This window comes from Onychostoma macrolepis, chromosome 23 (genome assembly GCF_012432095.1).
Source record: "Onychostoma macrolepis isolate SWU-2019 chromosome 23, ASM1243209v1, whole genome shotgun sequence".
Taxonomy (NCBI): domain Eukaryota; kingdom Metazoa; phylum Chordata; class Actinopteri; order Cypriniformes; family Cyprinidae; genus Onychostoma; species Onychostoma macrolepis.
In genome coordinates, this window is record NC_081177.1 from 23,898,482 (window position 1) to 24,455,219 (window position 556,738).

Consider the following 556,738-nt stretch of genomic DNA (forward strand, 5'->3'; position numbering starts at 1 on the left):
TTGGCACTCATTCGCTCCATTCACCAAATATGCACTTTTGTTTTTGTTTTTTCTCTTTCCTCTCGTCCTGTCTGCATGCTCTCATGAAGTCACTCATGTGAAAAACTCCAGGCTGTCTGTTCTGCAGCGTAACAGTGTATCTGCCCGGACACAGATCAGAAACATCTCTCGCCTGGATGCCCATTCAACACACACACACACAAGACTGGCACGGCATGCTCAACAGCCTCTTCTGTAGCACTGCAGTATTTGCATAAGCACACTTTACCCTTTACATAAACCTTATGGTGAACATAATTCAACTTGTCTTTTTCTATGTCTATCAACAAAAAAAGCTTTCTTCTCTCAGTTTTATGTTCATTATACACAGGTCAGTGACGTAACATTTAGTTCTGTGTATGGTGGAGCAGTGTTATTCAAATACAGAAAATAACTGAGCATGCTTTTAATTTATGACTTTAATTTAATTTTGTAATTTTTATCAAAAAACGTATAGATGGTCCACAATTTGTAATAAATAATAAAATGCTTAATTAATAGCTGTTAATTATATTAATAACCTGGAATTAATAGCCTGAAATTATTGTGGAAAAGGCTTTGGGACCAGTATAGCTTGGCATAATTTGTAAATATAAATATAGTTTTTTTAATTATTATTATAATTTGCAAAAATATTAATCTGCAAATCATTGCATAATGAATATGTGTTAACTAAACTAAAACTATTATTTAATAACTATTAATCATTTTATTTTATTTTTATTCTGTTTTATTTAAGCTGAAATAAAATATAAATATATAATAATATATATATAAAATAATTTAACTTATAAAAATAGTCTTTATAATAAATAATATAACTGAAAATATTCATTATAACAATCATTTAACTGAACTAAGAACTGAAATAATTTGAAATACTAGAAATGACTACAACTAAACAGAAATATAAATAATATATTACTAATAATATATACATATTGTTTTACTTTTCAACATTGATTTTAACATTGTTAAGAACTTGGCACTTAGCTTGATTTTTTAAATTTATTTAATGATTTCTTTATTTTATGATCCTGGTTATCATTGAAATAGAACATATATAAAAAAATTAGCTTAAAAAAACCTTTAACAAACATTTTGCAAAAATAAGCAAAATAACATAAAATAAGTTTAAGTAGAATTACTAAAATCACAAACTTAAATAGAAATATTATTAATTTATAAATGTCATATAAATGTTATTCCAAGAACTTGGCATCGTATTTTAACTATATATATTTTTTTAAATTAAGATTTCTTCTTTTAATGATCTTTATTTGTCATTCACTCTTGAACTAAAATGTGCTTGAACAATATGTTTTCCAGAGTAACATGTAAGCCTGAAAAAAACAGTACATCGAGGCGTGAGTCATGTGACGATGGCTGCAACGGCAGAGGAAAGAGAGAGAGACACAATGATACAGGACTGCCGTTTCAAACATGTTTGGACGAGAACAAGAGCAGGGGCCAAAATAATCCACTTTTCCTGAGTGAATATGTTGTGTTAGGACAGGTGTACATGTTTTAGGTTCCCTCCACAATACCCTTCCTCTTTCTCACATATCACACACACAGAAATGCAAAGTTGGAGGGCGAACGGACAGACAGATGTGCTGACTGAATATATATTACTTTCTGCCAATGCATTCACACACATGCATAGATGCAAATGTAGGATGGCAGTAAATTCTTGACAGGCTTAACCCGTCAAACAACCCGTTAAAATAAGTGTGATATTGTGTGTGTGGCAGCCAGAGCGAGTTGTGTGTTAGAGTACAAAAAATTATTATGATACAGAGAGCATGATATGATGAAAACATACATCAGTTTTTGCCAGTATGAATCATCCACAGCGAAAGTGTCAACAAGAAAAAGCTGCAACAACTGCTTTTCCATATAAGGGCAAAAAAACTTAAAACAGCTTTAGAATTCTTAAAGGGGAAGTGTATAATTTATTAATCACAACAGAATTGAATAAACAGAATGAATCACTTTCAAAACACTGTTGTGTTTGTTTGAACATCCCCACCAGCTTGACACAGCAACATTATCTGAGTTTGGGACAGACTTATTTGTTTGACAGACCAACGGCAGATGGGGGAATGGTGAGAAAACAGTCATTATTTTTGCATTTCTGTGGTGCTTAAATTACACACTTAGCCTTTGAAAGTGACAGAACAATAGATAACTATAGGATTTAAAAGGTAAGTACCCTATTTTGAGTACGTTTAAAGCTTGTATCTGGTATTTACCTGTCAGTGGGCTGCGTGGTTTGGCCCCGAGGTACGCCAGGTTGACATTAGCTTTGCGTCCATCAATAATAGGGTTGGGATCTTTACAAGCTCTCTCAGCTGCATTTTTATCTATCATAGTGACCTGAAGAAGAAAGAGACAAATGAAGTACAGACGCATTATGAATGAGTGTGATTTTTGAGGCTATTTGTTGAGCCATTTCATACATTTTTTTCACTTTTTTGTCAAACTGTTTGCATTATTTTTATAATTCTATATGACCATATTATAAGCTTAGGGGCCATTTACATTATGTTATTTTCAAATGAAAACTGAAAACCGTTTACATTTTGGCTGTTCATTTACATGACAACAGCGTTTTGGGAGCCTGGAAATGCAAACTTTTGAAAACGGTTTCAAAGTGCATGTTTTTGAAAACAATACCATTATCTTCTCAGTGTGAATTTGTGAAAACAGTTATGTCATGCAAAGCGTATCATGTGTTCAGTCTATAGGTATGTGCACAGACGCATAGTCTTCGTATGTTGCCACCTACTGGCCTGGCATGAAAATACAGCATGTTTAGTCATTTTCTCAGATTTGTGTTAAAGGGGATCATTTTGACAACATTGTCATCTGCACAACTTTTTAAAAAGGAAAATGTTTTCCGTTTTTAGTACAATTGCTGTTGTGTAAACGTACACTCCACTGTGCCTTTTAGAAACACCTCCTTCACATGTGAAATCAGTAACAGCACAGAGTGATCGTCATGTCTATTATGCTTAGTAAAACAATATACAATTTCTTCTGCATGATTTGCTCTACCTGAATGTAGGGCTGCAGGATAAATCGCATGTGATTGTCATGTGCATCTGATCAGTAAAGCCGGTTCTGTGATTAGTAGTCAATCTCCATCACGTGCTTTCAGATGGCGCGGCATTTAATACACAGAGCCGTAGATTACTGAGAAGCTACGCAATATCGCGTTCATATTCGCAGCTGAATCGCATTGGATGAATGCGATATTGCGTAGCTAGTCAGAGAACTTCAGCTCTGTGTATTAAATGCCGTGCCATCTGAAAGCACGTGATGGAGATTGACTACTAATCACAGAACCGGCTTTACTGGCGAGATGAGCATGACAATCACATGCGATTTATCCTGCAGCCCTACCTGAATGCAATAAAAAAAATTCAAATTTGACCTTTTTGAGATTCAAGGTTATCTCAACTTCTATATATATATATATATATATATATCAGTGTTGTTCAGTGGTGTTCTGAAATAAGGAGGAAAATTCCAAAGTTGTTTTTTTTAAATCAAATGTAAATTAATTGAATTAAACATTAAATAAACATTACTTACACTATCAGAAAAAAGAAAAAAAAAACAATTCTAAATATAGTTTTCTCTTTGTTCTATCAAAGCTCTGTAAATATTGGTCACAGTCACAGAGATTTACTTCAAATTTCACCAAGCTGATTACTCCCACAGAACATGTTTTCATGCTATTTTAAGTCTCATTTTAATGTAACTAAGTGGTTATATCTAAGTGTGTGTTGATACTTTTTTAAATTAGTCTTCCCATTAACACCATCATATTGTTCATTCAGACTGATTTGCGAATGCACACAAACATAAGAGGCAGGATTTATTGCATGAACCAATCACAGCCGAACCAGTCATATCCAATCATATTGCAATGGACGCATTGCCTCCTCTCACGTGACTTTCCCTCATTCATTCTCAGTTACCCCCCACCAAACTCACCACATGCTTTAGTGGGTCTGTTAAAACTTAATGGGCTCAGGGGAGGCAAGAGAGTACTGACTCTCGCTGTATTTTTCTGTATTTGTCGCTGTTGGACAAAGTTTCTTCAGAAAAATTAGTGATTTATACTCTTTTTAATGTTGTATTTTGTAATACTTGGCGTAGTTTTATTTTTGTACAACAAATGTTTTTTTTTCTCATCCAATATTTTGAGGAGACACTGCCTCCCTTGCCTCCTCGAAGGAAACACCCCTGATATATATATAGTTGTCTAATAAACCTAAACTTGTCTCATAAAAATGCATTTATTTCTTATTTTATTTATTAATTTATTTATTTGCAACGAAAAAATAATAATAGTTTATTTTTCATTCCAATCCAATTTATAAAGTTTATGTTGCCAAAAATGAGTTTTTTTTTAAAACCCATTTAAATTGGCTTTCATCTTAAAACTAATCTAATAAATACAAGCATGGCATTAATACCATGCCAGTTTGCTTAAGTAGAAGGGGTTTATGGTTATTTCTGTGAAGCGGCTATGCAGCCTCAACTGCTGACTTGTTTTCGCAGCTCGGCTCTCTGTGACAAATGCTCTTCTAGTGCGCTGCAATATTAGGTTTGAGCTGCTCTTGGCTACAGACACACACACACACACACACACACACACACACACACAAACGCCCCACCCTGTGGAGACCCAGTGTCAGCTGTGTTCTCCAGGGCTGGTGGAACGAGAAAGACAGCCGTAGCAGTAGCGGAGTGAGCGGTTAGGAGGAGAATTCATGGGATCTGGTTTCTGTCAGGTAAACACAAGAGAGTACACTTCGTTTCTGTAGAGCCCTTGTGTGGAGAGCCTCTCAGACTGAACATGAACAAAACAAGCACACACACATATAGCTGCGACCATGTTATTATCTCAGTAGTCACAAAACCAGGCTAGTAAATGAGGCGACAAGCCTCAGTGAGCGTGTTGGGAAAACATTAGGGTTGTGTTGTAATCTTCTGGGAACTCTTCTGGTAACCCTCCCTCTTTTTCTTATTCCAGAATACAGCTATTAAGACAAGGCCTCCCACACAGGGAGTGTATCAGCCAGGATATTAAAGACTATCATTTACGACAAAGCCACCAAAATTTGTCACCCTCTTGCACAGTTTATTTTATTTCCTCCCCCCCAGACCCCCCACCGCCTCCTTCGGTTTATCTAATGTGCATGTTTACACCTTGGCAGATGACATACAAAAAAAAAAAAAGCATGAAGTGAAACTGTGTGGTCTTATCTGTGCTTTCCAACTGCTTTTGAAGGCAAACCACGATACAGTTTTGTATCTATATGAGCGAAACTCAAAAAACCTGTCAACACGTGCAGATCATATTCATCCAAAACCAAAAGAAAAAGTGTAAAAATATATTTTACTTTTAGAAAGATAATTTTAATTTAGAACCATTAACACGTAATAAAGCCTATTTCTGCCACAGAAAAAAAAAAAAAAAGGTATTTGCCAATTTTATCTCACAATTTAACTTTTTTTCGTACAATTTTGAGAATTCAAAATTGCGAGTATAAACTCGTAAATTCTTGATGTAAATTCTTTGTTTTTCTCGCAGTTATTATATTATCTCACAATTATTTTTCCCCACCATAGAATAAAAAATATCAAAAGTAATGCAACTTTTTATCCCACAATTCTTTTATTTTTTTATTCCACAGTAGAAACAAGCTATGTATAATTATATAATTCTATATTTAAAAAATAAAATAAACATCCCTGTAGACTTTAAAGCTGATTTACAGTAAATTAATAAATTATTTTATTACAGTATTTATTCCGTAATATAGGGTGTGATTTGATATGTACCATGGGGTTCTTTTAATGCATATATATCAAAGTACCATGATATTACCATTTGATAACATCACTTTACCATGTTATCACACGATCCCTTGTATAGCCTATGCAAAGAGGTCCAGTGAAAGCAAAATAATGAAAATACAGGGAAAGCCACTCATTTGATATTATAAACGCAGTCAGATGTGTTTGGCTGAACACTCATTAGGGCCGTTCCTCTGGGCCCCTCATAACCTCCTTATAAGTGAGCAGAGGTTGGCCTTGCAGCATATCACAGCAGATAAACCCTTGGACCGGACCACGCTTTCCACTCACAATGCTTAAAAGGAGTATTTAAAAGGGGCCACTTCTGAGAAATCTGAGACCCTGCTTTTCAAACTTCATCCAAGAGGCTAAGAAGATAATTGATGACATGCTTTTTTAGAAATAATCCACTTATGGTCCCACATGTGACTCTCAACATCACACTGGCACACACACTTGTGGAGCAATGCGATGTAAGAGCATATTGTGCTTCTGAAAAGCTCGCAATATCTAAGGATTACATTTAAGATCCTTCAGCACTAAATCGGACTAGGTGGAAAAAACATTTAGGCCTATTAAAAAGGCTCATAGCAAGCATACAGATCATCATTTGTGACTAGCATATGCTTCAAGGCAAATTAAAGGAGTTTCTACTGCACATCTACTGGCTTTTGTTCTTCACAACTGTAACAAAGACATGCGCCAGCGGCACGCGACGATGGCATTGTCACCTGGAGACCGCACGCGCACGAGCGATTCATTCAAGCGAAGTTCGATACACTTCTGCGAATCGATTCTTTTGAACAATTCGCTTCAAAGAATCGGTTCAATTTTTTTTATATCAACATGGTCCCTTGTTATAATATTAAAACCAGCTCTATTTTGTATGCGTGTTAATAAAAAGCTATAATACAAAAGTGGAGAACAAACATATTTGTAACATTTCCGCTACTCAAATTACTTTTCGCCATAAGTCAATAAAATATGAGCTCAGCTCACTTACAGTTCTTTACCTTATTACTGCTCGGTTCAGTGAGTCAGCTGACCGGAGAACAAATAGTTCAGTACAGTTTTGTTAACCGGATCAAACCGATCGTTCAAACGATCCGACTCTCAAGAACAATTCATTGAGGAATCGAACACCGCGCTCACGTCCACAACAGCGATAGCGTTTGTTATTCTTTATACGATCAATTGTGTTTTCAAAACTTCTGTGATAAAGACAAACACGTCCGATTTACTATTTAAACGTTGCGCAAAGAACTTAGTAGCTAGCCTATAGAGTAAAAACCAAGAAAAACAGTAACGTTATTGTTCTTCGCGATCATTTAAAAAGCTATTGAGGTTTATATGAAAACAACAATGAACGCACGGTATTTTTTTACTCACAAAGCCGTATCCTCTGGATTTCCCCGTCTGCCGGTCCGTTATCACCACGGCTTCATCGATGTCGCCGAAAGTCTCGAAGTATTTTCGCAGCGACGCGTCTGTGGTGTGATACGGCAAACCGCCGACGAAGATCTTGGTGAAAGTCGTGTCTTTCTGAATACTGGGATACATCGTTTCCAACGTCCCATTCACGAACTGATGTAAAAGCATCGGGGCGCGAAATTCAGTGCAATGTAGATACGAAACGCGCGCGTTATAAATAAATATAAATAAACATAAATAGCGACCGACTCTTAAGCTACTCTACAATGGTTGCGAAGGCAGCGAGGTAGATAGTCCTTTGGCTTGTGGTTCCCGTTGCTCTCCGTCATGTGCCAAACTACTCCGCTAACGTTAGTCCATGATCGGAGAAACAGTGGCGGCAGGTGACTGACTCTCGCTCAGCTACAGCAGCACTCCGAGCAGCTCACACCTTCCTGCCTTCACATCCAATGCGATGCTCGTCTAATACACCCCTCCTATCTGTGACGCTCACAGACCCTTCCTCTGCCTCTGCCTCCTCACCTTGTTTCCAAACTGCACCTGTCTTTGTTCTGGGACTCTGAGGAAACTCTGGCTTTGAGTCTTCCGTGTGCTTTTGATGGCAGACTACTGTATTCTTGATGTGAAGACTTGGTTTAATACTTTTTTTTTTACAGTCTAGCGCAGTAGTATTTCTTTTTGCAGCTACCAACAGATTTATCCATTGAAAAATAACCCATAGTCTATATAAGCCACACCCTTACGAAAATTAACCATGGTTTTATTATAGTAAAAGTGTATAACCACATTATACATGTTGTATAACCACATTTTTACTACAGATTCCATAGTTAATTTGTGGTTACCATGATTTAACTATAGTAATCATGGTATTTTGGTTTTATTTGTAGTGTATAACCATGGTTAATTTTGGTAAGGGCTGTAAGTCAATGTATTGTTATAGGTGTCAAATTATGTGTTAAATAGCTGATGTCAGTATCACTTTGAAAATCTGGAATTCAAAGTCTGTTTCTTGAATCGCGAAATGAACACATTAATATCGGAATGAATAATTTTTCAGATTTAGATTACAATTATATTTTCACTCAAGCACTATTTTGCTGATTTTAACATTTGTACTCTTGTAGAAGCATTTACCCTGACTGTCTGTAAATTAAATTAACATTTAACAAATATTTACTAAATATTTACCAAAAAAAAAAAAAAATCATGTATCGTGTATTTGAAAGCAAATATGCAATTATTCATGGAAAGGTTGTCTGTGCTCAAAAAATATTTAGGCTTAAATTTAAGATTTATGTAATTTGAATTAATTATAAAATTTCCATCCATTTTAAACAGTTTTAACATAAACTGACAAACAAAATGCATATTTATCAGTCATAAATAAATGAAAAGGGTAAGATTTCTGCACTTAAAAAAATCCTGGCATTGTTTATTATTAACTATTTGCAATCTATTTGATTTTATTTAAATAATCACATTTTTAAAATACATTTATTCAAATGGCTTGAACCAGCGTAAATCTGTTAATGGTGAAAATTACATTTAAACTGATAAAATATATCTAGCTATTATTTAATTAAAAAGTAAGTTGTAAATAAATTATATATTTATTGATGATAAATATATAAATCTGGTTATTGCAATATTATTGCATATATATATATATATATATATACTGTATATATATATATATATATATATATTTACATTACATTTACATTTAGACATTTAGCAGACTCTTTTATCCAAAGCGACTTACAAATGAGGACATAATATTATAATATGTACTAATTTATTACATTATATATTGCACATATATTAATATATATTGCACATGTATTAATATATAAAACACATTCTGTTTATTAGTAATATTACAGAAATATTATGTATCACATAAAGTTCATCAGTTAGTTCATGTTAAAACTGTGTAATGCAAATGGATGGAAAATTTAAATGCATTTAAACATTTTTAGGCTTAAATATTTTTTTGAGTGTGTATGTTTTGAAGCTGTCACAAGGGGGAACTACTGCCCAGGATATCAGGTATTTGGGCACAGTCATCGGTTGATGCAGATAATCTGAAAATGGCCAAAGGCTGGCCTGTTAATCAGGCTATGATAGGTGTGTCACTAATCTCAGTACTGTAGCAGATTTAACTCAGTCTTGGCCTGGCTGGTGGCAGCAGCGGCTCAGGAGGTGATTTGCCAGCGGTCACGCGGGATCCGTCTGTGCCAGCAGGTGACCTTCCAGCCACAAGTGAATGCAGGAAGTGACCCGCCAGTGACCACAGGTGACCCGCCAGCAGCAAGCTAACGCAGGAGGAGCAGGAGATGAAAACCTGCAACATCCACAGAGAAAACAAGAAACAATTATTACAGTTGAAGGTACATAAATGTATAAATACAGACCCAGATTTTGTGACCTTTTTGTGCCAGGGACAAATGCATTTTTTCTTCATCTGCTAGGTGACAGTTTCAAATGCTTGATCAAGGGATCAGCATCAAAGAACTCAACACCAGTCTGTCAGTCACTTACATACTGTCATTTAAATTTACAGTGCAGCCTTATGTGGGAACATTAACACCCCTGACACGCTGCTCACAGGAACCACAGCTCTGGCCTGAAGGCTGAGGGAAACGTTTCTCACGCCTGCAGCCTGCAAGTCTGAAGGGGTGGGCGATCAAAGAAAAAGGAACAAAAGTTTAAAGATAGCTGCGGGAAGGAAAGAAATGAGAGACCAGAAGCATCATTTTTCAGTTGTTCGTTTTAACCAGTCACATTGTTGCATTCAGCATCTGTTTATATGCAAACACTCTTGTGATATCAGGAAGATGTTTTCTCAGCTGGTGGGTTGTGAGATGGTTTCATGTCTGTTCAGACAGAAGGAAAAAACAATGCTAAATACATATAATGAAATAATCTTGTTGGGATTATGTATGCAGTTCCTTTTTGGCAAAACAACATTTATTGTCATTTTTTGTATTATTTATGCACTATTGTTGTTCTTATTAATATATTGAATTATATTTCATGTTTCAGTTTTAGCAATTTTTGTGCTTTTGACATTTTCATTTTTTTTAATATGTTTCTTTTTATTTCAGTTTTTGTTTAATAACTTAAGTGCTTAAATTTATCTTATTTCTGTTAGTTGGCCACATTTCTAATTTTGTAAGTTCCTTTTTTAATCCAATATTTATATTTGTATTGTATTTCAGCTTGATTTCATTTAACAAAACATATTTAATTGTTTTAATTTTAGTAAAGAATTGGAATTTTGAAAGTGATGTTTTTATAAACCTGGAAAGTCATGAAAACTAATCTTCTTTTCATTAATTTGTTTAATTTCTTGTTTACATGTATAAATTAAATTAAATATTAAACATGTATAAACGTATTTATTTATTTTATTTTATTTTACTGGAAATTGCTATTTGTAAGTATAAAAAATAATTAAAAATTGCTATTTGTAAGTAAAAAATGTAATCACAAACTAGAAAAGTCATGTTACATTCATTGGTTATAAAAAAAATGATAACTATGAAGTACATTCAATTATTGGAATTATGACATTTAACAACAACATCACTGCAAAATAATGTTGGTTTTGATTCACAAATTCATTTAAAATGTAACATCTGGATTAAAACCAGCTGAATTTCACTGATTTAATAAACAAATTTTTACTTTTAAATCTTAAAGTGATTGTTCAATCAAAACTAAAACTTCTGTCATAATTTATTCACCTCCATGTCGTTCCAAACCTGTATGTTTTTTTTTTTTTTTAAATGTTCTTTTGGACCCCATTTTGAAAGAAAAAAAAGAAAAAGAAAAAATCTACAGGTTTGGAGAGACTGTGAGTAAACTGATGACAGAATTTTCATTTTGGGGTGAACTATCTCTTTAACATAGCTTTTGCTGTGTGTTTACATCTCTTCCCCTCTATACATCTGAATAAACTAGACCCACAATGGCAAATGGCAGTGTCCAACACATCTATCAGTCTAATACGCCACAGCAACAATGGTGCAAGTCAGAGCGAGGCGCAGACAGGCTCCACAGCATTGTGCTGCATTCAGCTCCTCGCTTCTGCTTCAGCAATTGTGTCCTGCAGTCAAGTTTGACCTCAGTGCTCTTGAAGAGGGACAGCACAACAAGTGAAACATCTTGAGAGGTTATACGTCCAGTACACAGTAAGACTGCTGGCAAATTTGTTGAGAATAACTTAGAAGAGCGAGACGTAGAAGTAACTTTATTAGCACATCTTTGCCAAGTATTAAGGCCTTGGTGTTGAGCACTGATGGAGACCTCACACCCTCTCCAGCCTCAAAGACTGCGACCTGCAGTTGTTCACACCTCCCAATCCTGAAAGGGACTGAAAGACCCTTTGTCTGCAGACAAATGTCTCTATCCAATGACTTTAACCCCCATCTCAAAAGATCTTCTTATTTTATTTTTCCACTGGTTGTAGAGTATTGTTGACTTGTTTAGTACTGGACAATAATCATGTGAGGCCTGGCTGAATTGTTACTAGTCCTCTGGCACGTAGATTAGAATTTGTAATTAGATTTACATAATACTTATTAGAAGATTTTAGATAGATATCATTCATTACCTGTGAAACCTGTACTGTTTAGGTCCAACACCTTGGCTTTTTTTTTATTAATTTTTTTTTATCACAGGAGATTTTGCTTCAACCAATCTCAGTCATTCCACCATGTTATCAAAATTAGTTTTTTTTAGCTGAATTGATCTTTTTTTTGTAGAAAATATACATTAATCAGCTTCATTTAGGTCAAATTTGCAACTTTGTCACCCACTTTTTGAAAATGAAAATTTGCTGAAAATTTACTCACCTTCAGGCCATCCAAGAGATGAGTTTGTTTCTTCATCAGATTTGGAGAAATGTAGCATTATATCACTTGCTCACCAACGGATCCTCTGCAGTGAATGGGTGCCGTCAGAATGAGAGTCCAAACAGCTGATAAAAACATCACAATAATCCACATTCCATACCACTCAAGTCCAGCAATTAACATCTTGTGAAGTGAAAAGCTGTGTGAAAAAAAATCCATCAAGACATTTTTACCTGCAAAATGTTGCTTTTAGCTAAAACACGAATCCATAATTCATAATAACACTTCCTCCAGCGAAAAAGTCATCTCGTCTGAATCAGGAGAGAAATATGCACAAGTACCGATTACAAATATGTCAGTGTATTTTGATGCGAGAAGGACGACGTGATTTTCCACTGGAGGAAGAGTTATTATGGACTCTCATGTTAGTGCAAGGAAATAACAAAACCACTTAAATCAGAGTAGTTTATATAATAGCTTGAATTGTTTCGGTGGACAATCATGGTTTTCTGAAGGTTAGGCACCTGATCTTTTGCTGAAAAAAAAAAAGAAAAAAAAAAAGTTTTTTGAAGACTTCCTTTAAGTGTTGCAGGCTTGATTTTGTAGCTTGTTTCTGCAAAGTGTCAGTTTCTTTATTCATCAGATCATTGGCTCAGGACCACAATGAGGAAGCTCCCAGGCACTGCAGTCGACCAGGCCAGACAGATAATGTCATCTGGAGGACACGAAACCTCAGCGTCCAAAAATTAATCAAAATGCATCAATAATAAAAAAGGAAAGAGTATAAAGCATTCATGAAAAAAATTATGTAATTAGTAATTTTCAAAATTTTTGAAAAAAGTTTTGCAATCCACCTTTTAGCTGAACGCGGAAGTTTTATAATCAAAAATATGACTATGATATCCTGAGAACTGTCATTGGTATTTGCTTAAACCTCACAACCTTAGAAGGATGGAAGGTGTTGTAAATGTTTTCTGAATAGAAAAAAACTGAGTAAACACCGCCCCCTGGCGCTGAACAAGAGTCATTGCTACCTTCATGAGACTATGATCCACAGGACTGTCAAACACCTGAAGCACCGTACAGACTCATTTATTTACCTGCAAAACAAAATAAAAATGAATAAACCTATAAGTGCGAAGCCAACGGCTCCATAGTAAATACTGTCTTGCACTAATGTCAAAATGTTCAAATGATATAAGTGACCATTGTGTTATTGGTATGATTAGAAATTGCAAACTTAAAAAGACAGTGCCACGAATTGTGGAGAAAAGGTATTTCAAATCATTTGATCAGCAAGCTTTTATCCATGATATTTTTCATTTTGATTGGAAAAAGGTTTGTTTAATTCCTGATGTTGAATTGGCGTGGTCATATTTTAAGGATTCATTCATGGGTATTTTAAATAAACATGCACCCCTGAGAAAGTTCAAAGTAAAGGGGAGGAATAATCTCTGGTTTTCTGATGCATTATCCACTCTCTTGCATAAACGGGATTTGGCCTGGGCGAGGGCAAGGAAATCTGGGCAAGAAAATTATTGGGTCAAATTGAGATATTTAAGAAATAAATGTACCACACAAATACGTAAAGCTAAGTCACAGTTCTACCTTGATGAGACAACGAGAAATTAAAAAAACCCAGCTAAATTTTGGAGAATTATTAATTCAATGAAAACAGTACAAAATTCTTCATTCTCAGCTTTTCCTAAACTTTTAAATGTTAATAATGTGCAAATTACTGATAAAAAAGATCTAGTTGAATTTTTTAATAATCATTTTGCCTCTGCTGGACTCCTTTTTAAGTCTGCGCTAGAACATCTTTCATCTCCAGGGTTATTTCTCCCCAATGCTTGGGGTTCGAACCTTTTTACTTTTGAGCCAATCTCAAGGGAGAAGGTCTTATTCGCACTGCGAAATATAAATTGTAAAAAGTCAGCTGGGCCTGATGGGCTTGACCCTTTCCTTTTGAAAATTGTGGCTAACATTATTGTTGAACCAATAACTTATATTTTTAATTTATCTTTGTAACAAAATATTATACCCCGATCTTGGAAGACAGCGTATGTAACACCACTTTTTAAAAATGGGGACCCAACTATTATGGACAATTATCGTCCTATCTCAAAACTCTCAGTATTAGCTAAAATTTTTGAGTCTTTGGTTAGTGATCAGTTAAAGGATTTCTTAACAGTAAATAATATACTTATTCCTTTTCAATCAGGTTTTAGGAAAGGGCATAGCACCATCACAGCAGCCACTAAGGTAGTTGATGATATTGTTAGTGCTATTGACTGTAAAGAATCTTGTGCAGCATTATTTGTTGATCTTTCGAAAGCCTTTGATACGGTTGATCACACCATTTTGTTAAAATGTCTGTCTAAAATTGGGTTTGTATGTTAATGCTATTGAATGGTTTAAGAATTATCTGTCTAGTAGATATCAGTGTGTCACTTGTGAAGGCATTATGTCAGGGGAGGCAGAATTAATAGCTGGAGTCCCTCAAGGTTCCATATTAGGGCCTTTGTTGTTTACGATCTACATAAATGATATTTGTATAAATATAGATGCAGCTGTACATCTCTATGCGGATGATACTATCATATACAGTACTGCTAGATCTCCATATGAGGCATTAAAGAAATTGCAGGATGCTTTCATAATTCTACAAAAAAATCTATTTAAATTAAAATTGGTACTAAATTCTAAAAAGACTAAATTTATGTTATTTACTCACTCTAGTAAGGTACAGGATTTGCCTCAAATTGTTACTCTATATGACCAGGAAATTGAAAGAGTGTCATGTTATAATTACTTGGGTTTTTTATTAGATGAAAAGCTCTCATTTAAACCCCATGTAGATAACTTGGTAAAAAAGATGAGAGTTAAATTAAGTTTTTATTACAGAAATAAGGCTTGTTTTAATTTAAAAGTAAGAAAGGAACTTGTTGCTGCTACTTTTTTGTCTGTTGTAGACTATGGAGATATTCTTTATATGCATGCAGCAAAGTCTGTATTACGCTCACTGGATTCGGTTTACCATTCTGCCCTACGCTTTGTCATTAAGGCTGAGTATTCTACACATCACTGTAGTTTATATAGTTTATCAGGTTGGCCTCCACTCTCAATTCGTAGACAGCATCACTGGCTTATCTTTATTTATAAGGCAGTGATAGGATTATTGCCCTCTTATTTATCAGTTTTCTCTTTTGTAGAAAACAGTAGGTACAATCTTAGGTCTAAAAACAGCATTCTTTTTACTATACCTGTTGTAAAATCTGAATTTGGTAAAATTGCTTTCCGTTACAATGCCCCTTCAACTTGGAATGCTTTGCAGAAACAGTTGAAGTTAAGAACGTCTCGGTTACGTATGTAACCCTCGTTCCCTGAAGAAGGGAACGGAGACATCACGTCGGATGACCGACGAATTGGGATCTCGCAGAGAGACCAATCCACTTCGAGTGTAACTAAACGAGCCAATGGACATTGGCATGCGATCATTGCATCCAGCTGCCGCTGATCACAGCGTGAGTATAAGAGGCAGCGGGTGCACCGCATTAATTCATGCTTTCGCTGAGGAGCCGAGCCGGTGACCCGGCCGCTCAGCGGTGGTACAGCAAACTGTGGCGACTGGGCGTGACGTCTCCGTTCCCTTCTTCAGGGAACGAGGGTTACATACGTAACCGAGACGTTCCCTTTCAGTCGGTCACTCCGAGTCACGTCGGATGATCGACGAATTGGGATCCTACCAAACGCCACAGGAGCTGCCCCTTCCAGTGCCCTGTGTAGACCTCTTGATCCTTCCTATAAGGCATACGATAGGACCGGGCTCTACACAGAGAAGGTCAACTACTGTTGTTCCTTGGACAACCCAGACAGTAGGACTTGGAAACACTGGGAAGCATGCCCTTCCGTTTGGAAGAGGCACACTGCGGAGTCACCTCCTCCCAGAGGGGGTTAAGTGGCATTTAGACATGTGAAGTAACCCCGTAGGGCCCTATTGCACATGGAAGTCTCTGAGATGGCACAGGCTGCATCACTAGAGATGGCAGAACGTGGTCTGCCAGGGGAAACACGGCTCTAATAAGCATACCGTGGAATACACATATGGGATCCCGGCAGGGTCTCTCATATGGGCACTAGCCTCACATCAGATTTCAAGAATTCATTGGCTGAAAGGCCTGGCGCGGACGCTCCGCCACGTCCGGACGCCGGAGTGCTGGAGGACTCGACAGGGTTTGCCTGGTTAAGGAACTCTCTGGAGAATTAGGCGAAAGAATGCCGCAAGCCGACTCTGAGCCGGGCCTCTCAATGCCACTACCCGTTTGAGGTGAGAACACAGGAGGAAACCGGTTCGACACGCAGGCTATAAAACCTAGCGAACGTGTTAGGAGTCGCCCAACCCGCAGCTCTACAGATGTCTGCTAGCGAGGCACCACGAGCCAGCGCCCAGGACGATGCGACACCCCTAGTGGAGTGAGCACGCAACCTGAGCGGGTAGGGCACACCTTGTGCTTCATAGGCCAAGGTGATGGCATCCACTATCCAGTGGGCCATCCTCTGCTTGGAGACAGCCTTCCCCTTCTGCTGTCCTCCGTAACAGACAAAGAGCTGTTCTGAGGTCCTGAAGCTCTGAGTTCTATCCACGTACTGTCGCAGTGCGCGTACAGGACAGAGCAAAGCTAGGGCTGGGTCTGCCTCCTCCAGGGGCAGCGCTTGCAGGTTCACTACCTGGTCCCTGAAGGGAGTGGTAGGAACCTTGGGCACATAGCCGGGCCGGGGCCTCAGTGTTGCACTGGAGTCAGCCGGCCCAAACTCAAGGCACGATTCGTCGACCGAAAATGCCTGCAGGTCCCCCACCCTCTTGATCGAGGCCAACGCAGTCAGGAGCAGGGTTTTCAGAGAGAAACTTCAACTCAACTGACTGCAAAGGCTCGAAGGGGGCAGTTTGTAGGGCTCTTAGCACCAATGCCAAATCCCAAGAGGGTAGGGAGGGAGGCCTAGGCGGGTTTAACCTCCTGGCCCCCCTAAGAAACCTGATAACCAGATCGTGCTTCCCACCGACCTCCCTCACGGGGTCGTGGTGAGCGGAAATAGCAGCAACATAAACCTTAAGGGTGGAGGGGACAACCCACGCTCCAACCCTTGTTGCAAAAGGAAAGCACGGCTCTGATCGAACATCTCCGGGGTCCTCACGGTGAGAGGAACACCATTCGAAGAACAGGTTCCACTTCAGCGCATAGGCCCGTCTTGTGGACGGTGCTCGTGCTGAAGCAATAGTGAGAGCTACCTCCTGGGGCAGATCACCTAGAACCTCCGCGTCCCGTCCAGGGACCACACATGGAGTTTCCACAAGTCTGGACGCGGGTGCCAGAGGGTGCCCCGTCTCTGAGAAAGCAGATCCTTCCTCAGAGGAATCGGCCAGGGAGGGGCTGTCGCGAGGAGCATGAATTCCGGGAACCAGGTCCTGTTGGGCCAATATGGAGCCACTAACAAGACCTGCTCCTCGTCCTCCCTGATCTTGCACAGTGTCTGTGCTAGCAGGCTCACTGGGGGGGAACGCATATTTGCGCAGGCCTGACGAATACTTACAGGCCCGCGAGGGGAGACACGGGTCACCCCGCAGAGTGGTAGCGGCTGTTGGACATAGTTGCATGGCCACAGACCGCTCCACTGAGGGGATGCCTGCATACCCCAAAGCGGCCCACCATCGAGGGTGGTGAGAGCGGAGGAGCCACAAGATTTGTTTCGGGCAGTAAAAGGTGCCTTCCACGATCTTGTAAGCTCCTCATGCACTTCCGGAAAGAATGGCACCGGAGGGGGGCGCTGAGAACCAGCGCAACCCCCACCGAGAAACCACTCGTCCAGCCTCGAAGGATCGGGACGCGGTGGAGGATTCCACACGAGCCCGACATTCTCAGCGGCCCGGAAAGCATAGCCGTCATCTCTGGGTCTGGCTCGACAACGCTACCACACCGAAGGGGCAACGCAGCAGAGTCGTCATCCCCAGAGGGCGACTCGCTCTCGATGCAGCGACCGACATCTGGTCGTCAGGGGAGCACCGAAGGAAACAGGCGGTATACCCGCTCTGCAGAGGTCCCAGCCCGCTCCAACGGCAACCCCACCGGCTGCGGAGCGCCTGAGGGTGAGGAACTCTCTTGGGGAAGCCCTCACTGTCACCCTCAGATCACCTCTGACTCCACCGGATACAGCGCCGCCCGGGAACGAACGCTGGATCGCGGCAGAGGGACTCCGCCATGTTTGACATAGCGGAGTCTATTATGCAACACCGAGATGGTCATGTCCCCACAAGAAGAACATGAACCATCCACGAAAGCTTCCTCAGCGTGCTGAATGCCCAGACACGTGAGGCAGCAATCGTGACCGTCCTGAGGCGCCAGGAAACGACCACACCCAGAAACGCACGGTTGATAAGACATCTTTAAAAAGACGTGATCACCCGTGTTGCTCTTTTAGAGAAATTTGCTCTTTATTAAGTGCTGAAGCACGCAGGGGAGCTGGCCACCACACACTCCGAGTGTGACCGTCTTCACGGGAATCGATCTCTTCTCCCGTGAGACCGCGACCACCGCTGCTGCGCTGTAACGCCCGCACTCGCTCGCTCTTCTCACTCACAGGATAGGAGAGCAGCAGTGATTCACCGTCGCTCGGCTCCGAAGCGAAAGGATGAATTAATGCGGTGCACCCACTGCCTCTTATACTCACGCTGTGATCAGCGGCAGCTGGATGCAATGATCGCATGCCAATGTCCATTGGCTCGTTTAGTTACACTCGAAGTGGATTGGTCTCTCTGGCGAGATCCCAATTCGTCGGTCATCCGACGTGACTCGGAGTGACCGACTGAAAGGGAACTTTTATTACACTTAATGATTTTAAATCATATATCACAGAAACCTTCAGCTATAAGTGTGATTGTATATAGGTTACTGTTTTGTTTTTGTTTGTTGTTGTATTTAATTTGTTTTTGTTAGGTGTTGTGGTATGGTTTCTGTAGTGTTGCTATTTCATTATGTAATGTGGTATGTTTTGTTTGTTGTTGATGAGATTTCTTTTTTTTTCAAATTTATTTTATTTAAATTTTAAGTGTTGCCTTTCTTGGCCAGGGATCATTTGCAAAAGAGACTATAGTCTCAATATGACCTCCCCTGGTTAAATAAAGGAATAAATAAATAAATAAATAAAAATTAGTCTGTTTCATAAGGAAGTTAGCAAAGAAAGGGAAGAGTTCATTTATTTAGGTTATTCCATTGCATTATATTCACAGCCAAAGCAAATATGTGACATTCCAGAGCAGTTCCAACATAACGGCTCAAATGGTTTATGGCATATTTGAGCTCATAACTCAGTCTACGGTGACGGATATCTAACATAACAGCTCATCTAACATTTAGTAAGAACACACTGGAACATCTGCACAGTATTCAATCATGCGATTCATGCAGAACACGCATATATAATCCAGCAGAGGGAAGCAGATGCTCATATCCAGCCTCCATAGCGCAGTTTATTTGGCAGGTAGACTCGAGTGAGGAAATGTGGGGCGATGGATGCCAGGGACTGTATCTCAGCTTTCTGCTTCAGCCTCTGCATTGTTTCTATCTGAGAAATCACACAAACACACAGATTACATCATGCACATTCTTGGGACCTGCCAACACACTACTGTCACATTCTCAGAGAAAACATCTTTTGGCTGATCTTCTGTTGCTTTTGTGATATCTTAAAATGACAAGCATGGCACGAGGCACCTCTCTCTCCCAGGCAGGTTGGCAGGTGATGTAGTCTCTGTTCCTCAAGCTGTTGATTTTGCTCTCATCTGCTTGAGAAAATGGAATAAGCGTTTCCTCTGGGACTCTGTACCTGTGACAGCCATATGCATATACAGACACCATGAGAACTTATGCATTCATAATAATCTACACACAAACATGATCTAAGCAATTTACACTTAGACTACTTTATATAGTACTAGAGTTAATAAAGGTAGAAAGAGCCAAATAGAAAAGCATGTTACTGGAACTAATGTAGGGGTTAATTCTAGGTAAGTGTTAAGTAAGTTAATACTATAAAATACTTTGGTCTTCCCTTGCACCAGAAACAGTCTGGACAACTGTTTCGAACAACTTGAGGGTAAATTATGACAGAATTTTCATTTTTGGATGAACTATCCCTTTATGTCAGAACTGAATGTAACGTTTTCAGACACTTAACTGTAATTAAATGAAAATGTATTATAGTTTAAATTTAAATTAAATGCAGTTAATTGAACTTTAGAATGCTTTTGACCCACGTAAGTAGGACTCTCATATCTTTTATGCAATTTCATAATTAAATCTATTGACTTTGAAATATAAGTGTACTCCTGAATGTACTGACATGCATTTATGGTAAAGTAAAATATACTTTAATGTCACTTCTTTTGAAACTTGTATGTATTTAGATATAATTACACATTTGTAATGATGAAGGTGCAATTTAGAATATATTAACTTTAAATGTAATATTTAATGACACTACAGTTGAAACTATAATCAAGTACTTCACATGTGATTTAGTAACACATCAAAACAAAGGGGACTTCTTTAAAGCACAACCAAATATTATTAAAACATAATTATTTAAAATTTCCTTTGAAGTCAAACATTTAACTTGACATTATTACACATTATTAACAACTTAACACCTCAAATAAAGCATGTTTTAACTGTATAATATGTGTTTTTATAAAATGATATGCTGCGCTGTTCTTCTTATAAAGAAAGGGACAAATCAAAATGAGTTTTTGTGGTTATCATTCCTTTAAGCATTCAGACACGATCCTAAAGTGTCGCAGATGTTGAACAAAACATAAAAATTGGGAAGGCGTGTGAACTTGGATACACCATATGCTGGTTCCCACATCTGAGAAACTACTGATGTGCTGACATTTTCACATTTTAGAAGGCACAAATATTAAAATGTGATCGCTTTACAATAGCATTGCGCTAAGACCAGACCAGTTCTGTTTATTTATTATACTGTGCTGTAGCAGATTAAAATCCATTAAATCCAATACATTTGTGCAGAAGAACCAGTATTTGGCCAAAACAACTGTTTTTAATTTCATGTAGATTTGTTCTACAAATTATGCTTTTTTACAAACATGACATCAGTGTATTGCAATCGTATGTACACGTGCAGGATCTGAGTCCAGTTGCGTTTCTGGGATGAGGTGGAGCAGGAAGCTGGCAGCATGAATGTGCTGATGCTGTCGGAATCAGAACGAAAATACCTGAGGATGTTTCCAGTGCTTATTTGAATGCATGCTGAATTCACTAAACAGCTGGCCATTTGTACTTGCAGTTTGTGCATCAGTACAAAAACTGCAATCTGATCACAATCCAGACTCTAAGCCATTCTTTTTACTGCACTTCCCAATGAAAATGAGGTTTATTATATAGATTCATCAAGTACTGTTTGCCAAAATGAATATTGTGCTGGCAGAAAACAGAATTTTACTTGTAAATGTATATTTTCTATGGATCACGGCAGCAGTTCTTCATCAAATGATGACCTTAATCCAATTAAAATCATTAAATGAAGTGGTATATCAAATTAAGCGGACATAATTTGAAAGAGCTATTTAGTACAAATAGATTCTGTACAGACCCAGTAAACAATGCCAGATTGCGGTAGTCTGCTGAATCCGGATTGGAAGATGGAAAATTGCACACTGGAATAATTATTTTTTGGTAGTGTGGCATTAATTACCCACGCCTGTTCTTTTAAAAGCACAAAAGAGATGAAAGCGAAACTAGAGAGTGTACCATGTAAAGTGGCCACTGGCCAGTGTTGAACATGTACGTGGTGCCAACAGCTGCAACTAAGATTTCTTTCTACTGTGTATTTCTAAAAAGAGGTTCTGATTTCTGAGGTCCATGACAGTTGACACATCCACTTAAAAATAGCCTTCAAGAGGAAGGAAATAAAAAACAGCAACAGCAACAAAAACCAAAACAAAAAAACCCAGAAAACGGAAACCAGAGCAAGCCCAGCCTCAATCACGAACCACAAAGCAGAGTAATGAGTTGACTTTCCCAAACCTCTGGATGTCTGAAGGCAGGAGGCCCAACCACAGCACACTGGGGACAGTCAGACTGTGGGCCTCGAAGGCCATTGCCTGAGGACAAATGACAGTTCGTAAAACTGGACAGACTTCATTTCGGACATTAAATGAGCTTACATGACTTACTAAAGCAGTTGAGTATTGAAAAATTCAAAACCAAGTAAAGCAAATTACAGTCAAACCAAAATTTATTCAGACACCTTCAACATTTCTCACGTTATATCACATTGTATTTAATTACATTATAACGTTATATTGCTATAGTTTATAAAATGGTAATAAAGTATGACAAGAACGAATTCGTCTTGATAATGTCAGATAACTTTGATAGAAAGGCATGTAATGGATTACAATCAACCAAAAATTATTCAGCCGTTAAATTTAAGTACACAATTAGATAATACCAATTTAGGTCAAGCAATGCTTCATTTTGTTCAGTCTGTGGTGTAAAAAGGTTGCATTCGCAATGAAAGAATAAACACTTAAGCAAAACATGGTCAGGTCAAGAATATTTTTTGATCCCAAATTTTACTGGTAGTCCACTGTATGAAGAATTTTGGGGTATAATATGTCACAGTTCACTTTATTTTGCTATCTTCACTTACATAAATGAACTATAGTGTCCTGCACCCACTAGTAAAAAAATATTAACAATTATATCTGGTGCCTGAATCATTTTTGATTTGATTGTATATGATGTGTGACAGAACAGTTCGTCACCACATTTATGTTTTCATGTGCTGAACACTGGCAAAAAATCATTTTCATAAAAATAACACTTTAGTATAGGGACCAATTCTCACTATTAACTAGTTGCTTATTAGCATGCCTATTAATAACATATTGGCTGTTTATTAGTACTTATAAAGCACATATTCTGCATGACCATATTCTACATCCCCAATCCTACCCAATACCTAAACTTAACAACTTAACTATTAATAAGCAGTAAATTATGAGTTTATTAGGGATGCATCAATCCGATACTGGCATTTTCTGCGGATCGGGTATCGGTCAGACGAGACCGATCCAAATCCGATATTGTGTGTATACTATTCTGTTATTGTTAAGTCCCACGAAAGCACAAAAACATTATAAAGCACCATAAAGTCAAAGTCCAAATGTTCTGAAGCCGTTCCATAGTTTAATGCGAGGTACAGATGAATATTTAAGTCGTTAAACTCAAGTTCATGTAAACTCTTCTCTCCGCTGCGTCTCTGTCATCCTCCGTTCAGCATTCAAACTGCGTGTCACGTTCGGTTACCACAGTCAAGACGACTAAACTCTCTCCAAGAGCACACAATAACAAAAATGTAAAACTGTTAAAAGAAAAGGTTCAATAAACTACCGCAAGATTTAATAAGCTACGCATCAATATCTCTTTCCTTTGTGCTTTGAACTTCTCTATCCGGAGCTGCGCGCTGTGACTCCGTGCTGCTTCAAGCTTATCATTCTGCGCACGGGATGCGCATACGCGCTTTGTGTCGCTCTCTATTGGAGCTTTTCGTATTATAATGCTTTTGCGCAATGAAAGATTATTTATAGCGTTTCTTGTTCTGTCCTATCAAGGCTGTTAATAATCTAATGTATAGCACAGTAATGGAGGAGGCAGCAGGACTCCTCTATCATATGTTGCTGCCTGTGCTATACATTTAAAAGAAATGTTTTTTTTTTTTTAATTTGTAGTTTATATTTATAAATAAAAAACATTTACTTGTTTTCATTAATGTGTTTTACAACAATACAAAGAGCAATATGTAACTTTTTACCAGGTTTAGTCCTTCACATATTCACATTTATTTGTTCAACACTAAATAATATTATTTCACTAAATGTTTCGATAAAATTGTGCACTCTGATTTGTTAAAACATATTTACACTTGACCACATAAATGTGTCGTCGCAAAACAGATATAAATCCGATCTTCAATTCCCGCGCTATATTTAAATTTAACGAAGTTCACGTCAACGAAATCAAAAGCGCTGCATTTCACTAATTATCGGCTCATTTCGAGATCAAAGACCACAACAGGAGAGCGCGCGGCATCTGCACTGGAAGGTTTGCCTTACTACTTTTAATGAAGATGATTGTGTGTTGACCCTCTGCATCTTGCTTCTAAGTTTCTAAATTTAACTTTCAGTTTCATTCGCGGCAGTTTGCGTGTCGGATTTCTGATACTGGCTGTGATGCTTGTTGCATTAGCGCAGTCATATCTGACTATAATGTCATAGCCTGTAACACGGTCTCACACATTTATTATTTTTTACAATGTGGGAGGAGTAAAATTTACATATGTGGTTTCAACAACCAGATGCATTTATAGATGTCCAGATTCGTCTGGAATGCGGCCCAGACCACCTCCTGAAGTGGTTTGAGCGATCGGATTTATTTTACAAAATGCATGTTGCAAAATGCAAGTGAAAAGGTGTAAACAACCCCTATATTTTTTTAAATATTATTTTTCATTAAAATGAAGTTGTCTAGTAGATTGTGTTTAACACACAAAAGAGTGACACAGAAGTATAGAAATTCTACATTGATTTAAAAAAAAAAAAAAACTGCGCTGGTATCGGATCGGATCGGAATTGGCCGATACTCTAATTTTCTGGATCGGATCGATTTGAAAAAATGGTATCGTTGCATCCCTAGAGTTTATTGAGGCAAAAGTCATAGTTAATGGTTTGTTAAAAGCGAGAATTGGACCTTAAAATAAAGTGACCAAAATATCTAAGCATCCTTAAAGCAGGATATATTCAGTTGAGATGCACAATTATTAAGTTTTTAGTTTAGTTAAGTTTAGTTCTTTCTTGTTTTGAAAATAAATCTCTCTAAATTTTGTAAAACAAAAAATAAAAAAAATAAAATAAAACTGTTTTAAAATAGTAGTAAAGTCAGTAAGATTTTTAATTAATAAATACATTTATTTGGTCAAGATTAAATTAATTAAATCTTTTGAACTTTCCAGTCATAAAACAATTCTGAAAAGTCAAATGGTTTCACAAAAATATTAAGCTGCACACCGTTTTCATCATTTCTAATAATCTGACATGTTTCTTGGGCAAATCAGCACATGAGAATGATTTCTGAAGGATCATGTGACATTAACATAGAAAAGACTTATTTTAAAATGATAATAAGATTTTACAATAATACAGTTTTTTTTTTAACTGTATTCATGATAAAATAAATGCAGTCTTTGTGAACATAAGAGACTTTTTTCAAAAACATGAAGAAATCTTACTGACCCCAAACATTTGAATTGTAGATTGTTTGAAAACTTATCTTGATATTTAGCTTACATAATACATAATATTGTTATATTTAATATAAAAAAGTATACATTTAAAAGTATACAGTTTAAAAAATAAAATATACTAATTCTTAAATGTATTTTTAATAAATGTTTTAGGATGCTTAGATAATTTTTTTAGAAAAATGACAAAAATATTTATTAAGAAAATGATTTTTACAGTGCAGGATTCTTTATGTGAAAGCGAGTTAAACAGCCAAACTGTTGCCGCATACTCTGCAGATGTGTCACACACACATGTAGAAACGCTTTACTTTTTCCACAGGGTAAATTTTAAGTTCATGAATGAGTGCTTCCTCTTTTTTGTCTTGCCACAAAGAGAGAAGAATAATTACATGTCGCCGCAATGCAAAAGCCTCACTGGAAATTGCACAGAAATAGCAGGAAACAGGACTTACCCGTGAGCCGTACTTGTAGATGCACATGATCTCAATGCCTGGGAAAAAAAAAAAAAAAGAGAGACTGATTCTGCAATCACCACCATACCCTTGCAATTATCCTTTGGGACAGCTTAATTCACCCTAGAACAAAGTAAAGCATTACACATGCACAGAGAGCGCTGGAGTCATTGATAATGACAGTGTCAGAAATAGCAGGGGCCTCAACGCTCCTCATGCTAAACTGTACTGGACCTGCCACAAATGAAAATCACTGCAGGGCTGGTTGTTCTCAAAGAAACGACCAGTGCTGAGTAGGCCTGTGTTTGTTGTCTTTGCATTAAGTGCATGTGTGTTCATAGTTCATTGACTTTACGGAGTATAAATGACATTTTGCAGGGAACATGATGTTTGCGAAGTGACCTTAACACTGAATAATTCAAGACTTTTCATTGAGACCTTGAGAGGTAGTTTGCTTGACCTAGTAAGCACGATTAAAGGAATAGTTCACTCAAAAATGAAAATGTGCTCAAAATGTGCTCACCCTCAGGCCATACCAGCTGTACATGAGTTTGTTTCTTAATCAGAACAGATTTGGAGAAATGTAGCATTAAATCACTTGTTCACCAATGGATTCTCTGCAGTGAATGGATGCCGTCAGAATGAGAGTCCAAACAGCTGATAAAAACATCACAATAATCCACACCACTCCAGTCCATCAATTAAGGGCTTGTGAAAAAAGTGCATTATTGTAAAAAAAAAAAAAAAATGCATCGAGATGTTTTTAATTTCAAACTGGTTAAAATATTAGCTTCCTCCAGTGAAAAGTCTATCCCGTTGTCCTCTAATATCAAAATCTGACACATTTGATTAGAACTGTTGGAACTTTGCTTGATCTGTGCATATTTTTTCTCCTGATTCAGACAACATTTTCACTGGAGAAAGCAATATTATGGATAGAGGACTCGTATTTTAGCATGAAACATGCAGCTTTTCACTTCACAGGCCAATAACTGATGGACTGGAGTGGTGTGGATTACTTGTGGATTATTGTGATGTTTTTATCAGCTGTTTGGACTTTCATTCTGACGGCACCCATTCACTGCAGAGGATCTATTGTTGATCAAGTCATGTAATGCTAAATTTCTCCAAATCTGTTTTGATGAAGAAATAAACTCATCTATGTCTTGGATGGTCGTACATCTTCAGCAAGTTTTCATTTTTGGGTGAACTATTCTTTTAATAATCATCTCAGACCCTGTGCGTGTGTTTGTACCGTGAGGATCTGCATCCACCAGAGCAAAGACAGGGACGTGTAGCGTGTCCCACAGTTTCCTCACCATCAGTCTGCTGTTGACATCAGGCACCCCTTTACCCTGATGGACACACAAGAACAAACATTCAGACCTTGAAAACACACAGTAGCACTGATCTAACAAAGATGCTTACAGTTATGATGATGCAAGGAGAAAGTCTGGTGCAAAAGTCATCATCCAGTAGTCTCTGTAAAGTTGCATCCTTCTCCACTATCAGAATGAATTTCGCAGCTGATACAATGTCTTCATATTGCTGAGGAATGTAACAGATAATACAGCAGAGAGCATAATGATCATACAGTCTTTATAATTGTAATATTTGTATATATTAAAGTTTACAATCTGTTGTGGTTTCCAATGTTCTTCAAAAGCTCTTCTTTCATGTTCCATAGAAGAAAAAAAAAAGTCATATAGGTTTGCAACATCATGAGGGTGAATGAATGACAGAATTTTCATTTTTCAGTGAACTATCTTTAAAAGCTCCCATTCATTCTGTGCAGCAGTGACGTAACTTTAATGTGAATCATTTCAAAAATTCTGTGATACAAGCTTCCATTGTGCCAAAAATCCACACATTAACGCACAGAACTGTAAGGCACTTGGCAATGGTCAGAAAATATTTCCAAAGTTCTGTCTCGGGGGCAAACAAGAAAAAAAAAGAAAAACGCACAGGACCGTCCAAATCAGTGTTGTTATTGTTAACTAAAACTCTTAAAAATTATTTTTGATAATTGAACAAAAGCTGAAATAAAATCAAATATAAATATTAGATGTAAAAATTATACTTAAAATGGATAAAATTAGAAAAGCTGCCTTGGAAACTAACTGAAATAATAAAGTTTAAGCACTAAAAACTATATGCATATATGACAAAAGCACATAAAGTTACTAAAATTACAATGAAAAATGTAAATTAAAAAATAAAATATAATTCAAAATATTAATAAATACTATAACAGCATATAAATAATACTAAAACAACTGGCCCAAACACTAGTCCACACAGGGATTCAGAGACAAACAGAAAGATAGATCACCACAAGGGCGTAGGGTGGCATTCATTTAATGACATGGTTAAAGTAAACAGGAAGGATACTTCTGATCCCATTAACATTGGAAGACACCGGAACCGCCTAGAGAGAAACAAGAACAAAATTATAAAAACATTTCATTTTTCACAGCAAAAATAGTCTTGCATGGAAAAACAAACTCATAACTTCAGAGTAGATTCAGAATTCATGTGTCAGACCAGTGGTAAAGTGGAACAGCAAACTGATGCGAATGTTTGACAGATACAGTCTAAAAATGTTGAAAGTAGAATTATAGACGAACGCTTGTGGGCAGAAGGGGATTGTATAAATCATGCACTGGCATACAGTGAGCATTAAGTGAGTTTTACAGAAAGGTTGGCTGGCGATCTGGACTTACAGTGGAGCTGGAATTGCAGTCCACCTTTGTGCCATCTTCCTCCAAATAGCACAGATCACCTGAGATTAAGCCTTTGGATGTTGCAAACTGTGAGGATTATTAAAATGAATGATTTACTGTGAACACATTCTCTTTAGCGCTCATGAAAATGCGGTGTATAAAAGTCTCCAGAAATTCCAATCTCACACACATGCACGTACCACATGCAAACTCCTGCGAGGAACCTTGAGCATGCATGAAATGTCATCCAGGACGGAATCCAAGGTCTTCTGTGACCCAAACAGCTGTGGATCATTATAGTATATGTCCCTGACGGAGAGAAAAGAAAACATTTCAGTGCACAGGTGCACTTGACAAATCACGTCATAAAAATCAAAGGTTCCACCTGCTCCCTATATCAGATGATTTATGATGCTGTTTGCTGATTTATAATTAGATCATCACTAACATCCACAGGTGGTTTCAATGAAACATCGGCAAAAGCTGACAAAAATGTTAAATATTTAGACACGAAACAGGCAATAACTAAAAAGATTTTGGGTAGCTGACATGAAATAGTTGTAAGAAGTCCTGCAGTGCGACAAGCTGAACTCCATATAAAACTATTTTAAACAGCATTTAACATTTAAAAGAAATTATTTTTATGCAAGCAAATATGGATTTTTTGTACTTAAAAAAATGCATTTGTCTCGACACAAACCATATAAAGTGAACCATTGAAGGTTAACAGTTAATAAAAACTTACTAAATATAAACAGTGACCACATTTTAACTTATAAAGTTTTTATCGAATATCCCTTACCTTTTAGTAGCATAAGAGTCACTTTGTACAAGTTTGTAAATAACAGACAAGAGCTTCAAAACCAGGGCTGTAAAACAGAAACATATCAGATACAGTCATAGCTGACAATATTAGTTCAACTAGAATTTTACATTTTTTGCCTTTGCAAAACTCACTATCACAATGCTGTGTGCATTGTTGCCAGAGGGCTGCTGTATGGTTTCTTAAGCCTTATTCGGACGGTAATTGTTTCTCATGGGGAAGTAAGTTATTTTCACCATTTACAGGGGGTAGTCTGTGATTTCATTGCCACCCGAATCCAGAATGTCTGTGTTTTTCTCTCACCACCCGCGTAAAAATCCCCGGCTGAATTACCTACTGTTTTTTGACAAACACCAGGGTCATGTGGTAATTTAATTGCCCTACGAATCCACATTTTTAAGTTTACAAGAACAAATCAATTCAAAATTCAGTGTTTAAATCCTTTTTGACCACTGCCGTATGGTAACTGTTGTACATATTTATTTCTGAAATGCTGGAAAGTATTTACAAGAACAATATTTTATAACTGCTCCACCACAGCGAGCAGGAGCAGAAAGAGAAGAAAATCACGTAAACATTCAAAATGGGTGTTAATAATGACAGAAGCAGGTATACAATACAGTATTAAACTGTGTATTATATACAGTTATAACTATATTGCGTATAATTATATACAACTATAGTGTGTCTATTAGTCCTATTTAGTCCTACTATAGTCCTATTTTTAAACAGGAGATTTAAATAATCAAATAAATAGGATTATGTTCTAAAATATGCCTGGAATTATAAGAATACATTTAACATCATAATAAGTCATTTTTTAAATACATTTTACACAATAATAAGAAAAAATTGGTAAATAAAATTCATTTCAATAAAATTCAATAAAATTCATTTTATTTACAGCAGACAATAATGTGACTAGCCTCACTAGTTCCTGGGTTCGTAGGATGCTAGGATCACAGAACTCGCTTCTCCACTGTGAATAAATCTCTATCCGAATCCATGAGTTTTATCACTGAGGTGCCATGTAAATTTATGTTTACAGACGTCCACATGAGAAACAATTACCGTCCGAATCGGGCTTAAGATGTTATTAGTGGTTTTTGGTGTGTTGCTATGTAGTTGCTAGGATGTTGTGAGTGGTTACTTACTGGCCCAATCAAAAGAGCCTCTATGATACACTCCAAGAAAAGTCCATAAAAACAAGGCCAAATGTACTGCATTAACAAGGAATTTTTGAATACCTGTAGTTTGAATTGCAGATTGCATTGTGTTAACTTAACAGATAATGTCTTGGCAGAAAATTACCTGTACTTTTTCCATTTTTCTACAGATTTGTTACTTACAGTGTATTTTGGTTTCTATATATGATTTGGTCCATGTTTAAATGCAAGTATATGGGATTTGTTTTGCCTGTTTTATTGTCCGCCAGGCAAAAACCCATCAGATTACTTTACAGTAACAACTGAAATTTTGAATATATCCACATAAAAAACAAATTTGCAGATTTTTGTGGTATGTGATCATTTTTAAATGATCTGTAAATATGAATATGTAAAAGCAAGTGACCTTACCAAATCTGGTGGCTGATGAAGGGCAGTCACATCGGAGAGTCGTCACAGGGACATCTGCCTTCCGTACCAAACCAACAGACTTGTGAAATCTGAAAGTAATAGCAACATCAGTTTTACTCATTTCCATTTCTCTTATTTATTTTCTGAAAATGAGTTTTTGTTGGCTAAGATCACTTAAGTCATAACATGCTCTGAAATGTGCACAAAAAATGGAGATGACTTCAGGAGTTACTTCATGTTTGGGTGTACGAGTGAAATGTTTTGGGGAAAACATCTTGACGTCTCATCAAAGAAATCTTATGATGATCATAACCAAATGCTGCTCTGGGAAAGATTACTGTGAGGTTTTATTTCTGTTTTATTGTTGCGCGTGATGAAATAATTCACTTAAATGAGTGTTTCGTTCTCATATCTGCTATTAAAACTATCAGTCATTTTGCTATCCCAAAGGATCCCTTTATAACAGCAATAAGGCAAAAGCCAAGTTGTCAGGCCCCTGGCCTCAGAGGGGCCCAGATGAAACGTGCTTTAAGCCTTAGGGAGGGTTGATGTAGATCTGACCAGACAGTTTTCTTTGTTCTGCACAAGAGCTATTACACAGCGTGCACAGTGAAAACCTCTTCAGAGGATTTTAAGTCTGTCCATGTCCAAGAGAGAGAGAGAAAGGGGGAGGCGGGGTTAATCCTCTCATGAAATAACACCTATTTAGAGTCAGGAAGTTATTTTACTTGAGAGGATAAAAGTTCAGACGAAGTACTACAGTCAGACTGAGAGACAGTTATATAAACAGATAATGAACAATATAATGATAGGTAGATAGATAGATAGATACTGCATGTTTTAATTAGGCTTTATAAATAAACATGAGACACACACACACACCTACCTGACACTGGACCAATTGCATCTATTCATCAATCTCAGCACAGGTGCTTCTCCTTTAGACGCGCTGATGACTATCGTCTGAATGACTCTCTCAATGCGTGTCAAAACATCCTGTCTGTGGATGGGGGAGAATTCGTATACAATTATACTGACCAAACAGACGAGAGATGAGGTAAACTGGAAGTAAAACCTGATATTTCTGCTGCTGCTGTCACCTGCTGATGTCCTCCTGGCGTTTGTCATCCACTTCCAGACTCTCGCGCAGAGTGTCTCTTAACTTATCTACCTCAATAAGCTGGTCAGACATTTAAATGAAGAATTAGAAGAACTGTAGTCTAAATGGCTGCTAATGTTTTGTCTCGCTGTAGTTGTAGCTGTTGTTTGTTTGTAAGTTGAAAACAGTTTAGCGGTTTGCAGCAAGTTAGCGTATTAGCGTCTGAAGTGATGAAGCTACTTAAATCATCGGAGTGGGAGACACTTTATGGAAATTATCGGCCAAGTGAGAAAATAATCGAAGGTGACACCACCGAATATGCTAAACGAGGTTTTGGTATGTATTTAGTTAAAATAATCTAATTAAAGCGGAAGGCTTCAGGGGTGATAACGGCTGTGCGCGCGCTGCGCTGTGATATCTGCCGCGCGCGATTCCAATCATTAAAGAGAAGTGGACTGATGCTAATTTATTTTATTATTTTTTTTATTTATATATATATTTTTTTGCTAGATTTAGCAACTTTTCAGACTAGTCTACCATAGCAACTTTTTTTTTTTTTTTTTTTCAAAAAGCACCTTGCGACAAATTTGGCTCTTTTAAAAAATGTATTTGGCAACTTTTGAAATGTGACTCAAATGATAAAAAAGGTAGGCATTTTTCCTATTAACCACACAAAAAGAAGAAATTATTGAACAGCTATCCAGCCAAGCAGCACATCAGTTGGTAGAGAATTGGAGAGAGATGCCTATCACATGTGAATCAAGTTGCTAGTTTCACTTGTTCAGTAATAATTGTTCATTTATACACATCAGTTGGGTCAATATCACCACAGAGTGCCTTTCAACCCTCACAATACTCAAACATTTTGGTTTTAATTTCCCATTTGCTTTGTCATATCATAAATAGTAGACACTTAAGTACTATAGAAACATATTAGCTGAGCTCCCACATTAATAATTGGGCCATTATTCGAAGCATAAACCTGTCATGGACATATATATTACTGTTAAATACGTTTTCATTGCAAAATTAAGATGCAAATTATATTTTCTTAAAGGTATGATGGTCCCTTTCCTAAACAGGGTTATTTGTTTGCTTTCAAATCATAAATACATAAAATATTTTATGTAAACCATGTGTTTTTAAAGAAACCCATACAATTCACACATGTATTTTTTTTCTTATTTGGAGAAAACTGTGATATTTGGATGCAGTTTTTTGTTTGCATGTTATTGCCCCCACACCTAGCTATGAACACTGGATTAAATAGATATGATTGATTTATTATTTAAAATATTATTGTAAAATATCAAGATGAACGGTTGGACCAGCACATGACGGTGTGGACACATAACGGAGAACACGCATAATATATAATAATAATATATAATATAATTACATCCTCAATCACATTGATATACTGCCCCCTCCCCATTCATTTTCATGCAGTCCACAGGGTGGATATTTTGAGCTTCAATTAGCATATTAGCTTACAACAAACTGTGACTAGCTAAATATTTAGTCTGGTTGTTGAAGAGAATTTGGTATATTTAAACGTACATATTTTGAAAATACTGTATTCTAATCACTTCTGGCATGTTTTAATGCCGACAGGGTGGACATGTTAAGCTTGGGAAAAGCAAGTAAGCAAACTCATACGAAGAAAATTTGTCAATTGAAAAGTCACCAACTTGCTCACCTCAGCGGTTGAAATTCCCGCCATTGAAGAGACAACAAATCTGTTGTCCTGATGTCACTAAAGGGACGGCCTTTATGATAACACGACAGGGTGGACAACCATTCAAGGGACATGGAAAAACTCATCTTTTTTATTAAATAAAAATATTGTTTTCATTACCAAATGACCAATACACTCAAATTGAGGTTAACAAAAAATTAACAAAATATTAATAGAGAACTAAAATTTTTAATTTTACGATTTGACTGTATTCTACTCTCATTTAAATTTAATGAGCAGTGCATGGGAGAAAGCAAAATAACACACATCCTCTTACACAAAATTAAAAAAAAATCTAGAAAATGTATCTAAAGAGCCAAGTAATGCTTTTGTTATGAATATAAAAACTTAGCCTAATATAACAGTCATTTTTATGTTAAGTTATCATGGCAAATTAGTTATTTATGTACAAGACACCAAAACGCACCCTACAGTGATACTGACCCAGTTGTTAGTTTGTACCTATAATCTGTTAGGTTCAGTTAATCAAGTTTACGCTGTTGATCTTATTATTTCAAAAATCGAACTTATCTATATTGTAATTTAAAATACAGATAAAATACTGGAAAATTCCTTCATATTAACACAGTACACCGTGCCCTATTTTTGGACTTTTCTTGTGTAGCATTTAATACACTGCTTAAAAGTATAATTGTTAATAATGTGTAGTAACATATACAAAATACATAAAATAGGCAACAAATACAAAATATAAAATATGTAATAAAAAGGTGTTTATAGGCATCACAAATAATATTACATATTTATATTACAAACAAATCTAAATGAACATATTTCAAATTATATTCTTTGCTGAGATTTGAGTAATTTCAATGTGTATTCTATGCAATGACGCAGTTTTGTGTTGTGGTATAATGACGTCATCCAATGGTCACAACGTCTTTTAGCAACTTTTAGCAACAAAATGACCTGCCTTTAGCAACTTTATCTGAAAATGAGTTGGCAACACTGAGCGGAATGCAGTAGCGACTGAAAAAAAGTGACCCATATATTCTTTAAAATTTTACCTTTTTTTGTTCCACGGAGGAAAGAAAGCCGTAAGGAGGAAAGACTGCAGGTTGAGAACACCATTGTGAAAAAGTCGCTACACTTCAGTATAGATTTAAAAAAAAAATAGTAGGCTACTTGTTACGGAAATAACATACAAGAATCTACTTAAGTGTGAAGTAAATGTAATGTTTTCGCACATTTAATGGCATGCTATTTGCATATAGAAGAAAATGTATTATAGCAAGAGCTGGGAAGATTGCTTACAAATTGTAGTCAGTTGCAGTAGGTTACTCATTGTAGGTAATGTATTCTGACTACTTTTTAGATTACATTTTTTTTTATCTAACTTGATTTAAACTTGCCATTAAACATACCCTATTGATATGGAGTAAAAAAGCAAAGAGAAAGAAAATGTAGGAACTGCAGGGGGTTTGCGAGTTGATAAAAAGCTAATAATAAATAAAATCATAAAAATGTAAAATAAATAATTGAAACCCTTGAACACTAAAAGTAGAAATATTTAATTTATTTACCTGCATGTCAATGTGACCATTAAGCGACATCGAACTGTAAACATGCAAATGTGTTATTAAATTGTTAATATAACATTAAATAATACATGTCAAAGTGGTTTGGCTGACAAAAACATTTGGGAATCCCTGGTCTAATTGCTTGAGAGGTGCTTTCTTAATAAATAAAGAATTATTTACTGCCATTGTGTGAATAATATGTAAATGTGTAATCCATAAAAAAGTAACTGTAATCTGATTATGAGCATTATGAAATGTAATATACGCTAATACAAGTACTTGATTTTTGGAATCTGATTACGTAATCCAGATTACATGTAATCAGTTATTACCCATCAATTTATAGTTTAAATTGATTTAAAATGCAGTTAGTTGAACTTAAGTGTTTTTGACCCACATAATGTAATCTGTGGCTGGTTGCATAAACTGCTTGACTAGTCCTAAAAGTTATACTCCTAATTTTTTTCTGCATGACATAACTTTTTCAAGTCAGTTACATAAAAACGTAGATTGATCTAATTTGAATCTGAAAAGTAAGACTGATTACCCCTTGGCCACTGCTAGTTAGTCAAACTAGTTCTTAAGACACAGTCTTAACATGGTGACTATGTTTATGCAACTGGCCCCTGGACTCAATAGCTATATATGTGTAATTGCATAATTATTTCTATTGTCTTTAATTAGGGTTAAAGTGTACTGTTGAATGTACTGACAGACATCGATGGTAAGCTAAAATTTTTTGTTACTTCTGTTGGAACTTTTATGTCATGCATGTAAACATGTGTAATTATAATTTTGCAATTTAGTACATTTACATAGCACATTACAGTTAAAATTATAATCAAGTACTTTACATGTGTTTAGTCAACATCACATCACATAAGTGTATATTTAAAGCACAACACAAGATTTTTAAAACATGATTTAAAATGTAATTAAAAGTACTTTAAGTACACTTAAGTGGTCTTTTATTACATACACTGTAAATAGTGATAAGTTGACTTAACTTAAAAAAATTTAGGAAACCCGTTGCCTTAAAATTAAGTAAATAATAATTTAAAAGTCAACTTATCACTTTTTACAGTGTACAGTAGTATTATAATAGACCTAAAAAATCAATTATTTGAATACAGCTGTTATTTCATTTACATTTAGTCATCTAGCAGACACTTTTCTAAAAAGCGACTTACAAATTTTAATGTTGTGCTGTTACTGAGCAATGTATGAAGCTAGTTTGAAATGAGTAGCAGAATTTTATGTTTTTAGTATGTCAAGAGAGGGATCCGATCTTGTTGACAATGTGTGAAAAAATTGTGAGACTAAAGGAGACAGAGGTCCTTGCCCCCTGACCTGACCTGAAAACCTCCTTACGGCTCCTCGCTGAGCATCTGGGCATCTTCTCCTCTTTTCTTGAGTGACATTGACAAGCAGTTTCCGTAACACTTGAGTTTAATCTACAGATAATTGCTATCTCTCCAAAACCAACACAGCAACACCTCACAGCCGGCTCTAATAGATTGTGAATGGGTACAAAGAGAAAGACTATCTCTCTTCCTCTGGGCTGAGGTTGTAGGCAACCTCACGAAGTGTGAGGCTTGTGTCTGAGGCTGAGTGTTTGCTTTGTTGGGCCGAAGTGCAGGGTTATAAGGCCGCAGAAGGGGGAGTTTTTGAGACTTTTTGAAGGGAGGAGGGCACCGGCCTGCAGGTGATGAGGATTAGCTGAAGCCAGAGGCCCCTCCGAAACCAAATACAGATCTGTCAGTCTAATCCCCACAAATAGAAAACAGAGCTGCCTCGACTCTGCCTCGCTCTCCTTCTCATTTGGCACATACCCCACCACTTCTTCATCTCTTTCACATCTGCCCTTTGCCAAACACTGCTTGCCCTCAGCCTGTTAATAGGACCCAGAGAAGCATCCCAAAGGAGGAAATGACTTATTGGCTCTGGCAGTAATGGACAGCTCTGCATAGCCTCACGGAGTGATGAGATAAAGAATGTGGGAGGGCTTTGTCATTAGCGATGAGAGCTGTGCAGCCCCTCAGGTCCTGGGCTCAGTAATCCTACTGTTTCCACTTTATATAATAGTTGTGGTCATACACCTTGCAGAACTGGTGAAATGCTAAAATTTTAACGAAATAAAAGTGTCTTTACGCAGCCAAGTTAAGGCTGCTCTGTGCCTGCTCAAAATTCTGTGTAAAGACATAAGTCAGACTAAAAGCCAGACTAAATTATGCCTGCTCTGACTCACCTTAGCCCTTAGTATCACAGATTACTTTGTAAATTCATTAATGCCACCTCTGAGTAAAGATTAGAATTAGATAGAATTCCACTTCAGAAGTGTTTCTGTGCCACCATTACGGTGTAAATCTGGTGTATGAGGGATCATAAAAATTGCATGTTGATCACTGTAATAAAATATCCTGTTAAATTTATGGTAAATATGTCTTTACACTGCTGAGTTAAGGCTGCTCTGTGCCTGCTCAAAATTTAGTGTAAAGATGCAGTGCTGCATAAAAGCCAGACTTAAATTATGCCTGCTCTGACCCACCTCAGCCACTAGCATCAAAGTATACAGTTGTAATTGTAAATGCATTCATGCCACCTCTGAACAGCATTAAATGGTCTGTGTGAAGACACCTAAATGCCACGTCTGAGACGCTCCTGTGCCACCTTTGCATTGTTAATTTGCCATTTTAAACTGCTGTGTTTGACAATGTTTCTGCTATTACAACATGCCAGCAAATTTGGCTTATAAATTTATAACTGCATATTTCATAATATACATTATTCCGCCTATTACATACGTACTTTCCACATAAGTAGATAAATGGACATGAAATATCAATTTAAAATATTTTATTAGCTCTAAAACTAAAAGCTTCCATGAAGAAAAAACAGTTCAGTTTGAGGCAAGATGAATGAACAAGTTCAAACATTGAACATTGACATTTAAGGTAAAATGTACAGTACCACTTATTACGCAGCTTTTTATCAAATAAATAATAAGGACATGAAATTTTGATTTGCATTGGAACCGTTTTAAAATTTTAAAAACAGGTAAAATCTTACCAATATTTTTCTGTAAAAAAAAAAAATCCAAATATTTTTTCAATGTAATTATACTATACCCTGAACAAGCTAATTCACACAGCAGATGTTTACATGTAGTCCACAAGACAAAATAAGAGCTGAATTTATATATATATATATATATATATATATACACACACTGTATATATGAACAATATCACACTTGTAGCAGATATACAGCCATATCACACTTCTACGAGTATGATAAAGCATTTTTACAACAGTTTGACGGCACGAGTGTGTAGACACATAAGAAACAACAACGGTGTGTCTTAAAAAAACCCTCCCTTGGCCAGAGCTACTGCCTTCCACCACAGATTCAAATGTTCAAATAGACTTTATCTGTATTAACAAACCGCATATTTGAAGTCTAAACAAGTACATTCTCACAAGTCTTAAAACTATGTGACACAAAAACAGAATTATATAATATTGTATTTTTATATACTATTTAATTATAGTGCATTTGGGCATCAGCCATGACACTCGCTGTGAGAAATGCCACAAACAGAGTGATACAAATGGTGAAACAGTTGGAGGGCTGTAATCACTAGAATATCCTCTCAGCCAATGAGATTATATATGACTCCCGGCGAAAGCTGACATATGCTTGATTCTTAATGTGTTGTTACCTGTATGATCCATGACTGTTTTTATGTTTTGGGATATTTGGTCATGAGTCCCTTTTTTGTCCTGAGCAGTTAAACCTCCAATTGCTCTTCAGGAAAATCCTGCAGCATTATGATTTTGAGATCTGTCTTTACACACTGAGGACAATTGAGGGACTCATACAGTCAAACTATAGAAAAGGTCCAAACATTCGCAGATGCTCAAGAAGGCAACATGATGCATTAAACTTTTGAAAAAGATGAAGATGAATACATTTTTATTATTTTTTTAAATTATATATATATATATATATATATATATGTGTATATATTATAATTTTTTTATATCACATTTTTATATACTTTTTTTTTCATTTAGCACTCACCTTTAAAAGATAAATCAAATATTGACGTTTCCCAAAACACAAAATAAGTACAATTTACCAGATCATCATCTTCAAGAAGTTTTCACCTTTTATGTTACCTTTTTGAGCTGTTTGCACCTTTTGTTATGAGTCTCTCAATGGGCCCTGAAGCTAGTATTCTGAACATAGTGAATATTTACATTTGGATGAGGAATGGTACAACATAATGTAAGCGATTTGTAATGTAAGAAGCAATGTTTAAATAACTGCAAAACAAAGTAGGCCAGAAAGAGCTAAAAGTGCAGGGTTCAGACTGAAGGACGAGTACAAGTCCAAATCGTTTTGTAGAAACTGTCAAAGCATAAAAGTATGGCAAACTAAAGATCAGAGACCTAATGCAATAACATACAAACACATGAGCGGAAACATGAATCTCTCCAAGCTTTCAAACAGCTGCCTGAGTGGCCATCTTGCACAAATATGTAAAACACACGGCAGAAATGCAGTGCTCCAGTCGTTGCATGTGAGAAACCCAAAGGACAGAGATCTGAAGCCCGTGTTCTTTTTTCTTCCTTCCCCTTTTTCACAGCTGTCTCTCATATGTCCGTGCGGCCTCTTGCGGTGTCAGCTTTGCTATCTCTCAGTCCCACCTGGCCGCCAGTGTTTTAACAGCCTGCCGTGATGCTGGGTGCTCACCTTCAGGGTGTCCCTAAAATCTAGACAGGACGTAACGGGTGGAGGAACGTGCTTTGCTCCGCTCGACGCTCCTCAAATCTTCACTGCTTCATTTGAGGGTCAGTTTACCCTGAAAGAGTTTTACTGTATCCTTCACAGGGCCGCCCCACTGTTTCCCATCCCGCTGCCTTCAAAAGGCCGCCCCCCGCCTTGAACCAGACAACATGCGAAATAAATATTACTCTGACCCATGTCTCCAACTCTTGGTGCCAGAGTCAAACAGAGCGAGTGAAAAGGAAAAAAAGAAGAGAAGCTTCAGAAGGCCTTTGAGGTGGTGTGGGAGAGTGTGAACGCAAGCGTACGTTTCAGTTTTTTCAGACTGGAATTAGCACATCTTTTGATTTCAGCGTCATGCTCCAACCTGCAGGAGCTAAAATGATTATAACTTAGGCAGACAGATTCAAGAGACAGAGGGATGGGTTTTGAAAGAAATGAATGCTTCATTCAGCAAGGATAAAGTAAGTGACAGTAAAGACATTTATGATGTTACAAAATATTTTTATTCCAAATAAATGCTGTTTTTAAAAAATTTTCTATTCAACAAAAGTACTGAAAAAACAAACGTAGCACAGTTTACACATAAACTGACAGACATTTTCACAATATCACTAATTTTACTGTAATTTTGATCAAATAAATGCCGTCTTTGTGAGCTTGGTGAGACATGTTTAAAAAAAAATCTTACTGACCCCGAATTACCGAACTTTTGAACGTCATTGTATATTTGACTGCAAATGCTGCAATCTCACAACTTAACATAAAATATCTTTAATTTATGTTATATTTATTAATAACATCTTTTGCTGTGGCTCTGTGCTAGTGTTTCACGGCGACTGTGTCCTTTTTTCTTCACTTGATTACTCAAATTTCTATCACTCAACAGTTTGCAGCTTGTTTAGACTGAGAAGAACTGTGACCTTTTTTATCTTGCTTTTAAGACATGATGCAATGTCAGCCCTCCATAGTTTTGTAAACAATCAGGAAAGCTTCATTATTTTCCTTTCATGTGACCAGGGTGGCTAAGTTACCCAGCATTGTCAGGAAAATGTTTTGTAACTAGAAGTAATCACTTTTGTTTTCTCCTCTAACAAGTCTCATTCACATATAAATCTAGCATATAATCTAATATATGAAAATTTTGTCATATAATTTTGTCATTTTATTGTCATTTATTTACCTCCTCTGTATTTCCAGCTGGCTGAATTTTCAATGCAACAAATGTGGATGATAGCAACTTATATTCCTGAAACCATTTGATAGCTTTGCATTAAGAACAGACTGAAATTTAAGCTATTTTAAGCTATTATTCAATTACAATCGTGCCCTCTGTTTAGCTCTTGTATCTCATTTATGCCCGTGCTTTTCGAGCTTGCCATGTCACATTTCGTCAAGCGACATGCAACAACCAATACCATTTTAATGAAATAAAACCTGGTGTGGAACCATGTTTTTGTCCCTTTTGGATCTTGGCAGTAAAACATAAAAATAACCATCAATACAACTTTCACTGCATTGAAAAGAGCTGCTCTGAAGCTTGGCCAAACCATTTCCTTTGGTGTTTTACAGAACAAAGAAAACTGTACAGGGTCAGAACAAGTAAATTATGACCAAATTAATAGTTTAGGGTAAAGCCCAAAATGAAAATTCTCTCATCGTTTACATGACTTTCTTCACATGAACGCAAATGAATATTTTTAGAAGACGAATCCATCTCTGTCAATCTATATAATGCAAGTGGATAGTAACCCTTTGTGGTTTTTGAGGAAGCATGGTCTTCAAGGTGAATATTGAGGTTGGCTGTCTCCCTGCATCAGTATACTTTAGTTCTGTGATGTTTGGACACACTCCTTTAGTGTTCAATGATCCCTATATTATTCATTTTCTCTTTTCTCCCACTATTCTTCTTTACCAGTACCGTCTTGCTAAGCTTTGTGTATGCAGTCAAAACTGTTGTTCTTAAAACACCAAAGAATTGGACCGCTAAGATTACAGACATTAACGGTAAATGGACTTCCATGATTTTTGGAAGTCTAACAAGTCATTTCACTCAAGACACTGCTGCACACAAGTATACTGATATACAAAAATCGAAAAGTTCATTAAAAGATAATCGCAACGTTAGTTTTTCCACTGTATGCTAACCACTACAGGTGTTCACGTTATTTTGTCCAACCCCTGTATATCCCTATTATTCAGTACATGAGTGACGGTGCCCTTTTAACATACGCATAAACACCCATGCATTGTTATTCTTTTTTCCCCTCTCCTTTGCGTTAATGCCTGGCTTTTGTGTACATTCCCTGCTAATAAAAGTTTGTTTTCAAGAGGGTGAGTGCAGCTGAGAGAGAGATTGTGCTTGAAAGAGAGAGTCATTGGGAGATCTCAGGGTGCTGTTCTGCTTAACTTCCCCTGGTCAAAAGCTCCTCAGTGTGGCTATCCAGGCCGACAAATCAGCCTGTGCCCGCTGTTTACTGTGCCGGTCACAAGGGCCACCGGAGCTGGAACAAAGGGGGGTCTGTTCCTATTGTCCTTCCCCAGAATGACAGCACTCTGTTGGGCCGAGAGACGGACCGGGGGGCCCTGGCTCCCACATACAAGGACGGAGGACAGTTTTAACTGAAACCATGTCTTTTGCTTTTAAGCCCTCAATCAGACGCTGCCTCAATGTAAACACCTGCAGCCATTCACTGATTCTATCTGATGGAAGCGGAGAGCGCTGTTTACATGGTTCAGGCTGCTACTAATAGGCATTTAACACTGATCGAGGCCTAAACGGATATTCGGTGCAGATTAAGCACATTTATTTTCATTGCAAATCAAAGGACTGAAAGTATTCTTAAATGACAAATGCACACAATAAGGGGCGTAAAGCAAAGAGTGACTTCCTCTCCATCCATCTTTCCAAAGCCTAAATAAAAGCAGCTGCTGTTCACATCTGGGACTGCCCTGTTCCCCTGGTGCTGAAGCCACTTTAATGAGTGTACCTGACACCTGTGCTCAAGGCAAAGCTGTTGCGATATCTCTGTGACTGGGTCCTTTTACGCATGGTTTTTAACTGTACAGAGCGTCTGGAGGTTAATGTGTTGGGGTGACAGAATAAACAGCTCAGGTGAGCTTCAGAAGCGGTGCATTAAACTGAGTGTTTAAGAGGTGCTGAGCCATAAGGGGCAGGTGGGATTGGCCTTACACAACAGCTGTCCGCCATCTGAGTCCCTATATATCTGTCTGTTTCGGTCATTATGAGCATTTATATAAATCACAAAGGAGTTCTCTTTACCTTCATTGTTTCTCTGGCATGAGAATAAAAGGAGACTTTTGCTTAACCTCCTGCGTCTTATATTTCCCCTGAGAAAAAGGCTATTGGTGAAGTTTACATGTTATGTTAATTTAAAGCAAGTTATTTGTATGATCATACGATCAACACATCTTCACGATTCATTTTTATGAGTTCATTTGTTGAAGATTTGAACCAGTTTAAAACAAAATTATGTAATATTCCTTAATTTCCTGTTTGTTTTTATTAAGTGCAACATGAAGAGTAGTAAAATAGCTTAAAGTTGCAATGAAACAGAAGTATGAGTACATTTTACAAGAAAATACTATTTCAGTTTTTCTAATTTAAAATTTAGTATTTAATTCAAGGTGTTACTTGACAATTCCTTTGTAATTGTTTACTGAAAATTTCTGTACGAAAACTTATTTTTAAGTAAATATATATATATATTTTTTCAGTGTTGCGACGGATATTTAATTCCGTTTTGTGATGTACATCCGCGTGTAACAGATTGTCGAAAAAGAAAAAATGTAGGTTGGGACTTGGTTCTAGCATTAATTGTTGGATTTTGATATGTGGACATTGCTGTTGCCAATTTGGGATTTGCTAATTAGTGCATGATGTCATCTGATGACATTTAGCAACTTTTCAAGCAGGCTTTAGCTACTTTTCATTGAAGGCATTTGGCAACACTTGTATTGCACTCAAAGGTAGCAGCAGATAAGCGAGAACTTGCAGGGGCAGAGTGCGTATACATCACCAGAGATAATTAAGTCTGTCATTTTCACTGGAAGGTCCAGTTATGACATTATGAAAAGACAACTTTTCATTCCATGCCGGTGTTCTGGCGATTTATGCTACATTGTCAGATTTTGCTATTAAAATGGTAGCATAATTCGACAGCGAAAAAAAAACTACCTATCAGATTTTGCTTCCAGTATGATATTAATGTGGTGTGAGGCTTTATTAACGTGCACACCTACCCCAACCCTAAACCTACACTTACATTATTAAAAAAGTGATATATATATATAAACAGTGGTGGTAGCATAATCTGATACGCTGCATTATTTGTTAGAAAACCGGCTTTAAAATCACAAAGAGGCAATATTTGAAGCAAAAGTTTTACTACAACAATCTTACCAGTTAGAATAATCAATTTTACTGTAAGGTCCTCAATGAACCATTCAAACGAAAAATCTTCACCATTCCAGTTTGTTTTACAGTAGCCTATATGAATAAGGTGTTCCCATCCGGATCAAGCTGCATGTGTATACATGCAGCTGTGTAACGAGTGTGCAAATTATTCAGTAGCTTTCAGCATAGTGGACTTTTTAGAGGAATTTCTGTTTTGGCATGTTTTAATCCAGAGCGACTTCAGCTGTATTCAACACCGTTTTACCAGTTCTTGCTTTCCTTGAGAATTGAACCCATGACCTCCAGCGATACGCTCTGTTTCAACTAAAGGACAAGAGTTTTAAAAGTTTTTGCAAAATATTGAGCTGTGTAATCTACAAGAAAGTGATTAATAATAGGCTAACAGTAGGCCTATATTTCTACTGGTTCTTCTGCAATAGTGTTTGCTCAAAGCACTGAATATTACCACTTTTAAAAAAAAATTTATCTGCTTGTTAATGTATTATATTTAGACGTTTAGGTTACTACACGTTTGAAACATGGGGTCAGACAAACCTCCCATAATTTAGTCTACAGCCAGCGTGAAACTAACGTTTTCTACTTGCTTTTGGGATGTTCTGATTGTAATCTCTACCCTCAGGTACGATCTCCAGCACTACAGATAATAACAGCAGTATAATTCACTCTCCTTGACATGTTGCAATATCGTTACACAGCGAGACGCGCGTCGGGGCAACTTGTCGCCGCAGGTGCATTTCTGAAAACGCGCATCCACGAAGCGCGTAAAGCAGCCTCCACCCATCATTACAGTTCAGAGACAAGCATCTGCGGAGATAACCCTGCCGTTATCAGTCGCCTGTGTTCTCATACCTCCCACTCTCCGCTTTGTTAGCGAAGTTTATGCGGCTCCGCTTCGCTCCTCCTCCAGTTTGCCATCTGTACTCAGAGCTCTGTGCGTCTACAGGTTGAGCGTCTCCAGGACTGGTTTAAAACAAACGCAACAGGTTACAAGTGCGTTAATGAATCCGAGAGCGTTCTCGAGTGGGCGAAATGTGGGAGCAAAATAACTAATTAAACCAGCGTTAACGTTTCAGTCATCACCTATTTGGATTGGCTCATTTGCATTAGTGTGAAACTCTGCGCGAAAGTTCATCATGGTTTCGTTGCTGGATTTAAGCGCTCTTGTTCTGTTGCTCGTTTGGGGATATTGCGTCCTGGCGGACACGGTCTTTACAAACTTTACTCTGGACAACGAGGTCCACTCTAGTTTCATCCACCGGCGCTTGAAGAGCCAGGAGCGCCGGGAGATGCAGCGGGAGATCCTGTCAATCCTCGGGTTACCGCACCGGCCGCGGCCGCACCTCCACGGCAAGCACAATGCCGCGCCGATGTTCATGCTGGATCTGTACAATGCCATGTCCACTGAGGGAGACGAGGAGGGCTTCTCGTACCCGTACAAGCCCGTTTTCACCACTCAGGGACCGCCAATCGCGACCCTTCAGGACAACAACTTTCTGAACGACGCGGACATGGTCATGAGTTTTGTTAATCTAGGTAAGATGCACTGACACTTCTGGTTGTCAAATTCCATAATTTAACCTGCCAAGTGAAACTGCGCCCACCTATGATGGTTAAATCAAACAAATTTGAAACCAATTCAACTATTAAAATCCATACGGTCTAAACGCTCTTATTTGGTCATAATGTGTACTATGAAATAGTCATTAAATATCATTGGTGGTAATGGGTAAAAGAAGCACTAAAGAACATTTGGACACAATTTTGACAAAAAATGTCCATTTAATGAACTTTATTAGGCTACAAGGCGCTCTGGAATACTTGATTCTGATTGGTCAACTCATCAGTCAAAATTCAAAATATTTATAAAAGGGAAAGTTCAGCTTCTGATTGGTCGACTTGGCCATCGGGCTGTGTTATTTTCCACAATATATTGAAACAGCTGTGAGGCGAAACACCTGTTCACCAATCACAGCGTTTTATTCTACTTTGTTGAGGCCCCTTTATGAATTTGCTTAATAAAAGTGAAAAGCGAACATTCTAGTAACAATTTGTGCCCTCAATATTTTTATATGTAAGTAAGACCATGCTACGGTTATGAAGGAAAATCACATCCTTGGGGTTTTATTCCCATTGTACCCTATCATTGAGAACATTATGCGGGTTAAAACTTAGAAAAACAACATATTTTGGGTCAAATTTGATTGATAGTTTTACAAGAAACAATTTCAAGCTGCATAACAGGCATAACTCTGCTTTTTAGTGTTTGTTTAGATGTTCTTGACAATGTCACAAAGTCTGGTTCCAAAAGCGAAACGATGTGGTTTACTTTGGAAGACAAAGAGCGGCTAATGAAGCTGCAGCGCTTGAATGTGAAACATCATGATGGGGATTGCATTTCTATTCTAGCTGATAGTCAGTTCAAATAAAAGTCAAAAATCAAATTGATCCTCTGCCTCTTCCATGTTTTGGCATCGACAGGAAAGACCTGCCACAGAAATCAGATAATAACAGGGCTGAGTGAATAATAACTGGCCTAAGAATGGGGATTTTTCCCCCGAGAGTCTTAGATGTTTTATTTGTTCCTGGGCCAAATAGCATGCATAGTTCTCTCCTTCATTGTTTATTTGATTTTATTAGGCCACTTATCTGCAAAAGTCTTAACCTTGGCATGATTTCCAAGCTCCTAATGCTGATGAACGCAAACCTATATTTGCATTGTGTGTTTTGGGCAGTGATGATAAAGCGCTGTCGCATTCCCAAGCGTCTGCTGTCTCAGCGCCAGCTGTGTCCTCCGCTAATGTTCAGGTGTTCAGAGTTGGCTGTCTGGGAGCTCAACGGTCTCTTTATCTTCAGTTTTTTTTTTCTCTGCAGTAATGATATCAGCTGACAGAGGCACAAGTGTTTTGCTAAGTGCAAAGTACGTCTCATGACTCGTTTGCTCAACTGCAGTGAGAAAGCCTATGGGGCCGCTCATGTATATTCTTGCATTCAAAAGCAACAACTACAGACCCTTAATTATGGAAACCATATAGTTTCTGCCAATAACATTTATTGTTGCTACTGTAAAACCATGACACATAATATATACATGTCAGTTTGATTAATGCCTTTTCTTCAGCACCGTGGTAGCTATGGTTCACTGTTTTAATATAAAAACAATAACTGTAATAACTTTGGTATTTTGGCAACAAGTCTTGTATGAACGCTCCCAGGTCACCACTCAAGCAGCTTTTAGTCATCCACCTTTACCTCCACCTAAAGTGTAATCTTTGACACCGCCTAACTTTGCCTGCCTTAATGTTAAGTACTTGACTTGTCTTATCAGCAGGCCAGTTAGTTTCCTCATTAAAGCGTCATCATCTGCACGCAAGCACAACACTGCCATGGAAAGTGTGATTTATTGTCCGATAAGAGCAATTATGTTGTTAAGGGTGTGATTTGTATTGCGTTTTATTGGTAAGATGGGTTGGATGTGATAGTTAAGTGATGATCTGAATTCTTTTGAAGCTATAAAACCTTTGTTATGTCTAAAACCTGAAAGACTTTTTTTCTTCTGTGGACACAAAATAAGATATTTGGGCTGATTTAAAGGTTTGGAGTGTTATGAGGGTCAGGAAATGAGGATAGAATTTATTATTGTTTTGGGATAAACTGGCCCTTTAAATACTGTTAAAGAATTACAAACATATTTTGTTTATTATAGTGAAAATGAATGATTAATCTGAGAAAAGCTAATGTGTTTGCGTGTGTGTAAGTAAGTGTATGACTATAAGGAGGGAGGTGACAGTGTTTCTTATTCTGAAGTGTGTAATTATCCAGAGGACTGCTGTATTGTGCCTATTTTGGACAAGCACTGACACAGATGGATTTGACCACAGAGGCTCGCAGAATAGAGGGCCTCTCTCTCTTTCTGCTCTGCTTTCGCTCTTCCCGCCAGCTTTAAATGAAACAACCTGCTGTAGCTGCTCCATTCAACCAAACTGAAGTGCCACAGCACACCTTTTATATTAAACACAGTGTCAACAGAGACTTTCCCCTTTGGTATTTTGCAGGAAGAATGTGCAGATATGTGTATATATTTACTTAATTTTCACCTTGGTGGTTACGTAGTTGCTATATTGCGTTAGGCCCAGAGAACACTGCATGGATGCCATACGATACGAGGGTTTTGCTTTCTTCACTGAATCTGCGATCCATAAACCTGACAGTTAATCATAACAAAGATGTTTTACATAAGCAAAATGAACACAAGGAAAACAAAAAGAGTTCACACAGAAACCACATGCGATCCAATAACATCTAAAGAGTTTTTAATGTTTACTGGAATATGATTTTCCACAAATCCCTTCAAATTATGAAATGCCCAATTATGTTTCCAATGGTTTTAAGAAGAAATCCATTATTTGAGCTGTTTTTTTACTTTTAGAGATCCTTTCAGTGAAGAAAAGCTCCTGCATTCTGTTGCAGATTTCAAAGTTTAATTCAGATAAACCAATGTTTCAATCAAAAAACCTTCTTCCTAAACCATTTTCCTAAAGAAAAGAAATCACACATGTGGATTGGATGCCCTCAAATAGTATTTGATGATCCGTGTCATGGCTTTAAAACAATGAGAAGGAAAGCTGTTTTGTGAGTCCAATCTCTGAATCTTTTGAAAAATACACTGATTCATCTGGAGCATTTTGAGAACAAGTGATGATTTACAATTATGAATATATCCTGTTTTACAGAAGGAATGGAAGTGTCAGTGTCTGTGTCTTTGCTTCTTTAGTACCAAGCCAGTCAGTGACTGGCAACGTTTTTGTACGAACGCCATCTCGTCTAATGATCTAGAACAAATTCAAATATTTTAGAGTTAATCAAACAGATATTTAACCCTCCTGTTGTATTTGGGTAAATTTAACCAACACTTAATTTTCAAATTAGTCAAAATAGTGGTTAAACTATTTACTACTTGAAATTTTGTGAACGTTTCTCATTTAGGGTCATGATTGTGCTTGCAAAGTTTCGAGACAGATGTGTTTTGGAAATTATTACAACTTTTGAGCACCATTGGTTTCCATACAAACTGCTAAAAAGCAAAAAAAAAAAAAAAAAAAAGAAACGCTAAAAAATCAGGTAAAAAGCAAAAAACTTTTACCGCTGCTTGTCATACGCTTAAATATGAAATACATGCAAACTTATGAAATGTAAGACTCATTTAGTCGAAACTGAGACTCATCTTTTAAATCATCCAAGAAAAAATTCACTTTTCTTTATCTAGCTGATTTTCAAAGTCAAAAAATCTGTCAAAGGATGTTTTTAGTTGTGTCATTTGCAGCACTGAAGTGTGAGAAACCCATTTTACCCTCAAAAGGGTATGAGAATAACAAAAAGGCAGATGAAGTACAAATAGTAATAAATATGGTACACTAAGTTGAAATAATGTAAGATACTATACACGTAGTTATTTGCACCTTCAAAATAGTCACTAAAAGCAGTCATGAAAAAAAGCTAATTTTGGACACACGGTATGTGGATCAAATTGACCTCTAACACAATAGAAATAACAATAAAAATAGAAGGGAATTATTACATTTCTCACAATTCATATTTTTTGTCTCTGACAAGCTACAATAGAAGTTTTGTGTTTCAACATGAATCTTTAGTAGTTTTTATATTGCCAAGTTTTGCTAAATTGACCCTTTGCTGGCAGTCTGATTGACAGGTGAACTGACCAATCATAATGCAGAATATGCCATTTTGTCTGACAAACAAACTAGACAGGAGAGTAGATTAAAGCTGGCCACACACTAGAGGATTTTAAGCCCGATTCGCGATGTGATACCCGTAACAGCCAATGAGAGCAAGCAAGCGTCATCTACCGGATGTTGCGTGCTTCTAGTTGAAATTTGGCAGCCACAAAAATGCCACGAAAGCAAAATATATTCATATTCTTTTTTTATACGTTGTTTTTCACTGTGAAACAGAACACGCACCAGGAGAGCCAGCTGACAACGTTGATTGTTCTCCATTTGTTTTTCTCCTCTAGTCACGTTCGATCTCGCAAATCTCCGTGAGATCTCGTGTCACTGTGAATTCGTCCCTACAATCTTTGAGTGTGTGGTCTTGCGGTCTGGTCGAATCGTCTAGTGTGCGCGTTCAGAGGATTATAAGGCTAAAAATCAGTTGAAACTGTCTTCATGTCTGTGGTCTCCCATGGTTTTAAAATCGGTTAAGATTTGAAAATAGTCTAGTGTGCGGCCAGCTTAACGTAGGTGGACTTGAACTTGAAAATGTTGTGTATTGATATCTTTCCGCGGTTGAAACAATACCTTCTGATGTTCATTCCTGTTTATTTCATGCTATAACTAACTAGTAAATATAAAGAGATGATCAGTTCATATGCCGCTTGAACTGAGGCACTATAGCGATCTGTCACAACATATCAAAGAGCCACAAAATGGTCTCTATTGTTTGAATTTCTTAAAAAAAAATATTCAAATTTGGAAGCTGATTTCATACCTAAAGTAACCTGCTCTGTCTGTCTGCATTTTGTCAGTGTCCTCTTTGCTCCGCGATGCATTTTTCACTGCGTGAGAACATGATGTGTGGCATGAGAGCGCCATGGCTTGTCGCAACAGTAAATAAGGGGGGCAGGTCTTTGCGAAGAGTCAGTTGCAACCAATGTTTTTGAACTTCCAACAAAGAGGTTTTTCAATGCAACATGAGGGTTAATGTGTACAATTCTTATTTTTCTCTGAAGAAATTGATTCATACAGCGCAAACTTAGCTGAATACATTTTAAAACAGATTTACTTCTTTTAAATGCTTCTTTTCAACACCAGGTCTTACTGTCTTCTCAACCTACATTCTTACGTACAAGCTTTTTCAACTTTTCAGACACATACAACATTTTCAGATGAAGCGACTTCAGTGTTTCTCATAAATGATGAAAAGAAAGTGTAATTCTTGTGCCCTCCATCTGGATGACTTGTACTCTTTCCTCCTGAATGAAGCTGGGTGGCATTCGCTGCTTCTAAAATATTATGACAACACTTGTGGATCTGATTTCACAGATACTCCTCTGTAGCACGGTGGGGAGGTCTGCTGAACGACAGGCTCTAAAGAAGCTTTGTTTGGCACGGCCGGACCCTCTTCATTCCAACAAATGTTTCATAAGGCTGGGGCACAATTTACGACAGACATGTGGGTGTCTCGCTGCTCTAAGAGAATGAATCTTTCCGTCTGTCAGATGAAGTGTGTTTCAATTCCAGCACAGGTGTGACTCACTAAAACTGTTTGTAGTAGAACTGGAGGCAACTGCTTTGTACTTGAGTTCAGAGTTTTATAGAGCCATCTGTTTCTGAGTTATGCTATGTTTAGGATATTTTGATGATAGTCACTGCATGTAATTCATTTTAATATTTAGTTAATATCCCAGTTCTAGTTGTCATTCAGATATGTCATGTTATTCTGCCCCTTAAAGGGTCTTATTTTGTTAGGTTAAATGATAACAGAGATGCTATGCCTGTGTGTAGAGTAAGTGGGTGAATCTCTGATTTCCTTGGACCCCAGGGCACCGGGACATTTTGTCTCTGAGTCACCTTAGTAAAAAGCCCAGCTGTGTAAATGGCTTACGGCATGTATGTAAAATATAAATGCAACACGCCGCACGCAACACGAGTCAACACTGCGGAGGGCGTGTGAACGATCCAGGGATCTAGAGCATGCTTTTCAGTGTGTGAAATGCAGACACTCTGCAAGACACTCAGCAAGATACTACTCTGATAAAACCACATGGAGGAATACTAATCAGTGTTGATTCCTAGCTGAATGTTTAGGCTGCTCTTTTCCGTATAAGTAAAGTGGATGGTGACTGTCAAGAACCTTAAAGGACAAAAAGATTTCAGACACTTAATCGCATGTTAATTGCAATTTAATTGAAATGTAGATACAATTTTTATTAAATGCAAATAGTTGAACTTAAAAGTGCTTTTTTTGACCAACTTAAAGGAACAGTTCCCCTCAAATTTGAAATTCTTTCACCATTTACTCACGATCGAGTTATTCCAAACCTGTATGAGTTTCACTCTTCTGTTGAGCACAAAAGAAGATATGTTTTTAACCAAAGAAGTCCATGGAAGCCAATAATGGCTTTATATTTGCAATTATGCAATTTAATACTTTAAAACTATTTTAACTTTAAATGAAATATCTAATAACACACTACAGTTGAAATTACAATCAAGTACTTTACATGCTTTTATGGAAGCCAGTGACCGCCACTTATTAGATATAAAAAAGGTAATTGCGACATCTAACAATCCAGATTTTTTTCTTGCAATTGCAAGTTTATATCTCACAAGTATGATTTTTTTTTTTTCAGAATTGTGGGATATAAACTCATAATTGTGAGAAATAAAGTCAGAATTGCAAGATATAAACTAAAAAGAAAAAGTCAGAATTATGAGAAATAGTCATCTCACAATTCTAACTTTATTACTCGCAAATTTGACTTTATATCTCACAATTCTGACTTTATAACTCGCAAGTTCGACTTTATCATGCATTCCAGGACACATGTGTCCTGTCAGGACACATACAAACATGTCCAAAGAGAGAACTATAATTCTGGCCACTACAAGATTCGCTCTATTCACCGTATGTGGGAGCCGAGCAAGAAAAAGCCACGAGAATGAGGCATTGAAGGAAAAGATGTGCAGAAAATGGGTGGTAGAGCCAAACACACGAGGTGCTTCTGATTGAAATGCATGACTGAGTGGAAGAGGGACTTGCTGTGTAGTCATTTGATATGTTTTGTTTCTTCATATGTTGTGACAGCCCATATTCTTGTCTTCATCTATGTGGATGTAAACAAGTGCAGACAACACTTTATTTTTGTACAGGGTCACTAAAACACCAGAGCTATATAGTAGTAACAAAGAGAATGTGAAGAAGGTCTGTTCCAAAAACTAGTATGTTGACTTACATTCTAATGCCTACATCTAAGCAATCTTATCTGAAATGGATCTTCGTAAATCACTGATTGCAAAGTCTAAAAGGCCTGTTCACAGCAACATAAATGTAGCATAAAAATGCAGTCTGACTATAGAGTGCAGACATACAGAGACTAGTGTCGGTTCTGGCTTCTTCTTCAAGGTGCTATTCATGGCCATTTAGCAAACTAGCCTGTTTGTGTGTGCCACTAAATCATAATTTTATGTAACAGCAGCGGATCTTGACATGTGACCTAAAGTACAAAATCTGTTGTATTGTCTGCATATGAATATTAATGCCAGTCTAAACAGATGCTTTAAGAGCTGTTTATTCAAATGAAAATTTGGTCACACTTCAGTTTGGGGACTAATTCTCACTACTAACTAATTATTAACTACAGTGTTTGCCTCAATGAACTCCTAATTTGCTGCTTATTAATAGTTAGTAATGTAGTTGTTAAGTTTAGGTATAGGGTAGGGTTAAGGGATGTACAATGTGGCCATTCAGAATAAAGCATTAATATGTGCTATATAAGTGCTAATAAACAATCAATATGCTAGTTAATAGCGAGAATTGGTCACTAAACTAAAGTGTTACCCAAAATTTTAAGCACACTAGGGCACTTCAGCACACTTCCAAGGGGGCAGCAGAAAGATTAAATGAATATTAATGTATTAAGATAATCAAACTCTAATTATGGCAGCAGGAGACTAAACAAATATTTAAATTAATACATTCTTATTGAAATAATAAAATAACTAATTGTGGCAGCAGGATGACTAAATGCATATTTAAATTAATAAATTATTATTAAAATATTAAAATAATATAACTAATCTGGGGCAGTGTGACTAAATTAATATTTGAATTAATAAAATTGTATTAATTATTTAAAATGAGTCAATTCTAATCTAGAAAATTAATCTAGGAAAATTAAAATCTAGAAAATTAAAATGCTGAATAAAATCAAGGTGTGTCCTGAAATTATATTTCTTAAAAAAATATAAAATGGGGAGCCTTCGAGATAAAAAGATTGAGATCCACTGAAAAAAATAAAAATAAAATATATATTTTATATTTTTTTCAGTGTGTTGAACATTTCTTTGCAAAATAGTGTGCTAGAGTTCTCAACTACAATCACATTAAGAAGCAGTTCATCAAAAAAAAAAAAAAAGAAAAAGTTGAGCAAACTTAAAAGTTTAAGGCAACCAGCTTCAGCTGATTTTTGAGTTTTCTCAACTTATTTTTGTAGGAGATTTTTTTTAGTTCTCCCAACTTTTAAGTTTAATAAACTTAAAACAACAAGTTGGTTGCCTTAAACTTTTAAATCTGCTCAACTTTTGATTTTTTACAGCACTGAAAAAATAAAAATAAATAAAAAGTTGAGCAAACTTAAAGTTTAAGTCAACCAGCTTCAGCAGATTTTTGAGTTTTTTCAACTTGTTGTTTTAAGTTTATACAACAAAAAGTTGAGAAAACTGAAAAATCTGCAGAAGCTGGTTGCCTTAAACTTTTAAGTTTGCTCAACTTTTTTTTTTTTTTACAGTGTATGTCTGCTCACGTTCACTGCTTGAAACATTCATGAATTAATCAATATTGGCTAAAATAGTGAATTTTTAAATTTGATATGCATCCAGGTGCATTTGAACAGTTCAGTCAACACCAGGCTTGCAGGAATCAGTCCTGATGATCTGACAGGATCTCGTCTGTTACGGATGAAACTTCTCTCTGTGAGCGCTCAGACTTCCAGCAGTCTGAGAGTAAGATGGAGAGGGGTGAAATGCATTTGACCTGACCTGACCCCCGCAGTTAGCTCAACCTCACCCCAACACTTTCCACACACCGGCCGACCCGTGCTGAGAGTCCCGTCGGCTGAGGAAATGGCCTGTCTGCTACCTGCCACGAGAAAGAGACGTCATTACCCCATCAATTTTTTTATGAGTCTGTTTTCCGTCTCTCAGCCTCGCTAATGCGCTATTGAGAGCATTAGTCACAGCTCGCTCTCATGCGATCCTCTGGCTAGCATGCGAGTGGAATCTCTGATAGATAGATAGATGAGAGGAAGGGAGACTAAATACCAAACGTTTGCAGGGCTTCTTAGTTATTACGCTTCTAATTGATTCCTGTTCTTGTAATAGGTCACATTTACATCACAGTCTCTGGAGGATTCATAAAAATTAAACAGCGCTCCTGGCATCATCCGAACACAGTGAATAAAGGTGATTGAACTTGTGTGCGTTACCATTAATACTTAGCAGATGTTTAGAGGAAACAGACAATGGTGATTAAGAAATAGTCAAGTCACATTTATTTAAATAGTGCTTTATATGATACTTTGTTTCACAGCGGATTCAAAGTAATAAACAAGAAAATAACAGCATTAATGTTACAGCATTCCAGTAGTGTCCTTATTTAGCTCAAGTCAGTTCAGTGTTCATCGATTATGAAACAAAGCTCTACAGAAAACAACTCGTTATTATTATCCAGTTCAATGTTTGTTTGCATCTAATGTGTGCCATCAAGTTGATAATATTACTGAATATTAAGTGTCTTTTTACAAAAAACAAAAAGTACATAATACAATTAAAAGTATATTTCAACCAATAATGAAAATTATCACCTACTTATCAAGACAAAAATGTAATTAAAAAAGTATTATTTTCAAGAAAACGTCTCTTTAAATGTCATATGGTGTAATTGTCAAGTAAAAATGAATCAAATATTTCCCCACATCATAAATATGGTTTTGTTACCGTTAATAATGATAATAATAATAATAATAATAGTTAACTAAAAAGATACAATTTTCAGTTATTTTAAGAAACTTGATGACTTTCACACACATCCATGAAGGTCTACATGAATGAAGGTCATCTCTATAAAATAATTTCATGATTGAGTTGTTTTCTCATGGTTTCAAATGACTTTTAAAATATTAATAATCAGCGAATCAGGTGGTTAAAATGTTGTTATTATTATTATTATTATTATTATTATTATTATCATTATTATTATAGTTCGGTATAACAAAATAAATATTATTACTTAACTACTTAACAAGGTTTTGTTTCATTCTTTTAGTTAGGCCTTTTCTTCATTATGATATCAGGACAGTTGTATCACTTATATTATTAACTATTTAACTTAACGCCCTAAAATAGCACACACACACACACACACACACACACATAAGAGATGATCATAAAATAGATGTATTCAATTCATTGTAAGAATTAATTAAATGCACTTTTGAATAAATTAGCAGTCAGGACATTCTACTACATAACGGTCCTTTTTTTTTGGGTGAACTGTCCCTTTAACCTTTTGTTGTGAGTCTGCCAGAGCTGCTGTCTCCTGAGGTTTGCTGAAAGCAGATACGTGTCTGTGTCTGTGTGTGTGTTTGTGTGTATATATATATATATATATATCACAGAGATATATCTATCAGTGAGTCTCTCGTTAGTGCACAAACTCTCTGGAGTCTCACTACAACAATGGGTAATCCACATGGACATTGCTTTCTGCCTCCACGCACGCACACACACACACACACACACACACACACAGACAGACACACAGACACACAGACAGATCACCTTGGACACTCAGGCTCATGGCTGGCAGTCAGTAATGTTTTATAGCGGCTGGGTAATAAGGAGCTTAGTTGGGGAAGCATGATGTAATAGGTAAATTTGTTAGGATTAGTAATGTGTTGTCATTAAAAGGCGTCTGACTCAATGCACATTCACAAGTGAACACATCATACCATTGTTTTGCTGTTTTTACATGGTGTGTTTGCGTTTTGGAGGAATAAACTTGTATATATCATTTGTCCTGGACTATTACCAGTCTCTGTCATGGAAAATAAATGACGCCCCATTCAGGAGGGATTGTAGGATTTCAGTCCAATGGAGGCCTTAGTCCTAAAGTGATCATGAGCCGATGTGGAATAGAGAGATGTCACGAGTTTGAATCTCACTTAAATGACCATTGTTTTTAGATGAACTATTTGCCTCACCTGACATGTCAGTTTTTGCAACTGTCATCATTTACTCATCTTCATGTTATTTTAAACCCATTTGACCTTCTTGCATGGAGCACAAAAGGAGATGCTTTGCAGAATGTCTGAGCTGCTCTTTTCCACAGAGTGAAAATGAAAGTTGATTCATTCTGTTGAGCTTCAAAAGGTGCAAGATTTCTAAAGCGACACAGATCTCTGAGAGAAGGGTGAAATGATTTACTCCAATTCTTCCTCTCCATCGAATGATTTGTTTGTACTTCTTTTGTGATGTTTTAATGGTGCTTTTTGTCCTTTTTGGAGCTCAGCAGATCATTCTGCTAAAGGTTTTATTTTGTCCTATAGGTGAGTAAATGATGACAGAAGTTTCATTTTCAGTTTCTTCTTCACTTTAAAGATCTGGGCTTGTATCCAAACTTAAAAAGAAAGAAAGAAAAGAAGTGCACTTAAAGACTGTGCTTGCAGATAATATGTGACCCTGGACGACAAAACCAGTCTTAAGTGTCACTTTTTCGAAATTGAGATTTATACATCACCTGAAAGCTGAATAAATAAGCTTTCCGTTGATGTATGGTTTGTTAGGATCGGACAATATTTGGCTGAGAAACAACTATTTGAAAATCTGGAATCTGAGGGTGCAAAAAAAATCGAAATATTGAGAAGTTGTACAAATGAAGTTCTTAGCAATGCATATTACTAATCAAAAATTAAGTTTTGATACATTTACGGTAAGAAATGTACTAAATACCTTCATGGAACATGATCTTTACTTAATATCCAAATGATCTTTGGCATAAAAGAAAAATCGATAATTTTGACCCATACAATGTATTTTTGGCTATTGCTACAAATATACCCCAGCGACTTAAGACTGGTTTTGTGGTCACAAATACTATTCATTAAATAAAAGTTCAGGGTAACACTTTACAATACAGGTGCACAAATATGCATTAAATAATGCTTAACTAATGGACAGATAATCATGAGTTAATGTATAACTCATGATGAACTAAACCATTTATTAATGATTATTGCATCAGCAACTAATGAACATTCGATATGATTCAAAGATTAAGTAATCAATAAATTGTTATCAGTTAAATGCGTCATAATATATTAACTACCTAATAACTTATTTTATTAACTAATGAAGTAAATTCATACGTTAATTACCACATTGGGTCGAAGCCATGCCTTTAAACTTCCAGTTGTCTGCTTTAATTAATCATTAGCTAATGATTTGCATGGGTATCATTATGTTATGACTTTACTTGTTGAGGCAATTAACTAATTGTTAAGTAATATGTCATTGTGGTTATAGATTTTGAATTAGTTAGTCCAGTGCCTCAACACGTAAAGTCATAACATAATGATACCCATGCAAATCATTAGCTAATGATTAATTAAAGCAGACAACTGGAAGTTTAAAGGCATGGCTTCGACCCAATGTGGTAATTAACATATGAATTTACTTCATTAGTTAATAAAATAAGTTATTAGGTAGTTAATATATTATGACGCATTTAACTGATAACAATTTATTGATTACTTAATCTATAAATCATATAGAATGTTCATTTGTTGCTGATGCAGTAATTGTTAATAAATGGTTTAGTTCTTCATGAGTTACACATTAACTCATGATTATCTGTGCATTTGTTAAGCATGAATTAATGCATATTAGTGTCACCGTATTGTAAAGTGTTACCAAGGTCAGTTTTCTTATGTTTTTATGTTTATGCTTTCTTTGCACACAAAAATTATTCTCGTAGCTTCATAACAGTATGGTTGAACCACTGATGTCACATGGACTATTTTAATGATGTTCTTAATACCTTTTTGGGCCTTGAATGTGTCAGTTGTGTTGCTGTCTACGGAGGGTCAGAGAGCTCTCGGATTCCATCAAAAATATCTTAATTTGCGTTCAGAAGATGAACGAAGGTCTTGCGGGTTTGGAACGTAATTAATGTAATTAATGACATAATTTTCATTTTTGGGTGAACTATCTCTTTAAGTGTTTGAAAACTTTATATTCAGTATTTTAAATTTCATTATTTCCATAATAAATATTCTTTTTAAAAAGTATGTTAAAGTGTACTTATTTGTCACAAGGTTTGCATGTTTGAATCAGTTGTGTGTCAATAAGTAAAGATTCCAGACTAAAAGATCCATATTTAGTTCAATAATTTCTCATGTGTCTCCACAATGAGACAAACTGTTGACACTGAAATGTAGGACACTTTCAGCACAGAATCATGTGGGACCATTTAAATGTGATTTTCCATTTTTCCACTTAAAAGGATTACAAATGTTTTTAACCCAAGCACACCAGACAAAACTGTAAAATGCGTCACTGTTACATCAGGCCAGTCGGATATGTCCCGTCCAGTCTTCACCGGTCAGCTGGCTCACCGTGTGCTCATAAATGTTCAGAGAAATTATTAAAGTGCCATGTGAGATGGTCAGTAGCACAGCTGTTGTTGCTAAATGCTAAAATATCAAGCATAGTATCTTTCTTTCTAATTCCTTTCTTCTTTGTGCCTCTTTTCCGTGTCTTTCTGTTGTTTCTCCGTCTCTGGGTCTGTGGAAGGGCCTTCCTAGCATTCCTGCTCTCAGCGGGCTGCCCTTGGGACATTGCCAGAGGTTAATACAGATGTTTCTGTGCATCTGCTGGCCAAAGCAGCTGTGTGGGGAACTTTATCTGCTCAAAGTCCAAACACACACACACACACACACACACTCTTACCCCCCACCTCCTTCTGTCCTTGTTTCCTCACACACACACACACACACACACACACACACACACACACACACACACACACACACAAAATCTAATTTGCAGCACTGCTTTTCCAGCACTCTTTTCTAAGCGTACAAACTGTAGGTCTAGACATGTCAGTTCCTTCTGTGCAGAGCTTGTTTGCTGGTTGTTGATGTGACTGGTGAAGATGGACAAGTCTTGGAAGTTATAACAAACAATAGAGAGTGAGTGAGAGGAAGATTACCTCTTATTAGGAGAAAATTTTCCCATCGGCCTGCTTGGCACCAAATAAAAGGGAATTTTTTGACAGAATTTGTTTCCTCTTGTTGAGTTTGATTAGTACTCTTGCCTTGACATGTTGTCTTGTGTAACTGAAGTGTTACTTTTCTACCACTTGGAGATCATATACGCTGCTTTCTATTTAATGTATTTCTTTTTGTTTTTGTTTTATCGCTTTTGATGCTTTTCCTCTTTTCTTTTCTCTTTGTGAGGAAAATCAAGCACGACCTGCCTGTTTGTTGTTGGTCCGAGTGCAGTTTTTTCTTACCCCTCACACAGCTCCAGAGCATCAACATTGTGTAACATTGTTACAGGGAAGCAGGCCACAGAGCTTGCTGTGCTGGGAAATATCAGAAAAAGCACAACAAAAGATTCCTCAGCTGTTTTCTTTAGTCCAATTGACACAATATAAAAAAGGCCAGGAAGAATGTGGAGAACAACCAAGAGGAATGTCAGTGCATTGATGGGAGTTTTGAAATTCATTGTTCCCTCACCCTCATGTCATTGCAAAGTTAAAATAATAAAATATAACAGAATACTAGAACACAGACATTCGTTCAATGAAGTAGAAATTTAACAAACAAAACATTGTCTTGTAACTTTACATGTGTTTTTATTAACACTTTTTGCAATGGCTATTATTTGTATTGATGCCCATTATGCTTGGGTAAATCATACAGTAATAATTTTTAAATGAATTACTTGATATTTTGGGGCTACCAAATGTATGGAAGGCCATTAACACAAAAACAAACAAACAAACAAACAAACAAACATGCTTTTGGCTAATAACTATGAGATAAAAAGCCAAAATTATGAGATACATATTATGAGATAAAAAAAATAAAAAATACATTTTGAGTTACTAAGTCAAAATTATAAACAAATGTTGAAATTAAGATACCAAGTCACAATCACGCAATAAACGTCAAATTTCATGACATAAAAAGCCATAATTGACAAAATGTTGCAATTTTTGTCATAATCATGATTTTTTTTATCTCATAACAATTCAACTGTTAATAATTCGAATGTCTTTGACTTTTTGTCAAAAGTAGTTTTTATCTTTTAATTGTTACTTTTATTTGTTATCTCATAAGCCTGAGTTATGCTATAACTTTGACTTTTTAATCTCATAATTGAATTAGCATCACAATATTGAATTTTACTCTCATCATTATGACATAGCATCCCATAATTTAGATTTTTTTAACCATAATATTGACTTTATTTCACGATTATGAATTTTTTACTTTTTAAAATAAATTTTTTAAATAATTTTGACTTCTTATCTCATAATTATTTAGCTCATAATTTATACTTTTAATCTTAGAATTATTAGCCAAAGCATGATTTTTTTTTTAAATGTGGTGCAAAATGAGCTTGCATACATTTGGTATATCATATAATTCATATGAATATTTTTCAAACAGCCCTACTGAAAAATAAAAAGTAAATTCAGGGAAAATATTATTTTATTATATTATACTTTATAATTTGAGTAAAGAATGCGGCAAATGCACAAAATGTACCTTAGCAATAAATGGAATTGACACATTTGGCTCAGCCTGACGTGGGCTCCGTTAGTTTCCAAACAGACTTGCAGGCTTAAGACTCACTCAGCACTTCAGAGAGTCCAGAAGATGGCTAAAACCCAGCCAGTGACCTGATAACCGATCACAGGCATTTCAAAAAATAAACACACACACACTCATACATAATTCTTTGACTCTTCACAGCTGAAAGGAGCAGAGAGCCAGAGATAAAGGATGTATTAGTAGCACTGTTTGTGCTCAGATGCCTGCCTCCTTGAACTGATGCCAAACCAAAGCCTGAGATCTGCACTTCATTTAGAAGAATTAACTTTTTTTTAAATGAAAAGACTTCCACAAAGAGAACCTTTGTTATACTATCAGCGCCAAAACACAAGAAAAGATCATTTGTTTGAAAAAGAAAAAAAAAAAGTATAACAAAGTCTGTGTGACATTTTGTGGCAGAGCGTGTGTATATTTGCATGTATTTCTGCATGTGTGTGTAAACAGGATCTTTTTGTACACAGAACCCCATAATGCGTCACAGGACGTTAGCACATACTAATGAGCCAAATGAAAGCACATTACTTTGAGGCTAAGCAATAACTGCAAACCATCGTTTATGAGGACCTGAAACGTGTGTCAGATTAGTCTGAAAAATGAAAATGGCAAATATTACATCAGTTTATTTAGGAATTGCTTAAACCACAGGCAGCTTGGAGCTAAACGGGATTCTTTCATTAATTCACTTTGAGTTTCTGGATCTAATTAAACTAAAAAAACAACAGTGCAACAGTACAATGCAAACAGACTGTGATATGTGCGATGGGGCTTTTGCTAATGCGGATTGTTGTTTATTTTGCATTTCTGTTCTTACATTATTCATCTGTACATTTGTGTGCATATTAATATATAGGCTATTGGTGGTCTCCAGGCGATGTTTTAGTCTCAGAAAAGCACCTGCTGGTTTTTAGCATGTAATTATGGTGCTATTTATTAATTGAGAGCTTGATCTGTAAGGTGTTTGACTAAAGTGATTTCAGCAGCTGTGGCATGGATGTTCTTTATAATATTAATCTTCTTTGTTGAAGATATATCTATATATCAGTCGGTGTTACCTTATCTATTATAATTATTTACAAGCTAATGAGCCAAAATTTTATATCAGTGCATCCCTAGTCTGACAAACAAGAAAAGATGAATTTAACATGGATAGTGTCAAGGACTGAAGGATAGAGAAGCTGAGAAAGAAAGAGTAAGGGATGGAGAAGGAGTTTTCAGGTGTCCTGCTGAGAAGAGGAAGAACACCGGTTGGGGCGGTGGGTGTGAAGCGGGTGACAGGCGTGTGCACTAATCTGTTGTGTCACCCGGACTCTCCTCTCATCCTGCCTCAGAGGTGTTAACCTCCTGAAACATGTCACACTTTGACAAGGCCCTTTTTTGACCCTCCTACTCCATGGCCCACAATGCTTTGCTACAAATAAACCACTCACTTGTTCCACTATTCATTCTTAATGTTTTTGGAAAGCTCTAATGCTCACAAAAGCTGCATTTATTTGATCAAAAATACAGTAAAATGAAAATAACTGTTTGAATATATTTCAAAATGTAATTTATTCTTGTGATCAAAGATGCGTTTTCAACATCATTAATCCAGTCTTCAGTGTCACATGATCCTTCAGAAATAATTCTAATATGCTGATTTGCTGTTTAAAAAAGTCTCTTTATCCATTTTGAAGACAGTTGTGCTATTTTTGTGGAAACTGTGATACTTGTTTGATTAATAGAAAGTTAAAAAGAATAGTATTTATTTGAAATAGAAATCTTTTATAACATTATACACATTTTTACTGTTACTTTTGACCAGTTTAATGCATCCTTGCTAAATAAAAGTATTAATTTCTTATTTAGAGAATTAAGTATTATCAAAAATGTGAATAACTTGTATAAGCATACAATTTGTCTCTTCATTAGCACAGATTTGGAGAAATACTCACCAATAGATCCTCTGCAGTGAATGGGTGCCGTCAGATTGAGAGTCCAAACAGCTGATAAAAACATCACAATAACCCACAAGTAATCCACACCTCTCCAGTGCATCAGTTAACATCTTGTGAAGCAAAAGCTGCGTGTTTGGAAGAAACAAATTCATCATTAACCGTCACTTCTGGCCAAAATACGAGTCCATAATCTGTCGGGTCTCAGGTTTGATCACCTGGGTTTTCTGTCTCTGTGTTCAGGTGTTGTGTACGTGGCTTTGTTTTGACAGCTCGCCACGTGCGCATTTTCAGCGTGATTCCCGCCCTCCTTGTCTCTCTGCTTGTTAGCTCATCTTGTTTCACACCGGGTTCTAGTCATCTCATTAGCATTCCCTTTATAGCTCCCTGTGTTACTCTGTCTTTTGTCAGACTGTTTGGTTATTTCCATTGTTCTGACTGTCTCTAGTTTGTATCGTTTACCTGTCCTGTCCTGTCTTGCTCTGTTCAGGCTCCAGTGCTCGTTGCTGCTAGTTAATTATCCGGTACCTGTCTGTGCGCTCAGATTCCTGTGGGCTCCCTTGGCTTCCGCCGTTCCTGGGTCTTTGCAGACTCGCTAGTGGATCGCTCTACCTCTCGCTCGGAATAGCGAACAGCCTTGCCGGCTCCGTCTCCTCTGCCGCTGTTGTGGCTTGCTCCAGCCGCTACCATCCACCCATCTGTGTGTGTAGGAGATCCCACATCCACGCAAGCCGTCTGCGGGAGCGCTCCTCGCCTGTTATTGTTATTATTGTCTGCTCAATAAAGCCTCTGTTATTCCCGCATCTGAATCCAGCCTATTCCCTGACAGAACAGTCTGACCAAGATGGATTCAGCGGGATCGGATCCGCTTCGTTCTGCTCTCGTGCAGCAAGGAGTTTTGCTGGGGCAACATGCCACCCAGCTCAACACCACAGCGCAGGAGGTAGACGCTCTCAATGCCCGAGTCGCTGAGCTCCTCACGCGGGTCGATGATCTTCAGCGGGAGGCGGCAAACCGGGGTCCCGTCCTCCGCGCTGTTACTCCTCTGGAGCCCGAACCTCATGCCAATAATCCACCGGTCTACGATGGCGATTCCAATGCCTGCCAAGCCTTTCTCTCCCAGTGTTCACTGGTATTTTCACTGCAGCCTCGACGTTATGCCACTGAAGAGGCAAAGGTTGCTTTCGTCCTCACTCTTCTCTCGGGTCGCGAGTGGGGAATTGCCGTTTGGAAATCGCGGGCTCCCTGCTGTACTACTTTTGCTGCGTTTCGCCAGGAGATGGCGAAGCTGTTCGACCGGTCAGCCCAGGGAGGTGAGGCGGCGGCTCGGTTATCGTTGTTGTCTCAGAGGAAGTGCTCTGTTACCGACTATGCCATACAGTTTCAGACTCTAGCGGCGGCTTGTGGCTGGAATGAGGATCTTCCTCAGGAGCTGGATAACTTGATTAATCTCGCACTCCGTGTGGAATCCCGTCTCAACCGTCGTAGCCAACGCCGTCTATCCACCACTCCGTGGTGCCACCTGGAGTCCTCTTCACCCGATGCGGCGAGTCCTCAGTCAGCTGAGGTTGAGCCCATACAACTGGGTCGTCTCCGGCTTACGCCGCAGCAGAGGCAGGAGCGCCTGGCTCAAGGATTGTGCCTGTATTGTGGCAAGGCTGGCCACTTCGTACTTCAGTGCCCGTTAAAAGTCAAGGCCCACCAGTGAAGCGGAGAGTCCTGGTGGGCGCCTTCTCCCGTTCAAACTCTCCCGCAACACGCACTCAGCTTCCTTTTCGACTCTCCTTCCAAGGAGGTTCACACTCCGGCCACACCCTTCTGGATTCGGGGGCTGAGGGAAATTTCCTGGACTCTGCTTCAGCTCACAAGTGGAACATCCCGACCATTCCCCTGGCCAAACCCATTACGGCATGGTCATTAGCGGGCAATCCCCTCACCACTATCACCCACATCACACCATGTGTAAGGCTTTCCCTCTCTGGTAACCACTGTGAACAGATTGAACTGTTAATTATTGACTCCCCTAAGGCCCCGTTAATTTTAGGACATCCTTGGTTGCTGAAACACAACCCTCATATCGATTGGGTCAATAACTCCATTTTAGCCTGGAGTCAGTCTTGTCATGTGTCATGTTTGGGTGCTGCTTTTCCTGCTGTTTCTGTGTCTTGTGTTTCGCAGGTGGATCCCGCTGACTTGACCGGCGTCCCGGCGTCCCGGCGTCCCGGCGTAGTACTGCGATCTTCATGTGGTTTTCAGTAGGTCCCGGGCCACCTCGCTACCTCCGCATCGCCCCTACGACTGTGCCATAGACCTTCTCCCGGGCACTTCTCCGCCTAAGGGTCGTTTATATTCCCTTTCCGGTCCTGAAAGAGAGGCCATGGACAAGTATATTCGTGAATCACTTCAGGCTGGGCTCATTCGCCATTCCTCCTCTCCCGCCGGTGCGGGGTTTTTCTTCGTTCAGAAGAAGGACGGCTCCCTACGCCCTTGTATTGATTACAGAGGTTTGAATGACATTACTGTAAAGAATAGGTACCCCCTACCTCTTATGTCTTCTGCCTTTGAATTGTTGCAGGGAGCCCGGGTCTTCACCAAATTAGACCTCCGTAACGCCTACCATCTGGTGCGGATTCGGGAGGGGGATGAGTGGAAGACGGCATTCAACACCCCCTCGGGACACTACGAGTATTTGGTGCTTCCGTTTGGTCTTACCAATGCTCCAGCCGTCTTCCAGGGTCTCGTCAATAGCGTTCTGGGTGACATGATTAATCAGTTTGTCTTTGTGTATTTGGATGATATTCTGATTTTCTCCCCTTCTCTCCAATTACACACTCAGCACGTTAGACGGGTCCTCCAGCGTCTGTTAGAGAACCAGTTGTTCGTCAAGGCGGAGAAGTGCGAATTCCACGCCAAGTCCGTTACGTTCCTTGGCCATATCATTTCTACCAGGGGGATCAAACCAGACCCTGCTAAGATAGAGGCTATCGCCAAGTGGCCAGTCCCCGACTCCCGTAAGGCTCTGCAGCGTTTCCTGGGTTTTGCCAACTTCTATCGGCGCTACATCAGGAACTTTGGTCAGGTCGCTGCACCGCTCACGGCTTTAACCTCCACCAAGGTGTCCTTCAGGTGGAACCAGGATGCTCAGGTAGCCTTTGACACATTAAAGTCCCGTTTTGTCTCTGCACCTGTTCTGTTGGTTCCAGATCCTGAATCCCAGTTCATTGTCGAGGTTGACGCGTCGGACGTCGGGGTTGGCGCAGTTCTATCTCAGTGCTCCTTCTGTGACGGGAAAGTGCATCCGTGTGCATTCTTCTCTCGTCGTCTCAGCCCTGCAGAACGTAACTACAACATCGGCAACATAGAACTGCTGGCGGTGCGATTGGCCTTGGGCGAGTGGCGTCACTGGTTGGAGGGATCAGCGCAGCCCTTCTTGGTCTGGACGGATCATAAGAATCTGGAATACATCCGTTTGGCCAAGAGGCTGAGCTCGCGTCAGGCCCGTTGGGCGCTCTTCTTCGGCCGATTTAACTTCACCCTCTCGTACCGGCCGGGGTCCAAGAATGCCAAGCCCGATGCTCTCTCGCGCCTGTTCGGGGCCCCAGAGGGGGAGCTTACGGCCGAAACCATCCTTCCTGGAGGGGTGGTGGTCGGGGCTCTTTCTTGGGGTGTCGAGCGGCGAGTAGAGGAGGCCGGTCGAGGGGTGCAAGTGCCAGGAGAGTGCCCGGCGGGCAGGTTGCCGGTGCTGGCTGCGCTGCGTCCTGAAGTCCTTCAGTGGGGTCACGAGTCCAGGCTGGTCTGCCATCCAGGGATTCGGAGAACGTTGTTTGCCATCCGTCAACGCTTCTGGTGGCCCACACTGGCCACAGATGTCAGACAGTTCGTGTTGGCCTGCCCCACTTGTGCCCAATATAAGCCAATGAATCGCCCTCCTGATGGTCTGCTCCATCCCCTTCCCGTCCCTTCCCGTCCATGGTTTCACATCTCCCTTGATTTTGTTTCTGGGCTTCCCCCCTCGATGGGTAACACTGTGATTCTCACTGTGGTGGATCGCTTTTCTAAGGTGGTTCATTTCATTCCCCTGCCCAAATTGCCCTCCGCCCGGGAGACCGCCCAACTGATTGTGGACCACGTCTTCCGTCTCCACGGTTTGCCGGTTGACATGGTTTCAGATAGGGGTCCTCAGTTCGCCTCCCGGTTTCGGAAGGAGTTCTGTAGACAGATCGGGGCCTCTGCGAGTCTGTCTTCTGGGTTCCATCCTCAGACCAATGGGCAATGCGAGCGGGCCAACCAGGATCTCGAAAGAATGCTCCGCTGTCTGACATCCAACAATCCGAGTTCCTGGTGCCAACAGCTTTCCTGGATAGAATACACTTGTAACTACCTTCCAGTGGCGGCTTCAGGTATGTCCCCTTTTGAATGCTCTGTGGGTTATAAACTGCCTCTGTTCCCATCACAGGAGCCCGATGCTGCGGTTCCGTCCGCCCTGGCTTTCGTTCAGCGCTGCCACGCACCTGGGAGAAAGTCAGGATGGTTTTGGTCCGAACCTCAGGACGAACCAAGGCAGCAGCCGATCGTCGCCGGTCCTCTCCTCCAACCTATGTGTGCGGTCAACGGGTATGGCTTTCTAACAAGGATCTGCCTCTCCGGGCGCCTTCTCGTAAGCTGGCGCCCAGATTCATTGGGCCGTACCGTATCACCAAGGTGGTTAATCCGGTGGCTATCAGGCTCAAGCTCCCTCCCACTCTTGGTCGGGTTCACCCTGTGTTTCATGTCTCTAGGGTAAAACCTGTGTTTTCTTCTCCCCTTAACCCTGCCGGCGATCGCCCCGCCCCCTCGTCTTGTGGATGGTTCCCCTACCTATACTGTTAGGAGATTGCTCGACGAGCGGCATCGCGGGAGAGGCTTTCAGTATCTCATGGACTGGGAGGGTTATGGTCCAGAGGAGAGATGCTGGGTGCCGTCCCGGGACATTCTGGACCGTTCGTTGATCGAGGACTTCCGTCGGCGACGAGGTAGGCCTCCTCCTGGGGCACCTGGTGGTGCTCCTGGGAGGGCGGGTACTGTCGGGTCTCGGGTCTGATCACCTGGGTTTTCTGTCTCTGTGTTCAGGTGTTGTGTACGTGGCTTTGTTTTGACAGCTCGCCACGTGCGCATTTTCAGCGTGATTGTTTTCCCCGCCCTCCTTGTCTCTCTGCTTGTTAGCTCATCTTGTTTCACACCGGGTTCTAGTCATCTCATTAGCATTCCCTTTATAGCTCCCTGTGTTACTCTGTCTTTTGTCAGACTGTTTGGTTATTTCCATTGTTCTGACTGTCTCTAGTTTGTATCGTTTACCTGTCCTGTCCTGTCTTGCTCTGTTCAGGCTCCAGTGCTCGTTGCTGCTAGTTAATTATCCGGTACCTGTCTGTGCGCTCAGATTCCTGTGGGCTCCCTTGGCTTCCGCCGTTCCTGGGTCTTTGCAGACTCGCTAGTGGATCGCTCTACCTCTCGCTCGGAATAGCGAACAGCCTTGCCGGCTTCGTCTCCTCTGCCGCTGTTGTGGCTTGCTCCAGCCGCTACCATCCACCCATCTGTGTGTGTAGGAGATCCCACATCCTCGCAAGCCGTCTGCGGGAGCTCTCCTCGCCTGTTATTGTTATTATTGTCTGCTCAATAAAGCCTCTGTTATTCCCGCATCTGAATCCAGTTTATTCCCTGACATAATCCATAATAATGCTTCATCCAGTGAAAAAGACCATCTCTTGTTGTCCTATTGTCTATTTGTTTAGAAATGTTTTGGACTGTTTTCACTTGTATACAGAGCTTGATCGATGCATATTTCTCTCCTGAATAACTTTGCCGCTGGAGAAAGCAATATTGTGGATAGAGGTCTTGTATTTTAGCCACAAGAAGCAGCTTGAAGTAAAAAAAAAAGTCTTAATGATGAATTTGCTTCTTGCAGACAAAATACAGGCATGGAACTCTAGATGGCGCAGTTCGATAAGTCTAACTCAGTATGATCTAATGACATCATCATCACATGGCACAGCTGATTGGTTCTCTCCTGTATCGGTAGCCAATGAGCTCGCTGCTCAACATTCAAATATATGATTAGTGCTTGCTGTAGCAGTTTGCAGCTTGCTTCAGATACCCTCCACCTTCCCCAGCTCCACCTATATAGATCTGCTACGAGGTGATTCATGTATGCTATATGGGGTTTATGTCATGTATATTATATTTGCAGCAGCAGTGGTTCTTACATGCTCACAGCAGCATGTTGTGGATGTATTGGCGGTAGCAAGTCTCGGAGCAGCAGCAGCAGCGTAGCAGATCTATTCCGCCAAAACCAAATACATTAACATTGTCATGTCCATTACCATGCCAATCCCTCTGAGAGTTGTCATGACAGAACAGCTTTTCACTTCTAAAGATGTTAACTAATGGACTGGAGTGGTGTGGATTATTGTGATGTTTTTATCAGCTGTTTGGACTCTCATTCTGACGGCACCCATTCACTGCAGAGGATCCGTTGGTGAGCAAGTGATGTAATGCTACATTTCTCCAAATCTGTTCTGATGAAGAAACAAACTCATCTACATCTTGGATGGCCTGAGGGTCAGTAATCTTTCAGCAAATTTTAATTTCTTCTGGGTAAATTATTCTTGTAATTCAGCATGCATTATGGGCGAAAAGTGTAGTATACAGTGAAAGAAAATGTTTGAAAGAGAAAGAAAATGTTATAAAATAGCTGAACGATATAAGGACACAGCACAGATGTGACTGCCCCAGAATGCCTTATTACAAACTGGATTTGAAATACGGGGTGTTGTCGGGTGATCAGGAGGATGTTGGTGAGCTGTTTGGTGTAGGTTGTAAGTGATGAAGAGTGACATCATCTCTGCGGTTTTTCTCTGTGTGTGTGTGTATCAAGAGCAGCTGCGCTCAGTTTAAATGTGAGAGGTCCGCTCGTAATCCCACAACTAAACAGGGTGTGCGTGTGTGTGGAGGAAGTGCTTGGTGAGATGCTCAACAGCTCCAGTGCTTCTTTCCTGTGGCCAACACATGTGAGAGACCGAGAGTGCCTGCCAAATTGAGTGATTTGAGCATGTGCCCTTTAGAACAGCTTATTACGGCAGAAAAAACACAGACAGGAAATGTACCTCATACTTTATAAAACAAAAACAATGGAGCGACAGTAATTCAGTAATAACAACGAGGGGAATGTAAGTCTGTGTATGAGAAAGAGACAAAGAGAATTAGAAAGACACGAGGGATAAATAATGCGTTTTCATTTGTCTACGTTTGACGGTGTGTTTCCAATTAGAGGTCACATTCATCTCATAATGGCTTTACACACACACACACACACACACACACACACACACACACACACACACACAGTGTGTGATGAATCAGTGGGTTTTGGTCTGGCTGTATTGATGTGGTTCAGTGGAGGAAGGAAAGCTTGATTTCTAAAGTAATTAAATGCAGCACATTACAGGAAAATTATAAATAAAAATATAAACATAAAACAAAAAGAAAATGTTTTCTGTTACTTACAGATTTTCCCTTCAGTACTCTGAAAAAGAATGAAAGTCATTGCATTAGTAGTCATCCAGGTACTTTTGGTCTACTGTTTTGTGAAAACTTTGAATTTGGATATACTATGTTCACATCCTGTTTTTTGCCTTCTGTATAGTTAGTTCCAGTCCTCAAATTTGATTGGCTGAGCTGGTTCCAGACGTACTGTTCATTTGTGCATTAGTTGTGGGGATTTTCAGTAATTCTTTCTGCAGGTTATATACATCGATACACCAGTAGTGGTGACAATAGACTATATAATGAATGAGTCATTGAATCATTCACTCAAAAATTCATGCCAACATATTGATTCATTCAGGAACGAAGCACCAATGCTGTTTACTCCAAGGTGGATTATTTGATTCTTCTTTGACTTTGTTTCAAAGAAAAAATAGTTAACAACTGACAGTGTTGTATCTAAACTTTAAGTTTTAAGTTATTGAATATTAACTTATTGTATGTTGAACTGTTGTATAAAATCAATTTCACATTCACAGTTATGCTGTTTGTACTGACATGACTTATATTATTTTGTATTATATTATAATTGTATTATGTGATATAATATAGTAATATAATTAATAAAAAATATGTAGAAAAGAAGAAAAGGTACTGGTAATTTTATGTGGAAGTTATCTGTTAAAACACCTGTGAAAAAATCAGTATGGAAAGTTCCTTCATATTAACACACTAAATAATATAAAGATATAAATAAAAATATAAAGATGTAAATAAATTATAAATATACTGTTTATTTGTTTTTCCCAAAACAAGGTGTTGAACACTTTGTGGTTGTCAAACGATAGTTTAAAATGTTCTGTGTGAACTTGAGTAGAACTGACTTCATACGTTTACTAAAAATGAATGAGTTGATTATACGTCATGTTGAAAATGTGTTGCTAAAGATAAGTTATGGCATTTTCACACAGCTGAGTTAAGACTGCTCTGTGCCTGCTGAAAGTTTAGTGTAAATACACAATGTCCGATCAAAGACAGACTAAATTATGCCTGCTATGATCCACCTCAGCCGCTAGTATCAAAGTATACAGTTGTAATTGCCGTGTAAATGCATTCATGCCACCTCTGAGCAGCATTAAACAGTCTATGTGAAGACACCTAAATGCCACTTCAGAAGCGCTTCTGTGCCACCTTTGCATTGTAAATTTGGCTATAGTAGGGTGAAAAGCTGTAGCATTGTTTGTTTTTCTGATACAAGTTTGTTAATATTTTTATTCTAGTATCCCAGGTGAAAAACAAGTACACTTGCATAATGTACTTAAAGTGCTCTATTTTCGTGCACTAATTTTGTACTTAATATAACATACTATCTTTGTATTTCAAAAATGTATTTAGCTACCATTTGTAGTACACTTGAGTGTACTAGTGTATGAAAGATGGGTTCAAGTGTACTACAAGTGGTAACTAAATACATTTTTTAAATACAAAGATAGTATGTTAAAAGTGCATTTTAGTTCATATTCATGGTGTCTCAAAATAGCACAGTTGAGTACACTTAGATGATCTTAAGTTGACCTTGAAGTACTAAAGGATCATTTTTAGTATATTAAGTACAAAATTAGTGCGCGAAAATGGAGCACTTTAAGTACATTATGGAAGTGCACTTGTTTTTCACCTGGGACGACAAATTAAAGCCCCGTTCACACCAAGAACAATGACTATAAAGATAACTATAAAGATAACAATACTAGCGTCCACACCAGCGGAAGATATCGTCTGCCGCTTTAATTTATAGAGCTCGTGATAGCAGGATTGATTCTGATTGGTGTCAATGTTTTTATCATTCATCAACTCGAAAAATCGTTCTGAAAGTGATTCCAACTATATCATTTCTCTGTGCCTTTATCGTTATAGCTGTGGTGTAGACTCTGCTATTCTTTAATATTGAGAACGATTTTAGAACTATATCTTTATCGTTATCTTTATAGTTATTGTGCTTGGTGTGAACAGGTCTTTACCCTGCAAAGGTGGCACAGACGCGCTTCTGAAGTGGAATTTAGGTGTCTGTCTACAGTTTGTTTAATGCTGCTCAGAGGTGCATTGTACACAGCAATTACAACTGTATACTGTATACTAGGGGCTGAAGTGGGTCAGAGCAGGCATAATTCAGTCTGGCTTTAATCCAGCATTGCATATTAACACTGAATTTTGTGCAGGCACAGAGAACCTAAAGATGCATTATTAAAATAAACAGTCGTAACAGTAGTCTACTCTTTCTAGTCCAAAGAGTATAGACAAATCAATAAATCACAACTTTTTCATTTGTGACTATCGCTGGCATTTACAGTGACAGAATTATGAAACCATATCCACAACTATTACTTTTACAGAACTATGCAGTACTTTTACGGTGCTATTTAGGTATGAAACGTATAAATGTTATAGGTAAGGAGCACATGCGCTCAATCTGCAGAGCTCCAGGTGGGCGACAGGTTCAGCAGGCCTGCGGGGTCACCATCATTACCTCGCATGCAAACACTGCGTATGCTGTGCACGTGTGTGCGCCTGCAGAAGCAGGAGTGATGCAGGCCATGAGTGCTAATGGGATTGTTTGTGTGTTTGCGTGTATTGGGATGAAAAGGAAAAGCAGTGGAAACAGGCAGCTGTTCAGATGCCTGTGGATTGAGTTTCCCTAGCTGCTCATATAAATGCTTTTTCTCTCTCTTTCTCTCTCTCAGTAATGTTTATTTAACACAGGTAGGGCGAACATGCCGTTAGCCACTTGTTTCCTCCCAGAGGAAGTCATAAATGTGCCCGCTTGGGTTTAACTGCGCCCAGCCCCGCTGCTAATGACTGCCATATATGTGTAGAGGAAGAGAGATAGAGAAAGAGATGGAATGGAGGGATGATAAACATGAAGAGGTGATGATTTTAAAGCTGCTGCCATCACGGAAAGGTGAGGAGATTATTCACAGGGATTTGTTCTGGTGTTCATCCAGAAACGACATGAGGTTTTGAACCAGTTACTCATCCAGACTTTTTACCTTTTCTAAAGGAATTTGAGGAGTTTGCCCTGTTCACAAAAAAATCATTCGGTTTACCTTAGGCAGAAGAAACATGCTTGCTAGATGGAGAAGACACTATATTAACTGAAATTGAATGCGTGACATCATTTTGAACAAAATCTGGCCAAAACGAAGGTACTTTTGAGTTTGCTTCGGTGGTTTGAAACTATGGTGGCTGAGAGAGCTCAATGCGCTGCAACTTCAGAAAACACATGCAAATATAAAAAGCACCAGCAAATTAAGAAAACATCTTTATCAGTTTGACAGCACGTGCTGCAAATGCTCACAACACAAACAAATAAAGAAAGTAGCGCAGACCACAACAAAATTACCCCAACAAAACGAAAATTAACCTTGTTTTTTGGCGTATTGATTACCATTAGTATAACCACAGTTGTACAAATACTATGGTTAGTGTAGTAAATTAAATTCATTGTTTTTTTTTTTTATATAATAAATGTATTTATTAATTAATTAATTTAAATAGTAAAAGCATAGGCAATGGTTAATTTTTGTAAGGGAAGTTGTAAACGTATGTTAGCCAGCTTACATAACCTTTCAGTAATTGTGTATTTCGTTAGCTTATTTAGGTAATAATATCCAATAATTGTGGATTAACCAAATTGTGTGAGCAGGATGGTAAAATAAACAAAAATCTTACCTTTCAGAGCAAACATTGACAAACATGTCCCAGCCATGCTTGTTACTTTGCGGTTCCCTTAAACATTTTCTGAGGTGGTCTGTGCCTATTTGCAGCACGTTTCTGTTTTTACAACGTGTTTCTTTATTTGTTTGTGTTGCAGCGTGTGTGTTGTCAAATTGAAGATATTTTCTTAATTTGCAGGTGTTTTTTCATTTGCAGTGCGTTGAGCTCTCTCAGCCACCGTACGAAACAGCATGCAAGTGCAAACTTTCTGGAAAACTCAAGGTAATCTCCAGTTCATTCCTATGAGATATTCTGTAGCTCTAAATTAGCACCTGTAACCAAAGGGGGCGGAGCTTATCAAAAGGTCAATTACAATGAATGGATCAACATTTGTCTGGTTATGCCCAAATTATACTTTGTTTTTTATGTGTACAGCAAAGTATACATACAGTACATTCCATAGTACACATGTGGACTGCTTGTGTTCTCACATGTTGTTGAATGGAATATACTTTGAAAGATTATGCATTTGCATCAAAACTGAAGTACACTTTAGGATTTTAGCATAGCCCTATTAGCCACTGCTGGCAGATGTTGTAATAGCATTCTCAGTTGACGCTCACATAAAAGTTGCACTTCATTCTGATTAGATTCTGAAAATATTTAGCATTATATTATAGGGCATGTTAACTTTTGACAGGATTGGTTAGATTAAAACAAACTCTGGTGCAATTGCTCTGTTAGTGCGGTTCATTTGAATAAGTGTGAATGCAGCCATCTGAATCTTGATGCACATCAAACATGTGGACCAAGACCCACCTTTTCGGGGGTCTCGACAGTGATGGAGAAAGTTACTTTTAAAAGTAATGCATTACAGTACTGCATTACTCCATTAAATTGTGTAACTTAGTTACTCTTTATGGAAAGTAATGCATTGCGTTACTTTTGCGTTACTTTTGCCACCTGGGCTGGGCTAGCTTATTTGTTTTTCAATTACAAAACCCCAAAAGTTATATATTTTTGTCAACTGTAAAGATCCTTTCACACCAGAAGTTAAATTATTAAGCCTCAGGCAGAATGAAGTGCCAATGAATACATGGAAAAACAAAGTAACTTGCATTACTTAAAAAAAGGAACGTCATTGTAAATTTAAAAGTACTAGTTACTTGAAAAAAGTAATCTGATTACATAACTTGCATTACCGGTATTGTTTCCCCCCCAACACTGGGTCTCAGTCCACTTCCAAATGAACTCTGGTTCAGTTTGACTGATATATGAATGCAACACGGACCAAAGATATTTAAACAAACCAAAAATAAGATGTGACGTCACAAGATGCAACCTTAAAGGACAGAATGCTAAAGCATACCTGGTTCTTTTGATTATAGGAGTATGTTGCCCATTACAGTTAGTACAGGCATCTGAATCACTGTGTCTTTGCAGCAGATCTGGAAATACTGCCACTGCTCTTTTACACATTTTATGAGCTCTTTGTGAGTTATCAGCTGGTAAAAATACCACCATTTGAACACAAGCATATTTAGCCCGGCACAAAGCATTTTCTTTGGATGTTCTGTCACAAAAATATGTCTTAAAAGCTGTCTGTTAAGGTTGTGACCATATCCTTAAGGCAAGACCAAATCCATTAAGTTTTCTATCTTTAGGTTTGGTGTTAAAAATGATAGTGTGAACGCTAAGCGAACCAGGACTAAATGTATAATTTTCTCTTTCGGTTCAGACCAAAGGAACTAAGAGAATCTGCAAAGTGTGCACACACCCTTAGTCAATATTTTATGAATTGACAATTTTTAATTCTGCTGCTTTTGATGTTAATTCACAGTCTTTAAAAATGATACAAAACAGCATCACAGGACTTCTGTGAAAGAATTGAAGACTGAAGGAGGCTGGAGAGGAGGCTGCTTCACATCTGCTCCACACAGTCCATAAAGTCCTCTTTAATGTGGAAGCCTTGACAGAGAGATTAAGAGCCTGCCGCAGCCCAAGCTCAGGGAGGGTGTGTTTGTCCGCAGTGGGAGTGCACCTGCGCTGGGACACGGGTTTGGGGTACAGCCTGGATTTTGGCTTTTGAGGGCTTTATGGATGGGCGACGCACGCTTACTTGTGTCATCACTTCTGGCTGCTCTGAGCCTGGAGATCTTATTTATTGGTTACAGGGTGGAACAGAACAACTGCTGCAATCATTCACTCTGTGTGAGTGTGTGTGTGTGTGTCCACGTTTGCAGATGTTTCTTAGAGTAGATTTGCCATGATGTATCTGTAGCCACGTGCATTGTGTTTTTAGCCATGTGTTGTTTTGAGTAGATGTGTGTGTGTGATCCCATTTATTGTTAAGCCTCACATGTGTGCAGACAATGACGCCAAATGAACTAGGGGAAAAATGCGAAGAGGCTCTTATTAAATAGCTCAACTATGACACTCCTCTGGTCTCGCTCTGCTGATGCCATTGATGAACAGGTGGCCATTTGAATCATTTGTTTCTGGTTCGGTCGAAAGCATTCAGAACACTGTGTAATTTTGAAGATGTAGCCAAATTGCCGTCACCTAGATTCCAGTTCTCATGGGATCTTCTCTAGAACTGCATAAACACAGTGCATCCAAAAAGTATTTGGCCACACTAAAAATGAATAGAATTAGATGACAAAATATGGCATCTGCAAATGATTCTCAGAATTAATGTCATATTCTCCAGCTGTTTTTTGTTTTTTTGTTTAGAAGATGTATGAAGTCAGTTCTCCACAAGTTCACACAGGTGTCCTAGTAGTTATGTTGCCTTCACATTTTATCAGAATTATTGTAAATAGTTTCCTAGTCAGAAATTGGACATGAACAGCCTCTCAGTTCGTATTTATGACTGGGAAACTCATTTTGAGTTCCAAGAGAACTATTACAGTTTCGTTTTTAACATTGCTTTCTCTTGCCATTACACTCATGACCCCATGTCCCAAGAAAACGTAAACATAAGTATTTCGTGAGGTGGCGAAATGGCTTCAGAAGTGGGAAGCAGGAAATAACAGAAGGGAGCATTAGTTATAATAACTTTAAACATGTTCCACAACTTTTTGTGTTAGCTTTGAACAATATATTTAGCATTTTATCATTCAGACTTAACAAACTTATTTTTACCATTTAAATTGTTTGTTTTTTAATCATTGAAATCCACTTTAAATTATATTTTTAATTGTGGTCTAAGTGTGTTCCAGTGCTTTTTGGGGTGATTGTGTTGGTGTACACATGCATGCAGCACTCTAAGGGTGTTTGTGCTCTGGTCTACATTATCAGGAGTGTGTGTGTGTGTGTGTGTGTGTGTGTCTGTTGTTTAAGCACATTCTTGGAGGTATGTTTAAATGGTGTAAGGGTGAAGCAATGACAGATTTGTGCACGTCATCCATTAAATCTACAGAGAAATGGAAAAGCACTTAGAGCAAACTGTTTGATCTTCCTTGACAAGTACAGAAAGACTCGGGGAGAGACAGAGAGAGGAAAACAGGAAGTGAGAGATGTGTGTGTGTGAGAGAGAGAGTGAGAGAGAGAGAGTTGTTAAAAAAGTGTTGCTTTGATACACAAATACAATAAAAAGTTAAATGTTGACTTCAGAAGGGAATAAAGAAGACAAGATGAAAGGGAAGATGAAGAAGCTCTGTAAATTAACTATACTTTTACTTTTGAATGCATAAATCATATTTCCCTGCTCCTCGGTTGGTTAAAGGGATGCTTAAATCTGCATGCATCTACTAGATCTGTATAGCCTTATCTGAGCAAAGTGATTTCAGATTTAGCTTGCAACATTTTCTGATCCCATTTCTCCCTCTTAAATTGGCCAGCATCTGTTGGATCTGTGGCTTAGCAGTAAACACATGTGTTCCAAAATGCATGTTAGTCCATGGTGCGCACATGGGCAAAGTGAGTTTGAATCTAGCAAGCAATCATTTCCTCTCTTCAGGGACATTCGTGGCCTTATGGATAGAGAGTCGTACTTATAACCCAAAGGTCGTGGGTTCGAGTCTCAGGTCCGGCAGGGATTGTAGGTGGGGGGAGTGAATGTCCAGAGCTCTCTCCACCTGCATAAATGGCTGCCGACTGCTCTGGGTGTGTGTGTTCACTACTGTGTGTGCACTTGAATGGGTTAAATTCAGAGCCATACTTGGCCTCACTTCACTTCTATAGCAATCTAAATGTTTAGACTAGTCAAATGAGCTTACTCTACTGTATGTCACTAGAGCATTCTGAGGCTGGTTTCACAAAAGTCTTTTTATTTCTCTTTCTTAGAAGTTTGTTAGAATGTTCATAAGGAGTGAAATTCTTGAAAAGTTCTTAAATAATTTCTCAAGAAAATCTAAATTCTTCTTCGTTCTTAAGAATAAATTTACAGGCTTTGCTGTTATCTGATTGTATGGCAGTTCATGCGGAAAATAAGCACAGTTCATCTTTTTGCTCTGCCTACAGATTGCCGTAATTATAATGATAAGGTTACATTTTTGTTGCAACTGCCTTGACAAGAGTTTATTACTGTGTGTCATGATGGCATGTTTAATATAAGAGCTTGTCTCAGATTCAGATGTCTCAAGAACAATGTTAAAGTGCCCCTATTATGGATTTTTGAAAATGACCTTTGATGCAGTGTGTAACACAGGTCTAAGTGAATGAAAACATCCTGCAAAGTTTTAAATCTGAAAGTGCACCGTATATAAAGTTATTGTCTCCCAAAAGAAAGAGTCGACTCTGAATCATTGAAATGAGTCATTTTTAAAACAAATCTTAAGCCGTTTCACGTTAATGTGAAAATGAAACATTAGCATATTGCCCGCCCACTTGTTGCCACTAGGCGCTGCTTTTGGAGTGTTCAAAATAGCTGTTTCCCTGGTAACGGCTGTACACAAATCAGCACTGCTCACAATCACAAACACTGCTTTAAATGAAATCGACCAATCACCACAGATTAGCATCACGCAAAGAGGGGTTTGGAAAAATGAATTGTTGAGCGAATCGTTTGGGACTCGTTGAGCAAATAAGGTACAAATAATTGCATATTATAAGAAAATTAAAGTGTTTTTTTGACCTTGCATGCATGTCAACCTGTTGTTGGGGACTCCCAAAAACAACAAAAAATAACCTTTCATAAACCATAATAGGGGCACTTTAAGTAAAAAGATAAGAACATTCTTAAGAAGTGTATTTGGAAACACAAAATATTGTACTTTTTATTTATTTATTTTACACTGAACAAAATTATAAACGCAACACTTTTGTTTTTGCTCCCATTTTTCATGAGATGAACTCAAAGATCTAAGACTTTTTCTATGTACACAAAAGGCCTATTTCTCTCAAATATTGTTCACAAATCTGTCTAAATCTGTGTTAGTGAGCACTTCTCCTTTGCCGAGATACTCCATCCACCTCACAGGTGTGGCATATCAAGATGCTGATTAGACAGCATGATTATTGCACAGGTGTGCCTTAGGCTGGCCACAATAAAAGGCCACTCTAAAATGTGCACTTTTACTGTATTGGGGGGTCCGGGGGGGGTCCGAAAACCAGTCAGTATCTGATGTGACCACTGTTTAGGAGAATTAGGTAAGGACTGTATTATACATATTCTAACAGACAAACTTTGGCACTTAGGCACTAACGCGGATTGCCGCGATGACAAGCAAACAAAATCGTGACTCAAAGACTGCAAATCTGCTTTCAAACACAGTGAGATGATCACAGGAAATAAACAACTTACTTTCTAGGCATTAACTCGCTCACATAAGTCCACTAATGAAGGAAAAGGAAAGATTAGTTCTGCGTAGAAACGTTCACAGTTCATCTCTTGCTGACTGCGAGGCACTGACTGACGTTATTCAATAAACTGTGCTCTGATTGGATGAGACCTTCGTGACAACCACCATTTGCCTCACGCAGTGCAACACATCTCCTTCGCATAGAGTTGATCAGGTTGTTGATTGTGGCCTGTGTAATGTTGGTCCACTCCTCTTCAATGGCTGTGCGAAGTTGCTGGATATTGGCAGGAACTGGAACACGCTGTCGTATACGCCGATCCAGAGTATCCCAAACATGCTCAATGGGTGACATGTCCGGTGAGTATGCTGGCCATGCAAGAACTGGGATGTTTTCAGCTTCCAGGAATTGTGTACAGATCCTTGCAACATGGGGCCGTGCATTATCATGCTGCAACATGAGGTGATGGTCGTGGATGAATGGCACAACAATGGGCCTCAGGATCTCGTCACGGTATCTCTGTGCATTCAAAATGCCATCAATAAAATGCACCTGTGTTCGTTGTCCATAACATATGCCTGCCCATATCATAATCCCACCGCCACCATGAGCCACTCGATCCACTAATCAGAATCTTGATATGCCACACCTGTGAGGTGGATGGAGTATCTCGGCAAAGGAGAAGTGTTCACTAACACAGATTTAGACAGATTTGTGAACAATGTTTGAGAGAAATAGGCCTTTTGTGCACATAGAAAAAGTCTTAGATCTTTGAGTTCAGCTCATGTAAAATGGGGAAATCCCTTTAAGAAATTAGCAGTTAAAATGGATTTTATTTGCATTCACGCCAGTGGAGGATAATGTTCTGTATACCACTTTTTTCTTTAAAGTCAGCTGTCACTGTTTGTATCAGCTGAAATGTTTGATCAGCTAAAAAAAAGTGTTAACATTAAACGTTAAAATTGTTAATGTGTTATTTATTAAGATCATGTGCTAAAGTTATGTCATCTGCCACTTTAACCCTCCATTTTGTTGAGTCATTTTGACCCGGAGAGAAGTTTTTTCTCGAAAATGCTAGTAAAGGTTATCACATTGGTTACATCTGTGGTGTTCCCTGTCAGAAATAACTGACCTACAAAAAATTGCTTATAAATTTCTTGTTAGGCTATAGGCTATTATTACCAAATAAGAGATTTACAAGTATATTTTAAAAGGCCAGTCGTTTTTGACACCAAATTAGGTAGGCCTAGTAGTTAGTTTCAACAACACAAGTGTTAAATGCTTGAGCTTTGATTGGTCAGTGTTTTTAACTTTATTATTATAGTTATCGCCCTTGGTGTAAACGGGCCTTTAGAATGATTTATGAAACTTTTTGTAGGTGTGAACAGATGAACTATGGGAAATGTGTAAATCCAATTCCTTGGAATCCATTTCAGCATGTGTTGAATGATACAGGTTAGTGCAGCTCTCAGATGTCCAATAACTCTATAACTCTTTATTTTCTTCTGGCTTTGAACCTATAAAGTATTGCATAATAAGAAAGAGCCATCATTGTTTTGGAGCCTTAGAGCTGCTGTAGAGGTCTGTGCGTCTCTGTGAGAGGCGTCGCTGTGTGCCAAGCGGGCACAGGTGGCCCTGGTGCTGCGTCTGCCCTGTGAGGGGGCACCCAGGGGGTTCAATGGAAGGGCAGCTCTGAATTAGAACGGTGTGTAAACAATTCCAGTCCTCTGAGAAGAGCGGGACAATGAGACACGGAATGCCCCCTGCTAATCGTCACTGCTGGGTAACCGGATCCATGCGCGCTCTGCCTCGCTCTCTTTCACCTTACTGCACAGTAGGGCCTTTGTGCTGTTTGCTGCCGTTCTAAAGACGCTATGAAAGGAGGATGAGGACAGGTAGTGGTGGACGGACCGGGCAAAGGATGGGTGGAAAAGATGATGAAAGGATCTGGAGGAGGAGATGAGAGAAAGGGATGGAGGGATAGAAAGTCACTGAGGATAAATGAGGTGAGCAGGGAATAGTGCTACACAACTGGAGGGTGTTCTGTCAGGTACATCCGGGAAATAGCAATCCCAAATGCAAATAAACTGCAGCAATAAATGAATGCATACATAGGATAGCAAAACAGACTTGTCAGCTGAAAAGGAGGATAAAACATTTATCATGTTTGGTTTTTGGCTTTGTGTACTACGATAACCTCTGTATCTCACCTCAATTTGTTTTTTTTTTCTGTCAAAGATGTTTCATTCATTTTTATTATCAGAAATTATATGTAAATAAATGTCAGTATGTTTAGATTTGATAAATAGGTCAAATCCTTTATTTTAACATTTTAACAAACAACATTGTAACAAAACTTCTTCATTGCTTCAAGTTCTTCACAAGTAATGCAACCAACAAAGTCATGTTCAAAGACAAAGTTGGCCAACATGCAGAAAAATACAGAAAACAAACAGGATATATTTTATATAAAATATATTTTATTTTATATAAAATTTTATTTTATATTAAATATATAATATATGATATAAATAAAACGACCCCTGCAGACCCTCATGACTGTGTCAATAATTGTCTTGTAATATTACATAATTTGACCTTGTTTGGACAAGGCAATGTTAGGTAAGGATGTAAAATGTCATGTGATCAAAGTTTAAAATTGTATTAATAATTCATGATATTTATAAAAACATTTTCACACACACACACACACACACACACACACACACACACACACACACAAATATGTGTGAGTGTGTGTGCGTTTGTGTGTGTGTGTGTGTGTGTGTGTGTGTGAAATGTTTTTTAAAATAAATTTATAAAATATTTTTATAATTTTTTATAAATATCATTAATTATTAATGCATTATTAGTGTGTGTGTGTGTGTGTGTGTGTGTGTGTGTGTGTGTGTGAAATGCTGTCATGATGACATTTTACATTTTACATGTGTGTTATTACCATTTAACCTTAATATATTCAAATTCAAAATTGCTTTATTGGCATGACTGTAAAAATACAATATTGCCAAAGAATATAAGTGCAGTTGGAAAAAGTTGGAATATAGTGCAGAAATATAATAATAACAATGAAAAGATCAAAATAATATATATATATATATATATATATATATATATATATATATAATTTTTGTTTTGTTTTTGAAAATCAACATTACTGTTTACTCACACATATATATTCAATATACCACATGACATTTTATGCCATTAATTTTGAACCTTTCTTAAAAATGGTATATGTTTTTTTTTTTTTTTTATTAAAACCATATTAAAATAATATGAATACAAAGTCCTGTATGTCATTGACCTAAATCATTTTGGTACAGTGTCACAATCTTGATCCTGAAGCAAAGGCAGTTGAGAACCACCAGAATAGATCCCACTCTGGAACTGTCTAAAGAGAAACATACAGCTTCATTTTCACACAGTGGAGTCTCTTCAGACCATGATTCATGGCTCTCAGTAGAGGTATGAGGATGACAGCTGCTCTCACTGGCTCTGATGCACTGACTGAAGAGTCAACAAGGCTGCTATTGTCTGTGTGTGTATGTGTGTGTGTGTGTAGCACTCTCAGACAGTGATAAAAGACAGAACAAGAGCCAGAGAGACACAGAGAGCTATCTTCAGTTCCTGACAGAGCTTATCAATCACTGAAAAGTGAGAGTTCAACACATTGTATAGACATGTTCTTCATACATCATCTTATCATGTATCTGAAATATTACTGTGCACGTACACAGTGAACACATTGCACACCAAATACAGCATATCAAGCTGTAAAGTTCATTATGTGCAACCAGTAGAAAATAATAATAATAAAAACTTGACATTCACTGAAAGGCAGGTTCTTTGGGAAACCAAAAATGTTTTTTCTATGGCATCACTGCACTTTTATTTTTAAGTGGACAGTTGGTAAGTTAGTTGGTAAAGTATAGATAGTGTAAATCAGTAATGATTCAGTTTTAAAGGGAACGGCCACTCAAAAATGAAAATTCTGTCAGTAATTATCATGGTGCTCAAAATGTGGAACTGCACATTAACGGAGGAGAAAAAAAATCAATGACTAATTAGCCATTAGCTGAAAGTTGTATAAAGATTTTTATGAGACTTGACAGGCCTTCTGTTTACTGTAAGCTTGTATATGGAAAACAGCAGGATGAACATTCATCAAAACATCTTCTTTTGTCTTCAACAGAAGAGGGAAGATCGTACAGGTTAATAAACACATGAGGGTGTGTGAATGATGACAGAATTTTAGTTTTGGGTTGAATGATCCCTTTAATTCAAGTTCTTTGGCTACCAAAACACTCCAGGCTCAATGTCAGAATCTGCCCTCTTTGCGAAAAACATTCAGACAGTTTTCAAGACGATAAAATGTAAACACAATTTGGTCAGCCAGTTTGAATCACGTCCCAAACTCACAAAATGTGAGAGATGCCTTCTGCCTCACAGAGTCCAGATGATGGAGGCAGCAGTGAAAAAGGGCTTGAGAATAAGAGACACATAAAGCTGTCTGCAGGACTATGTCTCAATCAGTGGCTCTGGAGAGTTCAAACATCTGTCTAGAAATGTGCTCTGTGTTTATGCATGAAAAACCAGAAAGGGGCGGCTTGACTTGCCTACGGGTGGCAATAGTGCAAATGAAGGTGACATTTGAGTTAACGGTGTAAAAGTCAAGCTAACCTTTTACTGAACGTTTTGACACTGTTTTGAAGCACTGATATAAAACGGACGCATCTCTTTCACTGTTTGTTTTATACAGTTGAACATGATAAGGAGTTTTTGCCTGTGAGGCGCCATCACAGAGAATTCCGATTTGACCTGTCCAAGATTCCGGAGGGTGAAGCGGTGACTGCTGCAGAGTTCCGCATCTACAAGGACTTTGTTCCAGAACGCTTTGATAATGAGACCTTCCGCATCAGCGTCTACCAGGTGCTGGAAGAACATTCAGACAGGTACATCTACACAATATGCATGGATATTAAGTATCAGTTATATTTAAGGCTCTTAGGCAAGCAAACACACATCTGTCGAACACTAGGTGGCGCTATAATAAGGTCCTTTGCATATTCTAACTCTAGACAAAATCTAAAAATAGCGTTCTTGGCAGATTCATTCCCTGCTGTTAAAATTGTATGCTATTGTTTTCTATTTAGAGTGTTTTTTTCATCCGGGCTGTTAATCCGATCCTCACCAAATTTTGCACACAACAGCTAGGAACATTGCTGGCAAGAAGATCTCACTCGTTTTTTACAAACTGACTATTATCTCCTGAATGCAATGTCCAAACTTAACAAAACTTTATGAGCATAAACCAGAAGGCATTGAGGACATAACAAGTACATTTTTTGGCCATTGAGTTTTTTTGAAAAGGCAAGGCAAGGCAAGGCAATTTATTTCTAAAGCACAGTTTAAAGCAACCGTACGTTGACCAGTGTGCTGTACAGATCCTAAAACATAAATAAACATACAATACACACACATCTGTTATACAACACATACTTAAAAAAAAAGCAAAAAAGCCTGGGAAAAAATAGTCTTTACAAGAGACTTAAATGACACCAAATGTAGAGGCAGTTCTTGGATCACTGCAAAAGCATGGTCCCCCACTGTATGTCTCACCCTTGGAACAATCAGGAGTTTCTGGTCAGAGGACCTGAGTGATATTGATGGTGAGTAAGGTTGTAACAAATCAGAAAAATAAGATGGTGCAAGGCCATTTAAAGATTTAAAAACAAACTGCACAATTTTAAAATCAATTCTATAACAGGCCGGTAACCAATGTAAAGATGACAAAATGGGAGTAATATAGTCCTGTTTCCAACAACCTGTCAACAATCTAGCAGTGGTATTCTGCGCAATCTGTAATCGTGACAGCATAGACGGTCTAATCCCTACATACAGGGTATTACAGTAGTCCAGGCGAGAAGCATGCATCACCCTTTCAAAATCATAAAAGGATAAAAATGGCTTGACCTTTGCTTAGTTAAAAAACTGATCTGAAAACACCATTAATCTATTTGTCAAATTTCAAGGCATCATCAAAAATTACACTTACATTTTTTTTTTTTTTTTTTTACCATAAATAGATAAAGGGCTTAAATCAATATTAATGGACCCAGATGCATTGGAGGGTGCAAAAAAAAAAATAGTCTCAGTTTTACATTCATTTAGATGCAGAACATTCACAGCCAACCATGTTTTCAAGTCCTTTAAGCATCCAAGAAGAGTCCCTAAAGGAGTTGCCTTCATTCTTTACTGTTACATATATTTGCATATCATTGGCAATGAAATGATATTCCGTGTTTACTAAATATAGACCCAATCGGAAGCATGTACAATGAAAAAAAATGGGTCCCATAATAAATCCTTGATGGATCCCACATTTAAGAGAGGCCAACGAAAAAGGTTTTTCGAACCTGTCCTACAGTAGGCCAATGGTCTGATTTGATCAAAACTTGGTGCGCATCATTTAGATATGATCCTGACAAAAATATATCAAAATAATTTGGATTCACTTAACTGTTTAGCAGATATAGACCGCTATGTAATGACTAATTAGCCTATATCTTGTGATCATATCATCCAAACTTCAGAAAACTTTATACATATGGACAAAAGAACATTGTGAGGAAACATTCCTGTCAAGTATCTACTTAAAAAGACAAAATGCCAAAAGTCTAGGTCAGTTTTTCTGCTACCTTGTGTAGGTTTGTTCATATTTTATGAAGATGCAGACTCGGCCTGTCCACTTCCACCAATTGACAGTTGAATTTGCACTAGAAAAAGTGATTGGACTTTCAACCTTTGACGTCAACAACAACATTCTGCAGATTTTCCCCCAAATCAGCATCAAAAATATGGAAAATGTCTGCAGTTTTCATGTGGGCCTGGATATACTTTACTATTTTTTATGGTGGGTGTTTCTTGCCTGTGACTTTTTTCCAAGGAAAATCCTTTCCTCTTAAGGGCTGTAATGCTCTCAACCCCTCTGGTCTGTAAATGTTGGACACATTTGATTTGTGTTTCCTCTCCTTCTATTTCTTTTTGCCGCACACACAGTGCTCACTCTATCTAAGCATCCCAATGCAAACTTTACTGTTGCACCACACCATGTTTCCTATTCCGACTCAGCGGCTCTCCTCTCAAAGAATCAGTTGTGCACCACAGGGCTTCCCTTCACCGCACGTTTGGGACCTTCTAGAATATCGGCGTGACCCGCTCTGTGAATTGGGTTCAAGAACGTCTAGCTCCTCCTACGTGCTGCTCGACCCCTCCTGAAGGCCTCAGTTGCTTCGACAGGTCTGTGGGGAACAACACACCCCATTGTGCTCCCATCAGGAAGAGAAAAGAGACAAAAATGGAGGGATAAATGAGACTGGATTAGGCTGAGGTGGCAGATGTTTAGCAGAACAGGTGTTTGGATCACACACACTGAGCACCTGAACTGCTCTGAGTCTTTGAAACGTCTGAAGTGTGTTCATGTGGTTACAGTCGCTCTGCTTTCTCTCCCTGCAGCGGTTCCCTTGTCTTTTGTTGTATACTGCCTTTCAGTTTTGTTCTTACGCTGTCGTCTTGTCTTGCTCTAAATTCCTCTGTTTGATTTAGTGCTGGGCAGCCACACTGTGAGATCAACAGCCGTTTATAAAGCCATTATTGTCAATTAAGGAAATGAAGTGCTCCCCAGGGTCTTACCATCTGGAGCGAGCGCTCTGTTTATCGCTCTCCCATTTCTCCACTTAATTCACTTTTTCCCTCTGTTTCACTTTATCTGCCACCTTCTCTGTCTTTCACTGTAAGGATCATTCCAATCAGTGCCTTGAAAATAATTAAGTTTTCAATTATCAGTGGTTAAATGTACAACATCAAGAATTCATGAAAACTGGTTAATGCATTAAGGTGAAGCTTGAAACATTTAATAATTTTTGCAGTTCATCAACATGTACAGTATTTTATATGATTTTAGACCTGGATAAATTTGCCTTGACACTTTAATTCATTTCAGTTGTGGTAAGACCTTGTGTTGTTACTGCATGGAAGTCACCAGATGTTTTTCACAGCTATATTATAGTATAGTATATAGTACAGAATAATATAATATAATATAATATAATATAATATAATATAATATAATATAATATAATATAATATAATATAATAATATAATGTGAATTAAATGTTATAATAGTATTGTCCACTAAAAGCAAAAAATATATTCAGTAAAAATAAATACTAAATATTTGTTTTTTTTTCCATTTTTTTTTTCTAATTACAATGTGAAAATTTGTTAATGCAGCAAGTTGAAGTTGTATAATATAATAAACAAAATATAAGATGAACTCATAAAAAGTGTTCACATCCTGAAAGAATGAGAATGAAGTTTTAAGTTTTTAATTTATGCAACTGAAAATCATTTGATGCAGAACCTGTGAATATGAATTTTAAATAAAATATTATGTAAATTATAAATAAAGGCTTATAAGTAAAGGCTAAAAATATATTTAGTGAAAATAAACACAAAAAAAAAAGTTTTCATTTTGAGAAAAATATTTTTTCAAGGCCTAATTAAAATATGGTGAAAGGTGAAAAAAATTGTATTTTACTTGTGGTTCACTACATTTGCCCTCCATCTCTGGACCTCTTTTACGTCTTTGATTGGATATGTATCCGTCACTGTGATTCAGTTGTCTCGCACACATAGTGGAGCAGTTCGCTTGTCACAGATCATTCCTGAGGCGTTTCATTGGCAAATACAAAGTTGGGGGGTCAAGTCCTTGGAGAAAGTGCTGGATACAGTTCAGCTGACACAAGCAAGATAGCATCATCTGAATGCCTCTGATTTTTGACCCTTTTGACTTAAAAACAATATTCAAAGCTCCCCTTCCATATACAGAAAGATATTTCTGCTGTAATTATGACAAAGTTTCTTGTTTTAAAACCTTTTTATTGATATGTTGAATTAACTTAATTTATTTAATATGTTGAATTATAGAGATATATTTTAGTTTTAGTTTTACAACAGTAATAACTCCATTTCTGACACCGCTAAACAACTGAAACCCAACATCTTCATTTAAAAGGAATGAATTAAAACATCCTACTTTTCTCTTGTGCAAACAGCTGTATATGAGATGTATGATAGGCTGGTGTTTTCAGCAGGCTCATATGCTCTCTCTCTCTCTCCATCAGGGACTCAGATCTATTCCTGCTGGACTCGCGGGTGATCTGGGCAGCAGAAGAGGGCTGGCTGGTGTTCGACATCACAGCCACCAGTAACCACTGGGTGTTGAACCCAGGCAGGAATCTGGGCCTGCAGCTCGCTTTGGAGAGTTTGGATGGTAAGTGGATGTGCACACGCCGCAGGTCACAGAGGTCAAAATATGAAACACGTACATCGTGTTGCGTCACAGACAGAGACTGCAGAAATGAAACCGTTTCTGAGGCCACACTGCAGAGCACTCGTTAAGTTCAATGCAGTTCAGTTCAGTAAATGTTTACAGTGTCTTTGAAGGGCAATTTATTATAATGCATTCACAGGCCATTCAAAGAAAACCAAAAAGTCTGAGACCAGGAGAGAAATGCTACTATTATTACTACTATTATTTAAGATTCAAAGAGCATTAGCTTGTGAAAAAGCAGTGCACTTTAGTATAATAATAATAAAAAGAGTTATTACAGAAATAATGTACTTTTTAAGATTAGGTGTGAACTTAATATAATGTATTAAATGCAATTAGCTGAAATTTAGAGTGCTTGTCTGAGCCACTTAAGTAGGATTTAAGTACATCTTTATATGTAATTACTTCTATTCATAATTACTGTATTTCTGTTGTCTTTGAAATATGGTTAAAGTGGACTGCTGAATGCACTGACAAGCTTCGATGAATTAAAATATCCTTTAGTGTCATTTTTGTTAGATTACAAATATCATATACAAATATCAAATATATTACATTGCAAATATATTTCAATTGCAGTTTAGTAATTTATTTACTTTAAATGTAATACCAAATAACACACAGCAGGTCAAAATATAATCATATATTTTACATGCTTTAGTATGTTAGCCAACATATCAAAACAAGTATTCTTTACAGCATGACAAAAGATTGTTAAAACATGATGATTTAAAATGTACTTTAAAGTAAAACTCTTAATTTGTCATTATCACAAAGTGAACTTTTTGTGTCTATCAGTGTGTTAAGAAACAGTCATGATAGTTACATCTCTTAAAGCACACTTAAGTGGCCTTTTATTTCATTCATATTATATTATCTGCAAGTACAGTTTAAAAAGAAATACTATTAAGATTTGAAATGCACTACAAGTGTACAGTACAATTCAGTGCACTTCTTTTTCACAAGGGTATTTAGCTTCAATAGAAGAACATCTGACCATCTGTACAAAAAGTCACATCAAATTGATTTTCAATGTAGTCTCAAACATTTAGAGCCCGCTGTATATATATAATCTTAAAAGGGAAGATCCAGTCAAATGTGCACACACGAACCTAGACAAGCGCTAATGGACGATCTGGCTTTTCCTCAACTAACCTTGAGAATCAAGACCAATAATACAAGATAATGCGCAGAACCGATCCGTCCTAATTCAGATGTGTTGATCACTAATGCTTAGTCTGGAGTTTCAGCAGAAATCACTATTAAAGGTCTAGTTTAGTCTAAGATCAGTGCTTGGTCTGGATGTCCTAAATACATTCTAACTAATGCAGAATTGAACTTACTGTTTTTCACTCACATACTTTATTGCCAGCCGCAGTGGGAGTGTGTTTTGTACCATATCTGTGTGAGTAGGATGGTGTGTGTGTGTACAGGATGTTACAGGTTTTAAGTGTTAGTAAGAAAACAGGTGCAGTGTATTATGGGGCTTGCATAGATCAACGAGCTTGTCGAGACATGCTTGCGGGACGCCTACCCTGTCGCCGTAGGCAACCGGCAACCCGGCTTTACCTCGGCGCGGAGACAGAGAGAGCATTCCTTCCTTTTTGTAAGAAACACACGCGCACACACATTAAAGCCGGTGTGTAGGTAAAAGGAGTCCAGAATGGCACAGAGACAGAAACAGATGTAAGTGCAGGAATTTTCTGAGTAAACAGCGAACTAAAAGCGCTCTTGAGAGCGAGAGAGATTACACAAAATAAACATCAGAAGTTGCATATTCTTGGAGAACACACATACATACACTCTCTTACACAATTCTCTTGATTTATAAGACTGTGACCGACACAAACCGATTATTATATAATGCATATTACACGATTTATTTGGCCACAGGGCTCTGGCAAAATAAAAGATTGCTAAACTGTCCCGTTGAGTGATATGTGGGTCTCTCTTAGGAACCAATTCACAGAAACGCAAACGGAAAGATTTTCCTCCTGCTACATAGGTGAAAAACGTCTTTCAAGAGGCCTGTATAACTTCTCTTCTGGGATTTGTACCTGTCAGCGTTTCCACTAACAATGTATTTCTTTCCTCTCAGATCTCAGTAATGAGTAGTTAATTGTAAATGAATGATGCACTGTGTCTCTGTATGCGCTGAAGTCTCTCTGTCTCCCCCTGCAGGTCAGAGCGTGAACCCATGGGTGGCGGGGCTGGTGGGCCGCAGCGGCCCCCAGAGCAAACAACCCTTCATGGTGGCCTTCTTCAAAGCCACGGAGGTCCACATCCGCAGCATCCGCTCCGCACAGGGCGGCAACAAGCAGCGCAATCCCAACCGCTCCAAAACCGCCAAGGGCCAGGAGGCACTGCGTGTTGCCAATATTGCAGGTGTGTGTGTTTTCAATATATTGAGCACAGAAGTGTGAAGGCAGGTGAAGAAAGACAAATGCAAGGATAGAAATAATAAATCAGAAAGAAAGGTACTTAAAAGAATACTGTATGTCCATGTTAAACTTACTATGGTTCCATGTCCAAAAAACATGTAAATACCATGATAATTTTAGCTTGATTTCATTATTAGAAACTAGAAATCCCTTGTGAAAAAGAAGTGCAATTAATTATATTGAATGTGCACTTTTCAAATCTTAAAAGTATATTATTTAAGAAAAAAGCTATACTTGCAGATAATACAATATAAATTAAATAAAAAGCCACTTAAGTGTACTTAAAGAGAGCACACTGTCACTGTTTCTTTAAAAAGTGCTCTTTGTAATAATGCCAAGTTTTACTTTACATTTTGAGAAATTGTTTTAATATTTTTATTTTTTTTATTTTAAAGAAGTACACTTATTTTGATGTTTTGATCATACTCAAGATCATGTAAAGTACTTGATTAAAATTTCAACTTTAGTGTTAATTTTAATATTACATTAAGTTTGAACAATTTTAATATTACAATAAATTGCAACTTCATCATTACAAATGTCATTGCAAATATTTTTAACTACATGCAGTAAATACATGCAAGTTTCTCTAGAAATGACATGAAAGTATTTAGTTCATCATAAATGCTCATTCAGCAGTTCACTTTGACCATATTTCAAAAACAATAGAAGTAATTATAAAATTAAACATTATATATATATATATATATATATATATATATATATTAGGGCTGGGCAAGTTAACGCATTATTATTGCGTTAACGCATTAATTGATTAACGCAGACAATTATTTTATCACATGTTAACACGCGTTTTTTATTATTATTAAAGTCCATTGCTCACTGGCTCGGCTCTGAATACAAACCATGAGTCACAGGAGGGGTGGGATGTTGATCAGTACTGGCTTGGGATGAGCGTCATCACGCGTCTCAACCAATGAGAGCATTTGGGGTGGGCCTAAGACTGCTGCAGTGTATGCAAACTATAATAAATTTTCTTTTGTTCACAAATCACAAGTGTCTGAAAACATTACATTCAGTTCTCATTTAAGAATAACATTTCCAAAATAAGTACTCGTCTTAAAAGTATGCTTAAGTGTATGGAAGCATATGTGTAGCAAAATTCAATTTGAAATGTAATATGCAAAATGACAATGCAATATGTAAAATGGCAATGTATTTCTGTATTTAAGTTTACATTTTCCCATTCATATGTGCAACATTTAGTGCAACATGAAAATTCAATTATATCACTTAAATTTCCCATTTTCTACACTAGTTTTAATATGCAAATTAAAAACATATTTTAAAGCTTTATAAGTTGCAAAATGAAAATGTATTACCCAAATTGATTAGATATGTTTAACATGTCCAAGCAAAAACTGTAGCAAAATTATCATTTAAATGCTGTTTTTCCTAAATGCATTTAGACACATGAGATTGCATTTTCATCGTGATACCGCGTGATAATTGTAGCAAAATGCAGTGAGAGATTTTCAAAATGCATTCTGAGCCAAAGGTGCGGCAAGTAAGTTTGGCATTGCCCCAAAAAATTTTCACCACTAGATGGCGGGCCAGAACATAGTCAAAGGATAATTTAAGAAATTAATTGATGAAAAATGCAACTAAAATTGCCTGTGACAGACTGTTACAGTGTCTTTTGTAACTGGTAGTGAGCTGTTTACTCTGTGCTAAATCCTGTAGGTCGGAGGACAGTCATTATTAACAAAAAGCCACATTTGTGTGGTGGTGTCCGGCAGAGTATGTGAGCGGAGTGGAGCATCAACAATTTCCCATCCGCGCTCCGAGCATTTAATAATCATTCCGCTCCAGGTTCACCATTTCCCGCTCCTGCTCCACTCCTCGCTCACTGATATCAGAAACACGCTAAAGTATTTCAGTATATTTGAAATATCACAGTTCTGTTCATAGTGTATACTAAAAAATAAAATAAATAAAATAATAGGAGAGTTTGAAAGTGGCTTATTGTAATTTTGTTTGTGATGAAAATAACAGTACGTTTTCATTTTTTTACCTATACGGATCGATGCATTTCTTACAGATTTCTGCTCATTCGAAAACGGATAAAGATGAAGTAGCACTGTAGGATTACATTTGTTTGAATGCATTACTGAGAGCGCGATTGCGTGTGAATAAGTGTTGTAGTAGCTACTTGTTTAAATCATGCTTTCAGCTGAAAATATGTTTTGGCCCGCGGGCCGCCTGTTGCCGGCCACTGGTTTAAGTCATTGTGATTTGAAAATGCATTCCGAGCCGAGCACGCCCCCTAGCTGTCAATCATTACATCAAGGCGGGGCTTGGCAACAGGATGCATGATAGGTCAATATTCACCGTTAACCAAATGCTTTTCACCTGCCTAAACATCTCTCACCGTTTACACTCGGATTGATGCACATAAGCAAACAGACAGTGCTATTCTACACTTATTTACTACCTTACCTTATATTTTATTACTCTTTTATTTGTAATCCATAAAATAGCACGTGTTCCGTGGCACTCTGTGGCACCTGAATAGGATGGAATGCATTTTCAAATCCACAATGACTTAAACTATATTCATCGCGGGGTATTTAATGAAAATGCAATTGAAACGTCATATATGTAAGTGTCAATGCATTTAAGAAAAATAAAAGACATTTTGACTGCATTTTGCTACAATTATCACGCTGTATCATGATGAAAATGCAATCCCAAGTGTCCTACCCCTAAGTCTAAATGCATTTAGGAAAAACAGCATTTAAATGGTAATTTTGCTACAATTTTTGCTTGGTCATGTTAAACATATCTAATCAATTTGGGTAATACATTTTCATTTTCATTTTGCAACTTATAAAGCTTTAAAAAATTTAATTTGCATATTAAAACTAGTGTAGAAAATGGCAAATTTAAATGATATAATTGAATTTTCATTTTCATTTTGCACTAAATGTTGCACAAATTTAAACACAGAAATACATTACCACTTTACATATTGCATTGCCATTTTGCATATTACATTTCAAATTGAATTTAGCTACACATTTGCTTCCATATAAGTGTACTTTTTTTTCACAAGGGCTGTCAATAGATTATTTCATTAAACGATTATCTTATCACTAACCAAAACTGTAAGGGCTACTCTGACATAAAAGTGAGGTCAGAGTTTTAACAGGATAGTTCACCCAAAAATGTAAATTCTGTCAGTATTTACTTACCTTCATGTCATTCTAAACCTGCATGCTGACACATTTTCCATGCAAATAAAACACAAAATCTCAAATTATTAAGAATAATCACAGCTCAAGATCAATTAAAAAGTCCAAAGGAGACAATTAAACAGTCTAAGAAAAACTTAACGGCATGCAGGCTTGGACCCAACATGATTTGAGTAAACAATGACTGAATTTTCATTTTAAGGTGAACTGTCCCTTTAAGGCAAAGGCAAACCACAGCTAAAATGTGTGTGCGTCAGTGTGTGTGTTCATGTGGTTCCTATTACTGTGTAATTCTCTGCAGGTCATTTTGCACAGTAATAGCATTACAGTGTTAAATGGATATTAAATGAATCTGGGTCGATGTTCTGCTTAGGTATGAGGGTTATAATGATTCCAGGCGACTTCAATGACCTACTCCTCATTTTTCTCCATGTCACTCACAGTGCATTAGCTTCAATACCCCTTCACACATTTTAAAAGTCAGACAGTGCCCATATATGAAATACTGTTTGAGCAGAAAATGTCTGTGTAAAACATTCTTCTTACAGCAACGGCAGCATGTCACCAGCTCGTGGACTATACATACCATATTGTTAAAATATCAAATAGCCTTTAGTTTATGTCACAGCCATGAGCCATGATTTGCAACTTGCTATTGTCAGTTGGTGACAGGTGGTATTAGAAGGGGACGTTCTCATTTTAGAGAATATTTATTAAAAAACAATCAAAATGTTTAATTGTAAATTAATATTATAATATTAAAAAGTATTATATTATAATATTAATATATAAAGTAATATATTATAATATTACAAAATATTGTATCATAAATATTCATAATACTCATTTATTCTAATAATTAAATATACACTTCTCTGGACAAGATGACTTATTAATACGCAACCCTGGTTCATTTTAAATGCGCATATCTGCTAAACGTATATTTTGTCAACACTCAACAGTAGGAGGACACTAGCATAGTGTTTTTTTCTTTTCTCTTTTCGTTTTTTATTCAAATTATTATTGTTGGAAGATCACTGCACTTGCATATGACCTTAAAACTAACAGACATAGATCTAATCATGTAAACTTTTGATTTGATTGCATTTTCATACATCATCATAAGGGATTATCATTTCTGTAAAAGGTTTCTATACAGCAATTCTCTCTCTCTTTGTTTTTAGAGAACAGCAGTGCGGATCAGAAGCAGGCCTGTAAGAAACATGAGTTGTACGTTAGTTTTCGAGACCTTGGATGGCAGGTGTGTTATCCTTCACCCCTTCATCTCTCTCTTCTCTTTTCTCATCTCTCTTTTTTGTTAGTCATCTCTCTCATTCTTATTTTCTGCTTTTTAAAAAATAATTTCCCTTCATATATACGAAGTTCTGTCATGAAACTCTAGATGGCGTTGGCCAATATTTTCTAACATCATCATTCACACAGCGCAGTTGCTTGATTTTTTTCGCATCAGTAGCCAGTGATCTTGCTGTTCAACATTCAAATACTCAGCTAGTGCTTGCTGTAGCAGTTGCAAACCCTCCACCTCCCCAGCTCCACCTGTATAGATCTGCTATGGGGTAATTTCATGTATGCTAAATATGTGGGTTTATTTTATATATGATATATGTGCAGCAGCAGTATTTCTACATGCTTACAGCAGCATGTTGTGGATGTATTGGCAGTAGCAAGTTCAGTCAATCTGCTTAGGATGAATCAACCACTAGCCCAGAACAAATAACAAACCAGCTGAAATATTTCAAAAACCAGCTTGATGGTCTTAATCAGGTTTAACCTGATTTTTCTTTTTCTTTTTTCATTAGGTTTCCTCTCTCAGCTCTGTTCTTTCTCACTCGACATTCCACTTTATCTCTCACTGTGTTTATGGCTCAAACCGTTTTATGAGTCTGTGTAGCTCAAGTCAGTCTCTCCATTAGGCTGCATTACCTCAAGAGTACAAGCACCAGCAGTCAAGCAGGGATAGGAGAGCCTCGTTTCTGTTTACACACCCATAGTTTTGCCACCTGTAGCATATCTGTCTCTCCTACTGGATCATAGCACATAAACACTCACTCAGAGCAGCTGGCGAGGACTCTGAGACCCTGGCTCTAGCATGTGGGTTTATATTACCCTCAAATTCCCTTTTGAATCATAACATTTTACACATACTTTAACACGAGTGCAGAATACGATTACGCTTTATCATGATCTTTTTGTTCACTATTGGAGTGATCTGACACTCCTTTATGACTGAAGGTGAATGTTGTGTTAACAGATTTGTGCTCTGTCCATCTTTCAGGATTGGATTATAGCTCCTGAAGGATACGCTGCATATTACTGTATGGGAGAATGTGCCTTTCCTCTCAATTCTTACATGAATGCCACAAACCATGCCATTGTACAGACTTTGGTAAGTCTGGTACTTTTACCACAGCTGCCAATCACAAATATTTCTAAAGCTGTATCTCGCATTATTTTATTTTATTATTTTATTTTATACTTTTATTCAGCAACGTGCATTAAATTAATCAAAAGTGACAGTAAAGGCATTCATAATGTTATAAAAGTTACATTTTTTAATGTCCACGAGTGTGATATTGCGTTTATACAACAGTTTGATGGCACGAGTGTGTAAATAAATAAAAAAAATGACAAAGGAGTGTTTTTAAAAGCCCTCTTCTTTGTGAACTACTTCCTTCCACCACGGATACAAAATACAAATAATGGATTAATGAGACCAAAGACTGCCCGTTAGATTTACCCAAAACAAAACATATCTCATGTTTAACCACTATAGAGACATCAGAGCCAGCGGTAAATTCCAGAAGATCTGGCCGCGGTGAGGCGCTCTCGGCGGGTTTATGAGCGCTGAATGAACGCTGACGTCCTGGAGCTTACGTTCCTGAAAACGTCGATGCAAATTTTCACATAGACATTGTCTTTATTATCAAACCGCATATTTGAAGTCTAAACAAGTACATTCTCGCCTAAAATGCTCCATGACACAAACTATTATTTTTAAAATGATAGTGGATTTCAGCGTCCGCCATGATACTCGCTCTGAGAATAATAGCAACTTCAGCAAGCAGAGTGATACAAACGGTGAAACGACTTTTGGAGTTCTGTCAGACTCTAATATCGATGCTCTTATCAGCCAATCAGATTTGAGGACCAGAAAGAACTGATGTATAAATATATAGAATACAGATATTTATAAGATTTTTTTTTTTTTTTTTTTAAATAAGAAAGGCACACAAGCTACGAAAGTTTTTTTTTATTTGAATCAAGCACTTCACAAACAGTCAGATTGTCATTCTTACAATTTGACTAAAACCATGTAATGTTGGCATTCATAATATAAACATCTACTGTAAAAAAACTTTTGTTTAGACCTTCAACTTTGACCTTTGTATTTTTTTCTCAGGTTCACTTTATCAACCCTGAAACGGTTCCAAAACCATGTTGCGCCCCTACACAACTCCATGCTATCTCCGTTCTGTATTTCGACGACAGCTCCAATGTCATCCTGAAGAAATACCGCAACATGGTGGTCAGAGCGTGTGGCTGCCACTAGAGTCCTGTCAGACACACACACACACACACACACACACATAGACACACACAGTCACACATCTGACTGCTCCTCATTTGCTTATAAAAAGGAGCACCAACAAGTTCCCAGCAAAACCATATGAAGATCTCAAGCCAATTCCAGAATTTCGTTTACCAAGGACAATATGCAAAACTGTCTTATATGTACAAAAATTTATGTTTAATGTTTAAATATGGCAAAAAAGTGAAAGGAAATTTCCACAAGTGACATCTGTCTTACACAAACACCAACATATGTATGCACACATATACATGCTCACATGTACACACTTCTTTATGATACTTGTGCTTTCTACTGTGTAAATAGTTTTTCAATGAAAGAAACAAAAGTGTATTTATTTTCCTGGTCTTCCAACATGGAGTCTAAAACATCCTTGTCGTCTGGTGTGTTTTTTAATGAGTCCGCACTGTTTTAAAAAAGACATTGTCCAAAACATTTTTGAAAATTAAATCGTTCCATGATATAAAATTCCAAAATATTACCGGCTGCCAAATGAAAATTCTGTCATCATTTACTCAAGGTGTTCCAAACCTGCATGAATTCCTTTCTTCTGTTGAACACAAAGATACTTTGAAGAATGTTGTCAACCAAACAGTTGCCGGTAGCCATTGATTTCCATATCATTTGTCTCCATACTATGGAAGTCAATGGCTATGTCAACTGTTTGGCTACCAACATTCTTCAAAGTATCTTTGTGCTCAACAGAAGAAAGGAATTCATGCAGGTTTGGAACAACTTGAGAAAATGATGACAGAATTTTCATTTATGGGTGAACTATCCCTTTAAGAAAATGTACTGACCTTAAATACTTCTTTATAATAAGAAGATGAGATTAATTTCCTGCCATTTCATTTGCTTGCCTTAAGTTAAAGGCAGAGTACATTCCCTTCTTATTTCCACAGAGGGGCATTTATTAGGAGCATGTGAGGTAAGGATATCATTCCAGACTCTGATAGTGTTTTACTGCAGGCTTAGCCCAATAAATAAGTTTGAATAAACACAGGCTGTTCTCTCAGTACAGCAAGCCCCTCATAGCCCAGCGTTGACCTGAGACCTGCGGCCGCCACATGTGTGTGTATTAGCGAGGACACACACACAGAACATCTCTCAGTTTATACTGCCCACCTTTTCCCTTGACATAAAATCCTAAAGGGATGCTAATGGCATTTCTATCCATATATAATTTGCAACTATATAACTCTTATAGGATCAAACCAGAATCCTCTAATAGTATCTTAGAAGCATATAAGGTCCTGTTGGATAAACTGAAATGAGGAAATTCGGTTTATTCAGGATGATCTTTTTTCCCCACTGTATTGGTAAAAATTCCCTTTGCGTTTTCTTCTTGCTCTCTTCTTGGGCAAAAGGTGGTGTACAAACACTAAAGAAATTTGAAACACTAACAAACATGTACTACTAATAATGGTAACATAATTTAAGGGGAAAGTGAGAACTCAAGTGTGCCATTTGCATGCAAGATGTTTTCTGTGCTAATCACAAATGCATGTTTGTGGAGCATCAGGAGAACTGGCTAATCCGGCCTTGTCACAGTAAACTCGCTCCAGAGGTGCTTTAGTGTGGCTTTAGCAGTCGTGCCGACAGCAGATTGTGCACATGTGCTGTCTGTGCATTCGTAAGAAAGCTAACTACTGCTAAATATGTGACGGGGGGAAAAGTTTGTCATTTCAACTGAAAAACATAATTAGCTGTACAAATTGCATTAACTGTATTAATTGTTAACTGTATTAACTGTACGAGTTGATTAGTTAATTGGTTACAGTTAACGACAACATGATAATTGGTTTATATGTAGGGGAATTCTATATTATATTGTAGTTAACATGACAATATATGAACATTTAAGGTAAAATATTTTGAATACTATTTTTAAAAAGTAAAAAGTACTCACTTTTGCTTGTGTGTGTGAGAGAGAGTTACGTATGGAAACCTGTTTTCACCTCAAGTATAACATAAGAAAGTCACCTATAAAGTCAAATTGTTAAACAAAGTCACATTATGAGAAATAGTCACAATAATGAAAAATAAATTAGTAAGAGAATTAGTCACATCATGTGCAATATAACATTCATAATTGTGAGGAAAAAATCCTAATCACATGAAGTGACAGTCACAATTATGAGAAATAATGCAGCAGTTACGATAATTGCAATTTGGAGAAATTAAGTTGCAATTGTGAGGAAAACGTTGCAAAAAATACAGTTTGTGAGACAGTTGCAACAACGAAAAATAAAATTGTAATTGCGGAATATAATATCAATTATGAGAATTATTCACAATTGTGAGAAACAGTCAAATGGGATATAAAATTTATGATTGTGAGAAAAAGTGAATATTGTAAGATATATTCACACTGTAAGATATAAAGTCACATTTATGATAAACAAGGCACATTTTTTTAAATTGCAATTAACTGAAGTTAAGTTGCAATTGTGAGATATATTTGCAATTATGAGAAATAAATTCGCACTTACAAAAAACACAAAGTTGCAATCAAATCACAATTGTATAAAGTCACATTGTGAGAAAAAGTTGCAATAATAAAAAAATTAAGTAGCAATAATGGTAAAATGTCGCAACTGGAAAAAAACTAAATTTTGCAATTGTGAGATAATGTCACATTATGAAAAACAGATGCAATAATTACAAAGTTGTAACTGATATAAAATCACAATTACAAAAAAAGTTTTTGCAATTAGCTACATAAAAATTGTGCCATAACATTTGTAATTTTGAGAAAAAATTCAGAATTGTGAAATACAGCATATTCACACTTTGAATGATAAAGTCACAATTATGAGAAAAATGCCAAAATTAATTGCAATTACGAAAAAAAAAAAAGAGAAAAAAAATGCAATTGTGAGATATAAATAAAGTTCAAGTAAATACATAAGTAAATAAGTAAGTTTAAAGGAACACTCCACTATTTTTAAAAATAGGCTAATTTTAAAATGAGCTAAAAGTGCTACCGCCAGACCCGGAGATCAGCTGAATGGACTGTTTAACTCTTCGGGAGTTGGAAAATTTTCAAAAATAGTGGAGTGTTCCTTTAAGTAAATAAAGTTGAAATTATGGGCAAAAAAGTTGTGAGACTTCAGACCAAGCCAACACCCTTATCAAGACAAGACCCTTCCTCCTGCTCACCTTCTTTCCTCTTTCTCTCTCGCTCTCATCCACTCTCCGACATCCTGTTTATAGCGGAGGCTGTTTCAGATCAGCGCTCGCTCTGTGCCACCCGCAGACATCCAAATGCAGACCATGTGTATGTGTACGAGGTCACAGGCCGCACTCCCACTTTCTCTTTCTGAGGCCAGGGGCACATTCTGCCCGAGAGGCCTCCTCTTCCTCCACTCATCTCCCTCGCTCTGCCCTCCGCTGAACCCCTGCTCCCTCCTCTGCTCTCGGCAGCACGGGGTCAGAGGTTAATGGGGTGGTAATGTGGGACTAAGAGGGAAAATCTCTACGTTGCTCCCCCCATCCCTCGCCAACCCCCAGAAACCATTAACATCGCAGTCTCACAAATACTGTCATCTTTCAGCACGCCTAACGTGGACTTCCTCTCAGTGTCATGTTGTTTTATGACCTCCTCTTCTGCAAACCCATGGGTCTCCTGCTCGCTCCCAAAACTGATGAGGAGAATGAGAAATGGTGGGTATTTATTTCCACCTCAAGCGCTGATCCTTGACCTCTACCAGTCCAGGGAAAGACACACACACACACACACAAAAACATGTGGTCATGCCTGGCTCAGAATACAATTTTTTTTTTATGTATCGATTATTAATCTCTAGTTAATTTACAAACATTTTTGAGAACTTTGTCAGATGAGCTGTCACCTGCCAATAAAATCATAAAAGTGTTTGATCTTTGTGTTTCTTGAGGTGCTGCTATGCTGTGGCTAACGTTTTTTTTTTTTTTTTTTTTGTGGTTGTTAGCGCATTGGTTACTTAGTGGTGTAAGTCAAAAGATTCTTATTATCCAGGTTAAAATTGTGTTTATTAGCAAGTATACGCTAATTGCTTACAAAAAGTAATTTTATCTGAGAAAGAATATAAATACACACAGTAAAAACTGGCACTTGTTTTATCCAAGGTAAGCAGAATATAAAATTTGTATATTTAAACTACTGTTCAAAACTGTTCAAGGGTGGTAAAATGTAATAATATTTTTGAAAGAAGTCTCTTAAACTCAACAAGGCTGCATTTATTTGACTATATCTTAAAATGTAATTTATTCCTGTGATGCAAAGCTGAATTTTCAGAATCATTACTCCTGTCTTCAGTGTCACATGATCCTTCAAAAATGCTTAATGTACTGTATAATATTAATCTTAATATTTTTGTATATATATATATATATATATATATATATTATGAATCAATGGATACAGAACAGCATTTATTTGAAATATAAATGTTTTGTAGCATCATAAATGTCTTTGCTGTCACTTTTGACCAATTTCATTCATTCTTGTTGAATAAAAAAGGGAAAAGGGAGGGAGAGATATATTTAAAACCTGTTTTCCCCTCAGTAAAACAAAAAAGTTTCATTCTTTCATTCTGTGTGGAGTGTCATGATGGTCGCTGTGTTGAAATGACACATGACAGTTTGAATGAGTTCGGCTGAGTTTGAATTCCTGTAGGCTACTTTTGTACATCAGCGCATGCAGGTCATCTGTCCACCTACTGTATCATAAATACTGAGCATTCTGACATCCTATTCATTTCACATACTGCTTTGTGCATTTTAAGATGCTGGGTTTTATTCATGTAACTCATCCCTGCAATTTTGGTAATTGCAACATGACATACTGTACGCAGAATTAGCTCACGTTTAAATCACAGAGATTTCTAAACTCAAGACATATTTGCAATCATACTATGCTATAAACATTTGTACACTTCCAGGTAGTAGAAACCCTGTGTTTTATGCGTGATGTAATCTAACATCTAACTAAAGTAGCCAGCCAAATCTTTTCACAAGGCCATGTTACCAACAATTTGTGTGTGGAGAGAATAATGCTGACCTCTACTGGCAATTAAGTGTCACTACATGAACTCTAGCATCATGTTCTTGTGCTTCACTTAACATGATGCACTAGTATCTGTATTTTTTTTTACAAGTTCAGTGTCAAAGAAAAATCAGTAACAAATAAGGCTTTATCAGAATGCGAAAATATGGAAAGTCATTTCTGTCACAACAAGGAAAAAAAGTAAATTATAATTGACATAAATAATTACAATTATGAGATAAAAGTCAAAATTATGAGATAAAAATCTTTAACTGATGACATTTAACTATGACATTATGAATTTATGACCTTCATAATTTAGACTTTCTAATTTCATAATTATGATGTTTTTTTTATCTCTATTTATTATAAATTAGATTTTTAATTTCATTTTTTAGCTTTAATAATTTTGACTTTAATTTTCTTCGAATGACACAAAAAAATTTGATGTAAGCATAAAGTAAAAAGTAATGCCAGATTTTCCTGAATTACTAATTGAAATGCAATCATTATTTTCAAAAATGTTTTCCAGTATTTAAGTCAGTTTTTATTTTTTTAAATAGCAATAAAATATTTAATATACTTATGCCAAAAATGTAATGAAACTGAAAACATGAGACAGAAACTGAAGTGACAAACATTCAAATCATTGTCTTGTTAATGTATTTCTGAATTGCGTAAATCCGGATAAACGGAGCATCATGTGACTAGTCTCTATGCTTGTATCTCTCTGTCAGTTACAGTCTGTTCTGTCCTACTGCTGTTTAATCTCCTCCCTTGAAAGTCACTGTATCCTGTGTCCTGTCTCTCTCTCCCTCCCCCTCCATCCATCCATCTCTTTCCCTCTTCTCATCACCGCTGCAGTCTCTCTCCTCCGCTGGCATCGGCACGAGTCGTGTAGTATCAGGCTGGGCGATGCAGGACTGTCTGCTCAGGTGCAGTATTCATCTGCTTTATCTCCCTCAAACAGCTGCATGCTCCTCCTTATCATCGCTGATACACTGTAAGAGTTCACTCTGCTGTGTCTGTGGCCTTGAGGAATCAACGATGTCTTCAACACTGTGCTTTTACCACTTTTTTTGTGAAGCTCTGAGGGAATCGGTATTCATAATAATAAAAATATGCCATAATTAATACATAACGTTACATTCTCTTTGCACTGTTTGAATGGTCAGTTTAGCATGCATGTTAATCAGACTACTTATTTATTTATTATTATAAGGGTGTGAATGTCATTATAAGAAGCATAACATATTGGTGACCATATAATCATCAATAATGGACTATAATTTTTTAGGATCAGAAATAGTTTAAATAATAAATTATTATTAATATCATCACTGTTATTAGTCTGATTAGGGTGATATTAGAAGCATATGATTTTTTTTGCAATGTTTGCTACTGTATATTATAATGCCATTGTATTTTATAATTGTAGATTAGAAATACAAAACATATATTATGTGTATGCTGGACAATATTGTTTATTATTACTACCTTTACTGTTGTTGTTATTATTATTATTATTAATATTGTAATTATTATTAGTCTGATTAGGGTGATATTAGAAGCAGATGATATCGTTTTTGCAATGTTTGCTACTGTATATTATAATGCCATTGTATATTAAAATTGTAGATTAGAAGTGCAATACACATATTATGTACTGGACAATATTGCTTATATACACACACACACACACACACACACACACACACACACACAATATATGTATTATATATTGTATATATATATACAATATTGGTATTATTATTATTTATAATATACTAGGTAATAAAATCTGACAAATTGGAGATTGTTTTTAGTGTATTCAGAGAGATGTACTGAAATTAAAGTGTGTTTTCAGAAACACATTTTTATTTTATTTCTATTGAATTTATAATTAGATGTAGGTTCTAACTGTCAACACATGCAGATGGCAGGTAGGGCGACATAGTTTTAATGCAATTGAATGTAAATGAATCATCACATCAGTAATGCTCTGATATGGTTCTGGAGGCTCATGGCCACATGTCGATCGATAACTCTGCTGGATAGGAAGGGTGGGGGAGATGCGGCGTGCTAAGTGCTCTGATTTGGCCATTAGTCAGAATGCTTACTCATCTCTTTGTGCTCATCTGAGTGGGACAGTATGTCGTCTGGTGGGAAATTCAACACTTATAGATATTGATCTTCTTGTGCAGCATGAAACAATCTGTTGAGAGCACAGACATCAGTGGATGAATCTCACAAATCCTGTCAAGAACATGTCCAGATCATATTTCTGCCCCAAAATAAATAGGGTTAGAATAGGATCATTCAGAATAAGGCATGTGCTTTATAAGTACTAATAATCAGCCAATATGCTAGTAAAATGCATGCTAATAAACAACTATAGTGAATATATTCCTTAATCTGAAGTGTTACCATATGTCTGTGCATGTGTGTGTATGAGTGTATTGTATGTATAAGTATGGTCTCAGTAAAACTGAATGTTTTTGAAGAAGTCTCTTCTGCTCACCAAGGCTGCATTAATCTAAAAAATACAGCATATATAAAACACAGTAGTGATATTGTGAAATATTATTACAAATGTAATTCTTTTCCATTTGAATATCTAAAATGTAATTTATGTCTTTGATGTAAAGCTGAATTTTCAGCATCATTACTCCAATCTTCAGTGTCACATGATCCTTCAGAAATCATTCTAATATGAAGAAACATTTCTTTTTATTATCAATCATGAAAACAGCTGAGCTGCTTCATATTATTGTGGAAATATTTGATGAATAGAATGTTTTTAAAAAACAGCATTTATATGAAATAGAAATCTTTTTAAACATTATAAAAGTCTTTACTGTTGCTTTTGATCAATTTATGCATCCCTGCTGAAAAAAAAAGCATTTATTTAGCATTTATTAAAAAAACAAAACAAAAAAAACCATCTAATTGACTTATTGACTTATTGTATGTTCGATATGACAGCCTGCACATCTTATTTTTGATGAAATTGAGTTTTATAACTACTATTTTGAAATTACAAATGGTAAAGAATGGAAATTTCAACTGCGGTTAATTCTAAAACAAATGATCCATTAATACTTAATCAGGGGCAGAAATACGTAAACATTCTATAGGCTACTATTCTATAATTGGCTATATTCTTATCCTTTTTTTTTTTTTTTTTAACTGTGAAGATGTATTCTCAGTGTGTTTAGATTGATCAGTTCTTCCTGTATCCTGTCTCAGGACACGCATGATCCCAGTGAGGGATGAGGACGCAGAGTCTCAGAGGAAGGCCAAATCACGGCAGGCCAGACAGACTCGACGAGCCACACAGGTATGATGTACACAGACACAGTCAAAATCACAAAACACACAGGAGAGGAAGAATATGACTCTTCTGTATGCTCTGATTAGACTGGATTACCTATACTCTGAAATAAGGGTTAATGTGTAGTCAGCTAGTAATTATCCAGGACATGGCCTCAACGCAAGAAAATCATTGGTCTAGGCAGCAGCAAGACAAATACTGCAACAATTACTATTACATTGTTAATATAAGTCTTCTTTTATTCATGTCTTATGCTCAATAGAAAATGAAAAGTCAATTCTTTGATGCCATTTTAGCAAGTCAGTAACTATTATGGATCGGAAGATGGCGCCAATTTGCTAGTTTAACTTCATAAAAAGCACGCACGGGAAAGTCGCGCAGGATGCTGTCAACAGTACATATTTGACCGCTTAGTGCTGCGTTTGATCATTCAGAATCATAGTGTACACCTGTTTTAGGTATATCTTCTCATTTTTAATCGTCTTATTTTTAGGGAGTTACCCTCTCAGAGTTGTTGGAGGCAAAGAGAACCTTCAGCCCGTCAAAGCTGGAGATGCCCGCAGGCGAGGCGTCTAGATGTCTCCAGAGAAGAGTCCCCGAGGACCCGGCAGAAACCAGCCCGTCTCTGAGGGAGGAACAGCTGTCTGACAAACACCTGGATGAGGTGGCAGCACAACCATATGCAATTTACTCGTGTAAAACAGTGACAGGTGTAAATAATCAGCTCTATCAAATCTATTCCGAAGTCTAAAATCATACGCAGTGACCCCAAAAGTATTGCACACGTAAATCACACTTTAAAATGTATGAATGTTATTGAATTTGAATCAAAATACTTTTTACTGTAAGAAGCGTCATTGCATAATTTACTCAACATATTAGACCTTTTGAAAAAGAAATGTGGTAAATTGTATTGAATGTGCACTTGTCACCTGTAGTGTACCACTTCAAACCTATGTTTGCAGATAATATAATAATAATACTGAAATATAGGCCACTTTTATTTCTGTACTTAAAGAGAGTGTAATTTACATTTAATTAAATGTAAGCTAAAGTATATTTTAATTTAATTACAGTATAAATAACATTCAACTGAAATTCATTTGAAAAAAACATTACATTACATTCACACTTAACTGAATTTACATTGTAATTTCCCTAAGTATGCTTATACACTGTAAAAAGTGATAAGTTGACATAACTTAAAAAAATTGAGGAAACCCGTTGCCTTAAAATCATTAAGTACATAAAAAAAAAAAAGTTAAGTGAACTTGAAAATTCAGTTAACTTATTTTTTTTAATTATCTTTTACTTAAAAAATTGAAGGCAACGGGTTTCCTCAATTATTTTAAGTTAAGTCAACTTATCACTTTTTACAGTGTAAAAGGATGCTTTTTCTCGTGTGTTACTTGGAGATTTTCATTGGCAGAATGAAAATGGAAATTACTAGAAATATTACAGTATGTTCAGTGTAAGTTATTCACTATTAACTAAATGCCTGTATAATAGCAGTATCACACCTATAATCTGCCGTTGACTGAAAGCTGACACTAAAGTGTGATTTTTTTAAAATTGTGGTAGTATGTTTTTAATTCATTTATTGATTCGTTAATTCTCCAAGCAAGGAAACTGGAAAAGAAGAGCAAGAAGCAAACCTGAAAGGTCATCTTTTTGCCTCTCATCAGTTAAAGGAGCGTGTGGTTTCACCCCGAGTCTAAAGAGTCACAGCACCTCCATTGGTATTACTGCACCTTAAGATCTGACAAAGTGTGCAATGATTTATAAGCATCATTATCATACTGATGTATGTCTTGTCTATTGATTACAGAGTCTGAGTGGACAGATGAAAATGACAACATCCTTTACGGTTCCTCGGACGTGTCTCTGAAACAGCAGCTGACCGAAGACCGCGATCTCAGCACTGAGCTGACCAGCCCGCTCACTCAGGTACCACTAGAGTATTTCATTCATTGCTGTTTCAAATGTATATTCTTATATTTTATACATTGCTATTCTTGTGCTTCCCACATGAGCAATGTCAATAACTCGATAACGAATTTATCATTTACTGCAGCGAATTTGATTGAAAAAATTCAGCACTCTTTTTGTAGGTCTTTACGAATCTTTCTTCTTTTTACCTATTTTACTGTATGTGCGAATTGCAGGCTGAATTTTTACAGCCACTTGTAATTTTAAAGGGATAGTTCACCCAAAAATGAAAATTCAGTCATTAATTACTCACCCTCATGTCATTCCAAACCCGCAAGACCTAAAAGTATATACAAAAAGTATTCTCGTAGCTTCTTAAAATTACAGTTGAACCACTGATGTCACATGGAATATTTTACCGATGTCCTTACTGTCTTTCTGTGCCTTGATCGTGGTAGTTCCCTTGCTGTCTATGGAGGGTCAGAGAGCTCTCAGATTCCATCAAAAATATCTTAATTTGTGTTCTGAAGATGAACGTCTTACAGTTCTTACAGGTTTGGAACGACATGAGGGTGAGTAATTAATGACAGAATTTTCATTTTTGGGTGAACCATCCCTTCAGTTTTCCTGTTATGTAAGCTGTATTTGGAATTTATCACTACAACACAGTCTGTGACCTAAAGTGATAGGTTTTAGTTACACAGTTGCTGAAGATTGATGAACCTGAATTGAATGTGAACAGTCAAAAAACAGTCAAAAAAAAAAAAAAAAAAAAAATATATATATATATATATATATATATAAATATATATAATTTTTAAAAGTGTAAGTGTCAGGTTTTGGATCAGGATATTGGTTTCAATTTAAAACCAGGTGTATCAGGTGTGTCCTGTAGAGACAACATTAATAAATAAATCAAACATACACTACCCTACACTGTGGTTAGTAAGATATTTTGTTGTTTTTGAAAGAACAGCATATATTTTAAATAGAATATCTATAATATAATATTATAAATGTCTTCACTTTCACTTTTGATCAATTTAATACATTCTTGCTGAATAAATGTATTAATTTCTTTAAAAAATCTTAACGAACGCAAACTTTTAAAAGGTAACATATTCTCCAAGACAATGTTTTGCTACTTTTAAAAACTTTTGACATGCACCTTTCACTCACTTAGGCTAAACTAAATGTGGATACTTTTGTACTTTCGCTCAAGTATATTTTTAAAGTATAGATTAATCATGACTCATTGAGAATAGAGAATTTCTACAGTGGGATCAGTGAATGAAACTTTTGCATGATGCAGTGACAACCGCAAAACTGACCACCGGTACACAGACTTCAGTATTCAGTGTGTTTGTCTCTCTTAAATTTGACAAAAAAAAAAAAAAAAAAAAAAATAAATAAATATGACACACACACTTAATGAGACTTATTAAGAAGGTCATTAATAACCTTGACCATTTGGTATTTCCTTTCTCAATCAATCAATCAATCAATCAATCAATCGACCAATCAATCAATCAATCAAAAAAAAAAAAAAAGTATTGCACTTTCACACCACTAGATGGCAATGCTGCATAGTTCTTTGTAGTCTATATAGTCTTTGGCCCAGCAGAAGATCTGTTTTAAAGTAATCTATTATCCTTAAATTCTCACACTATATCCCCATTATACATTCTTATCAGGTTGAATGTTTTCCTCTGTTTATGTATAGAGAAGGTAAGGCTCAGAGCTGAGTTTGGTGAAGCGATCTTGCTATCCGCCCTTAATGAACCCCTGAAGAGTGTGAGAGGTATCCTGACATTCCATACCATGTAGGGCAAAACGAGCCGTCTACAGCCTCTCTTCCCACTCCTTTTCTATTTCCCCAAGCCTTCAGCACTCTAAGCTTAATACAGCACATAAAGTGAGGGAAACTAATGAAAATAAAACAATAAGAAACAGCCTGCACTGCAAGGCTGACGTGTAAGGCAACAAAATAGGTGGAGGAGAGAGAGAACAAGGACACAACCTATATGTGGCAGTGGAAAGGTACAGTGAATCCCTGTCTCAATCCGTCAGCTGGCTCTCCTCTGATTTGAAGTGCTGAATGACTCTGGGGAAGCCGGTGTGTAATAGGAGAAAGCTTCTGTGCAGCTGCGGCCTATATCGGTCACTGATAATTAACACTGATGCTCATCAGGACAGAGCCTGCTTCAGCATGCCGTGTGAATGTAAACTGAGTCATATTACTGTTACTGATGAGGGAAATGTTTGTGTGTGTGTTTAGTGCATCTGTTTCTATGTGTTTTATGGGCAGCAGTGCTCATTGCCAGATGTATCATTGTAACACTATCAAAGTGTGTGCCAACATCAAGCACACAATTCATTCATCAATTCATTTTAATTATTAAATCTTAAATCATGCATTAAACATGCATATCAACAAAAGAGAAACTTTATGGCTACTTTTGGTTTTCATATATATATATATATATATATATATATATATATATATATATATATTTAAAAACAATTTTTTGTATGGTTTTATGTTTGAAAATAAAGTAATTAAGATATATGTGATCAAATATTAGTTTTGTAATTTTACAGTAATGCTAATCAAAATATTATTATTTTTATTATTTATTTATTTATTCTTTAACACTTGATTTTTCACATTTTACTGATTTTTGAAATACTACAATAGTATTTTTTTGTTTTTATTTATTAATTTTTAGATTTAGTAGTAGTAGTAGTAGTAATAATACATATTATTATTTTTTATCATTAACATTAATAATAATACTGATGATGATGATGACAATTAGATGATTATTATTACTATTATTTTTATAGCCATATTGATATATAATCACAAAATTTGACCAAAATGTGCAGTCCTGGATTTTGTAAAACACATTTTAAATTTTACTTACTTTTTAGTCACATTTTCTTTGTATTCAAAATTTTATTAACATTTTTAATCTAAAAATTGGGTTTTTATATTAAGCTATTTTATTTGTGATATTTTAATCTGAAAACAGGCCTTCAACAAACTTATTATATTATATTATATTATATTATATTATATTATATTATATTATATTATATTATATTATATTATATTATATTATATTATATTATATATTATATTATATTATATTATATTATATTATATTATATTATATTATATTATATTATATTATATTATAGACAGGTATTTATTGTCCATCTACTGTACTGTGTGGCTTAATAGTCCATATACTGTAAATAAACTCTTGTGCAGTCATATGGAAAATCCAAAGATTAACTTCAAGTTGAACTTAAATCTTAAATGTCACATAAAATCATAATTTGACTGTAAAAATGATTTATTCCAGTTTAACTATTTCTCATTTTACACAATAGAGTTTTTGCTCCAAAGTGAGACATGGTCACATTTATGACTATGTTGTTTATTATTATATAAACACACAAGCTGAAAAGGAAGGCTATACTGGGTGCTGTAGGTTTGGAGATGGAGTATTATGATATGTAAGCTGAGATCTTGGGAATGAGCCAGAAAGCTGCAAATCAGGGATGCTGTGGTTAGCCAAAACTCTGCCTCTTCTCATAAAAGAGCTAAATGATCTGACAGACCAGCTACAGTGTGAAGACGCTGTGTGTGTGTGTGTGTGTGTGAGTTTTATGCAGAAGCAACCGAGTTAGTTTGTATTTATAATAATCTGTTGTGATTGTGTATGTTTATATTTGGTTATTGTGTATTTATTGTGTTATAATGGATCTGTGTGTGATTAGTGTGAATAGATGGCACAAAGTGTGTGTGAATGCTGATGTGTGTGTGTGTTTATGGTGGAAATGGCCTCTTTTTGACCCCAGCAGAGAGCAATGGAAGTTTACTTTCTGCTAGAAACATTTCCATCCTTGTGTCTCCTTTCATATATTCCACACAGGCCTGAAATCTCCTGCCGTACCGTAACATACATTTCTCCTCTGTTTTGCATTGTAATTGCTTGTGTTTCTTTTTTGACCCTTCATGGAGCCATGACATGTTGTTTAAGCTGGCGATAACATGCCACACCACCCCGTTCTATATAGTGTTGAAATACAGAAGACATCAGCCTTCATAAAACCATGTGTTTTCATTAAAACGATATGTTTACACACAATATAGTGTTCTTGTTGTGAGAATGTGAGGGCTAGCTGTCACACAGAGAATTCTTGAGTGGTAATCCAAATGAATCATCGAGTCGGAGTCAGGAATTGATTTCTTTAAATGGACCGTTGAACTGATTCACAGAAATGAATCATACACTACGCTACTGCTTGGGGTGTGTAAGATTTTTAAATGTTTTTTAAAGCTAGAAGTCCTTTATGTTCACCAAGGCGGCATTTATTTGATCAAAAAATGCAGTAAAAACAGTAATATTGTGAAATATTATTACAATTGAATATAACTTGATTTCTATATGGATATAATTTAAAATATAATTTATTCCTGTAATGTAAAGCTGAATTTTCAGCATCATTACTACAGTCTTCAGTGTCACATGATCCTTCAAAAATCATTCTAATATGCTGATTTGCTGCTCAAGAAAAATTGATTTACCAATTTATTTATATGTATTAATATGACTCATTTATTCATTTATTTAGAAAGCAGTTGTGTTGCTTAATATATATATATATCATTTTTTGGACACTGTGAGATTTATTGCATTGCATTGTAAATGTCTTCACTGTAAGTTGACGTATTACATGTGTTCTTACTAAAAAAATATATAAATTCGAGACCATATTAAAACACTCATTCATATATGTGAGCTGTGAAACAAGGAATGATTGCAATAGTGAATATTCATCTATCTTACATGTTATGATACACTGCTGATGGGAATCCAACCTAAAAAAGTCCAATGAGTCACACGATTCATGCCAGCGGCCTTTTTGTTTTCATCTCATTTTATCTCACTGTTGGGATGTGGATCTCAAAGATTAGTTTGTGTCCTGAATCGAGAGGACAAGTAGAGGACACGCACTGAACCCGAGCGCTCGCGGATATGAATGTTCCATTTGGAAAGTCATAAAAAGAAGAATAGGTCAAGTCTGCTTAACCCGAAACGCAGATGCAGCTATTGAAACTTTGGCTTCCAGACTGAAATCCACTGTCTTAAACAAGTCTCCCAAGGCCAGTTTCCACCGGCTTACTCCGTTCAGGCCAGTGGAAAAGGAAAGCCATTGTGGCCGATGTGATGAGGTGCACTGTATGGCTTAGGTTCACCTCTGCAGATGGCTTTGAGTTCTCTTGCATTATTAGCCAGAAACAGACAGGAAGAAAGCATGGGAACTGCTTTTAGAGAGCGGACCAGCTCCAAAACTTATGCGCTTGAAAAGGATTTGGAGAAACTCTTAATGTTAAATACATTAATATTAAACTTCAATACATAATTCATTCTGCATCGTTTGTGCTGCAGACATTAATGACAGTGAACGATCTTGAAAGATTGTACAACTACAGATTTAAAGCAAAATATTTCCAAAACGTAATTTGTCAGGTTTTAAAAGATAAAACATTAGATATACTGCTCAAAATTAAAGGAATAGCTCACCTAAAAATGAAAATTTACTGACAGTTTACTCACCCTCAGGCCATCCAAGATGACTTTGTTGAGAAATTTATTTTGGAAAGAGATCTGGAGAAATGTAGCATTGCTTCACTTGCTCACCAATGGGTGCCGTCAGATTGAGAGTCCAAACAGCTGATAAAAACATCACAATATTCCACAAGTAATCCACGCCACTCCAGTCCATCAATTAATGTCTTGTGAAGTCAAAAGATGTGCATTTGTAAGCAACAAATCCATCATTAAGATGTTTTTAACTTTAAACCTTCGCTTATAACCAAAATACGAGACCATAATCCATAATAATGTTTCCTTCAGTGAAAAATTCCCAGTTGTCCTCTCATATCAAAATCCACCAATGTATTTGTTTAGAACTGTTTTGAACTGTTTTTATTTTGTTTGGAAACAGTGCTTAATCAGTGCATATTTCTCTCCTGATTCAGACAAGATGACTTTTTCACTGAAGAAAGCAATATTATGGATAGAGGAAGCAACAGTTTGAATTCAGTTTTTGTTTTAATGATGGATTTGTTTCTTACAGACACACAGTTTTCGCTTTACAAGACATTAATTGATGGATTGGAGTGGTGTGGATTACTTATGGATTATTGTGATATGTTTATCAGCTGTTTGACTCTCATTCTGACGGCACCCATTCACTGCAGAGCATCCGTTAGTGAGCAAGTGATGTAATGCTACATTTCTCCAAATCTGTTCTGATGAAGAAACAAACTCATCTACATCTTGGATGACTTGAAGGTGAGTACATTTTCAGCACATTTTCATTTTTAGATGAACTATTCCTTTAAAACAAAATGTACTTGCTTTTTTTTTTTTTTTGCTTGACTTGCTTCTGTGTCAGTAATCTGTCATATTTAATTTGGCACAAAGGCTAAAGTTGAAGGAAGGGAGTGCAATACACGTGATATGAACTGAGCTTCACTGACAGAGCGTTAAGTCACATGAGCTCTGACATTCAATTCATCCTCTTCATTCAAATGTCATTTCAGACCAACTCCATGACACATACAGCACGACTGGAAAATGCTAGCAGGCATTTAGGGACAGGACCGCTGTAGGCAATTTTTAGGTCCGGGTACAACATTTTCATCATGGATTCATCATGGTTTCCAGTATGTGTCAGTCCACATCTACTGTTCAGTTTTCACATACTGAAACACTGTCAAAAATGTTTGTTTGGTACCTGTTTATTTTACATTTCATAACTGCATATACTGTATAATGTTAAAATTACAGCCTACTGAAATGCATTGATCTGTGCTTCACTTTTAGATATACTGATAAACACCAATAACATTAACCAAATAAAATAAAATGTAAGATAAAAAACCCCTGATAACTATTTAAATAAAATATAATCAAAAGTGATGCAACACACAGGCACTTCTGAGAGCTTTCATTTAAAAAAATACATAGATTAAAAAAGTTTGAAATTTAACTAACAAAAACATATATATATATACAGTATATATGTATATATATATATATACATTTTAGCTGTTGTTTGCTAAAATATAGATTTTCACTGTACAATATAAGGTAATTCATACTTTATTCTTTCACACTTATTTTACAGCCTATAAAAATATTTTAATATTAGGCTACTGTACAATGAATGGGGGCTGAGAATTCAAGCTGAAAAAAATCCCTAAAAAAGTACTTCATATTACACATGCACTATATTTCAAATTCTCTCAAGTCAATATATAGTATAACAAAAAAGTTTTAGCATCCTTTTAAAGCTTGAACTCTGCAGTTTCCATATTAATTGTAACTGCGTGGAAAAGAGTGACCAGCGCTTTCTTCAAAATCTCTCCTTTTGTAATTTACAGAAAACAGATTTTAGAGCAATATGAAGGTGAGCATATGATTACAGAATTACAATTTTGGTGAACGAGTTTTTACTGTAATATTTTTACAGTCCTTTTCTGTTTAAAGTACTCAAATATAATAGATATAATAGTGACCTAAACCACCTGGTACTGAGCCAGAGAAAGTGCAGAAGGAATATGAGAGAACAAATAAGTGAAAGGACTGAGATTTATGAAGTGTGTGTGTGAGAGAGAGAGAGAGAGAGAGACGGAGCTGAGTGGGTCAGAGTGAAAACAGTTTTGTTCTTTCAGTGTTTGTGTGGAGTGATTGTAAGTAGACAGAACAGTGAGGGAGGCTTTCAGCCGTCTGTAAAGTTAACAAAGCAAAGTCCTCTCCTTATTTAGCTCTCATTGTGCGTCTGTATGAATGAGTGAGTGTCAAAGAGAGAACGTCAGCTGGACGAGACACGACTGTTGTTTATGTGTTTGTGACTGAGGGAGTGGGACGGAAATAGAGATAGATAGATAGAGGGAGTGGAGATAGCAAAGCGGAGAGGTGCTTCTAATTGTTTTCATTTTTCTGTAATGATCGAGGAGGAACGGGAACACAGATCGGCTGTCAGTCTCAGCGCACACACTGCAGAGGGAGCGACTCCTCTGGACGCACGCGCGCGCGTTTGCACCTGTTGAGCATATCTATTCACGTCCAGCAGTCATGGCCGTCTCCACAGCTGTGTGAGAGGGTACTCGTGTCTTTCAGGGGTCTTCCTATCTTACAGGAGAGAGATGTCATCGCTCTATTCACGCAGCAAGGACCTTTCCTCTCGCTCCAGAAAGTCCCTATCGGACTCGCCGCCCTCTTCCCCGTCCCCCAGCACCAAAACCTTCAGAGTAAGAGCCAGCTGTGTTTGCTTTGTGTTTGTCACAATAACACTGACGTTTCAATAGGCAGTATTGTGTTCGATGTGATGCAACTTTGTCATTTGTCACTAAGGGAGGATACAAATGTTCACATATTACAATGTTTTAGGCTATATTTTAGGGGTTTTGGTCTTCAACAGCAGTCAGAAGCAACCTAACTTTTTAGTTTTCAAGTGCTTATTTCTTCATTTTGGTGATTATACAGTGGAGTCCAAAAGTCCACGTTGAAAATCTGGGATTTTGTTTTTCATTCAAACAGTGTTTTAAGATTCTGAGCACTTTTAAGCAATTAAAATGTAATGCTTTAAATTTCAGATTTTGCAGTATTTCTAGGTCACTGATCACATTAAAGTCGTGATAATGATCGTATGACTGTTTTTGAAGACTATTGAGAACGGGATCATCAGGTTTTATAAAAACTTATGCCGTTCATGCAACTTGAGTGCTGCTGTCATTAACCCTGTACAGCCTGACATGAAATAATAATCAGAAAAAAATATCTATATACATTTTAAATAGGACAGTTTATTGAAGCTTTACGGAAAATGTAAAATATAAAAGTAAAAAAAAGTTTTTTTTTGTTGTTTTGATGTGTCATATTTGATACATCAAGCTTACTGTATATGACTCATATGATATAGTAATAATATGAAGCTCATACTCGAAGAGGAAAAACATCTCATTATGCAATATGGTGCAGTTCCTGATATTTATATGCCCAAAAATTAAAATGAATTTCTGATCTTAAATGAGCTTAAATGTAAACCAATGAGATCTTTATAACAGTATAGAAGATTACTTGCATAAAATGCATATAATTATCAGTTGTCACTCAATATAATATGTTTTAATAAGATGATATTTAAATGCTTAGTTTTATGATCAAAACTTTAATTTTTATTGTGCTGGTCAAAACGCAATGCAATGCAATACAATTAACGATGAACAGTAAACATTCCTTAAAAGCCTTATGGATAATATTTGATTTTATAACATGATTTTTCTAATAAATGATGTATGGATAATCAAATAAATTTAAGCTGCTTCGGTCCAGTAAGTGTTCATCTTGAAATATTACTAACCATATAAAAGTTATTCTTCAGTTTACTTTTCACAGCAAAATGACACCTGACGTTTTTACAACTATACTTGCTAAACAAATATGAAGCAACAATCATTCGACAGAAGGCATGTGATATATTGTGTACAACAGGTTTTTCAGCAATGCTTTGTTCATGTTGGTTATTTAGAAACCGCATGTATCAGACATGCTACAGCAGGTTTTATAGGGTAAAGGCAAACAAAAGCTAATTTTATTGATAAATCAGTACACAGTATGAACAAAGTTGCATGAAATAGTCCTTAACTTACAGCAAACAAATCAATAATCATGTTGTAAAGGAAGTTGTGGTGCTTGTATGACAGCAGAGCATCTCTGAGCTCATGAGATGGTGTTGTTTTGCTGTGGTTGAAGGTTGACGTCAGCGAGTGAACAGAGCTTTAGTGTCTCTCATGTAAACACTGATTCAGGATGTAGTGGGAGTCAGTCCCAGCCATCACGGTTCACTCAGTTTTTAAATGACTCTGGCCACGTCCCCCAGTGATTTGCTAATAATTACTGCAGAGCATAAACAGTTTGCAGCACTGCCAGAAGAGACAAAAGACTTATTAAGAAAATGCTCTTCAAATGCTTAGTATACAGTATTCAGTTGACGGTATATAGTTGACAAATGATATTTAGGAAGTTCTTGTCAGGTTTTCTTAAGAAAATATGAGCGATGTTTGTTAATTCATGATGCTAGAGTGTTGTGGATGCTGCCAGTGATTGCTTTGCGGTTGCGTGAACATTTCTAGGTGTTTTGAATGTTTCTTTTCATCATCCACCAGACAGAAATCATAAGACTGGTTTAGGTATGCGGTAGAAGTAACAGCACATCTCTTCTAAACAAACCAATGATTTGAGGAATCATTCAGCATAAACAATGAAGTTTAATATCTGTTCAGATCCTTAATCAGTGTGTAGACACTGAGGCTTGTCTTAGCAAACACTACGAAATGTGAATAAATATGTGTAAGGAAAAGTGTATATTTTTGCTCAGATAATTGTGTATAGGAAAAGTGGAAAGTGTAAAATATTTGTTCAAATAATTTATAGATAAGTATTTTTCTAGTACAAATATTCTATGTGGTCTAAAACAAAGTGGTAACCTGTAGTTGTTACCTTAAAGATATTTCTACCTGATTTAACTCTAAATTTGTCTAAATAATGTATATAGGCTGATTCATTGATGATAAATATTTTAGACTTGAATAAAACCAGTTAATTTAGTAACATATTTTGTGTTCTTGGGCCTACTTGGCTCATATTCTGAGAAATATAGTGTGATAATTGATATCACATCACTCACAATTCATTCAGAAACTTTTCTCAGTTGGTGCACAGTATTTTCTGTGTTTCGCAGAATAATTCTAAAATGATTAGAAAAGCAGTTTTAGATGAAGCACACAGTAGGCCTATACTATTCACACTGTAAAAAATGACCGTGAATTTAATGGTAAAAGACTGTAAAAATGCCACAGTAAAAGCCTGTTGAATGGTTAACAGTAAATTCCCCTACTATATATGGTGATAAACTGTATTGGACATTACGTCTTATGGTAGTATTTTTGGAAGTGAAAAAGAACGTATAATTTACAGTGAATAACCGTAAATTGACATTCCCAGAATTCCCTGCGTTACATTTCAAATTTTATGATTTTTTGTTGAAATAACTGTTTCTTCTTAGTTTTTTCTTATCAGTTTTCAACATTAGGGTTGCATGTTACACCTAATGTTGTTAAATTAATGTTTCTTACATTGTTTCAGTTTTTTGTGTGTTACCATGATGGTGTTTAGTGCTTGTGTGAATGACACTGTGCACCTTCTATATATGTTATTATTTAAAAGCTGCTTTTGATAGGCTTTGGTTCATCATGAGACTTTCTCATCACCACCTGCATTTGGTGGTTATCAGTGTATTACAAAGGTACAAAACAGATTTCAGTACATCAATAGGTTGGTATATTAACATTATATCAGTTAATGAAATTACGGTATTTAACTGTAAATTTAAGTTAAAACCGTAAAACCTAAAATGTTCCGTATTTTTTACGGTAAAATTCCAGCAACCTCAGCTGCCGTTTTTTGCCGTAAATTTTACGGAATTATTTTTACAGTGCACTGAAAGACGTTGCTGTCACTGGTTGATATTTCATGTCAGTATGCATTGGCCATTTCTGAATGTCTTTTAAATGCATGAAGTTATGGCAGTGTGGGGCAGGTTTTGATCCAGTTTGAGTCATTATGTGTGTGTTTGCGAACAGGGTTTGTCCTGTATTATTGGGCTTTGAGCTGATCTCACATATAAGCCAACAATGCACCCAGATAATCCAGTATTTCCCCTTAATAGATTTAAACGCCTTTCCCGGATAATACATAACCATTAATGTGAATAAAATTAAACTGAAAATTCCTCACCATTTTTTCAGCAGGAAAAACCTGTCAGTTTCTCTGTCAAATTATGACATGAGAAACCAATATCTGTGTGTGACGGGAACACTGCAAGTTCCCTTTTACACAGTCATTGAGTTGTAACTACAAGTGCATAAACAGTTCCACGTGGCTTGCAAAGGCTTGGTTTGAGAAGTGCTACCATAATGCATTTCATAAGACTCTTTTGTTTTTAAATCTCACCGGACCAATCCAGGATATACTGTTTCATAATCAGACAGCATTTGTTGAAACACTCGCTGTTTCAGTTTTTCTTTTGGCTGCTGTATTGCCACTTTAAAACCCCATAAACAAACTCAAAGTCTGTGAGTGAACGAGACCAATAAAGGCCATGTTGACGTGTGGAGACTGTGTTTACTTCAGTTAAAAAATGCCTATAAAATCAGCAGGTGCTGCAGCTGTTCTGTCTTTAGGAAGGTAATGCAAGCACTGAATGAAGAAGAAACAGATTGCCATTAGTCCAATGCTTTTGCAAACCTTCAGTTGAGTGTGACAGTCCAATTTTGACATAAAACTGCTGCTTCATGTATGACATCACTAGTCCCACATCTCTGTAGTTTGTCAAGCTACTCATAACTTCTAGTAGTCTGGGGCTGTTTATACAGAACACATTTTTGCATAGCGCTGCTTTTCCATTGTCTTTCTATAAACATATGCTAGAAGGACATTTTTGCCCATTGCTTTCGCTTCTTGCATCTTTTGCAGTGTCTTGTGCTTGACAAGGCATTTCAAATACACAGAGCTCAAGTTGAATGTTGAAAAAATGAAAAATTCCTCCGGCCTGAAAAATGTATTCTGTGTGAATAAAACTAGTCAAGCAACTCTTTTGAAACAATAGTTTCCTTCACTGCAAGCTGTATCTTTACTACCTTTACTGTAGTAAAGGTATTGCCACATTGAAGCTATTGAAAGGGCAGTATTTTCTACTACTATCCAGTGATGTAATTCATAATTTAATCAAGCTGTGTTTTTTTGTTTGACACAGAAACAATGACTTTTTTTTTTTTTAATTAATGAACAATTTGGTTTGAGTTCATTAAATTAATGAACAATCAAACTTTGAGTGGATACATTTACATTAACTACAGCTAAAAATAAATAGAATAAGTCCTGATTTACAGTACTGAGTCAAAATAGCAAAACGTGTATGTAGTGAACAGCAAAATTGAACTAAATATACCTCTATAAAAAAAAAAAAGAACAAAAATGCTTTTCAGGAGCTGTACTTACGGTAGTTAATAATTATTCAAATCAAGTAATTTACACAAACAACTGAAACAATTCACTAAAATGAATCAGACTTTCCAATACTACATAGAAGACTGTTTAGGACCAAACAACCAGAATGAACTGAAATGGGATGGGTTACACTATTTATTGTATTTTTACACTAAGTGTTATACCAAGTAAAGGTAAATGTTGCCATTTAACAATATATATAAAAGTGAACATTTGTAAAATGTAATATAGCTTGCAAATGATCAGATTTGACCTTGTTTATCATTTATCAATAATAATTACAAACTATATTCAAACGTAACTCCCTTTAATAGTGATGCATGGGAAAAAATAAAATTTGCGATTGCGGTGTTATAAAAAAAAATACAGGTTTGCTGTGCTTGTTTATTAGGTTGCACAATTTAACCAAAATGTTGTGATTATATATTCATATGACAATAAAATAATAATAATAATAAATAAATAAAAATAGAAAGAAATACTGAATAAAACAAAATATTAAAAAATATTACTACTGCTTAGAGATGCTGAAAACACCAGTCAACGAGCTGCTCATGTGTAATTGAACACAGTCCTACGCTTTACTCTGAAACATGCAGTGCATATATTTATTTAATTAAATCGCAGTCTTCATGGTTTGATCATTACACTAAGGCATATTGTGATTTTTTTTTTGTTGCTGAATTATGCAGCGCTACCTTTTAGTTTTTTAATTAATTGAAATACATTTCTAACACACAAACCCATTATCACAAATTAGAATAAGCAAAGCAATAGTCCCTACTACCTGTAAAAGTATTTATTCAGTCCAAAGTGAGCAAACAGTGCGAAATGAAAACAGTGATGTAGCATTTGGTCATGCTATTGTTGGGGGAAAAAAAGCTTGTTACTGGAAAAGCAACACTATATTTAAAGCAGCTGAACGACTGTCACATTACTGCAAAGTTTACCATCTACTTTTACGTAGTTACTCCCCAGCACTGGTCTGCAGACTGTTACAGAGGTTTAATGTTTAGTGATGGTAACGGCAGGCTCGCCACATAATAGGACAAGATTAGCTGAAGAAAATGCTCATGACGTTTTATGTTTCCTCTAATCATAACATGCTTTTTTTTCCCATCAACAAAGCTGCACATGTGGGCTTGAAGTTTCCATGACGAGTTGAGGCAGAGCGCGTGAGGTCTCCTTGGGAGCGAAAGTTAAAGAGAGCGAAAGAATAAACACATGTGTTTTGTTTTTAGTGGTCTTCTAATCCATGTTTATGAAGGACTTTTTATCCCAAACAACAGAACACAGGGTAATAAACAGACAAACACATCTGACTGGGCGTATGAAAACAACTATTTTTAAAGGGGTCATAAAAATAAAAATAATGTAAAGTCTGTCATCACTTGCTAACACTCATGTCAATCCAAAACTGTATGACTTCTTCTTACATGCAACAAAAAATGTGATTTCTTTCTTTCTTTTTTTTTTTTTTTTAAAGTCCTGTCCACTTTGTCATTATAATTAAAGTGAATGAGGACTGGAGCTGCTCCAGAAACTCCCAATATGACCAAAAAACAACAAAATGATCATAAAAGTGGTTTATGCAACTATACTGTACGCTGTAATATATATATATATATATATATATATTAGTGCTGTCAATCAATAAAAAAAACAACAACTAATTAATTGCACATTTTTTCTGAAATTAATTGCGATTAATCGTGTTTATCCCACCTAACATTAAAGTTTTTAAATATACTTTTATATTGCAATAATTTCACATTCAATCTTTAAATTAATGTACAAACAACATAACAACAGTATATTTTTAATATTTGTTTAATGGCAACTTTTTTTTATGTCTGAAGGCTAGTATCACTGATACCAATTAATACTGATTTCCTATATAACCCCCCCCCCCCCCCCCAATATTTAACCATTGACTATAGCCATTCAACATTACATTATTAATAGCTTTCAATTTTAAAATTTATTGGACTTTAAAAATAACTTCTAATTTAAGTGAACTTAAAACAATCTTCACATAAACCCATTATAATAAATGTCATATTTACCTGTGCCCCTCAGCAGAAATATACAGAAATTGAATAAAGTTATCAAACACTAAATTCTAAACTAAATACAGATGAATCCTTAAAGCTATAAAAGTTATTGATTTCCTCTTTTTTCTTTTGTTCTTGATGAACAGACATCACAGCAGCTGGTTATTAGGTTGTTTTGGCTGCTATTTCTTTAAGAGTTGTAGCTGCTGAACGTGAGGGTCTGACACGCATTGCATTTTTCTCTCAAATCTCTTACCTTTTCTGACCTATTTCAGGTGTTAATGAACTGATGAGTTGAATTGAGTGTGTTAGATGAGGGAGACAGTGCAGGGCTGCTCCAGGACAGTTTGGAAAACCATTTCAGAGACATGTTCTTAAATGCGACTCATATATAACATATTACATGCACGCACAGTTTTACAGCAGCTTTTGATAATTTCACCTTTTTGATAACCTTTTTAACTGCCTTAACTGACCACGACATTGCATGCTCGTAGTTTCTTTCACGATTTGATATGAAATGATACAGGCTACAGCACGCGCCGGCGCCTTTGTGCGTGTATTGAAGAGCTGGCGCTATGAGCACAGTACCGTTTCCGTGCTCATTTGACTCGCGCCTGCCGCTGAAGTGAAGTGGAGCTCATCTGAAACGTCTTCTGTTTGATGTGATCTTAAAGACGTTCTGCGACTGAATAAATGCACTTCTTGTCAAGAAAAAAGAGACAGGAGTAGCAGTTATGAGTGGGGTGGCCAACCCGAGGCTCTGTCCCTGCGTTAACGGCGCTAAATAATTTTAACACATTAAACTGAAAAAAATAATCTCCTGCATTAATGCGCTAATTTTGACAGCACTAATATATATATATATATATATATATATATATTCAAATCTGTAAAAAACCAAACAATTAAATTTCTTTGTCTACTTCAAAATTTCACATTGAATTCAGTGTGTTACTTGCTGCTCCTTTGTAATTGTGAAATTTACTAGTAATTTCTGAGTGAAAATTGTTATTACAGTGTATAATTGTACACTGTAAAACTGTTTTCTGATTATGTATCAATATGGCTAAATAATAATAATAATAATAATTTGTAATATTTAACTGTAAAATGCAATAAAATTGTTTTTTATTTTATTTTTAAAAGCGCTTCTCATTACAAAGTAGAAAGCCTTTTTCAGTCTTTGTACTTCAGTATTTCAAATTTAATTCAATGTGATGCTTTCTATTTCTGAGTGTAAATTGTTTCAAAGTAAATCCTACACAGTATTAAGTTTCATTTTGGTCATTTGATTATGAAATCATAAGACGAATTGACTGAAACTGTCATTGTTCACTGAAAATAGAAATCTTCCCTTGTTCTTTTCTGTCCATTTATGAGAGTCCATAAACAAAATGAGAGTTCATGAAAATTCATAAGTCCGATCTGAATGGGTTGATTCAGTTCATGAAACCATTCTGAATAAATCATGAATCATTTGTATCCTAATTTTTTTTTCATTGTATTTACACGGAAAAGAGCAACCGGCACACATTTCAGTATGAAAGAAAGAAACTTGTGTGGGTTTGAAACTACATGAGTAAATGATTCAGAATTTTCTTTTCTTTTTTTGATGCACCGTTCCTCGAACAGAGCAGATCAGAAGAAACCAGCCCTTATAAAGTAATCAAGCAAATGAAAACAAATGACTTGATTTGTTTTCTCTTAATATATCTGGCTTATCACACAAAGAGCGGTGGGAGCGACTAAGAGAAAGATTTGCAAGGCAGAAAAGTCTTTTTTTGGACTTGAATGTTGTAATACTCCTTTTGAGTACGGTGATGCTCACATTTTCCATTTTGCATGCTGGCAGCCGGACTAGCTGGCTCTCGAAGGGGGGGATGAAGGGATGAGGGGAAAGAGAGGATTAAAGAGGTTGCATATAAATACTTCAGCATGAGCCAGAACCTGTAAATGTTACAGTTTGTGGAGTTATGGGATCAGGGTGAAACCCACAGCTGTGTGAAGCAGTCTCAGTCTGTTACTTCATAGTGTATATGAGTTATAGAGCTCATATGTGCTAAACGCATGGAGAATTTAGCAGCCTTGCGGTGTTCATGCTGTGACCCGACACAGTTCGCATGCCTTTGATGTGCAGTGAAGGTACAGTTGTCCTGCTGCACTGATCCAGCTTTACCCAAATCCTCATTCATCCACTGTAAGAGAATTGACATAATTGCTCACAGATCTTTAACAGTGAAAAGGACAAGCTCTGCCAGCTCCGCTAGTCAGGGTGTGAATTCCAGGGGGATTTGACCCCTCAATTAAGGCTTAAACCCCTAAAGGAAGCCAATATAAAAGGGCCTTACAATATGCTAAGAATAAACCAAAGCATGCACATATGTGTTTTGAACCCCACAACTCGTCAGACCAAAAAAGAGACAATCCTTAATAACCTGGAACAATCAACTCGGTTCAATATCACATGATTAAAAAGAGGTCTAAAAACATCTAAAGAATATTCCACAGAAAATTTGCAGCCAAATTAAACATCACATAATAATGTTAAAATTTCCCACCCTGATACACACTGCCAATAATATTAAAAGTCTCATAGTAAAAATAATAGTCAGATACAAAAGTTATCACATGAATATATATATATATATATATATATATATATATATATAGTAGCAGCATTTCAGTAATCATAAAAGTTTATAATTTACAATTTAGCCCATGTTTACCTGAACAGGTAACTGAAAGTGCGACAGTAAGTGCTTTCCATTAGCGTCAGTATCAAATGATAAACAGACACAACATGTTATTACGCTGTCATTATTTGTCACTTTATTATGCAATTGTGGGGGTTTGATGATGATCATAATGAAACAGTGGGTTAGCGTCTCTTCTCTTCTGCTTACTTCTATCCCCATTAATCTGATTCAGTGTTATTTTTATAGCAGGATGGAATGTGCGCAGCAGCATCAGCACTGCCTTACATGGTTTACTGTGGTGAAAGTGTGCGCTCCAATTCTGCTCCTCTCTTTCTCTCTGTAGACAGTGAGCTCAGGCCCAGCAGGTGCCTGTGGGTAACGATGCCCCCTGAGGGCCTTAAAACTTCAGAACGGCAACAGCACAAGTTTGTGCCATGATTTACCCAAAGTAGAACTTGTTCTTGGAACAACAGTCCTATTAACTGATAAGATTTGGAGGATAAGTATAGCGTTAAGGGAATAGTTCACCCCCCCCCCCCCCTTTATGATATAATGTAACATTATATCATTTGCTCACCAGTGGATCCTCTGCAGTGAATGGGTGCCGTCAGAATGAGAGTCCAAACAGCTGACAAAAACATCACAATAATCCACAAGCAATCCACACCACTCCAGTTCATCAATTACCGGCTTGTGAAGCGAAAAGTTGTGTTTGTATGAAACAAATCCATCATTAAGACATTCCAAAATATGAATCCATAATCCATAATCTGCTTTCTCCAGTGAAAAGTCCATCCCCTGTTGTCCTCTCGCATAAAAACCCATGAACTGTTTTGGACTGTTTTCACTTAACAGTGCTTGAACTGTGTATATTTCTCTCCTTATTCAGATGAGATGACTTTTTCTCCGTCGAAAGCAATATTATGTATAGAACACTCATATTTTAGCTGGAAGCAAAAGTTTGAAGTTTAAAATGCCTTAAACTTTTCACTTCACAAGATGTTAATTGATGGACTGGAGTGGTGTGGATTACTTATGGATTATTGTGATGTGTTTATCAGCTGTTTAGACTCTCATTCTGACGGCACCCATTCACTGCAGAGCATCCGTTGGTGAGCAAGTGATGTAATGCTACATTTCTCCAAATCTGTTCTGATGAAGAAACAAACTCATCTACATCTTGGATGACCTGAGGGTAAATTTTTAGCAAATTTGCATTTTTGGGTGAACTATTACTTTCACTGATTGTAAGCTAAGGTGGTTTATGGTTTGATAGGAATGTTCTTCCTGGGCCAACAAAAGATGCCAAACCAAGAAAATCACGATAACCTCAGATCCCAGAATGACCCAACATGAGAACAAGACCACCAGAACACATATCCACTAAATACAGACTTCATCTACCCCACATGATGTGACCACACAGAACTAAACAAGACCACCAGCACACATTGTGAACGTTTCAGGAACTTTTTTTTTGTTGTTGTTGTTGTGGCTACATGTAAACACTTGAATAAGACATCTTGCCTCACATTGAGAAATCATAACGATTGCCAGTAAAACACAGAGCAGCCACGGATATTACAGCAGTTATTGTGTGCTGCAGGTCAAGCTCTGTTTCTCCTCCAGTGCTGCTGTGATGTGGTCAGAGAGCAGGTTCCTGGGGACGCTCTGTATAACCACATAAGGAGAGACGTCTCTGAAATACTGTGTAAACATTCAGATGGGCCCATCTCTCTAGTGGCCAGGGACCATGCTCTCATCCCTCTGTTTATTTCCATGTAAAAACACCACAGAATCACGCCAGAAAATAGCAGATGCAGTCACGATCAGTAAGATGCTCTCACTGTCACATATATGCTCGTATATGTCATTCTATGTGTTCTACGGGATCTTTTAGGTTGATTTAAAACATATTCTAAAATCAACCAAAAAGATCACATATTTTAACTTTTTTTTCTTCTATATATTAATACTATATGTTCTATGCCTTAATCATTTATTTGATCTACTTTTCATATGTCCTGTCTGTTTAGATTTGGTTGTTTTACACTTGTGCCAGAATTAGTCTTAAAATATTGGTAAAATAAAGTATATAATATTGTATATCATAAAGTATATAATATTGCATTTTTAAAGTTTGATCATCCAAACAAAGAGTAAAATAAACAATTTCAAAATGCATTGTGTGAAATAGATTTATATAAAAAATTAGGACTGGCACTCATTTGTGCCATCATTTCCTTTATGAGCAACAGTTTCAAAAGTAGTGTACATTTTTGCCAAAGAGACAAAAGTTTCAGAGCTTGAAGGACATATGAGACAGATGATATGAACATTTTTATTGTCAAATCGTGCAAAAAGAATGAAATATTATTTAGTTGTGTATATGTGTGATACATAATGATACATGGTAGTTATAAAATTAGCTTGATATAGGAGTCAGACATTGTACTCCAAATTTAAAATTTATTTCCATTTAAAATGTCATTTCCATCACCATCATTTCCCTCATGGAATGTTGGTAGGCATAATTTGAAATGTTATGTAAACCCTTGTGAAAAAGAAGTACACTTTAGCCTACTGTTAAAACAGTACTTAAATAATATACTTTGAAAGAATATACTTAAGTGCGACTTGAATGTAATGTTTTCAGACACTAAATAGCATGTTAATTGCAATTCAGTGAACATATACTATAGTTTATATATACATGTATATTAAATTTAGTTAGCTAAACATTAGAGTGCATTTCCACCCACTTACTGTATTGTGTGTTTGTGCAATTTCATAAATACTTATAATGTCTTTGAAATATAGTTAAAGTGTGCTGACAATGCACTGATTGTAATATATATATATATATATTTTTACTAAATATACTTTTTTTATTAAAACATGCTGTGTATTCAAACGTTTTTAATGTAATAATAATAATATATAATTATTAATATATTATTAAAATATTTTACTTTTAAATGTATTATTGAATAACACACTACAGTTAAAATTATAATTAAGTACTTTAGATGTGCTTTAGTCAACACTTCAAAATAAGTGCACTTTAAAGCATGACAATAAATGATTAAAACGTAATGATTGAAAATGTACTTTAAAGTAAAACTTTTAATTTGACAAAATAAATTACAATTTACTTACAAAGTGCACTTTTTGTAAAAATGTACTTAAAAACATAATCATAAATGTGAACTCTCTTTACATACATTTGAGTGGCCTTTTATTTCAGTAATATTATCTTAAAGTAGATTTTAAAAATATACTTTTAAGATTTGAAGTACACCACAGGTCACATTTAACACAATTAAGCACACTCACAAGGGAATGAGCGTGACTGTCAGGTAAAAAAATGAATAAATATCTCCACTGATGCACGCATATAGTTGGACATCGTTTAGTGGACCAATTAAACTAATGAGAGTGTAAAAAGTGATTAAAGCTACTGTAGTTACAGAAAGATCTCATTTAACAGATCTCATTTGCAGTAATTAGTTTTATGAGCACACGAAAAGCTCTTCTTTTTCTCTGCCAAACTTTGTCCGGCTGTAGTGACTGATTCTGCATGACCTTTTTTGGCGTTGTTCAGACGTCCCCCTCAGACAGTGGACTGTTATTCCTCTCTGATGCATAATCAAGTGTGCTGCCGAGTGTCCAAACAGGATGTGCTGTCTTTAGCAGAGGAACAGAAGGGATTCTTTCTCTGCCTTTCCTTCTCTCTCTTTCTCTCTGGACTGAACGGCCTTAAATCTGAAGCAATGAGAACATATTACCAGACCTGTGTGGAATCTGCTCCCGCCGAGTAGCTTGACTGTAGTTTAACTACTTGAAATTACGAGTGGCTTGTAGCTTGCCATCTTTGTTATGGATGTTTCTGCTTGGACTGTCAGACCTTTACACGAGTCATTTACCATCTATGCACATCCTCAGGATAAAAGGTCATCCAGACAGTGATGGTGGACAGTGATGTTTACAATATGTGACTATGTACAACATGTACCTAAAATGGAAATTAAATGCTATTTTAGAAGATTTACTGTGTGCAAGATGTGCTCCCATAAAAACAACTTGATTTATGTGCTTGTACAATGAAACTGTAGGAAAATAATCGCTAATGGACAAAAATGAGCAGCAATTTATTACAAAAGAACAAAAAGCACAAATCCTCTTGAAATGAGCTGTTTTGCTGTCATTGCTAAATGGAGTTGGTGTGATTTCAAATATGAGAGGAAGTGGGTGTACTAAAAACACTTCACAACATTTTTATGTAGACACACACATGCACAAGTTTGCAACAACTTATCATACTCTTGCTCCAGGCGTTTGTATGGCAGACTTCCATTGACAGATTGAGAGGTCTAGAAGACTCAGTCTGACCTGCTGTTCCAGCTCACTTATATCAAATTCAGTCACACTTAAAAACTCTACTGTTTGCACAATAAGGTCATTTAAACATGTTTACATTAAGATGCGATCACTATGATCTGATCAAGAAGATCGAAAAATCAATCCCAATCAGAAAACAGCTTGTTTAGATGTGTCCACATCCAATAGCTATTGTATCCAGATTAGTGATCAGGTGGATGCAAACCTTCCCATGAAAAACAAGTGTGCTTAATTGTATTCAATGTGCACTTGTAGTGTACTTAGAATCTTAAAAGTGTATATATTATATATATAGTGCTGTCAAACAATTAATCGCGATTAATCGCATCCAAAATAAAAGTTTTTATTTACATAATATATCTGTGTGTACTGTGTATATTTATTATGTATATAAATGCACACACATACAGTAAATATTTTGAAAATATTTACATGTATTCACATGTATATGAAGAGTTTGCTTCCAAAACGCTATAAATCCATTTTGATTAATTTGAGTAAAAATGTGTTTTCTTTACCAAGAAAAGGCTAGATGAAAAGTAAGTTGATCCACATATGACAGCCTCTGAACTTGGTCAATACTAATCTTATATACAGGCACTGGACTAAAAATACATTCAATCAGTCATCGCTCCCAAAATGAATTCAACGGGTCATCTTGTTAATGCTATAAATTAATTACAACAATAAAAGAAAATTTCATCATGAACAAGTACATGAACAACAATATCACATTAGACCACAGAAATTCCAAAATGACATTTCCCTTACATTCAACTTCCAAAAGTGCATTCATCTTTGCCATGTTACATTCATTTAGTTGACTAGTGCGATTCATCTGCGATTATGAATACGCTATTGTGTAGCTTGTCAGTAATCTATGGCTCTGTGAATTAAATGCCACTCCATCTGAAAGCACGTGATGGAGATTTACTACTAATCACTGAACCGGCTTTACTGACGAGATGCACATGACAATCACATGTGATTTATCGTGCAACCCTAATGTACAAAGTACTGTAGATGAGGAAAACTCGGATGCCGGGTGTATTCAAAGTGCCGCCATTACGGTTTACAATGCGTGGAATGGTGCACTGTGATTGGTTGAGCGGATGTATCACATTCTGCAGAGAAGGGAGACTGGCGTTTTGTCGTGGTTTGGAAAGATAGGGAGAAAAACATGACAGAATAACACGGCGGATATCACATTTTGCATAAAATTAAAAATGGACTTTTCAATACTGACCAGATACAATACTGATTTTTGCGGAAACTCTTTTTTTTTTTTTTTAATGGCATTAATCGCGTTTTGGAACCAAACTGTTAATATGTTTTGCTGTCAAACTATTAATTGTGATTAATCGCATCCAAAATAAAAGTTTTGTTTACATAGTATATGTGTGTGTACTGTGTACATTTATTATGTATGTTTAAATACACACTCATGCATGTATATATTTAAGAAAAATATGTTACGTTTATATATTAAATATAGTTATGTATAATATAAATTATATGAATATAAACATACATGTGAATACATGTAAATATTTTCAAAATATATACTGTATGTGTGTGTATTTATATATACATAATAAATATACACAGTAAACACTGATATATTATAAATAAAAACGTCTATTTTGGATGCGATTAATCATGATTAATCATTTGACAGTACTAATTATATATCATATTAATGAAATAAGGCCACTTATGTGTACTTAAAGTGAGTTCACATTTACTTTGAATATGTTACACTTAAATGCATTTATAAAGTGCACATTGTAACAATGTCAAATTAAAAGTTTTACTTCAAAGTGCATTTTAAATCATTATACTTTAATTGTTTGTCAAGCTTTAAAGAAGTACACTTATTTTGATGTGTTGGCTAACATACTAAAGCACATGTGAAGTACTTGATTAAAATTTTAACAGTAGTGCATTACATTTTATTACATTTAAAGTCTATATTTTGTATATAAAAAAATATTTTTGATGTACTAAATTGCATCTTCATCATTACAAACCTGTAATCACAAATATATTTAAATACATACAGTGATGTGAAAAAGTGTTGGCCCCCTTCCTGATTTTTAAATTTTTTGCATGTTTGTCACACTTTAATGTTTCAGATCATCAAACAAATTTAAATATTAATCAAAGATAACACAAGTAAACACAGCATGCAGTTTTTAAATGAAGCTTTTTATTATGAAGGGAAAACAAAATCCAAACCCACATGGCCCTGTGTGAAAAAGTGCTTGCCCCCTAAACCTAATAACTGTTTGTGCCACCCTTAGCAGCAACAACTGCAATCAAGCATTTGCGATAACTGGCAATGAGTCTGTTAGAGCGCTATGGAGCGATTTTGGCCCACTCTTCTTTGCAGAATTGTTGTAATTCAGCCACATTGGAGGGTTTTCGAGCATGAACCGCCTTTTTAAGGTCATGCCACAGTATCTCAATAGGATTCAGGTCAGGACTTTGACTAGGCCACTCCAAAGTCTTCATTTTGTTTTTCTTCAGCCATTCAGAGGTGGACTTGCTGGTGTGTTTTGGATCATTGTCCTGCTGGAGAACCCAAGTTTGCTTCAGCTTGAGGTCACGATGGCCGGACATTCTCCTTCAGGATTTTCTGATAGAGTGCAGAATTCATGGTTCCATCAATTATGGCAAGTCATCCAGGTTCTGAAGCTGCAAAGCAGCCCCAGACTATCACACCACCACCACCATGTTTGACTGCTGGTATGATGTTCTTTTTATGAAATGCTGTGTTGGTTTTACGCCAGATGTAACGGGAGACACACCTTCCAAAAAGTTCAACTTTTGTCGCATCAGTCCACAGAATATTTGCCCAAAAGTCTTGGGAATAATCAAGATATTTTTTGGCAAATGTGAGACAAGCCTTTGTGTTCTTTTTGGTCAGCAATGGCTTTTGCCTTGGAACTCTCCCATGGATGCTGTTTTTGCCCAGTCTCTTTCTTATTGTTGAATCATGAACACTGACCTTAATTGAGGCAAGTGAGGCCTGCAGTTCTTTAGATGTTGTTCTGGGTTCTTTTATGACCTCCTGGATGAGTCATCATTGCGCTCTTGGAGTAATTTTGGTAGGCCAGCCACTCCTGGGAAGGTTCACCACTGTTACAAGTTTTCTCCATTTGTGGATAATGGCTCTGACCATGGTTTGCTGGAGTCCCAAAGCCTTAGAAATGACTTTATAACCCTTTCCAGACTGATACATGTAAACTATTTTGTTTCTCATCTGTTTATGAATTTCTTAAGATTGCGGAATGATGTGTTGCTCTTTAAACATGTTTCACTTCGTCAGACAGGTTCTATTTAAGTGATTTCTTGATTCAACAGGTCTGGCAGTAAACAGGCCTGGGTTTGGCTAGTGAAATTTAGCTCAGCTTTCTAAAATAATGTGGTTAATCACAGTTCTTTCATGATTTAATAGGAGGAAGCAAGCAATTTTTCACGCAGGGCCATGTGGGTTTGGATTTTGTTTTCCCTTCATAATAAAAAACTTCATTTAAAAACTGTATGTTGTGTTTACTTGTGTTATCTTTGATTAATATTTAAATTAGTTTGATGATCTGAAACATTAAAGTGTGACAAACATGCAAAAAAATAAAAAATCAGGAAGGGGGCCAACACTTTTTCAGACCACTGTACACTGTACAAGTTTCAATAGAAACTGCATTTAAACAATGTTTAATTTACCATTAATGTTTGTCAGTGCATCCAGCAGTACATTTGAACCATATTTCAAAGATTAATTATTAAATTACATATGAAGACATACATATGAAGACATGCTTAAGTTCAAAAAAGCAATCTAAAGTGCAACTAATTGCGTTAGTATCTGAAAACATTAGATTCATTTTGTACTTAAATATATCATTTTAAAGTATGTTATTTCTGGAAGTACTCTTTTTTGGAGATGTGCTTGAGATGTGGGGCTATGAGCAGCATATTCATGTGCTTGTATGGTTTATCAATGAATACCATGGAATACCATGGTACATGTATTAAAAAAGTGGTACTTTACTTTGTGAATGTAATGTGGTTATCACCTTTATATGTTAAATGACAACTTAAGTATATTTTATCTAACTTATTTTTTTCTTCTTTTTTTTCTAGCAAGACCGGGTGTCAAGGTAAGCTGCTCTATTCCTTGTCTAAAAACATAATTTATTCACCTGCTTCTGTTTACTGAAAGATAAATTCATAAAAACTGGTATGATCAACACTTACTTGATGATTGATGTTAAAAGCAGGTCAGACTCTAGCGGTGTGGAGTCTCCGTCAGACAGACTGTCAGCCCGGACCAGCACATACACACGCAGAGAGAACAGACTCACCTCTCTGAGCAAAACAGAGGACGACTCGGCCAGCAAGGACTATAAGAAGGTCAGGATAACTTTGATTAATAAAATACTTACTGTGTGTTCATTACATTATGTATTCTCCCTCAAATACTATCCCCAGAGACAAGGGTACAATGCATATATATACAGTTAAAATCTAGTAAAATCAAAATACAGTAGTACATATATCTAAATGCCAATGTGTTTATACAGTGCAGAGTCTGCAGACCATTAGCGGTCTTCTGTTGACCAGCGACAGGAAAGCAGCTCCCAGTGGAGATGCTAAATTAGTCAGATGAACTCAACCCCTGTTTATTTCACTTTATCAGCTGTATGAGGACGCACTGACTGAGAATGAGAAGCTGAAGTCTCGACTGCAGGACAGCAAACAGGAGCTCACCAAAATCCGCTCACAGCTTGACAGAGTCGCACAGGTGAGAAAAAATCCCAGCAGATGAGGAGAGAGATTTTCTGTGGCCTGAATCAACCGTATGACCATCATCCACCAAGAGGAGACCTGTGTTAAAAATAATAGCACAAACCAGCTCTCTGAAAACAATCAGGCTCCCAAAGGTCTGGCTTTAGGTGTAGCTCAGAGCATCTGTAAGGAATTACAGCCTGTGAAAAGCCAGTAATATATCTAGATACTGGTCCAGCAGTAATTGCTTATTAAAACGTTCAGCTTTTGTACATATTTTGCTTTGAATATGAAATTACAGTGTTATTTTATCCCTTTACGATTTTGTTTCTATGTGCATTTATTCTCTTTTGCTCATTACTCTTTCCGTGAATGTTTTTCAGAAGCAGGACAGAATATCAGAGAGGTCCTCTGTATTTGAATCAGAGAAAAGGGTATATATGTTATCATTATTGACACTTTCTGAGAAATTTCGATGTGTTTCTCTTCAGTGTTGAGTAAGATCTTGAACTGATATTACTCCTCCATGCTGTTCTCATAGTAATTTGTTTCCAAACTGTTTTAATTTTTTTATTATCTTGATTTCAGTCATTTTAAATTTAAATTAAATTAAATTTAATTGTTACATTTGGATAAATATTAATAAATAAATACATTTAAAAAACAAAAATATAAAAATGTATAATATAAAAAAATTATTTATAAAAAAAAAAAAAATTGTAATAGTATTTTTCCCCCCTGTGCTTTTGTAGGAAAAAGAAGCTTTGGAGAAGAGGGTTTCAAACATGGAAGAAGAATTAAAGGTAAAAGGAAGACGTCAATTAAATGTGTTTTTTCTGTGTTATTATGAGTTGGGGTGACTTATGAAAGCATGTTCAAAGATGCTAACTTCAAAATTTACTTGGACAGTTTGTTTGAACTGACTGTTAAAAAGGTTAGATCACAAGATTTTAACAGCTAGTGTAACTACCATGCTTGTTTTGACCCATGTTAGTCAATCTCAGACACCACAATGCTTGCTACTAGCCCGCACCAAAGTCATGGCCACTACTATCGGCTCTGTAGCGTCTCACAGCTGCAGCAGTACATGGTGACCTAGTTCCAGCTACGCCAGGGCCGGACTGAATCCAGCACAGAGACACGGCACGGCTTTTGTTCAGCATTCCAGCAGTAATTGCACATAGCTGGCATTTTGAGGGGCCAAGAAGAGCATGGTGCCAAATATATGAAAGGCCAAATCAATGTGAGGGAGATGAGATATCTGCGGCTGCTGTAGTCCGCCAGGCTCAGTTGGATAATTGATCCATGTTGCAATTGAGGTAACATGGACTCTGGGGTGTTTTGGTTCAAATTAGTTCAAAGTTGATTAGATTAGAGCCAAGATATGCAGATGACATTGTCATTTATATTGCAAATATGCAAACAGCTTTAGCTTCAGAATACCATGGAGGGAATAAAATACACTTAAAAAATAAAGGTTCCAATAAGGGGTTTTTGGTTTCTCAAATAATTTTTCAGTGGACAGTTCTTTAAGGGATAGTTCACCCACATATGAAAATTTGCTGTTAATTTACCTCCTCTCAGGCCATCCAAGATGTAGGTGACTTTTTTTTTTTTTTGTCAGTAGAAAAACAATGCAGAATTTTAGCTGAAACCTTGGTCCTTGATGATTCATAAAATGCAAGTTATCGGCTACCGTCACTTTGAGAGTAAATAAAAAGCATATCAGACAACTCAAAATTAATACATGTGGCTGCTGATGATATATTGAGATCTTATGAAGCGAAGCAATCAGTCTGTGCAAGAAACTGAACATTGTTTACAACATGATTACCTGTAATCCAGAGTCTCAGACAAACAGTCCCAAGAAGTGTTTGGTTCACAAACTAATCATTCTTTTGAACTGGTTCTTTTTAGTGAACTAGCTGAACCAGTACACCAACTTGCTCGAGAAGAATGTTTCCAAAGAAGTTTGTCTAAGGAAATATAACCTTGTTCAGCTTGCTAAAGAACCCATTGTTACGTAACAGTGGATGCAGTTTGTTTTTCAGGGGCAGCAAGTGTTTGTTCCCATCATTTCGGTGATGAATGATTTATAAACAAGGCCCAGTTTGATGCTGGATTTGCACATTGTTTGATACTGAAAGATGGAGCGGTTCCAGTAATAAAAGATCCCGGTCATAATTTGGAACCCCGGGGCGTTTTGTTTGCAGTCGGCGCATAAGTGTTCGCGACTTTTTAGCTCCGCCCACGGCGCACCTCCAGAAGCTTGGCTGTTTTCAGAGAGAATCGTAAATCTGTATCTTTCCTTTATGAATATGATAAAACTAAAGACTCTTTGGAGATATGAAGGATGCAGTACTACTCTATAGGTACTCAAGGTTAACATGAGATTGGGCGAAACTGTATGTCCCCTTTAATATATCGTCAAAAACCAAGAGCATTAATTTTGTGTTGCCTGATATGCTTATACGTCACTCTCAAAGTGACGGTAGCCATTGACTTGCATTTTATGAATCACTAAGGACCATGGTTTCAGCTAAAAATCTTCTTTACTGCTCTACTCAAGAAAAAAAAGCCACTTCCAGTATACGTCTTGGTCAGCATGAGGGTGAGTAAATGAACTGCAAATTTTCATTTTTGGGTGAACTATCCCTATCACTAAGAACCGTTTGTGTGAAGAGCCTATAAATAAACTCTGTCCACTGTAAAGAACCTTTTTTTTCAATGGAATGGTTCCATAAATGTTAAAATAATGATTCTTGATGGAACCATTAATACCTTTATTTTAAATAGCATATATTTATGCAGCTTTTCAAACACTAATTGGTAGGTCCAACAGACTCTCACTTCATCGAGCTCATAAACATAAGAAAATGATAAGCACTTGTGTTTGTTTGATCAGTGATGTCACTGTTGCCCCAGCAGACGCCCTCAGTGAGGTTTCGCTACCAGCCCTGAGTTCATCCTCAGCTGGACTGGGTGAAAGGGGGCAGATGGTGAGTGGTTTTGCCCCACGCGTGGTTGCCTGCTCACACACACACCAAAACACACCCATTACTACACGGTGTGGGTCATGTAGATCACTCTTAGTCACAGATTTGTATCCATACTTTTTTTTTCTTGAATGCTCTCGAAATAACTCTACTGTAATTCCTCAACAGCAGGCTTACTGTCCTATGAAGACAACAGCGAGCACTGTGTGAAAAACTGCTACTCATTGTGACCAAATAATAAAATGACAATCCCAGAATGCATTGGCTGAGTCAAGCGTAACGTTGATTATAAATGCTGTGTTAATGCCATGACGCAATTACTAGATGACAACCCGGGACGTCCTGCTCTGAGCTGTTCTCCTTAGGCTCTGAATAATGTGTCTCTATGGAACACTATTAACGCCAAAAATGAATCTGTGTCATTTGAGTAGTCAATAGACAAAACCACAATGGAGTGCTGGAAGGATGGCATGTTTTTGTAGGCTGAAACCTGGAAATAAGTTTGAGTTTTAACACTTTTGGTTCCATCTTCCCAAAAGTCAATGGGTTTTTGATTACATGCCTGAAATAAGGTCTGTGATTCACACAAGCTCTAGATATTTTCACAATTTATTCTGCGACATAAAATATAATACCTCAAAAATGTGGTTGCTAACAAGTGGCTAATTACATAGCCTATGTTTAGCTTTTGAATTCTGGTGATTGTATTTCAAAATTCATTATTATTATTAATAAAAGTTGTGTTCATTTGTAAATATTATCATGGTGAATAAAACATGTAAGTGTCACAAACTTTTGTTGGTCACAGAGCTAATTTTCTGCAGTAATCCAAAAGCCAATTGGGAAACCTTAGTGGGTTTTATTGAGTAAATCACGGTAATGCAAACTTTTCGGTTCGCCGAAAAATATGCCATCATTACAGCACTCTATGCACTCTAATGCCTTATTAATAAAAGTATAGTTTGTTTAGAGGGACATTAGAAGCAACATGCTAATGGAAAACTCTGTCCACATAAGTCGTGACGAATTAAATACTGTTTTCGGGTCCGAGCCTCGATTCCATTGCAATTGATCTCAATAGCTGTTTTGTGCACAAATTATTTATAGCACGTTATTAAGAACTCACAGTATCAGTTTCTGTGCAAGGTTTTAACAATTCATAAAAAAATTAATCACTCTCTGGCCAACTATGATTTCAGTGTGAAGACAAAGGTTAGGATTATAATTTTTCCAGTACACCATGAATGTATATTAGCACCATTTGCTGTTTGCTTTTGAGATCTGAAGGAGCGCTTGGATCTGGAAATAGTGACGTGTGACATAAAACTTAAGCGGGTTGGAATCAGTTGTTAGCGAGTCTTGCTGCCTATGTAGAGTGTTTTCACGTGGCTGTTTTTGAAGGATGTTTCTTTAGGTTAGATAGCACTTTAGGTAGATAGCAGGTTATGCAGAATAGTCTACTGAGTAAGGAATGGCTCAGCAGAAAGAGACGAGTGTTTCAGCACCATCTAAAAGCCATGTTGTGACAAAGTGAGTCATGACTTGAAGCACAACAGTACTTGCACTGGTCATCTGTTCTGGCCGTTATGACATGCCAACCTCTGTTTATCAAAGCAGTGTGTCATTTCATAGAGTTAACCATTTAAATATGACTACAGATGCTCTTTGTAGAGACAAATCAATGAATCATGAAAGAGCTCTGAACAGATGCCGGATGCCTCCCAGTTCTCTGTTGGTTTTTCATGCATTGGAGAAACTCAATGGCCTGGTCCCAAATCCGTAAGCCGTGAAACCATGTTTGGAAACGGTGTCAAACCTCAGGGTTTCTCCACATGCTGGTTCAGGAAGTTTCTGAGGTTGACCACAGATGCCTCACACCGCTCATTAATCTCCTTACTGCACAGTGTGGCTTTTATGAAAGAAAATAGTGGTGATTACTACTTTTTAAAAGTCCTCCAATAAAAAGCTTGATTTTATTTAAAGTAAGTGGTCATGAAGACATTTGCAAGCCTGTGTTCCTCATCCTTTTTGTGAATGACTACAGTTGCACATGCTGTGTGTCAGTGAGTTCATCCAACACAAATTTCTGTTCTCACCTGATCGTCTTTGCATGCTTATATTTCTGTTTAAACAGAACTGTTCCTTTCTAAAGTCAACATGAAATTCATTTTATTTGTAATGTGACATTTAAGAGTGAAACATGATTTATATTCTAATGCATTTAAAATAATATTTGTTTCACATTTGAATGTCCTTAAGAAAGATATAGGACCAGAAAGTAGTCTCTATATGACAGGTGGTTGGAAGGTGGAGAAATAAGAACAATTTCAAGCAAATATATTACAGTTAAATGTGGCTATATGGAGTTTCACCAGGGTTGTAAACCATTCAGAATGAACCTGATAAAGTTTGGACTAACAGTTAAAGTAGTAGTAAAAAAGGGTCCACAGAAAATTAGTATCAATATTTGGATTTCGTTTGTCAACTACCCCTATAATGAAGTGTTTATAAAAAAGATTGGTACAGTAAACATGGTTTAATATTTAGATGCCACTAAGGCATTTTCACTAGTATGAAGCACTTATGTTAATTTTAACATGCTCTCTGTTGTGATTGAGAAACGGCAACACGAAATGGGCTGATGGTGCAATAGGATGCCTGTATTGTCCCATATGGGAAGTTTAAGTGATTATAAAAACACGATTGGCACAGTAAAAGTGTTCAAAACCTGGAATTTTCTAGACTGTTAGAAAATGCAAGATGCCAGTGTGTTAGATTTACTGCACAATTATTAAAGAGCGTAGAGAACTGACTGACTCATTCAAAAGTAGTATTATTACACAGCTACATTATTATATGCAAAATTCAAGTGTCGATTAAAAAAAGGTTGGTACAATATATCGTTGGATGTCCTTAGACCACTGGACCCTTTTATTAAACCACTTTGTCAGATTTAATGCACCCCTTACAGATGGTAGAGAAATTCTGGCTTGGCGTATTCAACTTTAACAGAGTTTAATTCAAGCAGAATTAAAGATATGGATAATTAAAGGAATCATTGCATTATATAAATGGGAGATTCTTGCATTGACAAGTAACTAACAAATAAGTAGCTGGATTGTTATTAGTTTAAGGGATAGTTCACCCAAACAATGAACACTGTCCTCATAATGGTCCAAACGTATATGCATTTCTTTCTTCTTCAGAATACAATAAAGATATTGTGAAGATTGTTAAAGGGATAGTTCACCCAAAAATAAAAATCATCCCATGATTTACTCACCCTCAAGCCATCCTAGGTGTATATGACTTTCTTCTTTCAGACAAATCCAGTCAGAGTTATATTAAAAAATGACCTGGCTTCTGAATGAAGCAATGTGTTTGTATAAGAAAAATATCCATATTTAAAACTTTATAAACCGCAATCTCTAGCTTCTGCTAACTGTCGTACACGCGTTCACGAGAGAGCGAGAATATGCAATATACCAAGTTTTGTTTACAGCAAAGGAAAACCAGTCTCCTCTTGGCTTATATCAAAATCCTCCAGCATTTTCCTCGTTTTGTACTTCTAATTCGTGACCAATGTTGTTTTGCTCTCTTCTCTGCTCTTCCGCGTTCGTTACTTCTCACCGGAGTTTACGCTATGCCAACGTCTTACATCATCTGCTGGACACCACTCTCTCGTGAACGTGAGTATGACAGTAAGCGGAAGCTAGAGATTACGGTTTATAAAGTTTGAAATGTGCATGCATTGTTTTGCCTTTATTAACCCCCGGAGCCGTGTGGAGCACTTTTTATGATGGATGGATGCACTGTTTTGGGCTTCAAATTCTCAACCCCCATTCACTGACTTTATAAAGCTCGGAAGAGCCAGGACAATTTTTAATGTAACTCCAACTGTATTCGTCATATACACCTAGGAGGGCTTCAGGGTGAGTAAATCATGAGTTAGTTTTCATTTTTGGTGAACTAGCCCTTTAATGGTAATCAAACAGTTTCAGTTCCCATTTACTTCTATTGTATTTATTTATTTATTTTTTTGTCCAAAGTCAATGGGAACCTGAACTGTTTGGTTACCAACATTCTTCGAAATATGCACTTCTGGGCCACCGTAACATTTGGATGAACAATTATAAAACACTTTTCTCATGAATAATGTGCAATGATGAATTAGAAACACAATAAGTTTGATTTCATGTTGACTTTGTTTTAAGTAACTCAGACACATTAATGCTGTTCATTTTTGTTCCCAAATCCTCTCTGATGTTCTCTTACACTTGCTCTCATGATTCGGGCCTCTCTGTATCTCCAGACCTTTCCTGCTTTGGCTCGGCTACAGGCTCTCCGCAGGGGGAACGCGCACCTCCTACTGGAGAACAAAGCCATGCTGTGCTCCCTCACTCGCCTCTCTCAGAAGGCCTCTCTCCCCGAGACGGACGATCTCTAGTCCTCCTCTCTGTCTCTCTCTGTCCCTTCCTCCTTCCTGTTCTCCGCTGTACCCTGTAGTCCTCCTCCTCTGTCCCGCTGCTGCTCACCTCTCAGGCAGGTCTCTCTGTTTCATTCCTTTGTTTTGCATTGGTAAGGCTTTTTCGCTCCTTCTTTCTTTCTCCCTGTTTCTCTCCCGGGTCTGGGGAAGGGCAACCCCTCACATTCCTGCTGCAGGCGGTGGCTTTGAAGATATTTATAGATCATCTAAACGCATGACCAAATGTCTCTATACTCCAGCAGTGTCCAAATCAAATCACAGCCACTGTAGCGTCACATTCTAGTCTCTGTCAACACATCTGTTCACTGGTTATTAATAACATTACGGACTATTGGATGCCTATATTGCACACAGATAGCTATAAAAATAATTTTTTTAAATGAAATTAAAATGAATAAAAGTTGTACATTTACAAAAATAGAATATTGATAGAATATGTAACTCAATTGTTATTAATAACAATACAGATTATTGGATGCCTAAATTACAAATAGAATATGGAAGAATATGAATGTGTATAGAGAACATTGAATATGTAACTCTGGTTAGAAATGACATTATAGAATATTGCATGATTATATTATTCACAGATAGCAATAAAAGTAAACAATTTTTTTAAAGTCGAAACTAAAAATGAATAAAACAATTATGTAACTCGCTGGTTATAAATGATATTATAGACTATTGGATGTCTATATTAAAAACAGATAATAAAAAATTACAGATAAAAAAAAAGATGAAACTATAATATGGGTTAATTATTATTGAATATATTATGTTATATTTTTGATCAAATATGGATAGTATTTTTACAAGTAATTTAATGCAGATCAGCAGCTGATTTTACAAATAATGATTTTAATTGTTGGATTTAGTTGAGTGGATCGAGACCACTGACAGGCCAGAATCTTGGATGCAATTTAAATGCTATGTAAATCTTATGTTAAATAATTATTTATCACACATATTTAATAAATCTCTTTCTAAAAAACATGGAATTTGTGCCTTTATGGCTTAAAAGCAGCAGGACACCAATTTGTATCCTATTCATATTCAGAATTATCCACAGAACTATCCACTGTGCTGCGAGTCTTTCTGTGTGTGCTGGTTATTTCTAAAAGGGAGGACAAAAGCTTTGTTGTTGTATCCGATGGTTGGAAGGATGTGATATGAAGTCATGAGTGGCTGGGTTTGCTCTCCTGTTAAAGCTTTTGTAGTTCTGGCAATGCTTTTTTACTCACTGGAGTAGGAGGAGGTGAACCTCTCTATGCATGAGCTCACATTCACATGGCACTGCCAACTGCCTTTACAAAGGAATCATATTTGAAAATAATATTCTGTGGTGTTATGATACAGCAATGTTTGCATGCTTTATTATGAAGTACTGTCACATGAGATTAAGATAAAATTTGTCTAGAAGAACCATTTTAAAATTATGGAGTATTGCCATCTGATGGGCACTGTTATTTTGATGTCACATGACTAAACACCTGACCTCTAAATAATTAAGTAAATGAATGCATTCTTCTCACTCATTCTCATCTTTAATCAATCTCAGGTTTTGACAGAACTCAAGTCTGATAACCAGCGGCTGAAAGATGAGAATGGAGCCTTAATCAGAGTCATCAGCAAACTTTCCAAGTGAGGACGACCGGTTAAAGGGGAGGAGAAATACTGAACAGAAAGAGACCAAATCTGAGAACTTCACATTGACCTGCTCTTGGTGCAGCAGCTCCAGGGTTAAAGGGGTTGGCTCACCAAAAAATTCTAATTTACTCATGTAGTTACAAACCGGTATGGCTTGCTTTCTTCTCTGGAACACAAAAGAAGATATTTTGAGAAATGTCTCAGTCTTTTTTGTTCATACAATGAAAGTCAGTCATCACCAAAACTGTTGGTTATCAACTTGCTTCAGAATATCTTCTTTTGTGTTCCAGTGAAGAAAGCAAGTATCCACTTTCTTACAAAATAAGGTGGTAGCCGTATTTAGATCATTTCTAGCTGGTTTAGGTGGTTGACTGACAGGACAACCAGCTAGTGGAGCTGAGGTCAACCATCATAACCGACTTGGTTAAAGCTGTGCATCCATTTTTGCTGGCGAAGGCCTGGCTGAGTTGGTTAACAGTGTTCAAAAACATAACTTGAACTAGTTAACTGGTTTTACCACCTTAAGTTGGGTTGACTTGTTGTTTGCAGTAGGGTACTCCAATCACACTGCAATCACACTATAAGAACAGTGTTGGTTTCTCCCACAGAAATGTCCAATCAATTGAATGGCTTCTCAATGTCAGAAATGAATGTCCATACTAGTCCAGGCTGCTTTAAAGGTTCTAAAAAAAAGTTCTTTATTGACATCAGTGGTTCCACGAAGAACCTCTAACATCCTTGGAACCTTTACATTTTACAAATGGTTCTTTACAGTGGAAAAAGGTTCTTCAGAATATTATTACACTCTTAAAATTAATAGTTTTTTTATTGGCATTGATGGTTCCATGAAGAACCTTCAAAATGCATGGAAATGTTCCATTACACAAAAGGTTATTTATAGAGGAAAATGGTTCTTAAAATGTTCTTCACACTAAGAAAAACTAATTGTTGTAAGAACTGTTCAATTAAAGGTTCTTTGGGGAACCCAAAATGGTTCTTCTTTGGAGGGAAAACCTCGTTTTGGAACCAGATTGCCACATTGTCTCCCTGTGGAACCAGCACAAACATTCACTTGACTGTGAGGCTGGTCAAGGTTTCTGATGAAGAACACCAGCACATTACGGATAAGCAGCCAAACCACAGCATTGGTCACCAACTGTTCTGGTCTTTTCAGCAGGGAAAAGCTGAACAAACTGCCATTCGTTTAAAGAGTATTTGATCATCAATCAAATCGAATTATCCTGAAGCGGTCAGTTGGTCCAGTATGATCTTCAGAAGCTCTGCCAGAACATTCTAAAAGGAACGTTCCCACTGAGATATGACGTCACGCTCCTCATATTAACCCATTTGTCCTGTTTACTTTTACATTTGTAGTGTTTATATATGACCTGATGGGCTGAAGAATGGATACCCCGAACCAATCGAATGTGTTTTATATTTATTTGTGCCTTTTTTTTGTAATTAAGAGTATCTATATAAAACAGAAACACATCACACAAATGCCATTTCGAATGCTTTGTTTTTCATTGTCCACAGTTTTTAACCTGTAATCTTGAACCAATTCTCACAGCACTTTGTTTATGATTGTTTGTTGTTTGAGTATTAAAAACACACTGTAAAATACAAAACATGTAGTTAAGTGGCTTTTTAGGTGCAGTACTGCCCTCTGCCTGCCTGTATGATCATCACAACCATTATATGGTTTCCACCATTATCATTTTACATGTCACTGAAATATATTTCTTGTTTTTAGTGTTTTTATGTGCTTCTGAACTAGGCTACATACTAGAAATATATGTGTAATGCCAGATATGCATTTCCATTTCAGTTTCAAGTAGCCATTTCTCATCAGACCTAAGTCTTAATTTTAAATAAAGTTCAAGTATATTTTCTAAGCATACTTTATCTAGTAGTATACTTGTACTATTTCAATAGTTTATGGGACTAAATTTTGTGTAACAGTAGTACAGTAAATGAGTACACAATTAGTTTAACTAGTTTAGTCTAGATGAAAAACTACATTAAATTAGATTGAAACTACACTTAAAAGTGTACTTGTTGGTATACTGTTAGTTTACTAGTTATATATTTCTAACTCTTTTTTTTTGTTTTTGAAAATACGCTTTAAAGAATACTCTTAGTATACTACTAGTTTACTAGTTAGTAATATAAACTTGCAGCATAAAAACTGTTAAACTAATAGTTTACTCTGAGTGTATTTCAATGTGTACTTTAATAAAATGTGGACTAGAAGTATATAACTAAACTGTATACAAAGTTTGTTGCGATACTAAAGAAACACTTAGTCATAAACTAGTTGGGTAATCAAGTTTACTACTGTTACACTTAAAATACACTTAAAAGTACATAGGCCAATTTAGTCCCAAGAGGTTTGAAATAATTTCAAGTTGTACACAAGTACACTATATAAAGTTACTATATAGCACTGAAAGTGGTTCTTTGGCTCGTAATTATAGGGGAACCACTTGTGGTGCTGTATAGCACCAAATCTTGGTGCTTCAGTGGTTCTTCAGCGGTTCTTTGGCGTGACTGAGGGGCTATATAGCACCGCTACCATATTCAGAACCTGTTAAGCTCCTGTATGGTTCTTCAGCAGTTCTTCAGTGGTTCTTTGGAGTGATTGTTGATGGTTTAGCACCATTTTTGTTGAAGAAATACAATGCAATATGGCACCTCTTATGGTTCTACATAGCACCATTTGACAAAGGTGCTGTGTAAGATATGGTGCTATATAGCACCAAAAGTGGTTCCCCTATGATTACGAGCCAATAACCACTTTTAGTGCTATATAGCACCATTTAGAGTGAAGGCTTACACCATCAGAGCTGTAATTGTAGGTCAAAATTAAATAAAGCAAACATATCAACACCACACCCAGAGTTAAGTGTAATTAAAAGGCCTTTATTTTCTCATTTGTTTCAGTACAGAGCTGGTAACACACATGGTAAATCTGTAGAGCTATTTGGTTCCCTTGACGTCTTTACAAGGATTGCTGATGCTCATGTACTGTCCACTAGGGGGTTGTGGGAAGAGTCTGTGAGCAACGTTTTCTCAAAGTGTCCCATCAAGGGCTAAAGCATGCGATTGATCCACACTAGGCACGACAATACGGACATGAACACACGCACACGCACGAGAACACCGAAACAGGTACAAACATAGCCTGAGGGACAAACCCTCACAATCTCCCACCGACTAAAGAAAAGAAACTGATCACAAATAGATACAAATAGAAAAAAAGAGCATTTTACAACTCTAGATAAGCAGAATGAAAAGTGCAAGAGAAGAATCAAATTAAAGAGACACAATGGCAAGCTTTTGATTCTTTTATCCCCAGAACTTTGCTATGTGATTACGCCAAAGCAGACATAAAGGCATCAGCTAGCATTCGAAAAAAAAAGAAAACATCTCTGTTATGGGCGTTAGAGCAGTCTCTCATTGATTTGTATGACATAAAACAGTCACAGAGAGTTACAAAGACAACTGAGCTGGTTTCGTAAGCGGATTTATACATGGAGAGCAACTTATAGACGGAATCCATGAGCAGTTTTTAAACTGCCACAAAAACCTTTGCTTGCAAGTAATAACTCCGTGGTTTACGATCAGGAATGTTTCAAATAAATGTTCATTGTGCACGCTGCCATATAGGCAGAATGGCAGTGCTTAAGTAACTCACAACAAATGATTATTCCTTATTAAAGGGCCTATGCATTATTATTAAAATCACACGCATTCACACTCAGACCTCAAGCAATGCTGATTGAAATTACTTGGATAAGCCGAATTTCTGCACAGTTCTGTTTAATTTTCCAAATTATATACTTTTTAAGTATCCCATATTGAATTTTGGATTGTGAATTATTATTAAAATGGTAAACACAAACAACTTCTCATAGTTAAACGGTTTTTGCCCAAAAATGCATGTGTGTACATACATAGTGGAATGGCAACAACTAAGACCACATGTATAAGTTCATACAGACGTCCCTAGCACACTTTGTGTTAAATCGAGGCGTTTACAAAACCCAATATACACTGAAATCATCATAAACTCAATAAAAAAACATCGAAAAGACATATTATTAACAGAAAGACTGATTATTTCAAGTTGAACTGCCAATAATGCTTAACTTAGCACATTTTAGGAAACAGTGTGGCCCCGTAGCTTCACAGACTATGTGGAATGTTGAGGAGGTTCATCGGCCTATGAAAGGAATAGACGTTTTAGGATCATCTTAAGTACATCTATATAGCTGAGCTCCAAAGATTTAGCTCAAGTCTTATGGCTTTATCTTATTCACACTCGCACACACAAACTTACTTTTATTGGCTAGTTAAACGCTGTTCTTATGTAAAAGATTCATAAATAAAAGCTTTTTAGAAAACAATGGGGACTCCAAGTTTTCTATAACACGATTGATAGTATTGTGCTCCGGCAACTTCGTTGCCAAGGTAGAAATCAGTTGGTCCGAAAAAATCACGTAAGAATGACGTAAAGTCAGCTAAAATGGCAGTAAACGTGACTTCTCTCATTGGCACTGACAGCGAAAAGACGAAAAATGATAATAAAGTGTAATTTTTTTTCATAATGATTCTGTATGATCCAAAACTTTACATCGTAGTTCCAACAGAGATACTCTGCTGATTACAGGATCCTATAAGATGGGGGAAAATATCCACTTGGAGCCCCCGCTGGAAGTTTTGACTTCCCACGAACGTATTCTGACAAAGACACATACAAATTTTACTCTGAAAAATAAATATAAATAACTAATTTCAAATAAATAAATAAATAAACCAATACATAATCATTTTGTTCCTTAACAATATTAGTAGACGGCAAGCATGCGGCTACGTTTTCATTCTATATTAGTTCACACAAAGCACTTAACATACAGTATTTGCTCATGATGTCCAGGCATGGATTGAATCTGAAAATGAAGATTAGTCTAGTATACTTCATATTCTCTCCAGTACCCACTCACAGAAAATAAATACATATTTGATTTGATTAGAAAATATACACAGTATTTATCCCCCTCCGTTTTGTTATTAAAATGACAAAGAACACCTACTTGGGTACACAATATATTTTTTGCTTCATCTCTGAAACATGCGCATCTTTTTGTACTGTAACATGCAGTATCATAAAGTAGGAACTAAGCATATATAGGTCAAACTACACGCCTATGGGTTTGGGGAGGGGGTGTTAGTTGCGAGTTGCGATTTTTTTGTGAGAGTTCTTCGAAATAAGGGACATTTCTGTGAAAGAGATTACACCAGAACAAATGGTGTAAAGAACGGTAAAAAATGAGGTTTCAATACGATACTAGAGGGGAAAAAAAGCATGATGTCACATAAACAAATGATAAATAACCACACATTCATTAGATCTGCAAAAAGACATGAAAATGTCAAACTGCACTGTGAATGTGGATGGAAATACCTGCTATTTCACAATCGAACAACAGAGTTATTGCAACTGAACACAGCCTGTCAGAAGAGCAGCTTCTGTTTTATCCAGGGGAATCTCATACGGGAAACGTCACTTAAGCGACTTTTAAATGAAGATTCTGTCGGCGATCTTCAGAGATTTTTATGTTTGAATGACACAAAATGGCTTCGACTGCTAATATTTAAAACTTTAAAACTTAAATGGAATGTTTATCCAAAATGGAAAATTCCATTATTGTTTACTTGTATGACTTTCCTTCTGTGGAACACAAAAGAAGACATTTTGAAAAATATTTTGAATTTTTTTTTTTTTTCTCATACAATGAAAGTCAATGGGGTCCAATCTTGTTTTGGAACTTACTGACTTGAACTGAATGGACGAATACAAAACAGTCTTTAAAATATCATCTTCTGTGTTACACAGAAGGAAAAAAAAAATCATACAGGTTTGGAATGAGATGAGGGTGAGTAAATGATGACAGATTTTTCACTTTTGGGTGATTATGTAAATTTCTGTTCCTCACAAAAAGCTATTATGGGATTTATGAAGACTTTGAATATAAAGCATGAGTAGAGTTACTTTTATTGTGCTTTAGACAGAAAATCATACAGGTTTTACATTTTACAATGACAGACTTTTCATTTTAACCCTAAAAGTAACTGGATAAATGACGTAATGCAATGTTGCAGTGATGTGATAGCAGGATAAAAGCTGCTAAAGTGACGTTTTCCTTATGAGAATGAGTTGTTTTTATTGGGTTACAGCATGTACATAACAAAGTCTCTCTCAAATCCATTCTTGGCTCTCTACTTGTAGTTTTTGGCCTGGTTTAAAAGTCTCTACACAATAAATAATGCTCCAAAAAAGTCTTGATCCAATTCAGGCTTGCAATTTTGCTTAATTTCCCAACTACTTAATAATTGAACAAATATCACAAGGTATCATCATTGCCAAAAGAGTTTCCCCAGGAAATATGAGGATAAAATGCACAAAGATTTAGTTCTGTGTCGGTCTTAAGCAAAATGATATTCTGCGATTCACATCCTCACACAATGATTCGTACTGTAAGCCCTAAAGCAGCTTTCAAATGATAACAGCTCCCTTTTTAAACAAATGCAAACTCTGACAACTTGTCTCAAGAATGCGCCATCTCAAAAGCATGTATTGAGATTGATAGAGCAATATGTACAGAATGCAGTTCCAGTAGTGCAAATAAGTTCAGCGGTTTGGTAAGATGTGCAGTTAAATACACATGTAACAGTGCCTTCTATCAGCTCTTCTCGTGAAACCATAACTTCTGGTTTAAACCATGAAGAAAATATGAAAACAAAAAGTGATGGAAGTTCTCAAAGGAATAGTTCACTCATGCTTTTCGAAACCCGTATGGCATTCCTTCTTTCTTCCGTAGAAGACAAAAGGAGAAATTTCGAAGAATGTCCACACTGCTCTTTTCCACACAATGAAAGTCGATGGTGACCGAGTCAATTTTAGTCTATCAGATCATATGAAGTCAGAAGCCTTTTTTTTTTTTTTTTAAGCTTGGTCACCATTCACATCCATTGTATGGAAGAGAGCAGCGTGAACATTCTTTGAAACACCTCCTTTTGTGTTCCACTGCAGTAAGAAAGAAAAGTGAGTAAATGATGACTTAATTTTCATTTTTTGGTGAACTATTCCTTTAATGAGAGGATTCAGAACATCAAAAACTGCAGGTAACAATAAAAGCAGGTTGAAAACGAAGCATTGACTGTAACAAAAACACACCTTCATTTAAAGTGCTCAGGCAGAATACATTTACTACAAGAAATCAAAGCAAAGAAACAAATACACCGATGCTAACAGGAAGACGTCCCTGGCAGCTAAGAATTGCTTATTTCATGATGTTTCAAGGCTTGTCTCCTTTTTGTCAGGGTTTGTTAGGATGTTGGGCAGTGGAAGAAGCCAGCTGATGGCTGGAACTGAAGAATGGAAGAAGAGGTTGTTTTGCAGGCAGTGTAATCGACACCTGAAAGATTCCTTCTGGCTGGGCAGGAGCATCTAGTCCAACTATCTCTCCAGTTCCCACATTTTTTTTTTTTATTATTATTCACAATGATAAACAATTCTTCACTGTCCTTTCAGACTCAACAAAAGTAACAGAACTGATTTCATCTAGATGACCAGAGAATCTAGAAGGAATGTGTTAAATTAGGCAGTGAAAGAGGCAGTGTTTTCTATCCCTGGTCTCCGATGGAAAACTTTGGAATGCTGTTGGATATTTGGGTGTGAATGTGAGCTTACATCTCTTCTGTGAATAAACCTCAAGGATATACACACCTATGAGCTCGGCCTGTCTTCAGGACCATCTGTGGAAAGAGTCTCTCTCATTAGACTCTGATCCACTATCGCATTTGAGCTGGTCTTCTTTAATACCTCTAGTCTGGTGGCCCATGGCTGTAATTCAGTGCTGATTGGGTAAGATGACGTGTTGTGCATGTTGAAAAGTGAAACAAAGGAAAGAGGGAGGGAAAGGAGAGAGGGAGGGAAGGAAGAAGAACAGGATTACTTCTTGGCAGTGAGGGCTGCTAACGTGGCATCCACCTCCTCCTCGGGTTTGAGTGGATGCCACTGAGCGATGGGCCTGCGTGGGTTCGCCAGCATGTCGGACCAGTGCCGGAGCTCAGTGCCCTGCGCTTTGCTGCCCACCCAGATCTTCCCGATGGCGTCGTTCTTGCCGATCTTATCGTAGTCGAGCACCGTGACCACAGCTTGTATTTTCTAGGAGAAAAAAACGGATATTGGTATTAAAGTTTGAAGGAGCGTGAAAATGTAAAACTCTTGTGTTGAGCTGTGTAAAGCGTACCTGCATCTGGTCCTGTGGGATCTCAAAGCTGAAGGACTCGTTGTAGTACGGGTTCAGTGTGTTCTTCTTCACAGTCGTCTTCTTCTTCTTCAGCCGCTTGCCGTTTTGCAGAAGATGAATCTTCACGTAGGGATCTGCAGAGGTTTACCAGTACAGGAAGTCATGCTTTATATACTGTAGATGATTTTTTGGGAATTTATGATTTGTGACTAGAGTCCTTAGGTTTTTCCTTAAAGGAATGAGCTCTACCTAGAAGACTTAAATAGAATTTTCCTCAGTATTCTAGCACAAATAATACAGTTGATATTGTAAACTAAAACTATTAAAAATCATATTCAGTAAATTAAATAAAGCTGAAATAAAACAAAATATAAATATTAAATTAAATAATTTTGAAGTGCTAAAATTACTAAAACAAAAACTGAAAAAATAAAGCTTTATACACACACACACACCCATCTATCTATCTATCTATCTATCTATCTATCTATCTATCTATCTATCTATCTATCTATCTATCTATATAAATAACTAAAACTTCCTCTGTATTCTAGCACAGATAATCCAGTTAACATTAACAAAAACTAAAACTATTAAAAAAAATCATATTCAGTAAATTAAATAAAGCTCAAATAAATTAAATAAAGCTGAAGTTGAAGTACTAAAATGACTAAAAAATTGAAAAAAAAGTTTAAAGCTTCATTAAAATGAAAATATAAAATATAAAAATAAAAGCAAATTAAAAATTAATTAATATAATAATAATATATGAATACTACTAAAATAAGACTGTGACCCACTGCACTCTAGTAAGCAGGCTAACCAGTTCTGTAGCTAGTGAATATTTCTCACATTGCTAAGTCACAGATTAATATGCATGTACAATACATAAAATAACGGGATTGAATACAGTAATTATTCAGGTCTTGTTTTACACAGTAATAGGAATATATATATATATAAATTTATTACAGGGAACCCCTCCCCTGAAGGAATACTGCAAGCTCATGGATCACCTTTGCAGGGTTCAAACCTACAACCAACCCAATGCTTACACTATTAGGCCACCAACACCAGGTCTGTCCTATAATCACCTCCAATTTTACTGAAGATTGGAAGGTTAAGACGTGTTTGTGCTCTTTTATGCTGGTGCAGCGTGTTGTTCTCAGAGCCGCCAGCAGGTGGAAGCAGTGAGGACTGACTGTAGGGGACGCGTGCGCTGCGCAGGCAGGACTGCAGAGTCAGCACGTGAGCACTATCTGTTCTGCATGGCTACCACTGACACTAAAGCACAGGCATGACACAAATGCACTGCTGCGGCACAGAGGCCTGCAGTGCGTGTCTGACAGAAACATGACGAATTAATGAAGAATTTAAAACTGAAACAAAGAATGTGCAATGTATGCACATATATAACATATAAGTGCAAACAGAAAAGAGAAAACAGAAATCAAAACATATTTTTGGTTATAGCATGTGCAGGAACATCCAGTCTTCTGCATGAGTTGATCTCCACCCACTCTCTGGAGGAGAGAGAGAAAAGAAAAGGCAGTGCAGTGTGTGTGTGTGTACCTGAGAGTCCTCCAACATCCATCTTTTTCAGGTTCTTAGCCTCAAGGATACAGATGGTGAGTTTTCCAGCTGTAGGTACATAGCGCAGAGAGATGCAGATATCTCCAAGCTTTTCAGGCTGTGTTGGGAAAAAATGAAACAGGCAGCCTTAAAGCAACAGCTCACCCACAAATGAAAAATCATTTAAAAATGAAAGTTCAATTATGAAATTATGAGAACAAAACATGGCATCCGTGTACGTCTGAGCACATGCACACTTTGGTCAGAGTGTTAATGATGCTATTACGATGATTAGATGCCTGTTTACTTTGATTAAAATAGGTGTATGCCACATTATGGAGCTTAATTGCACAAGTATTGTGTTTACATGAGGTAAAGTTTAATCACAATATTGCCTAAATCCCATTATGATATGAGGGTCCAATAATGGCCAATGTTAGGTGTCCAATCATGAGTCGTGACATGCCCAATTAGATACTTAAATCTTACATATTACTTTTAATCAGCATGGATGAATTAAATTGTCAAAAGTGACAGTAAAGACATTCCTAATGTTATAAAACATTTCTAATGTTACAGAAGATAATTGAAGTTTCTATTCATCAAAAAATCCTGAAAAAATTGTATCAGTGTATCTAATACTAAAATATTATGCAAACGCTGTTTTTAGCATAGGCCTGTATAATAATAACCATTATAAATAATTGAGCACGAATAATAATTGATAGTAACTGAGCAGAATGATTTCTGAAGGATTGTGTGACACTGAAGACTGGAGTAATGATGCTGAAAATTCAGCATCGCATCACAGCAATATATTACATTTTAAAATATATTCACATAAAACGGTTATTTTCCTGTATTTTTGTTCAAATAAAAACATCTTTGGTGAGCATAAGAGACTTAAAAACATTAAAAATGTTCTTAATTATTTCAAACTTTTGACTGGTTGTATTTTTATGCACTTTCATGTTTTTCACTTTAATTGTATGAAAAAGATCAGCTTAAACATTCTGCTAAACATCTTTGGTTTCCTATGGTTTGGAACAACATGGGGTAAATGAAGATTGAATAATACATCAATAGTGTCTCATCAAACAGTCGTTTTAATGGAAACGTGGTAAGGTAGAAAAGAATAGCATTATGTAACATTATGGGCATGAAAGCATGTTTAGATGTGCTGGTTCATTAACTCTCATTATTATTAGCGCACGACAGCTGCTAGTTAATGTGAAGCAGTAGAGAGATGAAGGACAGGAGTACCTCCTCTTTCTCTGCGCTATCCAGGTCTCTCCATTGCTCGATAGGTTGTGCCAGGTCCAGGGTGTTCATGGGAATCTTCACCTCACCGATCACATCATGCTTCGAGAAACGGTCGAAGTCGTACACAGACATGACCAGAGTCTTTCCTCCCATTTCAGTGAACGGAATCTAGAAATCAACATCAGCTCATGAGCGCTTTGACAGGCACACTTGATAATGACATAAACTGGTACTGTACTGTAATAGATGCTGTACCTTAAAGTTGAAAGTCTCGTTGAAGACGGGGTTGAGGGTTTTCTTGTGCACCTTGGTGTCATACTTCTTCTTCTTGTCTGGGAGAATGAAAACTTTGACATACGGGTCTGAGGTGCCGCCACTGTCCATGGAGAGAAGATCTGCGGCTTGCAGGATGCCCACTGTCAGCTACAGGATAAGAGTGACAGTCTTTACAGTGCATTCAAGGTGCAAGCAAAATCTGTTATAACTTCATAATGCCACAAGAGTACTATGAAACCAGTATGATGGTGGTCTGACACAATCTAAAAGTGCATCGCATTAGCAAAATTTTGTGGTCAAAAAAGGTCCAGTCTCTTTAAACCAAATAGACCATTTCTCTTGGTCAACATGGCAAATTTGCATGAGAAATTTAAACCAGTTGCGAAATCTTCATTTAATCTTATGCCCTCATGCAAAATTCTAGAATGCATGTATGCATGTTTGAAATGAGTGGATTTTGCCCGTGAAAAAAATTATTTCTTAATAAAATAAATAAAATACTTGTAACTGAAATACAATACAATATAAAACACTTAAGTTAAATAAAATACACATATGAAATTAAATACAACAAAACAAATAACTAATTATAATAACTAAAACTTAAATAAAATAAATAAAAACTATTTAGACATTAAAAAACTAATAAAAATGACAAAAACAACAAAATAACTAAAATTCTAACTAAAATGAAAATGGAAAATATAAAAAAATAAATCATTCAAAATATTAATAAAAACTATAATACTATGATATTAAAATAATACTGGACTTAATTTGTCATGGGCCATTTACTTTCTGAATAATAAGGTTCTATCTGTCATTTTTGTCAAAATTTAGTTATTTACATTATTCTGTGACAACTTGTTTGCATTATGTGTTCTTTTGTAAGCGGTGTACATTTTGGGCCTTTTTTTTAGGAAACAAAACTTGTTCTATCTACAGAAGTCTATGGAGCACAACAATTTTGAAGCTCAATATCTCAAAACTGCTCAGAATGCAGATAGAGCCTTATAATTCCAAGGCGGCGACTTCCTGACTTCTTGTCCATTTGCAAATATTTCTGAGTGATAATATATGGTTTTAAAGGGTGTTTTTTAACAACCTTAGGAATAGCTTTAAACAATTATTGGATAAAAAGTAATGTGGTATCCAATTCATGCCAGCACTTCTAGGTGTTTAGTTTCTGTATAGAGATATGTTATGTTGCTTGCTGTACATTAAAATATTTTAACATTAATATATGCACTTGATGTATACTTCAAAAACAAAAAACTGCATAGTAAGTTCATACAATAGATAACAATGTTATGTGCATGCAGGACAAATCTGGGAAAGCCTGTGCATTAATGTCAACTGATAGACAGAAATATTAAGACATAATTCACTTAGATATTCAAACTGATGTGTTTAAACATACTGTAAAGCGTAAAATGGTCTTACCTTGTTGTCAGAGAAGTCGTAGTCTAGAGAGAACTGCAGTTTGCCAAGCTTCTCCTTCTCTTTCGGTTCCTCCTCTTTCTCTTCAGTTATTCCCATGTCTATATCTTCTTCATCATCATCCTCTTCCTGTTTCTAGAGAGACAAAAGCACAGAAGGACATTAGAGGAGAAACTAGAGCAAAGGCAAAGGAAGGTAAATGATGTTCCCCAAACATGGTTCGTTGGGCCATTTCTCAGCTTACCTGAAGTTTGCCGGGTGTCAAACCACCCGGGTGTTACTGTATGTAACTGTGTCAGCGATGACCTTCATAGCAACATGACTTGATTTCACTTTTCCTTTCATGACACCATTTGCAATCATCTACATTACTTTTGTGGTGGGAAAGACAGACAGAAGGCTTCTAGTTTTTCTGAAGCAGTCTGTCCATAAATTGATTCTGAGTCTGCAGGGTATAATAAAACCCTGAGAGATGATGACTGAGGCTAAAGGACTCGCTTTTGCACAGGAAGAAAGATTTCGAAGATACAAAAGCGAAGTGTTGGTGCTTTAAAGCCAATATTCATATCATGCAATGTAAAATGAAGGACAATTTGGAAGAAACGTTTTGCAGACAGATACTAAAGATCACAGTACAAGAGCAGAATAAGTGTTATTTTACACATCATCATTTCTCACGGTCCTGCTGCTCTTTAAAATGACAATGGAAAAAAGCTCAAATGAATCTTAATGAACTCATATTGTCATTTAATTTAATTTAATGATTCTGTTGTAATTAATACTTTTGTGCCCTGTGCTGTAATTGAATATTACTTGACAAGGTTGTCTATGGTGTGCTACACACTCCTCAAAATATACTATAACATGACTTTTTTTGATTAAATTAAACATAATAGAAGAACGAGAGAAAGAAACATACTGGAAATTCTTCCAGTAATTTGGATTATATGGGCAGTGTATAGCATATTTGTCACTGGATTTGCCAAATTATGTGGGGTCTGTGGGATCAAATCTTATTCAAAATTTAGTTTGAGGCACTTAGAAGCAAATAAATGTGATCTGTGGGCACATCTACAGTATATATTGTACTTTGTTGGAAACAGTCTGTACTTATTACTTTTCAATAGAGTACATTAACTTCTCTTGTCTTTTATGTATAACTGTTTGTCAAATGTACCATTATCTGAATGAGATTTTTCCATCCTGGTTTATCACCAATTTAAAGGAATAGTTCGCCCACAAATGAAAATTCTGTCAGCAATTACTTTAAACCGATAAAACATCCAATCATCTTCAAAACACATTCACATATTTGTAATGAAATCTGAGAGATTTCTGTCTCTCCACTGAAAATCTGTTCCACCAACAAATCTGTTGCTTTGAAAAGTTTATAAAGAGATAAAAACAAATAAATAAATAAATAAAAAACATACATATTAAGCACTTTAATCCAAGTCTTCTGAATAACGAACATGTAATTTAGGCTTTTATTCACAAATGAATATTAATCCACACATATATCAACACACATATATCAAGCTCTGTTTTATTGAGTAAAATATGCCAAATATACTGTATGAACTTTTTGAAGCGTCAGAGTTTTGGGGGAATGGACTTTCAGGATGTCTCAGATTTCATTTAAAACATTTTTATTTGTGTTTCGATGAGCGAAAGTCTTATGGATTTGGAACAACATGAGCTCATGTGAGTAAATTATGACAGAATTTTTGGGTGAACTATACCTTTAAGATTTTCCAATCCCTACAAGATAAAAAAAAAAACAAACTTGGATTTGGTCACTTGTCTATCAGATGTTTTTCCCTTTTTAGATAGGCAGTCTTGGTCCAGAATAACACCGTGCCCCAACCAGATGTGATGTGATGCCGCGACGTGATGAAAACATCTTTTCAGTTTTTTTGTCCTAACCATGTGATGATCGACTCTATATAAACAACAATTCTATTAACAGTTTCTATTTCTGTGACTTCATGGCTGGAACAACAGCATACTGACTATAAAGCTAGAAATGTGTAACGTGAGTTTGAATATCAATTTGCGTGACCTTTTTAGCCATACTAAAAGTGATGATAATTTACCTCGGATCTTAAAGGTAGGGTAGGCAATTTCAGAGAGGCTAGCGATAGCAAGCTAGCTTTGAAAGCATAAGATTCCACCCTTCTTGCATAATCACTCTCCAAAGCCACGCCTCCTCCAAAACACATGAAGGTGCACAGGCAGACCAGAGGCTAACCAGCGGCATGATCAGAGATGGCGTTGGTGGAGGGTTGAATGCATTTCTGTCAGATTACCTCATGTCTCATTCATCGGTGAGAAAACATTTCAGTACAAAGCACATAATAGTACAAAAATAATGCCTTCCATTCTCGCTCGGTCTGCAGTAGCGTAATAAAATGTATTGATGACGTATCATATCTGTGCAAACAGGGTGCACGGAGATATGAAAATACATACATTGACAAGAAAGTAAAACAGCCTGTTGTAGCCCTCGGACTGAGGAATACGATTGGACAAACATTTTATGCTCATATGCCTTCCACAGACAATATAAATACATATAAATACATTTAGACCACTTAACTAATGGTATGTGCACACCAAGGGCCCTATTTTAATGATCTAAGTGCATGGTCTAAAGCGCACGGCGCAAGTGCACTCAGGGCGTGTCCGAATCCACTTTTGCTAGTTTGCGCATGGTCTAAACGGGTTGTCCCTATTCTCTTAATGAATAATGGGTGTTTTTTGGGCGTAACGTGCAATAAACCAATCAGAGTCTCATCTCCCATTCCCTTTAAGAGCAAGTTGCACTCGCGCCATGGCGGATTCGCTATTTAAACGGCAGAATTTTAAGGCGCAGACAGAACGCTTCTCCAGAGAGCAAACGGATCTGCTCATCCGCGAGCAAATAGGTAGCCTTATTCTGATACATGCAGTGACATTTTTATATTTATGTAGCCTACACAATAATATTCTTTTACACTGTAATCCTTTAATTTTTAATATTTGGCATGTTTGTGTGCTGCTGCGTGTCCCTGTGTGTAATAAGCAAAGTGAACGCGCGTTGTGGACCTGCCCAGTGGCACATTTTCTACTAACGCGCTCTTTAAATAACAAAAAAAAATATTGCGTCATTGACTTTAGACTTTAGACCAGGTTTGAGTTGGTACAGTCTATTTTCAGCTCCTCAAAATAGCAACGCGCCAACAATGCGCCTGAACACACCTCTTTTTTAGACCAGCTCCGTGGGCACACAAATGGGCGCAAATGCATTTGCTATTCAAACAACGCGGCACAGGACGGAGAAATGAGAACTGCGTGGGGCTGAAACGAACAAAAACACTTGCGCCGCACCTTGCGCCACATTGCGCCGGGTGTATGATAGGGCCCCAAACGTGAAGCGAATATTTGCATCGCGTTACTCGCTCTAGTTTACTCGCGGGATGTTTTTTGCATCACTTGAATCAATAAAAACAATTAAAAAAAAAACCAAAAAACATTTTTTGATACAACAGGATTTGTCAAACCGGATGTGTCAATAAGCTTTTCGCTGATTGGCTTGTGCGACAACGCATCATGCAAATTTTCCGCTCAAGATTAACATTTTTTAACTTGTGTGGAAGATGCGATTAAGGTGTATATGCAAGGTGCTTTTGCAGCAATCACATCATCCAATTTGTGTGATTCGTGTCAGCCGGCACAAACATGCGGTCTATTCGCATCTTTAAATTGACTTTGTATGTAATCTACTCGCACAAATAATTCAGTTAGTGCTGTCAAACGATTAATCGCGATTAATCGCATCCAAAATAAAAGTGTTTGTTTGCATGATATATGTGTGTGTACTGTGTCTATGTATTATGTATATATAAATACATGCATGTATATATTTAAGAAAAATATGTTGTTTATATATTAAATATATTTATAATACAATATAAATTATATGAATATAAATATATACATGCAAATACATATACATATTTTAAAAATATATGCTGTATGTGTGTGTATTTATTTATACATAATAAATATACACAGTACACACACATATATCAGGTAAAAAAAAATGAAGTTAATTTTGGATGCAATTAATTGCGATTAATCGTTTGACAGCACTAAATTAAATTAACTTTTGGTGTGAACACACCATTAGTGATGGCTATAGGGATGTGAAAAGACTTTCAACCAGCATAACAAAAAATGTTTTCAACCAAATCACCTACAGGACCCTGTTTTGAAATAATTTAAAAGAAACATAAACTGAACTCAGTGTGAACAAACAAGTGTATCCATAACAAAGATTGCATCAGTCTCTCAGTATGTATTTTTAATAATGTTAAAATGGTTTAATATTTACGAATTATATTATGTACTCATCCATGTCGTTATAAGCATAGTGCACTTACGGAGAGACTCCGCCCACACACTGTTCTGATTGGCTGTGATTTTTGATAGATTTTTTCACGTCACATAACTGTGCAGCTTCTTTTGTGAACAGACAAATTGCTTGTCGCTGAAATCTTATCGCATCACGGTGGTTAGGACACGGTGTAAGCAGTAAAGTAGACCAGACATTATGCTGATAACCAAAGGTTTCTCTCTGCTAGCCTAGCATTTGTGTCCTCTGAAAGAGATGGAGTTAACACAGTACATAACCCTGTTACATGACTAACACTGCTTTGGGGGTAGTAGTGACCCCAGCAAGCTCATCCACGTGGGAACATCTAACAGCATTACCGGATCCCCGCTGTGACTGTTCATCAAATCAAGCATTTCTGAGATTTGCTATGCACTTTGAAGAATTTATGCAGCCTCAAACGCAATGCTAGTGAAACAGCAAATATTAGCTTACATAGAGGGAGATGTCTGCTTCAGCTTTGGGAAAAACAAGAAAAGAAAAGAAATACAAGAATACAAGATGAACGAAAAGAGTTGAATCAGAATGTCTCTAAATAGAACAAAAAATGCTTGGGGTGAGGATTCGTCCTTCCTGACCACTCACCCCAAAATATACAAACACACACAAACTCAGAAACACACACTCACTCACACACACACACACGCACATAAAAAACAAAAACAAAAAAAAAACACAATTTTTTATATCTTAACTGACAGGATAGAATGCATTCATGCATGCCAAGCCACAAAATGCAAAGTCTGAAAATATTCCTCATTGATTGCATAATTGTTCAAGACATAGTGAATAAAATGATGCTGGCATTAAATCTGGAGGATGATTAATGATGTAACAGACTAATGCGGTATTGCTAATATGAAGTGTGCAGTGGTTCTCTTATGTAACTTCAGGAGACTTGCATTGAGCATTCAGAGGCAGTCATGCTAAGTTACAGCACATTCATCTTAGTAAAGGTGGCAGATGGAATAAGAAACTGTGAAGGAGAAATCAATCACTCACAATAAACAATTATTTGCACCAACAGCCCTGTGATCAAATCAGCATGATTAACCATGTTTATTGCATTATGATTTGAGTTCATAATTTACACCTGTTCAGCCTGGTCTTTTTTTAGGTGCTATTCACTGCCCCAAGACAAAACAGCCTGTTATGTGTCCAAAATTTATGATGTGCTTTATTTGTGAGAAACCAGTAAAATGTATGCCCATTAAGAGGAATTATTAAAAATGAAGACAATTTAAACATGATAAATTAAACCTCTGTTCAGTTCTCAGGGCAGTGAGATATCAAAGGTGAAGTATGCAATTTCTGCACCACTAGCTTTGTGGAATTGCAAAGATGATGATTGTTTTCAAACAGGTTTCCCATGTCATCTGTCATTGGTTGCCCCAAACACACACCACTGGTTGAGCCCAAGAGCCCAATGTTTGGATAGATACACTGCCCTGTTAGCCTAATATTAACTACATCATCATAGGGACAAAAGCATCTTTATTGATGGCTATTTAAAAGTAGACGTGTTCTTACAATTTTGCTTTTGAAAGCAAAACAAACTGCAAATATTTAATTAATTTATAGATGCTTTACCAGTTTTATTTTAAAAATTTACATATTCAGCACCGATGCATTTAATTGATCAAAAGTCACAGAAAAGATTTTTATATGTATATATATATATATATAATGCTGTTCTTTTGAACAGTCACACTATATCAACACTGATAATAACACAAACTATTTCTTGAACATCAAATCAGCATATCAGAATGATTTCTGAAGGATCATGTGACACTGAAGACTTGAGTAATGATGCTGAAAATTCAGCTTTGATCACAGGAATAAATTACATTTTACAATATATTTACAAACAAAACGGTTGTTTTTAATTGTAATAATATTTACAATTGGTTGAATTAAAAATAAATTACATTTTATTTTCAAATAAATGCATCCTTGGTGAGTATTAAATTTCTTCCAAAGAAAAAAAATGGGGATATCTTTTGGGGGGGGGGGCTTATATTTTACCCAATCTGCTGTCTTATAGGGATAGTTCATCCAAAAATGAAAATTCTGTTATCATTTATCATTTTTGGGTTTGAGATAATTCAGCCAATCAGTTGTCAGCACATCAGGATCCCATTTTTTTGCAGATCTGGAGTGATACCACACATTTATAGCTCAGGTTACTGCCTTAAAATCTCTCTCAAATTTCAGGAAATGTCACGTATTTTCACATCGTTTACATTAAGTGTTCTAACACTGAAAATATTACACACATCACCCTTAGCGATTTTCACACACACACACACACACACACACACACACACACACACACACACAAAAGCAATAGCACAAACTAAAGCATTATATCAGGTCTCCTGGTGAACGGCTGTTTCCCACGCCACCTACTTCATCCCTACATAGTCATCTCTATATTTCAGGAAGAAAGTAAAAGCTTCTTTAAAAGTTTCTTTGCACACAATGGGTCGTCCAGGAAAGTTACTCTCAAGTCAAGTCATGGTCATTCACTGGTGCCTGTATGAAGGGAATGCATTGGGCTTTGTCTCAAATGCTGCTTCACCTCATCTGGATATTTCTTTGGTTCCTTTTGCTGCCAGCTAACTGCTTTAAGAAAGCAGTATATGAAGATACATGTATGTTGCATAACTTAAGTTAGAGATCATTTAAGGGACAGATTTGAGATAGGTGGAGCAGCTTTTAGAGGACAAATCACCAACCGTACCCTTTCAACATGCATGTTAGTGAGGATTGGTGTGTTGGTGTCTCTCGGTAAGCTAGGATGAAGTTTAAGTTCATAACCAAATGCACATCCATTTCTAAAGGGCCATTCCTTCTACTCGTTTGGCTGTACTCCCCATCCCGCCGGTGTTCATGTGGCATGTCAAACTGGTGGAATGCGAGCCCTCCCCAAACCAACCCCAAACTAGCTCCTCAAGCAACCTCAGCACCCCTGCAGCTTGCAAGACTCAAGAAGAAGCCAAAGAGTTCATTCCCAGCCAGTTTTCATAGCCCAGTTCCCCTGCCCTGGTCTGAGCTTACACCAGGCGGTCAGAGAGGGGCACTGCAAGCCATGTCACACCTACCGTAAGAAGACAGGTCCAGAACAGTCAAGATACACGGAGCACATATCAGACACAAAGCGGGAAGGATAGAGAGATGAAGAAATGGAGAGAGAGGAAGAGATTGAACTCACAGAAGACAGAATCAAGTAGAGGAAATCAAGTAACACTTAATGGACATGTATCAAAAATGACACATTTTGGTTTAAATAAACACATTATGTTATTGGCTAATACAAACATGAAATTTAACCAAAGAAATATGAAAAGCAAATAACACAGATGAACATTTGAGGCACTTTTATTGTACAGTAAGGGAGACTGAGGGCTACTGTAACCCATTAAATGTCTTAAATTGTACATTAACAATGGTCACTTATTTTAAAAATAAAATGTTATCCTGACATCATCAGTTAACAACAGTTATTATAATTATTATAAAATTATATTTTTATATATTATCATATAATATTATATAATTATATAATTATACATGTATTATATAATATATATATATATATATATATATATATATATTAGTAATAACAAAAATAATAACACTAATAACAAAATTGTATAATTTAAATTTTTGTAAATATTTAAAATATATGTTTTTAGCTTAGCATCTAAATATTTAATTTTAAAAATGTTGTTGTTTATGTAATTTTTATTAGGTATTGTTAAAATATGCCAACATAATTTTTATTTATTTTCACTTCAGTTTTAGTTTTGTTTCTTTTAGTTAAACTTTGAACATAAGAACTGTTGCTTCTGCAACTAGCTTAATAATTGTTTTTATAGTTAGTGTTTATTCTATTTCAAGTAACAAAAATGTTTTTTTGTTTTGTTTTTTGTTTTAGCTTTAGTTAACTATAATAAGCCTGATTTAAGATGGTATAGCTATATTTAGATTTATAATTAATAGTGAGCAGTTAACAATTTTTTAACTTTGTCAGTATTAATAATCAGGTAAAATACTGTACTTTTTAAATTATTATTATTATTTATTTTTTTTTTGTACCAAATGAAATGCATTAGGCATTTTATTTTTTTAGATTATTTTATATATTTGCATTTATATTAACAGTGATATAAATATTTAATTCAATATAAAATAGTCATTCTCATTATAAGTCTATTAAGGAGTTACTTTCGCCACATATACAGTAAATGGCACTTATACTGTACAAAAATCTAGCAGATAAATATGCAGTACACAGTAGGTTACGAGCAGGGAAAAAAATGTGTTGCAATAACCCCTGGTCTCCCATAAATAATAAGCCTGTCTTGATGGTTCTTATGCACAACTAATTTTTTCTGATATATTTTTATAGAGAAAATGATATATTAGGATATGACAGGCAGAACTTTAATGATTCCCAAAGGGAAATTAGCTTGTCACAATAGCAAACATACAGCACACAGCGGGATCTGACACAACACGGCAAATACAGCAAAACTCTTCAGCTATTCAGCTATTATATTTCCAGCACAGATAAAAAAGATTTAGTGCTGCTGTGCGGTCGCTGGCAAATGTGTCATTTTTAACACAAAAGCACAAGAGATTAACAGCACATACATTCTTTTAGAAACCAAATTATACGAACACGGCAAATGAAATGACGTGGCGGGAAATATTTCATGTAGCTTTCCTGCTTTACAGGCAGCAAATGACGTACGACACTGAATATTTTATATTCCATGAATATTAAATGGATAAAAAATCTTTCCAGATTACCAACCATCCATTTGCTTGACCTAGAAGCTATATTAAGGATATGTGAGGTAGTAACACAGCTGTTTTTAAAACAGACAAGCTTTGCTGAGTCTTTCAAATATATTGCATCGTTAAAGGCATTAAACAAGTGAAAGATTCAGATTAGATATATATCGAACCCTATTAAACTCATTAGCAACAGATGGAAATTAGCAAGTGGAAAAACATTAATCTTTCTGTCTCTTCATATGGTTTTAAAGGAATAGTTCACCCAAAATTTAAATTTAGATATCATTTATTAACTCTCAATTCATTCTGTTGTGAGACCTAAAAGGAGATGTTTAGCAGAATGTTCAAGCTGCACATACAATCAAATCGAATGATGATGTTTACTGCCTAGCTCCAAAAAGACAAATAAGCATCAGGTTGGTGTGATTAACAGACAGAAATGTATGACATTATTATCTGAATTTGTCTATCATTTTGGAGCTTGCCATCTACTTTCATTGTATCTAAAAGAACAGCTTGTACGTTTTCCCGTAACGTCTCGTTTTGTGTCATGAAGGAAAGCGATACAGGGCCAAAACATCAGAATGAGTAAGTATTATATAAATATTTCATTTTGACGTGAACTATCCCTTTAAGGGTGAAGAGCACTGGTGTCGGGTGGTCGTACCTCTCCTCCCTTCATGTTCTTCATTCCCATTTCTCCCTTGCCTTTCTTTCCCTTCTTGCCTTTTTTCTTCTTAAGGCATGTCTTTTTAACGATGCAGAAGCAGCACGTGAGAATGAGGACCACGGCTACGATCGCGATGGCGATGATGGCCCAGGGAGGCACTAAATAGTGAGAAAGACAGAGAAAGATAGAGGAACAGAGGCTGGAAATACAAGTCCAGATTCATCAGGGTCATTAAGAGAGCCAAGATTGTCTTCATCATTACCTTCATCAATACAGAACAGGACTAAAGCTTAAATTTCACTGCTTGTATGAGCGTATGCAACTGCAAAGTCATAGCTTCAGGCATATTCTAGACAATTAAAGTTTGTCAAGACTAGGACTGCACCCCTAATAGTCGATTAAATGCTGGTTGACAAGAAGAGGCTTAGTTGCAAATTTTATTAGTCTGTTAGTCACAGAAAAAACAACAACCTGATTGTTAATGGCTGGTCCTTGAGGTAATTACAAGTAAAATTATCTGAGCATTTTACTTACCCCACTGGCAGATAATTTTACTTGTTTTAAGCAAAATGCACTTAATTTAGGTTTTTCCCCCCTGGAAACAATACTAAATATCTTAAGTCATTTTGCTTATCTAGTAAAAGTAACTTGAATTAAGAATCTTTAGATATTTTGACTAGAAACAAGACAAAAATACTAAGTATTTTTTTGCAGTATTTAAATGAATGCATTGACTGAATGCTGTCTGTCACCACACTTTAAAAAAAATATTTACATGATTTATTATCAGAACCTTTCACAAATCTTTTGTAAAATCAGCTTAGATTCACAAATGTAGTTCAGATAACATAATATTTAGAGTTACTGTTGAATAATCTAATCTCTTTGTATCAACTCAATTCTTTAGTTTAAATGAACTCAACATTTTAAGGCAACCAGGTTATTTAATTTAAGTTAAACCGACAAATCTGTTTTGTATTGCTCCTGCATCACGTTATGTAAACTTAATTTGTCAAAGAACTGCACAGATGCAGATATCATAACAATTTATCGATACATGCACACACCTTGTCCTCTGCTTCTGACACTATCACTGTGCCAAGAACACGCTGAATAACGCTGAATAACGCTGACTAAAAGACGGGAAGAAGCCACAGCTGAAGCCTAAATAGGGCCTAAGAACACCCCTGGTAATTAGCCCACGGCATATCATTCACTGACCTCATATATGGATTATCATTTGAAATTGAAACATTTAAGTAGTAGCAACTTTACATGGCTGCTCGCTCTTATGTTAACCTAGATAAATGTGCATTATTAGGCACATATCCGAGTGTTTGTGTGAAGTGTGGAAGCTGTTAGCGCGCTACTGCATGACATGGAAGCACCGACACGATCACTTGCATTTTGGAAACAAGTGTAAACAACCTAAAATATGCCATCATTTTTGCTCATATAGATACGAGTAATGCATCATTTTAAACTGTAACGGGTAAACTTTTATTTGTGTACACTGACAATAACATCAAAACATGTAAAATAAAGAAAACAAACAGGATGCACTTTTTGCTGTCTCGGTTTCCGTGAACTGAAGCACATCACAAAAATTAAACTAAACTCACCGTATAGGCTACTTATGGAATCCCGTTTCCACCAATGAATACAATTTTTTGACTTTTTATCTCACAATTCTGACATTTAGTCGCAATGGTGAGTTTACGCCTCCCAATTCTAACTTTTTTTTCTCAGAATTGCATGATTGCAAGTTACAGGGCCAGATTTACTAAACAGGGCAAATTAGCATTAGAGCGCAATTCCACAAAAGTGCTGATGGGAGGCAAAAAATTCTATGTGTGATTTACTGACAAGGTGCACATTAATGAACAAAGACGCAACATCTCATTTCCATAATGACCAGCACAATCTACCAAGAGCAGCGCAAATTACCGCCTGCTTTAAGACATGCTTTTTTTTACCAGTGAATTGACAAGCGCAAATCTTAGTAAATCATGTTGCGTGATTAATTTAAATACTCTCCTCCTGTCTGTCTGTCTGTTTGCATTTTTATTATGTCGAGAACTGTTCATCCAATCGACTTCACGCGTTGCGGTGTGTTGCTGCGGACCCAAGGGAGTGCAGTGTCGCATTTTGGTGCAATATTCAGAAATTCAGAATTAATAAACTTTGAATAAACTACAGAACAGCGCGAGCTGGAAGCGACGCGCGTCACACGGGCAGGGCTTATATGCTCCGAGAACGGACACTGCACTAGTGATACAAAACACACAGGTCTGTTAAGAGCAATACTTTTAATAAGGTAGCGTAACATTTTTCTAACAAACAAATCACTACCAAATCAGAAATTAGCAGCACAGTAATTACTGACACTGTAAGGGTAGGCTATTTAACTAAAAGAAGAATGAAAAATAAATAAACAAAGTTCAATGAACTATAATAAATAAAGAACATGGTAGCATACTTTCAATAACAGCATCACACATTTTGATTAACGAACAGTTTAAATAAAATTACCATTACCAAAACTGCCATTTTCGCAAGTATTTTCCAAGCAAATTAAGTGCACGTTAACATGGCGGATAAAAGCAGCTCGTTTTTTTTTTTTACACCAACAATATACTATTGGTGTACTACTTACAGAGCTCGGGTATTTTTTCAAACTTGATGTGCTGTTGTGGTAAGCCAGTTTCAAATCGCATATTTGGCACACACTGCCTTTGTCGTGTCCTCACTCAATTTAAAGTGCTCCCACACAGCTGAGGTCTTTGGCATTTTTGTCTTCTCTTCCAGATGTACTGAATCATGACATTCATGACATTCACTCATGGGCGAATCATATTCAAACGCGAATGAGAACCGTTTCGCAGGGGATGTCAGGTTCGAAAAAAAAAAGAAGAATACTCGAATCTCAAAATTGAAAATCGAATGCCAACCAACCAAACGAATATTCGAATAGTCGAATATTCTGGTCCAGCCCTAAACACCACCCAAATGTATATGCAAACAAAGAGGGTGTGATTTTTATTCTTGCTGTAGTGTTGTTGCTGCTGCCGGCGCCATGTCCTGGAGATGCTGTGTTTCGCTGTGAAAGCGACATTACATTGTTTGGACTTCCAAAAGAAGACACAACTAGAAAGTGGTTAAGTTGTATTTACAACACTGTTCCAGAACAGTTCGAACTTCAACCCAAATATTATAGAGTGTGTGCAGCGCATTTTACAGAGGGCTATTTCCTGAACCTGGGAGAGTAGCCTATAATGCCAGCTGTGCACAAAGGCTGTTTCTATAAAGTGGGGCAATTCCAACTTTGCAAGGACAGTCTAGCGCTTCTGACTCACAGCCTGTAAGTATGTTTTCATATTTAAAGAATTTGCCACTGACTATTCAAACGCGAGTTTTGAGCAGTGTAGTAGCACTTGTTGTTTGTCGTTTCTCCGATCACAAATGCAGACATGGTAATGTTTACGCGGCACGATGCAACGCAACACGTAAAAAGACAGTATAAGTCGTTATAATCAGTAATTATGTCCCCACTGGATGCAACAAATGCCTCGTTTATAATGGGTTTTATTGTTTTTGTGTCGTCGTGCTGGGACACGGCATCACAATACGGTAAGGGGCATAACATTTCCGTCTCATGCTTGAGGTATTCGGCCAATCACAACGCACTGAATAGCTGAACAATCAGAGCACACCTCACTTCTCAGAACGATGAGCTTTGTATATATTGACGCGTTTCAGAAAGTCAGAGCATAGAGGAGCAACAATAATGTACAGTATGTGGAAAATAATGTATTTTTTTAACCTTAAACCACATAAACACATTGCATTGCACCAAATACACAAAATAATGTTATTTTTAGCAATGTCATAAGACCCCTTTAATATTGACATGCAATAAGTAATGGCTTAAATGAATGACTACTAGTCGACTAGAAAAATCTTAGAATATAGATAGATAGATAGAATATACAATATAGATATAGAAAATCAGGGGCAGCCCTAGTCAAGACAGACTTTTATGTTGGCTAGGACGTTGTTAGGGTATTTCTAGACAGTACAGTACAGCCTGACATGCTCCAATCGGTTAGAAACGATGCAACACACTAAACAGCAGAGTCTGAAGATCTGAGCTGAGTTTGGAGCTTGAGTTATGTTGGTCTCTGGTTAGGGATTATGAAATATCGCACAACAAATAGACAAATACTCACGTGGAAGCTTGTCCATCTCATTGAGGAACTTGTTTTTGATGTCACCAAAGACGTCATTCTTGCTGACCGGGCCCTGTTGCTCGGTGGAGTTGTCTGCAGGTGTGGAAACAGCAGGGGCCATGGTCAGGGCACTGGCACCTGTGGGCTCGGGGCCCACCATGGCTGCAGGCTTCTTCTTTAACAAATTCCACTTCATGCTTGACGGCTACACCAACAGAAACCCTGACGGGCAAAAATAGAGGCAAGATGACATGAGTGTGATGAGAATATCATTCTCTTTGATGGGAACTGAATGAAACGACTTACTTGCTTCATCAAACATGCAAATGCATGACAGTTACAGTGGGTACGTGATCGTCAACATAAAGTGACATACTGTCTGATCTCTTGATTATTAAATTGTGGCCTATAATGTGAAAGGTGATGTGCTACTTGTCAGTAAGCGGGATTTCATCAGTAATAGGGTACGGCAGGATTGAATAAATGAAGATAAAAATAACTGAAAATAAATTATAATTGATAAAAATGAATAAATAAATACCAAAAATATTAAATTATTTAAATTAAATAAATCATACATTAAAGAAAATTAAATTAAACTTAAATTAAATAATTAAAAATGAAATGAAATGAAATTATTGTTGGAAGTAAAAACGGTAACACTTTACAATAAGGTGTCATTTGTTAACATTAGTTAATGTATTAACTAACATGAACAATGCATTTATTACACTATTTATTAATCTTTGTTAATGTTAGTTAATGAAAATACAGTTGTTCATTGTTTATTCATGTTAGTTCACAGTGCATTAACTAACGTTAACAAATGCAACTTGTGATTTTAATAATGCATTAGTAAATGCTGAAATTAACATTAACTAAGATTAATAAATGCTGTAGAAGTATTGTTCATTCTTAGTTCATGTTTAATAATGTTGTTAACTAATGAACCTTATTGTAGTGTTACCGTAAAAACTCCCTTATTTTTAAACACGAAAATGTTTTATTCCCCCAAAATGCCCATTCAGAGATCTTACATTTTAAGGAAATATGTAAAGTAATGATTTATTTTTAAACAAACCCTAAAACAAATATTTTTAACAGTTCATAGAGAGGATAATTACATGGCAGGGCAGCTTTAACATCTTACTAAACATTTCTAAGAATTGAATAGTTGACAAAAATCTGCTTTAAAATGTTAGCATTTAAAAAAAAAAAAAAAAAATAGTTGCGGAATAAAAAAAAATCTAAATATGCTAAATTATTTACATGACATATACAGTATATATATATATATATATATATATATATACGATTTATAAGAATTTTTTTTGCCATTTATTGCCAAATAATGAAACAGTAACTGTTGACTTACTAACATGTAAACTAATTTCTAAATCAACGTGAAGCTAGTTTTTCTCAGAGGTAAAAGCAAGTGTATTTTTTAACTGTGTTTACTGTGGTTTTAGGCATAAATTATTAAAAATATAAAACTCTCACTTTAAAGTTCCAGATAGCTCAACTGAAGCAGGTCCACCTCTGCTGCAAAAAATGGTAAACATAATGAAAAGAGACTTAGCCCTCTGATTTCATTAAAAACACAGCGATATAGGCAAACAAAAAGGATTTCTCATTTCTCAAGCGTCAATTCTCTGCTCCAGTGGTGGAGAGCCTGTCTGTACCTATTGCATTGCGTGAATAATTTAATGAAGCTGACAATTCACGGGGTAAGCCGTTTTATTATTCAAGTCCCATTCCTGCATTCCTGCACTGGGAATGTATGGCAAAATGCGCTATGCTGCAGTTATGCAATCTGACATTGCATAAGTCAAGTGGCCCACAGACAGACTGCAGGAGGAGCTAACAAAAGAAAAGATGCAAAGAAGGATAGAAAACGCCAGTGTGAGTCAGAGCCGCAGCCCGGCAGTCTCTCGAGAACACCAGTTTGATTAATGACACTTCAGCACCTGCAAATCACAATGAAAAATCTGACATTCTCAGACTTTTTCACACACAAACAGAAGTTAATTTGTTCCCCTAAAGATTCTCAATGAGGAAAATCCTCTTTAAAATGTTATCACAAAAAAACAAAAACAGACTGCATAATACAGCTTGTGTATAAACAGATATAGAATACAAATATAATTTTAAGATGAATTATGCAAATACACTCCACATTTTGTGATTTTTTTTAGATTTATGCTTAAAACAAGAAAACTCCATTTTGGAACTGGGTAAGAAAAAAACAATATTTATTATCAGAAAACAACTCAAACACTGGATTTCTATTTTTCATGTTCATTCATATTGCTTTATCTATCCATCCTTCCATCCGCCACTATCCTTTTTTTTTTGTCATAGTTTACCGCTTTTTATTTGCTTGAGTGCATAATATCAGCACAATAAAACTGTCCCTGAACTGATTCAAAAACACTATGCAATGTGATTCAGTTTCATTAGGTGCATCTGACATATTTACAGAGTGACTCAGTGTCTGGATCATTTTCAAGATTTAACAAATACTGACAAATAATGCACTTGTTTGAACAGCTTGCAACCAGCCCACAGCTGTCCAATTATATGATATTACTAATTCATGGTGGAAAAAAAAAACGAGACCTGTGATCTAAGGAAATTGGCTGACTAAACGATCCCAAGGTAATTTTAACTGGCTTACAGTTGAATGAGTATAGTAAAATGATGAAGACGCTCCAAATTGACAACGATTGTAGCTAGTTCTCCAAAAAACGGGAAGTTAATAAAGTAGTTAGAGCTTGAGAGAAACATGGATGATTTAGTATCTTAGTTGTTATTACTCTGGTAAGATGCACAGAGGAATATACATTTCGCTCATTCACTTCACACACTCATCATTGCATATTTTAAAAGTTTATGTATAATTTTAGAAGTTAATGCATAAGACTGTGCTTTCCTTTGGCTCACCAAACACGAGGAGTGACTGTGTCTGACAAATATTTTATCTATTGCTCAGTAATTTTTCATAATTAAAAATTATGACATTTTTGGTGCCTCTCCATATAAGGTATTTAGCTTCGGGTATGTCTCTACTGCGGACATGCTCATGCAAGTTATTTTGATATTACAGATAGTATCAGGCCATATTAACACACTCATTGTCTAAACCTGACCCTAATGAAAATGTGATGCAATGTTTGCCGTATCCTCCCCTCGTCTTTTCTTCTTGTGTGCCTTTAACACGCTGATATGATCACTGGACTCACTGAGCTTGAGATTGATCCTTCTGTTTGCATTGAGAGAGATAGAGATGTGTGGCAGTGAATGAGAAGTTGGGTCCGCGTCTTTGCTCTGGGGTGACCGCATACCGCTTAGAGGACAAGAGACACTTTGCTTTTTATGGGACACATTATCTCCACTGCACTCACACTGATTTTACGGCTCTCCGAGATACTCCTGCTGTTTTATCAGTGCGACTGCCAGAGCACATATTGTAAATACAACAGAACAAATAAACAGATACAAATACAATAGAAGTCTGGCTCAGATAAAGCGGTCCGTGAATGTGATGTCTAGGAATAATCAGATGTAATCAGCAGAATTGATGTCTGTTTTGTCTTGCCAACAAACTCACTGGCTATAATGACACATTTGACTTAGACAAAGTTTTAGCGAGCGCAAATAAACAGGATCGGACGAGTGATCTAGGAACAGAAGGAGCTGAAATGGACCTGCTCCAAAGGACGCTTTTGGCAGACCAAATCAAACCTTTGGAGATGCATCTAGATATGAATGCTGAATTCCATAATGATAATTGCTTCAGGGGATTTGCCAAACTTCTCTTGTTCAGTGTGGGAGGAAATTCTCTATGCACTCCACACATCAACACATTAACAAAGTGTTATTGCCTCTCAAGAACGCTAATTGTCCACAATGATCCATTGAATCACATACTGTACAAGTTTACATATCGACTACATAATGTCTCTGGGAGAAACTCACAAAACCATCAAGGACATGTCCAGGTTATATTTCATCCCAGAATGAAAATAATGAAATGATACTCTGCAAATGAAGTCCATTTAGATTTCTTTATTGCACTGCGATTATAATTTTCGATAATTAAAGCCATTCTCCCAGCATTCTCATTATAGTATTGCACAAAACTCATTCTCATTATAAAACAAAAGCAATATGCAGAAATGTTAAATTGCAAAGTTGTACAGCTTTTGCAGATTAAGTGTGAAAAGTCATGAAATGACTGTATATATATATATATATATATATATATATATATATATTGTATGTATATATTTGTATGTATGTACTGTATATATATCTATATCAATCACAAAACAACATCTGGAAATATTTTATGTGTTTAATTGTAAAAAAAATATTTTGTGAATGCCACAGTCCTCAAAAATGTTTATAGTGCTAAACATGAATGATTTTTTTCATGCAAAATATTTTATTTTTTATTTTCTTTTGTTCTTGAGGTAAAAGACAACTTTAAATTTTTTGTAACATTGTTGTAAACAACAAATGCAGCTAATTAAAAGCAGTCATGATATAACTAGTACAAATTAATCAAATGGTCATTATATTTCCTCTATTATGTAAATGGTATTATTCAAACTGAGGTAAATTTATTTGTGATAGCAAGCAACACAAAACACAAAAACTGTAGGTCCTGCCAAATGTTTGGCGGAACAGAAACTAGCTATCCGGAGAGAGTGGGTGGTCTCTACAGATTCACAGCTCACTGTTAGTGCATGGTGCACAATATTGCTCAAAACAACAAAATAATATTAACAAGAAGCATTGTTTTGTGTTTTTAAAAAAAATGAAATCATTCTGACAATGTGTCTTGTATAAGACATTGATTTGATTCTAGTACTTCCAAAACAAGTCAGTGTTACAGCCATTTTAATTGCATCTTCAATCTTGCAATTATGTTTGAATAATAATGCTTGTATCAGTGCCAGTGTGGCATCATTAAATATTAGCCAAGCTCAATCTTCGCATACTGACAGGATCAGTTACCAGGAAAAAGATGGCTTCTCATCAAAAATGAAAAAAGTTTCATCGTTATCAACAATCCAGTATTACACTTCATCTGTATTCAGAATAGCACCCATCAAAGATTGATTACATTCATTACACTCAAAAAAAAAAGAAAAAAAGAATGGTGCTATATAGCACTAAAAGTGGTTCTTGGCTCGTAATCATAGGGGAACCACTTTTGGTGCTATATAGCACCATATCTTTAAAGGTGCTATACAGCACCTTTGTCAAATGGTGCTATGTAGAACCATAAGAGGTGCCATATTGCATTGTATTTCTTCAACAAAAATGGTGCTAAACAGCACCAACAGTGGTTCTTTGGCTTGTAAAGAACCTTTAAAGGGGCTTAACAGGTTCTTTGTACGGCAGTGGTGCTATATAGCACCTTAATCACCCAAAAGAACCGCTGAAGAACCATACAGGAGCTTAACAGGTTCTGTATATGGTAGCGGTGCTATATAGCCCCTCAGTCATGCCAAAGAACCGGTGAAGAACCACTGAAGAACCAAGATTTGGTTATACCAAATATACAGCATCAAAAGTGGTTCCCCTATGATTACGAGCCAAAGAACCATTTTTAGTGCTATATAGCACCATTTATTTTAGAGTGTACAACACTTAGCAAATTAAGTTTCTTTCTCCTTCAAATATATATATCTGTTTTACGTGATTTTTCACTATTTTTTTTACAACAGGATCAGCATTTTCAAGGGTTTAATTTAAAGATTTTTGTCATAAGAGACAATAAAAACTACTTTCTGCCTAAAAAAAATTGAAAGTTAACGAATTTGTAGCAGCTGAATGTAACATGAATGTCAGTTTTTGAGGGGCATGTAATTTATTTAAGCCATGACATAAACTTCATTCCATAAAAGAAGTATAATTAGCTATGCAAAAAGCTTAAATTCTAATTTTGTTATACCCAACAATCAAAGTTCACCCCTTATGCATGTTATCACGTCCATCAAAAACTTAAGCTGGCTGTCAGTTGGAATATTAGAAATAAAAATATTGACATTACACACTCACGGGCATCAATCACTTTGCTACTTGCCGGCTAAGAAATAAATATTCATTACCTTATGATACATCTGTTTTCAAACCCACATCACTTGAATATCACAATATCGATGTCTGTCAAAAAATAACATGCATAATACACGATAGTATTTACGAGAAGCCTGCACTACTAGATGTTTTGACTACGCCACCTCTTTCAGAGAAGGAGGAGAAAATGACGGCCTGAGCGGCTTCAACATCCTGTCTGTCAAAGACGATAACACACATAGGCTAATACATAACATGTTTTTCACTTGCTGAAACTGACAGGTGATTTTTTACTTCCCTAAACTTCCCAGTTGTTTAAAAGGTTAAGGTAATTATCCAAGTTTGTTAAAATTTTCTTTCATTTTCCAGTAAAATAAGATAAATTTGTTATTTTAATAACCCCCTTGCAGATTTTGTATGTGTGTGGGTGTGCTATTGCAGGATTTTTTTAAATATTATTACTTATGCTGATTTAATAATATGTAAACTGAACCTAATAAGTGATGATAATGAGTTCTTTAATTGTTTGTACCTTATAACTCTCAACTCCTGATAACTCTACCTCAGCCTATTCTGGCTCATAACCTTGGGTGTGTATCGTTGACAAACTGCAGCTGTTCAACAAGTCCTCAGATGACAGATAATTTAAAACGTCACAGCCAGACGACCAAGGCCTGCTGCCCTCTCTAGCCTTCACAACTATAGCCTCCAATTCCCTTTACACAGCTGTTTGCCAGGACTTTATCCCAGACGTGAGAAAACTACACAAATACGCTCACCCCACCTCAGGCCCTCCGCTACAACACAACTGAGCACAATAATAAAGTTATGGTGTGGTCGTACATTATCTCACAGCACTTTTCTGCTTTATGGCGGGATTAATTCAAGGTGCTGCTTCTGTAACGAGCGTACGGACTCGCTGAGGTGAGAAATGAAAGACACTGACCGGTGACGCTGAGGCTCAGCGGGATAAATCCGCTGAAATGGTTGGGTCAGCTCGTAATGCTTGACTGAGAACCAGCCACGAATTTAGCCTTTTTATTGCTGTCTAAGAGAGGGATGACTTTGGCTGATATGACGACAGCATTTTCTAAAGTGGAATTGCAGATGAAACTCTCTGTAATTCATTTTGTTGGGGTTTGTACGGTAGGCTACAGTACGGAGCCCGGGAAGTCACCTGTAGAATAAAAAAAACAAAAAAAAACAAAAACAATCCGTGCTGACGGTTTTGCAATCCGTCCCCTCAGTTTATAAACCGTACTCACAAATTCTTAAACTGTTCCCTCGGTTTAACAAATTGTGCCCACGGATTAATAAACCGTACCCACAAATTTCCTATCCGTGTGCTCAGATTTTGTAAACCGTACCTTCGGTTTTTGAATCCGTACTCACAGATTCATAATCCGTGCGCACGCTTTGGCAATCCGTTCCCACGGGTTTGTAAACTGTACTCACGGATTCATGCAGCAAGCTCCTAGGTAGCCTACGTGTTATCGAATCATATTGTATATTGTTTTATTGCATATTATTATGTGGAATAGGCACATTGTAATGGATACGAGTTGGAATACAATGATTTAATGAGAAAGATGTGCGTCAAAATCTTGTTTAATTTGTGATCATCTTAGCACTTGATTATTATTGTATAATAAACCTAGCATTACTGACTTTGGAGTCATTTGTTCCTCTTTATTAAGTCATTTTGGATAAAAACTTCTTCTAAATGCATATGTAACCTAAATATATAATAATAATAATAATAATAATACAATAATAGTTATTATTATTATTTTAATTTATAGGCTAAATTAATGAGTGCACTTAAGACAGTAAAATGTTTCATGTAAAATAATTCATGAATGCTTCATTTTTAATAACATTTTACAGTTTTGGAAATGTGTTTGTGTACTATTCATTCTTAAAATGAAGACTTATTTTGGTGATTTTATTATACTAAGCTTTTCCCCCCAGAGTTAGATACTTCACTGTTAATGTTATCATTAAATAACTAGGCCTATTATAACATTACATTCGGTTAGAGAGCAAAGGAATGACAACATAACCGGTACATTATTTGTTTTGTATTGCCTTTTACCTTCTTCTCTCAAAACTCTTGTTTTTTTTTTTTTTTAGAAAATTCAGGAAATTTTCTATTCTTATTTTTAGTGTTCATTTTAAGCTATAAAACACAGGCGGCGGTGTTTTATCCTAAAAAGAAGGCTATTTTGTGAGTGCGGATCGTGGTCTCATAGGCTACTATGAAAAATAATATTTAATAAACACAATACAGTGCATCCCGCACCTAAACAGGTGGCGTGGTTGAATCTGCCGGTGGGGTGGAGCCACAAAGCCGTGGGAACAGATTGCGAAAGAGTGATTATGAATTTATGAATTTGTGGGTAAGGATTCAAAAACCGAGAGTACGGTTTACAAAATCAGAGCGCACGGATTGGAAATTCGTGGGTACCGTTTATTAATCCGTGGGCACGATTTGTTAAACCGAGGGAACAGTGCAGTTGCTGTTTTTTTCTCCTGCAGGTGACTTCCCGGGCTTTGTACTTACATGACTTTGGAGGGCAGGGTTTTGGACAGAGTGAGGGTTTGGTTGAAGTTAGCAAAATGGCAGAAGTTAGCAAAATGGCAGAAGTTAGCAAAATGCTAACACCATAACAGCACCATTATGCTGTTTTGACCAATTCAGTCCCCTCTAATATAATTAATATAATATAATATAATATAATATAATATAATATATAAACTATTTATTATTTAAAATTATATAAATGTATTATATTGCAATATAGTAAATTATTATATTATATTATATTATATTATATTATATTATATTATATTATATTATATTATATTATATTATATTATATTATATTAGATTAGATTAGATTAGATTAGATTAGATGTGAAGGGGGCTCTCTATAAGGTTGGCAACTTGGCACCCTGCCCTTTATTATATTATAATATAATATTAAATAAGTAATATATAATGTATACTGTATATTTTATTATAAAATATAATGTAATTGTCAGGATTTTGGACTGTTTTGTTGTGGTTTTGCTCCCATGTGTTCTGTGACCCAGTTTCTCCCTTATGTTGATTGTTGATTTGATTACAGGTGTGTCTCGTCTTCCTCCCTGATTGTTCTGTCTTTATAAGCCCCAGTCCTTTCAGTTTGTGTTTGTCGGTCCTTGAACATCATTTCTTGTGCTCTATGTTTCCCCGTTGGATATTAAAGACTCTCGTTTTGTGAAATCCTCGTCTTCTCGTTCCTGGTTTCCGTGTCTCCTGGTATTGTGACAGAAGGACCGACCTAAAACAGTTACCTCCATGTCTACCCTCCGTTTTGTTTCCCGTTTTTACTCAGTTTTTTGTTTCTGTTTCCTTATGGATCCCCCTCTTCAGCCCGAATTCCTCCTCCTCCTGCTGGAGCAGGGGGACTGATCTCTCGAGGACCATACAAGACTGTTCCTGTGTTTAGCTAACGCCACCAGCTACCCGGACGACGCTGTTGTCCGAAGATGGTCCTCGAGAGGATTTCGCCGCCTTCGTGGAGTGGACTGTGGCGAGAAACTGATCGCCTCTCACCGTCTCTCCTGAAGATGATCTCGCCAGGTCCATTCCAGACCCAGAGCCCAGCCCACCATCTCCCTGCAGTTTGGAGCATCAGCCCGAGCCCACCGATGACGGAGAGCCATTTCCTGCTGTGATCTTCGAGCCAGCGCAAAGCCGAGCGACTGAGCAGAAGATCGCCCTGGAAGTTGAGCCCAACACATCAGACCAGGTGCGAGAGCCGGCGACAGTGCCCACCACGAGGGAACAAAGCCGTGGATGGTGTGAGCACAGAGTGGAGCTCCGCCCCCTGCATCATGGCTAAGGGTGAGCTGATAGTGCATCTGGGGCTGCTAAACTTGGAGAGGGATCTGATTGATTGGGAGACGGGTCTGGAGGCCGATTTCCCCCCTCTCCTCTGGTCCCCATGTCCAGCCCAGAGGGGGCTCCCGATCCTCCAGTGCCTGCTCCTCGAAAGTGCCCTCCAGAACCCGCGCCCAGTGCGCACTCCAGTGTCTGCTCCCGTTCCTGAGTTCAGCCCTGGAAGCCCGGAGGCTCACAAATGCCGCCCTCCCACCCGCTCCTGCCTCCTCCACCGCTGTTGTCTGGCAGCCCCTCTGCTCGCCCTCAGCCCACCATCAATGCGGTGCGAGCCCCACGGGACTGCCATCTTCCAGCGTTGCAGGGGCTGGAGTATCCCTCACCTCTGCCTCCAGCCGCCGAGGCCCGGACTCTGCCTCGGCCCGTTGCCCCAGTGGCTCCACCTTGGCTCCTAGCTCCTTCGCCTTCACCGTCACCTGTCGATCCACCAGCTTCACCGAGCTCCCTCGTCCCTCCGGCTCTGCCTTGTTCGGGCGTCGACCTGCCATCGGCTGCACCTCGTCGCTCCGTCCCACCGGCTCTGTTGGGCTCCTTCCTCCCGCCAGCTCCACCTTGGTCCTCAGTCACTCTGGCTCTGCCGCGGATCTCAGGATCTCCACCTCGGTCGCTAGAGCCCTCGGCTCCACCCTGGCCCCCCGGATCCTCTGCATCCCCCTGGCTCGTTGGCTCTCCGTCTCGGGCTCCTCCACCACCTGCTCCGCCACCGTTGGTCGGCCCCTTGGAGTCAGCGGCCATCCCTCCTCCATGGCTCCTCCCTCCATCGGCTCCACCGTGGGACATCATCATGGCTGTGGCTTGGGTCCTGCTGTGCTCCTCCTGCTCCGGGTCCCTCCTGTCTCTTCCCTGGCTCCTCCATCCTTCGTTGCCCCCTTGGACTCTGTTTGCCGGCCCTCTTCCAGGGGTCCATCCTCCTCCTAGGCCGCCTCCATAGTTCCCACCCACTCCTCCCCATGTTTTTACTACGGTGCGAGGATGCACCTTCCAGGAGGGGGTGTTATGTCAGGATTTTGGATTGTTTTGTTGTGGTTTTGCTCGCCATGTGTTCTGTGACCCAGTTTCTCCCTTATGTTGATTGTTGATTTGATTACAGGTGTGTCTCGTCTTCCTCCCTGATTGTTCTGTCTTTATAAGCCCCAGTCCTTTCAGTTTGTATTTGTCGGTCATTGAACGTCATTCCTTGTGCTTTGTTTCCCCGCTGGATATTAAAGACTCTCGTTTTGTGAAATCCTCGTCTCCTCGTTCCTGGTTTCCGTGTCTCCTGGTATTGTGACAGTAATATAATAATGGTATAATTTTATAATAATTATTTTATATTATAACAATATAATGTATATGTATAATATAACAGGGTTGGGACTCTGCTGTTTATTATATTATAATATTAAATAATTTATATATAGTTTGTATTATATAATCTTAAAGGGCCCCTTTACGGCTTAATATAATATAATTTATTTTAATTATATAATATACACAGTATATAAAAACACATTTGCCATTTTGATGCAGTTTCAATGCTTTAGGTGAGTTAACCATAAAACTGCTTAATAATATAATGCATAAACACTTTTATAAACCCTGTGTTATGATGTCAGACTGAGATATATGAAATTAATATGTATGAATATGAATATATTTGCAATCGTCGTAATCCTAAATTTAAAATGGTACTCTGAAGACAAGGGACACTCTTATTTCCTTATTTCTCATTTTCATATGAGGTTCATAAAAACCTCTTTCAGAACATTTATCACAGTTGCGCAGTTCTTGCATCACACGCAGGATTACGAGGTGCAGAGATTTTGAATGAGGATGAAGATCGTGCTGGTGTGTGTGTGTGATTCAGAGCAGTGGAATCAGCGCACGTCTGACCTGCGGCTCTTCCCAGACTCTGCCGCACCATCCGCCTCCTCTCGCCCAAAGAGCAGTCTCTCGTCCTAATTAAATTGTTTTAATTAAATTAACGAGCATCACAAGCCAGACTCCGGCTGACCAACTTCAACCTTTGTTCAACTCATAATAAATCACTCAAACGATTGCATTCTGGGTTGCCGATAGGACAGACATAATCAAGGTTCATAATGTCATGTTTGATTGTGTGAAATCATTAAATATCATGATTCTGTGCAGAAGAGTGTTTGGGATGTGAAGTCTGACAATGATTCAGTTAATCTCATATCTACTGTAAGACTTTTCCTATGCAGCAGCTTGTTATAATGCTCTGGTTTCTGGTTACATAATTACAAAAGAGTCCATCTTAAAGACACTCTGGTCTCCACACATGATTCATGTTACTCCTTCAATGTGAGAAAATAAGTGCTTAATTGTACTGAATGTGCATTTGTATGGTGTAAAAATTTAAATTGTAAGTATTTTTAAAAACTGTACTCACAGATAACATAATATTAATAAAAATAAAAAGCCACTGTTTCACTGTTTCTTAACACACTTTAGTAAATTTTTAAAACATGCTTTGTACTTTTTTTTTCAACATTATAAGTCATTGTTTTAATAATATTTTGTTGTGCTTTAAAGCAGCACACTTATTTTCATGTGTTGACTGAACATACTAAAGTACATATATTAGTACTTGATTATAGTGTTATTCAGTATTATAGAGTATATTATAAAGTTAATATATTACTGTACCAAACCTACAAATGTATATATTTAAATACATTACATACAAGTTTCAATAGTAACGACATTAAATAATATTTTAGTTTGCAAAAAAAAAAATCTAGACTGTATATTCAGCAGTGCACTTTAACCATATTTCAAAGACAATAATAAAATAATAATTACATATAAAATATATAAACCATAATACGTCAACTGAACTGAATATAATTTTGAATTTCACGTCATGATTAACAATGCTTTTCAATCGCGACTTATTCACAATATAGACCTTATTGCTCTCATACCTTATTGCTTACTTGAAGTATATGATTTTTGTAACAAGTAGTTTTTTTAAAAGTATGCTAAAGTGTACATATGTTTTCACAATGGAAGTCTATGGAAATAAAATTGCTTCAAGAAAACACCTCTCTTCAACAGGCTGAATGATTTGACATATGTACTTGAGTTTAATACAGTACATAGACTATGTATGCGTAATAGTAATAGTAATGCATGCCTTGGCAGACACCAGAAATTATGTATTGAGAATGACAGGCAGCGCTGAATGTGCATTATTCACTGAATAAAGTCAGTACCCTGTTTGAATGAGCAGTATGCTTAGTATAAAGAGAAGCTTAGTTTTTGGACTGAACTCTGATGCAAACCAATTATTTGCTCATTAACTACTCAACATACCATTGTACACAGTAACACCATCACACCTTGAGTGTTTTTCTCACTAATCTAAAAAGGCTTTTGGTTTTCCGAGCACAGTGTTTATTGATACTACTCACTGAGAACAACGTTTTTAAAGGATTTTTTTCTAGTTATCTGTATTTTTGTCATGATTTCCAGTAAAAATATTTAAACTGAGAAAGGCTTTTTGTTCATCAGTTCTTACAGACAGAATAAGTCAAGTACTCCCAGCACACAGTTGTCATGCTATCAGTGACTGATTATTTCCGTCTACGTTCTGACACAAATTGCTGTCTGAGAAATTAGCAGACATGACACCATAACCAATCACAAACTGAAAAAAAATGAGTTGGCATATTTGTGTTTAGTTGTTATTTTAGTCATAGATGTCGCTTTACACTTACTGTGTTAGAAGAAAGGGAAATGCAATCATTGCGTCCCGTCTAAACATCCTTAAAACATGATACATTTACAGAGGAGTCTAGAAGAATAAAACTAGTTTTAAGAAATACTTCTTAAATATGTTCTAACAAAAAATCATCTTTCACTGTGTTTTAAAAATAAAAGTATTAAACAAAAAGGTATTAGACTCTGTAAACAGATCTTAAAGGGTTAGTTCACCCAAAAATTTAAATTAGCCTGTGTTTTACTCACCCTCAAAGCATCCTAGGTGTATATGACTTTCTTCTTTCAGACGAATCCAATCGGAGTTATATTCAAAATTGTCCTGGCACCTCCCAGCCTTACAATGGGGTAAGCAGGGGCTTTTTGTCAACAGTTCAGAAGATGTGAAATAAAGTGCGAGCATTCGTAATAAAACATGCCTCACACGGCTCCGGGGGGTGAATAAAGGCCTTCTGTAGCAAATCCATGTGTTTTTGTAAGATAAATATCCATATTTCAAATGTAATAAACACTTTTTTCTCACTTCCGTTGACTGTCAAAAGCGGAAGTCTTTCCGGCGGATGATGAAGGATGTTGGCGTCGCGCATGCCTCTGTGTCTCGCGAGTTTGTTTACAGGAGCAAAGGAAACAAAGTTTCCTTACTTTAGCAAACGAAAACCAGTCTCCTCTTGGCTTATATTGAAATCCTCTGATATTTTTCTTTACAAATCCTCGTTTTGTGCTTCTAATTCGTGACCGACGTTTTGTTTTGTTCTCTCTCCGCGTTCGTCACTAATCACGCAACCACGACGCCCTACGTCATCCATCGGAACGACTTCCACTTACGACAGTTAGATGAAGTGAGAAAAAAGTGTTTATTACGTTTGAAATATGGATATTTTTCTTACAAAAACGCACAGATTCGCTACAGGAGGCCTTTATTCACTGCCCGGAGCCGTGTGAGGGACGTTTTATTACGAATGCATGCACTTTATTTAACGTCTCTTGGACTGTTGACAAAAAACACCCGCTTACCCCCATTATAAAGCTTGGAGGGGCCAGGAAAGTTTTTAATATAACTCCGATAATGGATTCGTCTGAAAGAAGAAAGTCATATACACCTAGGATGCCTCAAGGGTGAGTAAAACACAGGCTAATTTTCATTTTTGGGTGAACTAACCCTTTAACTTCTCATGCAATTTTATTTCAAATAAATTTATTTTGTGTTAGCGATATTTACATATTCTTCCTAGAGAAAAAGACAAATATACTGACTACAAAACACATTTTTTTTTCTGTGCAGTGTAGACTATATTTCTGCAGTCACAGTAACAAACAACAATAAGAGCAAGCAAATATGACAGAAACGGAAAGCTGAACACACCGACTACCAGCAGAAACACAAAGTAAAATGCTGCAGCTCAATCAGCTCACTTCAATTTCAGGAACAAATATTTATAAACCGACAAACATATAAAGAAATGAATGGAAACTATAACCATTCTGTACCATTACTGTCAAACGCAGGAAGAATGAGAAGAATCTAAACTATAAGTCCCAAAGACACAGAAGAGCTTACTATCCAGATCCTGCAGCACACCATATATTACAGGAACAGAAAGTTCTGCTGTAAAAAACAGGCCGTCTCAGACAGTGAACACGTACTAGACAGACAGGACACCACACACACAAACTGACTGAACACTCCCTGCTCTCCACCAAGGGCGACTACATAGACACCGTGTTGTCATCTGTAGCTGTTTGCCTGTTACTGCTGTGACCAGTGTTTCTGAGTATTCATTATGACTGTCAAAAGATTACAAACTTTAATTGAATTAATTACATGATATGCAGATTATTTAACTGAATAATTTGCAATTAGTCACATATATCAAATTTGTTGGGAAAAGCCCCCAAGTTACAGCAATTTAATAACATTAAATTAGTATGTCTGATTAAATATTTGTTATTTAAAAGTGCCATTTACGTCTGGAGTGACGTCTTGGAGAAATCTAGTGTGTTTATAGCATATATTTATACATATACTTTAAAATAAAATAAAATAAAATATTAAAAAAATGTTTCAGCTACTTGCCAAAGCAACATTTCTCATTTTCATTTGGTTTAAAGGGATAGTTCACCCAAAAATGAAAATTCTGTCGTTAATTACTCACTCTCATGTCGTTCCAAACCCATAAGACCTTCGTTTATCTTCGGAACACAAATTAGGATATGTTTGATGAAATCCGAGAGCTTTCTGACCCTGCATAGACAGCAACACAACTGAAATGTTCCCAGGCCAGGAAACGTAGTAATGAAATTGGTAAAATAATCCATGTGACATCAGTGGCTCAATCATAATTTTACGAACCTACGAGAATAATTTTTGTGCGCAAAGAAAACAAAAATAACGACTTTATTAACAATTCTTCTCCTCCTCATCCCGTCTGCCGTGGCATGCCACCATTGTGGAGAGTATTCCGATGCATGCACATGCTTTCTTCTGCATATAAACAATGCATGCGCATGGAGCTGCTTACGTAGAACATGTGTTGTTTACATGCAGAGGAAAGCACATGCATGTGTTGTGATACACCATTCATTGGGTGAACTTTCCCTTTAACTTGATGTACTGAAAAATCTAAACATAAAACTGAAATGAAAATGACTAAAAATTATATGAACATAATAAATAAATGCATACATGCATAAACAAACAAACAAACCAGACAAAAACACACAACAAAATGAAATACAATTAAAAAGAAAACATAAAAGATAAAAATAAAAAATGAATTCAAAATTATAAAAACTATAAGAGTACATTATAAAAATGATCAAAAAAACTTCCAGTTTTATATATTGTTACTTTTGATAAGAAACAAAGTCTCATCTGTCAAATGATGTCCTTTTTTCAGGAAATTCAAGCAATAAAGGCCGTTTTGACGCTCTTTGATGTGGCATGAAAGATCCCTGTATAAACACATCAGTTCAAACGGTGGTGCAGAGAGTGAGTGAGCGCAATCATCCCTTTCTCTTTACTTCTAGTTCTAACATGAAATAAACATGAATGAACATCTCATGCCTCATGTAATCACTCAACCAGTGTTTCAACCACAGAAAAGCATCAAAAAAACAAAAACAAATGTCACATAGCATTTCATTTACCTCAGGCAAGTCATCAGTGTGCACAGCTCGTTCTCTAGAGAAATGAAGTCTAGAGAAGAGCATTTTGTGAAATATTAGACTATATACTGATTATATTTTACTTTAACCATTAGTGATGTCTTAATACATTTAATGTGTTTAAATATGTCCGTTATGAAACAAGTTATGACAGCCAGAAATGTAGAAGTTCATTTAAAAACTGCATTTAAATGTGTGCAATTTAAATGTTTGCAGTTGAGTGTTGATTATTATATTTAAGTTTGGGCTCTGTTGTTAATTGTAACCTTATAGTAATGCAAAAGTGCTCCCTATAGTTTAGAGCATACACTGAAGTAGATTTTCATACCTAAGAAAATTTTTTATTATAATTGAATAAATTTATTTAAAGAAAGAGCAATTTGTTCAGTAAACCACTGTTATGTTTAGTTTTTTTTTCCTTCTGCTGTACCGAAACCCTACTGAACCGTGATGTCAAAACCGAGGTACATACCGAACCGTCATGTTTGTGTACCGTTACACCCCTACTACATACTAGTTAATATTATAGTAGATAATAGATAATAATATAGTAAAAAAAAATCATACATAATCGTCAATTTAATGTGAAAAACAGACATAAAACACTTTCAGTTTAAAAAAGAAAACATGTATCACATGACACATTCGACATTTAATTTCGACATGGAATTGCTAAAAATATTAGTCTATGGTAAGGGATGTCCCTTGCATTCATGCTCAAATGTACACCCATATCAGAAACAGATCTTGTCTTTGGACATTTCATTACTGATGATAGAACATTTCCACCGGAAAGCCATCTGATTGAGCTCAGTGAGATGAAAATGAGTGTTCCCCGTACATCCCGGCGGCTCCAGACCGCTCGGTTTGCCACTTAATGAGGGTTTTTGTGGCCCTTGGGCCAATCTGGTCGCACAAACAAATGCGAGGGTGGAAACTATTCAAAGACTCTTGAGCAACTGCTTACATCACATATACTAAATCATCTCTCAGATTTGTAGATTACAACTGAAATTTCACAAATAATGAATTTATACTGAAACAAATCCGTAGCACTGTTGTACAACAAACATCTTCACAAATCACCCTGGGTGGACTCTTTAAACATGTTTCACAGGCTTGTTTTAGCCTCAGAGCTTTATCCTTGGGGTAAAGCTGCTCTTCCTCATTAATTACGAATCATATCTTTTGGTTTATTGTCACCCCTATGGCTCTTCAATTAAGCAGCTGTTTTTACAGAGGGTAATAAGTCTTCACTGCACCATGACGAACAGGCACACAACCACACCCTCTTTTCAGAGCTGCATGTCAGTTTCACACTGGCTTCCTCTTGTCGTGGATGGATGTCCTTCATGCAGGTGTGGCCACTTCTGAGTATGACCTGATGCTGGTTTATTCTGGTTTGGTGCTGGTCTAATTACTGGTGGAGTATGGTTTTACCAACAGCAAGGTCATGGGTTTGATTCCCAGGTAACATGTGTACACAAAAATGCTTTGGATAAAAAAATGCATTTCCCAAATGTAAATTTTGTATTGAAGCTGATTAAATCAATAAATATTCTGTTATCATTTACTCACCCTTATGTCATGGCAAATTGATCGTTTTTTTCTTCCTCTGTGAAACACAAATAACATATTTTGAAGAATCTTTCAGCTGCTTTTGTTAGTAGAATAAAAGCCAATGGGGGTCCAAAAAATTTAAGCTCATTGGTTCTTGCGTGTCACATCATGATGTCATATTTGTCTGTTCATCAAGTGACTCTATTGCATCAGAATACTTAGATTTTACAACCAATTAAACCAATAGACTATTTCTAAGTCTCCTTTATGTACTTTTTGGAGCTTTGGACCCCATCGACTATTAATGTATGGACAAAAACAGCTGGAAGATTTTTTTAAAAGTTCTTCTTAAAATGTTCTGCAGCAAAGAGAAAGTCATACAGGTTTGTAACAATATGAGGATGAGCAGACAATGTCAGAAATTAGATTTTTGGGTGAATTAAACCTAGTCGGGATGCCAGCATGCAAAGCACAACATTTGATGGTCTTTTCAGCATGTCTAATAAATGTCAAGATGTTCAATGAATAATGGTTTGTTCTTCATGTAAACTTATTATATGGCTTCTGAAGACTTGCAATAGTGCATGACTGCCTTATTTTACTTTTATAGTACTTTTTGTCCTTTATGCCGCTTCACAACATCTGGTCACCATCTAAAGGAAAGAGCAGCCTGGACATTTTGCTAAAAATCAGTTTTCGTGATCCACAGATTTAGGGTCTTACAGGGCTTGAGTCAATGAGGGCAAGTATGATGACATGGTTTTCATTTTTTAGTGAACTATTAACTGTGAGAAACATTGTAATTTTGTGAGAACACTCCTTTCTTGATGGAGTTTGAAACAGAACACTGTCATTACAGCGATGGCTTCCAAACTAATGAGCTATATCCTGAAAGAAAGAGGCATTCTCCTCATAAAGAAGGGAATTCCACAATGATATTGTACTTTTTTTCTGTCTACACTGACCTCTCTAACATAATCCCTATGGGACAGGTTTTAAATAATGCCCTTCTGCCAATAAAAGCTATGATCCATTGTAGTACTGACCATCACTTGTGTCTTATCGAGTGTAATTCATAACGCAAAACTGTGATGCGAGACCAGATGGGAGCGAGTGTCCATGATGATAAATGACACTAGCTGTTTTATGGTTTCTTTCAGATTTATTATTGGTTGGCTGCTTACTGGGCAGATGCTATTTTCACCATAATTATTTATTCTAAATTATGAAACAAGTTACTTTAAATACATTAGTTAAGAATAACTGGGCTGCTGACAGAAACCATGAAATATAGATGAAGGGGAAGATATTAATTTTCCAGTGAGCCTGTGTTAATCTTTTTACATCTAAAAAAATTAATAATAATACTTTGTGATGTGACTTTTTCTCTAATTAAAAAAACAAAAAAAAAAACACTTTAAATACACTTTAGGAAAAATAAATCACAAATGAGAAATAATGAGATTAATATATCCTTTTATCACACAATAAAGTTAAATAGAGAATAAATGGAGATAAAAATGAGAAAAGGACCACATTATTGCATGTGTCTTCTCCGGCAGTTTCAGATCTCAGCTATATCTGCTATTAAAATTGTGAAATCTCAATGTGAACTCAAATATTTCTCTTCAAACCAATTTTTCTGAAGAAAGCATCTACAGTATAAGTGAAACAAAGTCTAATGTTCTTCTAGTTTGTATTGCTCCATCAGAAACATGGTAATTGGTCATGTAGATATCTTAGGTGGTGGGTAAGGTGTTAAAACACCAATCCTTCATATTACATGTCTCAAACAAATATGAACATTAACACTTATCAAAAACATTCTGAAAAGAGCAAAAACAACCCAACAGCTTTAACATCTGAAACCAGAGAGATCAGACAAGCTATAAAGCACAAATATCGTTACCGCATTTTCAAATTTTTCCCTATAAATCTGAGCTCAATGTCACACTGTACTGTACTCTGGTTCAAATCTAATGCCTTGATGACAGCATTTGTCCTTGAGAACGTCCCTTCCTTGTGATCCCCAGTCCTCTGCAGGAGAATCCCAAGAGAGCGAGAAAAATCCTTGCCAGAGAGAAAGAGAGCGAGAGCTGCCCAGCATCTAAGGAAGTTCCCTTTTCATTCCAGTGTGTCGAATTGACACTTCTAGCGTCCAATATATGCATATATTAAGCCTCTAACAGAAACACAACACATTTACAACAACCACTGTGACAGGCAACACCAAACCAGATCGATCTGAGAGTATTTAATGGAAAACAATTGGTAAATTGTTATACAAGTCCACAATGGAAACATTTCAATATCTACAGAGTATGTTGATGTATTCATTGGAACAGTATTGATTATCAAGTTTTGTCTAAAGTGTTCAACACAAGGTGGAAATCAACAACAAAGTGCATTGAATGAGAGCGGACAGCATGTATCCAGTTTCCCCCTCTCTTTGCTGTACCGCAGAGCTCTTTTAATGCACTCCATTGTCTGTGGTCTCTCCCTGTGATCCGCTCTAACGGCAGCTGTACCAGCGAGCCGCAGCATATTGTCTTGCCGCTGTTTGGTGATGGGGAGGAGGGTGTCGTTCCCATTGCCCCTCCGGGGGAAACGTGGCAGCTGTCAGCGGGACTGACCCCTGGAAACTCTCCAGGAAGCGACCGGCACCAATGCATGGACAGAGTAAACACCCACCCGCCCTCCGAGAGCTCGCGGCTCACTTTGCCCTTGTGCACCGTTCCGGGACCAGCTTCCCGTGACGGGTCCCTGACTCCAACCTCTGTGAGGTGTGACAGAAAGCTGACCCGAGATCAGCAAGTAATGCAAGTTGAACTAAACTAACCGATATAAGCCGACTGGGACAAACGCTTTGAGCTCGGGACACTGCAGCAATTCCCAATCAGTTAAACATCACTTTAGAAACCAGTTTTCTTCAGACTAAACACAAACAAGAGTTATCCAAGACTGACAAGCGTATGAATCACACTGCAGTACTCTAGTAATCAGCGAGGCCACTCTCGAATGGGCTTCCCTCTCCGCTGCAAGATTAAGTAATAAGCATCTAGTGCCCTGGACAATCTTTCCAGCATCCAGCGCAGCATATCCCACCTTCCCATATCCGGATCACCCCCTCCCAATTTTGCAGCACCTTTGAGAGAAAAAAACACGTTGAAAGGCTACACACCTGACTGCAGTGATCTGCTCGGTCCTAATCCTCAATGAGCGTCTGGGCCATACACCAGCGAGGCACTTAGGGGTTAACGTTTCAGCGGCGTGCAAACGTCTCCTGCTCACGCTCTTCCATCAGCCCGAGAAACTGCAGTCATCCCCCCTCTCCACTCGTTACTGCAGCACTACACACACACACACTCCAGTGAACACACACGCACACCCCTCCCCTCCTTCTGTGCGCTCTCTCCGCCACTTTCTCTCTCCCACAGAGAAATCCCCCCCTCCAAATACACACACACCCATTCCCTCTCTCTCCATTTTTCCTTCCCCCACCCTTCCCATTCCATCCTCTTCCTAAGCTGCCTGATTGGAGATGCTGCTCACACAGCTCTGCATACATCCCTGTTTATTTTTTTCTCGTGTCTCCGTCTCTCGCGCTGTGGGGTAATCAACACAGGTCAATATGAAACACTTCCTCTGCCGTCCCCATCAAACTCTGTGACCTCAAAATACCCTGTTGTTTTTGCTGAAATGCAGCCTGTGTGATGGTAAAATTCAATATAATACAATACAGCTCTGTGGACAGAAGAGGGAAAATGTAGCGGTTGACTGAATTTTTAAAGAGAGGGGCTGCAGAGGTTCTGCTGCTTGCAATATGTTGGAGCAGAGAGATTGAAAGACAAAGAGGAAAACCTTAAAGAGATGGCAGGAGTATAGTGGTTGACTGATATGTAAGGGATAATGTACAGTCATTATGGTTAAATAAACTGTACATTATTACACTTATTACAAGCTATGCAGAAAATCGGTTGTCTGGGACAGCGGTCAGCTTTATGCAGGTTAGTATCATTATACAAACATATCTGACTAAAGAATGCCATGACTGACCAATCAGAACCAAGCATTCCAGGGAGCTGTGTATGAAGTCGACCAATTAGAAATCAACCGATATATCGGTTTCACCAATTAATCGGCAACGATAGTTGTTATTGTTTAGAATTTAGTTTATTTTTCTTTCTAGACATATTTTCTCTCTCCTTTTCATCATTTATATTTATTCCATATTTTTCATAAAATAAAAATAACAACATCGTCAAGCAGTGAAGAAGAAGCATGGCTATTTTTATTTTATTTAATTTGATAAGTACAAATCATTCTCATAGTTAACTTATCAAATTTCATTTTCGGCACTATTTTACATTAACTGAAAAGTTTTTAAATCATACTACTGCTGATTTAAAATAAACTAAAAACATCGGGATGTTATTGGCTATCAGTTATCAGCTAGATTTTCCAAATTGCAGTTATCTGTATTTTAAATCTGACACTAGGTAAAATGAGCATTTCTATTTAAGCCATACATTGTGCTAATCGAGGTTTGTACTTATTATGCCATGATTGTTTTAAAACTGTAAGTGGGTTCAAAAAGAAAACAATTACAATTGAAAACATGATTAAAATATAAACATACTCTGCTGTAAAAACTAGCTTATAGGTGGCTTATAATGCAGTATGATTGTTTGTCATTTGGTCAGATATTTAATGGACCAGCTGGTCCACCAGATGGTGGAGATGTGGTTGAGCTGGTAGAACATTTGATCAAGCTGGTTAGAACTGGTACATAATCTTCAACCACCAGCAACCATGTTTCAAACCTAATACGTCTACCTTAAGGTAGCATGACCTGAGTTTTCAAGCAGAGCCCATGCATAACAAAAATAGTCTGGGTCAATAAGGTCCACACTTGATGGTTAACACCTAATCCAGCTTGGACCAGCTACAACCCAACACCAGTTCCAAAAACGGCAACCATATTAAGTTGCTTTTAGCTTGATTGTACTGCAGTCAATTACTGCATTTTTCACTAGTAAAGTTAGTGAATTTAAATTCTTAATGATGCACTCAACCTGTAATTCAACATAAGGATCATGTATCATTTCTTCCTGCATCTTGCTGCATCAAACTGTTTCGTCAACCTCAAATCAATGCAAAAGCATTTTTTTTCTGCAGCTAATGGAAGCACTGAAGTGCTCAAACCCCCCTCATTATTTGGGACCGAAAATAAAACGATAGCCGTGAGGTAAATGTAATGAGTGAAAGATGTACTCTAGACGATTCCAGCATTTAACTGGTGTTTCCCAGTATTCAGTGAATGATGTGAGAGTTAATGCACACCAGAGTAACGCAGCAGCAGTGGGATGGCGCTCATATGGTGTATTCACGGTTTGATCTGCCTGTACTCTGTGTTGGTCCACTGTGATTTCAGTCTCGGGCCCCCCCGGAGACAGACAGCTGGAGACTCACAAGGCTTTTATTACGTGTCACAAAAAATTACCCATCTCCCTTAAGTGTGGCTGCCTCCTTCAGAGCTGATGAAAATGAAATCAATAACGCCTCAATCACTCTAAGCGGGAGAGAAAGGGATGGCCTTTTCCATTCCTCCACCTAGTCCTCAATGAGAGCCGGATTGTTCGGCCCTCACAGACTGTCAATATTTGCCGCAAACACTAGCTACATGCTTAGTACGAGATTGCTCACATTAACGGGGAGAACTGGATTCTTTTGGATGGAAAATCTTGGAATGGTGTCAAAAATAAATCAATGTGTTTAGAATAAAAGAAGCAAAGACACTTACATGTTCTCAAGAGTGTCTAAACATGGGCTGTGAAAACTGCCACAGTGAATTCTCAAAATTGCAAGAATAATTCAGAATATACAGACGTAAGTTAGCATTTGAGCACTACATGTTCTTTTTGCCTCAAATGACTTTGGATGGTGCAAGCTATAGGGATCAGCAAGCTGATGTAAGTGATCTCAGTAAGATGCTTTTTAGTAGGAACTAGCCCTTCAGTGACCACAGAGTATTGACTGATTCTGGATCCATTACACTCACTGGTGACCTCAGCTTGGACCAGTGACTTCTGTCCTGAGGTGTAGATCTGAGACCGGATGGAGCTCCTTCTGTTGACTCACAATAACAATAGATCACCCTTGACAGAAACTGTGTGAAAATCTTTAACTCTATTATTTATTCATATCATGATCTAGATCAGGCTTTCCCAAATGGAGGTTGGTGAGGAAACAGCAGTGGCTTCATGAGTTGATAAAAAGCTAATAATTAAATCAAATGTTTAAATTAATGTTGTAAAATTAACAAATAAATGTGGCTCCACAATTAACCAAAATTGCTTAAGGCATTTCTGTGGATGAACGCTTGCCAAAATAGAAGCTAGAGGATTTGAATGTTTAAAAAGTGAAAAAAAATTCAAACATAAACATTAATATTGTAATATTCAAAATGAAATTTCATAATTTTTAAATGTTATTTTTTTCATCAGAGAACCAAGAACGTGCAATTGTGTCCCTAAATTTTTGACTTAAATTTAAAATCTCAGGGGAAGTATTTTACATCTAAGGGCATGCTGGTCCTAGACTTCTGGGGGCCCTAAGCAAAACTTTGTCAGTGGGGGCCTGCGTTCATAAAAACCCCAAATTGACCCCCAACCCTATAATCTGTTCTTTCAGAGTAGTTTCACTATTAACAAACAACAGTAAGTTGAAACAGTAAGTAATGCAATAAAAAGCAGAAAATTACAAACAGAACAAATACAATAGAACAAAAGACACAAATGAAATAAACAATTTAACCTAACCTAAAAATTATAACATAAGCATATTTATAATAGCCTGCTGTACAGAAATTGAATAAAGTAATCAAATGTAAAAAAATTAAACTTGTATGAATTATACATTGATTTATTAACAAAGTTTCAATGAAGAGCAGAGAATGATTCTCTCGTTTTCTTTTGTTGTTTAACATTAAATGAGCAGCTGCTGTCACTTTAAGACTGAATGCACAGATTTATTATTCTGACAAGCATTCGATTACTTTCCCAACTGTTTGTTTTCGAAACTCTGTATTTGTCTAAGCGCATACCCGAAATATGTATATACAAAACTTGCCCTTCTTTCGCTCCATCTTGGATCGTGTGCACAGAAAACTGCCTATAGAAATAGTGTCTCCTTTGCAGCTCAATATATGCTTTTAACTCCTTTTTTTATTTTTATTTCAAGCATGTCCTGTCAAATCCCCCTCCCAGAACTAAAATTTGATTAATCGCACAGTCCTATTCATTAAATAATCTTTGAGAGCAAGGGCGCCCCCTGGTGGTTCGGAGGGCATATGCAATTTGCATACTTTGCATATAGAGAGGACCTGTACTGTCTAAGGGGTCTGGCTAACAAAAAGATTTTGGAACCAAAATAAAACACACTGCACAGTTATATGTTCAACATCACCCTGCCTGGCTCCTGAAAGCTTACGTTAAAGGATTCACGATGAATGCCCTTCATATTTAAGCAGATACAGTCATTGGAATGGTTGAAATTTAAAGTAAGCAAGGAGAATTTTCTGCTCTAGATATTTTTGTTCAACCCAGGAGGCAATTAAATACATTTCATGAGAGTCGTAGTTACAGATCTCTAATCTAATAAATTTTAATAGCGCCACTGTATTTGCAGTTTAATGCGGCCATAGCCAGAGGCCCGTGTGACTCATAACCTACTAAAACTGCTGTGGAGAATCAAAAATGATTACATAAGCATTCTGCTGTATCACTAGTAAGAATCAGAAACCCAACGGTAGTAACCTAAAAACAACCCTCCCTCATCTTGCTTAGTAAAACGCTTTCGTAAGTGTTTCCCCAGTCACTCTTGTCTGTGTCTGCCCTATTCAGTGTGGTGTAGTGTTTCAGCTCTGGAGCTGGTGTGAGTGCTGAGGGAATACCTCCAGATCCTGCATCCTGCAAACAGCTTGTAGCGGGAGCGAGGAGGGGCGGCTCTGGCACATGCAGGACGTTCTTGGCCGCTATAAAACAGGCCCTCTCACTGGGCTTGTCTTGTTTATAATAAACAGACTGAGATATTATGCTAACTGACGTGCATTTTAAAGATGATGAGTGTCATTTCAGTGTTATAAGAACTCAATACAGATTTATAGGAGACGACTATAAAAATTGAATCAGAATATAACTCAAACATCATGTTTTTTAAAAGAAAAATTAATGCATTAAATTGATCAAAAGTGATAGTTTATTTATAACGTTACAAAGTTTTGTATAAATGCTGTTCTTTTGGACTTTCTATACATCAAAGAATCCTGGAAAAATATAAATTTCCACAGAAATAATATGCTATAAGTAAACTATTAAAGTAAGTTAACTCTTTTCAACATTGATTATAATAATAAATGTTTCTTGCGCAGCAAATCAGCATTTTCGAATGATTTCTAAAGGATCATGTGGCAATGACGACTAGAGTAATGATGCTGAAAATTCAGCTTTGCATCACATAAATAAATTACAATTTTAAAACAATAAAATAGAACACAGTTATTTTAAATTTGTAATAATTGTTTTACAATATTACAGTTTGTACTGTATTTTTGATTAAATAAATGCAGCCTTGGTGAGCAAAAGAGACTTCTTACAAAACAGTAAAATATTTTACCAAACTCAAATGTTTGACTGGAAGTGCACATATTCTGTGTTGCATAAAATAAAATAAAATAAAATTACGTATTTGAATAGGTTTGAGTGTTACTAAATTTATTTCCTCACAAAATGTGTGAGTTTTCATTTGAGAATAAAATAAAAAGCAAGCCATATATTTTCCTCCATGCTTTTTGACCACATGAAGGCAAAATGCAGCTTGATTGTCTTTTACATGGTAAAAATATCTTAAACCAGAAAACAGCTACAATGAATGTTCCAAAAGCCAGCAACTGCCTTGTTTTAGATCAATCGTAAATATAGCCATGTTAACTGTCTACCTTTCAGCTTTCCATTTATGCCCTAAAAAAGTGTAGAGCACCAAAGAGCACCAAAAAGTCTCCTGAACTTAGAAACCTGAGCTGGCATCCACAGGACCTCAGAGAGACCTCAAATGACAAGCACTGAAGGCACTGATGCCAGTAACCCAGTGGCTGAGCACAAGCATGTGAGTGTAAGTAGAGAATAATCAATAGCTTTTATGATGGGGATTGAGACAGCACTCAAATAGAGCCTATAATAATCCGGGTTGAGCGCTGCACATTTGCGTCATTTGAAACGCTCTAGGTGCGAATGCAATGACATCACACCTGATATCTGTACAATAGATATGGCATCGTTTTAAAATCATTGTTAATCCATACTTCATTATGAGTGACCTCACAGGAACAGTGTAGTGTGTAAACCCATATCAATACAAAATCAATAGTCTCAAGCAAGTCAATGAAAATGTAACATTTTGTTTTACTGATCTTGATCAACACACACACAAACACACAAGTTGGTATTTGTGGTTTATGGGGACTCTCCATAGGCGTAATGATTTTTATACCACACAAACTGTATTTTCTATTGCCCTACACCTGGCATCCTCAAATCTGGCCCACTCCTGCAGAGTTTAGCTCTAACCCTAATCAAACACACCTAAGCATGCTAATCAGAGTCTTCAAGATCATTAGAAAATCACAGGTAGGTGACTTTGATCAGGGTTGGAGCTAAACTCTGCAGCAGATTGGCCCTCCAGGGAAAGATTTGAGGAAGCCTGCCCTACACCAACCCTACACCTAAACCTACCCCTTACAGGAAACTTTGTGCATTTTTAGATTTTCAAAAAAACACCATTTAGTATGTTTTTTTTAAGCCTTTTGAATTATGGGGACACAAGAAGTGTCCTCATAAACCACCTTCAAATTGTAATACGTCTGTCATACCCATGTCATGTCATTAAACAAATGTCCCTGTAAACCACAAATACCAACCCACACACACACAATCTTTTGTACATTATTAGTATTTTTAAACCCCTCTCATAGAGTTTCCAGGCAACTATAAATTAGGGAAATGACTCATATGAATTGTTGGGGGTGGGCTTTCAAAAGAACACGTTTCGTAACACATAAAGGATATCCCATAAATCACAGTCCTCCCCTGCAGCTCTTGAATTATCACACTCCAGCACACCCATCATGGCGCCGTCTGGCTGAACAAATCTCCATCGCAAAACTGCATTGTTTTATCATGACAAGGGTTGCATTTCCATTTCTGAAAAAAATCTCACATTTAAGTGAAGCTGTGAGGCTGAGAGATTTTGCTCCGAACAATCTAATCTCAAACTCCAGCATGTGTTCAGTAAACAAAACTTCAGTACCTGTATCAGATGTGTTGTCTTGTATTGCTTTTGTATAAGTCTGGTTCGCATAAATGGGTGCAGGAACCTGAATATAAAGAGTTGAGCAGTACATAATTCTTTTTTTTTTTTTTTACACAAAGGATTACCATTGTCCAACACTCAAATGCCCAACCTTATGGGCTATTAATGTAATGTTATGCAATTATTGCAAATCTGCTTGTTTTCAAGCATTTTTACTAACAGAAACTGAGTACTAATATATTAAATTAACCACAATCCATTCTGTGATTCAAGAACTGCATGTTCATCAATAAAAACTATAGTAATTAAAGGGGACCTATTATGCAAAAATCACTTTTATAAGGTGTTTGAACACAGTTGTGTGGCTGCAGTGTGTGAAAACAACCAGCCTATAATGTTAAAATTCTACCAACTCATTTTTTTTATAAAACCAATAAATTATGAACAGTCTCTCCAAATAAGCTGTTTCAGATTCTCCCTCTGTTCACGTCACTGAGGGGAAAAAGTCCCGCCCATTTGTGACGCTCTCTACCCTATTAGCATAAACACAGCCCTGAATGAGAAGCTGCAGTCCGCCATTACTGGAGATATATACAATGTCAGCGCCAAAGATGCTTTACAAGTGTTGTGTTTTGGGATGCACTAATGAACATAGGAGTCGCCATAATCTCCCCTCATCTGAGCCGAGGACACTGTGGTTAAATTTCATTTTCGAAGGAAATATCCCAGGAAAAAATCGGTAAAGTCCCCTAAGTGTTTAGGAATCAATATCAACGCTTCGTGCGTGAACATCAGCTCCAGACAAAGTAAGTATCACGCGTTTGTTTTCCAAATTGCCTTTCTGAAAGAGCTTCTTGGAACTCTGGAAGGCTAATTGCTAAAGCTACCATTGTCTATTGTCCTATTTTCACTGATGCTGCCTTCAAGTGCTATCAAAATTATCTTAAATAGGAATGTGGTAGTTAAAAGTTGCATATGAAAGCAATGTGAGTCGATCGCTTGAAGTTGTCGAGCTAAAGTTTGTGATAGCATGAGATCAGCTATGTCCCTGTCTGTGTAATTCATAAACGCAAATTTATTATGCACAGTATAATCCAACCTGGTCTCATAAAAATACGTACCTCTGCACACTTTTTGTCCGACACCGTTTTACATACCTTGCTGCACGTTCCGCCGCAGTTTCAAATAGAAATGTCCACTGAGTGGCGCTAAAACACAGGTTCAATACGTGAACCCTGGCACATTTTTATTACGTAGATATTGGTACGTATTGCTGTTTTTTATTACGTTGCTTCAGATACGTATTGCGGCGGTTCAGAATTCAAATATCCGGGGACTGTCGCTAAAGGTTAATGCTCTATCGTGTTGGAAATACGCCCTACACCAAATCCAGCCCTAAACCTACCTGATAGTGTTAACAAATGCAAAACTGATATAAAAACGTATTAGCTGATGCAACTGTGCCATTTGAACTTCCTTTTATGCAGATTTTAACTGCTTTATCGAACCGTAGTTACACGGGATTCAAACTGGTGCTTCTCGTCTCCTAAGTCAGTCTCTGTACTCCGTGAGCTACCGAATGAACTTATCATCTATGAAAACCCATAGATATGAAGCTGGATGTGTGCGATGCTAATGTTCAAAACCATCAGTTTTCAAATCTCCCAGCATATTAATATTGTTTTGAAGTCATGGCATGATATTCTTCAAGTAACTGTGCGAAAATTATGCTTTATTAATCGCAACTCTGTAAATTTGCGTGAAAGTGTTCATTTATTTTGGAAACTGCAGTGATATGTACTTATTGGTACGTATTTCATGTCACGCTAAAAAGTGCACCCAGGTACGTAAATGCTAACAGGCTTGTTGTACTAATAATTGAATGTTTATTTGCAAAGGCTAGCACTGCTAATGCCAGAGCTTGAGCTCTTGAAGCTCCGCCCTCTTCTCTGGGTGCAACAGCTCATTTGCATTTAAAGCAACATACTCAAAATCAGCGCGTTTTGGCTCATACCCTAAAAGTGGCAATTTTAACAAGCTATAAAAATGTATCTGTGGGGTATTCTGAGCTAAATCTTCACATATACTAGTGATGGGAGAAACGAAGCTTTTCAACGCTTCAAATCAAGTGAACCAATTGCTTCGCAAAATGTTTCATTGTTTCGAAGCGCTCGAAACACCACACGCTGGTGACGCCTGCTGGACAAAAGTGTGTAAATGCAACAAAAACTCAGGCTAAAACATGCATAAAAACAGCTTTTAAAGCCCATTGCAAATGTTTTATTGAAAGTATACTATGTTAAATGCAATAAAAATAATAAAATACCATTAAATATGAAGTGTCTGTATGATACGTGGTTTTTAAAATATTTTATATTAATTTGCAGGGCTTGCTTTGTTTGTTTTATGGACAGCTTCTATATAGAGGCCAGTAAAAGACTATTACCTACTTTTCATTCTTTTAATTACCGTATTGTCCCGAATATAAGACGATGTTTTTTTCTTGGAAATACATCTGAAAAAACGCGGTCGTCTTATATTCGGGGTCTAGACTTTGACATGTCAGTAATACACCCACAACAATAGGTGGCACCAAAAACGCATAAAACGAGTGAGCCATGAAATATGGAATGTAATGTGTGTTGTAAAGTCGTGACTGTCATGTTAGCCTGACGGAACCAAACTTCCTCTGTAAGTGATTTTAAAACATAAGACAGTACCCAGATTTGAAGACTACAATAAGATTTCACTTCTACTGATAATAAAATTTTGGTTGGCTACTATGGATAGCTAATGGAGATGGATAGCCTAAATGTTATATAATTCAGATGGGCTACCTGTTATTTCTATTATTTTTGGTATATCAAAAATAAATTTTTCAATGTCATTGTTGGTACATTTTTACCAGTATTTACCATAATTTCAAAACAAAAATTAAAATAGGAAAAATATGCAATTTGAAAATAATTTAAGAAACAAATTTGTTTTACAGAGAGAAAAACAAACAAACAAACAACAAAAAAAATAAAAATAATCAGGGTCGTCTTATATTCGGGACAATACGGTACTCAAATGTCTTATTAAAAATGTCTACAAATTGATGAAACTGATCTGAGATCAGGTAAAAACTATAAACGCTGGTTCATCTCAATGAGCTCACCTGATTCACAGGTTCACAGAGATCGCCCCCCACCAGTGAACCATTGACATTTCGAAATGTTTCGAAACAGTTTCAAAGCCTCATTTGCTGAAATCTCGTGACTTTCCCAATTTGATACGCGCTCCGAACCACTGATTCGAAACAAAAGATTTGTAAAAGTTTTAAAGCTTCATGAAGCAGTGTTTCAAAAGTGGCCATCACTAACATATACGCTCTGGGGACATCAGAGACTTATTTTACATCTTGTAAAAAGGGGCATAATAGGTCCCTCTTTAAGGGGTGTAAATCTCCATTTTATGTTCTTTTTACATTTAAAACTAAAATAGAGTTAGATTATTTTAATATATTATAAATGATTGCTTAATTAGTTTTAATTAGCCAACGGCCCCCTTGGAAGTTTATTGAGGCCCCCTAGTGGGCTTTAATCTTTAATAAACAACATTTATGAAAACGGATAATCCAATAGCTTCACATACTCCTGTGAAATTTTGGAAACAAGCTGACATATAAAACTCAGAACAATATTGTATTATACAAGGTTGCACAAAATGATCTAAAGTAAAACATTTTAAAATGTCATTGTTCTGATAAGGGTGGTGGGGAAAAACAACACTAAATGCAATTAACCATATACTGTAATCATGCATAAATTTGGAACCTCTTCTATTTTTAAGCGTGTAGTAAGAAAAGCGAAATGTAAATAGACTTCCAAACTTATATATTGTAGACATCGCAAGCCATGAGTCCATTCAAACCCTACAGATTTTGACACTAACTCATAAATCTTTGTAGAAGTTTAATTGTAAATCAATTTGTGTGTAGTTTTGTACACAAAAACAATTTTGGAACCCTGTTGGCTCGACACTAATGCAAAACCACTGCTATATAAAAAGAAGCATTCGGTTTAGTAACAGCCACATTGCTGTATGAGTAATAGACACATTGCAGCTTCTCTAAGGGAAAATGAGAAGACATTTAGAGGTTGTTGAAGTGCAGCATCTCTGCTCAATGTCTCTGGGACAGTCCCAATCGCCATAATAACCATGACTACTATCTCCAGATGCCGAAAAAGTCAGAGATAAACTGGTTTAATCTCGCTCTCTCTCCGCAAGATTTCCTTCTCTCCATATACACACACACATTTTCTTCACCTCACAACAGTGCTTTTCAGACTCCCGCTATTTCTTGAAATTAGTGCTAATGTGAGAGCACATTAAAAGATTTGCTCATCCATGACTAGCTCATCCCCTGAGAAACTACGCAAATCTTTCATTTCATTACTTCATTTTCTACTTCCTCACTCTTTCAAACCGATCCTAAACAATTGTGGCCAGCCACACGCATATGAAAAATGGCATTATTCCGACACAGCCGAATCCATAACCGAATTACACCTACGCTGTCTTGTTAGCTCTTCCTGTTGGATACACAGACAGACAGGAGGTACCAGGAAGCATCATTTGGCATTGACCTTCTAGGAGAAATCCGAAAGACGACTATTGCAAATAAAAACACACAGACCCAAACAGAAACGCTCTGAGGCAGAAGATCGGAGCCCCTTGATAATATTACGGTTGTTAGCCCTCCCAAACCATGAAAAAAAACAAACCTAATGTGGCAGATCTGAGACAATCACTTTAAGAAGAATTGCCTCTCCTCTTGAAGAAGGTAATTGGATCTTTCTCCTACTTGTTTGTTTCCCAAGAGGACAAAATGGCAAACAGGACAACAAAGCAGCCCCCGATGGTTGTGAATCTCTGGTTAATTGTTTTATTCGTGTCCAGGCTGAAAGCACTAAGCGCTTCTGTCCACTCTGATGATTCAATTCCAGGAATGAGAACACATAAAAGACAAGAGAATAGAGGACAAAATTACATGTCGCTTCCTTTGTGGCGTAAAGTGCAAAATCGTTCTTAAAAGCGAGAGTCAAAGCACTCTTACAAGGAACAAAGCAGAAAAACCTTGCTATAAATGTGGTGTATCTCTATAAAGAAAATGTGCTCTTCTCCATGAGTATTTGGTTAGCTAAAGATAAAAAATCAGCTCTATTCTACAGCAGGGGTGTCTGGTCCTGCTCCTGGAGGACCAGCCTCCTACAGAGTTAAGCTCCAATCTGTCCCAACACACCTGCCTGAAAGTTTCTAGTAATCCTGAAGACTTTGATTAGCTGGTTCAGGTGTGTTTATTTAGGAATGGAGATAAGCTCTGCAGGATAGTGACCCTCCAGAAGCAGGATTTTACACCCCTGGTCTACAGGGTTTGTAATATGTTTGAGCAAGTCATGTGACACAAAATATCAACCAAGGGCTGTAAATAACGATATATACACTTTCAGGGGGAAAAAAATGGTACAAAATCTGTCAATGGGGTGGCACCTTTTCAAAAAGTACATTTTGTGGCGCTAATAGCCTTGTGAGCAGCACACTGACATATAGTGCTGTTGTGCTTCAGGTATAACAAGTTCAATTCCCGGCTCTCGGACCTTTCCCAATCCCATCCCGCTGTTTCTCTCCCACTTCACTTCCTGTCTGAGTACTGTCCTATCGTAATAATGGCAAAAAGGTACACCTTTGTTCCTTTTTAGCCCTTAATAATGCACATTACAACCATTTGAGCAACTGACCACATGACTTTTTTTTTTTTTTCTAAGAGTGTACCTATAACAGAAAGGAATATGAAGAATGTTTCAGCTGATTGTGCATGTATTATGAAAGTCAATGGGATTATATTTCAAGCTATTTCAAACATGTTTCAAAAGGTACACTCTCTGAAAAAAGGTACAAATGCGTACATATTAGTACCTAAAAGGTAAAAAAGTATACTAAAAGGTAAAAAAGTATACATTTGAAAAAGCACTGCCCCAGTAACAGCTTTTGTGCCTTTTTATCTGAGAGTATAGTTGTGTAAAGTTGCAATTTGACTGGTACACTGTATACCAGTTTGGAATACACAACACAGCTCTGTCTAGATTTGCTGTCTGAAATCGCAGTCATTAGTTGCCGAAAGTCAGAGAGTCTGCATACTTTGGGCAGACGCAGTTGACAGATTTCACAGAAAATCTATATGATGGCACAGACACCAATTGTTTAGCTTCAGACTTTTCTAGTCGAAGGAGCCAAGTTTAGAACACATATTGTTTTCATTTTGAGTCTGAGTTTGAGTCATGACAACTTGAAAGTCATTTAGTGTATGATGCCCATCTTTTCCTCTATAACAAATATTCAAATATATGATGTCTGGTGTTTTAAAATCTATTCAGATTTTAAAAGTTGAGTAGAGTATCCCAGACTTGAAACGACACAAGCATTTTGTACGATGAAGAGTTTGGAATGATATAATGGTTAGTAAATGAAGACAAAATTTTGAGTGAAAGATCTTTTTAAGCAGGAGTGGCCAAGTTTTGCTCCAACCCTAATAAAACACACCTGAACAAGCTAATCAAGGTCTAAGGACCCGTCCACACGGAGAACTGTCTATGTAAACATTTTGTATTGTATTGGCGTTTTGTCCAGATGTATCTGGCGTTTTGAGAGCGTGAAACTGCTATTTTTTGAAACCGGGTCCTAGAGTGGATGAATCTGAAAACGACACCTTTGCGTTTTCAGGTGTACAGCCAATCCGTATATTTCATGAAATGATGCTGTCATCACCCCTCGTCTCGTCTAGTCAGACACAGTAGCGCAACAGCAACAACAACACCACGAACAAACACTGAACGATTGTCTGTTTATTAACTAAATTTAACACAGATTAATAAATGCATTGTTCCATGTTCGTTTGTATACAGCGCGCAAGGTTTATGCGCATAGTCCAAGTCTTCTTCTCCATTTTTAGTGTATCTCTGTGGCAGAATTACTGCGCCACATACTGGTCTGGCATGTATACTGGTCTGGAGCTCTTTTCAGACTCCCGCTATTTCTTGAAATTAGTGCTAATGTGGCATGTATACTGCATCGTTTTGTGTCAGTTTTGTGGTTTCGTGTGTATGCAGATATTTATTGAGATGAGGAAAAAAAAAAAAGATTGGATAGGGAAAGCTCTGTCTTCGTGTGGATTTGGCCTAAGGGTCACTAGAAAGCTACAGGCAGGTGGGTTTTTATCAAGGTTGGAGCAAAACTGCAGGACTAAAGCTCTCCAGGACCTAAGTTGGCCACTCCTGTTTTTAAGGATTCTTGTTAGATTGCACTAACTGGTGGGTCCACTAGGTGAAAACACTCGCAGCTGTACTCTTGATTTTAAGAACTACTTGAAGATGAAGATACAATGACAAATACAATGAATGTGCGAGAAAGTCAGATAGTCAGAACTAAAGGCATGCATTTGACCAACTCGCTTTTGAAAAAGTGTATAGATAACAACTCGTTGTTGTCGTCAAACATACCAATATAGTCTCCCAATTAACGGAGTACAATAGAGATGTAACAGCTACCAGAAAGAAAAGCATTCCCTCACAGCATGTCCATGCAACCGAGAACATGGCTCTGAATCACCACTAAATTATTCCTGTTCGATTTCCTGTAAGCCTGGTCTCAGTTCAGCCTCTAACAGTGCACAAGGACCACGAGACCCTCAAGCAAACCCCTCGTCTGCAACAGCTTTCAACACATTGTGCAGAAAAGCCCCGTGGAAGGAGATTGGGAGTTAGGCTTTCATTTACTCACAGAGCCAACACCAAAGCAGCCCTCTGGAGACGGACACACAATCACAGAGAGCAGGTGTGACCAGCTCAACATAATATCTCAGCTTGTAATAGTAACCAAACTTAAGTATAAATGTGCAAAAATACTCAAATACAGCTGGAAATGCCACAGGGCGTCTTAGAGGTTGACTTTGAGGTTTCCAGCTATAAGAAAACGCACCACTCTCTTTGAAAATGGATGTATGCCATGCTACTCAGTGTACACTGTGCTACAACAAATACTAGAAAATACAGCAACATTAAGCAGTATTTGGCTAAATAATAGGCTTGCATTTGCTTTCAAATGGTCACACGGGTCTGAACACGAAGTGCGCTAAATAGAGACAAGCCCTGATTTTCTTCATTGAGTAAATGCGGCACAAGATGGCAGAGTTTTGTGTGCCGTGGCAGATTGCTGACAGTTGGGCGTCTGTCACAGTCAGCATAGAGGTTATGTAATGAGTTTGGCTTTTGTCTCTAAACTGCTGATACTGCATGTGGAGCTGTGCACGGTTAAAAGAGCTGCCTTTTTGCATTCGATACGTTCAAAGAAGTGCAGAATGCCTAAGAGAACAGTTGGCAGATATCAGAGAGCGTTTTCATACAGCAACTAGGACTCATTCTCTTCTGCTGGCCTATTTTTATTTTCTCTCTCACGACTCGCAGTAACACACAGTCTTGTATAACACCACAGTAAAATATATTTATTTTCAACTTTTTAAAAAAAATAAGGGTTCCGTTTCATTAAAAATATTTCAGGTTAGTCAGAATGCACTAAAAAGATTTCTGTAAACAGTGAAAACTTTCTGAAACTTTTCATATTATGTCTATATTTGTAGACATATGTATAGAAAAATATTAAGCAGCACATATGTTTTCAGCATTGATAATAATAAGACTTTTTTCCTGAGCAGCAAAGAAATCAGCATATTAGAATGATTTCTGAAGGATCATGTGACACTGAAGCCTGGAGTAATGATGCTCAAAATTCAGCTTTGATCACAGGAATAAATTACATTTTAAAATATATTCAAATAGAAAACAGTTATTATAAATTGCAATAATATTTCACAATTTTTACTGCATTTTAGATCAAATAAATGCAGCCTTGGTGAGCAGAAGAAACATCTTTCAAAAACATTCACAAATCTCACTGACCACAAATTTGTGAACCGTATAAATAATACATATTATATAATATATATTAGATGTTCTTTTTGTTTAGATTTGTAAAGTGTGTTAGTTGTCACAGTTTCTGTTCCTGCTTTTTGTAAACCAAATTAAGATGACAGTCACAGACAGCAACAAGACAGAGTGGACACTAAGCAACAGTTGGAAAGTCATTGACTTGAGGAGAATGTCTCCTTCCTGACACAATGCCATGACAAAAAATATAATAAGAAGCAGCTAAGGTCACAAGTATCAGCCACTCCAATCACAAAAATATCAGTCTAGGAGACTTTCAGCATTTCCTGTAGCTAGAGAGCACATTCAGCAGTGAGTGAAAGTCAGCGTGAAATGAACAGAAAACCTCAGTCACCACCTTCAGCTGAACTCACAAACAGTAGAACAAACCATATATGTTTCACCAGGATCATATCTCTTCACCTGCGTAACTGTGAAACCTCCAGTTCATCCGCAGGCCTTTATAAATATTCATCAAGTGGTTATGGTTAAATCGCCAAGAAAGAGCTGTGGAGAAGAGAGGCAGGAGCCAATCGACATGCACTGTCAGAATGTCTAGATGCAATCTGCAAAGAAGACAAGTTATGGGCCTGGATGGGGTGAAGTGGTGTGATAAAAGTGACAAAATGCAAGCTATACAACACTCATGTAACTACCCTGCGGTCTCAGATTGAGACTGACTCACCAAAGTTCATATTTTTACATGATATTAAAGGCTGAACAAATGTCTCTGGGCTACTTCTTTGTAGTGAATAAAAATAGTGCAACGGAGGATCGATTCACGGAAAATGAATCTGAGTTGGCTGTCTTTTAGTGAATCAAAAGAGTAGACTGATTTACGATCAATGACTCTGAACTTGTTCTTTTTAATCTATCAAAACAGTTCAATCAGCAAAGTCCAACTCTCAAATAAATTACTCTGAGCTTGTTCGTTTTAGCGAATCAAAACAGTGTAACTATAAGTTCGATTCAAGAGCAAATTGAATCAATGGCGTGCAACCAGCGAAGCCTGATTCACGAACAAATGACTCGTACGAGCGGGATTTCTTAATGTATTGTTCAAAAAGACTCACAGTTTGACTCAGTCTAACGAATCTTTCACTGCATGAACTCCATCAGAGCGGTTACTGAATGGACATCTGACTCATTCAATAAAGTGCAAATATGTCCTTTTTATGTGGATAAAATAAACACTAATTCACTTTACAAATAACTTTTTTAAGAGCTGCCAGCCTATAGCCAGGTTCAAGCAAATAATAATAACATAATGCCATAACACATACCGTTTATTTCTTCTGATTGTTCATTTATCTAAATGTAGGCTATTTAAAAGCAATCATAATAAGTTGCTGTTTTATGTAATGTAACACTATCTACTCACAGCAGAGTAGATAAACATTGTGGATGCTGCCTCCCTTAAATTGCATGAGGCCAGCCAATCAGATTTGTGACCCTGGACCACAAAACCAGTCATAAGGGTCAATTTTTCGAAATTGAGATTTCTACATCATCTGAATGTATTGATGTATGTTTTGTTATGATAGGACAATATTTGGCCCAAGATACTACTATTTGAAAATCTGGAATCTGAGGGTGCAAAAAAATAAATAAATAAATAAATATTGAGAAAATCGCCTTTAAAGTTGTCCAAATGAAGTTCTTAGCAATGCATATTACCAATCAAAAATTAAGTTTTGATATATTTACAGTAGGAAATGTACAAAATATCTTCATGGAACATGATCTTTACTTAATGCCCTGATGATTTTTGCCATAAAAAAAAAATCTATAATTTTGACCCATACAATGTATTTTTGGCTATTGCTACAAATGCTACAAATTGCTACCCCAGTGACTTAAGACTGGTTTTGTGGTCCAGGGTCACATTTGAGCATGCTGTTTTGTCAGAGCTCTTGCCATTTTTGTGTGCAATTTGCATCAGACGGTTTGTGAACAGTCCATGGGCGGTTTGTAGGGGTGCAGAGACTATTGCACAGGCATCTGACCTGAAGGCCTGAAATGTTCCAGATTCATAACTCTTGTGCTTTACTTCTCTTCTGTTTTGGGTTTGATTATCTGTTTCTATAAAAAAGTCCTTTTTTCCTAAAGAGTGTGGTGATAAATCTACTGGCCGGTGACTGGCTCTCCCACAGCTGTTCTCTTGGACAGCACAAGGACTGCTGCTTGTGTGGAGAACCAAAGTCATCCATCACCAGCTCCCTTTACAGCTCCAAACGATCACGCCTGAAAATAATGTTCACTCAGCTGCTGATTAATTACAGCTCCCTGTGACTCAATATGAATGGACTGCAAATACTACACTGTGCTGTGACATGCTGTTTGATAATACACAAAACTTCTGATGTGTACAGCATATAAGAATACCAGCTTTAGATATTCATTAAAGAACGATATAGAGACCAAATTTTGTATTTTAGATAACTATACAACAATGTGTAAATACAGTTTACAAAGCAAATTTGTCATTTGTCAATTTATTCACCTTTATGTTGTTTCAAACCTGGCTGATATGACTGATTTTCTTCTGCAGAACACAAAAGAAGATATTCTGAAGAATGTTTCAACTGTTTTTGCCTATACAATAAAAGTCAGTAAGGTCCAACAGCACAACAACACTGGACCCTTTTGACTTTCATTGTATGGACAAATAAACACTGAAACACTTTCCAAAATATCTTCTTTTGTGTTAAAGAAAGAGAGTGCTACAGATTTGAATGTAGTTATGTTTCTCTGGATGATTCACCTTTGAACACTGGGATCACTGTAACGGTACCGTGTCACTTAATAATCTAAAATAGATCCAGTTTTCATCTTGTGCATAAGCACGTGCTTTGTCTTTTCTTACTTAAATGCAAATTATTATAATCTTTCCCAGAGGCAAACAGTGAAAGTAATGCAGTATGACTAACTGACAGTGAGCATTAACCTTTAGCCCTTCAGGCTTTTGAACATGCGACGGGATCCTTTTTTGCAGGATGTTTTGTTTAAATATATAGTTGAGAATTATTTACAAAATAAAATAGACTATTTGTCGTTATGTTTAATGTGCAGTCAGTATTTTGTTTATGAGATTCTGAAAATGAGAAGCATTCAGCTGGTCATGTGACTTTAACGTATCTGCGCCCATGAAATGACCCGGTTAATGTAAATTTAAACTGCTTTTATCAGACGACCGGATGACAGGAGTCTTCATCACATGTGAGTGAACATCATTTAATATACAGCTGTGTTCAGTTCTGTTGCTTTGTATTTCTGAAAGCTGTAATAAATGACTGTTTCTATTTCTATTTTTCACTGCAGAAAATGGACATGAGGAACGTGAGAAATCTCAATGACAGTTTTAGTAGTTTTTTTATCCATCTAAGTCAAATGTGTTTTCTTTCAATATATTACAGTATGACATTTATATCAACTGGTCTTTTTTGTTGTTCTGCCAGCTGCTTGGATTATTTTCTAGTGTTGTGGTCTACTGGGAATATACAAATATGCCTTAATATCTTCATTGTAAATAATGTTGGCCACATTATTTACAATGCAGATATTAAATTAACTGACAAAATATTTGTATTTTTTTATATGCGGCTTGGAGAGACTGGGGAAAACAAAATGAAAAATAAAAAGTATAAAACTTCAAATGAATGACATATTTATTTGGCTATATTGTTTAGACTAGCAGAATTGTGTGAAACAATAACTTTAGTTTGCCTAAGGCTTTAAGATAAGTCTTGCCTTCTCTCCCATAATACAAGCTCTAGTCCAAGATAACTTGAGGCTGGGATGAATACAAATTTTGTTTAAAGAAAACAAATATGCCTTAAAAAAAAGCTACTTAAAAAATTCAGTTTTCACTTTGTACGCTGTATACAGGTGCACAATCACACAAACCACGCCACCACACACACACACACACACACACACACACATGCATGTTGGTATTTGTGGTCTATGGGTACTCTCCATAGGCGTAATGGTTTTTATACTGTACAAACATACTATTTAGTATGTTTTTTAAGCCTTTTGAATTACGGGGACATAGGCAGTGTCCTCATAAGCCACCTTCAAATTGTAATACCTCTGTCATACCCATGTCATTAAACAAATTTGTGTCCCCGTAAACCACAAATACAAACCCACACACACACACACCTACAGTCATTGCCAAGGTGTGAATGTTTATCACCAAATTACACATGGCTCTGTAATCTTGGAGTTGAATCAACAATCAATCAAGGCCAGGAAAGGAGAGGACAGGACTAATCGATTCTCAGTTAGCAGCCATGTGGTAATTGTGGTGGTATCAGCCTCCCGAGGTGAACTGCTGTAAGCTTTAAAGCCAAATGACTCGAGCCCCTCAGGGAGAATGTGGATAGCGCCTCAATTCGGCAAATGACATACATTGTTTAGTGTCGCTCGTCTTAAATGAGTGATTTTCCGGATAGACTAGTAGTTTGTGATATCACACATATAGGACAGTAGTTAAATGCTTGTAGGGAGACTTAAATTATTCTATAACATCTCCATGTTTATGTTTATCGGCATGTTAAGTGGAGCCACCAGTGATTTCTGTGACATTTATTTATGTTGTACTTGCTAAAAGAATTGTACACTTCACTGGTGCAGAATTTCTATTTATTATAACTTATGAGATAATGCAGCTGATGGCTGTAAAAACAGGGAAATTATTTTTCCAATAACTTCTCGATTTATTATTTCTCTGCTGAAAAAACACTTTCTCGCTCTATTAGTCATATAAGCAAAGGATGGCAGACAATGTGATAAAGTCTTTCCGTATTCAATTTGTCAGTTCAATGCCTTTCCATTTGGGCGTTTTTTGATGGCTCTGTAAACATTTCATTATTAATTTTAAAGTGTTTCCTACACTCTCTGTTTGGCTATACTCACTGTGAAGATTTGAGTTTTTCACTCAGGGGTAAAAAGAAGTCGGAAATACCTGAGCAGTTGTTTATTATAGCGAACATCCTGACGCCGCACATGCTACTGACAGCGGTGTTTGGATGAACATGTGAATATGTGCTGCATGCTTTCCTCTCAATAACAAAATAAACACAACAAAAAGCAGTGAGAAACCAGCAGTTAAGAAAGCATCGGATCATAGTGATGTGGAAAGTGTTTGCCCCAGCTCTGCAATTCGGCAGTCAAGCCACGTCACATTTATTTATATTGCACTTTATACAATAGATTTCTTTAAATCAAGCAGCTTTCAGTAACAAATGTGAAAATGTATTTCACTTTCAATTACAATTTCGACTTCGATTTCTACTATAAAGTTACTCTCCAGTGTGTTCATGCATTTACTCGCGTCTGACCTCGATGGACTGAACAGAAAAAATACTGAACCTGTCACTCCTCTCAGCCACTCACCGAATAGAGCAGATGCAGACAGAGGTACGTCTGTGCCGAGAAAGCAAAACCTCATACTCATGGCACAATACTGGCGAGTCTAGGAAAGTAGTTAATGTTTGTCCAAAAAGTCACTAGATTTGTGGCTAGTTGGTTTTTAAAAAAAAAAATAAATAAATCACTAAATGGGGCAAAAAAGTCATTAAACCACTAAGTTGGCAACCAGAGAAAATGTCCATGTCAAACAAGGCGGAGCCCCAGAGCCACACCTACTTATTACATAATCTCCACAGACCAATGGGAGTTCTAAAGGTATTTACCAAATGGAGCAAACTTTTCCGGAAAGAACTTCAGATGAGTTTTGTTTTGGCCTGATTTTGTTTGAAATTACTTCGCAGCAGTTTGTTCTTTGATTTTGCTTGAAGTAAATTGGGGTCTTTGTTGCCTCAAGTCAAAAATCTCCAATTTTCTATAAAATTCTGGTCTGTGAACATCCTTTCCTTCCTTCTGTGCAGTGTTTGAAGTGTTTACAGTGTTGAAAGGGCAGGGCTGCTCTGTGTCCAGGCCTCATTTGGCATTCATGTCTTGGGAGGCCAGACTCTCTCTCTCTCTCTTGCTCTTTTGTAGGTTTGCTCTTGCTCTACACTAGAAGTAAACAGCAGCTTTGATCAATGATTCCTTTGCACTCTCCTGCCTTGCACGTCCACTCTGGCAGACAGCAGATGGTGGACGTGGAGCAAATTTACTACAGCACAAAAAACCTGTCTTGACTTTAATGCACCTCCGTGGCGCCCTAGACCAAATGTTCAATATCCAGACTTAAATCATTTTGAAAGTGCAGTGTATAGAGGTCTATTACCGAGAGGCTACTATGAATCTTTGTATTATTAATGTATAATATAACAGGTCTTTTGATGGATTTCAATGTTATTGTTTTGCCCAGCTCGATTACGTAATTCGCAGTGCTTCATTCAAACAGGAGTTCCCTGCAGAGTTTGTTTTTTGCGCAATTTGGTCATCATGACTCTCTGATTGGTGGAATTGTTTTATACAGCGTTATGAGTGATGTAGTTTTTCACCACCAATTCTGCTTTACAGTGCATTAATGTCCACCCACTTTTTTAGTGGTGCTGGTATTTTTTTATTTAATCTTTATTCATTTTTCCAATGGGAATTTTAAAAAATTTGGGGTAAAGCATTACAAGCTCTGAACCAAACCAACCAGCTATGAGGTGAATCACAACATTACAAACTTTGATTTAAAGCAAAAAAAAAAGAAAAAAAGAAAAGTATTTGAAAATCAGACACAAAGACAAAGGTACAAGACTTTTATGAGGGAAAGAACTACAATCCCACGAGCCATTGTGAATGACATAGTCAAATTAAAAACGTTGGAAAAATATTTAATTAAAGCTGTTGATTGTATATAAACAATATATTTTAAATTTAATGCAAAATATGCATATATACATATTGAAATATTCAAGTATTTAAGTGTCATTTGCTGTGCTTCATAGGAGTGGGCAGAGCTCAGCACTATTTTTGGTACTCTCTGATTGGTGGTTTCCTTTATGGCATCATGGGTAGTGTCATTTTTCACCATGGATTCTGCTGTAAAATATGATTATTTAAAACATAAGTTAAAATAATGTGTACTGATTGCTTCAACAAAAGCATATAACATCAACAGCCTCAGAGCTCACAGTAGGTCTGTCTTTAAAGGTTTAAAAGTTTTTGGTAAAAAATCAATTTCCCTATGGAGAAAATGAATGGCATTTTTATTTCCGGAAGCTGACTGTTAATGCAGAACAATGCCACCATATGGCTTTTACAAAAGCATATACGATCGATTAACAGCCTTTAACAATAAACAGAGCTCACAACAGGTCTGTCGTTAAAGGTCTTTAAGGAGCCAGGCTGGTTTCTTTGTAATTTCAGCACCAAGGCCAGAAGCCAAAAAAAACAGCACATGGTACTGAAGCAAAGAATCAAGCATCTCTGGTGCCACTTCATGAAGTGCATCTGTAGCCAATCTGTAGGGATGTGAAAAGTGGCTATGACAGCACAGAAAGGTTAACCTGCATGAAGCTGAAAGGCTAACAGTGAAGCTCTTACTTTGACACCAAAATGGATACTAATCCGCAGCACCATATGACATAAAGCCAGCACAACATCACTGTCAGGTTATTGAGCAGTCCTCAGACACCTCTCGCTCCACTGGAGTACAAATAACAGCTGGAGTGTGTAATGATCAAATACTTAAGCTGTTGAAGTATCTTGTGTTCAGATGCAATGAGCTTTGATGCTCATGCAGTCACTGATCAAGTCTGGTTCAACCCTGTTCTGACCATCATTTCATAAAAATTTAGCAAAAACAGAAAAGAGAAACAGTTTACAATGAAATGAAGGCTTAAAGATGAAGTGGGTTGGTGTTGATTTAAAAAGGTTTACAGACACATAAAGTAATAAAATGTCAGCAGTCATTTGAAGTCTGTACACTCATGAAGACTGTACAGATAATAGTTTTCTATAAAAAAGTGTTTAAGTTGTATCTATATGCTAACACTAGCTAAAGAACTACTGAATGCTGAATAATGGGGTTTTTCAATTTATGAGTAAAATATTTTTTGTGGTAAAAATAACTTGACAATACTTGGACATTTTGTTTTAAACTGCACACCACAAACATTCTCAAGTATTTACTAATTGCAAACATACGTTTTTAAAAAATAAACATAACTGTTTCAGATTTTTTAAGTTGTATAGCCAAATGTCAAAGTATCATCAATTTATATTTACCACAGACCTTTCTTTACTTATAACCTGAAAAGCTCCATTATAAAAATCCATCTCAAAATTTCAAAAGGGAACCCGTGGTAAATTAGACTTCTGGGTTTTTATGTCACGGCTGGAGCACTCTCTAGGAATATGGATATAGATGTTAAAAAAAAAGAAGGTATTTTTAAAGTTTTTTTTTTTTAATATTTTTATTATTTTTATTATTAAAGGGGTCATATAATGCCATTTTTGTACAAGCTAATATGATTCTTTAGGGTCTAAATTGAAAGTTTGTAATATACTTTAATTAAAAATTCTCATTAGTATTGTAAGAAAACACTCATTTTACCTGCTCAAAAACAGCTCTGTTTTCAGCACACAGTTTTAGTGCGTGTGTTTTAAATGCTAATGAGCTTTGCTCGCCCGCCCTCTGTTCTGTGGGCGTTTTGACACAACACACGTGGAGTGTTGCCTTGACAACAGTTGAGGGTATATTTTGAAGAATGGCAGCGGAGTCTCTGAGGATACTGTGCAACCGTATCAATTCGAACCGGAGTCGGACCCCGAACAGGATGACGGCCCCGAAGAAGTTCGACAATTAAGGCTCGAACGGGACGTTTCTGAATGGTTGGTTAACGTAATGTCACTTTTATCTATTTTTGTGTGTACTGTCAGGTAGAGTAGTGAGATACGAACGCTATGTGTTTACTGATACGTTAGTTCATTGAAAGATTGATGTCACAGCTAATGGTCATGAAAAATAAATTCGGTAAATGTAGGCTTGTCAGTGATGCGTAACGTTATCTATGCAGTGTTAGGTACAACTCTCAGGGCGGAAACACTGATATGAGGTCACGGCAGGAATTTTTCATATTGAGAACGTCAGAATAGAAAACATGCATGTACCCTGAATGTAAACATTAGCCACATACATCCTGAAGCGTGCTAGCGATTTGCAAAGATTAATGTAAAGATTAATATAAAGGTTAATTAAACGTTACACTCACTTCTTCTGGAGGTTCAGCAGGAACACGAATAGTTGGTACCGATTCTTTTTTCAGGAGCAGCTTCTTAGCAAAACCAGCTTTATACTGACCTTCATTTATAAAGCAGTCTGGTGAAAAATGATTCGCGCAAACATGAAAACATTGACGTTGCTCGTGGGGAATATTCCCTTCAAAAGCAAAACTCAGCCACTGTGTCTTCAGCGGTTCGGACTTAGGAACATCAAAATGACTGCTGTGTTCATTATTGCACCCGAGAACAGAACACCACAATCGCTAGACGCCATTCTGCTCATAGACAGCTCCAGCGTATATCAACAATGACGCGGACTATGATTGACAGCTCGCTCACGAGCAAGGGCGGTCTGTGTTGGAACACTGCTGTCAATCAACCATCGTGGGAGGGGCGTCCGACCGTGTGGCGTCACACGGTCGAACGACTTGATTTGAGACAGGGTAAAACAAATAAGGAGATTAAAAAAAAAACACTGGATGGATTTTTATCATTTTATGATGGTTGTGTACAGGCACTGCTAACACACATTTCAGTACAATCAACTTGTAAAAGTGCATGTACCATTATATGACCCCTTTAAAGAAAAATTTGTGTTTTGTCATCTAATATAATTGAGATAAAACAGTAAAAGCAGTAGTTTGCAATTAAATGATAATGTGATAATAATAATAATAATAAATTTGATTTTGTAATTGATTTTTTTTAGTTGTTTTGTCATCTAGTTACAGAAATTGCTGTACGCTGTGATAAATATCAAATGGAATAAAATGTAATTTACTCTAAAAGAGAAACGGTTTCCTTTACTGACACTATATAGGTGGAACTACTCCTAATGCTTCTATTGAGAAACCACACTGCCCCTGGCATGACTTTTAAAATGTACAAACATCAGAAAGTCCTGTTATTGTGCTCCATCGCAGGTCAACTGAAGTTCATGTAAGATGTAAAAGCTTATATATTAAAAAAAAAAGCAGCACAAATGGGAGCAGCCCTGACCTTGCAAAGCTTGTTAGCCCTTTCAATGTTTTTCAGCTAGTTCCATAACATACCATTCTTCCTTTCTTTCTCTTTTCATTTTCACAGCAGAGCAGAACTGCTTTTAAGATTCTCTGTAGGCACTGTGTTCACTCACTCAGTACTGCTTTACTGGAAATCAGCCATTTTATTGCTGGCTAAATGAACGCAAGAATCCATTCAGTATGATTGAAAGAATCTGAATGATTTGGGATGCACAACATGAGCTGCATTACCACAGACATGCAGAGGACATCCTGTACTCTTTGAGAATCCTGTCATCTCTTGAATATGAATCGATGGCAGAAGAGCAGCGATGTCTTCCTCTGTCTGTAACCTCCTCCCAGTATCACAGAGGAACACAACAGCCTGAAGTACAAAGGGAATAGAGTAATAGCGAAGCATCAGAGGAGCACAGCAGCCGCTCAGTCCTGCTAGCGCTAAGCTCCGCCCCTGACTCCTCCCCCTGCCTTCCCTTTGGATTAATTATGCAGCTCACTGCAGCATTTTCAGTGTTGCCTGCAGTTTGTCCTGCCACAACTCCCTGTTCCTCTCTCTCTCTTCCTCCTCCTCTTTATGTCTTTCTCTTCTCTATTCTTACCGCCTCTATTCTTGGAGGTCTAAATTTGATTAAATTCTTCCCCCTCTCTCTCACTCCCTCCTTATTTCTCTGCTCTTCTTACAGCACCATAACAAGAAATAAGGCTGCAATTCAAGCTTGTCTGAAAACACTCTGCTGCTGCACACATACATAAAGCTTCAAGCACTGCATCATGAAGGGGAACTACTGCATACTCCCCGGTTAATGCCTGGATGAGAGCGTTTAACCCATGTGGGCTCAGACCGTACTGTTTCACATTGGCTAATTACAGCAGCTGTTCGTCAATACATCTGGCTGTAAATGATGCAATTATTCAAAATTCTTGTCCCTGTTAGGTTTGATTATGTACTTGAGCTTTGCATTTTTTTTTTTTTTTTTTGCATCTTGACATGACAGGAATGCCAAAAATAATATTAAATCTGTAGGATAATAGGCATTGATGTAGATCAGAGAAAAGGTCTTCTACTTAGTTACATTTACAATAAAGGCCAAATATATTTGGTCACAGGCACAATTTTATTATTTTAGTTTCTGATCAAAACATATTCAACTTACCGTTATATAATGAATATGGGCTTAGAGTGCACACTCTGAGCTTTAATTTGAGGGTATTCTCATCAAAACTGGAGGAAAGGTTAAGGAATTACAGCTCTTTAATATGTACCTCTCCCCTTTTTCAAGGGACGATAAGTAATTGGACAACTGACTCATGTTTCATGGACAGTTGTGGGCTATTCTTTCGTTATTTCTACATCAATTAAGCAGGTAAAAGTTCTGGAGCTGATTCTAAGTGTGCCATTTGCATTTGGAAACTGTTGCTGTGAACCACATCATGCGGTCAAAGGATCTCTCCGTTCAAGTGAAACAGACAATTGTTAGGCTTCAAAAACAAAACAAGTCCATCAGAGAGACAGCAGGGATATTAGGAGCGGCCAAATCAACAGTTCGGTACATTCTGAGAAAAAAAAGAACGCACTAGTGAGCTCCGCAACATAAAAAGACCTGGACTTCCATGGAGGACAACAGTCGTGGATGATCGGAGAATCCTCTCCATGGTAAAGAAAAACCCTTTCACAACATCCAGCCAAGTGAAGAACACTCTCCAGGAGGTAGGCGCATGTCACTGTCAAAGTCTACAACAGGGTTCCTCAATTAGTTTTCGACCGAGGGCCAAATTCTGCCAACAATTCCAAGCCAAGGGCCACTGACCTATATACAGTATATATATATATATATATATATATATATATATATATATACTGTATATATATATATATATTCTTATTATTACAATTATTATATTACTGTTGCTTTTGTTAAAATAGTCACAAGATGGTCACAAGATAAATATTCAGATTTTTTCCCCCAGTAGTCTGTTTTATTCAAACAATTATGAACATTTTTGCATTTAGACACAGAAGAACTTTGCCTTTTGAATATTAAAAACAAATGAACAAACAAATTCTGCCATTCAAATCAACTGTTCCTGCTCTTCTCCAGACTGGATCTCTTCTCTTTCCCTAATTGCAGATTCAATTATTAGATCTGTCAGTATTAATATTTGTACACTTAGATTTTTTTAGGGGGGGTCAAACTGTAACACCGTGTGTCCCAACCAGACGTGACGCGATAAAAAGTATCTTTTCAATGTAATTTTTGGCCTAACCACCCGTGACAGCGACACGTGACAATAAGCGACACAGAATTCTATTTTAGAAATTTTTTTTTTTTATTTCCTGCGACGTCGCGGCAGGAACAACATACAAAATATGACAGTGATAATCTCAGGTAATGATTATGTGCTTTATTCAATGTTAAAAGTGTCTGATGTGAGTTTGAATATTATTTTGCGTGAGGTTTATAGCCATAGTAAAAGCAACAATAGATATTTTACCAGATCTTGAAAATAAATTAAAGCAAACTTACGTTAAAACTGTGAACTCACTGCGACGTCCATAACAAAGATGGTATCACTCACTTAAACTGTTCAGTCCATTCACATTTGAATCATCTATTTTCCGTGTCCACTTTTCTTTACTTCACACATGCCATGTTTTTGCTGTCACATAGTATCTACACTGGACGTGACAATGCATTGCAAATCATTTGAACTTTGTGTCAGTACGTCATAAATAGAACGCGGCAGCAGTTTTCTGTCTGGGATTTGTCGTGTCGCGCCGCATCCAGTGTAGACAGCATCACTGATTATAATAAATTCTATTGCATTTTGTTGCGCCGCTCGCGTCCGGTGTAGACACAATGTAAATTAATGTCGCTTTCTGATGCTGCGTTTGAATTTTCATGCCACATTATTTGAAATTAGCACGGGCCAAACATTTGAGGAACCCTGGTCTACAATCAAGAGAAGACTTCACGAGAGCAAATACAGAGGATTCAAGGTGCAAACAAGGCCTGATTAGACTTTGCCTAAAAACATCTAAAAAAGCCATACCACAAAGAAAAGCATTCTTTGGACGGCTGAAATTAAGATCAACCTGTACCAGAATGACAGGACGAAAAAAAGTATGGAGAAGGCTTGGAACAGCTCATGATCCAAAGCATACAACATCATCTGTGAAACATGGTGGAGCAGTGTGATAGCATGAGCATACATGGCTTCCAGTGGCACTGGGTTACTGGTGTTTAGTGATGACGTGACAGAGGACAGAAGACAGAAGCAGCCGGATGAATTCTGAAGTATATGAATATACTCTCTGCCCAGATTCAGTCAAATGCAGCAAAGTTGATTGGGCGGCGTTTCATAGTACAAATGGACGAAGACCCAAAACATGCAGCAAAAGCAACCCAGGAGTTTTTGAAGGTAAAAACGAGGAATATTCTGTAATGGCCAAGTCAATCTCCTGATCTCAACCCGATTGAGCATGCATTTCACTTGCTGAAGACAAAACTAAAGGCAGAAAGACCCACAAACAAACAACAACTGAAGTCAGCTGCAATCAGCTGCAGGCCTGGCAAAGCATCATAAAGGAGGAAACCCAGTCTCTGGTGATGTCTATGAGTTCCAGACTTAAGGCAGTCATTGCCTGCAAAGGATTCTCAACAAAATATTAAAAATTAACATTTTATTTATGATTATATTTATTTGTCCAATTACATCTGAGCCCCTGAAAATGGGGGGACTGTGTATAAAAATAGTTGTAATTCCTAAGTATTTTATGTTATATTTTTATTCAACCCCTTGAATTAAAGCTTAAAGTCTGCACTTCGATTTCATCTTGATTGTTTTATTTCAAATTCTGTTCTGGTGACATACAGAGCCGAAATTTTAAAAATTGTGTCAGTGTCCAAATATATATGGATCTAACTATATAAGTTCAAGCTGTAAAAAAAAGCATTAAGTCCACTAAGTCAAGGATTTGGATGCTATTTCTACTTAGTCAGCTCAATAAAAATGTATCTCTGTTGCTCGTACACCTCTGATGATTTCCCTTGTCTGTTATTGTCTAAGGTGTAGCTGATGCATAGTTTATTGCAGGAACATGGCAAGAGTGGGATAAAAATATTTCAATCTGATTGGTTGACTATAAATAATATACAGGAGTCAGGGTGAAACGGCATATATATTCCACTTTTTTTTCTGAATTATGTCTGTAGATACTATTATTTTTCAGATATTAGTAATTAAATTATAATAAACAATACAATGTATATTATCTGCTTATTTTCATATTTACATTTATTTATTTATTTTTATTATTAAATTGTTACATTAAAGTATTAAAAAAATAATAATAATCCAGAACAGCTATTTTGTGCAATAATTGGGTCCAAGGCATGAGTTACTTTACACACATGAACACATTTAGTTCTGACAATGCAGTCTGAGCCAGATTCTGTTATATCATAGAACAAATATATCTGAAGCGAGTTCAAAAGGAAAATGTGTCAACTGTACACCCTGCTGCCTATCATAGTTTCACAGACCTTGTGATACATGGCTTGGCAGTTTTGCAATTGTATCGTCCTTGTCCTCTGACTGATATAATACATTTTAAATAAGTGTTTCTCACTATAACTGTTTCTAAGCTATGCCAGGCCTTATGAAACAATATATATTTTTTAGACATTTAGGTTATATTTTAAGCTTTCAACTATATTCCTTTCAATAATTCATTAAATTGCCTGCATTCAAACTTTCAGCACCAATGACAAACAAAACACAACTGTTGTTGTTACATCATACAGTACATTCAGTTAGTATTTTATAGGAGAAAAAGCATGAGTATTGCTTCTCAAATGCTACCCATGCTTGTTTTGAATCTGATGATCTTACAAATCTGAAGTGATGCATTCATATGTTAGATAATCGAATGTAATGTAGATATATTGATGTTATGTTAAGGGCTGCTTTCCATTTATAGCCCTTTGAAAGCACATTTAAATGAGTTTGGACAAGAAGCAATGCACTGCTTTCACCTTTACTCTGGCACTGAGTAGGACGACAGAACAGAGTACTTAGTACAAAATATTGAAATTGTAACCTAATTTTCCACCTTATCTAATCTGGTGCAGAAATGTTTATGGTTATTCATCTGGAAGACAGTTTTGTTTAATGAAACTTTTAATAGTGTATTCAAGATCCACATTTAGTCAGTCTTTGTGTTCCTTGCCCAGTTTTTTTAAAGTTATACAAAAATGTACAAATATATAACTTCAAAATTAATTTTAAATGAATTTTTACAAATAATTTTTAAAATGTTTATTCTGTGCTTTTGTGAATGAAATGTGCTATATAAATAAACATGCCTTATGTAAATATATCTTCTACCAATACTTTTTTTTTTAACTTTTTTTTTTTACCATTTAAAAATAGATTTTAAAATAAAATATAAATATGTGTAAAAGCATTAAAAAATATATTTTGTCCTCCATTACATTTACATACGTCGCATTTGAAGGACAACTTGTTGTCTATAACACATATTACATACTTTATACGCTATTTTACAAATTTACATTTTCACGTTTGCATTTATCCTTAATGTGGGTTACTGTAAGATTGGAAATGTATTTTCTTGCCCCGAGCTTCTCTGTTTGCAACATATATTTATCATATATTTTAAATATATTTTGGCCAAGAAAAAAAAAAGCCTTAAGGGTGGGAACTGAACCCATGACCTTGCTATTGCTAGCGCTGTATACTGTAAAACACGAATCATTTTATATCGCTTCAGTGGAATTACAGAATGAGAAAGCATCTGACGGTCATTCAGAGAAGAGAACATGCAGTTTTGACAGGACACATCATCCTGTATATCAAGACTAACCACGACACCGAATCAGTTTGAGCGAAGCCCTCAGAGGACAAGAATAGTATTTCTGATGTACCGCACGCATGTGGTTAAACGAGTCATGAATATCACACAGAAGAACACATGAGTATGATAAACACAGGAATAAGAGTAATGTTTGAAGTGTGTATGCTGCACTCTCAATGGGGGCTGGGCGCTGCAACATACCGCAGTGCTCGAAGCTTTCAGCACACCCACTCCATCATCTCCTCTCTCTCTCATGCTCACCCACAGTGCCCCTCTGTCTTTATGTTCCTGTACCATTCTCTCAGTCTCCAACACACGCTCCTCCCTCTTTCTTCTGTCCTACATTATAGTCTCACACTTTCCTCTCCTTTGCACTGCTTACACAACACCACTCTCTCATGTTCACATGCACACTATGAACAGAAAATACATACACACTCTACATACTCCCCCTAATGTAGCAACTCGCACAGTACACCTCTTCCACCCTAAGATTAATCAGCATGTCAACAAGCCCAGCAGGAAGACCGGTTGTACTTGCTCTGCAATGAATCGATTGCCCATCGCACATGGATTAGTTGGGGCAGATTTACCTGAATGTTTTAATTAAAATCTGTAATGAGCTCAAACTTCTTGCCTTGTTTACTCCCATTACCTCATTCGTATTGTTTAAGGCCTTTAAGGACCTCATGAAATCGAACAGTGCACTTTTCTTTCTGGTATTGATGTGTTTGCTATTGGAATAGGAAGTTGGGGTAGGACATTTCGAAGGACATGTCCTTTTTGAAAGAAATAGCCAATGACCTTTAGTTAGATCAATTTCTCAAGGCTGGAGGAAACGAGGAAGCTTTAGCTAGAGTATTGCGAAGCCCCCATGATTTGCTATTTGCTATTGCTAGTCACATGGTACTAATATAATTATGAGGGAAGGGCAGTATCATTCCAAAAATCATTTTATGTGGACATGTCCATTAGTAAATAGTTTATTCGCATATAACCTTTAGGAGCACACTAGCTTGGAAAAACTTGGGGAAAAAGAACCTGGAATGTCATTTCTGCTGATATTAGGTTGATATTACTTCAATAAAATTTTATGTTGATTCTTGAACGTTTCAAATGTCCAGTGAACTAAAAGCACATTGAATTTGAAACAGATAAACATGATTCTGGCAATGTTTTATTATGATGATCATTGTATGTTTCGGAAATAAAATGTCCAGTGAGTGGCACTGAAGTTTAATGCTCTATTGCATTTAAAAATTATTGTACGACCTACATTAACCCGACCCTAAACCTAACCTATAGTGTTAAGAAAAACAAATGCAGGATAAAAATTAATTTGCTCAAGCCAGCATGCCATTTTAGCTTGCTTCTTCAGGTCTTTGAGCTCTTTCATGATCAGTGAGACTCTACGAACTTCACATCACATGCTGTACCAGGTGAGCTACCGAGCAAGTTTACTATGTAAGAAATCCACAGATATGGAGCTGGTAATTTTATGCAAATGTCAGAATGTATTGAGGTGATAACATAGTATTTCATCATCCACTATGATAAAAGTGGTTTGAGGTGATAACATAGTATTGTGCAAGGAAACGTGTAATTAATCAATAATCTGCCTCTGTAATCACAGTTCGTATGTGAAGGAATTAATGTTTTACTTCCACTAGAGTTCATTTTAACTGGAAACTGCAGTGAATCGTATGTGTATGTATGTTTTTAGAGTTTTGCAGAAATGCTAGAAGTATGTTTTTCCATTGAGCTTAGGTTGCACATAGATGACCTCAAAACTAAAAAAAAAAAAAAAAAATCACAGGGTATTTAAGAGCCGAGGACTAAAAAGCTGTTTCAGATCAGTCTCAGAGAAACATTGTGAGCTAGTGGCGCTTGCTAATTGGTAATAGTTTATTTTTCCTTCATTTATAGTAAGACATGGCGCCCTCTACCCTCTACTGGTCGGAAAGCGTATAAACATGCACAAAAGTGGTTGATGGTTTTGCAATGCATCACTCGCTGTATCATTTTTATAAAAAGGAACTTTTAACCCTTGATTACTTTAGCTGTTAATGTGCTGATAGCTTAACTATCAATATTACTATCAATTCAATTTAATTAATTCTACTCTCATATAAAATCTCTTTAACATAACCTATTTTAACATTTCTACAGGGCAAAATGACTGCCAGTACAGTCAGTTACAAAACTAAGCGTTCAGAGAGTGGTGCTCTGCCAAGTTATCCTTCAAACTAATCACAAAAATTTTTGTGTTCACCTTCAGTATAGTAATAAAGGAATATGCTGTTTAATCTAATGCTGGATTTTGGGTTAACACAGTAGTCCAATCTGCACTGTCTCACTACCAAATCACCTATGCACATTTTGTAATATACCTTAAGAACATATTTATATTTGTACAGTATTTAATAAAAAGGCAAAATAGACAAGTAAATAAAAAAAAAAACGGGATATTTTATGCAGGCAGAATATATTAAAATGGCCACTTACCATACATGCCAAGTGTCCCAAAGAGAAACTTATAGAGGTGTCAAGCCAAAAGCCTCAGAAAAACACTATACTGCCTAAAATGTTCTCTCCTGATGTGCCTTTAGAGAAAACACATTGGTGTCAGATGTCCAGAAGTGTCATTCACACTAAACTGACACAGAGAAAATCAACTGATGCAGAAGGAGAGGAGAACATACATGCAGGATCTTTCCTCTTCTCACTCAGCCCTCCAATATTTTACTGCTGTACTCACCAGCAATGGCTCCTGATTGGCTAAGCTGCTGCACAGTAATGTATGATCTCGCTTTTAATTGGACAGAGGCAATTTATGAGGCCTGTCCAGCATTATTCCTGTTCGCTCATGCTCATTTTGTCTTTCTCGCTCTCTCTCTCTCTCTCACACACACACACAGAGGACAGCTGAGCTTTGCAATATCAGATGAAGGGGATGAATGAAATGAGGTAGAACATGTAAGAAAGGGATATGAACGCAGGGAGAGAGAACACATTTAACATATTTACTGTAACTTATAGACACTTTCATTGAGAGCAACATACAAATTAGGAAAAGCACAAGCAATTAAACCGGATCTAATAATATTAACAGAACCACTCTAATTCATTTCAAGAGTAAACAGAGAAGTACAAAAGCTGGAGCAGAAGTAGCTGTATTTGTGTGTGTGTGTGTGTGTGTGTGTGTTAATAGGAAGAGACTTAATGCATGATTATAGATTAATTAAATGCTTGTGAAGGAGATTAAAAGGTTGTGATGGGACAAAAGATGGGAGTTACTTGCTTTGTTGCTTAATGGATCAGTTCACCCAAAAATGAAAATTGGCCAGAAAAGACGGTTTAGAAGTTAAAACTCCATGGATTTGTTTCTTACAATCATGCAGCTTATCACTTCACAAGACATTAATTGGTGGACTAGAGGCACTTGTGTATTATTGTGACGTTTTATCAGCTGTTTGGACTCTCATTCTGACGGCACCCATTCACTGCAGAGGATCCATTGGAGAGCAAGTGATGTAATGATACATTTCTCCAAATCTGTTACGATGAAGAAACAAACGCATCTACATCTTGGATGGCCTGAGAGTGAGTACTTTTTGAGCAAACTTTCATTTTTGGGTGAACTGTTCCTTTAAGAAGTGTATGTGGGCAGCGTCTTGTTCTTGTGGTCTAGGGACTTTCACAGACCACATACACATGGCAGCTTTGTCTGGTTTTAATTTCATTTCTCTGTCTTAGTCTGTATCTGTGCATCAGTTTATGGCCTGATCTATAACCTAATATATTGACAAAAGACCAGGTCTATATAAACACAACAACTGATTAAAATTTGCTTTAGCTCCAGACTTTTGATTTCTGTCAAGATTAATTTTTCTCTCTGCTGACATGACTTGTAATGATGACTAATCAGCCAAAACACCCAGCCTTTCTCTATCAACTGTTTTCTACTAGATCTTTTTTGATCACTAGTCCGTGTTAGTATTGAAATTAATAAAAGGACAGAAAGTAAGCGACTGTATTTCACCGCTAGATGGCGATGTCTACTCTTTTGTTGTTGCGGGATGTAACTGGACTGACCGCTCATATGAGAATGAATGAGGCATTTATATAGCGCTGTAAAGAAAAAGAAGAATTTCTTATATTACAAATCCTGCAATATTACCAGTATCATATATACATCTCTATATATGTAGCTTATATATGTGAACTATATTCTTTTTAGACAGATTTTTTTCTTTCTGAGCCTAGGCATTAAAACTTAACGTAAATATCAAAAGAGGTATCTATAGAAGAGAACACACTGTTAATAATTATAAGTCAAAGATCAATAATTCATTGCATCATTCAATTAAAAATACTTGTTTATTTAAATGTAAATAATCCACAACCAAAACACTTAAAACAATCTTAATAGGAAGAAAAAAACAATACTTTTAAGAAAAGATCTTCAATAAAATAAAAAAAAAAGAAAGAAACTTATATAGTGGAAAAAATAAAAACTTTTGTTCGATATGCAAATAAATTACAATAACAAAATAATCCACTAGATGCATTACAATCAATAGTTTTTGTTTTGCAATATTTGCAATATGAATCAGATGTTATGGGTATGTACAGCTATATACAGAAATGTATGTATTTTTTCTTCTGATAATTGTTGCTGTCTGTTATTCACCCCCACCCCCTACAATCACCGTCTTCATTTACAGCTGTATGTCTCCACAACACTGCAGTTCAGTTCTACATTTTTAACAACCTTAAACAAGCTGGTTTTTAGCTTTTAAAAGTGCACAAAAGTGCAGCTGCTACTAGACAAAGTGCTGTAGTAATGCAGTCATTTTAAAATAAGCATATGTCATTTAGCTGTGCCTTCAGTACAAATACAGAAACGCCATCATGATGGTGATTGCTGGGAAGACGGTTCAGAGTCCTGGAGAGGCAGAAATATGACAGTAAGCTCAAAATCTGGTTTCATGGGTGTATCACAATAACACTGAATTTAACTTTACCTTTAAATGATATGAGGCCATTGGCTTCTGATGCTGGTGTTTCTTCATCTTTAACAGAAAAATTATTAGAGTAATTTGTCAAAATGGATTTACTATACCAGGTCTGTATAGTTTACTATACAGCAAAATGTCTGATTTCTAAGGTCTCTTACCTTTAATAACACCATCCTCATGAACGGCTGAAGCATGATCAGTGATCAGTTCATCTTTTTCCTGACATTCTGAATGATAACAGAGAGAGTGTGGTGATTACTTTTACAGTAGCTTAAAAACACAAAATCATACTTTTGGCTTGTAATACATGAAAAACGCCAGATAATTTGTTCACTTGTTGAGTCACTAATAGTTTGTCACTTAAAATTATTACAAAGTATAAGGTTTGCGAAATAGCAGACTGCTTTGATTGTAATTTCATTTAAAGCACATACCCTCCAGCTCTGTTGGTCTGTTTTCCATGTACTCCTTCATGGGCGAAGCAGTTTCTGCAGAGTAAAGACTCATATAAATGTAAATGCAGAGAAATTTTACACACGCACACACACACACACACGCACGCACACACACACACACACACACACACACACACACGTCTGGTTTGCTATCCTTGTGGGGACTCTCCATAGGCGTAATGCTTTTTCTACTGTACAGACCGTATATTCTATTGCCCTACACCAACCCTACACCAAAACCTACCCCTTACAGGAAACTTTCTGCATTTTTAGATTTTCAAAAAACTTCATTCTGTGTGATTTATTAGCTTGTTTACCCGTGGGGACCTCATTTTAGGTCCCCACCGTGACACGAGTCCACATGAGTCTGTGTGTATTCAGGTTTAAGTCCCCACCTGAATAGAAAAACTGGTACACACACACATGCACACACAGACAGAGTAAAACTTACGGTTCTTGGAGTCTGTCATTGAGAAAAACAAGTCCACTAGTGCTGTTTCTTTGACCTCTGATGATAAGAAATGAATATTTTTGTAAGAAATATTTATAAAGTGTTTATACAGTGTTACTCTAAAGTAAACTAATTCAAAACACACAAGCTAATGCGTGTAAAATGTAGTCATGTTAGGCAATCACAACAATAAATGAACCCTGATGTCTAATACAGTGGACAGATCTTTTTAACCATTTAATGTGTGATGTGACACCAAATCCACCATGGGTGAGGCTTGACCCTTACCCATAACTCTATATGACTGTCCTCTTTATGTGTCAGTCAATCGGTAGAAGCCGATTAGTCACCAGAAGAGACGGACGGCAGCGCGTAAGTGTTGCAATACTTGTTAGTAGATCTGTTGTTTAAATTATTTCCTTGCTGCTAGGAAGCAATACTTAGTTTCCTACCTATTTCTATTCTGCATTTTTGTTGAGGTTTATATTTTTGATTGCACTAATTATAATAATTTGCGCCTTGGCTAAGAAGGAGCCTGTGCCATTTGCATTGCTCCTTGTGCGAAGTGTTAGTTTCGACTCCGAACAACACACTTAAGTATCAGTTCTATCTTCCCTCACACACTCTCTTTTCCTATCCTCTTTCCTTCTACCTCTATCATGTGTTTCCAAACCATTCCGGTTTTCACTCAAACACGCTCTAACATCACACGCAGACGGCAATGTAATCCTGCTAACCTGCGCCCTATCTCTACATCTTCCACTACACCTCTTTCTTTCTGTGTGGGTCTCTGAAATTGTCAGTCAGCTGTCAACAAAGCAGACTTCATTTCTGCTTTTTCTTTAAAATCCACGCTCAGCATCTTGGGGTTTGACTGAGACCTGGATTCGTCCAGAAGACTCAGCAATCTAAAAATTTGTCTTTCTCTCACACTGGTCTGCTCATTTCAAACAATTGGAAATACTCAACCCACTCTCCCCTATGCAATTACAACTCTTTTTAATCTCATGCGATTACTGTAACAGCTCCTGTAAAACTCCAGATTGTGGTAATTTACCGTCCCCCTGGCCAAATTCTAGCCACCTTCCTAGAGGAGCTGGACGGGCTGCTGTCCTCTTTCATGGAGTATGGCACTCCACTCAGTCTTTGGCGATTTCAACATTCATCTAGACAAGCCTTATGCTACAGACTTCCATTCACTCCTAGGTTCATTTGATCTCTAACGCCTTACTACTACTAGCACGCACAAATCAGGCAACCAACTTAATTTAATTTACACACGCAATTGTACTGCAGATAACATTTTGGTACAACCGCTACATATCTCTGACCATTTCTTCATTACATTTACATTACACTTTGCTACCCGTGTGCCACCAACCCCTTTACCGGTTACTTTTAGACGAAACCTAGGCTCCCTTTCTCCTTCCCATCTTTCCTCTGTAGTATCCTCCTCTCTTCCCTCACCTACCCATTTCTCATCTCTGGATGTGAATGCAGCTACTGACACTTTATGCTCTACTTTAACCTCTTGTCTAGACGACATTTGTCCTCTCTCCTCCAGGTCAGCACGGGCTGCCCCTTCTAACCCCTGGTTATCCAGGGACGGAACGATCCGTCGGACCTGAGTAGGTATTAGTCTTTGCTCGCATCTTTCTCTGCTGAAGTCCACACTGCCGAATCCTCACATTTCCACAACAAGAACTCACACACATCATCAACACATCCATCCTCACAGGCATCTTCCCCACTGCATTCAAGCAGGCTCAGGTAACCCCACTGCTCAAAAAACCTACGTTAAACACTTCTCTTATAGAAAACTACAGACCTGTCTCTCTCCTTCCATTCATAGCGAAAACACTCGAACAAGTTGTCTTCAACCAGGTATCATTGTTTCTTTCACAGAACAACAAACTGGACGCTAAACAGTCAGGTTTCAGGAGTGGCCATTCAACTGAGACTGCGCTACTCTCAGTCACTGAAGCCCTGCGAATTGCAAAAGCCGATTCCAAATCATCAGTCCTCATTCTGCTGGATCTATCTGCCGCTTTTGACACTGTCAATAATCAGATACTCCTGTCCACCCTCTCATCATTGGGATTCCACTTTGCTGGTTTGAATCCTATCTCACTGGTAGGTCTTTCAGGGTGGCCTGGGGAGGGGAGGTATCCAAAGCACATCAACTGGTTACTGGGGTTCCTCAGGGATCGGTTCTTGGACCACTCCTCTTGTCCACATACACTACATCACTGGGTCCCATCATACAGGCACATGGCTTCTCCTACCATTGCTACGCTGATGACACACAGATCTATCTCTCTTTTCAACCAGATGATACAACGGTAGCTGCACAGATCTCAGGCTGCCTGGCAGACATCTCGGGATGGATGAAAGAACATCACCTACAGCTCAACCTGGCAAAGACTGAGCTTCTTGTCTTCCCTGTCACTCCAACTCTACAGCATGATTTCACCATCCAACTACAATTACTGGATGGTACTTCTACAATTACCCCATCAACTTCGGTCAGAAATCTTGGTGTAATCTTTGATGACCAGCTGACCTTCAAAGAGCACATTGCTAAGACTGCTCGATCTTGCAGGTTTGCACTACACAACATCAGAAAAATCAGGCCCTTTCTGACAGAGCATGCTGCACAACTTCTTGTCTAGGCCCATGTCATTTCTAGGCTGGACTACTGCAATGCTCTTCTAGCTGGACTTCCATCAAACACAGTCAAACCTCTACAAATGATTCAGAATGCGGCGGCACGACTGGTCTTCAACGAACCCAAAAGAGCCCATGTTACACCTCTCTTTATCTCCTTGCACTGGCTACCGGTTGTAGCTCGAATCAAGTTCAAGACAATGATGCTTGCATATAGAACAACCACAGGCTCAGCACCCGCCTACTTCCACTCACTATTACGAATCTACATCCCCTCTAGTAGTCTGAGATCTGCTAGTGAGCGACGCCTCGTGGTACCATCACAGAGAGGCTCAAAATCACTCTCCAGAACATTCTCGTTCACCATTCCTGGCTGGTGGAATGATCTTCCCACTCCTATCCAGAGTGCTGGATCCCTGTCAATCTTCAAGCAACATCTGAAAACTCATCTCTTTCGATACTACTTGACTTCATCTTAAACTTAAAAAACTCTATCTTTCTCTTTATTTATTCCTTTCCTTGCTAATTTGTACTTATTTGAACAATGCCTGAGACTTGGTGCTGCAAGCACTTCGTCTGTCTGATTGCCTCTTCAAGATGAATTGCTTTATGTATTCCCTAATTGTAAGTCGCTTTGGATAAAAGCGTCTGCAAAATGACTAAATGTAAAATGTAAATGTGTCATTGAGTTTTTAGTTACATGACTGATTTAACATTTGGGTTCTGTAAGATTTGCATTAAATAGATCAATAGTGACAGTAAATGAAGAATTTACAAAAAAAAAAAAAAGTATTTCAAAGAAATGCTGTTCTTTTGAACTTTTCAATTCATCAAAGAATCCTAAAAATGTATCATGGTTTCTACAAAAACAGCAGAACTGTTTTCAACATTGATAATAATAAGAAATGCAGCAAATCAGCATATTTGAATAATCATATTTGAGTAAAGATGCTGAAAATTCAACTTTTCATCACAGGAATAAATTACATTTTAACATATATTCAAAATAGAAAACAGTTATTTTATAAATTGTAATAATATTTGACGACATTACTATTTTTCTGTATTTTGATCAAATAAATGCAGCCTTGGGGCATGTTCACACTTGGCGTCTTATTTGACAAGAAAAGTTGACAAGAGATTACATTTTTTTTGGTTACAAACAGCAGCCAAGTGGGTCTTTTGTTGCTATAACAACAGCTGCAACAGTAGCCTAGTCAAAGCCACTAGAAGGCAAGCCTGCAGCCTTTAGCCTAAAAGGCGTAATGGCTAAAGCTAACACTTCTGGTCTGGCAGTACTTGGGAAAGGTACGGAGCCCCTAAAGGGACATTGGCAAAAAAAAAAAAAAAGATACCTATCGCGTGCGCACGAGATACTAACGCGTGCGCACGAGAAACCTATCGCGTGCGCACGAGATACTAACGCGTGCGCACGAGATACTAACGCGTGCGCACGAGATACTAACGCGTGCGCACGAGAAACTATCGCGTGCGCACCAGAAACTATCGCGTGCGCACGAGATACTATCGCGTGCGCACGAGAAACTATCGCGTGCGCAAGAGATACTATAGTTACAGTTTCCGGTTGCATCACTTCTGCCATCTTACACAGAAGAAAACAAGAGCATGCATGTGCATGAATTAGCCTAATTGAGATCTATTTTGGCCTTCAATACTAAAACATTGTGTCTGTTCTTGCATTCGGACACAGATAAATCATCACTGAACAGCATAAGAACGGCTTTTCTCTCAGGCTATATTCCACCTGAGCAATAACTAACATCTCAGGACTGTCCATCTGTACATAACTTCTCAAAACTTTTCATCTGTAAAATAGCACATTCATAATTCTTTCTATTTTCTCTATAGGCCTATGTTGTACATAACCTAAAACATCTGCACATTCATAATTCTATTTTATCTATAGTTTTATTACCATAGTTATTGTTTTTTAATGCATTGTCTATTCTGTTTATTATTAGCCTTATATTTCACTCTATTACCTTAAATTATATGCATGACTACACTCTCTGTACTTTCTCCACTGGATGCTCCTGTCACCAAGACGAATTTCTTGTGTTTTTGTGCGTGTAAACACACTTGACAATAAAGCTCTTTCTGATTCTGACATTTAAAACGCATTTTGAGGTCTGGAAGGATTGGTAGCTACAGTATAAAAGCTCAAATTTTAGATTTCGATATGGCAATAGCCTATTGTCCCACATAAAACTTTAATAGCCAGTCAAATATGTATATAATCGAAAGCGATTAATTTATTTTTGATAATTATTACTTTACTTCAGTTTGGTTTTCAATAACTGCTGTTAGTTTCGTTTCATTTTCGTTTTTATTTCTTTGACATTTCTTTGACATTTCTTTCTTTCTTGATAAATAAATGCCTTTATTTTCGTTAAATACAGTTCCTAATATAACATGTCTTAAGATTTTCAAACATATGCTGACGAAAACAATACGATCGCGCTGACATTTGCAAAGCGAGTGCCTTTCCTCGAGTGCGCGATCTCCTTATAAAGTACAATTATTGCGTATTGATCTATGCATTACAGTAGGTCTTAATATAGATCTGTCTCAATATTAATCATACATAAAAAGAAAATGTGGAATCACTTGCATGCTCTTGATTAAACTACCGTTTATTTGCATATTTGTTCTTATATTGAATAACAAAGATAAAAAAATAGCTATATTGTGATTGATAAATATATAGTCATTATTATTAAGAAAAGAATTGGAGGAAAATATGCAACGTTGCTTGGTGATTTTGCTTTGTAATCTTTAACTCGATTTTTCTCAAAATCAGATCTGCTGCCCGCCTCTATTGCCTTCAAACGGCTGTAGCTCAGTCATTTTTGTCTGATTCCAACAAGTCATATATAATTTTTTATATTATATATATTTTATTTTTATATCATTTTACTCATTTTAGAATGTTCGTCACATTCATTTTTAGAATTATTACTTTATTGTAGTTATAGGCTTTCAATAACTGTGTTTCATTTTAGTTTTCATTTATTTTGAGATTTCTTTCTTTCTTTATTTGCCTGCATGCCTTTATTTCCGTTAAATACAGTTCTTAATACAACATATTTTACTGTTTAAACATGAATACAATATTTATTACATTTAAACTCGCTTAACAAGCATTTTAGAAGTAAATGAAATATCGTATACATATTTAAACGGTAAAATGTTATATTAGGAACTGTATTTAACGAAAATAAAACATTTATTTATCAAGAAAGAAAGAAAATGTCAAAGAAATGTCAAAGAAATAAAAACGAAAATGAAACGAAACTAACAGCAGTTATTGAAAACCAAACTGAAGTAAAGTAATAATTATCAAAAATAAATTAATCGCTTTCGATTATATACATATTTGACTGGCTATTAAAGTTTTATGTGGGACAATAGGCTATTGCCATATCGAAATCTAAAATTTGAGCTTTTATACTGTAGCTACCAATCCTTCCAGACCTCAAAATGCGTTTTAAATGTCAGAATCAGAAAGAGCTTTATTGTCAAGTGTGTTTACACGCACAAAAACACAAGAAATTCGTCTTGGTGACAGGAGCATCCAGTGGAGAAAGTACAGAGAGAGTGTAGTCATGCATATAATTTAAGGTAATAGAGTGAAATATAAGGCTAATAATAAACAGAATAGACAATGCATTAAAAAACAATAACTATGGTAATAAAACTATAGATAAAATAGAATTATGAATGTGCAGATGTTTTAGGTTATGTACAACATAGGCCTATAGAGAAAATAGAAAGAATTATGAATGTGCTATTTTACAGATGAAAGGTTTTGAGAAGTTATGTACAGATGGACAGTCCTGAGATGTTAGTTATTGCTCAGGTGGAATATAGCCTGAGAGAAAAAGCCGTTCTTATGCTGTTCAGTGATGATTTATCTGTGTCCGAATGCAAGAACAGACACAATGTTTTAGTATTGAAGGCCAAAATAGATCTCAATTAGGCTAATTCATGCACATGCATGCTCTTGTTTTCTTCTGTGTAAGATGGCAGAAGTGATGCAACCGGAAACTGTAACTATAGTATCTCTTGCGCACGCGATAGTTTTAGGTATCTCGTGCGCACGCGATAGTTTCTCGTGCGCACGCGATAGTATCTCGTGCGCACGCGTTAGTTTCTCGTGCGCACGCGATAGTTTTCTCGTGCGCACGCGATAGTTTCTCGTGCGCACGCGTTAGTATCTCGTGCGCACGCGATAGGTATCTTTTTTTTTTTTTTGCCAATGTCCCTTTAGGGGCTCCGTAGTAAAAACATACTTTTGGATAACTATTTTTAAAATTTACCACAAAAAAAAAAAAAATGTTTTATAAAAGATTTTTTGCGACAGGTGGGATTCAGTTTATGGCACTTCTCATTCATTCCTATGGAATCCGTAAACGGCCATTGAGTTTCGCTCAACTCTGACTGAAATTCAATGACGTCAAGACTGTAATGTGATTGGCTATTAAGGCACACGTAATCCAAGTTAGTCGTTACGCTTTCTCAAATAGTAAGTAATACAGACCCTCTCATCTCCTTATATAAGACAATCTCTGGCCTAGTGCTATGTGCTGCAGAAATGTCTTTAACGGGGAGGAGAATGTCAGTTCACAACGACTTTGCGGGTGCACGGTATTATACGGGGAAGGAAACAGTATGGTGCTTACAACAGTTTAGTCCAGGAGCTCTGGTTGAAAGATACGCAGTTTGAGGCATATCCATATATACATCCAGTCCATATATTTTAGACTAGATAGAATTTTGTGCTCATATCATACAACTCCTTGTGTTCCGAAACTAGTACGATTTATCTATTGGCTATCTTCTCCATTTTTTCTTGTGTTGTTTTTGTTGTTATGGAAACAACTCATTACTTGCTTCACTCGTTTTAAAAAGTGCTTAGGACTTTATTGAAAACACGGTTTATTCCATAGGATTATAATGTAAAACAGATGCTGGCAGATTAAAAAAAGACACCAAGTATGAACACAGCCTTGGTGAGCAGAAGAGATTTTTGAATGACAGTGTATGACAACAAATTCAAGATGGCTGAATCCACATCAATGAATTAAGTGTTTAAAGCAATTTTATATTTTAAGGCAGGCAGTTATTTACTCTAAGTGTACTAGAGGGTAAATGGTGTTTACACTGAGTGTAAATTATAGTAGACACTGTTTATACCAACTGTAAATATCAACAAATAAAACCGTGTTTACACTAACATCTGCATATATTGAGAAACTCAAACCAAGTGTAAACAGAAGTGGTACTATAGTATTTGCAGTAAATCTAAGCAAAGAGTGACACAAGGACAGTCATTGGTTCTTGGTGTAAATGCACACTGCATGTAAGACCGACAGCATAAAGAAACTTAATTTCAGAAGTACATGTATTAATTTCTGATTGTACCTGGTTTACGGGTGATTTTTAGAACGATGCATCCAATGATCAGGATTACAATACAGCAGACGAGACATCCTGAGATGGCCAGCAGTATTTTTCTTTTGAATACTGTAATAAGAAAAATGCACACATTTAAAATTAAGCAACTTAAATGAACATGTTCTTTAAACATTATAATTATATAATACATTGCATAGAAACAAGAGTTTTCTAGAAAAAAAAAAGGTTATTTTGTCTATCAGAATATATTATCTCACTGACAATATAACTAAAAAACTAAAAATTGTATTTCTTGTTTTTAATCTAAATCTTGAAGATCATGAAGATGACCTAACATTGTTCTAATGCACAATTTATTCACATACTGTATATACATTGTATGATACAGGTTTAATAGTAAATATTCCCTTGACTCACTAATATTATTGGCTATGAAGCCTTCACTCAGAGCGGAGTACAGCGGTCTCACTGTATTAATTCCCTTGCACTTGAATTCACTTTTGACTGTTTCTTCATTTCCTGTTACTTTGATTACATCTGAGGATCCATTGAGCTGCTTTCCGTTCATGAACCAGGTGTAGTTCCACTGTCTGCCGTCTGAGACGTTACATCTCAGAGTCATATCACCAGTCATGATGTCGTTCAGTTCAGTCTCCAGACTCAGGAATGCAGGTGGACGAGCTAAGAGCAAAGTAATACGTTACTTTATCATTTTTAAATAAAATATATTTCATGGTGAGCCTTCGAATCAGTACCCTTAATGCTTTTACTTTTACCAGTTTTAGTAACTATTCAAACTACGCTTTTAAAGGGACTCTGTCATCATTTACTCATCCTCATGTTGTTCCAAAACATGTATGACTTTTTTTCTTCTGTGGAGCATTAAAGGCATACAAGGTAAGTGATTTGGTTGAAAAACATTTTTTTTTTTTTTTTAATGTTGGTTGAAATTCTCTTCACATCCCGATAACAATCACTAAGTTAAGCAGGCTAAATGTATTTATATGTACACTGCTCAAAAAATGTAAAGAACTTTTTAATCAGAGTATAGCATCAAGTCAATTAAACTCCTGGGATATCTGGTCAGTTAAGTAGCAGAGGGGGTTGTTAATCAGTTTCAGCTGCTTTGGTGTTAATGAAATTAACAACAGGTGCACTAGACGGGCAACAATGAGACAACTCCCAAAACAGGGATGGTTTTACAGGTGGAGGCCACTGACATTTGTTTTCCCTACTCATCTTTTCTGACTGTTTTTCACTAGTTTTGCATTTAGCTAGGGTCAGTGTCACTACTGGTAGCATGAGGCGATACCTGGACCCTACAGAGGTTGCACAGGCAGCCCAACTCCTCCAGGATGGCACATCAATACGTGTTATTGCCATAAGGTTTGCTGTGTCTCCCAGCACAGTTTCAAGGGCATGGAGGAGATTCCAGGAGACAGGCAGTTACTCTAGGAGAGCTGGACAGGGCAGTAGAAGGTCCTTAACCCATCAGCAGGACAGGTATCTGCTCCTTTGTGCAAGGAGGAACAGGATGAGCACTGCCAGAGCCCTACAAAATTACTTCCAGCAGGCAACTGGTGTGAATGTCTCTGACCAAACAATCAGAAACAGACTTCATGAGGGTGGCCTGAGGGCCCGACGTCCTCTGATGCCATTTGCCATTTACCATTGAACACTAGAATTGACAGGTCCGCCACTGGTGCCCTGTGCTTTTCACAGATGAGAGCAGGTTCACCCTGAGCACATGTGACAGACGTGAAAGGGTCTGGAGAAGCCTTGGAGAACGTTATGCTGCCTGTAACATCGTTCAACATGACCGATGACCGGTTTGGTGGTGGGTCAGTGATGGTCTAGGGAGGCATATCCATGGAGGGATGCACAGACCTCTACAGGCTAGACATTGGCACCCTGACTGCCATTAGGTATCGGGATGAAATTCTTGGACCCATTGTCAGACCCTACGCTGGTGCAGTGGCTCCTGGGTTCCTCCTGCTGCACGACAATGCCCGGCCTCATGTGGCGAGAGTATGCATGCAGTTCCTGGAGGATGAATGAATTGATACCATTGAATGGCCTGAGAGGAAATGCCCCAGGACACCATCCGCCGTCTCATTAGGAGCATGCCCCGGCATTGTCAGGCATGCATAAAAGCATGTGGGGGCCATACAAACTACTGAGAACTATTTTGAGTTGCTGCAATGAAATTTCAGCAAAATAGACAAGCCTGCTGCATCATTTTTTCACTTTGATTTTTGGGGTGTCTTTGAATTCAGCCCTCTGTAGGTTGATAATTTTCATTTTTATCAAACGGTGTGGCATCCTTTAGTTCCTAACTCATTACCCAGTCCATATCAGTATAGATATCCAGCATGATATTTTTCCCCATTGAGATCTGATGTGTTTTCAAAGTGTTCCTTTAATTTTTTTGAGCAGTATATTTATATCGTCTGTGGAAGGTGCAGGGCCATAAAATGTTCATCTAATCATATTCCTCAGTCCGAGGGCTATGATAGGCTGTCCTACCTGCCTGTCAACGTATTGTGACGAGTCGGTTGCCTCCCCCTTTATTGTCATCACCACCCCGTTCCTTATTCGCTGCCCTTCACCAGGCTCCCGACGGGAGTGGGTGTGCGAGAGAGGAGGGGCGTGGAAACAGCGAGGGCTGGTGGCGTGTGATGAGGCGCACCTGAACTGAGTGGAGGGCAGACAACTCTTCATGTTGGGGAGAGAATGGCAAAACGATTGGATCCTAAGGCGGTTGGCAGCAACTGGAATGTGAATGGACAGGAGAATGCAGAAGGAAGTGACGGTTCAGGAAATGAATTGGACGAGATGGAAGTAGGTGGCGGGAATTATGGAAAATGGGATACGGTTAGAAATAAAACACGGAAAAAGAAACGAAAGAATAGGTCAGATGAAAGTGATTCCGACAGAGGATTAACTGTAGAGGAAACGGAGAGAGGAGTATTTGGTATTTGTAAAACTTGAGAATGAAGGGATTCGTTTGGTGATATGAATCCAATACAGCTAACAAAAACTCTAAACAAGGAAATTGGCGTGATAAAGAGTGCTAAAATACTAAGAAATGGATCATTGCTGATTATATGCATGGATGAGAAACAGCAAATGAAAGTAATCAGAATGAACAAAATAAATGGAAAGAAAGTACAATGCTCTAAGACTAATGGTAAAAAATTTGTCAAAGGAGTTATCACAGGGTTTCCGGTAAACGTCTCAGTAGAAGATGTGAAAGGAAATATAAAAAATGCAAATGTGAATGAAGTAAGACGTCTGAAAATAAACAGGAATGGAAGTACATATGATAGTCTTTCAATTATGATCACTTTTGATGAGGAGAAACTTCCGAATAAGGTCTACATTGGATATATGTGTTACGATGTGAGGCTATACATACCCCCACCACTTAGATGTTTTAAATGTCAGAGATTTGGACATGTGGCGGCAGTGTGCAAGGGAAAACAGAGATGTGGTAAATGTAGTGGTGAGCATGAGTATGGCAAATGTGGAGAGGGTGCAAAGCTAAAATGCTGTAACTGTGGAGGGGAACATAGTTCAGCTTATCGAGGATGTGAGGTTAGCAAGAGGCAGGCTGAAGTGCAACGAGTCAAGGTTATTCAGGGAGTCAGTTATGCAGAGGCTGCAAAGACGGTGTCAGGAATTGGGACCATGGTTAAACAAACTGAAATTAAGAACAAAAACATTGATAAGTGTCAGAAATGTGATAAATTGAAAGAGGAAACTTTGATAGTGAGTAAAAATGATTTTGTACTGTTTATGGCAGAGATAATAAATTGTTCAGCACAAACAAAAAGCCGGAATGAAAGGATCAAAATAATTGTTAAATCAGCAGAGAGGTATCTAGATGTGAAAAGGGCTGCTCTGGGAAACAATTAGAGACATCCTCAATGAAGAGACACAATCCTCTCAGACATGGGTTGGATCATCTTAATGATGTTGATTATTCTACAGTGGAATGCAAGGAGTTTAATTGCTAATGGTCAAGAATTTAAGAAGTATATTGATAACTTGATAGAGAAACCTCATATAATATGTATACAGGAGACATGGTTAAAACCACAATTGGATTTCATAATAAAGGGATATAATGTAATTAGGAATGACAGAGAATACGGCAGAGGAGGAGGAATAGCAACGTTTATACAGAAGGGGATGAAATATAAGGTAGTACAAATAAATACAGATTATGAATCAATTATAAATAAGATATGGACTGAAAGAGGTTGTATAGATATAGTTAATTATTATAATCCGTGTGAAAAATTGAGTCAGAACATTTTAGAGGATGTAGTGGGATTGATACAAGACAGTGTTATATGGTGTGGTGATTTTAATTCACATAATTCATTATGGGGGGGTAAGAGTACTGATGCAAATGGCCTACTTATTGAAGAATTCATTGATATTAAGTATTTGGTGTGTATGAATAATGGAGAAGGAACACGATATAATAGTATAAACAACACAGAAACAGCACTTGACTTGACATTTGTATCTAGTTCAATAGCAGGGGTTAGCACATGGAGTGTGATTAAACATACTACAGTAGGGAGTGATCATTACCCGGTAATGACTAAAATAGGTACAAAGATATGCTATGAAAAGGAAAAGAGAATTCCTAGATGGAAACTGGAGAATGTAAATTGGGAAGTTTTTCAAGAAATTTGTGAAAAGAGATGTTTGACACTTCAAGTAGAGAATCAGATGGATGTAAATATATTTAATAATAAACTAGTTAATGAAATAATACAGTCAGCTGAGGAAATAATACCTAAAAGTACAGGAGTAAGATGTACCAAGAATGTACCCTGGTGGAATAATGACTGTAAAGAAGCTATAAAAGCAAGAAATAAGGCACTTAGGCAACTCAAAAAATATCATTCTCAAGATACTTTGATCTTGTATAAAAGGGCACAGGCAAAAGTAAGGAAAACAATAAAAGCACAAAAACTTACATTTTGGAGGCAATATTGCAATAGTATTGGAAGAGAAGTACAAATATCAGATGTATGGGGCATGATCAGAAGAATGGGAGGGATCAGAAGGAATTATGAATTGCCAGTGTTGAACAGTGGGGATAAAATAGCTGTTAGCAATCTAGAAAAGGCTGAACTCCTGGTTCAAACATGCAAGAAGGTTCATAGCTCAGATAATCTTTCTGAAGTGGCCAGACAGTGTAGGAATAAAACCTTAATGGAATTCCCTAATATTTTAAAGAAAAATAAGATGTCAGAAAATCCTTTAGACTTACCTTTAAACATGTTTGAGTTGAGAAGAGCAATCGTTAGTGCTAAACAGACTACTCCGGGGAAAGATGGAGTGTGTTATAAGATGTTAGCACAAATGACAGATAAAACACTAGAAATAGTATTAATACTGTTTAACCAAATTTGGGATAATGGACAAATCCCTTTAGTTTGGAAACAAGCAATAATAGTTCCAGTTCTTAAACCAGGGAAAGACCCATCAGATCCTTCTAGTTACAGACCCATTGCCTTGACCTCCCATTTATGTAAAATCATGGAACGAATGATCACAGAGAGAATAACGTATTTCCTAGAAAGTAAAGCTCTTTTATCTCCATACCAGAGTGGGTTTCGTAGGGGTCGTAACACAATGGACTCTGTATTATGTCTAGAGTCAGACATCAGGAAAGCACAGACCAATAAAGAAGTAGTTATAGCTGTCTTCTTTGATGTGGAAAAGGCGTATGATATGCTCTGGAAAGAAGGTTTATTGATAAAACTAAAATCATTAGGAATTGGCGGTAGAACATATAATTGGATTCTGGACTTTTTATTTGACAGGAAAATACAAGTAAGGGTAGGTAAAGAATATTCCAAAGTATATGCAGCAGAGAATGGAACTCCACAAGGTAGTGTGTGCAGTCCGCTATTATTCAACATTATGATTAATGACATTTTCACTCAGGTTGAACATAATGTAGGAAAATCTTTGTATGCAGATGACGGGGCTTTGTGGATTAGAGGCCACAATATATCATATGTGAATAAAAAAATACAAGCTGCAATAGTAGAGGTGGAAAAATGGACAAATAAATGGGGATTCAAATTATCTGTAACAAAAACACAAGTCATTTGCTTCTCAAGGCGGCATAAAATCATACCCCTTTCTTTAAAACTTTATGGGCAACCCCTGGAGCAGGTAAAAGCTGTTAGGTTTCTTGGGGTTTGGTTTGATGGGAAACTGACATGGAAAGTTCATCTGGATAAAATTAACGATAAAAGTAAAAAGGTCATCAACATACTTCGTTGTTTATCAGGACGGGAATGGGGAGCAAGTAGATCATCCCTGCAAAATATATACTGGGCTCTCATGAGATCTGTTTTTGATTATGGAAGTATAGCTTACATGTCAGCAGCAGAATCAAACCTCAAGAGATTAGATGTTTTGCAAGCTCAGGCTCTGAGAATCTGCAGTGGATCTTTTAAAACATCTCCGGTATCATCGATGCAGGTGGAAATGAGAGAAATGCCTTTAAGAATCAGAAGAGTGAAATTAATGATGGCGTACTGGGTTAATCTCCAGGGACAAAATGAGTGGCATCCTGTCAAAAGTGTATTAACAGAATGTTGGGAACATAATGAAACAAATTATACTAGTTTTGGATGGATAGGTAATGCAAAGGCAAGAAATATAGGATTACACCAATTACAGTACAGTAATTCAGTTTCAATATCTTCCATTCCTCCTTGGTTATTCCCTTTACCAAATGTTGACCTCAGTATACAGCAGGAATTGAAAGATAATTCGGCACAACTTCCATCATGGTTTATAGTCCAGAATTATTTCAAGGAACATTATCCAGAATCAGTGTTTTTATTTACAGATGGATCCAAAGATCCTGAAACAGGATTTGCAGGTGCAGCAGTATATATTCCAATGAGAGATTGTTTTATTAAGAAAAGAGTAACCAATCATTTGTCAGTGTATGCAACAGAATTATTGGCAATATTACTGGCCCTGCAGTGGATAGAGGAGAAGAAAATTAAAAACACCGTCATTGCATCAGATAGCTACTCATCACTTGAAAGTATACGATCAGGCAGGTCACTAGTTAGGATGGATATTATCAATGAGATATTCTGTAAGATGTATAATATGAAAGTTATGGGTATTTCTACACGTTTCATTTGGGTTCCTGCTCATGTTGGTGTAGAAGGAAATGAGAAGGTGGATATTCTGGCTAAACAAACTCTAAGATTAAAACAAGTAGATTTTCAGGTCCCATTAAGTAAAGCAGAAGCTAAAGTACTCATAAGAACATATGCACAATCAGTATGGCAGGTATATTGGGATGATAATGAAACCGGTAGACATTTATACAATATACAAAAACAAGTTGGTGCTGGGAGGAGGGAGAGCAGGAATCGAAGAGAAGGGAGTATCCTAACTCGGATGAGAATAGGTCATACTGGACTTAATAGTACACTATATAAAATCGGAAAACACCCAACTGGGGAATGCATACACTGTAGCCAACAAGAAACAGTTGAGCATGTACTACTCCATTGTAGGAAATATAGCAATGAGAGACGTCATCTTATTCTATCATTGAAGAAAGTAAAACATCATGACTTTACTTTATCAGGCTTATTAAGGGAAACAGCTAGTAAGATATATGATGATATTATTAAATTTGTGAAAGAAAGTAAATTATATAAAAGAATATAGCGTTTTGATTGTTTTTTTTGTTTATTTATTATGGTTCATTTTCCAGTTTGTTTATTTGTTTTGCTTGGTTTTTATGTTCATTTATATTTAGTATAAAAGCAAATATCATGATCCATACTCCATTCCAGGTGGTGGCGGTAATGCACCAATAAGCTAGGTTGCCAACCGCCAATAAACACCAAAGAAGAAGAAGAAGATGAACTGAGTGGAGCCTCACCCACTGTGTCTGTCGTATGCTCCCCCCGTCACAGTGTGTATTTGCATACCTCCGTGCACTCTGTTCGCGCAGACATGATAAATAATCAGCGCGTTCCATTAAGCTATTGCAGACCGAGCGAGACATGAGGTAATTTGACAGCGTTGCATTCAACCCTCCACCAACGCCGTCTCTCATTGTGTTGCAGGTTAGTTTCTGGTCTGCCTTAGTGCGTTCATGTTTGTTGAGGCGTGGCTTTGGAGAATGATTATATGCAAGGGAGGTAGGATTTTATGCTTTCAAAGCTAGCTTGTTATTGCTAGCCTCTCCGAAATTTACCTTTAATGAAGACATTTTGAACGTCACTGGGGTTCAAAACAACATTAGACCCCAAATACTATATGGACTATAAAGACTGTATGGACAAAAATGAGTACATTATTAATTGATATCAAAATATCTTTTGTGTTCCACAGAAGAGGAAAGTCATACATGTCAGAAACAACATGACATGAGTGTGAAATAACAGAATTTTCATATTTTGGATGAACTGTTTATTTAACATGTCAACTTATCATTTTAAACTTGTTTAGTGCACTGCCATGGTTATATCCTATGAATGAAATGGCCACAGGAGGTAGTTTATATGGACACGGCTTACCTTGAACCCGCACTTGTAGAGTCTCACTGTCCACTGAGAAGTCTCCTCTCTGTGCTTTGCAGTGATAGTCACCAGTGTCAGTGTCAGATACTGAGTCGATGGTCAATTCTGGATTTGTGATCAGAGGATTTGAGTCTTTATTCCAGTGGTATTCCCAACCAACTCCTGGCATGTTACAATGAAGCTGGACTCGTTCCTCAGTGTAGAACAACTCAAACCACTCATGTTTTGTAATGGTTGGGTTTGGTGTATTATCTAAGAGTCACAGAGGTAAAATTAGAAACAGTAGACCACCTTCAAACAATAACTGCCTTGAGTTGCATGTGCTTCTTGTTCTAGATCTGGTGCTAAATGAACTGAGTTCAACATAACCAGAAAGCTGCAAACACTGACAATTTCCATACTATAACACAAACAGTAAAGAAGTTAAACCAGTCCACACTAAAGAACTTCAATCATGACATAGTTTATTAACTATTTGCATCTATGTGATTGTTTTACGTAATCATGTTTTAAAATGTATTTGTTAAAATTAACATAAATATGGAATAAATTAGTATAATGGTTCAAATATGGCTACCTTTGGAACAAGCATGATTCATTTACAGTAGTTAAAATATATATGCTTTATTGAATGGTTTACACATACTGTATAATAAATAGGACTTATTGATGATACATACTGTATATAAACCTGGTTATTCTGTATTTAAAACACATTTGGTTTGTTAGTATTATTTCATAAATTGAATTCATTCTTATTTAATTTATGTGCGATTAACAAATATGCATCACATTAAGTTTGTTAGTTTGTTAAAACTCTGTAATCCAAATGGATGGACATTTTATTAAAAAGCATAAACCTTCAATATAGATCTAAATAATTTTTGGAGAATATGGAAAGCACATAGCAATATCCTAATTGACCTCTCTATGACACCCAGCCGTCTGTCACTATCTGAACTCTTTTATTAATTCCTTTCACATTTTCATTCAGATGTTTTCCTCTGCAGGTATACTGTCCTGAATGACTCGCTTTTGTTGAGATGACTTCCAAGAAAGGAAGTGTCCTCATCCTTGGGAAGCTGCGATTGTTTTGAACTATTCATAGTCTCATTTATTTGAATCTCCACCGATTGCACTTTTCAGTCCGTTTTTCACTTTGGTAAAAAAAAAAAAAAAAATGTGTAGCACTGACATGCTATTTCTATTGTTTTGGTTGCTGCTAATAATGCGGCTGGTGTATGCTAATAGGCAGGAAACTGCAAATGCTGACATGAACAACTTTAGTGGAGCACACAATTTTATTTGAAAAAAGAAATTTAATTTTTTTTAATTGACGAAATATTTTAGTTTGTCTTGTATAATTTTTTGTATTAGATCATATAACGTTTTAAGCTGTCATATGGTCATGTTAAAAAGTGCCCCTCAGATGCTACAATGTACCCCACCTACATGGCATGTTGTCACATTTCACTTCCATTTTTTGAGGGTAAATAAAGAAAAATGTATACACTGTACTTATAAAACAAAGCGACATATTTGTACTAGACAAGTGTGAAATTACTGTGGATAAAAATATACTCTGAACCCCCTGAGGATTTACACAAATTGAGAAAGTCAAAAAGTGTTAGGTTGTGCCCTGTGCTCCCCTACACCTTACTGTACACGTTTTAAAATCTAAAATTCTTCATCACACTGAGCTTTAAGATGTCTGTCACCATTTCTTTCATATGTATTGATCATAGAATATCATATTTTCAAAAGCAGTTTTACTTGCCATTAACATGAAGCTGCACAGTTTCAGCTTGTCTTGTAGTCACTGGCTTTCTCGTCAGATGTCTTCCTCTGCAGGTGTACTGTCCTGAATGACCCGCTTTAGCTGAGCTGATGGAGAGTGTGTTTCCAGATAAGGAAATATCCTTATTTTTGAAAAGCCGAGCTCCGTTTCTAAACCATTCATAGCCCCATTTATTTGAATCTTCATTGACTGAACACTTCAGAGTCAGTTTTTCAGTCTTGTAAAATGTTTTCCATCGAGGCGTGATTGACAGTTCTGGTTTAGGTGGCACTGCACAGATAAACAACATAACACAATTTAACATTTTCAAACATTGTTGCTGGACCTGTAAAAATTCATCAAAATATGTATCTTACCTCTTATTGTCAAATTTGTAGACTTTGCAGATGTCATCTCTCCCCTTCTTACTTCGCAAGTGTATTCTCCTTTTTGAGAGAGTGTAGCATTTTGAATAGTGTAAACTGGATTGTGGTCAGTGTTTACTTGCTGTGAATCTTTTTTCAAAATATATTGCCATTTTGAAGTATTCTCTTCAATTTTACACACGAGTTTGACTTGTTCTTCAGTGTAGATCTCTGGGTATGATGGATCTTGCTGCAGAAGGATTGTTGGCTGTGATCCTTTAAAATTATAAAATTGTAAAAAAATATATATTTTTTGTAATAAAACTTATTAAAGACCAAGACAATTATATTCATGCAAGTTTTATGATTTCAATGGAAACACCAAGAAACATTTGCTTAAACTGAGGCTGGTAATAAACAGCACCAAAACTCAATCTTAAATAATTCTAAAATACACAGTGTTAAAACTGAGGTCCCACTTTATTTTAGGTGGCCTTAACTACTACATTTAAATTAATCATTTGGTACAATGTACTTATTGTGTACACATTTTTACATTGTGTAGTTATATTTAAAATATATATAAGGCCTATATATTTTTAAAAAGTAATTGCATCTGTAATGAATTTCTGTCATTACATTTAAATTACACTGTTGACCCAACCCTTATACCTTTTTTTTTTTTTTTTTTTTTTTAAGTTATTTTTGGACTTTTATTTGGATATGACAGTAGAGTGATGACAGGAAAGAATTGGGTGGAGAGAGGGGAGCAGGATCATCAAAGGATCCCTTACACCTTAACCCAACCTTAAACCTACCCATATCACCAAACCTGTCCCTAACCTTACCCATATCCCACCTCAATAGCAGCAAAAGTTTTTTTGCAATACAATACTGAACACAATTTTTTATGTACTGTAAGTACATTGTACACTCCTAAAAATAAAGGTTCTTTATCGGCATCAATGGTTCCATGAAGAACCTTGAACATCCATGGAACCTTTCAAATGCAGAAAAGGTTCTTTGTAGTGGAAAAAGGTTCTTTAGATTTTTAAAATGTTCTTTAAAATGGTTCTTTTAGGAACTGTTTACTGAAAGGTTCTTTTAGGAACCAAAAATGGTTCATCTATGGCAGGGGTCACCAAACTTGTTCCTGGAGGGCCAGTGTCCTGCAGAGTTTAGCTCCAACCCTAATCAAACACATCTGAAGCAGCTAATCAAGTTCTTGCTTGGTATACTTGAAACTTCAAGGCAGGTGTGTTGAGGCAAGTTGGAGCTAAACTCTGCAGGACACCAGCCCTCCAGGACCAAGTGTGGTGACCCCTGTTCTATGGCATCACTGCAAAAACACCCTTTTGGAACCTTTATTTTTAAGAGCGTAGTTAAGGCCACTTAATATAAAGCTTATAAACATTCAAAATGCAATGAACTGTTTTCTGAAATTAGATATATCTCACAATGTTACAGATTATGATTTAACCATGAGGTAAACCATTAGCTAAACTGATAACAGATTCTTACCATGGACTGTTAACGAATGCGGTGCGCTTTTTGCCGTCGTCACCTTTCTGTCCTGCAGCTCAGCTTGACACACATACGCCCCGCCATGACCGGACTGAACAGAGAGTGTGAGAGCGTTTCCTTTTATGTTTGCTTCACTACTGGAGACAATCTTGTCCTGGCCCTTGAACCACATATAATTCCAGTTGTTTGAATCTTGAATGACACACTGCAAAGAGACTTTTTCACCATGAAACGCTTCTGTCCAATCAGACTGGATTTGTGGTTTAGGTGGTTCTAAAGGAAGAGAAGAAAATGGAGTTTGAATGAGGTCAGATACTGTAGATAACACAGAACCTAATACTAACATGTTCATGCATTACCTGGGAATTTTACTGAGGCACTGTAAACTCAATGCATTCACAATGGGAATATGACATCATGGAAATAATTATAAAGAGGTATATAAAGAGTTCTGAGTCTTTATTCCAGTGGTATTACCAACCAACTCCTGACATGTTACAATTAATCTGGACTCGTTCATTAGTGTAGAACAACTCAAACCACTCATGCTTTGCAATGGTTGGTTTTGGTGTGTAATCTAAGAGGCTGAGTTCAGTTTCTAAACCATTCATAGCCCCATTTATTTGAATCTTCATCGATTGAACACTTCAGAGTCACTTTCTCACTTAGGTAAAATATATTCCATTGAGACTCTATTGACAATTTCGGCTGAGGCAGTTCTGCACAAAGAACAATGTAGCAGAACTAGACTTTTTTTGTTTTTGTTTTTTTGACTGTATTATACTGTATTATGTCTGTATAATTGTACAAAAAATGATTAAATAACCTTTTTAAAAATAATTTAAAAACTTACAAAATTGTATTTATGCAAGTTTTATTTACGATTTCAATGGAAACACCAAGATACATTTATACACAGGAAATAATATGATTTAACCATGACATGCTGCTTTTAGCTAAACTGATAAAAGATTCTTACCATGGACTGTTAACGAATGCGGTGCGCTTTTTGCCGTCGTCACCTTTCTGTCCTGCAGCTCAGCTTGACACACATACGCCCCGCCATGACCGGACTGAACAGAGAGTGTGAGAGCGTTTCCTTTTATGTTTGCTTCACTACTGGAGACGATCTTGTCCTGGCCCTTGAACCACATATAATTCCAGTTGTTTGAATCTTGAATGACACACTGCAAAGAGACTTTTTCACCAGTAAATGCTTCTGTCCAATCAGACTGGATTTGTGGTTTATGTGGTTCTAAAGGAAGAGAAGAAAATGGAGTTTGAATGAGGTCAGATACTGTAGATAACACAGAGCCTAATACTAACATGTTCATGCATTTCTTGGGAATTTTACCGAGGCACTGTAAACTCAATGCATTCACAATGGGAATAATATTAACATAACAGAAATGATTATAAAGAGGTAAATTATGGACTCACCTTGAACCCGCACTTGTAGAGTCTCACTGTCCACTGAGAAGTCTCCTCTCTGTGCTTTGCAGTGATAGTCACCAGTGTCAGTGACAGATACTGAGTCGATGGTCAATTCTGGATTTGTGATCAGAGGATTTGAGTCTTTATACCAGTGGTATTCCCAACCAACTCCTGGCATGTTACAATTAATCTGGACTCGTTCATCAGTGTAGAACAACTCAAACCACTCATGCTTTGTAATGGTTGGTTTTGGTGTGTTATCTAAGAGTCACAGAGGTAAAAATTATAAAGAGTGGATCACCTTCAAACAATAACTGCCTTGAGTTGCATGTGCTTTTTATTCTTTATTATCCAAGACTAAATGAACTGACTCATGCCGCTCATGGTGTCTGACCACTGTTAAGAAGAGTAGACGGGAAGCTGTAAATGCTGACATGAACGTCTGTACACTGATGCAGGCCAATACCGCTTCTTCACTGAGCTGCATTTTAATGTGCCTGTAACTCTTTCTTTCATATGAATCATGTAGTATATCATATTTTCCAAAGCAGTTCAAAATATTCAACAGCTTCTTCATTGAAGTCTTTTGGGTGCCTGTCAGTTTAATTGATATTTATTAATCATAGAATATCATAAGTAGTTTTACCCTGAATATGAAGTTGCACAGCTTCAGTTTGTCCTGTAGTCACTGGCGTTCTCGTCAGATGTCTTCCTCTGCAGGTGTACTGTCCTGAATGACTTGATTTAGCTGAGCTGATGGAGAGTGTGTTTCCAGATAAGGACATGTCTGTGTTCTTGGGAGGCTGAGCTCCGTTTATAAACCATTCATAGCCCCATTTATTTGAATCTTCATCGATTGAACACTTCAGAGTCACTTTCTCAGTTAGGTAAAATATATTCCATTGAGACTCTATTGACAATTTCGGCTGAGGCAGCTCTGCACAGATAAAGAACAATGTAGCAGAACTACTGTAGACTTTTTTTTTTTTTTTTTGACTGTATTATGTCTGTATAATTGTACAAAAAATTATTAAATAACCTTTTAAAAAAGAATTTAAAAACTTGCATAAAATTATATTTATGCAAGTTTTATTTGCGATTTCAATGGAAACACCAAGATACATTTATACACAGGAAATAATATGATTTAACCATGACATGCTGCTTTTAGCTAAACTGATAACAGATTCTTACCATGGACTGTTAACGAATGCGGTGCGCTTTTTGCCGTCGTCACCTTTCTGTCCTGCAGCTCAGCTTGACACACATACGCCCCGCCATGACCGGACTGAACAGAGAGTGTGAGAGCGTTTCCTTTTATGTTTGCTTCACTACTGGAGACGATCTTGTCCTGGCCCTTGAACCACATATAATTCCAGTTGTTTGAATCTTGAATGACACACTGCAAAGAGACTTTTTCACCATGAAACGCTTCTGTCCAATCAGACTGGATTTGTGGTTTAGGTGGTTCTAAAGGAAGAGAAGAAAATGGAGTTTGAATGAGGTCAGATACTGTAGATAACACAGAGCCTAATACTAACATGTTCATGCATTACCTGGGAATTTTACTGAGGCACTGTAAACTCAATGCATTCACAATGGGAATATGACATCATGGAAATAATTATAAAGAGGTATATAAAGAGTTCTGAGTCTTTATTCCAGTGGTATTACCAACCAACTCCTGACATGTTACAATTAATCTGGACTCGTTCATTAGTGTAGAACAACTCAAACCACTCATGCTTTGTAATGGTTGGTTTTGGTGTGTAATCTAAGAGGCTGAGTTCAGTTTCTAAACCATTCATAGCCCCATTTATTTGAATCTTCATCGATTGAACACTTCAGAGTCACTTTCTCAGTTAGGTAAAATATATTCCATTGAGACTCTATTGACAATTTCGGCTGAGGCAGTTCTGCACAAAGAACAATGTAGCAGAACTAGACTTTTTTTGTTTTTGTTTTTTTGACTGTATTATACTGTATTATGTCTGTATAATTGTACAAAAAATGATTAAATAACCTTTTTAAAAATAATTAAAAAACTTACAAAATTGTATTTATGCAAGTTTTATTTACGATTTCAATGGAAACACCAAGATACATTTATACACAGGAAATAATATGATTTAACCATGACATGCTGCTTTTAGCTAAACTGATAAAAGATTCTTACCATGGACTGTTAACGAATGCAGTGCGCTTTTTGCCGTCGTCACCTTTCTGTCCTGCAGCTCAGCTTGACACACATCGCCCGCCATGACCGGACTGAACAGAGAGTGTGAGCGTTTCCTTTTATGTTTGCTTCACTACTGGAGACAATCTTGTCCTGGCCCTTGAACCACATATAATTCCAGTTGTTTGAATCTTGAATGACACACTGCAAAGAGACTTTTTCACCATGAAACGCTTCTGTCCTATCAGACTGGATTTGTGGTTTAGGTGGTTCTAAAAGAAGAGAGGAAAATAAACCAAACTGTAAGGTAAATGTGTTCAAACTGATAATACATATCCTTATACTAACACTAAGCCTATATGTACACTACTATTCAAAAGTTTGGGGTCAGTAATTATTATTTTATTTATTTTATAAAGAAATTGCTACTTGAAGGATGCATTCAATTGAACAAGCAGTCAGCTATGCTTTAGGAGGAGCTGTACAGAAAAAGACAACACAAAAGTCAGGCCAATATTATTTACGCTATAATGGGTTGCATAATTACACACTGACCTTTCAGTCTATATCATACCAGAATCAGCATTGGTGCTGAGACAAATTTATATATCTAAACAAACATTTGTGATATTTATTTACCTTTTAGAGTTAAAGTGTAACTATCACTTTTTTCAGACTCAGTAGCTCCTTTTTTTGCTTTGCATTCATATTTTCCAGTATCATTCGCAGTGATGCTGGGCTGATGTTCATCAAGATCTTTTGAGTCCTTGTACCAGTCATATTGTAACCCCGGTGGTTCTCCTGAGACCTCACAGTGCAGACTGACTGTCTCTGTGTTATACAGCACCTCATGAGCTAGATTCAGAGTTATCTTGGGCTTGGAAATCTGAACTGGAGGTTCTAGAGGATAAATAATCCTTAGGTTAGAGAATCTAAATTCACAATTCGTAACTTGAAAATAAAAGAGTTAAAACAGTCATTAAGGGTTCACATACAAACCAGAAAACAGTATAAAGTATGATTCTCACCAGTAGTGCTGTCTTGAGATGTTACTTGCACACTCACTGCCACTATATTTCAACACAAAGATTTAGAGATTTCAATGTGAAAAGTCATTATAGTGATAGTATAGTGATAGTATTAGTTTTTCAATTTCAATTAATAATTGAAATACCAAATACGGCATCCTACCTGTCAAAAGGAAGATTTTAAACCTTTCCATTTGCAGTTGCAGTCAAAGCAGAGCCGGCAGCGAAGAAAGACCTTGCATGAGTAAGAAAAGCTTCCTGTTTTAACCACTTATAATGAAAACCTGACAGGAAATCATGATGTCGTGTCTACTTCCATTTAACCTACAAAACTGAATAAATATATGGGCTGTTTTTAATCATAATAAAAGGATGTTCGGTGAACCAAGCATGTGCTTATCCAAGTGCTGTGTGTGTGTGTGTGTGTGTGTGTGTGTGGGAAGTAAATAATTATTATGAACAAAATAACAAAATAATGTAACATTATACCAAACCGTGTTGTAGATACATGAGTGTGTTTAAAAACTTTTTTTTATTCTATTTTACATATTTTATTTAACAATTTTATTTTTATTGGCATGCATGCATACTTGCCAAGTTCTGTTACTGTTCTAGTTTCTGTTTGAAGTGGTGTGGGTGTGGTTCAATGCATTATTGTTTTAAAAAATGTTGATGAATGCAGAGTTTTATATGAACTTCTTTGTTCCTCCAATCTTGAGTCAGTAGCCCTGTTGGATTATGACAGTCATTCAAAACTGCAGCAAAAGAACACATGAAAATATGGGAAATTATGAAACACGCACTTTTAGTTTAAACCAGAGGAACCTAAAATGTGTGCACATCAAAAATAGAAGGAAATGTCCCGAGGAACGATTATTAAATATGATACTTGTGCTCACAGATATATTCAGCCATCAGTTTGAAAACTAAAATAAATCTGACAGAAGTTGTTATATCTCACAGTTTGCATACAGTTAAACGTGGAAAGTCATTTTTCTTTATAAGCGTCATTGAGAGCAGCCTCCCGATCTGACATGTGGTGAACCAACATCCTGTGAGCAGAGGCTTTAACAATCATGCTAAAGGTGGGGATGCAACAAATGCAAACCATTTTCTCAAAAAACACCACAGAAGTGATGTCAAGAATAGTTACACATTTAAAAGGTTGATATATGAAAACCCATGGCTGATGGGAACAACAGTAGTTTGCAGTGTGCTGTTGTTCTATGCAACATTTTTGCATGTCTTTTTTTTTCTCATTATGTCAGCACACTGACATTTTTAACTCTTTGGAGTTTTTTAGTGGTTGTAGACTAGTGGTTAATGAAATGTCAACCAACAACACCTAGTTCATTAGAATAAATAGCACTTAGTACATAAGAACTAACTTACATGCAGATAATAATAATAATAATAAATATTACTATTATTGAAAGTTCCCTAGTTATTGGTGATTCTATTGTACAGAATGTGAAAATAGAGCAGATTTAAAAGCGCTGGCTAATGCTAAACATAAATACTTTATGATTGTTGTTCACATTGGTGCTTACGATGTCAGACTCTTAAGCGTGTGAACTTGCAAGTATGATGTCAGACACTGTTGTGTCATGCTCTGTGAAAAAAAAAAAAAAACATTTGCCCCACATCTGCGCCTCGTCCCTCTAACCCTTCAGCCCTGTCTTGGTCCTTAATTGCGCCGGATTTGCCTTAGTCCTCCTGCACCCTGGCTCCACCTCGGCCACTCGTCACTATGGCTCCACCTTGGCCTCCAGATCCTTCGGTACCACCTGGTCTCTTCAGTTTTTTTTGGCTCCATCTGGATCTAACACTCGATGGCTGCTCTGTCAAGTGTTCGCCATCAGTTAAGAATCTGGGTGTGCTATTTTATGCAATCTTTCATTTGAAAGCCACATCTCTAGCATTTGTAAAACCACATTTTCCACCTTAAAAAATGTATCTAAATTATGACATGCTCTTTTAATGTCAAATGCAGAAAAGTTAATTAATGCGTTTGTGACCTTAGGGCTAGATTACTGTAATGCTTTACTGGGTGGTCACCTTGCACACTTAATAAACTCCAGCTGCTCCAAAATGCAGCAGCAGCTAGAGTTCTTACTACAACCAGGAAGTATGATCATATTAGTCTGGTTCTGTTAACACAGCGTTGGCTCACTATAAAAACATTGCATATCTTTTCAAATCCTGCTGATTGTTTACAAAGCTCTAAAAGGTTTAGCTCCTCAGTACTTGAGCGATCTCTTAATGCATTATAGTACTTCACATATATTGCGGTCTCAAAATTCTAGCCAGCTGATAATACCTAGAATATCAAAATTAACTGGGGGTACTAGATCCTTTTCCTGATTAGACCCTGGAATGATAATTTCCTACTTAGCGCCTTAATGCCAGAACAAACTTCCTAGCATTGTTTGGAAGGCATACATACTACGACAGTTTAAGCAACAGCCCTGAATGTCAGTGGAGACCGTGACAACTAGACAAGCTCCTGTGAAGACCTCATCAATATGATAGCCATCGGCACAGACCCTCAGTGACCACGAGAACCAGACAAGTCCTCTGCACAGCCCCTGCTGTCAGCTTTGATTCCGTCACCATGTGATGCATTCTAAACACACCATATTGGAGAACTGCTTGACTTGACTTTAATAATAACAATAATTCTGTCAGGACCACTATCGTCAAAAGATAGATACTTAGCATAAGGTTTTGGTTTGGCGGTATGGTTCTGTTCTGTGCAAAAACTCCCTGCCCATCCATGCAGCCTGTCATGAATGAGCAGGGAGAGCAACAATAATAACCCCCCTAGGGTAAACAGAAAAGAACAAGCAGATATCATTAAATGTACATAATGATATTTAAGTGTATTTAAGTATGATTCATCAAGGAATATCAGAAGACAAGTCCTGACTGCGAAAGGAGGAGTTGGGGATGGAGGAGGGTGATTTGCTCCTGAGCAAGCGGAAAAAGCTGCTGATTGATACGGAAGAGAGCTCATATAGGAATGCCGCGATAGGTGTTGTATTCCTATAGGTAGATACGATCAGCTGAGAATCAGCTGATGCAAGCTTGACTCACGTGACCTGCCAGAACTAACGCTAACGCTTCATTTGTTGTTGTCATATTAAATATTTAAATCTGCAATTTTTGTAAGGACTCTAATTGATACGTGTGCCAAAGGGAAGTTTTTTCTGCACTTCACATATTTTATAGAAGTTAATAAATTATCTGTTGTCAATTCAACAAATTAAGTTTTAATCATTCACAGTCATATTTAATCTTTCACAGATGTGAGTCATGGGGAAAATGATTTCGCAACTCCAGTGAAAGGTGTACTGATTATATATTAAACCTTATTTTGATCAGAGCTAATGCGTCACCATTGTTAATCGAGAGACAGAGTAATAGTTTAGAGCATATCTGACATTCCACAATATCAGCGAAGGTTGAATAGCACACTATTAGTAGTCTATGACTAATGGTGGATATTGTCACCAGTGTTCTTAGTAAATGGTTTCATCGATAGTATATTTGCTGTGAATATCAGTGAAAGCTTGTTCAAAATTCTATTTAAAACCTTTGCTTGGGCAGATAAGACCACATATTACATATTTAAACCTGTCCATGCCACTGTTTCGTCTATTAATTCAACCATCCTGCTGGTTTATCAGAAACAGACCAATGATGACAGCATATAGTGCATACCTCAGTATCCTTTATCATTTACACTATTATATATCATTGCAAAAATATAGTGAGTTTATTGTTTTATTGGAAACACTCAATTACAACAAGGGATTTAAGGAATAAACTACAGTGACACCTGAAATACATGCAACAATATAAAACTAAAAATTATCTTTTTAGCTCACTAATATGGTGTTGTTACTTTGAAGCCAAATGGGAAACTATCCAAAGTTTCTTATATTTTGTTGAAATAATTAAATCACAGAAGCAAGTCAGAGCCTTCATTACTGTGCACACATCAGCTCATTCGCCCACACCACTGTAAACATCTACAACAGAAAGAGAGAAGAAAGAGTCAGATACCAGGAAACTCCATTACTTAGAATTTATCTGTTAAACTACACCACATGCACTGAATAGGTGTGGCACTGAAACAGCACTAGTGCTCACAGAGACATACCACATATTGGCATTACTAATAGATAAGGCATGCTTTTATAATATTCAGCATCAGGACACAAGTATTACAGTACAGATGATCCAAAATGAAGATGCTTTATGGGATAAACAGGTAAACTGTATCTTTTCTCACCATTGTCATTTTACAGAATTGTGTCCTGCTGCTCCTCAACAGGAGAACTGCAAAAGACAAAGACTGATTTGAGATCATTACATCACTCTTTACAAGTATTTCTCCCATTTTCAAGACTAAAAGTACAGCAATAACCAAATTACTAGACACAATAACTATTTATCACGGGACATGAATGATACCTGAAATCATGTGACTTATAGAGGGGAGAAGTATTGGTACTGTGTTGTGATGGTTTTCCTCTTTTCACTTGAGTAAACAATGGCACAGTATAGTGAAAAGTATACTTTAGTTTTAAATGCTTAGTGTATACATACAGTACAGCTGAGCATCTTTCAATACTCCATCTACTTGTTAAGTATGACGTCAAGCGTCACCATTTCCAGGTCCAAAACCTTTCAGATGCCAAAAGCAAACAACAGGTGCTAATATACAGTACACTCACAGTGTAATGTAGCACTACCAAAAAATACTTAAGGCACACATATGTGCTGAGCGTACAGAGTACATGAGGTTAAAAAAAAATCTGGCTGTGTATGTACAGTACGCACATACTATGCTGATCAAGAAATTTGTCACACAGACTGTATGCAAAGATGGATTTCAAAAATGTCCTCTATCCACAGTATTGCTTTCTGCAGTTAAAAGTTCTCTAGTCTGAATCAGGAGTGAAATATGCTCAGATCAAGCACTGCTTACAAGTGAAAACAGCCCAAACAGTTCTGAAAAAATATGTGGGTGGATTTTGATGTGGACAAGAGGAGATGGACTTTTTGCTGAAGGAAGCATTATTATGGATTATGGAGTTGTAGTTTAGCCAGATGAAATGGATTGAAGTATACAATGTCTTAATGATGGACTTGTTTCTTACAAGCACACAGCTTTTCACTTCACAAGATGTTAATTTATTGGAGTGGTGTGGATTACTTGTGGATTATTGTGATGTTTTTATCAGCTGTTTGGACTCTCATTCATTCTCATCATTGATGAGCAAATGATATAATGCTACATTTCTCCAAATCTGATGAAGAAACAAACTCATGTACATCTTGGATGGCCTGAAGGCAAGTACATTTTCATTTTTGGGTGAACTGTTCCTTTAAACATAACTACCACAAGGATGTGGGTTTTACATGCTTGACAAATTACCACAGTCTTTCTCATTTAACAACTTCGGGGCCTGACTGTGTGTAATTTACACAATAATTTATTTTTATTTAAAAACTTGTTACTTTGTAGTTTTACGATATTTCGTGAAACTTAGTCTTTGGGGGCTGATTGTCAAGTAAAAAAAAAAAAAAAGGTATAATACTGTATTTTTTTCTCTATTTTTATTCTTACAGCTCCTAGGGTTTAGGGGTTGCATGTATGTTAAACACACACAAATCTGTTGGTGCTTGCATGTGGTTTCAATTTAAGATGTTGGCCAGCAGTGTTTTTTTGTCAGAAGTCATAGTGATGTGCTGTGTTCCGTTCTCTGTTCTCTGCAAGGCCACAGTTTCATTTTTAGCCCACACAGCCACTAACAGACACTCCGGCCTCTTTAAGTGGGAGAGGCTACATTCTCACAGTTTGCAGTCTCCACCATGTAAGGGAGTCTCACGGGGGGAAACAGCTGCCGTCACATGTCAGAAACTCACTGATAGGCAAGTCAGACACAAAGAGATGTACAAACAGATGTCTGCCACGATGTTTCGTCAGGTTGTTTTATGTGGGCTCCCACTTCAGGTTGCTTTATTTTGTCAGTTGAAGAATATTACATGTGACATTATGTATGTGAGTTTGGGATAGTTGCATGTTGCAAATGAACCAAACCTAAATCTATATAAAGCCAAAAAATAAAATAAAATAAAAAACTCACTGAGATTAATGTGAGTTTCTGTTTCTGTTTTTAATACCATAACTATACTGTCATTTAAACCTGATGCTGCTCATGCCTTTCAAAAAAATGAGTGATGAAACCTGAGTGAGTGAAACCTTCATGAAAGCTTAGTGTGCATTCAACAGGATTTACAGACCTTTTAAAAACCATGTTACTACATAACAGACATGCTTTTGATGCACATCTAGAATTGTGGGATCAGACATTCAGAGTTATTTGAGTATGCAACTGTCACTGCATATACTTATAAGAAGGCACGTTATTTTATTATTGCATTTTTTTTTTTTTTTACCATTAGTGCTATTTATTTATTTACAGCTGAGGTGCGAACATAATTACTGCAATTAAATAATTATTACGTTTTTATATATTATTGAATGTTTTATATATATATATATATATATATATATATATATATATATATATATATATATATATATATATATATATAAACTGTAAATAAAATACCAATGTAGTACAGTAATAACAATCTGATGAAAATGAGAAAAATAGTATATTTATTAGTGCTGTCAAAATTAGCGTGTTAATGCAAGTGATTAATTTTTCCAGTTTAACGGCGTTCACAATATTTAACGCACTTAACACAGGGGTGGGGCTAGGGTTTGCCACCCCACTCACAACTGCTGCTTTTGTCTCTTTATTCTTGACAAGAATTGCGTTTATTAAAAAGCAGAACGTCTTTATGAGCACATCAAACTGGAGACTTTTCAGACGTGCACTCACTGCACCTCTGCGACAGAAAACAGTCAAACGACAGTCCAACGAGCGCGGAAATGATACAGGTGACAAGGAGCTTCAGTAGAATGACAGTGAACTAGCCTGACTACGTCAGACTTTGTACTTCCGCTCAATTTCAGTTCGCTTCTGTACTTAGTCTGATATAGCAAACCAGCTCCCAGATTATCTCCGGCTCCGCAGCAGCTGTCCAACCAACGAACAGAGGGCAGGCTGAGACGTAGACGCTAAGCGCTGAATTTAAGATTGTAGTTTAAGTGAGGGAAATCTAAAACGACAGCAGACATGGAGACATAGGATGCTATTCGCTCTGTTGTGGAGAATATTCCCGGCATTTGCCAACTGAAGCCCGAACAAGAAGAGTGTTTGATTCACATTTTGAATGGAGGTGATGTTGTGGCCCTACTCCCGACAGGTTTTTGGAAAAGTTTAATTAATTTAATTTACTGTGGATGCGTAGATTATTTACTTCACATAATCTGCAGAAGTCATTCACAACTATCTTCACTCTGGTATTTCGCTCGATGGTTTTGTTTTCACTGCATACCTGTGTTTACAGTGGAAGTTCGAGGTGGCTGAGCCGGCGCATATCATATGTCATAACCAAACGTTATGTGATTGGCTTATGGGTACATCAATGATTTTAAACTTCAGACAAGCGCCCCCCCACGAGAAAGTAAACACTTGTCAATTATGCCCTTCCAGACTCTGTCTACGAAGCAAAGCGAAGTAGCAGAGTTTGGTATTACCAGGCTAACAGTGAACTGCGGTCAGATGAGATGTTGTCAGGCCATATATCAGTAAACACAAATTTTCCTGTCCTGTCAACCACTATACTGTGCTCGTACCACGTGCTCTTCAATTGCACACACAAATACGGCGGCGTGCGCTGTAGTCTGTTCATATTAAAGTGCGAATAAAACTGTGAGCATGTGTGTCAGACCCGCGCCACGTACAGAAGCGGCAGCTTTTAAAATAATAGCAGTCAAATAACCTAATAACCCAGCTGCTGTGATGTCTGTTGATCAAAGAACAAAAGAAAAAAAGAGGAAATCAATAATTTTTGTAGCTTTAAAGGTCCCATGGCATGAACATTTCACTTTATGAGGTTTTTTAACATTAATATGAGTTCCCCTAGCCTGCCTATGGTCCCCCAGTGGCTAGAAATGGCGATAGGTGTAAACCGAGCCCTGGGTATCCTGCTTCTCTTTTGAGAAAATGAAAGCTCAGATGGCCCAATCTGGAATCTTCCCTTTATGTCATCATACGGAGAAAGGTTACCTCCCCTTTCTCTGCTTTGCCCGCCCATGAGAAAATGAGCTACTACCGAGGCGAGGGCAATATTTTTTTTTCCTCAAGAGACATCATGGCTTGCAAACGAGCGAAACATGTCAGTTGCTCAGTGTTTGGATGTACAAATGAACACTGAAGTATTTTTTTAGTTCCTTCATCTGAGCCTATGGCTAGCATTAGCTACATGATAATAACTGTAACAGCATACATAAACAAACCAACTAAAGTACCATATCCAGACACTATATTTTAAACTAACCATTCGGAGACGTCCTGCTGTAGCCGCTGAGTTGCACCTTCTTCATCCGGTGCTTCTCCATCCGGATCAGATTCTGGGTCAAACTGAAAAGCTTGAAGGAGTGTGTGTCTACAAGTCATTGCGATACATCCACTGTCAACATTAGCGCATGGTAGCGCAAGCTGGTTAACCTTGCCCCACCTCTCTCGTCCTTAAAGCTACAGACACAGAAATGGCACGTCCTAAGGAAAACTCATTGTGGGACTGGCTCATAGTGGCTGAAATTCTGCACCATGGCTGAATTTCGGGAAACAGACTTCAGATACAGTATTAGGGACCACTTAGGCCTATATAAAAGCATCCAAAAAGCAGCATGTCATGGGACCTTTAATGATTCATCTATGTTTAATTTAGAATTAAGTGTTGATAACTTGCTGAAGGGCACAGGTAAATATGACATTTATTATAATGGGTATTGTTTATTATAATGTGAAGATTGTTTTAAGTTAGCTAAAATTAGAAGTCTAATAAATGTTAAAATTGATAGCTCTCAATTTGAATGTAATGTTGAAGGTTAAATATTAGGAAGTCAATGGTTAAATATTAGCGGAAAAAATATACTGTCTTTATGTTGTTTCTACATCAATTTGAAGATTGAATGTGAAACTATTGCAATATAAAAGTATATTTAAAAACTTTAAAGTGGGATTAATCATGATTAATTTCAGAAAAAAATGCACAATTAATCAGTTAATTTATTTTAATCAATTGACAGCACTAATATAATATATATATATATATATATATATATATATATATATATATATATATATATATATATATATATATATATATATAAATAAATGGAAAATGTTTCTATTTACTGACCTGTGCACATAATTCTATTTCCTGTCTTTTTCTTCTGGGATAATCACCTCTGGTGAAAGAGAAAATCAGATGATCATCAGCATATCTCTATACCCATCCAGTACACACACACACACACACACACACACACACACATCTGGTTTGCTATCCTTGTGGGGACTCTCCATAGGCGTAATGCTTTTTCTACTGTACAGACCGTATATTCTATTGCCCTACACCAACCCTACACCAAAACCTACCCCTTACAGGAAACTTTCTGCATTTTTTAGATTTTCAAAAAACTTCATTCTGTGTGATTTATTAACTTGTTTACCCATGGGGACCTCAATTTAGGTCCCCACCGTGACACGAGTCCCCATGAGTCTGTGTATATTCAGGTTTAAGTCCCCACCTGAATAGAAAAACAGGTACACACACACACACACACACATTAATACATGCTTAAAACCAACTCAAATAATCATAGGCAGCACAAAAAAATGCTCACTTGCCATTCCTCTCCTGGATAAACACCTTAAAGGATCAATGTCACTATAATCAGCTGAAAATGCACCTTGTAGCATTAGCATGTCAAGCAAAGTGCAAATGATCCTGTACTTACGTTTGACCTCCAGCTTACAGGCAACTGTAGCCTCACCAAGGGCATTCTTGGCCCTGCAAGTGTAGACGCCACCGTCAAAGCAGGATGGTTTGCGGATTTCAAGTGAGCACACTCCCTGGTTGTTGATCTGCCTGTATTTGGGATCATCTCCTATGAGCATCTGATTCTTCAGCCACTCAATCTTAGGCTGCAAACAAAATACATGTCATTTCAACTGATGTGACCACAACCAACATTAACAAGTCATTCACAACTGGACCATTTAACACATTAACATTTAAACACGCCCTCAATTAAATAAAATCAATTTTAATAAGGTGTAATTAATACATGGACAACAAACCGAGAGGCATTTATTAATCCACAGCAATGCTGTCAACTGCTGTAACTGAAGCTACTCCCAACTGCAGTGCTAATGCTCCAGTAGCCTCATTAATTTTATCCCTCACACACACTTAGAGGTGTCATGGTTCTTATATAAAATGTCACACGTCTCATTCGCTGAATTTCTGCCTACTCGAGGTTCATCAGCTGAAACAGCATGTTACTGCACCTCATGGGTCAAGCTTACGGAAGCATTTTAGCATTCTGTTAGGACTTTAACTTTATGATGCTAACTAATGTCCCATGGGTAACTTTCCAGAAAAGACATGCTGATCTAATGCCTTAAGTTCCACACAAAGATGGTGTCCATAAGATGCTAAATTGCTTCAGTCATCCAGATGCAAGCACAAAATGTCTAATGCAAAGGTGCTTTTAAAATACTCCCCTTCATTAATTAAACATGCTAATGTGTCAGCTCTGATAGCTTTGTCGGCAGTGCGCTGATATACAGCGCTGTTGCGCTACAGGCATCCTGAGTTTGAATCCTGACTTGAGGACCTTTCCTGATCCCGCCCTCTATCTCTCTTCTACTTCGCTTCCTGCTAATGTGAGATTAGGTTAGTAGTACAAACAATAACTCCAGTGAAATCTTGAAAATAAATTCCCTTTGAGCAGTTGAAAGCTAGTTGATCCTCTTTTATGCTAATGCTAAACCTTTAGAGGAAGCAGCCTAATGGAGTTAGAGTAGCTAAGCTGAAAAAATATGCTCAAGCTATATCTACTGCATGTTAGATATGCTTTTGAGCAAAATGGATGTCAAAAATAGATCCTTAGTTAATAGACATGACAACCCACAACAGATAGAAACCGGACACTGATTGGCTGGTTTTAGCTGGTCTTCCAGCCTGGTCATAGCTCATTTGCAGGCTAGTTTTAGAGGGGTTTTGACCACTTCTTTAGCTGCTCAGGCTGGGAGACCAGCTAAAACCAGCTACTTCCAGCTTAAACTTCTCACACAGAACAACCTCCTGGACAGCAACCAGTCTGGTTTCAGAAGTGGACATTTAACCGAGACTGCCTTGCTCTCAGTTTTTGAAGCCCTAAGACTGGCAAGAGCGGAAATCTTCTATACTTATCTTGCTCGATCTGTCCACTGCTTTTCACACGGTTAACCACCAGATCCTCCTGTCAACTTTATTGGCAAAAGGCATCTCAGGAACCGCACTCCAGTGGTTTGAGTCTTACCTCTCAGATAGGTCCTTCAAGGTATCTTGGAGAGGTGAGGTGTCCAAGTCGCAACATCTAACTACTGGGGTGCCTCAGGGCTCAGTTCTTGGACCACTTCTCTTCTCTGTCTACATGGCATCACTAGGTTCTGTCATTCAGAAACATGGCTTTTTATATCACTACTATGCTGATGACACTCAACTCTACCTCTCATTCCATCCTGATGATCCGATGAAGGCTGCTCGCATCTCAGCATGTCTAACAGACATTTCTTGCTGGATGAAGGACCATCACCTTCAACTCAACTTGCCAAGACAGAACTGCTTGTGGTTCCATCAAACCCATAGTTTCATCAATTTCACCATCCAGTTAGTCACATCAACCATAACTCCTTCAAAAAAGAGCCAGAAACCTTGGAGTTATAATTGATGATCAGCTGACTTTCTCAGACCACATTGCTAAAACTTCCTGGTCCTGCACATTTGCTTTATTCAACATCAAGAAGATCAGGCCCTTTCTTTCAGAACATGCTTCATAACTCCTTGTTCAAGCTCTTGTTCGGGCTAGGCTGGATTATTGCAATGCTCTCTTGGCAGGTCTTCCTATCAAACCTTTACAATTAATCCAGAATGCGGCAGCAAGATTAATTTTTAATGAGCCTAAAAGAATGCACGTCACAACTGTATTTATCAATTTGCACTGGCTACCAATAGCTGCTCGCATAAAATTCAAGGTATTAATATTTGCCTACAAAACCACCACTGACTCTGCACCCCTTTACCTAAATTCATTACTTCAGACTTATGTGCCCTCTAGAAGCTTACCTTCTGCAAGTTAACGTTGCTTTATTGTGCCATCCCAAAGGGGCACAAAATCACTTTCACAGACTTTTACATTAAATGTTCCCTCCTGGTGGAATGACCTGCCCAACTCAATCCGAGCAGCTGAGTCCTTAGCCATCTTCAAGAATTGGCTAAAAACACATCTCTTCCATCTTTATTTGACCCTCTAACTCTAGCACTCTCTATTCTAATTCTATTCTTAAAAAAAAAAAAAAAAAAAAACTTGCCCCTTTTAGACTTGCACTCTATTCATTTACTAACTGCTTAATTTGTCTTCTTTTATTTATTATAAAATTAACAAAAAGAATTACAAAAACACTAGCTTCCTCTATTCTTTTTTTCTATTCTATTAGTTTTATTTTTATTTATTAAATAATTAAAAAAAAAAAAAACTTTTCTATGCGCACTGCGTTAGGCTAAATGAGACTTGTCATAGCACTTGCATATTGCTCTTTTGTTGATTTTGATTGCTTCCATAGACTTACTCATTTGTAAGTCGCTTTGGATAAAAGCATCTGCTAAATGATTAAATGTAAATGTTGACGTGGCTAAGACCAGACAACCAGCTTGAGTTTTTGTTTATTTTCTTGAGATTTTTTATTTTATTATTATTATTTTTTTCAGCGGGAGTATCTAATTGAACAATAATCTGTAATAAATAACTAATCTGTGCTGACCTTGAATTACCAAAAAATGAAACATGTGTACTTTAAGGATTCTCCTGTTCAGTCAACTTGTGGACTTTCATATACTGGCAATATTAACAAGCCCATTACAAATAAGACTGTCCAAGTCATTAATCTGGACAAAAATATGAGCATCATTCCATTAACTCATGAAAACTCATTCCATTAACTGAGGAACAGTTCTAAGTGCATTTCCACTTGAGCTTGGTTTAGCACAATATATTTGCAATCCATTTCTTAGCACAATTCTCAATCATCCTGGTAGAATGCTTGTAGCAGGAGTGGAGCTAGGGGTGGATAAACCATCCCAAAAGTTGTGGGACCCTACGGCTTTCCCTATGAACATACCTAGGCTACACCACTGGCTTGTAATCATGCAATAATGGTTTTGTATTGTAGTACAGTACAGGAGCCTGCTTACTCCAATGTTTACTTACTGTACATTATCACACTGTCAAGAACCCTTGTGTCTCAGGCATATCCTGATTTTTCAGCACCAAAGTAGAAAAAGAAAGCATAATAGTGTTAACTGACCCGGATAAACATGGAACGGAATGAGGGTGAAAAATAATCTACGGCATCTTTCTATGAAGTGCATCATGGGGTTCTCTTATGACTTTGAAGGTTTTAGGTTTCCAACTTCATCCAAAAAGCTCAAGACACCCTGGAACTCTGTTGGTGCCAAATGGAAATTGGGCCCCAGCACTACAAACCAGAGCAAGGACTTTTGAGTGTCACAGTCCTTTATGAGTCCCTGACTGCCAACTCAAACTCTGCCTTGTGTTACTGTATTGCTTGAAGCAAGTTGTAAATACTGTAGCCTTACTCTTGAGGAAGCCATTATTGAGTTGTTCTTCTGTGAAACATATCATGTTCTATTGTGGCTTTGAAGGTTTTACATTTCCTTTTGCATCCAATTGCATCCGACATGCCCTAGACAGCTTGGACATCTCTGGAACTTTGTTAGCATGAAATAGAAAGCAGGCCTCATCACGGCTAGATTTAATGAACAAGAATTTTGGAGTGTCCTAAAAGGCTAACTCGCCAGGATTTGCATTCAGCCCAGATTTTGCATCCATCTCAGCTGTTCTCGAAACTTGATTCTCCATCCCCCTCCTTGGGAATGACAAGCTAACACAGTCCCCACATGACTGTCTAGCAGCTGGCCTCCTTGGTTAGCAGGAACAGCCAGCACTGGGCTTTTTGTACCTTATGACTACAGCTATGGGTATAATTAAGCTATTTATTGAGCTTGAACTCAAGGACATTTGGATATGTTGATACCATCATTGGATTATTAACAGCTGTTGTTGAATTACACTGATACTCCTTCAGAAGTATATTCGTAGCAACACATCAGTTAATTATTGGCTACAAACATCTAACCATGACAGACAACATGGAAGAAGGACAAGGAGGACTATACCAAATCAGCAGGAAAGAGATGACGCATACCTTTGGACTGCCTCGCACTGCACATAGTAGTTTCGTGGTGTAGCCCACAGTGGCAGCTCTGTCACTGAGAGGTGCTGTGAACTTGGGAGCCTCGCTGAAATCATGCTCCTTGTACTCCAGTGGTTTGTAGACAATACCTACAGGACATGGGACAACAACCTCAGCCGGGACTGACAGTTGTGCAGAGGGTATAACTTTAAAACTATAGGTTTTAAAAAGCGGTTGGTGGGTTCCTAGTCGGTTAAATAGAGCCCCAGTCGGACATGTTTCATAGAGTGGGTGCAATGTAACAGCAAAAGATGTCTGTTTGAATGTTTATATTTTTACCAGCTATGAATTTAAGGCATGGGTGTCCAATCATGCTCCTGGAGGGCAACCATCCTGCAGAGTTTAGCTCCAACACACATGGGGCCCTATTTTAACGATCTAAGCGCATGGTCTAAAGTGCACTGCGCAGGTGCACTTAGGGCGTGTCCGAATCCACTTTTGCTAGTTTAACGACGGGAAAAACGGTCGGCGCACCTGGCACATGGTCTAAAAGGGTTGTCCCTATTCTCTTAATGAGTAATGGGTTTGTTTTGGGCATAACATGCAATAAACCAATCAGAGTCTCATCTCCCATTCCCTTTAAGAACCAGTTGCACTCACGCCATGGCGGATTCGCTATTTACACGGCGGAATTTGCAAGAGCAAAGACTGGACGCGTCTCCAGAGAGGAAACGGAGCTGCTCGTGCACAAGCAAATAGGTAGCCTCATTCTGATACATGCAAGGACTATCCATTATGACATGTATAGGCATTTTTATATTCATGTAGCCTACACAATAATAATTTTTTACATTGTAATCCTTTAATTTTTAATATTTGGCATGTTTGTGTGCTGCTGCGCATCCCTGTGTGTGTAATAAGAAGAGTGTACGCATGTTGTGGACCCGCCTATAGGCGCATATTACTAACGCGCTTTTTAAATAACAAAAAAAATACTGCGCCATTGACTGTAGACCAGGTTAGTCGGTCAATGGCGCAGTCTATTTCAGATGTTTCAAAATAGCAACGTGCCAACAATGCGCCTGAACACACCTCGTTTTCAGACCAGCACGCCCATGGGCGCACAAATGGATGCAAATGCATTTGCTATTTAAACAACATGGTGCAGGATGATAACTGCGTCGGGCTGAAACTAGCAAAAAACACTTGCGTCGCGCCTGGCGCCGCATTGCACCAGGTGTATGATAGGGCCCATATAGTCCACTTGAAGGAATGAATGAAAACAAGCGAGAAGACACTGAATGTGCCGCAAATGCTAGATTTCTAGCAAGACACAGGAATTTATTCTTACAGTGCATGCGTCTAGCCGTTGAGTGTAGATTGGTTGTACACCCATTACTGAAGTGCATTAATGAATGGGACTCAATAATATCCACTATAGTCTTGGACACCACTACAAATGGCAGTTCCCTCAAATAGTGGCCTATATAAGGGTATAGTGGGCAAAATGCCCTATATAAGTGCATGGGGGCAATTTTAGACACAGCCTTTGATTAGCTGGTTCAGGTGTGATTAATGAGGGTTGGAGCTAAAATTGGCTGGAAAGTAGATATCGAGGGACAAAGTTGCCCAGCCCTGTTTTAACTGTTATACAGTTTACATGATTATCAGTCAATAATCCTCTTTTCCCTTTAAATCAGGGGTGTCGAGTCTTGCTCCTGAAGGGCTACTTTCCATGAGCTAAAGCATAGAAAGATGCATGATGCTAATTAAAGCATTACAGCTAAACATATCAAAACTAAAATTAAGAGAATTCTAAGTAAACTAGTAAACCTCACTGTAGTTTGTTGGGTGACTAGTTGAATAGTTGACCATTGTGACTCATCCCTAATTGGAATTTATATATAAAATAAATAAAATAAATTCCAATAGCATAGCAAAAGGCCTTGTGTTTGCAATGCTTTTGAAATTACAGGATGGAAGTTAAAGTTACAACAGGCTGGAAGTTAAGAAACGTAACCAGTTCAGTGCCAGCTGCCTCGGTGTGTAACAGTTAACTGATCTTATATAAACTCCTGTCTAGGGCTGACTGATGCATGCTGCTAAATTATTGCCAGTTTTGCAACACTGCAGCATAATCCATGTTGTTATGCAGATCCCATGTAGCTCTGATGTGAGGAATGAGAAATGTCATTAGCACTCAAGGCAGAGCCAAGTCTTCACACAGTGAGAACACTTATGTGCTGTCAGCATTTGCTGCCAACAAAATGGCCTCATGTGTTGACACTTCACTTAGTATCATTTATTAATATCAATTATATCAATTATTGTTATGTTTATTTGTAGGCTGTTTGCAGTTGCCATGCAACTTGCCACATTTATTACTGACTGTGAGGTCATGTGTGCATTTATGTGCCTTCTGGAGTCAGAACTATTACTACATTGCGAGAAACAGTGAGTTCTATATTCATAATTGTGACCACACAGTCTGATTGCATCTACCAATGTCTGTCTGTATGGGGTGACATTAAAGTTGTAATTTTAATAAGAAGAAATATACACTGAACAAAATTATAAATGCAACACTTTAGTTTTTGCCCCCATTTTTCATGAGCTGAACTCAAAGATCTAAGACTTTTTCTATGTACACAAAAGGCCTATTTCTCTCAAATATTGTTTACAAATCTGTGTAAATCTGTGTTAGTGAGCACTTCTCCTTTGCAAAGATACTCCATCCACCTCACAGGTGTGGCATATCAAGATGCTGATTAGACAGCATGATTATTGCACAGGTGTGCCTTAGGCTGGCCACAATAAAAGGCGACTCTAAAATGTGCAGAACTCCACAACGTTGACATCAGCAAACAGCTCACCCAAACGACGCCATACACGCTGTCTGCCATCTGCCCTGTACAGTGAAAACCGGGATTCATCTGTGAAGAGAACACCTCTCCAAAGTGCCAGACACCATCTAATGTGAGCATTTGCCCACTCAAGTCGGTTACGAACTGCAGTCAGGTTGAGACCCCGATGAGGACGACGAGCATGCAGATGAGCTTCCCTGAGACGGTTTCTGACAGTTTGTGCAGAAATTCTTTGGTTATGCAAACCGATTGTTGCAGCAGCTGTCCGGGTGGCTGATCTCAGACGATCTTGGAGCTGAAGATGCTGGATGTGGAGGTCCTGGGCTGGTGTGGTTACACGTGGTTTGCGGTTGTGAGGCCGGTTGGATGTACTGCCAAATTCTCTTAAACGCCTTTGGAGACGGCTTGTGGTACAGAAATTAACATTCAATTCACAGGCAACAGCTCTGGTGGACATTCCTGCAGTCAGCATGCCAATTGCACGCTCCCTCAAAACTTGTGGCATTGTGCTGTGTGATAAAACTGCACATTTTAGGGCACACCTGTGCAATAATCATGCTGTCTAATCAGCATCTTGATATTCCACACCTGTGAGGTGGATGGATTATCTCGGCAAAGGAGAAGTGCTCACTAACACAGATTTGTGAACAATATTTGAGAGAAATAGTCCTTAGAGAAAAAGTCTTAAATCTTTGAGTTCAGCTCATGAAAAATGGGGGCAAAAATAAGTGTTGCGTTTATAATTTTGTTCAGTGTATATTTAATTTACACAGTGAAGAATATGCAGTGTTTTTATACATTTGATTACTTTATACAATGTATGTAGCATTTCTCATTTATTTGTTCTACTGTAGTTTTGTCGTTGTTGTTCTATTGATTGTAATTAGTTACTTATTCTTATTTAATCACTGCCTGTTAACTTGTCAACGGTGAGCTTGAATTTGTTTTTTATTTAAGATAGTAGATTTTTGGGATACTGACATTGGTGACAAGAATTATTACATTCCTGTAGTATACATTTTTTTTTATATCATAAAGACCTTATTTAAAGCAAAAATATCTATATTGAGATATATATTGTTACCGTGAAATAAAATTGGTCATATTTTGCTATAAAAATTTGGGTTATATCGCCCACCCTTAATGAATGTATGTGTATTTTTATTTGTAGGTTATATATTTTCTTGACATATGAGCCCCTGTCCCTGAAAAACTCTCTGCACATTCCGGTATAAATTTGATTAATTTTAACTTTGTAACTTTAATGTACTTGAAGCGTGCAACAAACACTAGTCAATTACACTCAATGTTCAATGACTCAGGTCGAATCAGGGGCACAAAAAACCTGATCGGGACATCCCTAGAAAGAAGTCTTTTATGCTCACCAAAGATGCTTTTATTTGATCAGAAATATAGTAAGAACAGGAATACTGTGAAATATTAATACAATTTTAAATAACTGTTTTGTATTTGAATATATCTTAAAATGTAATTTATTTCTGTGATCAATGCTGAATTATCAGCAACATTAAAACATCAGTGTCAAATGATCCTTCAGAAATCATTCTAATATGCTGATTTGCAGCTTAACAAACATTTCTTATTATCAACGTTGGAAACTTGATGGTTATTTTCAGGATTCTTTGATTAATAGAAAGTTAAAAAGAACAGCATTTATGTGAAACTGATTACAATGTTGATTAACTGAATGCATCATGTGCCGCCCTGTTGAAAAAAAACAGCATATGCTGGTTGGGTATGTTCTGAAGCATGGCAGCTGGTTTATGCTGGTTATAAGCCAATTATGAGATGATTTAAACTGGTCCCGAGCTGGTCCTAAGCAACTAGCTCCTGCTCAGGACCAGCTTAAACCAGCTCAAACCAGCTGCCATGCTTCAAAGCATACCTAACCAGCATATGCTGTTTTTTTTTTTTTTTTTGTTAGTTTATTTTAACAGGGCAATTTGCTACATTGCTTGGCCAATATCCCACCAATCAGGATAGTGAATGAACATGGGTGTATTTTATTATACTACTTATGCTGCCAGAAATAAGGCACTCAAGGCCATCATTTTACCACCACTAAAAAAAATGTATGCTGTGGAGTTAAAAAAAAAGAGATGTTGTGAGCTTACCTGTTTTCTGAATATGAGCAGCATTTTTTGTTACAGCAGCAGTCTCACTCCTTCCAACCTTGTTTTCTGCAAAAACTCTGAAGGTGTATGTATTTCCCATCACAAGGTCCGAGACTGTAGCGTTCAGCCTGTGGAAGTGCTCCAGAACCGTGAACCACTCCTGCCAAAAACAGCAATCCTCTTAGTATTTTCTTTTAGCAGATATAATGTATGCATTTAAAAGGAGAGGACAGAATGATAGGATAGTGACAGGATAGAATGTTGACTATTAAAAAATTGTGAACAAGACTAAAGATATTTCCCTGTGGGTTTCATTCAATAATAACAAGCAGATTTTCATTACAGTATTAAATATCAACAAGAACCAGTTGTGGTTTTGCCTAAAGTGGTTTTAGATGAAGTGTTTCTGTACTTCATGTTCTCTGCACATCTTGTATTCACATCAAGCTAGCTGTTTAGTATCATGATTCACATTATGACAGTGAGAGTAATGAGATGTCATCATGCAGCTCTCTCTCTATCTGTCAGCACTTTACACCTTCCCAACCTGATGATCTCCTGCCAAGAAGTCATCTGACCCATGCCTCGAACACCCAGATACAAACTTATAGATAGACATGTCATGTCCATATACAGTGTCTCAAGACTCTTCATTTAGATTTACAGGCCTGACAGGTGGCTAAATTAAGCCTCGCTGAAGTATGACGACATACGTACATGCTAAAAAAAAAACAGCCTAGAGCATCACAGCATTCACTGCTTGCGGTCACTTATCACTTTGGTGATAAAACACTCAAACAAATGTGTGCTTGGTCTGAGAGCTTAAATCACATCCTTAAAGGGATAGTTCACCCAAAAATGAAAATTATGTCATTAGTTACTCACCCTCATGTCGTTCCAAACCCATAAGACCTTCGTTCATCTTTGGAACACAAATTAAGATATTTTTGATGAAATATAAGAGTTTTCTGACCCTCCATAGACAGCCATGCATCTACCATGTTAAAGGCCCAGAAAGGTAGTAAGGACATCGTTAAAATAGTCCATGTGACAGTGGTTCAACTGTAATTTTAAGAAGCTACGTGAATACTTTTTGTGCACAAAGAACACAAAAATAACTTTATTCAACAATTTCTTCTCTTCCATGTCAGTCTTCACCGCTCGTTCGCGACAGCATGCGTGTGGTGCTGCAGAAGTAGAACCGAGATGCACTGTGGCTTGTTTTCAATCAGAGGAATGCACACGCATGTATCATTATACTCTTGTAAGCACATGTCGACTGACACAGAAGAGAAGAATTGTTGAATAAAGTTGTTATTTTTGTTTTCTTTGCGCACAAAAAATATTCTCATAACTTCTTAAAGGGGTCATCGGTTGCCCATTTTCCACAAGTTGATGTGATTCTTTAGGGTCTTAATGAAAAGTCTATAACATACTTTGGTTAAAATTTCTCAAAGGTAGTGTAAAAAAATACCCTTTTTACCTTGTTAAAATCAGCTCTGTTTTTAGCAAGGTATTATAGTCCATGTTGCTTTAAATGCTAATGAGCTCTGCTGACTCTGCCCCTCTCTTCCGTGGGGTGATGAGCAGTACTGTTTACTTCGGCTGCGAAACTGGCTAACTAGCATGTTATTAGGAAAGGCAATTTGCAAAGATTCATAAAAACAAAAACCTATACTCACTTCTTCTGTAGGTGAGGCTGGATCACGAATGATTTGAGCGAACATAGACACATTTAGGCAGATTGGGTCGAAAGATCGAAAGTACGTTAACGTTAACCCTCTGCGTCTTCAGCAGCTCAGATGTTGGGAGTAAATGACGTCTGCTATATTCATTATTACATCCAACAACAAAGCACTTCAGTCGCTTAATCTAAGACATCTTGGGCCAGTTTACACCTGGTCATTTCATGCATTTTCGGTGATCGGATATCTATCTGATTTGTTAAAATGTTTCCATTTACACTTGGCCACATAAATGTGTTGTCGCAAAAAGGATATAAATCCAATCTTCAATTCCCGCGCTATATTTAAATTTAAGTTCACGTCAAAGAAATCAAAAGATAAGCGCTGCATTTTATTAATTATCAGCTCATTTCAAGATCAAAGACACGCACACGGCATCAGCACTGGAAAGACAAGTTTGTCTTACTACTTTTAATGAAGATCTTACTTTCAGTTTAATCCGCGGCAGTCTATGCGTCTGCTCTCTGTAGAGATGCTCAGCTACTCATCCGCAGCGAAGCATGTTGCATTAGCGCAGTCACATCAGACTATAATGTCATATAACCTATAACTCTCACACGTTTATTATTTTAATATTTTGGGAGGAGTAAAATTAACATATGTGGTTTCAACACAGTCTCATCCCAACTCTTCACATATTGACGCTTGGTCAGGACCCTTTGGCGTCGTTTTTTGACGCACAGGGTACCCCTTTAGCGTCATTTTTCGACGTGCAGGGTCCTCCGTTGCTTTAAATAAGAAACCCTTAGCGTCAATATGCCGACGCAAAAGGCTTATCGTCGTGATTAAATTATATATTGGGCAATAATATTGCTATTATTGCATATATGTTGGGGTTTTATTTACATTACACTATTTACACATTTATGAGCACGTAACCCAACCCCTGCCCCTAAACCTACCATTTGTCAATAAAGCACAAGATACAACAGGCAGATGCAACTACCGTCATAATTATTATTATTTTTAAAAATAATATTCCAAGTCTTTCGAGGCAAAACGATTTATTTGTGAAAGGAATAGACGAGATCGCCGTCTCCGTCCGCCCTAAAGCTCTTAATGTGTGCGAATTCAAAAAATGCCGCCAGAAGTAGCCTTGCGTTAGCAATTGGCTCTTGTGTGTCTCGTGACCAATTGCGTCATGCTGTTGTGAAATGCCATTGGCTCTTGAGTATCTCGTGACCGTGACCGATTGCGTCATGCTACGGGAGTATCTTTTTGAATGAGATGTGAGCACGTTAGCGGAGCGGGATCATTTTCAGCGATTAAAACCTTATGTTTTGCTCTCTTCTTCGCATAAAGATATCGTATAGCTTCAGAAGACTTGGAATGCAACACGAGATGTTTGTAATGCATTTATAATGCTTATTTATGGTTGTTTTTTGCAATAAATACCTGTGACTGCACTTAGATTTGCCTGTGTGTGTTGTATATTGTTCAGAGGTGGGTAGGTTTAGGGTACGGGCGGGGTTAGGTGCTCCAATGAAAGTAAAAATTTATATAAAATTATTTATATTTTTTACAAATGCATGCAAACCATTAAATTAAGAAAACAACTGAAAACAATGGAGGACCCTTCACGTAGAAAAGTGACACTAAAGGGGTACCTTGAGCGTCAAAAAGCGTTGCCAAAACGGTCCTGACCACACGTCAATATGTGACGAGTTGGGATGAGACTGTGTTGGTGGTTTCAACAACCAGATGCATTTGCACTTGTCCAGTTTTGTCTGAAATGTGGCCCAGACCACCTCCTGAAGTGGTTTGAGTGATCGGATTTATATCCATCTCAAATGCGTTTCAGAGGGCATTTATACCTGGTCTTTTCACAGTCGAATAGCTATCTGATCAGACAAAAGGCATGAAGCGACCAGGTGTAAACAGCCCCCTTGTCTTTCCCTGCACCGGAGTCGACACAATGGCAGACAGCTCTCTCAGATCACTCAGAGTGGGTCTAAGGTAAATTACTTTGTCAATCAACTATTGTGGGAGTGACCTGTACAGAACTACGTCATTCTGACAGGAATCTCAGAACAGCCTGATTTGAGAAAGGGGATTTTAAAACAGGGATTTATAAAAAACCACTGGGTGGATTTTTATCATTATAGGATGGATGTGTATACACACTTCCAACACACATTTATGTTCAAACAACATGGAAAAGTGAGTTTTGCATCCGATGACCCCTTTAAAATTACGGTTGAACCAATGATGTCACATGGACTATTTTAACGATGTCCTTAGTACCTTTCTGGGCCTTGAATGTATCAGTTGCATTGTTGGCTATCTTAATTTGTGGTCTGAAGATGAACAGAGGTCTTACAGGTTTGGAACGACATGAGGGTGAGTAATAATAAATTAATTTTTGGGTGAACTATCCCTTTAAGGATGTGGTTTAAGCTCTCAGAACAAGCATACATTTGTTTGAAGTTTGTTCTCACCCTCAAATAAAACTGTTCCTTAAATAAAAAGGGAAGTCCTGTTAATTTTCTGAGTGAGGAGCTAATACTGTAGATGAAGTGCTGACACATATTTCTTGTTACTGGCAGCATTGGTGTGCCAGTAAGGAGTTACTTACTCCAGTTTTCTTGTCAGCCTTCTGAATGGTATATCCAGTGATCTCAGTGTTGCCGTTGTTTTTGGGAGGGGTCCATTCCAGAGCTGCATTGAAGCCCCAAGAGTCCACTAGCTTGACAGAGGCAGGAGGACCGGGCAGATCTACACAGAGACAGCCGAGCATTAAAAATGATTTAGCTTGCTTAGTATGGATCATTTTACACTGTGTGGTCTTACTCGGTAAACAGAGGTGTCAAGGAATGAACTAAGACTGAAAATGCAAGTAGGACACAAATAGACAACGTCCAAGAAGAGCACTGAAATGAACGGCCTCTAGATCATAGCGCGTCTCACCGACAATCTGAATTATGAGGTTAGCCTTGTCCTCGAAGTTGTCGACCTTCACAGTAATCTCATAGCTGCCGGAGTCTTCTCTCTCAGACTTGCGGATGAACAGGATGCTATCCTTGTCGCTGTTGCGGATGTTCACCTTCTTTGTATCCAAAGGCTGGCCATCCTTGGTCCATGATATCACAGGTTTAGGTTTGCCCTACAAAACAGAGAATCGTGAAACATATTAGAGCCTGCGATGGAAGCACAGCTGTGTTTGCCATAGAAAAACCTGAACTTACAATGAACGGGATGACAAGATTGATCTGTTCTCCAATATGCTTGACGCATCTTGATCTCAGGGCACGGGGCAGGCGGATCTTGGGCCGATCTGGGGAAAAAAAATGCACAGGAGCAATTTTAGATGCACAAAATGCATGTTTATTTAGATTATCGTTATTTAGATTTAGATTATGGTCTAATTTTAAACAAACTTTTAAAATGAACACTTTTCCTCATCTTTGAAATGCCAAAACTTTAGGTTAATTCTAAATTGCTCACAGAATGTGCATTTTATAAAACAACATATATTTTAATGTGTAGGGTTGATATATTTAACATACATACATACATACATAAAAACATACATCAAAACTATTTTTTCCTGAAGAAGAAAAAAAGAGAAAGTGATGCTCGTCCATGTAATACTCACTCCCACAATGTTAAGTTCAATGTATACTTCAGTTTTGTGTGTACGTTTGCATGTTGTAAATGTAATTATTAGCATAATATGTGAATTGTCTTGTGCTAATTGTCTGATCTTGTTTTCAGGGTCTAATAAGAAACAGATTCAACGGTAAAATACCAACAAGAAACTAAATGCAACAACAAAATATGCCTGTGCTGATGAGTACTTGTTTGAGGCGGTTAAGAGATAAGAGAAGTGTGAATAAATTTTTATTGGTAATACCCTCCAGACAGAAATAGTGCAGATACTGGATAAAAATAAAACTTTCTATTTTCTAGCATGTGTTTGAGCACACTATTAGCACTCTTAAAAATAAAGCTTCTTTACTGGCATCTATGGTTTCATGAAGACCTTTTAACATCCATGGAACATTTGCAATTCACAAAAAGGTTCTTAAGATTATTAAAATACTTTTTAATTCTTCATACTAAGAAAAAAAAAAGAGTTTCTTTTAAAAACCATTCACTGAAAGGTTCTTTGGGAATCAAAAAATGGTTATTTTATGGTATAGCTGAGAAAAACCCCTTTTGGAACCTTTGTTTTTAAGAGTGAAATAGAAATGACATACTTTAGCAGGCCAACATGGAAATGAGTTAGCATTTTAGCAAGTCAGTGTTTTTGTTTTGTTTTTTTTTAATGGGTTTTTGGTTAAATGCCTGAAATAAGTTTTGTATTTAACGCAAGCTGTAGATATTTTCTCGTTTTATTTTGTGATATAAAAGTCAGGATTAATACCCCACTATGATTTTTTTTCCCCCAAAACTTTTATTTGTTTTGAAAAACAGCTTCTAACGAGAGTCTAAATGGGACTATGGAGGTTGTCGGAGACATTCAACATAATCACAATGAACAGAAAATCTCTTTACTGCCTCATTTTGTTTATAATCACACTTTTGCAAACTATTCTAATTCAAACTTTGAGGATTTTTTGTTGTTGCTGTGTTGTTAATAAAGACCGCCTCGGTTATGTATGTAACCCTCGTTCCCTGAAGGAGGGAACGGAGACATTCCCTTTCAGTCAGTCACATTCTACGTAACGTCAAGTTACTGATGTAAATGGGATCCCTATGCACTACCGAGGGTGCGAGAGGAACTTCAACAGGGTTGGCAACGGAGAAGCAATAACAGCGCACGTATCCGGTCCGTAGAGGGGAATGGCGCAGCAAGCGTGATCGACACCGAGCGGGCCCGGTGTTACTGGCCACCTGAGGCGAGTACACGGAAGGAATTATAGAATCTCGCAAACGTGTTAGGTGTCGCCCAGACAGCAGCTCTGTAACAGATGTCTGCTATCGAGGTGCCCTGTGCCAATGCCCAAAAAGAAGCAACGCCTCTCGTAGAGTGTGCTCTTACTCTGAGGGGGCACGGCAAGCATAGGGCCTGGTAAGCTATACACTGTTAAAAATAAATGTAATTTTACAGTTAATGGTCTGTATTATTTTACAGAATTTTCCTGTTTTTCCATTATACAATATAATACCTGTTATTTTACAGATATTTGCTGTATTTTAAAGTTCTACCATTATATTTACAGATAACTGCTTGTATTTTGGTATTACAACAATTTTTCACTTTTAAAAAGACATTTTCTGTATTTTTACAGAGTAATGTGTAATTTTACATAATCTTTACAGATTTTTCCTGTAAAAATAGGAACAAAAGGTATACCCACAAATCAACAGTCAGTCACTGTGTACTGTCCAATTATTTCGACAGAATTTTATTTTGATGCCTCGAAACATTTGATTTTTTTAAGTTTCATGCCAAAAGTATAGTATTGCAGCAGCATCTATGGGCATTCTTTATTATAAATCATGCATTAAAATGAACAGTGAGGTTACAGTGTACCCTTGCCTATTTACTTGAAATCATTTACACTATATTCAAATATATATATATATTCAATAAATTATGGAATATTCTAAGCAGTAGTATAATGTTGCCTACTCAAATAAAGATTTTTTACAGTCTATGGTGTGTGCGCACAAGTGATGACGCAGTTTCAAATCAGCCGCCAAAACTTTTCCGTTTAGTCCGCCCACAATGCAAGCTGCAGAGCTGCTCTCGACAGTAACGGAAGGGCGCGGATGATTTGAATTTCAGGCTATCCATTAGGAGTTGTGTGAGAAAATATTGCGCTCTTTCACTGAGACTGTTTTTCGATAACTACAGCACATTTTGATGATACCACAGCGGACATCATGCCAACCGATCACCGACTGAGGTAAGTCTTTCATACTACAAATAAATACTTAATGTGCAGCACGCGTCTTTCAAATTTGTTTTAATGCAAGAAAGATCCGTTGACCTCAAAACAAGCTTTTGTAAAATTGTTATTCATATTAAAGTCCGTTCAAGTGCATGAATTCTTTGCTCATATGGCAGTAACTTACCCGCCAAGTTTTGAAACTATTTAATGGCGGGACATTTTGAAACGCTGAACGTGGCTAATGTCTGATGTTGAATTGTCATTACATATTGGATCGTTAATTATAAAAACTGCACCTATCCAGATGAATGGACAGTTACGCCCCTATGTAGTAATGTGATGCAGCTAAGTCAAAGTAAATAATATACATTTCTCTAAATGTTTATATAGATTTAGCTACCACATGGCAGACCAAGACATCACTGTTAGCCTTTACTTCTCAGCTTCCAGACCATTGTCTCAGTGGAACATATACTGTAATGTGTGAATGTAATACAAAGTATTTGAATATTTATTATTATTATTATTATTATTATTAATAATTTTTTAAATTGTGGTTTCAGATCGGGTGGAAAGACTGGAGAGCTAGAGCAGATGAGCATGGCAATCCAGGTGTGAAACAGTGAACTTTTAACTTATTTTATTTATTTATTTTTACCTGAAATCAGCATGGACAAGTGTTCTCCTGGTTCTCCTGGGTGATAAGGGTGATAATTTTTCACCCAAGATGGCGGCGCGAGTACATCGCGAGGCTCTGGGTCTCTCCAGATTTTGCAATTTTGCGGTATTTTTCTTACTCATCTCGGGCCTGTTCGTGCAGAACGCTAGGACACCCGAGGCTATGCACCCTACCCGGCCGGGCGGAAGTGCTCGCAGGCGGCGTCGAGATCGTAAACAAAGGCGGGGGAAGCGCGGAGGACTAAGAGCTAAGCTAAGGCTAACACCACACCGGCTCTCTTTACCCAGCATTTTCCTTGCCAATGTACGGTCGCTAGTGAACAAAATGGAGGAGATTCGACTCAGCATCACACACAGCAAGAAACTTTTGAACTGTAACGTCCTAATCTTCACGGAAACCTGGTTAAACAGCGGAATACCGGACACCGCTATTGAGCTAGCGGACGCCACACACTCGGGCGGATAGAACATTAGATGGCTCCGGTAAGACCAGAGGTGGTGGATTGTGCATTTACATTAACAAAGCTTGGTGCACAAACTCTGCTATTGTTGGGAGTCATTGTTCAGCTAACCTTGAGTTTCTCATGGTTAAATGTAGACCGTTTATCTACCGCGGGAGTTCACTTCCACCATTATAACTGCAGCCTATATTCCCCCGGATGCTGATGCCAAGCTTGCTATGAAAGAACTTCACGCAGCCATCAGTAAACAACAGACTGATCACCCGGAAGCGGCTTTTATTGTTGCAGGTGACTTTAATCACTCAAACTTAAAGTCAGTGCTACCCAAGTTTCACCAGCATGTTTCCTGTCACACCAGAGGAAACAAAACCTTAGACCATGTTTACACAAACATGGCTGGAGCTTACGTTGCGACACCCCTCCCCACCTGGGACAGTCAGATCACCTTTCTTTGTTCTTCACCCCAAATATGCACCCCTCATCAACCGTGTGAAGCCATCAGTGAAGACCATCAAGGTGTGGCCTGCGGGGCAGATTCCACACTCCAGGAAAGGTTTCTACACACAGACTGGAGTATGTTTGCTTCTCAAGCCACCAGTGGCGCCACACAGACATTGACTCTTACACCTCCTCTGTATTGGATCATATCAATATCACCATTGACAGTGTTACAACCCAGAAACAGATCACCACATATCCAAATCAGAAGCCTTGATGAACAAGGAAGTGCGACTCCTGTTGAAGTCACGCAACACTGCCTTCAGATCAGGAGATGCACAAGCCTACAGCACATACAGAGCAAACCTGAAGAGGGGCATCAAAAAGGCCAAGCACTGCTACAAGCTAAAGATAGAGGGACACTTTTCCAACTCTGACCCTCGACGCATGTGGCAGGGCATTCAGGCCATCAGTGACTACAAACCCACCCACTCCACCCCCGCAGCCACTGATGTCAACTTCCTGAACGAGCTAAATTACTTTTATGCTCGCTTTGAAAGAGACAACAGAGAAACTGCCACCAAGCTCAATCCCTCAGATGACCACCCACCAATCATACTCTCCTCCACAGATGTCTGCAAGGAACTGAGCCGGATCAGCGCGCACAAGGCTGCTGGACCAGACAACATCCCTGGTCGTGTTCTCAGGGCATGTGCGGAGCAGCTCGCTGGGGTTTTACAGACATTTTCAACCTGTCTCTTGCCCAAGCAGCCGTACCAACATGCTTTAAATGCACTTCCATTGTGCCAGTGCCAAAACACTCTAGTCCGAGGTGCCCTAATGACTACCGCCCTGTAGCACTCACACCCATCGTCATGAAGTGCTTTGAGCGGCTGGTCCTGGAACACCTAAAAGACTCTCTACCATCCACATTTGACTCACACCAGTTTGCCTACCGTAGCAATAGGAGCACAGAGGACGCAGTTTCCATGGCACTGCACTCTGTGCTCACTCACCTGGACAATAAGAACACTTATGCACGTATGCTGTTTGTTGACTTCAGCTCAGCATTCAACACTGTCATCCCAACCAAGTTAATAGCCAAACTTGGAGACCTGGGCATCAATACCTCAATGTGTAACTGGATTTTGGACTTCCTGACCAACAGACCCCAGAATGTTCGATCAGGATTCACCTGCTCCACATCCATCACACTTAACACTGGTGTACCACAGGGCTGTGTGCTAAGCCCGTTTCTCTACTCCCTCTTCACCTCCGACTGCAAGCCTGTGTATGGATCTAATTCCATCGTCAAGTTTGCAGACGACACCACAGTGATTGGCCTCATCAGTAACAACGATGAGACTGCCTATAGGGAGGAGATCCAGCACCTGGCCACATGGTGCACTGAAAATAACCTGCTCCTCAACACCACCAAAACGAAGGAGCTCATCGTGGACTTCAGGAAGGAGTCAAGAGGCACACACGACACCATCCACATCAATGGAATGGCTGTTGAGCGTGTCTCCAGTTTCAAGTTCCTGGGGATCCACATCTCGGCGGACATGTTGTGGAAAACCAACACCTCCAGCCTGGTCAAGAAGGCTCACCAGCGCCTCTTCTTTCTGAGGACACTGAGGAAGAATCAACTCTCCTCTGCTATACTGGTGAACTTCTATCGCTGCGCAATAGAAAGCATCCTGACCAACTGTGTCACAGTATGGTATGGGAGCTGCTCTGTTGCGGAGCGCAAGGCACTGCAGCGGGTGGTGAAAACTGCCCAGCGCATCACAGGGACTCCACTACCTGCCATCGAACACATCCAGAGGAAACGCTGTCTGCATCGAGCTCGCAGCATCCTTAAGGACTCCTCTCACCCAGCCCACAGACTGTTTTCTCTCCTGCCCTCCGGCAGGTGTTTCAGGTGCCTCCGGACCAGGACCAGCAGACTAAAGAACAGTTTCTTCCCCAGAGCTGTCTCTTTACTGAACTCTACCCCCCGTTGATCCACTTCCTCATATATTATTAACTCTTCTCTCCTACCTCACATCTGCCTTATTTGCACTACTGAATGTAAATTTTTATCACAGTAACAACTGTTTACTTTTGTATCTTGCACTACCATACCTAAATTGGACTATGCTCATTTGCACTGCCGACTGTTGTTACATTATCGATGCTTACATTAATATTTTGCACCGTATGTCTAATTGTAATACGCAATCACTTCCACTCCACTTTTACACCTTGTTTATAGTAACAGTCATCTGTATATATATTATATTGATAGTGCATATCACCTGTAAATTCTGCCTATAGTAATAGCCATCTGTATATTTATTCACTATACATATTCACCTGTAAATTCTGTATATTTATTCACTATACATATTCACCTGTAAATTCTGTATATTTATTCACTATACATATTCACTTGTAATTTCTGTATATTTATTCACTATACATATTCACCTGTAAATTCTGTTTATATTAATAACCATCTTTCTATATATATTTATACATATACTCAGTACATATCCTTGTCCTGCACTTATTCAACCATTGTATATACTGCACTTGCTACTATTGCACTTCTGGTTAGACCTAAACTGCATTTCGTTGCCCTGTACCTGTACTTGTGTAATGACAATAAAGTTGAATCTAATCTAATCTAATCTAATCTTCTCATGCCATATGATAATGCAACATATTCTTTATTTTCTTTTCATGCAGCAGTTTTTTTGGGGGGGATGTGCAAGCGGTTCTTGTTTGTGTATAATTTTCAGTTCCTATGTGGTAAGGGGTGAATAAACAAACCAAGGACCATTTAAAACCAAAATCAGTGTAAAACAGCTACATGAAAAGATGTCTGTGAATTTTATTGTATGAGGAGAAGCACTTTTAAAGAAATCTACATTATGTAATGTGTGAAATCTCTGGCACTATGCCAACAGTCATTGTCATTTTAAAAGGAAGCAAAAGTTTTTAGTTAAACCAAGGTGCTTGGACAAGTTCTGGTTTCTAGAAATCATGAAAACATGTAAGGGTGTCTAAGGAACAACCCTCCAGTTGTTCAAGTCTTCCCTCACAGGTAGGTCCTTCAGGGTGTTGTGGAGGGTGAGGTGTCCAATCGTAACATCTAGCTTCTGGGGTACCTCAGGGCTCAGTGCTTGGAACACTTCTCCTCTCCATGTACATGACATGACTATGGGTCTGTCATTCAGTAATATGGCTTTTCATATCACTGCTATCTAGTGTTGTCAAAGTACTAACTTTGGTGCCAAGTCGGTACTGAAATTTTAAAAATGTGACGATACCAGCATTTCCTGGCATCCCAGTATTTCACTGACTTGATACCAAAGTCTACTTTTGACAACAGTATTGCTATCCTAATGACACGCATCTTTACTTTTCATTCCAGCTGGATGTTCCGACGGTTGCTGCTTGCATCTCAGCCTGCTGGATGGACATTTCTTGCTGGATGATGAATGACCTTCAACTCAACCATGTCAAACTGCTCATGTTTGCAGCCAACCCAACACGTATAAACTTCACCAACCACATTGCACTGCCTGATCCTGTGGATATACCTTGTACAACATTAGGAAGATCAGGCCCTTCCTTTTGGAGCATGCTACACAACTCCTTGTCCAAGCTTTTGTTCTATCCAGACTGGACTGTTGTAATGTTCTCTTGGCAGGCCTTCCAGCATGCACTGTCAGACCTCTGCAGCTGATCCAGAATGCTGCAGCAAGAGTGATCTTTAACTAGCCGAATAGAGCACACGTCACACCTCTCTTCATCAGTTTGCACTGGCTGCCAATTTCCGCTTGCATCAAATTGAAGGCATTGATGTTTGTCTGCAGAACAACCACTGGCTCTGCACCCCTATACATAAACTCATTACTTCAGACCTGTGTCCTCCAGAAGCTCGCGTTCTGCAAGTGAATCACGCCTTGTGGTGCCATCCCATAGACACAAAATCACTTTCATGGACCTTTACTTTGACTGTTCCCTGCTGTTGACGTAAACTGCCTAACTCCACCCATTTTCAAGAAATGGCTAAAAATGCATCTTTTCATGAACACTTGACCCATTAATACTAACTCTTTCTGTTTGTAAAAAAAAAAAAAAAAAAGGGACTTTGTATGTTGCGTTGGATAAAATGTAATTGTAAATGTATAAAGGTATACAGCAATTTCCTTTTAATGTAGGTATTTTTGAATGTTCTAAATGATGTATTAAGTATGTATTTCCTATCATTTTATTCTTCGTGTAACTTGACGTAAATGTGCAGGTTCCTTTAAAATTATGCATAAGTACAGAATAGATTAATTTTACAGAAATTGGCTGGTAATGTTGCTATTTTTATGTATTTCTAAGTACTATGCTTGTTTCTCTGTCCAACAAACATTTTAAACTATAATACTTATGGAAAATGAACAATTAAAATGTATATCTAGAGACATTTGTCTTTGTATTCTATACTTACTACATTTTTATACAATATTTCTTAGTTATTGTAGCTAATTTTTATTTTATTTTAACAGAAAATGATTGTAGGTAGACAGCCATTTCATAAAATAACTGCTAAATACCTTTTAATTAACAGATTGGTTGAAATTGTGAGATTGCTTATGTAAAAGGAAGGATTAATCCTGTAAATATACAAACTTTTTGTGCATATTGCAAGTTTTAAAGATATTTCTTAGTTATTGTACATGGAAAAACTTTAATTTAAAAGTAAATTACTGTAGATGGACAGAGCAGTTTTATAAAATAACTAATTAAAACCCCAAATTTACAGAGATAAAACTGAAAGTCGGTTGTTTTTCTTAGTAATTTGACATAATTTGTCAGTTTTTCCATAGTTTAAAAACATATTATCAACAGTAATATACTGTAATTTAATTAATTTTGACTGTAAAGTCTATTCTGTATTTTTACAGTTTTTGCATGTATTTTTGTGAAATGTATATTTTCTGTAATTTAACGGAATCCTTCTGGAAACTCTGCTGCCAGACTTTTTGCCGTTTTTTTACAGTATGTTTTTTTTACAGTGTAGGACTATAGCCTCCACTATCCAGTGGGCAAGTCTTTGTTTGGAGACAGCCTTTCCCTTCTGCTGTCCTTCGAAGCAGACAAAGAGCTGGTCCGAGGTCCTGAAGCTCTAATTGCGGTCCACGAAAACACACAAGGCGCAGACGGGACAGAGCAGAGCAATGGCTGGGTCTGCCTCCTCCCGGGGCAGCGCTTGCAAGTTCACCACCTGATCCGTAAAGGGCGTGGTGTTAACTTTGGGCACATAACCAGGTCAGAGTCTCAGGACCACGTGAGAGTTACCTGGTCCGAATTCTAGGCACGAATCGTCGACCGAAAATGCCTGCAGGTCCCCTACTCTCTTGACCAAGGCCAATGCTGTGAGGAGCTCTGTCTTCAACGACAGAAACTTAAGCTCTACTGACTGCAGAGGCTCGAAGGGCTCCTCCTTCAAGGCCGTCAGGACTGAGGGGAGATCTCAAGAGGGTACCAGATGAGGAACCTGATGACCAAGTCGTGCTTCCTGACAGACTTACCGTCTACTGTATAGTGATGTGCGGCAATAGCGGCAACATACACTTTGAGGGTGGAGGGAGACAGCCTTCACTCCAACCCATCTTGCAGAAAAGATAGAACGACCCTGATCGGGCATCTACGGGGGTTTTCCCGACGGCAAGAGCACCAATCGACGAACAGGTTCCACTTCAGCCTGTAAGCGTGTCTTGTAGACGGGGCTCTAGCTGAAGTGATGGTGTTTACTACCGCTGGAGGTAGCCCACCTAGAACCTCCGCGTCCCGTCTAGAGACCACACGTGGAGATTCCACAAGTCTGGATGCAGGTGCCAGAGGGTGCCCCCTCTCTGAGAAAGGAGATCCCTCCTCAGAGGAATTTGCCAAGGAGGGGCTGTCGCAAGGAGCATCAGTTCGGGGAATCAAGTCCAATTGGGCCAGTAAGGCACCATCAAGAGGACCTGCTCCTAGTCCTCCTTGACCTTGGGGCAGTGAAGTGGAGCACAGGGACCCGACCCGAAGGCAATGCGTCCCAGAGTGGGGTCTGAGTGTGCAGTACGACACTTACTTGGCTCCACTGCTGGGCAGGGGGCGTGGGAGAAGGCATTGCATCCTCGGACCGGACCCTGCTGCCCACTGGCGAAAGGAGAGGGGGACTGGAGTGTAGAGACTGTGTCTCCTGGACTGCCATTCTCGCCCTCTTGGGAGCCAGAGAAAAAGGAAACTGCTCTTTTTTTGAGCAAACAAAAAGGGAACAAAAGATTCTCCACCCGGCCCTCCTCCGGGGGAAGGAGTGGTGCGGTCACCATCTCTTGAAGAGCAGGATCCAAAGTCTCCGGGACGCCCATCTCACTTTCATGCGGCCAGCTCCACGCTGCGGCCGCTGTGAAGGCTGCTGCTGGGGCCGAGCTGGAGCGGAGGTGGAGGCCGCAGGAGGGCGCCCTCAGCGACGAGCAGACAGACGGGCTGCAACCGGCGGCTGGGTGGAGACAGCAGCAGACCGCCGGGGCAGGATATGATGAAACGCCTCCGTCTGCTTCTGTGCGGCGGAGAACTGTTGGGCAAAGCCCTCCACCGCTGGGAGATCGGGGAGTCCAAGAAGTGATGCTTGTCAGTCTCCCTCATATCCGCCAAGGTCAGCCATAGGTGGCGCTCCTGAACCACCAACATGGACATCGTCTGGCCCAGGGCCCGCGCCATGACTTTCGTCGCCCTTAGGGCGAAGTCCGTCGCTTTGCGCAGTTCCCGCAGCACACCTGGGTCAGCACCAGATGGTGCGATGTGCTGGAGGAATGAGAGGCCCGCAGAGACGCACTCAACGGGGAAGCTCTCACAGTGATCCTCAGATCACCCTGACCATGAGCCGAAGTAGCCCCCCTAGAGACAGAGGAACTAGTACGGGGCATGGCGAGGGGGATACCCCTCATTTGACAAGGAGGTATCTGGACCGCAACATCGCGATGGTCATGTTCCCGCAATGAGATCATGGCTGATCCACGAGCGCTGCTTCAGCGTGCTGATAGCCCAAGCACGAGACACAGCGATTGTGACCATCAGATGAAGCCAGGAAACGACCACATCCAGAAACACACGAGCGGGAAGCCATCTTTAAAAAGACGCCCGTTGCTCGTGGAGCTCTTTTAGATATTGCTCTTTTAGAAAATAAAGTGTTGAAGCGCCCAGGAGAGGTCACTGCGCGACCGCAGTTTGATGAGCTGCAGCACGTCGTCCAACCCGGAAGAAGCAGCAGCACTGGATCGGCAACCCCCGCTGACGCGCCGTAACGCCAACACACTCGCTGTCTGTAGACACTCTCTTCGGTTACTGCACAAGCAGAAAGGCTCGGCTCCAACGCGAAAAGCTGATGTGCGTTTGCACGCACTCTCCTTTTATACCGAAACACGCACGCCAACTGTCATTGGCTTGTTTTGTTAACACTCTGAGGTGATTGGGCTCTCTGGCGAGATCCCATTTACGTCAGTCACTTGACGTTATGTCGAACGTGACTGACTGAAAGGGAGTGAAAGTTATCAGAAGCGCAATGTTGGTGACAGTGAAGAATGTGCTGTTTGTTTATAGCCTATATGTTAGCTTTTTAGGCCTAAAGTTTTTTTAAATCTTGAATGCTCTTGTTCATTTAACATTATCTTGATCAACAAAACAAGAATCATAAGAACCATAAACTTTTGTTGGTCACAGAGCTTATTTTCTGCAATATTCCAAAAGAATATCGCAGAAAATAAGCTTTTTTTGTTGTTTTTTTGAGGAAACCAGGGTAATGTGAACTTTAAGGTTGGACTACAAAAATACAGTATGGCATTACTGCAGAACACTATGGAGGATAGTTTTAAGTGCTGTGTGTTCTGTGATACACATGCTACAGTTTGTATCAAAACTGAAGTATGCTTTGGCCCAGCTAAGATTTTTCTGAGAGGTTTTTAATTTTTTATGCTACTATATTAATTTTTTTCTTGAGTTAGATATTTTGGTCTCTAGATGTTGTCTGGGTCCCTCTTTCTTTGTAAGTCTATGGGACTTTTTTACTTATTTTGTTGTTGTTTGCCAGGCGATAAGCGGTTTGCCATTGTGACACTCATTTGTAAACAATGATAATTTCTCCATTATTTATTTATTCTTTTTTGATAAGTAAATAAATGTATTGATACAAAAGTGACAATCTAAACTCAAACTTACATGTCATGATCATGTGCTGTACCAATAAGCCATGGCACTAATAGACTATTCCTATTTTAAAAAGTTTGTTTTATTAGAGAATTATTAAGAATAGAAATATTGGCATGAATCAAATCCTTCATAATACAGTAATAAAAAATAAATAACTGGATAAATCCAGCATGTCCGTAAATGAAACACTTTCAATTTTCACTTTCTCTCCCTGAACAACCATGTGTCAGCCAGCACTGTGCCATTGATTGCCACTCTGATCTAAATCTCCATTGTCTGTTCTCTCACAGCACATCTGTTACTATCAAAGTACAGCTTCCCAAATCTAGCCCTCTAGACCTCTAATCCTCACTTCCCAGGACTCCAATGACAAGTTCATTAATTATGACAGGTAACAATTGACACCTGTGAAGCGACACACTTTGCTGATCCAGAGCAACTGCTGATATGCTGACACGCTACTTTGAAGGTTAACATTAAGCTCACCTTCAGCTTACCTTACAATACCTGACCTAATTACCCCAAAGCCTGTGCTTGTATGTGTGAAAAACCTCATCCTTGTTCTTCAAACCCTTTTTACAGTCACTGTTCTCATATGTAATCCTGTGTGATGTCTTGAATCGCTGCCATCCACCACAACATTCACCTGCTAAACCCAAATGGATGAACAGTCTGTTCTCTTTGATTGTCTAAGCCAACAGCTAGGCTTGTTTGACCTCATAACAGCATTATGTAACAAGAATGAGTTGATTCCAGGATCTCATTTGGGTTATTATTAATAAGATATATTAATAAGATAAAAAAAGATGTTTGGTTTAAAGTGGTCCTAGGATTACAGTGGCCTGTAGATGCACAACACAATGGCCACAAGGGGGCGTGTTGACCTGGAAAACATATACACACATTTGTACACACACACATCTCTCAAGATATTATAGATGACTTGCCTAATCATTTGAAAATTTAAACTTCACAAAAATATAGTTACCTTCAATACATTTAGTACAATTATTATAGATACATTAATTTATTTAAAATTCTTTATTATACATTTCAAACATTTACATACATATATTTAATAACATAAAATAATAAAATATTTAAAATGATATAAACTTATGTGTAGATTTAACTCCATTTTAAGGGATAGTTCATTCAAAAACAAATATATATATATATACTGTGTATATATACAGTGGGGCAAAAAAGTATTTAGTCAGCCACCAATTGTGCAAGTTCTCCCACTTAAAAAGATGAGAGAGGCCTGTAATTTTCATCATAGGTATACCTCAACTATGAGAGACAAAATGAGAAAAAAAAATCCAGAAAATCACATTGTAGGATTTTTAAAGAATTAATTGGTAAATTCCTCTGTAAAATAAGTATTTGGTCACCTACAAACAAGCAAGATTTCTGGCTCTCACAGACCTGTAACTTCTTCTCTCTTATGTCCTCGGGGTCTATATGACCCCGATTGACGTTTCATTCGTTAAAAAAAAAGGTTCCCTTCATCTTAGAGGAATGAAATTTTGTGACTTTTCCTACATTATCTATCTATACATGCACAGAAAAGCTGGGCTTGATTCGGTTGTTCTAAAGGTATGTAAAAAAAAAAAGTCACACTCGTGACCTTTGGGGTCAATATGACCCCACATTGAAATGAATGGAAAAATCGATAAATCCAGAATAAATCAGAAAATTTCCATACCACAATGAAGTCCTGGTACTAGAGCACAAATGTAATGTGGAACGAACATGATCACTTGCACACACACAAGTCACAAGACACAAACACACACACAGGTGTGACTCAATTGAAAGCATTTTTTTAGAAATTGACAAATAAAATCAATAATTCCAGCATAAATCTGAAAATTTCCACACAGAAATGAAGGCCTGGTACTAGAGCACAAATGCAATGTAGAAAAGACATTCTCACTCAAACACACACACACACGCATACACACACATACACACAAATACACATTATATTGTTATTCAGTGTTCATTCTTCACTCCTGTTCATTTCTGCATATTGCTGCTGTTTTATATATATATATATATATATATATATATATATATTATTAAATTAATATCTTCTAAATTCTAAAGTTAATAATTTTTTTTTCACATTTGGTTCATTAAAATAAATAATATTCAACTACAATCTGATTTTAAGTCTTGTCCTTTAGGTGTTTCTTATGTGGCGATTTCTGTGGTATTTTGTAAAAACAGACATTTCAAAACGCATCAAAAACTACCAAAATTCTACTATTTGAAAGAATATTTATTTTTAATGTCTTGTATAATGTTTATACATGTATAAATTCACAAAATGTATCACAAAAGTTATGATATGAGCAGTTGGCCACATCCAGTAAAATGAATGGATCTCTATTGCCCTCTGCTGGGTATCTATGGACAAAACAATTTATTTCTTAAATTGTAATTCCTTCAGGTTTGTCTTTGACCAACAGATGGCAGAATTGTACAGCTAACACCTAGATCAATATCCAGAAACAAATTATATTTAATTTAGATCATCATTTAAGTATTTTTTTCATAAAAAATTAATATTTCACACGCAAGCTAATGGTATAGTTGAGGAATTGTGTGGTAAATAGGTACAAAAGTACTTTGTATATCCAAAAACACAGCATTACTGTATAGATGAGAAGTAAACAAAAAAATAATAATATATTATATGTATTATTAAAAATGTAATTTTTTTTTACAATCATTCTTTAAATTTTGGGGTCATATAGACCCCAAAATGCACTGAGTGTAAACAGGAAACCGCAGACATATAAGGGTTAAGAGGCTCCTCTGTCCTCCACTCGTTACCTGTATTAATGGCATCTGTTTGAACTCATTATCAGTATAAAAGACACCTGTCCACAACCTCAAACAGTCCAACTCCAAACTCCACCATGGCCAAGACCAAAGAGCTGTCAAAGGACACCAGAAACACAATTGTAGACCTGCACCAGGCTGGGAAGACTGTATCTGCAATAGGTAAGCAGCTTGGTGTGAAGAAATCAACTGTGGGAGCAATTATTAGAAAATGGAAGACATACAAGACCACTGATAATCTCCCTCGATCTGGGGCTCCACGCAAGATCTCACCCTGTGGGGTCAAAATGATCACAAGAACTGTGAGCAAAAATCCCAGAACCACACGGGGGGACATAGTGAATGACCTGCAGAGAGCTGGGACCAAAGTAACAAAGGACTCAAATCCTGCAGTGCCAGACGTGTCCCCCTGCTTAAGCCAGTACATGTCCGGCCCGTCTGAAGTTTGCTAGAGAGCATTTGGATGATCCAGAAGAGGATTGGGAGAATGTCATATGGTCAGATGAAACCAAAATAGAACTTTTTGGTAAAAACTCAAAGAATGCTAAGTTGCATCCCAAGAACACCATACCTACTGTGAAGCATGGGGGTGGAAACATCATGCTTTGGGGCTGTTTTTCTGCAAAGGGACCAGGACGACTGATCCGTAAACGAAAGAATGAATGGGGCCATGTATCGTGAGATTTTGAGTGAAAACCTCCTTCCATCAGCAAGGGCATTGAAGATGAAACGTGGCTGGGTCTTTCAGCATGACAATGATCCCAAACACACCGCCTGGCAACGAAGGAGTGGCTTCGTAAGAAGCATTTCAAGGTCCTGGAGTGGCCTAGCCAGTCTCCAGATCTCAACCCCATCGAAAATCTTTGGAGGGAGTTGAAAGTCCGTGTTGCCCAGCAACAGCCCCAAAACATTACTGCTCTAGAGGAGATCTGCATGGAGGAATGGGCCAAAATACCAGCAACAGTGTGTGAAAACCTTGTGAAGACTTACAGAAAACATTTGACCTCTGTCATTGCCAACAAAGGGTATATAACAAAGTATTGAGATGAAATTTTGTTATTGACCAAATACTTATTTTCCACCATAATTTGCAAATAAATTCTTTAAAAATCCTACAATGTGATTTTCCGGATTTCTTTTTCTCATTTTGTCTCTCATAGTTGAGGTATACCTATGATGAAAATTACAGGCCTCTCTCATCTTTTTAAGTGGGAGAACTTGCACAATTGGTGGCTGACTAAATACTTTTTTGCCCCACTGTATATATATATATTTATTTATTTATTTATTTTTTGATGAAATGATGAACATTTTGTCATCATTTACATTATTAACATAATAGTTCATATTATAAGAAAATCTGTGTTTTTTGTCCATACTATGGAAGTCAATGGTAACCAAAACTGTTTGGTTTTAAAACACTAATATATATCTTAAATATATTTTGGTTTTAAATATCTTATTCTATGTTATGCAGAAGAAAGAAAGTCAGAAGTAACTTATGACAGAAATTATTTATTACAAAAGTGTTGTTTGCTCTTTATCTTGATTATTAATGCAATAATATATTGACATGTAATATTGACATATAATAATAAGAATAATAAGAATAACTGTTATAACTAATAAATGAGTCAGTATCAAGTTCCCCTAATGAAAGTGGTGAAGTGCAAGGGCAAAGAACCAAGCCTAGAATATAAACACTTCTTGACCATGCACCTGTCACCAAAGTCAAACTAGCAACGAAAGCAGTTCATATGATCCTTAGATAAAAAATCTTTAAAAAACACATTTATATAAGTACCTTCGCTCTATTTAGGAGACAAATGTACAGTATGTGTTTACAGTGTTTCTCAGCCGTGAGCTCAGATTGCACTGACAGCCTTAGGTCTTTATGTTTGTAATTTAAATGCTAATGAAAGCCCTTGTCGGCACAAGCCAATGGGATTTATATACCCACAGCTGTTGAACCCATTGAGGGCAGGAGAGGTAGGCTAGCTACAGGCCGTCCACTTCCACTGCTCCCCTCGCGGTGGGGAAACACATACTGTCATCTGAGCTCCGGCAGTAAGCCACATGAGCCAGGGCTCAGAGAATACACTCAAAATGTATAACACTATAAAGTAATCAGTGTTGGAACTAATCAGACCCTGTGAAGTAACCGGAGATGTCCCTTCACTTTCATCTGTCCCCCACACATGCAGGTCTAACAGTGCATTATTTTAGACACTCACCCACAACCTCCCGGACGGCGATGGGCTGTGCCAGAGCGACGGGCTCGCTGCGGCCTCCGGCATTCACCGCCACCACACGAATGTTAAGTAGGTCTCCAGTTGTCAGGCCGCTGATGACAAACCGGTTGGACGTGATGAGCTCTTTATTGGCAACCACCCATTCAGAAGCTGTAAAGTGTAAAAATGGACAGATGACTAGAACCTATGAGTTTTAAATCCTCCAAGAGATCTGAACAAAAGTACACTCATAAATCTAAATATATTTATATAAGTATATATAACTGGTTATAGACTGACTAGCCACATACAAAAATGAAATGACATTTTTTTCCCTATTTCAAGAGTGGTATTGCAATATATGTTACCTATAAGGCACTATATGATTTCCACATATATACATTCTCTGGGTAGCTGAAGATATAAATTCACAACATCACTATAGTAAAATATGTGTTTGTACATACTGTATGTATATGATTTTTTTTTTATATGGTATTATATGGTAGCAAACATATTTCAACAATATATGCTTTATTTATATATTTAACTTTAAAAATAAAATGCAAATTAAAACAACATATATACAAAAATCTGTATGTTTATAGATGTTTTTTCTTATACATTTTTATATGCATGCCTATCATATATATTTACTTACATAATATCAATGTTTCTTGACAGGGTTTAGGATGGATATATATGTACATTACATATATCTCAAAATGTATTACATATATATAGACATATATATTTGTATGGGGTAGATATAATGCTAATATTTGAAATTGTTCCAATTCTTAACAATATATGTTTTTACTTCATATGACAATATATTTCATATATGGAAATTTAATATATGTACATAATAATAATAAATAAGAACCTTTTGACAATATAAACTTATAACTGCCAATATACACTTTTTGACAATATAAACTTAAAATATTCATATAACTATGGCTTTTATTAGTTTTGGCAAAATAATTATTTTATTTTATTATTTTTTATTTATTTTATTGCACTTAAAAACAAAAAAAACAGTCACCACAGGAACATATCAAATCAACTAGTAAAGGCAAAAAGGTGATTATAAATTATGCATTACATTATTTTGATAATACATTATACATTCCTAAAGATTTGAAACCTAAAATCTCATCCAAAAGCTTGTGGATGTTATTATGGCAAACTACCCAGTTAAACGTCAAATATGAATTTCCAAACACACTAGTGGTGATGTCAGTTTACATCCACAAATCTAAATGTGGGGTGTGCAGATACGGTGACAGTTGGTTGAAAGCATCCCTTCCTAATAGGGAGACCTAGAGGAGCTAGCTATAAATCAGTCTGTGGTGACATCTCAAAGACAGGTGCTATATCAGACTGTCATATAACCTACTTTTCTGATGACATCTGATAGTTCAACATGGTTCAATTTCAAGAAGAAGGCACGGTGATTGAAACACTATCCCTCAGCCTAAAGAGCTTATCATAAATATTGAGAGGATATACATACATCCTTCTTTGCAGTATTCCATGGTATATCCATCCAGCCCAGAGCCAATATTCTCCGGGGATCTCCACTTAAGAGTGACTGAGGTATCATTGACATCATCCACACTGAGGATCTGAGGGGCACTTGTGGGCACTGCACACTCATTAGAGACATATATACAATGAATTCATAGTAGAAAAACACATGCATTTCTTTAGTATTGAAAATATTAAAAGAAGTATATGATGGATGGATGGATGGAAGGATTGATTTATTGATTGGGTAGATGGATGGATTGATAGAGCAGATGAATGGATGAATAGGTGGGGTTGATTCTTTGGATGAATTGCTTGGGTGGATTTGGTGGATGGGTGTGTGGATGAATGGATGATTGGGTGGATTTGTGGATGGATGGATTGATTGGGCTGATGGATGGATCAATGGGTGGGTAGACTGGTTAGATGGATGGATGATTGGGCAGATTCGATGGATGTATGGATGGATAGAGTGATTGATTGATTGATTTATTGTTTGGGTAGGTGGATGGATTGATAGGACAGATGAATGGATGAATAGGTGGGGTCAATTTTGTGGATGGATTGAGTGGATGGATTGATTGGGAAAATGGATAAATAGGTGGGGTCAATTTTGTGGATGGATTGAGTGGATGGATTGATTGGGCGAATGGATGGATGGGTAGGTGAGATTGGGTGGATGGATGGATTGATTGGGTGGATTTGGTCGATGTGTGCATGGATGGACGGATGATTGGGTGGAGTCGTGGATAGGTGGATTGATTGGGTGGATGGATGAATAGGTGGGGTTAATTTTGTAGATGGATTGATTGGGCAAATGGATGGATGGGTAAATGAGATTGGGTTGATGGATGGGGATGGATGGTTTGGGTGGATGGATTGATTGATTGGGTGGATTTGGTGGATGTGTGCATGGATAGATGGATGATTGAGTGGATTCGTGGATCAGTGGATTGATTAGGTGAATGGATGGATGGATGGATGGATGGGTAAGTAAGGTTGGGTGAATGGATGGGGATGTATGGATTGGGTGGATAGATTGGGTGGGTAGGTGGATGGATGGGTAGATTGGGTGGATGAATGATTGATTGGGTGGGTGTGTGGATTTATGGGTGGATGGCTGAATAGGATGGAGGGATGGATGGATGCTTGTGTGGGTGGTTGAATGGACGGATTTGGTGAATGGATGATTTACCTGCTGGAGGAGGTGGTGTTGGTGCTTTAGGTGGCTCTTCTACAGGCGCAGCTTCAGCAGGAGCAGGAGCAGCTGACAAACAAATATGCAGGAATATTAGGATTCAGAGTTTGATTCATTCACACGCATCAACGATTTTACTGCTATATGTCAATAAAATCACACAAAAAACACAATCAAAGCATTTGAGAATGAACTTTATGAATTTTCTTTTTCTGAAGGGTGTATCTCACATTATAAAGCAACTGGATCCAAACTGAAATGGAATAATTAAAACTCATGACCAAACCAAAATGATTTACCCTCAGCTGGAGCATCAGTGGAGGGAGCAGCTTCCTCAGCAGGGCCTGATAGCAAATCATTAGACTTCCATTAGTGCAGTGCCACTCTGGAGATATCGCTAGATTAGTACTGTTTAGAATAAGCTTTTTTTTTTTTTTTTTTTTTTAGTAATAGTAGTTTAGAGTCATGGAGCAACAGCTGCAGTAATAGCACCTTCTTCCACAGCACAAACTTCGGCAGATATATGTATTCTTACTTACCTCAACCTAACATAACCTCCCCCTCATGCAGTGGTCACACTGGTTTCCTTGGCAGCAACTGAAGACGTTAATGAAAAGTCAGGCGAAAAGTCACACCATTTCATTTCAGCATGCAGTGAGACACGCTCATCAACCACAGCCTGTTGTAGCATTGGCTGACAGCACACATTGTTGGTGATCAGTGGTTTTTGCACTCAGCAGGCCACCAGTTTACTGAAGATGCAACATTTTATCTGATAGATGACTGCTGGGAGAATCAGTCTTTGTAAAATGATAAAATCTGATCAATGTTAAGGTATCAAGATTGGCAAAGAGATCAAACAAAATGCAGAGGAGTTTTTGATCTTGAGATGTGGGTTAATGTAAAATGTAACATTTGAAAACTGAAAATTAAACATGATTTAAATGATTTAGTGAGATGATAAAATGTTATTTGTTTTCTTGCAAAACCTAAATCATTTCAACAGGGTAATAGTCATTCATTTAGTGGCCTGTGCTGAGGTTTCGTCTTAAGGGGCAGCAGTTTAACCCCGAGCAGCAGGGGCAGAGGCTAGTGTTACATGTTAAATAAATGTTAGAAGATGTTACGTACACGTTAGAGGAAGATATGAATTACAATGCTGCTGTAAGACAAGGCACAAGGATCAAATCACAGGTGCTTCCTGTTTAATTCATTTGCTTCTCTGGAAACTCTGGGGTTAGACACATATTAGGGAAACTTCTACACACATCTATAATAATTAGTATATTTAGTTTTGTGACAGTTCAGGCTATCTATTACAAGTAATTATTGTAATGCCAACACCTAAGTTATCTTTTTACAAGAACTTATCTTCTAGCATTATGTGGATGTTTAGAAAATTCAGTTTTCCTAAATCCAAAAGAAAAGAAAAAAAAACTAAAAACAGCTGCACAAAAGGATAATTTAATCATATAGCCTTAGTCGCTGCCAACAATGATAGATTTAATACAGTATATGCTACAATAATAAAGATTTAGTATTTAGATATACCATTAGACACTAGTAAGTAAGTAAGTAAATATATACTACTACTACTAGCTACCTGGAAAAAAATCAGCATTTATTTTAGAGAATTGTATTCATTATATTATTCATTACCATTTTACATATACATATATAGGTACACACAAAATATATATAGACACACACACACACACACAAAATAAAATCTAAAAATAAAAACTGATTGTTGAATGAGAATAAAACTTTAATAGTAGGCTATTTCAATAAACAGCATTGGTAAATAACACTCTAAAATAACTTTGTAGTAACTTTGGTGTTTTGGCAGATTACCATGGTAAATGATAGCTAAACACGTCGTCAGATTCCTAGTGAAATGGGTGGAAGTAACGCATGTTGTTCATTAGAGGGCGTGTGCGAATCCTCCACACAACTGAGGAGACTTTTATTCTTTCATTAAAATAACAGCTGATAGACGTCCATGAACAATATAATTTATTATGACAGTTAAGGTGAGTAGAAATTGTACAGTTTACATTATATTGCGACGAATTGTTCTTTTAAATGAAATGTTGTAGGGTTAGGCACACTTTGAGGTGTATGTTGTTTAAATAAAGAGCAGCGTTCAGATGCGTGGAGTACCTTCAGCAGCAGGTGCCTCGGCAGCGGGAGCGGTTTCCGCCACGGCCGCTTCAGCGGGAGCTTCTACCGGCGCCGCTTCAGCGGGAGGCGCCTCGGCGGGGGCAGCCTCGGGCACGGGCGCCGGCTCTGCTGGCTTCTCCTCTTTTGGAGCAGCCTTCTTGGCTGACTTTTTGATAGGTGCTGGTTTGGCTGGCATGATGCTTGGGAAAAACTCAACAGGACGGCCGGTCTTTGAAATGGCAATGTCTTTTGGGACGTTCAATTTATACCGCCTCTGAGTATGGACCTTCGGGACTCCTCCTCTTCTTTAAATAGCCTTGATAAATCTGTTCTTATCAACTCAGGAATAACCCTAAACGGGTCTTACCTCATTACTCAAACTAATAGTATTGCTTAACTCAGTATCATGTAGCTTTCCGTGCCTAAATATTTCTGACTCTAATTAACTTTTTTTTTTTTTTTCATTTTTAATATAACTCCTTTTAATTTTAATCCAAGTTTTTTTTTTTTTTTTTTTTTTTTTTGGCGCCCTCTTTTGTCTAAAATTGCAAATGCAAAGTGCGGTCTATAGGCTATTGCAGTTACAAAATTCAGACAGTAGAGGGAGACAAACCTAAAAATATATTTTATAATAGGAAACATGAGTTGAGAGTTTATTGATAAAAAAAAAAATAACACACAAACAGCTGTCATGTTTTGTATGTTGGTTCAAGGTTGGCATCATCTGAGGTCCTCTGAGGGGTTGGCATCATCTCTTCTCAGGTGTTCGGTCATCTCAGATTTTCGTTAAGGATTGGATCCAGGCTGAAGTTTGTGTAATTCCTGTAACCTTGGGTTGCCAATCCCATGGCAGAAACAGAAAAGCAAAATAGAGAAAAATTAGCGTAGCTGTTGTTCAAACCAAGCAGAGAATGTGCATTTGATCAGATATAACTTAAGTAGCCTACAAGATTATGAGATGCATTATGTGAATGCTTGGCTGAAGAGATGTGTCTTTAATCTTGATTTAAACAGAGAGAGAGAGAGTGTGTGTCTGAACCCCGAACGTTATCAGGAAGTTTATTCCAGAGTTTGAGAGCCAAATGCGAAAAAGCTCTACCTCCTTTAGTGGACATTTTCTATCTATATTTGCTATCCTTGTGGGGACTTGCCATAGGCGTAATGGTTTTTATACTGTACAGACCGTATATTCTATTGCCCTACACCAACCCTACACCTAAACCTACCCCTTACAGGAAACTTTCTGCATTTTTAGATTTTCAAAAAACTTCATTCTGTGTGATTTATTAGCTTGTTTACCCGTGGGGACCTCAATTTAGGTCCCCGCTGTGACACGAGTCTGTGTGTATTCAGGTTTAAGTCCCCACCTGAATAGAAAAACAGGCACACACACACACAAAACAGGGTATTTAAAAGCTGAGCACTAAAAAGCTGTTTCAGATAAGTCTCAGAGAAACACTGTGAGCTATTTAGTCATTGTGTATTTTTCCTTCATTTATGACATGTCGCCCTCTACTGGTCGGAAAGCATATAAACTTGCGCAAAAGTGGCTGATGGCTTTGTAATACATCACTCACTGTATCATTTTGATTAAAAAAAAGGAACTTTTAACATTTGATAACTTTTGCTGTAGATGTTTTAATAGCTTAATTATCAATGTTACTGCCATTTTTATTACTCTTTATTTCTCTCTGTTTTAATAATAAACATTTTTTATTATATTATATTATATATTTGTTTTATTGTAATAAAGTATTCATAAACTGAGAATCTAAAATTCCCTTGATATTTTGACATATAAGAGGTCATTGCACTATAAAAACATACTGTAAGCTTCAGAACTCAAAACTTTCTCGTTTAAAAACAGCTTATATTGAAGGCAGTCTGCCAAAATGACAGCTTGTGGATTGTATCACTCTATGATGTAATAGTGTGACTAAACACCACCTCTGCAAAAGATGATCAACGCCTGCTTCTACATCACTGACTGTTTAGCCCCGCCCACTGGTTGTCACGTGTAGTGTAAGCAATGAGAGGCGAATGCAGAGGCCCGTTTTAGAAAGGAGGTTAAGTGAAAACTCTGAGTATGTTAACCCTGAAATGAAGGAAAGTGTTTTCGTGTTTCAGAATGGGAGGTTTGTCAAACCCGGGAAAGCAGGGTAAGTCATGCCCGTTTCTGAAAGAGAGGTAACTTATACTCAGTGTCAGTTACCATGATAACTTACTCTGTGAACCTAACCTGGTCGTGAGCAGGTTTTCTTCGTTAAACCCAGAGTTTCTTTTGGTCTCCACCCCCTTTTTAAATGCTTTTCGCAGTGCATTTGACTTAAAACAAGAAAAATAATCTTAATGCAAATGGAAACAAGATTATTTTCTTACCCCATTGGCAGATAATTTTCAAAATAAGACAAATACACTTAAAAGACTAAATACCTAATGTCATTTTTCTTATTTAAGATTTTATTTAAGGATTTTTAGATATTTTGATTGGAAACAACAAGACAAAAATACTAAGAAAAGCATTTTTTTTTTTTTTTTGCAGTTGCAGTTGCAGTACAGTACATTTATTCTTTGCACATATTTTTGTCATGCAGACACTGTGAAAGTGACAAAAACGGCAAGTTTTTTTAGGATCCTGTGTATGATGAGGCTGCATTCATTTGTGGGGAGTTACATTTACTATTATTTTGATATTTATTTATTTATTTATTTGCCATATCCACATGCATATTTATTTGAGCGGTTCCATTTTTAAATAGTAGTTTTCTATGTAACATCAGGGATGCAGAGCACATTAGTAAGGCCAATGTATGCAGAGCTACTTTCTCACTTTCTGAGAATTGTTGTGTAGTTTCTGGAGCACAAACCCTTTGAAAATGAAGCTGATTACTGAATAGGACGGAAGAATGCCAGATGGAAGGGTAGTTCGAAATATATGCTGTAACCACCACCACAGCTGTTAAATTTATTTGGTCATCTTTATTTCCTACAAACACAAAAGCAACAATTATTCTTTTTCCTGTTGGATATTAATTTTCTTCCAATACTTGACCATCTCCTCTTTATCTGTCCATGGTGTTGGTGCAGGTTCTCCCCCAGCCTCTGCCTTCTTGGCAGAAGTCAGATGTTCATTTCATTACTTTCATTATATTAGTTGAATATTAGTTCAATAATTTACAGTTTTCAACTTGATATTATAATGATTAAGAACTCAAGAGTTTCCCATTTCACAGTAAGTTGACTTGGAGTTCAAGTTTTAACTCAGAGTTGGTTGAACCTCCTTATTGAAACGGGCCCCAGATCTATAGAAACACAACAACTGATTAAAATCTACCTTTAGCTCTAGACTTTTGATTTCTGTTGAGGTCCCCGTGACATGAATTTATGTATGATTGGCTAATCAGCCAAAACACCCAGTTCTTTTCTATGAATTGTTTTCTGATAGATCTTTTTTGATCACTAAAATAGATCTTTTTGATCACCATGTTAGTATTGAAATGAATAAAAGGACAGAAAGTAAACTACTGTATTTTGAGGTCTACTCTTTTGTTGTTGTGGTGTGAGCCAGCACTTACTCCTGCCAGATGTGAAATAAGAGATGTTAGTATTATTGTTCCAGGAGCTGATTTATAACTGTATTTAATTATATATTAGCTATATATTATACTATTGTTGTAGTCTTATTCAAGACATAGACATTTTTTATTTTCTTGCTAGCTACTACTACTAGCATCATTTATAAACAAAATTTCTTTTTGCCATTTTTTTTTCTGAGTCTAGAGGCATTAAAACGTAACGTAAATATTAATAAACAGTGGAATTTAATAAAAAAAAAGAATGCACTGTTAATTATTAACAATTAGAAAACAAGGATTGTTGTAGCATACTTGTTTATTTAAATGTAAATAATCCACAACAAAACACTTAAAACCATCTTAATAGGAAAAAATATATTTTAACAAAAGATCTCCAATAATAATAATAAAAAGTAAGCATATGCCACTCACACAGATGAAAAAAAAAAAGAAAAGCTTTTGTTCAATATGCAAGTAAATTACAATAACAAAACAATCTGGTAGATGTATTATAATCAACACTTTTTGTTTTCTATGGTGTTGTGTTGTAATATTTGCAGAGGTGGAAAGAATACGAAAATATTCTACTCAAGTAAAAGTACCATTACATTAATGAAATTTTACTTAAGTACAAGTAAAAGTACCAGTTTAAAAATCTGCTCAAGTAAAAGTAAAAAGTAGCTCATTTAAAATTTACTCAGAGTAAAAATTACTTCGTTACTTTTTAAAAGTGGGAGGGATGCAAAACTGGGATAGGCCAAGGGCGTCAAACTCAGTTCCTGCAGGGCCAAAGCCCTACACAGTTTAGATATAACCCTAATTAAACACATCTGATCCAGCTAATCTAATCATTTAGGCTTATTTGAAAACTACATGGTATGTGTGTTGGAGCAGGGCTGGAACTAAACTCGGCAGGGCTGCGGCTCTCCAGGAACTGAGTTTGACACCCCTGGGATAGGCCTATACATTTCAAACTAGTTGTTTTTAATTAAAGGAATCAGTTATTTAGAATAATAAGACATTTGGGCTGTTCCCAGGCAAATTAAATCAGTATCAACAAAATTCATCTTTGCAATGCAGAGGAAACACAGAAGCTTCATCTGAAGTAGCATGTATGTATTTACACACTGTTTAATGCAGGACATGAATGCATTTGACCTGCAGTTACAAATGCAGAAATAATGTTTTGATAAATAAGACATAAAATGTTGAATACGCGTTTGAAATTATATATATATAAAAATAAAAAAAAGATACTTTAAATGTGACATTAATACCGCCAGTCGGTGTCAGCAAGTCACTGGTAATAAGTGAGCCATTGCGATTGAAAAGAATCATTTAAACAGTTGATTCATTCAGGAACGAAATACCGTCATTGCTCAGATATGCAAAACTGTGCTATGGTAGCTGTGTTTGGAATTATTTTTGTTGTCGAAATAGAGCAAAAACAGGCAATAATGGTGTTTCTTAATTGAACTATTGTAAAAAATCTATATGTAATCATGCTGATTTTTGGAGAAAAAAACGGCACTCTTCGTGTGATATTGATTTACTATATGACATTTTTTGCCCCTATATCTTTGTGATGAATCCGTTCTATGGACTTCCGTTCACTCACCACCAGAGGTCACTCGCTCACTACATTGACTCTTGCACTACACTACTGTTGCACGTCACCCCAGACTACAATTCCCATCATCCATTGCATGTGTAATATGTTAGCACTTAGACAAGGTCCGTGATTGTTAGAGAACAATACTCGGCGATCTGACTGAGGAAGTCCATGGCTTAAGTAAAGCATGTGATGGGAATCAGCTGTGTGATCAGTGCAATCAGCTGTGTGTGTGTGTCGTCAGTGCAATGGATGATGGGAATTGTAGTCTGGGGGTGATGTGCAACAGTAGTGTAGTGCAAGAGTCAATGTGGTGAGCGAGTGACCTCTGGTGGTGAGTGAACGGAAGTCCATGGACCGGATTTATGACAATCTTCAATTTTGTGATCATTCTAAATGCATTTTAACAGACTGAATCACGCAGTGAAAGAACACACTCTAAATGCACATGCGCACTAGTCTAATCTACTAGACTTCACGGCACTCCAGGAGAGTTTTGTTTGTTTTTTGGCAAAATACTGATAATGTCAAATCGCACATCATTAAAACAACAATTACGATATCATCGCAGACGACTGGCTATAAATCGCACACCTTGCACCACAGTCTTTTTGGCTAATTTGTGCAAAACCTTTTGCTAAACTGTCAAAGCTTCACTTTAACCACCAATGCAACGATGCAAGTATTTACCTTTCCTCTACATGCTTGCGAAGGGTGTCGAGATTTTATAAACTGCTAGTTTGGCAACTCCCTAGGCAAACACAGCTTACACTGCATAATAGAGCATACACATGGCCAGGGGTTCGAGTTCAACTTCAGGGTTTGGTTTTCAGCTGGGTCTGCACCATAACTTCCTGTCATGTCCGTCTGAATCTTTCTTGTGATTTTTTAGCGCCAGTTTGTTCTCCTGCCCATTATTTACTGCAGTAGTTTCCAGGGAACCATTTTTTTTTTTTTTTACTCAGTAATAAATGTGTTTTAAAATGTAGTAAAGTACAATACTTCAAACAAAATATAGGCTACTTAAGTAAAAGTAAAATTACAGATTTTAAAAATTACTTTAAAAAGTAGAAGTACACAAAAAAGCTACTCAATTACAATAACGCGAGTAAATGTACTTCGTTACTTTCCACCTCTGAATATTTGCAATATGTATGTACAGATATATACAGAAATATTTTTTTTCTTCTGATAATTGTAATTTCTCGCTGTCCGTTATTCATCTCCCCCTATAATCACCCCCTACAAGTCTTCATTTACAGCTATATGTCTCCACAACACTGCAGTTCAGTTCTACATTTTTAAAAACTGTAAACAAGCTGGTTTTTAGCTTTTAAAAGTGCAGCTGCTACTAGACAAAGTGACGTGGTAATGCAGTCATTTTAAAATAAGCATATGTAATTTAGCTGTGCCTCAGTGCAAATACAGAAACTCCATCATGATGGTGATTGCTGGGAAAACGGTTCAGAGTCCTGGAGAGGCAGAAATATGACAGTAAGCTCAAAATCTGGTTTCATGGGTGTATCACACATTAAATTGTTTATCTCATACTTTAAGCTCATACTTTGGTAATTACTTGTTAGTAGTCATGTTTTGAGATTCCACACTGTACATTTGGAACCCTTTTTTATTTGCATTTACAGGGATAATTTACATGATTACTATGTTTTTATGACTGTACAAAGTGCATAAATATTATGCATAATATTTAATAAAATCATTGAGGCAGTCTGTTTCGAAACAACTTGACATTGCACTGGGCTTCAAAATACTGTTTAACCCCAAAGATAACTTTTCAGTCCCATTACTACAAAAAGTACAAAATGCAATTAAAATAGTGCAGTTTAACTATAGGGTTATTATAGTTAACTAAAACCATAAAAAAAAAAAAAAATGTTGCATGAAATAAAATGAACTTTAATGGAAATAAAACAAAATCTAAAAAAAAAAAACTTCACATTGAAATAAAAATAAAATATAATAAAATAAGATTAAAAAAATGAAAGGAAATGAAATAAAATGATTAAAAACTATATGGATATATATATATATATATATATATATATATATATATATAACTAATACAGAAGACAGAAAGACAAAAAACAAATAGACTACTAAAACTTTAACAAAAATCAAATGAAAACAGAAAATATAAAAATGAAAACTAATTCAAAATATGAATTAAAGCTATAATGGTTTCTCAATGATACTACAATAACACTGAATTTAACTTTACCTTTAAATGACGTGAGGCCATTGGCTTCTGACGCTGGTGTGTCTTCATCTTTAACAGAAAAATTGTGAGAGTCGTTTGTGATCATTTTCTAAAATTAGATTGTATAATAGACTCATAGCTCAGAAACATTACATAATCCTGTATTTGATGTATAAAAAGGAGAAATTTCGGTAACACTTTAGAATAGGGAACACTAATTCATTATTAACTATGACTTTTCCCTCAATAAATTACTAATTTGCTGCTTATTAATAGTTAGTAAGGTAGTTGTTAAGTTTAGGTATTGGGTAGGATTAGGGATGTAGAATAAGATCATGTAGAATAAGGCTTTAATATGTGCTTAATTAGTACCAATAAATGGCTAATATTCTAGTAATATACATGCCAATAAGCAACTAGTTAAGAGACCCTAAAATAAAGTGTTGCCGAAATTTCAATTAACCCTAAAACACAACGCAATGAAGTACAAAATTAAAAATACAGAAAAATAAAATTCCTTCCTATTAATACAGTACATTGTGACCTGTTTACAGAATTTTTTTTTTACAGTTTACTGTACAGCAAAATGATGCTTTCTGTTAAAATATTATGATATGATTTATAGATATACATTTGTTAGGTCTCTTACCTTTAATCACACAATCCTCATGAACAGCTGAAGCATGATCAGTGATCAGTTCATCTTTTTCCTGACATTCTGAATGATATCAGAGAGAGTGTGGTGATTACTTTTACAGTAGCTTAAAAACACAAAATCATACTTTTGGCTTGTAATACATGAAAAACGCCAGAGAATTTGTCACTTAATATTATTACAAAGTATAAGGTTTGCAAAATAGCAAACTGGTTTGATTGCAATGCCATTAAAAGCACATACCCTCCAGCTCTATTGGTATGCTGTCCATGTACTCTTTCATGGGCGAAGCAGTTTCTGCAGAGTAATCAAAGACCCATATAAATGTAAATGTGGAGAAATTTTACACATTCATGCACACACTGTACACTCCAAAACTTACGGTTCTTGGAGTCTGTCATTGAGAAAAACAGGTCCTCTGGTGCTGTTTCGTTTACCCCTTATGATAAGAAATGAACATTTATGTAAGAAATATTTACATGTAAAATGTAATTAAAAAAACAAACAAAAAAAACAAGCTAATGCTAAGTGTACAATGCTAAGTCTAAAACATAATGTTAGATAATCACAATAAATCAACCCTGATACATGATATCCGGTACATTGGACAGATCTTTTTAACCATTTAAGGTGTGATGTGACACCAAAGTCAAAGACTTTGACAACGCTATGAAAGATTTCTATTTCAAATAAATGCTGTTCTTTTTCTATTTATCAAAAAATCCTTAAAAATGTGTTAAAATGTTTCCACAAAAATATGATGCAGCTCAACTATTTTCAACAATGATAATAATCATGTTTCTTGGTCAGCAAATCATCATTACATCAATGGGTTAAGTGTTTAAAAGTCATTTTAAATTTTAGGGCAAGCAGCTATTTACTCTAAGTGTATTAGAGAGTAAATTGTGTTTACACTGAGTGTACATTATAGTAGACACTGTTTAAAACAACTGTAAATATCAACAAATAAAGCCGTGTTTACACTAACATAACTCAAACCAAGTGTAAACAGAAGTGGTACTATAGTATTTGTAGTAAGTCTAAGCAATGAGTGACACAAGGACAGTCATTGGTTCTTGGTGTAAATGCACACTGCATGCAAGACCAACAGCATAAAGAAGCTTAATTTCAGACGTATATGCATTATTTCCTGATTGTACCTGGTTTACGGGTGATTTTTAGAACGATGCATCCAATGATCAGGATTACAATACAGCAGACGAGACATCCTGAGATGGCCAGCAGTATTTTTCTTTTGAATACTGTAATAATAAGGGAAATGCACACATTTAGATAAAGTGAGTTAAAGCAACATATCCTCCAAACATTATATATTATATAGAAATAAGAGTTTTCTTGAAACATTTGATTTGTCTGTTTTGTCTGTCATGTTGACAGAATATGTATAATCTCACTGAAAAGAAAATCTAAAAACTAAAATTTTTGATTTCAAAAATCTTAAAAACATTCCAACATCGTTCTAATTCACAAGTTATTCACATCAATACACTGTGTGATACAGGTTTAATAGTAAATATTCCCATGACTCACTAATATTATTGGCTATGAAGCCTTCACTCAGAGCGGAGTACAGCGGTCTCACTGTATTAATTCCCTTGCACTTGAATTCACTTTTGACTGTTTCTTCATTTCCTGTCACTTTGATTACATCTGAGGATCCATTGAGCTGCTTTCCGTTCATGAACCAGGTGTAGTTCCACTGTCTGCCGTCTGAGACGTTACATCTCAGAGTCATATCACCAGTCATGATGTCGTTCAGTTCAGTCTCCAGACTCAGGAATGCAGGTGGACGAGCTAAGAGCAAAGTAATACGTTACTTTATCATTTTTAAATAAAATATATTTCACAGTGAGCCTTCTAATCAGTAGACCTTAGTCCTTTTACTTTTACCAGTTTTAGTAACTATTCAAACTTGTGAAATCACTACTTTACCATATATGTTCAAAGCATATCATTCAGTAGGCTAAACTACACTTTTAAAGTGATCCTGTCATCATTTACTCATCCTCATGTCGTTCCAAAACCTGTATGACTTACTTTCTTCTGTGGAGCATTAAAGGCAGGGTAGGTGATTTGGTTCAAAACATTTTTTGTTATGCCGGTTGAACGTGTCTTCACATCCCGACAGCAATCACTAAGTTAAGTGGTCTAAATGTATTTATATGTATTTATATCGTCTGTGGAAGTTGTAGGACAATAAAATGTTCATCCAATCATATTCCTTGGTCCGAAGGCTACTGTACCATAGGCTGTCCTACCTGCCTGTCAATGTATGTATTTGCATACCTATGCTCACTCTGTTCACGCAGACATGAGCACTGCGTGAGACACGTCATCAGCGCGTTCCATTAAAGGGATAGTTCACCCAAAAATGAAAATTCTGTCATCATTTACTCACCCTCAAGTAGTTCCAAACCTGTATGAATTTCTTTGTGCTGAACACAAAGGAAGATATTTTGAAGAAGGTTTGTAACTAGGCTGTTCTGGGGCACCATTGACTTCCAAAGTAGGAAAAAAAATACAGAGCAAATACAGCTCTGTTTCCCACATTCTTCAGAATATCTTCCTTTGTGTTCAGCAGAACAAAGACATTCATACAGGTTTGGAACTACTTGAGGGTGAGTAAATGATGACAGAATTTTCATTTTTGGGTGAACTATCCCTTTAAAGCTATTGCAGACCCAGCGAGATATAAGGTAATCTGACAGCTTTGCATTCAACCCTCCACCAGCGCCGTCTCTCATTGTGTTGCAGGTTAGTCTCTGGTCTGCCTGTGCCAGTTCATGTGTTTTGGAGGAGGCGTGGCTTTGGAGAGTGATTTGCAGGGAGGGTGGGATCTTATGCTTTCAAAGCTAGCTATATGAAATCACCTTCCCTAGCTTTAATGAAGACATTTTGAAAGTGAGTGGCATTCAAAACAACATTAGATTACTTTAGTATGGACAAAAGTGAGTACATTTTTAATTGATATCAAAATATCTTTTGTTTTCCACTGAAGAGGAAAGTCATACAGTACATGTCGAAAACAACAAGACATGAGAGTGAAATGATGACAGAATTGTCATGTTTTCTTTTTGAGTAAACTGTCCATGTCAGCTTATCATTTTAAACTTGTTTAGTGCACTGCCATGGTTATATCCTATAAATGAAATGGCCACAGGAGGTAGTTTATATGGACACAACTTACCTTCAGCTTGCACTTGTAGAGTCTCACTGTCCACTGAGAAGTCTCCTCTCTGTGCTTTGCAGTGATAGTCACCAGTGTCAGTACGAGATACTGAGTCGATGGTCAATTCTCGATTTGTGATCCAAAGTTTTGAGTCTTTATACCAGTGGTATTCCCAACCAACTCCTGACATGTTACAATGAAGCTGGACTCGTTCCTCAGTGTAGAACGAATCAAACCACTCATGTTTTGTAATGGTTGGGTTTGGTGTATTATCTAAGGGTCACAGAGGTAAAATTAGAAACAGTAGACCACCTTCAAACAAAAACTGCCTTGAGTTGCATGTGCTTGTTGTTCTAGATCTGGTGCTAAATTAACTGAGTTCAACATAACCAGAAAGCTGCAAACACACACTGATACTTTCCACTCAAGTTAAACCAGTCCACACTCAAGAACATAAATCATGACATAGTAGTAAATTAACTATTTGCATCTATTTGATTTATATATATATATATATATATATTTTTTTTTTTCTTTTTTTTCTTCTAAATGTATTGAATGCTTTACATGTAATAATGGATTTACTGATGATAATTAATTAAACCTGGTTATTCTGTATTTAATTACCATGTTGCACTGTGTGTCTGTTTCTCTTCAAAACACCAACTTAGAGTGCATAATGTTGGCTTTGATTGCTTCCGTTACATGAGAAATCTGACTGAAAGGATAAAGACCAGAAAATAACGGTAATTTTCATTTGTTATTTTATCTACAGCTCGTTAGATGTAGAATTCTGAAGTGAAATAAAGTAGCACTGTAAGATTGAATGAATTTGAATGAATTAATGTGTGAGAGAGAGAGAAAGAGAGAGAGAGAGCACAAGTGAGTAGCCTAATATTGAAGCTTGTTGGTTTAATTATAAAAACAGTTTGTAAGTTATCACCTCATTGCTGAGAAATATAATGTAGGATATGTGTGTTTAGACGTAGGTTGGATGTCCAGATATCGATTATCCGATTAAAATCCACATTTGGAAGTGGCCCAGATCGGATGCGAAACAATCGGATCTCGTGCGGATTTTTGTGTTTACATGTGTGCAACAAATTCCAATCTGTGTCAGATGTGAGCAAAAAAATTGTTGGGCCAGTGTAAATGTGTCAGTTCTCTGTCGTGTGTTTCCCGCCCTCTTGTGTCCATATATGGTTTTTCCTGTTCCTGTCCTTGTTAAGTGTGATTGTGTATGATTTCGTTCAGCTGTGTGTGTCTAATTATCATGTGTATTTAGTTCCTGCCTGTTTACTTCCTTTTCATCTGGTCTACTTGTTACTCCCCGGTGTTCCTGTGTGTCCCTGTCTTGTCTTGTCTTGTCTTGTCTTGTCTTGTCTTGTCTTGTCTGTTTTGGATTCATTAAAGACTGTTATTTTCAAGTTATCCTCGTCTCCTCGTTCCTCCCTGCTGTGTGCACCGTGACAAAATGTAGTCTATGATTGCGTTTTTAATCAATCGTTTACATCTTAGTTTTTGTTTACAAAAAAAACAAAAAACCTTGGTGCCATGACCAAATGCACTTCACCACCCCCTAACCTTCCAATGTGTAAGACTTATAACCTCACTCTCCAAGCCGCCATATAAGGTAGAGGTCACCTCCAGCTGGAGCCTTTTCTCATTCTGAGAAAAAACAAGAATAAATGGAGGTTGGAAAGTTCTGGTTGTAATGTTTGGGGGTTATGTAAATAAGCATTAATTTTCCCAAGAGGAAAGAACACTACAGAGACCACATCCTACTCAAAGGAGAGGTAACATATGGAGATATATCCCATGGACTCAATAAAATGGAATACTATATAAGGAAGGTTTCTGAGGTGGCCTCCACATAAGGAGAGAACTACCAAGCACAGAAACAAGTGACAGACTGACTTTCTAGAGGAAACACTGAATCCCATTCGGAACAGAGCAGTGGACTAATACACATATGGGGCTGCCAAAGGGAGCCACAACATATGGAGCTCTAATCCATTATGAGAGTTCGAGGGATACTCACTCATAATGGATTCTTATAGCGAGTTCCTCCACTAAACTCAGCTATGTAAGGAAGTGCTTGAGTGATAGAAGGGTAGTCCAGGGTTCATAAGAAGGAACTAGACTCAAGCACACATTATCACCTCAGAGAGGGGAAAGGGCTAAATGCAAGCTCTACACACTACCAGCCACCTGAGTTTAAGAGCTAGTGCTCAAAACTCTAGATGAAACTGTTATAATTCTCAGATTGTAGAATCTGGCAAATGTATTAGGTGTAGCCCAACCTGCTGCTCTACAAATCTCTGCTAATGAGGCACCATTCGCTAAGGCTGATGAAGCAGCAACGCCTCTGGTTGAGTGTGCCCTCACTCCCAGTGCGCATGGTAAGCTTAAGTGGGAGATCTTTTGTTTGAAAACAGAATTCCCCTCCTGCTGACCTCTGAAGAAGACAAAGAGCTATTCAGACTGTCTGAAATTCTGTGTGCATTCCAAATAGACGCATATGGCTCACACCGGGCACAACAGAGAGAGGTCAGGGTCACCCTTCTGTGGGGGGATAGCTTGCAAGGTTACGACCTGATCTCTAAATGATGTTTTATAAAGTTCGGGAGGAGCACGTCAAATACTTAGCCTAATCAAACACAAGAGGAACGCACTCAAGTTAATCAACGCACAGGTATAAATACAGCTGACATACCTCTATCCACTGACGGTTAATCAGCATTCGGTTCGTCCGTCTATCGTTACCACCATGTCGCAGAGACAAACTTCCTCGTCTGGAGATGAGTCCAGCTCTCCTCCGGTCCCATCGCCGCAGCCAGCCGGCCCCAGGACCACTCCTTCCCCGCGTAGCAACGCAATCGAGCCCCAGGCTCCATCTCGCGGGCGTTCTTCGGCTCGAGTAGCCACTCGCCTCCCAATACGCCTAGGCCTACACTCGCCACCTCCAGCAAGAACCCCAGCCGATTCCCTGGCTTCTTCCTACCGTTCAATCGGGCCAACGATTCCACCCATAGGGAAGTGGGCCATGTTGAGTCTGAGGCAAGTGCTGACCAACTCCGACGTCCAGCCTTCACGCAAGTTAAATAAAGCAGAGTTATATAACTTGCACAAAAATCTGCAACCAACTAACTTCTCTCCCAAGGCCACCCCAGCCCCAAAGGCTGCTAATAAGCAAAACAAACCTTCGGTCATGCCTCGCAGGACTCCTCCACCTTCCTCCAGCACAAGGCCCAACTCTCCGTGGGCATCAAACCGCGGCTCCAGGCCGCCAGCAAGCCTGGGCCGCGCCCAAGTTCCGCTGCCGCAAGGCCCTATGCGGCTCCGGCCACAGCCCAGCCATCCGCCCGGCCCCTCCTTCAGCAACACCGGGGCCCGCAGCTCTAGCGGGCGCTTGGCTGCCGCCACCAATCTCAGCCCCGCTGCCCGACCCTTTTAGCGCGGAGCTCAAAGCTCAAGCAAGCGCTTGGCCACAGTGGCCGGCTCACACAGCCCCGCCGCCCGCCTCTTTCAGTTTCGGGGCCCGCAACCCAAGCAAACGCTCGGCCGCATTGGCCGCCTCACTCAGCCCCCTACAGCTCTCTCCTCCAAGTGAAACCACAATACTCGCTCTTCACCACAACACCAATGCCTGTCCCACCAAACGCCATTGCCTCTGAACCTCCCCAAGTGGCTCACAACATCCGAGCGCAGATATTAGCAGGTGCGGATCTCGATCTCTCCTCACTACTTTCTCTCCTGCCCACTTCCGACTCTAACCGACAGATAGACTGCAGGGATTTTTCAGTCACGTTAAAGAACCCAAACCCCCTTTTATCTTGAATACTTTCTTTTTCTGAGTTCTCCATTGCTTTCAGCCAATTCACAGAGATCATTTGTTCAGCCTTCCCTCACAGGCGACGTGAACTGAATGACTACCTGGCAATCATAGCCAAGCTCGCATTGTCCTATGGAGGGGGGCATTTTTTCACGTACCACAAACTTTTTTCCGTAAAATGCGCAGTTCGAGTCATGCAATGGAAGTAGTGCCCTTACTGGGGCGCACTCGATCCAGATCTCCACAGCAGGGTGTTCCTAGGCTGCATTAACATTTCGTGTGCGGTTTGCAGGTCGGTCGCTCACTCCACCATGACTTGCCCACAAATTAATCCCTCCATAATCCCATGCCCAGAGCCCATCTCTGTGAAATCCTCCAGCTACATCCCAAGATCCGCAACTGCTGCGAACTCAGACCCGGAGCAAACAGCAACATCTGCAGCGGACAACAGGCAGCCATGTATCGCATTTAATTCCGGGAGATGCAACAGACAGCGCTGCCGCTATCTTCACATCTGTAGCTTTTGTGGCGGAGCTCACGCTCGCATTGTTTGTCCAGTGTACAAAGCTGTGAATAAAAAATCTAAAAATTACCTATCGACTCCCGTGAACATTTCTCGTCTGGCCATCCAGACAAAGAATTCTCTAATTATCTTCTGTCCGGCCTCAGTCATGGTTTTAACCCCGGTGTCGAATGCGCGCTTTCCCGAAATTTAATCTGTAATAACCTCAAATCCGCCCACGCTGAGCCCGACGTCGTAGACGACCTTATCAAAAAGGAAGTCAAATCAGGCTTCATGATCGGGCCTTTTGACAAACCCCCCTTCGAAGTATTTTGTGTCAGCCCCATTGGAGTGGCTACAAGAAAATTTTCAGGTAAAAAACGCCTAATTATCGATCTGTCATCACCTCATAATTCCACAGTCCCAGGCATCAATAGCTTGATCCCCCTCGACAAATTTTCTCTCAGATACCACGACATAGATCAGGCAGTCGAATTGATTAAAATCGCGGGTCGAGGAGCCTGGCTCGGAAAAATAGACATCACTTCTGCCTTCTAAGTGATGCCTATCCATCCGGATTCATGGCATTTATTCGGGATATGGTGGCTCGGAAAATTCTATTTCGCCGTCCGCTTAACTTTCAGATGCAAAAGCAGCCCAAAAATCTTCGACATGCTATCAGAAGCTGTTTGCTGGATTTTGTCGAACAATTACGCAATTCCCCATCTCATCCACCTCCTAGATGATTTTCTAGTCATTTCATTCCCTGATGCCATCCCAGCCGCCCACATCCTCACAGTCCAAAAAGTTTTTTCCGAGCTTGGGATCCCCATCGCTCAGGAAAAAACCATGGGTCCCGCTACATTCATCGAGTTCCTCGGGCATAAACCTAGACTCAGCTAAATTCCAGATCTCCCTGCCTAAGGAAAAGATCGATAGAATAATCCTCGTCTCCTCTACCCTCCAGCTCTAGCTATTCCAAACGTGAACTCCTGTCACTGCTCGGGCATTTAAAATTCACCATGCACATCATTCTCCAAGACCGCCCTTTCATCTCGCATCTCTTCTTACTCGCTTCTTCGGTTCACTCCCTCAAGGATCTCATTTCCTTATCTCGCGCGTGCCGTGATGAACTCAGGTTATGGATAATGTTCCTTAACCCTTTAACGCGTACGATCACACCGGTGTGATCAGTCTTGGCTGGTCCCTGGAGCGTACGATCACACCGGTGTGATTAGAACGTTCAGTGCGTCACGTCATCAACTGCTGAATTCAAATCTGCTTTCTGGCGCGGAGCCAGATCAGACACACGAGCGCTTGTCATATTATCACTTATTCAGTGTTTTCAACCATATAATGCTAATTTTAGATTTCAGACATTTAAATACACATAAGTACTAGCAAAACCATACATTTATAGTTTGTAAAATATACGCTGATGTCTATGGAAGCAGCAATAATGATCCTTACAAATATAATCTGACGACATGTTTTTATTGATATCATATACAGATTGTGTAGATAACTTTAAAGTTTACTCTGCTCTTCTCCCAGTTTACTGGAGACTTACTTTAATGTGTTTCGGGAGGAGAGGATGAATTTACGTGTTGTAAATCCCACAGCTGGGATTCAGCGCGAACAAACATGGCGGTAAGCCCATCACCCGGTATAGATCAAATAACACGATCATTATAAAAGTGTTTAAACAACCAAATACATTTACTTGCACATATTTCAGAATCGGAATATCAGATATTTCATAATATAGCGAGTATGTTTGTGAATATTAATAATAAAAAAAGGAAAAACAAAATAAAAGCAATCCATGTGTCATACAGCGCTATTAGGGCTGCGGTGTGTCACATGACTCGTCGCCATGGAAACAATAAGGCCATACATTCTAAAATAACGGTCGCCTAAAAAAACACGCAGAGCTATAATATTTTAAACTCACGTGTGAAAGGGTTAAACAATGGAACGGCCTTTCCCTTTTCAATAATAACCTTGTTTCGTCTTCTGTCGACATCCAACTATTTACAGACGCAGCTCCCTCAATCGGCTTCGGAGGTTTTTTACCAAGGTTGGTGGATCGCGTCTCCATGGCCATCAAAGGTTACCTAAGCGGCATCCAATTTTTCCACAAGCTGATGTACGGCGCTCCCTCTGCCTGAAATAAGTAATTCACAAACCTCCCTGCTAATCAGGGGAATCCAACGATCCTGGCCTACTCGTCCCAATTCCAGATTACCCATAACGTTAGACATTCCCACCAAATGTATCCACTCCCTCCGCACAAGTTCCCAGCCTTTCAGTACCGCCCGCACACTCAACGCCATGTTCATTCTAGCCTTTGTTCATTCTCTGTTCAGACAACCTTACCTTTTCCATTACACGGTCGGCGAGGTTTACCCGTCCGACGCCGTGAGTATTGACCTCCCATTGGATGCCGGCGAGAGCCTTCTGGTCGAACAAACCTCAGCATTGAATGAGAGATCAAACCCACGGTCTCGAACTCACTCAGAATGTCTACTGGAGAACATGTGCAGTTGGAGAAATGAGACGTCCGCGGGAATTCATCTGGCAGAACTGCTCCCTCAACATCTCCTTGCTCTCCTTCAGTACACATCATCTTGGCCTCGTACCCGGAAGTAGAAGGGCCAGGACGGGAAGCAGTTGAGGTGACTCGCGGTCTTTAAAAAAGAATGCAAGCAGCGAGCACAATGTGCCGATAGCCATGTCTGCACAAGAAGGACATAAACTATCCACAAAAGCTGCTTCAGCATGGGCACGGCCAAACACTGCGCACAGCGATCATGTCTGTCAGAGGGTGGGATGTGCAAACCGCAACCAGAAGGACAGGATGAAAAGGCATGTTATAAACACACAAATCCATCTGTGAAGCTCTTTTAGAGAAATTGATCTTTTAAGAGGAAATTTGCTCTCAAAGATCACCGTTGAAGCACCCTGGGGTACTCTCACTACACTTATATGTGTATGGGCAAAGGAGAAACTGCCGTTTGTGCCATAGATGCAACAACGAGGAGATCGAGAGGTGAATGCATTGCTCTGAAGAACAGAACGAGTGAGCAAATGCCATGCTGGTCTGTTTATACCCGGATGTCTGTGGTGTGCCCAGCTATGCAAATTTTGTTTGGCAATTTCATTGGCCTTTTCTCAATGATGTCTTCGTCATTAAACTGAACTTTAAGGTGCTTTCATTCATATTTATCAATCATAGAATATCATATTTTCAAAAGCAGTTTTACTTGCCATTAACATGAAGTTGCACAGTTTCAGCTTGTCTTGTAGTCACTGGCGTTCTCGTCAGATGTTTTCCTCTGCAGGTGTACTGTCCTGAATGACCCGCTTTAGCTGAGCTGATGGAGAGTGTGTTTCCAGCAAAGGAAATATCCTTATCCTTGTTTCCAGATAAGGACATGTCTGTGTCCTTGGGAGGCTGAGCTCCGTTTCTAAACCATTCATAGCCCCATTTATTTGAATCTTCATTGACTGAACACTTCAGAGTCAGTTTTTCAGTCAGGTAAAATGTTTTCCATTGAGGCGTGATTGACAGTTCTGGTTTAGGTGGCACTGCACAGATAAACAGCATAACAGAATTTAACATTTTCAAACATTGACTTGTTCTCCAGTGTAGATCTCTGGGTATGATGGATCTTGCTGCAGAAGTATTGTTGGCTGTGATCCTTTATAATTGTATAACATATGATAAATTTAGTTATAAAATAATGTTTGACACTATTGACAATGTACATTATTTTATAATGGTCCTTCATATAATTATAAAGTAGTTTAAAGACTAAAAATACTTATTTGTTTTTATGCATTTATTATAATTTAAAATTCAATAAAGTTTTGCCTAAATTGAGGTTGATAATAAACAGCACAAATTGAATAACTCAATATTGAATAATTACAAAACATACAATGTTGACAATATTTAATAAACATAGAGTTATCAAATAAGCATAAGGTTATAATTTATGCAAAATCCAATTAAATGTCTTCTGAAATAAGAAACTTTAAAAATGGCTGTATTTCACAATGCAACTGATTATGATTTAGGTGGTTCTAAAGGAAGAGAGGAAAATGGAGTTTGAATGAGGTCAGATACTGTAGATAACACAGAGCCTAATACTAACATGTTCATGCATTTCTTTGGAATTTTACCGAGGCACTGTAAACTCAATGAATGCACAATGGGAATAATATTAACATACAGAAATGATTATAAAGAGGTAAATTATGGACTCACCTTGAACTCGCACTTGTAGAGTCTCACTGTCCACTGAGAAGTCTCCTCTCTGTGCTTTGCAGTGATAGTCACCAGTGTCAGTGACAGATACTGAGTCGATGGTCAATTCTGGATTTGTGATCAGAGGATTTGAGTCTTTATTCCAGTGGTATTCCCAACCAACTCCTGGCATGTTACAATTAATCTGGACTCGTTCATTAGTGTAGAACAACTCAAACCACTCATGTTTTGTAATGGTTGGTTTTGGTGTGTTATCTAAGAGTCACAGAGGTAAAAATTATAAAGAGTGGACCACCTTCAAACAAAAACAGCCTTGAGTTGCATGTGCTTTTTATTCTTTATTATCCAAGACTAAATGAACTGACTCATGCCGCTCATGGTGTCTGACCACTGTTAAGAAGAGTAGACGGGAAGCTGTAAATGCTGACATGAACGTCTGTACACTGATACAAGCCAATACCGCTTCTTCACTGAGCTGCATTTTAATGTGCCTGTAACTCTTTCTTTCATATGAATCATGTAGTATATCATATTTTCAAAAGCAATTCAATATATTCAACAAATCTTCTTCATTGAACTCTTTTGGGTGCCTGTCAGTTTAATTGATATTTATTAATCATAGAATATCATAAGTAGTTTTACCCTGAATATGAAGTTGCACAGCTTCAGTTTGTCCTGTAGTCACTGGCGTTCTCGTCAGATGTCTTCCTCTGCAGGTGTACTGTCCTGAATGACTTGATTTAGCTGAGCTGATGGAGAGTGTGTTTCCAGATAAGGACATGTCTGTGTTCTTGGGAGGCTGAGCTCCGTTTATAAACCATTCATAGCCCCATTTATTTGAATCTTCATCGATTGAACACTTCAGAGTCACTTTCTCATCTAGGTAAAATATATTCCATTGAGACTCTATTGACAATTTTGGCTGAGGCAGCTCTGCACAGATAAAGAACAATGTAGCAGAACTAGACATTTTTTACTGGACTATACTGTATTATAGCCTTTATTATTGTACAAAAATGTACAATTGTCCTTATAATTTATAAATAAATTTTTTTTTAAAGTAATTTAAAGACTTAGAAAATTATATTTATGCAAGTTTTATTTGAGATTTCAATGGAAACACCAAGAAACATTTGCTTAAACTGAGGTTGGAAATAAACAGCACTAAAACTCTATCTTAAATAATTAAAAAATAGACAGTTTTGAAATTCTTAAGCATTAAGGTTATTAGCATGCAAAATTCAATGAACTGTTCTCAGAAATTAGACCTTTAAAAAAAATAAAATAAAAATGCTGTATTTTACAATGTTACAGATTATGATTTAACCATGAGGTAAACCATTAGCTAAACTGATAACAGATTCTTACCTTTAACTGTTAACGAATGCGGTGTGCTTTTTGCAGTCGTTACATTTCTGTCCTGCAGCTCAGCTTGACACACATACGCCCCGCCATGACCGGACTGAACAGAGAGTGTGAGAGTGTTTCCTTTTATGTTTGCTTCACTACTGGAGACGATCTTGTCCTGGCCCTTGAACCACATATAATTCCAGTTTCCGGAAACATTTTTAATCAAACACTGCAAAGAGACTTTTTCACCAGTAAATGCTTCTGTCCAATCAGACTGGATTTGTGGTTTAGGTGGTTCTAAAGGAAGAGAGGAAAATGGAGTTTGAATGAGGTCAGATACTGTAGATAACACAGAGCCTAATACTAACATGTTCATGCATTACCTGGGAATTTTACCGAGGCACTGTAAACTCAATGCATTCACAATGGGAATAATATTAACATAACAGAAATGATTATAAAGAGGTAAATTATGGACTCACCTTGAACCCGCACTTGTAGAGTCTCACTGTCCACTGAGAAGTCTCCTCTCTGTGCTTTGCAGTGATAGTCACCAGTGTCAGTGACAGATACTGAGTCGATGGTCAATTCTGGATTTGTGATCAGAGGATTTGAGTCTTTATTCCAGTGGTATTCCCAACCAACTCCTGACATGTTACAATGAAGCTGGACTCGTTCATCAGTGTAGAAGGGTTCAAACCACTGATGTTTTCTGATTTCTGGTTTTGGTGTGTAATCTAAGAGTCACAGAGGTAAAAATTATAAAGAGTGGATCACCTTCAAACAATAACTGCCTTGAGTTGCATGTGCTTTTTATTCTTTATTATCCAAGACTAAATGAACTGACTCATGCCGCTCATGGTGTCTGACCACTGTTAAGAAGAGTAGACGGGAAGCTGTAAATTCTGACATGAACGTCTGTACACTGATACAAGCCAATACCGCTTCTTCACTGAGCTGCATTTTAAGGTGCCTGTAACTCTTTCTTTCATATGAATCATGTAGTATATCATATTTTCAAAAGCAATTCAAAATATTCAACAAATCTTCTTCATTGAACTCTTTTGGGTGCCTGTCAGTTTAATTGATATTTATTAATCATAGAATATCATAAGTAGTTTTACCCTGAATATGAAGTTGCACAGCTTCAGTTTGTCCTGTAGTCACTGGCGTTCTCGTCAGATGTCTTCCTCTGCAGGTGTACTGTCCTGAATGACTTGATTTAGCTGAGCTGATGGAGAGTGTGTTTCCAGATAAGGACATGTCTGTGTTCTTGGGAGGCTGAGCTCCGTTTATAAACCATTCATAGCCCCATTTATTTGAATCTTCATCGATTGAACACTTCAGAGTCACTTTCTCACTTAGGTAAAATATATTCCATTGAGACTCTATTGACAATTTTGGCTGAGGCAGCTCTGCACAGATAAAGAACAATGTAGCAGAACTAGACATTTTTTACTGGATTATACTGTATTATAGCCTTTATTATTGTACAAAAATGTACAATTGTCCTTATAATTTATAAATAATTTTTTTTTTTAAAGTAATTTAAAGACTTAGAAAATTATATTTATGCAAGTTTTATTTGAGATTTCAATGGAAACACCAAGAAACATTTGCTTAAACTGAGGTTGGAAATAAACAGCACTAAAACTCTATCTTAAATAATTAAAAAATAGACAGTTTTGAAATTCTTAAGCATTAAGGTTATTAGCATGCAAAATTCAATGAACTGTTCTCAGAAATTAGACCTTTAAAAAAAATAAAATAAAAATGCTGTATTTTACAATGTTACAGATTATGATTTAACCATGAGGTAAACCATTAGCTAAACTGATAACAGATTCTTACCTTTAACTGTTAACGAATGTGCTGTGCTTTTTGCAGTCGTTACATTTCTGTCCTGCAGCTCAGCTTGACACACATACGCCCCGCCATGACCGGACTGAACAGAGAGTGTGAGAGTGTTTCCTTTTATGTTTGCTTCACTACTGGAGACAATCTTGTCCTGGCCCTTGAACCACATATAATTCCAGTTTCCGGAAACATTTTTAATCAAACACTGCAAAGAGACTTTTTCACCAGTAAATGCTTCTGTCCAATCAGACTGGATTTGTGGTTTATGTGGTTCTAAAGGAAGAGAGGAAAATGGAGTTTGAATGAGGTCAGATACTGTAGATAACACAGAGCCTAATACTAACATGTTCATGCATTACCTGGGAATTTTACCGAGGCACTGTAAACTCAATGCATTCACAATGGGAATAATATTAACATAACAGAAATGATTATAAAGAGGTAAATTATGGACTCACCTTGAACCCGCACTTGTAGAGTCTCACTGTCCACTGAGAAGTCTCCTCTCTGTGCTTTGCAGTGATAGTCACCAGTGTCAGTGACAGATACTGAGTCGATGGTCAATTCTGGATTTGTGATCAGAGGATTTGAGTCTTTATTCCAGTGGTATTCCCAACCAACTCCTGACATGTTACAATGAAGCTGGACTCGTTCATCAGTGTAGAAGGGTTCAAACCACTGATGTTTTCTGATTTCTGGTTTTGGTGTGTAATCTAAGAGTCACAGAGGTAAAATTATAAAGAGTGGATCACCTTCAAACAATAACTGCCTTGAGTTGCATGTGCTTTTTATTCTTTATTATCCAAGACTAAATGAACTGACTCATGCCGCTCATGGTGTCTGACCACTGTTAAGAAGAGTAGACGGGAAGCTGTAAATTCTGACATGAACGTCTGTACACTGATACAAGCCAATACCGCTTCTTCACTGAGCTGCATTTTAAGGTGCCTGTAACTCTTTCTTTCATATGAATCATGTAGTATATCATATTTTCAAAAGCAATTCAAAATATTCAACAAATCTTCTTCATTGAACTCTTTTGGGTGCCTGTCAGTTTAATTGATATTTATTAATCATAGAATATCATAAGTAGTTTTACCCTGAATATGAAGTTGCACAGCTTCAGTTTGTCCTGTAGTCACTGGCGTTCTCGTCAGATGTCTTCCTCTGCAGGTGTACTGTCCTGAATGACTTGATTTAGCTGAGCTGATGGAGAGTGTGTTTCCAGATAAGGACATGTCTGTGTTCTTGGGAGGCTGAGCTCCGTTTATAAACCATTCATAGCCCCATTTATTTGAATCTTCATCGATTGAACACTTCAGAGTCACTTTCTCACTTAGGTAAAATATATTCCATTGAGACTCTATTGACAATTTTGGCTGAGGCAGCTCTGCACAGATAAAGAACAATGTAGCAGAATTAGACATTTTTTATTGGATTATACTGTATTATAGCCTTTATAATTGTACAAAAATGTACAATTGTCCTTATAATTTATAAATAATTCTTTTTTTTAAAGTAATTTAAAGAGTTAGAAAATTATATTTATGCAAGTTTTATTTGAGATTTCAATGGAAACACCAAGAAACATTTGCTTAAACTGAGGCTGGAAATAAACAGCACTAAAACTCTATCTTAAATAATTAAAAAATAGACAGTTTTGAAATTCTTAAGCATTAAGGTTATTAGCATGCAAAATTCAATTAACTGTTTTCAGAAATTAGACCTTTAAAAAAAAAAAAAAATGCTGTATTTCACAATGTTACAGATTATGATTTAACCATGAGGTAAACCATTAGCTAAACTGATAACAGATTCTTACCTTTAACTGTTAACGAATGTGGTGTGCTTTTTGCAGTCGTTACATTTCTGTCCTGCAGCTCAGCTTGACACACATACGCCCCGCCATGACCGGACTGAACAGAGAGTGTGAGAGTGTTTCCACTTATGTTTGCTTCACTACTGGAGACGATCTTGTCCTGGCCCTTGAACCACATATAATTCCAGTTTCCGGAAACATTTTTAATCAAACACTGCAAAGAGACTTTTTCACCAGTAAATGCTTCTGTCCAATCAGACTGGATTTGTGGTTTAGGTGGTTCTAAAGGAAGAGAGGAAAATGGAGTTTGAATGAGGTCAGATACTGTAGATAACACAGAACCTAATACTAACATGTTCATGCATTTCTTGGGAATTTTACCGAGGCACTGTAAACTCAATGCATTCACAATGGGAATAATATTAACATAACAGAAATGATTATAAAGAGGTAAATTATGGACTCACCTTGAACCCGCACTTGTAGAGTCTCACTGTCCACTGAGAAGTCTCCTCTCTGTGCTTTGCAGTGATAGTCACCAGTGTCAGTGACAGATACTGAGTCGATGGTCAATTCTGGATTTGTGATCAGAGGATTTGAGTCTTTATTCCAGTGGTATTCCCAACCAACTCCTGACATGTTACAATGAAGCTGGACTCGTTCATCAGTGTAGAACAACTCAAACCACTGATGTTTTCTGATTTCTGGTTTTGGTGTGTAATCTAAGAGTCACAGAGGTAAAAATTATAAAGAGTGGATCACCTTCAAACAATAACTGCCTTGAGTTGCATGTGCTTTTTATTCTTTATTATCCAAGACTAAATGAACTGACTCATGCCGCTCATGGTGTCTGACCACTGTTAAGAAGAGTAGACGGGAAGCTGTAAATGCTGACATGAACGTCTGTACACTGATACAAGCCAATACCGCTTCTTCACTGAGCTGCATTTTAAGGTGCCTGTAACTCTTTCTTTCATATGAATCATGTAGTATATCATATTTTCAAAAGCAATTCAAAATATTCAACAGCTTCTTCATTGAACTCTTTTGGGTGCCTGTCAGTTTAATTGATATTTATTAATCATAGAATATCATAAGTAGTTTTACCCTGAATATGAAGTTGCACAGCTTCAGTTTGTCCTGTAGTCACTGGCTTTCTCGTCAGATGTCTTCCTCTGCAGGTGTACTGTCCTGAATGACTTGATTTAGCTGAGCTGATGGAGAGTGTGTTTCCAGATAAGGACATGTCTGTGTTCTTGGGAGGCTGAGCTCCGTTTATAAACCATTCATAGCCCCATTTATTTGAATCTTCATCGATTGAACACTTCAGAGTCACTTTCTCACTTAGGTAAAATATATTCCATTGAGACTCTATTGACAATTTTGGCTGAGGCAGCTCTGCACAGATAAAGAACAATGTAGCAGAATTAGACATTTTTATTGGATTATACTGTATTATAGTTTTATAATTGTACAAAATGTACAATTGTCCTTATAATTTATAAATAATTCTTTTTTTTAAAGTAATTTAAAGAGTTAGAAAATTATATTTATGCAAGTTTTATTTGAGATTTCAATGGAAACACCAAGAAACATTTGCTTAAACTGAGGCTGGAAATAAACAGCACTAAAACTCTATCTTAAATAATTAAAAAATAGACAGTTTTGAAATTCTTAAGCATTAAGGTTATTAGCATGCAAAATTCAATTAACTGTTTTCAGAAATTAGACCTTTAAAAAAAAAAAAAAATGCTGTATTTCACAATGTTACAGATTATGATTTAACCATGAGGTAAACCATTAGCTAAACTGATAACAGATTCTTACCTTTAACTGTTAACGAATGTGGTGTGCTTTTTGCAGTCGTTACATTTCTGTCCTGCAGCTCAGCTTGACACACATACGCCCCGCCATGACCGGACTGAACAGAGAGTGTGAGAGTGTTTCCTTTTATGTTTGCTTCACTACTGGAGACGATCTTGTCCTGGCCCTTGAACCACATATAATTCCAGTTTCCGGAAACATTTTTAATCAAACACTGCAAAGAGACTTTTTCACCAGTAAATGCTTCTGTCCAATCAGACTGGATTTGTGGTTTAGGTGGTTCTAAAGGAAGAGAAGAAAATGGAGTTTGAATGAGGTCAGATACTGTAGATAACACAGAGCCTAATACTAACATGTTCATGCATTACCTGGGAATTTTACCGAGGCACTGTAAACTCAATGCATTCACAATGGGAATAATATTAACATAACAGAAATGATTATAAAGAGGTAAATTATGGACTCACCTTGAACCCGCACTTGTAGAGTCTCACTGTCCACTGAGAAGTCTCCTCTCTGTGCTTTGCAGTGATAGTCACCAGTGTCAGTGACAGATACTGAGTCGATGGTCAATTCTGGATTTGTGATCAGAGGATTTGAGTCTTTATTCCAGTGGTATTCCCAACCAACTCCTGACATGTTACAATGAAGCTGGACTCGTTCATCAGTGTAGAAGGGTTCAAACCACTGATGTTTTCTGATTTCTGGATTTGGTGTGTAATCTAAGAGTCACAGAGGTAAAAATTATAAAGAGTGGATCACCTTCAAACAATAACTGCCTTGAGTTGCATGTGCTTTTTATTCTTTATTATCCAAGACTAAATTAACTGACTCATGCCGCTCATAGTGTCTGACCACTGTTAAGAAGAGTAGACGGGAAGCTGTAAATGCTGACATGAACGTCTGTACACTGATACAAGCCAATACCGCTTCTTCACTGAACTGCATTTTAAGGTGCCTGTAACTCGAATCAGAACGCAGATTTCGGTGCCTCATTTAGGTGCCATGCCTGAGCGATCGATTGAAATATTTGTCCTTTGTTTCTCCAAAACGAACGTAAGAAGCAGCATCATCACCGGCACCTCACGTGAAAAATAATTTCCCGACTGAGAAAATGCACTTGAACTCAAGTCGGAAAGCTCTAATAATACAAGTCCAACAAATCTTTGTAGTAACGCAAGCGTGCTGTTTTCACATTCTGACTTAAAAGCACAACTCGGGAAATGAGAGCATCCGAGGAGTGCGTGAATGCAGAAATCACACTTGCTCTGACGGCAGCAAGTAGCCCTCCATTAGCTAGCTAAGCTAAACATTCTTAAATTAAAATGCCTAAAGCTAAAATTATCTTGTATTCACGTTTTTAAACCTGTTGTCCAACAAAAGAGAACATTATAACCTTTTTAGTCCACAACACCAGTTAAATGCTTCCTTTTGTGATCTGATGTAGCTTCTTGTCACAGAATGAGGCAGAAAATATGTTCATTAGGCTACTAATACATCGATTGGCAATGGATTATAAATATACTTAATTATTATGATAATACCAGAGATGGCTTGAATAACACAGATAAACTATACATTGTCGTAGTCGAGTGTGTATTGTATTTGTTTTATCATTCAAAACGTTTATATCTTGGTTACTCAGTTACATCCATAGCAATGCATTTGTCCATATTGGGGATTTCCTGGAGCTTCACCAGTTCTGCTACTTCTGTGACTGGATATGTGGATTTTTTGTGCGAGGGCGCCCTCTGGCATCCAGTATGAATGAAAAAGACATCATGTGTTTAGTGCTAATGGCCAATCCAATTATTAATTGGTGATTTTTATTTATTTTTTATTATTTGTAAGTATCGGTTCAGGCACCGGTATCGAAAAAAACCCAAACGATACCCAACCCTACTTAAGACTGGTTTTGTGGTCCAGGGTCACATTTATGCAAGTTTTATTTAAGATTAGATACATTTGCTTAAACTGAGGCTGGAAATAAACAGCACTTAAAAGATAGTGTTGAAATTCTTAAGCATTAAGGTTATTAACATGCAAAATTCAATGTACTGTTTTCTGTATTTCACAATGTACTGTAACAGATTATGATTTAACCATGACATACTGCTTTTAGCTACAGTGACAGCAGATTCTTACCTATAACTGTTAACGAATATAATGTACTTTTTGCAGTCGTCACATTTCTGTCCTGCAGCTCAGCTTGACACACATATGCCCCGTCATGACTGGACTGAACTGAGAGTGTGAGAGTGTTTCCTTTTATGTTTGTTTCACCACTGGAGTCAATTTTGCTTGAGTTCTTGAACCATATATAATTCCAGTTTTCAGATACATTTTGAATCGAACACTGCAAAGAGATGTTTTCACCAGGAAATACTTCTGTCCAGTCAGGATCCACAGTCAGCTTTGCTTTAGGGGGATCTGCACAGAAAAAGATGGCACAAAAGTCAGGCCAATATTATTTACACTCCAAAATTGCCCGTTGACTTTTCGGCCCAATTATACCAAAATCAGCATTGGTGCAGGGACTGGTATACATAGTAAAGAGAGAAATTTGAAGACACAAATTTATATAAATAAATACATATTTGTGATATTCATTTACCTTTTAGAGTTAAAGTGTAACTATCACTTTTTCCAGACTCAGTAGCTCCTTTTTTTGCTTTGCATTCATATTTTCCAGTATCATTCGCAGTGATGCTGGGCTGATGTTCATCAAGATCTTTTGAGTCCTTGTACCAGTCATATTGTAACCCCGGTGGTTCTCCTGAGACCTCACAGCGCAGAATGACTGTCTCTGTGTTATACAGCACCTCATGAGCTAGATTCAGAGTTATCTTGGGCTTGGAAATCTGAACTGGAGGTTCTAGAGGATGAATAATCCTTTGGTTAGAGAAGCTAAATGCACAACTATATAAAAAATTTACTTGAAACTTAAAAATACAACAGTTACGATGCTACAGAAACCATGCAGTATAAAAATATGAATCTCACCAGTAGTGCTGTCTTGAGACGTTACTTGTACACTCACTGCCACTATAAATTAACACAAAGATTCAGAGATCTCAATGTGAAAAGGCATTATAGTATAGTGATAGTTTTAGTTTTCTTGGTTTCCATTGCATTAATAGTAATTATTACACGGCTCTCTGGAATACTTGATTCTAATTGGTCAATCACGACTTTCCGTGGTGTGTTATTCCCTGATAACAACCTGTAAAACTAATAACACAGGCTCATCCGGGTACTACGAGTCATCTTGACTTTTAGTAATTATATTCTTAATGTATCACCCCGCTGTCACTGATTCTGATCAATGCTCCTTTTTCTAATTATTTACATTTGTGGCAAGGAGCCATGTACTAAGCGGGAAAATGTACATCCATCTGGTTAAAGCCCTTCAGTCAAAATATGACATCTTACCTGTCAAAACGAAGATTTTGAACCCTTCCATTTGCAGCTGTAGTCAAAGCAGAGCCAGAAGCAAACAAAGATCTTGCATGTCTTGAATGATCTTGAATGCAAAGTTTTATGTGAACTTCCTTGTTCCTCAAATCTTGTTGTGTCAGTAGCCCTGTTGGATTATGACATTCGAAACTCCAGCAAAAAAAAAAACACACAAGAAATATCATAACAAACATTTCTAGCTGTAAAATTATGAGGCACTCACTTTTAGTTTGAACCAGAAGAACCTTAAATGTGTGCACGTCAACAACAGATAGAATGAAATGTCTTTTCGTCTCTCACTTCAGTGCATTTTAATCACATTTGCCCAAAAAAAAAAGAAAAAAAAGTGTGGCATCTATCACAGATTTCTTCAGTTTGAAACAAAAAAAAAAATGATTCGGACTGAAGTTGTTATACTGTATCTAACAGTTTTAACAGTTAAAGTTGGAAAGTCAGCTTCCCGATCTGACATGTGGTGAACCAACATCCTGTAAGCAGACGCTTTAACAATCAGGCTGGAGGTGGGGCTGCAACAAATGCAATCCATTTTCTCAAAAAACAGCACAGAAGTAATGTCAAGAATAGTTACACATTAGGGTGGTACTTTGAACACCCATGGCTGCCCTGTTGGAAAAAAACAACAACAATAGTATATGTTACCTGTGCTGGCAAAATGAGTCACAATGAGCAATTTTAAAAACAATTAGTTATTTACATATATATATATATATATATATACTGTATACACTGAACAAAATTATAAACGCAACACTTTTGTTTTTGCTGAACTTTCATGAGCTGAACTCAAAGATCTAAGACTTTTTCTATGTACACAAAAGGGCTATTTCTCTCAAATATTGTTCACAAATCTGTCTAAATCTGTGTTAGTGAGCACTTCTCCTTTGCCGAGATAATCCATCCACCTCACAGGTGTGGCATATCAAGATGCTGATTAGACAGCATGATTATTGCACAGGTGTGCCTTAGGCTGGCCACAATAAAAGGCCACTCTAAAATGGGCAGTTTTATCGCACAGCACAATGCCACAGATGTCGCAAGTTTTGAGAGAGCGTGCAATTGGCATGCTGACTGCAGGAATGTCCACCAGAGGAATGCCCGTGAATTGAATGTTCATTTCTCTACCATAAGCCGTCTCCAAACGCGTTTCTGAGAATTTGGCAGTACATCAAACCGGCCTCACAACCGCAGACCACGTGTAATCACATCAGCCCAGGACCTCCACATCCAGCATCTTCACCTCCAAGATCGTCTGAGACCAGCCACCCGGACAGCTGCTGCAACAATCGGTTTGCATAACCAAAGAATTCCTGCACAAACTGTCAGAAACTGTCTCAGGGAAGCTCATCTGCATGCTCGTCGTCCTCATCGGGGTCTCGACCTGACTGCAGTTCGTCATCGTAACCGACTTGATTGGGAAAATGCTCACATTTGATGGCGTCTGGCACTTTGGAGAGGTGTTCTCTTCACGGATGAATCCCGGTTTTCACTGTACGGGGCAGATGGCAGACAGCGTGTATGGCGTTGTGTGGGTGAGTGGTTTGCTGATGTCAACGTTGTGGATCGAGTGGCCCATGGTGGTGGTGGGGTTATGGTATGGGCAGTCGTATGTTATGGACAACAAACACAGGTGCATTTTATTGATGGCATTTTGAACGCACAGAGATACCGTGACGAGATCCTGAGGCCCACTGTTGTGTCATTCATCCACGACCATCACCTCGCAGCATGATAATGCACGGCCCCATGTTGCAAGGATCTGTACACAATTCCTGGAAGCTGAAAACGTCCCAGTCCCCCCCCCCTCCCCCACCACCAGAGGAATGCCCTGAAAAAATGCTACACCTGTTTGAAGTCGATAGAGTTTTTCCATGCAATTCTAAAAACTTCCAAGTTACTTTTTCTCCATTTGCGCTCAAGATTACAAGTTTCTTTTTTGAGAGAATGGGTATAACTGTTGTACCATGGCGCAGTACGTTTTTCTCTAACCTTTTTCAATTTGATGGGGGCAACAGCTACTAATGTATTAGAGAAGATAGTGCCCATGTTGCTAGTCATTTTGTCTAGTTCATGTGTATTTATGGGTACACAGAGCAGTTGAGATAAATCAGGCAGGTTATTTGTGAATCTGTCTTTTGTGGCTGGAACAATAGTTCTGCCCAGACGATAACGCAGGGCCATATAGTTAATATCAGTAATACGCAGCATGCATGATACAAGGAAATGGTCAGTAACATCATCACTTTGAAGTACGATATCTATTATCAATACGATCAATTCCATGTGATATAATTAAATCTAGTGTATGATTAAAATGATGAGTGGGCCCGGTGACGTTTTGCTTGATTCCAAAAGAGTTTATTAAGTCCTAATGCATCAGTTGTATTGTCAACGTGAATGTTAAAATCTCCAACAATTAGTGCTTTATCGACATTAACCAATAGGTCTGAGAGGAAATCTGCAAATTCTTTTAGAAAATCTATATATGGCCCTTGCAGTCTATGCACAGTAGCCAGAGCAAGAGATAGGAGAGATTTATTTTACATATCTAACAGTGTAACATTAAGCAGAAGTATTTCGAATGAGTTAAACCTGTATCCTGTTTTCTGAGTAACGTTGAGAATATCACTATATATTGTTGAAACACCATGACCAGTCTGACGGGGCTTATGCTTATAACAGTAGCTTGGTGGAGTAGACTCATTTAGACCAATATAATCATCTTAGGTTATGTATGTAACCCAGTTCCTCGAGAGAACGAGACGCTGCGTCCGAGAACACTAGGGGAATGCCTTCAGCGTAACCGGCTCTGAATACAAGTGAAATCTGACACAGAGCGCTAGCTGAATGACAGAAAGCTGACGCCGGTTTCACCGCACGTGCTTTTATACCAGCTGGTCATTACGTCACCTCGCCCGTGACGTCTTGCCCATCCATTGGACATATTTCACTTAGATTCAGAGCCAGTTACGCTGACGTTCCCCTAGCGTTCTCGGACGCAGCTCGAGTTCCTGAAGAGAAACATTTGATTTAAGCCGGGTTTCAGTCAAACAGAGTACATCAAAACTATTATCTGTGATCATTTAATTTACAATAACTGCTTTGGGTGTGAGTGACCTAATGTTTAGGAGCCCAAGCTTTAAAAATTGTTTACACATGTTACACATCCAACATTTCCTCAAACGTTTACTTAAGACATAATAGATTATGTTTGCGTGATTGCTTAAATACTAGTTCTGTGTATATGTGTATATTTATCGGGATCACGTGCCGTTTTTATTATGTGCACGCTTCAGATGTCAGTCAGCGGTTCAGCGCAAGAAGTGAGCAGAGAAAAAGGTACTCCTCTCAGAAAATGCACAAATAAAGATAATTTTAGATGTTTAATTACTATTTGTAACATTGGGATCGCTAGACTCATTTTTGTGAAAACCTCAAAATTCGGCCAAAATCGCATTTATTTTTGCCTGTAGCTCAAAATTAGACTGTGCGAGTTCCGACTCATTTTGCTGGCACGGGTCACATATGCTGGTTAGGTATATTTTGAAACATGGCAGCTGGTTTGAGCTGGTTTAAACTGGTCCTTAGTTGGTCATTAGCTGGTTTAAGATGGTCATGTGCTGGTCCAAAGCAACTAGCTCCTGCTCAGGACCAGCCTAAACCACAGCTCGTGACCAACTGGACCAGCTGGAACCAGCTGCCATGCTTCAAAACATACTTAACCAGCATATGCTGTTGTTTTCAACAGGGTGATAGGAACAACAGTAGTTTACTGTCACAGAGTAGTTCTCTGCAACATGTGTCAGCACACTGATACTGACACATCTCCCCAACTGTGTCAGCACATTTTTGAACAATTGAAAGTGTGGGGAAAATCTCATTGTGAAATAAATGCTTTCTCTAGTTCATTTTCAATGCATTAACTCTTACAGCCACTTTCTATTTTGTGCTCAACAATCTTGTTCTGCACATTAGAACTGTATTCGTAGGTTTTTACTCCTTGTGATAGATGATTAAGGGAATTTATCCTTTGTGTTCCTCATATTTATAATCCTGTGGAACAGGAAGTCATGGCTGGACAATTTCATGCTCCTAGTCACCCTGGTGTGCTAAAAAATGTAAATATGAATGGGAAAATACTTCAGAGATATTTTACTCATAAGAATTTCTAGGGGTGCCAATAATTGTAGCCAACATTCATTGGAGAAAAACATTTATTTCATCATGAGATTTTCTCCCCACTTTCAATTGTTCACTTTCATTTACTTCAATGATAGGTTAGAATTTTGTGAATTTTTTGAGTGAAAGATCAAAAGGATAGACAATGCAGATTTATTTTCACAGCCACCTTTGCTCATATTTATTAAGGGTGCCAAATATTAGTGGAGGGCACTGTACATAGCAGACTGTCATCATTCAATGGCTGGATGTCAAAGTTGTGTCCACAGATAACTGCACAAGTGTTTGGGGCAGAACTGATCTGATCTGTTGAAAATAGATGATCTTCTTCCTTCCTGTCTCTCTTCTCTCTATAAATATGACATATAGTCTTAGAGTTGGTACTTGTCTAACTGGGGCCCAGGTCAGGAAGCAGACAAACCGACTGTCTGCTAGCTGCCTCACTTCACAGAAGTCTCTCTTTCACTCTTTCACCTAGATATTGTAATATTAAGACTGCATCTGTTCTCGGAAGTAGCAAATACAAAAAAAGAAAAAAGAAAAATTCCAAACCCATTTAAGGGTAATCATTTTATTAATGTTCTAAAAAATAAAAACACATGTAATACAGATAAATGTTAAAGCTCAGCTTGATGAATATTAGATCCCTTTCTACAAAAGCACTTAACCTCATAACCTAAAAATGCTCTGTTTGACAGAAACGTGGCTAAAAACAGGTTACATTACATTACAGTTTTTTACAATCACTATGACAATTTTTTTTCAATCCTCCTAACAATTTTCCTAAACTTTTAATGCACCAACACACCTACAACATAAAATTGCAAAAACAGTTAATTTCATGCTCAAAAATCACACATTAAACTAAACTGCGGCTCTAATTTTCAAAATACAATAATACGGTAACACAATACATTATGTATAGCAAAACACTGCAAACATCTCCGAGTAGATTTGTGGAGTGTGCGGTTTATGAAAAAGAAGACAGAGACAGAATTGATGCAATAAAGGCTTTATTTGCAACAGGACATTACTGAAAGTGTGTATTATGTGAATACATGTGAATAAATCGCATTATTTTTCACACAATTTACATTATTACAATACCTTTCTCCCCAGCCTGGCACAAATGGCTCGATTAGTTCCGGATTTGATGAAGGCCTTTACTTCAAAAATTAATTGTGTTGTGATTGGTTAGCTGTCCCAGTGCGTTGTGATTGGCGAACAGCTTAGACTGTGTTTCAGTACTGCCCCACCCCTTACCAAAGCTGCAAGTTCGTCAGTTTTGCTATATCAATTCAGACCCCGAAAATATTGAACAAGAGGATCGCACAGAACTTTTGCAGGCACGGATATTGTAAGACATATTAAAGTGTCTTGTAAATAATAAAGTTATTGTTGTTGTTGTTTTTTTGGTAACACTTTATTTCGATAGTCCACTTTAGATATTCTACTAACAGTAAGTAACTTTGCAGCTACATGTCAACTAGCAGTCATTAGAGTATTAGCAGACTGTCTGCTTAATATCTTCTAACACTTAATTTTGATGGATCCACAACATACAACATACTGAGTATGAGAAACTTTACAAGTATGTCAACTTATTCTACTAACCCTAAACCTACCCTACTGAGAGTTAGTAGACATGTAGTTGCAGATTAATGAGAATTAGTTGACATGTAGTTGACATGTATTTACAAAGTTACTTATAGTTAGTAGAATGTCTAAAGTGGACTATCGAAATAAAGTGTAACCGTTCCCCTTCAATTCGGTCACTCTACATTGTTATGGGAAATATCCTTTCCTCGAATACTACTGAAGCCTTATTGAATCACGCCAGTGAAACTGGCCAATGGTGTTCAAGCGCGCGAAATATGACCGGGAATCCCACTCTACATAAGGCAGTGCTTTTACGTCATCCATTCAGAATCTTTTCCTTCAGCCAATCTTCTACGAGAAGCAAGAAGCCTATCAATAAAAAACTACTCACCGTGATCTACACGCTGCAGCGGACACGGCTTCTCTCCCCTCTAAACCTTGCCGCGCCACTGCAAACCTCGCCGACAAGGCTTTCTCCACGACGGGCTAAGCAACTTTAGCACTGCACGTGATGGCGATACTCCAGGTGTATCAGGCCAAGTTGCTCAAGTCTCTGGATGAGGACGGACCGGACCCTGAAGTGTTTAAAGAGCTCCGACGCGCAAAAGATCTGGTCCTCAGAGTGACGAAGGTGACAGCTCGAGCAATCGGCCGCAATATGGGGAATCTTGTGGTGCTAGATCGTCACCTGTGCCTTACTCTGACCAAGTTAAGGCACCAAGTTAAACGGACCTTCTGGACGCTCCCGTGAATCCCTCAGGTCTCTTCGGAGCAGCGGTGGAGACGTTCACGGAGCACTTCGTTGAAGCACAGAAGCAGTTGAAGGCCATTAGTCACTTCCTGCCAAAGCACGCCTGGCGCGAAACCTCCTGCGCATTCCCACTCCTCCTAAACGCAGTGCACGGGAAGACCGCACGCCTCTTCTGCTGCTGTTCGGTGTGAACATGAGCCGGCGGTGAGGTCAAGACAACCGTGGCCGAAGCGCCATCACTGCTCGAAGGGCCAGAGACCCCGCCCCGACAGAAACGGCGGACCACCGGAAAGCTGCACCCAGCGCCGAAGTAGAGCCGCTGAAGAAGACCGCTTGCTCTGCTGTGTGTGCTCACCACGTCCCCCTGCCTGTTGCGGGTGGCGAGAGCAATTGTCATGTTTTTGTTTTGACTGTTCCACTATACAGTGCAATAAAGTCGAAAAACATACAAAACTCACCTCAATATCAGGGCAATTTTCCTCCTCTCACTCCCCTCTCCCTCGTCACTCACACTTGTGTGGTATTAAACTCCCCGCCTCCCAACGGCGAGTTATCCCTCACGGTGTGCAGTCGCACAGAAGCGTGGCAGGCACTGTCAGGGGTATCAGAGTGGGTTAAGAAATCAATAAAGACACCACTTATTCTAATTCTATTGCTCAAGTGGTTGCTTTTACTACTTTATTAGCTAGAAGGAACATTCTCCTTAAATGGAGGTGCATCAATTCCCCTACTCACAATAGATGGATACAAGACATATTTTTTTACATTAAAGGGGTGGTTTACTGCGATTTCACTTTTTTCATTTTAAATAGTGTGTAATGTTGCTGTTGGTGCATGAACAGTATCTGCAATATTTGCTGCGCTGAAAGTTCAACGTAAGCGGAGATATCGTCTTTTAAAAATAAGGAAGTTTAATGCCTACAAAAACGACTCATACGGGACTACAACGAGATACTTCCCGGGTTGCATACGTAAAAAACCCATAAATTTGCATCAACCCCTCCCTCCGGAACATGCCAAAGAGGGGGCAAGGCCATGTTCTGCGTCTTTGTCGAAGAGGAAGAGTTATAGTGGAGAGTTGTAGCCATGCCGTCGAAACGGTGTTATTTTCACCCAGCTGTCAGGTCTTCTGTGTTCGGGCTTCCTACGGACGCTGTAGTTCATCAACAATGGTTAAAATTGATGTTTGATTATGTTCCTGACAATTACAATCCTAATTTAGCTCTCTGTGCTGCGCATTTTACGGAAGACAGCTTCCAGAATCTACACGAGTTCAATTCCGGATTCACACAGAAACTATTACTAAAACATGGAGCAGTTCCAACTTTAAAACCAGAGGCAGCAGTTGTTGGGCCACAACCTGTAAGTAAGATTTCATAATTTTAAATGTATTTGCATGTATAATTTCAGACGTAATGTTTTAGTTTTATCAAGGTCGAAAGCAGCTTACAATAAAGGTGAAATATATGAAAAATAAGGCGTTTTTTAACAAACGAAACACGAAGACATGTTATATTGCACCCCATAAACACAATCAAGCAAAGAAAAAAAGCAGTAAACCACCCCTTTAAATTGGAGAAATTAAGGTTTATGCTTCAAGGCTCCCTTAAAACCAGTAGCACCTGGGATCCCTTCTTGAATTTCATTAAAGGCTTGCTTTGTCTCTCCGATACAAATATAGATTCGGATAATACTTAAGAAATGCCTTTCTTAGTACACCTCAGAATGTTAATTATGAGAAAATATTATTCATCCGTGTGTGTTGTTGTTGTTTTGTTTTTTTTTGCTTTTTTTCCCTGTTAGGTTTTGTTTCTCCTCCCTGGGTAGGGATGGTTAAGGTTTGGGGTTTGATACGATAAGGACATTTCGTTGCATCTTGATCCATTTGATGTAAGTGTATTTCATGCTGTCATGATAAAATGCCAATAAAAAAGATTGGAAATAGAAATCAATAAAGAATGGCTACATGCTTCAGTTCTTCCACAGACCGCCCCGTTTGAATGGTGTGTTAATGTCCACTGTACAGGAGCGGAATGCCTCAGTTCTGCGAGAGGAAATACACAATCTTCTTGCAAAGCGCGCTGTAGAGGTAGACCGCGAGAGTAGCTTCTACAGTTGTTATTTTCTGGTGCCAAAGAAAGATGGCGGACTCTGCCCAATCTTGGACCTGGGACCGCTGAATCGCGCGCTTTCAAAGCACTCGTTCAAAATGATTACGCTGAGACAAATTCTTTTACATATCAGACCGGGAGATTGGTTTATCTCCGTGGATTTAAAGGATGCTTATTTTCACATTCAGGTAGCCCCCCACCTCAGCGACAAGTTCAGACTCCTCGCTCATATTCAGAGCTTAGGGCTGACTGTAAATATGCAAAAGAGCATGCTGATACCGAGCCAGAACATCTCCTTTTTAGGAGTGGAGCTGAACTCAATCAATATGCGAGCGCGTCTGTCTGAGGAGCGCTCACAAAAACTGATCAGCTCTCTCACAGTCTTCAAATTAGGGTGTTCTCCCCCGCTAAAATGCTTTCAGAGGACGCTCGGGCAGATGGCTGCTGCCTCGAGAGTGTTCAATCTAGGGCTCCTACATATGTGACCGCTTCAGCTCTGGTTAAAAAGCCAGGTGCCACAGAACGCATGGCGCACGGGCACCTTGCACATCAAAGTGACACGCGACTGTTTGCATTCGCTGACCCCTTGGCGCAATATAACTCTGTATCGCCGGGGTTTTCGTATTGGCCTAGTGATCAGGAGAAAGAATGTTACAACAGATGCATCGAGCACGGGCTGGGGAGCTGTATGCGATGGCAGACCAGCCTTCAGGACATGGTCAGAAACAGAGAAGTCATGGCACATAAACTGTCTGGAGCTCCATGCTGTACACCTAGCGCTCGAGTGCTTTCTCCCAGACATTCTTCAACGTCACGTTCTCATCAGGACAGATAGCATGACAGTGGTAGCGTTTATAAATCACCAAGGCGGTGTGAACTCGCGACCACTGCTGCAGCTGGCGAGAGACCTCCTTCTGTGGGCAGATCGACACCTCCTCTCCATCCGGGCAGTACATGTCCCCGGACGCCTGAACTACGGTGTGGATTTACTGTCAAGAGGCGGAATAATCCACGGGGAGTGGAGATTACACCCTCTGACAGTCAAAATGACTCACTGCCCGCTGTTTTATTTACTGACACTCTCTCCCCTGGGAGTGGATGCATTAGCTCACAGCTGGCCGAAAGTACGCAAGTATGCCTTTCCTCCAGTGAAACTTCTGCCTCGCGTGCTTTGCAAAATCAGAGAGGAAAAGGAATCTGTTCTGTTTGTGGCACCAAAATGGCCCAATCAGCCGTAGTTCCCACAACTGGTGGACTATCCCCGTGGACTATCCCACTGAAGAGAGACTCTTCTACTCTACCTACTTGTGCCTGATCTTGTGCCTGATGCTCTCACGGGACCCCTGTTCGAGCCCATACAATCAAGACAGCGCTCCTGCTCGCGCTGGCCTCTGTTAAGCGAGTTGGAGACCTACAGGTGCTTTCAGTTGACTACTCATGTATTGAATTCGGGCCAGGTGATTGCAGACTCACCTTGAAGCCTATAAAAGGTTATGTGCCTAAAGTGCTTTCGACTCCATTTAAAGCGCAGGTCATAACACTATCTGCTTTCCGCCCCGAAACACCGACCGGGACGGATCTGCTTAATACACTCCTACTGTGCCCTGTACGTGTGGTGCGTACTTATATTGAGCGTTCTAGACAATTCAGACTCTGGGAGTCTCGTACAAAAGGACTGCCTGTGTCCAAGCAAAGGCTGTCACACGGGATCGCCTACGCAATTGCTTTGGCTTACAGGTCTAAGGGCACGGAATGTCCTATAGGGGTTCGGGCCCACTCAACCCGCGGACTTGCGACCTCGTGGGCCTGGGCAAATGGCATGTCTATTCATAACATTTGTATGGCGGCAGGCTGGTCGTCACCCAGCACTTTCGCAAGGTTTTATAATCCAAGATGAGTCGTCGCTTGCCTCGCATGTGCTGTCAGTGCGAGCAGTGCACACGCCTACTCAGCCTCAGCTATGATCTGAGATGTGTATCAGTGGTTTCGACTAGGTCGTATACACCCTGTATTGACGCGCCACATGTAACACATGATTTCATTGAAATTAAACAATTTAAACTAATCTATATGTGAAAGCGCCGAAGCCGCCGCCATTTCACATTCACGTCTAATGCTTCACTGTTTCAGGAGCTCACACCGGAAGCAGGAGCAGCGCGCGAGTAACACTGAAGCAATGGTTTCAATGTGTCCTATGGTATGACGGAAAAATGTAAAAAATAAAATAAAATAAAAAATAAACTCTAACATTAAGATAAACATTTCTCATGCTATTTGCATCTCTAATAATGAAGATACATTTTTCTCATGTTAAAGTTTTTTTTTTTTTTCTACATTTTTGCTGTGTCACACCATAGGACACAGTCCAATTTTTATTTGTCAACTACCCACAAACATTTCCAGTGTGAATACTCTCACGAGTCTGCAGCTGCAGTGACGCTGTAGTTACGCTGACGGGAAGCTGATGCGAAGCTCACGCCTGTGGTGTGAAACAGGCTTAATACTTTAGCATATCTGACATCCTATAATATAAGCAGCAGTTAAATAGCACACTATTAGTAGTCTATGACTAATGGTGCATCTTGTCACCAGTGTTGTTAGTAACTGTTTGTATCTGTAGTACATTTGTTGAAAGTACCAGCTAAAGCCACATATTATATATTTAAACCTGTCCCTAAAGTTGGGGCCTGGTAAAGTATTTAAATCAATTTTATGCTTAACTATGATAGATAAATAGGGTTAGGGTTAACTGTTTGTCCCTCCAGCAGCAATAAAGACTGAAGAATCAAATGCTTGTCTTATGAGTCTTTTTATAAATGAATCAACAAATTAATTCAGTAACACAAAGTAAATGAAATGTAAAATTACCCCCTTTTTTAATTTGAAATTAATTACATTGTCCAATGAAATCCTTTTCCAGGAATGACAAGAGGAAATACACTAAACCTTTACACTTACAAGTGTTTAACACTCTTAAAGTGAATTTTCTTATAAGACTTTACAACTGAATAACACAAGATTGCATTCTGGTTCAAAACCAAATAAAATACTCAGTACATTTAGCAACTTAACTTAAAGGATTAGTTCACCCAAAAATTCTAATTACCCCATGATTTGCTCACTCTCAAGGCCTGCTAGGTGTATATGACTTTCTTATTTCAGATGAATACAGTCTGAGTTACAGTATATTAAAAAAAATGTCCTTGCACTTCCAAGCTTTATAATGGCAGTGAGCGTGTGTTATTTTTCAATAGTCCAAAAGAAGTCCAATAAAGCACATCCATCCATAATGAAAAGTGTCCCACACAGCTCTGGGGGGTGAATAAAGGTCTCCTGAAGTAAATTTATGCTTTTATTGTAAGAAAAATAGCCATATTTAAAACTTTATAAACAGTAATCTCCAGCTTCTGCTAATTATTGTACGCACGTTCACAATAGAACACCGTTCCGGCAGATGACGTACAGTAGGACGTAGGCGAAGCATAAACTCTGGTCAGAAGTGACGAATGCGGAAGCGCAGACGAGAGACCAAAACAAAACACCAGTCATGAATTAGAAGTACAAAACCAGGGTTTGTCAAGAAAAAGTGGTAACACTTTATTTTGATGGTCCCTTTTGAACATTCTGTTGACACTAAGTAATGTTGCAGCTACATGTCAACAAACTCTCATAAGAGTATTAGTAGACTGTCTGCTTCATATCTACTAACTCCTTATTGTGTTGTTCTCCCAACAGATATTCTACTGACTATAAGTAACTTTGCAAGAACTTGTCAACTTAATCTAACCCTAACCCTACCAGTCAACTAATACACTACTAACACTCTAATGAGAGTTAGTAGAAATGTAGGTGCAACATTACTTATTGTCAATAGAATGTGCTAAAGGGACCATCAAAATAAAGTGAAACCAAAAAAGTTTGAGGAATTTCAATATAAGCCATGAGGAGACTGGTTTTCCTTTGCTAAAAAAAGGAAACTTTGCTTCCTTTGCTGCTGTAAACAAAACTTCTCACAAGACTAGTATATTCTCACTGGACCTTTCGCAACACCTATGCCTCCAAGATTTCTCATTAGAACTCGATCCCCTTCTTCGAGCACTTGATCATGTACTCTCATATCCTAAAGTCTTTTGGTCTTCTGGTGATATTTGTCTACAGCCTCGGAAGCTATTTGGTTGGATCTTTTAGGTCTTTTCTCAGCTTGCTCATACTGCTGGTAATTTTCTGCTCCACCCTCTGATAACAGATCGATTGGGAGTCTTGCTTGAGGACATACCAATTGTGCAAATTCTCCCACTTAAAAAGATGAGAGAGGCCTGCAATTTTCATCATAGGTATACCTCAACTATGAGAGACAAAATGAGAAAAGAAAATCCAGAAAATCACATTGTAGGATTTTTAAAGAATTTATTTGCAAATTATGGTGGAAAATAAGTATTTGGTCAATAACAAAATTTCATCTCAATACTTTGTTATATACCCTTTGTTGGCAATGACAGAGGTCAAACGTTTTTTGTAAGTCTTCACAAGGTTTTCACACACTGTTGCTGGTATTTTGGCCCATTCCTCCATGCAGATCTCTAGAGCAGTAATGTTTTGGGGCTGTCGCTGGGCAACACGGACTCCAAAGATTTTCGATGGGGTTGAGATTTGGAGACTGGCTAGGCCACTCCAGGACCTTGAAATGCTTCTTACGAAGCCACTCCTTCGTTGCCCGGGCGGTGTGTTTGGGATCATTGTCATGCTGAAAGACCCAGCTTTCATCTTCAATGCCCTTGCTGATGGAAGGAGGTTTTCACTCAAAATCTCACGATACATGGCCCCATTCATTCTTTCGTTTACACGGATCAGTCGTCCTGGTCTCTTTGCAGAAAAACAGCCCCAAAGCATGATGTTTCCACCCCCATGCTTCACAGTTGGTATGGTGTTCTTTGGATGCAACTCAGCATTATTTCTCCTCCAAACACGACAAGTTGAGTTTTTACCAAAAAGTTCTATTTTGGTTTCATCTGACCATATGACATTCTCCCAATCCTCTTCTGGATCATCCAAATGCTCTCTAGCAAACTTCAGACAGGCCCGGACATGTACTGGCTTAAGCAGGGGGACACATCTGGCACTGCAGGATTTGAGTCCCTGGCGGCGCAGTGTGTTACTGATGGTAGCCTTTGTTACTTTGGTCCCAGCTCTCTGCAGGTCATTCACTAGGTCCCCCCGTGTGGTTCTGGGATTTTTGCTCACAGTTCTTGTGATCATTTTGACCCCACGGGTGAGATCTTCGTGGAGCCCCAGATCGAGGGAGATTATCAGTGGTCTTGTATGTCTTCCATTTTCTAATAATTGCTCCCACAGTTGACTTCTTCACACCAAGCTGCTTACCTATTGCAGATTCAGTCTTCCCAGCCTGGTGCAGGCCTACAATTGTGTTTCTGGTGTCCTTTGACAGCTCTTTGGTCTTGGCCATGGTGGAGTTTGGAGTTGGACTGTTTGAGGTTGTGGACAGGTGTCTTTTATACTGATAACGAGTTCAAACAGATTCCATTAATACAGGTAACGAGTGGAGGACAGAGGAGCCTCTTAAAGAAGAAGTTACAGGTCTGTGAGAGCCAGAAATCTTGCTTGTTTGTAGGTGACCAAATACTTATTTTACCGAGGAATTTACCGATTAATTCTTTAAAAATCCTACAATGTGATTTTCTGGATTTTTTTTTCTCATTTTGTCTCTCATAGTTGAGGTATACCTATGATGAAAATTACAGGCCTCTCTCATCTTTTTAAGTGGGAGAACTTGCACAATTGGTGGCTGACTAAATACTTTTTTGCCCCACTGTATGGTGAAAGTCCAGTTGCGTTGTTTCTTGCACAATTATTACGACTACTTGACTGACATGCTAGCTCCACTTTTGCTCGATAAGTCCCAAACATCGACAATAAAGTTCGGTTTAATATTTCTGGTTGCGCATCACCCTGGGGATGGTATGTTGTTTGAGTTGTTTGTGACTTGTGAATACCCAAACTCTTCAGCAACTCATGGATTAATTGCTTTCGAAGTCTTGTCCCTGATCTGAGTGTATTCTTGCCGGTAGTCCATAATGAACAAAATACTTTTCACATAACACCTTGGCTACTGTAGCATATTTAGCTCAAAAGGGAAATGTATATAAATAATTACAATTAATTATGATTAATTACAATTATTCTGCCAGTAGAAACTGTAGCAGAATTAAAGTGACATCAACTAATCTGTTCGTCCAGCGAACATTCCGTGTAAGTTCATATCAACTCTAAGAAAGGATATTTTTGTTGCCACAGAAAATACTTCCCTAAGTATTAATGCATTAGAGCATGTAGCAGGTATCGGAATCGTTAAGGGACATACATTTTCAAGGCAGAATCAGAAACTCATGTAATTTGTGCACAAGAGTTTTATTAACTAAACACTAACACACATAACTAATCTAAACAAACAAACATACAATCACTCATACATGGGGAAAGGGCAGATGAGACTTGATGGATGAAACCATCAGGAAAACCAGAGAATGAAGCTATGAAAAGAGTCAGTTAACCACCTGAGTAAAACCATCAGCGCCGTTTATAACGGGGTCTATAGCTTATACTAAACCTCTGTTTCGTGTAGTTAAATGTACGATACTTTCATTGCCTTGGTTGTTGGTGAGTGTCTGGATGCAGTCTCGGATGAAAAGTCTTGATGGTTTCAAGGTTTTGGACTTGCGATCACGTTATTATCGGTCTGAAGAGTGATGAATTCCAAAGGTGTTCTGACTCAATGGTGATTGGGAGTTTCTTCCCAGGTAGAAAATGAAGGAAAGCTAAGAGAGACATCAGCTGAGATCCAGCTGGTGTGCTGGCCAGGAGATCATTCACAGACATATAGGCACCGAGTCCAAATGCTACACTACCATGACAGCTTTCTGGACTTTCATTGGAAAAGCCTGGGCATAGCCATTGTGGTGATCAGTGACTACAAGAATGTTAAAAATTCCTTTGGAATTGGGCTCCAGGGACAAGGGGCCTCATTTATAAAATGTTGCGCAGAATCCTACAATTTCTCGAATATGCGTAAGTGTGATTCATAAAATGAACGTACGTACAGAAAACGCACATACGCGTCTCTTTCAGATGTGAAATCTATGAAATGCAATGATCTTGAACTTGCGCGCAAATGAATGGTTTCAGCTCTCTGCCTTGCAAACGACTCCTAATTAATGTCATTAACATGTAAAAGATCAGAGTCATCGTCCAAATTATTTAATTTAGAACAGCGAGCTGCAAGAACAGCTTACATTTCTAAAAACCTACAGTACTCCGACAATAAAAGGTCTGCTCAGACCCTGACGTGACGCTAAGTCACGTCAAAGACCGTTTTTACAAATATGATTGCTGGCGTGGACACACTCTTAAAATCAAATCTGAGCGTATGCACTAGGGATGTGAAGATTCCCCGATTCGGCAAAAAAAGTTAACGATGCGATGCATCGGTTTAAAAAGTGTGGATCGGCTACAAGTTGGCATTTATCGCGATGCATCTTTTCTAACACATTTGCATCAGTAAAAAACGATTTATTTATATATAATTACTAGTGGATGCGCTACGTTTTTATTGTTTATAAAGTGACCAACATTTTATATGTAGATTGATTTCTCCTCTCGAAACTGTTTCTCAAGCATTCTCTCATCACTGCTGTGCGTGAATATGATGAATCACAACAACACTGCGGAGACTTGAGGAAAAGCGGAGATTAAAGTCCAAAACCTGACTTGAAATAACATAACATAAATCAATCGGGGCTAAAGCGGTTCCTTAAACCGTTCACAGAATCTCACTAATTTGTGCACGCTTATTCTTAATAAGCCCTTGTTGTCGATCATGGATCTAATCGATCCACCATGGCAAACAGTGAATATGTTTGTGCTGTTTAATGCATTTGAGACGTTGTGTTTTCCTCAGTGCATAACTGACATGTCACGACTATATTTTTCATCTGTAAATGTTAGAAAGTCATGTAAATATATCCATTTTGCTGTCAGGAGTGGGCGAGGCACATGCGAGAGAACGAGCGCTGCTGCACGCATGTGCTCTAAACATACGGAGCGTAATAATTCTGAGTCAAATACTGTATGCATTTTGCTAAATTATTCATCGTTGGACATTAAATGTGCCATTTATAGAATTTTAAACCTACATATTGGTATATTTTTATTTTTGTTATCAACTTTTTATAGTTTTTTTTTACACACAACAACCATTAAAAAAAAAAAAAAAAAAAAAACAGACATATAATCAATACAACATCCATTCATGACAAAACACAAAAACAACAACAACAGACATCCTCTATATAATCCAGTACTTTAGAAAAATAACACTACCAACCATCAACAGCGCTCGGCTCGGCCCCATCAATTTGTGCCGCTGATGACATATAGGTATATTTTTATGATAGCATAGCAGTAGTAACTGTAAAGGTACTATTGTAATGGGTAAATATAAGCTGATTCACTCCTAATTACTAAGTTAATGTGTGTATCTTGTAGCAGTTAAAATGTAGTTTTAATTGAGTGATTTTAACTTTTAGTTTGGTGATTTTAATGCTTTAAAGAGCAATGTTAGATTGTAATGTTCTAATGCTATCTGTTCTAAAAGGTACAGCTGCCATAAAACCAGAGAGAAAGAATGCATGGCTAAAGTGTATGAGAGAGTAGTAAAATCATTGCATTCATATATGGTCAGTGTTAGAGGAGCTCAGCTTAGCCTGACAGTTTGCCTGCCCTGGACCAGGTTAGTTTTCCAGCATAAGTTGTCACAGTGACTGAGGTTGATCTTTGTTAAATTTGCTTTATGTAACCACATCATTTGACAGTGAGTCAGACTAACTGAAATAAGCCTGGCCTATTTGGTAAACTTGTTTTATGAAACAGGCCTCGAGGCATTAGAAGTCAGAAGACACATACGTTAATTTATGATTTGCTGTCTGTCTGAACCAAAGAAATAAAAGCAATCATATATTTTTCCATTGCATCGAATCGCATTGCGTTGAATCGAATCGAAATCGGATCGCACTGCATCGTAACAGGAGTGAAATGTATTGCATCGCTAGCTGCTTCATATGTTTCAATCATACGCTAGATTTAATTATATCGCATGGAATTGATCTTACTGATATAGATATCGTACCTCAAAGTGATGATATTACTGATCATTTCCTTGTATCGTGCATGCTGCATATTACCGATATTAACTATATGGCTTCGCGTTATCATCTGGGCAGAACTATTGTTCCAGCCACCAAAGACAGATTCACAAATAACCTGCCTGATTTATCTCAACTGCTCTGTGTACCCATAAATATACGTGAACTAGACGAAATGACTAGCAACATGGGCACTATCTTCTCTAATACATTAGAAGCTGTTGCCCCCCTCAATATGAAAAAGGTTAGAGAAAAACGTACTGCGCCATGGTACAACAGTTATACCCATTCTCTCAAGAAAGAAATTCGTAATCTTGAGCGCAAATGGAGAAAAACTAACTTGGAAGTTTTTAGAATTGCGTGGAAAAACAGTATGTCCAGCTATAGAAAGGCTCTAAAAGCTGCCAGGGCAGAGCATATCCACAAACTCATAGATAATAACCAAAACAATCCAAGGTTTTTATTTAGCACAGTGGCTAGATTAACAAATAAACAGACGCCACCCAATCTAAATATTCCCTCACAGTTTAATAGTAATGACTTTATGAATTTCTTCACTGATAAAATAGATAACATTAGAAATACAATAACAAATGTAGGTTCTGCACCGTCTAGTACTTCAGTTTCATTCACAGCTCCCAAAGAAAAACTTCAGTGCTTTACAGCTATAGGACAGGAAGAACCAACCTGCTATTTTCAATATACATGTTGCCCCTTGGTGATATTATTAGAAAATACGGGATTAGTTTTCATTGTTATGCTGATGATACTCAACTATATATCTCAACAAGACCAGATGAAACTTCTGAACTAAGCTAATAGATAGTGTTACAAATGTAAAAGATTGGATGACCAATAATTTCCTCCTATTAAATTCAGATAAAACCGAGATATTACATATTGGACCAAAAAACAGTACTCAGAATCTCTTGGATTACAATTTGCAACTAGACGGATGTACTGTTTCTTCCTCTACAGTCAAAAATCTGGGTGTTATATTAGTGTAACACTCTGGTCAAGAAGGCAGACAAGGGGGTTCTGGCGTGCAGGTAAGTAATTTATTCACAACTTAAATATAAGGTTAATGGTAACTCAAACATCAGGGGAAGCAGAATAAAGAGTCTTATCTGGGCCCTCGTCCTTTCCTTGGTGGGCAAGTGGCTGACCGGCAGTGCTGAGGTAAGAGGTGGAAGGCGACCAGAGAATAGCTTGCTACCTTGTGACCAGACAGTGAGGGAATGGATTGAGTGAAGTATTATAGGGAGCTTGATTGGTGGCAACAGGTGCAGAGGATTCCTTGATGGCAGTCAGGTGTGAGTGGTTACAGATGGAGTGCAGGTGAGAGACCAGAAGGATGCTGGGAAATGTAGTGCGGTTCAACTGGTGTATAAGGTGATACAGCTGGTGAGGCAGGTGAATCTGTGACATTACTCCCCCCTCCCCAAAGGCGCGTCCCGCGCCGTACAAAGTCTAACGGGGAGGGGGGGTGGGCGCTCTGGAGGCCTCAAGGGCCAGAGTTCGGGGATGGACGGCCTCCTGGGTGGCGCCCATTCCGGGATCCATGGCGGATCTGCCGACTCGGGAGGCCATGGCGGATCTGCTGACTCCGTGGCCTTGGTCCTTGGCCCGGCCACACAGACACTGTCCATATGGCCCCCCTCAAAATTTTCTTGGGGAAGTCCCCTTCTGGCGGGCGCTCGGGAACTGGGGCCTCTCCTTGGCTCGGCTGGGGAACTGAAGCCCCTCCTGGGCTCGGCCTGGGAACTGGAGCCCCTCCTGGGTTCGGCTGGGGGACTGGAGCCTCTCCTGGGTTTGACTGGGGCATTGGAGCCACTCCTGGGCTCGGCTTGGGAACTGGAGCCCCTCCTGGGCTTGACTGGCGCATTGGAGCCACTCCTGGGCTTGGCTGGGGAACTGAAGCCCCTCCTGGGCTTGGCTGGGGAACTGGAGCTCCTCCTGGGCTTGACTCGGGGTCTGAAGCCTCTCCTGGGCTCAGCTGGGGCATTGGAGCCACTCCTGGGCTCGGCTGGGGGACTGGAGCCTCTCCTGGGCTCTGCTTGGGAACTGGAGCCTCTCCTGGGCTCGGCTTGGGAACTGGAGCCCCTCCTGGGCTTGACTCGGGGTCTAAAGCCTCTCCTGGGTTCAGCTGGGGCATTGGAGCCACTCCTGGGCTTGACTCGGGGTCTAAAGCCTCTCCTGGGATTGACTGGGGAATTGGAGCCTCTCCTGGGCTCGGCTCGAGGATCTGAGCCCCTTCTAGGCTGGGAACGGCACTCCTGGCCGTGATAAGAAGACTGGATTCAATGGGATTACAAACTTTTCATTTAGACCCTAAAGAATCATATTAACTTGCACAAAAAATGGCATTATATGACCCCTTTAAGATATTTAAGATAAACTTAGTTGGTCTTTGAGGGCTAAAAACGTGTTGTCAAGTTAATAAAATGGTATAAACCTGCATTTTTCTTAATAATTCTTACAGCTCCTAGGGTTTAGGTGTTGCATGTATGTTAAACAAACACAAGGCTTTCAGTGCTTGGAAATCCAACATGAAGTGTCAACTTAAGGTGTTGTCCAGCAGTGTGTTTCCGTCAGAAGTCATAGTGATGTGTTGCTTTCTGTTCTCTGCAAGGCCTCAGTTTCATTTTTAGCCCACACAGCCACTAACAGACACTCCGGCCTCTTTGAGCCGTTATATTCTCACAGTTTGCAGGCTCCTTCATGTAAAGGTGTCTCACGGGGGGAAACAGCTGCAGTCACATGTCAGAGACTCCCTGTCAGATGCACAGAGTCGTCAGGTTGTTTTATGTGGGTTCAACTTCAGGTTGTTGTATTTTGTCAGTTGAAGAGTATTACATGTGACATTAAATATGTGAGTTTGGTATAGTTGCATGTTGCAAATGAATCGAGACTAAATCTATATAGGGACAAAAAAAAAAAAAAAACTCACTGAGGTTAATGTGTGAGTTTCTGTCTTTACAGAATGCAATTACTGTCATTTAAACCTGAAGCTGCTTATGCCTTTCACAGATATGAGTGGTGAAATAGTGAAACCTTAATGAAAGCTTAGTGTGCATTCAACAGTATTTACAGACCTTTCAAAAACCATGTTACTACATAACAGACATGCTTTTGATACACATCTAGAATTGTAGGTTCAGCCATTCAGAGTTATTTGAGTAAACTATGAGTATGAGTGTCACTGCATATATTTATATGAAGGAAAGTAATTTTATTATTGTATTTTTTTGGACCCTTACTGTTATTTATTTATGTATAGCTTCAGTGCAACCATAATTAGTGCAATGCAATAACAATTTGTTTTATTTGTATTATCTTAAAAGTAGTACATTTACATAATACAGACAACTTAAAACATATGTATATATATACAGTCATGGCCAAAAATATCGGCTGTGAAAATTAATCTGCATTGTTAATCCTTTTTGATATTTTATTTTAAAAATTCACAAAAATCTAACCTTTCATTGGATAATAAGAATTTAAAATGGGGGAAAATATCATTATGAAATAAATGTTTTTCTCTAATACACATTGGCCACAATTAACGGCACCCTTTTATTCAATACTTTTTGAAACCTCCATTTACCAGTTTAACAGCTCTAAATTTTCTCGTATAATGCCTGATGAGGTTAGAGAACACATGACAAGAGATCAGAGACCATTCCTTCATCCAGAATCACTCGAGACCCTTTAGATTCCCAGCTCCATGTTGGTGCTGCTTCTCTTCAGTACACCCACTCATTTTCTATAGGGTTCAGGTCAGAGGACTGGAATGGCCAGCAGAAGCTTGGTTTTGTGCTCAGTGACCCATTTTTGTGTTGTTTTTGAGGTTTGTGTTTGGATTATTGTATGGTTGGAAGATCCAAACATGGCCCATTATAAGATTTCTAACAGAGTCAGTCACTTATTGATTTTTTTATATGTTGATATTTGATAGAATCCATGATGCCATGTGTCTAAACAAGATGTCCAGGACCTCCAGCAGAAATATAGGCCCACAACATACAGCAGTATATTTCATTGTACACATGGGGTACTTTTTATCCCTGTGTTCACCAAACCCATCTTGAGTGTTTGCTGCTAAAAAGCTAATTTTTTAGTTTCATCTGACAATAGAAGCCAGTGCCATTTGAAGTTCCAGTCATGTCTGATAACGTCTCGGTTACGTATGTAACCCTCGTTCCCTGAAGAAGGGAACGGAGACGTCACGTCGGATGACCGACGAATTGGGATCTCGCCAGAGAGACCAATCCACTTCGAGTGTAACTAAACGAGCCAATGGACATTGGCATGCGATCATTGCATCCAGCTGCCGCTGATCACAGCGTGAGTATAAGAGGCAGCGGGTGCACCGCATTAATTCATGCTTTCGCTGAGGAGCCGAGCCGGTGACCCGGCCGCTCAGCGGTGGTACAGCAAACTGTGGCAACTGGGCGTGGCGTCTCCGTTCCCTTCTTCAGGGAACGAGGGTTACATCGTAACCGAGGCGTTCCCTTTCAGTCGGTCACTCCGAGTCACGTCGGATGACCGGCAATTGGGATCTACCAAAGCCACAGGAGCTGCCCTTCCAGTGCCCTGTGTAGACCTCTTGATCCTTCCTATAAGGCAGACGATAGGACCGGGCTCTACACAGAGAAGGTCAACTACTGTTGTTCCTTGGACAACCCAGACAGTAGGACTTGGAAACACTGGGAAGCATGCCCTTCCGTTTGGAAGAGGCACACTGCGAGTCACCTCCTCCCAGAGGGGTTAAGTGGCATTTAGACATGTGAAGTAACCCCGTGAGGGCCCTATTGCACATGGAAGTCTCTGAGATGGCACAGGCTGCATCACTAGAGATGGCAGAACGTGGTCTGCCAGGGGAAACACGGCTCTAATAAGCATACCGTGGAATACACATATGGGATCCCGGCAGGGTCTCTCATATGGGCACTAGCCTCACATCAGATTTCAAGAATTCATTGGCTGAAAGGCCTGGCGCGGACGCTCCGCCACGTCCGGACGCCGGAGTGCTGGAGGTCTCGACAGGGTTTGCCTGGTTAAGGAACTCTCTGGAGAATTAGGCGAAAGAACGCTGCAAGCCGACTCTGAGCCGGGCCTCTCAATGCCACTACCCGTTTGAGGTGAGAACACAGGAGGAAACCGGTTCGACACGCAGGCTATAAAACCTAGCGAACGTGTTAGGAGTCGCCCAACCCGCAGCTCTACAGATGTCTGCTAGCGAGGCACCACGAGCCAGCGCCCAGGACGATGCGACACCCCTAGTGGAGTGAGCACGCAACCTGAGCGGGTAGGGCACACCTTGTGCTTCATAGGCCAAGGTGATGGCATCCACTATCCAGTGGGCCATCCTCTGCTTGGAGACAGCCTTCCCCTTCTGCTGTCCTCCGTAACAGACAAAGAGCTGTTCTGAGGTCCTGAAGCTCTGAGTTCTATCCACGTACTGTCGCAGTGCGCGTACAGGACAGAGCAAAGCTAGGGCTGGGTCTGCCTCCTCCAGGGGCAGCGCTTGCAGGTTCACTACCTGGTCCCTGAAGGAGTGGTCGGAACCTTGGGCACATAGCCGGGCCGGGGCCTCAGTGTTGCACTGGAGTCAGCCGGCCCAAACTCAAGGCACGATTCGTCGACCGAAAATGCCTGCAGGTCCCCACCCTCTTGATCGAGGCCAAGCGCAGTCAGGAGCAGGGTTTTCATAGAGAAACTTCAACTCAACTGACTGCAAAGGCTCGAAGGGGGCAGTTTGTAGGGCTCTTAGCACCAATGCCAAATCCCAAGAGGGTAGGGAGGGAGGCCTAGGCGGGTTTAACCTCCTGGCCCCCCTAAGAAACCTGATAACCAGATCGTGCTTCCCACCGACCTCCCCCACGGGTCGTGGTGAGCGGAAATAGCAGCAACATAAACCTTAAGGGTGGAGGGGACAACCTACGCTCCAACCCTTGTTGCAAAAAGGAAAGCACGGCTCTGATCGAACATCTCCGGGGGTCCTCACGGTGAGAGGAACACCATTCGAAGAAACAGGTTCCACTTCAGCGCATAGGCCCGTCTTGTGGGCGGTGCTCGTGCTGAAGCAATAGTGAGAGCTACCTCCTGGGGCAGATCACCTAGAACCTCCGCGTCCCGTCCAGGGACCACACATGGAGTTTCCACAAGTCTGGGCCGGGTGCCAGAGGTGCCCGTCTCTGAGAAAGCAGATCCTTCCTCAGAGGAATCGGCCAGGGAGGGGCTGTCGCGAGGAGCATGAGTTCCGGGAACCAGGTCCTGTTGGGCCAATATGGAGCCACTAACAAGACCTGCTCCTCGTCCTCCTGATCTTGCACAGTGTCTGTGCTAGCAGGCTCACTGGGGAACGCATATTTGCGCAGGCCCAGGGGCCAGCTGTGTGCCAGTGCATCCGTGCGGCGTTGCCTCGGACAGGGAATAGAACCACTGGCAGTGGGTGGTTTCTGGAGGCGAACAGGTCTACCTGAGCAACTCCAAACCGACTCCAAATCAGCTGGACCGCCTGGGGATGGAGTCTCCACTCCCCAGGAAGTGCCGCTCGAGACAGCTCGTCGGCCGCCTGATTGAACACTCCTGGGATGTGGATGGCACGAAGGGACCTCAGATGCTTCTGACTCCAGAGGAGGAGGTGGCGGGCGAGTTGCGACATGCGACGGAGCGTAAACCGCCTTGCCGGTTGATATACGCACGGTCGCAGTGTTGTCCGTGACGGACCAGAACGTCCTGCCCGAAGGCGCCCTCTGAGGCGGCTCAAGGCAAGGCGTACTGCCAGCAACTCGAGGCAATTGATATGCCAACGCAGTTGGGGACCCGTCCACACCCCTGACACTGCGTGCCCGTTGTACGTGGCTCCCCAGCCGGTGGCCGAGGCATCCGTGAATACCACAGCATGCCTGGATACCTGCTCCAGGGGCACTCCTGCCCGAAGGAGCGAGGATCTGTCCACGGGCTGAAGGTTCTGCGGCAGGCGGTGTAATCTGAACCCGGTGAGTACCGCGTTTCCACGCCCACCTCGGGACTCGGCCATGGAGCCAGTGCTGAAGCGGTCTCATATGGAGCAGACCGGCGGAACTATCGCCGCAGCTGCAGCCATATGCCCCAGGAGCCTCTGAAAGAGTTTCAGTGGGACCGCCGTCCTGCCTGATAAAGTCTTGAGGCAGTTCAGCACCGACTGAGCACGTTCCTGGGTGAGGCGTGCTGTCTGGTTGACGAATCCAACTCCATGCCGAGAAAAGAGATACTCTGCGTTGGCACGAGTTTGCTCTTTTCCCAGTTGACCGAAGACCCAACTGGCTGAGGTGCCTGAGCACCAGGTCCCTGTGCGCACAACTGCTCTCGAGACTGTGCAAGTATGAGCCAGTCGTCGAGGTAGTTGAGGATGCGCACACCCGTTCTCTCAGGGAACAAGGGCCGCCTCTGCGACCTTGGTGAAGACGCAAGGCGAAGGGACAGCCCGAAGGGCAGGACCTTGTACTGATCGCCCGACCCTCGAACGCAAAACGCAGGAATGGCCTGTGTCGCGGGAGAATCGAGACATGAAAGTACGCGTCCTTCAGGTCGATCGCTGCAAACCAATCTAGGGACGGACGCACCCAAAGATGCGTTTCTGCGTCAACATCTTGAACGGCATCTTGTGAAGTGCACGGTTCAAAACTTCGCAGATCCAAGATCGGTCGTAACCCACCGCTTTTCTTGGGCACAATGAAGTAAGGGCTGTAAAACCCGACCTCATATCGGCTGAAGGGACCGGCTCTATCGCGTCCTTCGCCAGCAGGACTGCAATTTCCGCACGCAAGACAGGGGTATCGACGGCCTTGACTGAAGTGAACCGGATGCCCCCGAATCTGGGGACGCCGGGCGAACTGAATCAGCGTGGCCGAGTCTGATGGTCCGCAGGAGCCACCGAGACGAACTGGGGAGCGCTATCCAGGCTCCGAGACCGTGCCAGCGGAACCAACGAGGCCACCGACATACCCACGGTGGGGCAGCGAGGTGGAACACAGGGACCCGGCCCGAGCCTGTGACGGCTTGGCCTGTGATGGCAGGGGCGGGGTCTGGGTGTGCAGTGTAACACTCACCTGATTCCTCCTCGTGAGGGAGGAAACACAGGAACCTGGCTTGAGGCTTGTGACAGCCTGGCGTGTGACGACTTGAAGCGGGGACTTGAGTGCTACCGCCCTTACCTGGTTCCACAAATGGGCAGGAGGGGTGCTCTTGGGCAACCCACTGCTGCCTGCTGGCGAGAGAGGAGAAGGGAAGTGTTCCCGTGATGCACGGTTCACCACTCTCCTCCTCTTGAGACCCAGAGATTGAGAAAACTGCTCTTTTACTGATGTTTTGGGTACCGCTGGCTGCTGGGCCAGCGGCAGAACATAAACAAAACGAAACAAAAGATTCTCCGCCCGGCCCTCCTCCGGGGGAGGGAGTGGTGCGGTCACCATCTCCCGACAAGCAGTCTCCACCATCTCCGGGTCGCCCGTCTCAGGGCCTCTTGCACTTGCGCTTGCCGCCAGGTTTGGCGGGGGCCTGGACGGGCTGGGCGTCCTGCCTGCGACCGGCTCCACGACGCTGCCTGGTGGAAGGCTGCTGCGGCTGCGGGAGGCGGGGCAGCCGCAGGGGCGCCACGGCGGCGAGCAGGCTGAGGGGCTGCAGCCGGAGTGGAAGCAGCAGGTTTCCTCCGGCGCATGATGTGTTTGATCGCCTCAGTCTGCTTCTGGGCTGCCGAGAACTGCTGGGCAAAGCTCTCGACAGCGTCGCCGAAAAGGCCGGTCTGCGACACGGGAGCATTCAGGAACTGTACCTTCTCCTGCTCCTTCATGTCAGCAAGACACAGCCAGAGATGGCGCTACTGGACCACTAAGCGTGGACATCGCATGACCCAGAGACTGTGCGGTCACCTTCGTCGCTCGGCGCGAGGTCCGTCGCAGCACGCAGCTCATGTAGAACCGCCAGGTCGTGACCACCCTCGTGCAGGTCTTTCAGGGCTTTGGCCTGGTGGACCTGCAGTAACGCTCATGGCGTGAAGGGCAGAAGCCGCCTCCCACAGGCTCTATAAGCACTGCCAGTTAGACCTGACGAATACTTACAGGCCCGCGAGAGACACGGGTCACCCGCAGAGTGGTAGCGGCTGTTGGACACAGTTGCATGGCCACAGACCGCTCCACTGAGGGGATGCCCGCATACCCCAAAGCGGCCCCACCATCGAGGGTGGTGAGAGCGGAGGAGCCACAAGATTTGTTTCGGGCAGTAAAAGGTGCCTTCCACGATCTTGTAAGCTCCTCATGCACTTCCGGAAAGAATGTCACCGGGCGCTGAGAACCAGCGCGACCCCCACCGAGCTCACTCGTCCAGCCTCGAAGGATCGGGACTCGAAGGATTCCACACGAGCCCGACATTCTCGGCGGCCCGGAAAGCATAGCCGTCATCTCTGGGTCTGGCTCGGACAACGCTACCACACCCGAAGGGGGCAACGCAGCCGAGTCGTCATCCCCAGAGGGCGACTCGCTCTCCAATGCAGCGACCGACATCTGGTCATCAGGGGGAGCACCGAAGGAAACAGGCGGTATACCCCGCTCTGCAGAGGTCCCAGCCCGCTCCAACGGCAACCCCACCGGCTGCGGAGCGCCTGAGGGGTGAGGAACTCCTCTTGGGGAAGCCCTCACTGTCACCCTCAGATCACCTCTGACTCCACGGATACAGCGCCGCCCGGAACGAACGCTGGATCACGGCAGAGGCAGAGGACTCCGCCATGTTTGACATAGCGGAGTCTATTATGCAACTCCGAGATGGTCATGTCCCCACAAGAAGAACATGAACCATCCACGAAAGCTTGGAAATGGGAATTTTCACTGCTCTAGCTCTTTTCTTAAAGCCACTTCACTAATTTGTGAAGCTCAATTATCTTTTGCTACACATCAGAAATATATTCTTTGTTTTTTTTTCATTGTGATGGATGATTAAGGGAATTTGGGCTTTTGTTTTCCCTCCTATTTATATTTCTGTGAAACAAGAAGCCATGGCTGGATAATTTCATGTTCATAATCACCCTGGAGTGCTCTAAATTGTAAATATGAATGGGGATATACTTCAGAGATATTTTTTACTTTTAAATTTACTTTTAAGAATTTCTAGGGGTGCCAATAATTGTGTCTAACATGTATTTGAGAAAAACATTTATTTCATAATGATATTTCCCCCCATTTTAAATTCTTATTATCCAATGAAAGGTTAGATTTTTGTGAATTTTTTAAATAAAAGATCAAAAGGATTATCAATGCAGATTAATTTTTACAGCCTACTTTGATCATATTTACCAAGGGTGCTGATATTTTTGGCCATGACTGTGTATATATATATATATATATATATATATACACACATACATACAATATAAGTATATATGTATAATAACCCTATAAAATAACCCTACACAATATAAAAATTAAAACGAAAAATCTAAAAATAAAAACTCATTGTTGAATATTAAAACAACTCTAATAGTATCTCAACAGTTAGTATTAGAAAATAACACTCTAATATAACACTGCTAGCCCCAGTGAGTGTAGTAACTTTGGTGTTTTGGCAGATTACCATGGTAAATGATAGCTAAACACGTCGTCAGATTCCTAGTGAAATGAGTGGAAGTAACGCATGTTGTTCATTAGAGGGCGTGTGCGAATCCTCCACACAACTGAGGAGACTTTTATTATTTCATTAAAATAACAGCTGATAGACGTCCATGAACAATATCATTTATTATGACCGTTAAGGCAAGTAGAAATTTTACAGTTTACATTAAAGTGCGACGAATAGTTCGTTTAAATTAATTGTCATTAGGCTGGCATGATGCTTGGGAAAAACTCTTTGAAATGGAAATGTCTTTTGGGACGTTCAGTTTATACCTCCTCTAAGTATGGACCTTCGGGACTCCTCCTCCTCTTTAAATAGCCTTGATAACTCAGGAAAAACCCTAAACGGTTCTCACCTCATTACTCAGACGAATATGGCTAGTATTGTAATAGTATCAGTATCATGTAGCTTATTTCGTGTCTAGAGTTCAAATATTTCTGACTCTAATTTTACTTGAACTTTCTCATTTTTAATATCACTTAATGTCTTTAATTTAATCCTATTTTTATTTATTTTTTTTTTAATTTGGCGCCCTCTTTCGTCTAAAATTGCCAATGCAAAGTGTGGTCCATACTGCAGTTACAAAATTCAGGCAGTAGAGGGAGACAAACCTGAAAAAAAAAAAAAGAATAGGAATGGTTGAGTTGAGAAGTTTAGTGATTATCTGTCACGTTCTATTAAATTTATGTAATAATTGCCAAACAGCATTTTTTTTTTTTTTTTTTTTAACTTTGACAAATGCACAAAACCAGTGTAGGGATGGCACGAGTTTATTGGAAACATGAGTGAATATTTGATGGAAGAAATCCTCTCAGATCAGCACATGCCTTTATAACCCCTTTCCAGCAGACAGTTTGCAAAAAATAATAATTAAAACCAACAATAACAAAAGGTGTCTCATCATAGGGCCGGATCTTTTCATATTTTACTGTGATTGTGGTCGCAGATGAGTTTACTATTTACAATGTTTACAATTGCAATGTTCTATACAAAATAGAAAGATTTCTTAAAGAAAGCAAGAAAAAAGAGGAAGAAGAAGAGAAAGAAAAACATAGTTTTTGTTTAAAATCCCAGTGGGACAGTTAGGTCCAATGTGTTTTTCCAGACAAACAATGGTGATACACATCAACATTAAAACACCATCAAACCTGCACATTAGCTTATCACATATACCATTGTTATCTGTCATTGGTACTAACAACTCACCTCTACAATGTTATTCCAACGCTGCATAGTGACAAATCAATCTGTTTTGATTAAACAATATTGAACCTGTTTAATCTAAAACAAGTGGAAATAAACAAGTTTACAAAGCACAGGTTTTCTATTATTATTGTGCCTGCTTGAACATTCAGCGTTGTTAGTCGTAAAACAGTAAAAATAATGAATAAATTAATCAAAACTTAGTTAGACACTCCATTTTAGGTTGTCCAAACTGTATCAGTTCATATGCAAGACAGCAGATATGATAAAGCACACTGTACTACGATGGCAAATATATCTGTGAGACGAGAAGAGACAGTGGGAAATGGCTTTAGTTTGTGCTAGCTGGCAAAGCAGCCTCAATTTCCAGGACATCTGGAAACGAGACTACCGGCGAGCTCAAATCTCAAAGTTATTTTATAAGCTAGCATAAAAAAGGATAACACGTTCGCTCGCATTCTTATCCTCCACAGCAAACAATCCCTTGCAAAACATAATAGTTTAGGTATTGCAATGTCCAACGAGTTGGTTTATATTAGGCACATTTTCATGACAAACACCGGGGAATCTTCCCCAAAGCCCAGAACTATCCTTAAGCGATTAAGGGAAGTTTATAATCATACGATGAGCTGTTAAGACAGATTTTGAGGTACTTGTGTGATTTGAAGCACCACTGCCACTTATTTTTTTTACTGTTTTTTTTATGGGTTGTTATGGCCAACTCAATCGTAAAAGCCATTGAATACCTTGTACGATCCGGAAGAGAATACAGAGGACACTTTTATAGTGAATAACGTACATAGGCAACATGATCTAGTTACTTTGTGGCAGTTAACTTGCCTCTACAGGAAAGGCGATAAGTGAGAGATGACTGCGATCCTCGCTGTAATGTATATCTAACCAGACACATTCAGTTTATACAGTAGTTGTTATATTTTATCCTTGCTCTGTTTGTTCTACCATAGACCTTTTTTGTTTGCATTTTTTTGGCAATTTTTTTGAAAATCTATTTACAAATGTCGGATTTTTAGTAAAAAAAAAAAAAAAAAAAAAACATACAAAAAAGACCTTTAAAAAAATGCTCCTCTGGTTATTCATTTGGAGAGCTACGTCTGACAATAACAGGACACGTAAACACGAGCACAAGAGTCAGCAAGCATCATCAAGAGCACTAGGTGTGTTGGCAAACTGAAGTTTTGATCCAATTTACATTCTCAGATTACGTTTCATCTGACATTGCTATAGCGCTAGTACTAACCGGTTAGTACATGTACATGACAATTTGGTAATTTATGAAAAAGATCACAAAAGATGCTCTTGTAGACTGGTTGCCAACACATCCTTTGGCGTCTCGTGATAAGGTGCCTTTTTTAGCTATAATTTTCCTCAGTTAAAGCTTTCATGCACATACAGTTCTGGAGCACCTGTAATCAGCCAATAGCAAACGCATTAATGAGTTACAATCCACCATTGATATTTTTTAGGGTGTGTTGAATCACAAGATATTCTGTCATTATTACAATTGTTACTGGAATGATTTGAGAGTTTGTAAAAGACCCTGATATGGGGTCGTCCTGTGACTTAAAATGACAAGAAAAAAACCCCAAAACAATTACGTATTTCCAAAACTGGCTACATTGTTACAGAAGACCAGAGGACATAAGTGTGTGTAAAACCGTGAGCTAACACTGATGTGATTTAGCTTTGAAGCTCTAGACATAACAAAGGCCAAACATAAATTACTAAACCTTCTACAGACATAACAAATTGTTTAAACCATTTTGGCTTTGTTCACACTGCAAACAATCCTGATTTGTTTTCAAAACCAATCTATCTACATCTTATTTGGCAGGAGCTCAAATTGGCTTCATTTGTTCAGGCAGTGGAGCCAATATCCAGTATATTTACAGCCCTGTTTCCACCTTGTATTAATATGCATTTTTGGTGATGCGATCACAAGTGTTAGGCACTAAATGCAGGTTTAAACATGGTCTAAAACTGTCATCGTATAACTGAAACCACATACAGAGGTAGTCAAAAATGCTCCGAATTGAAGTGAAGCATCACATTCTTTCCACCCGCTCAACTAACACTTGATTGTTCTGGGACGTGTTGAGAGAAACTGCACCAAAATAAGTAATTCAAACTTCATGGTATTGGCAGCTGCAATCTGTATCTTTTTCATTTGCTTCCATTCCTGCTCGCTCATAAGCTGCACAACATGGTTTCCTTCATTCAATAGTATTTGTGTACACTTGGCACTCTTGCAAAAGAGATGTTGAGTATCCCAAAATAAAAGGGGAGTTTCTCAACAAAAACCAAAAACAAGAGATCACAAGAGATGCATCTGAAACACGATAATACCAGGTGGAAACAGGGCCTACAATAGTTGCTACATCAGCACAAAGCCAAGTGAATTGGGTTTGGGGTGTCAGTGAGAACAAAGCCTTTGATTATCTTGATGATCTATGAGCACCTTGGTTACTGGATCTAAAGCTGAAAGTATACTTCCCTTGTCCGTGTTCTGCTCCGGCTCACACAGTCCATATTATACAATTCTTTTCTGTGCACAACATCCATGTGCAGCCCATTTTTTATGTCTGCATGCCATGGACTTGTGCATGGAAAATAGCGATTGAGTGCTTGAAGGCCCACTAGAACATGCTCACGGTCACAACGCTCAAGTTTACTTTGAAGGGCTTGAATGCTCAACGGTGTGTGAGATGGAGCGAAACATGGAAAATGAAGTATACCTGTGCCTTAAGGTCAAAAGCACTGGACGCACGTAAACGATTACTGAAAGTAAGATGTTGCATACTGTTCCCATGCACCAGTAACAGCACCTCTGTTATAACTGACAGCTATTTATTCGCCTGAGGTCGCCCTCCGATTATATCAGGTGGTGGATCACATGAACCCTACTGCAGTCATTCCCAGCTTTGCTGCATCTCCAAGTGCCACCTTAATTCAGCAACTTTTGCAGGCAATAAATGACCAACAATATCAGGCGGCAGATCACATGAGCTTCACTGTCTGTTTTCCCATTGGTAGACATTTGCATATAGTTGAACTTCATCCATCGCTCATGTCGCCTCAAACTCTCACAACTTCTGGTTGTTTTGTTGCTGCAACTCACCATTGGAGTGAACAACCTACGAATCTCGAACAACCAGTCAGTGCTCTTGATTGAAAGCTATGAATCAAAGTGCATCCTCTCAGAGATCTACAGTCTACATCTGTCTGATGTCTGCGTGTTTTATAGGAATGAATGCAACCTGGTTATGGGTATGTACTGCACCTTAAAACTGCATCACTATGCAAACTGTGAGGTAATATAGAGTAATATTCTGATTGCTATGGAACTGACTTTATGATATATGTAGGGACATCATTTAAGGCTGAATTCTAAGCACCATCTTGTACATTACATTTTGCATCCATGCGAGTTGGTCTAAATGTAACCGCACCTTTGTGTACAGGGTTCGAGTGACTTGATCTTGAGGATGGAGTGTTGGTACTTTTGCAAACAAGAATAGATTTTTGGTCCATATGGTCAGATATTACTCAAAGCAAAAGTAATATCAAACAACTGCGGAGCACATTTTGTTCCCAGTATGGTAGACAAGAACATTTCATCTTCACAATCCCCAGTTGCAAGTATTGCCATGCCACTTGCAGGTTAAATAAGCAAAGGAAAGACTGGTTAAGACAACAGTGCAAAAAAGATTCTCGCTCAGATCTGGCAGGATCAGTTCTTTTGTTTTTCTTTCAGACTTAGAGTTCTGTCTGCCTTGACATGGATGTTCTTGAGAGTTCCTCTTCTCGTCTCTCACAAGCCTTTTGAAGGAGACAGGAGGTGCAAATCAGCTGTACAGAACAGTGTTTTGTAACAGCACTAGCCATTAGTAAGCTCTCGAGTCTTTTAGCTCAGCCTAGAAATTGGGGTTGCCAGAAATATCCCGTTCGGGTGATTCGATGTAGTTGGCAGACTCCTGGAGTTTCAGCAGCATCGCCATCTGAATGAGGGACAGAATAAGGACAGCTTGTCATAACACATGCAGATTTGTTCACAAAGGTTCAGGTGTAGTTATACTAGACACTCACCAGTGGATCGGACTCCAATGTGGAAAGAGATGTGTCCTTGTTGGACGTGTCCCTTTCGTCACCGGGCTGCTGTGTTGGAGCAGTATTGGGGCCAGTGGTTGGCGGAGGGAGGTGAAAGAGTTTGGCCTGGTCCTGTTGAGCTGAAGGCCAGGGCAGCGTATCCCTCACCCACTCCACTGGATCCTCCCATGCTGCTTTCTGACCATGGACCTGAAATATATCAATGCACAGACTGAGCTTCAAGGCTCCACTGCACTTCGAGAAGACATAATAAGTGTCATATGATCCACCAAAACACAACTCTTTTAGTAACAGATGAGCTCTTGCCTCATTTTGGCCAAAATGTAAAAGCCAAGACATACCAAGCCGACTTCAAAGAACTAACGGTGATTAAAGTCGACTTTGTTGTCACTTCGCATCAGCTGTGTCTGAACCAAAAAGCTGTGCTTCAACACACCGCACAGACTACACCTGCATGTAAGGAGTTAACTGTCTATATCAGCAACTATTCATCATTCAAAAGGAGAAACCGAAACAAAGATATACACAGACATATGAAATGTAAACAAAGCAGTGCTCGCTTATCATTTTGAATATCAGTTATGTTGATAACTTTCATCATTTTAAGCAGCTCATGTTATGAAAATATGTGCATATTGGAATGCTCAGGTAAGATAACGTAACATTACAGTACAATACAGCCGTCTTGACTAACTTGCTCGCTTCCATCACTTTTGCTTTAGTTGTCATGCACTGACTCCTTCATTAAAGTGAACAACCAATCAGAGTTCTCAAACTCTCTGATGGCCATGGTGCCGATTCAACATGTTGAATTGGGCCAAATGCCGCTGATGTGAGCCTGACGAGAGCTGACGTGTGGAATACACCAAAAAACTAGCCCCATAGATGTTCACCAGTGGCCTTATGTTGGCCACTAGTGTGTCCTGGCCTTAAGGCAGAATAAACTCTGAAACCAGCCTAAAATGTTTTACTGATGTCCCAGAACCCCTGTGGTAACAAAAAAACACATAAGCCTGACCAGGCTAAGCACACCAGCAATGACCTGCAAACTAGCTTAAACAGTATTTTTTCACCAATGACACAAGCTCAGTAAAGGAAGACAGAGAAACCTTAGAAAACCATTAATTAAAAATCATTACCAAAAAGCATAAAGTTGTTAGCTTAGCAGCTCTTGAAATCAATTGGGAGTGTAAGTTGAGTCTCTTGCACTTTTTGTATGGTGCACAAGAGTAACCATCAAGAGAGTTGCTCCCTATGAAGTGTGTTTCAGTTTGGTCACTTATGAGGAGGACCATCTTACTGCATAATCTTGCTCCAAAACAACTACAGTTTCTAGTGATCCAGAGCTTGAAGTGTTTAGTTAGTGTTGGAGCTGAACTCTGCTGGATGGTGGCCATCCATGAGCAAGGTTAGACATCCCTGCTTCAGTAATCAGATGCCTATGATCAGCTTACCTTCACACCATCCTTAGCTCCCTCCTGAAGATAAGGAATAATGGACTGGTTCCAGAGGTCAATAAACCAGGAGCGAAACTCTGCTAATGATACTGGGCAAGACAGGAAGAAGCAGGGACCTGCAAAGACAGGAGCCAAAACTTAAGTTACTGTACTGTAGGTTATAACCTAACCTTTGAAAGGTTGTTCTGATTAATTTGCTAATATAAATGGTTAAATATGTTTTTTTTTTTTTTCTGAAGAGCACTGTGTAAAACAGACATTCAGAACATGTAAAGCTGTACCTATGAGGAAGTCTGAGGTGCTGTGTTTCTCCAGGAATGTATGGAGATGATACCAAAGTTTAGGCACCCAATCCAGAACCCTCAGCATCTCTGCGCTGTGAACTGTGCTTTCATCCTCCGCTTCGATCAACTTCCTGTGCAAGTAACGCACTAGGAAACCATTTGCAGGCTCCACGTTGTTGGAGAAGGTGACCATTCTTCAGGTAAACAGAAAATTAAAAATAGTTGGAATATATGGGATTTAAATTTTTTATTTTATTTTCAGATGTTATGTTGTTTTACCACAATCTACAAACTGGAATGAAACTAAATGCTAAAAGAAATGAACTTACCTGAAGCTGAGATGCAGGCCATGATTAGATGACATCTTAACACACTGATTGGTGGTTCCAATGATGTAAGGACTGAAACAAATAACCAAGGTATAAAATATAATATCCTAGAAAAATACTTCCCAAGAAAACGAAATTTAAAAAATGAAAATAAAAAACACTTATAAAAGAGTGAATCTCACTAAGTTTGTCAAGAAATACTTCCAGGTCATTTTTCCCTTAAATTATATTTTACAAAAATAAAATTAGAATTTTTTGTATTAAGAATTTTTGCAATGTAACATTAATTAAATGACAATTTAAAATATTTTCCACCACATTCTCATTACCATAATGCAAAAATAATTTATTATTTTTATTAAGTATTTATAAAGTTATGCTAGCATTTGTTATACTGCCTGTAATTTATGCAGGTTTTAATTTAAATATTTGTATCATGTACTGTTTCAAATTACAGTAATGAGACTTTGGGCAGAAATTGACTTAATTGCCACAACAAAAAAAAATCTTAATAGTAAAAATGCTTAATTTTCCCTATGCTATAGCAAAATAATGTACATATTATTTTACCTTAAAATATGGTTGTGACATTTTTTAAGACAACATACAATACAATATTGCATCCTTAACATTGGAGCTTCCTCACCATTTGTGATATTTGCAGGTCAGTGCACTATTGACCAGGTCAGTGATGGAAGACGCGTCACTGATATCGTCCAAGATAATGACCAATGGAATGTCCTCAGTGCCACAATCTCGGTCAATCTGATTGGCCAGATTAGACAGGTACAACTGCAGGTCCTGAGGGAGAGAAGACCAAAGCAAGGCTTTACAACTGCTGGTCACACCAAACCAGTCAGTGTTTCCTGGGAAGTGTGATTTCTAGGTTTCACCTTGCGGGTCTGTTGGTGCATGTTGAAGGTGGTGATAAGGCCGGGGCCGGGCTCACGGCCGCTCCTCTCCAGCAGGTACTCAGCCAGTCGGGTGGTGAGATAGGTCTTCCCCGTGCCGCTGGGGCCCGACAGGACCAGCCGTCGGTGCTTCAGAAGCAGACTTATGTAGTGTTGCATCATGGGCTTTGGGATGAGCGTCTCAAACACCAGACTGTCCACACACTTCTCCTTAAAACCTGGAATAGAGCGAGATTAGTTGAACCAGAGTTCAGTGACAAGTGAGATTTGCACTTTTTTCATATAGGAAATCAGAGATTCTAACATTATAAGGCGAATGAAGCACAGCATCTGTTCTGATGCCTGTAATTTTTCGAACAGAATTTAACTTTCAGTGAGGACAACTCACGTTGTACCTGTATAGGACAAGTTGAAAGTGTAAGTTTTTCACCTTTGAGGGCGACAGTGACGAGTCCGGCACCCTTTTTTAAACAGTCACAGGGTGCACTTTCTGGGGCTTCGGCTCCAAGCACCCTCCTGCTCTGATTAATACTGTAACTGTGGATTGAGTCGACAGACAGTCCCATACTCGCACTGGGATCCACCTGCGAAATATAGTCCTGATGTACGAATACAAAGAACACATTAGATTAATTAAGTATTATAATTAAATACATTAATTTACATCTATCTATCTATCTATCTATCTAATATATAATAAACACACATATATATTTTAAATATCAACTGAAAAATAGCAATTCATTAATTAAATATCAATTGAAAAATAGCAATTAAAAAAAAACTATTTAATTTAAAACAATTTACAATAAATCTAAAATAATTTTCAAAAAAATTAAATAAAGAAAAATAAAACAAAAATATTACTTATTATTATTAAAATCCCCTATTGACTTTTGATAATGTTTGCCATCATATATCAACAGCAATGACATGGTATTATTTGCATGCTACGATTTTTTATTAGATTTTTTTCATACATCTTTTGCATACTGCATTATGATTGTAAAATTACGATCTTCCTTTTTTGCATATATTTAAACATTTTTAGCTGTCTTTACAGCACAGAATGAGATCTCACCCTGAAAGCTGTGGAGATGTCCGTGTCTAACATAGACCATTCAGTTTTCCCATGAATCCTCACAGAGCCGATGTAGAAATCCTGCTGCCTCACCTGCTGATTGTACATCAGTTTGCTTATTTAGTACATATGATCTAATGTTCATGTATGTAAAGCCATTTGCAATATGTTTTCACGTATTCACCTCTCTGGACACTTGCTGGTCAGCTATACGGACCACCACACGCGTAAAGACCTCATCCCTCTGAGATGACAGGCTCAGTAACTCCATAGGAGCAATGTCTGCTTGACAGAAGAAAAAAAAAATATTTGACTCAATCCGCCAGAGTAGTAATGGGATGCAATGCTTGGAGCCAACAAGTTTTTATGTTTAAGTATGATATGGCATGTCTACAGGAACTCACCAGTGTTGGAGCACTCATTGAGGCTGAGGCTGAATGACTTGGTGAGGCTCATGGGTTTTTTGGTTTGGTTGGAGTTCAGGAGGCTGGCCAGACCAGACGGCTGGGAGGTGGAAGTAGAAGGTGGACCGCAAGGAAGGACAAGGGATGATGGAGCACTTCCTGTTTTCAGCTGATCGTTCTCTGCCTTCAGATTCTCCACCATCATCTATAATGAGAGATTTTGATTAAAGTTTTGTTTTCTATGTAATGCTTGACATGCAAAGTCATGAACTGCAGTGAAGATATGCACAGTTCTAGTGTAACATTTCACATATTTGTGAAATTTCACAGGCAAAATATAACCATTGTCTACTGTCAATAGTGTAGTGATGTATGCTCACACAGAAGTTACTTTCAAACCACTTAGCTATCTGCTGGTCAATGCGACAAATTCACATGACCAACTTGAACCCATTGCAAAATCTATAGCCCTTAAGGCCCCGATATACTTCAAACTAAGTTCATTTTCGTTCTTCGTTTGGGGGCCAATAGATTTTTGAAAAGGCTGAGCGACGGTATACTGTTTTCAAATATTCCAACAACCCCGCGCTGCTGGCGGCGTGGTGTAGATTAATGTAAACATGTGTTGCGACGCTCGCGCGTATTCCCTAAACACAACAACGATGCAATGATGATCTAGACGGGTACCAATGGTCAGAATATTATAGACAAAAGAATAATGATTAGCAGCAGTTCAAAGTCAAGTATCATGTTTGCAATACAAAAGAACCATTCCATTTCCATTATCAGTCCTTTAAGTGTCAATAACACAAACCTGTTTGTTACTTTATTTTATTAATGTTCACTTATTTTATTAAACCGGATGAATTATTACACCTTTTTATATTGTATGTGGTGTCATGATTTGATAAAAACAAAGGTTTATTATTGTATGTTCTTTTGGCATTTCATTTATAGTATACCTTTTAAATTCGCTTATTGAAAGAACAAAAACAGCAGCAGCAGTATGGTGTAACATTTATTTGAAACACATGTATTTGGTACTTGCTACCTTATATCTTTACTCTTTCCTTTCATTTTATTCATGGCTTTGGAAAACTTGCATGTGATGTTTCTCTGCGTCGTTTTTTGCGTAACTCTGGGTCGTCGACACCTAGCTTCCTTACAATTTCTTTCTAGGAATTAAATGCTTTCTCTGAACCTTAAAAGTCTCTCCGCGAGCGATCATACAGGTGCGGATATATTTGTGGCAGCTCAGCTATTCGACACAGTGTATTTATGTCGCTAGTGACTTGGAGATGTTGTTCTCTCAACTGACCTCCGTTGAATGAGAAACGAACCGGGAAAAAAATAAAAAAAATAAAAAAAATAAATAAATAAAAATCGCACATCAAAAAAAGGTGGAGTTCCAGAACACACCCACCGATTGCGTAATCGCCACGGACCAATGGTAGCTCAAAGGTGTTTTGGAGCCAAAACGAACTCCCCCAGAAAGTTTGCTTTGGTGAGCTCAAAATGAACTTCGTTTCGGCCTGATTTTGTTCGAAATGACATTATATCAGTTAGTTCTTCGATTTCGTTTGGATTTTGCCCATGAAAATTCGCAGAGCAAAGGTAAATGTGACTGCACCTTAACACCAAAACATTACTAAACCAGTCACTGACCTGCATGTTGTTCATGGTCTCTCGTAGCTGCTCCAGCTGGTGTGCCGAGTTCAGCGCTTCTAGCCGAATGTCCGTCAGTTTCATCTCTTTCTCCCACAGCTCAGACCGCAGCTCTGACACCATCTTCTCATCGCTCTCATTTTCCTCGTTACTTTCATGGATCCTGTTAGAACGCAATGTCATTACTGTTTAAAAAGTGCTAATAGTCTAATTACTGCTATATTTCAAAAGTCAAATTGCCCACTTTTGCCTGATTTTCGCCTGATATTGTGATTGGCACATGAGGACTTTACTCACACAGAGGAAGTGGCTGATTGGCTGGATGGGAGGGAAGTGGGCGGGTTCTCTCCATCTTCATGACCCAGTTTTGGTGAGTTGGGTGCAGAAGAGTCTGGAGTGGCAATCTCTTCAATATCAGAGTACATGGAGCCACCTTTAGCGCCCTTCTTGATGCTGAATGCCTTGCCAAAAGAACTTCGTAACTACAGAGAAATCGAGAGAAAGACAGAGAACTTAAAATACACTGAAGTAATTCACAAATATAAGAAGAAATGTTTGTTTATTCTGATTTTTTTCATGCATTTAAATGTATTCAAATGTGAAAGAAGACTTATGTGATCAAAAATAGAATAAAAAAGTAATCTGTGGAATATTATTAGAATTTAAAATAACTGTTCTATATGAATATATTTTAAAATGTAATTTATTCCTGTGATCAAAGCTGAACTTTCAGCATCATTACTCCAGTCTTCGGTGTCATATGATCCTTCAGAAGTCACTTTAATATGCTGATTTGGTGCTCAAGAACCATTTATTATAAGTATTAAAGTTACTGACTCCTCATAGCAATCTATATTCATATTAAACTGTTTTGGCAGATTTAAAACTTAAAAATGTAAAAAAGAAAAGAACGAAAACGTTCAATTTCAAGTTCAATGATAAATTTCAACTTTAAACTACTAGACAGCAGTGCTACTGTGAAAATGTTATCAGCTTCTTAGAGTATAATCATAATTATTGTATGGAGATGTAAAATTTGAGGTTCATTTTACATTCTGCAAACCTCCCTAGTTTATCAAGTGTTGAATTCAAGTACTTTTTATGAAGATACTTCAATCACAAAAGGACAGACACTTAAACAACAGCACAAGAGTAAAGGACAGATGTTTTTCAACAAGTGCACTTGAAACACTCAGATTTTGGTGTGGATAGTTATATGTGATCCAATCATTCCTATAAGTGAGCTTACAGCCTTGAACCACAAAACATAAAACACAGGTAAAATACCAAAGAGCTGTAACAAATTATTTCAACATGCAAAGTGATCTGTCTCTACTGTACATGCCAGAGTTAGTGTGAGTGTTCAGCTGCAGCTTCATTCTTGCATGTGTGACAGATGTAATAACTGCTTTTCTTCTTCTTCCATCATAGCCATATGACACATTCACAGTGTTTCCACATGTGTACAGCATTCTAGAGGGAATTCACTAAGAATGAATGCAGCCCAGTGATAAAGCTGGTCACTTGCACCACTTTATAAGTTGTTGATATGCCTGATGCGCTGAAGTAATTAATGCAATTTAGGTCATGGCACAATTGCAAAATCATGTGGGTCCCCATTTTGTCAGTTCTTAGCAGCTGGTGCTAACTAGAGGTCAACCAATATGGATTCTGCATGGCTGATAGAGAATATCTTGTAAAGTAGGGTGGCTGATGTCCGATATAGGCCAATATTATATTGAATTTAAATATGGTAATGATACCGCATTTAATAAAATATCGTAAATATTACATGCACGACCAATTTTTGCAAAGAAATGTATATTTGTTGTACAATATACTTATTACAATTAGAAATGAAAAAATAGATAAATCTGTAAAATTAACAAAATTATATTTTAAATAGCATCTTAATGTTATTATAGTATTTTTCACAGATAAAGAAGTGAAAAAAGTAAACATTGTGAATAAACACATTCATTTATCTGGTAAGTCTGTGTGAACTGGGAACCATATTTTCTCATTTCACATACAGTACACAGTGAATATGACATGAATTTGAATAGCGGCAAACTGGATATAAAGCATTAGACATGTTTGATTTTCATTACAACGACACTAAGCTAGTAAAGATGAAGAAAGACAACTTCTGTGTTTCTGCACTCGCTGGGATTTCAGTGCTGTCAAAATAAAAGTCCTGCTTTCAACACACATCAACCAAACAGAAAAAACATAATGGCTGACGCTAGTAGTTAAAAATGACAAGTATCTGCATTGGTGATTTATTGGTCGACCACTTGTGCTATCTGCTTAGTGAATTCACCTCTTAACATTTGTAACATATAATATTTTACACATATGATAATATAAGCGACAGTGACTGTCGGAGGAGCTGCACCGATGAAAACCTTACTGTAGAGCGGTTAGAAACAACAGATGAGTTACATTCCCTCAGAGACTTATAAACTTACCTCATAGACCTTAGAGATTTACAAAAGAAGCAGAATATGTGAAAACCGTGGTTATGCGCTACGCTAGCAGATAATAATAGTCACTATAATTCCATCTTAGGCTCTTTTTTCCCGCTTACCCAGCTCTTTTTCTTCTTCTTCTTGGCGTCGTCTTTCAGGCTGCCCACACTGGAGTGGCTGGTAATGCTGTTCAGACTAGAGATGCTCTCGGATGAGTTCTGCCTCCTGATTCGCAACTCTGAGAGAAGAAGTAAAGAGCGTTTGTTTGCTAACATTCTTTGTACATTGAGCTAAAACTCAATTTGAGGTGCATGTTTGCTTGTCTTCACCTTTGGGGGCAACATCTGGGCTATTGAGTGCGACTTGGATGACGGCCTGCGCCTCCATGTTCTTGGTCTTCAGGCTCTCGATTGTTTCTTTAAGGTCCAGTAATTGACCGTCCTATAGAGAAAAAACGCAGATGTATTTAGTCTGTGCTCATCCATTTAAAGCAAAAACAGCATTCCCCAAAGCGCTGCTACTGATGGTTTTCCAAACAAATGTAGGTTAACTTCTGCTTTCCACAGTGATTTACTGCCTGCACTTGACCAATGACATTTATGGCAGACAAAGCCACAGGGATGTCTACAAAAGCTCCTCCAGCTGTGCATCACTGGTACCTCAACATCATGTGCTTTCTCTGAATCACTGAAATGATCTGTAGGGTCACAGCCACTGTAATGAATGCATGAATCCGGGTCACTGCCTCGCAGCGTAAGCTCTCTAGACCGGCTGCCTCTTTCACAGAGGGCAATGTGGCATGAAAGTCAGCGTTGCACTTCTAAACCCTCCTCCATGTGCGTTAATTTAGCCAAAGGCAAATCATGAACTCAAAATTTTGGAGTATGGCACAGATAAACACAGTTACCCCTTGACAGTCAATTAAAGCCAGCAACCCCCAACATCCATTCAGTCATAATTTGACCCAAATTTTCTCTTTGGCTCTCTGTGACTCTGTGAGGTTACATGTATTGATCAAAATATGGGCAGTTAAAGGACAGTTAAGGGGTAATATGTTTCAAACACATGGTTCAATAATATAAAGAAATTAGAAATTTTAATTTTGTTTCTAAAACATGGTACTACACTGAAAGAAATGGTGTAGAAACAATTCTGATAATTACAAAGACATGTCAAGTAATGGGAAATTAAAGACGGAATTTTGAAGTAGAGAGACAGAAAGAAATATTTTCTTGTAAAACATTTTCTAATAATATTTTGTGTTATTTACAGCTTCAAAAAGGTTTGGTTTTGGTGCTCTAGTGTGCTTGTGTGAAGTCATTAGTAGAGAAACTATACTGGTTTGGCAGATCAAGGATCCTGCTCCATCACGATATGAACAGCTAATGCTCTAACTGTTACCAATAAGCCATAAATGGTGGAACTAAGATGATTGCAGGAGATTTTGTTTGTTTTAAGGATGAATATCGTACCTTTTGCTCTAAGGATGAATATCGTACCTTTTGCTCAGCGCTGAAGGAGAGGTTCTGGAGTCGAGAGGTCATGAGGGTCAGACTCTGCTCAAACGCTGCCACCAGGTTGGCCTATAGATAAAAAAGAATCCATTGAATTGCATTACATGTGACCGCCATATAATTAAAGTAATATTAAATAAAGAGTTAATGTTAACAAAAAAGTAATAATAAAAAATAATACACACTATACCGTTCAAAAGTTTGGCGTCGGTAAGATTATTTTATGTTCTAAAAGAAGTCTCTTATGCACACTACGTCTGCATTTATTTGATCAAATTAAAACTGTGATCATTTGAAACATTATTACAATTAAAAAAAAAAAAAAACTGTTTTCTGTATTGTAAAATGTCATTTATTTCTGTGATGCAAAGCTGAATTTTCAGCATCATTACTCCAGTCTTCAGTGTCACATGATCCTTCAGAAATCATTCTGATATGCTGATTTGCTGCTCAAGAAACATTCATGATTATTGTCAATGTCGAAAAAATATTTTTGTGGAAATTGAATTTTTCAGGACTCTTTCATGAATAGACTAAATAGAATAATTGAGTAGTTTACTGTACATACAAAACAGCATGCGTGTTCATATGTGACAGTGTACACTTACATTAGCAGACAGCTGTGAGGTCAGATTGGCCACCTTCTCCTGTGAAGACTCCAGCTCCCTCCTCAGCTTACGGATTTGCTGTGAAGAACCGCGCAAAGTTATTAACCCATATATAATTCAATGCATAAAGCTGCATCAAATTTAAAGGAATAGTTCACCCAAAAATGAGAATTCTGTCATCTGTATGACCTGTATGACTATCTTTCTTCAGAATAACAGAAAGACATGTTAGGCTGTCAAGATCCAAAAACGACAAAACAGGAAAGTAAAAATACCATACTTTTGAAGTACTCTGAAGTCCTATGATAGCTTTATATGAGAAACGGTCATTAATTGACAGAAAATGTTCTCCAATAAAGCTCTCCCTTCTCATTTGTGCAGTTCATTTGAGCTACTTTTATATTGTCATTTTTGAGCTTGCCATTGAATTCCACTGAATAAAAAAAGCAGATCGTCCGCTTTTGTGTTCCAGGGAAGAAAGCAAATCATACAGGATTGTCGTTACGGGATATTCATAGACATTGCAGGAGTAAATGATGACAATTTTCATTTTGGTGAACTATTCCTCTAATGATCACATTATTTATTTTGACATAAATCTCTAAATTGTTTTTTCCTAAATTACAGTGTTACAGTCAGACTGAACTGCTGAAGCTCACTGCAGCTGCTGGAAAACTGTGACAGATGATATTTAACACTCCCAATAGCAACTGTGTCTGTTTATATTATCTCTATTTGGAACAGGCTTATAAACTCTATACATGCAACTGAAGACAACAGAAAGACAAATGGTGAGTATATTCACATACTATGAGGCACAGCAGACCAGAACAACACACACAATGACGAAAATCAGACTCACTTCAAGCCTTCAGGCTTGGAATGCAAAACTTCACCAAGTACACTTTTTGTCCATCTCTCTGAGAGAGTTTTCGAAGTAACTTGGTGAGACACCTTCATTTTGCATCCATAGTTCAAGTAGACAGTGAACAGTGAAGGTCTTTTCCCATCAGGATATGAAACAATAGCACCACGACGACAATATACTAAAACTTTATTTATATAAGTCTAAAAGATCGTACTGCAGTCTTAAAGTCTAAAAGATCATATTTTTGTACTATTTTTTATACTAATTTATAAAAATATATTTTTTAGATATTAAATTGATTGTTATTTTATTAACATTAATTAATGTTAATTTAATAACATTAATTAAAGATAATTTACTATAGATATACAGATTATATATATTAATGTTTTATATAAATTACATTATACTTTATTTATAAATAAATTTAAACTCAGCAATTCAATAAATGTATATATCAATTTATATTTTCTTATTTGTTTGGATGCTGAAGATTTTTATTTTTTGAATTTAATTTCTATTAATATAAATTCTAGATATCAAAGTTTCATATAAAATGACAAACTTAGCTATTACAATTTTAATTGTGTTCGGATGCTGAAAATTTGTTTATTATTTGTATTAATATAAATGAAAGATATCCAAGTTTCATATAAAATGACAAAAAAGTGGCAATTTATTGCAATTTACAATTTAATTCACCAATTAAATGAATTTATGTTTTTTTATTATTCTGAAGCAAGGTAATTTTCTTAATTGTTTATACTCAATAAAATGTTTGGCCTTCATTTAGATATCAAAGTATTTTTCATTAAAAAAAAAATCACTGTCAGTACAAATATTTTGAATGTGACAATTACTTATTTTATTATTACTTAAATTATATAGTATTTCATTTTTATTCTATTTTTATTATTTGGCTTTTGTTTTATTCCATCTGATGTGAATAGGCCTTCACATTATAGTTATGAAACACAGAACATGGAGGCAATTATAAATACCAACATGTGGCAAGTGGTTAGCTACTGATTTCCTTAAGCCCAGAGACAGTCGGTCATGACTGAATGAAACACCACTTGAGCAGAGGAATCTCATAACAGCCTTCTGAACAGCTAATGGCAGTTAACGGCTTTGGATCAGTGTGTTAGTTCGTTAGCTCCTGACATTAGCTGACTTCAGCTGTTATGATCTCTGAGAACATGTATGACAAAAAGAGGTTATTAATATGACTGTCATTAACTTCTGAATGACAGAGAGGGGAAATCAGAGAGAGAGAGAGAGAGAGAGACAGTCACTCACCTCGCCCTGCATTCTCTCCTCCGCCTGAGAGAAGCACGGAAGAAAAGAACGACAGATAGACAGTAAGATACTAAAGAAATGGAAGTTTACGGTGATGAAAAAAAAACAGGAATACAAATGAAAAAGGTATAAAACAGGACTGCACGATTTGGTCAATTTTTATTTTTGACAAGTATTGTGCTTTTGAACTGCAGCATAATAAAGATTTAATATCTCATAGTGCTAAGATGTCAAAGCTAAATAAATAAACAAACAAACATAAGTGTGTTTACACTTGTTCTCTGTAAAGGAACCAAATTGAATTTGCTTTCAGCTTACCTAAAATTCTGTGTGAAAAAAAACATTTTAAATCTATTTTATATATATATATATATATATATATATATATATTTACATGTATATATTTATATTCATATAATTTATATTATATATAAATATATTTAATATATAAACATAACATATTTTTCTGAAATATATACATGCATGTGTGTGTATTTATATATACATCATAAATATACACAGTACACACATATATTATGTAAAAAACCCTTCTATTTTGGATGCGATTGTTTGTCAGCGCTATATATATATATATATATATATATATATATATATATATATAGACCTATATTTATATATTTGTATAAATATAAATAGACCTGATTTTAATTTAATTAATTGTGCAGCCCTAAATAGTAATGACATTAAATGCATTTTAATAAAGGGTTAAACAGCTGAAAAGTAGTATTACTTATGAGTGAATCAGTGAATGAAATACATATGACACATTTTTATTTTTAAACATGGTAATGCTATGACTTGTTTGATTTGTTTATACTGAGGTGTGAATCTGTTTTTTGTACAAAAACAGGTCTGCCCTTCATCCAAGCTGTAGCTCACATCAGCACCCAGTCATGTGCAGCAGTTCAAGTAACAGCTCCATTTTCAGTATGGAAAGCAGAGAAATCTTCTCTAGTCTCCCTGCTGTGAGGCTCCAATAAATCAGCAGGAGCAGACGGGCAGTTCCAGCCGAGCGGCAGGCTGCACTCGTGACAGTCTAGCACTGTAACACACGTGTGTGGAGCTCTGGAGGGAAGAAAAGTGCTGGAATACTTACTGAGGAGTAGCTGGAGGAGGCATTAGACACCAGTGAGAGCACTGAGCCATGAACTGCAGGTGGAAAGAGAGAGAAAATCGCACAAGTGTGAGCTTAAAAGCAAAATTTCAGCAAAATAAGATTATTGTACCTATCCTGTATTGTTTTATCATTTGTTGAATCACATACAGTATAGTTTACATAGCTATATTTTAGCATACAGTCCCTTTTGATTCAAGGTTTAAGGCAACAATGGTATATATTTGTTCCTTGTGGGATTCGAACTTGCAACCTTTACCAGTCCAGATATTTAATCTGTACTCCCCATGTAGACTGTACCACATAAATCCAGAGTCTCACCGTCATCGCCGGCGTCTCTGTCTCTGAAGGAGCCGGATCGGATCATGCTCTTGGGCCGCTCGGCGAGCGATAAGGTGCTGCCCAGCGGAGAGGCCTGATACAGCTCAAAACTGGCCTCGTGAGTGGGGATGCTGTTGGATCTGGTCATTCTTGGCGTTCCTGCGGTGGGACTGGGTGCTACTGCACATGACAGACAGCAGAGGGAGCCAGTGGTTATATATATATATATATATATATATATATATATGAAATAAAACAGATAAAGGTGCCCAGCATACTGCCTGGCACAAAGACAAAAGGTGTGTTCGACTTGAATGATCAGTGTATGACATCAAAGTACCGCGAGAGCAATTCGAAAGCATCAGGATCCATCAGCTCTCTTATCACTCTCGCGGTACTTTGATTTCATACACTGATCATTCTGCGCAGCGCTGCTTCAAGTCGAACACACCTAAATGCTTTAAATGCAAATTTAAATATAAAATAAACATACAAATATAACATAAAATGGCCATTAATTCTGCTTAATATATTTACATTTATGGAAAAGTTAAATATGTTATAGATGTTGTTTAATGCTGTCTTTAAATATATATATATATATATATATATATATATATATACACAAGCATTTTACAAAAAAAATAAAATAAAAATAATAATATGTAATATATATATATCTGTATGTATATGTATATATATATATATATATATATGTATATACACACATACAGTATATATATACTGTATGTATATATATATATATATATATATATATATATATACACACACACACATATATATGTACAGTGGGGGAGGGGGAAATCCCCTGCTGATTTTGTACGTTTGCCCACTGAAGAACAAATGATCAGTCTATAATTTTAATGGTAGGTTTATTTGAACAGTGAGAGACAGAATAACAACAAAAAGAAAATCCAGAAAAAAGCATTTCAAAAAAGTTATAAATTGATTTGCATTTTAATGAGTGAAATAAGTATTTGATCCCCTATCAATCAGCAAGATTTCTGACTCCCAGGTGTCTTTTATACAGGTAATGAGCTGAGATTAGGAGCACTCTCTTAAAGGGAGTCTCAGCTTGTTACCTGTATACAAGACACCTGTCCACAGAAGCAATCAATCAATCAGATTCCAAACTGTCCACCATGGCCAACACCAAAGAGCTGTCCAAGGATGTCAGGGACAAGATTGTAGACCTACACAAGGCTGGAATGGGCTACAAGACCATCGCCAAGCAGCTTGGTGAGAAGGTGACAACAGTTGGTGAGATTATTCACAAATGGAAGAAACACAAAATAACTGTCAATCTCCCTCGGTCTGGGGCTCCATGCAAGATCTCACCTCGTGGAGTTTAATGATCATGAGAACGGTGAGGAATCAGCTCAGAACTACACGGGAGGATCTTGTCAATGATCTCAAGGCACCAAGAAAACAATTGGTAACACACTACGCCGTGAAGGACTGAAATCCTGCAGCGCCCGCAAGGTCCCCCTGCTCAAGAAAGCACGTCTGAAGTTTGCCAATGATTCAGAGGAGAACTGAGTGAAGGTGTTGTAGTCAGATGAGACCAAAATCCAGCTCTTTGGCATCAACTCAACTCGCCGTGTTTGGAGGAGGAGGAATGCTGCCTATGACGCCAAGAACACCATCACCACCGTCAAACGTGGAGGTGGAAACATTATGCTTTGGGGGTGTTTTTCTGCTAAGGGGACAGGACAACTGCACCGCATTAAAGGGACGATGGACGGGGCCATGTACCGTCAGGGCCAGGGAATTGAAAATGGGTCGTGGATGGGTATTCCAGCATGACAATGACCCAAAACACACGGCCAAGGCAACAAAGGAGTGGCTCAAGAAGAAGCACATTAAGGTCCTGGAGTGGCCTAGCCAGTCTCCAGACCTTAATCCCATAGAACATCTGTGGAGGGAGCTGAAGACTCGAGTTGCCAAACGTCAGCCTCGAAACCTTAATGACTTGGAGAGGATCTGTAAAGAGGAGTGGGACAAAATCCCTTCTGAGATGTGTGCAAACCTGGCGGCCAACTACAAGAAACGTCTGACCTCTTTTTGCCACCAAGTACTAAGTCATGTTTTGCGAAGGGGTCAAATACTTATTTGACTCATTAAAATGCAAATCAATTTATAACTTTTTTGAAATGCATTTTTCTGAATTTTTTTTTTTTTTTTAATTCTGTCTCTCATAGTTAAAATAAACCTACCATTAAAATTATAGACTGATAATTTCTTTGTCAGAGGGCAAACATACAAAATCAGCAGGGGATCAAAAAATTTCCCCACTGTATATAAAACCCTTCATAATTTATTGTTATAAAAAAAAAAAAAAAAAAAAACAGCCAGTAATTTGTTTCACTCAGAAATATATTTCAAATTATTGAAGTTAAATGCATTCTAAATGCTGTTTAATTGTCTTTAAAATATAAATTGTTCCAAATATTTTTCATTAAAAGAAACCATATTTTTACAGCAATCAAATACCTAATGCTTTTGTGTAATCAAATGTATGTTAATTATGTATTTATTTTTTATTTCTAAAATATTAATTTCTAAATATATATATATACTTATTAAAGTATTTTATATTCAAAAATGATTTTAATGAATAAATAGTCGTTAATTCTGTTTCACCCAGAAACATATTTAAAATTATGGAAGTTGTTTAATAAATGTTGTTTAATACGGTCTTTAAAATATATGTTCTTTAGAATATTTTTGGTTAAAAAGAAATTTGAAAAGAAACCATATTTTTACAGCGATCAAAATCACTGAAATGAATAATCAATTATCCATCGTGAGAATGTTCCAGAAACGCTCAGTCATCAGAGTTGAGACTCTGAAGTGTTCAGTCACTTACTGATGCTCGTCAGTGGTGTTTTTCCTGTCAGTATGGGTGAAGGGAACTGCGGCGGGCTGTTGGTCTCAGTCAGGCTCACTATAGTGTGCGAGTGACGTCTCTCTTTGCTGTCCTCCTCAGCCTGCGAGGAGATGTGCTGGCTGATGGGACATGAGGGTGCACCGTTAGTTCATGGATTTACTACAACAGATCAAACCATTTGCCCCATCAAGAGGAGCACCATCATGAAGCAGTGGAGGTGAAGTGAAATGATAAGTACCTTAAGCCTTTCTTTGGGAGAGTATTTCTGTCCCTTTGTGAGCTGAAAGAAAAAAAAGAGAGAGAATGAGAAACGAGAAAGTGAGAAATAGAGCATTATTCAAATGACAGGACGCTTATGCATGGAAATGAAGAGATCAGACTCCAAAAATAGATCTCAGTAATTTGTAAAGCAAAATGAGCAATTAGTAGTTCAGTCAGAGGGATTATTAGCAGAGATATAATCACAGTGTTAACATAATAGGCAATTGTTCTGCTTTGATTTTTGGGTGGATGTGAACCGAGTGCAAATGTGCTGTAAGAAGATCAAGAAGCTAAATATTAAACTTCGGTGTGTAAGGTAAGAATGACTTTGATTGATAATCACTGAGGGAAGGACAACAAAACAGATTAAAATACAGCATAGATTTACATTTAAAAGCGCAGTATGTAATATTGAAAGCTAGCGGTTGAAATGGGTAATGCATTCTAAATTCAAAACATTGGAGAGAGTTGCTTCTCCACAGACTCGATGCTCATGTGGGTTGCCAGATTGAGGGTGCGCAACAGGAACAAGCACAAATGACAATAATATACCTCTGGTCATAGAGCGTTTTAGATGGATGCCGAGGCTTTTTAGGTCAGCTAGAATCTGCAATCTCTGAACCAGTTTGTTTGCAATACGCAGCGTTTTCCACCAACTGGCAACCCGGGGTGTAAATTGGCAGTGGGCGGTGTTACATAGACCAAAACAAAAGTGGGTTAAGTGGGTTTGCCAACTGCCATTAACAGGAAAAGACGACGCTCAAATATGCATGTGACACACAAGAAACATTGAGGTCATTTCCAGCGCTTCATACATAATTTACTTTTATCTGCCGTCAGACTATCTGAGACGCTGTTGTTATGGCGCGTTGCTATAGGTTATGTCTTGATTTGGTCTTGACTGACAGACTGGCATTTTGACAGCGCGAGCTTCATGCTTTCTAACCTTATCTCCACTTTATGTTGCAATTGTTCTGCTTATTGTACATATAAATTACAAGAAGTTTATATCAGTAGTCCCATATAAAAGTCTGTTTACAATGACTACCATTATAACATGTTTACATTTGCCAATGTCTGTATACAATGTGTGCATATATATATATATATATATATATATATATACACACACACGGTCACCAAGTACAACATGTTCCTGGATCAACATCCTTGATCAACGTCATTCCAATCAACCAATGAGAATTGAGGGATAACTTTTCAGGAAATATAAGTTTTAAGCTTATGATCAGGGTTAGGTGCTTCGAAACCCTTGTTAATCAGCTATCATTTCTCACTGACTTTAGGAATAAATTATGGGTAGGGGATGAAAAATCCAGTGATTGGGCCCGAAGACCAACACAGTAGTGCACGGGCCATGGACATCAACTGGTCACCAATCTTCAGCTTCCAGGGGTCCAAGAATATATTTCTGCTGATGCAAAAAATCCCAAATAGGGTCTAAAGAACTAGTGGTTGTGTATCCTAGGTTTGTTAGGTTTAGGGGTAGAGATTGGGTTAAGTCTATATTTTTGGACAATAATGTTGATCCAGGATCAACAAAAGATGTTGATCCAGGAACATGTCTTACTTTGCAAAATCACGGCGACCGCAGAGAAACAGCACTGTGAAGAACGACTCCTCTGGACACACAGGACAGCCCTGAGTGAGACTTTATTGAGGAATACATCATCAAACTCCCACTAGACACAACTCTGTGCAACAGATATAGCAGAGTCTTCATTAATAACTCCCCAGTGAGCTGTGATGGAGGGAGATGAGCCGCTGAATTGAAACGTTATTAAAGTCAATGTGAATTAAACAAATGGAAGATTTCCTGGCTCCTGACCCTCATTAGCCTTCAGCTCTGCGGCGGCTTGCATCGTGGCCCAATATAAATTATGAGTAATATTAAGGCCGTGAGCTATTGTCCAGTTTTAATATGACTAAGCAAGCGTTAACAAAATTTGGTGGTGGTTTTATAAAAGAAACCACATAAAAACAGAGAGGCCATGTGTGGCAGAGAGCTGCATGGTGGTGAAAATAACCTCGGTATAACAGGAAGAGTGAGCTGCTTTTAGATGTTTCCACTGGCACACCCAGTGATGAGCTGCTGCTTTGAACACACCACAGAATATGTTAGTTTTGGTTATTTACGTTGGAGGGCTGCTGTTTTAGGCCAGAGACAGGAAATGACCACGGTTACTGATGAATTCATAAAAGACATCATTTGGTTTGTTTCGAATTTGTGGTTCTAAATATAATATATAATATAATGTTCATCAGTATAATATACATGATATATATGGATGATAATTAAAACATATATAAAATTATTTTAGTTTTAAAGGACAGATTATATATATATATATATATATATACACATATACACATACACATACACATATATACATATATATATATATATATATATATATATATATATATTATCATGATTAAATTAAGGAATAAATTAATTAGGAAATGTAATTCATTCCTAGTTCCTAGATTTTTACTTTACCCTGCATGTATGTATATTTATCATAAATATCTATCTATCTATCTATCTATCTATCTATCTACAGTATATTATATATATATATATATATATATATATATATATATATATAATGTATCATATGAAAGCTATTTATTGTTGAAATTAAAATACGAACATAATAAAACAATGACTTATTAATAGTTGTCATCTTGTTACTTTCTAATGTTTTATTAAATAAATATAACTTATGATTAGATAACTTACGATATAACAAATGATTAGAAACACGCCATATGAAGGCTTTTATGAATATAACAATTATAACATAAAAACAATATATATATATATATATATATATATATATATATATATAATATTATATTATATTATGTTTTTGTGGCTTTTACTCCATGTTAATTATCAAGCATGAGGGAAGATCTAGGACTGTCGCGATTCGTCGATTTTATTCGACTATTCGATTTTTAAAAATCCTCAACTTTATTTTGCTCAGGTCGATTAACTGGCAAAATACCGGAAGTGGCGCATTTCACAGATGAGAATCCATAAAACACATTATTAGACTGTTTTCCAAGGCTGCTTGATATATTAAACCCATTTAAAAATCATAATTAAGCATAATTGTGAATTCACAAACGCTACGATTTAATTAAAGTTCTAATATTTGCTCAAATTATTTACATGCGTGTATGTTACGTACATGCGTCACACAGCGGCTCTGTTCACAGTAGTTCCACAGGAACTGTTATCATTTACACGAGCGTCTCAAACTTCATCTTTGCATGTTGTTGTGAGTTTGGGTTCATTACAACGTTCATCTGGGAACGCAAGGTGTGCCATTTCATCAGATTTGTAAGGTAAATCATTCATAAATCTACACAAACACAGGAGAAAACATCGCGGTTTCAAAATAAAAGCTCAAACCCTCCCTCGTTTACACGTTTTGATGTCCACATATTCATTTAATTATAGTGGCTATAGCATTGCTGTCCTAAAGCAATGGCCAAATATTAAAGATTAAGTGGACATTTGAATTAAATGGTGCTTGGTCAATATTAAACAAGGATTAGATCGCGCAGTAATGTGTAAAAACAATCATCAGGCCGTTGGCACCCCCTGTAGGCCTGTGTTGTGATGTGTAATGTACATTAGCTCTATTGTTTATAATACATTATGCATTTTAACAGTTTTGTTCAATAAAACCATATGATTTCTTGCTTTTGATACTTTATTTGAACTAATTATTATTGCCTCATTGCTATTATATATGTATTTTAAGTCATTTTAAAGGCTATTGTTCACTTACATGTATTTTTATTAACACACAAAAAATAAATAAATAAATAAATATATATATATATATATAATTATAGGGCCCTATGAAATCCGTTTTATTTCCAAAATAATTTTTTTCCATTTTCATTTTTCTATACTCTGTTTTAATGGTTAAATTAAATGTTATTAATCAATTGCCTGTCAAATGAATTGAGTTTTACAGTTTTATCTTTACCAAATTCTATTTTCCATTATTTTCTGGATTCCATTTTAATGGTTCCATTAAATTTTAATAATCAAAAGCATCTCCAATTAATTGATTTTTTTTTTCAGAAATACTGCACATTTACATTTTTCTTCTAAATAAATTCTGGTAAATAATATTTCTGGTAAATACTCCTTTAAAAAGTGATTATAATTTTATTATTAGTAGGCTAGAACACGTGGATATGTTGTTATTCTTACACTATAATTCTGAACTTTGATTTCAGTGATTTCACTCTATGTTGCACTTTACTTTTGCTTTAAAAAAAGGATTTCATAGAAATGTGGATTTCATTTGGTTTAATAAAATATAGTTTAATAAAATATTCTTAAGTAAAATTGTTAATTCGTTGCGGGAAATTAATCGTTTAGATTAATCGATAAATTAGTCGATAGATTAATCGAAATAAAAATAGTCGTTAGTGGCAGCCCTAGGGAGATCTGATTTTTAATTTTGAAAAAATAATAATTACAACCATAGCGACTGTTTCTATGGGACGCTATACATAAGCCGTCCGCCATATTGTAGTGGTCAACTTGACGTCATTTACCATAGTAATCACTGAATATTCGAAAGATGCCACAATCCTGCACAGGCTATAAGATGCTCAACAACTCTACAGTATGACGAACCTACATTATGGTGAATGACGTCAAGTTGACCATTCCAAGATGGCGGCTGCATCTACGTGCCTGGAGCGGTCGAATAGGGCGTCTATATATGGCTATGATTACAACACTGAGTGGAACATGAGTCATTAAAAATGTTTAGTCCATTTTCCTTCAAATCTGAAATGTGTAAGCAAATTTTTACAGTGTTTCGGAGTAGACTAGCATAGCTCAAGTGAGCACAGACAGGAGGCCTCACCTCTCTGTCGTGAGCGTGAGCGAGACCCTGCTTCCTGTCGACCAGCCACCATCCGTCCCTCTGTCCTCATGTCTGGGCCTGGGCTCCATCATGCCGCCCCCTGCTGGAGACACACTCATCTGCAGAGACAAGGACTCCATGCTACGGTGCAGCCCAGAGAGGCGGGGGTAGAGCGAGGGAGAGCCGCCAGTGCTGCCCCCTCGGCCCACGGTGGCGCTGGAGAAGCACTCAGAGGAGTTGACGTTGAGGATGGGAGCCGGGCTGGGCGTCAGACAGCTTGTGCTGCTAATTCCTGATAGTTCTTGTAATTTAGAGAAGGGCGGCACTTTGGGAGGAAGCTGTTCCTCCACGTCGACTATCCCACAATCCAGGCTGTTGGAGTTTACCTTCTCCAGGTGAACAGGTTTGGGCAGAGATCTGGCGCTGGAGGGCCTGTGAATGCCATGATACACAGATGAGTTCAAAACCAGACGCACAAATAACTCTCACAATAGAAATGTCAATGACGAAAATAAACACATGAAAAATACAAAGATATATGGCTGATTTTGAAAAGAATAAATAAATAAATTACAGATTATAGCACCTTTCAACTTTTGATTGTAATTAAAGAGAGGTATTTTATTCATTTTTAAGAGTGCTTAAAGCTAAATTTTTTGATTCCCAAGTTTTAAAATCAAGAAAATTTGGATTTTATTTTTCTAAGAACTTAAAACACATGTCACTGCAATTATCACATCAAGAACATTAAAGAACAACTGAGTTTTTTCAATAACATGCTTGTTATATAATTTGTTTTATGGTTACATTATATTGGTTATATCAATAATATATATGGTTATCATGGAAAATGTGACATGGGTGCACATCTCTACCACAGCAACATACTTACAGTTTAAAAAATTAATTAATTAACAGAAAATACCTTAAGTATGATATAAAATATTATGATATTAAAATTATTATTTCCAGAACTATTTCAATATTATTTCAATATTCTCTGTTTTTATTTTAATTTCAGTTCAGGTTTTAGTAATTTTATGTGTTTTTGTCATGTTTTTAAAATGTCTAATAAGGGTTTTTTAGTTTTCAGGTTCCTTAATTTTATTCAAGTAATAATTAAAGTAATCCATAATTCAATTAATTTGATTAACATTTTGAACATTTCTCAGTTAAGTGTTTTAAGGTTTTCATTTAATATTTTATTTTTATTTCAATTACTGAAAACTGTTTTTTAGGTTTTTTTTTTTTGTTTTAGTTAACAATGGTAACACTGGTTGATACCTAAAGGGGAAAAATCCACATATTATGCCAAAATAAAAAAAAACAAAAAAAAAAAAACACAAGAACCTTATTACAGGACACTGAATAAGTGTTTCAGTATAAATGAAACTGAAGAAGTGTCATTTAGCTACATTTCTAGTCAATTTCAAAGCATTTTTCTGTCCTTTTTGAAAGGACAACACTGTGTGAACGTGAAAAACCACAGCCAATCAGAGCAGATGTGAGGTTTAATAAACAGCTCTGTGGAGGAGGTTCGCCTCACCTCTGAGAGTTGGGAGAGGGCAGCTCTGAATACTTCCCCAGGCTGGATGGCTGCCGAAGCCCCAGCAGTTTGGAAGGAGGCTCCAGCGTGCTCTGTGTTGGTGTCAATGTGCCATTCTTTAGCGGGCCGCCTCCGCCGCACTCAGAATCAGATGCCACCGCCTTGGCTTTGGCCTTCTCCTTCTCCCGGTCCGTCTGGTTGACCGGAGCGCACCCTCCAGTACTGGCCCGATGGGAGCTCTTCATACTGCCTGGTTCCTTCAGTCTGGACGGGGCGGGGACTGTTTTTAGGCCCTGCAGACCAGCGTCCATGTTGCTGCTGACGGGACGAGCGCCCGGCCGCCCTCCTGTCAGACTCAAAGTGCTGGACTTGGCGGGTCTCGGGAGACTACGGTACTGGATGTTGTTGCGTGCGTTTGGAGCCATGAAACCTTGATCACAGTTCGACACGTCAAGACTGGTCTTGCGTCCTCCACCTACCCCACCAGCAGAGGGTTTCACTGGGATACCAGAGGTTTTAGGAGTTTTGTTGACAATCGCAGAGTTTTCGGAGATGGTGTTTCCACTAGTTGTTAGCACAGTGGCGGTGCCGGTAGTTGGAATGGTTTTCTTGTAACCAAAGGAATTAACCGTGCCGGCGGAGGGACGGACGAGACCGGAGGGAGGCTTTCTGTGCTCGCCACGATCTTTCCCTGCATCCGAACTGGATCGCTGTAAGCCTGATGATTTCACTGCCATTTTGGCTTTATCCACGACTCGCTGATCATTCTTTGGAACTGTAGGCAGAAAAATAAACACAATCAGACATGAGTAACCAGTGGTGGACAGTAAAGTATTCTTATTATTTTACTTTTTCTTGAGTACATTATAAAGCATAATATTGTACTTTTTACTCCACTACATTTCTTAAAAACATGTCGTTTTGAACTGGAGAAATCGTCACTCGCTCCGAGATGCAATAGCGGTGTCCGATTAATGAACGAGCTGATTTTTTTCAATGACCCTGTTAAGTGAGTTCACAAACTGCACTGAACGATTCATTTGCGATTCAGATGAGCGATTCATCTCTTCTCAAGTCAACAACTTACTAATTAACTAACTAATGTAGAATTTTAGGATTTATTATTGTGATGAAAATCATATTTAGGTCACGACTATCAGTTGTTTGTGAACTAAATCTGCTGTAAAAGGGAGAGCTGTTTAAACCCACTCTGTGAAATGCTTGAATGTGGACATGTTCGCATTTGTACATCACCTCAACAGGGAAGGTTTTAGTTAAAACCGATAAAATTTGGTGTTATCGCTCTCACTCTCTCATACTGGTCACTGGAAGTTCAACATGGCACCTCATGGCGAAGAACTCTCTGAGGATCTGAAAAAAATAAATTGTTGCTCTACATAAAGATGGCGTAGGCTATAAGAAGATTGCCAAGACCCTGAAACTGAGTTACAGCACGGTGGCCAAGACCATACAGCGGTTTAACAGGACAGGTTCCACTCAGAACAGGCCTCGCCATGGTCGACCAAAGAAGTTGAGTGCACGTGCTCAGCGTCATATCCAGAGGTTGTGTTTGGGAAATAGATGTATGAGTGCTGCCAGCAATGCTGCAGAGGTTGAAGAGGTGGGGGGTCAGCCTGTCAGTGCTCAGACTATACGCCGCACACTGCATCAAATTGGTCTGCATGGCTATCATCCCAGAAGGAAGCCTCTTCTAAAGATGATGCACAAGAAAGCCCGCAGTTTGCTGAAGACAAGCAGACTAAGGACATGGATTACCATGTCCTGTGGTCTGATGAGACCAAGATAAACTTATTTGGTTCAGATGGTGTCAAGCATGTGTGGCGGCAACCACATGAGGAGTACAGAGACAAGTGTGTCTTGCCTACAGTCAAGCATGGTGGTGGGAGTGTCATGGTCTGGGGCTGCATGAGTGCTGCTGGTACTGGGGAGCTACAGTTCATTGAGGGAACCATGAATGCCAACATGTACTGTGACATACTGAAGCAGAGCATGATCCCCTCCCTTCTATTCCAACATGATAACGACCCCAAACATACCTCCAAGACGACCACTGCCTTGCTAAAGAAGCTGAGGGTAAAGGTGATGGACTGGCCAAGCATGTCTCCAGACCTAAACCCTATTGAGCATCTGTGGGACATCCTCAAACGGAAGGTGGAGGAGCGCAAGGTCTCTAACATCCACCAGCTCCGTGATGTTGTCATGGAGGAGTGGAAGAGGACTCCAGTGGCAACCTGTGAAGCTCTGGTGAACTCCATGCCCAAGAGGGTTAAGGCAGTGCTGGAAAATAATGGTGGCCACACAAAATATTGACAGTTTGGGCCCAATTTGGACATTTTCACTTAGGGGTGTACTCACATTTGTGGTCAGCGGTTTAGACATTAATGGCTGTGTGTTGAGTTATTTTGAGGGGACAGCAAATTTACACGGTTATACAAGCTGTACACTCACTACTTTACATTGTAGCAAAGTGTCATTTCCTCAGTGTTGTCACATGAAAAGGTATAATAAAATATTTACAAAAATGTGAGGGGTTTACTCACTTCTGTGAGTACGGTGTATATATATATATATATATATATATATATATATATATATATATATAATTTTGATAATGTATGACAAGCCCCCCTGCTCCGGTATTTTGAGTAGTAGGATTATATAAAATATATAATATAAAATGATTTAATATAAAATGTATATAAATTCAAATTACAAAAATAAACATTCATAGATTAGTACTCTTTACATTTAATACTTAAGTTCAATGAAAATCAAAATACTTTTGTACTTTTAAATTCGCTACTGCAGGACCGAAGCTTTGGAATAGCCTTCCTCCCTTTATCAGATGCGCCCCATCTATTAGTATTTTTAAATCTTATCTAAAGACATATTTTTTCACATTTTTTTTTTTTTTTTTTTACTGTATTCTGTTGATTTTATTTGTCTGTTGATTTCCTTGTTACTCTTTTATTTTATTTGTGTTATATTCTTTGTAAAGCACTTTGGTCAACCTCGGTTGTGTTTAAATGTGCTCTATAAATAAACGTTTTTGTTGTTGTAAAATTGAAAAAGAGTAATTCATACTTTTACTGGAGTAATATTTTATGAGGGCACATGTACTTTTACTCAAGAAACTGATTTGTGTCAAACACTGTGTTGAACTATAATCAAGGAGAATTATTGAAAACATCAGGCTAAGATAGAAAAGCTCTTGGGTCTTGAAGGTTGTTTGTCACATTCCTGAACATACACAGTTTCAAATGTGATCCCATTAAAAACACATAAAATCACACTGAAAATTAGAGGAGGTGCAACAAGAGAAACAAACATTCGTTACACAAAATCAGTGATATAGACATGAATAATGCCACAATCACGTCTAATTGAGTAGAGATTAGATATTACTTTTCTAAGTGATCTGATTTACAGTAATCACCCATAAGTTCAAAACCACATCTCAAAACACCTTAGTAACCACAAAGCAACTGCTGATCAGCCACCAAAACATCATATCAACCACTCAGAACACAGTGTCGATGAGTTTTGCACCATTCACATTTTCTTCAGATAATTAATCTAGTTCACTAAATTAATTTTTCTCTGAGTGGATTGTGCAAGGTTTCTTAGGAAAGACAGATTAATGCAACCTCTAACCACACCCAGCTTTAAGTAAGCTTTTGCACTTCATTTACCACCACAATGTATATGGCAACACACACACACACACACACACACCAACAGATGCACAAGTCATCTTCATTAGAATAATGCAGTATATGGACACAATCCATCATGAGGTAAATGACTTTCCTGCTTATACTGTTGACTTCAATTCACTCAGCTGTAACATAACAGCCTGCTTGAATATTTAAGACGTGCACTTAAACCAAGGACCCTTGAAGTCACAGAGCTATTTAGGAAATAAAGGGAGTGGGTACGGCACAACTGTTACAGTACTGACAACATGAAATGGGTGAACTTGCAAAGCCCACCCTGACGGCCATCTGGATCCTCTCAGAGATATTTATAAATATGCAGCAAAAACGAGGCCAAAACACTAGCGCAATCGTGACTCGATCTCCGGGCGAATGGGAAAACACACATACAGAAGAGATTGTTCGCAAACTTGAAAATTGGCTTTACTATAACAATGTCACCCACGGTATGCGAAAACACATTGCTGGAGTAACTTAAGCATTTAAACGGCTCAATTAGCATAACAAATAAAAATAGCGTAATTACGAAACACGGCATGTATTTCGTCTGTCACAAGGCGCTGTAATTCACACCGCTGCCACCCAGGACGATGGCCAACACAAGTAAATACAGCTGACATCAGTTTGAGATGGAGATTAGATGTGAAAAGAAATATGTTGAGTTGGAATAATGTAGGCCATTAGCAGATGATGACTGGATTAAATGCTAGCATGATCGTATCAAAGGATACAAGGGGGGAAAGACACATTTTTTACACGTTTGTTTAGACTGGAGGGAAACAGTAAAAGTGAGTCAGAAACAGAAAAAGAGAGGGTCAATGGAAACTGGAAAAATTGGACAGGGAGGAAAAAGTGGCTAACGAAAAGAGTAGCTATCAAACTGACAGAGATGCAGCTGTGAGAAGAGGAGTGGAGATAGATGTCATTTGTCTCCCTGATACTACATGACTATAACAGCAGGCTTGTACAACAAAATATATACTTTGCATTAAACATGGTCTTATTATACAAGAATAACAACATGTCAGTGCAGTGTGACATAATAAAGATCCATTTCTCTGAAACCAAGGATTTGACTGTTATTAGCTGTGTTTGCTAATGCAAATGCCAAAAACATGCAACCTCTCATGTTCAAGTGTTTTTTTTGTGTAGATGGAACAAGTTATGTTTTGACTCATTAGTTCTGCCAGATTTAGCTAAAAAAACAAAAACAAATAAGAATAAGGCCATAATAAACCAAGCGCTTTATCTTGACAACAAGCCAAAATACCATGACCTCCACCTGCATACTTTAATAACTTCATAAATTGGATAGCTTTATGAGTCAAGCCCAAACAACAAGCAGTGCTTATAATAAGTGGACATGGCAACCCTTGTACACAGCACTGTGCAAAACACAGTGGCTCTGTCTACAATGGTTTAGTTAAAATCACCTAACGTAATGAGTCTGTTTGCTGTAATATTACTTTGATCAAAAATTGCAGTTAGACACCAAAAAATTGCTATGGTTACCATGATGTCATTCATCGCAATTTAGGGGACTCACTCCTAAAAGGCTAAAGTATACTTCTGTTTTAAAGTGAACACTTATTGCACAGCTAAACACATAGCCTTTCAGTATATACTTTGTTTGATAGGTTGCATGAACACAGGTGTTTTGCACATGCGCACTAAAAATTTTCCTTCCCTTACAAAAGCACTTGTCAAAGTGGTAATTGTTGTCGTATTTTGTCGTGAAATTGTATTTTAAAGAGGACAAATCTGAGTAAAAACATACAGCCCCACTTTATATTAGGTGGCCTTAACTACTATGTACTTACATTTGAATTAATCATTTGGTACAATGCACTTATTGTGTACATACATGTTTTTGCATTGTACTTATATTTTTAAAAATACCTATATTTAATTACATCTGTAATTAATTTCTGTAATTGCATTTATAATTACACTGTTGACCCATCCCTTACACCTTAACCCACCCTTAAACCTACCCATACCACCAAACCTGTCCCTAAACTTACCCGTATCCCACCTCAATAGCAGTAATAGTGTTTTGCAATACAGTATGAACACAGTAAGTACATTGTACTTATTTGTTGATGTAAGTACACAGTAGTTAAGGCCACCTAATATAAAGTGCGACCAAACATACTAAAATGTTTTATTCGAGAAGATTCGCTCAGATTCATTCACTCATTCGTTCAGTTACCCTTTTCTCTAGTCTTGTGTAGCCAGACCTTCAAACTAATGGCAGATGGTCTGGGAACCGAGGCCATATGACTGACAGGTAAAGCAACCAATCATGTTTTGTGCCGCTCCATGTTTAGGAGCATGGAAATGCCGTCACAATAACAGACCGGTAAGTAAAACTTTGGGACATATTTTAATAAAAAGTTTATGCCGCGAACTTTACAGCTTTCCTCTTCCATGAGGGGCTTTGGCATCACGGCATCTTTGTTTCCAGGTGGAACGTTAAAGAACGCAACACACACATCTCCCGGAAATACTGTAGAGTTCAACCAATCAGATGATGACTTTGAATCTCTCAAAGTGTTTATAATTTTGTGTGCCATATGCATCCGCCATCCGGTCCATGGGTGTGACGTCTCAGGCTGAGACTACCTTGTCTCAGGTTTCATAAGCAGATTAGTAGACAATGATTATCTTTTGAGTTTTATGAGTGAGTCACTCAAATGATTCTTAAAAAAAAGTTCAGTAACATCCTTTTGTCTTCTTAATTGTATCATCATTCATTTTTATACAATCACTATTCTCCCATATCCTTTATCACCTTGTAAACCAGACTGACTCGCATGACGAACTGAAGGAATGAAAAATGTCCCTTCTCATTCAATCAGAATAAAGAATAAACAAGTTCACAAACAAGATTCAAAACAGGTAACCTTCAAGATGCTATTTACAGTTGCATGCTTCACAAGTGACTTCTGTAAATGAGTCAGCGTACTGAAGTGATTCATTCACGTGAATGATTCATTCTTAAACACTGATTCATTCTTAAGTACAGGGCCCTTTTACCACAGCCCAGAAAATCCATGAGATCAGCTTGCGCTGCAGCTATGGGATTGATCAGTCAGAGAGAATTATCATCACTCTGTCTGAGGTATGAGATCCCATAAATAAGATCGATTGGTTCATTTCTCCCCCAGTTTATGAGAGGCTGTATTTCATACACATCTTGCATGACAGGGATTGAGGTTTCCAATTCTCTAACTATATTTTCAAATATGGAATATTTGAGATCCAATTCCAGTGGATGATAAATCAAAGACAACACTGAGTAAAACCTGGAACTAATTCTCTCTGTTACAATATGAGTGTATAATCATGTTTTTCCAGTGCCATCACCCGCGTTCAGTCTGTCCAATCAAAATGTCTGTCCACAGGGAGAGGCAGATACCGCTGACACAGACGTTTGGCTTGCCGGTCGGTAACATCTACACACTCGCTGAAAGACTAATGACTGCTTCTGTGCTCCACTGTCTCTGGGACAAACCACTCCACTCAAGCGTTCAGCCAGTTTTCACAGTTCTGCCTCCATCTGGTTTGGCTGACAATGACTTAGGGACCTGCATGTGCATTCTTTTTTTCTGTGGATTTGAGAGCTGGCTCTAATGGAAGCTCATTTCTGCCACAGAATAAAAAAACAATAAAAGGTAAATGCAACTGTTTCTCTCACAATTCTGACTTTTTCTTGCAATTCTGAGAAGAACATTTAGAAATATAAGATAAACAATTAGTAATTGCTAGAAAAAAGTCAGATTTGTGTGAGAAAAAGTCACTTATTTGATCCACTGCTGAATGATTGAATGCATAAAGTCACAATTGTGAGATGTAAACTTGGAATTTTGAGAAGTAAACTCGGAATTGTGAAAATCTGATGTGAGATCAAAAGATGTAATTATCTTTTTTTTTTTTTTGTATTCAATGGGAGATACAAGCTTCCATAGGTTTTTATTCCAAAGTTTTACATAAGGTGAGTTTAACAAAATGTGATAAACAAGAAGTACTTATGAGTTTTTTTTAAAAGAGAGTTCACCCAATAAATGAAAATGATGTCATTAATTATTCACCCTAATGTCATGCAAAACCCATAAGACCTTCGTTCATCTTCGGAACACAAATTAAGGTATTTTTGATGAAATACGAAAGGACATCGTTAAAATAGTCCATGTGACATCAGTGGTTCAACCGTGATATTATGAAGCTACAAGAATATTTTTTGTGAGCTAAGAAAACAAAAATAATGACTTTATTCATCAATTTCTTCCATGCATACATGCATACAAAAAGTATTTTTCTTAGTGCACAAATAGTATTCTTGTAGCTTCATAAAAAATGGTTGAACCACTGATGTCACATGGACTACTTTATCAATGTCCTTACTACCTTTCTGAGCCTTGAACGTGGTAGTTGCGTTGCTGTCTACGGAATGTCAGAAAGCTCTCGGATTTCAACAAAAAATATCTTAATTTGCCATGGTGAGCATAAGAGATTTTATATTAAAAACACTGAAAAAAACGATCCTATATATATGCATACATAGGACCCCATCTTATGGACATCTATGTTACACATTTACAAATAGCTATTTTACATGAAAATATTACTCAAAGACAGGACAAGCTACTTTTGCTTTCAAGAAATTCTCATTCTTTGGTTTTCCTAAAAAAACGGATTTCTTGTAGTAGCTGACATGACAGCTTCACTGAAGCTGTAATTTGGACAGAAAACATCTAGAGTGTGTTTTCGGAATAAAGCGGATCTGTTTGCGCAGTTCACTGGGTGCAGTTGCTTAAATTTCATCAATCTGTCATTCATCCTCTTCTGCACGTTTGAAAGCTCGACCACATTGGTCACCGCATGAATGGCAGACATATGCACAAGTGTTGACGTTCTGGCTACATGTCAACACATACTGACTGAATGAAAGACTAAACATGGCTGCCTTTCATTAAAGTGACATCATGACGTGTTTCTTTTTGGATAGATGGGTTTATTCTCCAACACGTACAGTACAGCATCCAGATGGTCTCTTTCAGGTCCAGCTGCATAAACGCTGTGCTAACTACAGCGCCTCTTGCTTTGTTGGACCCCCACAAGGTGGCATTAAATGCACAAGAAAAATAATCAACTGGTTTCTTGGAGCTCTTGATTTGAAGAGCTCTACAGTCATAAAGTGCGAAGGCGACTGGGTCTAAAAACATCAGATGGGGTGATGCATTGACAGGAAGAGGAATAGTGGATGGTGTTGGGTGATTTAGGGTTTTTAAGAGCTATCATCATACCCAACCCCCGCCACCGCTCGGTGGAGGACAACAGCTGGCGAGATCTGATGCCAATCCTCCACTCCAGCACTGAGTCGAACAGGGCGTCTTTCTCTAGCAGCTATTCTACCCATGCCAGCGGCAGAATCAGGCTTTGTTGGAGCTCTGCACTGGATGTAATGACCCAGCACTAACTGCCATCAGCTGAGTTTGCCATTGAGACAGAGGACTGCATTCAAAGATGAAGCCGATTAGAAGAGTGGCTTTGTTTCTAGATGAGGTCAAAGCCATTGATACTGGACTCTGTAATCACTTCACGGTTTGTTGACTCAAAGGTCACTTAATACTCTCAGACGATAACATTAAAACCCAATAAAAAAGAAGAATCACCAAAGAGATCGCTTTAATGCCTTAATTGTTTTGTCTAGACCACAATGAGGTTACGTGGAGAGCAAATTGAGACTTTTGCTTAAGCCTCATGCTTAGATTTTTCTCCAAAGAAAAAGACCTACAGTTTCATAAGAAATATCAGCAATGACACAGATTGTACTATAAATCAAAAATCAAAAGTGAAAGATCTCAGTGTGAACTCAAGCATTCTTTCATTACAGTTTTGCATTCGATATTACAGTTCTTGTTAACGCGATGATAATTACTTGTATTGTTAATGCTGAGACCTGATTAATTATTTTAAACATTAAAATTTCAATCTACTATTAAGAAATAACACACTGAAACCTAAGATCAACAACAAAATGCATATGTGTTTACAATTACATTTAACTGTTATTAAATGTTTAGTTTTTAAAAAATTTATAAAAAAAAATTGATTTAAAGCTAAACGTAAAACACAAGATATCTGCTGAAATAAGTAATACCTGTATATCATATTTAAAAATATATATTTAATAATTATATATTGGCTAAAAGCATTAAAGCTCAATGTAAAACACGAGATATCTGCTGAAATAATTAATAAATATCTAATATTGAAATTTAATATTTATATATTGGCTAGTAAATATTTAACTAATTGTATAGTTATATAATAAACAAATGCTTATATATAGTTAAACATTAAAACATTTAAAATAATTAATAATTATATATTGAATGCATGTTTCAAGGCAAAAAAAGTCCCAGTTTACCTAAATTTACGTACATTTTAAACATAATACATATAACCTATATATAGGCTATGGATTACAGGTAATGATGTTGTAAATAATGTTCAGTTTCTTGCACAGACCAATCGTTTTGCTTCATAAGATCTCAATATATCGTCAGGAGCCACAGGTATTCATTTTGTGTTGCCTGATATGCTTTTTTTTTTTTTTTGACACTGACAATGACGGTAGCCATTGACTTGCATTTTACAAATCACCAACAACCACAGTTTCAAAATCTTCTTTACTGTTCTACTGAAGAAAAAAAGTGATCTACATTTTGGCCTGAGTGTGAGAAAATAAACAGCAAATCTTTATTTTTGGGTGAACTATCCCTTTAAATAAAAAAATAACTGAGAACTCTGAATGAGTAACCTCTGAGCAATAAAAGTTACCTTTGAGACATTTGGGTCATATTTGTTCATTATATAATTTATGCCTGTGTTGGCAGGATTTGGAGACTGGAACGTCAGGAATCATGGGAGATTAACGACATGTGTTGCATGTTTCAGGGTGTGTTTCCATACCATTAGATGTATGTGTGTGTGTGTGTGTGTGTGTGTGTGTGGCATCACTAACCTCCTGGCACTTTGAGCATGGTCTGTGAAGTGTGCGTGATGGGGAAGTCACGCCTACAGGAGGGTTACGGCTCTTCTTCAGTCCGCTGGGCGGGTGGCCAAGCGTTTGCGGTTTCCTCAGCTCACCCTTGACTCCCGTGTCATCCTGAGATCGGCTTTTTTTCCATTTGCTGGATGACTCCGCCTTAAGGCTGCCTGTGTCGTATCCTCCCTCATTCCGGCATTGTGCCTTCCCCTCCTCGCTGTACCAGGAAAGGCCACTTTCAACCAGCGAGCGCTTCTCGGCATCGGTTCGCAGCTGTGGGAAGAGTTTGTGTTCAAATAAACAGTCAGTGACTATTTCAGTGTAAAATGTTGAGAAGAAGGCACTAAAGTTAGAGGCCATTTTTTTCTGTGTAAATGTGCTAGAAAGATGATTTTTCTTTCCTATTTGGAAACTCTGTTATTCCATAAATAATATTAAATTAATATTAAACACAAGACAACAAGATACAAATTATTTTTGTCTAAAAGAAAAATACAATATAGCACACTAAAACCTATGGAAGCCTGTTTCCACCAAAAATAAATGATAGATAGATAGATAGATAGATAGATAGATAGATAGATAGATAGATAGATAGATAGATAGATAGATAGATAGACAGACAGAGTTGAGTTTATATCTCACAATTCAGACTTCTTTTCTTGCAATTCTGAGAAAAGCTATCAAAACAGCAAGATATAAACTCAGAAGTGCAAGACACAAACTCACAATTATGACTTTTTACATTTCACAATTCTTTTTTTTTTGGTCATGAAAAAAAGGTGACTTTTCCTCAATTTTTTTTTCTCGCAGTTCTAGGTTTATATCTCACAGTTCTGACTTTTCTTCTCAGAATTCTGTTTATCTCTCACAATTTGGAGTTTATATTTTTCTGTGCAACTCCAAGAAAAAAAGTCAGAATTGCGAGATATAAACTCAAAATTGTGAGATATAAAATCACAATCACCTTTTTTGTTCTTTGGTGGAAACAGGCTTCCATTAAAATCAGCACAAGATGAGAACCACTCTGGTAAACGGAAAAAGAAGCAACTGATTTATCTTGACACAAGCCACCAAACATGGAAGTTTTGTTTCAGGGTCCTGCTTATTTGTGAGATGTGTTGTGGTCACATTCCAACACGAGCAGTGGAGATGAACAGAAGTAACGCACGCTGAGATAAATCAGCACACCACAGAACATCAGAGCAGTGTTTCTTCTCCAGAAGAACCGTCTGTTTAGTTCTGGCTCTATCTATCACTGGGGTTAAGTAAAATACACCAAACTAGCTTCTGCCTGCTATCTTAATGATATATTCATTAATGTGTCCCATATATATATGTGTACATTTTCAGCAAATTTTCATTTTTTGGTGAAATATTTTTTTTTTAATGTACATCAAACTTTACAACATTTTATGTTCTAGTGTTACCTGGTGAGATTAAAATCCTTGTGTATTAAATGCGACTGAACAAGACTTAATTTTTATGATTTAAAAAAAAAAAAAAAAAACTTATTTGGTGAAAGTGAACCATAGGAAAAGAGTATTTAAAGTAAGAGGAGTCTGACCATGTTGCCAGGTCCAACGAACCATGTCCGGCTTAAGGAGAAGCTCTGTGGAGGGGCATACCTGCTTTATTAAATGTAAATAACCCTTTGTGAAAGGTTGATGTCATTTGAGGAATGTCTGCTCCTTTACTGGGAATTATGGGATACGGCAAGCTCACATATTTGACCAATTAAACCTGTCTGAACTTTGATGTTTGTATAACTGTGATGTTGACATGTCATTTCCTTCTTCTGGCTAAGGCAGCCGCGTGGGTCACATCAAGAAAGAAGCCGGGGGTTGTTCCCTCCTCCTTCTTCATACCTGACGAGTACAATAAAGTCAGCTGAGGAGGAGGGCAGGCTGGTATGAGAGTCTGTGGGGGGTTTAGAAGAACACTGTGATCTGTTTGATGGAGAAGATATTGAAAGGGTCCAGCAGAGCGTGTGTGGTGATGCTGTAACCTCATGAAGCAGATTACCGGGTGCTGCTGGAGAGGTTCACAGTCCTCATGATATACACTGCTAATCTGACTTTATTCTCTAGAGAAGATTCCTGAAAAGCAGTAAACTGTTAGTGTTACCCATAATGCACTGGGAATGCTCAAATTCTTATGAAATAAAATCTGATCCAGTATGCCTTTTTCTCTGATGACATGAAGTGTTTTCTGCTTTTTGTTTGGTGTACATTGATCATAAGCATCAAATTCTAATTAATCAAATTCTGTTCTTTTGAAGTCACTATTCATAAAATAATTTTTGAGGAAACATCTATTTTTTTCAAGATTTTTTTTTCAAGCATCTTAACTGTTTTCAACATTGATAATAATAATAATAATAAAAAAAGTTCCTTGAGCAGCAAATCAGCATATTAGAATGATTTCTGAAGGATCATGTGACACTGAAGACTGGAGTAATGATGCTGAAAATTACAGGAATAAATTATATATTACAATAAAAACAGTTATTGAACTGTAATGCTATTCCACAATATTTTTTTTATTGTACTTTGATCAAATAAATGCAGCCTTGGTGAGCATTAAAAAAATAAATTAAATAAATACAAATCTTACCAACCCCAAACTTTAAAATTGTATTAAATATATTTTCAATATTTCATCATCTGAAGGATTAACAAGTTGAACTTTATCTGCACTGTACCTCATACTTTTTTTTTTTTCATTTGCAACAAATTATTCATGTTAGAATCAACATAAGAGTGAATAAATGCTTTCTTTTTTGTGTGAACCGCGTGTGTCGGATCTAACTAACATCTAAAATGACATTCAAAATAAATACAGACACTGTGGCCCATCTGTACTGTAATAATGTTGTAAATGTTTCTCACAACGCCAAGAAACTGTGATTTTAGGTAGCCAGAATGACTGAAATGAAACCAGAAAGCGGTGTGGTCTTCAGCAAATCCTAACCAACACAAACACACGTTCACACACAGAGGACTGAACCCGCAACACTACATGTGAGTTCATCTTTGAGAATGAAACCAGAGACTCCCTGAAGACTTCTTGGCCAGGGAAGAGTCACATCACTGTCTTTGGGTGGGATAAACTGTGTCGTCTGTGTTCTGTGGTGATAGATTTCAGATGAGTATCGACTGAGTCAGTGCGCGCTCTCTCACTCTAAAGCGGTTAGCGGTTTGTAACACATTCATCCCATTAGCAGCAAGTACTGTGTGCTCAGGCTAGACTGATCCAGTATTGTGTGTCACAAATTGGCCAACTGTTGCAACAAACTTTGAAGCAGAAACACAGACTGTGAGAGCAATATTTCTATCCAATTAAAGTGAATTACCACAATGGCAGAGTTTCGTCGAGAGCCAATGGGAGTTGTTGGCAGGGAGTTGAGGGAGGAGCCTGCGTTGAACTCCTCTGAGCTGAGGTTGTCTGAACCGTCACTCAAACCGCTGCTGATGGAGCTGCTTTCATCCCAACTGCAAAGAAAACATGAGAAATACAATCACTGCACTGATTCAGGTCATAACTAGGTCATAATGAATTATTAATTGTTTATGCAAAGCAGGCAAATGAATAATGAATTGCTATAAAGGAACATATCTTGGAAAACATAGTATTTCTTCTAAAAGAGCAAGAAAAAAACAATGTACTACATTGACCTACTCTAGCGCAACACTCAGCAGTCAATCCAGAACATTTATGAAAACTAAAGTGCAAAAATAAGTCATTATGATAATGATAATCATCATAATCATGAGTGTGCATGTACGCATATCATTAATTATTTAGTATTTGACTAATTAGTATTCCACATCTCTGGCCCACCCTGATGATCAACAATGTGAATTACATATCTATAAACATGTTAGCCAATCATAACAGAGGTCATTTACATAGAGGTCTTAAAGGTACAGTGGCAAAACAGACAGGGTAATTCTAACATCAAACAGAGGAAGGAAAATAACCATGAAATCTAATTTATCTTTCAGGAAAAAAATAATGCCAAGAATGCATTATTAACAAGAAAAATCTGATTCAGGCATGATATTCTGATACATTTGATACATTTCAATTATGGCATTTACATGCACATCAATATGTTAATCAGAATTTGGTCATATTCTGATTAGGTCTGCATCATGTAAAAAAAATTAACCCTAGATAAAGACAATAATTCAGTTTCTAAAAATCAGAATAAGACCACAACAATTAATCAGAATTCTTTGTCATTTAAACGTCTTATTCACAAAATCTATTGTAACTGGAATATTCATTTTTATCTCTGCAAATTATGGGTGTTATTAAGTTCTTAAAAGACATGCAATAGAATCGACACATTTTTGAAAATAGGACAGGTTATGTTTTTGCGTACCTCTACATTAAAATAAAGCACTGTGGCCTGCATTTTGTCATTTTGAACACCCATTTTGGGAATAAAGGTCTTAATCTGAATATAATGAGACACACGTTGTCAGTGACACCACCTGCTGCAAGAACAGAGCTGAGATGATCTCTGCCTATTATTTTTACATTCAACAGCAGGATTTCGAAATAACTTTCAATGTTTTTCAATCATAACCTCATTAAATATTCACAAGGATATCTGGTTTTGTCTGGTCCTGGTGTGTCAGGATCCTTAAAAAGCAAATGCTCCAGGAAGGAAGTTGACTTTGAGATAAGAACACATCTTGTTGCACAAGACCTGATAAACCCTGAGAAAGCGATAAGGCCATCCTCACATCACTGAACATGTATGCTTAAAAAAGACAACCGCAACCTTTCCAATCAGAAGCAACAATTGATAAACTTGTTGAGCCACAAAGGAACCTGACCGGTTCCTAGCAGATAAAATTTGTGTTGTGTAACTGTTATCAGATATCAGAATAAAACACACAGTCAAAGGGGTTCCTCATCTTTGTGAGGCTGTCTGCTCAGCTGTGGAGACCTATAGAATGAAACAGCTGACTTTGGGAAGACATTCCACAATGTTTCTTTGGAAAAGGACTCACTGCTGATCCCCTCAGATGTTTTGAATTTTATGGAAAGACGTGTGGCCCCATCAAAGTGTTTAATGCTGTTTATTGTCTCATGCAACTATAGTACTGGATGCATTTAAAAAGTATCATGTAGAAAATTATTTTCTATTGATATTACATCAAACACCGATTAAAAAAAGCAAAAGCAAAAGCAAACAAAACAAAAAAACTCAAAGCAATGCAAAACAAAGACAAACAAAAAAAATCAAGAAACAAATCACAAAACAAACCAAAGCTAAGCAAAACAAAATAAAATAAAACAGCAAAGAAACAAAGCAAAAAGTAAAACAAAAACAAACGAAAGCAAAACACAAACCAACAAAGTAACACAAAAAAGAAAACAAACAGCAAAGCAAAGCGAAGCAAAATAAAAAACAGCAAAGCAAAAACAAAGCAAAACAAAACAAAAAGAACTAAACAAAACCATTGAAAAGTAAATTAAGTTCAACAAAAAAAGTCTAATTATTCCATACAATTCTTCATACAGACATCATAGTAGCCTTTGAACCTCATCCACAAAACACAATAGTTTCCACACTTTCCCTCTACTTCCACCTCCAGTCTCCATTTTCCAGATGCTTTAAATTCCTCAGATGTCCCGTTGACACCTAAATACTGGATTAAGTAGTGGCACATTGTGAGGAGTCTGTCATTATAAGATATCTAAGCACATTCAGCTGTTTTGCGAGACGGCCAGCCCTGAGGTGAAACACTGACGGTCTCTTTATGAGCGATAATGATTGGGGTTCAAGTTTCAGGGCTGTATGGAGCACCTCAAGCGTCAAACTCTGTGATTACACTCAAAATCCTCCTCTCCAGACCTGAAATGACAGCACTCCAGTGACGGTTTTAAAAGATGAATGGCAGTCTCATGTTTACCTCTACAGCTGTGAATATTTGTGAGATGCGATGTCTCATTTGACAGCTGTTTTTTTGCTTTGATGCCTTGCAAGCGTGCCATATGTGCTACTTAAAAAGCTACGATCTTTCTTCAGGCCTGTGAACTCAACAGATATGATGTGTCAGTTGAATCACAAGCAACATCTCATCTGTGTGATCTTGATTTATTTCTGAAAGTGTCACTTTAAGTGCGCAACATGACAAGCAGAGCATCTCTGCAAAATTTCTGCCGCAGGTGATGTGGAAAAGGAGGACGAGGACACCTTGAATACCTCGGCTTTGCCTACAGCATCCCACAGACACAGGCCTCACTTCAAAGGCATGCCATAGACACCATGCGGTTTCTGATAAACCTGGACTAAAACTGTGTGTTTGATGTTGTTCTGTGGAAGGGAAAAATGCAGATAAGCACAGCAACCTTTTGGAGATGCTGCGCTCCCTTGACCAGCCCTGTTCACAGTGTCAGTGGATGTGAATTTGAGATAGTTTTTTTTTTCTTTTTAAATCAGATGGACTTCATAGGGCTTTAGTTCTGGTGGGAAAAAAAGATAATGAGCAGCAGAATCTCAGCAAGATTAGGCTTAACCAGCACTAACAAATACTGTACCATAACACTCTGTGACCTCAGATTAAAGGATTTTAAAAATGCTACTGGAAGCAAAGGATTTATATTCAGCTTTAAAAATAACATAAAACAACATTCACAACCTATTTCACCTTCATAATATGATGTATTTCTGAGTGAAACTGAATATTTGATGAGAAAAGTAGAGCCTTATGAAACCTGTTTCATTTATTTCCCCAAATTCCATTTTATTTCTTCAAAAAATCCCTTTTTCAGTTTGAATTTTAGATTTCTGGATTCTGTTTTAGTGGTTAAATTAAATTTTAGTTATCAAATAGCATGTCTACTTAATTAAAATGCAAGTCTAATTAATTTAAACAATGAAACATATACAATTTAACATTTAACAACAATTTACTGTATTAAAAGTTAAAACACAAATAATGTTTAGAGCCTTATGCTTGGGTCCTAAAAAAGAGTGCATGATGTAAAACGCATAGGTAAATTTTGATGTATTTTTGGTCATTACATTAGACAGATATACAGTGAAGAGTTAAAAGAAATTTCCAGGTAGAGAGCATAATGGTCAGGACATGTTGCAGTCTGGACTTAAAACTAGATTACCTGCATGAGCAGCAGAGCTCAACATGTCTTACCACGAGCTAACTGCTGCCCAAAACATAATTTTAGAGCCATATTAAATCAGTTTCCATAGTATAGGGTACAATGGGGCTAAAGGCCCCCCTTAAGAAAAAATGTGCTATTCACTGTAGCTAAAATGTATAATTGCAGAAAAAAATATATACATTGTATTGAACATTAATGGAGCAACAGATTTTGTGTGAAAATAAATAATTGAAGTTGTTTATTTTGTTCAAAAATCGTATAAATGTATGAGGTGTCAAGGGGGGCCTTTTACCCCACACACGGGGTAAAAGGCCCAACAGCATGGGGTAAAAGGCCCACGGTATTGATACAAATACTTCAGCTAAAATAATGTTTTTGAAAATAATGTCTAAGTTAATACTTGTTCAAAACAATCACTTTAGCAAAGTTTGTACTATTTTCTGCTTATTTTGACATATGAAATAATTAATTAATTAATATAATTTTTGTTCAATAAATATACTGTCATTAAAATATGTTAATATAAAAATATATTTTAAAATACAGAAACAAAATCATTTTAATAAGTAAAGATTCTGAAAGTATTGAAGGAGATCCAATAATAACTGAATATATATTTACAGGAGTAACAACAAATTATATTTTATTATATCATTATATGATTAATATCATGTTTTTAAATATGATGGTTTCATTCTAAACATGGTGATTATCTCTAATATGGACACCCAACATACTATATGATATTTACCATCTGAATCTAACTATGTCATGTCAACAAATGGAAAAATCAGCTATCTATTAATTATCATCTTAATAACTGTGCCCCTTTAGCCCCAACAGCAGGGACGCTTTTTACCCCAAATACCATACTTTTACATATTCTTTGGTTATTTAAAAACTGTTGCTTTAATTGCTTTTTAAAAAAACATAAAATAGTAGATCAAGTAAGCACAGAATAAACTTCGATCAGAATAAACGTCAAAGATCAGATAAATATACACTTGCATCTTGAAAAGGGAATGTTTTGGAAAGTGCTAAGCCATGTTTTTGTGCCATCTAGTGGTTTAGATGAAAATAATATCAAAGGCGCCTTTTACCCCGAGGCGCCTTCAGCCCCTTTGTACCCTACCTTTTCAGCAAACAAATACAAAGTGAATTCTGTCCATCTTAAAAAAGAAAACAAAAGCAGGGAGAAATGCGCATGTGCGATCGTTCGCAAAGCTAAATTTAAAAAGAAAAGACAGCTAAACAGACAGACACCACTGAGCTAATTACGCTAGTGCTGTTAGAGCCATCTTTCTCCAACTGAAGCACACTCCTCTATCTGTCCTCCCTTCCCAGAACAGGGCTCTCAAAAAACACAACAACATTGTGTCAAGGCTGCACCGTAATTGCAGCCCGAGCCCCACCAGATAGAAAAAAAAAAAAAAAACATTTGAAGATAAAGTGTCCTCCTACCCATCCCCTCCACCCTAAACCAAACATTAACTTTAATTGCATGGATGCAAGGCAAGCAGATAACAGCAATAGTGCATTTCTAAAGAAGGCATCCGCTATCCAAGTGCTAGTTGGGGGTTTTTAGGGTAGTAAGAATGAGTTTCCTCATGACGTCTGTCTGTACGTAGGCCTATATCAAACACAAAAAGTACACTAGACCACCAAATAACAATGAACAGTCTATACTTGGTGTTTGTATGTGGTGTTCCTCAGAGTCCTATCTTGGGTCCTCTCTTTTTTTTTTTTTTAATAACACAACATTTTAATCCAGGAAGTAGTTGATAAATCCAAAATAATGGAAATTAGCCATAAACAGTTACCCCTGACTTAAAGCTAGTCATTATATTAAATATTTACATATTTTGTTGCAGATAAATCTAACTAATATTAATTTAATATTATTAATTTAACTAACATAAAGTCACAAAAAAAAAAAGTGAATAAGTCCACAAAGATGTCAAGGTATATATCAATATTACTAAAAGGCTGCAAAAAATAGTGTCCAAACCTGCTTTTGACTCCACGTTTCTTTTATTTTACGCACATACTAGACAGCAACTGCATGTCGCCAGTAGCATATGGCCTTTATCTTCAACACATACAGAAGTATATATCAATTGCCTAGATGTTCTACATAATTCGTGCTTTGCCCATCCCAATTTGCCCAGCTTAGCAAAATACTGGAATGCCAGTTGACAGGTGGCAGATCCTCTTTCATCAGCACCAACTGGTCACACACAATCCGCAGAGGGAGTGACGGCTCAGAGCAAAAACGACATGCGTGTCCAACACTAAAAACTACCATGTAAACCATAAGAGTGTTCTTTATCAATCATCTAGACTCACATAAAACCAAAAGGACACAAGGTGTTCTAAACCACACATGAAAATGTGTTCAAGTAGATTTGAAAATGGATCGCTATTGCGTGAAATGCACCGTTGTTAAAGCAATGCTACAGTTGTCCCCTCAGGCGAGAACAAAGACACGGTTAAAGCCAACATATACTGCCAAACTTGGCTCAGGTGAACTGTAGACTTGGCTGCCCATCAAGAATTTTTTTTTCATTAAGATAGTAATCTGTATAGTATAGAGAGTGTGTAATATGTATATAGACATACACTATTTACAGTGTACAACTCTGATGTGGTTTCTATATAAATAAATTGATAGCTGACATAAAATATATAACATGCTATATTCGATCGCTAAATATTTTATACATATATATATATATATATATATATATATATATATATATATATTTTTTTTTTTTTTAGAATTATTATTATGCATGCGGCTTTTGCGAACTCCTATTATTTGACAGGCATCACAAGGAATATTTGTACATCTAAAAAGTTATTTAATAAGCATTCTGATTATCATTTGTCTACTGTAGCAGGTACACTTTATGTGTGTGTGAAGTGCTGATGAGTGGGTGGAGAAATGGCTGCGACTGGCGGCACAGATGGTCCACAATACGGGGTGCAGGACCACCTAACCAGCTAAGCTTTGGAGAACAGATTGGCCTGACAACGCTGGACCAAGACAGCTTATCAAAGACATCCTGCTTATGAAAGACGCATGCATTATAATTCAGTTTTGACAACATCAATAACGTTTCTGAAAAAGCTTTACATGTTCAAATGGGTTTGATGGTTAAATTGATGGTTTTTATCGTCAGATGACCTTTAAATGATACAGACACCTTATTCATATTCTGTTGTATGTTAAACATATGGAGACAGGTCACAGAGGGTCTCTGTCTGCCAAAAGCTGTCTGTGGCCCAACAGTGTTACGCTGAATGCTATTCTCACCGGGACCAGTCATTTATCTGATCGGCCAGCTTTTCATGTGAAAACAGAAATGTATTTCCTCCGTGACATATTTACATTGCACGAATTAAAATGAAAAACAACATGATAGAATAACAGGCCCGGTTTCGCAAGCCTACCAAAGCAAATAAGCCTTACAAAAGGGATTAGTGAGGATTATATATCAAGTTAGAGCAACTTCCCAATAATGACACTACATACTCCATCTGTGCAGATTATGACAGATGTGTTTAAGATTTGAGAGGTGCTTGAATTGTTGAAAAGAGGGGGAGTTAATAAACTACAGATAATCTCTCTGCGGATGCAGTGCTAGCTATCTTCTCTTTGAAAAAAATTTGATGACAAAACTACATATTTTCAAAATAAACTAGTTACTGCGTTGTCCAGATGAACAGCCAACTGGTCATTCTTAAGAAATCCTTGTATAATTGGGGTTGCATAGCAATCCACCAGACACCAATAAGAAATGTTTTTTTTCAAAAATTTAATAGAGTATTTAAAGGGGTCATATATGATGCTATTTTAAAGATCATTATTTGGTGTAACAGAATATGTTGACATGATTTAATGTTAAAAAACAAAAAAACATTTTTTTTAAAATACTGTACATTATTGTAGTTCCTCTACGCCCCTCCTCTCTCAAACACATCGTTTTCTACAAAGCCCCTCCTTCCGACAAGCGCAGACTGCTCTGATTGGCCAACTGACACAGCACATTGTGATTGGCAGAAAACCACAAGCACACATCGGAAATGTAGCACCCCGTACCATAATCGCGAGCTTCAGCTTTCAAAGTAGTCGTGACGTAAATATAAAGACAGTTAATAATGTCATTAGTTTTACCATCAGTTCAAGCCCGAAAGGGGAACAGAGTCGCGTGACAGAGACAGTGATGATGCTCGTATATATTTGCAGTGTTGAGACCGCTGACTCCACTGTGATTTGACCCTCTCTCTCTCTCACACACACACACACACACACACGATGCATTACGCACAAAACTTTGCATTTGAACAGTCAATAGAAAATACTTAAACTAATAACAAAACATACTTACAGTCGCTGATTCAGAAGCGCCAGATTGTCATCGCAAAGTCGGAATTGACCCTTTTTTTTTTTTTTTAGAAATAGCCTTTGTGCAGCCAGCCTTGTACTGTCCTTGGTTCACGAAACTGTCGTCCATAAAAGTACGTTGCACAAATTCGAACATTTGGCTTGTGCTGTTCTGTTGTAAATAATGTTACCCTATGATTCCTAATCACATCTACTTTCAGAAGGCCAAATAAAGTGCTTTTGCGTTCGCACAGAAACACACAGCATCTCCCTGACATGGCTGCATCAACACTACTGCGGTTACTGAAACCACGCCTTCTTTCTTTGCGTGAACATTTGGGCGCCATTACGCAAAGATTTCCACATCGTGACGTAGACATGTGGGGGCGTGTTTGAATGAGGCATTTTATCCCGGTTTGGATCAGCCTTCTCTTTTAGATAGAATAAATCCTTTTGGGGGAGACTTTGAGCTTTGTACCTCTGCAGATTGTATACATGCACAAACAGCTACATAACACACTAAAGAAAAGGAAAAAAAGAAATCGCATCATATGACCCCTTTAATAATGGACAGATATTAAACAAGTGAACAAATTTCACATAACTTTAACCTATTATTGCACGAATCATATTATTCATAAAATGAATCACTACTGAAAAAATATACGCTATATCTCCAAAGTTTAGTTGGTAAAATTTTTAAATATTGTAAAATACACTCTTAAAAGGTTCTTTACAGTGATGCCATAGGAGAACCATTTTTGGTTCCACAAAGAACCATCTCTTTCTTACACCTTTTTTTTTAATCTGAAGAACCTTCTTTCACCACAAAGAACGTTTTGTGAAACAAAATTTAGACAAGAAGGTTCTTCTATGGCATCGTGAAGCACCTTTATTGTTAAGAGTGTATTATTACAATAAAAAAAAAAGTTTTCTATTGTACATTTTAAAATGTAATTTATTCCTGTGATGTAAAGTTGAAGTTTCAGCATCATTACTCCAGTCTTCAGTGTCACATGATCCTTCAGAAATCATTCTAATATGCTGATTTGCTGCTCAAGAAACATTTCTTATTATTATCGATGTTGAAGTTGTGCTGCTTCAAATTTTTGTGGAAACTGATTTTTTTCCAGGATTTTTTAAGGAATAGAAAGTTCAAAAGAACAGCATTTATTTGAAACGAAAATATTTTGTAACATTAAAAATTAGGGACTACCTCCCAATTCGATACTATCACGATACTTGGGTGCCTATACGATATGTATTGCGATTTTTTTAAGGATTTCGATTCTACAAGTATTGCGATTCAATATTGTTATGTGTTGCGATTTTTGTTTTTGTTTTTTAACTCTAGACCATGGGAAAAAATTGAATGATACATTTAATATACAGACTGTCACAATTTAAAAAAAAAAAAACACACATCTTAGCAGTCACTACTGCGATTCGATTTTACAATTTATTGTGATTTTTGTTTGCTTGTTAAAGACTAGACAATGGAAAATAGTTGATTATACCCTTAAAATAGACTGTATATCATGAGTGATATTAACAAAAACAATGCATCACATCTTTCTAAACTTTTATTTCAGGAGCGTACACACCACAGTGTATATTTAAAGTACCTTGAACCATGAAACTTTTAAGTACCAAAACCCTGAACTTGCACATTAATATAATAGTCTAATGTTCAACAAAATGAGTAGAAAAAATACTTTCTGAAATAAAATAATGTTACTTTGCATTCCATTTTAGTCATGTTTAGTCATGTTTTCCCAGCAGTTGGGATTCAAAACGTGAAGGTGCAGAAATAAATCTGGAAGAGGTTTGATTCTCTGCCTCTGTCATCGTTTTGCTTTCTCGCGCCGGCTTTAAACGTATATGACTTCATCTAATGCAGCGGCACTGCGCACGCAGAACAATTGTTGTATGATATCAAAGCACCGTGAGAGCAACAGAGAACAGATGCTCCGCATGCTTTCGAATCGCTCTCACAGTATTTTGATGTTATACGCTGATCGTTGGAATTACAAAGCGCTAACTTCTCCCCACCAACTCTTATGAAAAATAAAATGAAATAAAAATAGATTCTGAGGTAAACCGATCGATTTTTAAATCGTTTTAAAAAGAATCACAATTTTTTTCTCCCACCCCTATTAAAAATGTCTTTACTGTCGATTATAAACAATTTAATGCATCCTTGCTGACTAAAAATGTTTTTTAATTTCTTAAAAAAAAAAAAAAAAAAAACTTAAAAACTGACTCCAAACTTCACAAACGTCAGTAGATTTAAGCAAATTCTTATTTTATGTTATATAAAATTACTAATATGATTGTTTTGAACCGACTAAATGAGGATACACCAATAAAAGTCCATTTTAAGGGCCAAATTCGGTTAGAAATCATTAAGGAAACAATTCCTTATTTTCATTTTTGATGCAGATAAACTCACTTCTGTCTAGTCAGTTGCTGGATGACTAGTTGACCATCCTTACCCATTCCTAACTCTTAAAAGTTATTATTTTAGACTAACTTCATCCATGTAATATAATTTGAATGCAGAACAACATTCAGTATGACGCTAAGTTTCTCAGTACCACAAAGATGAGTCAGTGAGGTCAAGCTGGACATCCTGGCCTACATCTTCTTACTGGATTTCCTGTAGGCCCCTACAGATTGTCTACAGTGCTCCATTACTCAGTCTCTTGAACTCTGTAAAGCTGATGACAAAGTCTGTGAACTCAGATCACGTGAACCAGACTCTAAGGTATTAAGCAACAATTTGCATGGCGCAGAAAGCCAGGGAAAAGTCTAAATATTGAGCAAGCAGAACTCTGGAGACTCAATCCAGATTTACGGTCTGCAAGTAATTCATTAATGCTGTTCTGAAGCACGATCCAACCTGTAATCATTTTCTGCTTCTCTGTCTATAACATACTCTCTCCTCAAAGTGTGAATTTGGTGTTTAAGGGCTACCAAGATTAAGACTTGTTTTGATCTACAATTAATTGCTGATTGGGATTTTTGTGGCCATTTTCCCAGGCACAGATTAAGCTTAATGAAACTGCTCAGAGGGGATTCGCTATTGAAAATCCCTTGCGGTTTTGGACTAGGCTTAATCTGGGTCTTATAAACTAACTAAGCTATTCGTGTAGATGTCTTTTCCACCGTTAAATTACTTGTGAATTAAGGCCATTCCTTAAATTTGAGCATCCTGACACACAAACTCACTTTTTGCGTATTTACGATGTCTATGAGAAATGTCTATAAAAGACGTAATACATATATTAATGGTCAATCAATACTGATGCTGATGCCATGTTGGCAGAGCGGGGGGGGGGGGGGATGCCTAATATTTTAACAATAGCAAATGTAACACCCCCAAAATTGAAACTGTAAAAACTTACACTCTTAAAAATAAAGGTTCTTTATTGGAATCAATGGTTCCATGAAGAATTTTTTTTACATCCACGGAACCTCTCCATTCCACAAGAGGTTCTTTAATGGTTCTTCAGATTATTAAAATGTTCTTCAAACTAAGAAAAAATGGTTATTTTAAGAAATTTTCACTGAAAAGTTCTTCTACGGTATCAATGCAAGAGTGTGGGGTGTGGAAGGGAAAAGCAGCGGTACGATAATTTGCCCTTCACTTCAGCAGCTTATTTTATTCCACTCAGTATCAGAACACAACCTGAAGGAATCCGGGACATCTTAAACAATGAGCTCAATGACAAGTACATGTGCTTGTAGTTCAAGTTTCCCATGGCTCCACTCCAGTGTTGTCGGTTGATTTAACGGACACACTCCCGTTTGAATCCAGGATGCTGAGGGAAATGTTTTGGTTTGAAAGTGGGGGACTGGTAAAGGGGAGGACAGAGAGGTAGAGTGAATGAAGCGCACTCCTCCCAGACCCCGGCCTAACTCATAGCAGCTGTGGCCACTGTTAAACCCAGCGTGGCCTCTTCCTCCTCCTTCCAGCTGCTGAAGACCAACTGCACGCACTCCACCATAACAATACACAGGCACGGATTCAACTAATCCTCCTGTACCCCGCCACGGCTGCAGGGACACAAGGAAGCAGTGCTGCTGAGGTCAACAAGAATTATGAGCAGCAATGGTCTAAAAACTGACTGCTGACTTCGGAATAATAAAAGTCAGTTGAATGTTTTGCAGAGGTTATTAGAGTCTCGTGATTTAACATTTGCCAGGTTCCTCATTCTTCAATGCCAAATGCATGAAAATGACACATTCTTGACTAGTGTAATGTAGTGTTTGGTATCATTACTAGTTGTATATAGATATTTCCATTAAAACGTGGCCACCAGTATGGGTTTATAAGAACAGTGGCTGATATAAAACATAGACAACATAATATAATGAAACAAACAAAATAGCTAAAAATAAATTGATTTTATACTATTTTTACTCAAAATTCTTTTTGAAAATCAGGATTATCAGCTTATCAGACAAAACAATATGTTGAATCCTGAACTTAAAATGGCCAAATACTTTTATTGTTTTAAACTAAACTTTTAGCACTTTGTTGCAGAATATTTCTATTTCAAATACATGCTGTTCTTTTGAACTTTCAATTCATCTAAGAATTAAAAATAAATGACTCATGGCTTCCACAAAAACAGATGATAATAATGTTTCTTGAACAGCAAATCAATAATTTTAATAATTTAAAAAAAATAATGTTAAATGAGGATTTGTTTAATCTGTTGATTATTACGAAGTTTGGGGTCAGTTTTTCAGATTTTTCAAAGAAATGTACACTTTTATTCAACAAGGATGCATTAAATTGCTCATAATTGACAGTACATGCATTTTTTGATGATACAAAATATTTTGTTTCAAACAAATGCTGTTCTTTTGAACTTTCTATTCATCAAAGAATCCTGGAAAAAAAAATCTATCAGTTTCCACAAAAATATGAAGCAGCTCAACATGTTTTCAACATTGATAATAATCATAAATGTTTCTTGAGCAGCAAATCAGTATATTAGAATGATTTCTGAAGGATCACGTGAAGACTGAAGACTGGAGTAATGATGCTGAAAATTCAGCTTTGATCACAGTAATAAATTACATTTTACAATATAATCACATACTGTAGATATATTATTACATAAATTGTAATATTTCACAAAATTGCAGTTTTTACAGTTTTTTTAAATGGCAGTGCAAGTATGTATATGGTATCATAAATTAAATCTCACACATTTACTGTGTGATATATATACATTATAAACGCTTCAAAATCCATTCAAGACTAAACTGATACATTAATCTATTTTAAAGGTTGAAATGGGTGACAAACAAACAAATCCTCCATAATCAGATGCCATGTCACAATGACAAACTGTTCAAAAATAATCCGATCAAAACCCAAAAAGATGCCCAAATGTGAGATTTCATGATGCACCATAAATGATTGCAAAAGACTGTCTGAGCAATATCCAAAACAGGATATAGTGAGTGCTCTTCTCATCCTGATGTTGGAGATGATCAGACCAGCATGTTGTTTGCAACAATAGCAAACAGGACAAAAGCTTCCTAGTAACCTTATTTGCTTTAATGGAGCAGAACATCCTCTCCACCCCCTATAGCTACAAACAGTTCACTGCAGGAAGCTCAACCATGACAGCAGTAAAACTCAAAAGCTCAAGAACAGAGCCTGATTTTCGCATGGTTAAATGACTCAAATCCAGAACTCACAAAGCCAGTTTGCGTCAAACAGGTTTGGTTTGACGCCTCAGGAAAGACTGACAGACCCAGACCAAGCAAAACTCCCAGAGAGTGACTTATAGAGCAACTAATCTCTTTATTCTGGCATAACAAACTGGTACTTTGCATAGCACAAAAATAACTAGTCATAACAGAAGCAATAACTCTTATTCCTGTATAAATGACACACTCTGCCAGCTGCCAGACAGTATATCACCTTCTGGCAGTGCTGTTGTTTGATTTTAAACGGCCCAACAACTTAAACAAACAGATAAAGAGGCTGAACCTGCCAACTTTGGAGAGACTCACTCATGATATAATTGATAAGGCCGACAGTTGAGAAACTGGTCTTTGTCAAAGACACAAAGCAAACTTTTGCACTCAATTAATGGCTAAACGCACAGAGCAGTAACGACTTGATCTCTTTGTTCCTAATGACTTTACATAAGGGGTCGATTTAAGGGGTCAGCCATCCAGAAAGAGCAAAAACAGGGCTGTGCATTTCAAGGTCAAAATCAATAAGGACAGAAGGGAAAGAGGGGGCACCGTCTGTTAGTATCATGGGGAGAGGTCAGATTTTAAGTTAGTTAAGAGCTCCTCAGATGATCACAGCAACTGGGTTTTAATAAGAGGCGGAGATAGTGTCAAACAAGTCATGTTTATTTAGTTAATGAATGCTTTTTTTAAATGGAAGCTCCTTTCTTGTGGTCTAATGTGTAAGATTGAACAGCAGGAACAAAATGAAGGACATTACTAGTGATAGACCAAAACATATTGGCCAGGACACGTGGGTAATTTTGAGATGATCAGAAATTAAACTGTCAGATTAAGAAGTCCGAGAAGAAGCAACCTGTTTTCAAATCTTTTAATATTATTAACTATCGGTTATACTTTAAAATAACATTTAATCATTTAGACTGAAACACATGTAAAAAATAAATTTAAATCATTTAATATTATTGATCAAATATTACACTTTTATATTAAATTGTTAGTAAAATGTTTTTAATATAGAGTAAATTGTGACCCTGGACCACAAAACCAGTCTTAAGTCGCTGGGGTATATTTGTAGCAATAGCCAAAAATACATTGTATGGGTCAAAATTATATATTTTTCTTTTATGCCAAAAATCATTAGGATATTAAGTAAAGATCATGTTCCATGAAGATATTTTGAAAATGTCTTACCGTAAATATATAAAAACTTCATTTTTGATTAGTAATATGCATTGCTAAGAACTTCATTTGGACAACTTTAAAGGCGATTTTCTCAATATTTAGATTTTTTTGTACCCTCAGATTCCAGATTTTCAAATAGTTGTATCTCAGCCAAATATTGTCCGATCATAACAAACCATACATCAATGGAAAGCTTATTTATTCAGCTTTCAGGTGATGTATAAATCTCAATTTTGAAAAATTGACAATTAAGACACAATTGTTTCACATATCTGCGTACATATAAATCTGTTATTGAGAGTTTATTATAGAGTAAATATTGTACATATATATATATTTATTTATATATATATATATATATATATATATATCACAAATTTTGCAACATATATATTACAAATATACACGATATGATATCTATATGATAGATAGATAGATAGTTCCATTGTGACAATTTACCCCATGCAGTGACATGTGACAAAATATATTTAATATGTGTTTATATATATATATATATATATATATATATATATAATAGCCAAGATTTCAAGGTAATTGACTGTATAGAACTTAAGTTTTAGAAATAAAACCCACCCTTGGGAATATTCACTGACCTACCATACAGACCTAACATACAGATGTACAGTAGATGTACAGTAGAATCATAGATGCTCCGTAAATCTATCATTTATGAAAAAACCCATCAATCCACAGATAGTTATAAGCCTGCTAATTATCATTCCCTTTGTCAAAAGGATGCTCTACTAGTTATATGACAGCGGACACGCCCCCTTTTGAATCTGAATTCAAAAAGAACGCTAGGACTCATCTATAATGCCCTAAAACGCTGTCCAGATAAACAGCTCACGAGATATTGAGACGCAGCCACTATACAGTTAATGTAAATGTGGAGCACTTGCTCAGCATCCCACTCGCATCCTCTTATGTAGGTCAGATAGAAATTCAGCCCACGTTACAGCCTACTGTATATAACGAAACACAGTGAAACAAGCAGACCACACGTCCTTATCTGCGCTTCAGGCAATCTACTAACAGTCACCAAACAATAGGAGAATACTTCCTCCTGACGCGAGATATCCGCCTGTTACCCCCCTCCGCAATGCACCGATACACACCTCCATTCATTCACATTCAACGCCTCTGCCTGCGACACTCACAAACCAGCGGTGACACGCAACTATTCACACACTGGACACTTTAACACAACTCACGGACACAAAGACATACATGTCTCTCACACAATATGCGCGTAAAAGCGCGAAATTAAATATCGCGCGTTTAAATATAAATTCATTACGGCCTCCCGCGAGAGCTATCAGGTACCAAATTGGGCTACAAATCAAATTTAATTAACACTAAATTATACTGACAATTGAGTGTTTATTTAGAAACGAATTGGCACTATTTAGTAACTAGCGCATAGTATAGCCTAATCGATCTTTAAATCAGTTTGAAGTGCACTGACACCGCTTAACTCTCAGCGGTCTTTATTCATTACGAATCAATAAAGGAAGCGCGTTGAGATTCAGATTCAGAAGTATATCCAGCGTTACCTTGAGAGATGATAGTGCATTGTCCGTCCTGCTCTCTGACCCTGAAGCTGCAGCATTTTCCCGTTGAGAACACGCCCGCTCATTATGTCTCACTTCGCTTTGTTACTCACATACTACATGCAGTATAACATCCCGCGGTCGCTTTCTGTGCCTCTTCGGAGGTTTGAATGAGAAGCGGCTTTCTGCGCAGAGCTCCGGGCTCACATTGAGAGAGAGAGAGAGAGAGAGATAGATAGAGGGAGGAGAGGAAAGGAAAGGAAACACCCCCAAATGTCCACCCCCTTCCCTTCCCTTCTCTTGTCTTTCTCTCCTCAGCCAGCCAGCTGTGAGTCTCTCTCTCTCAGACTGACTCAATCATCAAACCTCTATTGCCAGATAGCATTACTGTGTGAAGCATCCTTCAGGTCTTCAGAGATTTCACTGTAAAATTTTAATTTGCATGGAAACAAATGGCCTGGTTCTATTCAAGTCAGAAATACCATTTAATAAGACTGAATCCAATGTATTTAATATGACTGAATTAACTTTCACGTAATCAATTGATATGACTGAATCAAATGAATTTGACTGAATCAACTGATGCAGTATGACTGAATAAACTGAAAACAATGGCATTTGACCGGTTTTAACAGTGCTACAGTCGGTACACTGGCTAATGGCTTCACAGTTTTCATGTCTAGTTTATTTGTTTATTTATGTGGAACTACATGTGACAAAATTACTTATATAGGAAGTAATGTGCAATTTCAAGCTGCACTACTTCTCAAAAAATGTAATATGATAATTCAATGCACAATGCACAAGTCATATGTGCAAGAACAATTCAGTCCTCAACTTCTTCATAAGACAACAAACAGCTTAAATGACAATTGTAAAATATTTATGAAAAATAATTAAAATAAAACATGAAATTTTGGTCCAAGGCAACTTTATTTACAATAAAATCATCACATCCTAATATGCAAATCTCTCCTGTTTTATACAGCTTCCTCCAAACTGGTGCAAGTAAGGGTCCAGGACATGAAGAGTACACACAGATGAAAAACCAACATGAATTTCCATAACCGTTCACACTGAAGGGTGTTTTTTTTTTCTTAACTTTATAAATAATAAATTAAAATATATAATTTCCATATCACTCACATACTTGTTGTAGGGTATACAGACACAATTTTGGAAATCGGTCATTGACAAACCCATATTGATTAATCCCTAATCTGATTATCAGTGGGATTTGTCTCTCTGAATGTCAACAGTCCTGCTATAAAACGTGACTCTTTCTTTATAAATCAGGACAAGCTCCAAGCCAAATCACTTCAGCTGCCATATCCTGCCAGCAATTTGAATACTTTAAACTGCCGAAACTACACGCAGCAGGCTTAGCGTTAGAAAAGAAGTTTAGCACTAAAAAGATAACAGTAGAGAGAGGAGCATTTCTCTGAACATGAACAAACTACACAGCCCTGTAAAGAGGACACAGTGAAAAGACACTCTTCTTCTCTATAGTCAATAGACTGCTTTTCTAAATGAACAGTCTGCTCGAAGAAAGCCAAGACTCTGTTGGAACCAGTGAGACGATAGCATGAATAAACCTTTAAGAACAGAGGATAGGCCAGAGAGAAAAGGACAAAGAGGGTCTTCTTCCATTGCACACACGCACACACACAAAGCAGACTCACACATCCCAAGCATCAAGCAGTCAACACATCGCTGGTGGCCCTGATGTTGTTTAGCGCCTAGCCAGGTGTGTGTGTGCGCGTCTCTTTAAAGGATGTGACAGACATGCTTGATTGGACCTTTGGCAGTGTGCACAAAGACAGCAACTGCAGGTGTGCCAGTCTCTTGCCCGCGGTGTTGCCTGGCACCAGGAGACGACAGGGAGAAAGGGCAAGAAACAAAAGAGACACTAATAAGCAAAGAGTCCCGTATAATGAATGATTTCCCTCCCCTGCCTCTCTGATCTCCCTCTGAGACAGGGGGCTGTGGTCAGAACCAGCATATATCCAACACTGCTGTAAGTAAGTCGTTGCGGTTTTATTGCACCCTGTAAATGTTTGTGGAGAACAGTGTGTCTGGTTTTAGCAATTACGGCTGACCTGAGTAACTGATGAAGTTGCGTAATTCCAATAAACACCAGTATGTAAATGTACCAGTGCGTTACTTGGCACCAAACACTGTACTTTGAGGCGAAGTGCGTACTTTTGACTAAAGGAAAAACATCACTATGACTAACTATTGCTCATATTTGGCATTAGAGAGTTCAACAAGTCCCTAATAAGTATTAGACTGTGTTGTACCACACATTTGGACATGAATGATACCTCAGACTGTGCTGTTTCTTGAGAAGAAGTGTGTTTTTATATTTCTAAGAAGTCAGACTATAGCATTGCTGGTTTTCGGGAAATAGAACAAGCAAAACTCCATAGTTACATTCAGAGCCGGCTCCAGGGCACCTACATCAGAGGGGCATTAATATTTGGTTCTGGGGGGGGTTGGTTCTGTTTTGGGTGGGAAGCATGCAATCTGCAATTGCAGGCAGTTGATTCAAAATCGTTCAGCAAGGAGGGGAAGGGGGGCACAGTTACTCAGTGCCCCCCTTACACTGGGCCCTGGTTACATTGAACATGGGCCCCAATATCACCAACTTATACCGTATGTGGGCTCTTTGGACCAGTAAGCAACCACTTGGGAACCATCTAGCAACCACAAAAACCTCCTAGCTACACACTAAAAACCAGCCAGAGTATACTAGGAACTACACACCAAAAACCATACAGTTAACAAAGTGTGGGCACCCAAAACAGAATCCCCATCATGGCAGCAAGTTTTGCAAGGGCAACCATGACATTGTTCCTGGGGACAACACAACATTTGTTTCAACAGTATGCCTTTGAAGGTGTCCACAGATCAGAAGTAGCACGCTTCTCATCTTTAACAGTCTTTCCATACCCCCTACTACTCCCAGAATCTGTACACTAAGCAGTCCTAGTGGTTGGCTTAATTGGCAGCTGTGGTGATTGTTACGGCCCCTTCCTCAACATAATAGCTGGGCACCGACTGGAGACTTTGATTTCCCTGGGAAACTGTCAGTGTGTGAGAGATGAAAGAGCAACCGAGCAGACCTGGGAGCCCTCATCCACCTTATCTAGAACTCATGAGCCACCACTCCCTGTCTTATTCCCTCAACTTGCATTACTTAACTTGTGAGGATGATCAGGATAGGATAAGGTAAACTTGAATATTCCTGACGTGAAAGTATGCGAGTATACTGATTTATTCCATACGTGAGTGTGCGGGTCAATGGACTAATTCCCACCTATCCACATGTTGGCTTACACTGTGTGAGCTAACATTTCTCAACTGTCAGTCTACCCTCCACAGTGCACAATGAGATCCATTGTAGGAGGGCACAGTACTGCCTGATGAAGAACAGACTATATTTTATTAACACTTTTCCTTAGATACACCCAAAATCTTGGACTTCTCTGGAACACCCAAAATGGAAGTTTATTACTTGAAAAATCCTAACCATTCAACCCATAACTCCACCTTGAGCAAATTTGGCCACATTTGTACTGATAAAATACATTGAAATATGGCCCCTGCATATTTGTGTCTATCCTCCCATGAGATCTGTACAGTCTCAGAATAATGGACTCAAGAACCTGCCATGGTTATAGAGTGTTTCCACATCTACATTACGTGCGTATCATTAACAGTCAATGTTTTCTTTGGATCCTCTGGGTCCTCCAGTGTGGCCCATGACTCAAGAGTACAACCAATGTCCACATATATTTAAAGCTCACTTCCTCCACTGTATGATGTGGCCTTAAACCTTCTATTAGATAGTTCACTAAAAGCATCTGTTTAATTACATCAGCAGCAAAAGCAGCATTTTGCCTTCTGGTAGAATTAGCTCTTAGCTTTTTCTGTCAAGAATCACAGAATGTTTTATCCCTGGATACATATTGATATTGCATGATTTTAGATATAAAGGAATGATTGTAGGAGATGGAATCATTGGCATTTGCTCAAGTCGTAAAATGCATTAAGTGAAGCATGCGACTTCTAGGAAACGTGTGTGGATGCTATGGCCCAGACTGCTGAAAATGCCAAGCTTCTATTCATCTGAATTAAACACAGTTGTATGAAATAAAATCTCATTAAGTTGTTTTACAATAGAAAGACAACACAACTTCAAAGCTGGCTCAGATTTTGGAGATGGAGGACAGCTGAGCATATTCCACAACGTTGGAAAGGAATTCTTGAAGAATAAATTTAACAAGAAGCTATTTCACCCTAATTCCCAACTTTCCATTGTAAATGACAGTAAAACTGACCTCAGGAGCAGGGAAAAAACTTGCACTGCTGTCTTTAAACACTCTACCCTACTCTAAGTCTATTGCCACTGTCTATGCTGTGGTCAAGCAGAAGAGCCAAACCCAGGGTTACTCCAGAACACACCAATAGCTTTAACAGGAGCCGCTACACTTCAGTTGGTTGGCTTCTCTGCCTTCTCGGACATTTCTTGTCCATTTAGTCCTTTTATAAGGGATAGGGGAGCTGATGTGACTGAGTGGCTCTCCCACAGGGTATTTTAAAGAAGGGCGAGTGTGAGACTGGCTGTAACAGGTGGACGGAAAGGAGAGAGAGGGAATGATGCATGACGGCTTACAGGAACCATCAGAGAGCCCCAGCAGGAGGGAGGGGAACCTCTGGTTTTCATATGCATTTCAGACCCCTTTAGATCTCATTGTTTGACCCTGCAAGTGTGAAATGCTGGATTGTGTATTTGTTTGCGAGTGTTCTCTCACAAATCCTTGAAAACTTAAACATTGGGCAGTTTTTTCAGTTTTGTACCAGAGGGGAAGGCATAGATTTCAGTCTGTTCCTTGAACAGAGTTATCACATGGCCTCAAAAGACCTGAAATACAGAGTTGCATAGGCTACTTTTTTGTGTGTGTAACTTTTTGGCCCCTGGTCAGTAGCCGCGTTTCAATTACCCTTCAAATTGCACAAATTGAAATTGCAATTTGAATATCCGCCTAATGGAAACATGTCAATTTTGCAAAAACTTGCATATTTACCGAAAAAGTTTTTAGACTCGCATGAGGTGTTTTTTCAGGCAATTCAAAAAATGAATATATCGCAAAACTGCAATGGAAACTGTTTTTTTTTTTTTTTTACATTTACAGGTCGCCTTGCGTATGTAAAATCACATGATCATTCTTTAATGTACTATAACCTCACACCTCACACGTGAACACTCTGTGACTGTCTGTGCTGCTTCGCTAAAGATATACGCATTCGTCTCCTTCAATTAAAAATAATTGCTAGTGTGGTGGCTGTAATATACGTAAACCTACCAACATCCGGCGACATGACTTATCGCGAGAGGAAAAATAAAACAAAACGTTTTAGTCGCATAACATTGGTTAATGGAATCACCGTCAATTTGCTATATGTTTTTTATTGACATTTGTAAAATATTGCAGAAGTTTTGCACAAATCTGTAATGGAAACCTAGTGTCTACATTCACTGTATAGAAAACAACTATCTCCTTTGGAAAGTAATGCAGGAAACAACATGAGGGTGAGTAAATGATGACAATTTACATTTCTGACATTTCTTTAAGGCACACTGCCATGGAACACAATTTAAACTCTGGAAAAACACATCCGCAAACCTTGAAGGACTTCCTCTTCAGTTTCACTTCCACTCTCCCTTGCACAATATTTTTTTGCGTGGCCTCTCCACCCAATTATTCCCCTGGCCCACCCAGATAGCTTGGACCAGAGAAGTGGGTCTGAGTGGGACTAGTTGACTGAGACTAAATCCTTTTGATGTTGTTACAGCCTTGAAAACTTCAGTTGAACCTGTGGCCATTCTGCCCCACTTTGGCCTCCTCATATTTTAAAGGAATAGTGAAATTCCCCTGAGCAAACCGTTAAGCTGAGGAGTGACAGGGGCTGATAGATTGGGTTTCTTCACTGAGTCCAGTAAGGTTGAGTTGAGAGTTAGAGATACAGAAAGTGTGCAATTCCAGTTTTGCTGAAGAATTCTCAGGCAGTTTGTTTACTTCATAGCCTAAATCTCAAGCCTAACAGATGTCTTCCCCAAAGAGAGCACCACTGAGGACAAAACTCGTTCTGTACAAACAACAGTTGATCATTTTTGTTCCATTGGCAACCCTTCTCCTACAAAAATGGAAGACACCCTGCTTCTATTACAATATACATATGGATTTTGAGCATGTGAAAGGAAATGTAGAACTAGTAAACTCATGTCTTTATCCACTTAGGAAGAGTTTGTTTTGATTGCAAAGGTCAGAGCATTTAAATTAATGGGCGTCCATCTCAAACTGGGCCAGGACAGAGGCCAAGTCACTTTATTAACTTCCTTCTCGGTTCTTCATGTCATCACCATTGTGTCTAGTCATCCAAAGCAATTTGCTCTCACATTAAGATTTCGTTGGCATGTCGAGAGATTTGCAGACTACCCTCCAGCCCCCCTTAACCACCATCTTTCAGGACATTCAGTTGTGCCAGCTTCTCTAATCACTCTTGACCCCTTCTATTCAGATCACACTCCTTTGGTGAGCTGAGAGGGGATTAGAGACCTTCCGGATCATTCAGTTCCAGAATACATGCGCATTTATTTCACAAGCTTAGAAAAAGGAGCACGGGTAGTTAGGTGGGGGGGGGGTTGGAGGGAACAATCGAGGGAGATTTCAGGCAAGATTTGCACACTCCCAGCAGGAGGGTGTCTCTGCCGTACAGGCAGTCAGGCAGGCAAACTCATACCCTTTTTTACTCCGACATGGTGCCATGCCTAGTGCCAGAGCTGCTGTCCAATCTGGAGTCATACGGATTAATTTCACATTAAAGTGTCTTTTTTGGTCCCATTGACTTTCATAACATGAACCAAAACAGCTGAACCTGAACACTCTTCAAATATCTTTGCATTTCAAAGAAGAAAGAAAGTCAACATGAGGGTGAGTAAATGATGACAGAATTTTCATTTGTTGGGTGAACTATCTTTTTAAACCAGATGGTCCCAAATCAGGGCCCATTAACGTCAGTGGCCATGGAGCCAGATAATGTCCATAATTACCAAAAAACAGCAACAGCAACTTAGTCTGGCTGTGACTGCATAAAAGCTGCAAAGTCCTATGTTTACTTGTTCCAAGCAGATGTACTGTATAATTGCAAAGAAACTTGCCATCCCAGCACACAAAATGTGTTTATTCCTGCTTTTAATCTTTTGCTTTTATATTTGACTTCTTTTTGTGTCTATAGCTATTGCTTTGGAATGGAATGGAGTGGCGAATGGAGAAGGAATCATTGGTGTTTAACGTGGCAACCTTGAGGAGCCCATAATGATGATGCCGGAGGAAAAGCCTTCTGGGTAATGAATAAAGCAGCATGATGATGCAATAGCCACAGTATAGTACGGACAGAAAGAAACACGCTTTAGAGCCATTTAAACACAGCTGTTGATAGCCCAGCCAGACGGTAATAATATAGTAGAGCCTGCGCTCTGCTGTTCTTTTCCATTTGGGATTTTTCTTCACTTTCACGTTTACCCAAAGGTCAATTTCTTTAGGAGGAACACCAAATCCCATTGAAGAACCTGTCACAATTTTTCTCCCCAAAACTCTGGTCCAAATTGAAAAAAATCTCTATGGGAGCATATATGATTGACAGCATTCTTGGTTAATGACAGCATTTCCATCACTCAATCCCCATGTCTCACAAGTCAGGACATGTTCTTGACAATAGGGGGTTGTCAGGCTTCATCCACACGTAGCATCAGCCTACCACAAGTCTTTGCTGAGCGATGACTTTCAGCCCGTGTGTAGGAGTGGTGGGTTTGTTAGAGTCACTTGACTCCTTTCCAGAATTCACCTGAGATCGTGGGAGAGATGTCAGAGGAGTCGTGCCTCGGGGCATGATGAGAGGTCAATACCACTGCATCAGCAACATGCCAGCACAGCAAAACGCTCCAGGAGAGGACGGGAAAACAAACCGTAGAACGAGACAAAGAAATCTGCATTTTATAGCACTTGAGGAGCTGTAGGAGATGAAGCCACTAGATTTCATACAAAGCATGAGCAGTTCTGAAGTACTCGATGTGAAGTGTACAACACTAATGCATTTTATTAGCTCTGTTACAAAAGCTACTTTCACTGCCTGTATAGGCAACATCATGGTAAATGATTTGGGGCAATCAAATATTGATTTACAACTCAGGGTCACACTTTATATTAGGTGGCCTTAACTACTATGTACTTACATCAAAAAATAATTACAATGTACTTATTGTTTTCATACTGTATTGCAAAACACTATTGCTGCCATTGAGGTGGGATACGGGTAAGGTTAGGGACAGGTTTGGTGGTATGGGTCGGTTTAACGGTGGGTTAAGGTGTAAGGGATGGGTCAACAGTGTAATTATAAATGTAATTACAGAAATTAATTACAGATGTAATTACATATAGGTATTTTTAAAAATATAAGTACAATGTAAAAACATGTATGTACACAATAAGTGCATTGTACCAAATCATTAATTTAAATGTAAGTACATAGTAGTTAAGGCCACCTAATATAAAGTGGGACCCAACTCAGAATTGTGTTGTTTTTCTACTACCTAAAATGAAGTATAATCAAGACGCCTAGCTTTTGGAACTGCCTTTGTATCATTAGCATGACTTTGATGTGAAATCTCACTATGTTTTGGGATAAAGCAACTGTGTGACTGGCACAATGTAAGCACTGCTCTGTACAATCATTATACTATAGTAGAGAACAGGGTTGATAGAAACCAACAGAAAAGAGAGTGTGGGAGAAAGCGCGGTGGAAGCAGACAGCACTGATATAATATTATGACATATCGGCTGAGTCTGAACAACAGCCAGAGGCAGACGGCTCACAGGTCAACTCCTCGACACAGATAAGAGCTTTGTTTGTCTGCTCATCACCACCTCTCCTCTACCGCCATCTCTTCACACTCTCATCTGTCACTCCCACACCAGCGATTGACTATTTCTCAAGTCAGTGGACATGGCACAGTAAAAGAGAAAAATAATAGTTTTTCCTTGTGTCTAGACAATGGTTTTGGAAATGTATGATTCATTACTGGTGTTTACTAAGGCATGTTTTACTGCTACTATTGCTTACACTTAGAATTAGTACAACAGCACGAAATTATGTCTCAAGCTGCGACACTACTGACGGTAGACAATGAAACTCCTGTGCTGAAATTTCGCAAGTGTGACCACACCTTTACGGTTGATTGTAATGTCATTTCAATTGAAGGAGGGACTAGCAACCGTCTAGATTAGAAACATCATAGAAACCACCCAGAACACTCTAGAAATTCCATAGAGATGTGATAACCACCCTGGCAAGCACACATAATACAATATATATATATGTAAAGTAAGTAACAAATACTGTAACTAAAAAAAATAAATAAATAATAATAATAATAATAATAATAATAATAATAATTGTTTCAGAGGTTTTAGGAGCTGAACATTCTTCTGGGTTTCCAATCTTTTTAACTGCTGTAACATCCAAGACCATGAGAACCCTGGTTTTTCAATGGAAATAAAGAGGTACGGGGGGATAAATTAACATATGACATGTTTTGAGTTATTTTAGCAAATTTTATGCTTTCTTTGCCTTATTTTAAATAACTTTAAGTCATCTTGGGGCCCCCTTAACTCTTTCCTCTATTGACAATTTCCCTGCTGTTGATGGAATTTTTATTGCACATCTCTGGATCAAAACATAGTAAAGAAGCAGAAACAAGCAATCGCATATGTAAGCAGAGGCATATGTAAAATAATGCGATCAAACAACAATAATGCGATCAAATCACATTTTTCAGAAATACTGCATGTTCAGATAATCATATAACTAAATATTCTGGGGACTGTGAAAGATTTGTGAAAATTATAATAATAATAATAATTAAAAAAACCTTGGCGGGAAAAGAGTTCAAGGTTTGCTGTGTCCACCCAGTATTTTTATTTATTTTTTGACTGTACACAATGTGGCCAGATGGGGCATTTTGCTCGAGGACTCCAGACAAAAGAAAGGAGAACAAAGGCAGAGAATCCGAATTATGCCGGTTTGATAGCCAGGACCTCAAAAATCCTTACATAGTAAAAAAAAAATAGTTTTTCTTTATTTAGTTAAAAATACTGTTCACAAATTCACCATTCACCTCTATTACAAACTATATTGCTAACATACACAGCATGACTCCTTAATCCACGTCTCCAGGCTCTAATGCACACTAAATGTGCACCGCCTCTGAGAACAGAAGGTCACGCGACCGTGCCTGTACATCTGTATCCTTGCAGGAGCAAATCTCCTCCGAGTTTCTTGGAGGGGTTGAGCAAGCAATCCACATAGTGCTTTTGGTTTAAAAGGTTTATTTGAACAGAGATGCTTCGCTGAGCTCGAGCACCATCAGGGCATTCTCAAGCCACTAATGACAAAAGCATTCACAGCATGAGGAGCTTTAGTCTGGAAAACCAAGTCCGGATATTTGCTGCGGCTTCCGAGGTGGCAAGAGAAGCAGGAATAAAGAGGAAAAAAGTGTTGGGTTTGGTGTGCGACGTCTGTAAAGTCGGTTTAAAAGTATTTTTGTTTCCACGACAAGTGGCAAAATGACTAATGTAGGATTTTTGCAAATAATAATACATCGTTGCTGGAATATCTACATTGTGATGACATATTCTTCAACATGAGAGCAGCAGATGGGAGGAAGATCAAACTTTCCTTTATTACATTTTCAGATGCGTAGCCAAGACAAAAGACAATGCAGTGACATGTGGGTTAATTGGAGAATTAATTAGCTCTCCTATCTCCAGAGAAAACTAATGACTGTAAGAACTTATGAAAATGGGACAAAATGTTGATAATTAATTAATAAATAAATACTCTGTTATCCTAACAAAAGCTGCAATTGTTATTTCCCCCAGTGTTGACACGAAGAAGAAACCCAGCTGTATAATTACAACAAAATGACCCCATCTAAAATTTCTGTAATTATATTCATATGATATATTAGATGTGATATCTGAACAAAGGCCTGTCCGTACCAATGAAAATGCATCCGTGTATTACATTTACACATTTACAATCACCACTGAACAGAGCAACATTAACTGCTGCTTCCTGATCTTTGTTATTTTTCCTCTCAAAAGGCAGTATAGAAATTTTCATTAAAATTTCATGGGTTTCAAAGTGATTTCCCTTCCACTTGAACACAACATCATAATGACAGGAAAGAGAATTGATTTCACGGTGACACGAGCAAAGCAGTGGAGACCCCTGGGCAGGTACACAAAGAATGTCTGAGACGGGCAGAATTAAGACAAAGGCCATTTTAATTGCGAGAAAAATAATTATGTGTATATATATATATATATTTTATTTATTTATTTATTGAAGAAATTAATAGTTTTTTTTTTTTGAGCAACAACATATTAAACCGATTAAAAGTAACAGTAAAAGCATTTATAATGTTACAAAAGATTTCTATTTCAAATAAACTCAAATGCTATTAAAATAGGAAATTATAATCACATTTCAGAATATTACTGCTTTTACTGTATTTGTGATCAAATAAATGCAGTCTTGGTGAGCAGAAGAGACTTCTTTTAAAAGTACATAAAAAATACCAACTCCAAACTTTTGAACGGCAGTGCATATAGGCTAAAGAATAATGAAAAAATATAATATGAATGTATTTTACAATTATAACAAATGACACTCTTTGGAATCGGTAGTCTTTTTTTCCAGTCAAATACACATGATTGCATACATTTACATATACACTTGTTTAATAGAAATTTAAAACACAGATTTTGTTAGTCACACAGATTTGATTGCCCCCTCTAGCACACCCACTAACCGTCCTCTCCACGTCTCCACAAGGGTAAAAAAGCTCACTTAAAGAGGGCACGCGACAGACAAAAGCTCTCCAAGCTTTTGATCACTTTGATGACAACAATGAAGCTGTTCTCCCGCGCCACCCCTGCTGATCCCACAGCGTTTAGTGTTAAATTAGTGTGCTCTTGTCCTGTGTCTGCCGGACAGTTGTTACCATGGAAAATGTGTGCCCTTTCCAGTGCCCCGGGGACCTGTGTCCATTCTGTGGTGATTGGTGATGGCGTGGGAGAGAGGAGATAAGCTTTCTCACCCACACAACTACCTTCAGCTTTACCTCCATGAAATCTGAGGCCAGTACTGGCCTAATAACAATAGAGAAGTGTTACTGTCCTGTAATGCTATATTGCACTGCCATTGCCATCATGGCCTGAGGGTAGCAGAGCAGTTTGGAGACAGAACTGGACAAAAATTTGGAGGAGAAAAAAAAAAAAGAAAGCAGTTTTTTTTTTTTTTTGGAAATAAATAAATACTTTTATTCAGCTAGGATGCATTAAAATGACCAGATGTGACAGTAAAGACATTTAATTTGTTACAAAAAGATTTATATTTAAAATAATTGCAAATAAATGCTAAATTAAACCAGAAAAGCTATTTTAAATTTAAAAATATTACTGTTTTTACTGTATTTTTGGTGAGCATAAGAAGCTTCATTGACAACATTGTATTTATTATATAATAATAATTGCACTATTCGGCTATATTTCTTTATCTATTTTTTTTTCCCAAACAGACACGCATTATTTTCAGAATTCTAAGTTTACTTATAAACATTTTTTAAAAACCTTTTTTAAAATTAATTAATTTATTGATTTATTTATTGCTTAGAAAAAAATATTAAATGAAAATAAAATAATTGTGATGAAAATAAATTATGAAAATAAATGTAAATGATTTTTCATCTGTTGACAGTGTTTTCCGATTTATGGAGTGATAAAAAAAAAGATATCCCAAACCCACAAAATAAACATAAAATAAGAATTTTGAACCTGTCTTTATACAATGTTCGGATTTCTGTTCTGGAAGTGTACGCAAATGAGTGCATATTTAATTAGAGAATGCATTATTTACATATTTAAACATTACACTTCAGAAAGCTTGTAATACAAAACATCTGTCTTAATGTACTTTGATTAATTAGGTGGCAAAGTACAGTGATATATATTTGTTTATCCTATTATTTATACTCTATTCACCTGCAGTGTTTTGCCTTAACCGTTCACAATAAATAAATCAGTATGCATACCATGCATCCATCACATCCATGTACGTGTTTATATCTGGGTTCATGCATTAATAATCAAGTGTTTGCATGCTTTATTGAAACTCTCCCAGATGAGAGACCGCAGAGCACTGCTGGAAAATCAGCTGAAGTCAGAGACGGACAGGTTACACCCTCAAAACACCTAAAAACAGACCCCAGGGACCGTCCGGGGCTATCAGCGTTCCCGCTCCACTTCAGTGCAGAAACACACACACACGCTGGGTGGAGGTCCATCACGCGAGCTGGTTTACATTAGCAGTGTAGGTCTGATCATGGGTTTGAGTCAGGGAAAGCTTGACTGAGTCCAGCTGTTGAAATGAGCTCATAACCAGCGGCTGTAAGATACCACAGGACCTAATGATTCATCACGGTTACGCCTCTTTACTAACAACCCCAATTACCCCCCACAGCTCTCTGCTCCCACTCACTAAATTAACTCTGACAATGGCACATTACAACCAAACTCACCAGCGAACAACATCCGAATGCCATCGTTAGCCCTCAGTTAACCTCTGGACAGGAAACATGTTGAAACACAGCAGAGATTCAAATGTTATTTGTGAGCAAATCAGTTGATTAAAAAAGAATGAAAAACATAAATACGCAGATGAAGTCAGCGACAGCTAAACCTCTGAAGAACATGGAAGTGCTGCTTGGAAAACCTTATGTTGTGGTTTTTAGCATATTGTTAACTGGCTGTTTACCAAGTTGAAGCGTCTACAATGCTCAAACATATCAAAATATATAAAGATGTACAATAAGATGTAGGAGTTTTAGCTCATTCCTTAGTGCAGAACCACTTAAACTCTGTGATGGTGGTGGGTTTCCTCCTATGAGCTGCTTGCTTAGGTCCTTCCACAACATTTCCACGACTCAGCCGTTCCAAAACATTAACTTGGTTCTTCTTTAACCATTCTTTGGTAGAATGACTCGTGTGCTTGGGGTTGTTGTCTTGCTGCATGACCCACGTTTTCTTGAGACTCTGTTCTTAAACAGATGTCCTGACGGTTTCCTTCAGAATTTGCTGCTATAATTCAGAATTCATTGTTCCATCAATGATGGCTGGCTGTCCTGGCCAAGATGCAGCAAAACAGGCCCAAGCCATGATACTACCACCACCATGTTTCACAGATGGGATAAGATTCTTGAGCTGGAATGCAGTGTGTTAATTTCTCAGAACATTATAGCTTATCATTTGCATCCATCCATTAAACCTTTCTCCAATAGTCCTCATGATCTTTAGCAAGCAATTTTCTTTTCGGAGAATAGTATATATATACATACACACACAATATAATCATAAGAAAAAATATTGTAATAAATCTTACAGTCACTGTAATAATACAAATTGTTGTTGTGTCTTCTACAATAATTGTAATTACATATTATTGTTATTATTATACTCTCTCTCTCTCTCTCTCTATATATATATATATATATATATATATATATTATAATTATAATACATCGTTTTTATTATTATTATTATGATTATTGTTAACATATGTACATGTCTGAGGGAAAATGTGGCAAGTGCATTTACAGATGTTGTCCTGTAGAGGGAGTAGGAGGCAAGTTATGGAAGTCTGACCTTTATAAAGCCTTTGACTGGGCTCTGACCTTATTATTAACCACAATGACAGGCTTCTTTATCTATTTCCACAGCACTACGGGACTGCAGGATGGGCAGCTTCTCTTCTTCTACTCTGAGAAAAGGAGGATAGGATGTATGACACCCACAAACAACATTCACAGTCAACAGTATTATGAATATCCTTGTTTGGCTTCAAGCTACAGCTAACACTGATATTCTTCACATGGATGAACACACAACAACAACATCAGCGCTGACATGTCTGGGCCTAAACCAGACGCAGGAACTCGCACACTAATGTTGTCCCTGAAACTCAGGAATAAGAGCAGCCACGCAGAAAACACAAACACACATATGATGTGTAATCATCAGTGAATGCTGATTCCTGGAGGTCTGGGGAGTCTGTGAAGTTCAGCTGTGCATCTCTTCATCTGATCAAACACAACGTCTGCATGCAGTAACTTTCGCCTCATCCATCAGCTGAGGTTTGCCTCCATCTTTCCCAATTGTGACTCATGTCACGCCTCAGCACTTTCAAAACATTCAGTTTCATGCTGTCATTGTTTTTAATTCAGTCACAACATTAGTTTGGACTGATTTCCAGTAATACAGTTCCATCTTAAATACAAATGTATTAGATCAACTTGAAGTGTTGCCTTAGACAACACTAGACTGAATTATTTGCCTTGCTGGAAAAAAACCTAATAAAATATATTTATTGATTTTTATATTCTGAGTTAACATTTTTATTTTAGCTTAAGTTTTTTTTTATCTGCTTATCTGTTTTCTCCTATTTTTTTCTATTTATTAATATTATTATCTATTTTTTAATTTCTATTTAGTTTTTATTTATTTATTTTTTTCACAGGTTTGGTAATTTTAGTACTTCAACAAACTAATTTTATTTCAGTTAGTTGCCAAAGCAACATTTTTAATTATCATTCTAAGTTTTTCATCTAATGTTTATATTATTTCAGTTTTGTACATATGATTTTTGATCTCATTTGTATGTTTTATACATTTACATTTAAGGATGGACATTAATACTTGTTTTCTCATGTGATTATGTTGAATTTTCTGTAGAAGAGCATATCTCATGGTCTCATTGTCTGTTACTTTTTTTGCTCTACAACATGACTTACACTACTTTTTGTCTCCAAAAACAGAAAGATCTTTATTTAGACGTGCTCTTTAAAGTAAGCTGCTGCTAGACTTCACTGATGTGTCACTTTAGGTGTTATTATTCATCTGTGTCTTTCTTTTTTCCTCCCTGTTAATGTTGGTATTATTATTGTGGTGATTGTTGTAATGATGATGATTTACTTTTCCCAAAGAATACATAAAACCTCTTTTTTTTTTTTTTAAATGAAAATCTGATTACAATGTCAAACATTGCATATGTTCTGATTGGATATGATTGTGTAATATGTGACATTTTGTTCAGAGTGGACAGGTAAATTGCCACTACAACCATGTCACGCACAGAAAGGATATGTTGTAATGACTGAGTATCTGGGCAATAACAAAAACACTGAGATTGAATTCAGCGTGCTTCATGGACTGAACATTTTTATTGAAAATAAGGTTGTGTCTACATAATGATGTACTAGATTGTCCTTTGACTTTTTTTTTTTTTTTTTAAAGTGCCCCTATTATGGGTAATGAAAGGTTCATTATTTTGGTTTTGGAGTCCCCAACAACAGGTTGACATGCATGCAAGGTCAAAAAACACTTTCATTGTCTTATAATATGCATTTATTTTGACCTTACTTGCTCAAACCTTACTCCCAAACGATTCGCTCAACGAATAATTTTTCCAAACCCCTCCTTTGCGTGATGCTAATCTGCGGTGATTGGTCCGATTGGTCTCATTTTCATTTCATCTCGCCTGTGATGCCTGATAAAGCAGAGTTTGTGAGTGCAGTGCTGCTTTGTGTACAGCGTTACCGGGGAAACCGCTATTTTTACCGCTCCAAAAAGCGGCACCTAGTGGCAAAGAATTAATTTGAATTTTCATTCAGACCAATACGAAAATATCAATAAGTGGGCGGGCAAGTAAGGGATAATCAATGGCTAGCTGTGCATTAAACGATTTGAATGCACAACGTGGAGACGAAGAACCACCCGACGTGCAGCGCACCCGTTTATTCCATGGTCATTTGCCAGCATTCACATATTCACATATTAAAGATGTTAATAATATTTATGCTGCAATATTTGACCGGAACGATAAAAATGATGGTTATTTTCGTCTGTATTACTATTCAACTGTAACTGCATGTTACTATGGTTACCAATGTTTATAGGAAGCACATTAATATAGAACGTGATTAAACTGACCTGGAACTACCTGTGCAGTTAAACGAATTTAATCAACACCTGCCAGCCAATCAGAATCCAGTATTCAGACAGACCATGCCATGCTAATGTTTCATGTTGATGTCAAAACGACTCGTTCAATGATTCAGAGTCGACTCTTTCTTTTGAGAGACAATAACTTTATACACGCTGCACTTTCAGATTTAAAACTTTGCAGGATGTTTTCATTCACTTAGACCCGTGTTACACACTGCATGAAAGGAAATTTCAAAAATCCATAATAGGGGCACTTTAAGTTTCACAAACGACAACATTGTCAAAACGATATAAAACAAAACAGCTATAAACCAGCAGTTGGCAATCACGTCGTAAAGAAACAATACACACATGCACACATATCTTTAAATTCACATTTTTGTAGTTTACATTAAGATGATAATGGTATCATTTTCAAAAACTTGCAGTTTGAAACCAGTTTTGTTTTTAAGCTCCCAAAACGCCACAGTCATGTAAATCAACGGCCAAAACACATAAAATGTTTTTCAGTTTTTAGTTGAAAACAGTGTGGTGTAAACAGCCCCTTAAAGACCCAGTGAAGTGATGGCAAGACAAGTTCGGTAACACTTTATTTCGATAGTCCACTTTAGACATTCTACTAACAGTAAGTAACTTTGCAACTACATGTCAACATTAGATTATTAGTAGACTGTTTGCTTAATATCTTCAAACATTTTATTTTTATGGGTCCACAACATACTGACTATGAGAAACTTTGCAAGTATCTGTCAACTTATTCTACTAACCCTAAACCTACCCTACTGAGAGTTAGTAGACATGTAGTTGCAAATGAATGAGAATTAGTTGACATGTATTTACAAAGTTACTTATAGTTAGTAGAATGTCTAAAGTGGACTATCGAAATAAAGTGTAACCCAAGATTCATATGATGGCTAGATCTACATCTGAGTCAAGATGAATAATTTTGTTTCATTTTCTCAAAACAGAACATTTAAATGTACTAAAAGTTCATTTTGTCAACATTTAAGAGAATACTAGCACATGCATAACCTCAAAGAAGGACCAATAGAGTTTCTACTATAAAATAAACTTTAACTGAAATGAAATATATATATTGAAAAAGTTCTCATTTTAATTTTGTTTAACTTGAACTAACTTTTAACTCAAGCTAAAATTTAAACAAAAAATATAGACTTCAAAATAGTAATAAAAAATGACAAAAACATCAAAATTACTAAAACTTTCAAATTAAAAATGAAAACAGAAGAAAAAAAAACTAATTTAAAACGTAACTATAAAAATATCTCAATGATACTAAAATACACTTTAAGCTAACAGGCATGGACAAACCTGAGAATATAGGTTAAGCTGAATGAATGAGATGGCTAGTTTAGACTAATGTTTAGCGTTGACTAATAGTTGATCACTACTTTGTAATCCCAGTACTCTTGTGACTCATGCGGTCATGGTCAGTCAGGATGATTTATTTGACACTAGTGTATAACACCATTCATAGCGGAAAGCGGCTTCAGTTTCTGTAGTACGGGAATAGATGATGATTCAGAGGGGTGAGTTAGCTGGGGGGTCTCTGACGCATATTTACTTTCCTTTTCAGCCATATCTTTTCCTTTTTACAACCTTCTCTTCACTGTTGGTCTCCTGACGGATCAGAGACCCCCTAACTGACTAATAATGACTGCTTCAGGTTACTACAGCCCCTCTGCACTGTAACCTTTTGAACCCACTGGGATCTTCTGGGTTTCTACCTGCTGCACAGGACATCCTGTATGAGGTATGGCTGACTCTCTGTTTGTGTGTATGGAGGTAACAGCCTATCCGGTGACTACATGACCCTTCAGGTGCAGGAGAAGGGAAACAGGAAATTTAGGATTATGTCTTGACAACTAATATGCCAGAAAAATGTGGTTGGCTGAAGAGAGTTTGACCATGTGACATCTGGTATATAGGATATAAATATACTATAGACCTTTTTCCTGAATAACCGATGAGCGGCGACATGATGGATTCTAACTTCCGTTTGGGTGCTCTCGTGTTCCGGTCTCCATAGAAATCCGTTAAAACGGGGTAAAAAAAAAAAGATAGTCTGAATTGAAACTTTTTCAATATAACTAATATATTATATAAAAATGTGCGGAGGGTTGCTGTGCTGTTGTTGGCTGCCACAGTAACGGCAGTAAGCTAAGGAATTCCTTTAAAGTACTTGTTTTGCGTATCAGAAAATCTGTCTTGTCAGGCACATATGGCTTGCAGCGCTTAAGTTAAAATACTGAGTGTGAAATAATAATATATGTTAAAATAATGTTTGCTCTTATCATTCTGTGAACAAAATCCCATGAACTTCACCCCGATCGGGAGCTATATGTGCACTCAACTGTTTTCAATGCAGCTAACCTCGCGTCGCTTCATGTCATCTTCCCACTCATTGAACTATGACTGGTCCTTTACTGCAAAAAGATGGTCATTGCGACACTGTAAAGTGATGAAACAATGGCGCCACATGATTTTTTAAAATGACTTTCACAGGTTTCACATTATATTATCGGCTCTGAAAATATGTAAATGTGACTAGAAACCGGAAATGTAAAGCACCGTTCTAATCGGGGGAGACTTCCGCGTTCAGAAAAAGGTCTATACAACCTGAATGAGACAAGTTTCCAGTGACAAGTCCTTTGTCTGGCCGAACTAAAAGTGAAAATGGCACAGTTACAACGAATCAGATAAATGTTTACTTATGTGGCACCAGAGTTTGGACCAATCATGTTTCACTGTGGGCGGATGCCACAGAAGCAGAAAACAAGCAACTGACAGTTTGTCCTAACTAGTTTTATTTTTTTTAATTTATTTTTTTTCATTTGCTTTAATACATCACATCTGTTTGGAACAACATCTGTAATGTTTAAAAATTAAGTAGTATTTTATAATAATTTAGTTTTCTAATATGCGCAATGAATGCAAATCAACCAATCAGAAATTTTTTAATCATGACATGACAGATACACTTTAAAGGCCATGTTTGATATAATTAGCTGCATGCAATGACCTCATAATTATTCATTTCATTTAATAACCATATCCACTGTCATTATGCAGATTTCACAGTTAAAGAGAAGAATATTTAGCACATATACTCACATCGTTTAAGTCATGACAGTTACAATAAAACATTTTGTGCATTACTCACAATTTAAATAAGAATGCCTTTTAAATTTCACTATTCGATTATAATTTAACATTTCACTTCTAATAACAAAGTAGATTTAGATTATATTAATATTTATTATTTCTAATATAATATAGTTAATATAATAAATCTATATTAAAAATAAATATTTTAACTATAATATAATATAAGCCAACATTATATAAAAACATTTTTTTTTTTATTTATATATTATATTATTACTGAATTTATATTGAACTAATTTTCATGGTGTGGACCACTATGGAAAAACTTACTCCAAATATTATGTCAGTATTTGTTTAATCAATTGTAATGGCTGTCTGAATAATTTTATTTACGTGTTTAGTGAAACATGTCTAAGCAGTTTATTCAACCTACCAGGGAGCAAATTTAGTTACAATTAATGATGCAATTAATTACATTTTATCACAAATCAATTATATGACTGTTGAATTTCTCTGAACTGCATTTCAGTCAATTCCACTTCCTGTCATTCCAATTCCAGTGTGACAAATTCAATTCAAATTCCAACTTTAAAACTGATACGAAAGCAATTATAGAAATTCCTAGATTTACCCAACCCTGCCGCTCATCCTCATAGACTCGTACCAGGACAGTACAGAGACAAAGACAACAGAGAGTGAATGAAGTGGAGTGGTGTGGAATGTATTATACATGATGTAAAATATACATGATGAACCTGAGGGACGACCGTCGATCAGTCTGAGAGAGAGAAGGAAAAAGGCAAAGAGAAACAGAGAGAGCCATTCTGTGTCTCATCCTAGAATGTATTAGTCATCCTCCTTACAGCAACCAAATCTCTCAATTACGCCCTAAAACTTCAGACATGATGGATGACCGTGCTGCGGGATCGTGGGATATTTTTACCTCCCTCATAGCTGTGATTTTTCTGCAAGCTGACAAGTTTCCACCCAAACCCTGTTCAGCTTCACCTGGCTCTATTCTCACCTGAGGTTCCAATCAATGTGATTTCCTTTATGTTACTGAACAGAAAGAAAAAAATGTGAATGTTTCAGTGAATGTGATCTAGCTGAAGGCGGGCCACTGCACATGCTCAGAGCTCCGGGCCATTTTGATCAGCATGTGGCACGTCATAAATCATTTAGCATTATTGACATTGTGCAGGTAGTTAGCATAAGGTTGTGAGGGGGTGGACTCATGGCTAATGAAGCTCTTAAAGAGTTTCCTCCTCCTGTGGGAATCAGTTACTTGATCCTGGAGAGAGGGACGTTTTTTTGCCCCTCCTAAATGTTTGATACATTGAGAATACCATTATGCAGTTTTGCTGTATGGGAAAAAAAAACCCAGCTTGAACATTTCTCTTTTTGTGTTTCACAGAAGTCAGTCAGTAAAAGACTTTGTATTCTGCTTTTACCAATAATACATTCAATATTAAACCTCATGACTCAAATATTAAATATAACAAGAACATCCATTTAAATGTAAAACTCTGTTCCACAGGATAGATGTTGTGTTTCTGCCCTGAGGGGAAGCTTAGTCCAGAATAGATTGATTTCCTGCTGGGCAGGAAGCTTTGTCATGGTAACCACAGAGACGAGCCAGCTAAAGCTAAAGCTATCTCACTGCTATGTGTTTGGGTTGTCATCAAAATGCAAAAATTAACAGTAATGAGGTACAATTTTTTTGTTCTGTTGAAGGATGCAAATAGCATATGCTGTTCTATGTCAGCTGTGCCACAAGGATACATCTTCTACGTGTATTTATGCTTTGATTCGAACTAAAACAGTGTATCCTTGTGGCGCGGCTGACACAGAACAGCATACGCTATTTGCGAATGCGGATAGTCCAGTGGATATTCTCCAAAATGGCGCTACGTTGACGCAGATAAGATGAATTGTTGAATAAAGTCATTATTTTTTATTTTCTTTGTGTACAAAAAGTATTATCGTCGCTTCATAAAGTTCAGATTGAACCACTGGGGGCAGATTAACTATTTTGACGATGTTCTTCATACTTTTTGATTAATGACATAATTTTCATTTTGGGGTGGAGTAACCCTTTAAATGCTCGAGCTCTTTTACGTCGGGTGGCAGATTGTCTGTTAATGTTTTTTTCATGTATGTAAAAAAAAAAAAAACGTTAATTAAAATAGTATAGTTCTTCTGTGTTGTTATATGTTTGGTTCAAGTAGTTGAAGTTTTAAGCAAATTTGTCCTGTTGACCAATAGAACGCTGCTTGGTTTTGATAGTGACTTCTGTCTGAGTTGTGCTTCATATATCACTACACTAACAATAGACAACGGATCTTTTTTGCCTAATACAATGTTTTTTGGACACTACCATGATGGAAATAATACAGAATGCTTTACAATACCATTTAAATACTTTAATTTATGAATTTGCTAATCAAATCCCCAGATAGCAAGCAGACATCGATTGTCAGTCAGTCAATTTTCAATGTTGAAATAAACATTCACTATTTGGTTCGGTAATTGGAATGTTATTAGGTCAAAAATAGAACATCCATTCAACATTGAAATAAGGTTGACAATCAACATGTACGGCCGACCCATTAGGTCGAAAAATGTTTGTTCAATGTATAAACTTGACTGGAGAAATCAAAGCTGTCAGTTTGAATCATCTGAGTCGTACTCGACTGCCACTCTACGCCCTTTTGATATTATAAAGACCCTTATTTAAAGCAATAATAACAATATCGTGATATATATTGTTACCGTGAAATGAAATTTCTCATGGCTTTAGAGTTGTAATTGTTTATATTTTAAAGCATTTAATACTCTTCTGCTTCATCATTTTTATAATTTGCATTATCTTCTGATTCCATTACTGAACAGTAAAATATTCCTGATAAAGACTAACTTCTTATGTTTTATATTGTTCAGTCTAATTCAGATGGAAGTAAGAAAAACCACTGCATTTGCATTACCAAGACGTTGTTTTGATCTATTAATTAAATAGCGAATAGTGTTCGTGTCACATCATTTATTTAAAATTAGAGCTAATTGAAACGAGGGCCCTTGATATGTTTGTCACAACAATGGCTGTTCCCACTTAAAACCACTGACCTAAATACACACACACTCCCACATGTTCTCTCCTACGAGCTGTCTTTGTCTAGTTCAAAACCAACACGCAGCTCTGACGAAGGGTTTGTGGGTCGGTGTTGCTATAGCAACAGGCGAGAGCTGCACGCGGTGGCGCCAGATTTCCCTGGCCTGCTTCAGTGAGCATGGCCACATATGAGGGACCCCCTGCTGAATCTGAAACATGTCCCCCCACGACACTTCACACATGCCTAAATCATGGGTGGCAGCAGTATTTGTTATTATCTGCCCAAACAGCCCACGTTTTGTGGGGTATTTCTGACATATGAATGGAAATGAGGCGAGCAGGCAGAGAAATTCCCTCACCGCAAAACAGAATTTGGCATCTTTATGTCCCCCAAACGTCAGGGTCCTGGGGTTAGTTTAGCATGAACTCCCAGGTCTTTGAGAGGAGCGCTTATGTGTGCAGTCCTTTGTCATGCACACATACACTAGAGCCTGTATAGGGCTTTATGGGTGGTAGAGTTATGACCCCTGTCCAGAGTATGGGGGACGCGGCTGTCGATCCAGGCCGCTATGAGGCTATTGAGCACCATGTAACAGGAACCCAATATAAACAACATCATATAAGGGTCACAAATCTCTCTGTGACACCTCTCTGCTCGGCTCCAAAACCTGGTGAGCTGCAAGCTCAATGCAAACTTCATAACACACTATATAGGCTGCAACTCTGTCCACCACACAACTAGTGCCCTTTTCGACCGTCTTTGAAATGAATTTCATTCATGCAATTACAGCTCAAATATCTTTGAATGGGGAACATTAAATTCTCCAAAGCTGTTCACCAAGCTTACGATAAGGTTTCATAACCAATGAAATCTGACAACAGCTGTCTCATAAATTTTGTTTCTTATACTCAAATAAGAGTTAAAAAAGCTTGTGTTTCAGGCTAGACCAGCCAACGCACAAACCTATAAAAAATGCACGTCTCTGAAAAAAAGAATTACACTATATTTATACTATATAGCCTACTATTATTATATCACTCAGTTCAAAAAGTCCTGAAAATATTGAAATATCATGTAAAATGGTGGATTTAACCCAATATTTGTATAAGTTAAGTGTTTTCATGCAATGATATAGATTCTCACATTGTTAGCTTAGCAACATGCTAACATTAAACCGAAGATATTAGATATACAGGGACAGTGCACTCATATTACTTATGGATGTGAGAAACTCCAATGCGCAAAATGGCCGAATAGCCCCGCCCTCTAAATAAAAGAGCCAATCACTAATTGATCCTTCACAGGGAGTTTGATTGACAGGCATCTGAGAAATCATAATGCCTGATCTGCCATTTTTGTCCGACAAACAAAACAGACAGGAGAGTAGATTAATGTTGGTGGACTTGAACTTGAAAAATGGTGTGTATTGACGTCTTTCCATGGTTGAAATATAATACCTTCTGATGTTCATTCATGTTTATTTCATAAACTGGTAAAGAGGAAGAGATGATCGGTTCACGTGCCGCTTGAACTGAGGCGCTACAGTGATCTCTCACAACACAATAAAGAGCCACAAAACGGTATTTATTGTATGAATATCTTAAAAACTGACAAAATTTCAGAGCTGTTACTGTTTTTGCCAAGGGTCAATTGGTAAAGCCATTGCATCACTGCAGCTGCCATTAGAAACTCCGTCAGTTCTCAGAAAACTGACTGACTGCTAATGTGATCATCTATATCATTGCATAAAAACATTTAACTCATACAAATATTGGGTAAAATCTACCATTTTAGACAGTATGTCATTGAGGAATTTTCTGAACTGAGTGAAATATAACTATTTAGATTTAGAATCACCATTTCTTTCAACTTGTCCACCATCACCAAGATTTTATCCATTCAGGGATTGCCTTCTCCTTTAAAACACTTTTTTTTTTTTTTTTTTTTAGGGTTTTTTTTTATTTGTTTTTTTTAGAATTGAATAAAATATAATTATTTATATTTAGAACCAACATTTCTCTTAACTTGTCCACCACCAGGTTTTTAACAAATACATTCTGGAATTGGGGACACCCACAAGGACATCCCTTAGTTTTGGGACAAAATGTTGCATATTAGAAGGCAACATAATTACGTTACCTAAGTTTGTCCCTTAAAATGCTATCTAGGTAGGGAACTCACTATGTTCTGGAACACAGAGCACTTTTTATAGCGCTTTCTCTATAACATTTGAAAAAAATCATTGCACTCCCACTGTGACTTAGAGGTCAGTGTTAGATGGCCATTGACCCCCTGCATATTTTGGAGCGTCTAATTACATTGCAAATAGTATAATCAAACTGCTGTTTTGTGCATAACTTGGCCCAATGGATGTAAATTTTAGGATCTAATAATAAACCAAGGAAGTGTTCATGAATTGAAGTCTCTGTTTGTAGGATACAGACATGTGACTCTAACTGCATATAAAAAACAACTCTGTATGACAAAGCACAGGATGCTGATTCTGTGAGACCACTGGGTATTGCCTTGGCAGTTTTGATATGAAACTGTTTATATATCAATTTTAAGGTCCAATTCTTGCTAGTGACAATCTATTAACTATTAATCTATTGTTTGCTTATTAATAGTTAGTAAGGTGGGTGTTAATTTAAGTCTTGGGTATGATTAGGGATGTAGAATATGGATGATGCATAATATTAAGTTTAGCTTTATAAGTACTAATAAACAGCCAATATGTTAATAATAGGCATGCTAATAAGCAACTAGGTCATAGTGAGAATTGCTCCTTATACTAAAGTGTTACCATTAATACTTTTATTTAGAAGCGGCACATTAAATTGATTGAGTGACGTAATAACGTTACAAAAAAAAAAAAAAAAGTTTCAAACGCTGTTCTTTTGAACTTTTTATTAATCAAAGAATCCTGGAAAGTAGTATCACGTTATGAATCAGCTCAACTATTTTCAGCATTGATAATAATAATAATAAATGTTTCTTGAACATCAAATCAGCATATTACAATGATTTCTGAAGGATCATGTGACACTGAAGACTGGAATAATCGAAAACAGTTATTTTAAATTGCAAAAATATTTCACAACACCAGTTTTTACTGTATTTCATTAAACATAACTTGTCTCACGTTAGCAACACCCTAGCAACCACATACCAATGCACTAAGAACACCTTAGCACCACTTTTGCCAACTTAGAGCAGTTTCATGTTCATTAATCCTCATGCCCATCATCCACTGCATTCGCCTCATTACAGTAATGTGCTGAGCCGACAGAAGAAGACTTAAGGAAGATTATATAAAACAGAGGTTTTCAAACTCATTCCGTTTCCACGGCAACACACACACACACACCTGGGGAGGAGATATCAGAAGGGGTTTAGATAACCAAGCTCCTACACAGCTTACAGAAATGTGCCACATTTACATCTCTACATGTGCTGTACTGTGTATATTCATTTGCAAGTGTTTCATTCTAAGAAGCTGCATAGCATTTACATAACTCAAAGTAGGGTGAAACTGTTGTATATGTAGGTCTAATAACTAACTTCAATTCTTAATCAAACGGAAGTAAGTACCTTTGAAATATAATTGTGCATTAATCACGTGGGGTCAAATGCTGGCACACACACGAGGATGTTGTTCAGCGTCCTGCATGCGCTCTAATGAGCTGATAACATTCATGGCCTGTCTGTGCTCAGTCACCTTGGCAACTCCAGACAGACCTCAGCATGCCTCGCAGAGGGACAGCAGCGCACTAACAAATACAAATCAGCTGCTCATCCCAAACGAGTCAAGCCAGACAGACGAATAAACCTCTAGAGCAGATCAGGTCTGCCGAACATCTGGCACTGAGGAAACATGCACAGAAATACTGCAATGACAACTGCAATGAAAATCTTGTTTCAAATTTGGCGAGGACAATAAACAAGAGATTTTCTTCACAGCATTGATTGTAACAACATTTCCGAACCAAGTGGGACACAATCTCTTCCTGTAAAACTGAGTTTCTGTCTTAACCAGCCGCAGCCCTAGAAAACAGATATTTTGTTGTTAGCTTAGTAGAGTCTGGTATAAATACAGATTTCACTTTTGAAATCTTGATTTGATTCTGATTCATCTGGGTATACTGTACTCCTGTTTTAATGTCCATTTTGCTTTTGTGAATAAATTGCGTCTTTGCTAATATTGGGAATTATACAGGACAGTGTTGCAGACTGATTCAAATCATCAAATGTCATTTACTGAACTATTTATCATGGAAATCGACTCCGAGTCATTTGCTTTGGGAATCAGACAAAAGTAGTCATGCTGTGTGTTTTGGATTCATTTGTTCATCATTTGTTTGTGACTCAGACGACACTGGATGCACAGTATATTTCTTTTACAAATAACAGACATATGTTTTACCATAATTTCATAGTAAGTCTAAAACAAAAAAAAAACAAAACAGTTGTGCTGCTTCATATTTTTAACATATTTAATATTTTTAATATTTTATAACAATATAAATATCTCTGCTGTCAATTTTGATCAGTTTAGTGTCTTCTTGATGAATAAAATCATTCATTTCTTTAAAAAAAAATTGTGACCCCACACATTTAAATGGTTGCGTATAAACAAAACAAACGAAAAAAACATTTCAATAGTTCATTTACATTAAAATACTGTATGATATATTAACCATTTTAATATATTTATATATGATATCAGAAAACATCTATGACGTTTAATACAGACTGCAAACTGAAATCTGCGATATGGACGGTGCTGTACAAATACATTTTCATACTTAGGGAAAACAGCACACATGCTTGGGATTTTAATATCGGTTAAATATAGATTAATCAGAAAATCAACAATGTTTGGTGTCCTTATCTTTGGCATTGTGCTGGGAAATATCCAAAATTCCTTAGTAATTATCAAATATGCACTGTAAAAAATTAATTTCTGAAACTTATAAATGAAGCAAAGTTTATTGGAGTATGTTTTCCAAGAAACGGTAACACTTTACAATAAGGTGTCATTTGTTAACATTAGTTAATGTATTAACTAACATGAACGAACAATAAACAATACATTTATTACGCTGTTTATTAATCTTTGTTAATTTTAGTTAATAAAAATACAGTTGTTCATAGTTTATTCATGTTAGTTCACAGTGCATTAACTAATGTTAACAGACACAACTTGTGATTTTAATAATGCATTAGTAAATGCTGAAATGAACATTAATATTTTTAAATGCTGTTTATGCACTCCAGACTCAAACGTAGAGGGGATTGAGCTTTTTCAGTGGCTGGGCCGCGGTTGTGGAATAACCTGGCTTTAGAGATTAGATTAGCCACTTATCTGACCACTTTAAGTCTCTCCTAAAAACGTATCTGTTTTCCCTGGCTTATAAATAATCTTCTATAATGCTCTTTGCCTAGTATTTTGTCCTCTAAGTGTCTATCCTTTGTTCCTCTTGTTTTATTATCATATTTAGTTATTTATATCATTGGGGTTAGACCCTGTCTTAATTGTGTTTAGTTGTGCTGATTTCTATATTTTTATTTTATTCTATTTTGAACCTATGTACAGTACTTTGGTCAGTCGTGTGGCTGTTTTTATGCTATATATGCTATATAAATAAATTGAACTTGAACTTGTTCATTCTTAGTTCATGTTAATTAATTCTAAATATTACTAGCAACTAGCAAGTTGAAAATTGTTTCTACACAATGTTTTATTTTTTTGTGTGTGTGTGTGTGTGTGTGTTTTATGCTTAGCTGCATCATAATGCATTACTGCTGGAAAACACATGAAGGCTTGTTATTGTCTTCATCCAAGCAAAACATATTCATTTTGTTTTATGTTAGATTGTAACTGTGATCTGCTGGAGTAGGGCACTTATTCGATCTGAAGTGGTGTCAAACAAACACAAGGTGAAGTGCTTTCAGATTGTGAATTTTCTCACTTCGCAGTGACTCGGTGGCTGTTGACAGCGATTCCCCGTCAGACTAAACCAACAGCGCAAGTTAAGAGAGGCCAACATCAAAGACCCGCTGACAGCTTAAACAAACACATCTAATTTCCTCTGTAATTTCCTAGTTTTGTTTTCACACATAAACACACATACATGCACACGCATTTAACACTGCATCTGCAACAATGAGCTGTGCTCTGTGCACAGCTGCAGCTAGCAGAAGGAAGGCTGCGTTCAGCAACATCAGGTGTCGTGACATTGAAAATGAGAGCCGGCTCTGCGAGGGGCCCCTCAGGGGACATAGCTAGATCTGATGAGAACCTGAAGATGGCACATATGGCTCCAAAATGAGACCCTCAGCTGACTGTGACATGATTGCTCTTTGGGGAGCCTCAGACTGACAATAAATCAGCCAATGAAATCTTTCACAATGCCACTCATTGGAGATTAAAAGCACTTAATCATTTCTCAAAAGACATCCATGTGTAAAACATCTATCCTCTTTGGAATTGTGCAGCTTTTATTAGACACTATTAATATAATGAATTCTGCATTAATATTAAATTATTATAATTGTTATATTTTTCAAATAAAATATTAAATTATATAACAAACTACCTTCAAAAGTTTAGGGTTGTATTCATTTATTCTTTCTTTATTTCTTAATTGAAATAAGTCACTTATGCTCACAAAGACTCCATTTATTCGATCAGACATTCAGTAAAAAACAGTAATATTGTGAAATATTATTACAATTTTAAATAAATGATTCCAACTTAAATATTTTTTAAATTGTAATTTATTTCTGTGATGCAAAATTGAATTTTCAGCATCATTTCAGCATCATTTCATTCAAAAGAATGACATTTATTTGGGGGGAAAAAAACCATTATAAATTCCTTTATTTGTCACTTTTGATCAATTTAAAGCATCCTTGCTGAATAAAAGTATTAATTTCTTAATAAAATTATATAAATATTTATTTTATTAATTAAAACCCAAACTTTTGAATGGTAGTTCATAAATTATATTATATTTTCAATAGTTCATGTACATTAAAATACAATCTATATATATAATAATTTCATATATATCAGCAAACAGCAAAAAAAGTAATAAACACTTACCCATTGGCTAGGTCATCATCATCAACATCTACATCAACGTCATCATCATCGTCGTCATCTTCATCTTCTGGTTGGCTCTTACCCGTCAGGTTGCCGTCGCTGAGGTAACCAGACTTGAGGTTGGCCAGGTCATCGTCCACGGCCTCCAGGCCCTCAATGAGCTGGATGCGCTGCAGGTGGCTGATCTGCGTTGACGCTCGGATGGGCAGTGAGTGGGTGGTGACCCCGGAGGAGGGGGCGTCACCAGCCTGCAGCCGAGGGCTGGACTGGCCTTGGCGCCAGGAGAGAGGGGAGGAACGGTTGGACAGGCTAGAGATGCTGCGGGCGTTAGTCTCATCGCTGTCGTAGCACATGCTGCTCTCAATACAGCTGGAAGACAAGAAAAAGAGAAGGTGGTTAAATCTAAAGCATGCAGTTAGAGCAGTGTTATTTTAGTATCACTAAAGTTTAATCGCAACATAATCATTGCAGTTAATAGTGTTCACCGTCTGTTTGATTACGAGTAATTTGTAACTAACTGCATGATTCTTACTGTACATTTCTGCCATAGTCACCACTAATAACCTACTCCTAAATATAATGTAGAAAGTTAATTTTCTGAAAAATCTGCTTTGCAACGATTTGTATAATGAAAAGCGCTATACAAATAAACTTGAATTGAATTGAACTATCAAACCAAGAAGCTTTTGTTTGTCAAAACACGTGATCCATGTAACCAAGTTGAACCTATTGCGAAATCTGTGTGAAAATTGCATGGATTCCTACTGAAATGATTGGATTTCACCTGCAGAAACTCACTGAACAGCTGTAATGTTGTAATTAGCAAATGTTGTAATGTTGAAATTAGCAAATTAATGTAGTCGGAGAATAAAAGCTTTCGCAGTGCATTCAAAATAAAAGTCCCATTTCTGACACTATAACTGCAAAAAAAAAAAAAAAAAACCTCGGCTGCTGCCAATTTTTTAAAACTGGCAAATATTGGCCAATATATTTGTGGATATACAGCAGATTCCTCTTGAAATGACTGGATTTCACTTGTGAAAATGTATCGAATAATTGTAAATGTGCACATTTAAAACGTTCGAAAAAGACGAACAAAGAAAGGGATAGTTCACCTAAAAATGAAAATTCTGTCATTAATTACTCACCCTCATGTCGTTCCAAACCCGTAAGACCGTCGTTCAACTTTGGAACACAAATTAAAGATATTTTTGATGAAATTCGAGAGCTCTCTGCATAGACAGCGATGCAACTCATATGTTCAAGACACAGAAAGGTAGTAAGGACATCATTAAAATAGTCCATGTGACATCAGTGGTTCAACCATAATGCCATGAAGCTACAAGAATACTTCTTGTGCACAAAGAAAACTAAAATAATGACTTTATTCAACAATTTATTTTCATCCGCATTAGACTTTGACGTGTGTTCACGACAGTACCACGACACATGCGTGTGCATTCCTCTGCTTGTAAACAAGCCACAGTGCATCCGGGTTCTATGTCAGCAGCACCACACACGCATGCTGTCACGAACGAGCGGCGAAGACTGACACGGAAGTGAAGAAATTTTTGAATAAAGTCATTATTTTTGTTTTCTTTGCATACAAAAATATTCTCATAGCTTCATAAAATTACAGTTGAACCACTGATGTCACATGGACCATTTTAATGATGTCCTTACTACCTTTCTGGGCCTTGAACGTGTCAGCTGTGTTGCTGTCTATGGAGTGTCAGAAAACTCTCAGATTTAATCAAAAATATCTTAATTTGTGTGCCGTTATGGGTTTGGAACGACATGAGGGTGAGCAATTAATGACAGAATTTTCATTTTTGGGTGAACTATCCCTTTAAGACATGTATTCCTAATGCTGTGTTCATGTAATGTTGGAATTAGGCTACATTTTCTCACTAGAAAATAAATAAATAAAACTCGCTGATGATGCAAGTGACATGCAAAAAGTATTAAAATAATCTTCTCTTTTCACCAACCATTGGCAGATGTGGCAACAACTTAATTTTGGACTCTGTCTAGTCAGGTTTTCAGCCTGGAATTAACGTGAGAAAACCTCTTTAACTGCACAGAGATGTTTCTGAGAGTGCAGGCAAACTCATTCGTCATACTGGATATAACTGTCGGCTTATCACACACACCCATTTCATCAACACATCACAAAACTCATTTCAGTCTCACACATCTTGTGGATGTATGTCTATGTAGTCTCTGGAAAGTGATACATCACCCATGGGGATTTGAAGGTAAAACATGTCTGAGGATGTTTAATTTCCTTCATGCCTGCTCTACACGCTGCTCAAGCTTTCTACAGGAAGTCAGTCGCACACACGCTGACCCCTCGGGTGTCTTTCTCTGATTTTAAAATAGTAGGTCACGCTTTGGGCAGCTGGAGGAACTGGCTGACCTTCTGCTGATTCACCACCCACCCATCCCCGTTCCGAACTAAAGCCCTCATCTGGATAAACTCATATCCTCCTGAGTTGTGTCTGGCCTGCAATGATTTTAATGCTCTTATTTAGTTTCCAGGTGTCCAGGTTTGGTTTTAATACTTTTAAGTCCATTGGATGGATGGAGATTATTTCCCACTGACCTTGAGCTCAACTTTCAAAGTATAAAAAGCCTTTGAATAAAGTTTGCTCCAATTTAAAAGAACTGAACAATTTAAAAGAAGAATTTTGGGTTCAAAACTAGGGCTGGGTATCGTTTAAAAATTTTCGATATCGATATTGATATCGATGCCGATACCGATACCGTGAGTTCGATACCAGTTCCTGAACGATACCTTTTTCGATAACAATTTTATGAAATCAGTTTTAACAAGATTACATTATCTCAAAAAAACTTTGGTTTTATTTTTTCAGCTTGTTGACATTTATAGAGACTCAAAGCCTCATCTCCTGAGCCACTGCACAAAGGAACAAAATATACCCAACACAATAAATCAGTGCAAATAATTTTAATAAAGTTCAAATAGTTTTCAGTTTACACATCTGTAATACTACATTTATACTAGTGCGTGTTTCGTTTTAAAATGCATAGCTCAGACAGAATCATAATTTCTATTAATTTAGTCTAGGTTGTTAAAGACTTCAAGAAATTGAAAATCTTTATCCACTTTCATAAGTGGGTGTTTTATTTTCTTTCACCATATGTTTTATTGTTAATAAAAAATACTAGCTACGTGTACTGTGCTGGCCTAACTGAGACTTGTCATGGCACTTGTATACTGCTGCACTCTCGATGGTCTGATTGCTTCTATTGTTCTCATTTGTACGTCGCTTTGGATAAATGCGTCTGCTAAATGATTAAATGTAAATGTTATTAAATTCTGGTGTAGTATGTCTAATTATTTGAATGCATAAAAACTTAGTTTATTCAAATTTATTCTTAAAATAGCCTTATGAAATGTTTTATTTTTCTTCAGAAATTCGGTGTTCTGGTTTTCAAATGAAGGCATAAAACATTAATTTCATTTATCTTTAAATGATTGAAAATCAAAGTTTATTCATTTATTTTGGCAAACAAAAGGGGTTTACTATTAAAATTAAAACATGGAAGAAATGTTGTGTGATCATTACTTAAGAAAATAAATTCTTAATAATTTTAATAGTAGCCTAATAACATGTACATTCTGCAAAACAGTAGTAATGTATTTCTGCCGCAGTGTCTTCCAAGTTAAACCGAACTTTTATTTTGAAGTGTTGCCGTGAATACCTTTACAGATATAATGCTAGTTTTACTCAAATCAAACGGTAAAATGCTCATGAAGTGACGGTCAGAGCAGTTCTGGAGATGTTGTTCATGTTTTTATGTCCTCATTTGGTGAGATGGCAGATGCTGAAATCACTGCGAGCGTCACGCTCGCTTCAGTCTGTGTGTAAGTTAGTAAAGGAAACCGCACGATAGAGAGCAGACTGCTCCGTACGCTTTCGAGTCGGTCTCGCGGATGTCAAACACTGATCGATCTGCGCAACGCCGCTTCTAATCGAATACACCTAGTGCTGCAGGCTTATTGCCTCACTGACGTTGATGACATTAACCCCTTAGGTATCGAAATTTGGTACCGAATGACAAGACGTTTTTCGATATTCGATGATATCGAGGCAATTAGGTCGGTGCCTAAAAAGTATTGAAGTTCCACATCAGCAGCACCACGTTGCTTACGTTCAGATCAAAGCACGCCCTTGCATCGTGTTACTCTCCAAAATGGCGCTAGGGTGACAAGGAGGAGAAGAATACATACAACATAGGTGTTGTTAGCGCCTATTCAAGCTACAAAAATGCTACCATTTGGTCAACTGGAATACAACTAACAGCTTATCACAGCATCGCACTTGTTTTGAACTCAAATCACTCAAATACCCACAATGCATAGCACATTTGCTGTTATCACAAATTTCTGTAGAATTTTTCTACAAATAGCAAATGGCTGAGGAAAACGTCCCCAGAAAAGAAGACAATGGCTTTCAGAGCATTGACGTGAATGTGAATCATCCTTCGATAAAATGCCAAGCGCTTCTGTTTGCCTGACTTTTGTGCTGAATAATAATAATGACGGCTAAATGACAGTGATTATCGTTCCTTTTATCCTTCAATGGGCCCTTCTGAGAACACTTCAATCAGAGGAAGAGAACATGACAAATCAAGAAAGTAGCCATTGTTATGCATCATAAAGGACTGTAAGGCCACACAAAACACTGGCATACAGTATGTCTATTATAGAGTTTGGGCTCAGCACATTACAGACTTTCTCTCGACAGGGGCATTAGTGTTTATGTGCAGAAGATGCATTAAATCAGGCCAATTAGGTTAAGGTTTTAATAGAATGACTTTAAAGCTGCTGAGGCAGAGTAATTTTACACTAGGAGGCAGTACTAAAATCACTCAGACACACTCAGGATAAGTGAAAGATAGAGTGCTAAGATACAGTCCTCTGATGTATCTCTTATAGTTCATCTGTTCAAGTCTGTCAGAAGAGCTGGATTTGAACTCACACTGCCCGAATGAGCACCACAGCTCATGGCTTCAGAGCACCTCTGTCCACCAGTAAGCCACGGCTCTGACAGTTGTTACACAACATATTTAGTGTTTAGTTTGAAGGGATGGACTCTCTCCAGGCCTGTTGGTTTATAATGCACCATTAACAGATTCCTCGAGCGACTTCCTCTGGTTGAAGGAGCGCTTATTGCTTCTTTAAACAACACTTTAGCAAAAACATTGCCAGTAGCTCTGGTTTCCAATACACTAACACAACATACTGTGTGAGGTCTAGCATGGGTTTGTAGTTGTGGCTTTGTGATGAGAGGCTAATCCATCCTTTTGCTGTAGGGTTTGTATGTGTGTTTGTAAACCTTGGACAGCAGGAAACAACAGGGGGAGGTGCTGATGTGAGAAGGACAGAGAAACATCTGCTGCTCTAGTCCACCACTGCTGACTGCCTTCGGTGATGTTTAGACTGCATTCACTTGGAGATATGTAATATTCCTCTGAATGGCATTTGAATATGACATTAAGGGTGGGCCTTGATATTGATATTAAACTTAAAAATACATTATTATTATTATACTATTAATATTACACGTATAATATTATAAATACATGATTGTACTATTTTAATTGAATTTATTCTAAATCATTTAAAAGTAAAAATATATAATCACTTAAATCACAACATTATACCAGTACAGTATGATAAATGCATATTCATTTAGATATTCAACCTCAAATGAGCATTAAATTACAGATAAGCTAAATATAAATAAATACATAAATAATCCAATGAAGGAGAATTGAGTACTATTAAATACCTCAATATATCCAATAATGACTAATATGATACATTTACAAATCTATAATATTTCTATATACAGTTAAAATTTTGGCAACCCTAAATTGTATTATATCATTACCAATTTGAGATATTATTTTAGTTTTAAAACCTGATTTGTGTGATTTCCTAGCATTAAATTAAAAAATAAAAATTAAAAATTAAATTAAAAAAGGCAAATAATAAATGGAAAAAAAGAACACAGAACAAAACTTTACAATACAGAAAAACACAAAAAACAACACACACACACACACACACAAAATAATAAAATAGAAAAACAAAAAGCACAAAACAAAAACACTAAACCAAAAAAAAAAAGCAAAGCAAAGCTAAAACCAAAAACAAATAATAATAATAAATTAAATCACAAAATGAATTAACTAAAATAAATGAACCAAAATGAAAAAGGAAAATAATAAATGAAAAAAACACAAAACAAAACAAAACTTTACACTACTACAAAAAAACATACACACAAACCAAAATAAAATAGCAAAAAATAAAAAAACAAAACAAAAAACACACACAGAAATAATAAAATAGCAAAACAAGCAAAAAAAAAATAATAATAAAAAAAAAAAAAAAATAAAATAAATCACAAAACATAAACCAATAAACCTGCACAAATAATAAACAAACAAAACGCATGTTGCAGAATAAGTCCACATTTTAATCTTAAAGGTGCTGTATGTAGAATTTTGACTCTACTAAAGCATAAAAATACCATAATATGTTTGCAGATATTTAAGAAACATGCTAAATTAACATACTTGTTTATCTGAAAAACAATGCTACAGTCAGTTATTCTTCTTTGAAAATGTGCATTCCGGCCCGGAATGTCTGTGTTTGTTATGGTTTGTGAAACCCGCCCACTGCCAGTTTACCCAACTGAATTTCAGCACCACGGGTTGCCAGTTGGTGGAAAACACAGCGTATTTAATTGTATTCAGCTTCATGTGCGCTCGTTCCTGTTGGTGTCGTTAATCTGGCAACCTGCGTGTGCATCAAGTCTGAGGAGGGGCCGGGTGAAAAAAACGTCTCCAATATTTTGAATTTGAACTGCAATACCTATTTCAACCACTCGGTGTCAATCCTACATACAGCACCTTTAATGCCGAGTTCACACTGCACGATTTTAGCCCGATTTTTCACTCGCCGACAGGTTTTGATAAATCGCCGACAAATGCCCGACATCGGAGGCAAATCGGAGCTCGTTCACGCGAGTGACAATAGCGCAGTGTGAATTGCCAAAGACGCGATCTGAGAGAATCGCCGACATGTCGCCGACGCCTGTGAAATATTTGGCATGCTAAATATCTGGAGCTGTCGGCGATTCACAATCACGCTGTGTGCAATGATTTCTGACTGAAACCTACATCACGATGACCTTCAGCCAATGAGAGACAAAGATACAGGGCAGAGGGAAGTTCGGTGAGGAGTTATAGACCATATCAGTATTTTAATATGTACAATTATATCATACAGAAACAAGCACAAACGCTTGACCAGCCGCAACATCAGCATAACAGTTACTGCAAATTATTATTTACCAGAACACAATCCCTGTTCCCTGCATCTCCCTCCTGCATAATCTGTTTTTGTTTTTGTAGCTGGAAATCAGCGCACAGACCATTTGCCGGCTATATTTTTTAATACTTCCAGTCTCGCTCAAGAACGAACGGTCTGACACGCGCAGGTTCTCGCGTTATTTCCTTATCACATCTCCCGTGTTTTGTTGTGAAACGTAGTTTGCAGATCAGACAGAGTTGTCGGCGATTCTTCCTATTGTGAAATCGTGCAATGTGAAAGCCCCTGTCGCCGATCCATCGTGCAATGTGAACACAGCAGCGACTGAATGCTACCCCAGATAGTCACGCAGTGTGAAAACAACAGCGATCCGACGAGTTTGAAAATCGTGCAGTGTGAACTCGGCATAACACATGGTAGAACCCATCGCCTATTAAAGGAGAGCAGGACTAGAAGAGTGACCTCCTGTACCTGTGGCTGAGCTGTGACCCCCGTAAGCTGGACATGGTATCCTCCAGATTCTGCCGGAGGTCGAGGACATTCTGAACAGTGCGTTTCCTCTGGGACTCGGGATCTGCAGGAAAGAGCAGAGAGGGGAGGATGAGCGGCCGGTTAATGCAGGCATTTAGCTGCGATATGACCATACACAAACACACCCATGTGCATTAAGATTTAACGCTTTGTGGAGAAGAGCCAAGAAAAACATTAATGTATAGATGCATGTTATCGAGCCATGGTCCACGTCTCCACTCACACACGTACAGTATCATTTTTCAGGAACAACACACAAACGCCTTTCTCTCGCGCTGTAAGGGTCCAGAGCAATGAAGCAGTGGAATATGACGATTCAGCAAGTGGGCAGCATTTCAGGCAGTACTAGAATGAATTAAACATTACATTTCCAGCCTGCCAAGATGCCAAAAGCTCTTTGAGCTACTGTACTAGCAAGCTCACTTAAACAGGACTTTAGTATTTATAAAAGGTCTCCTTTCAGTTTAATTGCTTTCTTTATTTAGGCAAATGTGCTTATACAGATTTATTTGACATTCTAGCTGTAAAACTGTGGGGAAATGCATTATAAGTCTTAACTCTGACATGTTGAGGACTATTTTAAAACTGCTGACAGTAAAAGTGCTGTATTTCGTCTAATCAGCCTCCCACCCTAAAAACACAGTGCCGCTGTAAGTGTCAGATCATAAAACCACATAGCGCAGTTTATAAAGAGGTTCCCCTCCGTTTATCAGTTCATCAGTTTGGCTTCACACACACAGACTCATATGGAATGAAATACTAGTGTAATAATTATCAGGTACTGCCTACAATTTATATACTGAAATATATACTGATGATTTTATACATTAGCACGCTACATTGTTGTCAAATGACTTCACTACATTTAACTTAGCAAGTCCGCTCATAACGTTGGAAATAAAAATGTCTTTGTAAAAATGCCTTAGCCTTTTACTGATCAAATAATGAAAAAGGAGACTCATTAGTTGATATTGCTTCATTTATACAGTTCATTTATCACACTGGTAATTTAATGTTGAGCGCTTTGCACTGTGGGATGAAGTCTTCAGTACAATCTGCTCTGTGTATATACTGCACATTTGAGCAAATGTATTAGGTTTACTGGGTATTCTATACATATTGATAATTCCTATACTATATATACTATAGAAATAGTATGAATACACACACACACACACACACACACACACACACAACAAATATCCTTTGTATCTCCCTCCCTATTAGCGGCACCTTGTTGTTCCTTCACACAGAGGCACTAAGTTGTTTTCCAAAACCTTCACCCTCTCTGCTTCTCTCTGGTGAAATGAAAAGTCTGGTCGACATTGAGGTTCATTCTGGTACCACACATCATCCTCAACTGATGATACAACAGGTGTGCAAGTGGTAGCATACTCAAATAATAACAGCAATTTTAACAAAGTTTGTAAAAACAACTAAAAAGATTTTGTTGAAAAGTTCACAAAATTTGCCAAATTTGTTAAATCCAACATGTCACTGTTACTAGAGTCAACTAACCAGAGCGGAATTAGTGATGCACTGAAATTTTGGCAAGCAAGCAACCAAACAAATAAATAATCAGTTTTGGCAAAAGGGTTTTGGAGGGAATTACTGACCAAAACAGTTAGTGCTTCTCTGATAACATGTTTTGACTGTTTAAAGTCTCTGCAAACAACATTAATAATTAAATGAAAATAATATAAAAATCAGTTTTAGCCGAAATGGTTTAGGAGGGAATTCTTTACTGACCAAAACAGTTCTCCGATGACATGTTTTGACTGTTTGAAGTCTCTGCAAACCAAACCAAACCAAAACAAACCAAACCAAACCAAACCAAACCAAACCAAACCAAACCAAACCAAAACAAAACAAAACAAAACAAAACAAAACAAAACAAAACAAAACAAAACAAAACAAAACAAAACAAAACAAAACAAAACAAAACAAAACAAAACAAAACAAAACATCAGTTTTAGCCAAAATGGTTTTGGAGGGAATTAATTACTGACCAAAACAGTTAGCAGTTCTCAAATTACATGTTTTGACTGTTTCAAGTCTCAGCACACAACGTTGACAAGTAACAACAGATGAACAAGTCAGTCACGACGCAATTAACAGAGAGAAAAAAATCATGTTTTTGGTTGCAATTGGGAAAATTTGTTCGTCTGAAATATCAAGAGGTAGTTTGTGGTCGAAAAACTTTACTGATGTATCATCTGTGAACAAGACACACTGAACTGCATAAATTACCCAATTAGCCAGCATTATTAAATTTAGTTTTTAGGCTAGACGACAAAAAAACAAAAAAAAAACTTTTATTTCATTTTCAGTGTTTCAGTAAAAAATATATATTTCGGTGTATCGCTAATTGTAACGACTTCATACGTAATACACTCAAAGATGGGCACAAATACATCAAAATGTATTTAAAATAAAAATACCGAATACTGTGTGGACAAATGTATTTAAATACAAATACAAAATATTGTGTGGGAAAATGTATTTAAATACAAATACAGTATTTTGTATTTTGAAAATACACAAAATACCTTTGAAATTGTCCATCCAGTGAAGTAACACTATTAAGGCCTGTTTACACCAAAAATGATAATTATAAAGATAATTATATTAGTGTATTCTAAGTATACAATGCAGTTGTGTCATCTGTCACTTTAAATGCTCAAGCTCTTTAAAGCAGAAATAATTCTGATTGGCTGTCAGTGTTTTTATTATTCATCATTTTTTTGTGCTGTTATGGTTTTAGTTGTGGTATGCTATCTGCTGTTAGATTTAGGATGTACTCACAGTAGGGTATCTGATCCATGCTTGAGCGAGATTGACCCTCTAAGTCCAGCTCATTTCACAAGTGTGACTGCTCTGTACCGTGTCCAGTGTAGTCCGTTTAACCATGCCCTGGCCCGCTTGAAGAGGTGCATCGGGTGTGGTACACATGTAGTGTGACCGCTAACCGCGCCGGAGCATGGAACAGTTCATTTACTATTTTTGTATGTGCTATTGTTATCATTATGACAGCAAAAATCTTTATTACTACTTGGATATCACACTTTTCAATTAATTTAATTTCAAGTACATTTAGATTTATAATGGGTCTGGTTCTCATCTTATTGATGAACAGGTAATGTAGTTTGTGAGTAAAGCTGGGAATTCCACCATTAACTTCAGTTGCCTCTGTAATAATCCTCTGATATCTGTCAGTTAGCGAAAGGACAATCGCTCTTGGGGTTTAGTACAAGGCAACTATGCCTAGTGTGAGTATGCCCTTAGAACATATATATATATATATATATATTTATATCTTTATTATTAGCATTATAGTTATCTCTGTCTTGGGGTAGGCTACACACACACAGAAAGCTGCTTATTACTCATTTATCCATTTTTCTTTATCACTCTGACATGTCAATAGCTCCTGCCTACTAAAAGCTCCACAGATATAGTTGCATACCATGACGATATATACATATTGTCATATCGCCATAGCAAGCAGTAATGATTAAAGTTTAATGAACACATTCGACTAGCTAGTTAATAAAACCAAAATCTGACCAAAAAAATTATAAAAAATAAACTAACAAGACTGACTAATGCTAATACTATGTTCCCCTTGTTAGTGCTATTTTTTTACCTGCTGGGACAGGTATGCTTTTTTTCCCACAAAAGCAAGATCACCTTGTTTGTTTTAATGTAAAATATACACAGCAAAACAGCATGTATTTGACTGAAAATCCAGAATCATCAACAAGCTAACTATAAAGATGTCACTGTGAATGATGAGATAGTTGTCAACAAAAGGGATGCTACATTTTATTCAAAATTAAATATCTTAAATATCTACGATTTTGGCTTTAATAAGACTTTCCCATGAAACCTGACGGCCTCCACAATTCCTATTCTTTCAAACAGCAAAGCATGAATGTGACATGCTTGTAATCAGGACTTCTGAAATTGGAAGTAGGAAATTTTGATAGCACACGAAGGCAGTATTATTCCTTATTTCATTACAGGAATCCAGAAAATGTCATTACCCAATTCTAGATGGAGCCATACAGCTGCAGCTCACATGTATGGAAGTGGCATGTTTGAACTATGAACTAGATTTGAACTAGTAGCTGATACAGGAAATCAGCAGTCTAATAAAGAGGTTGACTGGCAAAAAGTATTTTATGTATTTTGAAAATACAAAAATACTAAGATTTCGATGTATTTAAATACAAAATACATTTGATTTTTTTTCAAAGGTATTTAAATACAAAATACAAAATTGTATTTTGTATTTCAAATATGTATTTTAAATACATGTATTTGAAATACTGCCCATCCCCGAATACACTTTCGACAGCTCATGCCGTCTAAGGCAGGAACACGTGTCTATTTGGTAGGATTAGTCTGTACCTGCCCCTGCCACCTCACATCCCTTCCAAAACCTGTTCGCTCACACCATCTTGTATGTTTCCCCTGGGGCGTGTTAATCCTGAAGCTTGACCAGTCAGCACAGCAAGACTCCACGCCAAACCCTCTGTAATGACATCCAGACTGGCATTAGTCAAAGTCCTAGTCTTAATTCACTTTAATCTTCACCATAGAAAAATTATTGTGTGTGTTTGTGAGGGTGTGTGTAGTGGATCAGCACAGCACATGGAGGTGGCCCATGGCTTTGTAATGAAAATGGAGAACCCCCCATGCGGCCCCCTGTGGAGTGTCTCTTCATTCAGGCATAATCTCATACAATTAGACTCATGAAATACAATGAGTCTCCCAGAGTGGTTCCAATGGGCTGTTCTGTAAATTAGGCTGCTGGTGAGGGTGGTTTAATTTACAGTTTGGCTTGTACTGTACATAACTGCAGCCTTCTACATTGGTCATAGTTATGTCATGCTATGCTCTCTCTTAAAGCAACACTCCACTATTTTTGAAAATAGGCTCATTTTCCAACTCCCCAAGAGTTAAACAGTTGAGTTTTACCATTTTCGAATCCATTCAGCCGATCTCCGGGTCTGGCGGTAGCACTTTTAGCTGCAGCTTAGCATAGATCATTGAATCTGATTAGACCGTTAGCATCTCACTCAAAAATGACCAAAGAGTTTTGATATTTGTCCTATTTAAAACTTGACTCTTCTGTAATTACATTGTGTACTAAGACTGACGGAAAATGAAAAGTTGTGATTTTCTAGGCCGATATGGCTAGGAACTGTACTCTCATTCCAGTGTAATAATCAAGGACCTTTGCTGCTGTACCATGGGTGCAGCAAGCGCAATGATATTACACAGCACTGCTTGCACAGGGAGCGTGCCTTGCAACCATGGAGACATTTGTGAGAGACGCTGCGTAATATTGAAACTCTTTGGTCATTTTTGAGCGAGATGCTAACGGTCTAATCAGATTCAATGTTCTATGCTAAACTCAACAATATATCAACAATATATTCTGCTAAGAAAATGTGGTGAACAAGTCATAATATCCATTCATGTCACTATGTTCTCCTGCGTAGTTGGACCTGCAACAGGGGTAAACAGCTACAACTCTGACGATGCAAATGTACTATGGTTCAGAACCAAAAAACACTGTGTGAACAGAATCCAGCGGAGGCAGGGGAGGGGGATCCATCGAATTTGGGTTCAGACCAAGCATAAGTGTGAAAATAGCAATAAGCCTTGTTCAGGACGTTGTTAATATAGTCCATGTGACATCAGTGGTTCAACCTTAATTTTATGATATTATTTTAACGATGTCCTTACTACCTTTCTGGGCCTTGAAAGTGGTATTTCTGTTGTGGTCTATGCAGGGTCAGAAAGCTCTCAGATTTCATAAAAAATATCTTAATTTGTGTTCCAAAGATGAAGGTCTTACAGGTTTGGAATGACACGAGGGTGAGTAATTAATGACAGAATTTTCACTTTTGGGGGAACGATATATCCCGCTAACACAGCAACACTGGCTCAACCAACAGTGCAATTTTGGGGCGGGGCTGTCAGTTTGGCTAACCAATGACAGCTTGGAATCCTGTTGCAAAACATTTTATTTCATTATTTTAGGCCATTCCTTTGGATATTACATACATCACAATTAATTTAGCAATTCTTGTGTCGTAAAAGCAAAGATGAGTTGAATTTAAAGCAGGCTGACCATAATCCCCCATTGACAAGATGACAGTGATGGTGTCTACAACAGTCTGCGGCTGAAAGGGCCATTAACTCTCTGTGATAGCACACAGCATTAAGCCGTGAGAGGGTAATTACCAGAAAATGGGCAGATTTGAGAGAACATGTTGGATTCAGTGGACCTTTTACACCCAAAATATGCACCGCGGATTTGCTTCCATTCCTCACTGGATTCAGATTTCATATCTGTCACAAGAAAGCATACATTTTGAAGCATTTTATGCGTCCAAAAACAACATGTGTAACTGTAGCCACTGAGTTTCCTCTCAGTGATATTGAACCATGCACGGATCGCTCCAGTTGGCAAGTGGATACATGTGAATTGTCCCGTTGAGCTCTGGTGTAATGAAAGGAGACTGAGAAGATCATCACACTTCCACCCCCACGCCTACGGATCCCTACGGGTCAGTCCAGCTGGCCAGTGCTGGAATGACCTATGCAGTGAGAGAGAGGTTATGAACCAACGAGGTTTCCATCACCCTGACGTTTGTAGTCTAAGCATGGCCAGTCTGGCAACACCACCCAATCCTGCGGTGATGGCGAGAAACATGCTCACGAAAACATATAACATTGATTTCACCATTAAGAGGTGTGACATATAAGAACTATTGATTTCAGTGGCTTTGGGAATTAGCTCAATACTGAGATGATTGAGTTGCTGAACGCACAGGAGCACTGCGACCATGTGCCGATCAAAGTGGACAAGCTGTTCACATCTGAAAGGTTATCTCCAGTGGAAAGTGAGGGGGTGCCAGATAAATATTCATTCAATCAGATGTGGTGTTTGCTTAGAGTTTGAGCAAAGCCCTAATCCTAAATATCAAATTTCAACACATCAGAAACCCCATTTGTGCCAGCAACCAAGCCATAACAACGACCTCTAGCAACTACCCAGAACACCATAGCACTGGTCCGGAAATCACTCAGAACCGTCTAGCAACCATGTACCAACAACCAAACAACCACAAAAGACACATAGCAACTGACAACCACTAAAAACCACCTAGCAACCACCAAAATACCTCAGCAACACCCTAGAAACCACACTAAACACCATAGTCTGGCCTGGCAATCACCCAGAACAGTCTAACACCATGTAGAAACAACCTAGCAACCACAAAAAAAAAACACATAGCAACTAACAACAACATAGCAACCACCGGAAAACCTTAGCAACACCCTAGAAACTACCCTAGACACTACTGGCCTAGCAATCACCAAGAACAGTCTAACAACCATAGCAGCACCCTAGCAACCAACATATCACCATAGCAACTGCAGAGAAACATCCTTGGCAACCATCCTGAACACACTAACAACAACCACATAGCAACCACCAGAGCACCTTAGCAACACCCTAGAAACCACCCTAAACACCACTGGCTGCTGACCCTGGCAGTTAACCGGAACAGTCTAACAACAATGTAGCAACTAGGGGTGCGCAGCGAAGCCAGTATTTGTATCTGTAACAATCACAAAATGATTCTATCTGTATCTGTATTCGGATAAAACCGGAAGTAGGCGGAGCTTGAACCAGAACTTTGTACAGTTATACTTGATAAGACTGTTATTATGTTTATGGTATTACAGCCTATTTTTTTCGTAGTTATCACTGAACAAATATGCCGTGTTTAACTAAATATATATATATATATATATATATATATATATATATATATATATATATTTTTTTTTTTTTTATGATTAGAACATTTATTTAAATATCTTATAACAGTCGGAGCCCATACCCTTGTATTGTATAGGCAGTGCTTCGAGATGCACTGCGGTTGTGCATCGAGCAACGTGAGTTCGAGTCCCAGCTTGGGAACATTTTGTGATCCGATAAATAAATATTTAAATCTCTTCTAATTAAAACAGTAAGGGTTCCTACGCAGTTTAGAAATATGGAAATTGATTTAAGTAGCCTAATTTCCAGGAAATGCATGGGAGGCAACTGCAACACTGCTATTTTATTTGCGCTTATTTAATTATTTTAAACTTATTTACTTCACACACTTGTTACTGCTTTGTAATTTTAGAGGTTTATGTAAAACAACATGATTTCCTTTGGCTCACCGGTTCCTGCGCAGTTTAAAAAGTATTTCACTTAAGTAATTTGCAGGTCTGGAAAAGTAGGCTATGGAAAAAAGAAAGCAGAGTATGGAAAAATATTTGTGTTTCGACTATTTGCCCTATTCAGTGTTCTAAAACATAAAATTAATCATTTCTAAAAATAAATTCATCATACACATAGAGAGATTTCATTACAAACATTTAGTTATCATTTGAACACGACTGAATTAATTCAAGGCACACATTTTCATTACATAGAACTCTTTAAACGAGTCTTTTTTTGAACTTCACTAAACAAATGTGCGTGTACCACGCAAACCAGCAAAAGGTAAAGAAGCAAACATGTAGGCCTAGTAGAAAATGTATCTGTATCTAAGTTGATTATTAGCCTACTTTTGACAGAGAGCTGGTTCGGTATTTGAGAGATGGAGATGCACAGATACGGCAACGTGGCTGTTCAATTGGTGATCGCGCTGTGGTTATTCCATTCATTCGTGTATCGTATCGTAGCCTATAATGTTTAAATCATTGCCTTTTAAATATACACAAATAGTAGAACGTGCATGATGTATTATTAGGTAATATTAGCCTACTCTTGCCAAGCTCTGATTTATGAGAGATGCACAGAGAGGCAACAGCAAGCGGTGTTTGATTTGCACTCTTTTCATTTGTAAAGTTTACATTCATTCATTCACTTCACATACTCACCATTGCGTGAATTTAGAGGTTTGTGTAAAATATCGCACTGATCCCCTGGCTCACCTGTGAATCTAGCAAACACATGCTGCAGCCTCAGCCGAATATTCGGGCAGAATTATTCGTTATCCGTTATTCGTTTTAAAAGCCATCATCCATGCCTTTCCGAATAAGGTATTCGGCTTCGGGCACACTGTTAGTAGCAACACCCTTGCAACCAATAGATCAGCACAGCAACTGCAGAGCAACATCCTTAGCAGCCATCCTGAACACACTAACAATCACTTAGCAACCACCAGAAAATCTTAGCAGCACTCTAGAAATCACCCTAAACACCACCGGCCTGGCATTCAACCAACCAGAACAGTCTAACAACCATGTAGCAACACCCTAGCTACCAATAGATCACCACAGTAACTGCAGAGCAACATCCTTGGAAATCATCCTGAACACACTAACAACCACTTAGCAACCACCAGAGTACCTTAGCAACACCTTAGAAAGCAACCTAAACACCACTGGCTGCTAACACTGGCAGTTAATCTGAACAGTCTAACAACCATGTAGCAACACCCTAGCAACCATCAGATCACCATAGAAACTGCAGAGCAATTTCCTGGTAACCAAGCTGAACACACTAAAATCCACTTAGCAACCACAGTAACACCTTAGCAATAACCTAGAAAACACCATAAACATCATAGACTGGCATGGCAATCACTAAGAACACTCTAAAAACCATGTAGCAACACAATAGCAAGTTTAGCAACCACCAAAAATCATAGCAACTTCACAGCAATGTCATGGCAATCACCCCAAACACACTAACAACCACCTAGAAAGCACCAGAACACCTTAACAACACCCTTGAAACCATCCTGAACACCACTGGCCTGGCAGTCAATCAGAATAGTCTAACAACCACGTAGCAACACCCTAGCAACCACCAGAACACCACATCAACTGCTGAGCAACCCCCTAGCAACCACCAAAGCACCTTAACAACACCCAAGAAACCACTCGAGACCCTAGCAATCTCCACAACATCTGTATAGCAAAACCCTGGCAACCACCCTGAACTTACAAACAGCCACTTAGCAACCACCTTGAACACCACTGGCCTGGCAATCAACCAGAATACTCTAACAACCATGTAGCAACACTTTAGCAACCAACAAAACATCATAGCAACTGCATAGCAATAACCCCAAACACACTAACAACCACATACAACCACCAGAAAAGGAACCGCATAGCAATGCCTTGGCAAACATCCAAAGCGCTCTTGCATTCTAGTGCCAAGTTTTATGCAAGCAAACAAAACTCACATTTTTCAGAAAATGTATAATCAGCAAGGCCTTGTATGACCAATGGAAAAAATCAATCAGATGTACATTTTTTAGGATAGTTCAGACTCCCAGTATTGCTTGGGTATCATGTCTGCTACCCTACACTAGATGGCACACATGCTTGGCTGAATCAGTGCTTTAAAGATTGGCACTCCATCCAAAATGCCCAAGAGTCACATTCATTCACTGAGCAGTAGTAGTTAAAATCATATTAGACACACTTGAATCGACCACTCTAGGACAGCTCATTTCATTTGTGCATGATTTAAATCCATTCCTCTCTACATTCATCCTGATGAATGTGCCAGCAGGGCAACCAAAACTAGCAACAGAAAAACACTGGGGGGGGGGGGGTTGTAGCTTTTTCCAGTGTTTATTAGACTATAATCAGCGGAATTGTTATGTCTTAATTAAAGGCGTTTTCTCAGAGAAGGCAAGGGAAGTTGTTTCCTTTAAAATCTGGATTAGAAAATAATCACCGAGAGGAACTTATAGTCACTCTCCAACAGACAGACTGCTTACAAAATAAACAACTCACGGGACTTTACCTCATTTCACACACCACTAATCTCAATGCTATGAAAGTTAGGTTACATGGGTTTTCTGTAACACTGTCTGTGTGTGCCATTGGAAGCAGAATGAAAAGCTCTGTAAAAATCCTTTTTGTCCATGTTCAGTCATGCAACCACCTCTGATCTTTAGTCATACGACTTACAGTGCAGACCGAAGAGCATTAAATAATTATGAAGCATTTCTCGCCAGCTTTAGTTGGTGCCCTTCCTGACGCAAATGTCTGCTCTTGGATCCAAAACAGGGATGTATAACACACTACATCCTGAAACAAAAGACATCAGCCGGCGTAGAGGGCGGCGGCTCCTCTCCAATCCCTCCGCTGCATCTAATCGATTCCACGCGGTTGTTAAGAACAACTCTCGTTTATGGTAATTAAAGCCTCCCCACTACAGGGGTGAGGTTGACGGAAAGGTCCAAGACCATCATACTTCCTGTTTTCCAAATCGGCCCGGGCCCAGAGGACCCAGCTGCAGCCGGGGTGAGGGAATGAGGAAATTAGGGATGCAAATTTCACCCCCCATCGCAAATACGTTCCCAGGGGGGAAAGCTAATGAATCAAGGCTAGCTGGTTAAATGCGGCTGGGGGGGACTGCAGTACACCTGCCTCCCCCTCTTTACACCCTCATCTACTTGTGAGAGAAAGAGTTGAAAGCAGCCGCTACCAGCAATTCAGCCGTTCTCTTTTCTCAGTCTATTCAGGAGTATACAAGTTGATTCAGGACTGTCCATGCAAAAGCAGAGACACTGGGAGAATTCTAATGGTACATGCTTTGAAAGAAAAAGTGGCATCAGGCCGACAAGCAGAGAACCAACAGTAGCTTAGTTGGCGTGTTACAATAATATATTGCGACGACAAAGGACTGGGAGAATGGAAGCTTCTAAAGGAATGGGAGGACTCTACTGTATATTTAGCTCAAAAGAGAACACAATAAAACAAAGGCTGTAAAGTGTGTTGCATTCTAATGGGAAACGCTAAACCCACATAAAGGACTTGTCAAAAGCTTGGATTGGTGTAGTCACACCTCATTTAATGGGGTTTAAAAATGACCCTCTATCACAGGATGAAAGATTAACAGTAATCCCATAATTACAGTTAGTGTAAAATTGGGATTTATGAGGCTCTAGAACTTGGACTATGATTTCATGGTCTCTATTGTTTGGAAAAGTTCTGGGACATGCAATAGATCACTGCCCAGCGGATAGCTAGATGTGGTTTCCAAAATGTGGACAACAGTCCCTGCTGAGAACACAGCTCAACATTGAGGACGACCTCACACAAAGGGTCAGGTAAATGAGATCACGGATTTTAATGAAAAGTAGTAAGTCATGCATGCTAACTCTAATGACCAAATCTGCTCTAAGTTATTGGACCTCTAGAGTTTCCCAAAGAGGTGAGAGTCGAAGAGAACGAAACGCAGTTAGAGATTATAGGGTTGTCAGAACTTCCAAGATGTTGTTGCAGAGAGTCTAAGCTAATATTACAACATCTAAACACTAGATTGTGAAGTGTTTTCATCTCTGAAATGCACTACCAACTTAGAGCCTGTCAATAAAGAAGCTAATAGGGTGAAGACAGATGCTTACTGGAACCATCTTCTGCCTTTCTGAGAATGCTGTAAGAGCAAGAAGCAAAATGGACAAACTAAATGGACGTCACAGAGTGCTGAAAGCTCTGAGAATAATTTTTTTTTTGGCAGAAATCGGCCACTCTTCTAAGAGGTCTTGTCTGGAAAGTGTGCAAAACCAAGCACAGCATGGAGCGCTTGCTGGATCCATCGGTCTTTTCAAATGATGGTCAATTTCCATCCATTAATGTTTTCATTTTCCATATTTTATTACCAGAGCCGAGGAACAGATGATGTTTAATTGGTTAATTAGGGTATACTGGGTGACAGGGATCTAAATAAGGCCAAATGAATCCCTATGGGACGTTAATAGAGTTTAATGGTGTAGCATTGTGCCAGAGAAACATTTGTCATTACTTTGACAAGCTGGCTGATATTTTACTAACAATACACTGCAATGCTCTTAAATTACTCTGAGTAATAATCCATTTCAGATTCATTTTTGGAAAAGTGTATAGTTTCCAGCTTCTCCACAATAAGTTTGTTTCATTTCCAGTTTACCTTATGACTCTGTGTGTGTGTGTTTTTCAGTTCTACTCCTCTACTCAAGTCAGGGTGTTTAGAAACAAAGTGGTGACCTCGGCAACATGAAAACAGGAAGACACGTACACATGCAAGCACGCCGCATCTGGTGAATGAAGGGACTCCTAAATAACAATAGAGTGTCCTGCAGACACTTCAGCCAAATGGTAGAAGACACACCGCAGGAAATGAGAAGACGGACTGGAATATCCGCACAAAAATCACAATAATATCCTTGGGGAGTAACTACTGAGAGGAAAGAAAGCTGTGATGCTCTGGACTTATCATGCTGGTGTTGTTTCCAGAAAGTATTATAAGACTTCCTTATCTTACATCACTCATGTTGCAATCTCATGACACTTTTTCAGAAGAAAACTGTTTGCAAAATCATGCAAAAGGCTGAATGAGAACAGCTGAGAAAGCGTCGCCAATGAAGTAGACCTACTGCCATGACAAATCCGATTTGAAGTTTGAGGTATTCAGCCAAGAAAGCAAAGCGAAGGGATTTCTCAAAACACCAAGGCTGGGAAAATTTTAGGGACATTTAAAGTCAGACACAACACTGCATCCACCCTTCTGGACACAAAGTCTGGGCCCCTAACAAAAATAATGCCTTTTTTTATTATCACCTTGAAGAAGATAACTTCCTATTCATGAATGCATCTGTCATGACGAAGGGAAATTCCCTTTCTAAACTTATTTTAAGTCAAAGAGCTCTCTGAGGACTGCAAGAATATTTTTACAATATGTATTGTTGTTGTTGACATGCATTATTATAACATGCAGTTATAATAAGATGTCATCAAATGGTCAAACTAAAAGGAATATTACAGGTTCAATACAAGCTAAAATGACCACATTTGTATCATTTGTGTCAATGTTGACTACAAAATAAAATTAAAAAAAAGAAGAAAAAAAAAAAGTTATTCTGAGGCACTTGAAAGTAGATGTGAATGAGGCCAATTTGGTTGTTTAAATAATTATTTTTTACAGTTGTTTTAGGGTCATTGAAACAAACTGGACAGAAAAAGTCATAAAATCGTAAAATGCATCATAAAATTCATAGTTTATTTCTTGTGTCTGTACTATTGAAACAGTACATTAACATTTATAGATTGGCCCCATTCACTCCCAATATTAAAGGAAAGACCAGTGGTTTTTGTGGTAATTCAACAAATGTGTTGATTGTGCTTAACTTGTATTGAACTCAAGGACTTTTATGCATTTTGTGTGCCATTACTTGACAATCGTGATTATGAAAAAGTTCTGTTTATGCTAAAACATCTCCCTGCTCAGTGGAAGAAGTGGAATTGACCTTAAAATCAAGTTTTTCTGTTTTCCCCCAGGAAAAGCTTATTCCACACCACTCACAACTGACCAGAAGCAATGAAGTTTGATGAGGAATCCCTACATGCCCAGGGGCAGGGAAGTGTGAACTGGGAGTGATGCCCAGACAACTGCAGGGTTTATAATCTGAATGGCGCAGAGAAGCCTCCAACACCACAGCTGCATCTCTGGCAAGCCTTTCAGGAGCTGAGGAGGTCCACCCAGCTGTTGTTGTGCCCAATCACTGCACGTATGTCCAGCAGACAGTTTGTCAACAAAGAGAGTTATAAAAAAGGTCCATGTGGAACAATGTTTCTTTGCCAAAGATTGAGCACAAGTGTTGCTTAATGTCTTCTGGAGCTCAATGAGGCAAGAGGTGGTGCAATGCTGTGTGACAAACAAAAACATAACTCTGAAATGACCTTAGGCCAGAGTGATCCCATCACATCATGGAGGGTCATAGAGACCAGCTGTGGAGGGAACACGAGACCAACTGCTTCTTTCCGCTTTGGGGCGAAATGTTTGCTTTTAACAAGGGCTCTGAAGTCTCAATGCAAAGATGAGGAGATCTGGCAGGTCTGAAATCGGCTAAGGATAGTACACATTATTTGTATTCAACAGAGAGGACACAAACAAGTCAATTACATATTATTCTTAATGTTTTAAGAATCCCTAAAATTCTCCTACCTTACGTAGAAAGAACATAAGACAAGCCACTTTTTAACACTTATTTGATGAGTCTAAAAGCTTTTTATTTGCAAAAATCATACAAATTAAAACTGTATGCTGTGCATTTTGGAAATAAACATCTTTCAAATAATTTAAAGGGGTCATATGATGCAATTTCTTGTTTTCCTTTTCTTTAGTGTGTTATGTAGCTGTGTGTGCATGTATACAATCTGCAGAGTTACAAAGCTCAAAGTCTCCCACAAAGGATTTATTCTATCTAAAAGAGAAGGCTGATCCAGACCGGGCTAAAACGCCTCATTCAAACACGCCTCCACATGTCTATGTCACAATGTGGAAATATGTGCGTAATGCCGCTCAAATGTTCACGCAAAGAAAGAAGGCATGGTTTCGGTAACCACAGTAGTGTTGATACAGCCATGTCAGGGAGACGCTGTTTCTATGCAAAAGCAAAAGCACTTTATTTGGCCTTCCGAAAGTAGATGCAGTAAGGAATCATTGGTTAAGATTTGTTTACAACAGAACAGCACAACCAAATTTTCGAATTTGTGTAACGTATTTTATGGACGACCGTTTTGTGAACCTAGGAGAGTACAAGGCTGGCTGTGCACAAAGGCTATTTCTAAAAAAAAAAAAAAAAAAAAGGGTCAATTCCGACTTTGCTATGACAATCTGGCGCTTCTGAATCAGTGACTGGAAGTATGTTTTGTTATTAGTTTAAGTATTTGCTATTGACTGTTCAAATGCAGAGTTTTGCGCCATGTAGAGTAATGCGTTGTGTGTGTGTGTGTGTGTGTGTGTGAGAGAGAGAGAGACAGGGTCACATCACAGTGGAGTCAGCGGTCTCAACACTGCAAATATATACGAGCATCATCACTATGTCTGTCACGCGACTCTGTTCCCCTCTCGGGCTTGAACTGATGGTAAAACTAAGGACATTATTAACAGTCTTTATATTTACTTTGAAAGCTGAAGCTCGCGATTATGGTAAGGGGCGTTACATTTCCGATGCGTGCTTGTGGTGTTCGGACAATCACAATGCACCGTGTCAGCTGGCCAATCAGAGCAGACTGCGCTTGTCGGAAGGAGGGGCTTTGTAGAAAACGATATAGTATTTGAAAAATAATGTGTTTTTTGAACATTAAAGCATGTCAACATATTCTGTTACACCAAACACACAAAATAATGATATTTAAAAAAGCATCATATGACCCCTTTAAATAGTTCTGCTGTCTCTAAAAAATTCAGGCCTGGGGTAAGATGAGCCAATGAGTGGGGTAAGTTGAGCCAGTTTGAGTCATTTACATATTTAATTGAATTTAATTTAATTTAACAATCCTAGGCAATATCATCAACTTGAAGTTTTAAGATTTAAAAAGGAAACCACCTAAAGATCCTAGAAACAGCATTAACTAATTTTACCCTGGTACAGACGGCATGATGTCAAAAACATTTTGGATGAGAATAAATCTGGACAAAGCTGCTGGCACTGAACGAATGTATGCAGAAATATTTGTCAACGGGGACTTCAAGCAAATCTTCAAAATCTAAAATATTCTTCAATTAACAGATGCAGAATCTGGCTGGATTTTCATCATCTCAGATGAATCATCAGACACACAAAGAATCTTTTTAAAGAGATTAAAATAAGAAACGAAAAGAACATCTTTATACTTACATTTCCTTCTCAGGCCATTGATTAAACAGGCCTGGAACTTTATAATCGGAAGACAACTTTAAGCCTCAACTGACATGCTAATGCATGGATATGGATGTCTGTGAGAATTCAAATAAAGTCCCTGAGGTGAACCCGGTCTAAATCTGGCCAACCTTGCATCTCGTCCTTATTCGAACCTAGACTCTGATGTGTTTGCTGCCACCATTTTGCTCATTGTTCATGGAGATTCGAGAGGCACTGGGATGTTTGACTTTATAATGGCTTGTGTAAAGATTTGGTGGCAGCTGTGTGGTGTGCCTTTATTGCTGGTGACAAACAACACATCTGTGGCAAAGACCAACAATCTCATTCTCTCAGCGCCTAAGTGTTTACTCTAGACCACTGGATGTGATCATTCATAATGAAGTTTCAACTGACTTGCTCTTCAGCTCTGATCCAGACCCTAGTGAGCATCCAGTTTCATACATTGGCAGCTAATGTGTAAGTAATTCATTTTTAACAAAACCTGGCAATTTGAGGAAATATTAGCACTGGATACCATTGGCAATGTGAAAAAGCAGAACAGAGTTGGTTTGAATGCTATAGTTGAGTAGAAATGCCTATTATCAACAAGCACAGTGGCATTTAGCACATAATTAACATCGCCTGTTTCTTATCAGTAATACAAGAGCAATGAGAATTTTACTAACCACTAGTGACTATTGGTAAAAGAGTTGATTTCTTGCCCTTTATTCACACAGGCGAACCCAACATATGTCCACACATAAAACTGAGAAAAGCTTACACAATCATTTCCCCATGAGTGTTTTAAGCAGCCAACATCCAGGATATACGACAGGAAAACGGAATGGTGTTTATGTGGTGTTTTCTAACGACTAAAAAAAAAGCTATAACGGCTGAGGCCATCTCAGCCACAAAACAATTAAGGCCTTCAAAAACACAACTGTGCCACTACTGCGCATAAACCACCACTTGACTTGAAAAACTGGACATTTGAGGAAGACCCACAAAGCAGCTCTCACTTACTGACATAAAACAGACTAAATATGTGCATGCATCCAAGAGTTGACCATTTTACATTGAAATACACTGGAAAGTATTGCTCTTTTGAGAGTTATTTTACAACATGCTTAAATATAGGGCTGCTTTCAAGCTCATGTTTGTTTACGACTAAAATTGTGCTTAACAGGCTGAAACTGCAGACATAAGGACAAAAACAATATACATTTCGCAATATTTCTGAATGTTTTCACAGATAAACTGACATTATTTCCATGTTGCATGCATGCATAAATGAGCGTGTTCCTTCCGCTCCTCCGTTTTGCAGACATGCAGAAATTCGATTAGGACTTAGATTGCATTAGTCGCACAGCATGCTGAGGCATGGAGATGTTGGTCATGACAGTAATCACATTACGAATCTGTTGGCCGTCAAAACAGCACACAAGTCATCGTCTCAGTGCTCACAAAATGGAGGCAGTAGGGTTGTGGGTGTTTCCATGTAAACAGAGGTGGACGAGCCAAAACCTGACCTTTATTTGGAGTTCCTCTTTCAATTCCTGTTTTGTTATGTGCCATTTAGTTATCAGATTCACATTTTGGTGGATGGACATTAAAGCATAAATATAACTAATTCTAATGTGCAAACACATCCAATAAACAATAAATGCATAAAATTTGATCAAATTTTATTTATTTATTTTTTTGCATTATCATTATTCATTATACGATTTTCATCAGTTATAGAAATTAAAATCTGTCTTTATTATTATTTTTATTTGGCTGAATTATAGGTGCGTGTATACACACACGGTATATACTGAGCTTGTTGCAATGCTGGTTGCAATGTTAGTACTGCCTTCTTCCTTAAGTATAAATGTGACGTTGCATTATAATTTTAGTAAAACAGTAACTTGAAGGTATAATTTGCTGCCTCCCTTTTGTAAATTTTGTGTTGGACGTGTGACTACAATGCCTTAAACTGCTGCCTACGTAGGCAGGTCACTAGGTTTGGGAATAAAGAACTAATGATGGCCGGTCACCGCAAATAAAATATACTTCATGCATTCAAAATGCGGATGTATGCATGGCTGTATGCATGTCTTTATACAGTATGCGTGCTTGTGTGGTTTCCTTTGAGATCTGTTCTTACACAACCAGACCTAGTTGAAATGAAATCATGCAAGCTGTGAAGAGAAGGCCTGCAGCATGCTGAGATGTCAATCAGGTTGACTTTAACCCTTGTGACAATTTCCTGGCTTGTCAAGCTCAGGCAAACATAATACACACAAAAACCACTGCATTTTAGTGATGGTTTCCGTTTAAAAGGGGCTGCTTGAATTTATAAAACCATTTCCTGCACATTATCATTTCTCTAACTGCCCAATGCACAATTCTAATGGTAATTTAATGCGAACACACACATTGATCATGCATAACTCAACAATATCAAATACAGGAAACAAGGAAATCCTGTGCCATGACTTACAAAATGCTTCCAGGTCATTATGCCTTATTCCAGCGGAAATGTACTGTATTGACTGCAGTATTAACGTGAATTTGAGATCAATTTATTGTCTTATTGTATCATTATCACCACATTCTACTTTTCTTTTTTGTAGATCAGTACAAGCACAGTAACCTCACCCTGAATCCGACTGTCAGCAGAAATCATGTCCAGTGCATCTACTGCACTACTAACCCAGACCAACCAGCAAGCTCAAGCCAGATGGAGATGGAAATGATGATGATGATGAAGATAGCAGTAAAGTGCCTCTGGTAAAGAGGCTCTCAGCTCTGAGACACACCCTTCACCAGCAGAATAAGACACTGAGCACCAGTTGTCTCAAATTTACTTGCTAAGTCCTCATTTTATGTCTGTTCCAGTAGTGTATATAGTGTGGATTAAAAATGAATAACAATATATATATATTTTAATTACTTCTGTAATTTAACAAATTTTGAAAATAAAATGAATATTCAATGCAAAATAATAGAAGGTTGGGCTTGATTTCATTCATTCATTCATCCATCAGAAAGAAAGAAAGAAAAAGAAATATCAGTAACTTTTTACTGCACAATTTTAAACTAAACTACTAACATTACTGAATGTGGCACTTAAATTGTCATTATCTTCATGCTTAATTAATCCTTAAATCCAAAAGCTGTGGTTTTATTTATTTAAAAAGAGTTTTAGTGCACAAGATTGGATATTTGGTTTGATAAAGCTCTTATCAACACAAGTAAGAAGCATCTGTCAAGTTCCTTAAGTATTTAGAAGACATGTTGGGGTTTTCCATCTGATCTTAGTAGTGATTCTCTTAACCTTCTGCTGGTGGCTCTCAACTGTCACTGTTTGATACCAAAGGATACTAAGCTCTTAAGCAGAATGTTTCTTTATTAGTGGAGAGTGGAGATATAATTTGTATAATTATAAAGATATGGCTTGACTTGCCAGTTATACTGATTTCCCCAACCTTCTCTCTGTCATTTCCAGTCTCATCTCTGACTATAATTATCATTCAAATGGTAAAAATATCAAAAGTAAAACAGAAAGAAAAAACATTTTGCATTGGGCAGTACTTTTTCAACAAGCAGTGTCACAACAGCACTAATCAGAGGAACGGAGTCTTGTGTAATTGAGCTTGTATTGTGGGGTTAAAAGCAGAGGAAGGGGACAAGCAGCCCTAATACATTCAGTCACACATGCATAACACAATGTTTCAAACCCTGGAGGGAAGCTTTGAACCTTTGCCTGCACAGCTAACCCCGATGGACAGCACAAGCTAAAGGAATCAACAGTAATGTACGGCGGTCAAGAGGTTGAAAAGAATATCAAATCCAGATCCTCCGTACAATATAACACAATTTTCTTTTTTCAATTCCGCCCACCCCCACCCCTCAGCAGGTGCCGTGCGGCAAGGTCAAAACAAGCTCCAGGGAAGGAGAGGAAATGAGTATAGCTAACAGACTGAATTCCATTTTCTCATATCTTAACTCAATGGATTCACTTTACACCACATCTCTCTGGCCACCCTAACATTAAAAAAGCAATACACTGAACCGCTAGCTAGGCTATTGTTCAAATTGTTGAGAGATTGTTAATAGCTAATCATGCTCAAATCATCACTTACTACATTAAATATGCGTTAAAGTACTATGCAAGGGAACATAGCTGATCAATCCCGTATCGCAAAGGTAAAAAGCTAATAAGTCACCGCACTGTTAATGTATTCTTAAATAAAAACAAAACACACAATGTTCATGTGTCGGTGCCATCTCATTCTGAGTCACTGACCTTCTCAAAGAGTGTGACACCCCTATTATTCTCTTTTGAAGTCCCCCGGTAACAGAAAGAGGGAGAGGGAAGGGGAGAGAGGAAAAGAGAGGGAGACCATCTGTCAACTGCCCCAGAGATCAATGGCACCAGCGGCAAGGCTAAATATGTTGCCCACCATGACTTGAAAACAATTCAACCCAGCGAGGTTTATTTTTAAGTTTCTGTTATGACATCAAGCATGATTTATTTTACTGTTTCTATTGTGAGCTTGCTCACGTTATATACAATAATGCATGCTGAACTGAGATGTATCAATGATGTAGAATTGGTAAAATATCTTCAAAAACATAAGTGAATCATCCAAGCCATCCAAAACAGCTAAGGTGGCATAGTCTGGAGATTAGGGCAGTGTGTCAGCTCTGCTACAATGGTAAGGCAAATATACCCCTGGATCAACCCCCTTCCCCCCGATTGGAGCGCAGATTGGTCTCACCCAATACGTGCACAGATGCAAGACATGAGCTTGCAATGTAAACAAAAAGGGATGCGGCGATTGTTCAATGAAACCACACAGTGTTTGAAATAAAGCGACATTCATAATCATTTACATGCAGATGCAGCTTCAAGCCAAGAATAGATATGAATAAAGTGTGCATAGTTATGTGAGCAGCACAGGATGAATAAGAAATACAAAGCAAGGTGGTTGCTAAGCAAGAGCAGGGCTGGGTTGAGCTATGGAAGTGATACTGGATCTGTCAGCCAGGCAGCATTGCTCATTCTTCGGCATTGCAAGCGGATTAGTGGATCTTGTTATTACTTACCCAACATCTGACTGAAGAGAAGCTGCTCCAGGTCCCCAAGTACCGTTACAACCAGTTCAGGGTCCACCTTTAGGAAGGTCTTGTCCCCTTCCTCTGGTTCTGGTGCATCTTTGCCCCCTCCGCCCCCTCCTGGGGTGGCTGCCCCTGAGGTACCACTTAAAGTTTTCTTACCATTAGATTTAGCTTTGCTGGACAAGATCTCATCATCTGACTTGCCGTCATCTGCCAGCTCTTGAGCCTTGCTGATGGGTTTGACCTCAGCGTAAGGACCCTTTGGGATCCGACTGGGTTTGCCCAGTTTGGAAGGTGGGTTAAAGGGTTTTGGCTTTCCCTGAAACAGTGAATGCTCTGACTTGGAAAGGTTCTTGGTAAGTGGGATACCCTTGCCTGTACCCCCTCCGGCATCTTTGAGTTTGCCGGACTTGTTCTGACCTGCTCCTGGCTTTTCCATGTCGTCCGACCACTTGGGCTGGTACAGGTGCATCTTCTTCTCGGCGTCTGTAAGCACGCATAAATTGGTCAAGGATTTTTGCTTGCGCAGGTTACTAGGCACTGGAAGACGACCCTCAGAGTTTCCTGCTCGGTAGACCTTTAGCTCAGCCCGAGGAGTAGCCTGTGGGAGCCCTGACTTGCCCCTTTTCGCAGCCATGCCCCCAACTCCGTTGGCTCCTGCCTGGCCCTGGGGGGTCTTGGCTTTGGACGTTTTGTCAGCTTCAGTCTCCAGATCTACTCCTTGTCCTCTTGGGCTACCCCCAAGCATTCCTCCTGCGTGAAACCATGTAAAAGCATCAGTGAGTCAAATGGTTTTACAATCGAGCAAAAGAAGAGACAAGGTGCAAGGTCTACAAGCTTTGTCGCTTGCTGCCAAATCCTTATCACAGTGAGAACTATCTCTCCAATAACACATACAGAAAGACCAGTCGCTAGATCCTGTATTGAAGAGGTAATCCGTATGTCTGGTGTCTTTAGCATGTAAATCCAGCATCTGGCTCCTCTCAGTTAGACTGCCTCAGCTGCAACTGCTCTAGTGCTACCCAGTCACTCATTTTCTCTCTCTCTCTCTTTCTTTCTCTCTCCTCTCTTCAGCAGAGTGTCTCGCTGCTTTGCTGTGCAGCAGCAGAATGACAGAGAAGACAGACGCAGGAACGGTCCCTCCCCTTGCTCCCCCGCGCTCATTCAACCACACACACCCTCCTCCTCCCCCTACTCTTCTGGCTCTCTCTCTTTTCCTCTTTCTCTGTCCAACACACCCACTCTAAAGATGCTATACTGTTCCCCTGCACAAGTGTTACAGTATGAAGGACCTGTGATAAATTGCAGTGTCTTTTTAAACAGTTGCCTGCCAGCATGCTTCCTCTGCTGGCCTTCTTTGGTTCACTAAAGTGCTCTGTTATCATAAAACCAATAATGTTTTCACTGCAAGGATATAATCACCAGTAACATCATGCTGTCAGACTTGTATTTAATTTAAAAATTGAACTTAAATGACTTTAGGATACTCTCTAGAAGCTTTGGGGGAAATTATTTGCTGTTCATTGTCAAAATGAATCTTAAACTGTTTCTAATGGATTTGACTTGAATCATTAAGTTGCACAATGTGGCAGAAATCACCCATTTAGATAACAAAATTTAGTCAGACCTTTTGGTGTGAAATGAAAAGTTCTTTTTTTCCTTATTCTCTAGTCATATCTTACCAGGGGAACCAAGTTTGCCAGGACAGCCATTGGTGGGCTACATGACACTCCAGGCTGCGACAAGACAACTAGGCCTTGGTTCTGATGTGCCACACTGAATTACCCTCAATAAGTAAATATTGAGCTTTGGAAGGAACAGCTTCCGTTTTGTTAGAGGATGGACCTAATTTTTCACCAGCTTTGGGAAGGGGATGTCACAATAATACGATGCACACAAGACCACACACAGTTCCTTCCTCCGAAGCCGAAAGGGATCTAGGCATGTTTGAATCAACTTTGAGAGTGCTCTACTTAGTTCTGTCATTTCAACTCAAGAAGGCCAAGCTCTACCAAACAGACTATCCAAGTGGAAATAACTGACCTCTTACAAAATCTTAGCTCAAGGACACAGTGTTGATAAAGCAGGATTAAGAGGAATAACTCAATTTAGTACTCTTTCTGCATTATTAGTAGATTTGAAAGCACTACTATTGCTCTTTAAAAAGATAAACTCAAATGTCTCAACATTTATCTGTCATTGAATCAATAGGCTCAAGTAGAGTACATGCTTTCATGGTGGTGCATTACCTTATCCATTAATATGCTGGTGTTAATACCTCAGTTTCTTCCCATCATGCATCGATGCACTAATTCCTGATGGCAACTTAAAACACAGTACTGAACAGAGTCGATAAGAAAATCGCTGAACCAACGTCTATGAAAGTTCCCGGAAATATGTGTGCAGATTTTGGCGGAAATCCAAAGGGCAAACGGAAATATTCAAATGCAGCAAATAGCTTTAAATGAAAACACTGTTGGACCGTTATGAGCAGTATTTAAAAATATCTCATTTGCATACCAATGGTCAGTCAGTTATTTTTATGACAATTTGTTTCCAAGACCTTACTGAAGACCATCAAAGCTTTAAAAAAAATTAACTACTTTTCCACCATATTTTCTGAAGAAATTTCTACCAAAATGGTCTGGCTGGTTTTAGCATATTGCTATGTAGTTGCCATGTTTTGGGTAGTTGCTTACTCAAAAAGCCCACCATAATGATAATTTGGTCTCTAAATACGGCTTTATTTTTTCATCAAAAACTAGCAACATATGATTTGAAGTGTCTTTTAAGTCCATCTTGCAAACAGTTCAGGACAAGTTACACAAAGACTTTCCACCAAATGTGTTAACCTCTCTTCATATTTCTAATATCAGCCTTTATACAAGGAAGCAAACTCTAAACCAGCAGGCTAGTCCAAAGTTCCTCCCAGTAGACACATTAATGTCACACCAGACATAAAGTGGAAGGAATAACGCACAGAGCTGGATCTGTTCATGGGGGAGCCCTTGCTTATAAACAGCACTCTGTTTTGAACATGGGCTCAGGATAGCTCCACTCACGTAAAATTCACCACAGGCCGCCACCTCGTCTCTCATTCGTGGGGCTTCAACACTGAGCCGACTGTCTGGTGCTGATGACCCAGACACCATTGCAAAATTGCTGGACAAACTTCAGAGTTACTTGAAATTTAGCCTGAGTCAAATATTCAAAGTGCAATTATTCGTCCTATTTGTCATTTTGATAAGTTTCTGAAGAGACTGCTGTACAAAAGGTATCTTATCTAACATGTCTCAAATGATTTTAAGTGAAAGGAGTGTAGACTTGCCTTTTACCCACTAAAAGGCCAATTAAATTGATAAAATAAAATATTATCATTAGATATATTAAAATTAGCTGTTAAAAATATTGTTTAAAATAAATCTTCAATTTATCTATAAATATTTCTATTTGGTCCCACTTTAGTTAAGTTTATGTTTAAGTGGCCTTAACTATTATGTCCTTACATTTAATGTATGTATTGTGTACATTGTACTTATATTTTAAAAATAGCTGCATGTAAATACATATGTAATTAATTTCTGTAATTACATTTATAATTACACTTTTGACCCATCCCTTATCCCACCCTTAAACCTACCCAAACCACCAAACCTTACCACTACCCCACCTCTACAGCAGTACAATATGAACAAAATAAGTACATTTTTACTTATTTTACTTTTTTTTTAATGTACGTACATAGTAGTTAAGGCCGCTTAATATAAAGTGGGACACTATTTATGAAATATTTACAGGAGAAGTTTTGGTATTCCATGTTGACTTGAACCTTTGTTTACATTTGTCTGTTTTTTTTATGTTTTTTTATTTTTTTTATAAATAATAAAAATTGTTAAAATACAATTTTATTTGTTCTTTGAAATTACACATTTATTTCAGTGTTGCATTTGCCATGTTTTTAATTTACTAGCAAATTCTGAGTGAAAATGGTTTCAAAGTAAATCCTACACCATTTTTTTTCAGCGTATTGTTATGTCTTGAAATATACTGCAATTTCTCTATAGGGACAATAAAGATACCTACTACAAAAAACAATTTTCCAGCACAAGACTGTACTAGAAGCTTTACAGAATCATTTCATAAAATTTATTTGATAATAAAAGTAGCTATCACTGTTACCATTGCCGTAAGTGTCTAAAGCTCACAACATATGGAAGCAATATAATGAGGAAAGGAAACAAAAACAAAGCTTTATGAGGTGATAATATTATGCTTTCATTTCATTCAGCTTTAGCCACAAGTTGTGTCTAAAATTTCCATAACACTCGGTTGACTAAATTTATGTTTACAGTTTCTCAGTTGTTAGACCTTTCTTAAAAAATCTATTACTAATGGCTAAACTACACCACACCCGAGTATGACTCAGTCCAAGGGCCAAGCTTTCCAAACAAAGCCACAGAGACCAGAGGAACTAGGAGGAAATCCTCTTTACAAGCCAAACTAAAGCTGGACCATAGATTCATGGCCTCACTTGCATTGGCTACCTACTCATGTGTTCTCATACAGCCGTGTGTCACTGAGGAGAATTCCTGTAATATCCTACACGTACTACTACTCCCTCACAACATTTCATGTCTTTAAGCGATGACTATGATAGGAAATAGCACCATTTCTCTCTACTCTCCCACTCAGCAGAGTAAAGTGTTAACTGATCATGCCATGGGTCTGCTGTCTGTTTTCAAATAAACTACAAACTATGTTCTACTGAATTCAAAAGTACAGGATGACTTTAGAGGAAAACACTCCCACAGGTCGCCAGGCAATGTTCTGAGCCAGAAAACAGTTCCCTTTCCAAGATATGAAGACAATTCTTCTTAAGACAGCTGCAATACAATTATATAATTGTAGACTCATATGTAAATATATATTACGGATTATTAAAGAAGCCTTTATGTGTGTCCTTATGTCACTCTTATACAGTAGCATAAAATGGAAATGATGTTAATGGCTAATCATATCTGTCACTGAAGCATTCTTTATCTTGCTTTATCAAACAGAGGAAGTTCCCATCTGTGCATGTGAGTCCTAATGAATTATCTCTATCTGGATTGAAATGTCGTTGTTTCTGCAGGCCAGTGAAGTGAAGTATGCAGCAAAAAGGGAAAAGCTGGTCTATAAGTATGCAAGATAGAGAGACCCACAAAGAAAACCCTAGCTACTGTATGCGCTAAAATCACTCAGAACACAGTGGCAATCATATAGCTAGCGATGTTATTGTTAATTAAAACTATTTTTGTTATTTAAAACAAAGCTGCATAGCATACGATAAATTTATAATATAAATATTAGATGAAAAACGTAAAATTAAATGAAAATAAAAAATCTTGCCTTGGTAACTAGACTGTAAAAATGTTTTTTTTTTTTTTTTTTTTTGGAAAGCTGTACATAACAGATTATTGGAGTATGTTTTATAAGAAAATACTATTTCTGACTTTCTACTTAATTTTATGTTTAATTCAGTGTTATTTTTTAATTATTTGTTACATTTATTAGTAATTTCTTACACCTATTATTTTAGTTTAATTTAGTTCAATTTATTACACCTATTTTTTTAGTTAAACAATAAAATTAAAGTTTATGCTGAAATACTAAAAAACAAAAACTAACAAAAATGGCAAATGCACTTAAAAAATATAAAATGTAGACAAACTGAAAATATAAAAAAGATTACTAAAATAACACTGCACAAAGCAACACTCTGATACAACAACACCCCTGACATAAAATAGCACCTTAGTAACCACATAGCAACACCCTGGAAACCACACAGCAAAAATAAATAAATAATAAACTTACAGTGCTGCTTGAAAGTTTGTGAACCCTTTAGAATTTTCTATATTTCTGCATAAATATGACCCAAAACATAATCAGATTTTCGCACTTTGTCCTAAAAGTAGACAAAGAGAACCCAGTCAAACAAATGAGACAAAAATATTTTCTTTGTCATTTATTTATTCAGGAAAATGATCCAATATTGCATATCTGTGAGTGACAAAAGTATGTGAATCTCTTGGATTAGCAGTTAATTTAAAGGTGAAATTAGAGTCCATCTGTGCAGAGGTGTTGTCAGTCAGTGCAATGACTATAAATATCAGTACATGACCTGTTTTATTCAAAGAACAGGGATCTATCAAAGTCTGATCATGTTTGTGGAAGTGAATCATGTCACGAACAAAGGAGATTACTGAGGACCTCGGAAAAAGAGTTGACGTTGCTCATCAGGCTAGAAAAGGTTACAAAACCATCTCTAAAGAGTTCGGACTCCACAAATCCACAGTCAGACAGATTGTGTACAAATGGAGGAAATTCAAGACCACTGTTACCTTCCGAGAAGTGGTCGACCAACAAAGATCACTCCAAAGCAGAACGTGTAATAGTCTGCGAGGTTGCAAATGTTCCCAGGGTAACTTCTAAGCAACTAAAGGCTTCTCACATTGGCTAATGTTAATGTTCATGAGCCCACCGTCAGGAGAACACTGAGCAACCATGTGTGCATGGCAGAGTTACAAGAAGAAAGCCACTGTTCTCCAAAAAGAAAATTGCTTGCTAAAGATCATGTGGACAAGCCAGAGGACTATTGGAGAAAGGTTTAATGAATGGATGAAACCAAAACAGAACTTATTGGTTTAAATGAGAAGCTATTATGTTCGGATAAAAGAACACACTGCATTCCAGCTCAAGAATCTCATCCCATCTGTGAAACATGGTGGTGGTAGACAAGGCTTGGGCCTGTTTTGCTGCATCTTGGCCAGGACAGCCTGCCGTCATTGATGGAACAATGAATTCTGAATTATAGCAGCAAATTCTGAAGGAAAACATCAGTCTCAAGAGAACGTGGGTCATGCAGCAAGACAACAACCCCAAGCACACGAGTCATTCTACCAAAGAATGGTTAAAGAAGAACCAAGTTAATGTTTTGGAACGGCTGAGTCAAAGTCCAGACCTTAATCCAATTAAAATGTTGTGGAAGGACCTAAGCAAGCAGTTCATAGGAGGAAACCCACCAACATCACAGAGTTTAAGTGGTTCTGCACTAAAGAATGGGCTAAAACTCCTACATGTTATTGTGCAGGACTGATCAGCATTTACAAGAAACTTTACCTTCAGTTACTGCAGCAAAAGGGAGTCACACCAGATACTGACAGCAAAGAGTCACATACTTTTGCAACGCACAGATGTAACACTGGATAATTTTTCTCAATAAATAAATAACAAAGAAAATATTTTTCTCTCACTTGTTTGATTCAGTTTTCTTTCTCTACTTTCAGGACTTATATTAAAATCTGATAATGTTTTGGGTCATATTTATGCAGAAATATAGAAAATTCTAAAGGGTTCACAAACTTTCAAGCACCACTGTATTAATTACAAAGCAACACTCTACACTTTTACAAATAAGGTTTCCTTTAAGGGTTTTACAGTGATGTCATAGAAAAAACATTGTGGTTCCCCAAAGAACCTTTCAGTGATCAGTTATTAAAATGACTGTTTTTAACATAGTTTGAAGAACTTTGATGAACCTTTTTTCCACTATAAAGAACCTTTTGTGGAATGGATGTTAAAGGTTCTTCATGAAACCATCAATGCCAATAAATAATTTTCATTTGTAATACTCTAGCAACCACCTAGCACAAAAAAATAAATAAATAAATTGGAAAAAAAAAAATTAAATAAAATCTCTGAGAATGCCTTGGTAAGTACATTGGAACAGCCTTCCATACGCCTTTGCATTGTTAAAATTACATCTGCAGTGGCAAACACCATATTTTTTTCCAGAAAACACAAAAACCTAGTTAGCATGACAAGTGTCCATGTCAAATTGAGCGCATGGCTACACAGCCACACACAAACAGACAACGCTCATGTGACACTACCATTACACTTGTCCCTCCCTGCATTAGGGCAATTAGCATTTATAGTGGCTTTAGCTTGAGGAAAAAGCTTCCCAAGAGCACCTGTTTTTCAATGCCCAGCCTCATCCACTGGAAACATTATGATTCTATTTTAAGAAATGAATGTTCCTCTTTCTTTGTACAAGCAGTCCATGTCAGGGTTTATGAGGTGCATTGAACTTTTCACAGAGCATCTAAGCTTTGAAACGGGTTCAAAACTATACTTTTCAGGAAGAAGAACGCGCATTAAAACAGTGAACGATTTGTGTGCCAAAACAAACGATTAACAAGCAACAGGGATGATTTGCTTCAATCTGATTTTGGATGCTTCTGGATAAAAGTGCTAAAAGGCTTTGCTGGCATACGTTCATCACTATGGACTGTATGTGTGTCTGTGAAGCAATCCATCTGGGTTTTTAATGTCAGTTCACATGCATTCTACTTCACTGCTGATTCTCAAATTCAGCAGACAAAACGTGCATGCAGGAGAAGTCAATCTGGAGAGCCAGATTTAAAAAGAGGCTAGTGCTGATTTGTGATTTGCCTTAAAACCAGCGGGTCAGTTTTTGCCTCCCTCTCCTTGCCATATGCTAAATATTAATTCGGCCTTGATCTCTGCAATCTGTCAAAAACCTGTAAGCATGAACGCTAAAGATGTTCTTCCAATTAATTGCCATAAACCAGATCTGGCAGCTTTTGGTCTTCTATCCTGGAAGCATTAATGAAAGCTGCCATAAGCATTTAGACAATCTGCTCCTGAACAAAGGGATTACACTTCATATAGACGGGTCACACAATATGTGACTATATGGTCATGCTTATGGACTGAAAATTGAATGTTCAAAATGGATTTTGCATTTGTAATATTATGGAAGATGAAATCCACATCAGCTTCTGAGACCACAACCTTGCGCTCAACCTAATTATTTTGTTAAAGGTCCACTAAGTATATTACTTGATAATCCATACATTATTATTATTATTTTTTTTAGAAAAATCATATTAAAATGTGAGCATCAATTATGATCCATTAGGATTTTGAGGAATGTTTATTGGTTATCTCTCAATCTTCATTATATTGCATTGCATTAATAAAAACTACAGAGACTAAAACTAATCATTTAAATATAATCTTACTAAGACAACTGATATTTATATGCATTTTATGTTTATATCTGTTATACTGTTATAAAGATCTCATTCATTTAAATTACAAGTGATCATACTTTTTGCCATATAAATATGTCTCTGCACCAAATTGTATATTTTTGCTCAGTTTGTAGCATGCTACTGTACATTGTTGCCACAGAACAGGATATGACCTTTGAGTTTATTCATCACACTAGAAATTGAAGGTCATGTTGAGTGCACAGAATTGTGGGATACAGTGAAAGTATTCAATGCATACCAAAAATGCCATTCTTTGCATAGTATGCATGCTATTTACTAGTATGTGTAATATGAAATTGTATGTGTCAGATACTGCAGTATAACATGCTAGTGTATGAGATGTGGTGTTAAAAATTGCTTCCAAACTAGTTTTTCATTGCACCTGAAGTATCAACATAGAATTAAGCTAATTAGCTAATTAAGCTAAGTTCATTCAAAATGAATTTAAATGAAAAGATTGTGTCAACACCTGTAAAATCGCATTATTGTTTAAACATTTTGAAACTTTTTTGAGGAAAAATTAACCACAACAAATGTTATATAAAATAGTGAATTTACAGTGTAATAATTTATATGGCAATAGTAAATAATACAATGATTGTTTTTTGTACAATCTTTCTTGCAAAAACATTGTCAGATGCTATTAGCTTTTGAAAGGTCAAAAAAAAAAAAAAAAAACTTTTGAAAGGTCATGAATTAAGAAACATGCTTTTTGCAGCTAAATTGTGTAGTTTTAGCATCTACCAACAGATGTAAACTGCTAACCAGAAGAAAAACCTGGCCTACTAATTCTGAACATAACCATGTTTACATATTGCCCACTCTTATACAGTACAGCAGCCTTATTGTAGGCCAAAACCTGGAAACAAGGTAGCATTTAGCACTTCTAGCGCCACCATCCTAAATTCAGTGGGTTTTCTAAATAGGTATTTGGTCAAGATATTTTCTTTTCTTTTTTTTTTTTCTACAACATTAAATACATCAGTAATAGCCACTTTTGGTGTTTTTTAAAAGCTTTTGCTTGTCTTGAAAAAAATGGCTAAATGGGACTCCATCAAAAAGCATCAGACTCTCTGCTGCCCCCAACAGCTCTGGAGATTGTCCATATGTTTACTAACAAAGTCTGTCATGCAGTGTTGCCAACTTAGCGACTTTGTTGCTAGATTTAGCGACTTTTCAGACCCCCCTAGTGACTTTTTTCCAAAAAAGCGACTAGTGACAAATCTAGCGACTTCTTGGACAAACCTTAGCAAGTCTCTGTGATGGCTGGTACTGCCGCAACGGTGCGAGGTCAGCACTCACACACCTCTTTCTCTGCATCTGCTCTGTTCAACAATCGGCTGAGAGGAGCAGAGCATTCAGTTAAAATAGATATGTTGCTTCTCTAACTTTACATGCAAATATTGCTGAAATCACAGTTCAGGAATTGTCTTATCTTGCGTGTATTATTTCAATTATAAATTAAGATTTTTGTGCAGACTAACTTCTTGGAATGGAGAGCTGGTTATGAGATCTTAAAGGGCTGCATGTCAGTAACTATTTCATATTTATCCAGTTAACTGACAGCAAAAACAACAAAATATGTAAAGGAAGAAGTGAGAGAATCAAAACACATGTTCAGTGCACTTCTTGATTGTGTTGTGATGTTTCATTGTAATTATCTCATCTGCTTGTGCTGGATGTTGACACATCGTAGTCATAAATAACTGCTGTCTCTGCCTACGCTGGTAGAGATGTGATGTCTCTGTGTGTGAAAGATGAGGCAATGTAATGTGTCAGCGTACATTTGTGTGTGTTTGTGCGTCGACCATCTGAGGTGAAGGCAGCCGGCAGATGTTGAAATGGGAAAAGTGTAATTCAATCTGCAGATCGGCTTTTGTCGATTCTCAAGGGTGGATCTGATCTCAAACCCGATGAAACCCATGAGCCCACTTACTATTACGCTTATGCTCTCAGATCACTCATCACTAACTCACACACTCAGATGGTTCATCGCTTATAAACTCACAGATCACTTATCACCAGCACACACTTAGCCTATACACACATTATCAGACAGCTCAATGCTAATACACACACACACTCTGACCACTCATCACCAACAGACAAACATACAGTACATACGCTCAGATCATTCATTGCTAATACACACAACTCTTAGACTACTCATCATCACTATTATACACACTCTCAGACCATACATCACTAACACATACACCGCTAATGACTCTGGACCACACGCTACTGAACCTTCCTTCTCTCCTGGAACTTCACGTTGAGTTTTTATTCATCAAGGATGCATTAAATAGATCAAAAGTGACAGTAAAAACATTTATAATGATACAAAATATATCTATTTCAAATAAATACTGTTCATATCAAGTACTTTTAAAAATGCATCACAGTTTCAGCAAAATTATTAAGCAGCACAACTGTTTTCAACATAACTGTTTCTTGAGCAGGAAATCATCATATGATTTCTGAAGGATCATACGACATTTAAGACTGCAGTAATGATGCTGAAAGTTTGGCTTTACATCACAGAAATAAGTTACAATATAAAATATATTGACATAGAAAACAGTTACTTTAAACAGTAATAATATTTCACAATATTACTGTATTTTTTATCAAATAAATGCAGCCTTGTTGAGCATTGTTGCGTATCGTGGAAGCAAGGAGAACGCAGGAGGCATGAAATAACTAAACTCAGGTGCAGGGGATTAATCAATTAACTAAAAAAGAAAAGGAAAAAGACCATAATTACAAGGAAAAACAGGAAAAACTCAGGGCAAAACAAATTCAAAACAGACCATAAACATGACAAGCATAAGAGACTTATTTAAAAAAATCTTACCAACTGGCAACGTTTGAACTGTAGTGTATAATCAACATAATTAAAGCAAATTCATCATGCCTAAATAATGACCAGTTAATCTAAATATCAGTACATCACTAAAAAAAAATAAACTTCCTTCTGCAGGGAATTTTTACACAGTTTCCATTACAACTGGAACTTCTGTAATGCTCATCAAGCTTAGGTCTGTCTAATAGTGCTGTTATCTGAATTATTCAGAAAAAGAAAGACTATAATCCTAAAGTACAGCAAAGACCTGTTTAAAAGCACATGTATGCACATAATCTACACTGTAAACCTCCAGGTTATCAACAGCAGCATGTTAAACCAGATATTAAATCAAATTCAGCAACAGCACACCTGATTCAATTTGTTAAGTTTTCTGAAAAAAATCAAATCAAACATATGTCCTACAGTATGTGAAACATCTTAAAATATGCAGTCCAAATGAACTATTGGTGCATAAACACTGTGAACATGAACACATTAGATATATAACCTACATACCTTACTGAAATTACATTTAAAATAAAGGTTCTTCGATTGTTTTTTACAGACTTGTGAATCAAGAATCACTGATATACTTGTTGAGCAATTGCTAGGTGGTTGGTAGGGTGTTCTGGATGTTTGCAATGATATTCTGTGCAAACGCAACACTTGCAAGCTACAACATTGTCTTTGGAGTATAAAGAGTTTCTTCTATGGCATCAGACTGTAAAACCCTTTTTGTAACCTTTACATTTAATAGTTTAAAGCATAAAAGAGCCCGTACAGCTGAACTCTCCATCTACGGTTGGGGGTGGTCTGGTTGGCATAATAAAGCCTGTCTGAGTGAGGGTCAGACTAGGCCAGTGTGTGTCAGAGCAGTGGGGTGAAGACTGTCTTTGTGACTGCTGTATTCACTCTCTCTGTAGGGAATGGAAAACCTGCAGCCATCACTCTCTTACTGCACTACGCACCCACCACCACGGGCAAAAGGGCACTTAGAGATGGAGAATTAGGCCAGAAAGTAGATGAAGGACAGATTTAATGCGTTCTGTATTCAACTTTTAGGATTCCAATCAAGCCATAGGAAAGATTTCATACTTGTTCTTTTCTTTAGCTGAATCTGTCTTGTGGAAATGTTGCAGATAAACGTAGCCCAAATCTTCCCTCATGTGTACCACATATTTGAGTTTGAACAACAAAACTTGCATTGATTCTGACACTTTAGATTCCAATCTGGAAATGTTTGGAATTCTTAATTTGAATTAAATCAGATATGCAACAATGTTTTTTGTTTGTTTGTTTTTTTTTGCAATGCGACTTTAGTGTGAACAGTCATGTCAGAATTCATGCCATTTCAACTAAACCTAATGTAACTGCACACCTGATTTACCTTGGCATGAATTGTAAGATAATTCAAAAATCTGACTTTATGAAATATTGCACAGAGAGGAACTGTACTGATTTAAAATATATAATGATGTCACAAATGTGACTATTGCTTCGAACTGTGTCAAACACATGTATTAGCTAAATTTGACATTTATGAAAGTAGATTAAGATGAATATGCCAGGCTGTTTTATGTATGTAGTTCAGTTCAGGAGCATCTCATATTGGACATATTTAAAAGGTCACAAAAATTCAAAAGGTCAAAATTGGGCACTTTGTGATGTGTACATAACCTAAAAACATAACTGGTCATTTAGATTAATATTAAAGTCTATCCAAAAGGTAATATAACGAGAGTCCAAATGAGAGTGCCAACAACTCACCAGCATTGAGGTCATCACAGCAGACTTCTATTGAGTCAGAGGAACAGTCGCTGAAGTCATCCAGAGATAGATCTTCCTGAATCTGCAGTCTTCATAAAATGAAAAGAATAAGTAAATTAGACACAATGCTTGCTCTTTCCAAGAACCTCATAACCAAAAACCCACTTGGAAACATGTACCAAACATTCATTGAACGCCAGCCTAGAAGTTTAGACGTGGCATAATTCTTGGTGTTTTTCACTAACTGTTAACAATCTAGAAATACAAATTTGAAAATAATCAACGTTCAGTGCTAATTTCAGACAGTAGCTTTGTCCCTGTAACGTCTGGTTTATATTCAGCTACGCTAACATGGCAGTCGCCCTGATACCAGTGTATCCCGTGCCCACCGGGTGTCCGCTGCACTGAGTCATTAGAGCAGATAATTCAGAGAGTGTTCGCGCTGGCAGGAGAAGCTTTTTAAGCATCTACTCTGCCCCAGAATTCCCAGCAGGCATACAGAGGGCAGGAGCGACACAGTCTCTGAGAGCAGGACAGAAACTTAAACCGCATGACTGATTTGGCGCTGGAAAGATTACGAGTGGAAAAGGAGGCTAATCTGTCAGCGTAAATGATGGACTGTCATATTTGTCAAAACTGGATGAAATGGGGAGAAAAAGAGTTAGAGAGCCAAAAAAGAGAGAGATTGAGCTGAGCACAGACATATAGGAGGACAGACAGAGAGAGGAAAGACAAATTATGCAGCAACAGAACTAAATTGCTAGAAAAGTAACAAACCATGTAATACAATATATATGCAGCAGTTAAAACAAGTTAAGACAATTTTGAAAACACTTGAAACGCTGTTAAAACGAATAAGGTTTCATTCAGTTTGTTGCACACTAGCTTGGTAGAAAGATACAGTGCATTTCCACTGATTATAATTTCCACTGTCTATCATAACAACAAAAAATAGTTTACTTTTTTTTTTTTTTTTTTTGATGTTTCACACTTGAAAGTTGTAGCCCAGAATCATTTATTCAAAACATATCCTAATGTAATCCTGGGTTATCTTGAGTGAGCTTGATCTATCCTGAATTAATTAAACCTGACATTTGTAAACCCTGGGTTAATTATCTTATTTGCATATTTACATGGTTAACAATATTATATGCATTAAATGTAACTGTCTTGCATAGATGACCTCAGTGGGCAACCCTCTTGACCATGGATTTGACTGTGAGCAGGACTTCTTATTCCAGGTTTAAAGTGAACTCTCAGAAAAACTACTTTTTGAGATACAACAATCTAGACCATGGGAAGTACCCTCTTTGTAGTAGTACCTTAAGTGTACATATCACTACTATGGTTCTAATATACATCTTTTAGGGCTATTCAAGGTCCCTTTAAGGATACTGCCCCAGTGACAAACTGCTGTATCCATAAAAGTACAATTTCTGAACATTTTTTTTTTTTCTGACAGTGTGGCACTAATTCCCTTTTAAAATTACAAGTGTGAAAAAGCACCGTTAATATGTTAGCCCAGGGTTAACTGAAAGGAATTTATTTGAGGTACACCTACTGTATGAAACCTTCTGTATCCTTGCTGAAAAGACCAGCATAGCTAGTCATTAGCAGATGTTATGTTTAATATATTGGTTTCAAAAGGTGCTGATGTCCCCTTTAGATGGCTTAACTAGCAAGCCCATCCTGGTCAAAAATCTTCACCAGAAAAGACATCATGGATAGTCAGTTCTATATGCTACACCAGGGATTCTCAACTCTTGCCCTTGAGGTCCACTTTCAAGTTTAGCTCCAACCTTGATCAAACTCGCCTGTCTGTAACTTTCTAGTGATCCTGAAGACCTTGATTAGCTTGTTCAGGTGTGTTTGATTAGGGTTGGAGCTAAACTCTGCAGGAAGTGGACATTGAGGACCAGAGTTGAGAACCCTAGGGCTACACTATGCTGGTCCACATTAAACTAAATCTAACTAAATACATTTTCCATAACTTACCTGTATCTGAAAGGTGCCACAGCAGCCATGTTGACCTTTGGTAACTGTTTGGCTTTGAGCATCTCAACACTAGAGGTTTCCTGTTTCGGGACTGCAGTAGTCTCAGGGGGTGGCTTCTGTGGGACCTCCGGACTGAGGTCATCTGGAGTACACATCTCCTCATCTGAAAAACTACTGGAGGCACTGTTCTGCAGGGACACTCTCTCTCGACGGACTCTGAGGAGACCCGTATCTACGTTAGTGACCGCTGGACCAGGCCTCAAATTTTTGTTACTAAATTTGAATGAAGGGATTCCTGTCTTGCTTTGACTGCTTCCAGAAGCAGCACTCTCCTCGTGGCATTTGAGTTCTTCTGAGATCAAACTGTTATCGTTGTCCATTCGTCCCATCTGAGAACGAAAGATTCCACTCTGGAAGTTCTTGTTGCCATTGGACCGAAGGTCAAGCAAACTCTCGGTCTTGGACCCATCCATAGTACCCCTCGAAAGTGGGGACTCTTTCCGTCGAACTTGTGGACTGCTGTGGGCTGATCTAGAGTCTTGGGTCTGTGTTTGAGGACTAGTGGAAGAACGTTGACTAGGTGGACTGCCTCTTAGTAGCAGATGCTGGTTTCTGAGGGTGGTGTCCCTTAGCACGTCTCTGGAGGAGACAGCTGTAGGGCTGCTGCTACAGGAGGTTCTGTTGCTAACGGGGACATGTGTGGATGGTCTCGGAAGGCCACTGCTGGTGCTCTTGGGCTCAGGTTTTGGGGAAGGGAGTCTGGTCCTGTGCAGAGGGATGCCGGAGCCCGGCTGGGTCCGTGGAAGACTCTTCACATTCACTCCCCCACTCATGGTTGCACCAAGTCAGAAGCTGAAAAAAAGGGAAACAAACACCATGAGAACTAGTGATTGTTACTGAATTGCATGCACACTCTCATTCTCTTGTGTCCTCTTCATAGCCACTGGTCTGTCAATGGAAAACTCTTCAACACAATTTCAAGCTCAGTGATAACTTCACCTATAAAATTGATACTAATAAGGATAATTATACATGTAAGACACTTGTATGTACAGCATTGGATATCCGATGTATTATGCATTTTCTGGATCCATATCGGAGTTACAATGAAGAACGATTTCAACCACATCTGCAGCTCTATACATGCAGTTCAACAATATGACCATCTTTTAAAGAAGATTCAAATTGTAATCATTTTTTGAATATGTGTTACAACTGAACAATCGATAGGGTGAGGTGAGGGACTAGAAGTAATTTTTCTGTCATGTATGCTAAAGAGGTGAAAAATCTTTACACTTTCTGAATAAACTGTTAAACTCTTGTACAAACCAAGGCTTTAATAGCCTACAGGGTTTCTCTACAGGGGGTTCACAAACTTCTAGCGGCTCATGATGGAACCGCAGGGGGGTTCTCGACATTCCTGAGTAACAGAAATGCCAATGCTAAAGTGAATGTGAAAGGCACTGCTCAAAGTAGGTGGAAACTGTGGATTTTGGATGAAGGCCCATTTATATCTACCTGGTTCTGATGATTCTTTTTGTGAAAGCATCAATGCTAAGGGCCAGTTTTACTAACAGCTTGTGCCAGCACAAACCGTCTTTAGGCGTTAAAGTAGTTAGTACTGTCAGGTTTTACTAAAGAAGAGCTGAAAAGGCGTGGACACAGTTATTTTTGCGCCTGACCTTATTAAATATGCATTTGTAGGAGTTTCTTTTTCAGACACAAAATTTATGGGAGGAGAGTATTCAAACGAATCACACAATGAGATTTACTAACGTTTGAGCTCGTCAAATTACTGGCATTTGCGCCATTATTTAACGTAGAGAACCAAGAGCGCATGGTAGAAGGGAGAGGACTTTTTCCTTTTTTTATTAATTTATTTGGAATGCCAGAAGAACACATTATCCGAACACACAGTTTGCCAAGTCATGCTATTTTTAATTTGCTTCAGGAAATAAAAGATGACTTGGAACCCTCAACTAGGAGTCACGCAATACCAGGTCTATCAAAACTTCATGCAACCCTTCATTTTTTGGCCTCCGATTCTTTTCAATATACTGTGGCTTCTTTATTTCTTAATTCTTTATTTGCGACTACGTTCATTTGCTGTGCACTTGGTATATTGCGTTGGTCGATATGTAAATGAGATGTTGCGTCTGTGTTCTTTATTTTGCACGTTGTTAGTAAATCACCCAGAGAAATTTCCACACCCATCGGCGCAGTTTTGTAATTGCGCTCTCGCGCTAGTTTGCCCTGTTTAGTAAAACTGGCCCTAAATGTCTTAAATGCCCTGGGAGGGTGCAGAAATTTTTATTTTGTTATTCTTATTATTAAAATCTGTGAAAAGGGAATTTAAAAATAAAATTAAAATAAAATGAAACAATACAAAATTACAGCAACAACTAGGCTATATAAGAACTTTCAGTTTGATATTTCATAAAGAGCCTAGGAACCCCTGGCCAAAGAGTGTCAAAGAAAGAGAAATTAAGTCTCTATAGAAGCTCTGAGTGACAACTCTATCTAAACTGTACTCACAAATACTTTGTAAATTTCCACCTGTTGCATTTAAACACAAATGGCATGGGCTGTTTAACCAAATCTGGGAAAATCTACTCAAGAGCTTCTCTAAGCAAAATCCTGCCAAGGGGAAGGATTTGGCACGAGTGGTTAAGAGTCTTGTGAAAGAATACAGGAGAAAGGACAGTCGTTATTTGAAATACTTGCTTTAGAATCAAAACGAGTGATTATAACAATCTCATTTTCTTAATCCAACAAAACTCTTCCAAAATACTGTAAAGCTCCATCTGGTCACCAAAATAAATGTACTAGCAACAGCAATGCAGAGATTCACTGTGGTTCAGTCAAAGACCTTTAAACCCCTGCCAGTTCAGTTAGTCTGGCAGATATATCTGCCATTCAGTGCCCAAATGTCCTAAAGGCTTTCATCCCAGCCCACAGACTGGCCAAGATGGCCAAACCCCTCACTGTTTACTAACAGTCCCATGGTAACTATTGACCCTCAAATGTACAGGCAAAACTCAATCCATCAAAATCAGGGCTCTACAAACAACAGGCAATAGTGCTTTCTGGCAAATCAGAATCAGAGCGAATGTTACAACTCAGAGCCTGTGGGAGACCCCACGAGTGGTGGGATGCAAGCCGAGTCGACTGTGGCCTGAATTCAAGCCACAAACCAATCTCACATTGAAGAGAGGATGTAATACAATAGCCCTGCTTTAAAAGCTTCACACATTTTCAATTGTTAAACATTAAACTTGGGAATGATCAGTTTTCCCTCAGAGATCTGATAGCACCGTGACAGAATCAAAGAAAACAACTTCAGCTACAGGGAGGCATAAAGATTTCTTCTTTTCTTCATCTCTATCTTTTTATGCCTGCAATATTTAGCCACAAAACTAACCAATTACAGTTGTCTAATCAGCCAGCATAAAAAAGCATACAAGTACAGTAAAGTCAATTTTATTTAATTAAACTAACTTCACAATGACTTTATCAGTGTCATAAGCTACTAAAATTAAAAAAAAAAAATATATATATATATATATATATATATATATATAAATGTCAGGTTAGGTCAAGTTGTCGTAACAGCGCCATAACAGTGAAAATACCAAACAGCTTTTTTTTGTAGCCAAGATTTTAAAGTGTCTCTCCCTACGGTATACAGAAATGGAGTTTAATAAAATAAGCATTAAAAATATTCACTGGAAATTGAAAAGTGTAACAACTAGCCCCAGGCTCCACTATTTCTACAACTAGACTAACAGGAGCAGAGAACGTCTGATAAAACACAGCAAAATTTCATCACAGCCTTTTCCAAATTCTGCTGTAATGTAATTAGGGTTGCTTTCACCCACAGTCCTGTCACAGCAGGGCAAGATCCAGCCACATAAAGAACAATAGGAAAGATTTCACAAATACAATGACACATAAGAATAAGGCCATTGTTCAAACACTCTAATCCAATAAATAAATACTGGGATAAGCAGAAAATGAGCTTTCAATTCAAATTCAGTGAGAGCCAAGTGAGCTCTAATAGTTCATTTCATCACATGTGTCTTAGAAAACTGTGTAAGAGGTTTCAATTACCATAATAAGCAATATAACTCAAATACATCATATATGTATCTAAAATATTTAGTGTATCATTTAGTTGTTCAACTGTACAGTAAATCAATTGCTTAAAATGCTTTTAAGAGACAACATGAACTATTCCCCAATAAACGTAAGCAGACTGATACAAATTTAAAAAAAAGTTAACATTAAGTCTATCAACTGAAGTCAGCATTATGTCCAACATTAAGCGACACGTATTACAGAAACATGTAACCTTCTCCTAATGATTTTTACAAACAAATCACAATTCAAAAGCAAAGTGGATCACCAAAACAACTGGAAAGAGATGAAACAGAAACAATATCATAAATTATCATCTTTACCTGAGCATCCACTCTGACTTTGGCCTACAGCAAACTAACCCGATGTTCCTAAAGTTTCTTGAGCTTCTGCTAGAGTAAAGAGAGGCAAACTGAAAGAAGAGGAGACAGTGTGTCTACCATGTGAGTTCTACAGTCACATGATGCTCAAAACTCAGACTAAGAAGTTTGTTTTCACCGATTAAAGCATTAACAGATTGGCCTTTGAAAGCAGCTACTGGTTTCAATAGTGTTATATAACCAAATAAGGGCTGAGTGTCCAGAAAACTCTTACAAAATTTCACCATGCATTCAAAGATATGGCCAAAATAGTTGCTACAATTGATGTTTTCCAAATAGTGTTAGAATCTCTCAAAATCCTTCTTCCATTTTGTTACATCAATTTTTTTATAATTTACTTATAATTCTAATATCATTTACTTATAATTATAATATACTTATAATTAAATAATAAATAAATATCAAGTGTGTTTAACAATTATAATATTAAACAATTAAAATGTAACCTAATTAATTGCATGATGTGCAGATTAATTACGGTAATTGAATTAAATCACAAATTAATCACACAACAATTTGAGCTGAGAAATTATCCCCCAAAAGATAATCATTGCGTAAAAGAGAAAAGCACTAAAAAGACATTACAAAAAAATTGATTAAAGTGCTCCTATTATGCATTTTTGAAAATCACCTTTCATGTAGTGTGTAACATAGCTCTAAGTGAATGAAAATATCCTGCAAAGTTTTAAATCTGAAAGTGCACCATGCATAAAGTTATTTAGAGTCACTCTGAATCATTGAAACGAGTCGTTTTTAAAACTAATCCCAAGCCATTTCATGTTGACATCAACATGAAACATTAGCATATTGCCCTCCCACTTTTTGCGCGCGCAGTCCTGGGAAAAGGTGATTTTCGCGTTGGTCTGAATGAAAATGCAACTTCATTCTTTGCCACTAGGTGCCGCTTTTGGAGCGTTAAAACTTCACAAACAAATGAAATCGACCAATCACCGCAGATTAGTGTCACGCAAAGGAGGGGTTTGGAAAAATGAATCGTTGAGCGAATCGTTTGGGAGTCGTTGAGCAAATAAAGTAAAACTAAATGCATATTATAAGACAATGAAAGTGTTTTTTGACCTTACATGCATGTCAACCTGTTGATGGGGACTCCCAAAACCAAAATATAAACCTTTCATTACCCATAATAGGGGCACTTTAATGCATTTTTTTTTTTTTTTTTAATGAAATGATACTCTAAATATGAAACTAAAACTACCAATAGGTGGCAGCAAGTCACTGTCTTAATGAGTGAATCATTGAGTCATTCATTAAAATGATTCACTCGAATGGCTGATTAATTTAGAAATAAAACAAAGGACTGTTTGTATGAATGTCTCACTGGATCACTGGCTCATTCGATTCGTTTAAAAACGTGGATTAATTCAGTAATGAAACACTGCTGTTTGTTGCTCAGAAGTGCAAAACAGTTCTGCTGTGGAAATATTGTGACTTGCACAATTTTAACTTGTTTATTGGCTACCAAACCTTGTTTACTGGCTACCAATAGCCGCTCGCATCAAATTCAAGGTACTGATGTTTGCCTACAAGACGACAACTAGCACTGCACCAATATATCTAAACTCACTAGTTCAAACTTATGCACCCTCCAGAAGCTTGCGTTCTGCAAGTGAACGACGCCTTGTGGTGCCATCACAAAGAGGTACCAAATCCCTCTCACGGACCTTTTCCTGGACTGTGCCCAGCTGGTGGAATGACCACCCAATCACAATTCGAACAGCTGAATCTTTATCCATTTTCAAAAAACATCTAAAGACGTATCTTTTTTGCCAGCACCTGACCATCTAATACTAACACTTACTTATTCTATCTATTTAAAAAAAAAAAAAAAAAACCCTAGCTATGTGTACTGTGCTGGGCTAACTGAAACTTGTCATGGCACTTGTTTACTGCTGCACTCTCGATGGTCTCATTGCTTCTATTGTTCTCATATTGTACGTCGCTTTGGATAAAAGCGTCTGCTAAATGATTAAATGTAAATGTAAAATGTTATTGAACTGTTGTATAAAATCAATATCACATTTGCAATATGTAATATTGATTTTATACATTTGCATAATTTTTTGCCCTCATATCTTGAATATTATGGACATATAACTGTATTCTAATATACTACATTACACAGTCAGTCAGTCGTCCTGCATCATGCTCATCAGCAAATGCATGCAGTGACAGGTGTGGCCCAGCCAGGTGCGTTAATTTATGTGTTAAATCAACAGCTCTAGTATAATTGTGCTAGATTTAAAAAAAAAAATTCACATTCTACAATTCTACATCTACAATCACATTCATAATTATATCAATATTATTTTGTACATAATATTGAATACAATCTGTATACAATGCAGTGTATAATATGTACAAACTGATACGGCATATTTCATCAAAACACAGCTAGATGAAAGGTGTATTATTGACTCTGTTTCACAGGCAGAAATGTGGGTCAACACAATCAAGCTTTCAGGTTAGCAGAGACCAAAAAATGTTTGACTAATGACAGGTGAAATCTGTTCTAAACACTGTAGGCCTAAAGATGATTAATTGACATCTGGTAAGCTATTCTTCCTATATGTGGATTTACACTTTTTTGATGGACAGGATCATACATTTATCATTATTCTCACACAGCCAGGCTTTTGACAATGAGTATGAAGTGTGGACCAGTCTGCACCTTATTCTGGCTATGATTCGCCCACACTGACAGGAAGAGTGTGTCTGACCGACATGAAAAGTAGTCAATTACAGTTTTCACCAGTGCTGAATTACCCCTTTCAGAATCCCAAACGCAAGCAGTAGGTTATACAGCTAGGTACGTTTTGCCCACTGTTTTCTGAAAGCTACGTACACTCACCAACCACTTTATTAGGTACACCTGTTCAACTGATCATTGACACAAATTTCTAATCAGCCAATCACATGGCAGCAACTCAATGCATTTAGGCATGTAGACATTTTCAAGAAGCTCTGAAGTTTGAACCAAACATAAGATAGGGGAAGAAAGGTGATTTAAGGCCTCATTTACACTGCAGTTATTGATGCCCAATTCAGATTTGTTGAATATATCCAATTTTTTTTCTGACGACCAGTTTACATCTTCGTTTAAAAGTGACCCATATCTGATATCAGTACAGATTTTCAACTATCGTCTATCGTTACATGCTCACATGGCATTGCTGTGCTATGTGGTCACGAAAACGTATCGTTTGCAAGTGTTTTTAAGCACTGCTGTTTTAAAACAAGTGATTTTAAGCCACTGAAACGCAATCAGCAGCAAAAGAGAACTCATTTCGCTATATGCGCACGTAAAGACGGTGCTCGTAGAGTGTAGAAATAATGAACGGAGTTATTTTGCCACTTTATTGAACGGTTAAATATGTGTACTTGTATGTGTCAAAATGCCCGTCTTTGCAAGTATCCTCATAAACACAGTAATTTAGGTCTTAAGTGAGCGCAGACAGCTAAGAAAGAAAGCACATGTGTAATAGTATATTGGATCCAGGAAGCTCTTAAAGTGACAGCAGTCTGATATTCCTGCTTTCAATCATTCATGTTGATCAAACAACAAAAGAGAGAAAATCTCTCTCTGCTCTTGACTAAATCACTTTTATATCTTTAATTCATGAAGCATTTCTTATTTTTTTGTCCTATTGCTTGTAATTAGTTTCTTATTTTTATTTAATTGCTAACTGATTACTTGTCTTCAGTGAGCGTGTTTTTATTTTATTTTTTTTATTTAGGATAGTATTAGCTTTTTTTGTGATATTGACATCAAAAATGTTGATATCATAAAGACCTTATTTAAAACAAAAATAACTTGAACTATATTGTGATATATATCGTTACAGTGATATGAGGTTTTGGTCATATCGCCCACCCCTATTCGCCACCATCGCTTTTCCAGTGGCGTATAACTCAAATTGCCAGAGGAATATCTTATCTGTCCGTTTACATGGCAAATGCAAATGCACATATCCAATTCATTTGAGATTTCCACATGTGAATGAGGCCTGAAAACGATCTGAGAATATCGGAATCCATGCGTTTGTTTCCTGCTTACACGTTCATGGGTCATATTGATTTTATACATTTGCGCCATTTTTTGCCCTCATATCTTGAATTTTATGGACATATAACTGGATTCTTATATACTACATTACGCAGTCAGTCAGTCGTCCTGCATCATGTCCATCAGCAAATGCATGCAGTGACAGGTGTGGCCCAGCCAGGTGCGTGAATTAATGTGTTAAATCAACAGCTCTAGTGTAATTGTGCTAGATGCAAATGCACATATCCAATTCATTTGAGATTTCCACATGTGAATGAGGCCTGAAAACGATCTGAGAATATCGGAATCCATGCATTTGTTTCCTGCTTACACGTTCATGGGTCATATGGGAGGAAAAATCGGAATTGGGTCACTTGGAACATGTAATGTAAATGCGGTCTAAGTGACTTGAATGTGACATAGGTGTTGGTGCCAGACAGGCTGGTCTGAGTATTTCAGAAACTGCTGATCTACTGGGATTTTTCACACACAACCATCTCTAGGGTTTACAGAGAATGGTCCGAAAAAGAGAAAATATCCAGTGAGCGACAATTCTGTGGGTGAAAATGCGTTGTTGATTCCAGAGGTCAGAGGAGAACTGGTAGAAAGGCAACAGTAATGCAAATAACCGAGGTATGCAGAAGAGAATCTCTAAACACACAACGTTGAAGCAGATGGTCTACAGCAGCAGAAGACAGCGGGTGCCACTCCGGTCAACTAAGAACAGGAAACTGAGGCTACACACAGGCTCACCAAAATTAAATAGAAGGTTAGATGAATAGAATACAAGATCAGATGAGTCTTGATTTCTGCTCCGACATTCAGATGATAAGGTCAAACAAAATGAAAGCAAGGATCCATCCAGCCTTGCATCAGTGGTTCAGGCTAGTGGTGGTGCTAGGATTCACCCACCCATTTTGCTATTTCCATGAATTACCGGTTGCATGAAAGGCCCTGTATCAGTTTCTCTAAAAGCAGCAGTTGAACTGTAAATACCTATTATCACAGAGAAGAGCTGCAGTTTAATTGCCACCAAGAAGCATCAGTTATTCGGGCCTTCATACGCCTGTATCTTCAAACTCTATATTAGTCAAACCCTCAGCAGCACTGCGTTGGAAAGGAAAATAAGATATTGCTACTTCGCCTCAATGACTTTCTTACTGTGACAAGCCACAAACAGTCCAAAATAGACAAAGTGATGGGATAGAGAACCTTTTATGTGCACGACATCTCTGGCTCTTGACCTTGTAATAAATATCTGTCTCTCAAGTCAGTCTGGTATCTCTGAAGGAAAGGTTATCCAATCTAGGACAGACATTACAGAAACACAATTGTGGGTCAGATCAGAGGCTAATATGGAGTGACTGTTTGTCTCTATTTGTCTATTTTCATGTTATATAATATTTCAATTCAGATCGAGGAAGAATGAGCCACACAGCTCGTGAATGACCGGCAGACGGACACTGAGCCCATCCATATCCATCCTTTTCTTTGTTTTTTAATAATCCTATAAATGTCAGGGGAGGTCTGGGGCACTTCAGATGCCCTATTAATAATCATTAGGAGTCCAGCGGCAGCAGATGGGACCCCGCTCTGGTGTGTATGCCATGGAAATTTCCATTCAGAAGAAAGTCAGTCAGAAACATGCCTAAACACAAGGTATGACACCGAGACTCAACCTACACATATTCAACACTAGAATATACACCACGTTTATTAGCAAGAAAAGACAATTGTAAAGGTGAAAAATTACAGGATGTGTTTGTTTTTCCCCCAAGTAAAACTTGAATCTAATTTTAAAATGTAATCGTAATTTAATACACACTTATATATACACAGTATATAAGCAATAAGGTACCAGAGGCCATGCTGTCTCATGAATAAAACATGGTTGAAGGGCGTTGTTAGACACGACACAATGTGGAGTTTTATAAAACCTTTTAATAAATATATATAGGCTAATATGTATATATTACGACGGCGTTTTAGTGCCACGTTAAAAAATGTAAAATATTTAAAATTGCGAGATTAAAGTCATAATATTTCGAGAATAAAGTCGAAATTACGAGAATAAAGTCGAAATATTACGAGAATAAAGTCGAAATACTACGAGGATAAAGTCGAAATATTTTGAGAATAAAGTCGAAATTATGAGAATAAAGTCGAAATATTACGAGAATAAATATTATAGTTATAATATTTTGAGATAGGAGCACCGGGAGATACAGTATTTCAAATCTGTTTTCAAAATCTGTCAGTTTTATAGCGAAATACAAACAATATGTAGGCTATATTGCAATAATGTGTTTGTCGAGCGGCATGTGAGTCAATCATCTTTCAGATTACAATAATGAACGACGAGACATTATTTTCATTATAAATTAGGCTAAACTGTTGTTTTTTTCATGCCTTATGATGTTCCTTCACTTTATATCTTGCTATAAACTTGAAATAAAGAGCAAAAACACATTTATAATTTGTATTTCGGTATAAAACTGGCAGAATTTGAAAGCTGAGCTGTGTGTAAAAGCAACAAAGCACAAAATTGTTGTGATTACTGGTTGGCTGGCGCGCTATAAATAATGAATGGAAGACGTTAAATATTATGTCCTCATTTACAGTATACCATGAATAAAACAGTTTGTGAATAGTCACTTAAAGTTTACAGCAGAGAAGACAACAATATAACATATGTTAACAAATTTGAGTCCACTTCAACCTTTAGAACATTTTATTGCTGTTTAATTAAACAGGCTATGTGAGGAATGAAGGTTTGGGGTGTTTTTGTGGAGTAGGTGGTGGAATTTTCACAATAATTTAATGAATTGATTCACATAAACACAGCGATCTGTCACGCCACATTAAAGATCTTGAAAATTACATTATTGTAAGACACATAATTTGTGTTTCGCTATAGAACTGATTTTGAAAGCTGAGACTTTGTTTTATATTAAAAGCACTAAAAGCACAAAGCTTAAGCTATTGCTATTGTGTGGCTGGCGCACTACATATAATGAATGCAATGGAAGACATGAAATATTATTTCCAAGCATACTGTCCCCTCGAGTATGACACATGGTATGATTTCTGCTAATAATCCCACATATATTTGTAGTGTATTAAAAAAGGGTTAAATAAGAGAGCAAAAGCGCCCCCCAAAGGAATATCAATTGAGTGTGTGAGCTGATGTTAAGATGAACAGTAGTTCCTGTTCAGTCTGTTAATAAATATCATATTCTTGATATTAAGCTGTTTCCGCGAGTCCTTAAAATTGACATCCCATTAAGATGATGCAGCCGACGCAACAACATTCAAATCAATTCCGGTGGCCTGGCAACTTCTCCCGGTGCTTCTCAATGCGGGCCATTTGCATGCGCGATATAGGCTACATACTCTCAAAATATTATAACTTTAATTTCTACGATTTAAATTCTCGAAACATTTCGACTTTATTCTCGAAACATTCCGACTTTATTCTCGTAGTATTTCGACTTTATTCTCGTAGTATTTTGACTTTAATCTCGTAATTTCGACTTTATTTTTGAAATATTACAACTTTAATCGTGTAATCTTATATTTTTTAAATTTTTTAACGTGGCACTAAAACGCCGTCGTAATATGTGTATATGTTTGTGTGTGTGTGTGTGTGTGTGTGTGTGTGTATATATATATATATATATATATATATATATATGCACACACACATAATGTATGGTTATAGCTAGTATGTATGTTTTATTTTTATTTTATACATAATGGTAGCTATGCTATATTTTTGTTTTATTTATAGCGGTAGCTAACATTATGTTTTTTTTATTTTATTTTACATACAATGGTAGCTAATATGCATGTTTTATTTTTGTGTTATTTGTATTATGGTAGTTAATATATATTTTTGTTTTTGTTTTGGTAGGTAATATGTATGTTTTTTGTTGTTGTTTTAATTGTCCATGATGACAGGTAATATGTGTTTTGTTTTTGTTTTATTTTATGTATGGGTAGCTAATGTTGCGTTTTTTATGTATGACAAAAGCCAATATGTACGTTTTATTGTTGTTTTTGGTAGCTAATGTAATATTTTTGCTTTACTTTGATGGTAGCTAATATGTGCATTTTATTTTTATGTATGATGGTAGCTAATGTGTGTGTTTTAATTTTGTTTTATTTTATGATGGCAGCTAATATGTTTGACTTGCTGTATCATGCTAGCTAATATGTATGTCTTATTTTTGTTTTATTTTATCAACCTATACTGATAAGTCTTACAAATTGTCTCAGAAGTCATCTATTTTTATTATTATTTTTTTTTTTTTTAAAGACAGAACTTTTTCAAGTCAGTTGCATAAAAACGTAGACTGGTCTAATCTGAGTAAAGTAAGATTGATTACCCCTTGAATAACTGTTAGATGGTCAGACACAGTCTTAACATAGTGACTAAGTTTATTCAACCAGCCTCAGGAATATAGACCTGGCTTATTAGCAAGCAAAGATGCTCGTAAAGGTGAAATGCACAGGATGTTTCACATGGTGTTTTTCTCGGCCTGAACTGACCATCACACCTGATGTCGACCTCCTTATCACGAGTCAACACATGGACTGATTGGACTGTTGACATGGAGCTTGTCAGGCAAACAACATTCAAGGCTGACCTGCCTGCTAAACCTAACAGCAGACCCTTATTTACTCTCTGAGACCACACGAGAAAGTGCATCTGCAATCTGCTCCATTCTGTCTTCCCTGCACTGGTTACAAAAGGAGAGACGGACAGCTTTTTAGCTCAGGCTGAATCTGTGTAAAGTCTGCCACCTACTGCTTGGCATAAGAAGTGAGACAGAGTTTCATTTTCCAATTAATCCAAACAAGACACTCTTATTTTATGTCAATATGTTCCCTAAAATACAATATGAGTGTGACCACCAAACAGTGAGTCTTCAGCACTTATCTGCAAGCGCTGTGAGTCCACAAACCCTGTTATCAAATGTAATTTGCATTTCAAGTGGGTCCCTCTGGATGGCATAAAAACAACACAGAATTAATATCATGGCCTTGTTGCTAATGAAAGTATGTTAGTTAGGCAGCTATTTGTGGTTAATATAATGAAATATTCAAAAAGTAGATTTTATTGTGATGTAGTCTTACAAAAATTGACCATGGCAACAATAATTTCCACCAAAAAACCATAGGCTATGCTGCAGTTATTGTTACAGTAAAACAGTAATCAGATTTCATTTAATGTCGAATTTAATTTATGTATTATGGTGACTAATATTTATGTTTTGTTTTGTTTTATTTTATATATTATGGTAGCTAATATGTATGGTTTGTGTAGGCTGGTAGCTAATATATAAGTTCTATTTTTATTTTTATTATATTTTAAGCATTATGGTAGATACAAGTGTTTTTTTTTTTTTTTTTTAATGTATGTATGGTAGCTCTATTAGCTATAAGCTCTATTTTTGTTGTATTTTATGTATGATTTTAGCCATTAAGTATGTTTTATTTTATGTATGACAGTAGCTTACATCCATGTTTTATTATTATAGCTAATATGCTTTATTTCATTTTTGTTTTATTTAATGTATTATGATAGCTAATACAGTATATATGCTTTTTGAATGATGGTAGCTAGTATATATGTTTTTTTAATTTTTTTAATTTTTATTTTATGTATTATGGTAGCTAATGTGTATGTTTTGCTTTTGTTTTGTTTTTGTTTTATTTTATGTATTATGGTAGCTACTAAGCATGTTTTATTTTTTATTTTATTTCATGTATGATGGTAGTGGTAATGGGATTAAATTTCCCATTAAATTGGTCTTATTTCACTCAAATAAGAAATGTTGGTAACACTTTACAATAAGGTTCATTAGTTAACATTAGTTAGCTGTATTAGTTAACATGAACTATGCATGAACAATGCTTCTACAGCATTTATTGATCTTAGTTAATGTTAATTTCAACATTTACTAATACATTATTAAAATCTAAAATTGAATTTGTTAACATTAGTTAATGCACTATGAACTAATATGAAAAAACAATGAACAACTGTATTTTCATTAACTAACATTAAGAAAGATTAATAAATAGGGTAACAAATACATTATTCATTGTTAGTTCATGCTAGTTAATACATTAACTAATGTTAACAAATGACACCTTGATGTAAAGCGTTATCGAAATGTTCATTTAAAAATGATTTAAAATAATTTAAAAACAAATTAGCTGTTCATTAGTCAGCTGCCACATTAAAAGCTTTTATCTTTTATTGTGACTAAAAAATGTTCTAAATGCTCCTCCCATTCCTTAAAACCACATACTCTTTGACCAGTTAGATAAAGTATGAGTAACACAGCAGACAATGAGCGGGTTAATCACAAACCAGTGTATTTTCGCTTGTTGAGTATCAGTGTGACTCATGAAGGCAAACACAATGGACACCCGGTCAGAGGTCCTTCTCCCTTTAACTCAATTCAATTCAGTTCAGCATATCTGAAGAGACTCAGAATGAGCTCTGCTAACCTCCACTGCTCACCATTGTCATTACATACTCAGTGTCTGTGGGTAGGTGTGTGTAATGATAAAAGATTAAAAAGGGTTGAGTCTTTCCTGCATGTCCTCATCAGCTGGTCTGAAGCTCTTCTGCCACATCAGAGCAGCATCTGACCCTGTCATTCACCAGTTAACCTCACTCCATATTTGATGTCGCCACAATGTCAAATGCTTAATACAAACAGCATGTGTGACAGAGCATATTAATTTAAAATGGATGGATACAAATATTTATACTTCAAACAATCAATGGCTCATAACAAACAGATGTTACTGTACAGCATCTCACTGTCAGGATATTAGTCTGTAATTGGAAATGTCTGTACTCAATCTGTCGCTTTTCCCTTCTGTGAAGTATTTGAGCATTTAATTTAATCATCACAATAAAATACTTGAATAATATAATAGGTTCATTTTGTTAATAAATAAAGTTTTATTTTATAATATATATTTTGTATAACACCACGGGCTGATTAATCAGTTATTGCCATATTTTCCCATTTTAGTTATTAGTATAAATCACTGTTGGTCTTTATATTATATTATATTATATTATATTATATTATATTATATTATATTATATTATATTATATTATATTATATTATATTATATTATATTATATTATATTATATTATATTATATTCCATTAAAAGTACATTTTAAAGACTAGACTTGAGTTGGTTATATTTCTATTAATTGTTTTTCCCTCCCTTTCTTGAATAGTATTTATTTATTCCATTTAACTAAAATACGTTTTATTGACAAGTTGTCCCATCTTAGTTATTCGAATAAACCACTACTGGTCTACCTCTATCCCCATAACAACACAACACAAGACAACACAAGACAACACAACACAAGATAACATAACATAACATATCTTGGATTCAAAGACTGTGTCCAATCAAAATCTACAGTGTTTTGGCACAAATTCATCTGTCACTTGGTAGAAATTAGACAATCAAAGTAGATCAACGCCAAGCTGTTTGAACAGGTAGCTTGATATGCCCACATCTTCTCAAAATCTGAACAAAAATACTTAAGGCAAAAGAAAATATGACCCACAGATCACATTAACACATGTTTAGATGTGGATAAATATGGTTTGTGACGACCATACTATGAATTATTTGGTTGCTGTGACCATGAAACCATCCAAATTCAAAAAGACATTTATAAACCAAACCCTCAAACTATAAAGACAAGCCTGTTGAGATATTCAAAAGAAATCATCAGAATCTGAACACATCAAACAACCAAATGAAGCCTCAAATAAGTGTGTACTAAGCTACAAAGTCACTCATCACACCGCAAAGCGCAAAAGCCACATAAAAGTGCAGAATCAGTCAGATTCTGATGTAATTTTTGATAGGTAACTTAAGTAGTTTAGTAGTCTTGAAGCAAAAAAGCACTTGAGAAGCACTGACCTAGCTATGGATATTATGCTACATTCAAGTAAGAGTACAGATGCTGCAAAACACATCCGCTGCTATCACAGACCCATCAGGCATCACTGCATTGAAAAACCACACTATCGCCTGATGTGAATTTTTCAAACATTCACTCTGTCCTAAAAGAGTCCCCTTCCTTCAGAAACTGTCATCATCTTCCCACACCACAGTAACAATCACTCTCACACATTCACCAACTAAAATTACTGTACATAATATGTCAGTGTAACATCTCTTACCTTACAGCTTCACTGTACAGTGTGTTTCTTCGTAATGCCGTTGATAAGTGCGGGCTATGGATCCGCGTGCGATCCTAAGAAACAATAGGATGTGTTTTTTCCTGGATTACACTTGCATCCTTTGGCGTGCTTTCCCAATGAAACACAAAGTCCACTTGGAGGAAACAGGAAGTTTTCTCGCAGGGCAGTGAAGCCCTCGGCCAATCAGCGGTTCCCAATTCTGGTAACGCGAGGAAGTCTTACTCATTCACAAAAGTTATTGAAAGCTGACCTAACTCTTCTGAAATGACACGCAATGACAATGTCAAAAGAGTGTTCAAAAACCCAGTAGCATCCAGTTAAACCAAACTTAACTGAAGCAGGACTAAAGCATGGCTCTCTGGGAGTAAACACACTCTCTGCAGTCCTCAAACTCACTGTCCTGTCACACATACCGGGTCACTAACAAATGCCACACTGACTCATCCATAGCCCTGACTCAGAATGACACACTCATTACACCTTCAAACACAGCCGACTGATGAAAAACTACATCCACTCCTGGCTCAAAGTGCTTCCTGTTTGTAATCCAAGCATCTCTGCTGCTTCTCTGCTACAGAGACTCAGCCTGAGGGTTGTATCTTGCCATCTCTCTCTCTCTCTCTCGATCACGTCACACCCCTCCTGCCGCAGTCCGCCTGCAGTCCGGATCCTCCCCCTCTCCCTTATTTCTCCCTCTTTTGCTTTCTCTCTCCTCTCTCTAACTGCCAGTAAATGGACCTGTTGGCTGGGTTCCTGCTCGGCGTGAAATATTAGCTCTCTCCTACAGCAGTAGCTACCTGAGCCATTAAGAGGATGAAGCTAACGGACATGAAGAACAAATTCGGGATGCGGGTGAAAGACTCTGATAAAGACTCCTGATGCTGCAAATACGAATGTGTGTGTGGGGGGGCTATAAAGGCAGTGGCAGAATGATAAGGTTGTAAATAATCCAGGCTTAGTCTGTCTGTGGGTTTCGAGGTTAAATACTACTGTTTGGCATTGACATCGCTGTTATGTTATAAATATAGCTGTTCACACTCTCTATGAGTTGCTGACGTTAAATACCTTTGGGAAACTGACATGCTATAGACCTTAGTCAGGGTGGTGCCATATTTAATTTTTGAGGGGAATGAAAACGAGGCTGTTAGGGGCAAAAGCACATGTGTTCAATGGATTGTACTGTTGTTTAACAAGAAGCCAGTCTTTCACCTGAAAGAATATCCTTACAAATGACTTCTAGCAGACGAAAACTCCCTAAAACAGTATTGAAAGCTGTGAGTTGTGAAATGTGATCTAGGACCTTTATACAGTCCCTCAGCCTCAATTTTGTCTGCATAGAACTGATAAAATGTAAACTTGTACCTTGAATTCATACATGTAAAACTTAATTAAAAAAGGCCTATCAAGAGCGATAACTATAATGATAACTGTATCTGCTTCCATACCAGTTAAGGGGGCGTTGACACAGAATGAGTTTCTCCATTCCGCTGAGTAACTTTGCCATTGTTTTTCTATGTAAACGCACTAGATGGACATCTCTGACTGTTGAGATTGCATCCTGTGCAGTGGCTTGCATGGACAGTGACATGGAAATCTAAAAATGCAGTGCTTAAGGTAAAAGCAGTTCAACTTTTAAAAAAACACAACTCAAGACCGTGCTCTTTTTCCCAATTCCAGTATTCATATCTAGCATTTTTCAAATCAAAAACTGCAAATGGCTCCTTGAATATTTGTAATTTTAATTCATTTTTCATACCACAACATCATTTGAAGCTCGCTCTACACAGTAGGGCTAAAGATTTTTCTGGTTGACTAGTGACTACTATTAAGCATTAGTCAACTAATTGCACGTTTATTAATAAACCATTTAATTCATAATACACAGCCAAAAGCATTCAAGCGCACACGTGAAGCCTGCCACAGCACACCGGCAGAAGTAATGATTATGAATGTGTCAGGGAAAAACAGTAAGAGGCTGCATTAACATTTGTGACCCTGGACCACAAAACCAGTCATAAGTGTGAATAAATAAGCTTTCCAATGATGTATGGTTTGTTCAGCCTGGTCTCATGTTTATACATGGGTATTAATACGTAACATTTACAAACACAAAACGTACATTTTTGTACGTTTTTATTGATGCTAAAACGTACAATTTAGATGTATTTCAATGTTTAAAACGTACAAATCGATACGTATTTTTAGCTAAAAAAACGTACAAATATTTACGTATCTTTTATATCATTAAGATATTCGAATCAATGCATTTTTATCATTTTATCTATAAGCAATTTAGACTTTTAGACCCCTTAACCTACCCCCAAACCTAAACCTACCCATTTTACAGCAAATATGCATTTTTATAATTTTATTAATAAGCAATTTAGATTTTAGACCCCTTAACCTACCCCCAAACCTAAACCTACCCATTTTATAGCGAATATAAAAGGATATAAAACGCAATTGACCGTTTACATGCAGGAAAATAACCATTTTAGTAACAATATAGCATTAAAAATGTTTTTATAGTCGCTAATCCCACTCCTGCATCTAAACCTAAACATCTATATTTCTGTACAGTATAAGAAAAACATGACAGACAGGTAAATACAATTACAATTATTTATTTATTGCAAAAATGTCAAAAGCACTACCAAAAGTAATCCAAATGACGATGCGTTGCAGTCGCAGCCGCAGTCGCAGTCACAGCCGCAGTCGCAGCCCTCTCTGGCGGAATACAGTAGTTTTGTGTGAGGTGCAGAGCAGAATTTATGTTGTTAATCGCTGAAAATATGATCCAGATTTTCCTGATCCTCTCGTTCTCTCTGAACTCGTGAAGGCGCGCGCGTGCTAGCATCATTCAAATACACACCTCACCAGAAACACAGCATGTCGCAATCTGTGACGAATGCAGGCGAGAGCCAATGAGCGTTCAATTATCCTGCCGTAAAACCTGTCGTTTGAAGCGCCAACATTTGAATTTGTAACGAACGCGTCAGTCAGCGTGGGCTTTGCTGTTTACGGTCGCTGACTCGCTGCTCTGGATGGAGATGAAGATCGTCGAATAAAGGCCTTTTGTGGCCCATGGCAAACAAAGTACATGACAAGTAAAGGTTAAACGATTTAAAATGTTATTTATTTTAAGGTTTAAAGTGAAGTCTTGTTTAACATTATGTAGGCCTATTATTGGAAACGAGCTGGCAGCAGAAATCACACAACAAAAGGAAATGTTATCATTTCGTATTAAGTAAACGAGTAAACTATTTAATGATGCAATTGAAAACAAGGTAATTGATATGACAACTAAAAACAACTAATAATAAAATTAATGCCACGATTTCGGTATTCATAAGGATTCATTTTTAGATGTCATCAATACGTCTGTTTTGTACGTTTAAATGCTGAAAATACGTAAGTATTTGTACGTTTAGATGCTGAAAATACGTAAGTATTGTACGTTTTAGTGCCTGTAAAAACGTAAGTAAATGTACGTTTTATAGAACCACATTTTACGTAAAATACATACGAATTATCATGAGATCACATTGGGTTTGTTAGGATAGGACAATATTTGGCCGAGATACAGCTATTTGAAAATCTGGAATCTGAGGGTACAAAAAAATCTAAATACTGAGAAAATTGCCTTTAAAGTTGTCCAAATGAAGTTCTTAGCAATGCATATTACTAATCAAAAATTAAGTTTTAATATATTTACGGTAAGAAATTTACAAAATATCTTCATGGAACATGATCTTTACTTAATATCCTAATGATTTTTGGCATAAAAGAAAAATGGATAATTTTGACCCATACAATGTATTTTTGGCTGTTGCTACAAATATACCCCAGCGACTTAAGACTGGTTTTGTGGTCCAGGGTTACATTTTAATAATTTATTGGTAAACTAGGGCTTTCTTTGGTTCTGGCTTAAGAGATCAAGTCGCAAGGCAAGTATACCCGGAGACTGAGACGGCAGAAAGCACATCCTGTTTGCTTTCATTATTTTAACAAAAGCATAATGTTTTGTTATTATTGTGAGTGCATACAAATAAACATAGAGTCTTTAGAGATTTGAAAGATGTATTACTCTTATCTGTAAGACCCAAAATGATGGAGTATTTTAAGAGACTCCATCTGTCCTTCCACACTCCACACAGATACTTGAATAGCGCACATTTTTCTAGGTTAACATTAGATTAAGCGGCCATGTAAAGTTGCTGCTACTAGATGATTAGCCATATTTGAGGTCGATGAATGATAGGCGAGTGTTTGGATGTCCAGCCTTATGTGCTGTATTATCACACAGACCAGCCGTTAACGATCTGTCCACCATGGACTGTGCGACATTGATTGTTTTTTCTGAGACTAATAAAATTTTGGTTGACCAAGCTTCTTCTCATCGACTAACGGTTAGTCAACTATTAGGGATCAGCCCTACTACACAATATGATTTTTAAAAATCAATTAAGATAATGCAATGACATATTTGTACATGAATGTGATCTAAGAGGTCACAGACAAGTCAGACTGTATGACATGATGTGTTTCATGTCAGAATGTAGGATACATTGTAGAAAAACAATTCATCTAACCACCATACAGGCAAAAGTTCAACTTTAGCAGCTTGGAAAAAAAACAAAAACCACCTGATAAACGTGACTAAACAAAAGCTCTCAAGCGAATAAGAAGTGAATGACAAACAATGTTTTTCGTAGGCTTGAGGTATAATTTAATAAATTCATTTTGTTTAAATTCACCTAGCCTACATCTTATAGCCTGACATTTGCACATGGCCATGAACAGTTTATAGTGTAATTGGTAGCATAGCACAGAGAACATATTAAGCTCTCAAAATCCTCCTACAAGCTTCAAGATTTCATATTCAATATCTTCATCTTGTGAGTACACTGAGCAACATATTGCCTCATTAGCTTTGACACTGGTCTAACAAATAGGGAAGAATTAGCCTCCAGGGTGCGGAGCATACAACCAACAGCCTCTTAATCTTGACATACTTAAAATATCCACTTCAATCACTGTAATTCTGCATCAGAATCAAGTAAAAGGTGCTAAAATAAGAGCAGTCTTTTTAAAGTGGGGAATAACAGTAATTTAGGCCCGTTTGATAGGGACTGGATGTAAAACCCAGTCAATGCTAACTAGCTGTTAGCGACAGAGGGGATGTTTTAATGAGGACCGCAGGAGGGCTTTGTAGAGACACAGCTGTGCTTGTAAATGGGCATCTTCTTCGTTTCATTTAGATGTGTGCTGAATAGGGTGCAGGAAACACTAATTAAAGCAGTGGGTGATGAAGGTTTACAGAGAAATGGGCCGTCATTTCTAGCTGTGAGACTTGGATACTTTATCAACATGCTAACTTTCAGGTTAAAGGTTTGAAAAATATAAAATCAAACAGTGCTTAATAACAATGTGGGAGTTGGTTTGCTTAGATTACAGGGGTTAGCACAGCCCACTGTAAAAAATTTAAAATTCGCTATTGTTAAGGAAACATTTTCTACCAAATTTGATATTTAAAAGGAACAGTAAATCCAAAAATAAATTCTACTATCAATCTCAATTGTATTCATATACATTTATATATGGTGCATCAACACACACCAGCAATGTCAATGAAGACTGTTCACTGAACCAATAACATATGATGCAATTTCTTTAGTAAATTATGGTTTAAATTTCTGGATATACACTTTTATGACATTTTTATGGTATTTTTGTCCATACCAGGTTCATTGGAAAAATGAAAAACATTGTTGCACAATCATATTAAGTTGTTTCTTACATGTTTTGCAACACTGTCAAAGTGAAACATCCAGTGAGTGGCGCTAAAAGTCCAAAGCAGATGAATGTGAATCTGGCAACGTTTGTTGTACGTATTGCAGCGCTAAAAGGTTAAGTCTTTATTGTGTTTCAAAATAACATACAAATTATACTAAACCCTACTCTAAACCTAACCAAAATTGTTAACAAAAGCAAACCTGATATATAATAAATGCATTTGCTGAAGCCATTGTGCCATTTTAACTTGTTTACAAATCTTTGAGCTCTTTTATCATGACTTGTGTTTTACGGGATTCATACAAGAGCGCTTCATATTACAAGTGAAATGCTGTACCAGGTGCGCTACCAAACAAGTTTACTACTCAGAAAAGCCACAAATATGGAGCTGGTTATGTGATGCAAACATCAAAATGTATGTTTACAAATCATGCACTTTGATAAATGTGTGCAAAGGTTGCGCAAGGAATTGTGTGAAAATAAGTATTTATCAACTCATAATCTGTGAAAAGGATTAAAGGTTGTGTTTTACTGCCACTGCTGTTCATTTCAGCTTCAAACTGCAGTGAATTATATTAACTGAGATGTTTTTGGAGTATGCAAAAATGTAGGTACAGGCACATTTTTCCCAATGAGCCTGTACGGAAATAACTTATTTTGGGTTTAATATACAGTAAGCAAGAAAAACATAGGGGTTTCAAAATACATAAGGTTATTAAAACATTTTGGGTGAACTATTCCTTTAAAGAAACCCCAAAATAGTCCACAAAATGCTGTGATTAACTATATTCATCAAGATTACTCAAGTATTCCATGCAGCCATGTCATAAAAACCATATGGGTAGGTGACGCATGGCAACATGATGCTGTCTGTGGTTATCAATCATTTATAGTCTAAACAATATTGTGTTCACCTGAAAAAAAGTACTATTAACCACTGAAGAATGTTTTAATAATGTATCGTTAATGTATTAATATTTTAAAAAATAATAATAATTAAATTAAATGTAAAAAATAAATAAATAAACAAGAGAATAGATAAAAACACAATGAAGTGACAATTGGCCAAGATTAATTTTAGATAAAAAAATGTTGTTCCACAAAAGTTGTTTGCACAATAACTTTACGAGATTCATACAAGAGTGTTTCATATTACAAATGCAATGCTGTACCAGGTGCGCTACCAAACAAGTTTACTACTCAGAAAAGCCACAGCCACAATAAATATATGACGGGATATTCTGAACTTGTGAAGCGTCAGAAGAACATCAAACTAAAATGGCATCTGCCCCCCAAAAATATAATTTGTTCAATGAACATAAATACATCTTTCTAACAATTAATTTAGGGTTGTAAACAAGACTAAAACAAGTCGCTTGATCTTTCGTTTAGGTGCGTTAATCCTAAACTAAAAAATTGATGTTGAAAATGTTGTTAAAGATCAAAAAATGTTGAACTCATAAACACATCAATTATATTTAGTCGTGCACAAACACCTTCTTCATTGTTGGAGAGAATGATTCACTTGCCAATGTTGAGGTCAGACAGACATGAGGAATATTATTACGCAGCAAAACATATCAATCTATAAATAAGTGATATACAGACAGATTCCTTTGTTTTGAACAGATTGTGAAGGTCACTGACTGAATCCTTAGGGATTTAACAATAGATGCTGTGCTCACTCTTGGATCATTTTACGGGCAATATCACCCGAGACCAATTTATCCCAGAAAGTGCTTAGGTGACTCAGCAGCTGAGTAACTGATCCTGATAAAATGGATCAAATTGACCGAATGGCTGTTTGAGGATGACCAAACTGTTTGGTCATCAGAATATAAAATGCATCAACAGACAATACAATGCTTTAGACAACAGGGGAGCTGCCACCGCATGCTTTACATCTGAATGAACAAACATATACAAATACACACTTGTGGTCTGCACAGGGCACAGAAAAGCCAGTAAACAACATCTATCTCGCTGGCAGCTGTCTGACTGTAATTTACAGTGTCAATAACATGTCTTGTGCAAAAAACAGGACAGCTAACATACATTAGATATATAGAGAAATGTAACATGATATGCTCAAACTGCATTTAAATAGAGCAGAAATGATAAAATAACACAATAAAGACCTTTGTTTTGGTCTCTCTGTTTCCCCCTACAGGACAATAGCGGAATTGTACACCCTGAGATGATAAAAACTGAAATTATTTAAAAATGATATCAGATAAAGAAAATAAATAAAGAAATGTCTTCTCAAATTAATAAAATAAATATATGACGGGATATTCTGAACTTGTGAAGTGTCAGAAGAACATCAAACTAAAATGGCATCTGCCCCCCAAAAATATAAGTTGTTCAATGAACATAAATACATCTTTCTAAACAATTAATTTAGGGTTGTAAACAAGACTAAAACAGGTCAATTTAAACAAACAATGTTTTGTTAAAATTTTACTTCTGTTCTTGTGTCAGATAGCAGTAGTGGAAGTTGACATGTTAAATATAATTTAATTTGGATAGGATGAGCAAGAAAGCAGCTTGGACATTAACACTTTCCCTTTCCTCAAAAGCACATAAAATAACATTTAATTTTAACTAATTTGTTACTCAAATAATGATTTATGTAGCAAACAAAAGTATTAAATTAACCTTAATTTTACAAATGTGAGTGGACTGAACATATTGACATTAAAATATTTGTTGTGTTTAGCTCATTGCAATGAAGTAAACTTAAACAAGAAGCAAAACTCTATTTTGTGTGTTAAAAAAAGTTTTGGCCTCCTGTTATTAGCAACAATATGATTTTTAACAGCAGAAGAAAAAAATAAGTTCTTGTGTCTATTTTATGTAATATGTTAATATGTTATGCTTGGCGAATCTTGTCAAGCATGAAAAACTACAAATGGCTCTCTAATCTTTGGTGGTAAACATTTTGCACATCACAAGTTTTCAGATAAGACATAGCCAAACATGCTTCATTTTCAATTTCAAAAGAGGCGATCCATTAAAGAGACACAAAGCTGATCAAAAGCAATGGCAGTGACTAATTCATCTCATCTCACCACATGGCATGAAGCTCTTACAAATCTGGCACCTCCTGGCATGGTGTGGCATCAGTGTTGAATCCATAATGAATACGTCACAGCGTCCAGCATGAGAACACAAGATGATTGATGAAAATCAGCACTCACACTAATCAGAAGCTTGGCCCACCCTGACCCCACACATAACAGCCAATCACAAAATTGTTGTGATATTCAATTGAGGTTCATATATTTTTTTTCGTTTTCTTACCGCCCACACCCACATACCTGCTAATACTGTATTTTCAGGGAGCCGCTATCAATTTGCGCGGAATTGAAATCGTTTTGAATGAGCGCTCGCGCCTTTCACTTTCACTTTCGATTTGGCGATCACGTGTACAGTGCTCTGTGTAAAGGGAGAACATCTTACAAGATCAGATATTTGTCAATGAGCTAAGAATCTGTTGATGCATGGTCTTGTCAGTCTCAGTGGTGTAGTGCAGGGTATATTCAGGTATACGGCTTATCAGTCGGCTTTGCGTAGCCTATACCTAATTCTAAATATCCTCTGATGCGCATTCAGTGGTGTCTCGCATTAGCCAAAATAATGACAGTCCACCACATGATTTGCTAATCAAATCGTCTGTGAATAAATGCAGACATTCCCTAAAAACACCCAGTAAAGACAGTGATGCGGTCAGGATGCGCCGGCTTTCCTTTAAATATGATTGATGATTGCGCCCGCGCATTCTTTATCCCGAGACAAGATGCTGACAGAGATGCTGCATCTTCAGCAACAACAACTTCGAATGAAGACGTCAGCCAAAGTGAACACTCTTTAATAACAGAACCAGTGCTCGAAATGTGACGGACACTCCGTTACGCATTACCGGCACTTTTATATTTTAATCTTTATCGCTCAGAGTCAGAGCGTAAGTGTCAGGGTAATTAGAAATGATACTATAAAAATCAGACTATCCAGGAGGGGGCACCGTGAATTACATCTCATCTCGACAAATCATGTGAAGGCAAGTCGGTCTGGGGCGTGAGAGTCACGGGAAGCGCGCAAAGTGGCAAAATAATAATTAATTATTGATTTCTAATTTGAATCAGTACATTATAATATGAAAAGAAAAATCAAAAGAACAGGTTTTTGCGATCAGATATTTTTAAACCGGTAAACTCCTGCAAACTTTTCAGTCCAAGGATCCAGTAAACGAACGCGTTCAAACAGTAAGTTTAAAACAGCTCTAATACAGAGAAAACCCGAGATCAGAGATTGCGGAGAGTCGTTTCAGCTTTTATTTGGCTTAAAAGCACGAGTATTTTATAATGGATTTTTTTCACTACATATAAAAATTGTAAATGACGGGTAGCATTTGCCCGTCACTGCTATGGGAGAAACAGTCAGTCAAACATAGGAATAAGCACAATTCTGGATAAATGTATCACTTTTTTTTTCTTTTTTCCAAACAGAGATCATATTCTCCTATGATTCTCAATAGACAACTAAACAAATAGCTTGTAATTTACTAGAGGATCTGACAAAATGTTAATTGCTGCGGTCTATTTAATTTTTTTAATTTGAATTATGTATTGCAAAATTTGCACCTCTGTTGTGGCTAATATTAATTTAATAATTATCCTTACTCCGTGAAGTAGCAGAAGTTAAGTGAAAATGTGCAAATGGCCTATTTTGGGGTGAATTAAATGCAAGTCTTAAATGTCACTGTTTATAATATAAGGCATTCATCCTTTCACTTTAAAAAAAAAAAATCATCTCGTATCTGGAGCCGGGCCTGCTTAAGAACATTTCTCCTTGTGGGACAAGCATCCTCTCACATTGCAATTAACTGAAACTCATCCATGATACAATATTGTGTAATACGGCACTGCTGGATCCGTTTCTTCATGAATGTATTTTCATACACACTGTGAAAAGTTATAACGTGCAGTCATATTTCTAGGTGAGCTGACTCTTAAACCCACCGTATTATGTCCCACAAGTTGTCATTTTCCATTTGTAAGTATTTTTCTAGATGTTTTCCATGTTTGATGTCTCAATGACATGCAAGCTAACAACCAAATAAAGGATTTCAAGGGGGGGGAAAAGGTATTCACTTCCTTCCTGTCACACGAGGCTGTCAACTTCCTACTCCTATTTTCAGGAAGCATGGCAAAGGCAAACCCTCCCAAGGAAAGGTCATTTTCATGTTACTAATAAGTATTTTTTGTTGACTTATATACATCTACATACTCATGAAGGTCTCTAGAATCATCCAAACAAAATAATTCTTACAAGAGATCTATAGTTTTTTTTATACTTAGTCAAAAGCGGCAACTATAGTTGCAAATGGTGGGCAAATGACTTGTAAGTACATATAACATATATCATGGGGAAATGGGTGTATACTGTTGCTAGCATCATGCTACTCATGTTACCTTCTTGTTAAAAACAGCTTTTTAACATCATGCAAGCAACATGCTAATCATGCTAACATGTTAATCGTGTTAGTATGTTGCGAGCATCATGCATCAAAGAAAGATTTTCTTCAGAAAATGTACAGTGCCCGCCGCTAATATTGGCACCATTGGTATTTGAACAAAGGCAGCTGTGATTCTGTGAAAATAAATTTGCAGAAATTTTATTTAATTTTTCTTCAATACATGTTGGCCACAATTATTGGCACCCCTAGAATTTCTTATGACTAAAATATCTCTGAAGTATATTCCCATTCATATTTACATTTTTTAGCACACCCAACTCAGAGCTGTTATCTTGCACTCTCAGAAATAAAGGTACAAAAGCTGTCGCTGGGGCGGTACCTTTTCAAAAGGAACACTTTTGTACCTATTAGGTTCAAATATGTACACTTTAAGTACTAATATATACCTTTAAGGTACCAAAATGGACACTTTAGGTACAAACATGTACCTTTTGAAAAGGTACCGCCCCAGTGACAGCTTTTGTACCTTTATTTCTGAGAGTGTGGGAAAGGGACAATGCAATAATTGGGTGCCAATAATTGTGGCCAACATGAACTAGAGAAAGCATTTATTTCACAATGAGATCCCCCCCCCCCACACACACTTTCAGTTGTTTTACTTCAGTGAGAGGGTAGAATTTTTTGAATGAAAGATCAAAAGAATAAACAATGCAGATTTATTTTCACAGCTGCCTTTGCTTATATTTACCAAGGGTGCCAATATTATTGGAGGGCACTGTACATATTTATTTTCATTTAAATTTTTGATACACAATGCCCTGTTGGGGCAACTTAATGGCTGCAATTTGTTCTGCACTATGTTCCACCACTTTAAGACAAATGGATTTGTTGTTTGTTGTGTATTCATATTCAAGAGATTATACGCTAGATGCAGCTTTTTTGGGTTTGCATCGAATGTTCTTCGACTTTTATACATTATAAATTTGTTCATGAATAAAGATTGATCTGTTGAAAGCAGTTATTTTGAGTTAGAAGCCAAATGTTCTCCTCCTATTCAAATTTGACATTGAAGGGGTGCATACAACATATTTGCCCACCGGCAACTATAGTTGCCGCACATTCAAATATGATTTTCAAGAAAAAAAAAACATGGAGAAAATAAATGCAGAACATGTTCACATAGGACACTATTGACACGACTATATGCATGAAACTATTTAGAAAAAATTGGGCACAAATGGGTTAATGCTATCTAACAATGATTGCAAGTTTGACATTGCATTTTACAGTATGACAAAATATTGAGTAACTTACACAGGGCCGTCCAAGGCTGATGCAGGGCCCGGTGCGAGGTAGGGAGCGGAGCCCCCCTCGGTACGTTCACGATCACGTTCCCGGGGGGGTCCCCCTCAGTCCGTTCGCCACAGGGCCCGGTGCGACCGCACCAGTTGCACCGCCCAAAGGACGGCCCTGAACTTACATTTTAGAAACAATATTGCCAATTATTGTATGTGTATGTTTCTTCCAAAAACGAAAACTGTTCCAAACAAAGCCTAACCGTGCTGTGTTCGTACCTGAATGAATCTGTTTTTGAACGAATCAGTTGGGTCAATGAAACAAAAGACTCACTCAAAAAGACAACTGTCACTTGTTTCGTTCAATCAGAGTTTTTGAAGGAATCAGTTGGGTCAATAATTCAAAAGACTCACTCATGAAGACAATTGTCACTTGCAAAATCAGAGTTTTTGAAACAATCTGTTTGGTTAATGATTCAAATGACTCACTCATAGCTGTGGCTTGGTAAGTTCTAAAATGAATAATTTTTTGAATGAATCTGTTGAGTGAATGACTCAAATGACTCACGAAGACAGTCACTTGTCTCCACCTACTGGCATAACAATGTAACTTGCAGAAAGAATCACTGAACCTTTGTCAGAAATGTGTAAAAACAGATATGAAAACAGTGAAACAGTTCAGCTGTTGGACTATTATATGAGCACTCTTGACCAATCAAACTGGAGAACCAGAAGTATTGTATAATGTGATGTTATATAGATAATTCACCCAAAAATTAATATTCTGTCATAATTTACATCATTGACCCTCGTTTCACTAAAACCTGTAAGACTTTTATCTGCAGAACATCTGAAGAATGTTGGTAAACAAACAGTTTGGTTACCATTGACTTCCACAGTATGGTCAAAAAACAAAAAAGATTTCTCAAAATATATTTTATATAATAGAAAAAAAAGTCATGCTTATGTCAATTTTTGGTCATTATAGGGTGAACTATCGCTTAAAGGCTTCATGTCCAGTAAATCATGCTAATACTTATTATAAGTATCATCTTCTATAGAAAAAACCTACAAATCAAATGGTCCACACAAAGCACATATTTAACCATTACAATCATCAATGGATAAAAGCGTTCAGTGAAGGAAATACAGTAGCTGACTGATTTCAGATTAAGCTAAAAAGGCAGTAAGGAAATATAGGATGGTATAAAAAGACTGTAACAGTTCAGAGGGTATTGATGTATTGATATATCGATACAGTTCAAGCATGCTACCAAACCACAAATTCATCTGACGGTCTATGCAGATTTTAGAGTTGTAAATAATAAGGAACTACTCACATCATGAAGGCTGTCTGTTCACAGCAGAGCTGTGTGTGTTTCCACTCTCCTCTGAAGTGTGTGTGAGTGTGTGTGGAAGCAGCAGCTCTTCAAATGAAGGACGCGCTCACAATAACACATATGCACATACTGAAATATCTGTTATGTAGCGCCAGAAGGCTCTTAGGCACAAAGACGAGGCCTATAGAGTGGCTTCTCCACAGATTACACACATTCCCATATGACAGTGCGCAGAGCAATGGGTGGGACGCTCTGTCTGTGTGTGTGTGTGTGTGTGTGTGTGTGTGCGTTGGGGGTAAAGTCGGCCGAAGCCAAACTACTTGTGGCCCCCAGGCACGCTTTATGCCAGCACTTTTAGGGGAAGCCCGGCAGACGCCGCCACAATGGTGAGCCTGTGCCAGTGTCACCCCGGGCCTTTGTAAGGGGCCCCCGCTTCATTTTACAGCCCGCTAATGATGCAGCGAACACGGCCATCTGTGTGCAGGGGGCCTTTTCTGAGCACACACAAATGAGCAGATAACACGAGAGAGACAGACAGATTAAGGTGGCAGTACAAAGCAAAGTTGGTATGAGATGATTATACGGTTCTATGTCGAGCCCTTTTAATTGTTTTGGCAGCATTATGCAAATGACATGCAAATAAGGCAAGGATTGACTGAAGGAAATGAAATGGGATTTCTGTCATAAGGGGATTTCACACAAACACTGACTCATATTTGAAAGTGTAATTCAAATAAATTGAATGATTCAGACATTTTTTCACACAGCCTTCCTTAAGACGCAAATCTCAGACCATATGCCACATTTACGCACAATAATCATCAACAGAGATTAAAAATGTAAATTCTGTCATCGTTTACAAGTGAAAGAAGATATTTTGAAGACTGCTGTTGGTAACAAACCAATTTCTATACTATGGAAGTCAATTGAGACCGGAAACTGTTTTGTTACCAACATTCTTCAAAATATCTTCTTTTGTGCTCAACAGAAAAAAAAAAAAAAAAAAAAGGTGAATAATGATGACAAAATTTACATTTTTGGGTGAACTTTCCCTTTAAGAATCATTTTAATTCTCAGGATTAATATACTTGGGCTCTGTTCATATGCAATTGTGGACAATCACACCAGGTTCAGGGGAAAGCAGGCCATTTAGTAGTACATTTAAATACACTACAGCTGAAATTATAAACAAGTACTATATGTGTGCTTTAGCATGTTAGTCAACACATCAAAAAAGCGTAGTTCTTTAAAGCATGACAAAATATTATTAAAACATGACTTAACGATGACTTAAAATGTAATTTAAAGTAAGACTTTTAAATTGACATTATTACAAAGTGTAGGCCTACTTTGCGTTAACAAACAGTCATGAAAGTGAACTCTTTAAGTACATTTAGGTGGCCTTTATTCCATTAATATCATATTTTTTGCAAGTACAGTTAAAAAAATATATACTTTTGATGTATACTACAAGTGCTAGATCAATAGGCCTACAGCTAAGCACACTTCTTTTTCACACAGGTGTATTAGAACACGTCCAGAATTACATACTTGTATTTATTTATTTTTAAATAATTACATGTAGCCTACTTTATGAGCGCAAAAAGAGTATGTTGTCTACAGTATGAATGTGAGTAGTATGAATGCAATCTGGATTTACTATATTCACCATCTTGTCATTGTCACGTGACTTAACCCTCTCCCGTGGCAGATCCAGGAAAACAGTAAAAACAGTGTAACAAGATCCAGAATGCTACTGTGAAGATACTGAGCATTTGCTGGGCCAGAGACAATATGAAATTTACCTCAGCTTACACATGCATGATTTGGCAGCTGGTCAAATCACTAATTGTTACAAGCTTGATATAACTTCTAAGTGATTAATCTTATACAGAGGCATAACGATAAACTGCTTCTGTGTCCGTTTCTCAAAATTATTCATTTGATGCCACAAGATGGCGCCAGTGAGCCTTATAATCACAACATCTTTCCACCAACGGTAGTTTAGTTGTGAAGTATAACTGATATGTATTATTTGCAATTTAATGTGAGTTTTATCCAAAATCTAGGTCACAGTCATCAGATTTTGCAAACAAATGACCTCTCTAAAGCTACATAAATCTATTTTCCTATAGATCTGTTACAATGAGGAGAGAGAAATGATGATGATGAAATCAGGAACCAGACAGCATTCACTTCACGGCCAGATGTGGGAGCCAGCCGTCATTTCTGACCTACAGTAGATATGACATGAAAACATATGGGCCAAATTTTCACCATTTGTTTTGCCCATTATAACTGGAGGCAATTATGGAAATGTTTTTGTGGTTAACATATGGTTTAAAAACGTGTCTCTTGCTAAAATCAAGCAAATAACCAATATATTTGACAATATATTACTGAATTGCTGGTACTAACACTTATTTGAACACCTATGTTCAAAATACCCAAATATGAAGACAAATCTGCCTTTACTAGGTAGGTGTCTGCTGCAAACTACAGTGTATGCTTTTAATAAATGACTGTTCTGAAGTTCCTTTTTGTTGTGGCCTTGAACATTTCAGCCAAATGAACTTTCAGTTATTATCTGAAACTGTACTTCGCTTTCACTGGAGCTAATAGCCCCTTCAAAAGCGCCACAGTGCTCGCTACAGTAGATCATTCTAACACTGTAATTACCCTGGTACAGGAAGAGATGCTCTGACAACAGCAGTGCCTGATGGGATATTTAATCACCCCGAAGAGGAACGGTAGTACATTGCCCACATGCTCGTGGCATTTCCAGACCCACCCAAGCAATATAAAATATGAAGGTCAGAGCTGCTTCGTTGGGTTTTAGCAGCTGGACTCCATCTGTTGATGTAAATGAACTATAAAATAAGGGACTGTACATCGTCAGCAAGGTCACTTAGCAAAAATCTTGACAGCACAAGTTCACAATTAAGCACAAGTCCATTCCACAAGACAATTTTGTGAATATAAAGTAAATAAATATACTATTATAGAAACTATAGTTACTATTAAACATTTTATACACACACTACATTAAAAGTTTGGGGTTAGTAAGATTTTTTTTAAATGTTTTTAAAATAAGTCTCTTAAGGCTGCATTTATTTGATGAAGAATAAAGTAAAAACTGTAATATTCTGAAATATTACAATTTAATATATTTACATTTTAATTTCTTAATGTTGTCAAAGCTGAATTTTCAGCATCATTACTCCAGTCTTCAGTGTCACATGATCCTTCAGAAATCATTCTAATAAGCTGATGTGCTGTTCAAGAAACATTAATGTTGAAAATAGTTGTGCCATTTAATATTTCTGTGGAAAGCATGATGCATTTATAGGATTCTTTGATGAATAGAAAGTTCAAAAGAACACTATTTGAAATATAAATCTTTTTTGTAACATTATAATTGTCTTTACTGTCACTTTTGTTTTCCCATTTATTCACTGACAGCTCTCCTGTCCCCATGTTAAGACGAATTGGGAGTGTGTGCAGAGGCACAAGCAATTCCTTTAGCCGGAGGCTTATTCATATTAATTGGTGTGAAAGGGTCTTTACAAGTGCCAAATATATAGCTTTTGGTTCTTTGTTGATATTAAAAATGGATAAATAAAAACATACATAAATACAGTGGGTACAGAAAGTATTCAGACCCCCTTAAATTTCTCACTGTGTTATATTGCAGCCATTTGCTAAAATCATTTTAAGTTAATTTTTTTTTTCCCCTCAATGTACACACAGCACCCCATATTGACAGAAAAACACAGAATTGACATTTTTGCAGATTTATTAAAAAAGAAAAACTGAAATAAAAAAAAAAAAAAAAAAAAAAAAAACACATGGTCCTAAGTATTCAGACCCTTTGCTCAGTATTTAGTAGAAGCACTCTTTTGATCTAATACAGCCATGAGTCTTTTTGGGAAAGATGCAACAAGTTTTTCACACCTGGATTTGGGGATCCTCTCCAGTTCTGGCAGGTTGGATGGTAAATGTTGGTGGACAGCCATTTTTAGGTCTCTCCAGAGATGCTCAATTGGGTTTAAGTCAGGGCTCTGGCTGGGCCATTCAAGAACAGTCACGGAGTTGTTGTGAAGCCACTTCTTCATTATTTTAGCTGTGTGCTTAGGGTCATTGTCTTGTTGGAAGGTAAACCTTCGGCCCAGTCTGAGGTCCTGAGCACTCTGGAGAAGGTTTTCGTCCAGGATATTCCTGTACTTGGCCACATTCATCTTTCCCTCGATTGCAACCAGTCGTCCTGTCCCTGCAGCTGAAAAACACCCCTACAGCATGATGCTGCCACCACCATGCTTCACTGTTGGGACTGTATTGGACAGGTGATGAGCAGTGCCTGGTTTTCTCCACACATACCGCTTAGAATTAAGGCCAAAAAGTTCTATCTTGGTCTCATCAGACCAGAGAATCTGTGCCTTGCCACAATTCTGTCTCTGAGCTCTTCAGGCAGTTCCTTTGACCTCATGATTCTCATTTGCTCTGACATGCACTGTGAACTGTAAGGTCTTATATAGACAGGTGTGTGGCTTTCCTAATCAAGTCCAATCAGTATAATCAAACACAGCTGGACTCAAATGAAGGTGTAGAACCATCTCAAGGGTGATCAGAAGAAATGGACAGCACCTGAGTTAAATATATGAGTGTCACAGCAAAGGGTCTGAATAATTAGGACCATGTGATATTTCAGTTTTTCTTTTTTAATAAATCTGCAAAAATGTCAACAATTCTGTGTTTTTCTGTCAATATGGGGTGCTATGTGTACATTAATGAGGGAAAAACTGACTTTAGCAAATGGCTGCAATATAACAAAGATGGAAAAATGTAAGGGGTCTGAATACTTTCCGTACCCACTGTATATAAATAAATAAAAGCAAGCCCAGCCTAGGTGACAAAAAGTAATGCAAAAGTAACATAATGCATTACTTTCTGTAAAGAGTAAGTAACACAATTACTTACTTAATAAGTTACTTTTTTATGGAGTAATGCAGTATTGTAATGCATTACTTTTAAAAGTAACTTTCCCCAACACTGTAGGTCAGTGGTCTCAAACTCAGTTCCTAGAGGGCCACAGCTCTGCAGAGTTTAGCTCCAACCAGCTCCAAATCACACCTGCTTGGAAGTTTCTAGTGATCCTGAAGACCTTGATTAGCTGGATCAGGTGTGTTTGATTAGGGTTGGAGCTAAACTGTGCAGTACTGTGGCCCTCCAGGAATTAAGTTTAAAACCAGTGCTGTAAGTATTGAGCAGGTTAAGTGGTTTAGAATATGGTCGTGCAGAACGTGCAGAGTTTTTTTATTTCCAAATAAGGTCAGTTCCCTGAGGTATGAAAGAGCAAAGTCAATAAACCTCAATAAACATCGAATTATTGCACTGTCAATGAAGGTTCAAAGAAACAAACACACACACAGCGGGGTCATGAGGTAGTGCTGTTCCTTTAACATCTCACCACAGCACATAGTTTGACTCACTTCCCTCACTGCCCCACCCCAGAGCTCCTGTGCTGAAGCTTGACACAGACCCCTCCAACAGACTGGAGAGTCTGTTCTCATTCCTACAGTCTGCTGGACTTTGACTGCTGATTTTCTGTCCACAAACAGAGAAGATCACTTCAGGTAAGAAGCTCTTCATGCTGTCGGATTTTGTCCCCTACACGCTTTCCGCTTTTCTTGCGTAATGGCTTTGCAAGCTTGTGTGCAGCTCATAAGGCTGAAACTGTTTCTGAGTTTTTGTTTTCTTGGAATTCTTTGAATTCTTTCCTCCTCATCAAACCTCCTCGATTTTATTCAGCTGACTAAATTCTTGGCAAGTATATAGAAGCAAAAAGTTCAATTCTTCCCTTTCACAGTTATAAACTACTACTAACTTTTCTGATCTAGGATCAGGAATGTGACTTGTCTAGTCTTGTTTTCTAGTAGAATAACTGGACTCAATCAGACCAAAAAACATTTAGTCTCATAAGGAGTCTTTGGAACATTTTGACCAAGATTTTCAGTCCAGTCTTATTCTACACTGTTAAAAATAAAGATAACGTGTAAGGGGATTTTCATGGTGATATCATAGAAGAACTATATACAATTTTTTTTTTTTTTTTTTTTTTTTTTTAAATCATAAGGACCTTTTATTTTCCCCACTATAAAGCACATTTTGTGGAATGGAAAGTTTTCATGGATGTTAAATGTTCCTCATGTAGTAATTGATGCCACTAAAGAACCTTTATTTTTTTAAGTGTGTTGTGAGTTTTTGTAAAATGGTACTAATAGTACTTTTGGTTAGTGTTTGTGGAACTGGGTGAGCTTGAAGACATGCATATATAGTCCATGTAAAAACGAGACTAATGCAGCATGGTGGATTTGTAGGCATGAATAAAGCTCAAAAATTCACAGGAAGTGTGAAGTTGATTTAATCAGATCACTGCCTAAAACAATGTCACAGTATTCTCATAATACAGTCTAATGTCCTTAAGTCTAGCTATTAACCTATCAAACTTTCCATGACCTTCTGTGGCAGCGTGAGAGAAGCATGTGTTCGCAACAGAATAAGGGAAATGGTCGTAAGTGTACTACAGTACAGAACGTTATCAGCATGTGTGGCTGTGTGCAGAGTCATGTCATTTCGTCACATCCTTGACAACCCTACATGTTTGGAGTCAGGGGCCGGAGTTAGTGTTTAGACTGGAATCAGCAGAACTATGCAGGAATGTCTCGATTACAACCAACCATCCCTTTTATGGAATAAAATCAATGAGACATTTCCCAGTAATTACAGCATGATTCACTGTCAAATGTAAAGGTGTAAATGTACAACCCTGAACCCACACTGGCTCAAAAAAACAAAAACGGATCAACTGTTTTTTGGGGGTTTTTTTTGTTTTCACTGTAAAAAAAAAAATATATATATATATACAACTTTGAAAATGTAAAGTAGCCTGAACAAGGAATTTTAAGTAGAAGTCAGTTTAATTTTTCGTGTGAACCGAACAAAAATACTCTAAACATGTCGCTAGCAAAAGTTGTTTTGTTTACTTTACTTAGATAATCCAGTATTTGTTCACAACATATCCAGATGTTCTCCCAACTTTTCAAATTGAGTCATCTGAACAAACTATTTTAAATTGAACATGTAAATGAACATGAATATGGCACAAATTCCCAGCATGCATTGCAGCTTAGAAACATTTTATTAATTATTGTTAAAATATTGTTTTACATTTTACTGGATTAATTTATGCTGCTGCTGTCACTGTCATTTAGCTGTCATGTGGATCAGAGTTCATATTTTCACTGATTTAACATTTGTTGATCCTCACCATGGTTGAGAATCGTGTGCTGATGTATATATGCATCTCATTGCAACTGCTGGATTTGATACATTTAGCTATCAGCATAACTGTTTGCCTTAAGTTATAAGAGGCAAATACTACTCATATTATGTAGTGGGCTTTGAAAGTAAACATAACTCTAAAAGAAAGAATATTGTTAAGAAAGATTAGCATTGCTAAATGCTAAAAAATCTCTGGTTGATCTGACAGATCTTTTAAAATTCAATAGACTGACTTTTATTCATTAGATGAACTAAAGTTTTTAAGTTGTTGGTTGCTAGTTAAGTTAATTTGAGTGCGATAGGTGGCCTTGTTATTCTGAGTTAGGTCAACTTGTGTGTTTTTTTTTTTTTTTTTTTTAAACAGTTTAGTTTTGTTGTGTCTCAGTCTCAATGCCGATTCTGGGCAAAAACAAAACAATTGATTTCAGTTTTGTTTTGCCTCTGTTTCAATGCAAATAACTGACTTCTTTTTTTGTTTTGTGGCCTTAATGTAGGTCATGGACAAAAAAAATAAAAATAATTCTTGTTTTGTTCTGTGTCTCAGTCTCAATGCAGATTCCGAACACAGCAAAACAACTGATTTCTGTTTGGTTTTGTGTTGCAGCCTTAATGCAGGTTGTGGACAAGACTTTTTTTTTTAATTCATTTATTTAAGGTCGATCAAATTAATTCCGGCTGACTGGAGATCCATTGCTATGTTAGTCTAGTGAAGCAAAAGGGAACTTGTAAACTTGCCAAGCAGTGAAGTTCACGTTGTACTCTGGAATCACAACAAGTATGCGCTTTTGAAAGTCCAAATTTGCTTTTACATCAGAACCGCCTCGTTTCAGATTTCAGACATGCATTCTTTAATAATCTCAATGCCTTTTTTGGCATTGCATTTCTCTTGTGGTATGTCATCACTTCTTGTTTTTCTTTGCTAACTACAGTATAATTACATATACACACATAGTATTTACAGAACTTCAGGTCTTCCTATTGACTACACTTAAACACTGTTACACTTTACTACACACACTTTCTGGATTTGAATCTTTATCATTTTTAATTGTGGGAATCACTAGGATGTCCCCAAAAATGAATGAATATAGGTGATTTCAGGTCATGTCTCTGTGTGTGTGTTACAGGATGCCTCTTGGGGGTGGAAACAAATGTGGCTGCTGCCAGAAAACAGTGTATTTTGCAGAGGAAGTGCAGTGTGAAGGGCGGAGCTTCCACAGATTCTGCTTCCTTTGCAGTAAGTCATGTTCATTTTCCTGTACTGTCTAGTGCCATGAGTCCACACAGTATCAGTAGGTCAGCTGGTATATTAGGGGAACTTACCGTTAACCATTTAACAGTTGTTGTTTTTTGCTTTTTTACTGTAGCATTTTCACAGTTTTTACCGTTAAAGTCACAGTCATTTTTTACAGTGTGCCTGTAGTTGTACAAAAGATGAATAATTATTAACAGATAAATTATATATTAATCTTTATTCATCAGAAAGAGTCTGCCCTTGGTAGACTTTGTTAAATTCGGAGAAAAACTGTAATAGACATGAAATACCGTTTTTGGAAGTGAAAAAGAATGTAAAATTTACAGGGAAAAACCGTAAATTGACGTTCCCAGAATTCCCTGCGTTGCATTTCAAATCGGATGTTTTTTCTTTGAAGTAACTATGTTTCTTAGTTCTTTTTCTTATCCGTGCTGTTGATTAGGATTGTATGTTACATCTAATGTTGTTAAATTAATGTTTATTGCATATTTCATTTTTTGATGAGACTCACCATGATGGTGTTTAGTGTTTGTGTGAATGACACTGTGCACCTTCCACAGGTATATATGTTTATTTAAAAGCTGCTTGAGATAGGCTTTTGTTCATCATGTGACTTTCTCATCACCACCTGCGTTTGGTGGTTATCATTGCATTACAAAGGTACAAAGCAGATTTCAGTACTTCAATAATTTGGTATATTAACATTTAGTGAAAAATGTGTGCCAGAATGCTTTTAAAGCTGTATTGAAAGAGCAAGCTGTCCAACATTGATTGTTTCATAGTTTACATATGTATTAAAACAATACTTTTGAGTGTGTGAAATTAGAGTCATAAAACTGCATCTTGATACCACAGACCCTCCTGTCGAATACAATTCATTATTGCTATCTTTTTCTTACATTTTAAAAAGTATGGCATCTGCTATAATTTAGGAGAAACTACTTCTAATTATGGATAATGTTAATAACAGATATCATATGAATTGGGTCACAGTCATAGTTCAGGTGGTAACATCAGTTGTTTGTTTTTTTTTTTTGTCTAGCTTGTTCTCTGGCGCTCTCTTCTGGTTGTCTCTATAAATCGCCTATGGAATGTAATATTACCTTGCTTTGGGCCCTCAAAGGCTCTGCATACCAGACAGACTGTCTGCAGGAAAAAAAAAAAAAAAAATCAAATCAAAGCACCTTTAATGAAAAATTAAACACAGAACCCTGCTGAGGTGTTCCTTGAGTCTAGACATACAAGACTTTGATCACAAAATGCAAAACACTAGCACAGTAGAGTTCATTGATATAGCAATAATATTTCTAATATTAAAGATAATGTATATCTTTCAAACATAGATATATTATGATATCCTCCACTCGCCACACTTTCCGACATCTACATTGCTTAAAACAACAGGTTTGCTTTGGCAACCTGGTTACATTCATTATTATGTTTTTGAAATCTCGAAGCTGAAGGTCACTGCAGAACACTTTTATCTATGTTGCTTGTCATATTCACTCATCCTTCTCATTTCAGTGGTGTGCAGGAAAAATCTAGACAGCACTACTGTAGCCGTCCATGAGAATGAGATCTACTGCAAAGCCTGTTATGGCAAAAAATACGGGCCCAAAGGCTATGGCTACGGTGCTGGCGCAGGAACTCTGAGCATGGACAAAGGAGAGTCACTGGGAATTAAACATGTGGAGTAAGAATACACTTAATTTGAATTTTGATTCTTATATATTGCTTAGATTTCATTCTTTTAGCATCTAGTCTCACAAAATTACACTTTGGCTGTCGGCATAATGTATACTTTATAGCAGGGTTCCTCAAATCTTACCCTGGAGGTCCAATCTACTGCAGAGTTTAGCTCCAACTCTGATCAAACTCACCTGTCTGTGATTTTCTAATGATCCTGAAGACGTTGATTGGCATGTTCAGGTGTGTTTGATTAGGGTTACAGCTAAACTCTGCAGGAAAGTGGATCTCAAGGTCCAGATTTGAGGAGCCCTGCTTTATAGCCTATTCTGGCCAACAATTACATGGAAAGGAATCATTTGATCAAGATATAAAGCAACCAACTATAGTTTCCACTTTCATTCTACGGAAAAGAGCAGCGTGAACATTTATCAAAACTGCTTTTATGTTCCACAGGAGAAAGAATGTCGAACAGATTTTATGATTGCAGTATATAAATTTGGAGGAAAATATTCCTTTAAAGATTTGCTGCTGTAAATCTAGCAAACTGTGGCCAATCTGGTGACTGTTCAGCATCTGAATCTTGTGTTGTGTGTCTTCTGATTGCAGGCCTCAAGAACATCAGCCAACCAATAACCCCAACACATCAAAGTTTGCTCAGAAGTTTGGCGGCTCTGATGTCTGTCCACGGTGTAGCAAGGCCGTCTACGCAGCTGAAAAAGTCATAGGGGCAGGAAATGTAAGCCAAAAGCAGAAATGACAGGAGGAAATGCTGTCGTGATGCACCAAAACTAAGCCATCAGTTCTGGTCCTGTAAGCTCTTGATATGCTCTTCATTAAGCAACTGTGGTCTTCTCTGCAGGCATGGCACAGGGGTTGTTTCCGATGTGCAAAGTGCGGCAAGGGGCTAGAATCTACAACTTTAGCTGACAAGGACGGAGAAATCTACTGCAAAGGCAGAGTATCCAATGTCATCTCTCTTTTTAGTGATTCTTGTCAAGCAACCACCTAGAAAATGTTAGAAATGATAAAGCAGCTAGGGCTGTGTCGACAATATTAATTGATTTGAGTCAAGCTTTGTTTTCATGAACCAATATCGAATCCAAAATCGCAAGATTAATCTTTGAGTCTATGCTATGCTTTTTCTGCAAATACATGAACAAAACTTCCCTTAACATCACTTTCAGCGTGCCTCCCATCCAATAATTTTAATAAGCTTTGTGAGATGTTACTATTGCTATGGAAAAAGTCTCCGCTTTAAAATTCTGATCATTTTATCACATATGCTTAAAAATTGTAATGTTTTAATGTAAACTGTAACTGTCTCTGTGGTTCTCGACTGGGAATTTGTCACCTTCTATTGGTGGCATGTTAAAACAACTAAATCCTAATGGAATATGGTCCGAAACACACTACTGGAGAGGGTTGCCAGGTCTGAGTAACAAAACCAGCCCATAGGCCAGTCAAAAATAGGCACAAAAAAGCCCAACGACCCTATCCAAATATCAAAACTCAATTTGTGCATTCTGGCAAATCTTTAATCTGTGGGCAACAAGTTACATGCAGTCCAATTCCACAGGAAAACTATGAACCTGGCAACCCTACTACTGGAAACCATAAGTTAATGGTTTTAATTAACAGTTGATGGTTTTCAGTATTTCCACAACAAATACCAATACAAACCATTTGAACTTCTGTGACGGTTTCTATTTTTTTTATTTTATTTATTTACTCAAATCAAGAGTTTATGAATTGGAACTGAAATCTGTGAAATCTTTATCATAACCACAACACTCTGGGAACCACCTAAAATCATTTTGGCGAGATTTACAACACCACCACTCACATTTTCTGCATAATTTGTAGTAAAAAAAAAATTATGGTGAAAAAATGGTGCCATATTAACTTCATTTTGTGTACACAGGTTGCTATGCCAAGAACTTTGGACCAAAGGGCTTTGGATACGGTCAAGGCGCTGGAGCACTGTCACACACTCAATAGTTCAGCATGACACAACTTACCCCACATTCCCCCATTCGTAAGCATCTGTAGAAGCTCCTAAACACCTCCTGCTCACATACAAGTACAGGTGCGAGTGAGTTCATGTCAGTGTCTTCAAAAAGGAAACAGGTGTCAGTCAAGAAGGAAACCAGAGTCCTGATACTTCCGTCTAAATCTTACACGCGATACATTCCACAAGACATCATGTCATTGTCTTGAACCCATAAACATCTCTTCTTAACTCTTGGAAGAACGTCAAGTATGTAAACTAAAAATGGGATTAAGACTTAATCTGCTCACCTAAAATGATCACTTGAATTTTCACCGGTTTAGTGGAACCTGAGCTGTGGTGTTATGTCGGTATTCCTCTGCTTCGATGTACTGTCTGGTCTTAAATGGATCTGCATACCAGTTTACTAGTTTACCACATGCTTGTTTGAGCTTTAATCACTGTAAAGAATGTTTTCTTCAGCATGAATGAGTCACAAGTACTCCTTGCCTTTATTTCAGTTTATTTCACTATTAATGGAAACGTATGCCTTCTGCACGTACTTTAAGAAGATGGTTAGAAGTAAATGTACAAATATGCACATTTTTGGTGTCTTTTTTTATTTGTGTCCATTAAACTGAATAGTAGGTGAATGTAAATGTTTGAGAGATTTATGTATATAAAATGAATGTGGCTTGCAAGTAAGTAGAGGTAGTTTCAGTATATATTTCTAGTAGAGGGTATTCCTTAGAAATTTGTCTTGATATCACACCTATAGCTCGCGTCCCGTTCTGTGGCATTTCAATCGACACTTTCAATTTGGCATTTTAATAACAAATACATATTTAGTTGCTATCTCTGGTGCCACATATTGGAAGAAAAAAATGAACTCATTGGATTCATTGTTTTTTTTTTTTTCATTGGATGATGTGCAATACCATTAAAAAGTTACAAGTCTATAAGCTTTAAAAAATATTTTTAAAGAAGCGTCTTTTGCTCACTAAGGCTGCATTTATTTGATCAAAAATACAGTAAAAACTGTAATACTGTGACGTATTATTATAACTTAAAATAAGTGTTTTCTATGTGAATAATTGTAAAATGTAATTATTCCTGTGATCAAAGCTGAATTTTCAGCCTCGTTACTCCAGTCTTCAGTGTCACATGATCCTTCAGAAATTATTCTAATATTCTAAAAAAAACATTTCTTATTATCAGTGTTTAAAATAGTTGTGCTATGTTTTCAATGTCTTTGATAAATAGAAATTTGAATTTAAAAACAGCACTTATTTGATATGCAAATCTTTTTTTGTAATATTAGTCTTTAGATCAATTTAATGCATCCTTGCTAAATAGATGTATTAATTTATTTTTAAAAAATGTCATCCTAACCTCAAATCATTGAAACATAGTGTATACCTATTGTTTCATACACCATTTATATAGGCCTACCATTTATGAGGCCTTGTTTTTATCTAAATTTTCTGTATTAACTTGACCAAACAATCAACTGGTCAAATGAATTATTGATATAAAACTCTCATTGTCTACTGATTCGACATGCATCAGCGTTCTCTGCATATGTGGCATGCGAATGGTCATTTTTAAAGTGAGCATACTCAACTATAATCCTTTCACATAATCTCAATCACATGCTAAATTCGTGACCTAATCATTTTACAATTTTAGAAATGTACAGTACATGAGTCACTCTCTTATCGAGTTTCACTGTGACTGAAAGATGAACTGTCTGACACTTTCAGTAATGCAGCTTTCTTTTGGGAAGTACCTGATAATCCTTTAAAAGTCGTAAACATTTCAATGATCAAGAACATTAAGCTCTGATGATTGCATACAGATTGTCACCCTGATTGCTGTATTTACATGCAACAAGATACAATGCACCTCACAAAAAAAAAATAAAAAAATAAAACACTCTCAGGTGCCCAAACATTGCACAAAGGGAGTTTTATGTTACACTTTATGATGTTTTGTGCATTATTAGTGTCGTGTGTTATCCTGAAGGTGTTGTGTTGTGTAGGTTACACTCAGCTGTTCCTGGATATGCCAGTTTCAATGAACATTATGTGGCCTGCCACATTTATTATTTTTCATTATATTTATTTATTATTACATTCTAAATAGTTCAATCAGTTTGCAGAAATTGTACTCACCCTATCCATTCTATTTCTTCATCATAACAGATTTGGAGAAATGTATCATTACATCATTTGCTCACCAGTGGATCCTCTGCAGTGAATGGGTGCCGTCAGAATGAGAGTCCAAACAGATGATAAAAACATCACAATATAATCTACAAGTAATCCACACCACTCCAGTCCATCAGTTAACATCTTGAAAAGTGAAACGCTGCGTGTTTGTAGTAAACAAGTCCATCATTAAGCCATTTTACTTTTAAACTATTGCTTCTAATCTGTGCAGATTTCTCTTACAATTCAGACGAGATGGTTTTCCACTGCAGAAAACAATAGAAGGCTCGTATTTTAGCCTGAAGCAACGGTTTGATGGTAAATGGATTTGTTTATTATATGCTGCTTTTCGCTTGAAACTCTCATTCTGACGGCACCCACTCACTACTGAGGATTCATTGGTGAGCAAGTGATGTAATGATACATTATTCCAAATCTATTGCCATGAAGAAACAAACTCATCTACATCTTTCTGCAAATTTTCATTTTTGGGTGAACTATTCCAAGCAGATTTAAGTTGTTTAAGTAAGTTTTTAGATTGAACAAAATAACAGGATATTTTCTTACAGTTTAGGTCATCAGTAGAAGATATTAAAATATTACAAACTGTTAAAGTGAACCTCTGATACAGTTACACCCCACAACACCTGCTTGGTTAAACTTTTCACCTGATACAGGAAAGTGAAATTAATGACTGGAATATGATTGATCTGTCAAACATTACAAAGTTCACAGTGCTGTGTGGGAGTAACGTTGTTCATACAAGCTCTGCATGTAATGGCTGTTGAACTGAGGGAAGGAAAAGAGCCCCTGCCAAAACTAGCATTAACATGAACCACCTACACACATTCCATCTGTGAAAGACAGACAGGCAAATATTTACAAATTATACAGCCATTAATACAGGTTTCATGCATAGCATTAAAATCTGTAGTCGTGCATTCTATTTGTAGCAAATGTGCATGAATGTTCATCGCAATTCAAGTACATCTTTCACATGTATTTTCCAGTGATTATGTCCGACTGATGACACTGGTTCCAATTAAAGCAAATGACCTAAATGTTTTTATTTAATGTGTGGCATGATACTCTTGAAACAACATGGCATGGGCCCTCCAAATTGAGTTCCGAATACTAAGAAGAGGTAAAGATCATCCTCTAGAGGACAGTATGCACAATAATGTCCTGCAATATCTCAGCTATGAAAAGAGCGCCTACTTCTCTCGACCAACAGCGAATTTCAAACATGTTCATCATTCCATTTTAGTTGTATCAGTGAGGACAACACTATCGGATGAGTTTCACTTCATGCTGTTCTCAAGAGTTTGAGACGCAGAAGAAAGCCCTTTCTAAAAGGTTTTTTTCAGCAAATTTGTAATGGGTTTATTTAATCAGGCATTCAGCAACAAAACACAAAATAGTAAATAAAGTGACAGCATGTCATGCATTTTTTGGATCTTATGCATACAGGCTACTTTGCATATTTGCTGAAATGCATAGTATGTATGACATGCATATGATAATTTTATTTGGAAAATATAGTCCATAGGCAAAATACTTAAATTATTTGGGAAAGCACATTGTTTAAGTGAGGTATAACGTGGCACAGAGCATTCAAGCCCCAAAATAAATACATAATAATAAAAATAATTGGCCAACGATTGTGTCCATTCAATGATTTGAAGTTATTAAACAGAAAAAGGATAGTATGTTTGAAGAGTAAATATTCACACTAACCTATATTGTTTACTACACTGTAAAAAGTGATAAGTTGACTTAACTTAAAAAAAAATTAGGAAACATGTTGCCTTAAAATTAAGTAAATAATCATTTAAAAAAAAAGTTGAGTGAACTTGACAATTCACTTAACTTATTTTTTTATTTATCATTTACTTAAAAATTTTAAAGGCAACAGGTTTCCTCAAATTTTTTAAGTTAAGTCAACTTATCACTTTTTACAGTGTATATATTTATTTAGATTTAATTAAATTTTTACAATTTTCTACTTGATGTCATTTTTCACCAGAACCCATATTTTTGAAATGTTCTGAAATTACACTTTTAAAAACAAAAAGGTGCTTCACGATGCCATAGAAGAACCTTTTGGTCTAAACGGTTCCATAAAGAACCTTTAACATCTAAAGAACCTTTCTGTTTCACAAAAGGTTCTTTGTGGCGAAAGAAGGTTCTTCGGATTATAAAAAGGTAAGAAAGAGATGGTTCTTTAAAGAACCTTTGACTGAATGGTTCTTCTATGGCATCGCTGTGAAGAACCTTTTAAGCACCTTTATTTTTAAGAGTGTATGTCCTGAAATTACATGTTTTGAAATCTTCTTTTTAGTAGAATTCTATAAATTAAAGGATTTTTTTTTTTTTTTTAAATCATGAAAACCCTATTACCAGTTTTATAAAAGATCTAGTTTTAATTTTGTGTTGTACTGCGATCGCATATAAAAACATTAACAGGATCCTTTGGTTCTAAATTATGACAGGAGTTCTGTAAAAAAGCGTTTTGACTGAGGGACTAATAATAATAACAGCAGTGAGACGTTAAGTGTGATGTCAAAGTGATTAAGTGGAATAAAAGAAAGGCCCTTCACAAAAAAGCTGTCTGGAGTAAAGATGTCATGACATGAATGGACGCACAAGCTAATGTTTATCGGGCAGCAGCAGCAGCAGCATTCCAGAGTGCAGTTAAAGTAGGACTAATCCCCATGACGTCACGAGGGGGTGGAGGGGGGAGCCTTCAGAAACACGAGAGGAGTCGCTTTCAGAGGAGCAAGTACCAACATGCCCAGATTACGGGACTTCCAAGTAGATTGTAACAATATATAAAAGTCGGAAATGGATCTTTAGCCACTGAGGAGTCTGGCGGCAATGCAGCGACGATGCGTTAGAATCAGGAACGGGTTCTTTAGAGGAATGATTTTCAGCAGAAACCTTTAAAGTTGAGCGAAACGAAATAAATGAAGGCGTTTTATACCGTATGTAGTGGGCGCACAGCGGTTACGCGCGTTTGCGTACAATGCTCGGTCGTTAACGCTACGCGAAAACAGCAGCGAACGCTTTGCCGATTCTAATTAACGATTGTTTTTGGTTTCACACCGACCTTCATTCAGAATGAACCAGTGTAAAGTCATGAAGGATGGCTATCTGGAGAAGAGGAGTAATGGACTTCTGCAGCTGTGGAAGAAGAAGCGTTGCGTTCTGACAGAGGACGGACTCCGGCTGTACGACTGTAAAGGCGAGAGCAGTAAAGAGATGCGCTTCGAGGAGATGACCACGCTGGACTGCGTGGAGTATAAACGGGGTCTGGTGTACTTCACCATCGTGATGAACGGTGGGAAGGAGACTGACTTCAGGTGCCAGCAGGAGGGAACGGCGTGGAACGCGGAGATCGCGCTCGCGCTGGTGCGCTTCAAAAACCGCGTCGCCGTTCAGACCGGCAGGAACAGACATTTGTCACATCTGGGCAGCTGCGGCGAGGGAGACGTCGAGCTTTGAGGGTAAAGACAGCTGTTTTGATGTTGATCAGCGTTTATTCTGCAAGGGCTGCTTGTGTGCTCCTGGTATGGAGAAGCGTTCACGCGTTCTCAGGAACCAATTATCCTGAATAACATCTGCTATTCATTTACTGGATTGAGCTCTATGAAAGACCGCTCTGTCCGGTCTGACACACGGAAAATCATGACTAAATATTCCTTTATAGTCTTAAGAAGCTTTACTAAAGGTTTTGCATGGAATAGCTGCCTGAGTCCCAAAAAAGATTTAAAAAATAAAAAATTCACACTTTATATTAGGTGGCATTAACTACTATGTACTTGCATCAAAAAATAAGTACAATGTACTTATTGTGTTCATACTGTATTGCAAAACACTATTGCTGCTATTGAGGTAAGGTTAGGGACAGGTTTGGTGGTGTGGGTAGGTTTAAGGGTGGGTTAAGGTGTAAGGGATGGGTCAACAGTGTAATTATAAATGTAATTACAGAAATTAAATATAGGTATTTTTAAACAATAAGTGCATTGTACCAAATGATTAATTCAAATATAAGTACATAGTAGTTAAGGCCACCAAATTTAAAGTGGGACTGAAATTCCATTCAAGGATTCAGAAGCAATTATTAAGGATCATATTGGGAATTTGCTTAAAATTCCATCAGATCATAAAACAAAAAGCGCATCTCCAATAGGAAAACTACTCATATGGAACTTCAAATTGACAAAAAAAAAAAATCTTTTAAAACACCAGTAACTCCCAAAGTGATTGTCCTGCCATTAATTCAATTCAAAAGGGTTTCCAAAGCACATACACTATTAATAAATGTATATAAAATTATGTTGGATTTTTCGTGCTATTCAATAGGATGTTTTAAATTTATTATTTGATCCCATTAGAGTCATTTGGCTCCAGATTTTATTAGAAAATCCAAAATACATTTTGTACCCATTCTTTAAGTAGCCTATTTAAAAGGCATTCATGCTTGATCAGCTCCCATGCATAAAGCAAAAGCAATTGAATAATGCTGAATGAAATGTGTAATCAAACCAGATATTAGATTTTCTTTGCTGTAAAAATCATTTGCAATCACGCATTACAAATACACACTATTTGGATAGCCAGAATTTGATTTTACGCCATTTCCATTTGTGCATGGAAAAATATGAATAAAAAATGTACTCCTCTCATGAGAAGTGACACATCTCATAAGTCTTTAAATGCTCCACTAATGCAGTATAACTGTTGTATCCCCCAGATTACTCAACCTAGACACAGGACTGGATCCAAAAGAGAGAGAAACAGTGGACAAGAATTGAAGGCAGGAGCCCAATGCTAAGAAAACACCCGATGAAAAACTTTAAAACTCACATATTTCTTTTCTTTTGTGCTTCCACCATTTTTCAAAGTGACAGCTTTTGGCGTGCTCACAGACACAGCGGATGGATTTGTACATGTGGGTGTTAGGCCATGGATGTTTTGTACACAGTGGAGTTTTTTCATGCACTTTTAGTTAGACAGAAGTCAACAGCAACAGAGACCCAATGGGTTGCTCTTCACCATAATTCAATGCTAAATTCACTCCTCACAACGCCAGAGTGGATTATGGCATGGACTTTACACTTTTAATAGACACATTTACCTCATGCTAAATGGAGGACTTACGCTCAGTATTATAAGTGAAAGCATGATGCTGCTTTAGCAGACATTAACCATAGATGAAGTATGACTCACAGCTGCACTGTTTAACATTTCATAAGTATTTGAACAGCGAATCTGGATTCATTCACTTGTAAAGGTTTTCAACCGCACACAAAGCACGGCAGGAAGACCAGACTGCTGTTCCTTGGAATGTATCCCGACTGGACGGAAAACTTGATGGATGTGTTTTTATTTTATTTTCCATTGGACAATGCTGTTATTACTACAATTTTCTCCATATTCTGCCGAGCGGTTGCCAAAGTTAGAAAATAATCATCTGCATTGTGGTGGTTAAAAAAGATTATAGAGGAAATGCATTCTGCACGTTCGGTACACATTGTCCAAATAAAAAGAAAAATTTTGTGGCTTTGAAAGACATATCGGTGTGAATTTCTCTTAATTAGTTCATCGAGGCCCGAGGCAACAGCAGGATTTTTAATGCTAATTAGAAGCAGTGTTTCAGCTCTCAGACGCTTTCTCGACTCTCAACCTCAAGTGTCTCTGCAGCACATGCCCGGACAATGGCCTCACTGACTAATAATGTCCCGCCTTGCCTTCTTTCCCCAGCTGTCAGTTTCACAGCAAGGCCGTCAAAGAAGTTGTCAAACAGGGCTTTTTCTTCAGGATGAATATGTTTTGCTATTGTGCAGTAATCTGTGGAAGTTAAGTGCTGCACTGCTGCGTTAACAAACTGAGGCGTGAAGGGAAGTGTAGTATTAATCTGAAACATGCCATAACCAGTTTGTTATCTTAATAAATCTCTAGATTAAATGACAGACCATGAAAGATCCGTTCAAAGTCACTGAGAATCTGATGAAATCCTCACATGTAGTTCTTAACTGAGGGGTCATGACTGAATAATGACGTGCGGGTCAGATTTGATTGGGAAAAACAATGTTAAATGCAAATATTAGTTCAGTCTGAAGCATAAAGAACATTAAATAGATACTATGCCTCAGTTATTGAGCATCAGTTCCAGTTTGACTAAGTCAGGGTCCAATATGTTTATGTGGTTTTTACGCCGTTGTTCCAGCCGTTACAATGTTATTATGGTGGCCATGAGACACATAACAGTTAAAAAGACATATGATATAAACAAATATATATTAAACATAGCAACAGATATTTATCAAAAAATGTAGAGATTTTGAGAATGACAGATGCCATTAATATATAATGATATGTTTAAATATGCATTTTTATGTATATGCATATTTATATTTAAACTTCTAATTATATATTTTATTTTAAATATGCAATTTATATTTATATACATTTCACAATTAATGCTTCTATTCAGCAAACATTAAATTAAGAGACAGTTAAGACATTTGAATAGTTATTTCAAATAAATGCTGATCTTTCAAAATTCCTGAAAAAAAAAAAAATCGATATTGAATCAGCATATTAGAAATATTAAAATATAAGAAAAAAATATATTCAAATACACACACACACACATATATATATGATTTTCTTGATTTTCAAAAGTCAATTAATTTGTGACAGGTGAATGTAGCATTTTTTGACAAGCCAATCATGTCAGTCTCTGAGTAACATATAATTTATTTAAGTCACTAAATAAACTCCATTTTGTAAAATAAATATAATGAACATTTTGAACGCCTCCATTATGTTTTATAATACCCAAAAAATCAAACAATTCACCCCTCACGCATGTTTACATGTCCGTCAAAAACGTAGGCTGGCTGTTGGTTGAAATACTAGAACGAAAAACATCAACGAACACATGCATGGGCATCAGTGTCTGTAACTCTATTCGTATGACCCTGCGATTATGACTTTGCAATCTGTTCCAAATTAACCAATGCACTCAAGTGAAGTGACCTTCTACTAACATCCCCTGCTGAGTGTGCAGGCAGCATTGAAGACTGCCATATTCCACTCTCTCCAGTATAGCTCTGGTCTCATCTCCAGGCCGTTCGGTGCCCTGGGCTGTGCCTGTGGCCTTGCAATAATAGGCAGATTGTGTGTGTGGAAAACCCCAGAGCCGGAACTTCTGAGGAGGCTCTGTTAAAAAAAGCCACAGTCTTGAGATGACTCAGCAGTCTGGCAGCTTCCTTACAGCTTTCTGGACCTCAACACATGTGTGCAATGGCTTGTGCACAGCAGTTTCAGAATAAAGTCCTCTTTGAGTGTGTGTATAGTGTTGAACTGTAATTAGACCAAAATACAGGCTACTAATTGCTCTGTAGAGGCTGCTAAGCTTCAATTTACTCCATTGCAAGTCCTTCAGAAGTAGATAAGAGCTATAAATGTGTAGTTATTTATTTACTCTAAATATATTATGTCATAATGGAGTTGTCTGATTGTTCATAGTGAATAAGGTTGCTTGTCACTCCCAGTTACATAATGCTTCAGTCTGCACCTGGACATGTTGTGGCATCTTTTCCCAAAGGTGTGTCGATGCAGTTTCAATGGGGTTAGAGGCGGCACATGGTGGCAGTCAGATTGCATGGATGCGGATTCACGCTCAAACACACTCACGAGTCATGAGAGAAATGAGCTGCAGTAATAGAGCCATGTGAAGTGTGTTCAACAGCTGAGCTCTGATAATAAACACTGCAGGAAGGATGCTCATATATGCACATCCATCTACAACCAATTATTTTGAATTGTGTTTTTTTTTTTTTTGTCCAAAATTTGTCATTGGTATGTTACCTTTTCGAAAGGTACACATATGAACCATTTAGGTACTACTATGTAACTTTAAGGTAGCTACTGCTGTGCATCCTTTAGGGGTAAATAAGGTACAAAGGTGTACCTTTAGAAAAGCTTTTGTACCTTTTTTCTCAGATTGTTCAGTTTTTACCAACATTCTTCACAGTATCTTCTTTTGTGTTTCATAGACGTTATTCAGGTTTGGTTCAACATGAGGTGAGTGGATGGTGACAGAATTTGTACTTTTGAATGGACTGTCTCTTCAAGTGAAATGAAAACACCAAAAATAAACAAAAGAAGCAGAAACTTCAGGTTAATGTGGTGTTGTTTTTTCTGGACTGTTGTTGTCCCGTCTCTCTCTCTAGACACATTCCAGAAGGTTTTGTGCGTCATTGACAGAGGCATGTGAGGAGCAGAGAGACCATGTGTGTGTAAACTGTGTTAAAATAGCAGATGAGTGTGAGCCTGATGAATTCTGCGCGCCTCTTTAACCTGTTGCTCTTGTGTTTAATAAACAGAAAACAGATACTTTCCTAAATGATCTCTATCAATAAAGTGTGAATCCTCCAGGAAACTAAAGCAGCACATTTTTAACCGCTAAACTCATTACTAAGACTGTGAACTTATTAAAATGTATGGTAAAATATGTATAAATGGAAAGTTAGACCTAATTAGTGCCTTGGTAGCATTTTTGTACAGCAGCCAATGTTTGTATATTTTAATTATTAGTTAATTTATTAATAATGTATTTATTTATTTACATGTATTTACAAAGTTAAATATGTTTGAAATTATATTTTTCAATAGGTACATATTTAATAATATATAATTAGTTATATTTAATAAGTTATATTATATTTTGTCAGGGTTTGTGGGTTGATGAAAAGCTAATCATTTATTAAATATTTAAATATATTTAAATAAATATTTAAATAAATGTGAAATAAAATGATCGAACACACACACACACACAAGAAAAAAAATAAAATTTAATTTGTTTGCAACCCGAATTCCGGAAATGTTGGGACGTTTTTTTAGATTTTAGTAAAATGAAAACTAAAAGATTTTCAAATCACATGAGCCAATATTTTATTCACAATAGAACATAGATAACATAACAAATGTTTAAACTGAGAAATTGTACAATTTTATGCACAAAATGAGCTCATTTCAAATTTGATGCCTGCCACAGGTCTCAAAATAGTTGGCACTAGACACGGCGGCTCTTCTGGACCATGTTCACATATGGCTTCCTTTCTGCATGATACAGCTTTAGTTGGCATCTGCAGATGGCACGGCAGATTGTTTACCGACAGTGGTTTCTGGAAGTATTCCTGGGCCCATTTAGTAATGTCAATGACAGAATCATGCTGATGAGTGACGCGGTGTCGTCTGAGGGCCCGAAGACCACGGGCATCCAACAAAGATCTTCGGCTTTGTCCCTTACACACAGAGATTTCTCCAGTTTCTCTGAATCTTTTGATGATGTTATGCACTGTAGATGATGAGATTTGCAAAGCCTTTGCAATTTGACGTTGTTTTTAAAGTATTCCACAATCTTTTTATGCACTCTTTCACAGATTGGAGAGCCTCTGCGCATCTTTACTTCTGAGAGACTCTGCCTCTCTAAAGCATCCCTTTTATAGCTAATCATGTTACAGACCCGATGTCAATTAACTTAAGTTGCTAGATGTTCTCCCAACTGAATCTTTTCAAAATGTATTGCTTTTTCAACCCTTTGTTGCCCCCGTGCCAACTTTTTAGAGACCTGTAGCAGGCATCACATTTGAAATGAGCTTATTTAGTGGATAAAAGTAACATTTCTCCATTTAAACATTTGTTATGTTCTCTACGTTCTATTGTGAATAAAATATTGGCTCATGTGATTTGAAAGTCTTTTAGTTTTCATTTTATTCAAATTTAAAAAACGTCCCAACATTTCCAGAATTCGCGTTGTAGCTGAATGCCGTGTGACCATTACCTAACATTAGATAACTGTGAACATGGAAATGTGATGTTAAATTATTGAAGTATCAGCTTAAAATCTCAGGGGTACTTCAAATAAATATTTTACATCAAAAGAGTTTCGCTGACAAAGAGTTGTGTGAGGAGTGCCTGAGTTACACAATACATTTCAAAAAGTCACAATCGATTGGATGACAGTGCATATAGATCTCCAGCAGAGGGCAGACTGATACAAAAATCATGTCGACTGATGTTTAGGATTATTGTTTTTTTGTTGTTTTGTTTTGTTTAGTTTTTTTAGGGTGATGCAACACCTACAGAGAAGCATCTGTTGACATGATCTAGATAGATAAAGCCCTGCTGCAGGTTCACTGGCACACAGGAAGACTGAATGAATGACTGATTCTCTGGCAGAGTGTGGCTGTTGTATGATGTCAGTCTGACTTTAGTCTAAATATATTTTTATAACATTGACCCTATGTGATGGAAACATGCAGATTTGTTGATCTAAGGTCAGGTCTAGGGTTACAGGCCACTGTAACAAGTGGCTTCATAAAACCAACATGTGAAATGTGATGAGGCATGACAGGCAAAAACATTGATTATTCATGCACTGGTTAGTTTTGGGGTTATTTGTTTTTTCTTTCTGTTGTTTCAAACTAATAGAAAGAAAACATCCAAAATATACTGTATTATTTACTGTTTATTACACTTCATCTATATTTGCGACTGTACACTTCAAGTGCATATATCTTTACAGTCAGTTTTCAGTCAGAAATCTCCATTTCAGCAGCACTTACATACACTTACTTCACAGCTGTATTCATATATACTGTATATTCTGAAGGTTTTACAGAGGAGTCTGTCCATATATCAATTGCCTGATTTTAAACAACTTTTTATTCCTAAAACATGGTGACAGTATTTTCAGATTTCTAAAATGATAAAACAGATTTCTAAAATTCTAAAAAACTTTACTTCTAATATATGTCAACAAAATTAAACAAGCATTTGGAACCTCGCTTTATCCAATGTTCAGATTTCTGTTCTGTAAAATTATGCAAATGAATGCATATTCAATTAGATAATGCCACATTTGCATATTTAAACATAATATTGAAAACTTGTAATATAATTTTTTAATGTAATCAATCAACTGAGGAAATATGATGATATCTAATTAAAAATTTTACCATATTCACCCGTGCTGTCTCCTTTTCTTCAGGCATACTGTGTCTTTACTGTACTATTCCAAATATACATATTCATAGTAATTGCACAAATTAAGTGAGACCTTCATGCTGTGTCAGTGTTTTTCTAGGTCAGCATGAGTGGATCAGGGTTTGGGTGAGATGCTTCAGCGCTGCAGGGGGATCTGTGAGGAGAGGAATGTGGCCCTGCTGCTCGACAGGTGCTGGATTTAAAACACACACACATGCAGACAGACAGACAGATCACCACACCACACACACACACAATACACCCAGAGGGAAACATTCTTTCTTAAGTGAACTGTAATGCAAGCATTTATTAGAACTGTATTGCATCACTTGCTCACTAGTGGATCCACTAACATCTGGCAACCAGAAA

General features: G+C 37.5%; 13 protein-coding genes across 32 annotated transcripts in view; 6 read left to right on the forward strand and 7 right to left on the reverse strand.

Annotated features, from left to right (window-relative positions):
- rbm38 (RNA binding motif protein 38) overlaps positions 1-8,902 on the reverse strand; it is a 19,293-nt gene extending 10,391 nt beyond the window's left edge. Inside the window, exons 1-2 of the mRNA XM_058764177.1 lie at positions 7,306-8,902; positions 2,295-2,418 (exon numbers count right to left, since the gene is read on the reverse strand). Coding sequence (XP_058620160.1) covers positions 2,295-2,418; positions 7,306-7,515 — 334 coding nt within the window. The 5' untranslated portion in view covers positions 7,516-8,902. The remainder of the gene's footprint in view (positions 1-2,294; positions 2,419-7,305) is intronic.
- A 10,548-nt stretch (positions 8,903-19,450) lies between these two features.
- Positions 19,451-32,694, reverse strand: spo11 (SPO11 initiator of meiotic double stranded breaks). Of its 2 annotated transcripts, XM_058764493.1 has the most exons (13): positions 32,265-32,694; positions 32,051-32,164; positions 31,165-31,253; positions 29,567-29,633; positions 28,965-29,073; positions 28,765-28,851; positions 28,433-28,469; positions 27,470-27,579; positions 27,297-27,396; positions 26,042-26,079; positions 22,310-22,386; positions 19,976-20,087; positions 19,451-19,826 (listed from the first exon to the last, which is right to left on the reverse strand). In XM_058764493.1, exons 1-13 carry the CDS (start codon positions 32,354-32,356, stop codon positions 19,707-19,709), a joined length of 1,152 nt encoding a protein of 383 aa, XP_058620476.1. In that variant the 5' UTR covers positions 32,357-32,694; the 3' UTR covers positions 19,451-19,706. The 2 variants fall into 2 exon arrangements, with proteins under 2 accessions (XP_058620476.1, XP_058620477.1); XM_058764494.1 differs by lacking the exons at positions 19,451-19,826; positions 19,976-20,087 and adding an exon at positions 20,096-21,474.
- Positions 32,695-45,675: 12,981 nt separating this feature from the next.
- Positions 45,676-100,366, forward strand: bmp7b (bone morphogenetic protein 7b). The gene is made up of 7 exons (XM_058764561.1): positions 45,676-46,305; positions 86,093-86,285; positions 90,520-90,668; positions 92,910-93,113; positions 97,569-97,645; positions 98,681-98,791; positions 99,806-100,366. Exons 1-7 carry the CDS (start codon positions 45,906-45,908, stop codon positions 99,953-99,955), a joined length of 1,284 nt encoding a protein of 427 aa, XP_058620544.1. The 5' UTR covers positions 45,676-45,905; the 3' UTR covers positions 99,956-100,366.
- A 5,491-nt stretch (positions 100,367-105,857) lies between these two features.
- On the forward strand, positions 105,858-112,264 carry LOC131531555 (protein phosphatase 1 regulatory subunit 12B-like). Its single transcript, XM_058762390.1, has 7 exons — positions 105,858-105,958; positions 108,273-108,363; positions 108,851-109,021; positions 109,979-110,096; positions 110,186-110,304; positions 112,010-112,014; positions 112,114-112,264. Exons 1-7 carry the CDS (start codon positions 105,939-105,941, stop codon positions 112,262-112,264), a joined length of 675 nt encoding a protein of 224 aa, XP_058618373.1. The 5' UTR covers positions 105,858-105,938.
- A 5,794-nt stretch (positions 112,265-118,058) lies between these two features.
- On the forward strand, positions 118,059-148,247 carry LOC131532068 (protein phosphatase 1 regulatory subunit 12B-like). 6 transcript variants are annotated; one of them, XM_058763414.1, is made up of 8 exons: positions 118,059-118,624; positions 136,744-136,760; positions 136,878-137,013; positions 137,300-137,404; positions 137,772-137,822; positions 138,141-138,191; positions 140,314-140,387; positions 140,553-148,247. In XM_058763414.1, exons 1-7 carry the CDS (start codon positions 118,520-118,522, stop codon positions 140,347-140,349), a joined length of 501 nt encoding a protein of 166 aa, XP_058619397.1. In that variant the 5' UTR covers positions 118,059-118,519; the 3' UTR covers positions 140,350-140,387; positions 140,553-148,247. The 6 variants fall into 6 exon arrangements, with proteins under 6 accessions (XP_058619397.1, XP_058619399.1, XP_058619398.1 ...); XM_058763416.1 differs by having other exon boundaries at positions 140,317-140,387; positions 140,553-148,246; XM_058763415.1 differs by having other exon boundaries at positions 146,429-148,207.
- A 1,171-nt stretch (positions 148,248-149,418) lies between these two features.
- On the reverse strand, positions 149,419-230,188 carry syt2a (synaptotagmin IIa). Of its 6 annotated transcripts, none has more exons than XM_058764210.1 (10): positions 195,195-195,341; positions 175,030-175,068; positions 173,530-173,751; positions 169,298-169,458; positions 159,390-159,521; positions 157,926-158,093; positions 157,671-157,838; positions 156,408-156,525; positions 154,836-154,969; positions 149,419-154,750 (listed from the first exon to the last, which is right to left on the reverse strand). In XM_058764210.1, the coding sequence occupies exons 3-10, from the start codon at positions 173,723-173,725 to the stop codon at positions 154,535-154,537; spliced, it is 1,293 nt and encodes a 430-aa protein (XP_058620193.1). In that variant the 5' UTR covers positions 173,726-173,751; positions 175,030-175,068; positions 195,195-195,341; the 3' UTR covers positions 149,419-154,534. The 6 variants fall into 6 exon arrangements, with proteins under 6 accessions (XP_058620193.1, XP_058620196.1, XP_058620194.1 ...); XM_058764213.1 differs by lacking the exon at positions 175,030-175,068 and adding an exon at positions 192,032-192,068 and having other exon boundaries at positions 195,195-195,339; XM_058764211.1 differs by lacking the exons at positions 175,030-175,068; positions 195,195-195,341 and adding an exon at positions 229,984-230,188.
- Positions 230,189-231,839: 1,651 nt separating this feature from the next.
- Positions 231,840-335,776, reverse strand: LOC131531705 (hemicentin-1-like). Of its 6 annotated transcripts, XM_058762677.1 has the most exons (32): positions 335,653-335,764; positions 335,406-335,556; positions 334,977-335,018; positions 334,588-334,848; positions 334,119-334,403; positions 332,441-332,695; positions 331,977-332,255; positions 331,257-331,547; positions 330,617-330,871; positions 330,153-330,431; positions 329,430-329,720; positions 328,789-329,043; positions 328,325-328,603; positions 327,598-327,888; positions 326,956-327,210; positions 326,535-326,770; positions 257,385-257,427; positions 256,403-256,678; positions 255,855-256,145; positions 255,215-255,469; positions 254,754-255,029; positions 253,772-254,047; positions 252,263-252,526; positions 251,886-252,176; positions 250,106-250,360; positions 241,929-242,192; positions 241,518-241,619; positions 233,406-233,462; positions 232,934-232,987; positions 232,658-232,726; positions 232,506-232,553; positions 231,840-232,426 (listed from the first exon to the last, which is right to left on the reverse strand). In XM_058762677.1, the coding sequence occupies exons 2-32, from the start codon at positions 335,434-335,436 to the stop codon at positions 232,419-232,421; spliced, it is 6,414 nt and encodes a 2,137-aa protein (XP_058618660.1). In that variant the 5' UTR covers positions 335,437-335,556; positions 335,653-335,764; the 3' UTR covers positions 231,840-232,418. The 6 variants fall into 6 exon arrangements, with proteins under 6 accessions (XP_058618660.1, XP_058618662.1, XP_058618661.1 ...); XM_058762679.1 differs by lacking the exons at positions 231,840-232,426; positions 232,506-232,553; positions 232,658-232,726; ... (2 more) ...; positions 241,518-241,619; positions 241,929-242,192 and adding exons at positions 247,727-247,865; positions 247,947-248,049 and having other exon boundaries at positions 335,653-335,776; XM_058762681.1 differs by lacking the exons at positions 231,840-232,426; positions 232,506-232,553; positions 232,658-232,726; ... (11 more) ...; positions 256,403-256,678; positions 257,385-257,427 and adding exons at positions 310,769-311,922; positions 312,690-312,737; positions 313,318-313,386; ... (6 more) ...; positions 325,124-325,378; positions 325,766-326,002 and having other exon boundaries at positions 326,492-326,770; positions 335,653-335,776.
- LOC131531707 (uncharacterized) lies at positions 248,067-251,878 on the forward strand. Of its 3 annotated transcripts, none has more exons than XM_058762687.1 (2): positions 248,067-249,652; positions 251,103-251,878. In XM_058762687.1, the coding sequence occupies exon 1, from the start codon at positions 248,076-248,078 to the stop codon at positions 249,246-249,248; it is 1,173 nt and encodes a 390-aa protein (XP_058618670.1). In that variant the 5' UTR covers positions 248,067-248,075; the 3' UTR covers positions 249,249-249,652; positions 251,103-251,878. The 3 variants fall into 3 exon arrangements, with proteins under 3 accessions (XP_058618670.1, XP_058618669.1, XP_058618671.1); XM_058762686.1 differs by having other exon boundaries at positions 251,119-251,878; XM_058762688.1 differs by having other exon boundaries at positions 248,067-249,594; positions 251,119-251,878.
- On the reverse strand, positions 262,183-305,674 carry mybpha (myosin binding protein Ha). Of its 2 annotated transcripts, XM_058762684.1 has the most exons (14): positions 305,264-305,674; positions 303,400-303,444; positions 303,098-303,169; positions 301,889-302,020; positions 300,373-300,540; positions 282,819-282,907; positions 282,541-282,736; positions 282,209-282,348; positions 277,889-278,048; positions 272,902-273,038; positions 268,368-268,554; positions 267,767-267,815; positions 262,710-262,756; positions 262,183-262,446 (listed from the first exon to the last, which is right to left on the reverse strand). In XM_058762684.1, exons 1-12 carry the CDS (start codon positions 305,457-305,459, stop codon positions 267,781-267,783), a joined length of 1,557 nt encoding a protein of 518 aa, XP_058618667.1. In that variant the 5' UTR covers positions 305,460-305,674; the 3' UTR covers positions 262,183-262,446; positions 262,710-262,756; positions 267,767-267,780. The 2 variants fall into 2 exon arrangements, with proteins under 2 accessions (XP_058618667.1, XP_058618668.1); XM_058762685.1 differs by lacking the exon at positions 303,400-303,444 and having other exon boundaries at positions 305,264-305,673.
- Positions 335,777-354,806: 19,030 nt separating the features above from the next.
- On the reverse strand, positions 354,807-363,076 carry LOC131531556 (skin secretory protein xP2-like). The gene is made up of 5 exons (XM_058762392.1): positions 363,013-363,076; positions 362,779-362,951; positions 361,824-361,972; positions 361,305-361,559; positions 354,807-355,578 (listed from the first exon to the last, which is right to left on the reverse strand). The coding sequence occupies exons 1-5, from the start codon at positions 363,074-363,076 to the stop codon at positions 354,807-354,809; spliced, it is 1,413 nt and encodes a 470-aa protein (XP_058618375.1).
- A 1,633-nt stretch (positions 363,077-364,709) lies between these two features.
- On the reverse strand, positions 364,710-525,889 carry nav1a (neuron navigator 1a). Its single transcript, XM_058762850.1, is given in 33 exon segments — positions 364,710-369,174; positions 369,263-369,472; positions 370,738-370,856; positions 371,022-371,218; positions 371,354-371,425; positions 372,000-372,154; positions 372,247-372,482; positions 372,695-372,863; positions 373,346-373,441; positions 373,530-373,627; positions 373,750-373,954; positions 375,415-375,577; positions 375,712-375,896; positions 378,005-378,123; positions 378,215-378,326; positions 379,385-379,468; positions 380,008-380,085; positions 382,175-382,198; positions 383,292-383,344; positions 383,631-383,810; positions 386,521-386,660; positions 386,780-386,821; positions 391,725-392,156; positions 393,271-394,045; positions 404,041-404,085; positions 404,088-404,337; positions 407,420-407,558; positions 454,611-454,979; positions 462,454-462,556; positions 484,323-485,087; positions 498,072-498,160; positions 500,067-500,918; positions 525,778-525,889. Coding segments are annotated over 32 exon segments (6,621 nt in total). The 5' UTR covers positions 500,900-500,918; positions 525,778-525,889; the 3' UTR covers positions 364,710-369,090.
- A 10,192-nt stretch (positions 525,890-536,081) lies between these two features.
- Positions 536,082-545,076, forward strand: csrp1a (cysteine and glycine-rich protein 1a). Its single transcript, XM_058764323.1, has 6 exons — positions 536,082-536,453; positions 539,289-539,398; positions 540,941-541,109; positions 541,712-541,841; positions 541,965-542,058; positions 543,027-545,076. The coding sequence occupies exons 2-6, from the start codon at positions 539,290-539,292 to the stop codon at positions 543,101-543,103; spliced, it is 579 nt and encodes a 192-aa protein (XP_058620306.1). The 5' UTR covers positions 536,082-536,453; position 539,289; the 3' UTR covers positions 543,104-545,076.
- A 2,879-nt stretch (positions 545,077-547,955) lies between these two features.
- phlda3 (pleckstrin homology-like domain, family A, member 3) lies at positions 547,956-553,677 on the forward strand. The gene is made up of 2 exons (XM_058763612.1): positions 547,956-548,808; positions 550,059-553,677. The coding sequence occupies exon 1, from the start codon at positions 548,423-548,425 to the stop codon at positions 548,804-548,806; it is 384 nt and encodes a 127-aa protein (XP_058619595.1). The 5' UTR covers positions 547,956-548,422; the 3' UTR covers positions 548,807-548,808; positions 550,059-553,677.
- Positions 553,678-556,738: the final 3,061 nt, after the last annotated feature.

What these genes read in the sequence shown, in the direction of transcription:
- spo11 (XM_058764493.1), bottom strand. Translation starts at nt 32,356, where the DNA reads ATGTCTGACCAGCTTATTGAGGTAGATAAGTTAAGAGACACTCTGCGC. An exon ending in CAATGTTAATGGGATCAGAA is followed by an intron (nt 27,580 to 28,432) that starts GTATCCTTCCTG and finishes AGCAATATGAAG; the next exon opens with ACATTGTATCAGCTGCGAAA. An exon ending in CTCCTTGCATCATCATAACT is followed by an intron (nt 27,397 to 27,469) that starts GTAAGCATCTTT and finishes TGTGTCCATCAG; the next exon opens with GGTAAAGGGGTGCCTGATGT.
- phlda3 (XM_058763612.1), top strand. Translation starts at nt 548,423, where the DNA reads ATGAACCAGTGTAAAGTCATGAAGGATGGCTATCTGGAGAAGAGGAGT.
- LOC131531707 (XM_058762687.1), top strand. Translation starts at nt 248,076, where the DNA reads ATGATGGCGTACTGGGTTAATCTCCAGGGACAAAATGAGTGGCATCCT.
- LOC131531556 (XM_058762392.1), bottom strand. Translation starts at nt 363,076, where the DNA reads ATGGCGGAGTCCTCTGCCTCTGCCGTGATCCAGCGTTCGTTCCGGGCG. An exon ending in CGTTGCCCCCTTCGGGTGTG is followed by an intron (nt 361,973 to 362,778) that starts GTAGCGTTGTCC and finishes CTCCGGCTGCAG; the next exon opens with CCCCTCAGCCTGCTCGCCGC. An exon ending in AAACCTGGCGGCAAGCGCAA is followed by an intron (nt 361,560 to 361,823) that starts GTGCAAGAGGCC and finishes TCTCGCCAGCAG; the next exon opens with GCAGCAGTGGGTTGCCCAAG.
- LOC131532068 (XM_058763412.1), top strand. Translation starts at nt 118,520, where the DNA reads ATGTCATCGCTCTATTCACGCAGCAAGGACCTTTCCTCTCGCTCCAGA. An exon ending in CCAGCAAGGACTATAAGAAG is followed by an intron (nt 137,014 to 137,299) that starts GTCAGGATAACT and finishes TCACTTTATCAG; the next exon opens with CTGTATGAGGACGCACTGAC. An exon ending in TATTTGAATCAGAGAAAAGG is followed by an intron (nt 137,823 to 138,140) that starts GTATATATGTTA and finishes GTGCTTTTGTAG; the next exon opens with GAAAAAGAAGCTTTGGAGAA.
- bmp7b (XM_058764561.1), top strand. Translation starts at nt 45,906, where the DNA reads ATGGTTTCGTTGCTGGATTTAAGCGCTCTTGTTCTGTTGCTCGTTTGG. An exon ending in CTGGAAGAACATTCAGACAG is followed by an intron (nt 86,286 to 90,519) that starts GTACATCTACAC and finishes TCTCTCCATCAG; the next exon opens with GGACTCAGATCTATTCCTGC. An exon ending in ATGCCATTGTACAGACTTTG is followed by an intron (nt 98,792 to 99,805) that starts GTAAGTCTGGTA and finishes TTTTTTTCTCAG; the next exon opens with GTTCACTTTATCAACCCTGA.
- LOC131531555 (XM_058762390.1), top strand. Translation starts at nt 105,939, where the DNA reads ATGCAGGACTGTCTGCTCAG. An exon ending in ATGCAGGACTGTCTGCTCAG is followed by an intron (nt 105,959 to 108,272) that starts GTGCAGTATTCA and finishes ATCCTGTCTCAG; the next exon opens with GACACGCATGATCCCAGTGA. An exon ending in AGACTCGACGAGCCACACAG is followed by an intron (nt 108,364 to 108,850) that starts GTATGATGTACA and finishes TCTTATTTTTAG; the next exon opens with GGAGTTACCCTCTCAGAGTT.
- syt2a (XM_058764211.1), bottom strand. Translation starts at nt 173,725, where the DNA reads ATGAAGTGGAATTTGTTAAAGAAGAAGCCTGCAGCCATGGTGGGCCCC. An exon ending in ACGACTTCTCTGACAACAAG is followed by an intron (nt 158,094 to 159,389) that starts GTAAGACCATTT and finishes CTTATCCTGTAG; the next exon opens with CTGACAGTGGGCATCCTGCA. An exon ending in ACGAGACTTTCAACTTTAAG is followed by an intron (nt 157,839 to 157,925) that starts GTACAGCATCTA and finishes GTTGATTTCTAG; the next exon opens with ATTCCGTTCACTGAAATGGG.
- mybpha (XM_058762684.1), bottom strand. Translation starts at nt 305,459, where the DNA reads ATGCCAGCCAAACCAGCACCTATCAAAAAGTCAGCCAAGAAGGCTGCT. An exon ending in GGAATACTGCAAAGAAGGAT is followed by an intron (nt 300,541 to 301,888) that starts GTATGTATATCC and finishes TACACTTTACAG; the next exon opens with CTTCTGAATGGGTGGTTGCC. An exon ending in TGCTCATATTCAGAAAACAG is followed by an intron (nt 273,039 to 277,888) that starts GTAAGCTCACAA and finishes CATGTCCTGTAG; the next exon opens with GTATTGTCTACAAACCACTG.
- LOC131531705 (XM_058762677.1), bottom strand. Translation starts at nt 335,436, where the DNA reads ATGGAAGGGTTCAAAATCTTCGTTTTGACAG. An exon ending in TCTACAAGTGCGGGTTCAAG is followed by an intron (nt 332,256 to 332,440) that starts GTGAGTCCATAA and finishes CTCTTCCTTTAG; the next exon opens with AACCACCTAAACCACAAATC. An exon ending in ACATTCGTTAACAGTTAAAG is followed by an intron (nt 327,889 to 328,324) that starts GTAAGAATCTGT and finishes TTATCTGTGCAG; the next exon opens with AGCTGCCTCAGCCAAAATTG.
- csrp1a (XM_058764323.1), top strand. Translation starts at nt 539,290, where the DNA reads ATGCCTCTTGGGGGTGGAAACAAATGTGGCTGCTGCCAGAAAACAGTG. An exon ending in CAGATTCTGCTTCCTTTGCA is followed by an intron (nt 539,399 to 540,940) that starts GTAAGTCATGTT and finishes TTCTCATTTCAG; the next exon opens with TGGTGTGCAGGAAAAATCTA. An exon ending in AAGTCATAGGGGCAGGAAAT is followed by an intron (nt 541,842 to 541,964) that starts GTAAGCCAAAAG and finishes TCTTCTCTGCAG; the next exon opens with GCATGGCACAGGGGTTGTTT.